This window comes from Carcharhinus amblyrhynchos, chromosome 2, assembly GCF_965287045.1.
Source record: "Carcharhinus amblyrhynchos chromosome 2, sCarAmb.v2.hapA, whole genome shotgun sequence".
Classification (NCBI taxonomy): domain Eukaryota; kingdom Metazoa; phylum Chordata; class Chondrichthyes; order Carcharhiniformes; family Carcharhinidae; genus Carcharhinus; species Carcharhinus amblyrhynchos.
Genome location: NC_137325.1, coordinates 62,952,520 through 63,529,235, shown reverse-complemented (window position 1 = coordinate 63,529,235; position 576,716 = coordinate 62,952,520). Strand labels below are relative to the sequence as shown.

The 576,716-nt window shown below is 41.5% G+C and overlaps 6 protein-coding genes across 13 annotated transcripts in view; 1 reads left to right on the top strand and 5 right to left on the bottom strand.

The window, feature by feature from the left end:
• Positions 1 to 11,545, bottom strand: part of pex1 (peroxisomal biogenesis factor 1) — a 79,631-nt gene extending 68,086 nt beyond the window's left edge. The window contains exons 1-2 of one of the 3 annotated variants that reach the window (XR_013888920.1): positions 11,268 to 11,372; positions 147 to 293 (exon numbers count right to left, since the gene is read on the bottom strand). Coding sequence is in view for 2 of the 3 variants with exons in the window: in XM_080206713.1 (XP_080062839.1) it covers positions 147 to 293; positions 11,268 to 11,372 (252 nt within the window). In the remaining variant the exon portion in view is untranslated. Of the gene's footprint in view, positions 1 to 146; positions 294 to 10,490; positions 10,533 to 11,267 lie in introns of those variants that run through there. The other 2 variants (XM_080206713.1, XM_080206722.1) reach the window with 2 other exon arrangements.
• A 3-nt stretch (positions 11,546 to 11,548) lies between these two features.
• Positions 11,549 to 30,571, top strand: rbm48 (RNA binding motif protein 48). 3 transcript variants are annotated; one of them, XM_080206746.1, is made up of 6 exons: positions 11,638 to 11,745; positions 16,189 to 16,417; positions 16,769 to 16,959; positions 17,760 to 17,905; positions 27,147 to 27,748; positions 28,968 to 30,568. In XM_080206746.1, the coding sequence occupies exons 3-6, from the start codon at positions 16,832 to 16,834 to the stop codon at positions 29,037 to 29,039; spliced, it is 948 nt and encodes a 315-aa protein (XP_080062872.1). In that variant the 5' UTR covers positions 11,638 to 11,745; positions 16,189 to 16,417; positions 16,769 to 16,831; the 3' UTR covers positions 29,040 to 30,568. The 3 variants fall into 3 exon arrangements, with proteins under 3 accessions (XP_080062863.1, XP_080062872.1, XP_080062883.1); XM_080206737.1 differs by lacking the exon at positions 16,189 to 16,417 and having other exon boundaries at positions 11,549 to 11,745; positions 28,968 to 30,569; XM_080206757.1 differs by lacking the exons at positions 11,638 to 11,745; positions 16,189 to 16,417 and having other exon boundaries at positions 16,770 to 16,959; positions 17,765 to 17,905; positions 28,968 to 30,571.
• Positions 30,572 to 31,268: 697 nt separating this feature from the next.
• On the bottom strand, positions 31,269 to 54,325 carry clxn (calaxin). The gene is made up of 6 exons (XM_080206770.1): positions 54,161 to 54,325; positions 46,330 to 46,485; positions 40,001 to 40,105; positions 39,751 to 39,902; positions 33,847 to 33,951; positions 31,269 to 31,756 (listed from the first exon to the last, which is right to left on the bottom strand). The coding sequence occupies exons 1-6, from the start codon at positions 54,240 to 54,242 to the stop codon at positions 31,706 to 31,708; spliced, it is 651 nt and encodes a 216-aa protein (XP_080062896.1). The 5' UTR covers positions 54,243 to 54,325; the 3' UTR covers positions 31,269 to 31,705.
• Positions 54,326 to 72,367: 18,042 nt separating this feature from the next.
• grna.1 (granulin a, tandem duplicate 1) lies at positions 72,368 to 102,992 on the bottom strand. The gene is made up of 6 exons (XM_080206699.1): positions 102,810 to 102,992; positions 99,910 to 100,050; positions 86,672 to 86,920; positions 84,170 to 84,427; positions 82,825 to 83,082; positions 72,368 to 74,009 (listed from the first exon to the last, which is right to left on the bottom strand). Exons 2-6 carry the CDS (start codon positions 100,048 to 100,050, stop codon positions 73,863 to 73,865), a joined length of 1,053 nt encoding a protein of 350 aa, XP_080062825.1. The 5' UTR covers positions 102,810 to 102,992; the 3' UTR covers positions 72,368 to 73,862.
• Positions 102,993 to 122,916: 19,924 nt separating this feature from the next.
• fam133b (family with sequence similarity 133 member B) lies at positions 122,917 to 186,182 on the bottom strand. The gene is made up of 11 exons (XM_080216290.1): positions 186,058 to 186,182; positions 167,699 to 167,796; positions 161,598 to 161,676; positions 159,067 to 159,141; positions 157,413 to 157,442; positions 157,205 to 157,273; positions 154,367 to 154,465; positions 154,232 to 154,282; positions 153,559 to 153,633; positions 126,398 to 126,445; positions 122,917 to 123,622 (listed from the first exon to the last, which is right to left on the bottom strand). The coding sequence occupies exons 1-11, from the start codon at positions 186,079 to 186,081 to the stop codon at positions 123,539 to 123,541; spliced, it is 732 nt and encodes a 243-aa protein (XP_080072416.1). The 5' UTR covers positions 186,082 to 186,182; the 3' UTR covers positions 122,917 to 123,538.
• Positions 186,183 to 199,312: 13,130 nt separating this feature from the next.
• Positions 199,313 to 460,693, bottom strand: cdk6 (cyclin dependent kinase 6). 4 transcript variants are annotated; one of them, XM_080206667.1, is made up of 8 exons: positions 460,575 to 460,693; positions 458,173 to 458,477; positions 393,916 to 394,051; positions 346,866 to 347,033; positions 249,330 to 249,439; positions 220,517 to 220,567; positions 208,413 to 208,548; positions 199,313 to 208,075 (listed from the first exon to the last, which is right to left on the bottom strand). In XM_080206667.1, the coding sequence occupies exons 2-8, from the start codon at positions 458,400 to 458,402 to the stop codon at positions 207,929 to 207,931; spliced, it is 978 nt and encodes a 325-aa protein (XP_080062793.1). In that variant the 5' UTR covers positions 458,403 to 458,477; positions 460,575 to 460,693; the 3' UTR covers positions 199,313 to 207,928. The 4 variants fall into 4 exon arrangements, with proteins under 4 accessions (XP_080062793.1, XP_080062786.1, XP_080062802.1 ...); XM_080206660.1 differs by lacking the exon at positions 460,575 to 460,693 and adding an exon at positions 458,665 to 458,798; XM_080206676.1 differs by lacking the exon at positions 460,575 to 460,693 and adding an exon at positions 458,665 to 458,798 and having other exon boundaries at positions 199,313 to 208,072.
• Positions 460,694 to 576,716: the final 116,023 nt, after the last annotated feature.

The window sequence follows — 576,716 nt, the reverse complement described above, 5'->3', positions numbered from 1 at the left end:
AATCAAAGAGATAATTAGAATAAAAAGGCAACTATTACAAGTAAAATGGAAGCGATAGATAACCCAGAAAATACCATACCCATCTTTAAGCTAATGACTACTAAACAATTGAGAAATTTAAGTTCTTAAATCACTATCTTACAAACCTGCTCTCCATCTTTAAGCCCAAGTTTTTCTCCCAGTTGTCTATTGATCTCTGCAACGTTTTCTTCTTCAAATCCAGTACACCTTCGTCCTACCCAACTTAGAAATGCTGACTGCTGAATACCCCAGGATAATTCAACTGCTTGGCACTAAACATTGTAAAAAAAAGTGTACATATAATTATGTAAGCATTATGCTGATGGAAAACTAAATAGCGTGAGTACTCAATAGTCTAATCATCACAAAGGTGTGATAGAATCAGATATGTTTTAGAATAAACCAGACACCTTTATGCCATAAAGGAATTAAATATCAGCATAGCCATTGTGATGAGATGCCAAAGCCAAATAATTCTCGTGCACTTCTAGCAGCAAGATATCCTGACAATGAGATATTTTCTAGAGATGGTATAAAACAGAGAGTGGCCCAGCTTTTGTAATGATGGACAAACATAAGAACATAAAAACTATGAGCAGGAGTAGGCTATCTGGCCCCTCAAGCCTGCTCCGCCATTCAATAAGGTCATGGGTGATCTTTTTGGGGACTCAGCTCCACTTACTCGTCTGCCTACCATAATCCTCAATTCCTTTACAGTTCAAAAATGTATCTATCCTTGCCTGAAAAACATTCAATGAGGTAGCCTCAACTGCTTCACTAGGCAGAGAATTCCACATTCACAACCTTTTGTGTGAAGAAGTTCCTCCTCAGTCCTAAATCTGCTTCTCCTTATTTTGAGGCTATGCCCCCTAGTTCTAGTTTCGCGCGCCAGTGGAAACAACTTCCCTGCTTCTATCTTATCTATTCCATTCATAATCTAATATGTTTCTATAAGATCTCCCCTCATTCTTCTGAATTCCAATGAGTATAGCCCCGGTCTTCTCAATGTCTCCTCATAAGTCAACCCTCACAACTCCAGAATCAACCTAATGAATCTATTCTGCACCCCCTCCAGTGCCAGTATCCTTTCACAAGTAAGGAGACCAAAACTGTAACAGTACTCCAGGTGTGGCCTCACCAGCACCTCATACAGCTGCAATATAACCTCGCTGTTTTTAAACTTCATCCCTCTAGCAAAATTCCATTTTTCTTCTTAATTACTTGCTGCATCTGCAAACCAACTCCTTGAGATTCCTGCACAAGGACACCCAGGTCCCTCTGCACAGCAGCATGTTGCAATTTTTACCACTTAAATAACTGTCAGCATTAGCCATCATTAGTTCACTGAAACAAGGAGTAACTTTGGGAGTCCACACATATGTACAATTACAAAGAAATTTCTCCAGTGGGTCTGCTGTTGAAGATACCCCCACCCACAGAGTGCAATCCTTAAACAGTGAATTGACAAATAGTTCTACTCTTATGCTCTATAAAAACCATTGAAAAGCATTACACCTTGTTGAATGAGGTGCAATTGATTTTTTAAATAGTACATCAGGTTTAGAATTATAGCTACATACACTCACTGGAAAGCTAATTTTGTATTCTTGGGACATTAAATTTCTCCATTACAATTTTTAAAAATTCAAATATTTTCAAAGCATTTAAGATTATATTTTAGTTTGCTTCATAATCTAATAATATAATGTATTTTACTATCTGAAAATTTACTTCAAAAGCAATAATAATAATTGCTTTTGACTTTCCAAACTTTTGTCTGTGAGAATACTTCAATCTGACTGGCTATTTGCTAAAATCATTGCTGCTCGACTTTCCGCCAGATTTAAAATGCCGTTAGGAAAGGGGAAAACGGACACCAGAGATCTCCAGATTCTTTTGGACTGTTTTGTTTAAGGTCTGCAGCAAGTGCTATTGCTTTGTCACTGACTGCAAGATCTAGTCCAAAGACCATAAAGAATAACATAGCCTTTATAACTCGGACTTCCATGCCACCTTTACCATAGAAGAATGTCTCAAAGCATGCAAAACGAAAATGTTATCAAAGTGAAGCCCTGGGTGGAATTTCTGTGGAGGCTCTCCCAATCTTGTCATAACCTCAGCAACATTTCTCTGGAGTTTCCACTGATGGTATTATGGTGGGAGACTGGTGGAACTCCAACACAAAATTCAGGCATCAATGTTAACACTCGGGATTTTTTTTAAAACACCATTTCAACCAATAATGCCATCTTGTGGGCAATTCTGAAAGCATGTGTTTAGATTTAAGTAATTCTACATCTGAAGTTTACGTTTTGATATTGTTAATCAAAAGCTAAAATCATGAAAATAACAAAGTGGATGGCTTTTCTTCAAAATAATTGTTTACTTGTTTTACAATATTTTTCAAACGGCGAATTCAATTGAATGTGGTCCTGAATATACTACAGGTTAGAACAAAACGCTTATTTTAGAAAATTTAGAGGAAATAGTATTTGCCAGTGACCTGCTCTTAAAAAACAAGACTATGTAATTATACAATAATGCCTTTCATAAATGTTTAAAAAACATAGTGCTGAATCTTTTCAAACTTGGATCCCTGTACTTCAATTGGGCAGTGAGAAAATCTCATGGGGCTGACAGATCAACAAATTCTGCACTTTTTAAACTTATACATGTGTTCATTCTATAACTGTATAATGAGAGTCAAAGATTTTCTGAAAAGCTAGCACCATTTCTCACGTTAGCTGCCAGTCATTTGGAAGTTAGGACCAGAATTCCTAACACAAAATTAAAAACTGCATTTACGTTCTTGCTTTCAAGGAGGCAGTTACATACCCAGCTACTACTAGTGTGGCTGGGTTTTCATGTTCAAGATGACCAATAATAACTTTGCTTTAATCTCATTGATTCACCAATTTTTCCAATAAATGAAGATCACTTCAATTTTATAATCTTCCAGTTTTGACCTAGCTACAGTACAATTTTAAACTTTAAATGTGAAAAAGCAGTTTAGTACTTTTCCACAACTCTGTGTGAAGAAATGCTTTCTGACATCAACATGAACAACCTACTTCTAATCTGGAGGTTGTGTCCTCTATTCAGTGAAGCCCCACTCCCCAATCTGTTTCCTATAGCCCAACAAATTTTCCTTCTTCATGTGTATTTAAGTGCCTTGGGACAGAACGACCAACAGCTCAGAGTGAATTGAGTATTAAAAAAAAGTCACAAAATGCCTGGAATACACTGTTTACATGAGACACATATAATCACTTAGATAATTTAGACATGTATTTTTGAAAACATATTCTGTATTAAAAGCATACACCTTGGCTAATGACACATGCTCTAAGGCATGATGGTATGTAGTCAAGTAAAAAGAACCACATTCCTAACAACAATGCAGCCTTCTGCAACGGGAAAAGCAACTCTTATCAGTGTGGACTCCAGATGGTCTCAGAGGTCCCAGACAACATTAATGCATATGACATACATTACACCCGATAAGGAGGTGTTAGGGGACTATGAGAAACTCTTAAAGTTCACGCACTGATCACGCAGTCCCATGCTGTCCAGGAGTAAATGTTATTGGCCAAGTTAAATAATCCATACCAAAAATGGTTGGCTTAGACCTGGCTGGAATGAGCAAATGGTTTTTTGAAAATTGTATAATTGTAGTATCGAGAGTGATGTAATTTCAGAGTGACTGGGAACGCCACCAAATTTTTTTCCCTTGTACGTTGAACCAGGCTTGGAAAATAAAGAAACATCTTTAACCAAAGTACTGTCACTGCAAGTCTGTGTGTTAGCTGAGCCGTGATCAAGTGAAAACCGGCTTAATACTCAGTTTCCGAAAAATACTCTTGCAAGGTACTTATCCGATTCCCTTTTGAAAGTCACAATTGAATCTGCCCCAATCACATTCTCAGATTATAATCACTTAAGGCATAAAAGCATTTTTATTCATGTTCTTTTGCCAATTGCATTAAATTGGTGTCCTTTGGTTTTCAACCCTTTTGTCAGAGGGAGACTGTTCTATCCACTTTGTCTATATCCCTCACACGCCATTATCAAGACTCCTCTTTTTCAAGAGCTCGAGCTTCTCCAATTAATTCATGTAAGTCCCTCATCTTTGGTTTTTTTTTTCTGCACACTTTCTAAAGCCTTCACATCAATCCTTCCTAAAAGTGTGCTACAAAAAACTGACACAATACACTAGATAAGGTGAAATCACTGCTTTGTAAAAGTTCACCGTAGCTTCCTTGCTTTTATATTCTAAGCATTTATAAAGCTCAGGATCCTGAATGCCTTTTTAACCATTTCCTCAACTTCAACAATTCGTACACATATCACCCAACGTCTGTGTTCCTGCAACACTCTTTTGAATTGTACCCTTTTCCTTTGCCTCATTCGAGCTCCCAAAATATGGGCCTGTCACTACAGAGCTTCTGAGAGTTTTAATCGGGGGATATCCCAAAGATGCGCTGGGGAAATCCTGGATGTTCCTGGGTAAAAACTGCCCAACAATTGCTTGGGAGGTTGAAACATCCACCAGGCAATCAATCTGTAATCTGAACCGTCTGAAAATATAATATAAAACATAAACTGTGGATAGTTCCGACTCTCATATTAGAATAGTTATCCAAGAGAAGTCAGAAGAATTAAAATTCTTGAGAACAATTCTAAGTCTTGGGAACAATTGCACTGACCTCCCTCCATTCCCCAAAATTGATGGGAACCCCCCCCTCTTGAAAACCTGACATCTCCACTGACTACCCCCTATAACAATGCAACCCCCTGCCGCGCCACTGCCCCTCCACCAACTATCTGATTACACCATGGAACACTCGAATCTGACTACATCTTCGTACCCTACTAACCACCTGACTCTCTTTCAACCATCAGACCCCCCATCACTGATCACCTAACCCCCTTGACCACCTAACCCCAACCAACCCAAACACACAATCCCCAGCCCAATCTTCACCACCCCTAAATGACTCTCCACCATTGACAATCTGACACGTCACTGACCACCCTGCCAGCTCAAAATCCAGTTCCTCCCCACTTAAATCCAACCGACGATTCGTCAGCTGACTACCTCCCGACTCTCCCACCTAACTGCCCCACTGCCAACAATATCAATCCCTCCCAACTGACCACTCAATCTTTACATTTCCAATGAACCCTTCACCTTCACCCAAAATACCCGAATCCGCTATCAATCTTGCCTGCCACTTACCTTACAAAATAACATTCACTCTGGCTTGAAAGTGTAAACCTATCTGCTTTACAGTAGCTAGTGCCGTAACAAAGTGGGCATGCTCTCTGCCTCCTTACCTCCAACCGTATCTTGACTGATGGCCACAGGAGTTTCCACCCAGCCTTAGTGAGAAGGGTGGGAAATGAAGCACCTTGATTTAGAGGTAGGAAACTACGAAATGGAGTGGCTCAAGCCCACCACATTTTACATCTGACATGCGTGTCCACACATTGCACCAACCTATGTCTTCTTGAAGCTCATCACTATTCTCCTCAGTTAAAAAAAACTTACTAATTTTGTCACCTGCAAATTTTAAAATTCTGCTTTTGAATTTGAAAATGTAATTTTTTCAATTCAGCCGATTCAACTGGAGTCATACTGTACCAGAAGAAAAGCAAGTGATGAAACATTACACTTACAACTGGTCCCAAGCCTCTTGCTGCAGGATGGACTTATTCTGCCATTTTTGAAATACCGGAAACAGCATAACATTGAGCAAGGGATCCGAACTGATTCTAAACAAACTTTACATTCACTTTGAGCTTGAGATGGAAACATAGCGAGGATATGGTAGTGATTATGTCACTGGTAAACAGTCATGGACTAAAACTAGAGAACAACACATGCTCAAATCTCACCATGGTGGTCTGTAAATTTGTTCTTTTTTCCTATACTACAAATAGAAACTTACTGGTCTATTTAGAGGATTATGGATGACCTGATTCTGATTTCAACTCTACAAGAAGCTTGAACAATCTATGGCTAACTGAAAAAGTTAAGGATGGCAGAGAATTGAAATAAATATAGAACATAGAAAAATAGAAACTAAAAACAAGAGTAGGCCATTCAGACCTTTGAACCTGCTACACTATTCAAAATTATCATGGCTGATCATCAAATTCAATATCCTGATCCCCACATCCGCCCCCATCCCTTTAGCCCTAAGAGCTATATATAATTTCTTCTTGGTCTCAATTAAGTCCTGTGATAGTGAATTCCACACATTCATCACTCTCTGGGTGAAGAAAGTTCTCCTCATCTCACTTCTAAAAGGTTTATTTATCCTCAACCTATGGTCCTTAGCTCTGGACTCACATACCATTAGGAACATTCTTTCTGAATGCATCCTGTCTATTCCTGTCAGAATTTTATAAATTTCTACGAGATCTCCTCTCACTCTTCTAAACTTCAATTAACACAATCCTAACAGACTTAGTCTCTCCTCATATGACAGGCCTGCCGTTCCAGGAATAACCTTTGCTGCTCTCCCTCTAAAGCAAGGGCATCCTTCCTCAGATAAGGACACCAAAACTGCACACAATGCTCCAGATGGGGCCTCACCAACACCTGCACTGTGGCACAGTAGTTAGCACAGTTGCCTCACAGCTCCAGGAACCTGGGTTCAATTCCTGGCTTGGGGTCATTGTGTAAACTCCACACAGACATTCTCTCCGCGTTTGCATGGGTTTCCTCCAGATGCTCCGGTTTCCTCCAACAATCCAAAGACGTGTGGGTTAGGTTGATTGGCCATACTAAATTGTCCCTTGGTGTCCCGGGATGCATAATTTAGAGGGATGAGTAGGGTAAGTATGTGGGATACCGGGGATAGGGCTTTGGTGGAATTCTTGTCGGTGCAGACTGGATGGGCCGAATGGCCTCCTTTGGCACCACTGAATTCAATAGTTTCTATACAATTGCAGTAAAATGTCTCTACTTCTGTACACAGATCCGCTTGATATAAAGGCCAACATGAATAGTATTACCTATTAGTAAATATTATTTACCTTCTTTACTGCCTGCTACACCTGCACATTTACTTTTATCAACTACTGCACGAGGACACCAAGGTCTCGTTGAGGATCAACTTATCAATTTACACCCATTCAAGTAATAAGTTGTCTTCCTATTATTGCTACCAAAGTGGATAGCGTAACATTTATCCACATTATACTGCATCTGCCATGAATATGCCCATACACTCAGTCTGTCCAAATTGTGTTGAAGCATCTCTGCATCCTCCTCACAGCTCAATATCTCACCTAACTTTGTATTAAATTGTGAACAATGCTACAAAGATTAATGGTAAACGTGAAGGTTGGGAAAATTTCAGAAACCAGAAAAGGACGATTTTTTAAAAATCAACAGAGGGCGAAATCAGAATAATTTCATCATAAAATAAGAAACTGGAGTAGGAAATTTGGCCCATTTTATAAGATCATGGTAATCTGATTGTGGCCATTACTCAATTTTCTTGCCTGACCCCAACAGTCTCTAATACCTTTTCCAATCAAAATTCTGACTGAGTTCCTCATCACCAACTTAAATTGGAGACCCCATATTTTTAAACACTGCCCCTTAGTTCTAGATTCTGTTAAAATTACGAGATTAAAAAGATTATCACATGCTTGGGAGTGTATCTTTAAATCTAAGTAAATAAAGCAGGGTTTTTATGACCTGTTCTGAAGTGCACCTGACAGTAAGCCACTTGGCTTGAGAGACAGGAATCAAAGGAAAGCTTAGATTACTTTACTGAGAACATACAAGGTAATTATACTTGAAGACAAAGGTAGCAGTCTGACCTTACAATAAGCGTCCTAAAGTCCTAGGAAGGCATTGTAGATCGTCCATTTGCCTCTAGGATGAAAAAATCAGGGATAGCTAACTAACATTTCTACCTGGATGCAAGGTTGTGTTGCACGTTGCCTTTGGGAATCCACAGTAAGTAGTCTCACAACACCAGGTTAAAGTCCAACAGATTTATTTGGTATCATAAACTTTTGGAGCGCTGCCCCTTCATCCTCTCATCTAATGAAGAAGGAGCAGTGCTCTGAAAGCTCATGATTTCAAATAAAACTGTTGAACTTTAACCTGGTGTTGTGAGACTACTACTGTGGCTACCCCAGTCCAACGCCGGCGTCTCCATATTTTGGGAATCCATTTGAGATCAGGTTTCAGGCTTCTCAATAGATACTACAGACAGCAAAGTTCTGCGTAGTCAGAAAAGAGGAAAGGTTACATAGCTTTGTGAGCTACTACAATAAATGTGAAAGGAAGACACTCTCTGCTCAAAGAGATGCATCCAGTAGTCATATAGGATTCCAGGATATTTATCCTGACAGTCAAGGGGAAAAATCATCAGAACAGGCTTAACAGTTAGTGCTGGATTTAAGGAACACCCCAAAAACTGAGGAAATTGCCTGACAACAGTAATTTGAGTTGTTACTCATCAAAATGAAGATACTAGAATCCATTGTGGGCAAGAGAAACTTTTTTTTAAAAGGACTATAAGTCTGCGGTGATAAGTATAAAAGGGGAATGTTTCTCCCAGTCGTTTAAAGGAGAAGTTGCATACAAAAAGAAAATAGTATAATAGCGCTTTAAGTCATATGTTACAGTTAAATTTTTAAAAATGAAATCAAAACATAACATTCTCAGTTATTAACTGCAAATTCAAATTTCTTTGTAAGCATGTTATCAGCCTCTATGAAGATCTTTAACAATTCCCCCTACTAGAGGCAACATCCTCCCAGTATCAAACCTGTCAAGTCCCTCAGAATCCTATATCCATAGCATCCTGCACTGTGGGGCTCAATTTGGCACAACAATTCTGCACCGACCCTTTGAAAGAGGGTCACTCCTCTGCTCCATTGCCATAGTCCCACATACTGATTGTGGCCAATCTACCTAATCTGCACATTTTTGAACTATAGGAGTAAATCAGAGCACCTGGCGGAAACACACAGACACAGGGAGAACGTACAAACTCCACAGACAGTCAACTAAGGCCAGAATCAAACTTGCCACTATGAGGCAGCAGTGCTAACCACCATGTTTGTTTTAAGAAGATCATCTCTCATTAAGCTAAACTTTGATGAACATGGGCCTTTCCTCATTAAACAATCCCTTCATTTCAAAAATCAGCCTAATGAACCCTCTCTGAACTACTTCTAATTTAAGTATATTCTTTCTTGAATTAGCTGCCTAAACCGTACACAGTACTCAAGGTGCAGTCTCACCACTGGGGCTCAGGATCAGTGCTGCTGCTCTTCAGTCCAATAGCAATGAGGTTCCAAACATTATTTAAAAACTATATTTACTATGTTTAATCATCAAATACAATGAGGATAAATAAAAGGAGAAAATATAGCATGTGATGGTACATTAAGGTTATATCATCAATACTAACACTACAACTGTGCATGAATTGGAAATGCCCCTTCAGCAGCTGTGGCATCACCAAATACTCCCTTTTTAAAGAATAAGGAATACAAAATGTTGGGTTTAGTAAAAAAAATGATGAAACTGTCAGATTATAGGCTTGGATCTTCTGTGAAGCAGTAATTATCATCAGATTGCCACTCCATTTGTACTTTTCAATTCTGCTCTGCATTTCTACCAAGGTATTTGAGTCTGGCATCTTCAGAAATGCAGAGCATGCAATCCAACAAAGTACTTCATCACAGCATCGGACTGCAGGGAGAAGACAAGCCACACATCCTTTCTAAGGCATCAGCTGTTGTAAGGTGTTTAAACGTTTAGCGTGAATGTTAATGAATGGGCATATGGATGAATGAATGGGTGGGTGTGGTAAGTGGGTAGGGTGGCATGTGGTGAACCGCGTGGGTGGGGCCAGTCATCAGTTGTATGGTTACCCAGGAGTCAGATGAGAAATTTTCTTTAGAAACACAGAAAATTACAGCTCAGAAACAGGCCTTTTGGCCCTTCTTGTCTGTGCCAAACCATTTTTTGCCTAGTCCCACCAACCTGCACTTGAACCATATCCCTCTGCACCCCTCTCATCCACGAACCCGTCCAAGCTTTTCTTAAATGTTAAAAGTGACCCCGCATTTACCACTTTATCCGGCAGCTCATTCCACACTCACATCACTCTCGGCCACACTATCTGTAACCCCCACAACTTGCCTGGGCTTGCAAAATCTCACTAACTGTCCTGGCTGGAGACAATACACAGCTCTTTAACCTGTGCTTAACCCTCTCTCCACTCACAACATCTGTACTTTTAAGACTTGATTACCTGTAAAGACTCACATTCCAACCATTATCTTGTAAATTGAGTTTGTGTCTATATATGTCCTGTTTGTGAATACAACTCCTCACTCGTCTGAAGAAGCGACATCCGAAAGCTTGTGCTACCAAATAAACCTGCTGAACTTTAATCTGGTGTTGTGAGACTTCTTATTGTGTTTACCCCAATGCAACACTGACATCTCCACATCTATGAGGAGAAGCCACAGCATCTGGAGGAAATGCATGCAGACGCAAGGGGAACAGTGTTGCAGCCCCCTGTTGGGGTGGCACAGTGGTTAGCACTGCAGTTTCACAGCTTCAGGGACCTGGGTTCGATTCCCAGCTTGGGTCACTGTCTGTGTGGAGTTTGCACATTCTCCTCGTGTCTGTGTGGGTCTCCTCCAGGTGCACCAGTTTCCTCCCCCAGTCCAAAGATGTACGGGTTAGGTAGATTGGCTATGCTAAAATTGCCCCTTAGTGCCCTGAGATGTGTAGGTTAGAGGGATTAGCGGGTAAATATGTTGGGATATGGGGGTAAGGCCTGGGTGGGATTGTGGTTGGTGCAGACTCGATGGGCCAAATGGCCTCTTTCTGCACTGTAGGATTTCTATGGTTCTAATATGCAAACTCCACACAGTCACCCAAGGCCAGAACTGAAGCTGGGTCCCTGTTGCTGTGAGGCAGCAGTGCTAACCACTGTGCCACCCAGTTTCTTACAATCCAGATGCTGGAAGATTTACATCCAGCTTGTTCACTAATGTCCTTTCCAAGAATGGAAATCTGCCGGCCCTGCCCGATCCGGCCTGTACGTGGCTTCAGTCCCTCACCAATATGGTTAGTTCAGCTGACTCAAGAGATGATCTAGAAAGGGGTCGCGACCCATGGGCCTACTACCACCATAGGGCTACAAGATGTAATCAAAAAGGAGAGAGAAACTGCCATGAGCAACGGCCATCACCTCCTCCAGGCGGAGCTGCGACGCTCGCTGCGATGCCAGGTGCAGGAAGCAGTCCTTGTTGTTGCTGAGCCGGAGCTGCAGACACACGGCCCCGGCTCCCAGCATCCTGCCCGCTGGCGGACCTGGCCTCCGATCACGAGGCGGTTCCGCGAACACACTCTCCCGCTCGCTTTTTCCGTTAGCCGCACAGATTCAAACTAAAGCTGCGCGCTCCCCGACTCTGGCACCCGCGGGCTTCGACCCCCAACCCCATGATTGACATCCCACTGGCCTATCGCTGCCCGAGGTTCTCAATCGGCGCTCAAGGAAGGCGGGAGACGTCCAAAGGGGCTGTGCCATCGAGCGGTCGGTGTTGGACTGCTCTTCCCTTTTGAAGATGGCTGCTCAAGTTCCGGAGATGTTGAAACACCATCAGCAAGACAACGTCTGCTTTACACGGCCCAAGTACCGAGAAGGCCGGAGGCTGAGGGCTGTCAAAGTAGGTGCTGTCCGAGTGTGGGGTGCTTGGAACCAGTCCGGGCCGGGGTCACTGGTTCCTGGTTTTCAGTAACGGTCGCGATGCTTAGTTTGGGAAGACTTGTTGTCTGATTAAATTCAGTGTAATTCGTATTCGGATCGTGGTTGTCCGGCGCCCCTGGAAACATCTTGTGGAAAGTTGCGGAGATTTTAGAGTTTTCTTAGATTGTCTCTGTCTCTGAAATTATTTATCAAGGCATTGAGCCTGTGCCAAATCTCCACTTTGTGTTGGAAAATGCTTTTTGATTTCGCTGCTAAATGGTCAAATTTGAATGGGAAGATTTGCTTCGTCCTGCATTCCCCACCCAGAGGATATTGTTTCTCCTCTTCACAATCTGAGCAACAAATGTTTGCCTGGCCGGCAGTGCTCGCATATCACGAAAAAATAAAATAATGTTCTTGCTTCTGGATCTAATCGTGATTTCCGACTTCGTTTTTTTCTCTGCGTAACTGATTCTCCACACCTTCTGTATGTTAGTTTCTCTTCGAAATACTGTCATCAGTACGTCGTGTAATAGGCTACCCATGAAATGGCTTCGGGACTTCATCCTTCCAACACACCTGTCTCTGAACTGAACAACAATTTCTCCATACCAGCTTTGCTCTAACTTGTTTAACTTTACCCCATCCCAGGACATCTGTCTTTAACTGTTGAATCCCTTCTGTTGTCTCCTCACTACCATTTACTTATTGCTAGCATACCCTCTATATAAATCCGTATATAAATAGGCCTACGTGCTGATGACACAAAACTAAGCGGACATCTGAATTGTATGGAGAATGCAAAGAGGCTTCAAGGGGATTTCGACTGCCTAAGCAAACGTACAAGAACATTGCAGATACAATATAATGTGAAATTATCCACTTTGGCCAGGAAAACTGTATTTCTTGAATGGGATGTCTTGCTGTTCAAAGGGATCTGGGAATCCTTGTTATAAGTCACTGAAAGTTAACATTTTTTGAAAAAAATGTCCTGAGGATCATGAACTCTCTTGCTGAAAAAGTGGCAGAAGCAGAACCTTTTAATATTTTTAAGGCAAAAGTGGATAGATTCTTGGTAAGCAAGGGGCTGATAGGTTATCAGGGCTAGGAGGATCCAGATTTAGGGTTATCAGATCAACCATGAGCTTATTAAATGATGGAGCAGGCTTGAGAGGTCGAATGGCCTACTTGCTTTTTCATACTTTCATATCTAACAAGCAAGTGCAGCAGACACTAAAAAGAATATAGTATGTTGGCCTTTATTGGAAGATGATTGGAGTATAGGAGTAAATATATCTTACTGCAATTGGATAGAACCTTGGTGAGACTGCACCTGAGTGTTGTGTGCAGTTTTGGTCCCCTTACCCAACAAATGATACACTTACTTCAAGGAAGTCCAACAAAGATTCACCAGACTACTTCCAGGACAAACAGGTAGATGCAGGAAGGATGTTTACGTTGGCGAGGGTTAGGTACCAGGAGGAACAGTCTCGAAATAAGGAATAGGCTATTTAGGACTGAGATGAGGAATTTGTTCACCTGGAGACCAATGGTTCTTTGGAATTCCTACCCGGGGGCTGTGAAAGCCCAGTTGAGTATGCTTAAAACAGAGCATACTGGTGACCAAAGAGGTGGATAAGGGTAAGGCAGTTGACGTGGTATATATGGATTTTAGCAAAGCGTTTGATAAAGTTCCCTATGGTAGGCTACTGCAGAAAATGCAGATGCGTGGGATTGAGGGTGATTTAGCAGTTTGGATCAGGCATTGGCTAGCTGATAGACAGAGGGTGGTGGTTGATGGGAAATATTCAACCTGGAGTTCAGTTACAAGTGGTGTACCTCAAGGATCTGTTTTGGGGCCACTGCTGTTTGTCATTTTTATAAATGACCTAGATGAGGGTGTAGAAGGATGGGTTAGTAAATTTGCTGAGGACACCAAAGTCAGAGGAGTTGTAGACAGTGAGGTTGGATGTTACAGTTTGTAGAGGGACATAGATAAGCTGCAGAGCAGGGCCAAGAGGTGGCAAATGGAGTTTAATGCGGGAAAGTGTGAGGTGATTCACTCTGGTAAGAGTAACAGGAATACAGAACATGGGGCTAATGGAAGGACTCTTAGTAGTGTTGACGAGCAGAGAGATCTCGGTGTACACATGCATAGCTCCCTGAAAGTTGGCACCCAGGTTGATAAGGTTGTTGAGAAGGCGTACGGCGTGTTAGCTTTTATTGGTAGAGGGATTGAATTACAGAGCCGTGAGGTCATGTTGCAACTGTACAAAACTCAGGTGCGGCCGCACTTGGAGTATTGCGTACAGTTCTGGTCACTGCATTATAAGAAAGATGCGGAGGCATTGGAAAGGGTGCAGAGGAGGTTTACCAGGATGTTGCCTGGTATGGTGGTATGGAGGAAAGGCTGAGGGACTTGAGGTTATTTTCATTAGAGAGAAGAAGGTTACGAGGTGACCTTATTGAGGCATACAAGATGATCAGAGGATTGGATAGGTTGGACAGTGAGAGCCTTTTTCCTCGGATGGTGATGGCTAACACGAGGGGACATAGCTTTAAATTAAGGAGTGGTAATTGTAGGATGGATGTCAGAGGTAGGTTCTTTTCTCAGAGGGTAGTAAGGGCATGGAATGCCCTGCCTGCAGCAGTTGTGGACTTGCCAACTTTAAGGGCTTTCGAATCGTCAATGGATAGGCATATGGATAACATTGGAATAGTTTAGGTTAGAGGGTCATTAGGTTGGTTCCACTGGTCGGTGCAACACCGAGGGCCAAAGGGCCTGTACTGCGCTGTAATGTTCTACAGAGGGATTACCAGATATTAAAGACGTAACAGGATTTTGGGGTGGTGTGGGAAATTGGCGTTGAAGTAGAAACTGAATGGTGGAGCAGGCTCAGGATGCCGAGTGGCCTACTCTTTTTCCTATTTCCTATGTAACTTGAGTTTTTCTGTGTTTGTTCACATGTTTTGGCTGCTGCTCAAATCTGAGTCCATCTGTTCTATTTCCACTATTTATCCTATCATGTTTTGTTTTTTATCTTATCTAGACTCTTTGGTCCTCTTTCATTTCATTTCTCATCCTTTAGGTACTTTGCCTTACCATTATCTGTAACCTAAACCTTTAGTACTCCTTGAACTTCCTACTGTTCTTGAGGCTTAACTCCTCTTTGTGCCTCACTTGGCATCATTCAAAGGACTTTGGGGCACATGTTACTAACTCTTTACATGGACCAACCCCCAGTTGTCCTATTCTCTGACAGACCTTCCTGCCCAACAAACCTGCTGGGAACTGTTCCTCCAACCTCTACCCTGGCCAACCTGCTTCTCCCAGAGCTGACCTCTGAACTCTGCCAGCAGATCAGCTACTACCATCTCTCTGTCCTTGAAATGTCTATTGCACTTGTGAATAAGTCCTTTACAATCCATGAACATGCTATGGAGATTGCACCAACATCATGGCCTGAATGGAATCCTGTTTGAAGAGTTGATTAAGCTTTTCCATCTGGCTACAACCTCCACTTTCCACGTCTCTAACATTACAACAATGGTATCACCAAATCATGCCTTGGTCCGTTTCCCTACTCTTTTGGCAATTGTTTTGTCTTTGAGCATCTTGCCCCTTGTTTAAAGTCTTGCTCACTAACCACCCACCAAGTACTGTGTCTGTTTTTTGACCAGCATAGTTTCATGCTTTCCTGTCTTGTCCTTGAACAAAGCAACAACTTATAATCCTGACTTATTTCAATGTCCATCTCTCATGCTGTTTCTCCCCTGAGTTCACTGCCCTCCTATGTTCCCTTAATCTCTTGCTCCATTTAAACTCTGCAACCCCTTCTAAGCTCATTTGATTTTCAAACCTGTTTCCTGCTTCCTCAACCCGATCCCAACTAAATTGCTGATTATTCAACTTCCCTTATTGGCTCTTCTGTTTGTTGCGATCATTGACGTTCTCCCTCCTTGGGTACTATCACTCTTTCTTTGAATCTGCTATAATCACCCTCCTACTGAATAGGACAGTCTTGGCCTCCCTGTCCATGCAAATGACCAGGCCATCTTCAATCATCTTCTCAAGTCTTTGAATGTGCTGTTGCCGCCCAAATCTGTGCTTATCTTCCCTGTTGCTTCATGTTTGAATCTCTCCCATGAGGCCATGCCAACAATACTGAAATGGCTTTTATCAAATCACAAATGATATCCTACGTGACTGACTTTCCCTCTTCATCCTTCTAAACCTGTCTGCAACCTTTGAACAGTTGACCTCGTCCTCATCCAATGACAGAAATTGCTTTCAGTTTTCCCCTCTGATAACAGTAAGTGCTGACAGCCTCACTATTATTAACTACAGAATCGGCGTCATAATCAAAGCTGATACTTGGTGCAGCGTAATAGAAGGGCTGATGTCAATGATGCTGTCTTTCAGATAAGACTTTCAACTGACTGAAGCTATAATGGCAGTATTTGAAGAAGAGCAGTGGAGTTCTGATGGCCTAGCCATCAGATGTGCTCGTCAACCATCACCAGAACAGATCGTCATTTCATTTATCTCAGTGTTACGTGTGAAGCCTTGCTGTCTTACACAATTGCTCCGCTAACAGTTGCTCTGCTTCAGAAGTATTTTTGTAACTTGAATCACTTTGGGATATCCTGAGGTTGTGAAAAGTACTTTATGAAGGTTTTTTCTTTCGCAAGTTTAAACCTTGGTTGTGTTCATTCCAGCAGTCTTTAGGTGGAGCACACTGGGCACTGTAAAACAAAATCAATGCTAAACCAAAAATGTAATTCATTTGGAGTGTAATATTAATTTTTCAGTGTAAGAATATTGGTTAAATACAGTAATGTTAGACATTATTTATCAGATTAAAGAAAATATCCAGGAAGTGTAAATAATGCTGGCTTCTGTTTTTTGCGTGACCACATTATCAGTCTAAAATAATGCAGTAGCAATTATTAGGTCATCAGCTTTGTCTGCCTCACATTAATGATGTTTAACAATGTTCTAGGTGTACACAATAAATCTGGAATCAAGACACCTGCTAATACAAGGAGTGCCAGCTGTGGGAGTCATGAAGGAACTGATTGAACTTTTTGCTTTATATGGAACCATTGAAGAGTATTCAGTACTGCATGAGTACCCGGCTGAGGAATTCACCGAAGTTTATCATATCAAATACCAAAGATTACAGAGTGCAAGGTAATGTGGGATAATTTTCTTGGTGTGAAAACGCTCAAGCATGTTACTTTTTTTGTACCTTATCAGCATTAAAGTATTATTGTAGTGAACTTGCTTTATTAAAAGACAAACCAAAGTAACAACTTAACAGTTTTATTTTTAATTATGTGTCTGAGTCAAAAAAAATTAAGTATATTTAAGAATACATATGCTTTTTATTTTAGGCAGTAAAATGAGCACTGGATGGTATGCAACCTTAGTCTGTAGTTCAATCTTTCAAGTAATCTAAAATTTTATGTGTGCTTGAAAATCTTGCAAGGAAAGTTATGCAAATGGTAGTTATATGTTTCAAATTCATGTAATTTTAAATTAAATATGGCTAGTTTTCATTATGATGAATGTAGCATCTGCCAAGTACAACCAAAATCCATTAGGAAATAATTTAGAGTTGCTACTTGGTACAATTAAAATTGATAAAAGATTTTAAATCTGGTAATTTTAACCATATGTTTAGTCTCGCTGGGAATCTTGTAAAAAGATGAGAATTGTATAAGTGGGACTACTGTGTTTTGACTTGCATTAGAGCTTACACTTTTTAACATTTTGCATTTTTAGTTGTTCATGGCTATTTAAGAATATTTTGCTTTTGTAGAAATGTTACTTCAGATATTGAGATAAGTCACTATTTGCATGTTTTCCTGAAAGCACAATTTAATGTCATTATTTCTGTAATTCTGCTTTCTATAAATAAAGTTTTGTTACATAAAGATTACTCCAATGCATAACAATAGCATTTGACCATACTTTCAACCATTTCTCAGAATAGCAAAACGCAAACAAGATGAGCGAAGTTTCTTTGGTAGTTTGCTTCACGTGTGTTATGCTCCAGAGTTTGAAACAGTGGAGGATACCAGGGAGAAATTAAAGGAGAGGAGAAGGTACATAATGAGGGTAACTAGCAACAAAGGTTTGTGCATGGAATATTTTTTTCATTTTTGTAACTTATCTTCTGCCATTTTACGACAAACCCAAAAAATAGTTCATTTCATAACATGAAAACATAAGTCTTTTCAATTTAAAATAATACATTCATGTTTCCATAGCAAAGCATGCTTCAGACACCCTGAATGCAATTTTAGGTATTTCAGTGTTAAAAAAATAAGTTGCTGTATCTATGAGTTTGGAATACTTGAAAATGTCATATATGTAAAATCTGTGTCACTCTTGCACGTGGTTGGTTCAAATACTCTATTTATGAAATTATAACAACTGAAGAGTTAGCAGTGAAAATTATTTTGTGAGGTTTCTTTTGCATTTGATTATCTAATTTTCCCCAAAGGACCAGATGTAGGTCTACAAACTTCCTTTGGCAACAGCAAGTAACCTAAAATTGAATTCAATGTTTCTTTTCACAGCACTTGCAATTGTGCCATTTAAGAGAGCACCCTAGCACTAGGATAGCAACAGTGCTGTATGTTGTTTGGTCTAATCCTGGTGACATCCTTGGGGTTACCATTAACCAGAAACTCAGCTGGACTGGCAACATAAATACCAGGGCCACAGGAGCAGGTCAGAGGCTAAGAATACTATGACGAGTAAATCACCTCCTGACTTTCCAGAGCCTGACACCATCTCCAAGGCACAAGTCAGGAGTGTGATGAAATACGCTTGCCTGCAGTTTCAAAAACACTCAAGAAGCTTGACACCATCAGGATAAAGCAGCCCGCTTAACTGCGGACTGCTTTATCCACATCCATTTCCTCTACCACTGACACTAGAGACTCTTCCCGCTCAAAAAAGACACTAGGACTAGGGGGCACAGCCTCAAGATAAAGGGGGAGCGGTTTAGAACGGAGTTGAGGAGGAACTTCTTCACTCAAAGGGTGGTGAATCTCTGGAATTCTCTACCCGTTGAAGTGGTGGAGGCTGCCTCGCTAAATATTTTCAAGAAGCGGGTTGATGGGTTTTTGATAAGAGAGGGGATTAAGGGTTATGGGGAGAGGGCCGGAAAGTGGAACTGAGCCACGACAGATCAGCCATGATCTTATTGAATGGCGGGGCAGGCTCGAAGGGCCAGATGGCCTACTCCTGCTCCTATTTCTTATGTTCTTATGTACTATCTATAAGATGCACAACAGGAATTCACCAAAGATCCTTGGACAGCGCCTTCCAAACAACGACCATTTCCAACTAGCAGGACAAGGGCAACAGATACATGGGAATACCCGCCCCCATCCCAAAGCCACTCACCCTCCTGACTTGGAAATATATTGTCGTTTGTTCATAGCCGCTAGGCAAAGTCCTGGAATTTCATCCCTAATGGCGTTGTGTGTTAACTCACAGTACATGGACTGCAGCGATTCAAGAAGGCAGCTCACCTTCTCAAGGGCAACTAGGAATGGGCAATAAATGCTCATCTTACCAGTGACTTCCATAAAAGAACTAAACAAGTTTAAAGAGGCTCATTGCTGCTGTCTGAAGCTTTTTAGATACAGTTTGGCACTCTTCCCCCCAGGGGCTATATTGAACTTTGCAATCATGGAGGGATCCCTTTGTCAGAATCATATATGACCAAATCTGTCGAGGACCTCATTGATGTCATGGCAGCAAGGTATGAAAATATAGCGAGGAGTGGGTAGATAATTTGGCGAGGAAAGGAGGCGAGTATAATTATGTTTGAATTTATTATAATCACATCTGGTACAATGAGGGTGGAGAAATGAAAGATCATGATCTCACCAACTAGATATGTGGTTTTTTGGTTTTCGCCAGATTTTGAACCCCCTCTAGGGATCTCACGCACTGAGAGTGTAGACTCAAGATACTGCCTGACATCTAAACAACTGGGAAGCCTGTACCCCAAGGCACTTCAAGGGTTGATTTTGATGGGCAATTACTAAATATAATGGAGGCCCAAAACCTATATGTAAACAATTACAAAACAAAGCACTAATTTGAAGGATTACTTCAGGTTAGAACATAAAACTTTTAAGCAAGTTGCTTTTTTGAAAAGGCTACACAAGCATTTTACATTAATGCTTGTTGCTTCTTACAAGAATTTATTAGTCATTTATGCTAGCTTCTTTTGCATAGTGGTCTCTGAAATAAAATGTTGCTTTTGTTATTTCAAAACTTATAGCTACTTTCCTACTCTTAAATTCGTAGAACTTTAATCAACATGCATCATTTGTCATTTGGTGGTATATTACTTCAATGTTGCTGGAAAACAAAAAGACATGGAGACATAGAAACCTGGAAACTAGAAGCAGTAATAGGCCATTTGGCCCTTCCACCTTTCATTTTTTTTTAATTTTATTCCAATTCAATTCAATCCAATCAAGTCCAATTCAGAGTCTGAACCAGGTGAAACATTCCCGATCCAAGCTGACAAGACAGGGTTCTCTCCGCCTGTCATGGGCTTGATCTACATGATCCAAGCTGATTGGAGTAGGCATTGCTCCTCCTCCAAGGCTTGATCTCATTTGCATCTCAGCCAAAAGGCCGAGATGCCGCTTTTAAAAATTGCTTAAAATGAAGCTAAAATGTAACCTGATGACTACAATCAAGCGCAGTATGTCGATATTACACTTGATCTTAGCCACATGGCAAATCATCAAATTCAGTATCCTGATTTCCTGCCCCCCCCCTCCTTTTCCTGCCATATCCCTTGATCCCTTTAGCCCCTAGAGCTATATCAAATCTCTTCTTAAAATCAGACAACATTTTGGCCTCAACTATATTTGTGGTAGTGAATTCCACACATTCACCACTCTCTGAGCAAAGAAATTTCTCCTCACCTCAGTTCTTAAAGGTTTACCCACTTATCCTCAAACTATGACTCCTAGATTTGGACACCCTCACCGTTGGTTACATTCTTTCTGAGTCTACCCTGTTGGAATTTAACTTTTTATGAGATCCCCTCTCACTCTTCTAAACTTCAGTGAATATAATCCTAACAGACATAGTCTCTCCTCATATGACAGACCTGCCATCCCAGGAATCAACCTGGTAAACCTTTTCTGTACTCCCTCTATAGCAAGGACATCCTTCCTCAGATAAGGACACCAAAACTGCACGCACTACTCGAGATGTGACCTCACCAACACCCTTTACAATTGCAGCAAAACATCCCTATCTCTATCCCCGAATCCTCTCGCTATGAAGTACAACATACCATTTGTCTTCTTTACTGCCTGCTGTACCTGCACGCTTACTTCCAGTGATGCACGAGGACTCCAAGGTCTCGTTGAGTATCCACCTCTCTCAATTTACACCAATTCAAGCAATAATCTGTCTTTCTATTATTACTACCAAAGTGGATAACCTCACATTTATCTACATACTGCATCTGTCATGCAGATGCCCAAAAAACCTGAAAAATTCATGCTGAAGCATCTTTGCATCCTTCTCACAGCTCACCCTCCCACCCAACTTTGTATCATTTGCAAATTTGGAGATAATACATTCAGTTCCTTCTTCCAATTAATTAATATCTAGTGTGAACAATTAGGGTCCCAGTACTGATCCATGCAAAACCCACTAGTCACTGACTGCCAATCAGAAAAAGACACATTTATGCCAACTCCTTGCTCCCTATCTGCTAACCAGCTTTCTATCCATTTTAAGACATTAACTGTAATCCCATGTACTTTAACTTTACATAATAGTCTGTCATGTGAAACCTTGTTGAAAGCCTTCTGAAAGTCTAAAAAAACCATATTCACTGGTTCACCTCGGAGAACTCCACTAGTTACATCCTCAAAAAATTCCAATAGATACGTCTAGCATGATTTCCCTTTCGTAAATCTATACTGACTTTGATTATACCACTGCCTTCCAAATGCTGAGTTATGAAATCCTTAATAATAGACTCTAGCAACTTCCCCAGTATCAGAGGCCCCTTGGGCCTCTGAGGCAAATCTTTGTCTCTTCTTTGGACACAGGTGAGGTCCCAGAGAACTAGAGGATAGCGAACGTGGTACCATTGTTTAAAAAGGGGAGAAGGGATAACCCTGGTAACTATAGGCCGGTGAGTTTGACGTCAGTGGTAGGCAAGTTGATGGAGAGGATTCTTAGGGATAGAATGTATGAGCGTTTAGAACGTTGCGATCTGATTAGGGATACACAACATGGCTTTGTTAAGAGGAAGTCTAGCCTTACGAATCTGGTAGAATTTTTTGAGGAGGTGACAAAAACGGTCGACGAAGGATGAGCCGTTGATGTCGTCTATATGGATTTCAGTAAGGCGTTTGACAAAGTTCCTCATAGTAGGTTGGTTGAAAAGGTTAAGGCTCATGGAATACAAGGACCGGTATCTAGATGGATTGATAACTGGCTTGGTAATAGGAGACAGAGAGTGGTAGTGGAAGGGTCCTTTTCTAGCTGGAGGTCTGTCACTAGTGGTGTGCCTCAGGGCTCAGTACTGGGACCTCTTCTACTTGTAATATACATAAATAACTTGGAAGAGGGAGTACGTGGTGTGATCAGCAAATTTGCAGATGACACGAAGATGGCTGGATTGGCGGACAGTGAGGACCAGTGTCAGGCAATACAACGGGATATAAATAGGCTGGTATATTGGGCAGATAAATGGCAGATGGAATTTAATCCTGATAAATGTGAGGTGATGCATTTTGGGAGAAATACTGTAGGGGGGAGTTATATGATAAAGGGTAGACCTATAAAGAGTATAGAAACGCAGAGGGACCTGGGGGTGCAAGTGCACAAGTCTTTGAAGGTGGCAGTACAAGTGGAGAAAGTTGTGAAGAAAGCTTATGGTATGTTAGCCTTTATAGGAAGGGGTATAGAGTATAAGAGCTAGAGTCTAATGTTGCAGTTGTATAGAACGTTGGTTAGGCCGCATTTGGAGTACTGCGTCCAGTTCTGGTCGCCTTCCTACTGGAAAGACGTGGAGACCCTGGAGAGAGTGCAGAGGAGGTTTACCAGGATGCTGCCTAGTATGGAAGGACTGGGTTATGAGGAAAGGTTGGGCAAATTGGGGCTGTTTTCCCTTGAAAGACGGCGACTGAGGGGAGATCTAATAGAGGTATATAAGATTATGAATGGTATAGATAGACTAAACAGTGGTAAGCTTTTTCCTAGGTGGGAAACGCACATTACGAGGGGCCACAGGCTTAGGGTGAGGGGGGGGGGGTATAATTTGGATGTTAGAGGGAGGTTTTTCACACAAAGGGTAGTAGGGGTATGGAATGCTCTGCCAAGCAAGGTGGTGGAGGCAGGCATGTTGGAGTTGTTTACGAGTTACTTAGATAGGCACATAAGCGGGATGGAGATGGAAGGATATAGGAGACTGTTTTAAATAAGGTTCAGGTGCCATGGGACGTCCCTGGGAATCAATTGATTCCTATGGACCTTCCAGCATATTTTCTGGCTCACTTGTTTTACTTTTGAGCTTCTGGGGATTCCCTTAAATGTTTGTATAAGGATGTGCATGGTATTGATGTTTTTCTCTTTTAATCCACAGGTGCTTCAGTCCGTCTTGTTGTCCAACAAGGGGCATACATTCGATGGGTCGTACGAGGGCTGCTCTTGGTTGTTTCAAGAGTAGCCTAGTACTTCACATCGTTAGTGTACACTTGAACTGGACCAGATGCTAGGCAACATGACAGCTCAGTGACTATCACTGTTTGCTGTGCAGATACATGGATTTGGGCCAGTGTCTGCGGGAGTTTGCGCATTTTCCCTGTGCTTGTGTGGGTTGGTGTAACAAATTGTCCCTAAATTAGTCTTCCCTCAATGTGGAATGCCATAAGCGTAGACAAGGGTCATGGGTGGAGGGGGGACTCGATGTTAAAATGGCAGCGCGGGCTCGTTGGGCCGAAGGGCCTATTTCCCGTGCTGTGTTGTTCTTTGTTCTAATCAATGTTAGGTTCACTGTCTATAATTCCCTGTTTTCTCGCTCCCTTTTTGAGTCGCGGGCTTACATTAGCTACACTCCAATCTATAGGACCATTCCAGAGTCCAAAGAATTTTGGAAAATAATCACCAATGGATCTGCTATTTCCAGGGCCATTTCCTTAAGTGCTCTGGGATGAAGATTATCAGGACTTGGAGATTTACCCACCTTCAATCGCATCAATTTCCCCAAAATCATTTTGCTACTAATCTTGATTTCCTTCAGCTCCTCACAAAAACATATTTCTCTCAGCACTCCTGGCACATTATTCATGTCCTCCTTTGTGAAGAGTGAAGCAAAGCACAAATTTAATTCCTCAGCCATTTGTTTATTCCCCATTACGAATTCACCCCTTTCTGACTGTAAGGGGCTTGCGTTCATGTTTGTTAATTTTTTTTCTCTTTACATAACAATAGAAAATTTTACAGTCAGTTTTTATGTTCCCCACAAGCTTACTTTCATTCTTCACTTTTCCCATCTTAATCAATCCCTTGGCCCTCCTTTGCTGAATTGTAAACTGCTCCCAATCCTCAGGCCTATTTCTTTTTCTTGCCAATTAAATGCTTCTTCCTTGAATCTGACACTACTAATTTCCCTTGAAAGCCATGGTTTGGCCACAATTCCTTTAACACTCTTGCACCAAAAAGGAATAAACAACTTCTGGAGTCCACATTCATTCTTTAAATGTCTGCCATTTCCTGTCCACTATCTTTCCTTTCAGTCATGTTTCCCAGTCTATCATGGCCAATTCATGCCTCGTACCATCGTAGTTACTTTTATTGAGATCCAGGATCCTGGTATCAGAATCAACTACATCATTGTCCACCCTGACAAAGAATTCTATTATGGTCACTCATCCCCACGTGTCCTCTCACAACTAGTACAGTGGTATAGTTTTTTTCAACTAGCACTTTAAGAAAATAGAGCTCATTTAATTGTTCCATTTCAAGGTGAATTTGAGTGCAGGATGGGGCCCATTAAGTGTGTAAGAAAGTTCTTGCAGCTGCAGATTCAAATATAGCACATGTACCATCTGAGTATCAGACTTCCAGTGCTGGTATGATGCCAGGTATGTAGGCCTTATGTGCCAGTGACTGGCAGATTGTATCAAACAGCACATCCCTTCAGGTATTCACAAAAGTACAGTGTACCCAACCAGCCTGCTTGCAAATCTCAAAACATAATGTCCAACATTAGATGTGGATTCTGCAATTGGACAACACTTGCTAAATATTCCTGATTGTGTTAGGAATTACACTGACAACCAATTTAAGATTATCAGTTGGACTCACACTGTGGCTTACTTACACATGCTAGAAGCCACACATAGCATGGTCCTTTGCGGACAGAAAGAGCATGTTTGTGCATTGTGCCTTTTCCAACTAAACAAAAGCTTGGGGCAGACATTCCCTGGTCAAAGTGGATGAACCAATCAGAACCATCCTACCTGATTTGAATTTGAACAGAAATTTGGCAGTTATCTGTCCTCTGGTGTGTTCCCTGTGACAATGCCTCTATCAATAAGAGCCCATTTGCCAAACAATCTGCACTCTCTTATCACACAGTTTAAACTGTTGTTCCTTTTACTATTGGTATTTGTGCAAAGTGTTATGATGAGTGCAAGCCAAAAAGCGTCAAAAGTCTGTTTTCTCAATAGTATGCATTAAATGTACTTTGGTAGTTAGTAAAATTTTGCTAATTTGCATGGATTAAATTAGAATTTTGAAGTTATTTTTAGTATTTAGTAAAACGTTACATTTCTCTTTAGATAAAATCTGTCAACTATAACCAGCATTCTTGGAAATGTAAACCAATGAGGATGGTAGTAACAGACTTCAAGAGGACATGGGGGTAGTAACACAGCAGATGAAATTTAATGGAAGAATGAGGGGAGGCAGTAAATTAAATACAATTTTAAAGGTGGTGCAGGAGCAGAGAGACATGGGGTGCTTATGTACAAGTCTTTTTCAGAAGATTTTAAAAAGGCATACAGAATTTTTTTTAATTAAAAAGAGGTACAAAAATAAGAAAGGCTGGCTAAATCTTTATAGAACACCAGTTAGACCATTGTTGGGAGTATTGTGGCTAATTCTGGATATTACTTTTAAGAAGGTCATGGATATCTGATGGTGCAAAGGGGTTTTACTAGAATGATACATGGTATGAAAGACATTGTAAGAAGTCTCACAACACCAGGTTAAAGTCCAACAAGTTTATTTGGTAGCAAAAGCCACTAACTTTCGGAGTGCTGCTCCTTCGTCAGGTAAGTGGGAGTTCTATTCCCCAACAGGGCATATAAAGACACAAACTCGGTTTACAAAATAATGGTTGGAATGCGAGTCTTCACAGGTAATTAAGTCTTAAAGGTATAGACAATGTGAGTGTAGAGAGGGTTAAGCACAGGTTAAAGAGGTGTGTATTGTTTCCAACCAGGACAGTTAGTCAGATTTTGCAAGCCCAGGCAAGTCGTGGGGGTTACAGATAGTGTGACATGAACCCAAGATCCCAGTTGAGGCCATCCTCGTGTGCGGAACTTGGCTATCAGTCTCTACTCAGTGACTCTGCATTGTCATGTTTCGTGAAGGCTATCTTGGAGAACGCTTACCCGAAGATCAGAGGTCGAATGCCTGTGACCATTCAGCTCAGCCTTCGCGACATACAATGCAGAATAGCTGAGCAGAAATTAAATTAGCTATAAGAAAATGGAAATACTTGCATTTGTGTATCACCTCAATGTCTCAACAGTTTACAGCCAATGAAATATTTATGCAACTCAATGTTGTTGTAATAATGCTTGAAACACAGCAGCCACTTTGTGCACAAAATCTCACAGACAGCAATGAGAGAATGATGTTTGGTTTAGTGATGTGGATGAAGGATAAATATTGGCTAGGGTGTTGGGTGAAACTCCGTGTTTCTCTTCAAATGAATTGCACAGGAACTTGTGCATCCACCTGAGCAGGCCACGAGGCTTCAATTTAACATCACCCCAATATTGCATTCCAGCTTTGGTTGAGATTTTGTATTCATCCTGGAATAGAGCTTGAATTGATCAACTTTCTAATTCTGTTAAGATTGCTAGCAACTGAGCCTTAAAATAGTGAACTTCAAGTTGTGTCTGTTTCTGTTGGAGTGCAACAGTGCCAATTTTTACCATACTATCTTGTGTTGTGATCTGTTACATTCCACAATGAAGTTTGTCATCCATGTTAGGTATGTATATATGAGGAAATTTGTAGTAGCTAACTTGCAAACAAATATTTATCATTTTTTTTCAAATTTGTCCTTTTAGATAAAGACCTGTATAAGGCAGAAAAGAAAGTTGAAAATCCAGTTACATTACCAAATGTCACAGGGGAAGCATTTTCTGGAAAGTCTGAGCATGGTGGAAGTTTGGAACCTACTCAGCAGAAGCAGAATACCAATTCTATGTATGGTTACCCAATGTTATTGCCTCCACCACTTCCAGACAATCGAGTATCTTCATCCATATCAAGGGTCAAACAAGAATATTGTCAAACATCGTTATCGCATGAAACAATTCCAAAAGACATCCCTTTTCACACACAAACCTCATCATGTTTTGAATCTGAGTTACCTTGTTTTCACAACCAGCATTTGGACAAATCTTATGATTGTAAGGACTCTCGGAGGTCTGAAAAAGAAAGCTGGATCCCTAATATTAAGACTTGTGTCTCTAGGTTTGTTCCCAGGACTACTCAGCTGCAGGACAGGAAGAAAATACATCAACAGATGAATATTAAATTTTTTGATGAATTGGATATTGATAGTACTGTGGTTATAGGACCAAAACTTCCAGAAATACCAAAGGTGGACATGGGCGATAATTCCTTAAATGTCTCTGCTACTTTGATCAGAAATAAACTTACAAAGGTATGCTTTTTACAACCTTAGGCCCATGACAGAATATTGGGAACATGGTAGCTAAATGTGATGACTGGGAATCCTTTTCTGGGGCACTGCCTATGCACCCATTCTGACATCAATTTGATTGATTTGCACTAAAATTTATTGTAAATCTCAATAGAATATACCTAAACATAAAATGGACTTAGCATATGTAATCCTTACAAGAGCAAAATTATTTTTTTCTCTTTAGGAGTTGAAACTTCAATTCTTATTCAACTATCATTTGTACACAATTAGCACATGTTTAAGAACCTTCATTTGAAGAAGTTTTTCAATTTTAGTATGACTTGTACTGATGCCATAAGAATCCATTCAAAGAAATGGAAAATACAGGGCTGATTTCAGTGACGATTTTTTTTATTAAATGCTCACCAGCACTTCTTTTTTGAAGTGAAGTAAAATGTCTGAACAATTCCTCTTCCTTCCTCTTGTGCTTGAAAATTTGGCTGTAATTTGGAAAGCCAGTAAGAGCAGTTGCCGTAACACACATATACAAAGCTGTCACTCCCAGAGCAGAACCATTAATGTGGGCAGAGGGTCACTGGTCAATTGTAAAAGATTGAAGAGATTTGGGCATGTTATACTAATGAATGTAACATCCAAATCTTTCAGGCCACGTATTTGATTTGTCTGCACCCAGATTGGTCATGTGTACGTAAATATACAGGAAATTTCAGGCTTATTTGTGTAGATATGATAATTATCAACATAGATGAATTGAGCTGACTTGTCTGTTTCCATCTTGTAAATTCTATGTATTTTATGATTTAAGAACTAAAAGAAAATCTTACAGGACTTCAAAACTGGTTGACCTGTGGTTTTCTTATGTAACAACTGCTCTCCTTCACAGGAAAGCAAGCACGAAGTGGCACATGGAGATTTCCATGCAGACAGCAATGAGAGGAGGCTAGTGTTCTGAAATAGTGTCACACAGCTGTTGTTCCATACATCCTAGTGATTAGTTCATGAATGGAATGGGGTAGGCAGAGGCCTGGGCACAAACTACTTGCTTGTGATTTTTAAGCAAGAAAGATGGGTGGATGGATGTAATGAAAAGCAAATTTTAAAGGAATAATTAAGATATTTTGCTTTGCTTAAGAGAGTTTTGTTTAAAACTAACATTTTTTTTAAAACTGGATAAATTTATCATTTAAAATATATTTTTTCTTGTTGCTTTCTCAAGGTATTGTCCGTTCCTACAACAGAAGCTGAGTTACCACAAATAAAACCACCAAAGCAACGTCGAAGAATCTAAAGATAAACTTGCTGAAAGATGAAAAAATCTTGCTATTCCTTTGTATTTATCATTTTCAACAGAAGTAACTCTTACTATGTAAGCTAAAACAAGAGCCCATTTATATATGATTCCACAAAAACCAGAGTGATGAATAAAACAGTTAGAGGAAGGTTTCCATGGACAGTGCTGTGTGATAGTCAACGTTTGCTAGTGCAGGCAGAAGCAGCTTCAATTTGATATCACAGCAGAAGTACCATATCTTCACCAACGCAGCAACCATTCAATAATGCCCTGGAGTGTCGACCTGGATTATGTATTCAAGTCCTGATATTGGACTTGTAATAATTTGAAGTTGTGAGCCCAGGCCTTGAAAAGGAAAGGATATGTGCAATAAAAAGGACTTTGACATGAAGAATTAAGAAAAACATTCAAATAGAGAGAGAACCAAAGACACAAAATGCACACGTGAGTGTAAGATATGTAAAGAAGAGAATAAGATGATGGGTAATAACAGAAAAGAATAAATAGAATTGTGCATTAATACAAAAGCAGGAAAGTATAGTTATACAAAGCAAAAAACAGACAAGAAGAAATTGCTTTCACAAAGATAAGACATTTTCATTTTGTAACAATCTAAACAGAAATCTTTATTTTCCATTCCCTAAAACTGTTAAAATTTAAAAATAAATGTACAGACTAATTTTACTTTTTTAAAAATTGTGTATTTTCCTTTACCTCTTCCTAAAATAAAGATGGCGTAACAGATCAGTTACTAATGAGAGAGGGGAAATGGTGTGAAATGGATTGAGGAAAAATACATAATTTATTTTATTCTTAGGATATCTAGTTTGGTACCATTTACTGTCCATCTGAAGTTTCCTTGTGAATATGGTGTGGAGCCCTCTTAAATGGCTGTAATCTTGTGGTGATATTGATGATATTTAATTAGGATTGTTGGATATCAATTTCATGCCAGTGAAGGAATTGGGACCAATGGAGAGATTAGAACCAATAGTCCTTGCTAGTAGAAGTCAGAGAAGTTTTGTTTTTAAATGAAATGTTAGAAAACACAATATCCTGGTGACTTTGCACTCTATTAATTCATGATGAATCTGTTATGAGTCTTTGTGTATTTTTGATTTCTTTGGTTGATTTGATTTTTTTCCTCCACCTGTTTTTCTTTCCATCACATATTTAAGGCAGAGAGAGATCTGCAGCAAACGTTCAGGCTTATAATGGAAAGTAACATGATAGGAAACATAGTGCAGCAGTCTTTGTGTTCCCACAGAGCGTTATTAGCATTTACTGTAGGGAGATTATAGCAGCATTGCAGTTGCATTGCTAGCTGCACTGAATGCTAGATATTGATTTTCACAGCCACTATACAAAATGAAATTTTTTTCCCCACTTTGTACTTCGACCCCAAAGGACCACTAAATTTCTCATTCAATCTAGTAGAATTACATAATTTGGTACAAATTATTTGTTATCAAATTAACATTCAATTGCATAGTCACTAGAAAAATATACACTGCTTTTAGATGAAAAATCAAAAATGCATGTTGAAACAAATTATTTTTGAACTTTAGTTTTCCTTTTAGGTAGACTCTCAATTTAAAACGATCAGTTATTGTTTTTAAAATATATGGTACAGCAACTCTAAATTAAACAATTATTCTTCAAACATTCCCAAGAATTATTTCAGGTAAATGTACACCCAGTTTCAGTTCACACTTATACCACCTATGATTGATTTTAAAAATTAAACCCTTTGGATCTTGTGGATTTGTCTTACCTTTCGGCATTAGGCAGGCACAATATACCTGGGAGAATCTTGCATAGATAAAGAGAAGGCAGAAACATGGTTGGTGAGGGCTAATGAAGTGTGTAGGTTACCTGTGAAAGTGCTGCTGCACTCACTTTTGGGGCTGCTAACCCTCAGGATTAACAATTTGGTTACTGCTCTTGTATTAGAAAGTTGACATAGGAGGGATAAGAATATCACTTCTCACCTAATTTAAAGTAATATTATGCCTGCACCTATTTTAGGTGCAGGTTGTCATCCAGAACCTTGTAAACAAATCACTAACATTCAAAAAATCTTGTTCATTTAAGCTATTACTCAGTTGTACAGATAAGATAGGCATTGGCAAAAGTTTACAAAAATGAGATGCATCATCCAGAATCAAATTTAAACATTATCTTTTACACATAAAATGTACATTGTTTTCTTAAACATTTTAAGAACTATCATCTTTAAAATTGTAAGACAGTTTTTGAAACAATCAAGAATGTCCTGCAAATATTGTACAAAATTTCTTATTAAAGGAATTTCAAGTGGCTTTTACAACACAAACTTTCATATTCGTTCCAGCAATTTTTAAGAAAAACATAAAAGTACAGATTTATTTTGCAACATTAAATACTTACTACCCTAAATAGTTAAATGTTTTTATAAAAATAATTTGCATTTTCTGTATTGTACCATTCTCATTCTAGTAATTAAATTAGTTGGTGCAACAGGCAGACTGAGTTTATACAGGTGATTAACACAACCATTTGTACAATGCTCAATTTAACAAATTCCTTGGAGCTTGACCTGCTGGTAACGAATGATGAAGAAAGAGTTTAGTTGACCATTATGAAAAAAATGACGATGCAGTCTTATGGAGTGTCAACAAAAATTAATCGTCCTTGGATTTTTTGAAGGCCTGTTCTTCAAATGCAAGTGCACTCTACAGATAGAGATAATAAGCATTATTACTGACAGTTTCTCATGAATTCAAAACAATAGTTTATGCAAATTATCCAGTGCTACCACTATTGTAGATGCTAAGATGTTTCAATTTTCTACAATCATAAAATATAACTGAAATAAACATCAGGTAGAAGGCACAGTTTACATTAGGTGGCATGATATATAGAAGAAATCAGCTGTCAGACAGTATTAACAACCTATAATATACTTTGTGCATTTCAATTATTTCATTAAACTTAAGTGACGTTCCCTATTTTTCAGATCATTAACACTTCAAGTATATTACACAATCATTCAAGCTGAAAATATAATTTATGTTGTGCCTGTCATTTTGTCATTTCAGTATTGTAAGTCTGACATTATTTACAAATGTCTGAATTATCGTAGGAACTTTACACTGTAGGAGGAGGCCATTTGGCCCATCGAGTCTGCTCTGACTTGTTGAAAGAGCATTCTACCTAGTCCCACTCTTCTGTCTTATCCCCATAACCTTACACATTCTTTCATTTGATAGGAATCCAATTTGCTTTTGAATACCACAATTTCAGGAAGTATGTTCCAGACTCCAACCCCCTCTGGTGAAAAACATTTTCTTCACAACACTCTTCTACTCTGCAGCCTCTAAACATGGCACCTGGATTATTGAAGCTGAGATCACGGCAGGGTGGGTGAATCAGAGGTTGCCACGCCAATGATCCAATGTAAAACCTATGCTTCTAATTTCTTTTTCACACAATACCGAGTAAAATACTGTCATTGCCATTGGCAGGTCAAAGGTCCAATATGATTCAAGGAAAAATTCCAGTCAATGAGTGGAACTTTACGGCTTTACTCAACCTAAGACCAGAAAATCCTGCCCGAGATCAACGGACATTTTCATTGTCTGCTTTACTGCCACTCGGATTATATGGTGGGCAGTAGAATTCCTGCATATATCATTGTTACTTCATTCACTTGGTCAAAAGCCAGGAACTCTCTTCCTAACAGCACTATGGGTTTACCTATACTGCATGGACTGCAATTATAGAAGGCAGCTCACCACAACCTGTGCTACAGCAGGTGGGTGATAACCAGTGGAAGGTTTTCTTGCCCATATTTAGGATGTCATAATACTTATAGAGTCCCTACAGTGCAGAAGAGGCCATTCTCTCTGCACTGACTGTGACAGAGTATCTTACCCAGGCTCTCTCCACTGCCCTATCCCTGTGGCCCCACATATTTACCATGCCAATCCACTTAACCTGCATCTTTGGACTGGGGGGAAACCAGAGCACATGGAGGAAATCCACACAGACACTGGGAGAATGTGCAAACTCCAAACATTACTCAAGGGCAGAACTGAACCTGGGTTCCTGGAGCTGTAAGGCAGCTCCAGTGGGCAGCATGATGGCTAACTACAATGCCATTGTGCTGCCCACTAGACCCCACGTCTTGAGGTCCAGAGTTGATGTTGAGAACTACCAAGATATCTTCCTCCAGTTTTATATCACTGTGTTGCCACTTCTAGAGGGTCTGTCCTGTCAGTGTTCTAGTTGCTTGATTACTCTATGGGACAGCTCTTCCAATTATAGCACAAGCCCAAGATGTTAGTGAGGACTTTGCAGTGTTAACAAGGCTGGGTGTACCATTGTCATTTCCAGTAGTTAAGAATCAACTCCATTGCTGTGGGTCTGGAATCAAATGCAAGACAGATCAGGTAAGGACAGCAGATTTCCGAGTGAATCAGGTGATGTTTTATGACTGGCTTCATGGTTAATTCCTGATTTATTTAAAAAACACAAATTAACCAAATTCCACAGCCGTCATGGTGGGATTTGAACCCACATGCCCAAAACAATAGCCTGGACCTCTGGATTACCAATCCAGTGGCATTATTACTACATCACTGCCTCCCCATTAAAGGGAGAGGACTTACTTATGGTTTTCTCATTCACTAGTGTTCATCATATTCTTTGCATTGATTATATCGTGCTATTTGACTACAACGCATAATGTTAAAAATGCAGCGATAATTCACTTCATATAATAATTTAAGCAAAAATTAAACTGTGTCATCAAGCAGCCTACCTTTGAATCTGGTAGACAGGGTCCAAAAGCTTCCAACAAGAGGTTATCAACCTTTACAGCCTTCTCAAAGTCTGCATATGAAACTTTGTTATCGTGATCGTAGTCCTAGTAATGAAAAAGACATTTTGCACCAAGAATTAATCCAATAAGATTACACAGAGCAATTGAGTGGTATAGGAAATTACCACATTGTCCATTCACTTTTAACATTTGATGCCCTCTTCCAACACTCTTCCAAACGTAAAGGTCCTACAAGAGATTTATTTTGGCAGTTAAAATCTAATTTTTAGTCAGTGTGAGCTCATACTTTAGCTCAAGTTGTCAACCTCACTTTAAAAGATCATTAGGATATGTGTTGTGAGAACTAGAAATTTCAACTGGAGGGCTAGATGTTGGGGAAAAATACAGGAGGTTTATCAGGTAATTTGCTCTGCAATTCCTGATTTAGAAATACTTGTTGCAGGTATTAAGGGAGAACTTTAGTATGAATTCTCAAACTTTTATGGAAGATTTGTAGAAACAATAGAAAAACTGTTCCTTTTGGCAAAAATGCAAGAGAGCCCTATGAAAATGAAACCCCTTATGTTTCTAAAAATGGCAATGTCTCATTTTTCAGGACCATCATCCTTCACTTTAATGAACACAAACATTTTGGGGAAAAAAAATCATGCCAGAAACATTGCAATGTTCCATGCTATGCAAAAGGATAATTTATAATAACTTTTCAAAGATTTGAGATTATACTTTCTTTTTACAACATGAAGAAATATACTGCATCTGAAACTGACCCAAAATAAATTTAAAACAAGAAATTAAATTTACATTGTGCATTTAACATTGTAATTCATCCCACACCATGTCATTGCTGCAGATTAGACCAAAGCAGATTTAGTAAAGGAATTGGGGTAGGTGCCCCATCAGCAACAAAGGAATGTGTTTTAAGGAAGCTCTTGCGGAGCACTACAGTAAGGAGTTGTTTGGGGGGAGAGTTCCAGAAGTTGCAACAAGCCAGCTCTGCTCAATATTGTAGAGTAGAAGTTGAGGAGAATATAGGAGAAATAAGAAGGTTGGAAAAAATGGAGTATATGGGCAGGGATATAAGACTGGAGATTTCAAAGATAATGAAAGCTATCAATTTGAAGAGGAGGATATAGATTATGAAATGGATAAAGAATGGCATTCAGAGCCAATGATGTACATCTATGGGGTAGCTAGGAGATTTTGTGATAACAAGATGGAGTGGTGGAGCTGGAAATTATTCAAAAACTAGTGAGCAAGATTTTGGCAAGGCTGAGTATAAAGGTAACAAAGACATGGATGGAGTTTCAGGGGGAAATGGGATGGAAATAAAGACAACAGTTCAAGGATGAGAGTTCACCGATGAACTGCTCCACCATTTAATAAGATCATAGCTGATCTGATTGTCGTCTTAACTTTTCTCCTGCAAGCTTCTCATAACATTGTAGATCAAAATCTGACTCAAGAAAAATTATACAGTAAACTAAAAGAAAAACACTGTGACACGTTAAAACATTGTCGTTTGTCATGTCTTAAGACAGGTTTCTTGATTGACAAGCTGGAAAATACTATTCTCAATTTACTTCTCTCAGTTCCAGACAAAAAATAAAATTGCACATTCCTTAACGAATTGAATCTCTTGGATTTTAATTTAAAATGTCCTACGTATTATGAAAGGAAATAAACAGGAAATCTGATAATAATTAAGAATCACAAATATCAAACCAAGAGCTTAACAACCATGAGAGAGTTCCAACTCATTTCTTTCACTGAATGTCGCTATTCCACTGCTATGTACTCTACCAACTTATTCATCACTTAAGGCTGGACTTTAGGAGAAGGGGAAGACAATGAGCTGAACTTTACCAATCAGGTGGATAACGATTAAGGTGTGCCTTTCTGCTACCTCTATCCCCATGTCCTTTAGCAGTGTACGATGCAAGCAAACGGACCAGGTGACTTACTCTCCCCAAGAATAGGCAGCCTTTCTAGTAACTCCAACCTTCCAATTTTCACACCATTTGTAACTTGTTCCTTTGCCTTCCAACTCTTAAGTATACTAGCCTTGTCTTGTACCTCTAAGCACCCACTTTGCCCGTGATAGGACCCACCCCATCTCTTACAAACATTTAAATGAGCAGGCCACTCAGCCCCTCGAATATGCTGTGCCATTCAATAAAATCATGGTTGATCTGATTGTAATTTACTGTCTACCGCCGATAATCTTTCAACCTCTTATTAAGAATTTAACTACTTCTGCCTTAAAAATGTTCAAAGGCTCTGCTTCCACTGCCTTTTCAGGAAGAGAGTTCATCTAAACCTCATATTCAGACAGCCAAGGACCTGCTTGAGGGTGTCTCTTATAGTCAGATGATAATGATTACACGTGTGCTCTTTGTGTATTTGGGTTGCATAATGGGTTCAGATGACATGTCTTCAGTGGGTCCCTCTTTCCCCCAGGATCCAACCAAAAAGGCTTTCAAAAGCCTGAATAGCTGAGGCACTTGGATCTGTCTAAGGAGATGGGAGTCATGATGGCTTCCCAGAAACACTGCATAATCCACTTGAAACAGACAACTCGAATATTCAGGCTGTGCAAACTTTCCCGTGGCTGCTCTGAGGGAACCTTGATGATTGCTTGAGTACAGCCAATTAACCTATGCACCTGGAAAACCCAGCCATGGCCCTAAAACCAACTACCCTCTTGACTTGATGAGATCACGTCTAGTGCTTGGCATCTGTGACCTTCATTGTCCAGTCCATGGCATCCACGACTGTCATTATCCTTGACTGAGAGGTGCCACATAGATTTCCAGACAATCTCTGGAACAAGAGATCATGTCTAAATGGAGGGCTGTGACAAGTAGTGTTCCTCAGAGATCAGTGCTGGGACCTTTGCTGTTTGTAATATATATATATGATTTGAAGGAAAATATAACTAGTTTGATTAGTAAGTTTGTGAATGACACAAAGCTTGGTGGATTTGTGGATAGTGATGAGAACCATCAGAGGATACAGCAGGATACAGATAGGTTGGAGGTTTGGGTGGAGAGATGGCAGATTGAGTTTAATCCGGACAAATGTGAGGTAATGCATTTTGGAAGGTTTAATACAGATAGGAAATATACAGTAAATGGCAAAACCCTTAAGAATATTGATAGGCAGAGGGATCTCGGTGTATAGGTACACAAGTCACTGAAAGTGGCAACACAAGTGGAGAAGGTAGTCAAGAAGGCATACAGCATGTTTGCTTTCATCAGCTAGGGCACTGACACTAAAAATTGGCAAGTCATGTTAGAGCTTTGTAGAACTTAAGTTAGGGTGCACTTGGAATACAGTGTTCAATTCTGGTTGCCACACTACCAGAAGGATGTGGAGGCTTTGCTTGGTATGGATGGCATTAGCTATGAGGAGAGGTTGGAAAAACTTGGCTTGTTCTCAACAGAATGATGGAGGTTGAAGGGTGACCTGATAGAAGTGTACAAGATTATGAGAGGCATGGACAGAGTGGATAGTCAGAAACTTTTTCTCAGGGTGGAAGAGTTAATTACTAGGGGATATAGATTTAAGCAGTGAGGGGCAAGGTTTAAAGGAATGGACGAGGGAAGTTTTTTTATACAGATGGTGGTGGGTGCCTCAAACTCGCTGCTGGGGGGGGTAGTGGAAGCAGGTACAATAGTGACTTTTAAGAGGCATCTTGACAAATATATGAATAGGATGTGAATAGAGGGATATGGTCCCCGGAAGGGTAGGGGGTTTTAGTTCAGTTGGGCAGCTTGGTTGGTGCAGGTTTGGAAGGTCAAAGGGCCTGTTCCTGTGCTGTAAGTTTTGTTGTTCTTTCTTTGTTCAAACCACAGGCAAAAACATTGAATGCCAATGTCACCTTTAATGCTATAAACATATAGGTGCCCCCCACTTTCCAATGGCATTGACTCCTGGTCTAAACTAACACATAGCTCCTTCCCAGGTGCCTTGACAGGTGCAGTCTCATAAGACGCTGGTGCTCGAACGTTTCCATGAAGGTGAACTTCTGAGAAACACATACACCATTCACAAATTTGAAAAAGGCTTCATACTCCCAGACAGTTTGCTATTTATCAACCTTAGATAGCTGCCTGATACTGATCTATCAGCCACTGGCTCTTTGCAGTGCCCATATTTCATAAAATTGCTCAGTGGTAGAATTATAACAGGGAGCCATTTTGATGCAATCCCGTACCATTTTACCAGCACTTCTTCAGTCCACCTCTGTCCCTGCAACCATGGGCTGGTAAAATTCTGACCAACATTTCTGCCCCCTGAAAGGTGGAGGAAGCAAATTTTCAGACAATCTATCTGTACTTCCATCCTACATTGTTAAGTTTTACTCTGCTGCTTTACTTGAACACTACATTTTCAAGCTAAGAAGCCTTTAGAAATATCATGTTCCACATATTTAACCAATGCTACTTTCACATGTTCTTGTAACTCTTTTGTTCTTCCAACTCTATTTTAAAAGGGAAACTAATCAACTTTGCATTGAAATCCATTAATCTCTGATGAAGAACTATCCTTTCAATCTCAGTTTGTTTGAGGTTTGTTAATTCTGCACTAATCTGCGAGTTCAGCAGACTTACATCAACTCACTTTACAGCTAAACTATCAATCTGTCTCAGGTTTCAACAAAATAATTTCATTTTTTATCAGTCTCTTTTCAAAGAAGAGTCTGAAATGTGAGACTCATCTTATTTTTCCTGTAGCTAAGTCGATAGCAACCCTGTGCCAGAGTTGTAGGTTCAAATTCCACTCCATGATTTGAGCATGGAAATCTAAGTTGAGGGAGGGTTATACTGTCGGAGGTGCTGCATTTCAAATGAGACATAAAACTAAGACCTATTTATGTGGATGTAAAAAAAAATCCCATTGCATTTTGGGAAAAAACAGGGCAGTTATCCCTGTGTCTTAGCCAATATTTACCCCTCAAATCAATATCACAAAATCAGATTATCTTATCACTGACACATTGCTGTTTGTGGGAGATAGAAAGAAATTGGCTGTAAAATAGTCTAATATAAATGCAAGCAATTTTTACATCATGATTTTCACTATGAGATATGGTTGGCACATCTGCAAACAATGTATCCTTCCCAGTCTAATCTATAAAAGAACATAAGAACATAAGAACATAAGAAATAGGAGCAGGAGTAGGCCATCTAGCCCTTCGAGCCTGCCCCGCCATTCAATAAGATCATGGCTGATCTGTCGTGGCTCAGTTCCACCTTCCCGCCCTCTCCCCATAACCCTTAATCCCCTCTCTTATCAAAAACCCATCAACCCGCGTCTTAAAAATATTTAGCCGAGGCAGCCTCCACCACTTCAACGGGCAGAGAATTCAAGGTTAATCTCTAAACTTTTTTAATCTTGCTATCAAATGTCCCACAGGTGCATCCCGATTCTTGAATAGCGTTATTCATTGATAGAACGGCAAACAGCAGAAATGTAATTAATTGTGTAAATATTTTGAGATATTTTGATACAAGGCCACAAAAACAATTTTCTTAAGAAACAAACACGAAACTGAATTATCTTCCTTTTACATTGCGTGGAAATGAAAATATTACCCACGCTGTGAGGTCTTCCATTTTCCTCAAACGCATTCTCTACACTTTTACAGAAAATCACAAAACTGGGAGCTCCCTTTAAAATGTTTGGTGACATCATGCCTGTGAGACCTCTCTCATTACTGGGCATTATTCATTTTTGCCCTAAAGACACAAGAAGGGAATATCCCTATTTGCATTCCCTACCCCCAGGAAACAGCTGGATGAAAGTGAATTTGTACAGAGGTTGCTCTTTAGAAAATAAACCCTAGAAAAGCATGTCTGATTCTTCACACAGTTTTCTCACCATCTTTTTCAGTGCTATCTCTACCAAGTCTTTAACTCCCTCATCAGGATCTTCTTCTGTTGGTTGTTTGATTAGGCTGCTTTTGAGCATATGAAACATCTCCTCTCGTGAAATGAACCCATCTCCATTCAGATCAAAAACGTCAAAACAGACTGGATCAAAATAAATCAAGAAATAATTAGTTTATTAATTGACATCCAAATACTTACATATATTTTATATAATTCAATAAATATATAAATTATCCTACATTTAATCTTTTCATCCAAAGTCCCACGGAGGAATATCGATAGCCCTTCAATCCATTCTCTCATGTTAACATAGCTATCATTGTCTTTGTCAAATGCACGAAAAACTGAAAAAAAGGAACTCATGTTAAGTGCTGAAAATTTTTCAGTCTATAGTAAAGGCCTGACAAGGACTTTGGGATCGCCACCTAAAAGGTCAGCTACTGAGTTTAAACTTTGCATGGGTTACAAGCCAGTTAGTTATAAGAGGATAAACCAACACTGAAATATTTAATCAAGAACAAAATGAACCGTGAATTAGAAACTACCTGTAAGATCTAATCTCCTCTCCACTGGCAGTTGTGAGAAAAATGTAAAACATGCCTGCTACTAAAACTCCAAAACAGATTAAAATAGATTTTTACTATTATTGCTTTTTATCAGGGATAACCATGATGGCAGCTTAATATCTCATTGCTGGTAAAGATCCTGCACTTACAAATAGCAATTAAAAGCACAGACCAACTGCTCTCATTCAGCTCATTGCAGTTTGTGAAGCATTATTGTGATCAAAATGATTACTACATCTATAAAGCAACTGTAACTTTAATCAGAAAAATATAAATGGGGTATTTTGTTTTTGAGTGTAAAACAGGCAATATCAATTAAGTTGTTTGTCACATATTTCACCTGATCTTCACTCACATTGATAAAAATGTAAATAAGAGATCTCTAACATGATTATTTCTAGTCACATGATGGAAGTATTATTCGTTAACCTCTATGTTTCTTAAGTGTAAGAAGCAAATGATTATTCGTATTCTTCTTTTTCTCTCCTTGGGATACTGATTCCTTGCTGGTGTGCATCCTTGACCAACTCTCCAGGCTCTACAAAATTGCAAGTTTTGACTGTGGACGCTGACAGTAAGTGACTGTATGTTTTTAAGTAGCAAGAGACTCCAATCCCATTCACGCCAGATGTCCACACAGGTACACTTCCAGAATCAATCACTGTTTAGTAATCATAAACTGAAACCTGGGGCTGATGAAGCCAATTTGGTGTCCCTACCAAATGCCCCAGCAACTAAATGTACTAACTCAACATATGTTAATGATTGAACATGGAAACATCCCAGTCTTTCATTCAGCTAATTTGAACAATTGTTGAGTCATCGAGGGAGAAAGGCTGCATTTTTGCCACTTCTTATTTCTTGGTTGTTTCCCTTACAACAAATGACCATTCTCTGCAGCTGTGTGAAACAATGGGGAAGAATTATGCTGGGGTTTTCTCTATCACCCACCACAATTTAAGTCATTTACACAGATCCTTCAGTGTTTTCACTGACTTTTCACTGAAGTTAAAGTATTGAGAACATTTCCATACAAGTTTTTTCTTTGTTTCTTTTGTTCTAGCATTGACTTTTGAAGCTTGTCCTTGCATTTTCAAAGGCATAAAATAAAGCATATCGGCTGTGCTAATCTACCCACTGATGTATCCGAATATCAAAAATCCTTAGGCAACCTTGCAAACTTGAACAAGTTTACCACAACAACAGTGCATTACATGGCTAAGCAAGCACCTGCTCCTTGGAATTCAGGTAACTTCTTCCCTTTCTACAATGCACCAAGCTTGATAAAGGTCTCACAGTACCCAGCTGGATTACATGAAATGTTCTACTTATCATGCATATCTGATATAATGGCTTAAATTTTTACCACAGGCATCGTTGGCACCCTGATGTAAGGGTGAAAAGCAAATCCTCAGCTCACAATAGCCAGCAGTGGGACTGCCTCAGCAATTTGACCACAGATGATCAACTGTGCACACAATATCTCTAAAGAGAGCTGGCAGGGTTTCTGACACTGTCAGCTCAGAGGGCCAGGGTTCCTCTCTGATCTTTGGCCCTGAATTTTTTTTGTGTAAAAGAAAAATTCAGGGCCAAAGATCGGAGAGGAACCCTTCCAGGAAGATAATTGGTGCTGCGGGGGCTGACTTCACTGCCTCTGCGCGTCTTTCAGGCACTAGTAAATTCTGCCCAATACTTCCATTGTTCTTTCACTATTGGTTGATCATTATCATGATTTACCAAGCATTGCAAGCCACTTTTCTACATTAAAAGCCTACATAAATGCAAATTGTTTTTATTGCATTGGTTCAAGAAGAAGGCACACCAACACTTTTTCAAGATAACTTGAGATGGAAAACAAATGCAGTCATACCAATGTCACCATATCTCTAGAAAAAGTAAAACAAGTCGGGCAATTTAAAAATGCTCATCACATTTTTTGATATTTTTGACAAACTACACATTATGAAAATCAAGTCCAAAGTCTAAACCACAAACACAGAAAGAGCAGGTACCCTTAAAAGATAGACAATTACCAAAACACAACAAAAAAAAGGACATGCAGTTATAGAGTACCTTTCATGACCACTAGATGTTCCAAAGTACATTAAAATCAATGCAGTACTTTTGAAAAGTTGTCACTGTTGTAGGAGTAGGAAACACAGCAACTCACCATGCACAACAAGTTCCCACAAACAGCAATGCAATGATGACCAGATAATCTGTTATTGTGAAGGACACTGGGAATAATTCTGCAATCAGTAAGGACACTGATCTCTACTTAGAAGGACACTGGGAATAATTTATTTAATCAGTAAGGATAGGCAACAACAACTCCTCTACGATCACCCTCAACACCGGTGCCCCACAGGGCTGTGTCTTCAGCCTCTTATTATGCTCTTTATACACTTATGACTGTGCGGCCAAATTCCCTCCTCAATTTTAAAGTTTGCAGATGATACCACCATAGTGGATTGGATCACAACAATGATGAGACTGAGTACAGGAATGAGATGGAGAATCTGGTGAAGTAGTGCGATGACAATAATCTCTCCCTCAAAGTCAACAAAAGAGATCGTCATCGACTTCAGTAAGCAGAATGGAGAACATACCCCATCTACATCAATGGGGACGAAGTAGAAACAGTTGAGAGCTTCAAGTTTTCAGATCACCAACAACCTGTCCTGGTCACCCCATGTTGGCACGCCATGCCAACACCATAGTTAAGAAAGCCCACCAATGCCTCTACTTTCTAAGGAAATTTGGCATGTGAGCTACGGCTCTCATCAACTTTTACAATGCACCATAGAAAGCATTCTTTCTGGTTGTATCACAGCTTGGTATGGCTCCTGCTCTGCCCAACACCGCAAGAAACTACAAAAGAACACGAATGTAGTCCAGTACATCATGCAACCGGCCTCCCATCCACTGACTCTGTCTACACTCACCGCTGCCTCGGAAAAGCAGCCACCATAATTAAGAACCCCATGCACCCTGGACATACTCTCTTCCACCTTCTTCAGTCAGGAAAAAATACAGAAGTCTGAAGTCATGTACCAATCGACTCAAGAACAGCTTCTTTCCTGCTGCCGTCAGAATTTTGAATCGACCTACCCTACAATAAGTTGATTTTTCTCTACACCCTAGCTATGACTGCAACATTACATTCTGCACTCTCTCCTTGCCTTCTCAATGAATAACATGCTTTGTCTGTATAGCATGAAAGAAACAATACCTTTCATTGTATACTAATACATGTGACAATAATAAATCAAATCAAATAATTCCCTTACTCATCTTCAAAATAATAGCATGGGAACTTTTAAAATCATCTGAGAGGGCAGACGTGGACCATGGTTTATCATTTCATCTGAAAGATGGCTGTTCCAACAGCGCAGCACTCCTCCAATACTGCAGTGGAGTGTCATCAGTCTTGACTATTATGCTCAAGTCCTGCAATGGGGTTTGAAGCCACAAACTTTTCATTCACTAAGGCACAGGTTACACCAAATTTGTCAAGGGCAGAACCCACAAACAAGGAGGTGCAGATTTTGGACAGCTGATAAGCTGGGGTGAACACACGATCTGGGGAATTTAAAACAATGCCACCAAGCTCCAAACAGTCAGCTTGAAGGCTGTCTTCCATCAGGGAGAAGATGGGTAAACATTTCATGACTTGGTGTATTTTAGAGTGGGAAGAAGCATATATCCCAAAAAAAATTCATGGCAGAGCTCATCCAGTCAATCTCTTGCTTGGAAGAAGTGGAGTCATTTATTTTTAATTTACAGAATGATCTAACCTACAATACACTACCTGGCCTCTATTTGTCATACCATCTCTACAATAGCATGCAGATTGGGAACTCTGTAGATAATTCAGAAATCCACAACACAACCAGGGCCAGGAACAGAGGTAGGTAGGCATTGAAAATAATGCGACCTGCTGGAGTGCTAGTTCCTGGATCTTTCCCATCCTTGGACCAGAGGCAGGATGGGGTGGTTGCTGGCAGGGCTGTCCAAACTGTCAAGCAATGACCATCTCCAACAAAGGAGAATCTAACCATTGCGCTAGTGGCATTATGATCATTGAAACCTCCACTATCAACATCCTGAGGATTACCATTGACCAGAAACTGAACTGGATTAGCCATATGAATACGGTGGCTACAAGAGCAGGTCAGAGGCTGGAAATCTTGAGGCAAGTCACTCATCTCCTGAATCACCAAAGCCTGCCCACCATCTACAAGGCACAAGTCAAGGGTGTGAAAGAATACTTTCCACTTGCCTGGATGAATGCAGCTCCAACAACACTCAAGAAGTCCAACTCCATCTAGGACAAAGCAGCCCACTTGATTGATACCCCATCCACCAACACATATTTACTTCACCACTGAAACATGGCGGCAGCAGTGTGTACCATCTACAAGATCCACTGCAAAAACTCACCAAGGCTCCTTCAACAGTATTTTCCAAACTCACAACCACTGCCATCTAGAAGGACAAGTCCAACAGATATATGGGAATGCTAACAACTAGAAGTTCCCTCCAAGCCACACACCATCCTGACTTGGAAATATATTGCCGTTTCTTCACTGTCGCTGGGTCAGGATCCTGGAACTCCTTCCTTAACAGCACTGTGGGTGTACCTACACCACAAAGATAGCGATGGTTCAAGAAGACAACTCACTGCCATCTTTTCAAAGACAATTAGGGATGGGCAATAAATGTTGCCCCAGCCAGTATTGCCCACATCCCATGAATGGATTTTTAAAAAGTAGCAGGTAGACAACTGAACTAATTAAAGGTTTATTGAGGCCTGGTGTTGAAGGCCAACTGGGATTATCCAGTCAGCCTCTAGGCCCCTGCAAGCTATGGGGCTAGTACAGCTGTGTGAAGGTGGTCTGCTGGTGGCAGACTAGAGTGTGTGTGCTACAAACAGGCTTAATTCTCTTCCCTGCCTGCCTGGGGTCATGTACCAGTTGCAGGTAACCCCAGTGGTAGTACAGGTGCAAAAGTATTGTTGAAAAAAGGATGGATAGAGGCTGCTATGTTTTGGAACATTCTCTTTCCCTCTTACCTGCCAGGCCATCCTGCTTTCAAACTAAAAGATCGCATGGAAATCTTGAGGCAAGTCACTCATCTCCACGTGTGCGTAGGTTAGAGGGATTAGTGGGCATAATATGTAGGGATATGGGGTTAGGGCCTGGGTGGGATTGTGTTCGGTGCAGACTCAATGGGCCTCTTTCTGTACTGTAGGGTTCTATGATTCATATTCCACCACACTCCCTCAGTTTTGAGAATCCTTTGCTATCCTTAACTGGATGGCCAGCCCACTCTCTGACAATGAAGTAGCCAAAATGGTGAAAACCACCATTGATTAACTGTTTTCCACACAGTGCAGGCTTCTGCCCCCATGAGTGGGTTCCTGAATTCCAAAGGGAAATTCGGCTTCACATATCTCACTTATGAGGCACAGCACAGGGATTTGGTACACATTTTAAATTGACACTTAGCTAACAGCACAACAAACTTTCTTTCTAGTTATTGGAATATTGATAGTTTGGCTGTTGATGGCTGTGAACAATAATAAAGGCAAGAGGTCTGAAGCCACCTCCGCTGCCAGATGATTGCAATTTGATACAAAATCGAGTGTATAAAAATTCACAGATAATCCATTGGACTCGTGGAGATCTTTTATGAATTTAACTGCCAAATGTGGCAATGTAGGTAAAGAGATGCTGCAGCTGATGGCTCATTTTGACATTTAAAAATTTATCTAGTATTTGAAATTTAGCACACAAAACTAAATAATTCCACTTCTATGCAAGTTATAGATACAGGTATATGTAAATTATATATTAATAATAATGGCTTCATATTATAATAATCATATATAGACAAGCACACATGCACAGTTCTACATAATTGACTCCAGTTTGTGCAGCTCATTTCATAGAGTCACATTGAGAAAACTTACCATATCCGCAACATACTGTAACTCTCACCTCTGTCCATGATCATATCATCAGTCATTCCAAATGTGGTGTGCAGAATGTTTCTAAACTTGTTTCGATCCAGTCCAACTCCAATACGCTGCTCAGGAAAAGTGGCAACAAGTGTACTGAAGACTTTCATCAAACATTGCACTTCATGTCTGTTGACTGCAACAAATGTGGAGAAAAAATGTTTTTTTAAAGTAAGACTTTTTTTTTTCTATTATTCGTTTATGGGACTTGGGGATTGCCCCTATTTTCCTGTCCCTAATTGCCCTTGAAATGAGGAGCTTACTAGGTCATTTAGAGGGCATTTAAGAGTCGACCACATTGCTGTGGATCTGGAGTCACATGACTAGGTAGGGGCAGCAGATTCCCTTCCCTAAAGGACATGAGTGAACCGGATGGGTTTTTATAACCATCGACAATGGTTTCGTGGTTATCATTAAAGTTCTAATTCCAGATCTTTATTGAATTCAAATTTCGTTATCTGCCAAGATTCAAAACTAAGTCCCCAGAGGATTATCCTGGGTCTCTGGATTACTAATCCAGTGACAGTACCACTACGCCACACATCCCTTCAAAAGAAGTGCACACTGAAATCTGTCCTTAACGGAAAGTGCAAATCACAGTGTAATCACCAGATCTTTATGGTGTTACACAGGGAGAGTTTGTGTCAGCTATTCAGCTGCCTCAAAACAGTAATTATAAAATAGGGTAACAACTGCAGTTGCCAAACTGCCCTCACTTAAGGCAATTGTACTGTGATCATTTATTCTTTCATCTCAACACCACCCTCTTATGCCATCACGTGCTGAAATTTCAAGGCATCATTTAGCATATGGTTTTAGAATTAAAAACTCCATAGTTTTAATAGAAGGCTTCCCATTGTCCTTTGGATATGGCTTTACCCCCATAGCATTCTCCAGGAAAAGTATTAACAGAGCTTAAGGCCTGGGGAGGTTGGGGATGTAAAAAATAGACAAAAGATGTACCAGAGAACGAGAAGTGCAAAGGCATCTTCCTTTATAATTTTTAACATTGCTGTGACAGTACAGTCCAATATTGTTTAAAATTCTTAAAAAAGTTTGAATTTCAAAAGTAGCACCATATAGGTTTTGGGATAAAAGGCAGACAGTCCACAGGGTCTGATGGTGTACACCCTCGGGTCTTAAAGGAAGTGGCAGAGATAGTGGATGCATTGGTTATAATATTTCAAAATTCCCTGGATTCTGGGAAGGTTCTCATGGATTAGAAAATGGCTAATACAATGCCCCTGTTCAAAAGGGAGGAAGGCAGTAAATAGATAACTATGGTCCAGTTAGTTAGTGGCTGTTGTTGGCTGTCTGTTAGAATCCATTATTAGAAAGTAGTAACAGAACATTTGGAAAGTCAAAACACAATCCATCATGGTCATCATGGTTTATAAAGGATAAATCATGTTTGACTAATTTGTTAGAGTTCTTTTAAGATGTATCAAGCAAACTGGATAATGGGGTGCTGTAGATGTAGTATATCTGGACTTCCAGAAGGCATCTGACAAAGTGGAGCACAAAAGGTTAATAATACGAGGTAAGAACCCACAGGATTGGGGTTATATATTCACTTGGATACAGAGTTGGTTGGTCAACAGAAAGTAAAAAGTGGGATAAATGGATTTTTTTCTGGTTGGCAAGATGTAACTAGTGGCATGCCACAGGTTCAGTCCTCAGGGCCCCAACTATTTACAATGTATATTAATGACTTGGATACAAGGATAGAATGTACTGTAGCCAAGTTCACAAATGACACTGGGAAAACAAGTTGCAATGAAGAAATATGAAATTTACAAATAGATACGGAGAGGTTAGGTGTTTAGGCCAAAATTAGGCAGATGGAATTTAAAGTGGGTAAGTCTACATGGGAGAGAAACTTCAAAATGCCTTGGTGCAGAGACATCTGGTTGATCTCATAAGAACATAAGAAATAGGAGCAGGAGGAGGCCATCTAGCCCTTCGAGCCTGCCCCACCATTCAGTAAGATCATGGCTGATCTGAAGTGGATCAGTTCCACTTTCCCACTTTCTCCCCATAACCCTTAATTCCTCTGTCTATCAGAAATCTATCTACCCGTGACTTAAATATATTTAGCGAGGTAGCCTCCACCACTCCAACGGGCAGAGAATTCCAGAGATTCACCACCCTTTGAGTGAAGAAGTTTCTCCTCAACTCCGATCTAAACTGCCCTCCCCCCCTTATCTTGAGGCTGTGCCCTCTCGTCCTGCTATCCTTTCTAAGCAGGAAGAATCTCTCTACCTCTACCCTATCCATCCCCTTCATTATATGTCTCTATATCCTTCCGCCAATAAAAAAGGCTAATATATCCTTCCTCAAGTGCAGCGACCAAAACTGCACACAGCACTCCAGCTGCGAGTCTCGTGTACAAATTTCAAAAGGTTAGTGTGCAGGTGCAGCAGGTAACAAGAAAGGCACATGAATTTTGGCATTCACTGTTAATAGAATAGAGGAACTGTGTTGCAACTGTATAGAGCATTGGTGAGACTGCACCTGGAGTACTGCACATCATTTTGGTCATCTTACTTAAAGGATATAAATGCATTAGAAGTGGTTCAGAGAAGGTTCACTGGACTGATTCCAGGGATGAAGAACTTATGTGCAGTTTAGGGCTGTACTCACTGGAGTTTAGAAGTACATTTAAGAGCCTAAAGGGATTGAGAAGCTACACAGAGAGCAGATAATTCCTCTTGTTGGACATTGTAGAATGTGAGGCCATTGGTTTAGGCTAAGGGGTAGCAGATTTAAAACAGAAATGAGGAATTACGTCACTCAAAGAATCGTGAATCTACGAATTCTCTGTCCTAGAGTGCAGTGGATGCTGGAACACTTCACAAATTTGAGGAGGAGATTAATAGTTTTTTTTATACACAGAGAGATGAAGGGTTAAGGGGTCAGGCAAGTAGGTGCAGATGAGACGAAATCAGATCAGCCATGATCGTATTGCATGGCGGCATAGGCTTGAGCAGCTTAATTGCCTACTCCTACCTCTAGCTCTTATATCCCTGGAATATTTTACAATGAGATGCTAAGTAAACTGGGCTTGCGTTCTGGAGTTCAGAAGAATGAAAGGAGATTTCATTGAAACTTACAAAATTCCGATGGGTCTTGATGGGGTACACACAGAGATTGCTTATGTTGGCTGGGGAGTCTAAAGTACAGGGGCATTGTCTCAGAATAACGAACTGATCATTTAGTACTGAGATGAGGAGAAATTACTTCATCCAAAGGCTCATGAACTTTTCAAATCCCTACTCTAGGATTGTTGATGCTCCATCATTGAGCAGATTTCAGGCTGGGATAGACTGATTTTTGGTTTCTCAGGAAATTAAAGCAGTTGGTAAAATGGAGCTGAAGATCCAATTAGCCATGATTGTACTGAATGGAGCAGATTCAACGTGCCATATAGTCTACTCCTGCTCCTATTTCTTGCATTCTTGTATCAAAGGGGGCTTTTCAATATATAAAAGACAAGAGAGAGGCAAAGATAAACATTGGACCACTGGAAAATGAGGCTGGAGAAGTAATAATAGAAAACAAAGAAATGGCAGAGGAACTGAATCATTACTTTGCATCAGTCTTCATGGTGGAAGACACCAGTGGGGTGCCAGAGCTCCAGGAGAGTCAGGGGCACAGGTGAGTGTAGTGGCTATCACGAAGGAGAAGATTCTCGGGAAACTGAAAGGTCTGAAGGTGGATAAATCAGCTGGACCGAATGGACTACACCCCAGAGTTCTAAACGAAATAGCTGAGGAAATTGTGGAGGCATTGGTGGTGATCTTTCAGGAATCACTGGAGGCAAGAGGGTAAACACAGTAAGAAGTCTCACAACACCAGGTTAAAGTCCAAAAGGTTTATTTGAAAGCAAAAGCCACTAGCTTTTGGAGCGCTGCCCCTTCATCAGGTGAGTAGGAGTTCTATTCACAAACAGGGCATATAAAGACACAAACTCAATTTACAAAATAATGAATAGAATGTGAGATTGGAAGACTCGCATTCCAATCATTATTTTGTAAATTGAGTTTGTATCTTTATATGTCCTGTTTGTGGATAGAACTCCCACTCACCTGACGAAGGGACAGCGCTCTGAAAGCTAGTGGCTTTTGCTACCAAATAAATCTAGAACATAGAACATTACAGCACAGTACAGGCCCTTCGGCCCTCGATGTTGCGCTGACCAGTGGAACTAATCTAATGACCCTCTAACCTAAACTATTACAATGTTATCCAAATGCCTATCCACTGACCATTTGAACGCCCTTAAAGTTGGCAAGTCCACAACTGCTGCAGGCAGGGCATTCCATGCCCTTACTACCCTCTGAGTAAAGAACCTACCTCTGACATCCGTCCTATAACTATCACCCCTTAATTTAAAGCTATGTCCCCTCGTGTTAGCCATCACCATCTGAGGAAAAAGGCTCTCACCCTATCCAATCCTCTGATCATCTTGTATACCCCAATTAGGTCACCTCGTAACTTTCTTCTCTCTAATGAAAATAACCTCAAGTCCCTCAGCCTTTCCTCATAAGACCTTCCCACCATACCAGGCAACATCCTGGTAAACCTCCTCTGCACCCTTTCCAATGCCTCCACATCTTTCTGATAATGCGGCGACCAGAACTGTACACAATGCTCCAAGTGCGGCCGCACCTGAGTTTTGTACAGTTGTAACATGACCTCACGGCTCCGAAATTCAATCCCTCTACCGATAAAAGCTAACACACCGTACGCCTTCTTAACAACCTTATCAACCTGGGTGCCAGCTTTCAGGGAGCTATGCACACGTACTCCGATATCTCTCTGCTCGTCAACACTACTAAGAGTGGCGGACTTTAACCTGGTGTTGTGAGACTTCTTACTGTATTTACCCCAGTCCAACGCTGGCATCTCCACATCATGGCAGGGAGGGTACCAGAGGACCGGAAAGTAGCTAATGTAACACCGCTGTTTAAGACCGGAGGGAGGCAGCAGATGGGAAATTATAGGCCGATTAGCCTGACTTTGGTCATTGGCAACATTTTAGAATCCATTATTAAAGATTAGATCACAGAGTGCTTGGAAGTGCATGATAAGGTGGGACTGAGTCAGCATGGCTTTGTCAAGGGGAGGTCATGCCTGACAAATCAGAGAGATTTCTTTGAGGACGTAACAAGGAAATTAGATAAAGGAAAACTAGTGGACATGGTTTATTTAGATTTCCCGAAAGCCTTTGACAAGGTGCCACATAGGAAGCTGTTAAATAAGTTAAAAGCCCATGGTGTTAAGGGTAAGATCCTGGCATGGATAGAGGATTGGCTGATCAACAGAAGGAAGAGAGTGGGGATAAAGAAGTTTTTTTCAAGATGGCAACTGGTGACTAGTGAAGTGCTTCAGGGGTCAGTGCTCGGACTAGAGCTTTTCACAATATACACTGACGATTTGGAGGAAGGAACTGAGTTTGCAGATGACACAAAGATATGTAGAGAAACAGGTAGTATCAAGGAAGCAGAGGGGCTGCAGAAGGATTTGGACAGGTTATGAGAGTGGGCAAAGAAGTGTCAGATGAACATAAGAAATAGGAGCAGGAGTAGGCCATCTAGCCCTTCGAGCCTGCCCCACCATTCAATAAGATCATGGCTGATCTGTCGTGTCTCAGTTCCACATTCCCGCCCTCTCCCCATAACCCTTAATCCCCTTGCCTATCAAAAACCTATCAACACGTGTCTTAAAAATATTTAGGGAGGCAGCCTCCACCACTTCAACGGGCAGAGAATTCCAGAGATTCACCACCCTTTGAGTGAAGAAGTTCCTCCTCAACTCCGTTCTAAACCGTTCCCCCCCCCCCTTTATCTTGAGGCTGTACCCTCTAGTCCTACTGTCCTTTCTGAGCGGGAAGAGCCTCTCCACCTCTATTCTATCCATCCCATTCATCATCTTATATGTCTCAATGAGATCTCCCCGCATTCTTCTAAACTCTAACGAGTACAAGCCTAGTTTATCCAGCCTCTCCTCAAAGCTCAACCCCCTCAGCTCCAGTATCAGCCTAGTAAACCTCCTCTGCACTCCCTCCAAGGCCAAAATATCCTTGCGTAAGTGCGGCGGCCAAAACTGCACACAGTACTCCAGCTGCGGCCTCACCAGTGCCCTGTACAGCTGCAGCAAGACCTCCCTACTTTTATATTCAATCCCCCTCGCTAGGAAGGCCAGCATCCTATTCGCCTTCCTGACCACCTGCTGCACCTGTAGGCTGGGTTTTTGCGACTCATGCACAAGGACCCCGCAGTCCCTCTGCACCGCCGCCTGCTGCAGTTTTTCGCCATGGAAGTAACAGTCCTTCCTACCATTATTCCTACCAAAGTGGACAACCTCACATTTGCCAACATTAAATTCCATGAAATACAATATAGAAAAGTGTGAGGTTATGCGCTTTGGATGGATGAGGAATGGAGGCATAGGCTATTTTCTAAATGGGAAAATGCTTAGGAAATCAGAAACACAAAGGGACTTGCACTTTCATTAAGGACAGATTCAATCTTGTTCAAGATTCTTTTAAGGTCAACACGCAGGTTCAGCCAGCAGTTAGGAAGGCAAATGCAATGTTAACATTCATATCAAAACAGCTAGAATACAAGAACTGGGATGTACTTCTGAGGCTGTATAACACTCTGGTCAGACCTGATTTGGAGCATGGTGAGCAGTTTTGGGCCCCATATCTAAGGAAGGATGTGTTGGCCTTGGAATGCATCCAGAGGAGGTTCACAAGAATGATTCCTGGAAAGAAGAGCTTGTCGTATGAGGAACGATTGAGGACTCTGGGTCTGTACTCATTGGAGTTTAGAAGAATGAGGGGGGATCTTATTGAAACTTACAGGATACTGCAAGGCCTGGATAGAATGGATGTGGAGAATATGTTTCCACTGGTAGGAAAAACTAGAACCAGAGAGCACAACCTCAGGCTAAAGTGACCATCCTTTAAACAGAGATGAGAAAGAATTTCTTCAGCCAGAGTGGTGCATCTGTGGAACTCTCTGTCGCAGAAAGCTGTGGAGGCCAGGCCATTGTTTTTAAGACAGAGATAGATAGGTTCTTGATTAATAAGGGGGTTAGGGGATATGGGGAATGGGGATGAGAAAAATATCAGCTACGACTGAATGGTGGAGCAGACTCGATGGGCTGAGCAGCCAAATTCTGCTCCTAGGTCTTGTGGTCATAGGTACTGGAAAACTGAAATGAAAAGGGAAAATGCAGTGAATACTCAGTGGATCTGGCAACATCTGCAGAGTCAGGTTAATAGACTGGAGGAGTGGGAAGAGGCACAAGTACTGGCAATAGGCTGGTTGGGCTGCCCTGCTCTATGCCATATGTAATTATTTCCACAGGCTTCAGAATTCAGGCTTGATAGGGATTCACATGCCAGCAAGTAGGGCTCGGGGATTTTGCCAAAGATAGCGTCCTAGTTCGCTGTACCTTGGCCCAACATCTAATGAAGGCCAGTGGATGAGCTGCCAGTGGTCGACAGAGCAGCCTCTAAAAGGTGGGCAATGCTGAGGGAAAGGAGAGGACATCTCCACAGGGAGCCCCCACCCCGGTATAATTTTGAAATTCATGGCGGCTGAGAGTGGCTGTTCAGAGGAGGAGTGTCTGGAGCAGGATCCTTGGGCCCCTCTCTGGGAAATAGAGCCTCTCCTCCGGGGCACTCTCCTGAAGGAGTCGCTCCGACACCTTACCAACGGGACCCATAACGGCGCTGGCCCCCTCCCCGGAGCAGGGCTACTTTTGTGTCCAGCCCGAGGATCCCCGGCCCCACTTACAGCGCTTGGTGAGCTTGCAGAGAGTGTCGGCTAGCTGTTGGTACTGCTTCCTGCTCATGTCTAATGGCCGTATCCTGGACATTGTTGCTCCGGTGCTGTCTCCCTACCCCTCCCTCACTCACAGCCGCCTTCCCTTTCTCCGGCCCGTCTGTAACCAACGCCAACCGTAACCCTGGCAACGGCCACAGATACTGGCCAATAGAAACTGCGAGGACAGCGGCTGCGCGCGCAGCGAGCGCTGACATCAGACTGGGCTCCAGCCGGAGTGAAATCTGTGTACTATTACAGTGTCTGTGTGTGTGTCTGTGTGCACTGGCACAGTGTCTGCAATGTCAGTGTGCCTGTCTGCACTGGGACGGTGTGTGCGATGTCAGAGTGTGTGCAGTAGCAGAATGTCTGCATTGGCAAAGTGTGCACCGGCACTAGCAAAGTATCTGTCTGTACCTGCACAGTGTCTGCCCTGGGAAAATGTTTGTAATGTGTCAGTTTGCACTGGCACAGTATCTGCACTTTCACAGTGTGTGCACTGACAAAATGTGTGCTGTGGCAGAGTGCATTGGCAGAATGCACTGTCAGAGTGTCTGAGCTGTCAGAGTGTCTGCCCTGACATAACGTGTGCACTGGCAAAGTGCCTGCACTGGCACAGTGTCTGCAATGTCTGTCTGCACTGGGACAGTGTCTGCACTGTCACCGTGTCTGCACAGTTCATTGTACTGTCTGCACTGGCAGAGTTCACTCTCAAAACTGGCAAAGTGCACTGGCAGACTGTCTGCACTGGCATACTCTCTACTTTCAAACTGGAATGTTTGCACTGGAAGAATGTCTACACTGGCAGACTGCACCATCTATACTGGCAGAATGTCTGCCCTGTCTATGCTAGCTGAGTCATATCTGCATTGACAGAATAACCACACTGACAAATCTGAACGGATTACTATTCAAAACGGCAGAATATCTGCACTGTCCTCATTCGCAGAGAGTCCCTGCACTGATGGTATCTGTGATGTTTGAAGAGTGTTTGTACACGGATAAAATATCTGCCCTCCCATGATGTAAGCATTGACAGATTCCTGCACTGGTAGAATCCCTACAATGCAGGAGTCCATTTGGCACATGGGGTCTGCATCGACCTCAGTCCCACCCAGGCCCTATCCCCTAAATATCATGTATTTACTCTGATAATCAGGGTCCATTTATTGTGACTGATCCATCTAGCCTGCACATCTTTGGAGTGTGGGAGGAAACTGGTGCACCTGAAAAAATGCACGCAGACACAGGGAGAACATGCAAATTCCACACATATAGTCACCCGAGGCCAGAAATCCCCCCAGGTCCCTGGTGCTGTGAGGCAGCAGTACCAACAAATGTGCCACTGTTCTATCTTCACTGTGCACTGGCAGAGTGCATTGAATGAGTCTCTACACCAATAGAATGTCTACTCTGGCAGCATGTTTCCAACTGTGTACTGTGCATGCAATTTAATTAGAATTGCACGTTTATAAGAATCTATACAAAAAAAAAATTAGAGAAGTGATTTGAATGTGAAATACACCCATCCTGCTTTCTGATGCGAAAAAGTTTGGCAAGACTAGAAGTGATCAGAAAGTTTATTTGTTTGTAGAGAAAATCCTCTACCATTCTGGCATCTCATCACTAATACTGCTTCGTGGAGCAATCAAAGTGAGAGTATTTGAGTGCATTGAGTATCTTTCAAGTAGAAAAAATAGAGTGGAAAGACGTCAGAGTGTATTAGGAGAAATTATGAGCTGAAAGTAAACATGTCTACTACATCCATTTTCAGAAAGGTGTTGAAGCAAAAAAGAGGTGAAATTGATTTAAATGGAAATGAAAAGATTGTCAGGGGCTGTTGCTAACACCATGTTTGTCAAAATTATCACCCTCACCTCACATGTCTGTTATTCCTTCTTCCCAAAGAAAATAATCAAAAATTTGTTGACATACATAGACCTGTAAATCTTCAGCTTTGTTCCTGAGGAGGTGATTTTAACACTGGAATTACAGGACTTTTTGATGAGCTGCCTTCTTGAACTGCTGCAATACATGTGTGAGTACACCCACATGCTGCTAAGGAAGGAGTTCCAGGATTTTGATGGCGTTCTTATGCTCCTGCTGCCTTTTTCCATCTAGGTGATGGAATTCATGGGCTTGGAAGATGGTATAGAAGAAATCTTGGCTAGTGGGTGCAGTGCATTTTGTAGATGGTATGCACTGCAGTCATTGTCTGCTATTGATGGGTAGAGAGAATATGTAATAAGGTGAATGGGTACCAATCAAGATCAAGCAGTCTGTTTTCTGTTGGATGATAAGTTTGATTCACATAAGCAATAAAACATTCTTCTGAAATGTGGTCTATGATCCAGTAACTCTATCAATTGAAAAACAGTGCTCAGAAAACACTGTCTGCTTTTGTTATTAAAATGCTTTGTTGCAGCGTGTTGTCAGGGCCAATTGTTTTTACTATATTCATTGCACTCAGCCCTTTGCACATTATTGACTAAATCAATTTGGCTTGATGTGAGCAGTTATGATATTGGAAAATGTTGGCATAGGCCTCTTTAATATCATTCACTAAATATTTCTGGCTGAAGACATTTGCAACACAATTAAGCTTTGTCCCTTACATTCCAAACTACTGCTCTCCACCATAATCATTAATTGAAGTGGTTATAGAATCTCATCCTTGCTTAAATTCTCCAATAGTTCAATACCTTTCTTGATTTGATGTAATTAGGTTACAAAACTTCAACTTTACCTGTTGTTTCTCTTCATTCATTCATTAGTTTGTAGAGAAAACCCTTCACCATTTTATTGTGTCCAATCTCCAATTCTCCAGAGATGGTAAAAGAGGAAGGTAAGATAAGGGGAAGGGCTGCCCCCAGAAGTCATGGGGGACCTCAAAGAAAGATCTCACTGCTTGCTTGACACCAGCCCTTACAGCTAAGGGCTATATAAGGGGGCAGTTCAGCAGACAGGTTGCCCTGCACTGGCATTACTTCACTAGTTCTTTATACCATATGCCTGATGCATATTCTCTTCTACATTCCCAATTGAACTTAGACTTGGTTACAGATAGTCGTATACAATTCTTTTCTACTGCCTCACAGCACAATATGATCCTAATGTTTAGCCCATAAGGCCTCTGCTTAGCCTATCCCAATTAGGATGGTGGTAATGCTTAAAGGAGCAGACGTTTTTGTTGTTAAGTTTCTCTTGCTGAAACTAAGGAGAAAGAAACTGTGCCAGTCATTGGGAGTGGGAAAGAGAGGGTAAAAGAGGAAGGTAAGATGAGGGGAAGGGCTGCCTCCAAAAGTCATGGGGAACCTCAAAGAAGAATCTCACTGCTTGCCTGACACCAACCCTTATAGCTACGGCAGCAGAGTTACCAACTGTGAGCCTCCACCTAATGGCCATGGTTGGATGAAACCCTTAAGCAGCTATAAATTGGGGGAATGTAAAATCCAGCCCATGATCTTAAAATTAGAGCTAAGCTATTCAGTGGCAAAATTATTTCACATAATGAGAGTAGAAATCTGGAATTCTCTGTCCAAAAGGGATGTGAACTTTCAAGAATGATGCAGGTGGCAGAGTGGCGCAGTGGTTAGCACTGCTGCCTCACAGTGCCAGGGGTCTGGGTTCAATTCTGGCCTCAGGTGACTGTGTGGAGTTTGCACATTCTCCCTGTGTCTGCATAGGTTTCCTCCGGGTGCTCTGGTTTCCTCCTACGCTCCAAAGATGTGCAGGTTAGGTTGATTAAGAACATAAGAACATAAGAAATAGGAGCAGGAGTAGGCCATCTGGCCCTTCGAGCCTGCCCCGCCATTCAATAAGATCATGGCTGATCTGTCGTGGCTCAGTTCCACTTTCCGGCCCTCTCCCCATAACCCTTAATCCCCTCTCTTATCAAAAACCCATCAACCCGCTTCTTGAAAATATTTAGCGAGGCAGCCTCCACCACTTCAATGGGTAGAGAATTCCAGAGATTCACCACCCTTTGAGTGAAGAAGTTCCTCCTCAACTCCATTCTAAAACGCCCCCCCTTTATCTTGAGGCTGTGCCCCCTAGTCCTACTGTCTTTTTTCAGTGGGAAGAGTCTCTCCACCTCTATCCTATCCATCCCATTCATCATCTTATACGTCTCAATGAGATCTCCTCTCATTCTTCTAAACTCCAACGAGTACAAGCCTAGTTTATTCAGCCTCTCCTCATAGTTCAACCCCCTCAACTCCAGTATCAGCCTAGTAAACCTCCTCTGCACTCCCTCCAAGGCCAAAATATCTTTGCGCAGGTGCGGCGCCCAAAACTGCACACAGTACTCCAGCTGCGGCCTCACCAATGCCCTATACAGCTGCAGCAAGACCTCCCTACTTTTATATTCAATCCCCCTCGCTATGAAGGCCAGCATCCCATTCGCCTTCCTGACCACCTGCTGCACCTGCAAGCTGGGTTTTTGCGACTCATGCACAAGGACCTTGGCTATGTTAAATTGCCCTTTAGTATCAGGGGGACTAGCAGGGTAAATACATGGTGTTACAGGGATAGGGCCTGGGTGGAATTGTTGTCAATGCAGGCTTGATAGGCTGAATAACCTCCTTCTGCACTGTATCTGATGCAGAATGTGCAGCAGGCTTTCCTCCCTAACCCCACCACTGATCTGATGCAGAGGGCACAATGGCTCCCCTGATCTGGCCCCGCCTCTCCAGGCCCTGCCCCCCCATAGGCCCCACCTCCATATGCCCTCCCAGCCCTGGCCCTTCAGGCCTCACCTGCGTCATTGCCTGGTAAGCAGTGCCAAGGTGCCCTGTGGGCATTGCCAAGATGTCAGGCCAGCAGTGTCAAGGTGCCAGGCTGGCAATGCCCAAGGGGCACATCCCCTTGCCCTCGGCCTCCCTGCGGGGCCTCAATGGTCTCTGGTTTTACCAGTGAGGGCAACACGGCTGATCTCCATACGTGGGAAGCAAGTGTTTTACTGGCTGGAGAGAACCTCTCCCAGCAAGGCCATAAAGGCAAGTGAGCCCGGACGCTCATCCCTGTGAGCACTGGGCTTGCTAATCATATGCAGAACACTATTATAATAAATTTAAATAATTCATTCAGCCTCTTGCCGGAAATAGATGAAAGGCTGACAGCATCAGAAATTTGTTGCTGGTAAGATTCCAAAAGCTGAGAAATTGGATGTGATCCTGATTTCTCGGCTCTTGCACGATTTTACCAATGAGTGGCATGAGCCAGTAAAATCGTGGCCTTTATCTGCTTTCCTTCCTCAACCCTGCAATGTGAAACTTCTCATCCTCAGTAATTTCAACCTCCATTTTAACTCTCCTTGCGCTCTCTCTGAATTTGTGATCTTCCTTCAAATTTCTCCCTCCGTATAACTCTCTTCCCCATATACACAACCATCTCCTCAAGTTTGTCATCTCACATTGCCCATCCACTCCTATTGTAACTGTCACTGATAAGGCAATCTTTAATCTTTTTCTTATGTCACTCTCTACCAATGTTCCCCTTCCCTAGATTTTATTCTGTCTGTTCATGAGAAAAAAAGATTTCAACACATTTATCAATCACTGCACTACATTCACAACAATTTAACATTTGGCCTACAATTCATCTTAACATTTCTGCAGCTACTGATTTTCTAAATAGCACACTTTCCACCACTTTTACCCCTTGTCCTGATTAGAATCATTAACCTTTCTCTTTTGTTGTTTTCTCCCTCGGAGGGTGTCCTCTTGTCTGCCCTCTTAAATCTAAGGGTCACAGATTTGAAATATTTTTGACAAACAATTTAAATATCTGTCACTATATCTGGTCAGAGCAACTAAAGCATTATTAGGTTTTACTATGTATTGCTAAAACTGCTCACAATTTAAAGTTTACATAGGATAACAGCCAAGTTCTCTTAACCACCACAAGATGTCTTCTTAAACCATTCTTCCCACCTCCACCTTGACATCAAGCCAAAAGTGTGAGGAGCTCATGCACATTTTTTTGTCACAAAGATCATAGTCACCCCTTCAGCTACATCCACAACTCTTCACCTATGCACCACGACAAACTATCACTAATGTTCTCCATTACCCCACTCCAGAACTCACATCTTTATCTATATTCTCTCCCTCCTGGCCTTTCCTTGGCCATCCCACCCATCTCCTGCTCTTTTGATCCTATTCTATTCAAATGTTGACCACTCAATCTCACTTCCTGGACCTCAAGTTGGCTGATATTGCTAACGGTTCCCCCAACTCTCGACCCTGTTGCCCTTTTATACAGTCTTAATCACCTTTTTCCTTAAAAACCCTACTCTTGACCCTTCTGTCATTGTAAGCTATTTTACCATTTCCAACTTGCCTTTCCTCTCCAAAGTCCTTGACCATAATGTGGCTTCTGAAATCTGTGCTCTTCTTTCCCACAATTTGTATTCTTCCTTTCAGATTTCTAGCCTGGCCAAAGATCTGAATTGGCCCTTGTCAAAGTTACCAACAACATTCTTTGTCATTATCTATGACTTTGATAAACTATCTCTCCTCATCCTTCACAACCTAGTAGGCTTTAACGCAGTTGACAACACCATCCTCTTTCAACATCTCCCTCCATCATCCAGCCTAGTGGGACTGCTGTAGCTTGGTTACCCTCCTATCTGTCTATTCATTGGTAGAGAATCATTTGCAATAGCTTTTCTTTCTACTCCTACATTGTTATGTCTGGAATTTTCAAAGCTTCTTTCCCTGCTCCCTTCTATTTCTCATCTACATATCATTCAAAAATACATCAGGCACTACATGTCTGCTGACAGTACTCAACTCTACTTTATCACCACCTCATTGGACCCCTCCACTGTCAGAATTTTTTACATCTTGGCCAGTTTCTTCCAAAAAAATTCTAAGTGTCCAATTTTGCATGAAAGCTGGAGTAAACCATGTTGGTTTTTCAAGCGGCGTTCTCAAAATGAATCTCCCATACTCTGTGCACTGCAGAGGTCACAAAGTTTAGGACCTAATCCCGCTGAAGAGGTTGAAATCAGTGCACTGAGCGCATCTCTGGGAGATTGCTAAATAAGTCTTCCCAGCATTGAAATTGCTGGCCTCAACCTTTCACAGACTATGCTGGCCTCATTGCTGGTGTTTCACGAGGCCAAACACAATGCTGGTTTGATTCCTGGTCCCCCCCACCCTCCCGCCCCCCTACCCATCACAAATATCACTGGCTTCCCCATCCCTCACTGATCCAGATCTCAGTGGCCTCCCCATCCCCCACTGGCCCTAGACATTGCTGGCTTCCTGCCCCTCTCCCCAATCCCCCCACCCTTTACACACACAGCACTGGCCTCACTTTTGCCTTGCACATCCCTTGCCTGCCAGCATTCCTCCTTGTTGAGTGACAACCTTAAGCATTGCACCCCACCCCACCCCACCCCACACCATTTCCCTTCCCTTCCCTTCCCTTCCCTCCCCCCCCTCCCCTCCCCTCCTGGACACAGTACCTTGTTGACTTAACCCAATCAGCACCTTTGGAGATGGCTCACCCTCTATTCTCTTTATATTTCTCACAAGGAAATTTGCCTAATGAGCCCACGAGTGGCTCAAACTGACTGCACCTGGACACCCCGAACAAGCCAGAGCTGTATATAACCTACAATAATGGACATATAGCCAGTCATGCTGGGAAGATGGCCATAAAGAAATCTACCCCGAGATTCAGAGACTGAGCAGGCTGGACGCAGTGGAGGAGAGGTGCCAGCTGCTGTTCCTCGCTCAGGGCTGTCACTTTGTGGGAGGCGGCGACGTCCGCAATTAAGGCCAGGACCCTGACATCTCGGTCCGGAGAGCAGTGCTACAAGGAACTGAATGACCTTCTTCAGGCAGCAAGGGTGAGTAGGCTTCCCATTCTGAAAACTGCACATGTGCTGAAGAAAAATGTCAAACCATCCCCAAACACCTCTAGGGCATTCAACAACTGTTCCCCCCCGCCACCCCACAAGAACGGCATCCAATCCTGTGCACCCCTCCCCCAGTCAGCACCCCACAGTGGTGACCCATTTCCTTGAAATGACCAACACAAGCTCCCCAACTCAGACACACATTGCACCCCATGCTCTTCCATACATCCATGCTTTCAATTCCCCTTACGTCCCCACAGGAGAAAAATGCACAGAACTGCTGTGAGAGGGCACAGACTGGTGGTGGTGTTCCTGAGCTGCAGCTGTTGATGCTCTGCATGCACCTTGACCTGGAGCTGGCAGGGGGAAGCTCCACGCCTAGAATGGCCACCGACAGCCAGGTCAGCAACCAGCAAGCAAGTAAGCATAGGCTTAGCCCTCTTCCTAAGTCTTCTTTGAAGTAATTTCTGTGCTGCGCTGGCTGCTTTCCCTCTCTTCCCTAATGTGTGTTCTTTTTTACAGTTCTGGGACCGGAGGCCCCAGGCCCTTTGGGTGTTGGCACCCCCTGCTGCTCCCCAACCCAACTACCCAGGACACCTCAGACAACATCTTGGAGGGAGGTCCTGAAGAATCCTTTGAGGACAGCACCAATGATTCAGCACAGACGTCAACAGCACAATCCACCAATATAAAGACTATCAGGACAGTGAGTCTTGTAGGTGCTGAGGCTTCTGAGTCACTTACTGAGGAGCGTATCACAGCTGCTGATGCACATTGGGTGGAAGTAGGCACATCCGAGGACTCGGGCACATGGAAATCTGCCGGCATTGAGGATTCATCTGGTCCCAAGCCCAGATGCTAGGCCTCAGTGTTCATTCATCCCAAAGCCGATGGAGATGCATCAGTAAACCCAGGGAGTTATGGAAAGGCTGTTAGCAACCATGCTGCGACTACAAGGCTGTTTAGGGGAGCCAAACAGAGTGCTGTTGCAGGAGGTGGTGCCAATACAGCGTGTGAACCAGGCCAACACTGCAAGGGTGGTGACTGCAGTGGAAAGCTTGGCAGAGGGATCTGGCCTCATGGGTAACAGAGTCTAGGCCATCGAGGAGACACAGCGGACCTTAGCAGAGACACAGCGGGCCACGGCAAAGGATGTTGCCAGCATCCAGGAAGGACCTCCATGTGGCCATAGGTGTCAGAGGCACATTGGAGATTTGGTAGCCATGGCTGGAGCTCTCGCTGGGATTCTGGAGACTCAGCGGGCTGTGTCTGTGAGCCTCGGCAACTTAGCCCAGTTTCAGAGGGCTAATGCCAAGGGGCTCTAGAGCTGGCTTGCTCATAGAATGCTGTAGTGGAGGGTCTCTGGATTCTTGGCTGAGAGGGCCAAGGCTGAGGGATCGTAGATCATGGGGCAGATGCATCAAGGCCACCAAGACTGGCAAAGCCAGGTGTTGCTGGGGAGTGTGGAGTTCAATTCAGCTACCATGGCATCCCACGGAGTGTGCCTGGGGCCTCTGGGTACCCCAAGGGAGGAGGTAGATCTAGAGCCCATGCCGAGACCTTCCACTCAGGAGAGTCTTGACATCCCGATTCCCCCCTCCCTCATACTGGGGCAACTCAGGGCCAGCTAGATGAACAGGGTGGCACAGAAACATCAGTTTCATTCACAAGTCAGCCGGGGCCCTCCAGGTCTCGGTTCCCCCCCCTCCCCCTCCCCAGGGGACAGCCGCTAAGGACATCACAGGCAACAAGGCATGGATCACAGCTAGATCCCTCCACCTCCACTCTGCATCCTGAGGGAACACCTAGAGGAAGCAGTCGGCTACACAAAGTTAGAAAGTTGTAGGTTCACTCAGAGAGTACGTGTGAAGGTCAGCAGTAGTCAGGGTTAAGTTTTGGGAAATATTAAGAGCACAATGAAATGTTATTTTCACCTCACAGCTGTGATTAATCTGTCTCTGATTCTTCCCCTCACAGAGCAATATGTATTTCAATCCCACACAGTGAGGCACGGTCTACTGTGCTGTGTGATACTGGCTCCTTGGCCAAATGTTACAGACTGCCTGCCCTACTTTCACCACCATCCACTCAGTCAAACACAACCCCCTGTCATGGCCACTCTCGCGGTGCCCACGACCCATTGGACCACACACTTGTGCTCCCAGCTTACTGCTATGTGGGCTCAGATGGCAGTGTGCATTCAGAGAACAGAGAGGAGTCAGACTTCAGTGGCACCAGGGGCAGGATCCCAGTGTGCCTTAGGCAAATCATCATCCTCCAGCCTTCACCAAAGACTAACTACCAGTGCCAGCCCAGGCCCATTAACCTTTTGTGATGTTTCTCAAGATTGGGTGAGTAGGCTGAGAGAGGTTGGCGAAGGATGGGCGGTGGGCTGAGAGAGGGTGGGGAAGGGTGGGGGTGGTTTGAGAGAGAGTGGGGAAGGGTGGGCAGTGGTTTGAGAATGGGTGGGTAAAGGTGGGGGTAGGCTGAAAGAAGATGGGGAAGGGGAAGGGTCATGTGGATTGAGGGGCCAGCTTGAGGCTGAGGGGGAATGGCAGTTGCAGGGGCTCCTGGGTTTGGTGAGAGGTTGTTAGGAGCAGCCCCCACACTGCACACTACCAGCTACATGAAGCGGGCTGCTATTAAGGCCTCCCTCGCTGCCCTGCCCTGCCGGACACCTGCCGTCGCAGTCTGACCTCCATCTTCTGGCTCCTCATATGGCAAGTCGCCCACTTCTGCCGGGTGCTGCTCCTCCTCCTCCAGCTGGTCTCACCGCTGCTGAGTGATGTTGTGCAGGATGCAGCACATAGTTATAATGCATGAGGCACACACAGGGTCATACTGCAGCCCCCCAACCCCCAAGAACGGTTCAGGCAGTGGAACCGCATTTTCAGCAGGCCTGTGCATCGCTCTACTATGGACCAGGTAGCAATGTGGGCCTTGTTATAACTAGTCTCTGCTTTGATCTTGTGCCTCCACGCTTGCACCATCAGCCATGACATCAGCGGGTAGCCCTTGCCCCCCACTAGCCATCCTGGTAGCCTGGTCTGTCTTCAAAGAGCCCAGGAATTGTCTGAATACAAAGCTGTCATAGACACTTCCTGAGTGGCATGCAAAGACCTGCATAATAATTATCCTGTGATCACATACGATTTGGACATTGAGGAAGTGGAACAGGTTTTGGTTAATAAATGGTTGCGCTCTCACCTCGTGAGGACTGCAGGGTAATGTGTGTCCTGTCCACTGCCCCCTGGACATTGGGCATCCCTGTAATCCTGCAGCCTGGGTCTCCTGCTGATCCTGTCCAACATCAAAGTGTATGTATTGGCCTGCCCGGGCAAACAAGACACCTGTCACTTGATGAACACATCTGTGAACTGAGGCCTGAGAGATTCCACAAAGGTCACCACTGGGTGCCTGAAAGACCCCGTTGCTAAAGGACTGTTGTCACCTTACCTTCTACTGGAAGCAGATGGCCATCCCTCCCCTCAGGTGCCAGGTGTGCAAGCACTTCACACAGGTGTCAGTTGGACTGTGTCCTTGGATAGGCAGAGCCAGCAACGGCACAAAATCTCCAACAGCCCCTTTAATGATGTCCTGGTCTGGTGTCACCCTTGGCTCCGCACCCACCTTCTGGTGGCCACCCTTTGAGAAGACTGCTCTCCCATCTTCTGACCATCAGTGGCAGGCCCCTGCTCTCCTTCCTGAGGGCCTGCCCAGCTGCTCCTGGGGTGCCCTCCATCTCCTGAGCCCCCCTCCTCCTCCTCAACTGCCACCATGATGGCCAGCTCTAAATCAATTAGCCTGAGATCCATACTGCACACTGGGTGTTAAAGAGAGAGAGATTGGTAGATTCAAGTCATTGCTTGCAACTACCCTGGCACCATAACTCCACCTCAATCCCTCACTGGGACCATAACACACTTGTGGATGCTGGCAACACACCACAATCCGTGATGCCAGGCTTCATCTGATTAGTTTGCCTGCCATTCGCATCGTGAACACGGCTGATGGGGAGAGAACACAGGTTGGTGTGTGGGTGTGACCATTGTGCTCCCTTCAGCTATTTGTCATGAATGCAACTCCAACCTTCCCTTCCAAGCATGGTCAGACACACAGGGCAGGGACGGATTCCTTTCTATCACAAGACAGATTCCCATTCACTGCAGAATATATGCAGTGTGAGTGTTTGTGTTAACCTGAGCTCCCCTGCTTGGAGCACCAGCTGCCTGAACTGATGAACCCTCAAGCAGCACATGGTGCACTTCCCTGCCCCACTCCTTGAAACCCCAGCACCCAGTCCAGCCCCTCACCACACTCCAAACAATGTAACAGCCCAGTGGCTGCAGAGAGTGGCCTGACCAGCGCTCTGTTAAGGGCCCTACTCCAACACATAGATAGTACATGGAACATTCCCGGGCCTGGGGACAGCACCCGAAACTATCCAGGAACTTCCTCGCAGCAAGCAGCAATTTTTCAGGCCCTGCACTTCAGGGGCTGCAACTCCGTAACACTTCCCTCCTTACTCCTGCTCAACACTACCATACCAGGTCCTGATTTTTATGCAGTTGTTGTAAACCTTGCCAAAGTGACATTACGCTAGTGGGCACAGAGATTCTAGTTGCGCACCCACTAATCAGATGGTATCATAACATGTAAATGACCATTATGTTGATTTTCAACACAAACTTGTTGATGTCAAAAAACTTAGGCTGGAAGATGCACAGAAGCCTGGATGCCCAGCACGAATCCCGCAGTTTGGCTGCCACTTGAAGCTTCCAGCCTGCTGTGCTAAAAAAATTAGTACAACGGCATGGGAGAATCAGCCCCCCCACTTGTCTGACATCCAATAATGGATAAGCAGAATTTCCTCCAATTAAATGTTAGGAAACAGAATCTATTTTCTTTGGTTCTCATCACAAATCTATTCCATTATTTCCATATTTGGCAACTGTCTGAACCCAAACAAGGCCATAGCCAACCTTGACACCAAGGTGAGTTTCTAATCACCTATTCATCACCAGGATTGTGTTCCTTCACCTCCAAACTTGCTCAATCCAACCTTGCCTAAACTCATCCGCTGCTGAGACCTTCAACAATGCTTATATCACCTTTAGATTTAACTATTCCAATTCAATCCTGGCCTACCACATGTAAACTACCACATCCAAAACTCTGCAGCTGCACCTTACCTTGTTACAAATGTAATTCTGCACGTTCTCCTCGTGTCTGTGCAGGTTTCTTCTGGGTTCTCTGGTTTCCTCCCACAGTCCGGAAGATGTACCAATTAGGTGCATTGTCCATGCTAAATTCTCTCAGTGTACCCGAACAGGCACTGGAGTGTAACAACTAGGGGACTTTCATGGGTGGCACAGTGGTTAGCACTCCTACCTTACAGCACCAGGGACCCAGGTTCAATTCCTGGCTTGGGTCACTGTCTGAGTGGAGATTGCACATTCTCCCTGTGTTTGCGTGGGTTTCTTCCGGATGGTCCAGTTTGCTCCCATACTCAAAAGATGTGCAGGTTAGGTGGATTGGCCATGGTAAATTGCCCCTTAGTGTCAGGGCGACTAGCTAGGGTAAATGCATGGGGTTATGGGGATAGGGCTTGTGTGTGATTGTGGTCAGTGCCACATGGCCTCCTACTGCATTGTAGGGATTCTATGATTCACAGTAACCTCATTGTAGTATTAATGTAAACCTACTTGTGACACTAATAAATAAACTTTAAACTAAACTTTAAAATTCAATCATCACACTCGTATTGCTGCCCTTCACTAGCTCCCAGATTTCAATTTTAACATTGTCATCATTGTTTTCAAATCATTCCACGACAATGCCCACTCCCCACAGCCACCACACTGTGCTAACCACCCCTACTCCCAACCCTGTCTGCAGCTCCTCCAGCATTACAAACCTTTGAACTCTCTGTACTCCTCCAATGTTAACGATTTTTATGGCCCTGCTATTAGCAGCTGTGTTTTCAGCTGCCTAGATCCTAAGCCCTGGATTCCTTGCCTAAACTGTCTTTGCCCCTCTACCTTTATCTTCTCTTTTCAGGCATTCTTTAAATGTACCTTTCACCAAGCTTACTATCATCTTTTGTGACATCTCCTTCCCTGGATCATTATCAAAATATCTTCATTAATATTTCTCTTACTAGGTAAAGCTAGAGTTCCCACAGTCCCAGATGATCATAAGCTGCCCTCCCTAGGGGGAGAGTTGATTGATGGTGATTTAATCTGAGGATCACCACACCTCAGGTGAGGGGCAATGTTGAGAAAGCGGAGCCTTTATGAATTACCTCATCCACCACACTTTTGGTGTCACTCTGCATCATGAACCAGCTGTCCAGCCAACTGAGCTAAATTGACTCCTTATTTTTTGCATGAAATAAATTACCTAGATGGAAATTGTTGATATGGTGAAGGACGCAGATGGCATGCTTGCCTTCATCAGACGGGGCATCAAGTATGAAAGTTGGAAAATTATGTTGCAGTTACATAAAATTTCGGTTCGGCCACATTTGGGATACTGTGTCCAATTCTGGTCACCACACTACTAGAAGGATGTGGAGGCTTTGGAAAGAGTACAGAAAAGGTTTACCTGGTATGGAGGGTATTAGCTATGAGGAGAGATTGAATAAACTGGAATTGTTTTTCCTGGAAAGAGAAATGCTTTAAAAGAAGTTTATAATATTATGAGGGGCATAGAGAGGGTGGACATTTGGAAGCTTTTTCCCAGGGCTGAAATGACAATTTAAAGGGGGCACAAGTTTAAGGTGAGGGGGGGAAAAGGTTCAATGAAGATGTGCGGGATAAGTTTTTTACACAAAGGATGATGGGGGCCTGGAATGCACTGCCAGTTGAGGTTGTTGAGGCAGATACGTTAGCAACATTTAAGACTTATCTGGATAGATACATAAACAGACGGGGAATAGAGGAATACAGATGATTGGTCCAGATAGGACAACGTGATTGGCACAGGCTTGGAGCGCCGAAGGGCCTGTTCCTGTGCTGCACTGTTCTTTGTTCTTTATTTACGTTATCACATTAACTGAGCTACATGCTAATATTTGGGTAGTGCAATATATCACAGCAATATTAATAATCAAATTCTTATACTCTGTGCCATTAGCTGATTAGTGGCAGAGGGGTATTAATTTTTACTCACGTAAATCTTTAGCCAAATAGTTGCAGCCAATTAGGATACCCCTTGAAATAAGATAGCAAGGAATCTGAAGAGGTGCAGTTTAGGTGCATCTGTCACGCTAATTTGCCCTTCAGGTTGGGATTTTTTAGCTGCGCTTGACCCAAAACTAGAAATTCCTGCTCGAGGTCAATGGACATTTCCATGGTCTGCCCCTCATCTGCTCCAATTCCTGCAGCAAACGGAATGGAAAAATTTGCCCTTTAGTGTCCCAAATGTGCAGGTGTAGGAGATTAGCGGGGTAAATATGTAAGTTTACTGGGATAGGGCAGTGGAGTGGACTGGGTGGGATGTTCTGTCGGAAAGTCGGTGCAAACTCAATGAGCTGAGTGGCCTCCCTCAGTACTGTAGGAAATCTCTGATTCTATGTTTCTAATAGTAGCCACAGGGAGGCTTCATAATAGCAGAAAATCTCACATTTTCGAAAGCATCTGAGAAAGTGTTGCATACTGGAATCAGGGTCAAAAACAAACAAATGTCAATGTTAGGTATTTAGAAAGCCTGGTATATATGTGTGAAGGTGACAGAAGTTGTTGATGCAGTCTCCATCATCTCAAAATGTCTCGCAGCCCAGTAAGCGGTTGACAAGAAATGGGAGCAGGCTAAGGCCCCTCGAGCCTCCTCCACCATTTAATAAGATCATGGCTGATCTGACTATGGCGTTTATTCCACTTTCCTGGAAAGGGAAAGGCTTTCACCAACCCCCTTCCCCCACTAAAACTTGACTCCCTTGTCAATCAACTGTCTTTGCATGGTTCAATGACCGCTCAAGTGTAGTTGAGATCATTCTTCATTCTAATGTACGCTAATAATAACTGATTTGTCTTATACATGGATGAAGGCTTTTCTTATACAAGCTAAGAGCACATCTTGCACTGTTTGAATCTTAATGGGACAGGTTTTCACCAACTGGGATCTCATAACAAATTTCATAGGTCAGGTAATAATATCTTGCTGGCAAGATTTGGGGATGGAAGTTCGATGCGCTCAATCTTAATCTCTCAATATTAGGAAAGAGAGGCTAGAAGAGAGGGATTAAATTTTTTAAAATGGGAAATGTGTCCCTGACTTGCTGCTTAAGCACTCATTGTTTTTGCAGCAGCATGTTTTATGGACTTGTGTTGTGTGAGCATCCTGCTGTTAAGGTTTGCACAGTTCAGTTGGGAGCTTGATTTAAATGTAACATTGCCATGTCTTTCCCAAGTCTTGAGAAACCTGGCAGTAAAAAGGAGGTAGTAGTTGCCAACTTCATGATGTACATGTCCTTTACAATGTTCTGTCTGAAACATTAGGGACTTTCAATCTCCCATCTCCCTCTTGCATGATAGCCTCCCTCCACACTACCCTTGTCCTCAATTCCTTGCTCCCTCCCTGCAGCCATAGCCTTCCTCTCCAGCCACCCCACTCACCAGGTCCAAATCTCTTTCTTCCTCACCCACTTCCTAATTGCAAGGGCCCATCCCCAAATGTTCCCAGCTCTGATTTCTTACCTCTTTTTCCTGAACAACTAAATGCCTGTTAGGAAATGGAAGCAAAGAATTATAGTGCTGTCTTGCCAAATTTGTAAGGGTGTGTAACCTTTACACTCAAGAGCAATATAACTGGCAGGGGATGGGGGGGGTACCCCAAGATGCTGGCATCTTTCGCACCCCCAGAGATTCTCAGGAATTGACCAGGAAATGCAAACTTCCAATGAGCAATTGCTCTGCAATGGAAACTATCTGAAAATGCAATTTAAATCAGAATGGTCCCAATTATCTTACACCCATAGTTACTCTCAAAATGTTAGAAGAATTAAAACTACCTCTTTCCCTCGTTAACTACTGTACAGATTCTCTTCACTCGTTGTCTGCACTCCCCACCCATCCACCCTATCCACCCCTGACTGTCTGTCACCAGCCGCATCCCTCCACAACTGTCTGACTCCCCTCCCCTGTCTTTATGCTACTCCCTTCTGGTTCTGGCACTTACTCACCCCTTGATAAAGGATTTAAAGACCACCCTTGTACACAAAGGTTCACATGGAATCTATTCCCTGACACTGTCCCCTGTCACTGTCCCCCAGCATGGCCCCCTGACAGTGCCAGGTTGTCTGAGCAGTGCCAGGAGAGTGTAGGGGGCAGTGCCTGGGCACTACCTGGGCTTGGCCCTCTTCCGTCTCAGCGCTGCACTTAACTGAGCTCCGCTGGCAGGTCTACACACCAGATGCATGTGGTGGAAGAGCAGATGTAATCCACAGTGGTCTAATAGGTGGGTTTTGATCAGATATTGAGGCCTGAAAATGATATTCAAATTTGTTACAAAGGCATTCCCGATGTGGAACATTGGGATTCCCATTACGTCACTGACAAAGGGTGAAACTTACCACCAACATAAAGAGCAATCTGGGCCCATAGAATCCTTGCAGTATAGAAGGAGGCCATTCAGCCCATTGAGTCTGTACTGACCACAATCCCACCCAGGTCCTATTCCCATAACCCTCATTTACTCTGCTAATCGAGGGTCAATTTAGCATGGCCAATCGTCACCAAGGCCACCTGAAAAGAACCAGGAGTAAAAAATCCTGGCCCTTATTTTTAAACTGTATCCCCTAGTTCTAGTTTTTTCCCACAAGAGTAGAAAGGGAGACATTCTTTCACAATCCATCCTGTTAAGTCACCTCAGGACCTTGTATGTTTTAACAAGGTAGCCGCTCAATCTTCAACTGCCAATGTATACAGGCCTAGCCTCTGAAGAGCTTCATGTACCATTTCCTTATAATTTAACCATTTGGTAGTGAACAGTAGTAATGAAACAAAAAATTAAGAAATGCCTTAAAATACCTGACTAACAATGCTGGACGTCAGTTTTGTGCTGGAATTCTCATTGTGGGTAGCAAATTGCAGAATTAATTCAGAACTTCAATATTTAATATTTTTTAACTACATTTGATCAGGTGCTGCCTTCTCCACTATGGCTTTGGGTGAAAATGTGTTAACAGTTTTGTGGGCAGGAAATGGTATAACGTTCTCACCAAACTTCACGCTCCCTTCTATTGTGCAACTATGTGAAATGAGGTGCAAAAAAACCACCCAGGAAGTCAAGGGCATAGAACACAAGTGCAAGAAAGCAATGTTGAATTTTAATAAGATTTTAGGCTTTAGCTGATGCCATTTTGGGTGCACCATTTTATAAAGGAATCAAAATGCAGCACAAATACACTCCATATTATCAAGTTACTGATATAAAGAAGATTTGAGAAAGATTTTCCAATTGAACTGAGAAGGTGGGGAGATTAAGGTGTGATTTGATAGCAATGTGTAAGAGTTTATGATAAGATCAAATAAGTTTGATAGCTTTCACTGTCTGGTGGAAGGCCACAAATATAAGATAATCAGAAATAGAATCAAAGCCTATAAAAGTAGCCAATCCTCTTAAAGAGTTTCACACCACCCAAACTGGAAACACAAAGCACAAAAGTGACATCTTTAAAAATACTTACAGAGAACACATAGAGAAGAAAAAACTTAAAAACTAATTACAAAATTAGCTCTTAAAACTCTATTAATTATTTCACAACATTTGATACTTCTGCAATTTTGTTTTGCAATACAAGTTGTTGACCTCATTTTGTTAATCACTTGGTTGTTAAAAATGCTGGTGTGCCCATTTAAACAAAGTGAACCTTCTTATGGGATTTGAAATAGCAATATGGGAGTGGGACTGTTGAAGTTCTCAGCGATTTTGATCTTTCCCAACTCTGCTGGAAGGGTGGGGTATGGGGACCAAGCAGGGTGTGGGGACCACAGCGGAACCTGTGTTGGAACAATGAGTGACAGACAGCAACAATGCTAATCCCTTTCTAGCTGGGATCTTGAAGCTGTGGTCACTTTCAATACATTAATGACAGGGAACATTGACAGATCATGATCAATTCACCACTGCCACAGAATCCAGCCAGCATATCCAGGACACAAACAGTGAAGTTACAACTAAAGCGCAGAATCAGTTCAAAGGAAATTTACCAGTCCAGGTTCCTTTAAAAGTTGGATAAAAATGAGAAGAGCATTAAAGGATATAGTAAGCAAACATGAGATTAGATGGATCGTGTGTAGAAAAGCACTAATAGAAATTTGGTGGTTTGTTTTTGGGCTTCCATCCTGATTCTGTCATTTATTTGAAAGGTTTTATTCTTACTTTGGTGATTTCTATAATATAATCATTTATATATAGAATTAATAAGAGGAGACAGAACATATAAAATCTATTTTCAAATGAAGAAAATTCCTCCTGCCATATTTTTGATGATTGTTTAAGAGCATTTAATAAGCTACATGCATTTGCTGCTAAAACTCTGAAAATCAGAAAAGGAAATCAGTTTGTGTCAAGCTGATCATATTCCCCCAGATGCATTCAATTAAAGGAATACATGTGGCAAGTTTCTAGAAGTTGCCAAGTAAAGAATAATTTTGCTTTTTATTCTGATTATTGAAGAAAAGAAACAGCAAGTTAGTAAAATCTATTTTGTTTCAACATTTATAGCGTCATACTAAAACTAATAAAATCATGCCTTCTCTGTGAACATAAACTCAGCAGCATTACATGTGCTTGAAGGCTTTAAATTTTTTCAGATTTTTCCGTATTTTTGACTGATGATAGCTGGATCCAGTTGTTTCCAGGAAAAAAACGTTTACACACGTTTCTTTTTATGTCACAGTAGTGGAAACGGGGGCAGCAATGTAGCCCGTCCCAGCAGCAGTGAGCCTGGTAAAGAAATACAAGAAATACCAATCAGACAAAATTACAGTTGAGTGATTAAAGTCTATAAATATATGGATTCTTTAACAGGTATCTTAATTCAGTTAAGTCTGTTACATCTGCTATATCTGATATGTTATATCCAAAGATGTGCAGGTTAGGTGAATTGGTCACGCTAAATTGCCCCTTAATGTCCCAAGGTGTTTGGGTTAAGGGGATTAGTGACGTAATGTGGCAATTACGGAGATCAAGTAAGAGCAAATAGTGTCCTGTGATCCAGTCTTAGTTTCATTTTTGCCTTTGAGCCAAGCTCTGTAGCACTGTTCCCATGTATCGAGTCCAAATAAATGAACCTATGATGTGTTTACCCAATTCCTTATCATGTCAGGATTAACAATAGAAGAATGAAAGGATCCCCAGGGGCTACATTGGAACACGGTTGATAACCATATTAAACTTCTTTATACATTTCAAAATGACATGAATGGCAAACAGCTTGCAGAATCCATAGACCACTGCCATGCAGATACTGAGAAAGGGGTACATAATGTGAATTTTTTTAAATGCAGAGCGAGCAGGCAGAATTGTTGAATTTGTAGTTCCATCCACTCCAATGCCTAGCATTAAAGAAAGACCAGCCAAACAAAGCCAAAATGTATAGTAGCAAAGCATCAAGGATGAGTAGTACCAAACAACACTTGCAAATCAATGAACATTACGGGCTCGATTTCAGGTGCAAAAACGTGATAAAGTCGGTTGTGAGGCCATTAATGTGATCCAGATCCACATCCGTGCAGATTGCCACTTTACTGATACCCGGAAATGGCGGAGATCCACTTCCCACCCAAAATGGGCGCAATGGTGATTTAAATGCACTTGCCTGCGTTTAAATTGAATTAATGAACTGCCCACCCAACTTTATCAGCATTTTCCCCTTTACCACCACATTTGCCAATCTGGAACTGCGTTGTAATGCATTACAAAGGCTAAATAAAAACCTGAATCGGGCACTCCAGCTGCTGAAGAGCACGTTCAGAGCTTCCAATGGCTCTCTGACTCAGATCAGTGGTGAGAGGGAGGAGGGAGGCGGGTCAGATCATTCTCTGGTTGGGGGTGGGAGGGGAGTGAGGCCAGATCATTGACTTGTTGGGGAGGGGTAGGAGGAGGAGGAGGAGGAGATGTATCTCTGGTGGGGGATTGGGGGTGGGAGTGCCGATCATTGTCTGGTGGAGAGGAAGGAGGACGTGGGTCAAATATTCCTCGGGGGGGGGGGGGGGGGGGGGGCGGTGAGGTGAGTGAGTGAGGCCAGATCATTGTCTGGGGGAGGGGGAGTGGGGTGAATAAGGCCACACCATTCTCTGTGGAGTGGTAGTGAGGCTAGTTTGTTGTCTAGCCTCACTAGAGGGTGGGCAGAGGAAAAGGGAAGTGGGTAAGATGTATCTCTGGTGGGAGTGGTGGGGTGGAGGTCCATTCGCTCTGGTTGAGGGGGCTGGGGGCAGATGGATCTCTGGTGGGGAGGGGTCGGATGGATCTCTGGTGGGGGCACAGGGGGTGCAAGGGGTCCACTGCAACCCTGCGGGCGATTGGTGGGGGGAGGAGGGGTCAGGGGTGGTTATTGGTCTGAGTAGTCGGAGGGGGGTGTGTGGATAAGGGGGACAGTAATGTCTGTGGGAACCCTTGCTCTTGCTTTTCACACCCGGGCCGCTTTCTCCACTTTCTGCGGCCCAGGAGCAATTTGACATGAACAAGCTTTTTCAAATTTTGTTTCTAATTAGGCGTGCGCAGTTCAGAGCTCTGATCGTTTCAAGCATACTAAGCCCCACCCACAGCTCAAATGGGACCCGTGATTTTTTTTCAGGCTAAGAACGTATGAGGCGCCTGAAAGCAGATTTCTAAGTTGGATCTGCATTATGCCCAGATTCAGCACTTAGAATAAAAATGGTAAAATCGGGCCCTACATGTCCTAAATGTCACCCTAATTATTACTGCACTTACTAGACGACCCAAACCTAGCAAGACACGGAAAATGTGACCTTCAGGATGAAAGGAAATATCCAGTTTTTCAGCAGTTTTGCGAGACGTCTGAGAGAATGGGCCATTTGCAGCAGAAATGCATTAGAAATGCATTACAAAGGCTGATACAGCTGCAAAGAGCTGTGTATTTATCCAGACAGACTGCATATGATTGGTACCTTCAAACAATTAGATTAATCGTCCGGTGTTCCTTTAGTAACATATAAATAAGGTGACTGATGAACCAGAATATTACAATGATGTGCACAATGGATAAATGTGCATTGTGTACATGTTTCACATCATCAATCTCATGCAAAAAACAAATGCCATCTCACCATCCAAAATGTATAATAAGATTTAAATTAGTTGCCCTAATAAATTTGTAACTATTCATTATTGGCCAAGATTGACATGAGGCAAATGCCAAGAGAGTGCCCCTACGAATTCTAAACAGACAAGGAAGACCATGGCAAAACTGTGAAATTTCCAGCATACAACCATTCGTTAATTCCATGCACATGTTCCCTAGTCCTGGATGCAAATACAAGCAATTCTCCTGGGTGTCATCATGTTCTACATCATGGATACTAATGGTCCAGTCATTGCATGTTTACTGGCATGCTTTGACCTTGTACTAGTTACAATCCAATAAATTAATCAGACTTTGCAGGGCAGACCAAACTCTGAAATGATTCTTATCACCTCAGTTCACAATCTAATATTGAAACATTAAAAATGTTTTGACAAAATTGGCAAATTTGAAGGAACTGCAATAATACACTTTCAGGAGAATGCAGGTCCATCAATTGATCAGCAATTCAAATGGCACATTGACTTACAAGACAAACTGAAGGGCTAAGAAGGATAGAATCATTAGAAGAGATGATTGAGAGTACCCCTTAATCCATGGCATTTCATAGAATCATAGATCCTTACAGTGCAGAAGGAGGCCATTTTGCCCATCGAGTCCGCACCAACCACAATCCCATCCATGCCCTGTTCCTGTAACCTTCTATATTTACACTGTTTATCCCTCTGACACTAGGGTCAATTTACCATGGCCAAGCAACCTAACCTGCACATCTTTTGGACTGTGGGGGAAACCAGAGCACCTGGAAGAAACCCATGCAGACATGGGGAGGATGTATAAACTCCACACAAACAGTGACACGAGACTGGAATTGAATCCAAATCCCTGGTGCTATGAGGCATCAGTGCTAACCACTGTGCCAACATGCTGCCCCTTTTAATGTTTCAGACCTGAATGATCCTTTGACAGAACAGCCCCTATAGTTACTCATAAAATCATATTCATAGAATACCTACTATGCAGAAAGAGGCCGTTCAGCCCATTTAGTCTGGACTGACCACAATCCCATCCAGGCTCTATCCCTATAACACCACCTATTTACCCAAGCTAGTCCCCCTGACACCAAGGGCCAATTTAGCATGGCCAATCGACCTAACCTGCACCTTGGACTGTGGGAGGAAACCGGAGCACCCAGAGGAAACCCACACAGACACGGGGAGAATATGTAAACTCCCTACAGACAGTGACCCAAACCGGAAATCAAAGATGGGTCCCTGGTGCTGTGAGGCAGCAGTGCTAACCACTGTGCCACCACGCTGCCCACCACTGTGCCACCATGCCGCCCAATTTAAACGCAGGTTGAAAATGTCCTTATAAGATATTCACATTGGAAGAACAAAATCCATGATAAGTAGATGCCAAATTCTTCATGAAGATTGATGTTAAATATTGCCACTTGTCAGTATATCAGGCACAGAAGTCCCACAAGCATCTTACACTCCATACCCGACTTGGACCATACTCCTTCCCTAACGGGACTGTGAGGTTTAATAATTTCCTTTTGAGCTATTTGATGGGTCAGGATCTCTTTTAAGCTCACATTGAACACCGTGCCTGGGTGAATCTGCATTTCCATTGCTGTTGTGGGTAAAATGAAGCATGAACATACCCATAATCTGCATATATTGGTGCAAATATAGCACAGAATATAGAACATAGAAAAATTACAGCACAAATAGGCCCTTTGGCCCACAAGTTGCGCCAATCATATCTCTACCTACAACTCTCAATCCTACTAAGTCCCATGTACTCATCCAGAAGTCCCTTAAAAGACTATCGAATCCGTCTCCACCACCACCGATGGCAGCTGATTCCATGCACCCACCACCCTCTGAATGAAAAACTTACCCCTGACATCTCCTCTGTACCTACTCCTCAGCACCCTAAACCCGTGTCCTCTTGTGGCAACCATTTCTGCCCTGGGAAAAAGCCTCTGAGAATCCACCCGATCAATGCCTCTCAACATCTTATACACCTCTATCAGGTCACCTCTCATCCTTCACCTCTCCAAGGAAAAAGGACTGAGCTCTCTCAACCTCTCCCCATAAGGCATGCCACCCAATCCAGGCAACAACCTTGTAAATCTTCTCTGCGCCCTTTCAATAGCTTCCACATCCTTCCTGTAATGAGGCCACCAGAACTGAGCACAGTACTCCAAGTGGGATCTGACCAGGATCTTATAAACTGCAGCATTATCTCCCGACTCCTAAACTCAATTCCTCGATTGATGAAGGCCACTACACCATACACCTTCTTAACCACACCCTCTACCTGCGAAGCCGATTTGAGTGTCCTATGAACCCGGACCACAAGATCCTTCTGATCTTCCACACTGTTAAGAGTCTTACCCATAATATTATATTCCTTCATCTCATTTGACCTGCCAAAATGAATCACCACACATTTATTCGGGTTGAAATCCATCTGCCACTTTTCCGCCCAGTCTTGCATCCTATCTATGTCATGTTGCAACTTCTGACATCCTTCCAAACTACCCACAACACTTCCGACCTTCGTGTCATCAGCCAACTTACCAACCCATCCCTCCACTTCCTCATCCAGGTCATTTATAAAGATCACAAACAGCAAGGGTCGCAGAACAGATCCTTGGGGCACTTCACTGGTGACTGACCTCCATGCAGGAAAAGACCCATCTACAACCGTTCTCTGCCTTTTGCAGGCAAGCCAGTTCTGGATCCACAAAGCAACGTCCCCTTGGATCCCATGCCCCCTCACTTTCTCAATAAGCCTTGCATGGGGGACCTTATCAAATGCCTTGCTGAAGTCCATATAAACCACATCTATCGCTCTTCCTTTGTCAATGTGTTTAGTCACATCTTCAAAAAACTTAACTAGGCTCGTAAGGCATGATCTGCCTTTGACAAAGCCGTGCTGACTACTTTTGATCATACTATACTTCTGTAAATGTTCATAAACCCTGTCTCTCAGGATCTTCTCCATCAACTTACCAACCACTGAGGTTAGATTCACCGGTCGGTAATTTCCTGGGCTATCTCTATTCCCTTTCTTGAATATAGGAACCACATCCCCAATCATCCAGGAGTTCTCCTGTCTCCATCGATGACACAAAGATCATCACCAGAGGCTCTGCAATCTCTTCCCTCACCTTCCACAGTAACCTGGGGTACATCTCATTGGTCCCGGCGACTTATCTATCTTGATGCTATTCAAAAGTTCCAACACATCCTCTTTCTTAATGTCCACATACTCAAGCTTTTCAATCCACCGCAAGCCTGCACTACAACCACCAAAATCCTTTTCCACCGTGAATACCGAAATAAAGTATTCATTGAGCACCTCTACTATTTCTACCGGTTCCATACAAACTTTCCCACCGTCACATTTTATAGGTCCTATTCCTTCACATCTCATCCTTTTACTCTTCACATATTTGTAGAACGCCTTAGGGTTTTCCTTAATCTTACCCGCCAAGGCCTTCTCATGACCCCTTCTGGCTCTCCTAATTTTCTTCTTATGTTCCTTCCTACAAGCCGTATACTCCACAGATCCCTAACGTTACCTATCTCCCTAAACCTTTTGTATGCTTTTCTTTTCTTTGTGGCTAGATTCGTTACAACTTTCATGCACCACGGTTCCTGTAATCTACCAAAACGTCCCTGTCTCATCTGAACATTGTCGTGCAGAACTCCAGACAACTATGTTAGGCATGTTAAGAAAGGTTGATGCTCAACATTCTGTGAACATTCATCAATGTGCAATAGATTGATTTCTTCCATTCTATTTATTTCAGTACTGTCATATGTCCCAACTGAAGTAAAATAGAGGATGTTAAGGCTATTTCAACTCCTCAAAATAAGAACAATCTTAATTCTCTTTAATTTCTTCCCTCTGTCCATTCCTACTTTCACTCACAAATTGTCATCAAAGCACTGCAGAGATTCTATGAGCAGAGTGCATTTACAAATGTGCATAGTATAAGTGTGACATGAAACTGAAGGAAAAGTTTGCAACGTCGAAAACCCAAAAGTTTGATGGATATTTGGGGTGAATTACATTCAAATGAAATTGTATACCTCCAAAATACTATTATTTTTTGGCACAACATATTTATTTAAGCAACTTTTTTTCAATAATGAATACTAACAAATCCCAATTGCATTCTAATTTGACCAACAAATATTTGAATGCTATCCTAAAAGTAGCTTCTATGCAATCCACGGAACAGAACATCACAAAGTTGGTGACAGAAAAACAAAGTCAGGTGTCTAGCACAGATACATCAACTTAATAGTTAATATGTTATATTTGTCATCTGTTCTTTCTTTAAATATTTCTTTCATTTTATTGTATTGCACATACATAGCTTATCAAAGTTCTTATAATTGGAATGTCTGGATCTCATTAAATATATTAAATTCAATGGACGTATCTTTTGTAAAATAATATTGACCTGGCCTGCTACTACTTTCATAAGAAGGAGTTTTGTCCTCCAGATCATTTGAATTTGACACCTGTAGGAGATAGTTGGCTTGGGTTTGGATGGTACTGTCTAAAGAGCCTTTGTGCGTCACCTGCAGCGCATTTTGTAGATGGTATGCATTGCTGCCACTGTGTGTTGATAGTGGAAGGAGTGAATGTTTGTGAATGATGCTTTGTCCTGGATGGTGTCTAGCTTCTTGAGTGTTGTTGGGGCTGCATTCATCCAGGCAAGTGAGGAATATTCCATCTCATGCCTTGTAGATGGTGGACAATTTTTGGGGCATCAAGAGGCGACTTACTTGACTCAGGTAATCTAATCTTTGATCTGATATTGTAGCACAGTATTTATATGGCTAGTCCAGTTGAGTTTCTGTTGAATGCTAAGCGCCAGGATGTTGACTGTGTGAGATTCAGTGATGGTAATGCCATTGAATGTCAAGGTGCTATGGTTAGATGCTCTCTTATTGGAGATGGTCACTGCCTGACATTTGTGTGGCGTGAATGTTACTTGTCACTCATCAGTCAAGTCTTGATATTGCCCAGGTCTTGCTGCATTTGGAAATGGAATGACCCTGTATCTGAAGGATTGCAAATGGTGCTGAACATTATGCAATCATCAGCAACCATCCCCACTTTAGACCTTATAATGGAAGGAAGCATGAAGCAGCTGGGATGATTGGGCTGAGGACTCTGCCACAAGGAACTCCTACAGTAATCTGGAAGTGAGTTTATTGATCCCCAACAACGATGACCATCTTCCTTTGTACTATGTATGATTTCAGTCAGTGGATAGTTTTCCCACTGATTCCCATTGACTCCAGTTTTGCAACACTAGGTGAAATGCTGCCTCAATATCACAGTCAGTCTCTCTCATTTCAAGTCTGGAGTTTGGATTTTTTTTCTATGTTTGAATCAAGACTGGAATGAGGTTAGATGCTGTAAATGTACCTAGCAAGACTACACTTTGCAATGTCACAACTGAGAGCAACATCTTTAAATGCAGCAATTCCATTACCAATAGAGCTTACGTTTGGATGAATATGTGTACCAATCTATCTACTCTTACTCTTTCTGCTCTCTCGCAAACCAAAGAGCAATTTCTAAAGCTGCTGGAGAAGATAACCGATGTGCACAATAATAATGCAGAATTATCCATGTTTACAGTTGGGCCAGTTTATGTGCCAACCAGCCAAGTTGGCAGAGATTTGTTTGGAACCAAGATCATGTGAAGTTATTACACAGAGAGGTGCAAAAAGTGAGGTGCAACCAAGGACAAATCAGAACCATTCCAGCTCCTCAACAACTATGCAGTCCTGTCACATCTAGGACAAGCACTTGGATGAAACCAGGAACAACATCCAAGAATGACAACCTCACAGATCACTGTGAGCAATTAAAGACACCAACAGACAAGGTTGTCTTTACAAGATCTCGACCTACCAACATATTACCTCTATATTTTAGATGTTCGTAGATTCATCTGTTCTATATACTTATGATATGGTAATTAAAGAGAATCAAATATTGAAAATATTTATACTTCTTTGGGAGGAGGGAAAGTATCTTTAAAAAGAAAGGTGGATGTCGTAAAATGCCTTTAAGAGGTAGCAGCATGAAATCATAAAAAGGGAAGAGGGTCATGTGATCCAGTCTTAGTTTTACGTTACCTTTGAGCAAAGCTCATATTCAAATTGATGTCTTCAAGTTTCCTATTTTTATATGACTTTCTCACATGCCTCGTCTAAATAAATGAATTCATGACATGTTGCCAAATCCCATATGGGTGAATTTAGCAGCATGACAGGTTGATTCAGAATAAATCAGAATTGTAAAGAGGCCTTTATGCATTGCAATTGTAATTTTCAATTAAACTGTTTTATGATGTCACTATTGAATGAATTCAGATTCAAATGATTGAGATAAACAAGCAGTGTTTTAACAAATACACAGTTCACACCATCAATACGGACTTACTTTCGGGAATGGGCAACATTCCCATCCTTTGTGCCAGGTCTTGCAGCATGTGCTTCCAGCTTTACAAACATGTGTGTCATCACAATAAACCAATGAACCTTCATTACTGGCACTATTCAGTACAGCTTCTGACTCAATCTGTGCAGGTATCTTGGTAAGCCATGGGATAGTATGACTATCCATTGTACACCTTAACCTTTGAAGATCGCATTTGCTGCCATGAGGGCAGCAGTGGACACCATCTTTACAACAAACGGCCTAACGGGAAATAAAGACCAAAGAGTTATTTTACAAGTAAGGCAGGTAACTTGCACTTTTACTCAATAATAGCTGTTTGTAAAAACATTATGGAAATTATCATAGAATCACAGAATGTTTGCAATGCAGAAGAATATCATTTGACCAATCAAGTCTGCACTGACCCTCTGAAAGGGCAGTCTATCTAGTCCTATTCCACTGCCTTATCCCCACAAACTTGCACATTCTTTCTTTTCAGATAGCAATCCAACTCCCTTTTGAATACCCTGATCAAACCTAGGCCTTTCCAATAATCCCACCCATCAATTTTCACTCTATCCATGACTTCTACCATTTCTGCTCCTATGAATATTTTGCTAGCATCCTATTCTTTAGTAAGCACCAATGCAAAGTACTTATTACGAATTTTAAGCTTGCCCTGTGTTTCTTGCCATATATCATCCTCTTTGGCCCTAGTAGGACCCATTCCAACTCTTATTAGCCATTTACTATTTATGTGCCAGTAGAAGATTTTTGAGTTCCCTTTTGAGTCAGCTGCCACAGCATTGTCTATTCTCTCTTTGACAACCTTACTTTCACTTTCATTTCCCCTCTCAACTTATTGCCAAAGAACTGTAGGGTGTGGATAACAATCACATGCTGTTTGAGCCGGCACATATGACTCACAGTAAACAAGTGAGAGGTTGCCATGGGCAGTGATACTCAGCAATGCCATGCTTACACTACTAATTTTATTTTGTTGTATAAACAGAGAATGCTGGAAAAGCTCAGCAGGTCTGGCAGCATCTGTGGAGAGAAAAGCAAGGGTTAATGATTTCAGTCCATATAACTCTTCTTCGTACAGTCATACGGAAATGAAACGTAAACTCTGTTTCTCTCTCCATAGATGCTGCCAGACCTGCTGAGTTTTTAGAGCATTTTCTGTTTCTGTTTCAGATTTCTGCAGCCTTTTGTTTTTAATTTAATCTTATTGCTGGCTATGGCCAGAGAATAGTTAGTTCCCTTCCACTGTGGGGTTTCGTACAACATAAGATAATATAAATGTAAATTAATTATTTATATTTTATTAAAACTGTATGTAACATACCCCAGGATGTGGACAGCAGCTCCAAACTCCGCTCTGTGATCTACAGCAGGTATTTCCATTTGGACAGTAATGTATGCTATCGCAGTAAATGACAGATCTGTCAATGCTGACACTGGTGTTCAGAGCTCCTGTCTCCATTTCAAGTGTTTTGCTTTCCACTGCAATGGTGTTATACTCCAGTGCCATAGATGATGGAGAGATATCACCAGTGTAGTCACTTCGAGGACAGCATCTCATGCCACCGAAACAACAGACTGTCTAAAGAAAAATCCAGGAAAATACCATTATTAAAACGTTATGGAGTTGGTTAAGGCCATCATATCTACATCAGAAGCAAGAGTTACAGCTTAAGAATGTGATAAAACCCAGAAATGATCCTACATGATATTGCCATACAGCCAATATTGCAGTGGTGTCCAAACATAAACACTTATATTGGTAGCTTTAACTAATTTATAATTACAAATATGGTCTTGCATGGAGATGTGCCATGCAGCCTTGCTGCTTATTGAGTTCTGTCCCGGACAGTTCCCTGACCATGTGTTGACTTGTTACCAGTCTGCAATTCTCTCATTGTCCTTCATTTGGTTTCATTGTCCTCCTTCTGCAGTCTTTCATTGCTGCCTATTTCAAGACTTCTTTTGCCTCGCCTTTGAGGTCTTTATGGAATCTTCTGAGATCTTCTGTTGCCTCTCCATTGAGGTCTTCATTACCTCTGGACCTATTTTTGACAGTTGCCTTCTATCTGGGATCTTGTCAATTTTTCTGTCCATAGCCAATTGTTTCTTCATGTGGTTGCCAGTTTAAATATATTACCTCTTTCAGTGTATTATCACTATAAGACCATCATTTTAGTCACTCAGCTAGCTGTTGGTTTTCTCTCTGTTTATTTCCTCAAGCTTTCAGCATTTGGGCACAAATCTGATGGCTTTTTTTTAGAATTTTTAAAACTTCTCCTTTTTCAAAGAAAAGGTAATTTCAGCAAACTCTGGAGTTTTTATTCTTCTAGCAGTTTTTCAGGGATATTTTATTCTTGATTTTAATGTGCTAATTTTTTGTCTATTTCACTCACACCCAAAGACCTGTCACACTTGAGGACTGATGGGGCCGTTGTTTTTAAAACTTGTTAATTTGTCTTCTATATTAAAAAAACCCCCTAAAGTCATAACTCTTTTCTCCAGTAGGAATATTTTTCCTTTACTTTGGTTTGCTGCATCTGCCTTTCAGCTGATTTAATGTACTGAGCCTCATAGACCTCACTGAGTCTACAAGCTATGGCTCTGTATTTCGCACACCCATCTTATGGATTCTGACTCAGGGGTCACCCTTCATTGCTCACCCATTGTGTAACTGCCCATCTTTTCTGATTCAGCATTACTGGCAATATCTCAATATCTCAAATGGGTCTATTCACCCAAAGTGAAGTATTTTGGTGTGAATGTTTTCCCCAGACTTCCATTAAAACAGGACACCCGCAGCTATTGGGCCAGAGGCAGTGTCATGACAGTTCATCCTTGTCACCAGATGTAAAAATGTGTTCTCTGACATTAGTGAACTCCAAAAGGTAATTAGTAATAAGAATTGTTCAGCAGCTACATGGCTGTAGCTAGCTCCCAAAATGTCTCAGCCTAGGAGCCTCTCTCGCATGGTGTAGTTTCACACAAGAACACAGGAATACAAGGGATAGAAGCAGGATTAGGCCACTCGTCCCTTCATGTCTGTCTCACCATTTAATCTGATCATGGCTGATCAATGCAGACATCAGCTCCTTTTCTGTGCCATTTCCCCATAGCCCTCTATCCTTTGATTTATCAAATATTTACTCACCTCCACTTGAAATACTTCTAATGATCCAGCCTCCACTACCCTTTAGGGCAGGGGATTTAGAGAAGAAATTTCAATGCACCTTAAGTTATGAATGATTAGCCCTTTATCTTGTAGCTATGTCTCCTGGTTTGAGACTGTCCAATTGATGAGAAAACTTACCATCTACCTTGTCAAGCTCATCAGGGTCTTGAATGTTTGAATAAGGCCACTCCTCACTCTTTTAAATTCCAAGGAATACAGACTATTTACTCTCTCTTGATGGGACTGCCCTCTTATCTCAGGAATTAGCTTCCTTTGGACTGCCTCCAAAGTTACTATATCCTTTTAAGGTAAGGGGATGAAAACCTTATGCAGTATTACAGGTGAGGCCTCACCACCACCCTGTACAATTGCAACAAGCCCTCCTTATTTTTAAACCATAATTATGAAGCCATCTCCACGGAGGCGGTGATCTTCAGGTTTACATTTCTAGCAGAAGGTGCAAGTGATACCTTGTTCCTTGAGCTGGCCTTACCTTTACCCATCGGGTCTCGCTTAGGGTAGTGATATCAATGTGAAAACACCTCGTGTGTGTGTGTGCATGTGTGTGTCTCCTTCGTACTGTGAAAGATGACATGGGGTTGTGTGAATTTTGAAGGCTACATTTACATTTCAGTGAAACAGGTTTTAACCTACCGAAGGATGTGGACAGCAGCTCCAATGTCCACTTTGCATATGACAGCACGTATATCCATCTTGACAGTGATGAAAAGTATCACAGAAAACTATTAAACTGTCACTCTTCAGGCTGCCGCTTGGAGCTCCTGTCTCCATTTTAAGTGTGTTGCCTTCCATTGGAATGCTGTTATACTCCAGCGCCATAGATGATGGAGAGATATCACCTGTGTCATCACTTGGAGAGTGCATTGCATCACAACGTGTAGTCTGAATATAAATCCAGAAAAATATAATTGTTAAAACTTTATAAAGTTGATTCGGTAGCTTTATGTACATTACAATCAAGAGGTAGAGGTTACGAATGTAATCCAGCCCAGGAATTATCCTATTGTAATATTGCCATACAACCACTATTATAGTGGAAAGGTCAATTGTCTTATTTTTAAGGGTGTGATGCCTCTGGTTAGATAGCTGAAAAGAAAATATTCGATGTTGCTTTGATAGTTTTGCAGTAGCTGATTGCTTCCTAGCTATTAGCAGTGCGAAATTCAACCACCCCCCTCTGCCCGCCATAACCCCAGAAACCCTTCCCACATTGCCATTCATGGGACACTCCCCAGCCCCCCACCATCGGCATTTCAATCGTACAACATTGCACCTCTGCGCCAGAGGTCAAGGGGCTGTCGAAATGCCGAGAGCCTGCCCACCTTGGGTGAAAGATGAAACTGAAGAGCTGAGCACGTACCCCAAAGTGACCTACAGTACCTGCTGCTCATCTGAAGCAGGTTATGAAGCTCAGCCTGTGCCCATTCATTGACAGGGAATATTCAGCTCTCAGTTAGGTAGGAGTCAGACATATAGCTGAGGATGAGAGGAACATCTCTTTGTCCTCACAGCAAATCTAATGTCATTACGCTCCTTCAGAGTCCAGCCAATGGCTTCAGCCCCTGGCCCATGAAGATGTGCAAATGAGTTGGATGACGCTGGCACCACATTCTTTGTTTTACCTGTCACTTTGGAGGGGGGGGGTGGAATGTGTGGAGGTTGAGGGGGCTGGGGGGGACACTTAAAACAAGATGTTATAAAGGCCTCTCTTGCTGGTGGTCCCTTCAGTCCCTGTCCATAGCCCTGTCTTCCTCCTCCTTGGCTTTATCATGTCCACCTCCCTCCTCAACATTGTCTTTACTGAGGCGATGCGGCGCTCGCCTATCCTGTTCTCTGTGGTTCCCCCATCTCCAGCACTAAATTATGGAGCGTGTAGCACAACACAATAATGCAGGAGACCCTCTGGGGGCTGTATTGTAGACCAGGCACTGATCCAGGCACTGGAACCACATCTTCAGCAGTCCAATAGCCTGCTCCATCAGCTCACACATTGAAGCCTAAGCCTCATTGTATCGAGTCTCCACTGTTGTTTGTGGCCTCCATGGCGGTTTTATCAGCCACTTTCTGAATGGGTACACCTTGTCCCATTCCTCCAGCTGCCGTTGCCACTTAATGATGGCTGGTAATTGCGAGTGACCCAAGATATAACTGTCATGGGAAACGGGCACACACTCTCATGAAGCACATTGTGTGGTCACCAAAGAGTTGGTTGTTGAGGGACTAGAATCTTTTGTGGTTCATAAATGGTGCTGCCTGCCACAATGGTGATGTAATAGCTACATGGGTGCATCCATCGATGGAGCCTTGACCTGGGACATCCCTGCTATGAGGGTAAAGCCCATGTCCCTGGCATCCTGGGTCGCCTGATCCTGGTTCAAGTTTATAAACATCTCTGCCCTTGCATACAGAGCATCTGTGACCTCACTGATACATTTTTGAGTGGCAGTCTAGGAGATGCCACAGAGGTCCCTGTTCCACCCTGGAAGGAGCCACTGGTGAAATATTTAGTGTGGCTTTGACTTTAAGGGCCACAAGCATTGCATGTCCTCCAGTTCGAAGAGTGTCAGCTTGTGCAGCTTGTTGCAGAGGTGGTCCTTTGGAATAAACACAGCCTTCTCCAGCGCTGAGGCTCAGACAGCTGAAAATATGAGCACCTTCACTGGAGGAGTCTAGGCTGGTACTATAAGTGAGGTTAATCCTGTGCTTTCTGGACAGCTGTAGGCCTCTGGTCCTGGGCAGCAGTACGCCTTTGTCTCTGCTGCTGGTCAATTGTGATTAGCAAAAGGCCTACTCCACAGGCTCCATGATTCTCCTGAACATGCACGGAAAGAGTGAGAACACCACAAGGAGTCCTACCACAGCCTGACCCTCATCCCTCCATACCTCTGTGACTTCTACCCAAGTGATTCACACTCACTGAGTGAATATCTGCTCTTTCTCCCAATATCCCCTCTGACACAACAGCCACTTCCCCACATTATTTCCCCTGTACACCAGGGTGAACAGCATCGAGCCTCCATTTTCTCATGGCATTTGACCCGCCCATTCCTCCCCCCTCTCCCCCTGTATGGTGAGACTGACCCCCACCCTCGGCCCTGAGCTGTACATATCTGTGTCTCCCTGGTGTTCTTCCTGGTGCCCCTTAAATATTGGACAGGTTGAGGAGAAATGGCTGCCTGAACGCTCATCTCTGTTAACCCCCTGTGTACGGCTGTTGTAAATGGCGTCAGCGTGACGTCACAGCGGCAGCTGCTGAATATTTGGTGTGGGCTCAATATCTGGAGTGAGTGCTCGCTAATGAGATGCCAAAGTATTAAAATAAGGTTCCCAACGTTCTGGGGTATGTTCCACATCACTCCTCCAATGGGCCTGGTTGAAAATTGCAAAACTGCATCTCACCATCAAGAACCACGTTTTTCAGAACCTTCTAGATTTTGAGTGTGCATCGCTGTTGCAGCGCACCGAGAGTCTGGGCTCAAGATTTCTGTCTAATTTAATGCTTTGAACTAGAACGAAAAGCTCCAATAAATATTCTGCCACAGTCAAGAATGATTCAGTTTTGTCATAGTACCATTAAACTAAAGATGGAAAAAAATCTTTCTGGCAGCTTTTTAACTGGCAATGCGATTTTTTTATTTGTTAGATGCAGGTGTCACTGTGTCCAGCCCTATTTACCCTTGAACTCTATGGTTTGATAGGCCATTTAAGAGTCAACCACAATGTTGTGGTTCTGGAATGGTTCTCCAAATTTGCAGATGGCAAAAAGCTGGATGGGAAGGTGAGCTGTGAGGAGGATGCAAAAATATTTCAGTGCATTTTGGGCAAATTTGAATAAGTGAACAAATGCATGGCAGTTGCATAATGTAGATAAATGTGAGGGTATCCACTTTGGTAGTAAAAACAGGAAGGTAGATTATTACTTGGATGTCTATAAATAGAGAGAGAGGAATATGCCATGAGATCTAGGTGTCTTTGTACACCAGTCACTGAAGGTAAGCATGCAGGTGCAACAGACAGTAAAGAAGGAAAAGTGTATTGTTGGCCTTCTGGATGATTTGAGTACAGAAGCAGAGATGTCTCACTGCAATTATACAGGGCCTTGTTGGAACCACATTTTGGATATTGTGTGCAGTTTTGGTCGCTTTAAGTGTGGAAGGATGTTCTTGTATAGAGGGAGTACAGCAAAGGATTACCAGACTGATTCCTGTGATGGCAGGACTGATGTATGAGGAGAGATTGAACCAGTTAAGTTATATTCACTGGAATTCTGAAGAATGGGGGTTCTCATAGAAAACTATAAAATTTTAACCAGACTAAAGATGCAGGATGGTGGTTCTCAACAATGGAGTTCAGAACCAGGATAAGAGGGAAACCTTTAGGACTGAGATGAGAAAATATTTTTCAGCCAGAGAGTCATAGAATCCCTACCGTGCAGAAGGAGACCATTCAGCCCATCATGCCTGCACCAGCAACAATCCCACCCAGGCACTATCCCTATAATCCCATGTATTTACCGTGCTAGTCTCCCTGATACTAAAGGATAATTTAGCATGGCTAAACAATCTAATTTACACATCTTTGGACTGTAGGAGGAAACTGGAGCACCAGGAAGAAACCCACGCAGATACAGGGAGAACGTGCAAACTCCACACAGACAGTGACCGAAGCTAGGAATTGAACCTGGTCTCTGGTTCAGTGGGGCAGCACTGCTAACCACTGTGCTGCCGTGCCACCCACCAGAGTGGTAAGCCTGTGGAATTCATCACAGAAAGCAGCTGAGGCGAATATGTTTTCAAAAAGGAGTTAGATATCGTTCTTGGGGCGAAAGGGATCAAAGGATATGGGGGTTGGGGAATGAAGTGATCAGGTTATTTAGTTGGGCGAACAGTCAGGATCATAATGAATGGTACAAAAAATTCAAAAGGGCTGAATGGCCTCCTCCTGCTCTAATTTTCTCAGTTTCCATTCATATTATTATTTATGTAAATAACTCCATTTATGGTAGTGATTGATAATGTTGAACCTTCCAAGTAATCAGCCAGTAAAACTCCAAACTGGAGATAGGTTTGCATAGTGTAAAGCTAATATAAACATAATGTAGTAACTGATTGGCTTAATAGCCTGGGAATGAATTGCAGGATGAGCTACAGAGAGCTTTTTAGTTCAACTCTGAAAATATGTTAGAATATAAAAGCAAATAAAAACAGTTGGATAAGAGAACAAAGTAAAATATGAATTGAGGAATCAGAAAAAATGCTGAGATCGCTGTAACAAACCGACTTTAAGCCTGAGCACAAAGATCTGCACTCTGACTTGTTCCAACAAAAGTCACTCAAAAGCAATTAAACCCTTTGACGAGGGACTAGCATAATAGACCTGCTTTGTATGGTAAGATTGTGCTCATTGTATCAGTATTTGAAGATATTGTAAAGCATCTTCTGAAGTTACAGCACAAAATAAATTACACCAATATTGTGCAATAGTAATGTGTTATACAATTCCATTTTGGGGAAATATCTTTTCCATTGTTTTCCCCGCAGAATGTGGAATATAATATGGTAATGAGGGAAACTAACGGAAGTGATACTGAGCCTTTGCGTATTTATCTCTATTTGCAGAACAGCTGGCAGTTCTGGCTGATGTATTGAGGAAGGACATCACAACAGCAGAAGGAGTGGAACAATAGCCTTCCTCTCTGATGGCTTGACAACAAACTGCCAGGACAGGCTACAATCATTAAATTTGTTTAAGGAGATAGATTATGGGAAAACCTTGTTATGATATTCATGATCCTTCCGATAATTGACGAGTTGATCCCCGAATTTTTCGCCATAATCCCAACAATAACAAAAGAGGGGTTTTGGATAGATCAACCCTGTCATTTCACATGAAACCATGAATATTCAGAATGGATTTCCATCGAAGCAATCTGTGCTAATATCAGTAATTTTATAATATAATTGGATGGGGAATGAATTAAGGGCTCTAAGCAGCGAACTTTATTTGTTTTTAATCTTGTGGCTGGCTAGATAAGCTAAAATGCATGGTTTAATGTTCAAGATTTTGGTTATGTTGCTATGTTCTTATTTTTCTAATCATTAAAACTTCAAGCAGTTAGCAGGTACCGGCTATTATGGTATATGAGGAAATAATGTCTAATGAGGTAACAATGGAAAAACTGTGACAAGAATGAAACTTATTTCTATTAGAATAAAGTTGCTTTCTTCAATTCCGTCAGTCCACAAAAGATTAAAAGCCAACTTTACCCACAGAAAGCCCAATGGTTAGCACTACTGCTTCAGGTTTGATTCCAGGATTGGATGACCGTGCGGAGGGTACATGTTCTCCCCATGTCTGTGTGGGATTCCTCCTGATGCTCCGGTTTCCTCCCTCAGTCCGAAAAACGTGCTGGTTAGGCGCATTGGCCATACTAAGTTCTCCCTCAGTGTACCCGAACAGGTGTTGGAGTGTGGCGACCAGGGGATTTTCACAATAATTTCATTGCAGTGTTAAAGTAAGCCTACTTGTGACACTAATAAGTAAACTTTAAGAAAATCTTGCTCTTGTGTTTTTGCAATTTGTTCAAGTACATGGCTGATTGACAACTTAATGAATTGAAAATGCAAATGAAATGAAAATGTTGGTCGGTTTTGTTTATTTTCTGGGAAGTTTCGCCTGACTAAGCCAATTGTGGGGAGGATGGAGGAAGTGAGAGAGAGGGAGGAGTTGGACTGGCGATTGCTCTGCATAGCAACCCTTTGATAAAAGAACATCATGTTCTTTGACATCCTGTCTGCAATGCTGTGGGGACCTTAAGTATTGCATTTAATGCATACTTTATGTCATTATTATTTGTTTCCTATTTCATGATTTTTGAGTAATGCATTTTTATGGTGCTATTTCTGAAATAATTCACTGCAGCTCTGGTGGAACAGACATGCAAACAACTATTTTTACAATTTTTCTTTTGAGGTTTCCATTACTTTGGATGCTATGTTGGACAATGGAGAGAACCTTTATGATATTGACCCCCTGTAATGAGAAGTTCTTGTGCCAACATTTTCTTTGGCCATTAGCATAAATGCAGGTCTTCACTACTGGACAATGGCATTGCACTTAACTGTCCCATTCTTCCAGCTTCTTTCTACGAGATACACAAGTTTCTGGCCTGATCGTAGGAGGAGAGATAATCAGCCATGGATAACGAAGGAGGTAAAGGAGAGTATTAAATTAAAAGCTGATGCGTTTAGAGTAGCTAAGAGTAGTGGGCAAGAAGAGGATTGGGAGAGGTTTAAATATCAACAAAGAATGACAAAGAAGTTGATAAAGAAAGGAAGGATAAACTAAGAAGCTGGGCTAGTGCTAAATATAAAAAAGGATAGTAAGAGTTTTTATAAATATATAAAAAGGAGGAGGCTGGCTAGGGTGAATGTTGGACCCTTAGAGGATGAGAGGGGGGATTTAGTGGTGGGGGATGGGGAAATGGCTGAGGCCTTGAATAACTTTTGCTTCGGTCTTCACAGAGGAGGACGTGAATAGTTTGCCGGGTGTTAACGATGGAAAGATGGTAGGAGTGGAGGGCCTGAATGACATTATTGTTACTAGAGAGGCAGTGCTCGACAGACTAGAGGGATTGATGGTGGACAAGTCCCCAGGACTGGATGGAATGCATCCAAGGGTTCTGAAAGAAATGGCGGAGGTGATAGTGAATGCCTTGATGATTATTTTCCAAACCTCGCTGGATTCCGGGGAAGTGCCGGAAGATTGGAAAACGGCTAATGTTACGCCGTTGTTTAAAAAGGGTAGTAGGCAAAAGGCAGGGAATTATAGGCCGGTTAGTTTAACGTCTGTTGTAGGTAAAATGCTTGAATCCGTAATTAAGGAGAAAATAGCGAGGCATCTTGAGGAGAATTGTTTGGTAGAGTAGACACAGCACGGTTTCGTTAAGGGGAAGTTGTGTCTGACGAATTTATTGGAATTCTATGAGGATGTGTCTAGTGCGGTGGATAGAGGGGAACTGGTGGATGTGGTGTTTCTTGATTTTCAGAAGGCGTTTGATAAGGTGCCGCACAAAAGGTTGTTACAGAAGGTTAGGGGGCATGGAGTTGGGGGTAGGGTGTTAGCGTGGATAGGGGATTGGCTGTCAAATAGGAGGCAGAGAGTGGGTGTCAATGGGTACTATTCGGATTGGTGGTTGGTGACTAGTGGAGTGCCCCAGGGATCGGTGCTGGGGCCTCAGCTATTTACCATTTATATAGATGATCTGGAGGAGGGAACTGAGTGTAAGGTGTCGAAATTTGCTGATGACACCAAGATTGGTGGAACGGCAAATTGTGCGGAGGGTGTGGAGAGTCTGCAGAAGGATCTAGATAGGCTGGGCGAATGGGCCAGGAACCGGCAGATGGAATATAATGTTGGCAAGTATGAGGTTGTCCACTTTGGTAGGAGTAATGGTAGGAAAGACTACTACTTACATGGCGAAAAGCTGCAGCATGCTATGGTGCAGAGGGACCTGAGGGTCCTTGTGCATGACTCGCAAAAACCCAGCCTGCAGGTGCAGCAGGTGGTCAGGAAGGCGAATGGGATGCTGGCCTTCATAGCGAGGGGGATTGAATATAAAAGTAGGGAGGTCTTGCTGCAACTGTACAGGGCACTGGTGAGGCCGCAGCTGGAGTGCTGTGTGCAGTTTTGGTTGCCGCACTTGCGCAAGGATGCTTTGGCCTTGGAGGGAGTGCAGAGGAGGTTCACTAGGCTGATACCGGAGTTGAGGGGGTTGAGCTATGAGGAGAGACTGAATAAACTAGGCTTGTACTCGTTAGAGTTTAGAAAGATGAGGGGAGATCTCATTGAGACGTACAAGATGGTGAATGGGATGGATAGGGTAGAGGTGGAGAGGTTCTTCCCACTCAGAAAGGACAGTAGGACTAGAGGGCACAGCCTCAAGATAAAGGGGGGGCGCAGTTTAGAACGGAGTTGAGGAGGAACTTCTTCACTCAAAGGGTGGTGAATCTCTGGAATTCTCTGCCTGTTGAAGTGGTGGAGGCTGCCTCGCTAAATATATTTAAGACGCGGGTTGATAGGTTTTTGGTAGGCAAGGGGATTAAGGGTTATGGGGAGAAGGCGGGAAAGTGGAACTGAGCCACTTCAGATCAGCCATGATCTTATTGAATGGCGGGGCAGGCTTGAAGGGCTGGATGGCCTACTCCTGCTCCTGGTTCTTATTATTATGTTCTTATGTCACCCTCTAGTTCCCTTCATTCCAGGAATATTCCTGCCTCACTTCTTGAACCTGCCTGTTACCTTGACTCTGGGCTGTCTTGAGTTGCTCTTTCTTAGGCTTTACTCCACTCACTTCCTTGTTGCTTCATCCTACCCCTATTTCTCATGTGTTCCACTTCCCCTTCTGGCCCAACTTTTCTCCCACTTAGTAGCTGTTGTCTCTCGTTTCCTGTATTTATGGACCTTAGGTCTGCCTGTTTCTATGTACTGCACTCCCTTTTTAAACCCTACTTCAGTTTCCTTTCCACTTCCCAGCCCCAGTCCCATTTCTCCTTGCCTTCAAGATTTGTCCCAGGAGTAAAAAATAGAAAGCAATGAAGAATAAAATGGGGTAAGGAGTGCGTATGTTGATCATTCATGGGCTGGAACTTTATGGCCATTCACCCTGACAAGATCTTCCAATGACGTATCCCAGCCATGAGTTTCACAGCAGCGAGAAGTGCCTTTAACAGGAAGCCCTGTTGACAATGACAGGACCAGAAGACCCCATCTCCTATCAATGGTGGGCCATTGCTCACCACCACAAAACATGCAGCAGGTTGGGTGGTAAATCCTCCCAACTGTGTAAATTGGCAGACATAATAGTTTACTACTGACAATAGATTAAATCAGACAGTCAGACCTGGAGTGGTAGAATAGGGGGATCCTATTGACTACTCCTCACATGGTTGCAACATTACTCTTTAGTCTATCAGAGAGAATGTGAACAAACCAGTTTGAAGTAAATACCCAAGTCAGATTACCACCTCTTTACATTAAATAGGCCACACATACCACAAGCCAGCAACCTCACCACCAGAATATGAGACATGGGCAGCTGGTAACACCAATCTAAAGAAGGGCTTTTAAAAAATGTTTTCATTGAAGATTTTCCATTTTACCAAAAAACGCAACAAACCCCCAAAATCCAGTACAGCACAGAATGATCATCCCTCACATATACAAACAGAACAGATCGGAAGATACCATTACAATTGGAACGGACAATCAGTTACAATTCATTGTGATTATTGTAATCTGCACCTTCCCTCCTATGGTTAATGAAAGGCTATCACACAGAGTGTGGGATATCAGTGTGACAGGAAAAAACCATGAGCACGTGGCACAATGGTGCATGTCCTTGCCCATAGGATAACAAGGACCCAGCTACATAGCATGAGGGATCCACTATGGAGTCAAATACAACCAATTGGAGCCTAAAACAACATCACAAACAATGAAAGGATGCCGTAGAAAGATGGGAATATGAGGATACAACCCCAAACCCAAGATATGGCATTACAGTTCACACACACACACACACACACACACACACACACACACACACACACACACACACACACACACACACACACACACACACAATAACAGAAGTGGAGCAATACAGCCTCACAGGAAGATAAAATGGAGTCCAGGGGCGGGATTTTATAGTGTCACTCAACCTGAGACTGGAAAATCCCTCGTCCACCCCTTGCCGGCTCCAATTCTGTGCGGGTGGGGTGGTAAAATTCTGGTGCAGGTATCTAAACTTACATCCGGACCCTGCAGATAACAGGATATTTCTCACTAGGGAAAGTTAAACCTCAAGAAAAGGAGATGTCCAGATGACCCTCCAAATGGTGGCATCTCGAGGGAAGACAGACTGCTCTCCTTTTAATAACATAATATAATCTTCATACTTTCCAAATATGAATGTTAAAAATAGCTGCCACCCTTGTTGATGCAGCTAAAGAAAGTAAGGGATATTGACATAGATAAAAGAAGAACCAATAAAGCAAGGGCTCTCACACCATGCTGGAGTCTACTACAAAACCAGTCTCATTCATCTCCAGCCACTTTGAAGGATGGCATAGTGGCACAGTGGTTAACACTGCTGTCTCACAGTGCCAGGGACCTGGGTTCAATTCCCAGCTTGGGTTAATGTCTGTGCAGAGTCTGTACGTTCTCCCCGTGTCTGCATGGATGTCCTCCAGTTTCCTCCCACAGTCTGAAAGATGTGCTGGCTAGGTGCACTGGCCATGCTAAATATTCCCTCAGTGTACCCGAATGGGTGCCAGAGTGTGGTGCCGAGGGAATTTTCATAGTAACTTCATTACAGTGTTAATGTAAGCCTACTTGTGACAATGAATAAATAAATAAAAATAAAGCCCCACCATTAGCTGGAAAATTCAACCCATTTGTTCACCAAGAAGACTCCACCAAACTGGAAGCAGAAGAATCATCTACAAACAAGATATCTGGGGAGACACAATCCTCCTCCAGACAAATGAGGGCAGTCTTGTAGAATTAAATATAACAATTTGGACTCTATATCAGTACCCCACTGACCCAGGAAATGAAAGGAATCTTCGGAGAGAGAGGAACAGTAGGATAAGACAAATTGACACAACACAGGGTTTGACAATCTCTGATTGCAAGATATTGGAAGCATATAACCTCATAGGAGGAACTTAGATAATGTGCAGCCTAAATATCTGGGCTCACAGTCAGTGCTCACAAACAACAGGATATTAACCACACACCCCCACTCCCCCCCACCCCTTCCCCCCAAGCAGAACTTCAACATCAAGGAGAATTGTCCAAAAATCTCCAAAGGGGGACATCTCAGGGAAGACAACCTACTCCCTCTACTACATTCTCCACAAGGTCTGGGAGCGGATAATCAAAGTAGTTAATTGCCTAACATACCCAGCCAAGATAAGATAGAACAGCGACATTGTTAAAAGAAAGATTGACACCACCTCTCGTCTTCAAACAAAGCAAACTTCCCAATGGCAACAGCAGCAGGACTGGGGCTACAGGCAATTCCAAAGTCTGGTCTGGGACAAGTTAAGTGTGTGATATTGAACCACTTATAAGAGAGGTGAGACCCAAGGGGAGTTGATGGAGAGCCTGGCAATGAGGGGGAACCTGCAGAGGATGACTTTGTGGCGGTGTGGAGGGGATTGTCAAGGGAGAGCTTGAGAAAGGTATTACCCCCTCCCATTAATACCTGAGGCCTGATTAGAGCGACATGACTCACTTTCTTCCTGCCCCAAACTCATCCCCCCTCCTTCAAAATTGGCTGGGGTGGGAAGTCGCACTAAACTTCTATCAAGTTGGGCTGAAGGGCTTGTTTCCATGCTGTAAACCTCTATGACTCTATGACTCTAATTGGGCCTCAGTTGGATTAAGGGTGAGCAGGACATCCCAGACCTCACTTGTCCCACATAAAGATGGGTGAGGGGGGTAGCAGCAAGGCCACCTGGGGAATTATATGGTGATCTCTTTGTCAGGCACTTTTCTTTTGTGTTTAATTGTGACCCGAGGCTCCCTGATTCATCATTTTAATTTCCTCTTCCATTCCCAATCTGACCACTTTTTCTGACCTTCTCACCTGCTGCAATGACACTCAGCGTGAGCTTCAGTGTCTTATAGCTCTTCTGTAGGGAATGTTCTCTGGTTGGAGCATTTGTCATTTCAGAATTTGTCCAATTCTTATGTTTTTTGAGAATCATTTACCTGTTTGATGGAGAAAGTTACTGATGCTGGGATAGAAGTTCCTGACAAGCTGTTTATTTGTAACTTTTGTTGACCATGTAATTCAGAAGCAGGCAGTCAGGGGCCGAACAAAAGTAAATACCATAAATGAAAACCATGGTTCAATCAAAGCAAACTGAGATAGGTCAACATTTCAGCACGTTGCATAAGTCTGACTTCTGGAGTATTGTTCGTGGCTGCCACATTCTGTGAAGTCACATTCCTAGGTGGATTGGCTGTGCTAAATTGCCCCTTAGTGTCAGGGGCACTAGCTAGGGTAAATGCAAGGGGTTATGGGGATAGGGCCTGTGTGGGTTTGTGGTCAATGCAGACTCAATGGGCTGAATGGCTTCCTTCTGGGCTGTAGCATTCTATGATTTTAACATAACTTGTTAATTCTTAGTGACATTGTTGATGTGATATTGGTAAGATGACCAGTAAAGTTTCACAAATTGGGTTGGAATATACTCTTCTCTGCCAGGAGGTTTAAAGGTGAGGTTGCATGCAAAATCCAGCAAGCATCATGCCCACCACCCACCTGCCCACCCCCACTCCCACCACAATTAATGGGTAACAAGGGAGCCATCAGGCAGCTCACTTGTCCTTAAGCCCAACAAGTGGCCATTTGTTTGGCCATTTAAAGGCTTCATATAGCTGCCAAATGTATAATACCTGTGGATAGGGCAGGCTCACCCAGTCGGAAAACCGAGGCAGCTAGCTATGCACAGACTAGTGTCAGGGAATGCTGGGAGGGGACCTCATTTGTGGATCCCCTGGAACCATCACATGCATCCTCCCTCACCAAGATAACTCCCCCTTTAATTCTTCCCCCTGTCTTCCTCCCCAAGCCCTCCACCCTCACTTCCTTCACCCCCCTCAATCTAGATTTGCTAACCACCCAATTGGGATTTTCACCCTGAGACATGTACCTCCCAGCATTCAAACAACTCTTTTAGCTACAAGGGGTATGAACCCCATTAAATCCAATCACGATGGTTGTGTAAGCAGGAGTGAATCATGCCCAACCCATGCATGATTACATTACCTTTTTCTACTTAATATCTATTCCATACCTTTTCCACTAGGCAGCAGTCATAATTACCAGATTCAAGTTTACAACATCTTGTTTGATCTGGACAAGAACTTCCATCTTGACACGTCACTGTAGCAGAAGCCACGTTTGCCAGCAGCAGAACTATCATTAGTGGCCACATCTGAATAAAATAAAGACCATATGGCAGTAAGGCATCCTCAGCAAATTTATCTTATTAAGTTCTATTGTTCATGGAATCCATCACAAAGTAAATATCAATTAACCACACAAGCATGTTTCAGGTTGTGTAGCAACTCATTTTCACAATCTTCACTTGAGAACAGTTTCAAAACAGAATGAAATACTTACCACAAGTAGACAAGCAAGAAAGTTATCTCAATTAATGTGTTAATTCTCTCATTTTGGAAGATGTTAAGCAGTAAGTCTCCTTCTGTGCTTTAAAGGTCTATGAATCTAGAATTGTTTTGGTAGGATTGCCATCATATAGTCTCAGTATTGGGCAAGGTCTGCTTCATATATGTGGATGCATATGCAATGTGTGTGAACAGTAAAAAATAATAAGGCACATTGCTCAGCTATGTGCATCTACAATCTATAGCACAGTCAGTCCTAAATCTCAATAGTATTGCAGGCTTTGTCAAAAATCAAATCTATGTTTAGAAGTGGTATGTGTGTAAACTCATATATGGATATGCACGGTTGGATCATAGCCGTTTATGTCATTTCACTTGGTTACTTTTGGTAAAGTTACAGCAAATGATTGGGAAAACTCCTGTGAAATTTTAGCTATTTCACTTCCTTCTGCTTGTTGCAGAACTCAAATACTCAATTAGATGTAAAAAAAAGTGACACTGAAAAGGAAGCAAAGGATGCATCATAGAGTTTGGCTGAGGGAGAACTAAGAAGTTGCTGACCAGAAATTCCTGCTTCTGATGCAGCTCTTTACAACCATGTTTCCTTAAATGCAGCTTGCTGGCTCAACACTAATGTCTTGTGTCCATGCAAGATCTATAGGTGTGCAGAACTGACTGCCTTGGTGCACATGGCAACCCTTGTGGCAACTGCACTGAAGGCTTCAGTCTACTCAGAAGTATTGCCATTGTAGTCAGTTAGCTAGCAGACTGGTAGCTCTCAAGTTAAAAGCATGTGAACTATCAAACATCCCTGAATAAGTGCTAGTAGATACCCTTGGAAGCAGCAGCACCAGCAGAGCTGACTCAGATAGAAGGTTCTTGTAATGCAAACCACAGTATGATCTCCCACTCTGATCTCTTGGGCAATCAACTAGTTTCACTGACATTTAATGCAGTGCTTCAACAGCATGTCGTTTTTTGGTTTCATCTCTACATTAACCATTGGCACTACGTTCTTTAGTTAATTGATATTTGACAACAGCAGTCTAATGGGCAAGAGAATATTACTCCTGGATATATCACTGAGCATCATATTCTTTTGGTTGGGGAAGGAGGAGGGGAGTCCAGGATGCTATCTGAAGAATTTAAGATATAACCCAACCTGCCATGCAGATTGTGTTATATCTTAAGGAGATCTGCTTTGACATGTTTGGGGAGACTGGTATACAAACATCCACTGAAGTTCTGGCAGATGATCAGATGAATCTCTGCAGAAATTCAACCCTATTAATTCACAGAGAAAACCATGGAGCTTAGAATTATAGAATCCCTACAGCACGGAAGGAGACTATTGGCCCATTGGGTCTGCACTGACCACAATCCCACCCAGCCCCTATTCCCGTAGCCCCATGTATTTACCCTGCAAATCCCCCAACAATAAGTGGCAATTGAGCATGGCCAATCAACCTAACACGCATCTCTCTGGAATGTGAGAGGAAACCAGAGCACATGGAGGAAACCCACACAGACACAGGGAGAATGTGCAAACTCCACACAGACAGTGACCCAAGCTGGGAATCAAACCCGAGTTCCTGGCGCGGTGAGGCAGCATTGCTAACCACTATGCCGAACTTCCTGGAACAAAACCATGAGGGTGTTTTGAGGACACTGACAGTGGCTGCATGCTGTCTTGATTTTATTTTTTTTAAACCCACTGATCCCTTCCAAACAGCAGCAGGTGAACTCAGTTCAACCCTGTAGCCCATGGCTGCACTGGGCAGTTGACAGCTTGCTGGACCCTTGACCTGTAGCTTGCTATATGTTTTTGAGTAAAATTGGCAGGGAGGTCAATGTGTGCCAATTCTAGAACAAGCCAAAACAAGGTATTTAACAGAATCTTTGGGCAAATGATGCATACCCTTACCTCTTTTTGATAGGTGCAGATGTGGGTCAGTTTGATCAATTTGGTGAACACAGTTAGTGCTCTGTGTTTGAAATTGTTTAAGTTCATTGCCCTGTATTTAAAAAGTCAGCATTTATGCGCCAGTGTGCAGCAGTCAACACTATGCAACTCACACCCAGACAGTCCCAATGATTTTTTTATACGCAATTACTTTTCTTTCTGAGTGCAAGTGTTAATATATTTCATATAAATGGATTAATGCCCTAACAGAAATAGGAAATAACATGATTTCATGTAGAGGCCTTTGTGAACACATAACGTGAACGGGATTACAATGACTAAAATACTTTTGGACTGTAGTCACTATTGTAACATAGGAAACACAGCTGCCAACTTTTATTTAAAATGGCTGTTTAATTGTTCTGAAATGAAACCCACAATCAATTTTCATTTCAAATATTCAGTTTTTCATTTCACTTGTTTAAATGAAGCCATTATATTTTTAGTTAATTAAATATTTTAGCTACTTCACCATGTAAAATTGATACAATTCACTAAATAACAAGATAATTTCAACATTACTATGACTCACATTTCATGTGAGCTGCGAGTCAGCATATTATCAACTTAAATATGCAAAAACTGAAATTCAAAAAAACTCACTGTGTTAGCCGACCACTGCTGGGCTGCCAGACAGACTGAGATATGCTCTTGTAAAGTGCTCCCTCAGTTGTATTGGCACAAAGTGGGCGATTGATTTAAAACATTATAGGGCACGCCTACATCAAAGAAGCTGAGGCAAAATCCTGTTTTATTGGTGCTGAAAACGAAAATCCCTTGTTGTGGATCCAGGAAAGGAAGTTGCGTGATTAATGATTTAACATCCTGTTATAATAAAAGCTTTGCCAAATAGGAGGTGAATCTCCTGGATATGTGAAGCTTTTTAAAAAATTCATTTAGGGGATGTGAGTGCTGCTGGCTAGGCCAGCATTTATTGCCCATTTCTAGATCCCTTTGAAGCTGGAAGAGAAAAAAGGGAGAGAAGGCAAGCCCCAAATCAACCAGCTTCTTTGTACATGAGAACAGAACTTCAGCAGAAAGGAATATGTGGTTTCTGTTTTCAATATATTGTTACAACCCTATCAGGAAGCTCTCTGCAGTTACAAGCTGAGAGTGGAGGGGGAGGGCTGTTGTTACATGATTTTCTGTCTTCAGTCACTCCACAGACCCACAGTTCTACTAGTGATCAGCTGACTTGCCCTCGTTGGCAACGTATTACCTGTGTCTGTGTGGCTTTCCACTGGGTGCTCTGGTTTCCACCCACAGTCCAACGATATGCAGGTTAACCTGAATGGCCATTCTCAATTTCCCCTTAGTGTCAGGGAGATTAGAAGGATAAATACTTAGTATTATGAGGATAGGGCCTGAGTAGGATTATTGTTGGTGTTGCAGGCTTCATGGGCCACACAGCCATTTTATACACCGTAGGGATTCTGTGATTCTGTGTTTCTATGAAGTCTCACAATGTCATGGAGATGGCCCAGCCTGGGGATGATTTGAAACATTGAGGAGGCAGCAATGGGGGCTGTGAGGGTGGTCTCCCAACTCACTGAAATGATGAAAACCCTGAGACAATGGTCAATCTTAATACATGCAGCAGCACCCAGAGTGCTTTCAATAGTAACATAACTATGAAGGGTTCAAGTGTCACTTGGAATTGTCTGTTTGCAGTACGAATACTAATCTCCAAAGAATACATGGGGAGCTGTGTACCCAAAACAGAATGTTTGTCAGATGCTAAAGGCACTTTAGACCATGTCACTGATGGGAGAAGTGATCCTGTTTGTGTACTAAACAGAGGGGATGTTGGTTTGAAGTGCGAAGGTTGCACGAGTTGGGCTTCAATATGGTTAAACACAATGTATGTATCTGAGTGTGTTTTCACAATGGCAAAAGGGTATCTAAAATTACCCCTTTTGTATTTCACAGAGATTCCAGTGAGTATAAGAGCTGTCGTCTTTGAGTATAAGAGCTGTCATCTAATGCTTCAGTTGTACAGAACGTTGGTTAGACCGCATTTGGAGTACTGCGTCCAGTTCTGGTCACCTTACTACCGGAAGGACGTGGAGACCCTGGAGAGAGTGCAGAGGAGGTTTACCAGGATGCTGCCTGGTATGGAAGGACTGAGTTATGAGGAAAGATTGGAAAAACTGGGGCTCTTCTCCTTAGAAAGATGGAGATTAAGGGGGGATTTGATAGCGGTATATAAAATAATGAAGGGAACAGTGGTAGGCTTTTCCCTAGATTGGGGACAACTATTATGAGAGGTCACGATCTAAGGGTGAGGAGGGAGAAGTATAATTTGGATACTAGAGGAAGGTTTTTCACGCAGAGGGTCATGGGGGTATGGAATGCGCTACCAAGTAAGGTGGTGGAGGCAGGCACGCTGGACTTGTTTAAGGTTTACTTAGATAGGCACATGAGTGAAACTGGGATGGAGGGTTATAGAAGATGATATTAAAAAGGGTCAGAGTCTCGGGATGACACTGGAAATGTAATATTACATGTTAATGTTTTGCGGGAGTGTGGAACTGAGCCACGACAGATCAGCCATGATCTTATTGAATGGCGGGGCAGGCTCGAAGGGCCGGATGGCCTACTCCTGCTCCTATTTCTTATGTTCTTATGTCTCTTTTAATCCACAGGTGTCGGTCCACCTTGTTGTCAAACGAGGGGAATGCACATGGTGGGTCGTGCGTGGGCCACTCTTGGAGGTTTCGAGAGTGGTCCAGCACTTCGTGTTGTTGTGTGTGCTTAATCCTGGACCAGCAGACGGGCACCACAACAGCTCAGTGACTATCACTGCTAGCTGTGCAGATACATGGATTTGGGCCAGTGTCTGTGGGAGTTTGCGCATTCTCCCTGTGGTTGCGTGCGTTTCCTCCGGGTGCTCCGGTTTCCTCCCACACCCCAAAGATGTGCTCTTAGGCTGATTGGTTTACCAAATTGACCCTACACTATTCTCCCCTGAATCTGGCTACATTAGGGGTACCATTCACATACACACGGGGTAGGGTAGGTGTAGGAAAATGCTTTGTTGAAATGGCGGCGCAGGCTCGTTGGGCTGAAGGGCCTGTTTCCCGTGCTGGGCTGTTCTTTGTTCTTTGTCCACTGGCACTCGCCCATGAACTTCAACCCCTCCACTCCCTCCCCATGCTTCCTCAAGCCTCAGGAGGAGAAAGAGATATCTGAGGAGGCAACATCACATCTCACCAGCCCACTATCCAGCAAAACAGATACTAGCACTGCAGAGGGATATGGCGCATGTATTGAGTGGTAGCACTGGTATGCAGGAGGCAGTGTCCAAGTCAAAGACATCTGTGCACACTTTGGAGGATGGAGAAACATCATGATGATGTTCTCCTAGGTATTGAAGTAGGGCCACATGCGTCAACTTTAGAGGAACAATACTTGAAACAGCAGCAGCAGATGTGCAGACATCTGGCAGAAAACCCTCACAGAATGCAAGCTTACCACTTTAAATGGAGGAGTCCATCCTGGTAGTGAGCTCAACCTTGTCTTGGGGTTTGAATGCATGAACTCCAACCCTGAGACAATGGCCAGTCTTAATACATGCAGCAGCATCCAGAGTGCTTTCAATATTAACGTAACTATGAAGGGTTCAAGTGTCACATGGAATTGTCTGTTTGCCCTACGAACACTAATCTCCAAAGAATACATGGGGAGCTATGTACCCATAACAGAATGTTTGTACTGGTGGCACAATGATTGAAGGGATTGATGACTGCTGTTCCCCAGCAGCCAGCACCACCTAACTCACCTTAAGACCAACTTATGGCTGTTGAGCTTACTGAAGAGGATAAAAGTTGTGGAGAGCATCTTAGCACTCTCAAAGTCCCCAGTTCCTCAGCCAGAGCCCTCTTCTGTAGTATATGTTCTAGTGACAATACCTCCCCTTGCAGAACTGCAGATGCTGAGGTAAGTTCCCAATGGGATCATGCATCATGAGTTTGGCTCTCCAATGCCATATTGTAGAAGCAGAGTAAGAAGTCTCACAACACCAGGTTAAAATCCAACAGGTTTATTTGGGATCACGAGCTTTTGGAGTGCTGCCCCTTCATCAGGTTGTTGCAGGAGAGGTGAGCAGTCTACCTCCACCTCCACTGAGGCAACATTGAGGGCACTTATATTAAGGAATTGTCTCAATCCATGAAAGGGTTAAAAATATAGCTCGACTCAAATACAGCCATAAAGTCTTGATGAGAAACTCAGACACAGGAAAACAGACAGACTATGCTTTTCCAGGGATGTAGCAATGCTTAAAGCTGGTAATATGTACAACTGTTGATTCTCAAGATCCTCAGTAAAACAAAACTGCTTTATGTTAAGCCAAACAAAGGTATCCTCTGTTTGTAGACCCCTTCACTGCGCCACATTATACACCATGTAGTAAACCACGGCTATCCTGCAGATTCTTGAAGGGGAATACTGTTGTGATCCTCCAGAGTGTCCAAGACATCTGAAGGGCATCTTCAAAGTACCAATGCTTGCTCAATGGTGGTTGAAGATCTGAACATGTTTCCTATTCTACCACTTCTTGGGCTCCGTCATTCGCTGCCTAAAGGGAGTCATCAGCTCCCTTCTTACAGGATAACCTTTTTTCCTCTAGAAGACAACAATGGACCTGTGGTGGGGTCTGGAAAAGTTGAAGCAGCTGCATATTTCAGCATATACATAAGTCAGGATGTCATGCACTTATGTGCAGGAACATCCCATTGTGGCCAAACACCAAATGGACACCCAGTCAGTGGAACATTTTCTGTCAGTAAGATTATCTGGCTGGATGAACTGGTGCTGTTATGATGACATAATTTGCAGTCTACAGCTTCCTCGATTTAAGGGAAATATATTTTGTCTGCGAAGACCCTGAACCTCTGTTTATCGATACATCCAAGAGGAAATTTATATGCTCCCTAATCCAAGGAAAGAAGATATCTGTTATGACTCTGAAGCACCTGTGGAAGATTATTTCTGAAATGCAGCAGAGGTCCCCAGCTAAGACCTACAAAAAATCCACAGGCCATCAGTTATTTTTCTTAGAGTTTGCTTTCACAGGACCCTTGTTCTGCTCTTAACACATTTTGCGACCTTATCTTTATGCTACTATCAGCACCTTCTTTAATCTTTAACACTGCCATTAACACTCCCTTTGTCTTGTGCCTATGTCGTTCTTGTCTAAACCCTCCTAGCTCCCACTTTCCCTGGTCTTCTATTTTGCTCCAACTGTTCTGCCTCCCCTTAAACAGTATAAAATTGTTCACATTTCTCCCTTTCTACCTCATGCAGACTTGAAATGTTAACTCTGTTCCTCTCTCCACAGATGCTGCCAGATCTGATGGATGGATTCTTCTAGCATTTTCTATTTCTGTTCCATATTTCCAGCTGCTGCAATATTTTTCTTTTATTACCCTGGAAAAATCCAGTCACTTAAAAATTAGGAGCCACTGTTGTCAACTTGAGTGTGACTGGCAGGACATGTGGGTTTTTGACTGTGGTATCAAACCTTAATGCTCTAAGACACATTCTCTTGTCCTGCATGCACTGCTCCTCTGCCAGTGAGAATGGAGAATTTGGGACTTGATTCACTGCAGAGGGACTGGAAATTCCCAGCTGCAGGCAAGGTCAGGGAATTCCGGCCAACATAAATTAGGTGCATTCAATGAATTCTTAATCCCCAATAAGGCCCACCCTTTAAGACTTATAAGTCTTGTAAGTGTGTAGGTGTGTGGAATTGTGACTAAAGCTGTTGATCAAGAACATCAAGGAGACAATAGCTGATTTTAAACTTTCACGCTAAATTCCATGCCATGCTAAATTCTCCCTAAATTTTCTGTCAATAAGATTACCTGGCTGGTGAACTGGTGCTGTTATGATGACATAATTTGCAGTCTACAGCTTCCTCAATTTAAGGGAAATATATTTTGTCTGTAAAGACCCTGAACCTCAGACCCGGAGACGTGACAGAGTGTGACGACTAGAGAATTTTCACAGTAACTTCATTGTAGGGTTAATATAAGCCTATTTGTGACGTTAGTAAATAAACTTTAAACTGAGACCCTGGGTACGGAGTTGGCATATGAAGCATGCTGTTGGGCAAAGAAAACAGAGATCATAATCAAGGGAAGCACATGTGACAGCAGCAGGTGATCAAAGGCACAGAAGAAAATGACAAGTGTTAATTTTAGGATTTATATTAGAGAATTACCTCTCGCAGCATTCAGTTTAACAGATGAATGTGCTGGCTTTGGAGTAGCCCCACTGTCCAGGAACTAGAGGCATACTCAGCCGCAGACTGATTTTTCCCACAGTGTCTCAGTGCCCCAGATGCTAACAGCCAGCGTGTTCACAAAGAATGCTGCAAGAAAATGCTCAAACACTATTTTCATTTCAAACTCCCAGCTTTCAAATAAAAGCAAAATACTGTGGATGCTGGAAATCGGAACTAAAATCAGAAAATGTTGGAGGGCGTATGGACTCAAACCATTAACTCTTCCTTCTCTGTCCATTGATGCTGCCAGGTCTGCTAAGTTTATCTAGCATTTTCTGTTTTTATTTGAGTTTTCAAAGTTCTTTTCACCTATTTTGTAATCAGTCATTGAGATGATTAATATTGCTGTAGTAAAAATTACCATTCCCGAATGTACAAGGAAAGATTTCATTTTAAGCTTATGTACAGGAGAGAAACAGATCCCCAAGGAGCCTCTCAATGCTATGAAAGTTACAGCGCATATTTACAGTATTACTCCCTCTTCTATACTTATCACCTAAATTCACCACAATATTTCCTGACAGTCATTAATTCCTTATCTAACCATACCATTCCAACTGTAGATGATCCTTTTATCTCAACCCTCAGCCTTGGGTATGGCCTTCAGTCTCTTGTCTCCTTCCTCTATCAAGCAGTATGTAGTATGTTTACCCAGGCTGATAAGGCTGTAATTGCTAGTTAGGGAGCAAGAATCTCCAGAGCCACCTTTGATCAAGTTTCCCATCATGCCTAGGATAGGAGCCTTCATTACTACAGTTTTAAGATTAGTAAAGCATTTTAACATCAACCCTATTAATACAAGCCCCTCCCTGGTCCTCGCCTCAAATACACTTTATCTGATTAAATATATTAGCTGGCGTACAGCTAACAGTGTAACATTTATGTGATTACTGTATTCTAAGGTTTAGGATGATTATAGAAAAGGAAAATAGGCAATCTTGAGTATAATTAACTGTGGGAGAGCTGACTTCAATGGGGTAAGAACACAGCTGGGCGGGAACAAAAGGTTGGCTTGAAAAACTACAGTTGCACAATAGGCTACCTTCAAAACAGAAATAGTGGGGACGCAATCAAGGTACATTACCTTAAAAGGGAAATGTAGGGCAAGCAAATCCAGAGCAGAGGAAGTGTTGAATAGACTGTCTGTATTGAAAGTTGAGAAGGCATTGGGACCAGATGAGATGCATCCAAGGATATTGAAGGAAGTGAGAATGGAAATTGAAGGGACATTGGCCATAATCCTCTAATCTTCTCTCTCCAGAGGACTGGAGAATTGAACATGTCATTCTCTTATTCAAAAAAGGTTGTAAGGATAGTCCCAGCAATTACAGACCAGTCAGTTTAATATCATAAAGCTTTTAGAAACAATTATTTGGGATAGAATTGGCAGTCACATAGAAAAATGTGGGTTGATTAGGAAGAGAAATTACAAAATCTAAAGTAAAGGAGAGGGTACGGGTGCAGGAAAATGTTGAGGATGTCCCAATAATAAAAGGAGTAGGGGGCATGAGAGAGGTAAGTAGCGTTCCTTCAAATAAGGTCCAGATAAAGGCTGGTATAAAGACACTTTACCTGAATGCACGAAGCATTCGGAACAAAGTGAATGATGGTGCAGATCAGCACAAATGGATTTGATCTAGTGGCCATTACGGAAATGTGGTTGCAAGGTGACAGGGACTGGGAGCTGAATCTCCAGGGGTATCAAGTGTTTAGGGAGGATAGACGGGAGGAAAAAGGGGGTGGGGTAGCTCTGTTAATTAAGGATAATATCAGGGCGGTAGTAAGGGAAGATGTAGGCTCCAAAGAGCAAAACGTGGAATCGTTGTGGGTGGAGATTAGGAATAGTAAAGGGAGGAAGACGCTGGTGGGTGTGGTCTATAGGCCCCCAAATAATAACTTAGAGGTGGGGCGGGCTATAAACAAGGAAATAAATGATGCGTGCAGAAACGGAACGGTGATAATTATGGGGGATTTTAATAAGCATATTGATTGGATGACCCAAGTTGTACATGGTGGGCTTGAGGAAGAGGTCTTGGAATGCTGTCAGGATAGTTTCCTTGAACAGTATGTGACGGAACATACGAGGGAGCAAGCTATCTTAGATCTGGTGTTGTGTAACGAGATAGGTAGAATTAGGGATCTTCTTGTGAGGGATCCTCTTGGGATAAATGATCATTGTATGGTTGAATTTTTGATGCAGATGGAGGATGAGAAAATAGGGTCCCGAACCTGTGTCCTCTGTTTGAACAGAGGGGAGTTTGATAAGATGAGAGCGGAATTGGCGAACGTAGACTGGGGGCGCAGATTGGTTGGTAGGATGGCTGACGAACAGTGGAGGATTTTTAAGGAGATCTTTTTCAGTACTCAGCAGAAATATATTCCGATGGTGAAGAAGGAATGTAGGAGAAGGGATAACCAGCCGTGGTTATCTAAGGAAATAAAGAAGAGTATTAAATTAAAAGCTGATATGTTCAGAGTGGCTAAAAGTAATGGGTGATTAGAAGATTGGGAAAAATTTAAAAATCAACAAAGAATGACTAAGAAGGTGATAAAGAAAGGAAAGATAGACTATGAAGCTAAACTAGCACTAAATATAAAAAAAAACAGTAAAAGCTTTTACAAATGTATAAAGAAGAGGAGGCTGGCTAGAGTGAATGTTGGACCCTTAGAGGATGAGAGGGGGGATTTAGCGGTGGGAGATGAGGAAATGGCTGAGGCTTTAAATAAGTTTTTTGCCTCGGTCTTCACGGAGGAGGACACGAATAGTTTGCCGGATCTTAAAGATAGAAGGATGGTAGGAGTTGAGGGCCTGAATGCGATTACTGTCACTAGAGAGGTAGTGCTTGATAGACTAGCGGGACTGAAGGTGGACAAGTCCCCAGGACTGGATGAAATGCATCCCAGGGTTCTGAAAGAAATGGCAGAGGTGATAGTGGATGCCTTAGTAATTATTTACCAAAATTTGCTGGATTCCGGGGAAGTGCCAGAAGATTGGAAAATGGCTAATGTTACGCCGCTGTTTAAAAAAGGTAGCAGACAAAAGGCAGGGAATTATAGGCCGGTTAGTTTAACGTTTGTAGTTGGAAAAATGCTTGAATCCGTAATCAAAGAAGAAATAGCGAGGCACCTAGAAAAGAATGGTTTGATAGAGCAGACGCAGCACGGATTCATTAAGGGGAAGTCGTGTTTGACGAATTTATTGGATTTCTATGAGGATGTGACTAGTGCGGTAGACAGAGGGGAACCGGTGGATGTGGTGTTTTTAGATTTCCAAAAGGCGTTTGATAAGGTGCCTCATAAAAGGTTGCTATAGAAGGTTAGGGTGCACGGAGTTGGGGGTAAGGTGTTAGCGTGGATAGAGGATTGGCTGTCTAATAGGAGGCAGAGAGTTGGTATCAATGGTGCTATTCTGATTGGTGGTTGGTGACTAGTAGAGTGCCGCAGGGATTGGTGCTGGGGCCACAGCTATTTACCGTTTATATAGATGATCTGGAGGAGGGGGCTGAGTGTACGGGTGGCGAAATTTGCTGGTGACACAAAGATGAGTGGAAAAGCAAATTGCATGGAGAGTGTGGAAAGCCTGCAGAGGGATCTGGATAGGCTAAGCGAGTGGCGAGGACCTGGCAGATGGAGTATAATATTAGCAAGTGTGAGGTTATCCACTTTGGCAGAAATAATAGTCGGAGGGTTTATTATTTAAAAGGCGAAAAGCTGCAGCATGCTACGGTGCAGAGGGACCTGGGGGTCCTTGTGCACAGGTCGCAAAAACCCAGTCTGCAGGTGCAGCAGGCGATCAAGAAGGCGAATGGAATGTTGGCCTTTATAGCAAGGGGGATAGTAAATAAAAGCAGGGAGGTCTTGCTGCAACTGTACAGGGTACTGGTGAGGCCGCAACTGGAGTACCATGTGCAGTTTTGGTCGCCGCACTTGAGGAGGGATATATTGGCCTAGGAGGGAGTGCAGAGGAGGTTCACTAGGCTGATACCGGAGATGAGGGGGTTGGACTATGAAGAGAGACTAAATAGACTGGGTCTGTACTCGTTGGAGTTTAGAAGGATGAGGGGGGATCTTATAGAGACGTATAAGATAATGAAAGGGATGGATAGGGTAGAGGTAGAGAGATTCTTCCCGCTTAGAAAGGATAGCAGAACTAGAGGGCACAGCCTCAAGATAAGCGGGGGGGGCAGTTTAGATTGGAGTTGAGGAGGAACTTCTTCACTCAAAGGGTGGTGAATTTCTGGAATTCTCTGCCCGTTGAAGTGGTGGAGGCTACCTTGCTAAATATATTTAAGTCACGGGTAGATAGGTTTTTGATAGACAAGGGAATTAAGGGTTATGGGGAGAGAGCAGGAAAGTGGAACTGATCCACTTCAGATCAGCCATGATCTTATTGAATGGCGGGGCAGGCTCGAAGGGCTAGATGGCCTACTCCTGCTCCTATTTCTTATGTTCTTATGTTCATAAGAGCAAGCATGGGTTTCTCAAGGAAAATTGTGTTTAACTAACGTGGTGAAGTTTTTTGAAGAGGTAACAGAAAACATGAATGAGGGTAATGCTGTTGACGTGGTGTACTTGGACATTTACGAGGCATTTGATATCGTACCATAATGAGAAAATTATAGCTCATTGAATAAGATGGACAATAGCAGAGAGTAATGGTCAATGATACTTTTCAGCCTGGAGGAATGTTTGTAGTTGTGTTCCCCTCGGACCGTTGATTTTTCTGACATTTTAATTATTTAGATTTTGGTGTGGTGGGGATAATTTCAAAGTTTCCAGATGATACAAAACTTGGAATGATTGTAGACTGTGAAGAGGACAGTGTAAAACTTGAAAAGGATGTAGACAAGTTGGTGGAGTGGGCAGAAAAGTGGCAGAGGAAGTTCAATGTGGAGAAGTCTGAGATGATTCATTTTTGGTAAAAGGACATGGGAGACAATTATCAAATTCCTAAAGGGCTGCAGGAGCCGAAGGACCTGGGTGTACGTTTGCGAAGATCATTATTGAAAGTAGCAGGATAGGTGGAAACAGCAGTTAATAAAAGATATAGTATTCTGGGCTTTATTAACAGGGGCATAGAGTACAAAAGCAAAGAGGTTGTGAAGGATTTATACAAGATGCTAATTAAACCACAGCTGGAATATTGTGTTCAGTTCTAGGCACCACACCATAAGATGTGAACACATTGGCGAGAGCTCAGAAGAGGTTTACAAGAATTGTTCCAGGGAACCTTAGTTATGAGGATAGATTGGAGAGGTTGGGACTGTTCTTCTTGGAGAAGAGAATGCTAGAAGGAGATTTGATAGAGCTGTTCAAAATCATGAGGGTGTTGGACGGAGTAGACAGTGGGAAATTGTTCCCGCTCGTAAAAGGATCAAGAACATGAGGGCATAGATTTGAAATGACTTGCAAAAAGTAATGTGAGAAAAACATTTTCACACAATAATGATTCAGGTCTGGAATGCACTGCCAGTGTGTTGGACGCAGGTTCATTTGAGGACATTAGATGATTACTGGAAAAGAGACAATTGCCAGGGTTATGGGGAAAAGGCAAGGGAACGACATTAAAACACGATGCTAAACTGGAGAGCCAGTGTAGACATGATAGGCTCTATTTTTACCATTTTGATTCTAAGTGCTGGGCCGAGTTGAAACCGGGAGTGTTTCAGATCCGATTTTTAGATCTGTTCTGAGGCACCCCCATACACATTCTACCTGCAAAAATATCAGCAAGTCTGAATTGCATTGCACAAGCCTGTGAGTGGGGCTTAATGTGCCTGAAACCTTGCAGCTCCAGTTGGCACCTCCAACTGCGCATGCACAGAAAAAAAATGATAGAATGCTGCTCCCCGCCACATCCCTCTCGGGCTGGATAATTCCTCCTGCTGGCCCCACAGCATTATTGACCCCCTTATTTCCCCCACCACCCAACCAATCGCAGATCCCTCCCCTCTCCTCTCCCCCCACTGATCTCAGGCAGAGTGAGTAACCCTCCCCCTTCCATTCCACCGATGTCAGGGAGAGTGCCAACGAACCCCCCCTTTCCCCCAACCACTGATCTCAAGCAGCGAGCCATCGGATCCACCTTCCTCCCCACCGATCTCAAGCAGAGAGCTGTTGGACGCTCGGCACTTACCTCCTCACTAACTGGAACGCCCAAATTAGAGTTATATGGACCATGTCTGTTTTCTGCCAATTCTGGATGGGTGAACGCAGTAGTAAAGGGGGGAGTGTTGGTAAAGTTGGATGTACAGTCCATTAAGTCAATTGAAATGCAAACAAATGCATTTAAGTGACCAGCATTTGAATTCTCCAACATCTGGGAAAGATGGAGAAATCAATGTGGGGGAAGGGCAGAGGGCGAGGAGGGAATGAGTATGTGTGCTTGAATGATGTGGAAACGATTGGATCGGGGGGGAGGAAATAAGTAAGAAGGGCATGTGTACAGTGCCTACACAAGTCTATCCAATATGTGCTAGGACATTCTGTGCCCGAATTGGCCTGATCAGACATCTTCGGACACACTGCAACTAGCCTCAAAATGACTAATGATGTTGAGGTCCTGATGACAAAGGACGAACAACAACATTCCAATTCAGTTCCCAAGACAGTCCATTGTAGCTGGATCACATTATATCACACAACAATTACTGATATTTGTAATGCCAGGTGAGTTCCCTAGTTTGGATCCCAAAGTAATGCCCACACATTGCTGAAAAACAGGCTAGTACAACTGATCACTGGGTCTACTGCCCTCCAAAGATCCTTTGAATGGTGAGGCCAAGGCTGAGAGAGATTCTCAAAATAGGGAATTCACGTCGTACCGCCCCCACACCCCCATGTCAATGATCTTGTGAGGGATGAGTTAAGGCTCCATTCCATATAAGGCCAAGTGGGAACTCTGACGAAAGAGCAGAATGTAGCAATTCTATGCCCAGCCTGTTACCTGGTCCTTCTACAGGTTTATGTTATGATTCTACCAAAGTGCTGTGGAATGTTGCATCAGAATAGTTATTGTTTGAACCTACTAGCTTATTTGTTGCAGTGAACATTTAATTCCCCTTTTACTAGAATTTCTGTGTTTTGTTACCAAACCAATCAATGTTTATGAACTGACAACCACAGCATCAGCACAAATTAATGTAACTGGACAGAAGATGATGAGCAGGCCTGAAAATTCCTGATCTCTGAGTGTGCCTTCCCTGAGCTTAGAGAACCCAACCACAGATCAGCCCTTCTGTCATTCACTCAAGCCTTCAGTTTGGTGAAGCATATTTTCTTTACTCTTGCTGAATACTTGTACAATACTGATTGCACTTAACCTGGTTAGAAAAATAAGAATATATTCGGCAGTTCAGCCCGGTTTTTCCTCATGATATATTTATCGCTTAAAATAAACAGGTTAATATGTAAGTGCTGCAAAAGCTCAGCAGGTTTGGCAGCATCTCATAGAAAACCTACTGTGCAGGAGGCGGCAATTTGGCCTATCAAGTCTGCACCGACAACAATCCCATCCCACTTCCTATCCTGCAATCCCTCTAACCTACACATCCCAGGACACTATGAGCAATTTAGCATGGCCAATCAACCTAACCCGCACATTTTATAGTTTATTTATTAGTGTCATAAGTAGACATACAATAACACTGCAATGAATATGAAAATCCCCTAGTCACCACACTATGGCGCTTGTTCAGGTACACTGAGGGAGAATTTTAGCATGGCCATGGCCTCTAACCAGCATGTCGTTCGCACTGTGGGAGGAAACCAGAGCACCCAGAGGACACCCACGCTAACACGGGGAGAACGTGCAGACTCTGCACGGGCAGTGACCCAAGCCTGAAACCCGAACCTGGATCCCTGGTGCTATGAGGCAGCAGTACTAACCACTGTGTCACCATGCCGCCCAGAGAGAAGCAGAGCTAACATTTCAAGTCCAATACGATTCTTCTTCGGAAACTTTTTGGAACCAGTCCCGAAGAAGAATGCTGTAGTGTTCTATGTTCTATGTTCTATATTGCGTGGAATTTTCTGGCCATTCACACCAGCAGGATTCTTCCAGCTCACTGCAGTGAACAGAGATTTGGCTGAGCAGCAAATTCTCTATCCTGACTGGCAGTAGCGAGGGGGCGCGAATGGCTGGAGAATTTCAGCCATTGGCCAGAAGTTTACCATTCCACCTGCCATGGGAATCAGAGCAGCTGAGGGTAGACCATCGAAAGGTCTGCTGACCTCAGGCAGGATTTTACAGTTTCAGGACAACAAGGCCGTAAAATCTCTGTTTCTCACTTCACAGATGCTATTTTTTCCAGTGCCAACTGTTTACATTTTATACAGCGTCAGCTTCTGCATTAGAGTCCTGGTTGCAGGTTAATCTGAAACTGTATGGAAAGAATGAAATGTCTAAATCATACATCATAGAATTCTATAATGCAAAGGAGGCCATTCAGTCCTGTCTGCACTGACCACAATCCCATCCAGGCCCTATCCCCATAACTCTATGCATTTACCCTAGCTAGTCCTCCGACACTATGGGGCAATTTAGCATGGCCAATCCATCTAACCCACATATATTTGGAGTGTGGGAGGAAACCGGAGCACCCGGAGGAAACCCATGCAGACACGGGGACAATATGCAGACTCAGCACAGACAGTGACCCAAGACGGGAATCGAACCTGGGTCTCTGGCGCTGTGAGCCAGCAGTGTCAACCACTTGTTACCGTGCTCCCAAATCTTAAAGTTCCATCAGTGCACCAAGTCAGCAGGTCACTTGTCAATAGTGCTCCTGAGCAATGCAGACTTGCACTGCTCAGATATCCAATTACTGAATATATCGCTGTTCCAAACTTTTATTTTGAAGGCTGTTAGCTTGGAGTGACTTTCACACAAAGTGACAGCACCCACCACAACCTCACCGTGGAGGATAATCACTCATTTCTCATTATACAACTGAGACAATTTGGTTTGAGGTTTCTGACCCTAGGTATCAGGTCTCATTGTAAGCAGCATAATTCATCCTGGAATATGTTAACATGTTGTCACATTGTTATGCATACAACTTGGCACAACACTGTATCTCATTAAATTAGAGCTTCAGCAGTCAAAAAGGCACAAGTTTCAGTCTCTTTCTATCCCAAACGTGAATAGACATCAAGCCTTGCATGCAGTGGGTTTTCTGACACAGCATCCAAAAAATTTGTTTTCCACCAGCTTTCGCCACTGTCTCAGATTTCTCTTTTCAGCTAAATTATGGATTTTTACTTTCAACGCGGTGGACAATCCTACACTGAATAGTTTGTGATGTGCCTGCTCCCCTGATGTTACAAATGTCAAAATCCGATCCCATCATCAAGCTTATTCATCACCAACTGCATAATTCAGATCCTCATGTGATAGTCTGTGAAATGGAGAGGTTTTCCATCTCTTACTTCCTCTTTTACTTACTCAGAACAAGATACTGTAAGCCGGACCTCCTTCCCTCTGCAACCGCTTCCAACTCCAATTTTATCTCAGTGCTTGCATCCTCACATGTGGGTCAGGGAAGACCATTTGCTGTATTCCTAGGATTTGTGAACTAGAAAAGGATAATTATTGTTAGTATTTGTATCTATCATATGCATGGCTCAAATTGTGACACTCCCACCTCTAACTCAGATGCTTATAGTTCATGTCCTCGAGGGGAGATTTATGAGGGAAATTTATGTGGTAGATCTGTGCATCTGACAAGATCCCTCACAATATATTGGTAAGACTGTGATTTTTCTGTGCATATTTGTGGCATGAAGAATACTTCACCATCTATAAGGATTCACATGTTCACCTGTTATGCTAAGCCTATTATGTAATATTGGGAGAGTGTCTCACTGTCAGAACAATTGTCGTTTGAATAAAATGTTGAATAGTTGCGTTATTTGTTCAAGTGCACAATGTAACATAACATTTATGCTTTTCATAAATCTGTGCATCCTTTTGATTTTTAAAAGATTCCATCTTGACATTTGCTATTCAAAATTAAATTTTAGTGTCTAGCTCTAGCACACTCCAAAACTTCCCTTTTCTGTAAAAGCAAATTCAGTTTTCTTAGTAAATTGTTTGGATTAGTGGTGACATGATTAGGAGGAGTGTCAGCAATGATTCAGGGGATATATGCAAGTGAACAGATTAAATTTTATGGAAAGCAATGAACATAATACCATTTGGTAGGAAGGATGAGGAAAAAAAATTTAAGTGGTAAAATTTTAAAGAGGTTGGAGGACAGACCTGGGAGTTTATACACATAAATCTTTGAAGATGGAAGGGCAAGTTGAGAAGGCTGTTAAAAAATGATCCTTGGCTTCATTAAGAGAGGCACAGTACAAAAATAAGGAAGTTGTGTTAAACAGACATTTCCACTGATGGGAAGTCCAAAACTTACAAACTGAGGACAAATTTTTTGCCTCAGGAATGGTTAGAGAATAAAACTTGCTATCTTAGAGTTAAGATCTCCCCCACAGGGAGCCTCCCATCCATTGATTCAGTCTACACTTCCTGCTGCCAACTGATTCAAGAACAACTTCTTCCCTGCTGCCATCAGACTTTTAATGGACTTACTTTGCATTAAGTTGATCTTTTGCTACACCCTAGTAATACTACATTCTGCACTGTCTCGTTTCCTTCTCTATGAACAGTATGTTTTGTCTGTATAGCATGCAAGAAATATTACTTTTTACTGTATACTAACACATGTGACAATAATAAATCAAATCAAATTAAACATTGGGTGGGATTCTCTGGCCACTCATGCCAATGGGATTCTCTGGTGCTGCTGCAGTGAATAGAGATTTGCCTGACCGCCAAATTCTCTGACTCTCCAGCAGCAGCATGTGGGCGTGAATGATCAGGGAATTATAGCCATTCTCTTTGTACCTATACTAACAGAACATTGCTTAATTTTAGGTCACCCCTCAATCTTAATTTTTCAAGAGAATCTTTTCCAGATATACCTATCTGTGCACTTCTGGTATCGGCTTTGTAAATCTCCTCTGTATTTCTCCGGTGCCTCTGTATCCTTTCTATAATAGGGACCAGAACTGCACACAATAATCTAAGTGTGGTCTAACCAAGATTTGATACATGTACGGCATTAAAGTCTTAGAGAAGATGCAATAAAGGTTTACTAGAATAGTATCAAGGATTAGGAGCAGCAGGTGTGTGGTGACAATCTATCATTGTAACTGAAGTTCCCCAATCACTGGAACCATTCTCATGAATCTTTTTTCCCTCTAATGCCTTCTGATCCCTCTTCATACCTGGTCAGCATGAATGGGCAGAGACAACTCTACAGGTCCATGAGATGAGTACAAATAATTAATCTATGTTTGTAACTTATTATAGTAATTTGTTGGGGAATAGAAGCATTTAATTGTGATACAGTGTAAGAAAATTAGTCATGTAGCAGTCGTAAGTATTTCAAGTTTTCTTATGTTTTCCAAATAAAGGGATAATTTGATTTAAAGATAAAATTTTTGAGTCTATCAACTAACTGGAGCAAAGGTCTTGGTTAACATACCTATTTCAACACTAACCTATGTCCTTTTGAAGGTCTACACTATTCCCCTCATTGTTTACAATGCTTCCAAGTTTTGAATCATCTAAAAATTTTGGAATTGTGTCCTGTACACCAAGGTCTAAGTCATTAATGTATATTAGGAAGGGCAAGGTTTCCACCACTAAACCCTGGGGAACTCCACTACAAATCTTCCTCTGGTTTGAAAAGCATCTGCTAACTACTGTTCTTTGTTACTGCCACTCAGCTGATTTCCGATCCATGTTGCTTATTTCATTCCATGAACCATAACTTTGCTCAAAAGTCTGTTGTGTGGCACTTTACCAAACGCCTTCTGGAAGTTTACATTCACCACATCATAACATTACCCACATTAACCTTCTTAGCTATTGTATCAAAAAAAACTCCAGTAAATTTGTCCTTCATAAATCCATGCCAGCTCTCCTTATTTAACTTGCATTCAACCAGATCTTAACCTAAATAATCATTTCTAGAATATTTCCCACAATCAAGTTTAAATTGACTGATCTGTCGTTACTGAGCTTAGTTTCACATCCTTTTTGAACAAGGGTATAACGTTTGTAATTTCAACAGTTCATTGAAACAATCGCTGAGTCCAGAGAAGACTGGAAAATTGTGGCCAGCGCCCACGCAATTTCTACTCTCAGTTCCCTCAACGTTAAGTACAGACAGCTTATCCAATTTCTCTTCCTTATTAATTTTAAACCTTTAAAAGCATTTGAATTATCTCCATTATATTGTTGAGCTTGCTATGTGCTGGCTAAAAAATTGTCCTGAATGTATTTTAAGAACTTTGTACACTATCGTTTTTACAATATTATCCCAGTTAATATTAGGGTGCATGAAATTCCCCATTATTATTGCCCTTTTTTGTTCCTGTACTTCTCAGCAATTTATCTATTATGTTTGCTCTTCCTCAGAGATGTCTATAGTATACATTCAGCAGCGATTGCTGACTTCTTGTTCCTCAATTCAACCCATCTGGCCTCATTTGATGATCTTTCTAGCATTGTGCAAAATTATTTCATGAGCCAATATCCCTCTTCATCCTCTCAAAGCCCTGTAACTAGGAGTGCTGAACTGCCAGTCTTGCCCTTCTTTAAGCTGATTCAGTAACAACTATGGTATCACACTTCCTAGTCATTAGCTGTGCCCTTTGCTTATCTGCCTTAGTCACTGGTTGCTTTAACGCATTCAAGTATGTTTCATTAATCACTGAACAATTTCTTTGTTCTCCATCTTCTAAGCCTTTGTTTTTTCTGCCTTCCAAATTCACAAATTCTCTGGCTTCTCTTTCCCGCTTTTCATCTTTTTCCTGGGAATCTATGCTCCGGTTCCCATCCTTCTGCCAAGCTAGTTTAAATCCTCCCCAACAGCAACAGTGAACCTTCCTGATACAACATTGGTCCCATTGAAGAGCAATCTGTCTGATTTGGATAGCTACCATCTCAGACTGAACCAAAGCCCTAAGAATCTCAAGCCCCTCACTCTTGCACCATCCCTCCAGCCAATGTCACTGGCTCTATCCCTCAATTTCTGAAATCACTGACATGGCCCTGGGAATAATCCAGATAATACTACCTGGGATACTGCTTTTTCATTCCTTCCTGACTACTTAAAATCTGCTTGCAAGACTTCATCCCTTTCTACTTATGTCCTTGGTACAAATAATGAACTACAGCCTCTGGTTGTTCATTATTTCACCTCCCTACCACCCCCCACCCTGGGTGCTCTGCAGCTATTCAGTGACACTCCTGACACTAGGGAGATGTCATACATTCTGACTTCACTTGTGCAACCAGAAGACCTGTTTGCTTTCTGACCTGTCACTTCCTTCCCATCTTCATCACTCATTCCCTCTCTGTCTGGATACTTAAGTTGCATGTTATTTATGTCACTCTAAGTCTCCACGGTACTTGATATCAGCTGCTGCTTAAACTCAAACACCAAATTGAAGCTCTTCCATCTGTTGCTTCTTGCGCATGGTTCTCTGAGCAAGATAAGCGTCGGTAAGTGCCTTTAACAAACCCTGGTGCACCCAGTTACACCTCTATTTAGTAGACTACTAAATATATCCTTTGGTTGAACCAAATATCCTAACTTAGAAAAAAGCTATCTGCCAACCAATAACTGTTGAGTTTATTCCTCGACATCCATTTGTTCTTGTATCGCCTTTTCTCTTGGTTTATCCAGGGTGCTATCATTTTTGTTTACAACATTAATGCTGGGAATGGAGGGAGTAGAGCAGGCAGATGGAAACAAAGTGAATTTTTTTCTACATTAAGGGGAAATTGTTCAGGGAGGATTTGTCAGTTTAAGTTTAGATAATGGCATAAGTCATGGTTTAGGCAAATAGATGTGCCATTGTGAATGTAACAGAATGTTTAAGTTCCTTTTATTCTTTCCAGTTGAGGAAGGGGAAGACGAAATACCCAGTTATTTTCTTTCTTGAATGGGTATTTTTAAAAATGTGTTTGTTTTTGTCAGATTACATGGTTGCAGGTGCGTGGGGAGCATGTGGGGTAATTCATTGCAACATGAATAGGACAGGATGGATAGACCAATTGATATTTTGCATCAATCTTTTATATATACTTGTATGAAAGTGCCACGTCTTTAGGTGAAAATAATTCTACTATGTAACAAACTAAGTGGTAAACAAAAATTATATCCCCTACAATAATACAAAGGTTTTCCCTCGACAACTTAAGACAAAATAATGTTTCAAATAGCAATGCTATTTATCATTAAAATACATTGTGACAAGAATCACTGATCTATTTTAAATCTGCACCCTGCCCCCCCTCCCTGAGGGGGCGGGGTGCAGATTACAAACAACTGTAGACAAAGAGGAGATATTTTAAGATTTATTTTATATACTTTACAAAGTTATAAAACACTCAGGTCAATACTTTATTAGGAATGATACTATTTCCCATTCAGAAACAAATTGCAAACTAAAACACAACTGAAAACTTAGGTACGTTGAGCTAAAAGGATCAAGAAATTATATAAAAATAGCTTTCTAGTGTAGGCCAGACAGCATCAGGCTAACAGGCATTACTTTCTGTAGAGTTAACCAGTAACACAGTGACATGGAACTTCTGATAATTTCCAACTTATCAGTCGAGTTTAGGTTCATACAATATAGGCAAAAACAGTTGGGATCGTTTCACATTTAAACGAGTTATCAAGGGACTATGTTACTTATCAAAAATGGTCACAGTTGGTAAACCTGAACTCTACAAAAAAAAAATCACAGAGGCTTATTTGTTGTTCATCACTGTGGATAAATAAAAGCTACTGGTAAAGTTACAAATGTTTGCAAATGCAAGCAGAGTCTGGAAATCATGCGTAAGTAGTGTTCAAGTCTTTTTCCACCTCAACTCTTCAGGTCTTCGCCATGCAGCTTGCAGAACTCAAAGAACCAAAGATCCACTTGTTTATTTTTTTAAATAATTTTATTCATTCCAGTCTCATGCTGAATCTAAATTTGGACTGAAGACTTTTTTTTTCTTTTTTCCGTGTTTCTTATGCTTCTTTTTCTTCTTTAATTTTTCCTTAATAAAAATAAAGAAAAATGCTATCAGTATGAACAGTACTAACATGATCATACCAGCACCAATATGGTGTTGTATCTTACCGTCATCTTTGCCTTAAATTTTAATCAATGTAATTAGCACAGAGAAAGCTCACTAATTTTGTTCTGCACATAGAAGCAATTATGGTTAGGGACTCTCCAACCTCCCGTTAGTATCCACACAATTTCTGAATCAGATACTTAAACAGCCATTTAGTTGTAACTCATATGCCCTGATTGCAAGCTATTTTTCACGCAGAATATACTGTAGCAATTATTTGAAACGACTTCTTCCAAATACATATACTGAACAAACAATCCCTGATTAACCTGAAGCACTATGTTTTCTTGTGAAAATTCGAACCAGATTCTGATGGAAAATTTTCTTGGAATAACAGTTTTATACAAAATGCTTCCTATTCAAAGAACTTTCATTTCAGTTCATTTTTAAAATTACATTTCCAATCTTGTTCCTTTTCACAAGCGTGGTACAGATTATGAAAGTGGGGCATTGACAAATAGTTACTATAGAACAAAATAACTACATACAGTATTTAGATACTTTTTGTACAGATGACTATAGGATCAGTGGCAGAGAGATTGGGAGAGAGAATTAAAGTCATTAACTATTTTACTGCTTTTATTAGTGAACTGAATTCCAGAGTCCAAATGTTGAATAATACTAATATGCCCTTTGCGACCATAAACATCTAATTATACAGAGTGTATAATTTACTGGGGGGGGGGTATTTGGAAAATGGTGTTGTTATACTTTATATGACTGCAGTGTAATTAATACCAGATGAAGTGAAAGGGATGCAACTAGTTAACTTCCAGTGTAAATAAGAAACAAAGATAAAACAGTGTCAATTCACTACTAGGACAGCCAAGCAGATCAAACTAGTTAAGCATTTGTAAGGTATGCATCTTGGTCATCAGGATATTTTGCAAACTAGTGAGATGTACAAGGCAATAAACCAGGATAATTAATTACCTATATTAATCAGACTGTGACTCTTTTATATTATCAGAATATAAAATAGTATTATTATGCAGCAATTTAAATGGATTCATTGCAATTTCAGATGAGTTACAACCTAATTCAGTAATGGAATATATAAAAAAAAAACTTAGAGCAACAGAGTGGAAAGCTTTCAGTGAAAATAGTTAAGAGATTCTTTTGTTAACAAAATATCTTTAATTGATGTCGACAAACTTACTTTACAATTACTCGGAGCAATTTAGTTTTGTATTTTTCACCCACTAGTAGCTTCATTCATTCAATGCTCCAATAGAAAAAAAGGGAAGTCAAAATGTTTGCAAGGAAATTTGCTAGTTTCACTGGCATGAAAGAAATCCTAGTTCAGAATTGCTTAAAAAGAGATCAGACAGGATTGGCAGGAGGTATTTAATGCAAATTTCAGTACATATGGTAAAAGAGGTTAGAGCAATTAGAAAAGAATTTAGAAAAATATAAAATCTAACAGTTCAAAATGCAACTGTTTTACACAGTAATAAAAATAAAAGCAGGAGGTACTTGCATTCAAATGTAAACATAATTAAGTGTGCAAATGTAAAGAGGTAAGACCATAACATTTGCTGACAAGATACTTGGTTTACATTTAGATGCACATATAATAGCAACCAGACAAAACTGAACTTTCAAATACTTTAATTAGGCCACAACTGGAAGGATTGTGCAGCTTTGGGAACCTCATTGTTGGACACATACAATAACAATAGAACTGTGGATGTGGATTTACTAAGATATTACAAAAGACTGAGTTATGAAGAATGAATTGATGAAGTTGGGATAGATCTTTAGGTTATGATAAAGTCATAGATTTTCACTGGTTAAGAGCAGGGAGATTCTAAAATAATCACAGAAAGGTGAGAGTAGAAAATAATCTTTATAAAAAGATAGTATGCAAAATCCTTCCCACAGTGTTATTGAAACAGATTTTATGTTTTAATGTACTTAATTTGAAAGCTGTTTCTACAAAAGGAGTATTCAAGGACAAAGAACTGAGTTTAGACCTAACACTTTATGTTATTCCCAACAGAGTCATGTGGATTCTTCACTCTGCATCGCAAGTAATTTCCAAATAGCCCTTTATTGAAAAAAAACTAATGCACTCAAGTCTGAGTTATTCATAGCACTGAAAGAGATCATTCGGCCCAATGAGTCAATGGTAGCTCTCCATGAAGCAAAATTTCCATTCCCCTGCTCTATACCTGTAGCCCTACAAGTTTTTCCTTCAAGTGTCCACCCAATATCCTTTTAAAATTATTGAGCATCTCTGCTCCCTCCAACCTTAAGGAAGCAAATTCCAGGCCATTGCCATTTGCTGCATAAAAAAATCTCTTCCTCAATTTCCCTTGCAACTCTTACCCAAAATCTCTAGTCCATATGTAATCAGCTAGTGGGAACAATTTAATCCTCGTCTATGTGATCCAAACCTGTAACAATCTAGTGTCCCTCTATCAAATGTCCCTTCAACTTCTTTTGCTCTCCACCTTCTTCTCCACCGAACCTTGTAACAGAAATTCCCCAACCCTGGAATCATACTTCTTCCATACCCTTGCATCCTTCCAAAGTGTGATGACCAGAAGTGCCTAGATGTGGCCTAACCAGAGCTTTATAAAAGTTAATATTGTAATATCACATGGAATTAGTGCATTTTATGTTTTGGTCTATCTCATAACATTACCAGGGTCAATTGTACCACCAATTTTATTCATGTTTAGTACTTACTGCAGTTTTATCTCTCTCTTCATTACTTTTCTTTTTCCTTGACTGTGCCTTAAAAATAAAAATGTGATCATTAATGAAATACAGTTGACAACTATAGAAAATGTTAATGAGATCCATACAATTCAAATTCAAGGACCAATAATCTGTGCCATAGCAATGCTATTCAGTTTTGATCTTTAAAATTATTTTGATTCCTTCAATAACTTTTCAACTTCACATTCTGAGGTGTGGTGAAGCCCAGTTTCACTTGGATGATTTTTTAAAAAGGTTGGGCTTTTAAGTCACCACCTAAGCATGGAAATCTAGGCAGATACTCTACCGTAATCTCTGAGATACTGTTCTTTAAATTAGATTGAAATCAAAGTTTTGTCTGCCATTTTGAGTTAGTCAGGTAGATGTATTCAAAAAAGTTCTATTTTAGATAGAAAGTGAAGGATATAAATGGAGTCAATTTTACATACTTAGAAGCTTCTTTTTAAAAAGCCAAAAGTTACTAACTCAATTACAAATCACTAATACCAATTACAAGTACAGCTCCAAATACATTGTTTGCTGCTATACATAGCATTACTGAATCCATCATTAATGCCCAATACACACACAGCACTCAAGTCGAGTTTTTCCCTGTGTTTCAGCCAACATTCCTCCCTCAATGATCGCCACCAAGACTAAATTAACTGATCATATCAATGATTGTGTGCATGGCAAGATCACACAGAAACAAGGTGAATGTTTGCCAATGGAAGTTTCTTTAATTGAGAGGGGAATTAACTGTATGAAACATTGTGGTTTAATTTGAGAGATACAATGCAAGTTGTACAAAATCCAAGTCATTATTTTGCTTCTTGCACAATTCGGTGGTAAATGTATCTAAAAAAAATTTATTGGGCAAGACCCATAATCACATTTTCAATCACAACATTATACATAACAGTACCATGTATTATGCTATTTTCCCCGCACCACTGATGGTTTACTTATCATGGGTACCATCAGCTTCTGGGACATGGACTGATTTGGTTTTAACAAGGATCTATTGCCGTCGACCTTCAGGCTTTCAATTCACTAAAAATAATTAAGAGCTTTGTGACTTTTTTAAAGCTTGTGAATAGCCAAATAATTGGAGACTTCTTACACCAATACACACTTTGCAAGCTAAATCATGCAATAATAAAGCAAAACCAGAAAGAAGCACACTTTATAGAGCAGGATATTATAGCAATAAAACAACTCTAAGGCACTAAAGACAATTTTAAATACACCAACAGTAACAAAGTGCATCATGACAAGCAATCATGCTGGGAAGTAAAAGCCACTGCAAATGATGAGCAAAAGATCAATTTGGGAGGTACAGTTGGGCCCTTGATTTAGTCTTCAACCAAATTATCTTGTCATATATTTAATTGCCATTTATGGTACAAACTGACAGAATTACAACAGTCACCACACTTTAAAAAATATTTATTGGCTGTAACACACTTTGGGCCATCCTGGACATGTGAAAATGCTATATCAATGCAAGTTTTCTTTCATACTTTATGGAATTTCAACTAAAGGTGATACAAGTTAATAGGGCAATAAAGTGAAAATAAAACGACGCCATGTGAAATAGGAACATGCATTCAACTAAAAGGATATAACAAACATTGAAAGAAAATCCTTCCCCTAAATGATTATAAACAATGAGGTGGGGGGAGGAAGGAGGAGGAGGAGGAAGAGAAAAGGGGATGCCGATTGCAATCTTTTTTCAAAACATAATCAGCCTGACAACAGGAATGGCACAAGGCTGATTACCATATGCAGAAACTACTCTGCATCTCTTTCGCAAGTCCAGGACTCAATTGTCTGGGCTCAATAAACTTTGTCCCCACTGGTGAAGGTCCACATCAGCAGGGATCGTGTGTGGTGGTACAAGTTAGAAGGGGATGGCGGAAGTGCTCCTTGGCACTGCCCAGCAGGCATTAGGCAGTGCCAAGGGTGAGAGGCCAAACCAGGGTCTTGGGGGGTGGGGTGCAGTAGGGCCTGCTACAGGGGCCAGTACCTGGAGGCCAGCTATTGGGTTGGGGTCCACTAATCAGGAAGATGGCAGGGGTTGGGGGATGCAGTTGCTTATGCAAACTAACCCCCCTGCAGTCCGATGCCAGCCTCCTCGAGCAGAAGTAGTACCCCCCCAACCCATCCCCCGTGATGCACAGGCTGCTAAGCTCACCAAAAAAAGGCGGGAAAAGCTTCTGTCTTCCTGCCTGTTGGGCACTTAGACACCTGGGGGTGATTTCCTCCCTGCCCACCCCAAAAAAGACTAAGCTGCTTAGATGTAGCCCAAAGAGTTGTTTTGCTTTATATGTTACACCTACAATTAAATTTAAAAGCATTAAATGAGCTCTGGAAGGCTATGTCATCATGGAGATGGGTGGACCTTAAGAAAGTTTTAGGATTTCAATTTACCTGTGTTTTTTTGCTGTGGGAATAAATATTGTGCAGTAGGGCGAAAGTCCATACCAAAAAGGTACTGATGTTAGCAGGCTCCAGAAGTGTTGCCATTAGGTGGCTCCATGTAGATGGGACTCAGGAGAAGTCATGGAGAGCTAAGGAGATGACAGAAGATCGCTGGACCTGTGCTGGGAATGGTTAGGAGCCAAAAGAAATGCTGGGAGCCTTTTATAGCTTAGTGCAGCTAGGGAGATTAAAGTCTAGTGAAGTCCAGGTGCTGTGCAAGCCCACAGAAGCTAGATGACTGTTAAAGAGTTGGAATTGTGCAAGTAGAGGCTGGAGGGCAGACTCAGAAATGTAGCCAAGCCTCCAGAGACAAACTGGAACCTTGGGAAGTGTGCAGTCATTGAGCAATTTGAAGTTTGGAGAGAATTCAGAAGCTTGATCATTGAAAATGAAACATTTGAGGGAGAAGAGCTTCGTAAAGATTGGTTGACTCTGTTTACTGATGTCTAGGTGGATTGCTGAAAAAATCTGTGGAATCTGCCTTGGTCACATTTGCTATTTAGTGTGTGGTGTGTTAATCCACATGCACCACATATTAGCCCTGAATGAGTGTATAAGATAGATATATTGTAAATTTGATATGTTTAACCTTGTACAGTAAGGTTTGTTTCTGCTTCCCACAGATACCTACAGAAGAGACTGAACTTCAGAAATAACAATTTAGTCGTTAAGGACTCTGGGACAGCTGCGGATACAAATGCAAGTCTGTTTATTCAGTTTACTTTTGCCCTAAACTATACTTGTCACTTCTAGTTTCTGTCCTCAAGATGATAAAACACCCGAATTATCCAATTCTAAACATTTCAGTCGAGATGTAGAGGTAACTGATCATAAGCTACAGTATTAGAGTGTTTTTTTTCCTGAAAAAAAACTGAAGGTTTTTAAACAGAACTAACAGCTTAGGAAAGGTGAATAATTCACTGATGGCCCATAACTCTAGGGAGGATAAATAATCATCCAGTGTCTCTCCTCTCATGATGATAGACCCCATCTCCTCAGCATTGGTGCCAAACACGGAATATCACCACTCAAGAGTCAGAGTCATAGAGGTTTATGGCATGGACAAGTTGGCCCTTTGGCCCAACTTGTCCATGCCACCTGTTTTTTCAAACCCCCAAACTAATCCCAATTGCCCACATTTGGCCCATATCCCTCTATACCCATTGTACACATGTAACTATCTAAAACAGTTCACTCCACCACTACCCTTCACCCAGGAGAGCTCTCCAAAAATCTGAAACCTCTCTCCCAGAATCCAAAACCTCACAGTATGACCAAATTGTGGAATTCCACCCCTAATCAACTTAGCAGATCGCGCCCAGTGTTGATAGAGCATTGAATGGAGTTCATAGGGTCAATATCCAATGTTTGCATGTTTTAACTACACTCCAGAGTAGCATCCCCAATGCCATTAGTTCATGGCAACTGTCCTGATGGCATATTATTGTGTACCCAAACTCCCACACTTTGCCTTGTTCAGAAACACCTTTGGAGACCTTCAAATGTCTACTTCCAGAATCCAGTCTACTCTTGACCATGAGCAAAATGATGGAAGGGGTCATTAACTATGCCGTTAAGCAGTTATTCACCAATAATCAGCTTATTGATGGTTAGTTTGGGTTTCCCCAGTGTCACTCCTGACCTGATTACACTCTTGATCCAAACATTGAACACAGATTTGAACTCGAGTGAATCGGGGGTAACTGCCCTTGACATCAAGACGACACTGACCAAGTGTGGTGTCAAGAAGGCTAGCAAAACTGGAATCAACGGAATTGGGTGGGGAGAACTTGCCACTGGTCAAAGTCATACTAAGCACAAAGGAAGATGGCTGTTGCTGCTGGAGATCAGTCACATCAATTCCAGGACATAGCTGCAGGAGTTCCTCAGGGTTGTGTCCTAGGCCCAAGCATTTGCAGTTGCTTCACCAATGACCTTCCTCCCACAAGCAGAAATGGGGATGTTAGCTGATGATTGCGCAACTTTCTGCACCATTTACTGCTCAGACACTAAAGTAGCTCATGTCCAAATGCAGCAAGAACCAGAAAACATTCAGAATTTGATTGATAAGTGGTAAATAACATTCATGCCACACAAGTGGTAGGGAATGATCATCTCCAACAGGGGAAAATGTATGACATTAATCCATGAATCCCCTACTGTCAGCATCCTGAGTGGGGATTATCATTAACCAAAAACTCAACTGGACCAACCATATAAACACTGTGGCTACAGGAGCAGGTCAGAGGCTGAGAACTGCATGGAGTGTAACTCACTTCCTGACTCCCTAAAGCCTGTCCACCATCTACAAGGCACAAGACAAGAGTGTGATGGAATACTCTCCACTTGTCTGATTATTGCAGCTTAAACAACATTCACAGCCCACTTGAGTCACACCCCATTCCACAAACATTCACTCCCTCCACCACCAACATAAAATGGCAGAGGTATGTAGATTCTACAAGATGCACTGCAGCAATCAACCAAGGCTCCTTTGATAGCATCTTCCAAACTCGCAATCTTTACCACCTCAAAGTAAACAGCAGCAGATGCATGGGAACATCATTACTAGGAAATTCCCTCCAAGCTACTCATCATCCTGAAAATAAAAATCTCTCCAACCAACATCAGTGCAGTCAGGCTGTATCCTCAAAGAGACGGTGCAGAGGGACCACGGGGTCCTTGTGCATGAGTCGCAAAAACCCAGCCTGCAGGTGCAGCAGGTGGTCAGGAAGGCAAATGGGATGCTGGCCTTCATAGCGAGGGGGATTGAATATAAAAGTAGGGAGGTCTTGCTGCAGCTGTATAGGGCACTGGTGAGGCCGCAGCTGGAGTATTGTGTGCAGTTTTGGTCGCCGCACTTACGCAAGGATATTTTGGCCTTAGAGGGAGTGCAGAGGAGGTTTACTAGGCTGATACCAGAGTTGAGGGGGTTGAGCTATGAGGAGAGGCTGAATAAACTAGGCTTGTACTCGTCAGAGTTTAGAAGAATGAGGGGAGATCTCATTGAGACATACAAGATGATGAATGGGATGGATAGGATAGAGGTGAAGAGACTCTTCCTGCTCAGAAAGGACAGTAGGACTAGGGGGCACAGCCTCAAGATAAAGCGGGGGGCGGTTTAGAACAGAGTTGAAGAGGAACTTCTTCACTCAAAGGGTGGTGAATCTCTGGAATTCTCTGCCCGTTGAAGTGGTGGAGGCTGCCTCGCTAAATATTTTTAAGACGCGGGTTGATAGGTTTTTGATAAGCGAGGGGATTAAGGGTTATGGGGAGAGGGTGGGAATGTGGAACTGAGCCACGACAGATCAGCCATGATCTTATTGAATGGCGGGGCAGGCTCGAAGGGCTAGATGGCCTACTCCTGCTCCTATTTCTTATGTTCTTATATCCCAGACTCTGGGGTCACATGCCATACACTTCTGCTGCAGCAGGGTCAATTTCAATACTACCAGTCTTATAATTTTGCTTAGACAGTATCTTTAAACTCTGTAATCTTTATAGGATCAGCTCTATCACCTGTCCAAGTCACATGCCATCCTATGTTGAACATACTGTCTCAATTCTTGCATTCAATTATTGCTTCAAAGTTTTGGAATTAGCTATCTGATGGGGGTGGGGGGTTTAGTATAGAATTCTAATATGAGGCCCTTCATTTTAGTTTTACTATGAAGTAGGCTAGGTTAAGGTAATTATAAAGTGCCAAATTCGCAATGTGTCAACAAAATATTCAAATGTATTATAAACTGCAAAGATATTATAAACTGTACAACCACAAATTAACCAAGTATTATAAAGCTTAAGCTGTAATTTCTCTATATATTGTACGCCTTGGTCAACTTTGTTCTGAATGCAGCACGATGGGAAGCACTGTGGTAGACAGGCCAAATTCTGTTAATACAATGGAGCACAGAAAACAGCTTCTATTATCTGTTTTTGGATACACAAAAACAAGTTTAATCATAGGCCTCTTATTTAAGGGAGTAAATTTGTTCATAAGTAGAGAGTAGTCTCTCAAGCTGATAAAGAAGGCCCAGGTTCCAGCAAAAAAGTAACTCCTTTCACTAATTTAAAAAAAATTACAGATGTTGGTTATGGCCTTGGTTATTGGTAATGACATGGGTTAGGTTTCCTAGTTAAAGGGGAAGGAATCTACATGGGCAATAAGCTACAGATCTCCTACAGAGCAGAGCCAAAAGCTGAGTGGGTAGAAGGAGCATTTGCAGAGAGGTTATGCTTAAACATAGTGGGGACAGACCCTCGGACACTCCAATGTGGTAGAGTGCAAAAGTCACGTAACTCGAGAAGCGTCAAGGGGCTACACTGTGCGTATAGGGAACTCACAGGGATGGGTTCCAGAGACACAGACCATAATTTTGTGATCCATGGTTATTTTCAAGAATAGGAATCCGAGATTTGAGCTCTGCCATGTTGGGAAAGGAAAATCAATTTCAAAATGTTATGTTACGTCTGAAAAATTGTAAGGAGAGTTAACCATTTAGGCACACAGTTGATTTGATTTGTATTTGTCTGTGCTGGTTGCGGAGGCAAAGTTGTAGAAATAATTATTCATACAAATTTTGAGATAAATTGGGGAGACTAAGCAAGTGTAAAAGTTTTAATTTAGCAGGGATATTTAAGTAAATTAAATTTTGGATTAATATGCATCAAGCTTGTTGTTACTTTTGAAAATGTATTCTTGATAGAACTAACAATAAAAAGATAAATGGAAACAATTATTCCGGAGTGTTTGAAGTGATGATGTTAATCTGAGCAAATTTACTACGCTCCTGATGAAACAAGCAGAGAATTAACTCATTCCATCTCAGACAGGATATATCTCTGCTTTACAAGACGTGCAGTAGTTTTAAGATATAAAAATCAAAAATTTAACAGGAAGGAGAGTAGCATAAGGCAGAATGGGAGTGCATGTTTAATGATCAGAATTATTATACTGCCATAATGCATTCTAGTTAAAATGTGTCATAGATGCGCAAAGTAGTGAATCAACCACCAAATTGGAGGAGTAGTTTTGAATACAAAGCACGCCCTGTTGTAAATTTTGAATATGAGAAGATTGAAAACTGTATTAGATGCCAGATGGGCTACAAGGGAGAGCCTGCCTATAACATCAAATTGGCAGATTAATATAATTAGACAGGAGGGAAATAATTCAGTGGAATAAACGAGGAAGGAAAATGAACAGGGTAATAAACGATATGTTATAGAGGAGTGGATAGTAAACAGAGGAAAACAGAATCAAAAGCAATTCATTGGATAAAGAGAGCATTTAAAGAGATTCTAAGTAGAGGCGATAGCTCTGGATGAAAGAACAAAGTTTTCTTAAAGGAAAGGAGATAAGATAAACACTAATGGACAGCTGAAAACCCACAACACTCTTTTCTGAGTTTGGGATGATTCAGATGTAAAACAAAAATGTACTGTAAGCAAGTTACCTTAATAAAATGATGTTATTTAAGATAAGAACAAACAATTAAAATAAGTTATGGCCTGGAATCAAATTCAAAGATTTGATCTCTATTTCAAAGATACTATTAGGTTATACAATTTGGGAAAAAAAGTTTCCAGAGGACCAGGGGAACGTTATTTGTGTACAAAAACAAATTTAAAAAACCCCAAAAAATCTAATATATCATCACAGAAGAAAAAAATCGTGCTGCCCTCCCCCTATCTTAAATTATTCCTGGGTGGGGGGGCAGTGGGGAGGGAAAGAACTACGCAACAAACTAAAGATCAGAAGATAGTAAGAAAGATAAACTCAACTGGGGAGGGGCGAGGGAGAGAAAGTGGGAGGGGCATAAGAACATAAGAAATAGGAGCAGGAGTAGGCCATCTAGCCCTTCGAGCCTGCCCCACCATTCAATAAGATCATGACTGATCTGAAGTGGATCAGTTCCACTTTCCCGCTCTCTCCCCATAACCCTTAATTCCCTTGTCTATCAAAAACCTATCTACTCGTGACTTAAATATATTTAGTGAGGTAACCTCCACCACTTCAACGGGCAGAGAATTCCAGAGATTCACCACCCTTTGAGTGAAGAAGTTCCTCCTCAACTCCGATCTAAACTGCACCCCCCTCCCTTATCTTGAGGCTGTGCCCTCTAGTCCTGCTATCCTTTCTAAGCAGGAAGAATCTCTCTACCTCTACCCTATCCATCCCTTTCATTATCTTATACGTCTCTATAAGATCCCCCCTCATCCTTCTAAACTCCAACGAGTAAAGACCCGGTCTATTTAGTCTCTCTTCATAGTCCAACCCCCTCATCTCCGGTATCAGCCTAGTGAACCTCCTCCAGTTGCAGTCTCACCAGTACCCTGTACAGTTGCAGCAAGACCTCCCTACTTTTATATTCTATCCCCCTCGCTATAAAGGCTAGCATTCCATTCGCCTTCTTGATAACCTGCTGCACCTGCAGACTGGGTTTTTGCAATTCATGCACAAGGACCCCCAGGTCCCTCTGCACCGTAGCATGCTGCAGCTTTTCGTCCTTCAAATAGTAAACCCTCCTACTATTATTTCCGCCAAAGTGGATAACCTCACAAGTCATTTCAAATCTGTGCCCTCACGTTCTTGATCCTTTTACGAACGGGAACAATTTCCCACTGTCTACTCCGTCCAACACCCTCATGATTTTGAGCATCTCTATCAAATCTCCTTCTAGCATTCTCTTCTCCAAGAAGAACAGTCCCAACCTCTCCAATCTATCCTCATAACTGAAGGTTCCCTGGAACAATTCTTGTAAACCTCTTCTGAGCTCTCGCCAATGTGTTCACATCTTATGGTGTGGTGCCTAGAACTGAACACAATATTCCAGCTGTGGTTTAATTAGCATCTTGTATAAATCCTTCACAACCTCTTTGCTTTTGTACTCTATGCCCCTGTTAATAAAGCCCAGAATACTATATCTTTTATTAACTGCTGTTTCCACCTATCGTGCTACTTTCAACAATGACCTTCGCAAATGTACACCCAGGTCCTTCGGCTCCTGCAGCCCTTTAAGAATTTGATAATTGTCTCCCATGTCCTTTTACCAAAAATGAATCATCTCAGACTTCTCCACATTGAACTTCCTCTGCCACTTTTCTGCCCACTCCACCAACTTGTCTACATCCTTTTCAAGTTTTACACTGTCCTCTTCACAGTCTACAATCATTCCAAGTTTTGTATCATCTGGAAACTTTGAAATTATCCCCACCACACCAAAATCTAAATAATTAAAATGTCAGAAAAATCAACGGTCTGAGGAGAACACAACTACAAACATTCCTCCAGGCTGAAAAGTATCATTGACCATTACTCTCTGCTATTGTCCATCTTATTCAATGAGCTATAATTTTCTCAGTATGGTACGATATCAAATGCCTCGTAAATGTCCAAGTACACCACGTCAACAGCATTACCCTCATTCATGTTTTCTGTTACCTCTTCAAAAAACTTCACCACGTTAGTTAAACACACAATTTTCCTTGAGAAACCCATGCTTGCTCTTATGAGCATAAGAACATAAGAAATAGGAGCAGGAGTAGGCCATCTAACCCTTCGAGCCTGCCCCGCCATTCAATAAGATCATGGCTGATCTGATCCGCTTTCTCTTCATAACCTTAATTCCCTTGTCTATCAAAAACCTATCTACCCGTGACTTAAATATATTTAGCGAGGTAGCCTCCACCACTTCAATGGGCAGAGAATTCCAGAAATTCACCACCCTTTGAGTGAAGAAGTTCCTCCTCAACTCTGATCTAAACTGCAACACCCCCCCCCCCCCCCCTTATCTTGAGACCGTGCCCTCTAGTTCTGCTATCCTTTCTAAGCGGGAAGAATCTCTCCACCTCTACCCTATCCATCCCCTTCATTATCTTATACGTCTCTATAAGATCCCCCCCTCATCCTTCTAAACTCCAACGAGTACAGACCCAGTCTATTTAGTCTCTCTTCATAGTCCAACCCCCTCATCTCCGGTATCAGCCTACTGAACCTCCTCTGCACTCCCTCCAAGGCCAATATATCCCTCCTCAAGTGCGGCGACTAAAGCTGCACACAGTACTCCAGTTGCGGCCTCACCAGTACCCTGTACAGTTGCAGCAAGACCTCCCTACTTTTATATTCTATCCCCCTCACTATAAAGGCCAACATTCCATTAGGCTTCTTGATCACCTGCTGCACCTGCAGACTGGGTTTTTGCGACTCGTGCACAAGGACTCCCAGGTCCCTCTGCACCGTAGCATGCTGCAGCTTTTCGCCCTTTAAATATAATCCCTCCTACTATTGTTTCTGCCAAAGTGGATAACCTCACACTTGCTAACATTATTCTCCATCTGCCAGGTCCTCACCCACTCGCTTAGTCTATCCAGATCCCTCTGCAGGCTTTCCACACCCTCCACACAATTTGCTTTTCCACTCATCTTTGTGTCATCAGCAAATTTCGTCACCCTACACTCAGCCCCCTCCTCCAGATCATCTATATAAATGGTAAATAGCTGAGGCCCTAGCACCGATCCCTGCGGCACACCACTAGTCACCAACCGCCAATCAGAATAGCACCCATTGATACCAACTCTCTGCTTCCTATTAGACAACCAATCCTCTATCCACGCTAACACCTTACTCCCAAGTCCAACCTTAACCTTCTGTAGCAAGGGAGAGAAAGGGGGCACAGAAAGTGCAGGAAGAGCAAACGGGAGGAGGGAATGGAAAGAGGTAGAGAAAATTTTCATCGGAGAAAGGGTAAGACAAGTATTGAACACTTTTTTAACTATTGTAGGAATTCTGTGGAAGACTATGCCCAGGTGGTAATGCCCTTACAGGACTTGGTAAAGGCAGGAAGGGCTAGTCAGGAAAAGATTGAATGGGGAGATGAGGTGGTACAGGCTTTCTCGGATTTGAAGCTTGCTTTTGTGATAGCCCCAGCTTTGGTCACCAAACCATTGCACATTTTCTGTGAGGAAAATAATGGAATACAGGCAGCTGTAGTTGCTCAGCAGCATGGAGTCAGATTGACACTGATTGGGCGTTACTCTGCTCAGTTACCTAGTTGCCAGAGGGATGTATCAATGTGTGGGGGCACTAGCTTGCACCTTGTGGCTGTCAAGTGTTGGAGCCCTTCACCTTGATGGGAAAAATAATCTTCCATAGCCTGCATACGCAGGAATTTACTCCAGGCAGCCAGTGTTCCTTTTGAAGCAGCAGTAATAAAAGTTCAAGCTCACAGGAAAATTGAGAATAAAGTACAGCAAGGGAAAGGAACCAGAGGAGGTGCACAAAAATGTTCCCTGGAATGGAGAGCTTGTGGTGTGAGGAATGGTTGAGGATTCTGGGTCTGTACTCAGAGTTTAGAAGGATGAGGAGGGATCTTATTGAAATTTACAGGATACTGCGAGCCCTGGATAGAGTGGACATGGACAGCATATTTTCACAAATAGGAAAAACTAGAACCAAAGAGCACAACCTCGGGCTAAAAGGACGATCCTTTAAAACAGAGATGAGAATGAATTTCTTCAGCCAGAGAATGGTGAATCTGTGGAACTCTTTGCCGCAGAAGGCTGTGGAGATCAGGTCATTGAGTGTCTTTAAGATAGAGATAGAGTTGTTCTTGATTAATAAAGGGGTCAGGGGTTATGGGGAACAGGCAGAAGAATGGGAATGGAAAAAAAAAATCAGCCATGCTTGAATGGTAAAGCAGGCCTGATTGGTAAAATGATAAGACCATAAGACATAAGAGCAGAATTAGGGCAATCAGGCAGCGAAGGCCTTGGTTAATCAGGATTTGGGGGGGACACAGCCTGTAGGGTTAGCAGCTGTAACAGTTGAGGACAGTCCAGATATTGATGCAAAAGAAGTTCAGGAACAAGCAAATGAAGAAGGGAGCATTGGAAAAAAAGAGATAAGAGGGCGGAAAGGTCACAATGGAATATGGAGGAGAGAAGAGAAAATAATAGTTCCTAAATATAGCATTCATTGCTGAAGATTTATCACGGAATAGCATACACGGGCAGGGACAAAATGCTCAATTTTTTGAAGAGATATTAATATGGTCAGAGGTGTCTGCAGTGCATCCTAGTGGTGCCAGGACATCCTTGCAAGATTAAAATGGGAAATCAACCCTGACCCTGGGGGAATTTATAAATGGATGTTACAGAGAAAGTGTACTGTTTAGTAATTGTAGACCAGTTTACTCGATGGGTTGAAGCATTGCCAGGCAAAGATGCCACAGCTACAACAGTAGGTGTTATATTAGCAAAATGAGAATTCCCAGATGGGGAATCCCTTATCAGAATCCAGCTGAAGAGGTAACTAATTTCACAGGGAGAGTTTTGAAAGAGGTCTGTCATATGTTAGGAATATAGCAGAGGTTTCACATACCATATCACCCTCAGAGTTGAGGGATGGAGGACAGGCTGAATTGAATATGGACGGATCTAACAGACCATCTACATTTTCTCAAAAAGCAGGTGATCACAGAACAGCAGCACAGCGATTAGATTAAATTGGAAGGAGAAAGTACTCCTAAATTGACTTCACCGAAAGCTAAGGTAGTGGTGAAACTAATGACAGACAAAAAGGGGCTAGGAATGGTCTTTTGATGTAGTGGTTATAGGGCAGACATGTGCTCTAATTGATGAGAAGTGCGGCCCAAGATGGAGACACTGGACTCAGTAAAAGTTGAGTGGTAAGCCCTAAGATAGCGAACCTGATCCAGCGACTGAATGATTTAATAGTAGAAGTAGAGACAATCTAATTAAATTGAATTTATTCTGATTGCTAAATTTAAGGTTGCGAGGCCATCTGGATTCTGTTACTGATTATGTGCACAGAAGATCACTGACCTGCTACAGCTGCAATCAAGGAACAGCTCCAATTAAGATTAACCCCCAATTGGGACATCCCCCAATGCAGAACCAAGTCAAGTCGCGAGCACATGCATTTGTGCGGTGATTGTGCAAGTTTTGTAAACAAGCTGTATTATTACCCAACATTGATCAACCATTGTGTTTGATTGTACGACAAAAGTTGTAGAGACTGCTGTAATGAATGCACATGATTATTCTTTTTAGTATTGAATGTACACATTTGGACTCAGGTAGGATGAGCAATTGAGCGAGGTCCTTCAGGTGTTCCCCTTGGGAGGTACATGCTAATACTTACTTGTATATGGCACACACATGCTAGTTTGACTAGTCAGGCAAAGTGTTGGGTACGTTCGCACAATCCCACACATGAAGGAGGGGGAAAATCAGGAGAGAGATAAGGAAAGAATTTCTTAACAGTGAGTCCTGTGCAGGGAAGTTAGGTCATAGAGGAACCAGCTCCTAGTTTAGTTTTAAAACAGCCAACACCAAAACCAAAAGGGATATATTGTGCTAGAAACATCGAAGGCCAAGGGGAAAACTTAGGCATGAGTGAATGTGACATGATAGATCGAGCCACTTGGCTATGCCCGAGTCCGCTGAGTAATAACCAATTTTGCAATATTTCTTATTGCTTTATAGGTGGCAACATTTATCCAACTCTCAATGGAGCATATTGGATTTGTGGGGATAGGGCATATACTTGACTCCACTGGATGGAAGGAGTCGTGTTACCTTGGATATGTAATCCCATACATATATCACATTCCTAAACTCCCTCCCCTGCCAAGACATCAATGAGCTCTTACAGAAACAAAATGGTTCTTTGGCATATTGTTTCCCCAATATGGAGTAGCTAAAGCAATGTGTGAAATTCTGGTTCTCCGTTCCACTTTGGAACGAGTTGTCAATGATATAGCAACTGCCCTTACAAAGGTTAATAATGAGATGGTAGTCTTGCGCTTTGTGGTACTTCAACATAGATTGGCATTGGATTATGTCATGGTGGCAAGGGATGGGACTTGTGCAGTGATTGGATTAGAGTGTTACACGTACACACCAGACAGTTCAGAAAATATAACTAATCTGGTCAATCATATCAGGAAAGAGGTAGAGAAACTCAAAAGACCCTGAACCATTTACCTTAAGGTGGTTGGCTCACAGGGTAGCTGGGCTCCTTGGGAACATCAATCCTACAAGGAATTGCAATATTATTCATGGTGATTGTTAAATGTGCCTATGCAAGGTTGTCCAAGTCTACAGAAGGGATGGTACCAGTAAAGGCAGTTAAGTTGAGCAAGCAAGGATACAAAGGGACTAGGTCTCACAGGACACAGGAACAAGTATTGTGACACTTCTATTTAGTGACCTGATCTTGGATTATAGCCAAGGGCCAAAAGCAGGAACTGACTTTGAGGGAGAGGGAGAGGGAGAGGGAGAGGGGGAGGGGGAGGGGGAGGGGGAGGGAGAGGGGGAGGGAGAGGGGGAGGGGGAGGGGGAGGGGGAGGGGGAGGGGGAGGGGGAGGGGGAGGGGGAGGGGGAGGGGGAGGGGGTATATAGAATTCTCATATGAGGCCCTTCATTTTAATTTTACTATAATAAGTAGGCTAGATTAAAGTAATTATATATATTAGTAAGGATTCATAATGTGCCTGGAACAAAATATACAAAGGTATTATAAACTGTACAACCACAAATTAACCAAGTATTATAAGCTTAAGCTGTAATTTCAATACATATGTATTGTGCGCCTTGGCCAACTTCATTCTGAATGCACCATGATGGGAAACAGTGGTAGACAAGCCAAATTCTGTTAATGCAATGGAGCACAGAAACAGCTTCGGTTATATTTTTGGATACACGAAAACAAGTTTAATCATAGGCCTGTTACTTAAGGGAATAGATTCGTTCATGGGTAGTGAGGCTGGAGCAGTCTCTCAAGCTGATAAAGGAGGCCCAGGTTCCAATAAAAGAGTAACTCCATTCACCAATTAAAAATCACAGATGTTGGCTATGGCCTTGGTTATTGGTAATGACGTGGGTTAGGGTTCCTAGGTAAAGGGGAAGGAACCTACATGAGCAATAAATTAATAAGCTCCTATTCCTGTTGACAGGTGGAATTTTATTGGCGATGGTAATAGTGTTGAATATTGTGATTGGGCCCTCCACTTTTGATTGGGGAGACATGTTGAAACGTTCAGAATAATATAATTTTACTGTATCTCTCCTGATGCATGCATTAGCAAAAAAATTCCTTTTCTTTCTTTGACTATATTATGTCTTTCGCTGTCGCTGTATTGTTTGAGTGAAGTTCAACAAGTACAGAGCACCCCAGGGGAACACCTTCAGAAAATTCCTTACACTAACAGCATAATAGGGACTCTCATCACAGGTATTGTGTAATTCAAGCAGGCAACTCATTATCATCTTAGAGAAATGGAGGATGAAAACAAAATGTGGCCACATCTGATGAATAAATGTTATCACACCAAATAGATGATATTTAAGTAACTTAAGAGCTACAAGCACATTAAAAATTAGAAATGGATGATCTTGTTTATAAATCATAGAGATAATAATAATAATAATAATAATAATAATAATAATAATAAGTCTGCTGGAGCAGACGAGTGAAGGAGCAGAGAGACAGCTAAGATTTTACCTGTTAAAAACCAGTTTAAAATAAGTTTAAAGCACTTTGTTCTTTGTAGAACTGTTTAAAGCATTTATTTATTGTATTTACTGCTTTAAGAATTCTGAGGGAGTGGTTAGCAGGCAGTTGTGGTTCATCTGATTTAAATATCAACTGACCACAAGGTGAAGCCTTCCCTTGTTTGCTGGAGCAGACGAGTGAAGGAGCAGAGAGACAGCTAAGATTTTACCTGTTAAAAACCAGTTTAAAATAAGTTTAAAGCACTTTGTTCTTTGTAGAACTGTTTAAAGCATTTATTTATTGTATTTACTGCTTTAAGAATTCTGAGGGAGTGGTTAGCAGGCAGTTGTGGGCCATCAGATTTAAATCAGCGCCAGGTTTAAAAGGAGGCCTGGTGTAGACAGTGGGCAGCGTCTGAGCGGGCAGCGGAGTGAGAGGGAAGCAGAGTGAACTACTAGGGCTTAATATCAAAAAGGGCTGGAAAGAAAAAAGGCCAGGTGAGTTCGTTTGAAAAACAAAAAAAACCAAAAAAACAAAAAAAAAAAAATTTTTTCCAAAACTACTACAGTAAATAATGGAGGGGCATGTGATGTGTGGTTTCTGTATGATGTGGGAACTGGTGGACCCTAGGGTTCATCCCAGTGACCATGTCTGCAGTAAGTGCAGGTTGCTGGAGGAGCTCCAGCTCAGGGTAAATGAGCTGGCCTCTGAGCTACAGACACTGAGGCTCATCAAGGGGAGAGAGGGTGCAATTGTCAATTGGGTGCAAGTGACATCCACCCCCCCTAGACTGGCTAACTCTAAGGGTCAGGGACAAGAGGGGGCTACTGGGAAGAGGAAGGGGGGTGAGGAGCGGAGGCCTCAGCCTCTTAATCTGCATAACAGGTTTGAGGTTCTTGCTTCCAAGTTGGACGAGAACGAGGCAGGTGAGGTTGGTGAGCAAGCTGCACACGGTACAGTGCTGCAGCAGGACATAGGCAAAGAGAAAAGGAAAAGGAACGTAGTAATGATTGGGGATAGTGGGGTGAAGGGTATTGACACTGTCCTTTGTCACAATGACAAAGTGCACAGAAGGGTGTGTTGTCTGCCTGGTGCTCGGGTACGGGATGTCGCAGCTGGGCTGCAGAGGAACCTGGAGTGGGAGGGTGAGAATCCGGTCGTTGTGGTACATGTGGGTGCCGGCGACGTAAGCAAAATGCAGACTGAGGATCTGGGGAGGGAGTATGAAAAGCTTGGAATGGAATTAAAATGTAGAACCGACAAGGTGGTTATCTCTGGGCTACTGCCTGAACCGTGTGCAGATGGGCGTAGGGTTGACAGGATTAAGGAAGTGAATGGGTGGCTCAGGGATTGGTGTGGGAGGAATGGGTTTGAATTTATGGGGCATTGGCACCAGTATTGGGGTAGGTGGGACATGTTCGGGAGGGATGGGGTTGGTCTGAACCGTGCTGGGACCAGAGTGCTGGCGAATCGAGTAAAGAGGACTGTAGACAGGGCTTTAAACTAATTATGGGGGGGGGAGGGTGTGAGGGTAGGTGACCTTACAAGGTCTAAAGTTAAGGAGAGTGTACATGTAAGGGAAGAGGCCGAGGATGTCCCAATAATAGAGGGAGTAGGGGGCGTGAGTATAGTTGGTGGCGTTGCGGCAAATAGGGTCCAGGTGAAGGCTGGGATGAAAGCACTTTATCTGAATGCACAAAGCATTCGGAATAAAGTGGATGAGCTGATGGCGCAGATCGACACAAATGGATACGATCTGGTGGCCATTACAGAGACGTGGCTGCAGAGTGACAGGGACTGGGAGCTGAATGTACAGGGCTATCAAGTGTTTAGGAAGGATAGACAGGAGGGAAAAGGGGGGGGGCATAGCTCTGCTGATTAAGGATAGCATCACGGTGGTAGCAAGGGATGATATTGGAGCCAAGGAGCAGAGGGTGGAATCGTTGTGGGTGGAGATTAGGAACAGCAAAGGGAGGAAGACGCTGGTGGGTGTCGTCTATAGGCCCCCGAATAATGATCTGGAGATGGGGCGGGCTGTTAACGCGCAAATAAGTGCGGCGTGCAGGAATGGGACGGCCGTAGTTATGGGGGATTTCAATCTGCATATTGATTGGTCGACCCATGTTGGACGTGGGGGGCTCGAGGAAGAGTTCTTGGAATGCTGCCGGGATAGTTTCCTCGAACAGTGTGTGTTGGAGCCGACGAGGGAGCGAGCTATCTTGGATCTGGTGCTATGTAATGAAACTGGTAGAATTAGGGACCTTGTGGTGAAGGATCCTCTTGGGGAGAGTGATCATTGTATGGTGGAGTTTCTGGTGCAGATGGAGGAGGAGAAAGTGGGTTCCCGGACACGCGTCCTTTGTTTGAATAGAGGGAAATACGGTAGGATGAGAGAAGAATTGGCGAATGTGGACTGGGAGAGCGCGTTGGAGGGAGGGTCTGTTAAGGAGCAGTGGAGGATCTTTAAGGAGATCTTTCTTGGTGCTCAACGGAAATTTATTCCGATGGTCAAAAAGGATAGTAAGAGGAGAGGTAATAAGCCGTGGATAACGAAGGAGGTGAAGGAAAGTGTTAAACTAAAAGCGGAGGAATTTAGAGTAGCTAAGAGTAGTGGGCGAGAAGAGGATTGGGAGAGGTTTAAATGTCAACAAAGATTGACAAAGAAGTTGATAAGGAAGGGTAGGAGAAACTATGAAGCTGGGCTAGCGCTTAATATAAAAGAGGATAGCAAGAGTTTTTATAAATATATAAAAAGGAAGAGGCTGGCTAGGGTGAATGTTGGTCCTTTAGAGGATGAGAAAGGGGACCTAGTGGTAGGGGATGGGGATATGGCTAAGGTATTGAATAACTTTTTTGTTTCTGTCTTCAAGGAGGAGGACGTGAATAATTTGCCGGGTGTTAGCGATAGAAAGGTGGTAGGACTGGAGGGTCTTAATGACATTACTGTTACTAGAAAGGCGGTGCTCGACAGACTGGAGGGGCTGATTGTGGACAAGTCCCCAGGACCGGATGGAATGCATCCGAGGGTTCTGAAAGAAATGGCGGAGGTGATAGTGGATGCCTTGGTGGTTATTTTCCAAATGTCGCTGGATTCCGGGGAAGTGCCGGATGATTGGAAAACGGCTAATGTTACGCCGTTGTTTAAGAAGGGTGCCAGGCAAAAGGCGGGGAATTATAGGCCGGTTAGTTTAACATCTGTGGTAGGTAAAATGTTAGAATCTGTCATTAAGGAGGAAATTGCGAGGCATCTTGAAGGGAATTGCTTGATAGAGCAGACGCAGCACGGTTTCATTAAAGGGAAGTCGTGTCTGACAAATTTACTGGAGTTCTATGAGGATGTGTCTAGGGCGGTGGATAGAGGAGAGCCGGTGGATGTGGTCTTTCTAGATTTTCAGAAAGCGTTTGACAAAGTGCCTCACAAGAGGTTATTGCAGAAGGTCGAGGGACATGGAGTTGGGGGTAGGGTGTTAGCGTGGATAGAGGATTGGTTGTCAAATAGGAGGCAGAGAGTGGGGGTCAACGGGTGCTATTCGGATTGGCGGATGGTGACTAGTGGAGTGCCCCAGGGGTCGGTGCTGGGACCTCAGCTTTTTACCATTTATATAGATGATCTGGAGGAGGGAACCGAGTGTAGAGTGTCGAAATTTGCTGATGATACCAAGATTGGGGGAACGGCAAATTGTGCGGAGGGTGTGGAGAGTCTGCAGAAGGATCTAGATAGGCTGGGCGAATGGGCCAGGAAATGGCAAATGGAATTTAATGTTGGCAAGTGTGAGGTGGTCCACTTTGGTAGGAAAAATGGTAGGAAGGACTATTACTTACGAGGCGAAAAACTGCAGCAGGCGACGGTGCAGAGGGACCTCGGGGTCCTTGTGCATGAGTCGCAAAAATCCAGCTTGCAGGTGCAGCAGGTGGTCAGGAAGGCGAATGGGATGCTGGCCTTCATAGCGAAGGGGATTGAATATAAAAGTAGGGAGGTCTTGCTGCAGCTGTATAGGGCATTGGTGAGGCCGCAACTGGAGTACTGTGTGCATTTTTGGGCGCCGCACCTGCGCAAAGATATTTTGGCCTTGGAGGGAGTGCAGAGGAGGTTTACTAGGCTGATACCGGAGTTGAGGGGGTTGAGCTATGAGGAGAGGCTGAATAAACTGGGCTTGTACTCGTTAGAGTTTAGAAGAATGAGAGGAGATCTCATTGAGACGTATAAGATGATCAATGGGATGGATAGGATAGAGGTGGAAAGACTCTTCCCGCTCAAAAAAGACAATAGGACTAGGGGGCACAGCCTCAAGATAAAAGGGGGGCGGTTTAGAACGGAGTTGAGGAGGAACTTCTTCACTCAAAGGGTGGTGAATCTCTGGAATTCTCTGCCTGTTGAAGTGGTGGAGGCTGCCTCGCTAAATATTTTTAAGACGCGGGTTGATGGGTTTTTGATAGGAGAGGGGATTAAGGGTTATGGGGAGAAAGCGGGAAAGTGGAACTGAGCAGCGACAGATCAGCCATGATCTTATTGAATGGCGGGGCAGGCTCGAAGGGCTGGATGGCCTACTCCTGCTCCTATTTCTTATGTTCTTATGTTCTTATATGCAGGTGCAACAAGCAATTAGAAAGACAAATAGTATTTATTGCAAAGGGATGAGAGTATAGGGGCAAGGAAGTTTTGCTGCAATTGTATATAAGCTTGGTGAGACCACACTTGGAGTATTGTGTACAGTTTTAGTCTCCTTATCCAAGGAAGGATATACCAGCCACAGGCACAGCGCAACAAAGTTGCCAGACTAATTCCTGGGATGGTGGGATTGTTGCACCAGGAAGGATTGAGCAGACTGGGCCTGTATTCCCTAGAGTTTAGAAGAATGAGAGGTGATCTCACTGAAGTGTGCAAAATTCTCACAGGATGATGCAAGAAGATGTCTCCCCTGGTTGATCTAGAACCAGGGAACAGTTAATTGTTCCAAGTCTCCTATGCTCCAGGGAAAAAAAATTCCAGTCTATCCAGCCTCTCCTTATAATGCAAACCATCAAATCCCAGCAGCATCCTAGTAAATCTTTTGCACTCTTTCTATAATATAGTGACCAGAACAGTACACAGTATTCCAAATAACAAACCAGGGAACACAGCCCCAGAATTAAATGTAGATCATTTAGGAATGAGATGAGGAGGAATTTCTTCAGTTAGAAGGTGGTAAGTCTTTGGAATTCTCTACCACAGCTGCTGTGGAGGCTCAAGCCATTGAATATATTCAAAGCAGAGGTTAATGGATTTCCACATACCAGTGACATCAAGGAATACTGGGATAGTGCAGAAAGATGGCGTTTAACTAGATCAGATACAATTAAGTTAAATGGTACAGAAGGCTCGAGGGGCCAAATGGCTTTCCTTATTCCAAACTGGTGAGGATAGGCAACCTATGGATGGATAAAATTAGGTAATAGGCTTAGGATGGGATAGTGAAAAAACAGAAGTGTGCTTTGTGGATAAATGAAAATAAAAATTTAAATCAAGGTGTTTTAAAAAAGCTAAAAAGAATGCCAGAGCAGCTTTTGCCCGAGTTAGGAGGGCCAGAATTAACAGGAATTGAGAGGTGCGACGGTCACTCCTTGGTTCTGATTTACTGCTGTTCTACTTTGAGCTAATCAAAGAGCAAAATGTGACAACTTTGTACAGCACATCTGCGTTCAGGTTCAAGGATGTCAAATAAGTGATTAGCTCTTTACTGCACGTCAGAAAGGTAACCTTTATATTAGCTTTATATTTTGTATTTTTAGCTATTCCTTTTTCTGTTTATGGGTTCTTTTGAATTTATTTTTTGTCAGAAAGCAACTAATGCAGCGTGCTTAACAAATAGGGTCACTGAGATTAAAGGTGGCTGATGGGGGGCAGCAAGAGACTATATGAGGAATTAATCATACTTTTTTTTTCCCCCTGAAGGATATTGGGAATATTTGAGTTTTGCTTTAAGGTGACATTCTGGCAACATGAACAGTTTTCTGTGCCAGCTCACAAATGAGCAGATGATTGAATTCAGCTTCACAATTTTCCACGGCGGTGTGTGTGTGTGCGCGTGCGTGCACGTGTATGCACAGACCTTCCGAGTTACTAGTCAAAGATTTACAGCATGGAAACAATCCCTTTGGTGCAACTTGTTCATGCTCCCCAGTTCTTGACCATTAAACTAATCCCAATTGCCCACATTTCACCCATATTCCTCTCTACCAATTTTACCCATGTAACTGTCTAAATTCTTTTAATAAGACAAGATTGTACCTGCCTCTACTACCACCTCTGGTAACTCATTCCAAACACACTCAACCCTCTGAAAAAATCATCCCTCTGGACCCTTTTGTATCTTTCCCCTCTCACCTTAAATATATGCCCTCTAGTTTGACTCCCCTAACATTCAGAAAAGACATAGATAACGTAGATTGTTAATGCCCCTCATTATTTCATAGATCTTCAAGATAATCCCCAAGTCTCCTATGCTCCGGGGAAAAAAAATTCCAGTCTATCCAGCCTCTCCTTATAAAGCAAACCATCAAATCCCAGTGGCATCCTAGTAAATCTTCTGCACTCTTTCTACAATAGTGACCAGAACAGTACACAGTATTCCAAGTGTGGCCTTACCAATGTCTTGTACAACTTGAACAAGATGCCCCAATCCTGTATTCAGCGTTCTGACCAGTGGAACCAAGCACAATGAATGCCTTCTTCATAAGCCTGTCTATCTGAAACTCCACTTTCAAGGAGCAATGAACCTGTATCCCTAGATCAATAACTTTCCCCAAAACCCCACCTTTAACTGAGAAAGACCTGCCCTGGTTCAATCTACCCAAATGAATCACCTCACATTTACCTAAATTAAACTCCACCTGCAATTCTAGTTAACCTTCTCCTCTGTCCACTATGCACCAATTTTGGTCCCATCTGCAAACTTACTAACCATGCCTCCTAAATTCTCATCCAAATAATTATAAATAACAAATAACAGTGGGCCCAGCACCGACCTGAGGCACACTGCTGGTCATAGGCCTCCAGTTTGAAAAACAACCGTCTACAATGACCCTCTCTTCTGTCATCAAGCCAATTGGCTGCCTCACCCTGGATCCCATGAGATTTAACCTTATGTAACAACTTACATGTTGTACCTTATCAAAGCCCATATAGGCAACATCGACTGCACTGTCCTTATCTACCTTCTTGGTTACCCCTTCAAAAAAACTCAAATCAAATTCATAAGACATGATCTTCCACTTGCAAAGCCATGCTGACTGTCCCTAATCAATTCTTGCCTCTCTAAATGTCTGTGGATCCTGTCCCTCGTGATACCTTCTAACAACTTACCCAATACAGACATTAGGCTCACCGGCCTGTAGTTCCCAGGCTTCTCCATGCAGCCCGTCTTAAACAAAGGCACAACATTTGCCACCCTCCAATTTTCAGGCACCTCACGTGTGGCTGTCGATGATTAAAATATCTCTGCTAGGGGACCCACAATTTCCTCCCTAGCCTCTCACAACGTCCTGAGATACACTTCATCAGGTCCTGGCAATTTATCTACCTTGATGCACTTTAAGATATGTACACTCCTCTCCAAGGTTGCTAACACCCAGCCTTTCTCAACAGTAAATACTAATCAGAAATATTCACTTAGTATCTCACCCATCTTTTGTGGATCTGCACATAGATGACCTTGTTACATAGAACATAGAACAGTACAGCATAGTACAGGCCTTTCAGTCCTCAATGTTGTGTCAAGCTATGTCCGAACCCAAGATTGTTGATCCTGAAGAAGCCCTTTTCTTTTCTAAGTTACTCTTTTGCTCTTTATATATTTGTAGAAGTTCTTTGGATTCTCTGTTGCCTTATCTGCCACGGCAATCTTGTGTCCCCTTTTTGTCCTCCTGATTTCTTTCTTAACTCTTCTCCTATATCCTCTATCTTCGTCAATGGACCCACTTGATCCCAGCTGCTTGTGCATGTGATATGCCTGCTTCTAGTTGACCAGGGTTTCAATATCCCAAGTCATTCAGGGTTCCCCAATTCCCCTGCCCATCACTCTGAAAGGAATGTGCTTACCTTGAACCTTGGTTAACAATTTTGAAAGCCCCCCCACTTACCAGACATCCCTTTGCCTGCCAACAGACTCACCTGACAAAGTTCCTGTCTGATACCAATTTGCCACAATTTAGAATTTTAACTTTTGGGCCAGACCTATCATTCTCCATAGCTATATTAAAACTATTGGAATTATGGTCACTGGTCGCAAAGTGATCCCTCACTAACACTTCTGTCACCTCAATTCCTTATTTCCCAAGAGGGGGTCAAGTTTTGCCCTCTCTCTAGTCAGACCATCCACAAACTGAATGAGAAATTCCTTTTGAATATACTGAACAAATCTCTCTCCATTCAAACCTCTAATGCTATAGTTTTCCCAGTCAATGCTGGGAAAGTTAAAGTCCCCTAATTTTACCACCCTATTTTTCTTGGAGTTATTTGAAATCTCCTTACATATTTGTTCCTCAATTTCCTACTTACCATTTGAGGGCCTATAGTACAATTCTATTAAAGGGATGTCTCCTTTCTTATTTCTCAGTTCTACCCATATACAGTGGGTAAGCCCTCAGAAATATCCCCTATCATGACTGCTGTGATGTTCTCCCTCATAAACAGAACTCTCCCTTCCCTCCTTCTCCTGTTCTATCTCTATAACATTTGTACCCTGGAACCCTTAGCTATAACATCCTAGTTCCACATACCCATCCATGCACTGAGTTCATCTGCTTGTCAGGTCTCTTGCACTGAAATAAATGCAGTTTAAATCTGGACTTCCCTTGCTCTGTGCCCTGCTTTTGCCTGACCTGTCTAGTACTAGGATTACTGACACTGCCTTTACTATTTAACGTGCTCTCTTTAACCTTTGTGCTGTCCTCAACCTCTCTTCTTTCTCCCTACTGCTTTGGGTCCCACCCCCCTGCCAAACTAGTTCAAACCCTCCCGAGTAGCTCTAGCAATTCTCTCCACTAGGATATTAGTCCCCCTCCATTCAAGTCCCTCGTGAACAAAAGAAATCCATGAAATTCCTCAATTCCACGGGGCGACATGGTAGCACAGTGGTTAGCACTGCTGCTTCACAGCTCCAGGAAGCTGGGTTCGATTCCCGGCTTGGGTCACTGTTTGTGTGGAGTTTGCACATTCTTCTCACATCTGCATGGGTTTCCTCAGTGCTCTGGTTTCCTCCCACAGTCCAAAGATGTGCGGGTCAGATTGACTGGCTGTGCTAAAAATTGTCCCTTAGTATTCTGAGATGTGTAGGTTAGAGGGATTAATGGGTAAATATGTAGTGATAGGGGGGTAGGGAATGGATGAGATTGTGGTCAGTGCAGACTCGAAGGGCCAAATGGCTTCTTTCTGCACTGTAGGGTTTCTATGATTTCTATGAACAGGTCACCCTACCCCAGTAGAGATCCCAATCATCCACAAATCTAAATCGCTGCCCCCTGCACCAGCTCTCAAGCCACGCATTCATTTGCCTAATCTTCCTATTCCTACTCTCGCTAGCACATAGTCCAGTACCATAAGTATTATTATATCCTGGTCCAAACAATGAGCCAAGAATTTAATTAAATTGCAAACACAAGATTTTTACTATTCTGTACATTTGTACCATAATTGTGTTAATGATAGAGCACTTTTGGAAAGAGATAGTTCCCATACTCATGTAAAATTATCATCCACGTAGCACCTTCTGTACATGCCTATTCTGCAAGTGCTGAGATTGTCCAGTCAATAAATATACTGTTATGCATGTAACATCTATAAATGCACTCTGACAGCCATGTTTCTGAGCTTGGGCTGCCATTATAAATCGGTCAGCTTCACGTGCAATATTTTCAAAAACCAGAGTATTAAAACTCGACACACTTCTTACCTTAATACAGAAGAAAAATACACATTTCTCCCTCTCTTTAGCTCTGAAGAATCATATGGGCTCAAAACCTTAACTCTGTTTCTAGCACACAGATACTGCCACATGTGCTGAATTTTTCCAATATTTTCTGGTCAGACCCCTCATCTTAGCTGCAGTTTTCAATTTTGCTAACCATTTCAATGAATTTATTGAACAGACGGGAGTTTGGAAAGCTAGAGAAACAGGTTTTCTGGAGATAAGTATTAACATCATCTGACCTTATAATGTTCCTTTGATTTAATGCAATAGCTTGTGTGGAACAGATGTAACTCTTTTACTGAAATTTGTTTGCTTTAGTATGATTTCAGTCAATTGCTGGTGTAAAGGCTTTTCTTGGTTTCAACACAGTGCAACTTGGTTGTTGCTGGAACAGGTTGATGCAACAGTTATACTGCCACATAGGGGCACAAATCAGGTATTGTGGATAGCTGATCAAATTTATAAAGAACCAAACTGAGGATTTTCTGTTGGTTCGATATAAAATGGAATGAAAACATTGCATGTTTATAAACAAAGCATATATCACTAATAAGGAAATTAAAAGAAGAAGGACTCAAAATAGGCAAAGGAAATGTGTGCAACACAAAAATATTTGTCAAGAGATATTTACTTGAAATGGAGAAAAAGCACAATTGTATTAAAATGATGTAACTGCCATGATAACAAAAGTGAAAGTGGCCTTGTGAGTCACGATTGAGACAGGAAAAAGCCATTTGTGAACTTTGCTTGAAAATAGCTGTGCTGGTTGAGGAATTTTGTGGATTTCCTCATCACTACATTTCCATAATGCAGCATTTGATTCTATTTTTAACTGTCATAACCCTCCACCTCATTCCAATCCAAATCCAGCTCCATTGCAAACTGCAAATAAACATACCTCAGCTTTTTCACTCCATCCACATTCAGGCAGGTGAGGTGTATTTTGATAAGTCTCCAAATCAGATGGCAAATTTCTCTTCCATAAATGTTGTTAAATTTTAAAAAGTTATTTTGAAGCATTAAGAAAAGTGTAAGCGTGTCTGGCAAAGAATTCCAAATCACTCTTCAACAGAAGTGCAGCTGGATTCAATATCAACAAGATGCTTTATCAATTGAAACACAGAATCTTTCAAGTAGACAAAAATTATTAAAAATGAAACTATTAGTCTCCCAAATAAATTAGATGCCAATTCACTGACCTTATTCTCATCAGCCGAATCTGATTCATCCTCTGAAGATTTTTTCTGTGCAGGATCACGTTTCTTCTTTTTATCCTAATTGAACAGTGAATATAAAAGTGGAATGAATCTAAGCTGTTTATTCAGTAACTGGACAACAAACATTAAGCAACATTTGAAAGCACTTGTGCCAAACTTGTTCAAAGTCAAGTCATTCATATTGCAGTTAATAACTTCGGGCCACCCAGTGTTGTCTTCCATCATTGCCACTGCTCATATAAAAGTAATAACTGGGGTACTGGCAGGCAATGGGATATTATTTTTTGTACCTATTTCAGAAATGAAGATATTGGCCTGAACCAAAGCTTGATTATTGTAATGCAAGTTGGAATTTTAAAACAAAAGGAAAATGGATAAACAATTGGGTGATTTTTGCTTGCAAAGTCATAGCGTGGAATTTTACAGCCTTGCTTGGGCGAGATCACAAAATCCCACCAAAGGCCAATGGAAATTTCTGTTCTAGGAACCTCGCCCATCCCGATTTTACAGCGGGCAAGGCGATAAGAGTTTCTGCCATATAACATTTCCTGTCTTGGACGCAGCACAATTAGATGATTTTTTGGTATGGATTTGAATTCATTGCATGTTTAAGATGCATTTGAGATCAATGTTGTAATTAAACTATATTACTCACTCGTTCTTTTTCAGTTTCCTCCTTGATCTTTCTCTTTTTCTTTGTGGTTTCCTTAAGACAAATATACCAATAATTTTAAATGAACTTTAAAAAACTCTCACCCCTATTGAAATAAAACATGGTAAGTAATTCTACCTTATTATCCATGTCACAATCAGTTCGGGCATCATCTGAGGATTTTCTCACAGTACTATGCTTTCGCTTGCGCTTCTTCTTAACATGTTTCTTTTCGTCCTATAACAGATGTAACAATTTCTGTATTTTAATACCAGATTTATCATGAATCATTTTACTAATTGAATAGTTACCTTATGTCAATTATCTATATTAATACTTATGATCAGGCCAAAGGTTTAGTTCGCATAGCTCAAAGTGTAGCTAGATTTTGCAGAAATGTTTATTTTGTCACCCAAAGGATAGAAAAAAAATGGAATTGTATAATAAAAACAGCGCCATTTCAACTCAAACTTTAACACATTCTTTTTAAAACTTCAAATGCTATTTGCAAGTGAGGTCAGCATATAATAAAAAAACACTGCTTTATTTCAAAAATAATCTGTGGAATTGACTCAATCTTTACCCAGGAAAGTCCAGTTATTACATCAGATTGGAGCTCAATGCATCTTATTAGACAGTAGAGAGCTTCTTACAAAAAAAAGTGCTAATTTTGGAAAAAAATACAGAAATTCTTCATATGAAACGTCAGGGAATGAATTCAAGGCTCAACATTAAATATCTAGAAACTGCAGCTGCTCTGTTTATCACACCATAACCGTAACCAGTCCTTTCCCAATTATCTATATTAGGATTGCATTGCATCATGTCAGTTTACCTTTATCAATTATAAAACAGTGCATTTCAATATGAAACAGGGTAGGGAAAATAAGTATCAGAAAATTATTTACTTCCCTCATGCTAATCAAAAGGGGAGGCATACAGCCTGTTCCAAGATCTATGCTAACCCTATTCCAGTCACTAAGAAATGCATCAAATCATCTCACACATGGCTATTTTACCCCACCTTGTATTTCTATACTGGGACACAGCAAGAGCCCATGACTGATGGAGTTAAGTGCAAAGCTACAGTTCACTAGCTGATAACAATCTCTCAACACTGACAAAGAACAACTTTTAAAGGTTTAGCATTATTGCAATGGAAAATCAAGCCATAAATTCACGTTGAAGCAAAACAGTAAGATTAATTCTCCTAAGGAGATTCATTCTGCTTCGCTCCAGTCTCAGGTGCTCAAGTCTCAATTCAGGCTGCCTTCTATATACAGTATCATTGGTGCAAAGCCAAAATGCTTCATTTCAGCTGTGAATGAACTATTGAGTAAATTGAAAGTTCAGGTTTTGACTAGATTAACCCATCTTGCTACAACTAAAAATCCAATATTATTTCCCCATAGTGAATTAACTCCATTTAATTAATTTAGCTGCAGAGAAAACTCAAATTTGAATGAGAAAGGCAATGGCACTGGAATGTAATAAACTAAAATCATAAATGTAATTATTTCTCAGAATACCACAATGGGAATAAAGTTTTAATTTCTTGTTCAAATTTCTGACAAATTAATTTCATGTTCAGTTCTCCATAGACTAAGATTTTATCATCCCTGAATCATTTACAAATGAAGTGCATAAAGACAACTGCAATTCTTGGAGGATTGAAAAGGCAAAGGGAGTCTAAGTTGGGATATTTTTATTTAAAATACTCCATTCTACAGGGAACCAATTATACACTGAAAATGAAGTTTAAAAAAAGTTTAAAAACAAACAGGCATCAGCTCTTCTAAGGTGTATATTAGTCAGTGCAGTGGGGAACCTAGTGGTAGGCCTGAAAACTGTCAAGTTGGGTTTGCCTCCAGCTTGTGGGACCCCTAGCTGCATTTTTCCCGCTGTCTGAATAACTAATTAACTGCCAACAAATCTTCTATTCCATTAAAGGACAAAAGCCCATCTTCAAGCCCTGCCAGGCAAATGAAGGGCTGACAGCTCAGCAGCATCAATGGTCACCTCTGGGACTGCACCTAACAGAGAGGACGGCATAAGCAGGCTGCCTGCCCAGCCGGTAGGAGAGGTCTAGGGTCAGCCAGGAAGGCCCCAGTGAAGGACATGGAGGCTGCTTATGTCTAAGGTAGGGTGGATAACACGAGGGAAGACATTGTCATTTGGATGTTTCGAGTTGGACCACAGAATGTCCTAAATTCCAAGTAACATACCAAAGTTTACCAAGTGCTTTTCTCACATACAATGCCAGAAATAGTGGGAAGAGGCCTTTAATTGGCCTCTGGCAAGCAAGGCCTCCATCTTGCCACAAAAACTGAAAACGCTGGATAATCTGAGCAGGCCTAACAGCATCTGTGGAGAGATAACAGGGCCAGAGGGTCTGGATGACCCTTCTTCAGAGCTGAAGACAAGAGACCTCCATCTTTCCTGATATTGGTATAATGGCAGGACAGCAGGAAGACAACAGGCATTACACACCCCCCACCATTTCAAGGCTCCCCTCCCCACCTCTCAGCCCATCTCCGTAAAGTTGGTAAATTGCAGCCCTAGGTTTCTATAGTAACATCAAATGCAGGCAGCATCACTATGGTTCAAATAATGGCTTCACAGCCAGCAGCAAAAACCCTGTTTTCACATAAGCTCATTGTAAGGTGCTTAGCAACTCAAACCACAATCGGAATAGTTCCACAACTTTGTCAGGTTGTTCTGATCATGAACCCTATTTTCCTGCACTGCAGCTCCAGAAAATACAAGCACAATTGTCCCATCAAATTCATCAAACCAACCTGGGAGTGCGCCAGTAAAAAAAAGTTTAATAGAAATCAAATCCAATTTCCATATAATTCCAATTTTTAAATAAAATGTTGGGATGCTTTGAAAAGATACTCATGTTAAATTTTCATTTTTCCTTAGGATTTTAATATAATTTTGTGGTGGATTCAAAACTGTTGTAAAAAAACTCACCTTGTTGTCAGTGTCCGAAGAGCTGCTGGAAGAATCAGAGCTTGATGATGAGGAGGAAGATGAAGACGGCTTGACCAAACACAACAAAAGTACAGCTTGTGAGATTTATCATTCGTTTGATGTAAATTAGCAATTAAAAGCAAATAGGAATGAACTAAAGCAAATAAATTAGAATTTGAAGAAAAACTTTCTTTGAAAATTTGCTCACCCTACTTTTCTTCTTTTCCTTTCGTTTTTTCTAGGAAGAAAAACAAAATTACTGAATGCAACAAAGATCACGAGTACTGAAGTGCACCAAAATTTTCACCCATTTAAATGAATAGATGGAAAATCAGCTAGAAAAACAAGCAGCTGAATAGGTTTCTGCATGACATGTCCAACTAACCACACAAAATTAATACAGTAACGTCTTGTTTCCAAACTGCAGCCTGATGGCTTTAAAAAAAACCTTTAAGTTCCTTTCTTGACTCGTGCTGCAAGATTGTTTCATTCCACAGATAAACCTTGACAATCCATGATGCTTTCAGTGGGTCTTCGTGCACTTTTGAGATGGTCAGGCACCAGCAATGTGTCAAAGGTCATTACGGAAGCAAAAGTATATAATTGTTGCATCTACAATCTGCAGAATGACATGACTTCCGGTGCTTCTGACTCCACGTTAATTTGAACATTTGACATCTGGCACGAATAGCTACCAGGTGTAATGGGGACCAAATTTTGTGTAAACCCAACAGATTTCATAAGGTCCCTTCAGAAAGGAAGCTTGCCAAACTCACTCAGTTGACAAATGGGCATTTAGTACTCACTTCAACAGTACCTTCCAAATTCGTGATCTCTACCACCTAGGTCAAGGGCAGCAAATGCATGGGAACACCATCATCTATAAGTTTTGCTCCAAATCACACACCATCCTGACTTGAAAATGTATCATTGTTTCTTAACCGTTGCTGGGTCAAAATCCTAGAAGCCACTTCCTAACAGCAATGCTGATATAACTACACCACACAGGCTGCAGCTCACACCATTTCCTCGAGGGCAATTAGGAATAGGAATGAAATGCTAGTCTTGTCAATGCCTGACATCCCAAGAGTGGATACATTTTAAAAACACTTGTTAACAGGTTAGAAAATAGCTGGAAGACTGCTGGTTTTTAGCTAATGTCTAACACAATCCCTGCATTCACTTCCAAGGTTCTTGAACTTTAGCTCTACTAATCTGTCCTTGAGCTCCTTGGAGGACCACGAGTATGCACACACTAACAATCAGAAATTTTACATCAGCAGATTTCTCAGTTAGGAAACATAAACATGGTGAACTGCTGTGGATTATATGCAGCTGATAGACCCACAACCCACAAAACAAAATACAATCGGACAGGAGTGGTGGTGGTGGTGGTGGTGGTGGTGGTGGTGGGGGGGGGAACAGAGCAAACAAAACCTGGAAAATACTGTGGATGTGCGTAATCTTTAAAGATCACTTGTGTTTAGCAGCTTTAGATCATTAAGCAGTTCACTACTCTGCACTAAGCAACAGTCTAACATCATCTAGCTAGGCAAAAAGTGACAAATGTCATTGTAAAGCTTTAAATCATGTTAACAGCGAACCTCAGCTCAGCTTCTGAAGTTGCCCTATCTTTTAGTATATTATCATTCTAATAAAATATTTATCTCTCGGAACATGAGCACTTCTTTGTCTCGGGCACAGTTTAGTTCTTAATTTTGGACAGTTTGCAACGTGGACATGAAGAAAAAAATTAAGGTCGCGCAAACTAACTTTAATTAGGACCTTGCAGGAGATAGAATTTCACCCCCTCAGGTTTGGATGCAAGCACAAAGCAAAGTACAGATTTAAGCAAGTTTCACCTCTTTCTTTTTGGAAGAACTTTCACTTCCACCAAGAATCTTCTCTCTATTTTTGTCAAGTTCTCTTCTCCATTTCTGAAAGCAGTAAAACAAATCATTGAGTCAAAAATAAGATAACTATCATGTTACTATGAACCAAAATACAAACTATTGTTCAGAACTGCTATATTGCTAACAATTTCAGTAAATCCCTGACAGTAGTTACATTACTTGCCCACTACACTGATGTGACTGCTTATGAGTTTATTTCATATTTGTGAAAAATGTTTTTGAAATTATGCAGAAAACCTTTGTGGCAGCCATCAGGTGCAATCATTTTTTAAAAGAAAAAAAAAATCACAATTTTCCACCCATTTCAGTGGCCCATTGTGATCTGTGCTTCATATTCTTGCAACCTTATTGAAATATTGGAAGGGTATTGAATGTCACAAATGGTAATGATATTACACAAAGCTGAAACCATTATTTTTACTGGAACAAAACAGAGCAACTGTACATACTAAAACCTGCAATTTAACAGCTGAATTGTGCTGTAAAAATTAGGTGAAGCTATTCATGCTCAATTATTAAAGAGTAAATGGGAAAACAACTTCAGGTGAACTCATACGTGAAAATCAGGAAGTTAGTGTCCAAGTTGCCCTGCTCCTCCAGGAACTTTGCTTTGGTAGTATCTTGCTGAGGAACTCAAAACTGAACACAAAGGAGTGAAGGTGCATTATTTGCACACTAGATACTGACTAAACTTGTCAGAAATGTTAGAACATATCCATTCCAGTGAAAAAGTGTTTTAAAAACCATGAAAAAATCTTATTTACTGACAAACAACCATTCTGGCATTGAAAATTAACTTACAAACATGAAGCCTTATTCCTTCAAATTTTAATTATTGTTGGAGATTTAACATTTAAAACAATTGAAATTCAATTTTTTTAAATAAACATTTTATGTTTTTAATCTATCTGTTAATCCCATCTTCCTTACAACTTTAGTACAGAAGACCCAAATTATCTATTTAAACTTACACTTCCTAGTTCAGCCTCATCAGTAAGGATTTTTCAATCTATTGGTTTAGGAGCCGTACTGCCGCTCGTCAGGTTCACACTGGTTTCCAAAGCCCTGCACATTGTGCGGCACCTAAATCAATTTCTAATCACCAAATTCCAGTGAAAAAGCCCTTGGGAAATCTATTGATGGTTCCAAATCTCATGAACAGCTGTCAACATTCATTTACCACTGACCTTAAAATCTAAGCAACATACTGGAGCTACTTAGAACAGTATATCTTATCACCAAAGATCAAGAAACAACATCAAAAGCTTTCAGGTTTATAACACTTACCCAAAAGTATCCAAAGGCAATATACAATGTTTAAAGCAAAAAGCAAGTAACTTCATTTCCGATTAAAGGACACTTCTATAACAATCAGGAGTGTCACTAGGTTGGGGAGAGGGAGTGGGTGATTTAGGCATGGAAACAGTGCCAAGGAAGCAATAGGTCAAACCGGAGATATCACGTACCGGGGAGCACTGTTCTGATTATGTAATTTTGAAGAAAAATAGGATTAAAGTGCAACATTAAACAATGTAGCCACGTGGGCTACATTTGCAGTGGGCAAACAGGAGAACAGCGCCAGTAGGCGCAAACCTGTTTTTTTTAAAAAAAGGAGGCTAAAATAAAGTCGGTGCAGGAAGGGGGGGGGGGGGGGGGGTGCAATAAGATAATTTAAAAAAGTGTAAAAAAAATAAAAATTAAGACTTAGGAAAATGATATAGCAGAGAAAATTTTGTAAATTAGAGCTTAAAACCCAATAGTCAGAGCTTGCAACCACTAAAACACTTTTATTAAAAAAAAGACTACAATGCCCATCATTGTGTGTCAAACAGGTTTTTAAATTTATTTATTAGTGTCACAAGTAGGCTTACATTAACACTGCAATTAAGTTACCATGAAAATCCCCTAGTTGCCACACTATGGTGCCTATTTGGGTACACTGGGGGAGAATTTAGCAGGCTAATGCACCTAACCAGCATGTCTTTTGGACTGTGGGAGGAAACTGAAGCACCCGGAGGAAACCTGCACAGACACGTGAGAACATGCAGACTCCACACAAAAACAGTCACCCTAACCAGCAATTGAATCCAGGTCCCTGGTGCTGTGAGACAGCAGTGCCAACCACTATGCCACCATGCTGCCCATTACAGGTATTACAGGCCACTTAAAACTGTAAATGCTATTTGCAGTGCCATTTACAAATGCACAAGGTAATCTGTAATGAACTTTCAATTAAATGTGCATCTGAGGTATCCAATTTAACATACAAGAGATTACCTATACAGAACAATAAATCCTCTACAGTATTAACATGTCAGAGAGAAAGCAAACAGTATAGAGGGAAAAAAGCACATCATAATGTGAAATTAGAAAAGAAAAATTAACTTACAGCTTGAACAAGGTACTTAACTATGAGTAAGTTACTGGAACTTGATATATTCTAAAAGGAGGTTGAGTCATCTTATAAAGTATTAACAAACCTCATTCATTTTCTCCTCAAAATCTGCAAGAGTTTTTGAACCTTTCTTCTTTCTCTCAAGTTGTTCCTTTAATTCTTCCCTAGAAGAATACACAAAAGTTAAAGCTTTTGGTCATAAACAGATCAGGATTCAACAAATATCTCAAAAGCAATACCAAACAATATTGAGAATAAATATTAAATGACAAAGAAAGCATTCCCTTTAGATTTTGCTTCTCCTTTGACTCCAGGCTACATTATCCAGTGTTTATACAATCAATGATGGAGCAGAAGCACAAAAATGTCAATTACTGCACCTCCAATAAAAATGTTTCATACTGCAGCTGAAATCAAGATAAAAAAGGTTAGACATGCAATATGCTTTATCCATTTCTGCTGTGGCATCATTATGAAGTGCTTCAAAAGGCTAGTCATGGCACAAATCAATTCCAGACTACCTAGATCCACTACAGTTTGCCTACCATCGCAACAGGTCCACAGCAGATGCCATTTCCCTGGCCCTGCACTCAACCCCGGAACACCTAGATGACAAGGACACCTATGTCAGACTCCTATTTGTTGACTTCAGCTCAGCCTTCAACACTATTATCCTCACAAAACTCATCTCCAAACTCCATGCCATAGGTCTCGGCACTTCCCTCTGTGACTGGATCCTGAACTTCCTAACTCACAGACCACAATCAATAAGGATAGGCAACAACACCTCCTCCACGATTATCCTCAATACCGGTGCCCCACAAGGCTGTGTTCTCTGCCCCCTACTATGATCCTTATACACCTATGATTGTGCGGCCAAGTTCCCCTCCAATTTGATTTTTTAAGTTTGCTGACGACACTACTGTAGTGGGTCAGATCTCAAACAACGACAAAACAGAGTACAGGAATGAGATAGAGAATCTGGTGAACTGGTGTGGCAACAATAATCTCTCTCAACGTCAACAAAATGAAGGAGATTGTCACTGACGTCAGGAAGCAGAAAGAAAAACATGCCCTTTCTACTTTGTCCCCGTTGAAATAGACAAGGGTTGAGAGCTTCAAGTTTTTAGGTGCATTACCAACAACCTGTCCTAGTCCCCCACTGCTGACACTACAGTTAAGAAAGCCCACTAACGCCTCTACTTTCTCAGAAGATTAAGGAAATTTGGCTACAACTACAACTCTGGCAACAATTTGGCTCAGCTACAACTGTCGTCAACTTTTACAGATGCACCATAGAAAGCATTCTTTCTGGTTGTATCACAGCTTGGTATGGCTCCTGCTGTGCCCAAGACTGCAAGGAACTACAAAAGGTTGTGAAGGTAGCCCAATCCATCACGCAACCCAGCCTCATCCATGGACTCTGTCTACACTTCTTACTGCCTCGGCAAAGCAGCCAGCCTAATTAAGGACCCCACACACCCCGGATATTCTCCCTTTCACCTTCTTCCTTCGGGAAAAAGATACAAAAGTCTGAGGGTCATGTACCAACCAACTCAAGAAAGCTTCTTCCCTGTTGCTGTCAGACTTTTCAATGGACTTACCTTGCATTAAGTTGATCTTTCCCTATACCCTAGTTATGACTGTAACACTACATTCTGCACTCACTCGTTTCTTTCTCTATGAACAGTATGTTTTGTCTGTATAGCATGCAAGAAACAATACTTTTCACTGTACGTTAATACATGGGACAATAATAAATCAAATCAATTCCTTAATATCCAACAAAAAGTACATTTGAATTATGTATTTTTATTTTTACACAAACATAGCCCACGTGGCTACATTTTAAAATATTGGACTTTAATCGTATTTTTAATCAAAATTACAGTCAGCACAGTGCTTCCCAGTACATTACATCTCTGGTTTGACCTACTGCTTCCTTGGCACTGTTTCATTGCCTAAACCACCCCACTCCCTCTCCCCAGCCTAGTGATACTCCTTAGTGTTATAGAAAAATCCTTTTATCTGAAGTGAAGTTATTTGGATTCAGGGTAGCATGGAGGCACAATGGTTAGAACTGCCCTCAGCTCCAGGGACCTAGTTCAATTCTTGTCCTGGGTGTTCGTGTGCAGTTTGCACATTCTCTCCACATCTGCATGGGTTTCTTCCGGGTGCTCCAGTCTCCTCCCACAGTCCAAAGATATGCTGATTAGGTGGATTGGCCATGGTAAATTGCCCCTTTGTGTCCAAAGATGTCCAAGTTAGATGGATTAGTCATGGTAAATGTGTGGGATTACAGGGTTAGGGTGGGGCAAGGGCCTGAGTAAGGTACTCTGTCAGAGTGTAGGTGTAGACTCCATGGGCCAAATGGCACTGTAGAGATTCTAAATAAGCATATTTATATAATTCTTAATTTTTTCCCAAATGTTTAAAATATTTTAGGGTGGATTTAGCTTAGATTTTCTTTATCTCTTGGTTAGAGGCCAGTGACTACTAATAAGATCAATACTACACACTGCCTAGATTTGCTGTGCTGTGAAGCTAGGATTTAGTTAACTGCACTGTTGACGAAGTCAGTCAGCAAATAGTTCAGGATTGGGATTTTCTTTAGTGAAAAAAAAAATCGACATTTGGATATGCACACAGTTCCATATAATTCAAAATGCTAAATTGAAGGGACGGGAGCTGGCAAAAATAAGCTTTTGAATCAAAGCATCATTTAGCTCAATAGCTAAAATCTTTAACATACGAAAGAAATGTCTTTTATAATTGCAGGATAACTTACATGAGACAAAGATGTATTAGAGCATAGTGGCTATTCAAATGCTAGCACGCATGTGTTTTGTCCAAGTTGAAGACAATCTAAGAATTACTTTACTGTATCATAACAAGCTTCTGCCTATGCCTAAGCAAGGTAATGCATTGAATAGCTGAGCTATGGAGACCAGAAAGGCTCCTGGTGCAAATCACACCAGGTACTAAATTAGTTCAGGTCAATTTTAGTAAACCTGTTAGCGTGAAAGAAATAGTTTGAATCATTATTGCTATCCAAGGAGGAGCATGTTCGAATGTCAGCTGACAACAGCACACAGATGAGATGCTTGTGCTTTATCTGTGTGAAATCGAAATCAAGAGATGCTGGAAGCCCAACTTTTGCATTCCAAGGCTGCAAGTGATCGTTTATCTTGGTGAAGAGAAAAAAACAGGACTGGGAAATATCTGCTGCAGAGTGTTAAAACATGCAGTCAAGACTCGAACATAAATAATGACCACGTCATGCGGTGCTTTAGGGGAAAATTTGCATGGAAATATTCTACATAAAGAATATTAGAAATTAAGATCACTTAAATTTAACATGCAGAAATCTTTTGTCATACATGCACATCAATTTTAGGTGGCCCGAGTTATGAATGGAGCAAAATTTGGAAAACACTGACTTTTTAAAAATAAAAAATGAACTCAGGGATCATATAAATTTCTCTGTTCGGTAAATAGGTCAGATTGCCTTTAGAGAAATGCTCTATACCATTACTTTTTCTTCAAAGCACTGCATTTTTAAGATAGATGATATGCTCACAATTCTCCAACTCTTAAAAATGTCAGTTGCCTTGCCAGCATGAAGACCCCGAAAGGATTCAGTCTCTTCTAGGATATTAAGTAATGCAAGTTATAGTGAAATTGTATCTGAACTTCAAAGATTTACTCTCCAAAGGAGGAAAGATTAGACAAATTAGGGATATATTCCTTGGAATTTAGAAGAGAACAGGTAGCTTGGTTGAAGCTTTCAGGATATTATGGGGAACATATAGGCTAGATACAGACAAACAATTTCATCCTCTGGGGAACCTAGGGATAGGGAGCATGGTCTAAAAAGTCAAGCAAACCTTCCAAGATGAAATTAGGAAACACTGCTTCACACATTGTGCGAAAGGTTGGAAATCCTCTACACAATGGCAATTGATGCTAACTCAATTGGTCATTTTAAATCTGAGACTGATGGTCTTTAGCTGGCTAAGAAAGTATTTTGGGATATAGGCCAGGGCCGATATACGGAGAAGGTTCTTCGATCAGCTATGATCCTGTTGAATGGCGAAACAGCCTAGAGGCTAAATGGCCTATTTCTGTTCTTGTGGTGTAAATCCCTTCATCCCAAGCCAGTTCCATAGCAAATAAAGGAGACAAATTTACTTTCAAACTACCAAGCATTGTTCAATTTTGGAAACCAGGGTAGAAAAAATAATGATGGGATTCCAGTTTTAAAAATCCACCAACTTATTGGTATTAACTTTTTTTGATGGAAAGGGGTGTACTTTGAACAAAGTCTCCCTTGTATTTAAATTCCAGATCATGAACATCCCAGCATCTTATAAATTAGAAAGTACTTCTTAATATACTTGTGCCAAGTGCGATTAACAGGCATGGAATTTTCTCTCCACTCTATAACATGCTGTTCTTTTACATCTCTTCCATGGATGTATACAAGGCCTCTTTTTGGGCAGCAGGCATGAATCCTTGGCAAGAGTATATCTTCTATAGAATATGCACTCTCTACCAGTGTTAAAGACTTTTCACAGCCTTGATTCCAAAGAAATACCCTGACCTCAATTCTTCCCTAAATATGCGCTGCAGCAGACAAAGTTAATGACAATAATGGAAAATAGCTGCAGCATTTAAAACATAGGATGTTTGCCAAAAATATTTGAGTGCAATAAACTGAAGCAGTAAATGGATGATGCAAATCAGGCGAGTTGTTTACACATTTACCAGCACAAGTTGTAATGGAACAGATGAATAATTCTGGCAGCAGCCCTAGGATGCACAAACAGTGTTTCCATGTGGAATTCAAAAGATTACTTAGCAATACTAGATGAAAGTCAATGCATGCAGCAATAATGATTAAATATCCATTTTGGAAAGTCAGAATTCCTTTATGAATTAGAGACAATTTTAAATATATACTCATGGGATTGAATTGCAAATTTATCCACTTACTTGCAGTTTAAAATTAAAAATACTTTGGAAATTAAGAGTTTTGCTCCTTTATGGAAAATAGCGCATTTATATATTTCTTTAATATTGAAACATTAAAAAAGATACATCACACAGAAAACAAGAGTTGGAATAAATTTGTCATTTTCAGAGTGGAAAGATATAACATGCGGAGTACCACAGGGATCAGTCCTTGGACTACAATTGTTCACTATTTACATTAATAACCTAGAGGAAGGAACAGAGTGTACAGTTTTCAAATTTGCTGATCAGTGAAAGGGCAAGTTGTGATGAAGATATTGTGATTCCATAACAGGATAGAGATAGATTGGGTGACTGGCAAAAACCTGTGGGGGAAGTGAGAGTTCATGCACTTTGGTAGGAGGAAGCAAAAGGCAGATTATCTAACTGGAGAGAGACGGCAAGTGAGTGAAGTACTGAGGGATCTAGGTGTTCAAATGCATGAGACACAAAAACTAGTAAATTGATAAGGCAAAACGCATTTTGGCCTTTAATGCAAGGGGGTTGGAGCTTAAAAATAGGGAGGTTTTGTAGCAATTGTACAGAGTGTTGGTGAGCCTCACCCGGAATACTGTGCTGGAATACAGTTTTGTCCTCTTACCTTAAGAGATATAGTACCCTTGGAGGCAGTCCAAAGGAGATTCATCAGACAAATTCCTGGGATCAGAGAGTTGTCCCATCAATAGAAACTAAATAGCCTGGGTCTGTATTTGGAGTTTAGAACAGTGAGGGGTGACCTTATTCAAATATGTAAGATCCTGAGGGGGCTTCACAGGGTGGATGGTGAGATATTTTCATTAGTGGGGGAGCCTTGAACAAGGGGATATAAAACAGTTTTAAAACAGTCATTTAAAACTGAGGTGCATAGGAATTTCTTCTCAGAGGGTGGTGAATCTCTGAATTCTCTGCCCCAAAAATAGTGGAGGATTATTAGATTAAAGTGGAGGTGGGTAAATATACATTTGATACATGAAGGGATAGGGGGCAAGGGGGAAATGGCACAGAAAAGCAGCTGAGGCCAGCATAGATCAACCATGAGGGTACCGAATGGCAGGGCAGGCTTGAAGGGCATGGTGGCCTACCCCAGCTTCTATTTCTTGTGTACTCTACTCCTTGTTACAAAAGAAATTAACAAACAACATTGCACAATTGAAATGATTTTCTGTTTCTTACCAAGTAGGTCTTGGTCGACTCAAGTAATCTTGTATAGACGGTCCTGAAGAAGGAGCAGGGCCTCGAGCTCTTGCAAGAGCTACTGGATTAACAAAGGCCTAAAAACAGGAGGTATTATTCAGACAACTGAAGAAACGACTTATAAATATTAATCTTTGTAAACATTAAATAACAAAACAAACATGTTAGCATACCATCTGCTTATCCAAGACGACATTCACTGTCTATTTATCTAATCTATGCCGTTGACTTAGTTTTAAAAAGACATTTTTATAATCTGCTTATCGCACAGGTTTGCCACCCACAGTTAAAATATTAGTGAAGCAACAAGTTAACAAAGAATGTGAATTCCACTGAAAATTTTTAAATTCATTCTTGGGGTACAAGTATCACTAGCTAGGCTAGCATTTATTCCCCATCCCTAACTGCCCTCGGGAAGGTGGTAGTGAACTGCCCTCTTGAACAGCTGTAGTCCATGTTTGGGAACACCCACAGTGCTGTAAGGGAGGGAGTATCACAATTTCATTTCAGCAACAATGAAGGAATGGCAACATATTTCCAAGTCTGGGTGTAGGTGGCTTGGAGAGGAATTTCCAGGTGCTGGTGCTCCCATGTGTCTGCTGCCTTTGTCCTTCTAGATGGTAGTGATCATGGGCTTGGAAGGTGCTGTCTGAGGCTTGGTGACTTCTCGCAGTGAATCTTGTAGATGGCACACTACAAAACTTTTCCAGTTGTTGGGTGTGGCTTCTAAACACTATCTTCATTTCTCACCTAAACAAGAGGGTGCTAAGGATACTGGCCTGTTAAACCTCCAGTTTAAATGGTAACTTCGATACTCTGCTGGTTGTAAAATGTTTAGGCAGCCTATCAAAGGCCATAGCTGTTCTCTGCAGACAAGTGACCATGTCCCATCAGGTACACAACACACAGCAGTGACATGCAACTGTGATAAAAATAGATTTTGAACCTTAGAATCTCTACAGTGCAGCAAGAGGCCATTCAGCCCATCAGGTCTGCTCTAACTCTCCAAAACAGCATATTACCCAGCCCCAACCCTCCCATTGGTAACCTCATGCATTTACCATGGCATATCCACCAGACCTACACATCTCTGGATACTGAGATGCAATTTATCATGGCTAATCTACCTAGCCCGCACATCCTTGGACTGGGAGAAAATCAGAACGCCCAGGGGAAACCCACGCAGACTTGGAGAGAACGAGTAAACTCCACAAGTTACCCAGGTCAGAATCAAACCCGGGTCTCTGGTACTGAGGCAGAGTGCTAACCACTGTGCCACAATGCCACTTATTAAAAAAGAATTGCAAGCTAAATTCCAAAATTCCTTTTTGTGGTTTCATGGGATAGTTGATGGGGCAGTTGTCTTTTTAAAATGCCACACAAAGTTAATGATGAAAATATCAAGGCAAGCAAATGAGCAGCAAGGCCCTGTATTCTGACAGCTGAATGTATGGTAGCTATGGGGCATGTGCCTTTGAATACAGTCAATGGGGACAGACGGCAGCCCTGGCTATCCTAGTAACTTTGCTCTCTAACGAGTGGATCAGTGCAAACCACTACCACAATGATCCACTCACATAACATGTATTGGTAAATGCAGGAGGGATCAAAGATCTGCTGCAATAAGTGAGAGAGGCATAACGATGCTGGTGTTCACAGTCACCTTTGGTGATGGGTTTGAAGCAACACTTATTTATTTATTCTTTGGATAAAAGGGCGACTGGCAAGACCAGCATTGTTGCTCATTCCCAAATACCCTCAAGGAGGTGATGGTGAGCTGCCCCTTGAACTGCTACAGTCCGTGTCGTGGAGATGCAGCTAGAGTGTTTAGGGAGGGATTGTCATTCTATGACAAAAACAGAAAACGATAGAAAATCTTAGCAGGTCTGACAGCATCTACGGAGAAAGAAGAGTTAATATTTCGAGTCAGGGTGACCCTTTGTCAGTACTCTATTTTAAGACTCATTTTAGGATCTGTAATGAATGCAAATACTTCTAAACCACATCAAATGGATTGAATTATTCAACTTAGTGTAGAAACATTCGTTTTCTCCGCATTTACCATCTATTACAACTGAGATAAGTGGACTTACATATTTATATCTAATCACAGTCTGAGCAGCAATGGGTGGTACAGTGGTTATTACTGCTGCCTCACAGCATCAGGGACCCAAGTTCGATTCCCAGCCTGGGTCACTGCCTGTGTGGAGTTTGCATTTTCTGTGTAGGGTTTCCTCCCACAGTTCAAAGATGTTCCGGTTAGGTGCATTGGCCATGCTAAAGTCTCCCTCAGTGTACCCAAACAGGTGCCAGAGTGTGGCGACTAGTAACTTAATTGCAGCGTTAATGCAAGCCTACTTGTGACTACTAAATAAACTTTAATCACCAGACTGACCTCAGCATTCAATACAGATAGTCTGGACTTCATCCTGTATTGTGTATACTAACAACAGAACATGATCTTGCTGGATTGCATACATGTGAAGCAGAACAAAGGACGACAGCAGTGCTTCATTTTGGGCAGCAGAGTGACTAGCACTGCTGACTCACAGCGTCAGAGACCTAGCTTCAATTCCAGCCTCGGGTGACTGTCTGTGTGCGGTCTGCTCATTCTCTCTGCGCAAACTCCACACAGACATTCTCCCTGAGCCTGCATGGGTTTCTCCTGGGCGCTCCAGTTTCCCCCCTCAGTCCAAAGCGTTACAGGTTAGATGGACTGACTATACTAAATTTCCCCTTAGTGTTAGGGAGATTAGCAGGGTAAATATATGGGGTTACGGCCTGTGGTATTGTTGTCAGTGCAGGTTCGATGTGTTGAGTGACCTCCTTCTGCACTGTAGGGATTCTATGACTCAAACTATTTTCCAATGTAACCTTTTTTTCAAAAAAAGCTCACCAGCACCTTCTCTATGACAATTGGAGATAGGCAATAAATGCTGGTTTTGACAGTATTCCAACATCCCATGAATAAATATATAAAAACCAACTCAAAAAAATTAATGCGATCCCAGACACAAAAAGCTGCAATAAACACATCTTATAGTAATAAAGCTCATATAGCAAGTACTTTATTAGAAAAGCCTACTCAGTGTAGTTCCTCACACCTCCATAATCATCACCTCTCCCCCCCCACTACACACACAAACCCCTCCTCCTGAACACCCTCCCATTCTCTCAACTTAGCCACTCCAACAGCCTTACAACAGAGAAACCCTAGGTCCACAGGCTCCCTCCCCCTCCTTTGCCAGGAAATCATGAATGAAAATTGGTGACAATTCACCAAACTCCAAATTGAACGGGCGTAAATTGAAAAGTGGATACTGAACGAGACTTTGGAGTCCTTGGGCATCAGTCGCTGAAAGTAAGCACGCAGGTATGGCAGGCAGTAAAAAAGGCAAATGGTACATTGGCCCTCATACTAAGAGGGTTTGAGGATAGGGATGTTTTGCTGCAGTTGTAGAAGGTGTTGGTGAGGCCACACCTGGAAATTGCGTAGAGTTTTGGTGTCCTTGCTATAGAGGGAATATAGTGGAGGTTTACCAGTCTCTCCTCCATATGACAGACTAAGATAGTTAGGATTATATTCACTGGAGTTTAGGAGAGTGAGAGGGGATCTCAGAAATTTATACAATTTTAACAGGGTTAGACAGGGTAGATTCAGAAAGAATGTTCTCAATGGTGAGCTAGGGTCACAGTTTGAAGATAAGAAAACTGAGGGGAGGAGAAATTTCTTCACCCAGAGAGTGGTGAATGTGTGGAATTCACTGCCACAGAATGTAGTTGAGGTCAAAACGTTGTCCGATTTCAAGATAAAATTAGATATAGCTCTTGGAGCTAAAGAGATCAAGGGATATTGGGGGTTGGGGGGGGGTGGTGGTGGTGGTGTGGAAATCAGGATTTTGAATATGATCAGCCATGATCATAATCAATGGTGGAGCAGGCTCGACGCAAGTTCCACTGATCCCTCCTGGCTAGCTTGTTGCATTATATTAAAGCAGGTCCCATAACATTTATTTTTATCCTATTGTATCCTATTTTGCAAGAATTTCATTTGGGCTTGATTCAATGAAGAACTCATATCAGAAAGAAAAAATATACCCTTCATAATTAGCAGCAGCAAATTGTCAAGTTAATTTTAGAATAATAATTAATCTAAAAGTCCATTTCCCAAAAATACTTTGGTTAATCAATAACACATTTCACAATAACTGCATGTTTGATTCTCTATGTTGACGTTGGATTGTTTAAGAAAATTCTTGAGGTGTAAGTTTTTTTCTTTGCAATGAACAAGTATTGCAACATCTTGCATTTTAGTCTAACATCTCACTGAATAAAGAAATCTGTCAGGCAAAGAATCCAGTAATTTTTTTATTGCTCGAGATCAGAAATGATCAATATTCCCATGTTTCCTTCCAGTGCACAAGTTTAAACATTGCACTTCCTTTTGACTTGACAAGTCAATAAGTAATGCATAGCAGCAAATCTACCTCGCAACAACACCAGAGTACATACATACTGCTGCTGTCACCCTCATCCACCCTCCAGACCTGCCAAATTTCAGCTCTGCTTCTCCCCACCCTCTTTGGGTCTACCAAGCCCTTGTTCCACTTACCCTTCAACAACCACTCTGCACCTGCCAAACTCAAGCTTCGCTTCTCTCCCAATCCTTGGGCTTCCCAAATCGTTTACTGAGAATATCAAATCCATCATACCTCAACTTGATAGGAATAGGAGAAGTACTAAAATCAACTTGCTGATCCAGAAGGCTACATATAGAGGCCACTGACACTAACAGGACTACTGGAACAGGAGTTGGACATTCAGCCCCTCCAGTCTGTTCTATTCTTAAATGGGATCATGGCTCATTGATATCCTAATTCCATCCACCTGCCTTGGTGGTGTTTAATCCTTGGGCTAGAAATACATTTACTAGTCTCAGATCTAAAATTATTAATTGAGTTCACGTTTACTACCTTGTCCACTTTTTCACTACTTCTCTCCTGAATGCCGTGTCATTGATTTTAAGACTATGTTCCCTTTTCCTAGGCATCCTCACTTGCACAAAATGTTTTTCTCTATCTACTCAATTCATTTGTTTCAAATTTGAAGGAGATGTTGTTATGGCGATCATTGGACTAGTAATTCAGATACCTAAGTTAATGCCCCAGCTACACGTATTCAAATCCCACGAGTGAATTTGATAAAATTTAAAATTAGTGAATCGAGAATAAAATCAAGAATACCATGAAACTGCAATTGATTGTGGTAAAAATCATTCATTAGGTCCTTTAGGGAAGGAAATCTGCCATCCTTTACCTGGTCTTAACAGGAGATTCTGTGGATCACATGCAGGCATATAGATGCTGCTTAACTCCTCTCTGAAATGCCCTAGTAAACCTCTCATTTCAAGGTTAATTAGGGATGAGCCATAAATGCTGACCTTACCAACAGCATCCACATCTCATGAATATAAACAATCCACAAAACATGCAATACCAACATATTCCAGGGCATACAAAGCATTCCATTAGAGCTTTTGATCATCTTTTGTAACTGACTACATTTTCATGAACTGGGCTTCTAAATTACCAAGGACCTCTATTGTTTCTAGTTTTTCACCATTCAAATAAAGTTTGGAAAAACCTCTAGTTCAAAATGGTTAACCTCGCACTTACTGGCATTAAAATTTAACTGCCTCGCTTTCACCCACTCGTATAATCTATCAGTTGTCTTTTTAATTTTATTCACAAATCTACATTACTTACTATGCCATTAATCTTTGTGTCATTGACAATATGAATCTCTATTGCATTATCTAAGTCATTAATAAATACAACAAATAGTTGAAGTCTCAGCAAAGAAATTTGTGGATTACCACTTGTCACCTCCTTCCAATTTGAGTGCATACTCATGATTCCTTTTTCACATTTTAAATAGCCCAACCAATTCCAAGAGCTTATTTTTAAACAGTCTGATAGGTGGATCCTTATTGAATGCCCCTGGAAGTCAAAATAAATTCCATGCATTGACATTTCTCCTGGCTTCTTTAATTACTTCCCCCCAAAAAATTAGGTTCATTAGAGATGACCTGTTCATTATAAACACATGTTGGTTCTCTTAAATTAGCTGAAATATGCAAGTCATACTGTCCTTAAATTTTATATTCCAATATTTTCCCCACATCAGATGCCAAACAGGTCTATAATTTCCTGGTTTGTCTCCTTTCCCTTTCATAAACGAGAGTTGCAATTGCAATTTAACAATCTAAGAATCACGCTCCAAAATCTGCAATTTCCCCACTATTTCCTTTAACACTCCGGTGTCATCACAAGAACGTTAGTTTTCATAATAGTGTTCTGGTATAGACAACTACAATCCCCGATTCATTATTAGTTTCCCTGGATTGTCAAGTATATAACCCTCATCCACTAACGTGAGGAGGCCAATCAACCCATTGAGCCCATGATGGCACTCAAAGCAATCTAGTCAGTCTGATTCCCTGTGGGGTGGGAGACTGCAGGTTAGCATGTGGAGAGGTGGGTTCAACTGCACGAAAAATTATGAATAAAGTTAAAAGGAAGGAGAGCTCAGGAGATGTTATTAAAGTCTCCCAAACAAGTAACCACAAGACATGGTATGAAAAGGTTTGGGAATCTAACTTCAGGCACAGTAGATAAGGGGGCAGTTAATGCAGGGCTGAGAGTGTTGCATTTGAATGTGTGCAATATACAAAATAGGTAAATGACCTTGTAGCGCAGACTGAAATTGGCAGATACGACATGGTGGGCGTCACAGAGATGTGGTTGCAAAAGGAGTTAAATATCCAAGGGTACACATCCTATCAAAAAGGACAGACAAGTGGGCAGAGGGTGAGGTCACCTTGTTATTAAGAAATAAAATCAGATTGATAGCAAGAAACAACATGGGTCAGAAAATATAGAATCTGTGTGGGTAGAGTTGAGCAACCACAAAGGTTGGACAGCAATGGGAGTTATGTACAGGCCACCGAGCAGTAGTCAAGACGTGTAGCATAAAATATACAAGATAAAAAAGGCAGCAAGAAAGGCAAGGTTACAGAGGGTAGACTGGGAAAATCAGGTTGGCAGCAGATCCGAAAGAAAAGAAACTCAGGGAATGTCTAAGAGATGGCTTTTCCAAACAACTTGTGGTGGAGCCTACTAGCGAACAGGCAATTCTGGATTTGGTGATGTGTAATAAGGCAGACTTGATAAGGGAACTTAAGATGAAGGAACCCTTGTGAGGCAGTGATCATAATATGATAGAACTCTGCAGCTTGAGGGAGAAAAGCTGGAATCAGATGTACCAGTTTTACAGTTGAGTAAAAGCAACTAAAAAGAGGCTTAAGGGAAGAGCTAGAGATTGGGAGAGGAACCTAGTGGGAAAGACGGTGGAATAGCAATGGCTGGAGCTTCTAGGAGCAATTCAGGAGACACAGCAAAATTTCATTCCAAGAAACAAGAATACTAAGGGGAGGATGAGGCAACTATGGCTGATGAGGGAAGCCAGACGCAACATAAATGCAAAAGAAAAAGCACACGATGTGGTGAAGATTAGTGGGAAGAGGACAGAGAAAAGTATGGTGGCTGTTACTAAGGTGGTGGTGCTGGGAAGCTGAAAGGTGTGGAGGTGGATAAATCACCTGGACCAGACGGACTACACCCCAGAGTTCTGAGGAGATAGGCGAGGAGATCGTGGAGGCATTGGTAATGATCTTTCGGGAATCACTGGAGATAGGGAGGTTCCCAGAGGACTGGAAAATTGCTAATGTAACACCCCTGTTTAAGATGGGAGGGAGGCAAAAGACAGGAAATTATAGGCCAATTAGTCTGATCTCAGTCGTCGATAAGATTTGAGAGTCCATTATTAAGGATGAAAATTTGGAATACTTGAAAGTGCATGGAAAAATAGGACAAAGTCAGCATAGTTTCATCAAGGGGAGGTCATGCCTGACAAATCTGTTAGAATTCTTTGAGGATACAACAAGCAGGTTAGACAAAGGAGAGCCAGTGGAAGTTATTACTTGGATTTCCAACAAGGTGCCACACAGGAGGCTCAGTAAGATATGTGTCTATGGTGTTAGAAGCAAAGTACTAACATGGATAGAAGACTGTCTGTCTTCTACCAACCAGCCAACAGGGATTAAAAGGGCCCTTTTCAGGATGGCAACTGGTGACTAGAGGAGGGGTCAGTGTTGGGACCACAACTTTTCACTTTGTACATCAATAATCTAGAGTTTGCAGATAATAGAACGATAGGCGGAGGGACAGGTAGTATTAAAGAGGCTGCAAAAGGACTTGGACAGGTTTTAATAGTGGACAAAGAAGTGGCAGATGGAATACAACATGGGGAAGTGAGGTTATGCACTCTGGTAGGAAGAATAGAAGTGTAGACAATTTTCTAAGTGGGCAGAGAATTCAGAAATCAGAAGTGCAAAGGGAGTTGGGAGTCCTAGTTCAAAATTCTCTTAAGGTTAACTTGCAGGTTGACTTGGTAGTTAGGAAAGCAAAGCAATGTTAGCATTCATTTCAGAAGGACTAGCATACAAAAGCAGGGATGCACTGCTGAGGCTTTAAAAGGCTTTTGTGAGACCACATTTAGAATACTGCAAGCAATTTTGGGCTCGTTTCAAGGAAGGTTGAACTGGCCTTGGAGAGGAGGTTCACGAGTATAAGCCCTGGAATGAAAAGCTTGATGTATTAGGAGCATCTGAGGACGCTGAGTCTGCATTCAATGGAGTTTAGAAGGATGAGGGGTTGGGGGAATCTCATTGAAACTTACAGATTAATAAAGGGTCTGGGACGTGAGAAGATGTTTTCACTAATAGGAGAGACTAGGATCGGAGTGCACAGTCTCAGAGTAGAGGGACAACCTTTTAGAACTTAGATGAAGAGAAATTTCTTCAGCCAGAGGGTGGTGAATCTAAGGAATTCATTGCCACAGAAGACTGCAGAGGCCAGGTCATTGAGTACATTTAAGATGAAATAGCTGGGTTCTTGATTGATAAGGGGATCAATAGTTGACTCTGCACAGACAGTGACCCAAACCAGGAATCAAACCTGGGTCCCTGAGGCAGCAGCATAAACCACTGTGCGCCCTTCTTTCCTGAAATCTTAAACTAATGCCCTCTAATCCATATGCAAGCAACCAATGGGTACAGCTTTTTTGTATACAATTAAACCTGTCTCATTCTTGTGCACTTCCATCAATTCTCCTCTTCAATAAAGAGTGGGGGGTGGGGGGGTGGGGGGGTGGGGGGGGGTGGGGGCAAGAATGAGACTTCACTAAAGAGCAGAGGACTCGTGTTCTGGGAGCAGAGACAGCTGGACCTGTTGGGGGATACTGTGACGTTACAGGAAAATGGTAACTTCATTGGCTGGTAAGTAACTGCTAATTTGAATGACCTATTCTAAGTTGCTTTCAGATTAAAGATAATAAGGGGAATATTTTACAGATTAAATAGCTGAAAATCAGTTGAAATAAAAATAAAATCAATATTAAATAAAATAGGGATGGAGGACCAGATGATGTGTTGTTCCTACATGATATGGGAGCTGGTGGACGTATCACGGTTCCTAGTGAACACATCTGTGGTAAATTTAAAGCTTGAAGTTTATTTACTAGTGTCACAAGTAAGCTTACATTCACAGTATAATGAAATTACTATGAAAAGCCCCTAGTCGCCACACTCCAGCACCTGCTTGGGTACACTGAGGGAGAATTTAGCATGGCCAATGTACCTAACCAACACATCTTTTGGACTGTGGGAGAAAACCACAGCACCTGGAGGCAACCCACACAGACACAGGGAGAACATGCAAACTCTACACAGACTGTGAGCCAAGCTGGGAATTGAACCCAGGTCCCTGGCACTGTGAGGCAGCAGTGTTAATCACTGTGCTGCCCTGTTGGTTGCTCAAGGAATGGCCGCTCAGAGCTGATGAGTTGGAGTATGGGTTTTGGATTCTGTGACACATCGTAGAGGAGGAAAGGACCTGGACACTACATTTCGAGAGACAGTTACACCCCTTAGATTAACCATCGTGAGCTAGGGTTCAATTCCAGCTTCGGGTGAGTGTGTGGAGTTTGCATGTTCTCCTTGTGACTGCATGGGTTCCCTCTGGCTGCTCTGATTTGCTTCCACAGTCCAAAGAGTGCAAGTTATGTTCATTGACCATGCTAAGTTGCCCCTTGGTATCAGAATGACTAGCTAGGGTAACTACGTGGGGTTCTGGGGATAGAGTCTGGGTGGGATTGTGGTTTGTGCAGACTCAATGGGCCAAATGGCCTTCTTCTGCACTATAGGAGGCAACAATTCTAACTACCTTGATTTTAGCCTGTGGTCAGGCACAGGAGGATATGACTATGAGAGAGGCAGATAGAGGGATCCAACAGATAGCACTACAGGGGCCTCAGCCCTTATCCTTGTCCAACAGGCATGAGAATCTTATTCCTTGTGTGCAAGAGAGAGGGGACTGAATGAAGAATAAGGAAACTGATCCTGGCACTGTGGTTCAGGGAGTTGTTCAAGTGGCAGGAGAGAAGAGAAATGTAGTCGTAGTTGGGGATAATATAATTGGGGAATAGACACTTCTCTTAGACAGGATCAAGACTCTCAAAGGCTGCGTTGCCTACCCAGTAAGAAGTCTCATAACACCAGGTTAAAGTCCACCCAATTTATTTTATAGTAAACTCACAAGCTTTCGGGGTTTGCCCTTTCGTCAGGTGAATGGAGAGTCTCCATTCGCTTGACGAAGGGGCAAACCCCAAAAGCTTAAGAGTTTACTATCAAGTAAATTGGGTGGACTTTAACCTGGTGTTGCGAGACTTCTTACTGCGTTTACCCCAGTCCAACATCAGCATCTCCACATCTTCCCTACCCAGTGCCAGGGTTTGGGACATCTGCTCTGGGCTGGAGATGAACTTGTAGTGGAAAGGGGAAGATCCAGTGGTTGTGGTCCATGTAGGCTCCATTGATGTAGGAAGGACTCAGAAGGAGCTTCTACCTAGGTAGTTTGAGAAGTTAGACATTAAATCAAAGAACAGAACTTCCAAGATTATTATCTCTGGATTCTTACCTGAGCCACATGCAAATTAGCAAAGGGTATGTAAAATTAGAGAGATTAATGCGTGGCTCTAATAATGGTGTGGGAGAAGTGGGTATTGGCATCAGTACTGGGGAAAGTTGAAGCTGTACTGGTGGGATGGTCCATATCTGGACCATGCTGGGATCAGTGTTCTTGCAGAACTTATATGTAGGTAGGTAGAGAGAGCTTTAAACTGAAGAGTGGAGGTGAGGGTTCAGTTCCTTGGAAAATTAGGAAGTCAAAGAAAAGGTGGAGTGCAGGTTAGTGATCAGTCTGAATATCAACAGAAAACTACTGGTAATGATACATCATATTAACTTTATATTCCAGCAAGGACTCATACAAGAGCCCAGTTAGGAGCGGGGAGGGTTCCAGCAACGGAAAGTTTAAAAACAGAGGTATGCGAGGGAGCAGTGGCACAGAATAGTGAGGGGAATCTTGACTGTCATACTGTGACAGTAAGAAGTCTCACAACACCAGATTAAAGTCCAACAGGTTTATTTGGTAGCACAAGCTTTTGGAGCACTGCTCCTTCATCAGGTGGGTGGGGGTGTGACAGGCTAGGGCAGGAAATGCAAACAAAATGTCTTTCATTAGAATACTTGAAACATTTGCAGCAAGATAGATAAGATGATAGCACAGGTTGCAACTATGAGTATGATGCATTAGCTATTACAGAAACGTGGTTACAGGATAACCTGGCCTCGATACCCAACATTCCAGAGTTTACAATACCCCAAAAGAATAGGCAAAAGGAGAAAGGAGGTGGAGAAGTGTTGTCAATTAAGGAAGGTTTCAAAGCAGTGCTGGCTCATGAAATAAAGGCAGTGAACAGTGATGTCGAATCGGGGGGGTTTGGGTTGAAATCACGAATAGCAGAGGAAGGAAGGTGGGGTAGAAGTAGTCTATGGACCTCCAAAAATATGACCTCATTTAAAGTCAAAGCACAAATGGGGAAATATCAAGGGCATGTTTGAAGGGAACTGCAATTATCATGGGCGATTAGAATCTGCATATTGATTGGACAATCCAAACCAACAAGGGTAGCATAGAAGAATTTGTGAAGCGTCATCAGGGACTGCATTTTAGAGCAGTATGTTATGGACCCTATCCACGAACAGACTATTTTAGATTTGCTGTGTTTAACGAAGAAGGATTAATAAGGGATCTTGTGGTTAAGGACCCCATAGGCAGTAGTGACCACAGAATGATAGAATTCCAGACAGAATTTGAGGGTGAACATTAAAAGTCCATAACCAGTATCTTCAATTTAAATAAGGGCAATTATAATGGTATGAGGGAGGAGTTGTTTAAGATGAACCAGCTCAGATACAGGTCAGCAGATCAGCAGCAGCAGATATTCAAACAATTGGTCCAAAATGCTCAGCAGGAGTTTATTCCAATCAAATAAAGAGTTTCCACGAGAGAGACAAAATCCACGGTTAACGCAGGTCGAGGATAATGATAAATTTAAAAGTAGGATGTATAATGTGGCAAGGGATAATGGTAGACCAGAGCACTGGGAAGTTTCTAAGATCCAGCAGCAAAAGGCTAAAATGTTCAGAAGGGAGAAAATGAATCTTGAGAAAGCTTGCCTGTAGCATCAAAACAAACAGTAAGAGTTTCTATGGATATATAAATTGGAAGTGGGTGACTAAGGTAAATACGGGACCTCTACTGAACGATGCAGGTGAGTTGGTAACAGCAACAAAGCAAATAAAGGGCCGATATGCTAAATTAATTTTTTACATCTGTCTTCTCTGTGGAAAACATTGCAAATATCCCTAATCAGATGGGCTGATTTCAAATAACATGTAGAAATTGCAATAATCCTAATCACAAGATGAGTTTCCTATGAAACCCATCTCCTAACTCCATGGCCCGGGGTTTAGTTACTCCCTCTGCAACTGGACCCTGAACTTCCTAACCCACAGGCTGCAATCAGAAAGGATATGCAACAGTATCTGCTCCATGATCATCCTCAACACCAGCGCTCCACAAGGTTATGTCCTCAGCCCCTTACTATATTTATGATACGCCTACAACTGCATGGCCGAATTCCTCTCCAACTCTATTTTCAAGTTTGCTGACGACACCATTGCAGGGGATTGGGTCTCAAACAATGGCAAAACAGAATACAGGAAATAAATAGAGAATCTGGTGAACTGGTGCGGCAACAATAATTCTCCCTCAATGTCAACAAAATGAAGGAGATAATCATCATCTACAGGAAGCGTAAAGGAGAATATGCCCCTGTCTATATCAATGGGGACAAAGTAGAAATGGTTGAGAGCTCCAAGTTTCTAGGTGTCCAGATCACCAACAACCTGTACTAGTCCTACCATGCTGACACTACAGCTAAGAAAGCCCAGCATGTCTCTACTTTCTCAAAAGACTAAGGAAATTTAGCATATCTGCTATGACTTTCACCAACTTTTACAGATGCACCATAGAAAGCATTCTTTTTGGTTGAATCACAGCCTGTTATGGCTCCTGCTCTGTCCAAGACAGCAAGAAACTAATAAGTGTCATGAATGAAGCCCAATCCAGCCTCCCATCCATTGACTCTGTCTACACTTCCTGCTGCCTCTGAAAAACAGCCAGCATAATTAAGGACCCCAGGCATCCCAACATACTCTCTTCCATCTTTTTCTGCCAGGAAAAAGATACAAAAGTCTGAGGACACATACCAATTGACTCAAGAGCAGCTTCTTCCCTGCAGCCATTACACTTTTGAATGGACCTACCTCATTAAGTTGATCTTTCTCTATATCCTAGCTATGACTGCAACGCTACATTTTGCATTCTCTCCTTTCCTTCTCTATGAATGGTATGCTTTCTATAGCTCACAAGAAACAATACTAATATATGTATCACTGTATACTAATACATGTGACAATAATAAATCAAATCAGAAAACTATCAGAAAAACTGAGGGGGCTAAAGGCAGACAAGTTGTCAAGCCTGAATAAATGCACACTAGGGTTTTAATGGAAGTGCCTGTAGAGATTGTGGACCCGTTGGTTGAAATATTTTGTAACTCACTAAATTCCAGGAGGGTACCAGAAGATTGGAAAACAGCCAATGTGACACTCTTGTTCAAAAAGGGAATAATGGCAGAAAGCAGAGAACTATATTCCAGTTACTTTAACATCTAATATTGGCAAGATACTGGAATGAATATCCAAAAAGGAAATAGCTAATCATTTAGAAAAGCTGAATTATAATCGAATCTAATCAACATGGTTTTATGAAAGGTAATTCATGTGATAAATTTGCTCAAATTCTTTGAGGATGTAATCGAAAGAATAGTGGGGAACCTATAGATGTAGTGTACTTAGATTTCCAAAAGGCATTTTGACAAGATGCTGCACATAAGGCTGCTGTATAAAATAAATGTATATGGAATTGGAGGAAGTGTGTTGGCATGGATTGAAAACTGGCTGTTAGATAGAAAATGAGAGTTGGAATAAATGGATGTTTTTCAGAGTGGAAGATGTAACTAGTAGAGTACTGCAAGTATCCGTTCTTGGGCTGCATTTGTTCATTATTTACCTTAATAACCTAGAGGAACAAATAGAATGCAAGGTTTCCAAATTTGATAATGATAAGAAGATAGGTGAATGGGCAGATTGTGATGAGGAAATTGTGATTCTGCATCAGGATATAGATAGAGTGTGACTGGCAAAAACCAGGCAAATGGGAGTTTAATGTGGGGAAGTAAGGGTTCATGCACTTTGGTAGGAGGAAGCAAAAGGCAGATTATTAATCAATTGGAGAGAGACTGCAGGTGAGTGAAGTACAGAGGGACCTAGGTTCTAGTGCATAATTCACAAAAGCTAGCAAGCTGGGCCAACAAGTGGTTAAGATGACAAACAACATTTCGGCCTTTATTACATAGGGGTTGGAGTTTAAAAAATAGGGAGGTTTTGTTGCAATTGTACAGGGTGTTGGTGAGGCCTCACCTGGAATACTGTGTGGAATACAGTTTTAGTCCCTTTAGCTCATCAAGGATATAGTAACATTGGAGGCAGTCCAAAGGAGATTCACCAGACAAATTCCTAGAATGAGAGCGTTGTCCTATCAGGAAAGACTAAATAGTCTGGGTCCATATTCCTTGGAGTCGACCTTGTTCAAACATAAAAGATCCTGACAGGGCTTGACAGGGTAGATGATAAGATGTTTTCACTAGTGGGAGAGTCTCGAACGTCGGCCATAGCTACAAGATAAAGGGCAAGTCAGTTAACGTTGCGGTGCGTAGAAATTTCTTCTCACACAGGTGGTGGTGAATTTCAGGGATTCTCTGCTGCAAAGGGTAGTGGAAGCTGGATCATTGGAAGTATTTAAAGTGGAGTTGTGTAAATATTCACTAGATTAAGGAATAGAGGGCTATGGGGAAATGGCACAGGAAAGGAGCTGAGGCCAGCATTGATCAGCCATGACTGTATTGAATGGCAGGGCAGGCTTGAAGGGTCTGATGGCCTATTCCTGCTTCTATTTTGTGTGGTGTAAATCTGCCCTGCAATATCAACACTGAAACAATTCTGGGAAATCCCCTCTGTCCCTTCTCAATGTATCCTTCCTAAATATTCCAGTTATGGCCTGACTAGTTTTATAAAGGTAGGGAACCACTTCCCTCAACACTGGTGCTCCACAAGAATATAGTCCCTTACTATACTCCTTAAAACACCTATAACTGTGTGGCCAAATTCCCCACCAACTCAACTTTGAAGTTTGCTGATGAAACCACCATTGTGGGTAAGATCTCAAACAATGATGAAACAGAATATAGGAAAGAGATAGAGAACCTGGTGAACTGCTGTAACGACAAATACATCTCCCTCACTGTCAGCAAAACAAAGGAGACAGTCCTCGACTTCAGGAAGCATAGTGGAGGACATGCCCATCTCTGTATCAACAGGGATGAATTTGGAATGGTTGAGAACTTCCAGTTTTTCGGTGTCCACATCATCAGCAACCTGTCCAGGTCACCCCACCCCATTACTACAGTTAAAAAAGCCCAGCAACGCCCCTACTTTCTCAGAAGACGAATGAAATTTGACATATCCGCTATAACTCTCACCAACTTTAACAGATACACCATAGAAAATATTCTTTTTGGTTATATCACAGCTTAGTACGGTTCCTGATCTGCCCAAGACTGCAAGGAACTACAAAGAATCGTGAACTAAGTCCAGTCCATCACGCAAACCAGCCTTCCATCCATTGATTCTGCCTACACTTTCCTGCTTTCTGCCTTTTTCCCTTTTTGAAAACAATGTCACGTTGGCTGTTTTCCAATCTTCTGGTACCGTCCTGGGATTTAGTGAGTTACAAAATATTTCAACCAACGGGTCCACAATCTCTACAGGCACTTCCATTAAAACCCTAGTGTGCATTTATTCAGGCCTGGCGACTTGTCCACCTTTAGCCCCCTCAGTTTCTCTGATAGTTTTTTGACTTGATTTATTATTGTCACATGTATTAGTATAGTGATATATATTAGTATTGTTTCTTGTGCGCTATACAAAGCATACCATTCATAGAGAAGGAAAAGCAGCCAGCATAATCATAGACCCCACAAACCCCAGACATACTCTCTTCCACCTTCTTTCATCAGGAAACAGATATAAAAGTTGAGGACACTTACCAACTGACTCAAGAACAGCTTCTTCCCTGCTCTCAAAAGACTTTTGAAGGGACCTACCTCATTAAGTTGATCTTTCTCTATACCCTAGTTACAACAGTAACACTACATTCTGTACTCTCCTTTTCTTCTGTACATACAGTATACTTTGTCTAGTGCACAAGAAACAACACTTTTTACTGTATATTGATATGTGACAATGATAAATCAAATCAAAACTTTCTTGCCTTTGTACTCAGTGCCTTCACTTATAAAGCCTAAAATCCCAAATGCCCTCAATCTGGTCTGTCCTTCAAAGATCCAGACACATGGGCCACATCACCACTTGCTTCACCCTGGCCCCTCTTTATGTGCAAACAATTTAGAACTGTGCTATTAAGTGTATATAATTGCCTCTCCCTGTCTTTATCAATATGCACCATTTCATACTTCTCTGTGTTAAATTCTGTCACTTCTCTGCCCATTCAGCAAGCCTACCTGCATCTTGTTGCAGTCAAGTTTATGTAAGCCCACAGTAGGCTTACATTAACATTGCAATGAAGTTACTGTGAAAATACCCTATTTACCACACGCCAGCACCTGTCTGGGTACACTGAGGGAGAATTTAGCATGGCCAATGCATCTAACCAGCATGTCTTTCAGACTACAGGACGAAACCAGAGCACCCAGAAGAAATCATGCAGACTACACGAATACATGCAGACTCTGCACAGACTGTGACCCAAGCTGGGAATCAAACCCATGTTCTTGGCACTATGAGGCAGCTCTGCTAACTGCTGTGCCACTGTGCCACCCACTGCCAACTGCTATTATCACAGCCTGATGTTTGGCAAATTTTGAAATTGTACTCTGCATTCCAATATCCATGTTGTTTATACATGCAAAAATAAAATCAGCAGTCTGACCCTTAGGGAACACCACTACCTACCAGACTCCAGAAAAAACACTGACTCTCTTATTCCACACACCCGAGTTTTGTTAAGCAACCCTTAATGTGGCAATCTGTCAAACGTTTCCAAAAAACCTAAACAGACAACATCCATTGCTTTCTTTTCCATTACTTCTTCAAATAATTTAATTAAACTAGTTAAGCACAATTTACCTCTTACAAATCTATGTTGACTCTTCATTTTTTTCTGATTGCTTCCAAAATCTCACCCACCACTGACGTTAGAGAAACTGGCCTACAATTCCTATTACTGTCCCTCCACCTTTCTTCAATAAGGGACATTTGTCACTTTCCAATCCTTTGGCATCTCCCCCATATTTCAGGAAGATTGGAAAATTACGGAAATCTCTTCCACTATCTACAATCCCACTTCTTATAGTGACTTGGGATTCAAGCCATAAAGTAACTAATCAACAAGTTTACCATTTCTGTTTTTGTATTGGCAATATCACCCTCCTGATTTCTTTTCAAAGGGCTCCCATTGCCCTTGAGTTCCCTGGCGGGTTCAGCAGGGAGCAGCTCCCCCCTGGGCCAAGACTGCCCCTCAGCCAGCTCCACCTTCACCTGTCTACAGGCCCGCTGACAGGTCAGCGCCGGTTTACCCGATCCGGGTTTGAGCCCCGGGGCCATAACTCACCACTCGGTTGTCCCGCTTCCCCATGTTTTCTTTGGCCCACAAGCTAAGCAGACACCGTCCCTTCCGGAGCCCGCCAGCCGCCCCCACCACTGCTTATCCTCACGCGCCTGCGTACACCAGCCACATCGCCTTAAAGGGGAACTGCCTGCCCAAAGCGCGCCTGCGCGACGTCACGCGCAGCGGAAGTGACGGACACGGTTTGGCGACAGGATTTCCGGCGAGTGGGATATGCGCAGTGAGGGGGTCGGAATAGGGAATGGATGATCTTGGTTTCAGTTAGTTCATTCTGCCTCTGTCTTGAAGGTACAAATCACAGTAATTAACATGTTGTCGGCCTTTTGGCTGAGGTCAAATGTAGTTTTGGCAGCCTGCAGTTGGTTGAAGTCATGAGGTTACGCTGAGGCTTCATTTGAAGCAATTTTTCAAAGCGGCGTCTCGGCCTTTTGACTAAGATGCAAATAAGATCAAGCCTACTCCAATCAGGTTGGATCATGTAGATCAAGCCCAAGACAGGAGGTGAGAGAGAGTCCTGTCTTGTCAGCTTGCATTGGGAATGTCTCACTTGCTGAGATTTTGAATTGGGCTTTGATTGGATTGAATTGGATGTATAAACAAAAAAAGTTCCAGAATAATCATTTTGGTGTTAGGTTTGGCATAAAACAATATCAATAACCATCTCCAGTCCTTTAAAATTGTAAATGTTGTTGGTAATATTTCCCTGAAATTATTGTGTCAATATAGCAGGAATTTCTAAGACAAAAGCAAATTATTGTGGATGTGGAAATCTGAAACAAAAACATCCAAGGCCGGAATTGAACCAGAGTCCCTGGTGCTGTGAGGCAGTCGTGGTAATCGCTGTGCCACCTGTAGTCCAGTTCAATTTCTGACCAGGGATGTTGATAGTGGGGATTCAGTGATGGTAATACCATTGGAAGTCAAGAGGCAATGGTTAGATTCTTTTTTGTTGGAGGTGGTCAATGCCTGTCTTTTGTATTGCACCAATATTACTTGTCAGTTGAAACCTGGATTTTGTCCAGGTCTCGCTGCATTTGGACATGGATTGCTTCAGTATCTTGAGAAGTCACAAATGGTACAGAATGTTGTGTAATCATCAGCAGATCTCTTTCTGCTGTAGCCACAGAATATATATGGCTAGTCCAGTTTCTGGTCAATGGTATCCCTCAGAATATTGATAGTGGGGGATTCAACTATGTTAATGCCTTTGAATGTCAAGAAATGATGATCTTTTGCTGGAGATGGTCATTGCCCGGCACTTGTGGGACGCGGATGTTATTTGCCATTGTCAGCTTAAGCTTAGATATTTTCAGGTCTTTTTGTATTTGGACATGGGCTGCTTTCGTATCTGAGGAGTTATGAATAGTGCTGAACATTGATGATTGCACAGTGAACAACTCCACTTCTGACCTTACGACGGAAGGAACAACACTGATGAAATTGCTGAAGAATCTTGCACCTTGGACACCGCCCTCAGGATCACTTGCTGTGATCTCTTAGAACTGAGATGATTGACCTCCCCTGCAACCACCATCACCATTTTCCATTGTATTTGGTATGACTCTAACCAGTAGAGAGTTTTCCCCTTGTTTTTAATTGACTCCGGTTTTGCTAGGGCTCCATTCCGCATTCGGTCGAATGTGGCCTTGATGTCAAGGACAATCACTCTCATTTCACCTCTGGAATTCAGCTCTTGTGTCCATGCTCGAAGCAAGGCTGTAATGAAGTCAGGAGCTGAGTGGTTGTTGCAGAATCCAAGCTGAATGTTGAGCAGATTATTGCTAGGCAAGTAACTCTTGATAGCACTGTTGATGATCCTTTCCATCAGTTTACTGATGATCGAGATTAAACTGATGAAGTGGTAATTGGCACATTTGGATTTGATCTGCATTTTGTGGGCAGAACATACTTGAGTAATTTTCTGCACTGCTGGACAGATGCCAATGTTGTAGCTGTACTTGGGTGGGAGTGTGGCAGGTTTTGAAGTACAAGTCTTCAGTACTATTGCCAGAAAATTATCAGGGCCCATTGCCTTTGCAGTATCCATTGCCTCCAACCATTCCTTGATATCACATGGAGTGAATCAAATTGGCTGGAGACTGGCATCTGAGATGCTGGGGACCATTGGATGAGGCCGAGATGGATCATCCACTTGGCACTTCTGGTTGAAGATCATTGCAAATGTTTCAATCTTATTTTTTGCATTGATATGCTGGGCTTCTCCAACATGAGGATGAGGATATTGATGGAGCCTTCTCCAGTGAGTTGTTTAATTATCCACCACCATTGACAGCTGGATGTGGCAGGACTGCAGAGCTTAGACCTGATCCATTGATGTGGGATTGCTTAGCTCTGTTTATCACTTGCTGTTTATGCTATTTGGCACTCACATAGTGCTGTGTTATAGCTTCACCAGATGGACACCTCATTTTTAATATGCCTGATGTTGATCCTGGCGTGCCCTCCTGCACTCTCCATTGAACCAGATTGATGGTAGAATGGGGGATGTGTCAGGACCATGAAGTCACAGATTGTGATTGAGTACAATTCTACTGTTGATGACCCACAGTGCCTCATGATTTGACCAAATCATTCGTTGCTATATCTGTTCAAAGTCTATCTGAGAGGTGTTTAGCTCTTGTGTTGTCAATCATAGAAATCCTACAGTACAGAAAGAGGCCATTCAGCCCATCAAGTTTGTACCAACCACAATCCCACCTAGGCCCTACCCTTCCATCCCTACATATTTTATCCACTAATCCCTCTAACCTACATATCTTTGGACACTAAGGGGCAATTTTAGCATGACCAATCAACCTAACCCGCACACCTTTGGACTGTGGGAGGAAACCGGAGCACCTGGAGGAAACCCATGCAGGCACAAGGAGAATGTGCAAATTCCACACAGACAGTGACCCAAGCCGGGAATTGAACCCAGATCCCTGGAGCTGTGAAGCAGCAGTGCTAACCACAGTGCTACTATGCCGCCCATGCTTCAACCTTATTGTCAGAAGGTTTCAGATCACACATTGACCTGCCTCCCTTTAATTAATAGTTGAATTTTGCATATATTTCCTACTTGAGCACTAAAAACTGGATATAATGGCTGACTCTCACTACAAAGAACAAAGAAAATTACAGCACAGGAATACGCCTTTCGACCCTCCAAACCTGCACCAACCTGCTGCCCAACTTAACTAAAATCCCTTCTGGGGACCATATCCCTCTATTTCTATCTTATTCATGTACTTGTCAAGACGCCGCTTAGAAGTGACTACCATATCCACTTCCATTACCTCCCCTGGCAAAGATTTCCAGGCACCCACCACCCTCTGTGTAAACAAAAAAACCTGCCTCATACATCTCCTTTAAATCTTGCCCCTCGCACCTTAAACCTGTGCTCCATAGTAATTGACTCCTCAACCCTGGAAAAAAGCTTCTGAATATCCACTCTATCCAGGCCTCTCATAATCTTGTTGACTTCTATCAGGTTGCCCCTCAACCTCTGTTGTTCCAGTGAGAACAAACCAAGTTTCTTCAACCTCTCCTCATAGCTAATGCCCTCCATACTAGGCAACATCCTGGTAAATCTTTTCTGTACCCTCTCTAACCCTCCACATCCTTCTGGTAGTGTGGTGACCAGAATTGAACACTATATTCCAACTGCGACCTAACTAAGGTTCTATAAAGCTGCAACATGATTTGCCAATTTTTAAACTCAATGCCCCGTCCGATGAAGGCAAACATGCCGTTCGGCCTTTTTGCCTACCTTCTCCACCTGTGTTACCACTTACAGTGAGCTGTGTACCTGTACACCCAAATCCCTCTGCCTATCAATACTCTTAAGGGTTCTGCCATTTACTGTATTTTTCCTGTCTGTATTAGACCTTCCAACATGCATTACCTCACATTTGTCTGGATTAAACTCCAACTGCCATTCTCTCTGCTCAAGTCTCCAACTGATCTATATCCTGCTATAAACTCTGATGTTCCTCATCGCTTTCCGCAAATCCACCAACATTTGTGTTGTCCGCAAACTTATTTATCAAACCAGTTACATTTTCCTCCAAATCATTTATATGTATTACAAACAGCAAAGGTCCCAGCGCTGACCCCTGAGGAATGCCACTTGTCACAGTCCTCCATTCAGAAATGCACCCTTCCACTGCTACCCTCTTCTATGACCAAGCCAGTTTTGTATACACCTTGCCAACTCATCTCTGATCCCATGTGACTTCACCTTGTATACCAATCGGCCACAAGGGACCTTGTCAAAAGTCTTACTGAAGTCCATGTAGACAACATCCACTGCCCTACCCTCATCAATCATCTTCGTCACTTCCTTGACAAGCTCGATCAAGGTCATGAGACACGAAACCATGTTGTCTCTCACTAATATGTTATCTTGTTTCCAAGCGGGAATAAATCCTGTCTCAAAGAATCCTCCAATAGTTTCCCTACCACTATGTAAGGCTCACCATCCTGTAATTACATGGATTTTTCATGCTACCCTTCTTAAACAAAGGAACAACATTGGCTATTCTCCTCCTCTGGGACCTCCCATGTAGGCAGTGAGGATACAAAGATTTCTCTCGAGGCCTCAGCAATTTCCTCCCTTGCCTCTGTCAGTATTCTGAGTATATTCCATCAGACCCTTGGGACTTGTCTACCTTAATGTTTCCCAATATCACCTCCTTTTTGATCTCAACATAATTCAAACTATCTACACACTCTTTCCCAGACTCATCATCCACCAAGTCCTTCTCTTTGGTAAATACTGATGCAAAGCGCTCATTTAATACCTTGCCCATTTCCTTTGGCCCCACGCAAAGATTCCCTTTCTTGTTCTTGAGTGGGCCACCCTCTCTCTGGCTACTCTCTTGCTCTTTATATATGTTTAACAAGCGTTGGGATTTTCTTTCTGCTGGCCAATGATTTTTTGTGACCTCTTTTAGCCCTCCTTATTGCTTGCTTAAGTTTTTTTCTACTTTTCTTGTATTGCGCGCTTGCTTCGTTCAGGGAATTATAATTCAGGGAAAAACTAACCGGCTTATAATTCAGGGAATTATAGGCCGGTTAGTTTAACGTCTGTTGTAGGAAAAATGCTTCAGTCTGTCATCAAAGAAGAAATAGCGAGGCACCTTGAGAAGAATTGTTTGATAGAGCAGACGCAACACGGATTCGTTAAGGGGAAGTCGCGTCTGACGAATTTATTGGAATTCTATGAGGATGTGACTAGTGCGGTGGACGGAGGGGAACCGGTGGATGTGGTGTTTCTCGATTTTCAGAAGGCGTTTGATAAGGTTGTTACAGAAGGTTAGGGGGCATGGAGTTGGGGGTAAGGTGTTAGCGTGGATAGAGGATTGCCTGTCAAATAGGAGACAGAGAGTAGGTGTCAATGGATGCTATTCGGATTGGCGGTTGGTGACTAGTGGAGTGCCCCAGGGATCAGTGCTGGGGCCTCAGCTATTTACCATTTATATAGATGATCTAGAGGAGGGAGCTGAGTGTAGGGTGTCGAAATTTGCTGATGACACAAAGATAAGTGGAACAGCAAATTGTGCGGAGGGTGTAGAAAGTCAGCAGAGGGATCTAGATAGGCTAAGCGAGGGGGCGAGGACCTGGCAGTTAGAATACACTGTTGTCTAGTGTGAGGTTATCCACTTTGGCAGGAATAATAGTAGGAAGGACTACTATTTAAAGGGCAAAAAGCTGCAGCATGCTACGGTGCAGAGGGACCTGGGGGGTCCTTGTGCATGAGTTGCAAAAACCCAGCCTACAGGTGCAGCAGGTGATCAGGAAGGCAAATGGGATGCTGGCCTTCATAGCGAGGGGGATTGAATATAAAAGTAGGGAGGTCTTGCTGCAACTGTACAGGGCACTGGTGAGGCCGCAGCTGGAGTACTGTGTGCAGTTTTGGTCGCCGCACTTGCGCAAGGATATTTTGGCCTTGGAGGGAGTGCAGAGGAGGTTCAGTAGGCTGATACCTGAGTTGAGAGGGTTGAACTATGAAGAGAGGCTGAATAGACTGGGCTTGTACTCGTTGGAGTTTAGAAGGATGAGGGGGGATCTTATTGAGACGTATAAGATGATGAAGGGGATGGATAGGGTAGAGGTTGAGAGGTTCTTCCCGCTCAGAAAGGACAGCAGGACTAGAGGGCACAGCCTCAAGATAAGGGGGGGCGCAGTTTAGAACAGAGTTGAGGAGGAACTTCTTCACTCAAAGGGTGGTGAATCTCTGGAATTCTCTGCCCGTTGAAATGGTGGAGGCTACCTCGCTAAATACATTTAAGACACGAGTAGATAGGTTTTTGGTAGGCAAGGGGATTAAGGGTTATGGGGAGAAAGTGGGAAAGTGGAACTGAGCCACTTCAGATCAGCCATGATCTTATTGAATGGCGGGGCAGGCTCGAGGGGCTAGATGGCCTACTCCTGCTCCTGTTTCTTATGTTTCGTGTGTTCCCAGCCTCCAAGTTTTGACAAGTGCTTTTTTTCTCTTTGACTAGGCTCACGCTATCTCTCGGTATCCAAGGTTCCCAAAACTTGCCATACTTATCCTTCATCCTTACAGGAATGTGTCAGTCCTGAATTTCTATCAACTTACATTTGAAAGCTTCCCATATGCCAGATGTTGATTTGTCCTCAAACATCTGCCCCCAATCTACATTCTTCAGTTCCTGTCTAATATTGTTGTAATTAGCCATCCCCCAGTTTAGCACCTTAACTTAAGGACTACACTTTTCTTTATCCATTACCTTAAAGCTTACTGAATTGTGGTCATTGTTCCCGAACTGTTCCCCTTTCTGAAAAGTCGACCACCTGACCAGGCTTATTCCCCAATACCAGGTCCAATATGGCCCCGTCCCTAATTGGACTATCTACATACTGTTTCAAGAGGTCCTCCTGGACGATCCTTACAAACTCTGCCCCATCCATGCCCCTAGCACTAAGTGAATCCCAGTCAATATAGGGGAAGTTAAAATCTGCCACCACAACAACCCTGTTACTTTTACACCTTGCTAAAATCTGCCTCCATATCTATTCCTCTATCTCCTGCTGGCTGTTGGGCAGCCTATTGTAAACCCCCAACATTGTGACTACACCCTTCTTATTCCTGAGCTTTACCCATATTGCCTCGCTGTATGAGCCCTCTGACGTGTCCTCCCACAGTACAGCTGTGATATTCTCCTTAACCAGTAGTGCAACTCCCCAACCCTTTTACATCCCCCTCTATCCTGCCTGAAACATCTTTATCTTGGAATGTTAAGCTGCCAATCCTGTCCTTCCGTTAACCAAATCTCTGTAATGGCAACAACATCATAGTTCCTAGTACTAATCCAAGCTCTTAAGTTCATGTTACACTTCTTGCATTGAAACAAATGCACTTCGGTCCACCAGACCCTCAGAGCTACATTTACTGCTAAAAGTTTTTCCTAATCTTGGCTTGTACAATTGGGTCCAAATTCCAACCCCACCTCTTTAAATAAATTGGCATTCACTTCTTCCACCAAGAGTACATTGCAGCAACTCACCAAGACTCCTTTGATGGTATCTTCCAACCCCACAACCTCTACTACTTAGAAGGACAGGATAGGGACGCATTGGAACACCACCACCTTGAGTTCCCCTCCAAGCCACACATTATCTTGACTTGGAACTATACTGTCATTCCTTCACTGTTGCAGGATCAAAATCCTGGAACTTCCCTCGTAGCTTTGGGTGTACCTACACCACATGGACTACGGCTGTTCAAGAAAACAGCTCACAACCACCTTCTCAAGGACAATTAGGAATGGGCAACAAATCCTGGCCTTGCCAGTGATGCCCACATCTTGTGACATAATAAATAAAAGTGCCCCCATTTGGTATACTGACATGTATTCAACCAAAACCTGAGACATAGCTAATAATGTATAATTTGGGCTGAGATTGTGTGTAATAAGTATCTGTCAAAGTTTGCGATAGAAGTGGCTCAAAAAAAGTGCAAATGCATTACAAATAGAGGAAATGTAGACCCTTTGAATGCCATTTTCAAATATAGCAGTTACATATTGTAAAAAAAAGTAAAGGTGCCATAGTCCCAGATAACCATAGGCTGCTCTCCTGTTTTGAGAGGGAGAGCTGACTGCGAGCGATTTAACCTGAGGTTCACCACACCTCAAGAAATGAGCAAGGTTGAGAAAATGGAGCCTGCATGAATAACCTCAGCCAGTACTGGATATGAACCCGCACTGATGGTGTTGCTTTGCTGTTCAAATCAGCTGTTCTAGCCAACTGAGCTAAACTGACTTATGTGTTGTATGTTTTGTCTGATTTTGATCCTTTTTTTTAAGTTTGATTGCAATAAAGAAATTTGCAATGTTAATCACCTCTTGTCTCTACTTGTACTGATTGATGTTGAAAGGTACCATGACCAAAATCACTTGTGCACAACACCCACCAAGATCAAGGCTATTATAAATGCTCAAGCTCCTCAGAATTTCAGTCAGCTTTGCTTGGTCTTGGGACTGCTGAATGATTACAGGAAATTCATTCTTTCCATACCTTGAAACCCTTCTAAAACCCCTGTACAAGTTTCTGTATCAGAACAAAGCCTGAAAGTGGTCAGAAGTACATGATGCTGTATTCAAGAAGGCTAAAAGCATGGACAAATTCTGAGGTACTGATGCAATTTGCCCTCTGGTGTGGATTGGCCTATAGCATTTGCTTCATGGACTTTAGATAAAGCAGAGAGGCAAGGTACTCAAATTTAACTCGGAGCCCAGGAATAATTCTCAGAATCCAGAAATTTCATCAGTATCTGGATAGAAATTCACAGTTTTAATAGATTATCGATGACTCAGCTCAATATTTGGTCCGCACACAAATATCCCTTTATCTGCAAACAGGATGTAGCGTTGAGCATTGATGTTGAGTACTCACACACACAACATCAAATACTGAAAATCTACCTTGCACAGCAAAGTGGATGGTCTTTTGAGGTTTCCCTATTGTGACATTCGTGTCTCTTTAAAAAATTGTTTTTTTAATATCATGATCTCTGCAGCTCACAGCCTTAGGTGATGTCATTGGGAGGAGAAATAAAAGAATTGGTGGAGCTCAGTTAACAAGTGTTTTTAGTTTTGTTTTGGCTGCAGTGTTAGAAGCATAGCTGAAAGACGCCTCTCTTTTCATTTTTAAAGTTTTACCAGTTAGCTGAAAGCACATCCTGTTTGCCATCCAGCAGTAAAGAATCTATGCTTTGATGTTTTGGAGACTACAAGCTGATCTAAGTTTTCAAAATCATTTAAAATCAGTATTCAACCTAGGGAACTGGATTCCAGTATTAAGCGAGCTTTAGCCTGTGCAGTGATAAACCTGTTTAAAGGGTTTTGTTTATTGGATTTTGGTTTCAATTGGAACATATTAGAAATATTCATTAGATTATACATTGTTGTGATTTTTTTCACTTGTAATTTCTGGCTAATTTTTTTACTGTACATGTTGATTATATTCGTAAATAAACTTTATGCGATTAAAGCTCCCTACTGGGTCATTTGAATTACAGCTGAAGTGAAATATCTCAGGCTTATCCTAGCCAAATTCAAGATGCAAAACTTATGATTCTGGCAGGTTTCATAAAACATTTTGGAGTTTCTAACTTGATCCATAATACTATGTGTCAGCAAGGGGGACATTGTTCATAAAAACAGCTTCTACTTTTCATGCATGGAGAACACACCAATCACAAGAAGGCTACTTGAGATATTGCTCAAAGGCATGGATCTTCCCCAGAGTTCCAAATCTCAGCTGACCTTCAACCTTGCTTTTCCAGGAGGATGGAGTTATTAATCACTTCAGGATGTTTGCTTTGGGGCATGCCTATTATTATTCCACTAACAATGAGGAAACCAGTGTGGGATCAACCTCATACAGGACACTGTTTGCATGAAAGAGATCACCTGGAGCTACTTTTTGTGGCTTGGCCTCGACAAAACATTGAAGCCAAAGCAAGATCTTGTTCTTCATGTCAGTGTGAGGAATATGCCTTAATTGGCACTCCTCCATCCATGGGGTTGGCTGATTTCATTGGTCCATTTGAGGAAACAATGATCATGGTGGTTATGGATGCTCATTCTAAATGACCAGATGTTTCAGTGATGTCCTCTATTACTGCTGACAGTACTAGTCAATGGCTAAGAGAAACTTTCAGTCGTCACTGATTACAAGAACAATTTGTCTTACAGGAGTTAGAGAACGTTTTGAGACATAATGAATTCATCATGTTACCTCCATGCCCTACCACCCATCCACCAATGGATTAGTTCAAACCAAGAAACATGCTTTAATGCTGTTGCAAAGACATTCCTCTCTTTGAAAGCATCTGGACAGATTTCTGCTGACACACCAAAACTTGCCACACACTACCACTGAAGCATCTCCAGCATTCCTACTTCAGATTCAGCTACATCATGTCCTAATGAACATTACTTTGTAAAAGTATCAGAAGCTGCCCTAACTCACAGCATAAGAGAAGATCTCCAGAACGTTTTTATTATAGTTAAGGCGAACTCATTTTTTTTGCACCGGTCTACCCTCTTCCCCAATTCAGAAAATATTTAGTTAAACTGACATTTCCAATAAGCGGGGAGGAGGAATATCTCATATTGTTGTATGTTTTGACTGGCTTGCCATATTTTGCAAGCCAGTGCATTGTGGGATTTCAGGTTCCATGTTTTCTCATTTGTTTGACTTTTTTTTATTCATTTGTGGGATATGGGCAGTGCTGGCTGGCCAGCATTTATTGTCCATCCCTAGTTTCCTTTGAGAGGGTAGTGATAATGTCTTTTTGAGCAATCGATACGACTAAGTGGCTTGCTAAGCCATTTCAGAGGGCTGTTGAGAATCAACCACATTTCTGTGGCGCTGGAGTCACACATAGGCCAGACCAGGTAAGAATGGCAGATTTTCTTTCTTAAAGGACATGAGTGAACTAGATGGGATTTTCCGACACTCAATAATGGTTTCATGGTCATCAGTAGATTCTTAATTCCAGAGTGTTTAAATTGAATTTAAATTCCACTGCCTGCCATGGCTAGATTTGAACCCAGGTCCCCAGAACATTGGCTGAGTTCCTGGATTAATAGTCTAGCGATAATACCACTAGGACATTGTCTCCCTGAAACAGCAATAAAGAACAGTTGCACTGTTAATAACCTCCTGTGTTGATTTGTGTCCCGAATGATCTCGAGTAAAAGGTACCAGGATCAAAAATCCAATAATAACGTTTGGATGATTTTCTACAACTTGAATTTCTAGTTTGTCACAACAACGTCACATTGAAATGGTGGTATCCTGTTTTTGAAACAAACAGTAGTTGAAAGATGGTTTCAATTTATTTTAAAATGCAGATGTGAGCACAAACCTGTGCACTTTGTCTGGTTTAGTTCTCAGTTTCAATTGCAAAGAAGATCATGATGAATAATATATTGTCAATGAGCAAGTTAGGTTATGCACATAATGGGCTCAAATTAGAGTACAGGCCAATGGACTATTTGTTTTCAGTTTTGAAGTTTAACTTTACATTTTAATGAAATTAAACAGTTTTACAGCAAGTATTCATGTTTTGAATCTTATTGCCTTTGATGGAAATTGACTGACAATTTTGTTTTGCTGAAGTTATCAGCAAGAAGCATTTCACTAATTTCATAGAATCAACATGTTACAGCACAGGAGGAGGACAATCAGCCCACTTTGCCCCAGTTGGCTCTTTGAAACAGCTATTGAATTCATTCAACTGCCTCTTGCTCTGTCTCCACAGCCCTGCAAAGGTTTCTTTTTCATGTGTATATATGCAATCCTATTACTGTTGAATCTGCTCTCACCACTCTTTCATTCAGTGCCTTCCAGATCATCACTGCTTTGATTCTTTTGTCAATTACCTTAAATCTGGTCATCAACCTCCCCTGCCAGGGAAAACATTTTCTTACTTTATCAGAACCCTTTATAATTTTGAACTGCCAGTGAATTTCCCTTAATCTTCTCTGTTGTTAGGGGAACAGTGTTCTCGTATGAATGCAGAGAAGCAATCTAAGCTTGTTGCAGTTGTCCAGTTCAGTTTCTGACCTTTCGTGGCACAGCCTGATAAAACACTGGTGTGTGGTGTCACAGAATAAATAAGCCAGGGCTCTGCTTTTGATCCCCACACCATGTTGCCTTCTGATCTTGAATGCTGCCACGGACAAGTGCTAAGTGAAAGCTGGTGCCTATACCATAGGAAGGGCTGTAATGTTAGCAATCAGCTCATTCTTAATCTGAGTCACAAATGGCACACATGGATTTTATGCAGCCTTGTGGCCTTGATAACCTAAAACAGTTTGGACCAGCATTCTTATTTCCCTATTTTACTGTTTTATTTTCCTTCTGGGAGGCTCTTTCAACATTACCTGGTGATGTGGAACATCTCCCCTGATTTAATTCCAGGATAGAAGGGACTGACATGGATTCCCTGCCACTACAGGTGGGACCTCAATTATACACAATGAGCCAATTGACACCCAATCTCAGTAGTGGCTGAGGGATTAAACAGAGGCCACATGGGGCTCCTGTGCACTTGGAAAGTCATCGAGCAAAGCCTGTTGAGTCCTGCCCCACTCCCTCATTCCTCAGAAGGGGGGTGGTGTCTCTCACAATTATCCATCTGTTACTTAGGACCACTCCACAATCTTTGGCCTCAGATGGGTCCACTGTCACCAAAAGCCAGCTCTCCTACTGTTGGCAGTGTTTGGCCAGCAGCTCTGAAGGCAGGAATTCCACCACCAAGGATCTCAGTCAGGAGGGAGGTCCATTGGCATTAATTAAGTGTTTGAAGGGCACTTCCTTTGGATCCCCACACTTAGCTGTAGGTAGTTCCCTGCCAGTTTTCTGAATTGTAGGCAAGACTTGTCAGTCCAACAAAATCCTGGCTCCTTTGCCTGCTACCAAAAGTATAAGTTTAATACGTATTTAGCTGCCTGCACGGTTAAAGAATTTGGGCTATTGCTCTCCTCTGAGTGCTGTCACCCTCCATCTTCATCCTTCGATTTCCCCTGCCAAAGACCTGACCTCCAAACCTCATTTACCAGCTGGGGTGACAGATGCAATTTTATTCTTTGGCATTCTAGCATTGGAATCATGTATATTTAAACACCCCACGAGTTGTAGAAGAATATTTTGAAAGTAACACACCTTTACACAGTATCTTACACACTACAATATTTATTTATTTTCAAAATAAAAAGACATAGCAGCTAAGAACAGTTCAAGCTAAAGTAAAACACCAGGTAGAGACAGCAAAAGTCCACCCAACACAAGCAGCATTAGCATTGGTGTATCTTGCCAATGCAATCTTGTTCCCTATTTAACACATTCTAAATTGTAGACCCTGGCAAGGCATAAATTTAGCAGCAAACATGAATCAGGAATGCTCTAAGTACAAAGCTATTACAACAAAAATACTATAAATATGAAATCATATTTGTTCCATGAAACATTTTTGGCGCCCAAACTAATCCAACCCCCTGCCTTGAAAGCTTAACCAGTCAGACAGATACTTGAACATATAAATACAATTTGCTGCAACATGATAAGATTGTTCAACCAAAAATAATCTATAAGTTTTACAAATGAGTTCAATTTAACATGTATGTTAAAGATTCATACAAATCTATACAGAAAAGATCTTTGTTAAAGGTTTCAGAAAAATTACAAAATACTATGAATGTTATTAACACCTGTAGGTTGGTAAGAATACCACGTGGACCCAGAGGGAACATACCTTAGCAAATATGGTTGGAATTTCATTGGGGTTCTGCCACTCTCCTGCCATAACTCCAGAAAGGCCCAGGGAAATGGTGGAGAACCAGTTGCCAGGGCTTTCCAGGAATAAGGGGTGGAACTTCTATCTGTTCCTTACGAGGCGATAGGAGTCCGGGAAGAGTAAAGATGGGGAAGGAATTCGCCAAGCTGGGACTCTTAATGGAGTTCCTGCTCCTGTTCCAGCTGGGACTCAGTATCTATATACCTGGTGCTATGATGAATACAGGCATGTCAACCTCCACAAAGGTGAAACACTGAAAAATTAAAATCATTGTTAGAAGATCTACTCCCATCACTCACTGGGCTGATCGGAATTGGCCAGATCAAAAGGAAAAAAATGTGGGAGCTTTTAAGGCTGAGGAGAAAATGGGCACCAGGGATGCACTTATTTACTCCATGGAAAACAAAGTGTCTTCCTGTTGATCCTGCAAAGTCCTGGGATTTTGGGACTGGAGGGATGTGATCCCATTATAACTGCTGAGATTGTATCCTGAGGGATATGGCCTCAGTCCACAAAATATATTGGTGTAGTTAATATAAGTTATTAAATATGAACAGCCTGTTTATAAAGCAGCTGTGAACCAAAATTCCAAAAGTTAAGGAAATTGATTATTAAGTGCACACAAGCTAGTTTTGTCTTTATTTCTGCAAAGCGCTGGAATTCTGATTAAATTCAATGCAAAACAAAAAAAAACTTGCAGTAAGGTAAGGCTAAACAAGCAATAAAATCATAGCTATGGAGGCATGATAAAATGTATTTACTGTAGAATATACAAATGTGCACTAAATAGCAACAGCAAAGTGTTTTACTCACTGCAAGTCAAATATGCAAATAAAACTTGCAGTATGATGTGTGCATTTTGTAAAACCTGAGGTCCATAATAACTTATGGTGTTTTAACTGATTTTACACGGGCTTCTTATTTAGCTGTTAGATAATTATGTCTTCAGTGACACCTACGGATATGAAGCACAAATCATACTTCAATGATTTACTAATTTGCAGAAGTAACGGCCTGTTACCAGTGATGATTTCATTACATCAATGCTGAACCCATAGTACAGTATAAAACTAATAATCTAATAACAAACAGGCACAGACAAAAATTATAAAGTGCCATGTTTTGAATTAGTAAAGCATTATTCCAACTGCAGGTTAAATATAAAGATTGTAGTCTGTCTTGTGTATTTTGCAACACTTAGTTTGTAGCAATTTGAGGAAATATGGTGGATATTCTACTGGCCAAATGTCAAATATTCTAAGTATGATTTAGCTTCAAGTATTGAAACATTGTAAAATCAATATTGTTATTTGATAGATTGAATAAATAAATGATGCAATTGAAAGGTAAGTTGATAAGATTGTGCTTTGTTGAGATCTGTTTTTCAGTTTTGACATGGTGTGTGATATAAAGCTATGCAATACCAGCAGAACTCACATCCATTGACACAATATTGAATATATTCAGAGGTAGAGTTTCTGCTTTGGGCACAATTGAGAAATTGGGTTCAAACTGTGTTGGTTATAGTTCAAGTTTTGGCTAAAAGGCATTTGCATACCCAAGGAATTCTCTCGTCTTGCATACCCTGCTACCACTGTCAACGAGAACTGAGAATTTGATGCTCAGCCAAAACTCCGTTCACAACAGCAGGACCGGATAATCCCAGCTGCGGTGAGATCAAAGAATTAGGGCTCAAATTTAAAATCTTCTACGAACCTGGACAGTCACTGTAAAGGAAAGTAATTGTTTATTTTTTTCCTTTGCATCAAAAGTTTTAACTGGTGTACTTAACAGCTGCAAATGGATATGATTAGGCAATTGGTGAAAATGCACCGTCTACTTTATTTCAATCTGGCAGCTATTGGCCAGTTTTGTGGACAGGGCCAAGAGACCAGCATTAAAGATTAGAGAATTTCGATTTTCATGAGTGTAATTTATACTTTATTTCCTGCAATACTAATTAGTGGAAAGCTGACCCCACATTCATTAATTTTAAAGGACAGTGACCTCTCTTCATGAAGGATTTGGTTTATTAAACCTGTTGCTTGGAAAATGTCACTTCTGTTTCACCAGATTATTTTTCTAGTGAGAAATAATTTATACCATAACACGCGATGGGAGGTTTTCACTTTTCTAATCATACCAATTTCTGATCATGTACAGAAAAAAAGTTATGTTTTTAACATTAGCTATATTACTATATTGAAAGATAAAATATGACCCTTTGCCATATTTGATGACGCTCAATAAATCAGGATTTTGTTTTTGATCTTCTTTCTGTTCACTACAGTTTAGCCTATTTGATACCATACAAATGTTTCATATACTTTTGTACTTAATTCCTCTCTTTTCTATTTTGAGGGTACTACCCATTCTGGTGAAGTTTCTTGCTGAATTATTAACCAAAAATTGGCAACTGGAAAGTGGGAAAAACGTTAATTTAGTATGTATTTACTGTGATTTCTGTTTTTTAGAATTCTTCAATTTACAACTACCAACTCTTAGACCATTGGGTAATTTGTATGTGCCATTTTTTCCTCTAAACACCTTGAACTCTTTGGTTCTTGTAATGTTATTTTAACGATTTATTTTCAACTGTCATCCATTCTCACACTCCCTGCGCGGTCCCAATGCTCACAAATTGTTTATTTCTTTGCATTAACACGTTCTCAATTCTCTTTTATCACATTCGCTGTCTCTTTTTCCCTTTTGATACAAAATCATATCTGTGGAACAACAACATATTACCTAAACATTGATTAATTTTAGAATTGGATCGTTTTCTCTTTTAGTCATTATGCAGCATTGCAACTTTAACTTTGCTCATTGTTATGAATTAAAATAAGAGAACAAACCAACATTGCTAGCTGTAACTATCACTGCTTCACACAGTTTATTCCTCAGCTCTAAGAATCTGAGCGTCTCCTTCTGTTTTACAACTGAGCAGTGTATGCTTATAAATTTTATTTTCAGATCTTTCTCAAATGTGGAACCAAATTTTTCCAGAACCACATTGAAATAAGAAAATTTCAGTATAGAAACACTTCTTTTAAAAGTACTTATTTTAAATAGTTGAAATGTCTATTTATAAGTGAGTTGGTCTTGAGTTATAAAGTGGAAAGCCCTAACAAACCAAGTACTGATATAATACTTCTGTCTAATGTTTTCATGAAAATGTTAATTGACTGTATTGGATGCGCTATTCCACAAATAGTAAAATTTCTTACCTCCAGAATCTATTGACATTTATATCAGTATAAACGAATGACTATGGCTAATGTTTCAGGGAACTCAATAACCTAACAGCTACTGCACGTCAAATTAATTTAGTGTTGCGAGGTGACTTGTGACATTAGAGAGCCATGGTCATGCGCTGGGTAAAGTTAACTTTTACTTTACACGCAAGTATTAGGAGCCCTTTGATTGCCTTCTTTATGTGGCACAGTGGTTAGCACTGCTGCCTCACAGCGCCAGGAACACAGGTTCAATTCCAGCCTTGGGTCACTATCTGTGTGGAGTTTGCACATTCTCCCTGTGTCTGTGTTGGTTTTCTCCGGGTGCTCCAGTTTCTTCCCACAATCCAAAGATGTGCGGGTTAGGTTAATTGACCATATTAAATTAACCCTAGTGTCAGGGGTACTAGCTAAGATAAATAGGTGGGTTTACGGTAATGGGGCCTGGCTGAAATTGTGGTCGGTACAGACTCGATAGGCTGAATGGTCTCCTTCTGCACTGTAGGGATTCTATTAAAATGTGTGGTTATGGGATCACAGTGTTCATAAAAAATAGTTTCACAGAGCTTTTTGACAATAGATAATGAAATGACGCAAATCAAGTCTGAAAGTGATTACAACAGTTTTGTCTAATATAATTGCATTGAAAATTACACAGAGCTCGTCTATCTCCTCCATCCTGAAAGTATAATAGATTTGTTAAATATTTTCATTAGAACTTGCTTCTTTAAATTTTTACTTAAGGAAATGCGTCATCGTTTGATGTATTTTGTTGTAGCTGTGGCAACGTAACCTGAATGACAGTATCTCTTAGTTTGCAATTTTATGTGTTTGTCCAGCACATTATTTATTTATTATTTGGAGAGTTGTGAACTAGTTTGCTACTTTAGACACTGATTAACCTCTTCCCATATTGAGGGATGTTACGGTCATTAACCTGTTTACGTATTAAGGGATTTTTAAAATTGATTTGTGAGATGTAGGCATTACTGGCTGGCCAGCATTTATTGCCCACCCCTAGTTGCCCTTGTTCAAAGGACCGTTCAGAGTCTCACATTGCTGTGGCTCTGGAGTCACATGTAAGCCAGACAGGGTAAGGATGGCAGATTTCCTTCCCTAAAAAACATTAGTGAACCAGATGGGTTTTTCCGACAAATGACAATGGTTTTATGGTCATCAGTAGATCCTTAATTCCAGATTTTCTTTTTTTACTGAATTCAAATACCACCATCTGCTGTAGTGGAATTCAAACCCGGGGCTCCAGAACATTAGTTGAGTTTCTGGATCAATAGGCCAGTGATAATATCACTGGGCCATCTCTTCCCCACAAGGCTAGAAGTCCATTATGTTTGATGCTCTCAGTCTTGTTTATAATTAATAGGAAAGCAATGTGTGTCAGGGACAGACTATCAAGATACTAATTACAATTATACACTAAGGGCTGTCATTGACTGGTAGTTCAAGCTACATAGCTATGGCTGCCTGGCACTATGACAATGTTGTAAATCATATATGGTTATAAGTATCACAATTCAATAATGATATTCACCGTACATAAAAACATCTACTGAATGCTTTGTTTAATGGAGAGCAACCCATGAAATTCCTAACAGGACATTTTGCATAGAAACTTGAAAGTTTGAACATTAATTAAGCTACAGAAGGAGAATTCTACTTTTCATATATACTACAAAAAATAAGACTTTCTGGTTGTGTGAGCTTTGAGACATATGGGACCTCAACAAACAGTTGCTAGGAAATTTGTTTGGAAATACAGTAGACTGCATTCTAAATATTAAGCACTTGGTGAAAGTAGAAATATAGAATGTGATTCTTTAAGAAATTTTAAAATTTGGCATCTTAAATAAAGTTGACTGTATAAAGTAGAATTCGAGGCAGATAGGATAAAATTCCTTTATATTGCTTCTAGAAAACCAAACACAGTATTGTAACTGCTATGAGCGCTGGACTGTTTCATTATTGTGCATTTCTTAAAAGTAAAAACAAAGCAGACAACCAAAAGTACAGCAATGTCATCAGTCTTTTTCCAAAGTGGGGTTTACATTGATGATGTCCTTGGAGCAGGGCAGGGGTGAGGCACGATGGTGAGAACCACAATTTGGAGGAAGGAACTGTAGCACTGCAATATTTGATAAAGACATATAGCAACCTAACAAGCACACTTGCATTTCCAATGTTGTTGGCCATGTTATTTCCTTGAATGAAAATGCATCCGTAAAGCATCAGAGCTTTTAAAGCAGTGTAGGAAACCATGAATTAATAGTATTTTTAAAAAAAATTAAAATCACAACCATTGTTCCTTTGATAAATGATGTCCCTTGCACCTTTTGCCATTTATTTTCAATTTAATTTTTTCTCTTTGCTGATCCATTCAGCTATCTCCCTACTTTCCATGTTCAGAATTCTACTGGAGACAGTATTTTGTAGCACAAAAAGAAGCCCTTCAGCCTGTTATACAATGGTAATGTGTTTAAAACATATGATTCAACTGAAAATATAAAACAGCACTTGAATGTAATAGGGAGGAAGATTTTTTCTAAAAATTCAGCTCATCGATTTCAGAAAATACATCTATTGGGCTGTCTTGAATCATAAAAATATTATCTAGAAGCACCGAAGTCAGATTAGTGGCTGAGTATTGGTATCACATAGGAACATTTCTTGAAACACTATTAATTCACCTGAAATGGATGAGTTAGAAAGTTTGTAACTTCAATTTAATATAAATGTCTTGGTAAAATACAGGTTAAAAAATTATCCCCTTTATTTTTATGTATTTTTAAGCATATTTACAGTTTGAGTTTGTGCATTATATTAATTTGCACTGACGTGAGCCAAAACATATATTCTAGTTGTTGAGGTTAGAGATATACCTCATCAACACCTATCCTAATATGTACTCTAATCAGTATTTTATTGATTTGCTTTTCATCAGTCACTAAAACACAAAGACTAGTAACACAGCTTGTTTTATGTAAAGTCCCTTGCAATGTTGTACTAAACCTTCTTTATTCGTAATAAATTATCAAAAATGTCTTTTTCACCATGCTTTAGTTTTTGTAAACCGCAATTTCATTACATAATGGATATTCGTTATTTTCTTGCACCTTTTCACATACACAGTCCATAAGGTCACCCATTAATGACACCTTACTAGAGTATGACTGTCTTCAAGGCAAATACATGTATTAGTACTATATAAAATAGTTTCTTAATCTGCTTTAACACTGAACCAGATTTATATCCTAAATACAAGCACTTTATGATTATAAATCTATAATATTATCAGAGTCATCTGAAGCAGATGGTTTTCCACTTGAGTACAAATGTTATAGTACAGTTTGTAAGGAAGATACTAATATGCATTGGACTAGATCATTTCACCAGTGCTGTATCACATTACAATGATCCAACTATGATGGGGTACTTGTCCACCCTTCTGTAACATTGCAGTTTGACTTGTGATGCCACTCATCCAGTTTGCCCCAGACAGTCTGCTTTAACAGTGGAGTTTCTGGCACTTTACAAAATGTAAACCTGTGACAAAAAAATCAGATTTTGTTTTGAACAGAAAATTCATTTTGCAACATTATTCTGTGTTTTAATCTGCAGCAGTTACCAAACCTATTCAAGTTTCCATTGAATTTTATCAACAAAAGAGTATGGATCACATCACACCAACTCTGTCCCCAAAACAGGACCATCAGCTTTTAGATTTAGCAAAAGATGGTAACCCCAAATTGAACACACATGTCTTCATAATGTTCTGCAGGTACCAGATATGAGTGTTCCCGTGAGATTTGAAAAGCATCATGAACTGAAAACTGACGCGATCCATTCAATGGTGTCTTCACTTCGCATTTAAATGTGTTGATATGTGTTAAGCATTTATAATTCTGAAGGTATTTTTCCAAATTCACTGCAGCACTGCTTTGTCTTCTGTTGCAGCATATATAAAAAAAACCATCTAAAACAAGCAACTTTTATAAATGCGAAAAAGTAGTCTTGGTTTTTTTTTTCCTTTCTTGTTATCATAACATATAGCAGTTCTTTGAAGTCCAACTTTACTTTTAAAATATTTTGTTCCTGCTAATGTCACAGCAAATGAGCTGCTTTCTGTGTTCTTCCTTCCACACTTGTTGATACAGAAGATTGTTGTAACCCAAATGTTCACAGCACCATGGATGATGGCTGAAGAAATACCTTTCACTTTTAATGGTGCATTATTGAGTGAACATTTAATAACTACATTCAACAGTTAGATTTAGTATGTATTTAATTTTAATGTTCAAATTCTGGCCTTAGCAGCTGGAGAAAAAAACTCTGGTACGTTTGGCAGTGATGGTGTTCAGTAGGTTTGGCAGTGACCTTATTCCATCTTCCAAATATTTCACATTTGCAGCACTCCACATTCGGATAGCAAGATTTTGCAGCATTTGTGAATAGACAGCAGCTAACTTAGTTGAGAAATTTCCTGGGGTAGGGTGGGTTGGATGATGAGTGAGTGGCGGGGGAGCTGCAAAAGTTTTTGCATTGTTTCATTAACAGTAAACTTCCATTGGGCTATGAAATCAAGAAAGCACACGTAGGACACATGTTTCAAAAGCAGCATATGGATGAGATTCTGTCATTTTGTAAAATACTCGATTTGTCAAGTAATCTTTGCAAGAACGTGACATCTGACCAATGATTCAATACTCGACAAATAAAAATACACTAAAAAAAGAATCAGACATCTCACAGCCTTGTCCACTTCTGGTAGATGTTAAGCTGTTTTCCCTTCTGAAGAAGACTGGTTTGGAGATAGACACAAGTTCTGATTCTCAGTATATTTCTCGTGGTCCATAAAGTATTGATGGGACAGTGCACTGAAAGCAGATATTCTCTTCTCTGGGTTGAAGGTTAGAAACTTCTGTTTTCAAAATAAAACAAATTAGAAATAAGATTCCAAGTTACAATTAGCTCAAAGTTTGCCAGATACATGTCTCCAAGCTCCTGTAACAGGAGCACACCAACAATTGCTCCCCTAAAAATTCTCTGGTGTAACATTTCATTACAGGCGTAGGGATACAGAACTTATAATGTGAAAAGCATACAGGAAAGATACAGGTATCCACATTTAATGCTTCTATCTTGATAAGTTTTCAAAAAGTAAGTCACATTGATTCCATATTTTTCAATTTTAAAGATTGGATTTGCCCATAAAAATACATTATTTCTTAGTGCAGAATATGTTAACACAAGCATACCAACAGCAGGTCTTTCCCTGGTTCATTTATCTCTGGTACTAAATCCTGTATTGGCTGTGGAGACCTTGTTGAAAATGCATCTCTTGGTAGGGCCACATCACAAGGCCAGTCATCTTCACTTGGAACACCAAGTACGCTGTGAAAAAGAACAATACTTTAACACAAGTGCAAAAGGCATTCATGAACCAAATCACATTTTTAATAACTCGTGTGAAGTTGTGTTTTATTAATGAGACATATTTAACCTTCTAATTCCCTCCACCATTTTGTAGTTTTTTTGTCATGTAATACATCATTTGACAGACAAGAGTGTGGACGCGCTGTTTTATGTCAGATATCCATCAATATCACTCTTTCAGAGATGCATGTAAGTGGCTTTGGAAACTTCTTGGAATGTCCCTTCCTTGGTCTGACAGGTATTCAGTCATCCTTTAGTCAGCCACATACCATCAGAATGAAATTCTCTTTTGCTGTAAGCTCTGTTTTTCTCTGTAACTAGCAATCAGCTCACAGAATTCAGTCTCAGAAATTGCAGGTTTCATAGCAGCACATGATTGTAACTAGCAACTTGCTTATCATTAAGAAAAATTGGCCATTCTCATTTAATTAACATAGAAATTTCAACTTCAATGTTGATGTTAACTATCACATAAAATCAACTACAAGCATTAATGTAAATGTGAATAGAATGAGATTAAATGAACAAGTGGTCAGATGTTCAATTAATCAGACTTTTGAAAGGAATCATCAAGTGTAACAGAATTATATTTCATAGTATCTGCAACATTTAGGTATGCCATTAGAGGGCAGTGTTTATTCCTTTAGATAAACTGTAGGAAAGTGAATGTGATTTGTCTAAAGCCATTAAAAACGTTTGTCATTTTTCTTACCTAAAATCATACTTACAGTGCAAATGATCAGAAATATACATGTTTGAGCACAACTCTATTGTGAGCAATTTTGGGCCCCATATCTTAGGAGGGATGTGCTGGCCTTGGAAAGAGTCCAGAGGAGGTTCACAAGAATGATGCCTGGAATGAAAAGCTTGTTGTATGAGGAACGGTTGAGGATCTGGGTCCATACTCTTTGGAATTTAGAAGGATGAGGGGAGATCTTATTGAAACTTACAGGATACTGAGAGGCTCAGATAGAGTGGACGTGTTTCCACTAGTAGGAAAAACTAGAATCAGAGGGCACAACCTCATACAAAAGCGACAAGCCTTTAAAGGAATTTATGAGGAGGAATTTCTTTAGCCAGAGAGTGGTGAATCTGTGGAACTTTTTGCTGCAGAAAGTTGTGGAAGCCAGGTCATTGAGTGCCTTTTAGACAGGGATAGATAGGTTCAATTAATAAGGGGATCAGAGGTTATGGGGAAAAGGCAGGAGAATAGGGATGAACAAAATATCAGCCATGATTGAATGGCGGAACAGACTAATTCTGCTCCTATGGCTTATGAATTGTGCGTATCTGCCAAGATCAACCTAGAAAAACCTATGGCGGTACGGTGGTAAGTATTGTTGCCTCACAGGGACCTGGGTTCAATTCCCGCCTGGGGAGTTTGCACATTCTCCCCATGTCAATGTGGGTTATCTCCCACAGAACAAATATGTGGAGGTTAGGTGGATCGGCCATGCTAAATTGTCCCTTACTGTCTCATGATAACATAGATTAGGGATTTAGTGGGGTCAATATGTGGGATTATGGGGACAGGGCTTGGGCATTATCATTAAGAAAAAGGAGCTATTCGCATTTGTTTAATATAGGTGCTTTGTCGGAGAGTTGGTGCAGACTTAATGGGCTGAACAGTCTCCTACTACACTGTAGGGTTCTCTGAAAAAGATATAGAATTTAAATCATTTTATTAGCCTGTTTGAGGGGAAAGGTTTGCTGGACATTCCTCTAATGAGGAAGTATAGTTTCAGAATTTTCCAAGGGGGTGGCGGTGGAATTATGGGCAAGTGTCAGTTTTTAAAAAAATCCACCTTTTGACATTGTGGCTTTCAAAGCACCACACCATCCAGTGCTGATATTACTAGAAGAGGTAGAAATGGCATAACTGCATTGTCCCCGCACCCCATCATCTCTCCTCCTTACCAACTCACCTTCCTTGCCCCCTCATATGCCTGTTTCTATTTCCTTCAATACTATAGATACCTATCTAATGCAGGCATATGTAACATGGTCTGGATCCTGGTGGAAGTCGAGCTTGCAGGCCTCTGAAATACAAGTTGCCTGAGGGCAATTCCTTTTCAGAGATTGATAGCTAGCACTGTGCTTCCCCCACTGATGTGGAGATGTCATTGAGGCAGGCTTCTGGATTGCTGTGCAAACTACCATGACCTCAAGATTTGGATGGACTCAGGCATGCATTCACTGGCCACCATAAGTTCCAATCCAAATCTGACCTGCCTGAGGAAGATCACCCCAAAAATGTACAACTTGTTCTTTCTCTGATTCAATTTTTGTGCTGCCAAATGTTGGGAGAAGAGTTATGCTGCCCATTATGCTATACTCACTGGCACATTGCTGGCATTGTGTGTGTGTGTGTGTGTGTGTGGCAGTATAAATAGACAGTGTACTGACAGACTGGCTGCACATACTTCCATGGGGTGGGGTAGGGTGATTAACAGAACTTTTCATGTAGTGCTCAAAAATGCATATATTGTCTTCTGGCATCCTTTATTGCTAGTTTATTATCTACTGATTGAGAAGTGTGGATAGGTCATCCCTCATTTTCAGCGGCTAGGAAATAGCAATTCATCACAGGATCTTAAGTTTGAAATCAGACAGTAAATTATAGATGAGTATTATGCCTCTGCATTTATACTACACATCCAGCACTGAGCAAAATCAAATATGACAATAGCATTAAAATATTTTCTGAATTTACACTCCCTACAAAATTTAATGCATGGTAAATATGGCATGCCCCCTGACCTTGGCATCTAGATTCACAACACATGTAGCCCTGTATCAGCAGTATAAAGATGAGAGATTTATTTCTGCATTTTAAATTGGATTCTTCTACAAATCACACCCTTGAAATATTAACTGTTTTTCCCACTAGAGTTGATGCATGACCTCAGTATTTCCAGCATTTTCTGATTTGCAGTATATTATTTCTACAGATCAATATCAAATGCAATGTTAAATCATGTCCAGAAAGTACATTAAATATAGGAAAAGAAAACTAGGATTAAGAGTGATACAAAGAAAAACAAAAAAAACCCAGTTTTTCAACTTTCAAATCTGCAACAATTAAAATATTGAATGAATGAGACACCAGACTTGTAAAATATAATTTTCAATGCAGGAAGGTTGGTTTGGCAGTAACTAAGACTTACCACACTATTACAAATTAATTTACACTTGAATAGAAAAATCTACTTTTTCTTGCATGGATCTAGTGAATTTACACCATGGAAGAACACAAAGAATATGGCCCTCTCAAGCATGTTCTGTCATTCAATAAGATCATGGTTGATCTGATCTTGGCCTCAACTTCACTTCTTGCTTGTTCTCCATTATCCTTAGCTCCCTAACAGCTCAAAAATCTGTCTATTTTGGCTTTGAATATCTTCAATGACATCGCCTCCATAGCTTCCCGGGTTAGAGAATTCCAAAGGTTTAAAATTCACAGAGAAGAAACTCTTCTGCTTGATCATAAATAGATGAAGTCCTTATTCTGAATCAATATCTCCTAGTTCGTGTCATCTCAGCATCAACCTTGTCAATCATCCTCATAATCTTACATGTTTCAATAAAATTACCTCTCATTCTTCTAAACGCCAGTGAATTTAGGCTCAATCTGCTCAAACAGATGATTCTTCACCGCAGGAAGCAACCTATCAAACCTTCTCTGACTTACTTCCAAAGTAAATATATTCTTCCCTGAATAATGAGACCAAAACCGTACACAATATTCTTGGTCTGGCCTTGCCAATGCCCTACTTTTGGACTCCACTCCATCTTTGCAATAAAGATCATCATTTCACAGCCTTCATGTGTTTGAATACCAAAAAACTGGCTGGAATTTTCTTGTTCATGCCAGTGAGATCTCCTAGTCTAGCTGACAGTGCACATGGCCACAGGTTTCCTGGCAGCATGGGGTGCAGTCAATGGGAAATCCCATTTCAGTGGCAGGACCAGGAGACCCCACTGCTGGTAAATGGCACACCACCTCCTGAGAAGCATGCCAAGGGGAGGCCACAAAACTCCCCGCACTGGTTTTGTGAAACTTCTGGAGAAGCAGGGCAACTGAGACAGCACCTTTCTGATTTCCATGTTTTTTTTTAGAAAGATCATAGAAATCTACAGTGCAGAAAGGAGGCCATCCAGCCCATCGAGTCTGCACCAACCACAATCCCACCCAGGCCCTACCCCCATATATTACCAACTAATCCCTCTAACCTATACAACCCAGGGCACTAAGGGGCAATTTAGCATGGCCAAAACTGAGCATATGCAGGTGAAGAAGTTGCTGTCCAATTTACTTCTTAATACCGGTGGGCACTAATGTTCTTGGCCAATAAGGGTGAATGGCATAAATTACATTTACACCTTACTTTCAACTCTAACTCTTTACCTCTATCAGAGAAAAAATTAAGGAAGAACAGTCTAGGAGAGACAGTCAGCATATACAAATGACCACAGGCAGAACACCTGAAGTAGTCACAAAAAAGGTGAAATTTGAAGAATCATACATATATTCAGGATATGCACCTATGGCTAATGTTAGTTTAAGATTTAGTTTATGGGTTAGCACTTCTAGTGGTTAGAGTTTTGCTGTTAGCTATTGTTAACAACCATGTCATGAGGGTCCATCTCATGCATATCCTGTATTATGTGGGAACTCATGAACACTTTTGTGCATCCTAGAAAACACATGCAGGAAATGCCATTCAATAATGCCATTGAAACTTGGTGGGGTTCAGACTTTATGGCAAGAATTTTATGTGCAATGTGGCATATGGTGGGTGGGACAAGAAGTGGCCACGTTTTTTGGTTCCACCCGAGATCCTGGAAAAACCATAGTAAAATGCTGGCTGGCCAGTCAAAGCCTGTTCAGCATGAAATACTTCCAGACATAGTCAGTGAGGCTGGCAGGGATGGGAGCGTGGTGGGCACTGGATCCAACGGCAACCAGGTGGGGTGTCTAAAAGTAACTGCTTGAAACAGCTGTAGACAACTGAGGAGGCAGGGTGAGGTTTGCATCATGGTAGCAGCACCCAGTAGACATTCCAGGTGGGAGGGCACCTCAGGTGGGCATCAAGCACCCCCCTCCATTTCTCAGTTGACTGCCTCCGTACACTTATGGAGACGGTGAGTGCCAGGCAGAATATGTTGATCCTATGGGATAGCGAGAGGTCACCCCATTCAGAAGAAGGCCTGGACAGAGGTGGGAGCTAAGATCTGCAGACATGACTTGGTCTACTTCCACACATGGATACAGTGCCATAACAGGTTCAATGATTTTCTGAGCTCCGCAAGGAATACTAAGTTAGTATGTCCAGTGTGGAGAAATGTGGAAGGGTGCCTGTCCTTAGTAGCACTCTTGGGTATTGGAATCAGAGTCTCAGAACACACTTCTGTTTTTGCAAATGAAGGCTGGGAGAGAAGATTGGGAGCCCTAAATCCATCTAAGGATCACGTGTGAAAATGTGTTCCTGGGGGACAGCATGGTATGGTGTTGAAGCTGGAGGGCTGAGTACTGAATGGACCTTTGCACTTATAAGAGAAACAGGCACAACAATATTGAGCGTTCTGCCACTGGTGGTGGACAACCTGGCAGTTTTCACCAGCTGTGAGCTACGAACCCTTCAGCTGGAATGCGAGTGAGGAGAAAGGTCCTCATGTCAGGCAGAGGCTGGAGTCTGAGGAAGGTAAGAGTTCAGTGGGCAGAAACAGAACAGGCGGAGAGTGAAAAAAATGTTATAGAATGGTAGAATCATACAGTGTAGAAGAGGCCATTCAGCCCATGTGAGAAACACTGGATCTCCCACCTATATCTCCCACTGCCTGGTCCTATTCTATCTCGTTTAGCTGCTTAGGATGCACTAGGGCGTCGGGTGGCACATGGCTAGACTACTGCTTCACAGCGGCGGTGACCCATGTTTGATTCCTGGCTTGGGTCACTGTCTGTGCGGAGTCTGCACATTCTCCCCATATCTGCATGGATTTCATTCTCTCTTCCACCTCCTTCTGTTGGGAAAAAGATACAGAAGTCTGAGGTCACGTACCAACCGACTCAAGAACAGCTTCTTACCTGCTGCCATCAGACTTTTGAATGGACCTACCTCGTATTAAGTTGATCTTTCTCTACACCCTAGCTATGACTGTAAGACTACATTTTGCACTCTCTCGTTTCCCTCTCTACAAATGGTTGCTTTGTCTGTATAGTGCACAAGAAACAATAATTTTCACTGTAGACTAATACAAGTGACAATAATAAATCAAATCATTTACCAGCACTTGGTACGTAACCTTGAATATTATGACATGCCAAGAGCTTAATATAGGGTCATTTTATTCCTCATAAGGACTTCTGAGAAACAGTGCCCCACGATACACCAATCACTAAACCACTGTGATGCCATTTGCACCTGGCCGCTTATCATAGACATTGATTGTGTGATGAGTAATAGTACTGTTTTCTTCTCTCAATGAGCCAAGATCTTAAATCAGCCGGGATCCTCCATTAACGCTGGAGTGGGAGCAAATGACAGAGTACCCAGAATGCTGAGTCTGTGGGCCTCTGGCATTGTTCATCAGGCGGCAGGTGCTGGATGTCCAGTAGATTGCATGGGGAGATCTGATGAATATCCCTGAGGATCTACAAGCCATGTCTCTGTCACGGAGGATTCTAACTGGAGCATGAGTACTGTGATGAGTCTGAGCTGGGGGTGCACAGCTTCATCCACTGGGAGAGTGAATCTCATGGAGAGGAAGCTGAGCAGAATCAGGGATTTCTAAATTTGGATCTGTAAGCCCTCACGTAGGCAATGACCTCAGGAGGTCACTGCCAGTGTGAGAGATGGATGTTGCACCTAGTTACTCTGCTAGGTGTCTGTAAATCAAAGGTGAGCAGGGAGGTTCAGACATATCCTTCAACTGGCTCTGTGAGCTCCTCTCAAGACACCCCAGATGCAGATGGTAGCCACTTTGCCCCTTGGTCAGTGACTGTGCCACACTCAGAATCTGTGATGACTGATGAGTACCCTGCCATGTTGCATCCTCTCAGGTGGAGCCTGCTCAGACTCCACTAGCCAGAGGATGACCACAAGGTCACTGGAACCAACAAGTCACCACTGTCAGCAAGTCTCCAATGCTGCCATCAGCGAGGTGGGGACAGCAAGATGTAGCATCTGCAAACATAAGCTTAAGGCACAGTGAGCACAGCAATGGGTTTGCACAGATGCCTTTTGATTTTAATAATATCATATGTGCAGCTCTCACTAGTCAATGTTGTAAAGCATGTCAGTTATTTGTTTCATTTCTTAAATGTCATCAAGCTAAATGACTGCTTTGCTTAAAGCCCAGGGTGTCCCATGTATTCAATGGGCTTTTGCCTCATTAATGCAGCTGGTACAACAGAGGCAGGAATGCAACATTGGGGTCATAGAATCCCTACAATGCAGAAGGATGCCCATTCAGCCCACTGAGTCAGCACTAACAATGATCCCAACCCAGGCCCTCTCCCCATAATCCCACACATTTACTCCACTAATCCCTCTAACCTACACATCCTGGGACACTAAGGGGCAATTTAGCATGGCCAATCCACCTAACCCGCAAATCTTTGGGGTGTGGAAGGAAACCAGAGCACCTGGAGGAAACCCATGTAGACACGGAGAGAATGTGCTAACTCCACACAGACAGTGACCCAAACCAGGAATCGAACTCTGGTCCCTGGTGTCGTGAGACAGCAGCGCTAACCACTGCACCACCGTGCCACCTTAACTGCACCACTGTGCTGCCCCATGGCTCTTGGCAAGGTTTTGTGTGGGATGTTTGGGAAGGACGCAGTGCCCTTGGCTCAGATGGAAGGCAAGCCTTGGCAGTCTAGCTGAATGAAGGCTTCCCTAAGTTTCCTCATGTCTGGCTCCTCATCTTTACATGTGCTTGGGCTCCACATCACAGTATTGTGCCATGGTGGTGATCTAGAGTTCTGTGAAACAGGGGAGATGCAATTTTGCTTGTTAACTACTTTCTAAACATGATTATTCTTTTCAATTTAACTCATACAAATTATTCTTAGCCCTTAAAATTCACCAAAAGTTGAAAGTCTGTGTGTGTGTGTATGTGTGTGTATATGTAAGTGTGAATGTGTATCTTTGATGCAAGCACTTTAGTTCCCCACTGCTCGTTGATTTCTTGCCCTTTATTTAAATCCATTGTTTGAATTTATGTGACGCTACTATATTAAAATACTACCAAAATTCAGTGTTTCTAAATAATCTGCTTTGCTGAAAGATGTTCCTCAAAATCTGAAAAACTAATGGAATGTGTTTTTCAGCCACTTTGTTTTGAATATAATTACATTTTGCTGAAACATACGGCTCAAGCATATGGAAACATAGAAAATAGAAGCAGGAGCAAGGCCCTTCGAACTTCCTCCGCCATTCATTTTGATGATGGCTGATCATCAAATTCAATAGCCTGATTCGCGTGCCTCCCCCCAATATCCTTTGATACCTTTAGCCCCAAGAGTTATATCAAATTTCTTCTTGGAATCACACAACATTTTGGCCTCAACTACTTATAAATTGTGCTCCAAGGGCACTGCTGGTGAAATAGACTGGATGTGTATGTATCTGCATATATATAAGAAAGAGGTAGATAAAGATGGATTTTTGTTTAGATTTTAATGGCATTAAGGAGTATGAGAAAAAAAGGAATATGGCATTGAGATCAGGGATCAGTCATGATCATACTGAATAGCGGAGGAGACTCGAAGGGCCTACTCCCACTCCAATTTCTATGAGTCATCATTGGATTCCTCCTCTGAGGTGAATGTATCTATCTCAGTGTCTTCCTGGTGCAGTGATTCCCCCTTGCAAGAACAAGATTCCATGAAGCATGGCACAATAAGTGAAAATCACTGTGGATATTGCAGGATGCTCTGGAATAGTCCAGGCATTACAACCTAATTTTAAGCAGACCCATTCTTCTCTCCATCACCATCCTTGTGGAGTTGATAGTATCTTTCTCCTAACTCTGTCCTTGCGTGACCTCATGAACCACCTTTTCAAAGAATAGCCCTCGTCTCCCAGCAACCATCCCTCAAGGCAAGCTGGAGCTGCAAACAGTCTTGGTTTTTGCGAATGGTACATTAGGTATCGCGGGATACTCCAGGGTACATTGCACAAATCTGCAGAAGCTGGGTCTTGTGACCACGCATGATTTGAGCATTCATAGTAAGAAGTGTCATAACACGAGGTTAAAGTCCAACAGGTTTATTTGGTATCATGAGCTTTTGGAGTGCTGCTCCTTTACCAGGTGAAGGAGGAGCGCTCCAAAAGTTTGTAATATCAAATGGACTTTAACCTAGCATTGTGAGACTTCCTATTGTGCCCATCTCAGTCCAACGCTGGCATATCCACATCTTGAACATTCATGGAATGATACCCCCTCCTACTGGCAAATGTACCCAGCAGGCACCTACATGGGTGCAATCGATGGCACTCTGGATGCGTTATACCCTTTGCAGTTGTTGTAGAATACCCTACAACAACAGCAAAGCCTCTGGACCACTCAACGTGGCTAATTTGGTATGTCCTGAAATGAACGAATGTGCTTACCCACCTGGACAAAGCTTAAGCAAAAAAAAACTGAGAGTCTATTTATTTTGGAATGACCACACTGATTCAGGATTTATTTCCGTCTTAATAGGAAGCTGATCTTTGATAAAGCTCACAACAGTCCTTCCTTTTTAAAATTCACCTACACTGAACCTTGTGAACATTCTTTTAATTTTAACATAAAATCGGATTTATAGCTTAAATACCTTTCAAAGTTCTGTACAAGCAAATCACAGATGTTAAAAAGTTTTTGCACTTCGTAGGACTTGAGTGAGTTGTGATCACTCATAACAAAGATTTAACAAAAGAAAATCAGTGGGAGAGAAAACCAGGGATCTGGATTCATGATGCTCAAAGACCATTCTTTTGAAATTGAGCTCCCAGCTGAGAGCACAATTTGGAAATTCAGATTCATGTTCTCAATTACTTTTCTTCCTTTACAGAAAATCATGAGAAGTGCATATGCACACATTTCCAGTATGTGTCACCAGCAGTGCCCTTGGACCACAATTTTATAAGATTCATCTTTTAATCCTAGTGGCCTTAATTGATAGTCTTGGTTCTTATGAATAAACATCAATGAGAAATTAGACATTTTACCAGAAAGAAGGACATAGCAAATAAAGCTTATAACAAAAATGCTTGTGACCAGTTTCTGCTCCATCATTTGATCTGTTGGCATAAGGAGTTTAAGAAAGTGTACAACATGGATTTTCACAACAGAAATCCTCTCCATCATAGGGAAAACAGCACAAGTGGCCAAAAATCAGAGGTCCCACCCGTTAGCATGGCTCCTGCCATTTTCATGGGGGTGGAAGTGGGTCCAGGTCAAGATATGTGCATCCATATTTTGCAAAGGCAGCTGAGCAGATATATCAGTAGTTGCCTTCACTCATTTGATTTTGCTTTCAGAGGTACCTGAAATCCAATGAGTACAGATTGGAGCAGGTCTGAACATAGTACATCCTTGGATAGCGAGGGGACCCTTTTGGAGAGGTAAGATATCCATATGGATATGCCCTCAGGTCACCTTTGGGGGAAGCCAGATGGCAGTTGGGATTGCTCCAGGTAGGTAAGAATGTGCACTGAAAGTACATAAATTTAGTGGAACTTTGAAGCTCATTGAAACTGTCAAAAACAATTGTCAAATGTGTCAAGACAGTCAAACTGTTGAGAAATTTAAAACTCCTGCTCTTTAGGTCTTTGAAAAAATTGTGTTGAGTGTTTAAAAATGATTGCTTGGTACTTTACTCTGTCAATTGACATAATCCTTAGGATTACCATTACTACATTAATGCTAACTGACTGATTTCACAACGGTCCATAATCTCATTAGGGTGCTTGCACTTCACAGTTTGATTGACAGCTGCAACTGGTTATACAGTCTTTGAAGTGGGACAATGAATACTAATGCTTATTTTTATAAAGGATTATGCAACTGACTGAAATGTTTGTTGTTAGAAGGGATAATATTGTTGATGAGAAGGTGTCAGAAAAATAAATGGGTTTTATGCAAGTATTTTTACATTAAAAAAGTGAGTCTGCAATAGACACTTGGAACTTATTTAATTTCAGCATGGGTTCTGAGGTCTGTGCCTGCTGGCTCAATAGGTGTAAGGGCAAAGGGTAATAAATGCGGAGCATGGAATGATACCAAATTGAGATAAAGGCTATGAAGTGGGTGGGCAAGGGGTCATAGGTTTGCATGGTGAGGAGCGGGGGGCGGGGGGGGCGCCTGATGGACCATGGAGATGGGAGGTGGCCTGACTTGACATAGACAGGGCATGAGAGTGTGTGTGTTGGGGGGGGGAGGGGGGCGGAGGCATTCAGGGATGAGGGCTGTTTTACATTTTTGAATAACTTTGATGCAGTGCTGGTGCACCAAAGACCCCTTCCACCCAATTGCCTCCGCAACCATTCCAGGGTCGCCTGCCACCCCAGAACAAATAATCCAACCCTCCTGGCTACTTTCTCTGGTTTGCTGAGCCAGGAAATATCTCAACTCTGCATTCCCAACCCAGCCTAGAGAAAGAATAATACCGTAAGAAAGAAAAAGGCACTTTGTAGCTTGGCTGTAGCTGTGAAACTTGCAAATCTCTAAGGAAGCTGATGGTCACAATGTTAATCCTAGAGACACCTTCACGTATGATTTTGTTTACATGAGTACATATTAAAGAAATGCATTCAAGTCAGTCTAATGCATTTTGACGAGAAGGGTTTGCAGTCCAGAACTTTTTCTCAGAATTGCATTATTTTAATCCTCAACCTCCACATAAATTTGAAGTAAAAATCTGATAACTTACTCAAAAATCTTTCCTAATTGATCGATATCCGAATTGCCACGGAAAAGGGCACTGAAATAAAGAGAAACAATTATTAGTTAAAATGACATTTACTATTAAATCACAATTTTGTTTTAAGTTAGAGAATTTGGCACAAATGTGCATACAAATAGATGATTTAAATCAATAATTCAGTGACTGAGTGACAAAATATATTACAAACTGCAGTTAGCCAGATTAATTTTATTTGATAGTTGTGTATTGCCATTTACACAAATTAGAGATACATTTCTCACTTAGCATCCAAAAGTACATGTCTCTGATTCCATTACAAACAGAAGATTTGCAGCTTGATGTCTCTAAATTTGTTAATAATGTGAAGGAAAAATTCAGGGAGATTTCTCTTTATGATAGACAAATTATTTTATATCACAGGCTTCATCAACAGACCAATAGATCCCCCCCACCCTGCCAAAATTTGTTTTGATTTCAGTACTAGGTTTTTGCACTGTGCCAATTCTGTGGTAAATGGAATCAATCACATCAAACTACAGAAGGACATAAAAGGTTTGTCATAATTGTAACTGACCCTTCAGTTGAAGAGTTAAATAAATGGGATATTTAACTGTGACTGCCAGGTATAAATGGACCATTTACCACTCTGTTTATGCTACTATTCTGATGATCACCATCAAGGTAGATGAACAGCCAAACATTTGCCTGGTCGAGGCACTTGGGCACTTTTAATAAACAATCTTTGTTCTATCATTTGAGCTGTATCCTGCGTGTGTGGTGTGATGCTACAAAACTTTTTAGTTCTAACTAGTTTTCAAAGAAATGGCCGAAGGCTGCTCAAAAACAGTTCATAACCATTTCATCTCCAGACTAAGAGGATGAGGAAGACTCTGACTCAAACTTCGATTCCCCCTCCCAAAGTTGTCCTGTGATTGCCAATTGCTGGTCCTGAATGAAGCATCCCCTGCACCAAACAGATCTACACCTATATGTGGATCCAAAATGATGAATTCTTCCATTATACCAAGGTGCAACATTTGTAAAAAAGTTTTATTTTTCTGAGACAGTGAGTCTCAGAATTTCAATTTTGATATAGTAAAGGTTTAGGGCTACAATAACTGGCTGTCATGTTGAAGAGTTTTACTCTAGAACTAGCTGCCCTCCTAGTCAAACTGTTCCATGTTGGACCCATATGGCATGAAAAGAAATCCAGAACTTTTTTTTTGTTACTTAAAAAATGGAGTTGCTGGTGAACCATGAAAGATGGCTACTACAGATCACATGATCATAGGACAGGCTCTTTGTTCTGAAAGCTACCACCAGGAGTTACAAAAACAAAATAAATCCCCTCCCAGCCTGTGGAATCTCACACCCAATGTACAGATCATTTGTAATCAACAAAAGCAGAGGATGTGCAGACAAACTGGCTCCCTATCACAAAAGGTAAAACTTGATATGCCTGCAAAGCCATTAACTCTCACACCTGGAACTATCCAGGTTCGTTTCAAAAGGAAATCATTGGAGGAAACATGGAATTCTGGCCAGAAGAACAGAACTGATTGTTAAGTTGCAATTAACCATTCCTTTCGGACAGTTTTAGCATTACATCTTTAGATTCCCAGGCAGACTGTTGTTTTAACATCAACTGCAAAGGTCCAGCATCTTGATTGAGCAAGGTTACCAACTCCCAACTCCACAAATCTGCCTGATTTTAAAAGTCTCACCTCAATGCCTGCCAAGTAATCTAATCACAGAAAGCCTATTGTGTCGCATCACCATTCATTTCAAGGATTTTCATGTTGTTGTCTCCAACCAGAAACTCATTGGGACTGAACTCAGCCAAGGCGGCAATACCCCTAGACTTTGACATCTCAGACTCTGGAAATCAGGTGAACTGACATTCATTTATGTGGTTCTTATACTATTACTATCCATAGTTGTAAAACTATAGTGAGTGGAGTGGAGTGGGAATTTGCAAACACTCTTCCATCTATCTTTGAATCTGAAACAAACTGACCTGAGTTAATCATAATTCACATTTGCTGCATTTGGAAATTGGATCGCACAACTGAGGGTTTGAGAAAACACATCACAGTCTACATTAAAAATAATTCAAAATGCTTTCTGCTTGTGGACAGCTGGTGAGAGGAAAACAGTACAGTTAGTCTCTCTCTCCTGCCTGTAATATGCATAACAGCTACAATACAGGGTCTACTCAACAAGCTACCTCATTAATGATCTTCCACCATAAAGGTCCAAAGAGGGAATTGTTCTCTGATGATTCAGTATTCAGATTTCATTCACAACTCATTAGATTAGGCATCAGTCTATACCCATGTGCAGCAGGCCTGGACAACATTTGACATAGACTATTACATGGCTAGTAATGTTCGCACCACACAAGTGCGAGTCAATGACCATCTCCAACAAGCGAGAATGTCATCTCCCCTTGACACGAAATAGCATTACCATCACTGAATCCCCCATCACCAATATTCTGGGGCCCACCAGTAACTATAAACTTAACTGGACCAACCATAAAAATAGAGTGACCACAAGAGCAGATCAGAAGTTGCAAAATCTGTGGTGTTCATCTCAATTTCTGTCATCACCATCTACAAGGCGCAAGTCAGGAGTGTGATGGAATTTTCTCCACTTGCCTGGGTGCATGTGGTTCTAACAACACTCAACGCTTCTGGAAAAAGCAACGCATCTGACTTACATCCACCATCTTAAATAATTACTCTCTCCACCTACAGCACATCAAGACTGCAGAGTGCACCATCTACAAAATGTATAATAGCAACTCTCAGGCTTTTTTGATAGCGAACTCTAAGTTCTAGAGGAACAAGGACAGCAGGCACAGAGGAATTCCACAATTAAGTTCTTCTCCAAACCACACAGCATCTGGATTTACTGCTATATTATTGTTCTTGTCACTTGACCAAAATCCTGGAACTCCCTCCCTAATACCACTGTTGTTCCTACGTCACAAAGTCTGTAGTAGTCCAAGAAGGTGGCTCTCACCATGGGCAATTAGGAAACAGGCAAAAAAAAACTGGTCTTGTTGGCAACACCTACATTCCATGAATGAATAAAAAGAGTAACTTGTTCTTGTTACATCACAGCATGAGAGATGGTACTGGGAAGGCAAGCAGAAGGTAACTACTCTGTTTGAAAGACAAACTCCAGTTGAAGGCAAATTTTATTCAAAGAATTTATTTCAGTTCTGAAAGAAAGATTTGTAAAATGTACTTAAAAATTATTAGAAGAATACAGGTAGAAGAATGTGGAGGTCAGAATGCAGGTCAGGATGAGACTGAATAATGGTGCTGACCATGAATCTGGATATTTGTATATTTACGCCCAGATTCCCAACTGCTGTTTTTATTGTGTCTGTGTTAACTTGTATAACTTGTCTGCATTTCCTCCCACGGGCTCAACTGAATGCACCCCATTGTTTGAAGGTGGTTGGGGGTCAGGGGGGCACGTATTCATCCACAGGCACTCTGCCCACCACTTACCCACCAACCCTGGCAGTCAATGGGCCAGTTGAGATCCTTAAGTCAGAAATTAATGTCACCCAAGGGCCTCTCCTATCTCTGGCAGGAGAGTGGCAGGTGAGGCCCATGCCAAGTGGGCAGCCCAGCAAGTTTTGCTGTACAAGCTGGTGTTAGATAGGAATGATGTGGATATGCCGGCGTTGGACTGGGGTAAACACAGTAAAAAGTCTGACAACATCAGGTTTTAGTCCAACCGATTTATTTGATAGTAAATGCACAAGCTTTCGAGGTTTCCCTCTTCGTCAGGTGAATGGAGAGTTCTGGCCTCGGACAGAGCATATAAAGCACAGACAGTTTAGAGATTACTGATTAGAATGCGAATCTTTACACCTAACCTGCTGTTCAAGTCCTAAAGTGGCCGACAATGTGTGTGGAAGGAGCACTGATCACAGGTTAAAGAGATGTGTATTGTCTCCAGACAGCACAGTGAGTGAGGTTTTGCAAACCCAGGCAAGTCACGGGGGTTACAGATAGTGTGACATGAACCCAAGATCCCTGTTGAGACCGTCCTCATGTGTGCTAGATACATTGATGACATTTTCTTCCTTTGGCCTCATGGTGAACAATCACTGAAACAACTATATGATGATATCAACAAATTCCACCCCACCATCAGACTCACCATGGACTATTCCCCAGAATCAGTTGCATTCTTGGACACATGCATCTCCATTAAGGACGGTCACCTCAGCACCTCACTGTACCGCAAGCCCACAGACAATCTCACAATGCTCCACTTCTCCAGCTTCCACCCTAAACATGTTAAAGAAGCCATCCCCTATGGACAAGCCCTCCGTATACACAGGATTTGCTCAGATGAGGAGGATCGTGACAGACACCTCCAGATGCTGAAAGATGCCCTCTTAAGAACAGGATATGGCGCTCGACTCATAGATCGACAGTTCCAATGCACCACAGCGAAAAACCGCACCGATCTCCTCAGAAGACAAACACGGGACACAGTGGACGGAGTACCCTTCGTCGTCCAGTACTTCCCTGGAGCGGAGAAGCTACGACATCTTCTCCGGAGTCTTCAACATATCATTGATGAAGACGAACATCTCGCCAGGGCCATCCCCACACCCCCACTTCTTGCCTTCAGACAACCACACAACCTCAAACAGACCATTGTTCGCAGCAAACTACCCAGTCTTCAGGAGAACAGTGACCACAACACCACACACCCTTGCCACAGCAACATCTGCAAGACATGCCAGATCATCGACATGGATACCATCATCACACGTGAGAATACCATCCACCAGGTACACGGTAAATACTCTTGCAACTCGGCCAACATTGTCTACCTGATACGTTGCAAGAAAGGATGTCCCGAAGCATGGCACATTGGGGAGACCATGCAGATGCTACGACAACGGATGAATGAACATCGCTCGACAATCACCAGGCAAGACTGTTCCCTTCCTGTTGGCAAACACTTCAGTGGTCACGGGCATTCAGCCTCTGACCTTTGGGTAAGCGTTCTCCAAGGCGGCCTTCACGACACACGACAGCGCAGAGTCACTGAGCAGAGACTGATAGCCAAGTTCCGCACACATGAGGATGGTCTCAACAGGGATCTTGGGTTCATGTCGCACTATCTGTAACCCCCGTGACTTGCCTGGGTTTGCAAAACCTCACTCACTGTGCTGTCTGGAGACAATACACATCTCTTTAACCTGCGATCAGTGCTCCTTCCACTCACATTGTCGGCCATTTTAGAACTTGAACAGCAGGTTAGGTGTAAAGATTCGCATTCTAATCAGTAATCTCTAAACTGTCTGTGCTTTATATGCTCTGTCCGAGGCCAGAACTCTCCATTCACCTGACGAAGAGGGAAACCTTGAAAGCTTGTGCGTTTACTATCAAATAAATCGGTTGGACTAAAACCTGTTGTTGTCAGACTTTTTACTGTGTTAGATAGGAACCCAATGTGTAACCACCCCTCTAGATTGCCCTCCCCCTTGCCTCTCAAACACTTCCCCACCACATCTTGCTGATCTGCAAATACTTTTATTCTTCCTACTGATTGCAGTTTGCCTTGTCAGTGTCTGAATGCAGCATTGGCACTGGCTACCACTCCTGCTGGTACTACCAGTACATCAAAGGTTGCTGGGCCCCTGCAGCTCGCAGGGGATGGGATTTCTTGTTTCTGAGGGGCAGAAACTCCACCTCCAGCCTACTAGTGGGCTATTATGCAACTGCGAGGCAGCTATTCTTCCTCTGCACGGGTTTTCTCCAACGTTTTAGCTGGGGTGGTGGGGATCATGATGCCCTGCATAATTCAGCTCCCTGAAATCAGAGGCTTCAGGAAAAGAAAGGAAATCATTTCTAACATGTGCAATGCGTCTCAACAAATAAACAGGATGCAGAAAACTGGGTAAGTAGGATTAATAACATTTGGAAATCAGTGATATGAGGAAAAGCTAGTTGTTTGAATGACCAGTTGTAAATTGTTTAACTGCAGTGTAAACTTTATATCGGCTGTTATTCCCAACTACTGTTATTACTGTTTTGAACAACTACACTCAAATGAATGAAAATTGATTCTTTTTGTGTTAAGATATTTATGCTTAAGAAACAGGGTGTTTGAATATACATTAGACGTTTCTTTTCAGAGTACTCTTTTAAAAAATAAATCAAAGATTTCTAAAAGGTAGTGGTGCTCAATGAACTTTGGAAACAAAGTATAAATCCTTGGCAGGTCATAAATGTACCAACTTCCAACATACCCTGTTCTGATCATAATTTAGTTTGCCATATACTTTTTCAGCCACTCACATCAGAAAATCGGCCATGAGTATGTGGAATGATTGTTAGTTAGAAACTGCACCGTGGAGTTTAAATATATTAGGCTAAAGACCAGTATGACCAACAGGGTGCAAAATGACCTACATTGTTTCTTCACTGTTTCTCTATGTTTTAAGTTTAACATCCCATATAAGTTGGTATGAAAATTCAGCATATTTGAATCTAATTCTTTGAAGCTTTTTCTGCCGACCTTGACTTTTTTCCCTGTACTCCCTGAGATTTATCCCTTATTACTCACCATTTTCACCACTTGCCATTTCTTGGCTTAAATGATAGGCACCTGGCCAACTTCCAGACTCCTTGATAGGGAATTCTGCTGATGTTAACTTTGCCTCTAGTCTTCCCCTATAGGCCCTAAATAGGATCAGGAATTTAGAATGAGGTGAAGTCTGGATGCTGCACACTTGCATACCAGGATGCATAAATACGTAAAAGGTATTTTGGCACCACTTTTATTACTTTCTTTTAAAGAAGTTTACAGGACAAACCCTTGCACTGCTCACAAGGCTTGCAAAATTGATCCCTCCGTGCTTTCTTTTTTTTTGAAGCTCTTTGTTCTCACCAAGCTGAGGAGCTGATCTTTTTTCCCTATTTTAGGCAACCCGTCAGCAATGAGCTAACTTACATTAATTAAAGATGCAGAGTAAAGCTCTCTTCACATTGCTCCAACATTATGCTTCAGTTCAAGTTTATATGAGCATCTGTTACTGTATCACTTTTCCTGTTTTATGTACGAGCCATCTTTCTGATATGCCTTTGAGTAATAAACTGTAATGCTAGTCAGCAGCAACATAAGGACAATATAAATCAATGGATTATGCCTCTAGCACTTTTGTTAGGTTGGCCTAAAGGATCAATTTTACAAAATAATTCTACTGGTGGGGTATCTCTCCTGCTGGCAAATTAAAATCACTAAACTGACAGCAAATTGTGAACTAATGGAGGAGACTTTTAACTCACTTTCTACGCTGGATTAGAATAGTGGTTGTTACTGCAATTTAGTGGAGATGTTTTTGTGAAATCTTAGAATCATATAGTACTGAGAAAGGTCATTTAGATCGTCAACCTTGGGCAGGCTCCCTGAAAGATCGATCCAATTCATTCCCCTTCCCTTTTCCCATAGCTCTGCAAGTGTTTCATTTCTAAGTATATAGCCAATTCCTTGTTGAAAGTTACTACTGAATCTGCCTTCACTACTTATTCAGGCAGTGCATTCCAGGTCCTAATAGTTCGCTGCATACAAATATTGCTCTTCATCTCCACCCTTATTCTTTTGCCAACCGTTTAAAATCTGTGTCCTCAGGCTATCAACCTTCAGCAGAAAACATGTTTCCCTTTCTACTTTATCAAAACCTTTCATCAATAAATTTATCAATTTACCCTGGTAACACAAATTATCGAGTGGGGCGTAAGATCGGAAATTGCAGAAAGCTACGTGATTTTCCTTTGGTCGCTCAGCAAATTTGTATTAGCATTCAGTTGGGATTTCTGGTCAATTTATTCAAGAATCATGGTGATTTCCTATCTGCTCTGTGATAAGTGTAAACACTTTTAGGGGCGATCAGCAAAATCCTTCCATTTTTTCAAAACTTTATTCTAAAATAGACTGGAGATCATAAATGTTTTTTCTGCATATTAAAAATAAGGCACCAGGACACATGCTGATTAACCCCAGGCCCCATTATAGATTACCATCAATGTTCTTTGGTAAGGAGGGACGTAATCACATTTGAGAGGCAAGGTGTCTTCACAGAGGAAATTATAGCATATTTGGTGGAAACATAACTCTAATAGTATCATGGGGGCTAAAATTCCACAATTGGAGGACTTTAGAAGGACAAAACTGTAAATCGAGACCCAGACCCACCTAGTCTGATCGGGGTTCAGGCAGATTCTCTGCCTGTACATCAAAGGTATGCATGTAACTGCCATTCAGCAGCTGGTACACCCTTTATCAATTGGGAATACATCCTTCTGATCGCGCCTCCAATCTTCCAGTAGGCTTGGTAAATAGGAATTCCTAACATAGGGAAATCCTGCCTAGGGTCTTATACAGTTTGTGTGAATGGTCTTGTCTGGGATGGGTGGAGACTCCATTGCAAAGGCTGTAGGGAATGGAGAGGAGGCAAATACAGAAACTAGTACATCCAGGTACTCGCCTAGTTTGCAATTCACATATGAATGGAACAAGGTGAACAGTCCACACACTAGGCAGATATATATGAATATTGTGTAAATGGATTGCTGCAGTTTTTCATTGAAAGTGACATTTGCTCACAAGATGTGCTGATTTCAGAAGCTAAATAAAAATGTAATAGGTACCGAATAATCACAAACAATATTTTGAAAAAGATATTCCCATTCATGTCACTCAATGGTTAGCTGACATGAAGTAATAAGAAAGTAATAATATGGCATTGAGTACAATGTTTAAAACAATGATAGGGGACAGAAATGAACAAGATAACATTTAAACAACTGACCTTATCAGATAAAAACGACCAAGTATGAAAAGAACAAAACAGTGACCTGAGATAGATAACTGGCAAAAGAGGAAAGGTATGTAAATTCCAGGATTCTATAAAATGCTAATCTCAAAAGGGATAACCAGTTCTATTCTTAAATCACCTTAAACAATGTCAGGCCAAACAAGATGTGGAGATGCTGGCGCTGGTCTGGGGTAAACACAGTAAGAAGTCTGATAACACTAGGTTTAAGTCCGATAACACTAGGTTTAAGTCCAACCGATTTATTTGACAGTAAATTCACAAGCTTTCAAGGTTAACCTCTTCGTCAGATGAATGGAGGGTTCTGGCCTCAGACATATAAAGCACAGACTGTGATTCAGTGCTCCTTCCACTCACGTTGTCGGCTACTTTAAGACTTGAATAGCAGGTTAGGTGTAAAGATTTGCATTCTAATCAGTAATCTGTAAACTGTCTGTGCTTTATAGGCCAGAACTCTCCATTCACCTGACGGAGAGGTTAACCTCGAAAGCTTGTCAGGCCAAACAAGTACAATGCTAGAGATGCTTGAGGCTTGCAGTTCTTAATTAGTAACTTGCTGGGAATTATATTATTTCAATCCAGAACCAAACTATAATTATCCACTGTACTCAATATTTGACAAAACAGAATAAAGATTACTGCATAATTTTAACGCCTACAAGATCTGTTCCCAGTATGTGCTGGTTATGAAGTGTAGTTTGATACATGCATGACCTACAATTTTAGTTTGAATGCCTGATGAAGGTGGGGCATAGTAATCCAAAGTATTTTGGCATTACAAATGTGGAAGGATATATTGTTCATCATCTCTCACTACGACAATACAAACTGTGATGCCCTTTGCCTTTAGGTAAGGTTGACGTTTTTAATTAATTTGCTGCTGTTTAATGGAAAGAACCAGTAATTTTACGACATGCCACAAGAAAGGTAAAATATTACCATTGACAAAGACCTGGCACTGGTAACAAGTATGCTCACATTTCCTCAAGCATATTATTCTGGCTTCACATGCACAATGGAGGAAGCTTACAGCCAAATCTTTTCAAAAGGTTGCATTTAGTTTCATTCATTTGGCATAAAATATTGTATTCAATCTCTTTATACACATTCTAGAACTCAAAATATTAATACCTTCTCTTTTGAATGCACTAAGTTGCTCATGGACTATTAGACTTGTTTTCATTTGCCTGCCTTCAATGTACTGAAGCTGAAAAACTCATATGTGCCAGAGAATTGAATGTGAAAAAGAAATCCACCAATGGATTGGAAGTATCCATGACTAGAGTTGGTTTTTAATCCAAACTCCCCAAATTTTCTGTATGATATAAAACCATTCACTGCAGAAGGATACCTGACTGATAGTTCTGATTTAAAAGAGATAGTGTTGAAATAAAAACATCTGTTGAATCCATAGGCTGCTTGTAGATTAACTTTTTCCTCTAATAATGAAAATATCATTGACAATATATGAAACTAATGAAGCAGATCCTAAATTTCTGTGCACCATTTTGGCATAGTCAGAGCAGTGGAAAATCAATTGGGTCCTGGATGTGTTGCACTGGGAAATTCCTTGACCTTAATCTTTGTTCAGTTTGATACTGGGATTAACCTGGTCCAAAGATCAATTAAGAAGCAGTTGTGGAGCCCATTGGAATCCAAGAAGATAATAACACCTGCAAATGTACAATGGAGTTTTTCTTACCAGTTCTCTTACTTAAAAAAATGATTCTAATTCTAGCTGCCATACTTTCTGGCAGTGGCATGCCAGTTATGCCCCATCTGTCGTTAACATGTATCTGATAACACTTTCCTTTGGCAGATGCACAGATGCACCCATAATAGTGGAGGTGTCCATCCACCTTATATAAATGAGGCTATCTTCACCAGATTCTGAATGCTGTGGTGGGGTCCGGAATGTGGTATTGCTTGCTCCATTGTGCTTCTGACAATGGAAAAGGCTTGCATTGTTTTTTACAATGATTAGTGAAGCAACACCACTAAGCATTCCCTGGCATATTGACATAGATAACACACTTCTTCATGGCTCTATAATGACATGGTAGTTGCATGGGCCACATTCTCTCAGCTTTATTCAGTGGCTAGTGCAAAGGTTCCAATAAGGTTTAAGTTGGCAACTTTGGTGAGTGAAGAACACATCCTTCCAAGTTGTTTTGGCATTCAACAGACGAGCACAGACAACTGCCTTCAAATAAAAGCATCGTGACCCCTGTATGGGAAGTAGTCTATGCTCTGCATGAAGGAATGTTTCTGATCGTTGCCCAAATGATGAAATCTGCAGTGAGCAGTGCTTTGTGCGTAGGATATTGTGACAGCAAGGATTCTAGTTAAGCCACATTTCTCAGTGTCATCCTTGGGTCTGTAGCATGAGGCAGAGATGGAGCATAGGCAGCAAAACTGCTGGCAGAGTGGGGAGGGGGAAGGGCTCTCAATAGATGGCCTAATCCATTAAGGGTCTTCTGGGATTATTTCTCTCCCTGCCACCTTAGCCAGCAGTAGTGTGTGTATGTGTGTGTGTCATCGACACTTTATGGAGGAGTGTGCAGAACTTTGTTATCTCTTGCAGACCAACCTATAGCCACAGAGCAGGGCAAGTACAACGCTACCAGCAGCTGTGAAAATGATCCTTGCCTTGAATTTTTTTGCATCAGGAACTTTCCAGGCTGAGGCAGGCAAAACATCTCCCAGTTCACTGTGGTATCAGAGAGGTAATAGATGCTCCCTGAAAGGACAGGAGAGTTCATTCTGTTCTCTCTGAATGAACAGATTCTGGTGGAGCATGAATGTAGCTTTTCCAGAATAGCGACTGCCCCAAGCTGCAGGATATCAAATGCATGCACATTGCTTTAGAGGCACTGCATGTAAGGGAGGCAGTGGTGTAGTGGTATTGTCACTGGACTAGTAATCCAGAGACCCAGGGCAATGCTCTGATGAGCCAAGTTTGAATCTCATGATGGCAGATGGCGAAATTTGAATTCAATAAAAATCTGGAATTAAAAGTCTAATGATGACAATAAAACCATTGTCAAGTGTTGTAAAAATCATCTGTTCACTAACGTCCTTCAGGGAAGGAAATCTATTATCCTTACCTGGTCTGGCTTGCATGTGATTCCAGAGCCACAGCAATATGGTTGATTCTTAAATGCCCTCTGAGCAAGGGCAACTAGGGATGGGCAATAAATGCTGGCCAACTTGCAACGTCCACCTCCCTTGAATAAATTTTAAAAAAAATACTGAAATGTACCACAACTCTAAAAGGTAATAAGTGCAGAATGTACTCTTGGTGACAATCCATGCTCAGCATATCATGCTGGTCATTGCCCACTGTCCTGACAACTGTCATAATGATTTCATTCTGCAGGAGTTGCTGTCCTCTCCATCTTTCAGCCATCATGTCAAATCGATGATCTTTGATGGACCACAGGGGCTACCTGCTTTAAACTTGGTCATGACTCCACTTTGCAATCCAACCACACATAGCCAGCATGTGTGTAATGAGGGTAATCTACCATATAAAATACAATAGGATACACTGTTGGGGTGCTGAATCACTGGCTGGTCTTTTTTTATAAGATGCCTGGATTATTAACTGCAGTCAATGTCTCAATTATTGATAATTTCACGATCGTCCACAGTCTGGTTATATCACTAGCCACCTTGGATACCATGGACAGGTCAGGAGAGGAAGGAACAACGGAGGAGACAGCTAGAAATTCACCATTCCTACTGTGATTGCTTCATTTGACTATGGTCCCTGTGAAAGCAACACCAAATCCTCATCTAACAACACCTCACATGTTGCCATGCTTCTATTATGGACCTTCACTCCGTCCACTTAGCCACAACGATGAAACAAAAGATACCATAATACAACCATTCCAAACCAACTTTATCCACAAAAATATCTAATGAACTATTCACCTTTGTGCATTCTCTTGGTGTCCGTCTCACATGTGCCTTTCCTGGTGCTCCACTGCAGTGCTGACCCCAGTGGCTGCAGCATGGCTAGTGGAAGGCAGCTGTCCTTCAATGGGACAGACTATGGGCCAAGAAGGTCTAGCTTCAGACTGCAACACCTCAGTATGGATGGCAGCAGTCGCAGCTGGCTGGTTGATAGGCAATAGCATGCATACTAGCAGGAAGGGATTGTGAATGCAGTCCTCATGAGTAGATATCATCCTTGAATCTTGGCACAGCTGCCACTGCCACGTCTCTCTGGAGAGTTTGTTTGCCCCTAAGAGAGGAAGATCTCTCTCCTTTTGCATCAGTTTATATCTCAGAACCTTGGGGTATGTTCTTTGGCCTATCGCACTATTTACATTCCTTTCCCTACTCATAAAATTTTCCAAAACTTCCAGCAACTAGAATGAACCTGAAGCCCCCACACCCCCATCCCTCCCCCAGTTTAAAAGGTTGGCTTTAAAAAGTGAAGGCTAACATCATGGGCTGAACAACTTAATTGTTGTAAGTAGCTTGTCTGCTGCCTGCATTCCTTTGAATAGGTGGGGCTCATCACGAATCACAACTCCCTCCCTTGCTTTTGGGTGCACTTTAATTTTTAACCTACATAATTGAGGTCTCTGTGGAGGTCGTGGCTTTTTTTGGATGTAAGGATGAAGCTTGGTAAATTGCTGTAGTGCTCCCGTGAATAATACACATTAAATTCAGGTTTACACTCAGTGTGGGGGAATGGATTAAATGGTAAATGGGTTTCTTATGTAGCGGATTGATTGCATTGTCTTGAATGATGTTGAGTTTCTTGATTGCTGTTGCAGTTGTATCCACCCAAGCAAACGGAGAATATCCCATTACACTCCTGATTTGTGCCATATAGATGGTGGGAGTGGATTTGGACAAACAGTAGTAGCAACATCTGTCACAGAATATTTAGCCTCTGACCTATTCTAGTAGCTATGCACTTACGTGACAGTCCAGGAGAGTTTCAGGTCAAAGATTCTGGACAACATTTAAGAAAACCAAAACAAATAGAAAGACATGAATTTATACAGAGCTTCTCATGACAACCAGGTGTCTCAAAATGCTTTGCAGGTAACAAAGTACTTTTGAAATGTAGTCACTGCTGTAAGCAGGAAGCATCATTAAGTTGTGGTTAGACTTCCTGCTTTTGGAGATTTTCATCATCTTTCACTTGTGTGCCACACATATTGCTTTCAAATTAGCAATCCAAGGACAAAAGGACTTCTTCATCATGCAAGCAATTACAAATGGCATAGAGCACTACAATCATCAGGTAAGGGCTTCTGATCTTCAGATCAAGGAAAGGTCATTGAAGAAGATGGTTGGGGCGGGGTGGGAGAGGGGGGGGCGGGTGGCGGTGGTGGCAGGTGTGCTAGGACACCACACAGAGGAATCCCTGCAGCAAAGCCTTGGGGATGATGTGATTGTCCTTCAACAACCAGGATTATTTATGCAGGTATGAATCCAGATATTGGGAAACTTTCTCCCAATTCCCAATGAATTCGGTTTTACTGGAGCTCTTTGATACCACAAGTGATCAAATGCTATCTTGATATTAAGGGAGTTACTCTTATCTCATCTGTGGAATTGAACACTTTTCCCCCATGTTTTGCTCAAGGCTGTAGCCAGCTTGGGAGTTGACTTCCTGGTGGACTCCAAACTAAACGCTATTGAACAGGTTATGACATAGAGGTGACACTTGATGTTGATAATGCCTTCCATCATTTTGCGGATTGTTGAAAGTAGGCTGGTAGAATAGATATTGGATCTTTTGCATTTGAAGTGCCTTTTCTGGACAGATACACCTGGGTAATTTTCCACATTGTGTGGCTTGAGACATGGCTTGTTCTGGAGGATAGCCTTCTGCACTACAGCCAAGATGTTGTTGAGACCAGTGGTCTTTATTGGTCCTGTGTATTCAGTAACTAATTGATATTGCATGAAGTGAACTAAATTGGGAATGCACTTTAATGCTCGATTCACGGGGACATGCAATACAATTCTACATTTAGTTGGTGACAGGGGAAGCTGCAGAAAATGGCTACTCATGTGTAAACAGTGTTGATAAATCGTGGAAAATAATCACTAAACTAAAACATCAGAATGTATTTGCAACAGACATTAGCTGTTAAATTTCTGGCTTCATGCGCACACCAGATGTCAGGAAATTCCAGACTTGCTGTTATTTCTACATTTGTCAACATAAAATGAGTCAACAAGACATCAGCAGTGCAGCTGAATTAATAATTCATCTTATTTTACTAACTAGACTGAACTAGCTGACAAGAGAGCCAACATGTTGAACTTCAAATAACTAGGGAAAATGTGGATTAAAATTTGATTGATACATTGACAAACTATGTCAAAATGTCTTGTAAATTAAGAGCTTTAAATTCTTCACAGACCAAATTTTATCAACTCTTGCATGTACCAATAGGCGTGATTATATAGAGCAGAAGCGTGATTTATATAGAGCAGAAAGGTAGCAGGTTTAAATTCTAGGATTGGATTTTCACTTTGGCGAAACCCAGATATGTCTCTCCCCTGCCTATACTCATCAGGTCGTGGATTTCCTTGGACATTCTGCCGCTACACTGCCCGAACCTTGCCAGAAGTATTGTGGAAACTTTGTCAGCACACGTAGAAATCAATGAGTTTGGCAGCTGAGGTTATTGTTCTCTACAATAGTCCTGCAGTGGTGGTTGATTTTGGCAGAGGAGAGTGATGGCAATTACACTTTCATGTGGTGCAACCAAAGGTGAAGATGAATGGCTGTGTACTAGATATATGCAAATCTGCACCAGCATTCAGGCACTTTGTTAGCAACAAAAAAGAAAGTCCTTCTGGATGATGGTTTATGATTTTGAGGTGAATGTTCTTCCGTGACTGCCAAACCACAGTTATAAGAACTGCACAAGGAGCATGGTTCCTTGTAGTACTTCAAACCAAGGCAGAAGAGAATGTTGCTCAAGTGCCAGCAGGAACTGACAGTGAAGAGCAGGAACTGATCAAAGACTCAAAATGGAGTTGGCTCTTTTGCCTGGATAGTGAATAAGCAATGTCAAGTCACAGATTCCAATAGTGTTAAAGTCTATTAAATGTCCAATGTTTCTTGCAAAAGTTGAAAGCAAAATGTTTCATGATCCATCAGAGGTGGAGCATTCCTTGAACCAATATCTAAAGGCTTTTTCAAAGCAATTTGTATCTTCAAAGAACAAATAAAAGTAACATGTTTCTCAAAGCCTACTTAGGGCATATAACGTTCTTCAAATGAATATAGTGCCAAATTGAGTCTAAACTATGCACACCAGTGATGGGCAACCTAGGGTAGTGAATGGGGACATAATTGGCCCTTCTTCATCTCAGTGGGCCACAAGATTGAAATCAGGCTTGTTCACTACCCATGATGCCATGAATAACATTAAATACATGTAATAGATGCCAAAAAATTCATAAATTATAGAAAATGCTTATTAATTTATATATTAATAGAACTATCAACTTCAAATGGTTAAAATGAAATATTTACACTTTGGATGCAGAAGTATTTCACATCTCTCACAGTCAACGTTGTAAGTGATCAGCATGCACCTCACTTGACATGACCTTGCTTAACCTGCGTATTACTTAAATCATACTGGTAGGAAAGAAACTACATAGACAAAAATCAGTGGAATGTGTCAATCTGCACGTGGACAACAGTCAACCAAATATCTTGTGGGCTGTGCTCAGAATCCAGATGGGCTAAATGTTGCTTCCTTGGGCCGCAGATTGCCCATGACTGCTGTACATTGTTGCTTGAAGCGCATCAATATTCCACTCTAAACAATGGTGGAAAGTTGCACAAGAGTGAATGTTGATAGTGTGCCAGGTATGTCCTATTCCCTGGTCACCAGAAAACCTGTACATGGCCAGATCAGTATACCTACTGTCAAAGTCAACGGAATCCTCTCAAGGCACATAGGGTATATGAAAAAACACAATGTACTGGGGAAGGAAGGAAGAATTAACAATGGAACTTCCACCTGACCCAAATCTCAAAAATGGTACAATGTGTCGTGTCAAGAATTTTTAGGTAATATTCCACGTTTCAAAACAAAATGATAGCGCTTCAGCAAAAACAGTGCAGGCAGGGAATCACATCCATCAATTAATCAAGGCAGCAGCTGGGTGGAAATCCCACCTCCAAGAGCTGATTACCAGACACTGGCAGCACTGCAGTATAGTCTGTGCCACTGGAAGTGGTGGGGGCTGCTAGTATTTCACTTGGGCCTACCCAAAGGATCGACAAATGATCCCTTGGAGACAGGCAAGTGGGGTGCGATGGGGTTCCCAGGGAGGTGGGTGGCGAAGATGGGCAGAGGGGGTAAATCCTGAGGGCTCTCTCCTTACCCACCTTCCACTCTAATGAAGATTGCCCGCTCTGGGAACAGTGCCACAAATTCGACACGCTGCCAGGTGCCGCAATGTTCAGGTTCCTTCTGCCTCCGTTCCTGTGCCCAGCCAAAAATTCAGCCCTTAGGTTCTTATATTTCAATATAATTGGAAATCTTTTTTAAAATTGAAAACTCTGTCAACCGATTATTTGTAATAAATTCTTGGTAAAAGTAAGTTAGTCAAGAGTTGCATGCAAAGTTAAACGTTCTCAAAACTTTATCAGGGTGGCCTGATGGTTTGCTCGGGCATCAGAAGTACGTGTAGAGACAATATAAAAGGAAAACCACAGAACTATAAATCATCCAAAATCTAACACGCTAATATTAGAATTTAACCATAGGTAACAGACCTAACCATTTTAACTAGCTTCGCTTCAGTAATACACAGCTGAGGAGTCAATTGAAAAAAAGATTACGTTACCATTTGGGAAAGCAGATGTGGACAGGACAATTCCTGGATTCCTAATTTCAAAGCCTTGTTTCTTACTATGTCATTAAGTTGCAAGAGAAAGCTTACCAGATTGAGAATATTTGCAAGTTTCCTTCTGATTTAGTGCTTGTATTCATTTATAGCATTAATGTTTCAGTGCTATTCTTCCTCCTCTCAAAATAGAGTCTGCTTGAGTCCAGAAAAAGCATTTTATTACCACGGCTTTTACAGCTATTACTGGCTCATTTGCTGCAGAAAAAAACTGCATCAAATAGAAACTGGATATGTTTCAGAATTACCATCAGATGTGTCAATGAAACACTTGGTAATAGTAAAAAAAAGTATCTATAAGAGTAGGATACATTTTAAAACAAATAATGTTCAAACTGTCGAGTGCTCCAGTCAGCACATGTATATTCACACTTTCAGACAGAAGACCATTTATCCATCTAGCCCTCCAGTCTGTAATAATATCTTAGTATATTTCTCATAAGCCTGAATCTCATTTGTTGGCCGGAATCTCTACTGAATCACATCTTGGTTTCTTACTCCACCATCTATGCTGCTAATCTGTTCCACTTACTCATCATTCTTGTTAGTCAAATAATTTCTCCTGTATCTCTTGGCTACTGTGCCGCAGAGACACAAGGGGTACTTTCATACCTCTGGGACACTGCAGACATGAGCCAGAAAGCCAAATCTGAGACTTGGGATTTTCAAGCATAAGGGGAAGTAGGGGTAAGCTTATCAAATTATAGGATAATAAATGGCATATGGTTGTTCATAGAATCATAGAACCCTACAGTACAGAAAGAGGCCCTTTGGCCCATCGAGTCTGCACTGAACACAATCCCACCCAGGCCCTACTCCCGTATCCCTGGTATTATACCCACTAATCCCTCTAACCTACGCATCCCTGCATACTAAGGGGCAATTTCTTAGCATGACCAATCAACCTAACCTGCACATCTTTGGACTGTGGAAGGGAACTGGAGTACCTGGAGGAAACCCACACAGACATGAGGAGAATGTGCAAACTCCACACAGTGACCCGAGCCGGGAATTGAACCCAGGACTCTGAAGCTGTGAAGCAGCAGTGTATAATCTGAAAAATAATCTGAAAAATTATTTCAAATAAAACCATGAGAGCAGGACAAGGAGCCACTGTTTCAAACTTGGATGGACTTGGAAAGACACCTGGATAGACTTTTAGGAACCAAATTGCAGGCAAAAATCTTTGAAACCCTGCAGATGTTTTTCTAGATGTACAAGCTAAAATGGCTTGAATGGTTTGCTACATCTACTTCAATCTTGTGATATTAGGTATTTTATATACAGGTAGATATAAATGTCACATTCTTAAAATTCTTCTATGGGATGTGGGTGTCATTGGCTCAGCCAGCTTTTATTGCCCATCCCTAGGTGCCCTTGAGAAAGTGGTGGTGAGCTACTCTGCAGTATAACTTTGACTTAACTCCTATTTACTTAACATTAAAAAATTGACTATAGTTTGTATGACAGGTTAGACTCTGCTGATGTTACAGGCATGGCATGCAAGCACTGCTAAAAATCTTTATAGTAAGCTGTGGCAGTTATAGTCCTTGTCATCATTCCTACACATCCATACATTATATGGGGCAAGAGGTGGTATGGGATGGCACAAGATCTCTGGTGCACCAATTTACTCATTTTTGATGAGAATATCACTGACAATTGGCAGATAGTCAAGAAATTTGTTGCGTATACTGCTATGTCGGTCTGGCTGACAAGTTGAAGAAAGTCCAAGCATACACGATCAGTGATAAGCAAGTGGCCAATGTCAGGGACCGCTGTGGCTCCAAATCATCATATGGCAGGATTGAGCTTCAATTGTCTGGTCCTGATTTTGTGAAGGACCAGGCACAGACATTCATCACATTCTCACATAATTTCACAAGGTTGCCCTGTGAAAACTTGATTCATAGATCTCTAAAAGATCTCATTCCCAGTACAGATATCATAGGGCATGTGTCAGGTACCTGAATTTGCCCCAATGGAGACATGAACACCATGAGCTTCGAAGATCCTTTATCAAGCAGAATTTTCCAAAATCCATACTTTGTATCCTAGATGCTGGACCCCTCTGTCATCTGATCTACCAGAATGTAAAGGCCATATACTATCAAGTATCTTAATAACTTATCTCACCAAATATTCTACCTAATGTATTATACCAAAACCGATTTACTCATCACTCCTGTGCTCGCTGACCTACACAGGCTCTGACATTGTCTCGATGTTTAAAATTCTCATCCTTGTTTCCAAATCCCACTGTTCCTCTCCCCAGCTCTGTTACCTCCTCCAGCCCTTACAATCCTCTGAGATCTCTCCACTCTTACAATTCAGACCTTTTCACATTCCTGATTTTTATTGCACCATTGGTAGCTAGGCCATCAGTTGCCTCAGCACTATGCTCCTTACTTCTCTCCCTAAACATCTCCACCTCTTTGCTTCTTTCTCGTCCTTTAAGATGCTTGTTAAGACCTACCTCTGGCCAAGCTTTTGGTCGTCTGTCACAATATCCCTTCATGTAACAAAGTATCAAATACTGTCTGATAACACTCTTGTGAAGCACCTCGAGACTCTTTAACTATGTTGAATGTTCCTATGCATGCAAATTGTTGTAGTTGCTGAGTACTTGCTGTGAACGCGGATGGAACTGAAATAATATGGCGTGTTGATGAAAGTGGGATTGGGAGGATGAGTAGCACTGCAACAAATTACAAAAGGACATGAATAAACTTGCAAAATGGGCAAAAAATTGGCAAATGAATTTGAATGTAGATAAATGTGAGGTAGTTTTTTTGAGGAAGAATAGGAAAGTCACTTATTATTTGGAAGGTGCAAGTCTAAGTGGGATAAAGAAACAAAGGGATGTTGGAATATAAATACATTAATTACTAAAAGTTACATCACAGATGAGCAGATGTTATGATCCTCGTGGGAGACTATAAAACAAAATAAGCTAATTTACTGAATGACCCCACAAATGAAGAAATCACCAAAAAGGTTTATTTTTTGTAGCTTTTACTTTATCAGAACCAACACAAATCAGAACAAGCTCAACTTACACATGAATCGAACTGGCAAATGATATCTCAAAGGTAAATTTCATTTTAAATAGACAACACAACAAAGACACATCTTACACAATCACAAGCATCCATATCATTCCGTGCAGATATGTAACACCACATAGCTACAAAGTTCCATAACGTGCTGTTCTTTATTCAGGTCAGGAGTCCTACCCAACAACAGCTTTCATCTCTGAGCTTCACAGATACCCTTACTATCAGTAAGGCACAATCTATGAACCCCCTCGCTCTCTGAAGGTGTAGCTTTCCAGAGTTCTTTTTCAACCAACCAGACAATACCACCCCAGTTCACTGTTAAGCCATTTCTGGGAAAACAACCATCTGTAGCATTGCTGAAGTATTAATACAGCATTTCAGATTTTAAATCTATAGTTAGCTGGAACATTGGCTCCAAAGCCCCCATCTCCTTTTCTGCCAAACAGAAAAAGAAAACCTTCTCCTGAGAATGAATTACACACAATACTCTTTAAGTGTGACCTAACTAAGGTTCAGTTCAGGTTTAGCATAACTTCCTGACTCGTCAAATAAAATTTAGTGCTTGGTAGTTTTTGTGCCTTTATGATGACCTTTGACCTGGAAGCAGTGAAGGAGGGAAAGACAATTCAATGCACTCCTCTATTGTTCAGCTTTTTCTTTCAGTCTACACCTGTGCCTTCACCCGCTAGCTCAATTCCTTGTAGTTTTTCTTTGCGTCAAGCTACACGTCTTTCAGTTTTAACTTCCTTCCTGTTAGTACTGCTTCCAGGTCAAACGTTGCCAGATTACAGGGATCAGTATTTCTTATTAACCAGGAAAACTACAATTGATAACCTTTACAACTGATTCAAACTCTTAAAACATTTCTAAAAACAATTAGATTCCAAAAACATTTAAACAAAAATCATGTTTTCCCTCCTTCACTGCTTCCAGGTCAAAGGTCATCATAAAGGCACAAAAACTACCAAGCACTAAATTTTATTTGACGAGTCAGGAAGTTATGCTAAACCTGAATTGAACCTTAGTTAGGTCACACTTAAAGAGTATTGTGTGTAATTCTGATCACCACATTATAAAAAGGATTAAGACATTACAACAAGTGCAGAGAAGATTTATAAGGAACATACCAGAACTGAGATGATACACGTTTCAGGGAACAACTGACAGTCTGGGGCCCTTTTCTCTTGAACAAAGTAGGCTGAGGGGGTGATCTGATAGAAGTCTTTATAATTTTGAAAGGCTTTGATAGAGTGATACAAAGATAACGTTTTCTCTTGTGGACAAGACCATATCTACAGGTCATCAAAGTAAGACAGTCACTAAGAAATCTAATAGGGAATTCAGAAGGAACTTCTTTGCTCAAAGAACAGTGAATATTTAGAATTTGCTACAACAGGGAAAGGTTGAAGTGAATAATGTTGGCAAATTTAAAGAAAAGTTAGACGAGCATTTGAGGGAGGCAAAATAGATGGTAATGATGATAGATTCAGATAAGAAAAGATGGGAGCAGGCTTGAGTGGAGCATTGAGACATGCAAGGACTGGTTAGGCCAAACGGCTTGTTTCTATGTCATATATCCTACGCAGTCATAAACATAACTGATGGAGTTGTAATATTCTATTGAGGTGTTAATGAAGATGGGAAATGAGGAGAAAATAGATTCAGATTCTTCCATTATGCTAAAAATAGAGCATGCTTAATGGAAAGCAATATTATCAAAAATGGATAATGTTGGGAGTGTTATGATATGAAGACACCAGTCACTGATAAGGGATTGTGAGTTCATTTATTAAGAACAGATACATGTGAACGTATAAACAGATAGAAAACTTGAGGAAATCAGAGCTGCGAAGCTATGTGTCTATAACCTGCTCCAGGCTGAGGTTGGATTACATGACACACCTCTCTTTAGGTGCTATCATGCTGCTATCTCTTAAAGGCATATTACAACTGATAAGCAGGAGGGAAAGGAATTAAGCGACAGCAAATATATTGGGAATGATATGCCATAGCATGTGGTACAATGATCTTTAATATAATGGATAATTGGCTGCTTTATGAAACAGAAATGAAGAATAAACCTTCAATTCTATATCTGACATATGTTTAGGGAAACACAATTTTCAACTGAAATTCATATTTGCAATTTGCCATTTTAGTCCTCAAGATGTGTTGCTGCATATTGCAATCCCTTCCAGATGTGAGTGCTGACCCTTCATACCTAGAAAATGCACAGTTACAGCAAACCTGCATCAAGAATATCTTGGATGACAGAATTCGGGAACCATGGATGACAAGTGAAAATGTAAGCTTAGTCAAAAGGAGAAAGGAAGCATACAATAGGTCTTGGCATCTAAAAACTGATAACACCCTTGAGGAATATAGTGAAAGTAGGAAAGAACTTAAACGCAGAATTAGGAGGGCTGAAAGGGGCCATGAAGCGCCCTTAGCAAACAGGGTCAAGAAGAATCCCAAGGTTTTTAATGCATAAATTAGGAGTAAGAAGGTAGCAAGAGAAAGAATAGGCCCACTCAAGGACAATGGAGTGAAGTTACACATGGAGCCACAGGAACTGGGTGAGATCCTAAATGAGAATTTATGTTGGTATTCACCAAAGAGAAGGACATGTTGGATATTGAGGTCAGGTATAGGTGTGTGAACGTTCTAGATATATCAAATGAGGAAGTGTTGGGTATCCTAAATTGCATTAAGAAGACAAGTCCGTGGGGCTGGATGGGATTTATCCCAGGTTACTGCAGAAGGCAAGGGAAGAAATAGTTGGGGTCTTATCAGATGTCTTCACATCCCAATGACCACAGGGTGAGGTTCCAGAGGATTGGAGAATAGCCAATATTGTTCCCTTTTTTAAGGAAGGAAGCAGGGATAATCCAGGAAATTATAGGCTGGTGAGCCTGAGGTCAGTGGTGGGGAAGCTTTCAGAGAAGATGTTGAAGAACACAATATATGCACATTTGGAAGAAATTGGACTAGGTAGTAACAGGCAGCATGGTTTTGTACGGGGAAGGACATTTCTCACTGACCTGATTGAGTTTTTTGAAGTGGTGACAAAGGTAATTGATGAGGGAAGGGCTGTGGATGTAGTTTATATGGACTTTAGTAAGGCATTTGACAAGGTCCCACATAGCAGACTGGTACAAAAATTAAAATAACAAGGGATTTGGGTTGGGCTGGTTGGATGAATACAGAACTGGCTTGGTCATAGAACTCAGAGAGTGGCGGTAGAAGGGTATTTTTCAGAATAGAGATCTATAGCTGGTGGTGTTCTACAGGGATCTGTTGTTTGTAGTATATATATATGATCTGGAGTAAAATGTGGGGGGTCTGCTTAGTACGTTTGTGAATGACACGAAAATTAGTGGAGTTGCTGATCGTGCCAGGGATTGTCAGAGGATACAACAGGATGTAAATAGATTGGAAACTTGGGCACAGAAATGTCAGATGGAGTTTAATCTGGACAAATGCAAGGTGATGCATTTTGGAGGATCAAATTTAGGTGTTAATTATATTGTAAATGGCAGAACCCTCAGGAACATTAACATACAGAGAGACCTGGGCTTGCAGGTCCACAGTTCCCTAAAAGTGGCAATACAGACGGCTGAGGTCATTAAGAAGACATTTGGCATTCTTGCCTTCTTCAGCTGGGGCACTGAGTACAGGAGTTGGGACATCATTTTGCAACTATATAAAACCTTGGTTAGGCCACGTTTGGAGTATTCTGTGCCATTCTGGTTGCCACACTACCTGAAGGACGTGGAAGCTTTGGAGAGAGTGCAAAGAAGGTTCACCAAGATGTTGTCTGATCTCGAGGGTGTTGGCTATGAGGAGAGGTTGAATAAACTGGGACTGTTTTCATTGGAAGGACAGAGACTGAGGAAAGACCTGAAAGAGGTCCACAAAATTATGAGAGGCATAGACAAAGGAGATAGTCAGAGTCTTTCTCCAAGGGTGGAAGTGTCAATATCAAGGGGCACAGGTTCAAGGTGAGGGGGAAAAGCTTAAAGGAGATGTTTGGAGGAAGTTTTCATGCAGAATGGTGGGTGCCTTGAATGCGCTGCCAGAGGAAGTGGTGGAAGCAGGCACTTAAGCAACATCCGGATAGGTAGATGAATAGGGAGGGAATAGAAGGAGATATGACCAGATAAGAGCAGAAGGTTTTTTTTACTTTAGTTAGTCATGATCAGCATGGGCTTGGAGGACCAAAGGGCCTGTTCCTGTGCTATACTTTTCTTTGTTCTTTGACAGTGTGGCTATTTGAATGCTTTAATTCCGACAGTGGAGTATTTTTATTTAATTTGGTAACAAAGCAATACAGTGACATGTAGGCCCCAAATGCAGGGCCCACATATAACAAAGGAGTGCCAAGGTTTACCAAATTAGATATGTTAGACACCTGTGCTCTTATTTTTCCAGTGGTAATAGGTGTTACTACTACAGCTCCTGAAAGAATGGAAGTTGTAAGGGAGCAAAGGCTTCTATCATAATTGTAACAAGTTTCTCAACCTTATATAGAGAATGGAAGCTTACAATGCCTGCTTGGTGAAAAATTGAGGCGACTCTTCCTGTACATTGGGCAGATGAACGTTGCCATGACAAGGGAAAAATGATAGTACTATTGGCAATGTGCCTGAAAAACATTAAGAAATAGCTTCACAGAATCATTTGTGATCACCCAAGAGGGAAGACAGGCCATGTCCAAAACCGAAAGCTCTGGCATTGCAGCACTCCTTCAGTACTGCAGTGGGACTGTCAAGTCTAGATTGTGTGCTCAAGTCTCTGGAGTATTGCAATCCATCTCAACTACAGAATTAGAATTCTATAGTTCTGTTCTCTTTTATTTCTGCCCAATTCCTTGCAAATGCAGATCTTTCCCACATCCCCTCAAACATTTTTTTAACAATAGAACAAGGAGAAGTTCCCAAAAGCTGAACAGGGTTAACTTTGACTTTGCGCGAAAGCAAATTGGCAGCTCATATTATACCTCTCTCTTTTTAAAGTTTCCATTCTTGTTATCACCCCAACATGTCCAAGTTTTAGCCTGACTAGGTGCAAGAGAGTATCAAGCAGGGAATCCCCAGATTAATTTGGTTGGATGAAGAGTTGAGGAGTGGGAGACTTTTCATACTCTTGGAATTTCTACATTTTCCTGCTGAAGTTGTTCATTAGAAGTGAATTGCGGGCTGGTGGTGGTGGCGGGGGAGGGGGGAAGGAGGAGGATCAGGCATGCTGACAAGTCAAAAATTCTAGTCCCAATGTCTGGAATGGTGAGTGAGTTGAACTAGTCAATATGATTCAGCAGTTTTGTTTGCTGCAGTCAGTGAAGTATTTAACATTGCAATTTCAAAATCCTGCAGTACTAATTTCTAATTTATTTCGCAAACCACAGAAAATGCTATGTATGCTATCCAGTTTTAAAGGAATTATTGTTTATGAGGCCACATATAATTTTAAATGACTTTTTATTGAACATTTATGCTGAAAGGCATAAGTGGAGGTTATCACCATGTTTTACTGGCTTCCACATGCTTTGGAATTATCACCCTGAACAGATGACAGAAACTCCAAGTGTGCGGCAAAAAATTCTCTTTTCAGGTTTTCCATTACGCACACATGCATGACAATGCTTTACTGTAAAACAACAGATAACAATACATTAGATATGTCCTGGCAACTGGCCTGTGATAAAGAGCCACTCACAGCCTCCTGTTGCCTCACAAAAACTAGGCGTGGCTGAATGTAAAGATACTCTCAACAACTGTAGCAATATTCTTAGAAAACACAATGAGGCCGCATGCCAAAAACTGATGACTCACCTTAATGCTGGCTAATTTGGAGGAGATTGGCTCAGACATTCAGACCAGTTCATTTTTGAGTGCATGGGGTTAGCTAGCAAGGTATATGCCCTGTGCATGAACGTGGCCTGAGGCTCCACATTGCAAGGTTTTGCTGCTCCCGTTTTCCACAGGGAAACACCTCAAGGAAAAGCAATTATTAAAGGTTGCACATTTTCCAGCTGGAATTCTTATTTACAGTGCATGTATGGCAAGAAATGTGTTCATGTATCCTGCCTGCCATACTGGGATCATGATAGTCTGAGTGGGCACTGCCTCAATCAGTTTCTAAAGGGGCGTTTTTCCACTTTAGTTTTTGGCAGGCAGGGTTGGCAGGAGTGGAAAATCTAGCTGAATTTCCTGTAGGATTGTTCCTTCCCTCTGAAAATGATGTAATACATTAGAAAACATCTGATTATCAGGCATCCACACTTTATAATCTCCTCCCCCCCCACTGTCTCTGTTACATAATTCAGTCACATTGGTGTGAGGGCACACTGACCTGAATCACAACAGGTCTCCCACAATGTGCACCTGGTGAACAGAACCCACTAGAGAGTTCAGGTGAAAGCACTACTCCAGAGAGCAAGAGGGTCATGCCCAGGCGCAATGCCGTGGAAGTTCGGGGGCGGGGGTGGGAGGAAGCGTTTGGGGTGGAGCTCTATTTTTACTTTTTGAGGGCACTCCAATCTTTTAAAATCTAAGTTGCCCTGCTCTGCCAGCGAGACATTTGTGGGGCCTGTCCTTACTTTTGCCTGGTTTGTTGTTTTGTGACTGGTGGCTTTATTGTCATTTTATCGCCTGCTGTGCCACATTGCAAAAAAATGGGAAATTCCACCCTCGGCTTTTGTGTTTTGCTTTTTAATTACTCGTGCCTTCACTCACAGCATGATCAACATTTCAAGCAGAGGGAAACTGTAACCAATGCCGCATATAAACAAAATACCAAAACTATGAGGCAAGCTAAACCAATCAGAATATTTGTATTTATATAATGTATCAAAGAACAGACCAAAAACAAGCATTTACCTTCCCAAATGAGTGAGGAACATAGAATCCGGAATAGGTTGTTCAGGCCGTGAACCTGTTCCACCATTCAATCAGACTGTAGCTCATCTACAATTCAACTCAATATCTGTTGGTACCCTTAGTCAACAAAAATCTAACTATCTCAATCTTGAAAGGATCTTTGGTCTCTTTATCCGTTTCATTTTAGTGAGTGAGTTCCAGACTTCTCCTAATCTTTGTGTAAAATAAAGTGCTTCCTGTTTTTGTTCCTAATTGACCAAGCTCTAACTTCATTATTATATTTGTCGGCTTATGGAACAACCCATCAGAACCAGGTTTGGGGGGAGGGTGGGGGGAGGTGTGTGTGTGTGTGTGTGTGTGTGTGTGTGTGTGTGTGTGTGTGTGTGTGTGTGTGTGTGTCGGTGGGGCGGCAGCGGAGTTTTCCAAGCCCAAATGCCGCAGGTGAAAATCCCACGCTGAAAACTCTCATGAGGGACATAACCGGTTTTGCAACAGGGAGATCTCTGAATGTGATGTATTGTTAGTGGGAATGACTACAGTGGAAGCCAGTGCAACCCCATGGTGGTCAGGGATAAAGTATTTCCAGGCTGTCTTCATTGCTTCTTGTATGCAAATTCATTATATACAAAATATAATGTATATAAATGTGCATTATATTTTACTTAATAAATTCTACTTAATCCACAAATACTCGTCATTTGTACCTTGTTAGACCAAGCAAAACTAAGAACCCCTTTGTTATAGATTAAATATTTGGAACTAGCACTTTTTACAAAGGGGTTTTATATCTTGGAACCTTCAAATCTTAGGCACCCTTTGGGCCACCCAATCTAGCACTAACTTAGAGTCGCTGCGATGCAGCAGGTCACCCATTCGGACCATGTAGCTTACAAGCAGCATCTTAACTAAGGTCTTATCTTCACTGGACTGGCCTTTAGATTAAAATACCTCCTCATGTGTTCACACAAACTATTATTCCTAGAGGTGCTCTTTCCTCTATGATATTCTCCTGAATTATATAATCCAGGAGATTATGTTCTCCTGATTTTCTTAAAATATATGTATATGTTTCCACCAATGAGCCTTACCTTCGACGGAACATTTCTGCAAATATGCAGCCAACACTCCATAGGTCAACAGGTGTTGCATAACTAGACTGTAGCAGAACCTCTGGTGCCCGGTACCACAAAGTGACAACCTGCGAAGTAAAAATGACCGATTTAGTGCACGTAGAGGAGTTCAACATTTCAAATTGTACACATTAATCTGAAGTTTTTATGGCACCTCAGCAGAGAACAGTTTTATGCACAAGTGATAATATTACATGTCTTCCCTGGCTGTTTAAATGACATATAAACACACCATGGTGGCAAAGTATTCCACAAACATTAAGCTCCACCCCATACATGTATCTCAATTCTCAAATAAAAAATATTACAGAAGTAGTCTTCCTCTGAAAAATAATTCCTTAAAGAAAAGTGTTGGTGGACTGTGCTGTCAAGTATTACAAAAGTTTTGGCCCTGCTCATGTAACCATCTCTTTGAGGGAGGGGTCTTTTATGCTACAATGGTCAGGATAAGGCTGACAGTTCCCTATGTCCACATTCATGCCTATGTAGTATTGTACCAAAGAATGTAATTCACATCATTCTAAACTCAAGGGTTTCGCCACCTTGTGCCTCAAGGTTGATGGATCAACCTTTTTGTGGCTAATCATCATCATAACATCCATAACAGTTTACTTTGAGGAAGTTTGAGTGGTTTGAAAGATTGCTCATGTATACATGTCACGTTCATGAAGAACTCTGAGTCAGCATGGTACCTAAATTGTTACAAGAAAAGGCATAGAAGGCATATTGGGGACAATGGGGATATTCAATTCTAGCAAAGGGGACTGGTATATTTATGAATAAAAATTTCACATTTAGCTGAACGTGAATAAAAAGATGAGGATGAAGTTGTGTTCAGACAGTAAGAAAAATAGCACAAATAGAAAATGAGAATAATAAGGCTGAAGATATAATTTCAACATGCACAAATTAATTTCATTGATACAGCTGCAGCATTATCTGCTTTCTCAGATGGAGAGTACAAGAAATTGCCTGTCATTCCCATGCAAAACTGATGTGAAACTGAATGGCTACTCCAGTAATGGTAGTCTAATGTTGGCCAAGTCAGTGTTAGGATAGAATATGATCATTATTTGTCATTGGTAGTAATTGAAGGGAACAAATCCCCAATAAGCTTAAGAAGATATGGTTAAAGCGAGTCAAGTTATTTACAGTCGGGATCAGTATAAAAATATGTCTGACATTGAGTGAGTGCTATGAGAGTACAGTCATTTTTGAACAAGGTGGACCAAATGATAAAATTAGGCATTAAAGTCTGAACTTTAGATGTTTGTTGTGACGGCTGCATGAGTCCCACAGCACAGTGCTGTCCAGATAGACTTTGTTGTGTGGTACCAGGGAGAGGAAACCTCTGTACTCCCCAACCCCAAGTGCAGTACTGACCTGAGATGGTGACACAAGAGGGTCCATAGTCCTGTATTACAGTGCTATCCATGAAGACCAGCCTGACATGTTGATACCAGGCAGGAACTAGTCTGCCCAGCAAAGTGATGAACAGCACACCAGGAGCAGTGCAGCACTATGGTGGTGTTGTACTCACCCTGAAGTCTTTTGCAAACTGACGATTGCCTTGCACATGCCACTCTTTAGAAAAAGAGTTTTAGACCGATGTTTATTCATGCTGGTGTGACACAAGATTGGAAAGCCTAACAGGATGCCAGAGGGCAACTTTTAATAAGCATTAATGAGATACAAATTATTGCAAATGGCGTTCACCCCACCAGCCAGTGGGATGACCAACTCACCACTGGGAGAATTGCTACACAATTTTACATGGTCACGTTGCCAACATTTTGGCTCCTGCTGGATTTCCTGTTCCTGCCTGTCACCGAACTGACTGAAGGCAGGATGAGAGAATTCCACCAAAGAGACTGAAAGTTTGCTGGTTTCAAAGAATCCATGATGTGGGTATGCCGGCGTTGGACTGGCGTAAACACAGTAAAAAGTCTGACAACACCAGGTTTTAGTCCAATCGATTTATTTGATAGTAAACGCACAAGCTTTCGGGGTTAGTCCCTTCGTCAGGTGAATGGAGAGTTCTGGCCTCAGACAGAGCATATAAAGCACAGACTGTTTAGAGATTACTGATTAGAATGCGAATCCTTACACCTAACCTGCTGTTCAAGACCTGAAGTGGCTGACAATGTGAGTGGAAGAAGCACTGATCACAGGTTACAGAGATGTGTATTGTCTCCAGACAGTACAGTAAGTGAGGTTTTGCAAACCCAGGCAAGTCACGGGGGTTACAGATAGTGCGACATGAACCCAAGATCCCTGTTGAGACCATCCTCATGTGTGCGGAACTTGGCTATCAGTCTCTGTTCAGGGACTCTGCGCTGTCGTGTGTCGTGAAGGCCGCCTTGGAGAATGCTTACCCGAAGGTCAGAGGCTGAATGCCCGTGACCACTGAAGTGTTCGCCAACAGGAAGGGAACAGTCTTGCCTGGTGATTGTCGAGCGATGTTCATTCATCCGTTGTCGTAGCGTCTGCATGGTCTCCCCAATGTACCATGCTTCGGGACATCCTTTCTTGCAACGTATCAGGTAGACAATGTTGGCCGAGTTGCAAGAGTATTTACCATGTACCTGGTGGATGGAATTCTCACGTGTGATGATGGTATCCATGTCGATGATCCGGCATGATCTACCTGATACGTTGCAAGAAAGGATGTCCCGAAGCATGGTACATTGGGGAGACCATGCAGACGCTACGACAACGGATGAATGAACATCGCTCGACAATCACCAGGCAAGACTGTTCCCTTCCTGTTGGCGAACACTTCAGTGGTCACGGGCATTCAGCCTCTGACCTTCGGGTAAGCATTCTCCAAGGCGGCCTTCACGACACACGACAGCGCAGAGTCGCTGAACAGAGACTGATAGCCAAGTTCCGCACACATGAGGACGGTCTCAACAGGGATCTTGGGTTCATGTCGCACTATCTGTAACCCCCGTGACTTGCCTGGGTTTGCAAAACCTCACTTACTGTACTGTCTGGAGACAATACACACCTCTGTAACCTGTGATCAGTGCTCCTTCCACTCACATTGTCAGCCACTTCAGGTCTTGAACAGCAGGTTAGGTGTAAGGATTCGCATTCTAATCAGTAATCTCTAAACAGTCTGTGCTTTATATGCTCTGTCTGAGGCCAGAACTCTCCATTCACCTGACGAAGGGACTAACCCCGAAAGCTTGTGTGTTTACTATCAAATAAATCGGTTGGACTAAAACCTGGTGTTGTCAGACTTTTTACTGTGTTCAAAGAATCCACCAGTATAGCAAATTATGCCAGGCTCAATCAATCAATGTCACATTCCCAGCCATTAAGTGGAGTTGGTAGTGAAATTCCAAAAGTTCAACGTTGAGAGAGCAGAACCAAACTAATAGAAATAGAGAAAGGTACCCAGGCATAAAAAGAAGCAATTAGGTTAATTGAAATGAAGTAGGAATGGAGTAGTAAAAGTTGTTTGTTTCATTATTTGTATCTTTGTTAACTACCCACTAATGTTAAGGAAAAACATTTCGAAAAATTATATTATCCTGGTTACATTAGTCATATACATTTTAGCTATGATTACTGTAAATATGCAACTAAATCTGTTAAATTTCAGGTATTGTTGATATTGGTTTATTCAGATTATATTCTGGGACATTAGATATGTTATAATGTCTCAGTTGCTTTTTAAGTGGGGAAAGAGTGTAGTAGCTAAGAGCTGTCTTCTCTGCTGCCCTCTCTGTTGGGAGGTATAAATAATTCAACAGTCCTGCTTGAGGTGAGTCCATGTGAGTCTTTTCTCAGTACAGTACACCACAACAGCCTTAAAACGACAAAATACTATTTTTCTTTGTAACTACTGAATGTGGGCCTGCTATTTCTCACAAATGCTATCATGCAAAGAAGCCATTGATAAGGAAGTAAGATATAGAACATAGAACATAGAACACTACAGCACAAACAGGCCCTTCGGCCCACAAGTTGCGCCGATCACATCATCACCTACCAACCTACAGACCTATCTATAACCCTCAATCTCATTAAACCCCATATACTCATCCAGGAGTCTTTTAAAAGACCCCAGCGAGTTCGCCTCCACCACCACTGACGGCAGCCGATTCCATTCACTCACCACCCTCTGAGTGAAAAACTTACCCCTAACATCGCTTCTGAACCTCCCTCCCCGCACCTTAAATCTGTGTCCTCTCATAGCGACCATTTCAACCCGGGGAAATAGCCTCTGAGAGTCCACCCTATCTATTCCTCTCAACATTTTGTAAACTTCTATCAGGTCGCCTCTCAACCTTCGTCTCTCCAGGGAAAAGAGTCCCAGCTCCCTCAACCTAACTTCATAAGGCATGCCTCCCAGTCCAGGCAACATCCTTGTAAATCTCCTCTGTACCCTTTCAATAGCTTCTACATCTTTCCTATAGCGAGGCGACCAGAACTGCGCACAATACTCTAAATGAGGCCTGACAAGGGTCTTATAAAGTTCCAGCATTACCTCCCGACTCCTAAACTCAATCCCTCGATTAATGAAGGCCAGTACACCATACGCCTTCTTGACCACCTCCTCCACCTGCGAGGCCGATTTAAGAGTCCTGTGGACCCGGACCCCAAGATCCTTCTGCTCCTCAACACTACTCAGACTTCTGCCCTTGATAGTGTACTCGTTCATCCCGTTGGTTCTGCCAAAATGGACGACTACACATTTATCCGCGTTGAAGTCCATCTGCCACTTCTCCGCCCAGTCCTGCATCCTATCTATGTCCTGCTGCAACTTTTGCCATCCTTCCAGATCATCCACAACACCACCGACCTTCGTGTCATCAGCGAACTTACTTACCCATCCCTCCACTTCCTCATCCAGGTCATTTATGAAAATGACAAACAACCCTTCTCAATATTTGAAAGCTAAAAAAAGCACCACCTATATAGAAAACATTTGGAACATAGGACACGAGTTGCTCATTCTTGACCCTGTTGGCAAACCTGGTTTTGGTTAGGGAGAGAAAAGAACTATGCACTGACTTTGTAAGCAAGGGGAAAATGGTTTGGCCAGCATAATGATGTCTTTCTAAGAGTCCTATTTCATACAACTTCATTTTCTAAAATATATAAAATTATGCTTTAACATACTAGTAAAAAATAGATTAACAGGATTTTCTTCAAGTCTCATTCTGATGCATTACTATGTATTTCAGTGTCTGAGATAACAAATTAGCTTAATCATGAAATGAAATTGAAACAGAGTTCATTTCCAAGATACATCTAAAATGCATATCACCTCACCACATTCTACAGGATATCTTAAATATTTGAATATCCTTAATCAAGGAAAACCTGATGCAAAATTTAAATGTGTTAGTTTCAAGTTATGTTTCAACCATTTTTGTAAGATCTTAATATATAGGCATTGTGGAGTTCTTAATCTTGCAGACCAAAATGTAAGTAATAAAGCAAAGAGTAGTTTAAAAGAACCCAAAAGAACACTGACACTTTTCTCATCCTGAATAACTAGAAATGTAGAGGAAACTCTCTGAAATCCGGAAACCAGGGTTATTTTGGTTTACTAGGTTTTGTGGTTAATGCTCGAAAGCATTTCCATGAACTGAGAAAGATGCCCTGCAATCACATGCATTTAGGTAAAAATCTAAAACCAGTTACGTCATTGCTGTTTTTATTCACACTAACCCTTTACCACTTTCAAGATGCATTTGTAGTTTTAACTCTCTGCTTGTAAATGATAACTCTCAAAACATTTGCTTTTGAAACACCAAGTTTTGTCCTTAGCTGAAAATTAGGTTAAACAAATAAATGTGATTTTTTTTGTCAACTACTAAAATGCATTTAACTAAATCATTTTTGAAAGATCTATGAAAAATAGATCTTGAGGGATATCACTGAATAGATGGATGAGGGGAATGGGAACAGCTAGAAACCGTGATCCATGCTTGAATTAATGAAATAAGTAGGAAAAGCATCGAGGCCCTTACTTGGAACTATATCACCAGTCCTTCACTATTGTCATAGAGGTTTACAGCATGAAAACAGGCCCTTTGGCCCAACTTGTCTACGCCACCCTTTTTTTTAAAACACCTAAGCTAGTCCCAATTGCCTAAATTTGGCCCTTATCCCAGCTTACCCATGTACCTGTCCAAATGCTTTCTAAAAGACAAAATTGCACCCGCCTCTACTACTACCTTGAGCAGCTTGTTCCAGACACTCGCCACGCTGTGTCTGTGTAAAGATTGCCCCTCTGGACCCTTATGTCTCACTCTCCTCTCACCTTAAACCTACGCCCTCTAGTTTTAGACCCACCACCTTTGGGAAAAAGTATTGACTATCTAGCTGATCTGTGTCCCTCATTATTTTATAGGCCTCTATAAGATCACTCCTCAGCCTCCTATGCTCTAGAGAAAAAAGTCCCAGTCTCTTCAGCCTTTCCTTATAATTCAAACCATCAAGTCCAGGTAGCATCCTAGTAAATCTATTGCTGGGTCAAAATCCTGGAACTCTCTCCCTAGCTTGACACTGAGTATAGCTACAGCCAATAGACTGCAGTGGTTCAAGGAGGTGGCTCACCACTATGATTTCAAGGGCAATTAGGGATGGGCAATAAATGTTAACCTTGTCCACAATGTTCAAATCCATGAAAGAATAAATAAAAATGTTTCTGGAGCTAACAGAAACATTAAAGAACAGAACCTCTAAGGTGGCACAACATTCCCTGTGCTGTGTGATTGGGAGTATAGAAAGATGAAGTCAATGTAGGTGAGTGTGTGGCTGGAGAACGGTTGCAAGAGGGAAACTTTCCAATTCCTGGGACATTAAGAGAATACAGGTCAGAGGAGCTGCACCTGAACACAATGGGGACTAACATCAATAATCATTGACTTCAGGAAGGATAGTGGAAAACATGCCCCTGTCTACATCAAAGGGAACAAATTAGAAATGGATGAGAGCTTCAAGTTTTTACGTGTCCAGATCACCAACAACTGTCCTGGTCCCTCCATGCGGATGCTATAGTTAAGAAAGCCCACCAAAGCCTCTACTTTCTCAGGTAACTAAAGAAATTTGACATGTCCGCTACAACTCTCACTAACTTCTACAGATGCACCACAGAAAGTATTCTTTCTGGTTGTATCACAGCTTTGTATGGCTCCTGCTCTGTCCAAGACCATAAGAAACTACAAAGGGTCATGAATGAAGCCCAGTCCATCATGCAAACCAGCCCTCCATCCATTGATACTATCTACATTTCCCGCTGTCTCAGAAAAGCAGCCAGCGTAATCAAGGACCCCAAGCAATCTTGGACATGCTCTCTTCCACCTTCTTCCATCAGGAAAAAGATACAAAAGTCTGAGATCACATACCAACTGACTCAAAAACAGTTTCTTCCTTCCTGCCATCAGACTTTTGAATGGATCTACCTCGCATCAAGTTGATCTTTCTCTACAGCCTAGCTATGACTGTTACACCACATTCTGCACTCTCCTTTCCTTCTATATATACAGTATGCTTTGTCTCCATTGCATGCAAGAAACAATACTTTTCACTATATACTAACACATGACAATAATAAATCAAAATCAAACAAATCAAAAACATCCTTTTGGGGCAATTAATGCTGTGGTGGAAGGGATTAAATTGACAGGATATAAATTAGGATGGAGTAAAAAACTGGAAAGTCAAGCACTAACGTGGATGAAGTAGAAATTAGATGGAGAAGAAAAGCCAGTCAGATTAATAATGTTGCAAAGTGTGTGTGTTAATGTGAGGGATGTTGCAAATTGGATTGGCAAACTTTAGGTGCAAGCTGCCACATGGAGTTATGATATTGAAGCTACAGTGGAGAATGGGTTTAAACATGGCTAGGAATGGAAATTAAAGATTTCTAGTTACAATGTATTCAGAAGGGGTATACTATAAAGACCAAATCTGTATAGTTAGAGGTAAGGAAGAGAAAGGTAGTTAGGATATTGGGTATGGATTATAAATCCCAAATAGCAAGGAGATGATTGAGGAACAAATCTCTAGGCAAACTGCAGAGAGATATAAATATAATTCAATAGTTTTAGTAGAGGATTTTAATTGCCCTAAAATAAACTGAGGGTCGGAGGCCAATATAAAGAGTAAGGAGGATGAAACATTCTTGCAGTCTGTAAAATAAAACTTGTATTATTGTAATGTTTATGTCCTAGTAAGGAAGGGAGCAGTGCTGCATCCAGTTTTCAGGAATAAAGTAGAGCAAGTGGAGTATAGAGAATATCTGGGTAATAGTGACCATAAGTTAATAGGTTTATCGTAGCCATGGAAAGGGATGAAGAAAAATCAACTGTGAGAATGCCCAAGTTGAACTAATTTCTGTGATTTGCGAATGGATCGAGCACAGATGACCTAGAAACAACGGTTTGCCAAGAAAACAGGAAAGGATTAAAGACAGGCCTTCAAGTTTAGATACAAAGCACAATGAGGAAAGATAAGGCAATAAAGCTGGAACTCTCCCTGTGATCAAAGGAAATAGAGTTGAAAATAAAACAGAAAGAGAAGATCTCTGACAAACATCACATATAGAATACAATCAAAAAGCAGGCAGAATACAAACAGTGCAGGAAAATTGAAAGAGGATAAAAGGAGGGCAAAAGCAAACATAAGAACAGATTAGTAGGTAACATAAAAGGGAAACTAAAAACCTTTTAAAAAAACATACAAAAGAACTAAAAGGATGGTTAAAGGAATAATACAACTGATTTGGGATAAAGCAAGAAGCATTCCTGTGGAGCCAGAGCGCATGACTGAGGTAGTGAGTATCTGCGTCTGTCTTCACAAAACATGATGAAGTTAGCGCCACAGTACAGAATAGAGCAATTGGAGAAGATAAAAGTAGACCGAAAGGAGATGCCAAGTAGTTACCCAATTCAGACACAATGCATCCAAGATTGCTGAGGAAAATTTGTGTGGAGACAACAAAAGGCCTGACTGCAATCTTTATATCTTCCTTGTAAATGGGAGAGATGGTAAAAAACTGAAGAATATATATATTCAAAAAGGAGGACATTTTTGGGTTGGTAACTTGATTTACCAAGGGTGGGCTTAACCATGGCTCTTTGACTCAGCCACAGCAGGATCCTGCCTTTGGACTGCCCTGCAAATTAGTGAGAGTGAACAAGATGATTTGTCCAATCAATCAAAGGGAGGATTTCTAATTAAATGAGTCAGCCACAACACGGGTTGCAATCATTCCCCAGCACTTGGATTTTTGTGGCTTCAGAATCTACAGGAATGGAGAGGAGATCTGGGAAGGATGCCACCCACAGGTTTCTCATTCTTACTAGAGTTTCTGCTGCAGGATCAGAGGGGCTTTTGCTGCTGCTAGCAGTAGAATGGCTTCTGCTCTTGCCCCACTTCAGGAGTGCAAGGTGGAGCTGCTTAAATTGCTCCTATACTGTAGTGAAGGCTGACAGGAACAAAGTGTAGCTGAAGGTGAGTGAAGTGTTAGACAAGGTTAAATTCCATCTAAGCAGTTGGCAAACACCAGCAATGTAGTAATAGCACTCAGAGAAGTGCTTTGATCAGTGACCTTCAAATGGCCATGGCTAGAGTACTTCAAGGTAACTGTTCAAGCCTTCCCAATGTGTTCACTGAGAAAGCTGTGTCTTTCTCAGAAACTGAAGCTGTTTCACCTGAATAACCCTGGCAAGTCATTGAAATGTTAGGATACAGCTCCTGTGGCTGGAAAGTCCAAAAATGAGGGGTAAAAGAACTCTTAATTTTCTTTGATGACTTTAATAAACTACCTCTCATATTGACTGGGTTTTCCCACTCACAATAAATCTGGCCCTGCAGAAATCTTGAAGAGGACAGGATGATGTCAGGATCCCAACCCAATATCATTTCAGGGAATTCAACTCTTCACATGCACACAAATCCATCTCCCTTGCTTGGGAAAACTCCTCCTCTCCCCCATCCCTAGTAGATGCATTGGATTTGAACTTCCTGAATTCTTTAATTCTAGAATAATCCATGAAGAGAGATTGAGTTGAATGTGCATACAATGTCTTCTGCAGTTCAGAAGAATGGCAGATAATCTCATTAAAATGTATTGGATTATCTCCCCTGGCTGAAAATTCTAGAACTGGGGTCAGCATCAAATGATGAGGGGGTTAGCCATTTAGGGCTAACTCCTGCACTAGAAAGGCTGTGAATCTTTAAAATTCTCTAACTCAATGGGGATTAGTCCGGGTGTGGGGTTCTGCTGGTGTTTTCAGTGGGTAGGATTGGCAGTGGGAGCAGAAAATCACGCAGGAGATCCAAATTGCGATTTATGCTGGTGGGATTTCCCACTGCGATTGTCTCCACCTCCCACCAATGACATAACTGGAATCCCAACATTCAACATTGGAAGTCCATTAGAATATACTAATATCTGATCGTCAGGCCTCTACACCTGATAATAACACGTTCCTCCATAGCTCCCCTCACCCCTCCATTATATAATCCATTCACATCTGCACAAGAACACACCAACGTGAATCACAACAGGTCTCCCATGCGTGCAGCTGGCAAGCAGAATGCACTAGAGGAGTTCAGGTGTATGCATTGCTTGACGGTGGAGAGGGTTCTGTCTGGGCACTTCCCTGGCACTGACCCCTGGGAATTTCCTGGGCACTTAATCCTGGGCACTCTGTGTCAGTGTACCTATGCTACATGGCCTGCAGCATTCAAGAAGATACCTCAACACCACCTTCTCAAGGGTAACCAGGCATAGGCAATGAATGCTTGGCTAACTACCAACTAACAACCCATGAGAGAATTAAAAAAAACTTTGGGCACAGTGGGCATGGTTCACAATTAAGCTGTGCCTGTGCTGCCTCCTTATTTGAAAGATTGTAGCATGCAGCCCAATGTAAAGCATGGTGCTGGCTGGCTGGATGTTATAATGTGGAGATGCTGGCGTTGGATTGAGGTAAGCACAGTAAGAAGTCTCACAACACCAGGTTAAAGTTTAACTTTGATTTTAACCTGGTGTTGTGAGACTTCTTACCGGATTGGATGTTCAACAGGAATCACGTTTTAACTAGTATGAATGTTGATAAACAGCCTGACATGTCGCAGCCACCAAACACAAACCTCTCATGTTGCTCATCACACCGTACCCACATCATTCACTCATCAGCAAAGACTTAGGCCTAACATTTAGACACTTTATCTCATCTTCACACATCTTTCCATGCTGCCAGTCTCACACCAACCTTCAACTATTATCAGCCATGGCGGGCTCATCACAAAAACATATTGCAAAAAAATCACCAACATTCTTTGCTCTCTGTTGCAGGATAGGTGGTCTATAACAGGAAAGATCAGAGTAAAGTGGAGGAGTTGCCTCACTCTGCTGACTCAGCCTGGGGTCAGGCATGCCTACTTTAACTGTAGGTGAGGCTCCGAATCCTGGGGCAGGTGTTGCAGTAGAGAACATTCAGGCTGGCAATATTTTCCTGCTTCTTCTCAAATCCCATCTCACTCTCCTCCTGCTGTTTGGGATGAAGTGAAAACATCAGAAAGTGTGACCTTGGACCTCGCATGCTTTTCAAGCAATGGTCTCAGTCAAGGGGCATGGAGCAGTTCAGCTCCAACCTGGCACAGGGCTTTGTGCAGAGTTTGGAGTCCAATCTTTACTGTGTGCAATCTTTACTGTGTGGACGAAGACAGGGTGACCAAAGTCACAGATGCTTTGAGACTGTCCCTTAATTTGCCCTTTTGTCCAGTGTCCGAGAATGTTTTGTCCCAGATTTCTTCTGTCTCAGCAGGCCTTTCTTTGGCATACATGTTTGGCACGGTACATTGGCTGCTTGGGTTTGCAGCTGTCCTGTTGTAGAGAATGGCAGGGTGGCATCTGAGTCAGCATCAGAATTGGGTTAGAGTGAGGCAACTCCTCCATTCTCAATTAATTGCCAATAGGAGAAATTCAATCCAGCCAATTACCGCAGCAACCATATGCTCTCAATTATCAGAAAAATGAAGGAAGGTTCTATCAGGTGGCAATTCCTCACCAGTAACCTGTTGAATGAATTTGTTTGGTATTGTCAAGGGACACTTGATTGCAGATTTCATTACAGCCTAGGACAAAATAGCTAATTCAAGATGCAAAGTTAGGGAGACCGCTCTTGACATCAAGGCAGCATTTGACCAATTGTGGCTTCAAACAGTCGTAACAAAATTGAAGTTAAAGATAATCCAAGGGAAAACTCTCCACTAGTTGGAGTTTTACCTAGAACAAAGGAAAATGGTTGTAGCTGCTACAGATCAATCATCTCAGCCTTAGCAGATCCTCAGAGTAGTTCTTGTGTCCAAAACCAAAAGAGAAAACGCTGGAAAATCTCAGCAGGTCTGGCAGCATCTGTAAGGAGAGAAAAGAGCTGACGTTTCGAGTCCCAATGACTCTTTGTCAAAGCTAAAAGGCATAGAAAGTGGAAGATATTTGAGGGAATGAAAGATGAGTCATAGCCATAGAAACCAGGAGAAACGACTGCTAATGGCTGTCCACTGAAAGAATAAAGGGTTTGAATGGCCAAACAGCAGAGAAGCTGTGAGCTGTGATTATTGGGGAGAGGGATGTTAAAAGGGGGGATTGGATTCCTGTGTTAAAATGGCAAGCAACCGGAAGGTCAGGGTCCTGATTGTGCACAATCCTGCTCCCATGCCCACATGTCTGTCCTTGGCTTGCTGCAATGTTGCAATGAAGCTCAATGCAAACTGGAGGAACAGCATCTCATCTTCTGGCTAGGCACTTTACAGCCTTCTGATCTCAAAATTAAATTCAACAACTTCAGATGATTTGCTCGACCACACCCTGGCTCCCTTTGTTTTCATTCTATTTTATGTTTTTTTACTGTTCTCTACCTTTTATTTCTTTATTGTCTTTCTTCATTTTTCTCCCCCCTCCCCAATATTTCCCCCACTTCATCCCCCTTGCCTAACCTTCTGTCCTCCCTGCTTCCCCATTTCTATGTTCGACCTCTGTGTCTACCCACCAGCCAAAACATCTCCATCTGTCACAGCTTCTCTGTTGTTTGGCCATTCTTACCCTTTATTCTCTCTGTGGACAGTCATTAGCAGTCTTTTCTTCTGGTTCTATGGCTATGACTCATCTTTCATTCCCTCCCCCTGCAGTATAAATGTCTCCCATTTTTTATGTCTTTTAGCTTAGACAAAGGATCATCTGGACTCAAAACGTCAGCTCTTTTTTCTCCTTAACAGATGCTGCCAGACCTGCTGAGATTTTAAAGCGTTTTCTCTTTTGGTTTCAGATTCCAGCATCTGCAGTAATTTGCTTTTATTTTGTCTTAGGTCCAAATATCATCAGTTGCTTCATTAATGATCTTCCCTCCGTCAATAGGTCAATAATGGTGATGTTCACTGGTGATTGTTTGTGCTCAATATCATTTGCAACTTCTCAGACATTGAAGCTGTCTATATTTGCATGCAGCATGATCTGGACAACATCAAGGCCTGGGCTGATAATTGACAATGTTTACACCATACAAGTGGCAGGCAATGGCCATTTCCAACAAAGAAAATCTAATCATCTCCCATTGAGGTTCAACATCATTACTATTTTCTTTACTGAGAGAAAAATAAGCCAAAATAGCAATATTTCATACAGATGCCACCGTTAACGTTCTTCTGAAGCAATGATGTGCATTCATGCAATTGCACTGATTATATTCTATGCCAATAAAATGGTCTGCCAAACAGTTTTTGCTGACAATTCTGACTCTTTAATACTTCCCTGGATAGCAATTTAAACACCTCCATTGGATTATCTTATGTGAATATTAAACTATTCAACTTAATTCAAAATAATAAATCAAGAAGACAGATGTTAGATTAAATATAGCAACGTAGCAAACTGTTTCTTCTATGGTATTCATTTTCAACCCTGGTAGCAGTTTGTAACTGAGAGTACATGACTTTAGAGTTTTAATATCAACTGGTGATGTGGTCACAACCAAGGCTAACAAAGAAAGCAAAAATTAACTATTGTGAAAATAGCATATAAAATTAAATGTGGCAATAGAAACAGAAAATTGGGCAGCACTGTGCTGCCTCACAAGGACCTGGGTTCGATTCCAGCCTTAAATGACTGTGTAGAGTTTACATGTTCTCCTTGTATCTGGGAGTGGGGGGGTGCGGTGGTTTCTCCAGCTGCTCCGGTTTCCTCCCACACTCCAAAGATGTGCAGGTAAGATGGATTGGCCATGCTAAATTGCCCCATTAGAGTCTGAAGATATGTAGGTTAGAGGGATTAGCAGGGTAAATACATGGGGTTATGGGGATAGGGCCTGGGTGAGATGCTGAGAGAGTTGGTATAGACTAAATGGGCTGAATGGCCTCGTTCTGCAAGACAGAGATTCTGTAAGGAGGAGTAGTCATTCAGTCCTTCGAGCCAGTTCCGTTGTTTAGTATGTTTGTGGCTGATCATCCAACTCGATAGCCCTGATCCTACCTCCCTCCTCCCCACCCCCCCAATACCCTTTGATCCCTTTAGCCCAAAGGGATATATTTAACTCCTTCTTGAAAACATACTATGATTTGGCCTCAGCTAACTTCAGTGGTCATGGATTTCACACATTTACCATTCTCTGGGTGAAGAAATCTCCCCTAATCTCAGTCATAAAAGGTTTATCCCTTATCCTTAGACTATGATTCCTGGTTCTGGACACTCACACCATTAGAAACATCTACCCAGTCTAGTCCTGTTACAATCTTGTAGATTTCTATGGATCTCCCTTCATTCTTCCAAACTCTAAAGAATGTATTCCTAATTGACTCAATCTCTCCTTATATGTCAGTTCCACCATCCCAGTAATCCATCTGGTAAAACTTTGCTACACTGCCTCTTTAGCAAGAGAATCCTTGCTCAGATAAGAAGACCAAAAATGCATGCAATATTCCTCATCCATGCCCTAAACAATTGCAGCAAGACATCCCTGCACCTGTACTCAAATCCTCTTGGTGTGAAGGCCAATATACCATTGACCTTCTTTATCGCCTGCTGCACCTGCATGCTTAGCTAGATCTTTGCCACAAACATAGGAACACAGAAGCAGGAGTAGACCATTCAGTCCCTCGAGCCTGTTCCACCATTTATCTTGATCATGGTTAATCTTCTACCTCAAAACCATCTTCTCACTATCTGTGTACCACTGGATGTCATTGGCATCTAGGACTCTATTGACCTCCGTTTTGAACACACTAAATGACTGAGCCTCCAGTCATTTGGGGTAGAGAATTACCACCCCCTCTCGTTTCTAATTGGCCTATCTCTGAGACGATACCCCCGCACTAGCCCCCACCCCAACCCCCCTCCCCCCGGTCTAGAGCCTCACCTACCCCCAACCAGGAGAAACAACCTTCCTGTATCCAACCTGCTGATCCCTGTAAGAGTTTTGTACTATCCTGTCATCCCTAGGGTTACTCTGGTGAATCTTCATTACATTCCCTCAATGTCACTATATCCTTCCTTAGGTAAGGAGACCAAAACTGCACACAATGCTCCAGGTGTAGTCTCACCAAGGTGCTATTACAGTTGCAGCAAGACTTCCTTATTCATGTACCCAAATCACTTTGCAATAAAGGACAAAATACTCTTGCCTACCTAATTATCAACAAGTAATGAAGAACACCCAGGTCTCTCTGGACACCAACATCTGTCAATCTCTCTCCATTTTAGAAATAATTTGTATTTCTATTTTTCCTACCAAAGTGGATAATTTCACACTATTTCACGTTATATTCCATCTGTCATGTTTTTGCCTACTCACTTAGTCTCTCTAAATCTCCTTGAAGCATCTTTTCATCCTCCTTACAACTCTCACTCCCATCAAGAAAACTTAGAAATATTACATTTGGTTCCCACATCCAAATCATTGATATAAATTGTGAATAGATGGAGCCCAAGCATAACCCACTAGTCACAGTTTGACAACCTGAGCATTTATCCCTGCTCTGTTTTCGGTCTATTAACCAATTCTCAATCCAGGCCAGTATATTTCCCCTAACCCCATGAGCTCCAATTTTGCTCACTGACATCCTGTGCATTGAAAGTCTTCTGAACATCCAAATACACCACATCCACTGGTTCTCTCTTATCTATTCTGCTAATGACAGCCTCAAAAGACTCAAACAAGCAAACATCATTTTCCTTTCAAAAATCTATGCGACTTTGCCCAATTTTACCATTATTTCATAAATGCCCAGGTATCACATCCTTTAGAAGATATTCTAGCATTTTCCCTCTCATTGATGTCAGGTTTACAGGTCTGTAATTCCTTGTTTTCTCTCTCCCTCCTTTCTTAAATAGTGGGATCACATTTATTACCTTCCAATCTGCAAGTACCATTTATAGTACCTATACAATTTTCAAAGATGATCAATGCATTTACTGTAGCCACTTCTTTCCACATTGTGCGATATGCATCAGCAGGTCCAAAGAATGAAAACTAATGAAAATGATAATCATGAACTTGTTTATTACAACGATGTGGCTATTCATTGGCCAGCCAAGGCCCTTCACTGCAGAGTTTGATGTCACCTCCATTTCTAGGTAGAACCACAAATTCTGAGTAAGCTGAGTGTGATATATTTCTAGGTACATCCGTTGTCTGGATATAAAACCATCACAAATTGAAAGACAGAAAGGTGTGTCTGCTTCTTGCTACTTGTGATTCAAAGTTTGTTCATAAAATTATTACTTCACCACTTAAAAGGAAAGGAAATGTCTATTTGTGTCAAATACTTGATGCTTCTCAATAAATGCTGCTCGATTTCCTCCCCACTAATATCAAGGTACAAAAAACTGAGTTCAATGCACAGCAGTAAAAACTTTTTTGTGGCATCGAGAACGTTGGAGATGAGGCTTTTTGGAGAGGTACCGAAGGATAAAAGGCTCACTGAGTAGAGAAATTACTTTCAGAGCAATGGGAACTTTTTGATAAGATTGCATGAATTAGAAAATCGATTATCCGATGTGAATAATCTTATAACTAATGTTAACGTCAATACAATTTTACATTTTCCACTGTGCAGTTAAAAAAAAATACAGCATTAAATTTTAAGTTCATTTAGTTTGGAAACAACTAAAATGTTATCTGAAACATTAGCTAATGGAATCAGTGTGGTAAACCTTCTCTGTATTCCCTCTATAGCAAGGACAGCCTTCCTCAGATAAGGACATCAAAACTACACACAATACTTCAGGTGTGGCCTCACCAACGCCCTGTACAATTGCAGCAAAACATCCCTGTTCTTATACTCAAAACCTGTCACTATGAAGGCCTTCTTTACTGCCTGCTGTACCTGTGAGCTTACTTTCAGTGACTGATGCCTGAGATCACCAAGGTCTCACTGAGTAGCAACCTCTCTCAATTTACAACAATTCAAATAATAATCTGCCTTCCTATTATTGCTAACCTCATATTTACCCACATTATACTGCATCTGCCATGCAGATACCCACACACTCAGCCTGTCTAAATCATGCTGAAGCACCTCTGCATCCTCCTCATAGCTCACCCACCCACCCAACTTTGTATCATCTGCAAATTTGGAGATAATACATTTAGTTCCCTTGCCCGAATTGTTTATATATAATGTGAACAGTTTAGCACAGGTCCCTGCAGTACCACACTAGTCACTGCCTGCCAATCGGAATTAGACTAATTTATTCCAACTCTTTGCTTCTTGTCTGCTGACCAGTATTCTATCTCAGAACACCACTCTCAATCCCATGAACTTTAATTTTACAGATTATTCTGCATGTCGAAAGGTACCTGAAAGTGTAAATAAACTTTTTATCCACCCCCATGAAATGATCCAAAGTGCACATGCATTACTACGAGAAAAGTTGAGATCTATGTTTGATTCGTTATTACCTCCAGAAACTTCAGAGTGTCAACAACAATCTTAAGTTGCTAGGTGAGAAGTGAGGGCAAAACAAAGCTCATTTCAACAAGGAGATCGAATGTTAGCATGTAATAATGCCGCAAGTGAAAAATGGGTACAAGCATAGTTTTAGCAAAACCAGATCCAATTTCTTGCATGGGTCAAATTGAAGATGAACTAGTTTGGTGATGCCATGCTGAACAAACATTATCATCACAAATAATTTCTTCAAATCAATGCCAGAAGTATCAACTTCTTTAATCCTTGGTGTTGTAAATACTGCTATGGGAGACTTAGTTGAATCTAAGTTGCCTGATGATTGTGTCTTAGCTACTATACCATGTGAGAATGATACAGAATTATTTCCACAAGAAGCGTGCGCTGAAGTTCCAAATCATAATTCTAGTGTCATATACAACCAAATCCAGAATGTCATATACAACTTAAGAGGAATAAACATCATCCTGATCAATTTTCTTACTGCCAGTGTAGAATAACTAATGGCGTTTGGTACTGCATCTAGAGTATTGCTGATCCTATGTATAATATCAAAGTAATTTGTTGTCATGACCACAGAAGTAAAGGGGGAGGGATGTTATATATTTAAACAGTTCTTTGATTGTTTTAAGAGCTGATCACATGTTTGTCATTAGGGTGTCACACAGGCTACTGCTTTAGTTTCAGTTTCAGGTTGTCCTGTGTACAGGCAAGAGCTCCTAGAATAAATCTGTTGTTAGTTTGAATTTATGCATGCAAAACATGTCTTTTTCTTTTTGTGTAAAACTCACAACCCCTAAAATAATTAGGACATTACAGGTGGGATTTCTCTCCCTCTCTGCAGTGTGTTCCACAGTGGCAGAAAGTGGTGCAAGCTCATTGGCAGCAGCATGTTATAGTACCACCCTTGTCAAAAGGTTTCCTGTTGATTGCACCCTTCACTGTCAGAAAGCCCGATGGTAGAGTACTGTCAGTTGAGGGGGCGTCACTGGGGGTGTCAGATGGTGTGGGGTTGGGAGCAGGGTAGTACGATACTACCCAGGAGTTTGAAGTGGTTTTATTCCTTCTAACTTTTCGTTGGTAACATTTCTGCTCAGACAGCTGGAACAATCCAAAGTCTCTGATTTAATTTAGAGTATGTCTGGTTCCCAGGGAAATTGCCCATCGGGAAGTTTAAATTTCCCGGCCAATTCCCGTGTAGTCGTTGACTGAGAACTTTCGAATCTTCTGGGGTACCTCCAGGGTACCACCCCTGGTGAATTAAGTTCTGGGCCATTGGAACTTAGTTATTGGAGAATTTAAAATAATTATCATTCTGTAAGTTTTCTGTGCCTGACTTCTGCCCTAAGAAGGAATACGAGGTCTAGGCTTATCTCTGTAGGCTGCATCCGGTAGGAGAAATACAAAGCTATGCCATTGGTGGGCCTTGCTTTGGGTAGGGCAAAAGGATTATAAAATTACCAAACATTCACTTAGGAAAGACTTTCAATTTGAATATTTTATGCAACTTAGTTGCGTATGTGCACTGGCCACCCTCAGACTATCTTTGACACAAAGATGGAAGATTCATAAAATATCCAGATAAAAAGCTGACCTATGTAATTTATAATATGTACTTATTTTATACTTTCTTTCTCTCTAACAGTTATTTGAAGTGAGGAGACAGGGCCTGTGGCAAGAGTTTGTGCGTGGAACTTTTAATAAGCTGCACTGCAGCTACCACACTTCTGGTTGACTAGGAAATTCTCCCATCTCTAATGCTTGCCACTGGCTCACTGGAAGGAATTACAGGTTGACAATCAACCTGCTTGGCACACCAGTGTTATTATTGTAAAGCAATGTAGCTCTGTGTGTTTAAGTTGAAGTTTATATATTAGTGTCACAAGTAGGCTTACAGTAACACTGCAATGAAGCTGCTGTGCAAATTCGCTGGTCGTCATACTCTAGCGCCTATTCAGGTACATTAAGGAAGAATTTAGCATGGCCAATGTATCTATCCAGCCCATCTTTCAGACTGTGGGAGGAAATCGGAGCACCCAGAGGAAACCAATGCAGATGCGGGAAGAACATGCAGACTTGGCACAGGCAGTGACCCAAGCAGGGAATCAAATCTGGATCTTTGGCATGTGAGGCAGCAGTGCTAACCACTGTATCATCGTGTGTTTTGTCACATTTGCAGGTTCTTATCTCATCTTCCCTGTTGGACTTCACTCTGGCAACAGCTCTTGAACAAATCTGCTTGAGTTGGTTCAAAACCCAAGGCACGGCACCTTATCATCTTTTGTTTTGTTAATGCTACATCTAATATGTATCAAGATAAAGACTGGCGACAAGGAGGCTTTTCAGACAGATCTTCAACAAATACCCAGTTTTTAAATAAAAAACTGGTGGCGGGGAAGGTAAGACTGGCGTACAGAGAGGTTTCCGACTCGATTCTGGAGTTTTTTTCAACAGGAATCTCGATGTGAAGAAGAAAAAAAATCCAGCTCTTCGCCTCTTAAAAGAAGTTGGTGAAAGCAATCAATGCAATGAGAAACACAAACCATTAGTAGGCTGAAAGAAAACTTTTACTCATCGTTTTGAAGCTGGGTAGGTTTCCAGGCTGCAGGAACCTTGCAGCAATAGAGATTCTCATATAAAGGAAGAGAGAGTTTTTGTGCTGTTAAAGGACAGCTACTATTCCAAAAAAAATTATAAGTAAAGTTTTCTTTGCTGAACTAAAAAGAAATTGGTTGCCTACCAAGAAGTAATTTGAAAAGAAATTCAAACTACAGGTCCAACTAAAAACAAAACAAAAAGGAAATAATACAAATTAGTAAGGAAATGAAAAAGAAGTAAAAGAGGAGGAAAAGTTAAAGAAAATACTGCGATTTAATAACCGATAACTGCTGTGGCGGGTAAAGACAGCGGCATACAGGTAAAGAAAATGGGGAAGCATGGCATGTTTCTGAAAAGAGATTTCAACGTTTTCTGGCTGCGAACAAGGTACCAGATGAACTTAAAGTTGTCACTTTCCTAGGTGTAGTAGGGTGTAAAATCTTCACATTGCGACAGAGCCTTGTCCATCCTGAGAATCCTGGTGAAAAAAGTTACGAGGAACTGACCAAAGTTCCTGAAAGTCATCTCTTGCCTAAACCACTAACAATTGCTTAGAGATTCCGATTTCACTGACAGAGCCAAGAAGAGGGTGAAAATATATTGCAATTCATTGCAATGCTGAGAAGGTTAGCAAAGAACAGCACGTTTGGCTCGACCCTTGAAGACTCTCTGCAAGATTGACTTGTTTGTGGACTTTGAAATGAAGCAATTCAAAAACGATCGCTTACTGAAAGCTCTTTAACACTAAAACTTGCTGTTGAAATCGTGGTGTCAACGTAATTGGCCGTGAAAGAAGCTTAACCAAATTCACATCGGTGTGATTTGCAATAGTGGTATGGTCTGCACTTTGGATTACATTTTGGTCCCCAAGGGGCATCTGTAGTTCCCAATCACGTATTCTGCTGAGCCCAATTTTGCAAGCAGTCTCACATTCTATCTTAGGTTGGTTTAAAATCTATAGCAAAAATAAACAGGATTGTACTAACAAATATTGTACAAACAATTATTATATTTTATGATTATTATAATTTGTCAGCTTATTTAATATTTACAAGCTGCATCATTTGTTTTTATTTTAACCAAAGATGTAATCCGATTCCACAAAGGTGAGCTGCTAACATTTCAGGAAATCAAGGGTGGCAAAGTACTAAACACACTATTTTTTTCCTGCCAAAATTAGTACCTTTGTGTATTACCTTGCCTAAAGGTCTTAAACATTGACATCTGAAGCCGTGAGAAAATGCTTCCTGTATCCAAGACTATCGTGTAACTATTGAAAGTAATTGACTCCATGAGAACATGTGATCTTCTAGCTGCAAGAGCCTATAGAGTAGCCTGGGAAAATCCCAGAGGGAATGGAAAGCTGCAAATTTTCTAAGAATTATATTTATATCCCTTAACAACATATCCTGAAAGCAGCCCATTTTTATGTGACCTTTTTTATGCACACGATATTTGCTCAGCCCATTCATTACCTTTGAGTGATTTTGCTTGGCCAGTATTAAGCAACTTTATGCAGCTGTTAGCATTTAAAAAAAGATATTCCAGAATATGGGCGTTGCTGACAAGCCCAGCATTTATTGTTCATTCCTAGTAGTCCTTAGCTGTGGTCCATAACACTCTAGCATTTCAATGAAAAAAATAAGGACACAGATCTCAGTAACCAACAGCTGCTGTTTTATTCCACCTGACTTAGTAGGCAGAACTTCCCAAGGCTCTCCGTGCTGGCTGGTCCTGGTGCACCACGGATGTCTTACTGATGAAGTTGTGAATACGTTGCCCAAGCTTTTTATCCCATTGTTATCACTGAGTGAATAATTGCAGGGAAAATTGCATGTGATTTTCTGCTAAATTTCCTAGCTGTGTGATATCCTACTAGCAGTGCGGAGCCTCAGAAAGCTCTGTCTATTTTCCGCTGTATAGACCACCAGTGATAGGTTTGAAGCCTATGTGTGTGTGTGCACCAAGAGCAGCGGTGCTGCTTCTTGTTAATTCCTCTGTTGGATTCCCAGCAGGTTTAAGTATTTGGGACAGGACAGATAAACAAAAAGCCTGTCTTCAGCTGCAGAAGAATAAAATGCATGGGTTAACCCCCCCCCTTCTAAAGGACAAAATAGTGAGAGATAAACACCTGCATCTCAGAAATATTTTGCATCCCGGGCAAGGATAGCTGCACTCTGGTTATTAAGCTGACAAGACAATGAACGTGGAGGCAATTTTCCATGATCTAGGGACTAAACAACAAAAGCATGAAAATTATTGTTGGTGATACTATACAAATGCTTACCTATCAAATTCAGGTTTAGATTAATATGTAATGACTGTTGGACTATGATGTACAAAAAAGAACATAGCTTAAAGAATGGACAAAATTTGGCACAATACTGCCGAAATTAGGAAAATAAGTCATTGTTTTAGTTGAAGTGTTAACCTACAGGATTAATTCTGATGTACTGCTATTGATGGAGAAGTTGAAAGACAAAGTAACTTGGCACAATCTGTCATCACTTAAAATGTTTAGTAAAGGGCTTTCTAGTGGTGCACAGGACACCAGGTTAATCCAACAGTAAGTAAAAAATTCTAGAGTTCACTCTTTCAAGTTTCTCTCCTCTGGCTAATTGTACATGGGACCAGGTTAAACAATACAATACCAGTATGCAAATGTTGCTTAGTAATAACAGGGTTCTTTCACTTTATAAGTTCCCATGTCTGAGGGCAGTGAAGCAGGCTGAAGGACAGACAGATAAGAACAATAATGCTGGCTAGTAATAAATGGCAGATAAAAGAGCTCGAGTCAGTTATGATTAAATGACAACATTTTACGCATTCTTTTCTGGTGAGAAAGTTGTCCCACTTAGCTCGAGACAGGCAGCCACAGTATAGCAGACATTCAGCACCATAGAGAATGCAAACCCTTGCATGTTGAACTACTGACAGGAGACCCCGAATGCACTTTTATAAATACAATGTTTCCTCCCGTCCCGCTCCACACGCTATAAAAATAAATAGATGTTTTATACTCTTCGGTTTTTCTTAATTAAAAGCAGGAAAGTGGTGCTCAATGCACATAAAGCTTCTCCAGGACTCTCAGCAATGTGCCAATGTTTACATTCCCCCCGGGTGGGAAATACAGGGTGAAAGGCCTTTGATGACAGGCCTTTGAATTCTCAACTGTAGCTGCCTGTGACCCCTCTGCTCTCATACTTACAGAGGAATTTACCATTTAACCATTCAAATACTGCTGCAAAACAACAGAGAAAAACAAATGGGGATCCTGTTGAAGAGCTTGTTCCAGTTACTGAACCATTTTCTTTTCCCATAAGAGTAAACACTAAATCCAATTATACTGATGAAAAGATCGGTTCATGCTGCAAACCAAAGTTTAAGGAAAACTGGAACATAAAAGGGGAAACACTAACTTAAAAATAAATATTAGTGTTACAAGGCACAAGGAGCATCAATAAGAAAAATCAACAGAAAATATGTTCTGTTCAAAATATCTGCAAAATTTTAATAAGCACTGCTGAAAAGGAATGTTATTGGGGGCCCCAGTTTGTGAACAAAGAGAGCTCAGTTTGGCTCTTCCCCCACCTCCACCCCAACCCTGGCCCCCTCAGTGCTACCACATCCGCACATCGTTAGTGGAAAATTCCTGAGATATGCTGTAACTTTTGCTTTTTTTCCTCAGTACAGTCAAAGCTTTAATGTCCAGATGACATTTTCCCAATTTATCCCTATTGAATTGGCATGTTGCCCACCTTGGTGAATAATTAATACACCAGAAAGAAAACAGTACACTCCCTGGCAACTGGCAGTCTGACAGGAAATACCAAATAAAAACTTTATTATGCATTGTTCAACCATTTTGCTTGCCTGTAGGCCACCCTGTTCTGAGTGTAATTTATCTATTGGCACACTCCATTTTTGACACTGAGCAGAGATTTGTCATTCCCAGAATGTCACACAAAGGCACTTGTCCGAGTTTCTGCCTGTGAAAGTAAGAGCGGCAAAATTCCAAATGTTTGGTACATTATATAGTAGATTAGTGCTATCAAGTACAGTATGTTATTTTAGAAATGGTTATTCGAAAAGGAAATTTACAGAATAATCAGCATAAAAATACTTTAACTTTATATCACACAAAACTATTCCCTTTGCAGGAGACCAACACAGGATTAATAGTCATACTTCATCCTTTTAGATATGCTTGCCGAGTTGTATATTTCCATATGAAATCTCGTCAACCTGCCATTGATGCAGTTCAAGGCCGTTCTGAAAATGGAAGTTAAAAGTATGTGTGGAGGCTGAAAAGTCACTTACATTTAATTTCATACTTTTCAGCAGATCCGCACTGGCTAGGATGGAAAGTTACTCAGGTACACAAACCATTTTCCAGAGATATACCTGACAGGATCTACCCAAGACAGAACAGAGGGAAAAATGGGCCCGGATATTCAGCCCATCACCATCAGTGTTTAAAAACAAAAAGCTGGGAACCCCGTTGTGGTCTCTTGGTGCTAGTTTTACCACCCAGTTTCACCAGTCATTATGTAGGGAACAAAAGGAGAAAATGGCATACTCAGATTCTTCAGCTATTCTTGGCCTCCAATTCACTCCCCTTTCCTCACCACGGATCCACGACAGAAACACAGAAAATAGGAGCAGGCCATGTGGCCCTTCGAGCCTGCTTCGCTATTCAATATGATCGTGATTGATCCTTTATTTCAACACCATGCTCCCATACTCTTCCAGTACCCCTTTAAGCCATTAGAGTCTAGAAATCTATTTATTTTCTTCATAAATATAGTCAGTGACTTGGCCTCCACTGCCTTCTGTGGTAGATAATTCCACAGGTTCAACATCCTCTGAATGAAGAAGTTTCTCCTCATCTCAGTCCTAAATGGCCTACCCATATCCTGAGACTGTAACCCCTTGTTCTAGGCACTCTAGCCAGGGAAACATTATCCCTGCATCCAGTTTGTCCAGCCCTGTCAGAATTTTATATATATCAATGAGATTTCCTCTCATTCTTTCTCATTTCTCCTCATATGACAAGCCTGCCATTCCAGGAATCAGTCTGATAAACCTTTGCTGCACTCCCTCTATTGCAAGTATATCCTTTCTTAGGAAAGGAGACCAAAACTGCACACGATATTCCAGGTTTGGTGGCACTGCAGTAAGACACTTTTGCTCTTGTACTCAAATCTTTTTACAATGAAGGCCAACATATCATTTGACTTTCTAACTGCATGCTTGCTTTCAGTGGATGGTGTACAAGGACACCCAGGTTCTTTTATCCATCAATATTTCCCAATCAATCACAATTTAAGTAATACAGTGCACCTGTTTTTCCTATCCAAGTAGATAATTTCACACTTACCCAAGTTATTCTGCATCTGCTACATATTTGCCCACTCACTTAGCTTGTCTAAATAGCCTTGAAGCCTCTTTACATCCTCCTCATTACTCACATTCCAACCAAATTTCGTGTCATCAGCAAACTTGGAAATATTACATTTGATTCCCTTGTTTTACATTGGGACTAGCTGGAGCCCAAGCACTGATCCCCGCTGCATTCTATTAGTTCTCAAGACTCATTTATTCTTACTCTCTGTTTTCTGGTCTGCTAATTATCAATATGTGCCAATATATTAACTTCAATCCTATATGCATTAATTTTGCACACTAACCTCTTATGTGGGACTTTGAAAAAAACTTCCTTAAAATCCTACTACATCACTTCCACTGACTCTCCCTTATCTATTCTGCAAGTTACAGCATCAAAAACTTGAGTATGTTTGTCAATCACAATTTCTGTTCATATAAATCATGATCTCTGGCATGTTTTTCTGCATTTGCTGCATTGGAATAGTGGGTGTGTGGGCTAACTATTACCCACAACACCTGATGTTCAAAGATAGGTGGAGAGTGTCCTGAGGCATTGGATAAGGAGTAGCCTTCTACTCCTTATCCACTGGTGGCACAGTGGTTAGCACTGCTACCTCACAGCACCAGGGATCTGGGTTCAATTCCTGGTTTGGGTCATTGTCTGTGCAGAGTCTGCACATTCTCCATATCCGCACGGGTGTATATCTCCATATCATCTGGGTGCTCCAGTTTCCTCCCACAATCCAAAAGACTTGCTGGTTAGGTACACTGGCCATGCTAAATTCTCCCGGCGTACCCAAAAAGGCACCAGAGCGTGGTGACTAGGGGATTTTCACAGTAACTTTATTGCAGTATTAATGTAAACATACTTGTGACAAAAATAATTAAAACGTAAACTTATATTGTTTTCATAGCACAACTGTATATTTGTGGTACTGTACATAATAACCATTACCAAATTAATATATTTTACGAAATTGAGGCAGTGCTGTGGATGCATTACAGGACTTATAATTCAGAGCCCAGAACTGGTAATGCAGAGAATGAGAGTTCAAATACTACAGCTGTTGAGTATTTGAATTCAGTTTAAGAAAACCTAAAATAAAAAGAATCTGTAAAAGCAAACATGAAACAGTTAGATTGTTGAAAAAACTCATCTGATTTATTAACATTTTTTAGTGGAGGAAATCTGCTGTCCTTTCCTTACTTGGTATGTTCGATATGTGACTCCAATCCTGTGCTGTTGGCGCTAAAAGCCCTCCAAAGTAGCCTCGCAAATTATTCAGTTATACCAAGTCTCCAAATTGCAGCAGTTCAAACAGAAGGTCAACTACCACACTTTTCAGGGCAACTGAGGATAAGGTAACAAATGCGCACCCTAAACAAGAATAAGATTTTAAACATAAGATGCAATTAATTATGCAAATATGATAAGAACAAAGAGGTTTTAGCATTTCTATTTCAGGTAGGTGTAAATGATGTACAGACCTAATTAAAGCTAGTTTGCACCTCAACATGGAAATCTGCTCCAGTCTCAAACTTCCTTTTAATGAGATGTATCCTAGAAGTTGATGAGTCTTGTCGATACCAATTCTACAATTTCTGGAAATCCTCAGTCAGTGATCCATGATCAGATCCTAATCCAATTTTATAACTGATTGACTGCCTTAACATGGGAATATTTTGTGTTTCAAGTTCTACAATGCATAATATTCCATTTCTCCGTGTCAGTAACATGGCACTGAGAAAAACTGTGGTCAATGAGTATCAGGGGAAAACACTCTAAGGGTCGTATTCATACCTAGCATAAAGTAAGATGACTGTAGTTGTTGTGGGTCATTCATCTCAGTTGCAGAATTTCACTGCAGAGGTTCCTCAGGAGAGTGTGGGAGTATCTTAGGCCTAATCATCTTCAGCTGCTTCTTCAATGACCTTCCTTCCATCATAAGGTCAGAAATGAGGACAGGATGTTTATTGATGATTGTAGAATGTTCAACACCATTCATGGCTCCTCAGATACCTGAGTAGTTTGTGTGCAAAGGCAGCAAGACCTGGACATATTCAGGCTTGGGCTGATAAGTAGCAGTAACATTTGCACCACACAAGTGCCAGGCAATGATCACCACCAATGAAGTGTTATGACTGGTCTCCAAGTGAGATTCCCCCAATTTGGTGAACTCTGGATGGGATACTCCAAAATTGTAATGCCCTGGGTGACCAGGGAAAATATCAGGTTTTCTTTATTTACTCAGTGGTCTTGGTTGGTTGCAACAAGTTTAATTTGACAGGGAACCCTTCCCTTGCTTGAGAAAGGATATATTGGCACAGTACAGAGAAGATTCACTAGGCTGATTCTGGAGTTGGGAGGATTGAGGAGAGATTGAGTCGACTGGGGCTATACTCATTGGAATTCAGAAGAATGAGGGGAGATCTTATTGAAACATATAAGATTATGAAGGGAATAGATAAGATACAAGCAGAGAAGTTGTTTCCACTCGCAGGTGAAATTAGAACTGGGGGGCATAGCTTCAAAATAAGGGGGAATAGAGTTAGGATTGAGTTGAGGTTGAACTTTTTCACCCAAAGATGAACCTGTGGAATTCCCTGCAATGTGAGGCAGTTGAGGTTATTTCATTGAATGTTTTTAAGGCAAGGATGGATACATTTTTGAACAGTAAAGGAATTAAGGGTTATGGTGAGCAGGCAGGTAACTGGAGCTGCATCCACAAAAAGATCATCTATGATGTTATTGAATGCGGAGCAGGCTTGAGGGGCCAGATGCCTACTCCTGCTCTTAGTTCTTGCGTTTTTATTGCAGATATCTTTTCCCAGTCCCAATATTTACGTTTTAAAAGGAGCCAATGTAACCAGGCTTTGAATTAAGAGTGACTTTATTAGCTACTGAATGCAAGAAAAATGATAAGGCACATGTACATACATCACACAGCTTAGAAATGAGGATCAAGTCCTAAGGTTAGTAACTTAAAAAAAAATGCTTCATGATTATAGTAGCGCTAATTTCAGCAGGTGAATAGTCAGTTTTGAGATTCCAGTGCTCTGCAGTTCAGTTGAGGAGCTGCTCTGTTTCATTTTTAACTGTGACTTGATTGACTTGGCTTGCTTCAGCAATCAGCAAAAGAGTTACCTGCAAAATCTTTGCAGTGGTCTACTGCTGTCTTTCCTCCTGTGTCACATGCCGACACACCTGGCACTACTTGACACTGACTAAGTTTTGCAGCTGGCTTTTTTCCCAGTCTTTGTATATTCCTGGAAGATGAAGATTTACAAACCAGACTGGGACATTGTTCATAGGATATTAGTCTTGCTGAGATGATAATCAGCTCACATCATCTCCACAGGAGATGGCAATTAGCTTCTATCTGGCTTTTGTGCTTTTGATGTGTCCTTTTCTGGGACCAGGATGTGATTCCATTGCCTCCCTCCTATATCATCCACCAGCCATTCAGCCAGTAACTGAACTTACATTCTCAGCCATCTTTGGCTTGTATGTCCATTTTTAAACCACAGGTCTTAAACATTCCATATGTAGTACAGGTTTTTCATCTATCATCATGACAAAACGAAAATCCAACAATCTCCCCTTGGCATTCAATGGCATTACCATCACTAAATCCCCCACTAGCCCAGTATCAACATCCTGAGGATTATCATTGATGGGAAACTGAACTGGACTATATAAATACTGTGACTACAAGAGCGGGTCAGAGGCTGGGAATTCTACGGTAAGTAACTCACCTCCTGACTCTCTGGAACCTATTGATCATCTCCAAGACACAAGTCAAGAGTGTGATGGAATACTATCCACTTGCTTGGATGAGCGTAGCTTCAATAACATTCGAGAAACTCAACAACATCCAGGCTAAAGCAGCTCACCTGGTTATCATTCCATCCACTCCATCTACCACCAATGTGTAGTGGCAACAATGTGTACAATCTACAAGATACACTGTGGCAACTTACCAAGGCCCCTTTGAAAACGCCTTTCCACTCTTGCGATCTCAACTCCTAGAAGAACAAGGACAGCAGATGTATGGAAACATCATCATCCACAAGTTCCTCTCAAAACCATGCACCTTCTTACTTAAAACTACATTGCTGTTCCTTCGCTGTCACTGGATTGCTCTCTCTGACAGCCCTGTGGGTATATCTATACGACATGTACTGCAATGGTTCATGTCAGTGGTCAATTAGGGATGGGTAATATCTGCGTGTCTATTTTCTGATGTCCATATCCCATGAAAGAGTGAGAAAACAGGAATTTGAGAAGATGAATGAGGCAGGAACATAAAGTCATCCTGGATGACTTCAGTGATGCTGTTTGCCATGGCCTCAGTGAAAGCCATACCAATAGTGCTGAGCACCATCTCCTGCAAGGGGGTGGTGAGGACATGCAGCTGTGTCTGTCCACAACCAGTCAATTGTTGTTTTCTCCTATCTGCCAACCTGTCCTACAAGGCAGATGGAAGAGTATCAGTGAGTGTATTGCAATGTGCTTAGTTGATATTGCTTTCACAGCTGAATAGCTGGATGTATGTGAACATTTTTGGAAGTGATGGGAAGCCAATAATGTTGATAAATGTGTAAAGATGAGGTGGTACATATGTATGTTATAGGACCCAGTTGCTAGAGATTGCTGGTGGGCAAAGTGATGGTGATGTAGTGAATTGAGCAGTGCCTGAAGCTTGTGATGCAGGAAATTGAATTTTCCACTTCATCAGTCACGTCTGTCCAATTCTGACTTGGATCTAAACTGGTTTCAGGAACAAGTTGTATTGGAGTAACTACTGCTACGCCACTTGTATCCCAACCATATGACTCATCAATGTCATTTGATTCTTCCCAACTTCCTTCTTCAAGTGTGTCAGAAGTTAAAACATGATCTATAAGTACTAACCTGATCTTTCCACTCCCAAACATCTAGACCAAATATGTTTGAGAACCATAAACCTTCAGTACTTTTTCTGGTAGCCAAATGTGGTTTCAACAATGAAAACCTAATCCCAGGCTGTCTTCTAAGAAACAATTCAGCCAGCATTCTGCTATAGGAATGCGAGATGTGTTACATAAATAATCAAAAAATTTGATCCAATAACAATCGACCTTACCTCCAATTTGTACCTAGCATTTTTCTTAACAAGAGCATGCCTAACTATTTGTAGTGTGCTCTGCTGCACCATTTGAAGCAGAATGATATGGTGGAACTCCAGTGTTTTACTGTATTTGTTTTCATGATTGTGCAAACTTTCCTGAACAAACCTGAGGTCTACTTTCAAGACACAAGTTTCTCTGGGAAGTCATAAGCAACAAATAAATTACACAAAATATTTAGAGTTTTGCTATTGTTGTTCGCTGCATTGGGAATTGTTCAAATCACTTTGAACTATCTATTACAATGTATAAATAGTTGTTGCCCTTCAAATTCTAAGAAATCTATATGTAGCCTCTGTCATACTCTTTGTCCAATCCCATGGAACACCGTTCCTCAAGAGTTCATTCAATATGGGGGAATAAGATTGCTAAATTTCTTATGTATTTTTTATAGCAGGCTGAAAAAAGATTTGAGCGCAGAGATATTTCTTAACATTTGTACCTTCTTGTTAGGATGTAACCCAGCTTTGTCTATCCTATGACTCAAATACTCCAGAGTTTTGAAACATTGCACCTTGGTGTGCCTTTACTTGAACTCCATGTATTTCCAAATGTTGGAACAAATAGCACACTACTCCTTGAATTCCTTATAAAAATTGCTTCATCACCTCTTGGAAAATTTTGGGGGCTGAAGAAACACCAGATGGAAGCCAATGAAACTGAAAAAGACCCATGTGTGTTTTAATAGTTAAATATGACTTAGGCATTTGTCAGATCTAACTTCGCAAAATTATGGTTTTCTGACAACATTGTGAACATATCTTCCACATTTGACAAAGTATTGTGTGGATTACTTTCTGGAACCTGATTTGCTGTTACCTTATAGTCATTATATATTCTTACACCACCGTCTAATTTTGGCACTACGATGATGGGAATAGCCCAATTACTCTGTTTCCTTCAGTGGTAATGTTTTCAGACTCGAGTCTTTTCAGTTGTTGCCCTACCCTTTCTCTTAGAGTGTAGAGATGTTAACTTTACTCACTGTGGCCTACAAGTTTCTGCTACACTTGAATTGATTTGCTGGTTTCACTAAACACCTGATGATACTTGTCTGTCACGTTGTCTTAATATGAAAAAGATTGTTCTAACAAACTGCTGTTAACCAGTTTCTTCCAAATCTGGTTGGTTTTTCACCCTTTGTGAAAATCGTGTAATTTAGCACATTGCTCCTTGTGTGAGACCCGATACTAACACAGCTCTGATTGTGGGAACTTTCTCTCTTTCTTAACTGTGTCACTCTATTTGCAATTATTCCACTTGATGCTGAATCAACTTTTCACCATACAGTGATTCAGGAATCATGCTGACTGATGTAGTCATATTGACGTCTATGTTTATTGGCATTCCATCCAATGTTACCTGGAACATGTGCCCTGTAAATTTCCACTGGACATCCATATGCTTCAGATCATGTGACTTCAACCTACTTGTGATTATAATTACCTGTGACAGTAATTATATACAGTGATTGCCCTGTCCTCCAGCCAGCATTTACTGTTTAATTTCTTGTAACATGTCACTTCTTATAACAGGTGGCACAGTGGCAGAGTGGTTAGCACTGTTGCCTCACAGTGCCAGGGACCTGGCATTTCAGAGAATGAGAAGCTGATCTCATTGAAACTTAAAAAGTTCTTACGTGGTGCAGAAGGGTGGATGTAGATAGGATGCTTGTTCTGAGTGGTGAGTCTAGAATCAGGGGACACAATCTCAGAATAATGGGCAGTCCATTATTCCGGCCTTCGGTGACCATCTGTGTGGAGTTTGCGCATCCTTACTGTGTCTGCATGGGTTTCCACTGGGTGCTCTGGTTTCTTCCCACAGTCCAAAGATGTTTGGTTTAGGATGATTGATCAAGCTAAATTGTCCCTTCAGCGCCAGGGGTATTAGCACAGTACATATCTGGGGTTACGTGGATAGGGCCTACATGGATTGTTGTCAGTGCAGATCAATGGACCTTCTTCTGTGTTGTAGGAATTCTATGATTCTATGTTACCATGGCAAGATTTGATTTATTATTGTCACATGTATTAGCCTATAGTGAAAAGTATTGTTTCTTGCATGCTATACAGACAGAGCGTACCGTTCATAGAGAAGGAAATGAGAGAATGCAGAATGTAGTGTTACAGTCAGAGCTAGGGTGTACAGAAAGATCACTTAATGCAAGTCCACTCAAAAGTCTGACAGCAGCTGGGAAGAAGCTGTTCTTGAGCTGGTTGGTATGTGACTTCAGACTTTTGTATCTTTTGCCTGATGGAAGAAGATGGAAGAAACAAAGTCCGGGATTGTGTGGGGTACTTAATTATGCTGGCTGCTTTGCCATGGCAGTGGGAAGTGTACACAGAGTCAATGGATGGGAGGCTTGTTTGCGTGACGGATTGGCTACATTCACGACCTTTTGTAGTTTTTTTGTGGTCTTGGGCATAGCAGGAGCCATACCAAGCTGTGATACAATCAGGAAGAATGCTTTCTATGATGCATCTGTAAAAGTTGGTGAGGATTGTAGCTGACACACCAAATGTCCTTAGTCTTCTGAGAAAGTAGAGGCATTGGTGGGCTTTTTTAACTATAGTGTCGGCGTGAGGTGGGGGGGAGGTGTGTGTCCAGGACAGTTTGTTGGTGATCTGGACACCTAAAAACTTGAAGCTCTTGACCCATTCTACTTTGCCCTTGTTGATGTAGGCAGGGGCATGTTCTCTCCGCTTCCTCAGGTCGATGACAATCTCCTTCGTTTTGTTGACATTCAGGGAGAGATTATTGTCGTCGCACCAGTTCACCAGATTCTCTGTCTCATTCCTGTACTCTGTTTTGTCATTGTTTGAGATCAGACCCACTACGCTGGTGTCGACAGCAAACTTGAAAATTGAGTTGGAGGAGAATTTGGCCATACAGTCATAGGTGTATAAGGAGTGTGTTAGGGGGCTGAAAACACAGTCTTGTGGGGCATCGGTGTTGAGGATGATTGTGGAGGTGTTGTTGTTGCCGACCCTTACTGATTGTGGTCTATGGGTTAGGAAGCTCAAGATCCAGCCACAGGGGGAAGAGCCAAGGCCCAGGCCACGGAGTTTGGAGATGAGTATCATAGGACTAATAGTGAGCTGCAGTCAATAATAGGAGTCTGACACTGGTGTCTTGTGTTATCTACGTGTTCCAGGGTTGAGTGAAGGTGACCCTGCTTCTTGCAATTTCTTTCACAAATGGTCAGTTCTGTGTCCAATGTTAGCCTAAGCACCAGGAACAGGATTTTGCTATACCACTGCTGCTACAAACTAGTATCGTTAGGGCATTCTGCAATTTATTTACTTCAGCAATTGATTGGCAGTGGTCAAGTCTATCCTCTTTCTAGTCACATTCAGCCATAACCATGGACAAAACTGTTGACAAGCTATGTCAAAAGTTAACATTGCCAATATTATCAACTTACTGCAAATACATTCATTTTTTAAACTGCACAAACATCTATCCTGAAATGCTCACCCTTGAAATTTTCCTACATTGCAATGAATGGACAACATTTTCAAGGCCACATAAACTCTCCAATGTCCTCATTGGGCATCTCATTCCATATTCCAAAACAATAGCTTTTAGCAATCTCCAGCAGCTTGGGACAGTACTGCTGCTAAAGCTTACACAAAGAGTCTGACAGCAGCATGTCTTTTGGCTTTGTAAGGGCAAGCAAGTCCTCGAGCATTCCACACATTTTAAGGCTCACGTCAATTGCCCCGTTGCCTGATTAAAAGCTGGATTACTGGTATTTTTCCGGATATTATCAGCAGTGAAAACCATCTCTAACCACTTTACACATGCATCAAGAGTCTTAGCTGTGCTCTCACAGTTGCCCAATAATAATATCTGTTGGCAGCTATCTCTAAAGGTTAGTCCACCCACATATACAACAGGCTTATTTGTTAAACCGGATTTTTAAGCCTATTTCACACCGGGAAAAAAATACTCAAGTCCTGCTGCTGGATTTCTGAAAGCTTCTCCAACCCAAATTTGTTCAGGGGAAATCCAAAATCCCATCCAAAATGACTGACATCTTTTCAGGACATAAACACTAGTGTGCACAGCATGGAGTCTGGTACCAAAAAGTGAAACTAGTTTTGTATATACGTGAATATTTATATCTATATATCTATATAATACACATGAATGACCAGGAGAGGGCACTATTATAATTAATATATAATTATATTTTATAACTGCATTTGAAGATGCATTCACTGATCCCAACCGCTTACCTAAGGTCACTTAAGTTTTATTGGCATTGCATTCAGGTCCTTGAAGCCAGACACTTGGCGTTGGTGTCCATGACTATATGCTCCCACTGGCTTTGCAAAGTCTGTTGCAGACATTGGTCACGACTGAGACTGCAACTGCATCAGGCTATTCAGAAGGACAGACTGGAAGGTAAGGGAGGTGGTGTAGCTCTGATATTTAAGGATGACATCAGGACAGTAGTGAGAGATGATACAGGTTCCACGGAGAAAAAGGTTGAATCCATTTGGATGGAAATTAGAAATAATAAGGAGAAAAAGTCACTGATAGATGTAATCTATAGGCCACCAAATAACATCATTGGGGAGAGGGGCAAGCAATAAACAAATAAATTACCGACGCATGTAAAAATAGTACAGCAATTATCATGGGGGATTTTAATCTACATGTCGACTAGTCAAATCAGGTTGGTTAAGGCAGCCTTGAGGAGGAGTTCATAGAATGCATCTGCAATAGTTTCCTGGAACAGTACGTAATGGAACCTACAAGGCAGCAAGCTATCCTAGATCTGGTCCTGTGTAGTGAGACGGGAATAATTAATGATCTCACAGTTAGGGATCCTCTCAGAAGGAGCGATCACGTATAGTTGAATTCAAAATACAGGTGAAAGGTGAGAAGGTAAAATCCATTACCAGTGTCTTGTGCTTAAACAAAGGAGACTACAATGGGATGAGATTTTTGGGGCGGCACGATAGCACAGTGGTTAGCACTGCTGCTTCAAAGCTCCAGGGTTCTGGGTTCGATTCCTGGCTTGGGTCACTGTCTGTGTGCAGTTTGCACATTCTCCGCGTGTCTGCATGGGTTTCCTCCAGGTGTTCTGATTTCCTCCCACAGTCCAAAGATGTGCGGGTTAGGTTGATTGGCTATGCTAAGAAATTGCCCCTTAGTGTCCAGGGATGCGTAGGTTAGAGGGATTAGTGTAGGGGATTAATGTAGGGATATGGGGGTGGGGCCTGGGTGGGATTGTGTTCGGTGCAGACTTGATGGGCCAAAGGGCCTGTTTCTGCACTGTAGGATTCTATGATCTATGATCTAGGTAGACTGGGAGAAAAGACTTGATGGTGGGACAATTGTGGAATAGCGGAAGACTTCCAAAGCGATACCAGTGAACAGGAAGGACTGTAGGAAAAGAGATAATCAGCCATGGATATCTAAGGAAATAAAGGAGGGTATCAAATTGAAAGATAATGCTTACAAGGTGACAAAGATTAATGGGTAACTAGAGGATTGGGGAATCTTTAAAGGTCAACAGAAAGCCACAAAAAGAGCTATAAAGGATTGCAAGATAGACATGAGAGTAAACTAGCTCAGAATGTTAAAACAGGTAGCAAAAGTTTCTACAAATATATAAAATAAAAAAGAGTGACTAAGGTAAACATTGGTCCTTTAGAGGATAAGAAGCAGGATTCAAAATAGGAAATGAGGAAAGGGCTGAGGCATTGAACAGATATTTTGTGTTGGTCCCCACAGTGGAAGACACAAATAACATGCCAAAAATTGATGACAAGGATGCAATGGCAGGTGAGAACCTATAAACGATCATTATCACTAAATATGTAGAGTTGGGCAAGCTGATGGGGCTAAAGGTAGACAAGTCTCCTGGCCCTGATGATTGCATTCCTGGGTACTAAAAGAGATGGCAGGGGAAATAGCAAATGCGCTTGTGATAATGTACAAAATTCGCTGGACTCTGGGGTGGTTCTGGTAGATTGGTAAACGATAGATGTGATGCCACTGTTTGAAAAAGGAGGTAGACAAAAAGTAGGTCACTATAGGCTGATTAGCTTAAGTTCTGTAGTGGGGAAAATGAACGAATCTATCAAGGAAAAAATAGCGAGATATTTGGATAGAAATTGTCTCCCATTGGGCAGACACAGCATGGATTCATGAAAGGCAGGTCATGTTTAACTAAATTACTGGAATTCTTTGAGGACATTACAAGTGCAGTGGACAATGGGAACTGGTGGACGTGGTGTATATCAATTTCCAGAAGGCAGTCGACAAGATGCCACACACAAAACTGCTGCATAAGATAAAGGTGCACAACATTACAGGTAATGTATTAGCATGCATAGGGGATTGGTTAACCAACAGAATGCAAAGAATGGGGATAAATGAATGTTTTTCTGGCTGGCGATCAGTGACTAGTGGTGTGCGTCAGGGATCAGTGTTGGGAACATGATTGTTTACAATTTACATAGATGATTTGGAGTTGGGGACAAAGTGTAGTGTGTCAAAGTTCACAGACGACACTCACATGAGTGGTAGAGCAAAATGTGCAGAGGATACTGAGAGTCTGCAAAGGGATATAGTTAATTGAAGTGAGTGGCAAGGATCTGGCAGATGGAGTACAATGTTGGTAAATGTACGGTCATCCATTTTGGTAGGAATAACAACAAAATGGATTATTATTTAGATGGTAAAAAATTGCAGCTTACTGCTATGCAGAGGGACCTGGTTGCCCTTGTGCGTGAATCACAAAAAGTTGGTTTGCAGGTGCAGAAGGTAATTAAGAAGGCAAATGGAATTTTGTCCTTCATTGCTCGTGGGATGGAGTTTAAAAACAGTGAGGTCATGTTGCAGCTGTATAAAGTGCTAGTGAGGCCACACCTGGAGTACTGTGTACAGTTTTGGTCTCCATACTTGAAGAAGGACATACTGGCATGGAGGGGGTGCTAAGGAGATGCACTATGTTGATTCCGGAATTGAGAGGGTTGGCTCATAAGGAGAGATTGAGTAGACTGGGACTATACTCACTGAAATTTAGAAGAATGAGTGATGTTCTTATAGAAACATATAACATTATGAAGGGAATAGATAAGTTATAAGCAGGGAGGTTGTTTCTACTGGCGAGTGAAAATAGAACTAGGGAGCATGGCCTCAAAATAACGGGGAACAGATTTAGGGCCGAGTTGAGGAAACTTCTTCATCCAAAGGGTTGTGAATCTGTGGAATTCCCTGCTCCATGAAGCAGTTGAGCTATCTTGTTGAATGTTTTTTAAGGCAAAGATAGATAGATTTTTGAACTGTAAAGGAATTAAGAGATATGGTGAGTGGGCGGTTAAGCTAAGCTGAGTCCATAAAAGGATTGGCCATGATCTTATTGAATGGTTAGGAGCAGGTTGTGGGGTCAGATGGTCTACTCTTCTTAATTCTTACATTCTTATGAAGGGATTGCTGGCTCATAAGAACATAAGAACATAAGAAATAGGAGCAGGAGTAGGCCATCTAGCCCTTCGAGCCTGCCCCGCCATTCAATAAGATCATGGCTGATCTGTCGTGGCTCAGTTCCACTTTCCCGCCCTCTCCCCATAACCCTTAATCCCTTCTCTTATCAAAAACCCATCAACCCGCTTCTTAAAAATATTTAGCGAGGCAGCCTCCACCACTTCAACGGGCAGAGAATTCCAGAGATTCACCACCCTTTGAGTGAAGAAGTTCCTCCTCAACTCCGTTCTAAACCGCCTCCCCTTTATCTTGAGGCTGTGCCCCCTAGTCCTACTGTCTTTTTTGAGCGGGAAGAGTCTCTCCACCTCTATCCTATCCATCCCATTCATCATCTTATACGTCTCAATGAGATCTCCCCTCATTCTTCTAAACTCTAACGAAAGATGACCTCTTTGTTTCTTTCCACTTCCTGCCCTAAGGCACCCAGTGCTGCCTCAGGTAAACTCTGTCTGACCCGTGGTTCAATACTCTATTCCTGCTCAGAATATCTCTGCCAACTACTTCCAACATGTACTGCAGCTAGAATGCACCTCTTCTTTAAACTTGGCTGGCTTTGATTGGTGAGGGCAGCATGATGGCACAGTGGTTAGCAGTGCTGCCTCACAGTGCCAGGGACCCAGGTTTGATTCCAGCATTGGATGACTGTCTGTGGGGAGTTTGCATGTTCCCCCATGTCTGCGTGGGTTTCCTCCGGGTGCTCTGGTTTCCTCCCACGATTCAAGGATGTGCGGGTTAGGTGGATTGGCCATGCTGAATTGCCTCTTAATGTCCCAAGATGTGAGGTTTAGGGGAATTAATGGGTTATGTTCTCTAGGTTATAGGGATAGGGCCTGGATGGGATGCTTAGTCAGATGGGCCGAATGGCTTCCTTTTGCACTGAGAGATTCTATGGTTCTATGCGCCAGCCTTATATGAAACCTCTCATCAATATGTGCTTAGTACTAAATAGTGTCCCACAATCATGCAAATGCACAGGCAGCACAAAGTTTGCAAGATGCCTGCATCATTTCCATTGGACAGAGGGTAAATGTATATCACAATTCCCCATGCCTGCCACCAGGCCTTGCTGAATTTTTACACCTAACGCTTTGTAAATAGTAGATGTAACTTTAAAAACATATTGATATATTTATGTTCCAGTTTTGTCATGGTGATCAGGTATGGAATTCAGTGATGTGTAAATCTGACTCTATAGATATTCCTGCTTGATGAAGAAAGTGATCTTGGTGGCCCACTGTTCTTTAGCACTAAACCAAAGACTAATTTGGCTTTTCAGGTAATTATTAAAGATCATATGGAATTATTCAAAGTGTAAGCCTGTGTATTGGCTGATTTTGCTTCTTTGATGAACACCAAAAACAAATCAGCTGCCAATTTATCACATAGCCACTGAAGAAATTTTGCCAATGGAAACAGTTTCTCTCCATTGTCTCTGTCTAGACTCCTTATGATTTTAAACATTTCTATCCTTTTGTTTTTTAATTAGTACAACCCCAGCCTCTCCAATTTGTTCATGTAACTGAAATTCCTCAATGGTGGAGCCATTCTCACAAATCATTTCTGCACCCTTTCCATGCCTTCACACCATTTCGGAAGTGCAGTGCCCAGAATTGGACACAATGCTCCAGCTGAAGCTCAACAAGGTGTTAAATCTCCAATTCTCCAGTTCTCTGGTGCCACCACATATCTAAGGAAAATTGGCAGGTTATAGACGGGGTCTCCACAATTTCCTCCCTTACTTTCTTCTGCACTTTCAATTTGATTAAATTTGATCAATTTAATAACTTTAGCCTTTCTAATACATACTCTTCATTAATTTTTAGCTAATTGGTGTAGCTAGAGCCTGTCCCATGCCTAATTGGAGAAGGAGCAGTATTGGATGTGAGGCTTATGAAAACCCACCACTGCTACAGAAATGGCAAGAAATAGCCATTTCAAACACAGGACAGCACATCAAAGGCTCTATGCATGATAGCATTGGCTGAAAGCTGAAGAGAAGGCTGACCTTTGACAAGCTCAATTGTCAATGCCAAAGCTATCACCAGAATTGTCTTACAATGTGGGAAAATGTCCCAGGTGCTACGAGAAATGAGAACCTATTGACTTGAGATCTTCAGCATCAGTGACATGCAGTCGACAGGCCAAGGTTGAATCAACAGTGAGGGTGCGATGATTCTGTACTCTGGGCAAGTACACCACACTCACTGAGTTGGCCTCATATTCCACAGATGGTCAGCAAAAGCTTTAGTTACAGAGGAGGGGAAAGACAAATTCTACCACTAATCGCAGGACACACTAAGTGAGGTAGCCAGCTATGATATCAAGTTATTGATCGGTGATCTCAATGCTAAGCTCGATGACAACTGGGGAGGGCTGAAGAGTACAAATGGGCCCATGAGTCAGCAAACTTGAATAATAGAAATGACGAGCACCTGCTAGCCTTCTGCAACAGTAATGGACTCAGCATTGGAAATAACTTCTTCAAACATAAGGTAGCCACAAAAAGACATGGAGGTCTCCAGAGATAACACCCTGAATGGGATTGACTATGTATGCATCAGCAGCAGATGGAGGACATTCCTACAAGATGTCCAAACTTGACGAGTTGTGGCAGAGGATCTGAACATCACCTTGTGTTAGGCAAGATTCACTTGCAGCTGAAGATGACAATAACCATAAAGTCACAAAGGCTATTTGAAGTGGCAAAACTGAAGAATAAGGGCATGTCTAACAGTTTCCAGCAGGCCCTCTGCAATAGATTCAAAGTATTGCTGACAAATGTAAGAGTACAATGTCAGGGAAATCAACAAAGTTATACTACTCAAGGAAAAACTGCAGACTGGTTGATATGTGGGCTCTGATGGCATTGTCATGGAGAATGTACCAATCGATCATGACTGATAGTTAACTGCCAAACACTGTTTGAAATTTAAATCTGCAGTTTGACTCTGGTCAAAGCATTGTCATGTGAAATGAATCAGCGAATGTCTGTCACTTATTTTGTTTAGCTGAAACAGACGCAATGTGTGTACCAGTCCAAAGTACCAATGAAGTCAGGCAACGTTAAAGAACAATGAGAAGTTACAAAAAGAGGGATTAAGAGTACAGAAGTCATCATTATGCGCAGGAGAGGAACCAACAAAGAACGATGGACCACTGAGTCAACCTGGAAATTGATTGATGAAACAAAGCTGACAAAAGCAAGATGGATCAGAAAAAGAAAGTTAAGCAAAGATGAGAAGATGATGAAATATACTTAAGATTGGATAAAGCATGAAGAATTGCAGAAGGGACAAATGAGAACAGAAAGAACAGAAAGGCAGGGGCAAATTGGAACAGCTCCAAGATGCTGTACAGGATCATAAGGGAACTGATTAGTACAAGAAGCAATACCAATGCACCAAAGGTAATGATGATGGGACATTATTAATGAATGAGGAGCAGGAGGGAAAGTGAGTAGAGTACTTTGGGAGATCCTCAACAAACCTAGCCCCAACTCCACATTTAAATTCAATGATGGTACCGTACCTCAGCAGCCAGATGTGAATCTGGGAGAAATTGCCAGATCAGAGGCGCAAAATGTTATCAAGAGCCTGAACAACAAGGCACCTGGGATTGTTGAGATACTAGCAGAGCTATTGAAACGTGGCAAAAACACAGTCACAACAATGTTCACAGACCTGTTTAACAAAGTTTGGACTGTGGGGAATGTCCAGAAAAAGTGGAGCAGAGAAGTAATAGTCAAGCTGCCAAATAAAGGGAATCTCATCAAATTCAGCAAATGGAAAGCACAACACTACTATCCATACCTGGCAAGGCTTCAGCATGGTTCTCCTCAACGGATTAAAAGTAGAAGTAGAGAGTATCCTTTGTAAAGAACAAGCAAGTTTCTGGGGTGGCAGATCATGCAACCAAGCAGATCTTTAGAGGAGCATCATAGGGCAGAGCCTAGAGTATTAGAAGCCACTTGTTACCAACTTCACTAATTTCAAGAAGGCTTTCAATAGTATCCATCAACAGTCACTCTGGTACATCACAAGACAATATGATATCCTATCATAGTATTTTAATACCAAAGCTTTATATTGCAACTCCAGCTGCTACTAGAACGGAGTTGAGGAGGGACTTCTTCACTCAAAGGGTGGTGAATCTCTGGAATTCTCTGCCCGTTGAAGTGGTGGAGGCTGCCTCGCTCAGTATTTTAAAGACGTGGGTTGATAGGTTTTTGATAGGCAAGGGGATTAAGGGTTATGGCGAGAGGGCGGGAATGTGGAACTGAGCCACGACAGATCAGCCATGATCTTATTGAATGGCGGGGCAGGCTCGAGGGGCTAGATGGCCTACTCCTGCTCCTATTTCTTATGTTTATGTTCTTATTACTTTAAGACTAGCATGTGCACGACGGAGTCCTTCAATATCACAGGAATGTGGCAAAACTGTATACTCTCCCCATTCCTTTTGGTTATTGATTTCATCAGGTAGGTGATGGTGGGTACAGTCTTTAGCATCCCATGGTAATACTACTGGTTGCTGGACCTGGAGGATTTCTCAGGCTACATCACCATGAACAACAGTCTTGCAAGTAGTGGCTCCAACGTTGGTCTATGCATCATCTGTGAGAAGGCCAAGACAGTAAGGACTAGATAGTAGCAAGGCCCTCCTATCACCATCAGAACATCAATGAATGAAACCAGTACTCTTATTATTTTTAAACTTTAGAATGCTCCTGGTCCTACCTATAGCTAACCCAAACCTTAAAATACAATGATCACTGTTGCCTAACTGTTCACCTACTGCTTGACTCACCTCATTTCCCAGAACCAGATCTAGCAATGCCTCCTCCTTTGTTGGTCTGGAAACATACTGACCAGGAAAATTCTCCTGATTGCAGTTCAAAAACATTTTCCCCTCTCTGCCCTTTGTGTTATTACAACAGATATTCAGATAATTAAAGTATTTTCAATATTTATAGTGTGATCAACTTGCTGAAATTATTTCAGTGAAAAAAATGGGCTAGAATATCTTGGGCTTCACGCTGACAAACAGTTGGATGGATGGATCACTATACTGATTTCACGCCATGTTGGACACTTCTTTAATAAGGCCCTCAGGGGGAGATAAAAACCAAGGACAGGAAGGTAACGAATCCTCAAACACAATGCAGTAAATCCATTACAACTGGCCAGATTTGTAGAGAAAAATCAAGTGCCTAATCTCTCTCATGACAACTGTACTTCAAAGTAATTAATTGTGTGTGAAGTGCCTGGAGACATTTGTCAAAGGGATAATTAGATGCTGAATAAATGTAAGTTTTTCCCTTTCATTGTCTTCAGTCGTCAAACAGTGGGAGCTTGTTCAAAAGACCCGAGTGAATATTCAACTTTGACAGTTTGAATTTGGTTAGTTGTTATGGGTTTGAGCTCCACAGTAATAGAGTGCACTATTGTTGGAAGTGGAAATGATAGGAACTTGGCAGAAAGGAGGGAAAACACAAAAGAAACACCTCTTACTGATTGATGTTGTTTATTCTATTATCCTGATGCTGGCTGAAAGATAGCAAGGAGATAGAAAGGCATACTAGGAAAAGAAAAGCTTGGATTTTGATTGCACCTTAACCTATCTTGTGGAAATGTTTTAAAGCGCTCCCATACAGTAACTTATAGAATCATAAAAACCCTACAGTGCAGAAAAAGGCCACTTGGCCCATCGAGTCTGCACCAACCACAATCCCACCCAGGCCCTACTTACGATAATAGAAAAATGCAACAGCCAATTTGTGCACAGCACAGCGTTATCCCACAAACAGAAACACAGTAAATGGCTAACGATAATAAAAGCAAAAAATGCTGGATAAACTCAGCAGGTTTGGCAGCATTTGTGGCGAGAGAAGCACAGTTAACGTTTTGAGTCCATAAAGCCCCCCTACAGAGCTGAATAAGATTTTGGCTGGAATTTTACCGGCATGCCAGCCCTGATTCTGGGGGCAGGCTCGGTTCAGAGAATGGTATTCTCCGTTGGCCTTGGGTGGGATCGTGCAAAACTTGGGCGGACGTGCTGGTAAAATTCCGCCCTTTGTTTCAGATTTCCAGTTTGCTCGGTATTTTGCTTTTAAATGGCTAACTACTCTGTTTTTAGTGTTTGAGGGAAAAAATATTGGCTAGCTTTCATAATTAATACCATGAGATCCTTAAGAAAGATAACAATGAAGAACTACTACACAACTGTAAGGTGACACTTCTCAGTGCCTTCCACTAAGTAACATTCAACGTATCATTAGATAACCGAACGTACTTTCTTTACAGATGCATTTCATTCAATTATATCAAGACAAGTAGAGACAACTGCAATGTCTAAATTCTAATGAAACAGCAATTATATCTGTTTATATTTTGGCCAATGTTCTGTGTAATCTCTAGTTATCTGCATTTCATAATTAATATTAAAATTCCTATGAAGCTTTTAGGCAAAATCTGGTTCATCAGAGGTTGAACTCATACTGCTTAGTGTACTTTGCACTGTTTACCAGGATCAGATTATTTATCCTTATTCTGATTCGCTCTCATTCTACAAAGGTAGTATCAAATGGCACATTCCAATACTGCTTAAAGGCAGTGAGCCAATGAGGCACATTTTCTTGTAAGAATCCACAGACTACTTGTTACCACCACACCCTGTTACTGTATTTAATTGGTGACAAATCAACCTTTTTGAAATTTAGTTTAAGAGTAATCTTTTAAAGTTTCAAGTGTTATAATAGCCATTGGTAAAATGATAGGATTACTGAATGAAATTGTTTAAATGTGAGAATATACTTAACCATATATATCATTACTTTTATATATAAGTATCAACCCTGATTTTAATCAGGAACAAACCATTCTTGTAATGATTATTCATTTTCAAATCCTGAGCCTCACCTATGCGGCCCTGGGCATTTTCATGTCAGAAACTGGCAAGATATGGTAGCTGGCCAGTGGGTGGGTTTCACAATATCAGGCACAAGGAGGTCATTGCAAAGGATCAAAGGGACAGTCTCTGTTACTCTCACTCCTCCTGTACCCACAAGGAAAGTAAATCCAAGTTGAAAAGATTTACTTATTTGAGTCATTTTGGCTCAAGCTCCTCTTACTGGTAGCTTCACCTGTCAGAAAAGCCACAATGGCATCTTTTAGTTAAAATAGCAGTCAGAACTCAGTGATATCACTGGATTCCAATCTGCATTCTTGACAAGGAGACCTGGATGCTGAGCAGTAGAAGGTGCACACTATATCATTGTGTAAAGCACCCTCAAGTGTGGGTGGTGAGTCTGAAGCTGAAAAAATACTTATCATTGAAACCCAGAAACTTAACAGATGGTTAAAAGTTGCACCTGTGCCATTCAGATAAGCAAGAATGGAACCATGGAAAAGTGGTCCCATAAATCCAGATCACAGGGCAGATGAGTTGGGTCAATATGTCAATTACCACAGAGAAGTTGAGAGAGATAACATTTTCACTGTTTTTTAGCATAGAAAACATTAGCAGCAAAAAAGATTAGAACGGTTAAGAGAAATTATAAAGAATGACTGGGACATTACATAAAGGCCAATTTTCTAAACACAATGTAAAATTATAATTAATTTAGGGTTGAATAGAGATCAAAATGGAAATTAGTTTATGGGGATGAACCATAATGTATTAAATAAATACTTCTGTCTCGTTTTTCATATAAGTTGAGATTATGGAAACGAAGAATTTAAATATGTTAGCTATATATAGGCAATTGTACTAAACAAATTTGTGGGACTCAAACTGGATATAGTACTCTGTTCAGACACCAGGCAGCATAGAATGCTGAGGGGAGTTAGCAGTCAGAATTTTTCAAGCACCTCTGTTATGGCGTCTGTTCCAAAAGAGAAATGGTTAGATAAGGTAACTAGAGCATGATAATTGGAAGTTGGTAGTGATTAGTCTCTAGAGGCCACAATACAGAACACAATTAATACATGTTGAGAAAATTGTGTGTCAATTAAAGCAAATCAACAAGAATTTTAAAAGGCCTGATAACATCAGCAAGAGGCCTGGACTGCATTCACAGTTGGCCCTCAGTTTTCTCACAGCAAATTTGCTTCTTTTGCAAATCACCTTAAATCTGTGCCCTCTTGTTCTTGACCTTCTATGAGGGGGAGGTTTCTGATTACTCTGTCCAGTCCCCTCATGATTTTGAACAGCTCTGTCAAATCTCCTCTCAGCCTTCTTCTCTTCAAGGAGGAAAATCCCAACTCGTCCAATCTATCTCATAACTGGAGTTTCTTATATTCTTGTAAACCTCTTCTGCACTCCCTCCAATGTGTTCACATTCTTCTTATAGTGTGGTGCCCAGAACTGTGCACAATATTCCAGCTGAGGTTTAACCATTGTCTTGTATAAGTTGAGCATAAACCCCTTGTTCCTATACTTTATGACCCTAATAATAAAGCCCAGAAAAATAAATGCTTTATTAACTGCTCTCTCCACTTGTCCTGCTACCTTCAATGATCCATATACACATATACACAGATCTTTCTGTTCCAATGCCCCTTTAAAAATTTAACCCCTTACGCTACATTGTCTCTCCGAGTTCTTCCTGCCAAAATGCATCACCTCAGACTTCTCCGTATTGAATTTCATCTGACACCTATTATTTATCCATATTCTTTTGAAGTTCTACATTGTCCCATTCACAGTTTACAATGCCTCCAAGTTATCTTCAACGTTTACTTTACTTTCAAGGATAAATGATAAAAAGAAGAATTATATATTATTCTCTTATTTAATTGCATAACACATTTCTTTCTCTTTTGAGGGAGCTTTTGAATTTATTTAGGTTTTCAAAATTAGTTTAACACCGCTTTCATGTTTTATAGTTCAGATTTATAGTCTGTTAGACTGAGAGAACAAACTTTTGCAATTAAATTGCACCTTTTTGTGGAGGTCTTATGGTACAGTGGGTTTCCCAGCCTCTTAGCTAGAAGCACGGGGTTCAAGTCCCACTCTGCAGCTTGACGGCCAAGGAAGGTATATTCATAACATGGCCAAACACCAGTTCATCATTAACATGTAAACTCTTTCAAGATATACTAATGGCGGACAGTAAAAGTTGGAGAGATTGCTGATCAGCCATGTGATGGAAAGAAACTGGAGCTTCTGCCATCACTATCCATAGCTACACATAATGTATGGTGCTATCCTGAACTGCTTAGCGGGACTGATTGGGTCAGGTGGCTGGATGGCAAGTGTGGATCAGTTTGGTGCTAACAGCACAGGTTTCAGTTGCCATTTTAACTGGAGTGGATTTGGGGCCTGTCTCCCTGTCTCACCATTGGTGCAATTGTGGCACTGTGGGGTTGAACCTAGTTACAGGCAGAGAACTCAGGAAGAAGATGACAACTGAGAGATGTTGCAAAACATGAAATAGACAACAGAACACATTCAAAATGGAGATAATGTTTTACTTGCAGGCAGTACTACTGGGAGAATTCCAAGTTCTTCAAAAACGTGCACATCCATTTTTTAATTTCAAACAAGGCCTCGACTGAGTGTCAGAACCCCAGCGGTACACTACTTCAGACTGACAGGCTACCACTGAATCAAGCTGACATTTAACACTTCAAAACTGAGCTCAGTCCTGAACATGCAAAAGCCATTGTTAGATCCCTGGCGATGGAAGGAGTGTCTTTTTAGGTGGTGGAATTCAAGATCAGCACAAGTGCCTGACTGAAGGAATACTCTAATAATTGAGGCAACTGTGTATTATCCATGTTCAGTTCTGTTCTCTTCTCTATAGTGATGGTTGGATTGTAGTAGGTTTGTTCCCAACTCATGGGTCTCATAACATTGAGATTCCAACAAGATGTGAAGCTGCTGTTCATTCTATGTCATTTGCCATTGGGGGGAAGGGGGGAGAAGTGGAATGGCTCAAAGGGGCATAGTTGGTGGACGACAGTCAACCTGCCACTCTAAACCTTCACCCTGCTGGTCTACTGGACCTGGCTGACAAGGGAACATACGTTTGGTTTTTCTATGCTACCACAGCAATGGTCTCTTTATAGAATTTTGAGGGTAGTGCAGACAAGCAGAAAAGTGTCCAAGTAAGATTTCCTGCACATCACTCTGGTCAAATAGCAATGTCTTCATATGAATTCATGTATGAACGGGAGGAACATCCATCTCTGGTTCCTTCCTCCCGCAGCTTCCTGAGATTGCTCCCCCTGACCCCTCCATTGCCAACACCAATTCTCCGTCCCCCAGTCTTCCCTGGATACGCTCTCAACTATTTCCCAGTAAGCCTGCCTCCCCTGTCCAGACTTCAACCATCCTTCCACTTATGAACCACCCCCGCCACCCACTTCTAGTTTTTGCCTGTTTCACTTATCCAGCTTGGCTGCAACATTTGCTAAATGGCACTGCAATGAAGTTATGTATGCTCCCCAAGATGGAGAAAATAAAATCTACTGACTTCAAAGTTGTGGAAGAGCTTGAGTTCACCAGGTGTACTTCACTGCTGTAGAAGTGAATGTCGTGAATTGTTGCTGGTGGTGAACTTAGTTTGAAGGACAAACCAAGGCTTTATAACGAGCATGCACAAGAGATTAATGGCTGCAAAATGGGGTTCCCGACATTGTTCGTCGGGAAACTTGACCCACCTTTAACCCCCTTGAAAGTCAAGGGAATTAAAACTGCACAGTTTACCCCATTGTTGGGAAACACGTTTTTTACTTCCTGTCAAATTAAATGTCCCCCCTCTCCTCACACCTGTCCACAATTCCTGTCGCTGGCGTGAGCGGACAATTCTCCCCTATAACTTTTGAGGTATCGACTGATTTCAAAGCGTAAAATATTACAACTTAGGATGTTGTCTAATATTCACTGATGCATTGTGCCTTCTCAAGAGATTCACCCTGATTCCGAACACATTGTGATTTGTGGAGTCAATGCCTTTAATTGTTTAGAGAAATGAAGGCGAAGAGTCAGCAACATGAGTGAACTGCAGAAGGAAGCTGACAAAGCAGTTCAATACACTACAGATTTCAAATGCTTTGTCAGCAGGACTACTGGAGAATATTGAAAAACAACCATAATGTAACCTAATAAAAACAGAAAATGCTGGAAATAACAGGTCAGACAGCATCTGTGGAGAGAAAACTAAAACTAATGTTTCAGCTCAATGGTCTTTTCGTCAGAATGGCAAAGTTACTCATGTAGCAGGCTTTAGGCAAGTAATGGGGGAGGGAAAGCGGGTGGAGAGGGAAGAAATTGAGGTAAGGCTAAGGCAAAAAAGATTAAATGACAAAAGGGATGATAGTGCCTGAGATGGTAATGGGCCAATAAAGAAGCAAAACATGAACCTAGAGATTTAAACACCAATAGAGGAATCATTACAGGAAATTTCACCAAAATAGTCAAAAACACTCGCAAAAGCAATGAAGGAGGGATATGGAATAAGATTAGAACAGAGAATGTTCTACATACCCCAGGAAAAGGCTGACATAGCCAGGCCTCATGTGGGTTCCCAAAGCAACACCTTTTATCTTGAGGGAGTGAGTGGAGTCAAGTTCAACCAGGAGGAGGATGGGAACTGGTTGGGCATCCGTTCGATGAGGAAATGGATGGTTCTCAGACTATACTGGGTGTAGTGTAGTGATTAGAAGCCCAAGGTGAAATGGAGACTGTTAGGCCCAGGAAACTGTGAAATTGGCAGAGGGCATTGAAATAGTTGTGGATGTAGGTGGGAAGGGACTGGGCAAGTTCCATGGGACAAGAACAGGGATCTATCAGAACTGTCCTATTTATGGGTTTTGGGAAGGAGGTAGATGTGGGGTGTGCAGGGAGGGGGCATATCAGATTAGAAGTTGTGGAGTGAAGTTTTCTGAAGATACCTTTGACAGTCTGGGAAATTATGGTTTGATGTTCAGTGGAGGAGTCATGGTCCGTAGCGGGAGGGGAGGGTTTGGGGGAGGTTAAAAGGAGACAGCCTCGTGTTGCTGTTCAGCAAATTCATTCATTATTACACAGCAGAGAACAAAGTGACAACCAGCTTCTGAGTTCTAATTTTTTTTGCAAAGGGGAAACGTACGCAAGCTAATTAAAAAACACTTAAGAAATTGTCCAGGGCATTTCTTTCAGCTAAAAATATTTCTGGGATCAATGCTGAAATAATAGAATTAGAGAAGGCAAGATTAATTATTACTAACATTGTGCTGAGCTGATCTTTCAGTATTTCTTGAACTCAAGCCTAATTAGCTGTGCATGGAAAGTTTCTTGATAAATAGGACTTGGTACTCAGAGCTCAGGAAAGGTGGGACAGGGATGGCAACTGTGCACAACATCAAATCTCAATAGGTCACAGCTCACATATATAGAGGTATGAGGTTGCATTTGACTACAAATGGCCTACAGTTTCAGCCTTTCTAAATTGTGTATCAGGAAAAAAAATGTGGCTGACGTGAGAATGCAAAACAAATGTGGAGGCAGGAAATGGAATCTATTAGCAACTAATGAATAAAGGCAACACCCAAATTCCCTAATCTTTAGCAAAGTGGAAACATTGCTACATAAAGTAGATGCAAGCAGACAGACAAGGCCACTTTCCAGAGAGATCAGTATTGCAGCAGGCAACATGCATACTAAACAGTAGAAATACAGGAAAATAGAAAAAGTTAGAGAAGCTACCCAGGTAAAATTAATCACAGCACCTTTTACCAGGTCAATGTCAAGTATGCCTGCCACAAAATGCTGACTGTCAACTAATGTCTATCCCATGAGAAATCCTAACACAAGCATACACTGTTTTCGTTTCTATCATTAACGCTGGCAGCAACAAGACACATTATTCAACCTTCCACATATGGGCATTCATATATAAAATCAATGTAATAATTGCTAGCTGGCACACAGGATGATCTGTCACTTTGTATATAGGGGGAGGTGATGGTGAAGTGGTAACGTCACAGGACGAATATACCAGGAACCGACGTCTATGGTCTGGGGCATGGGTTCAAATCCCACCATGGCAACTGGTGAAATTTAAATTGCATTAATTAAAAATCAGTAATTAAATCTTGTCTCTGTAAAAATGATCATGAAACGATTTTGAAAATTCATCCACTTCACTAATGTCCTTTAAGGAAGGAAATCTGCTCTTATGGGCCTGGCCTACATGTGACTCCAGACCAACAGCAATGAGATTGACTCTTAGCTGCCCTCTGAAATGTCCTACATTATGTCAAACCACTAAAAAGCCTAAAAAGGAATAATGCACATTTATGTAGTGCCTTTAACATAGTTAAATTTCCCAAGGCACTTCACAAGACCAACGTCGAACTGTGCACATGGCTGTGACGCAACCATACAAAATACCAAAAAGGATTACTCAATAATACATTAAAAATCATGTATTTGTTCACTTTTCCTACTATGTCCACATTTATAATGAAATTTACTGATGTGTATTTGTCACACTATAATCACACCTTCGCTGCTGTGACGATGCTGGAAAACATCTAAGATTTGTACTACTTAGATCCTTAGTCTATACTGCAGAGGAATTCCAAAGGCAAGTTTTTCAGTTGGCTGTCAGGTCCCCAATGTGGGAATTATTTTTGGGTCATGAACTTGCATTAGGAGGCTGGAGTGGTGGTGGGGGAAGGAACGCTCAGTCCATGACTTTGGCTAAGATTGACAGTTAATTGACTGGAAGGTGGATTTGCCAGCCAATTAGTGGTGGCTGGCATGGAATGGAGACAGAACTCTTAGTGCGAGTCTGATTTAAAGACACGATAGCAGTCATTATAGTGGCAGCCACCTTGCATTGAAATAGAAGGTCGAAGCGAGCAGGAAGAGAGACAGGAGTACAGCACCCGTGGCAGAAGTTCCCATGGTTTACTGATGCAGCCCTCAAGGTGACGTTAGAGGTTGTACTCAAGAGGCCAGGTATAAGTTAAGCACCCGAGAAGTGCCCGAGCTTGCCATCTTCACAGCTATGGAGACTGCAGCAATGCAGATTGTGAGAGTGGCAATGCTTGACCAGATTGGTGATAAAGAAGTGGAAATACCTGGCGAGGAAGATGAAAGAATACTGAATTCTCCAGCTGAAGAGATGGAGTGCACACCTGCTTGTTTAGCAGTATGTCAAAGCCTCAAATGCACTGGGAAGCCTTGTTATTCTGCACAACCCTCTGCTCTCAGAGGTGTAATTTCCTTCTTCCTCTCTCTCTCTCTCTCTCTCTCTCTCAGGGCTCATCATGGAAGGGGCATGCTAATACAGCAGCAGCATCACTGGAGGCCTCTGACCAGCAAAGCCAGCACCATCACCTCATTCACAAGTGTCTTTCACCAGCACAGTCTGAGGAGTCCTGGGCTAGGATAGGAACGTTTATCAGAACTACTTCTTTGGTGGCATGGTGTCACAGTGGTTAGCACTGCCATCTCACAGCACCTAGAATCTGGGTTCGATTCCAGCCTTGGGTGATTGTCTGTGTGGAGCCTACATGTTCTCCTCCTATCTGTGTGGGTTTCCTCCCAGTGCCCCTGTTTCCTCCCACAGTCCAAAGATGTGAAGGTTAAGTGGATAAACCATGTTAAATTGCTCCTTAGTGTCCAAAGGTGTGTCGGTTTGGGGATTAGCCATGGTAAAGGGGCTATAGGGATAGTGTGGAGAGAAGGGCCTGGTGGGATGCTTTTTTGGAGAGTCGGTGCAGATTAGATTGGCCAAATGGCCTCTTTCTGCACTGAAGGATTTTATGATTCTTGATCTTTATTCAATAAATACTTCTGGAAATGGTTTTGTGTGAATATTGTGAAAATAAGATCTGCGATATCCTTCTTGTTTGATTAGTCCTTCTTGTTTGTCTGAACCACGGAGTCATTGTCCAGGCACAAGTAGATTAACGACAGGATAACCAGTCTCCATTAAACAGAACCTGGAACAGAATTCAGGAAGGAATATGAAAGGTATGGGAGATGATTTCATTGATGTAAGTATATATCAAAGAGAGAGGAAGATCAAGTCAAGGGATTGAAGGCAATTATTCACTTTTTGGGTTTATCCAATGAGCAAATTGTTTGAATTTTGCTCTAGTGCTTTGCAGTTTCTCAATTTCATTTTTTTCAGCTATATTACTAAGTTGTAATCTGCTACCAGCCATATAGAATCCTATTTTCTGCAGAAGTACAGCAATTCAACATAAAAATAGGATCAGGACTAGGTTCTTCTTTAATAATTTTAGTTTTATATTCAAACTATTTTTAGTTTAAGAGGCAAGGAACAGTGCAATTAAGGATGGAAGGGAACAAAATTGATGGCGACAGCAGGAAGGAAGCAAATAGCTTCATGGAGCGATGAAATACTTTAACATCAAGAAACAGTTTATAAAAAGGACAAAGCAGTCCACAATAGGATAGTTATGAATTTGGTTACTCTGAATTCAAACAGAATCAGGAACTGGGAGGTTAAATTAAGCTGGATAGCTGCATCATTGTGATCAGAAAATGAGTGAATACCTTAATAGAAAGGAAGTGTGACCAGGAACGTCATTGAACAGAACAAAGTTATGAAGGGAGTATAATAAGGAGAGGACTGACTAAGCTAAAAATGTTTGACCAAATGGGTCTTCACTAGGAATGTTAGCTGCAAAGGCAATACAAATTAATTTAAAAATGAATGTTACAGAATCATGGATCAGAACAGTTAATCAAACCCTCTATTGAACATTGAGCGTTTTGCAACAAAGTACCAGCATGTCCACAGTTTATCATAACACAACAGACTGATCAGATCAAAATAGTGTTTCCAAAGATGCATTTTCCTTCCAAGTCTTTTTTTAAAGCCTATTATTTATTACAAGTTTAAGTTGTACATCGGACTTTTATTTAAAATTATAATTGTTTAACATTATTAACCGGGACGCAAAAACCTTAATGGTACTTTCTTTTAATATTCTAATAATTGCAACTTCTCAAATTTGTGCATCGTTATTTAATTACAAAGTGGTGGGAATGTCAGTAAATTATAAGAACTATATAATGTATTGGGGATGTACATTTAAGACTTTTAGGATTTATGTGAATTAAAGTGGATCGCTTGAAAAGCCAACTGCTTCTGGCGTGTTGTAGTGATGAAACTCTCACATCCAGTTTCAGCCATCTTCTAAATGTGCTCATAGATCATCATCAGGCTGTTTGCTGCCTGCTATTTTAGCAAAGGGAGTTGTTTTAAATATTTCTTATAAATGTATTTTTATAATTATTACTAACATCAGGAAATGAAATTTCAACCCCAACACTGTTCCTAATAGTCCATGACAGTATTAGAGTCTCCTCAGAGTTGCAGTCAACATATATCACTTATTTGAATACCCAGGAATGAAGCTAAAGAATTCACTTAGTTTAACTGACATCTCCATGTCTGATCCATTTCATACACTTCTCCTCTCACCCCGCCTTCCCCCCCCGCCTCCTAGAACCATGATATGTAGTCTGAGAGTCTGGCAAATATAGGGTTAATGTGGGACTGAGTACAGTACCATCCTCATACACACTGATATAACGGAACAATGATCAGCATTTAGGGATCAGTCTAGCTTGGACCAAGCTATGTACACACACAAGCACTGAGACAGTTCGTAGCTTGAACCCTTTACATGGTTCTTGTAGCTAATAAATCTGTACACCTAACCAACTTACGACTATGAACTCGTCATTAAGACCTGCTGAACGGTATCCAACACCTTACAAAACGGTGGAAGCTAATGGAAAAACCCAAAACCTCACAAAATATACAGATAGAAACTAAAATACTGCAAAGATAAAGAAAAATTCTGACCTGAGAAAAGCTAAACAGACAATTGTGGAGAGGAAAGTCACCAGGGAAATGCGCCAAAGAAAGGCTAGGAAGCGTAAGGCAGAAATTTAAAATTTCTCACTGCAGCAGAAGACTCCAAGAGATCTTTTGAAAGCCCAGGTTCCTTTCCAAGAGTGCAGAGTCAGTGGATCTAGCAGGTATGAGTTAAAACTTTTAAATTCCAGGATAAAGCAAGTCCTGATGAAATTTTTAAATGGTTCAGTGCTCAGAAACTGCCATTTAAAAACTCTTAAAAAAACCAGATTCATGAGTTTGGAGCCTGAAATGGAGAAGTCTGTAGTTAGTTGATCCAAACAACCATTGTTTCAATTTTATTCCAAGGCTGACCGCAAGCACCACTGCAGTGGAAACCCACCAAAACCAGCAAGCACACGAAAACCCCATCTTCAAACGAATAATGGTGCCATCTTGAATTCCAGCAACTTCTTAAAGCTGAACCTACACTTTATTTATTTTTAAATCCATGGATCAGAAATTCATTCTTCTAAGTCAATTTGGACTTATCCAAAGCCTTGTTCTGGTCCAATAGGAGAACCATGGCAGGTGTGCCAATGGCTGATGCCACCCATGACACTCCTAAAAGGAGCAAGAGGCAAAAAGCTCCCTGTGAAAGGCACCCAGCAGCTGACACTGATGTACGGGGATAAAATAATTAACGAGAGCTTGTTTTGTGGCCCACAATCAGGACTGTTTACTACTAAGCTGCAAAGCCTGCATCTTTCAAGTTGAACCAACAAGGGCCTGGCTCCAGGTATCAAAGTGAGTCCCTGAGCTCTTTACAGAATTGGAGAAACTGAAAAACACACACAAGACCAAAATGAGGGAGGATACTAAACTTGAGTGCCTTTTCACACCATGAAAGATTCCCCACCCACTAATGCAACAAGTGCAGCAACAGCTGTACAAGATGACAAACATTGGAGTTATCTCCTCAGTCACACAAACAAGCGCCTGGTATTCTAGGATGGACCCAGTCCCAAAATCAAATGGGTCTATCCTTATTTGCATTGACATGACATAGCTCAAAAAAGCTCTGGCCAGAGAAGTACATCCCATGTCCTCAATTGACAAAAGCCTGACTAAACTCTAAGAACATAATATTTTCAAAGCTGCACACCAACAGTGCTTTTGGCAACTCCTCCTTAATGAAAGTCCAGGCTGCTGACCACATTCAATTTACTCCTTTTAGTAGATTACATTTAGAATTACTTCAGTGCCAGAAATACATCAACATACGTTGGCCATTTTGCAGGGCTGACAGGGGCTCATTTGTCACATGGACGACATGTTGGTTCACAGTACATGCTGGAGGAATATGACAAGAGTGTCACTGCAGTTAGAGAGCACCTGAAGGAAGCAGAGCTGATGCTGAATGAGAAATGAGTTCCTCAAAACTTCAATTCCGTCCCTGGGCCACATAGTCAGCAATAAAGGCATCACCAGACATCTACAGAAAACTAAATTAATTAGCATGTTCCCAACTTCATCCTCAGTTCCAGACCTCCAGTGATTATGGGGGATGGTGAATAGCTGGTAAAACTTTTACCAAAATGGCAAAGATCACAGAACCTTTGAGGAATCTATTTAAGACAGACAGGCATGGTGCTGGGACTCGTATCAAGAACAAGCTTTCACTTATATCAAGGCAACGCTGCTCTCCACTGACATTCTGCCCACTACAATCCATCCAGCCCACCACCACAGCATCGGAGGCTTCACCCACAGACCTGGGGGCGGTCCTACTTCAGGAATAACTGGATGAAAATTGCCAACCAGTTTACTATGTTTCCAGAGGGTTGTTGGACACAGAAACAAGATGTTATTATAGAAAAAAAGCAGTTATGTGGGCATGTAATAAGATTTCAGACTTTATAATCAGTCTCAAGGTCCCAATTGAAACAGATCATAAGCCACTAGTCTCATTACTGGATGAGAAGGAGCTCGTGAAGATCCCTTCCAGAATCCAACAGGTTCCGCCTATGCCTCATGAGGTCCACCTTGGAGATGGTACAAGTCAAAGGCAAGAACCAAACAATGGCAGACACATTTTAAAGGCCACAGTAGATCTTCTGACAGAACAGAAGTTAATCTCATGTAAGAGCGGGAAGTGTACTCCTAATTAATAAGAAGGCACTTGCCAGTGACCATAAGTAAACTTTAACAGCTTTCCCAGGAACAAATGCATGATGAGGAATGTGCCCACATCTGCCTTTGCTGCCAATAAGGGTGGCCACAACAAAGACTAAGTGGTGGTACCATGAAAGCCTGGTTCAAACAACAAAAACACTTCAATCACAGACAACCTCCTGAACTACGATGAGTGGCTGATCATTCCACTTTCCCTTCAGCCACAAATTCTTCAAACTAGGGTGAAATGGGATCATCACTTGTAGGGCACGGACCCAATGTCTGGTTGCCAGGCATTTCCAGGGTGATTGGGAACACCATAGCAAACTGTCAGGTGTGTACTCCGCACAGGTAGATGAAAGAGAGCCCCTCATCCCCACACAGTTCCCTATCAGGCCATGGAGAGATTGGATGTCGACCTATTTGTCATCAATAGAAAAATGCTTGTTGTAGTGGTGAATTACTTTTCCAGTTGGGTTGAGATGAAATAATTGGAACAACTACCTCAGAAGGCAGTAATTAAAACTCTGAAAGCAATGCTTGTGAGCCACAGCATCCCGAACAAGACTGCATCCAATAACAGCCCATGATTTTCAGATGAGTGCACTTCGCCACCACGTCTGGCTTCTACCACTATACCAGGTCCCAGATATACCCATGATCAAATGGGGAGGCTGAAAGAAGGGTCTGTGTAGTAAAAGCCCTCCTAAAAAGAACCAGGACTTCCCACAGCACTACACACACAGGGCCGTGTCCCATTACAATGCGATCTGTCCCCATCCAAACTGCTGATGGACAGAAACTCTGCACACAACTTCCAATCCTGCTGATAAAACTAATACCAAACTAGACACTTGCTACAACTACGAAAGGGTGACAAGGTCTAGATTAAAGACCTCAAGCTAGATGATGCTATCATCAGGGAGGGCGATGATCAAGCTTAGTCCTATGTGGTTGGCACCCCACAGCATACGGTTAGAAGAAACAGGAACAATCTCTTCTTCATCACTAGACCATCGGTTCCTGCAACAAAGTGGAGACACATTGAGGAAGATATCCAGATGCCAGGACACTCTTCAAATCAGCAAAAAATGCTGCATAAACCCAACAGTTCTGACAGTATCTGTGGAGCGAGAAATACAGTTAAGTTTCGAGTCCATTTGACCCTTCTACCTAACTGAAGATCAGAAACATGATGAATTATATACTGAGGGGGAGGTGTGGAGATCGAAAAAGTTGTCATAGAAATGAGATAAAGAGGCTGTTAATAGTGCAGTTGGGGACTGAAGAGTGTTAATAATGGGAAATATTGATTGAAGAATTTCCAAGCACGCAATTCATAAGAACATAAGAAATAGGAGCAGGAGTAGGCCATCTGGCCCTTCGAGCCTGCCCCGCCATTCAATAAGATCATGGCTGATCTGTCGTGGCTCAGTTCCACTTTCCGGCCCTCTCCCCATAACCCTTAATCCCCTCTCTTATCAAAAACCCATCAACCTGCTTCTTGAAAATATTTAGCGAGGCAGCCTCCACCACTTCAATGGGTAGAGAATTCCAGAGATTCACCACCCTTTGAGTGAAGAAGTTCTTCCTCAACTCCGTTCTAAAACGCCCCCCCCTTTATCTTGAGGCTGTGCCCCCTAGTCCTAGTGTCTTTTTTGAGCGGGAAGAGTCTCTCCACCTCTATCCTATCCATCCCATTCATCATCTTATACGTCTCAATGAGATCTCCCCTCATTATTCTAAACTCCAACGAGTACAAGCCTAGTTTATTCAGCCTCTCCTCATAGCTCAACCCCCTCAACTCCGGTATCAGCCTAGTAAACCTCCTCTGCACTCCCTCCAAGGCCAAAATATCTTTGCGCAGGTGCAGCGCCCAAAACTGCACACAGTACTCCGGCTGCGGCCTCACCAATGCCCTATACAGCTGCAGCAAGACCTCCCTACTTTTATATTCAATCCCCTTCGCTATGAAGGCCAGCATCCCATTCATCACATTTCTATCCACTTTCAGTTCTGTAGAATGGTCATATGGACTTAAAACTTTAACTATGTTTTCCCCTCCATAGATGCTGCCAGAGTTTACCCAGTATTTTCTGTTTTAATTTGAGATTTCCAGAATCTGCATTATTTTGCTTTCATTTATCCAAATCAACAGAGTTTAGCTGCAGAACCTATCATTCCTCAGCAATTGCACGAAAGCGATCTGGAAGTACTACCAGGCCTCCAGATTACCCGAACCCATAAACTCAGTCTTGAAGGGGAAGAAAGGTTAGTAATAATGACATAAATACCAATAACTTGAAATACATTGGATGAAGATTCGGGGGAAGATGTAGTATAAGGGTCGGACACGTATAGAGCTTATGTGGGACTGAGTACAGGATCACCTACATAGTGATTAAGAGAACACATGACCAGCATTGAGAGTAAGAAGTCTGACAACACCAGGTTTAAGTCCAACCGATTTATTTGATAGTAAACTCACAAGCTTTCGAGGTTCCCCTCTTCGTCAGGTGAATGGAGAGTTCTGGCCTCAGGCAGAGCATGTAACAGCACAGACAGTTTACAGATTACTGATTAGAATGTGAGTCTTTACAACTAACCTGCTATTCAAGTCTTAAAGTGGCCGACAATGTGAGTGGAAGGAGCATGAAGCCCAGGTTAAAGAGATGTGTATTGTCTCCAGACAGTACAGTAAGTGAGGTTTTGCAAACCCAGGCAAGTCATGGGGGTTACAGATAGTGCGGCATGAACCCAAGATTCCTGTTGAGACCATCCTCATGTGTGCGGAACTTGGCTATCAGTCTCTGCTCAGTGACTCTGCGCTGTCGTGTGTCGGGAAGGCTGCCTTGGAGAATGCTTACCTGAAGGTCAGAGGCCGAATGCCCGTGACCACTGAAGTGTTCGCCAACAGGGGAACCTCGAAAGCTTGTGAGTTTACTATCAAATAAATCGGTTGGACTTATTGGACTGGTGTTGTCAGACTTCTTACTGTGTTTACCCCAGTCCAACGCCGGCATCTCCACATCAGTTATTGAGAGGTCAGTCTAGTGATGTATAGAACTGTGTGCATAAACAAGCATGGCAACATCATCTCACTTGAACCCTTTTCTGTATACATGTTTATATAGTTAATACCTGCAGTTAATCTACTTAAGAATATAAAGACTTCATTAAGACCTACCAAATGGTACCCAAAACCTTACACCCCACCAGCCTTTGTATTCAACTGATCATCCTTCATCAGCTCCAGTGCAATGACATCACTGAACACAATTTCCCCTGCCCTCCCCTTTCAGAATTCTGAAGGGACTGCCTGATGAATGACACCCTGATCCACCCTTAAGTCTTCACAAATATCCCCTCCCTTCCCGAAGACACCTTTCAAGATGAGCGCAGGGGATATAACAACTATCATTTCGCCTCCTCTCTTTTCCCCATCCTGGGCTTCGAAAGAGATTCCTTCAAGATGAAACAGCAATTTACTTGCATCTCTTCCAACGTATTCTCTGTTCACTATGTGGGTTCCTTTACACTGAGAGGACCATAAAATAGACTGGACTACTGCTTTGTGGAACATTTCCATTCAGTTTGCAAACATTGCCCTGAACTTCCTATCACTCATCATTTTAATTCTCCACCTTGCTCCCACTCTGACCTTTTTGTCCATGGCCTGTTACATTGATCCACTGAAACTCAACCAAGATCGAGGAAGAGTATCTCAACTTTTGTCTCAACACTCTTCAGGTCTTTATAGGGAATTCAACAATTCTAGGTCATAACCTCTGCCTCCATCTTGTTCTGTGTGTTTTTTTTTGCTGGCTTGTTTCTTTCTTTAGCCCTTCATGATGCATTCGGATGTTAGCTACATAACAGTTCATCTGTTTCTTTATTGTACTCCCTTCAGCTTTTACATCACAAAATCTTTAGTTAACCTCCCGTGCCCTTCACCCTATCACAGACCTTCCTTTTCATTCTTCCTGGCTCCACCACTCCTTCCACTGGCTAAAAACTCTTGCATTTCTACTTTTCTTCAGTTTTGATGAAACGTCAGTGGCCAGAAACATTAACTGTTTCTCTCCACAGATGTTACCTGACCTGCTGAGTATTTACAACAATTTTTTTTTCAAACAGCAACTTGTTTTTCATCTCTGATTTTCAGCATCTGCAGTATTTTGTTTTTGGATCACTCGTTTTAATGATGAGCTGTAGGAATCCTTACAAACTGGTTACAAAATGTTAGGAACCAATAATGCACAATTTTCCGTTTAAAAATAAAAGTGTTCTACTGTATTTCATTTTACAACTTCAGGAAACTTCTGCAAACTTGATGGAGGCAACAGGTTTATTTGGTAGGACTGAGATATTTGATGATCAATAGTATTTAAAATTTATAGATTTGTTTTTTGTTGTAAGTAAAAACTTTCAAGTTTATTGCACTGATTTACAAATTGCGGAGTTGCCCCAACAATTCAACCACGCAGTTACCTGGATTCACCCAACAAAAAACTCAGACATGCACATTCTGCTATCCCCTCAATGGACTCATAGATCACCATTCACTTAAGAGATCGCAGCACTTTTTGAGAGGACTTAAAAGAAAATGATTCCAACAATGCAATGAAAAATATTCATGCACTTGTTTAATGCATCAACAATTAAACATTTATTTCTGTAATACGTATGTACTCAAAAAGTATACATAATTTTCTAATAGAGCAAGAAAAACCAAAAATGATAATCATGGTCATTCCTTCATTGTCGCAGAGACAAAATCCTGGAAAGCCCATACATAATATCATGGAAGTACCTTCACCATACGGGCTGCAGCAGTTCACCACCACCACTTCAACAACAATTGGAGACGGGCTATAAATACCACCTTGGCTGATGATGTTCACATCCCGTGAATGAATTTAAATAGCATATTATATATATGGCTTTCTCATTGTTATCCCCGACATGCACTTTAGTAAAGTACTCTGAGCTACTTGTCTCTAGTCAGTTTTTTTGGTTTTAATGAAAATAGATAATTAATGGATTTAAAGGAAAAATCTGCAGCAATGGGAGAAATACAGTTGGCAACAGCATCCTGGTATAAGAGGCTAGGAGGTGTTATCCTTCATCATTTAAAACCCATGTTTAAAAAAATGGAAATTTTTCAAATGAAATGAGACTTTTCTGTGCCTTATCTCAGTTAATTATATTTCAGTACAAAAGGAGTAGTCTTCTTTCAGTTTCTTTGATCTGTTTTCAGTCAGTTGGAAAATTTACACAACTGCTCAACACCCTTGTGTAGAGCAGAATCTTAAAACTGAAGACAATGCTCAGGAAAGAAGGATGTGGGAAGGATAATCTAGCTAGGTGTGTTATCTAATGTGCAAAATACTCCCTTAGTTATTTTTGATAAATGTAACAAAACTTTCTTATTCAGTTCTGAATATCCATTTACCCTGAATTTGTGAGTTTTTCCTGTTGTAACTTCAGCGTTATCAAATTGGAAAACAGTTTGTGTCATTGATCCCCTGCTGTTCACTAGGATGCCTCTTTGGATCAGCTTATGACCTGATTTGGAGTCATCATATGTCAGAAGAAAACACCTCCAGCTGGATAATGCTGCGTCATGTAGTGTTATTAATGTAGAAGCATAAGGAACAGGAGGTTGGGTCAGGATTTCTGTTTCAAACTCTACCAGTTACCTCTGCTGGAAATACATGCATGGATTTTGTATTGAGGACAGGATCACAGAAGGTCCAGATGTGAATGTGGCAGAATAATCTTCTGACAGTGACTGCCTAACTTCATATATTCAAGAGATGGCTAGATATAGCATTTGGGGTGAATGGGATCAAAGGTTATGGGGAAAAAGAAGGATTGGGCTATTGAGTTGGATGATCAGCCTTGATCATAATGAATGGCGGAGCAGGCTCAAAGGGCCAAATGGCCTCCTCCTGTTCCTATCTTCTATGTTTCTACATATGAAAAAGAGTCAATTGTGGAAAGACTGATTATTTCTGGTATCTGAGGAACCAGAGCGTTTTGAAAGTCTGTGTTCATGAGGGAAGAAATAAGGAGAGAAAAAAAAGAAAATTGATGAAATCTAGCAAACATTAACGATCAGTTCAGAAGAACGACAATAATATTTCCCCAGCCCCTCCGTCAATATTTAAATGGCTGATCTAGGTGGGATAAGCAGTAGATGTCTCTGCCCCATTCCAATACTTAGATCAGGATGTCAGCCCTGCAGAATACAAGATAAACATAATGTCATTGCTCTTTTTGTGTGTTGATGCAAGCGCAGTTTTTTTCAGTTTTGCTGTTTTACTTCTTAAGACTCTCCAGTATCTTCTGCAATATTGTTGTTGACATTACTAATCATCCCTCCAATTTTATTTTGCCACTAGAATCACATTAAAATTTGGCTGTTTTTTGCTGGCACAATTCTTGCGCCTCTTTAGTTTATAAGTTACTTGTCAGAATTCCCCTCGTCACTCTTCACACGGTTAGATGCAATAAGAGCATAAGAAAACAAGAAGTACAAAACAAGTAAAAAGGCAGCTGAGCTGCTGGAAAGCTGTTGGGTTAGAGGGAGGAACACAATTTAGCCAGGGCTCCAACTCCTGATTACCATCCAACAACCATAGATACAATTATGCAAATTGATGCAGATTGAACATTAAAAACGACAGTTTTGCTGATTAGGTGCATTGGCCATGCTAACTTCTCCCTCAGTGTAGCCTAACAGACGCCACGTGTGGCAACTAGGATATTTTCACAGTAGCTTCATTGCAGTGTTAATGTAAGCTTACTTGTGACATTAATAAATAAACTTTACATTTATCCATTATGTTAATTGCTTCTTTCTTTCTGTTACAGAGCACAGGGATTTAAAAACTAGGTTTGATCTCAGAACATACAGCAGTTTTGATATGATAGCCTGAGAATATAAATATTGTGCCTGGCCAGATGCCCCTGGAAGGAACTAAGACATTTCGGTCAAATACAGGTATCTTGTGAGCCCTTCTGGTTTATCAGTTTCCTTTTTATAGACATTTTGTAATTTGCTCTGTCTCAATCACTATGAAATATATTTCTCCATGCCTTATTAAAATGGAGTAATTAAGCATCAGAAAGATATTGGGAAACCAGAGACAGAGTCTCTTAATAATCAGCAATGAGCCACATAAAGGTTAATACGTAACAACTGAGTCCAACATACATTGCAGTTCAAAGCACCTAATGTGTCTATCATCTTCTACTTTACAGAAAAGCACAGTACCTATTCACTATAAATTTATAGCGTGCCACAGTTTATGTTCACCTACGATAGATGGACAGGAACAGGTAGTGGCAGCAGTGAGAGAGGTGAAGGCAAAAACGTCTTTGAGATCTTAACAGTGTAATTTGAGCGAGATTTCCATCTATGAATGGACTCCACCACCTATTTCCCCAAGAAGCTCTGGCTGCAAGCGCAAGGGTCTGTCCAGAAATTGGAGCAAGTGTCAATGCAACAGTAAGTTGACATGAAGAACCATTGCCATGTTTTGAACTTGAAACAGGGCGGTATTGATGTGAGACCAAAAGAGAAAATGCTGAAAAATCTCTCCAGATTTGGCAGCATCTGTAAGGAGAGAAAAGAGCTGATGTTTTGAGTCCGGATGAGCCAAGCTTTGACAAAGGTCGTCTGGACTCGAAACGTTAGCTCTTTTCTCTCCTTACAGATGCTGCCAGACCTGCAGAAATTTTCCAGCATTTTCTCTTTTGGCTTCAGGTTCCAGCATCCGCAGTAATTTGTTTTTATTTAGGTAGTGATATGAGAATTGCCTTTCATATTTCCTCCTGATATTTTCATATATAGAATAGAATTCTATTCTATTATAGAATTTCTCACCTTCATTTTCATTTTTTCTCTGAATTTAATATCATCACCATTCTGAAGATAATGGTGTATGCAATCTGCATTTAATCCGGTCAGCAGATTACTGCACATAAAAGGAATTGTTAATGTAATTCTGCTGGACAAATTAGGAGTAGAAATTTGTTTCCAGGTCATAGGAAAACTGTTAATTAGATCCCTTAATGAGCAATTTCTCGTCATTGGGAATAAAGTGGATAGATTTTGGATGACTCTCATAAACTTATCATCCAAAATTCTGCTGTCTGTATCCTAATTTGTACCAAGTCCCATTCACTCATCGTTTTTCTGACTATAATCACTGCACCACTGACGTTCCTTCACCTACCAAAGGCGTAAGTTCTATCTTTAAGATGCTCCTTGAAACCTAACTCTTCTTCTTCGTCCTTGTACCTCCTTTTGTGACTCTATCAAATTTTGATTTATAAACTCTACTGTGAAGCACCTGGGGACCTTTTACTTCATTAAAGGTGCCACATCAATGCAAGCTGTTGTTTCTGCAGTGAAATGGGAAGGTGCGTAATTGTGGGTGTAGGTTGCAGAAGAACAGGAGATCAGTGTCAGCAGCTCACCAAATTTTCCACACAAATGGAACAGTTAAAATATTTCTTGTCACTTTGTAAACAATTTCTTCAACAACCGTTACTTTGATGGTTAACGATTCAATACAAATGAAGGGAGTATGCAATGTGCAATCTCTATGCATCTGGAGATAAATTTTGATTGCATTAACTTTATTTTGTTAGTGTCACAAGTAGGCTTACATTAATACTGCAGTGAAGTTACTGTGAAAATCCCCTATTCGCCACACTCTGGCACCTGTTTGGGTACACAGAGGGAGAATTTAAATGGCCAATGTATCTTTCAGACTGTGGGAGGAAACCAAAGCAGCCTGAGGAAACCCACACAGACATGGACAGAACGTGCGGACTCCGCACAGACAGTGATCCAAGGCTAGGAATCAAACTCAAGTCCCTGACGCTGTGAGGCAGGAGTGCTAACCACTGTGCCACCATGCTGCGATGCTGCAATCAGCATTTTGACCTCGATTTACATATGCAAAGCACCAAACGTCCTTTAATTGCAATAATTGCAGAAGATTAGTTTTTACCATTGTAATAACAAAAAATGTACATCAACAATAAAATGACAATTGTGTGTTTACTCATGGTCGTCAAAAGATGATGTGGAAATGCCGGCATTGGACTGGGGTAAACACAGTAAGAAGTCTCACAACACCAGATTAAAGTCCAACCAATTTAAATTGTCTGAAGATCCCAGGGATGCAGTTTCACAAAAAAAATCAGGTAAAGTACTAATTAACCAGTTTTGAAAAGTCCTGAGTACAACACTGGGTGAGGCTCTGTGGAGGACTATTGTTGGGTACACATTCATTTCAGTGTTGTAAGAAGATCTGAAAGCATCCATTTTTTTCATGCTGATGGTGCCATTTTTGTTATGCTGGCTTTGGAAATAGTCCACAGGCAGTAAGTGGATCGATTGGCTATCTGCAAACTTCAAACTGCAGGTAATGACATGCAATGCTGGGTACATCCAGCATTATGTTTTACTGAAATCTTGGTAATGACACTAATCATTAAAATGTTTGAGAAACATTGCATTATTTACTAAAAACGGTCAAATTATCTTTGGAAATTTTTATGAGTAACTGAAAATTCATCAGTTAAAATGTCAGGACATTTGATGTTCTAGTTTCTATTGCCTGCTTGACCCCAAAATGCAAAAAATGACTAGATTTAACCAGAACTGTCTCTGGTTGACTCATTATGAAGCTTCAATCAGTTACTGAAGATATTATTGCTTTCACATAGTTACTGCATACTATTAGGCCTTTTTCTGTTTTGTTATATTGTTTTTTTTAGGGGTTCAACTTTTCGTTGGAAAATGTTTTTCTCCAGTGGAAATATACAATCTGTTAGAACAATCATCAATTCTTGTGCAATATGCAGTCATTTCACATTCTTTTTGTTATTCTCTGTACCCCTCAGTTTTCTTGCTTCATGAAAGTTTTTACACTCCTAGTTTATTGTTTCAAGTGCACTGCCAACTTCCAGATAATTCTTCCTTTATTCATGTATGAACCTTAGTCATTCACTTCTTTATAAAAAAGCTTTGTTGCGGGCAGTACTGGTAAGGCTCTCTGCTGGGATGAGAAATGAGGGCATTATGTGTCAACTGAGTAGTCTGAACTAATGTCACAAGTAAACCAAAATGCTTACAGGTAGCAAGTCCTTCTACCTGGAGATCACTTGTGATCCAGTTGTTTTTTTATATAACAATGGTGATAGCCTTCATTGTCATTTCCCTGATGCCAACCCACAAATGATCAAACTTGCTGATATCAATTAATTTGCCAACAATTGACATTGGGCGTGGAGGGTAGCTTTTCAAATTTAGAGCTGAATGCTTGCCCTGATAAGGGGTGATTACAGGGACAGAGGCAGGATCCCAACCCTGAGCCATTTTCTCAGGGGTGGGATTGGGAACCAAAGGTCTACCCAACAGCCAGCCAATTAAGGTCAGTCACAAGCCAATTAAGAGCAATAATTTGGAGATGACAGGATTTATTGTCAGCCTGCAGAACGCTCCCCCCACCCCCATCACAGGTGCAAACAAGTCAGCTGTCTAAATATAACTTCCCAACAGAAGATTCTGAGGGCCAGTGTCCCATGCTGCCTTCAAAGCCCAGGGGGCTTATCCGGTCACAGCTCTAGCCAGAGACCTGTGAAATATCTCTGCACGATGGTAGCCCAGTAGCTCTGGCCATTTTTAAAATTTAAATTTGCTAAAGTTGCTGAGAAGCCACCACAAAATGGAGGCACACTTTCTCTTGCACCTGCAATGGCAGATCACAGCTCCTTCCATATCAGTGGGCCTCTTACTGGCACTTACTTGGATATCAGTGCACCCTCAGGCCACTAATTGGCTAATTCAGGCAAAATCATTATCTAGTGCGTGCACCTGACACTATGCAGGGTCGGAACCCCCATTTGACCCTGATGTCAGTGTCCTGACCCAAAAAACAATATCCTGCCATCTGTGAGGTTAGGTTAAAACCAGCATAGTGTAATTCTTAAATAGCACAAGCATATTTAAACTAGGAATCTTTGAGGTGCAGTGGGATGCTCATTATGGCAAAGGTATGTTTTGATATAGGGCTCATTGTGCAGTTTCCTAATTCAGGTTTGGATTTACATAATATAATGTCTAAAATTCGGGATACAAGGGTAAGAACACTTTGGGGTGCAATTTTATGCCTGTCATTCGATGGGGTGAGGTAGTACGATCAGGTGAGAGGTGAAAAATCAGAAACATACCTAGTTTCTTGTCTCCCCCAATTGTTCGGTCCGGTTTTGCTAGTGAACCAATTTCAATATTAATGACATGGTTTGTACGTCATTAGAGAGTCACAGACACCTATCATTCAGGCTCACATGAACTTACCTGCTCACTGGTCAAGCTTCTCACCAACAAAATCACAGCTGGTCTCCATCAGCAGAGCCCAGACCTTGCGGGGGAGTGAGTAGATGGGGGAAAAAAAAATTGAGGACATTGAAGCTCCTGAGTGGTCAGGGCAGGGCTGGGCAGTGTCAGCCTGGCACTGCCAACCGGGCACCATAACTGTCCTAGAGCACTGCCAAGTGGATGGGGCCTGAGTGAGGGAGAAGCCTGAATGGGGTGGAGGGGGAGGAAAGGGGACTTCTGCAGGGTGGTGATTGGGTGATCAGGGAGGGAGGTAACTCTGCAGATGGGGGGAGTGATCAGGGAAGGAGGCAACTCTGCAGATGAGATGAGGGGTATGGTAATGATCAGTGGGGGATCGTTGGATCCGATGTCTGTGGGGTGGCAGGAGATCTCCCAGTACACTGGGAGATCAGGGCACCTGCACAATGGCCCTGCCTCTGCACCCCCACTTGCTGGTGAGAATCACATCGTGGCACTTTTTTCCATAAATTTGTGCCCTTTGTCTGAAATTTCGCTGTCATTTTAGGAGAAGCGATAAATCATTTATTTTGATTGTGGGGGAAAAAAAGCAAAGGAATTATTTCCTTTCAGAAGGATAAAGTTTTGACAAGTCCTACCTAAAAACAGATAAAAACTGATCCACATCTGCGTATCATCAGTCCAATTTAAAAAGCTTGAAAAGGATGAATATGGAATAGAATCTTTTGTTTCACACAATAATGTTCCAGAGGTGAATGACAATGGATTACACAAATATTTCAGGATAAACTGACCAGACAACGTACAAATATTTTATTCATAATTGTGCTACTTCCCTATCAAATCCATATAGGATCAGTTTCAAATATATTTTAGGTTTGAGTCCATCCTTTGAACACTCAATTCTCAAGAGGTCAATAGAAAAGCTTTCGGGATTTGCTCAAAATATCACTGAAGAGATCTCATGAGAGTCCCTGGTTTGTAAAGAATCAAAACGGAGAAGATTCATTTGGAAAGGCACCGAACAAAAAAAAGCTTGCTCGGGAACAGGCAGAGGCGGAGTCAAGATGTCAGAAAAAATGCACAAGCCTCTCATTAACTCATCTTCTTAACCCTCCAAGCACCACCTGCCCTTTCTGTGGTAGGGTCCACAGATCACACCTTGGATTTATCTCTGTCTTCTCGGAATCCATCAAATCAGAATGGAAGCAAGTCATCCTCAATTTTGAGGGACTGCCTGTGAAGAGGAATCCTATGGAGATGACGTTGTATTTGATAGCACCAATAAATAAGGTTAGAGAACTGCTGCTTCTCTACTATCCCCAGGCCAAACAGAGATATTTTGCTGGAATGTGCCACCACACATAACAATTTGGGAAACTGGACAGACGTTCCAAAAGCAAACTGACAAACCTGAAATATTCCTGAAAGTAGAGCTTTGACATGCAGTTATACTAAAATATGATATCTTTTTCATAACTACTGTCTTCTCTCTCTCCTCTCTCAATTCAAATATTTTTCTCCCACATCCACATGGTTTCTGATCTTGCAACAACCCCCAAACACATTTAAACTCAGATTTTCATTCCTGGGTCAATTCCCTGGATTAAAATGTAGGGCAATGACCCAGGAGGAACTGACAATGCTACCAGGTACACAGATGGATAGGGCGGAGGCCTGCCTTGAGGATCTGCCAATGTCCAAAAGTTTAAAAATAAAGAATAAAACATAAAACATCTCTCCAGCCCTCACTCCCCTTACACACTCCCCATTCCACATCCGTGCCAACACATGCGCCTCATAGCTCCCCACTGACCACATTGGCCTCTCATGCCCAGCTATGCCTCCCAACCTGCCTCCCCACACCCCATGTCCAGATATTCCCCCAAACAACCCTTCTGCTGCACCACCCCGCCCCTGCCCATGCCAAGCTATGTCCTCCAAATAACCCCTATGGCCCATGCCAAGATATGCCCCCAATTAATCCCTACGGTCCCTCGTACCTTCCAAGCCAACTTATGCTGCTGCTTTCACACTGCATGTCCCTTCTATGTTCCTCCCCCTACCTCCATGGATTTTATAACCTCTAGATCAACACAGTGCCAACTCATGATCCTCCTACCTACTAGCCTTTGCAAACTCACCTAATATCCACCATGGGCAGACCTCAGGATTCATGCAGGGATGAGATAAAATAAAATGCTAGAAAATAAAGTTCCAAATGGCCTCGCAGACCACTATAAATAAACACTTACATTCATTAAAATTCATTTACATTTACTCTCCTCCAACTAAATTAAGCATTATAATAACAAATGTTTCATTCAAGCGCACAATTGCTTATTACAACATGCATTGCAATTCTTACAGTCCCAATCAAGCAGTCGATAACCACTTTTAGCTGTCAATCTGTGAAATGGCAGGCACCCTACCTGTGAAAATGGATGTTTGTGAAATTGGTCAGGCAGTAGCAATCCAATAGTGGAAGCCCTGATACCCCACTAGTCATTGCCTGCCAATCGGAAAAGGACCCATTTATACCAGCTCTTTGCTTCCTATCTACTAACCAGCTTTCTATCCATCTCAAGATGCTACTCGCAATCTCATGTGCTTTAACTTTACATTGTATTCTGCTACGTAAAGCAGACTAGTTTCAAATTGCTCACACTTTAGCCCCTCATACAGAGCAGAGACATGAGATATTGGCCCCATTAATCTGGGCTGGATTCAAACTTCTGAAAATCCAGACACAAAAAGAGATTGTAATAATTTCATTCCGTCAGCCAAACTGTTTTCAATAATTCTAAACAGATCCAGACAGAATTTAGAATTCCTTTTATCTGTTTTAAAGAATTTATTCCATTTCACAACTCCAATCTAGGGACTTGAGCTGGGATAGATACTTCTGCATTATTATCCAGTTCCATTCCTTTTTCAGCCCATGAGCTCCTCAAACTCTCACCTGTGCCTTTCTTAACACTGGACTTGACTCCTGGCTAGTCTCCCATGTTCTACCATCCCTAAACTTCAGCTCATGCAAAACTCCACTGCCCATTTCCTAATGAGTTGATGGACCAAGTCCCATCAACTCATCACCCCTGTTGCTCACTGACCTACACTGATTAAGAAATGCAACCATTTCAAAATTCTCATCCTCATTTTCAAACCCCTCCATGGCTTCACCCTTCCGCGGGACATCACTACTCAAATTGTATGAACATAAAACATAAAACCCATTTTGAACATTGCCATCATGTTATGAAAGAACATGTTCACAAATGTGGTGCCGCAATTTAAAGTTCAGTTAATAATTGAAAAATGGTGTCTATTTTCCTCTTTCTTTGTCTGTTACTGGAAGTCTGTAAATTACTATTTTTCACTACCAATAAGTTTGGGATCCCCTTGGCATGACGCTAATTTTTTGCATTGGGAAACTAAATGTAATTGGTCATTTCAAATAGAACTTTTGCAGAAGTTTTTGAAACTGTTTAGGTCTGAACAGACAGAGTTTTAGTTTAAAAGGTAACCTTGCCATCTGAACCCAGTTTACAAACTCAGCTGCACAGGATTACCATTCATTTCAGCATCCTTCCATTTTATTTCCCCTGCATATACTTTAAGAATATTTTCGTTAAGTGGCACATGCTGTTGACATGAAGTACTTATCTCTGATTATCATTGCTGACACAATGCTTAAGGTAGGGTGCCATATTCAATTCTTTGTCCAAACTTTCAGTTCAGCAAGAATTAGCAATTTACCCAAGCATGCTCATGACTTCCACGATGCTAGCAGTATTCAAAAGGTCAAAACAAAAATATAAATCAACAGAAACAGAATGGATGTTAATGCTCGCAACAGTTTGATTTTTAACAGAGGTGCCAATGAAACTTTTTTTATAGCTAAAATACAGTGTGGGAACAGGGATTAGAGTAGGAAAGGTCTGGTTTAAATGGAAGAGATTTTCTTTAGAAGTCTTTATATTTCAAGTTGTTGGCATTAAACTCTGTTTTTGGAAGTGGAGAGCAGTGCAGAAATCCTTTGAAGTCTGTCCACTTTTGCTATTAGTTATGCAATTAAAGACTGAACACTTTTGTGTACTATCCTTGGACAACCTTTATCTGATATGAGATTAGAAACTCCAGACAGATAAGCAGAAAAAGGATTCACAGTCCAATATAAAAATGTCCATAGTAATTCAAACATAATTTGGTCGTGCAATTTCAATACATAACTGTTGGTGCAAGACAGCAAGATCAGCAACAAAACTACTTATTCAAATAGATAATGCAATGAGGATCATCATCGAGTGAAATATTCTGTTATAAAAGAAAGAATTTTGAATTCCTTCCTCATCATTATGATCAAGCTAACTATGAAGGGGCCACTTTGACTTTTACATTTTATTTTGGCAACTGACCTGCACTGTACTCTATTCACAAACCATGTGACAGTAATCATACTTACAATCTGAGCTTTGGCTTGAAAAGGTCTTGCACACAATGAAAGGCCATTGATGTGAATCCTTTGTTTCTGTTCCTCCTGGCTACCCACTGTTCCTTCCCGACCCGACCTCCCCCACCCCACCACAAACAATATAATTCCACATGCAATATAATCATGACGTCCTGCAGAAATCAGGAGCAAGATCAGTACTACTTACTTTATTGCAGATATTAAACTGTGGGATTTTTAAAAATTATTTTTACAGCTTATGGGCTTCACCGACTAGGGTAGGTCAGCATTTATTGCCCAGCCCTAATTGCTTTCGAGAAGGAACTGGTGCAACCCATGTGGTGCAGGTACTCGCAGTGCTGTTAGGACAGGATGCAGGATTTTGATCCAGTGATAGCGAAGGAACAGTGATATAGTTCCAAGTCAGGATGATGTGGGACTTGAAGGGGAAGTTGTAATGGTGATATAATGGCAAAATCTGCACAGAAATGTAGATCTGTAATGCTATACCTTGGAGAATTCAACTGGGAATCTATATTGGTTTTAGTTTCCTTATTCCACAACGCATCTTTCCCACTTCAGATGCCCGAACTTCTCTCCTCAATCTTTCCCCTCCCCAATATTATTCACTGGCAGAAGAAATGATTGGCAGATGACCTCCTTCTAAGTCTCTTCCATTTTCACCTTGTGACTGGCCACTTGAATGAACTGCAGCAGTCTGGAGTGATTCTTAGAGAGCATCTTTGCACCTTGGGTGGTCCAGCCGAGGTTTGGAACTTTCCACATGGGGAAACCATGAAAACAAACTTTCAAGCTACCACATGGTGGCACAATACAATTGAGATATCACTGAGATGTTTGCTGCAGACCACCAGAGATGTCTGGTTGATTTGTGTCTATAAAATCTAGCTAAGAATGCTCCATAGATGTTAACTGCAAAAGCTAATCAGGCTATGTGTAAAAACTGATGATGATGTTACAGACTTGCAGATGTTATAAAAGGCGACATCTTATTTGATGTTAACTTTAGTTTAATATCTTTGATTAAGATAGAGTTGTAAACAAAATAATACATCAAGGGCACAATCTTACCAGTTGTTCATGCCACACTCCCACTGTGGTGAAATCAGAGAATTTGACACCCAGACAAATCTCCGTTCACTGCAGCGGGATGGGAAAATCTCGCTGATGGGAATAGCTAATACATTCTGGTGATAGTTCTCACAGTTAAGAGCAGGCTTGGTTCCATGCTGAATGTGTTGATCAATTTGAGTACAGGAGATAAAGAGGAAGTGGCTGGGAATCCTTTAGTGGATCCTACTGGTACTGTGCTGTTTGTACTTCGCCTTAGAGCTAGGCTGAGAATAAGTTCTGAGATGGGACTCATTCACGCCAGTACTCAAATGGTTTGGTTGAAGTTTGCTGAATATGAACTTTGTGAGTTACTCAAACTATGGCAATAACTGAAATCCAATTAAGTCAAATCTGAATACTTGGAATAAGTTTGCTGCAAAGAATCTACAGCTATCAATATGAATTACAAACTATTTGAAATCAGCAAGGAAATTCTTAAAACCAAAAGCAAGCCCAAAGCTCTCCTCAAACGATGATTACAAAAATTTGAGGAAACACAAAAATCAAGAATGCAGTTTTATGACCGCTGTTTGCTGAGGATGATAGAAAGCCAGTAGGCATGTTTTATACTGATAGTTCTGTACTGTATTTACTCAACTCTGTAGACATAAATAGTAGTTACGTTTTAACATCAGGAAAAACCTTCCAGATTTTCACTAAAAATTAAAAATGTTAATGATGACATTTAAAATATTTTCAGGTGACCCAGGGAATTGTTGGATTTTCTTAATTCTTTCTGAACACAATCTCAGTTTCACTGCAGTTGATGTAAACTTACCTCCTTGGATCATCCACGCTAAGGTCACTCAAATATATTAGGCCATAATTGAGCTCTTATCAAAATCACAAATTATGTCCTATGTGAATGTAACAAAGGCAAACTTTTCCTCCTTACTCTTCTCAATCTGTCTGCAGCCTTTGACACGGCCAACCACACCATCTTCCTCCAATGCTCTCTCCCGTCCTCCAGCTAGGTAGGACTGCCCTCATATTGTTCCATTGTTATCTATCTAATCGTAGCATGAGAATCACTTGCAATGGCTTTCTTCCTGCTTCTGCATTGTTACCTCTAGTATTCCTGAAGGATCTATTCATGCCCCTCTTCTATTTCTCATCTACATGCTGCCCCTTGACAAGAAAATCCAAAGGCACAGAGTTAGTTTTCCACATGAGCACGTTTTAAAAATTTAATTCATGGGATGTGGGCATTGCTGGTTGGGCCAGCATTTATTGCCCATCCCTAATTGCCCTTGAGAAGTGTGAGCACCCTTCTTGAACTATTGCAGTCCATGTGATGTAGGTACATCCACAGTGCTGTTAGGGAGGGAATTCCAGGATTTTGATTCAGGGACAGAACAAAAAATGGTGACATGTTTCAAGTCAGAATGGTGAGGGGCTTGAAGGGGAACTTCCAGTTAATGGTGTTCCCATGTGTCTGCTGCCCTTGTCGTTCCAGATGAAAGCAGTCGTGGGTTTGGTGCAACACCGAGTCCCACCTTGCTACTACCTCTCTCAGCTCCTCCGTAGTGGATAAATAATTAGACTGCTTATCTGACATTCAGTACTAGATGAAAAGAAATTTCCTTCCATTAAATATTGGGGAAGAATGAAATCATTGTTTTCAGTTTTTGATCAAAACTCCATCCCTGTCCCTGGCAACACTGAGATTAAGCTTGTCTCTTTGCAACTTTGGTGTCATATTTGATCTCCAGATGAGCTTCTGACCTTGTATTATGTCATCACAGGAACCATCTATTTTAATTTCTGTGTCACCCAACTTTGTCCATCTCAGCTCTTCTGCTGCTGAAAACTCTCATTTAAGCCTCTGTTACCTTTAGACTTTGGTATTCTAACACATTTGTAACTGGTCTCCCACATACCCTCGTAAACTTGAAGCCATCCAAAACTCCAATGCCATTTCTGAACTCTCAGAAAGTCCTGTTCCGCTGTCACCCAGTGGTTACTAACCTACATAGGCTCCCAATCTAGCAATGTCTTGATTTTAAAATGCTCAAGCTTGCTTTCAAATCCCTCCATAGACTTACCCTTTCCTATCTCTGTCATCTTTTCCTCGAACCCCACAATCCTGTAATCAATCTGTGCTCTTCTAATTATGGCCACTTGTGTATTCCTAATTTTAATTGTCCCACCATTGATATCTGTACTTTCAGTTGCTCTGCAATTCCCTGTTTATACCACCCCACCTCCTTCCCTTCCCTCCCTTAAGACAGTCATCAAAATATATCCCTTTGACCAAGCCTCAAGTCATCTTATCCAATATTTATAGATGTAGTTTGGTGTTGTACTTTGTTTTATAATGCTCATGTGAAACACCTTGGAAGGTGTTATATAAGTTGTTGTGCTTTCCTTGGCAGGTTTAGCTTAAACCTATTGTGTAAATGCAGCAACTTCAATGCTATCTGACAGTGAGGCAGACCAACCAGACCTAACAGTTATTCATTTCAGAAAACAACTCTCGGATTTCAGCATTTCATGTGAAGCTACTGTAGCATTTAAGAATAATAGTGGTGAGCAATGTTAACCGAATCATTATTTTGGCTGCATTTTAGTGTCAGTTAGTAGTATACCATATATTTTATGCTGATGTAAAATGCTTTTCATTAGCACAAAGTATGCAGCACAAATAATATTGTAGCATCTTTAAATAGCACTTTTAAAGAAATTATTGATGGATAAACTGCAAGAACTTAAAAGGAAATCATGGGCTACTTCTCCAAATTAAAGTCTTACGTAATCTTGGAAAATACTATCAGAAAAATGAAATTTGTTGCCAAGCTATTAAGTTCTACCTATAATTTTCTGAATATTAAATAAACTGCAGTGAATTAACTACACTCCACCTCAGAGTCATCATACTAAGGTCAAAAATTAAAATGCTGTAACAAAGTGTCTGAATGAAAAGTGAATTCATTGATCATGCTATTTAACAATTCAGTTATTGTAACTATAGTAAAAGCAAAAAGAAAAACAGTTATACCCTAACTCTTAACTATGTGATTTAATCATATTTTAAAAATCAGTACAATGCCTACTCATATCTAGGTGGGTAAAAGCCCCTGCAGAACAATCTTAACATTTCCAAGAAAACTGAAAAGCGTCATCATCTTCCCATCAGTGAAAATGGCCTGATTCATTGCAAAAGGATGTTTCTTTAGTTTTTACAGCAGCTGCAGTTTTGCTCTCACTTTACAGAAATACCATTAGCTTGTATCCCAGATGAATATCATGGAAGGGTTTTGGGCTATCCCGAGGGACCAGCTCTTTCACAGCAGAAACCTGTCGCCCTTGTGACCTGCTAGCTGGAATTCTTCGGCATTCAGAACTTTACAGAAATCGCTTTCCGCCAGAAAGCTTTTGCTTTGATAATCCAGACTTGCAACATCTAGTGGGTGAGATCGGATTTTTCAGTGGAAGGCTCTCTGGCAAAGCTTATTGTCTGAATGAACAGTCTCTTTGTCAGCAGAGAATGTGGGTGCAGTAGCATGTGAATGAATGAGGAAAGCAAGAGGATTCTTTCAACAGATCTAGTGATAGGCACATTTTTTTTGGACTCGGCGCTTAGTATCTGTCTTCAACATCAATTATGAAATGAAGTGTTTCTTCAGCTTCTGTAGAGCTTTTTGAACATCCAGCTGGTTAGCTTTTGATTGTCAACTATCAGTTTAAAAAACAGCATTCAGTATTGTGGAAGTGTTTGCAATTCTCAGGTAGTTAATATTGCAAAAAGACATATGAGAAAGATAAACATTTATTTTTGAATGCCACTGGAATTTTCTTCACACTTTTAGATTAAACATTAGTGACGGAAAACACCATTAAAGTCAAAATGTAACAATTCTGTTTGTCACTAAAATATCCAATCACGATTAACTGTATTTTTGGAAGGAAATCTAACCTCTCAATGTTGAAAAGTTTTGTTGCTGCAGTGATGTGAAGACTGGTCTGCACTTTCAGATTTGAATTAATTCAGTATTTTTTTGGGAGGTGGACATTGCTGGCAAGGTTAGCTTTTAATGCCTAATTGACATCAATCAGTTAAGAGGCAGCCCCAGGTATTGTTCAGGTGAGTCCTGTCATATCATATGCATGTCATATGCATGCATGCCATCTCGGGGTCCTTGTGCATGAATCGCAAAAACCCAGCTTGCAGGTGCAGCATGTGGTCAGGAAGGCGAATGGGATGCTGGCCTTCATAGCGAGGGGGATTGAATATAAAAGTAGGGAGGTCTTGCTGCAGCTGTATAGGGCATTGGTGAGGCCGCAGCTGGAGTACTGTGTGCAGTTTTGGGCGCCGCACCTGCGCAAAGATATTTTGGCCTTGGAGGGAGTGCAGAGGAGGTTTACTAGGCTGATACCGGAGTTGAGGGGGTTGAGCTATGAGGAGAGGCTGAATAAACTAGGCTTGTACTCGTTAGAGTTTAGAAGAATGAGGGGAGATCTCATTGAGACGTATAAGATGATGAATGGGATGGATAGGATAGAGGTGGAGAGACTCTTCCCGCTCAAAAAAGACACTAGGACTAGGGGGCACAGCCTCAAGATAAAGGGGGGGCGTTTTAAAACGGAGTTGAGGAGGAACTTCTTCACTCAAAGGGTGGTGAATCTCTGGAATTCTCTGCCCGTTGAAGTGGTGGAGGCTGCCTCGCTAAATATTTTTAAGACGCGGGTTGATGGGTTTTTGATAGGGGATTAAGGGTTATGGGGAGAGGGCAGGAAAGTGGAACTGAGCCACGACAGATCAGCCATGATCTTATTGAATGGCGGGGCAGACTCGAAGGGCTAGATGGCCTACTCCTGCTCCTATTTCTTATGTTCTTATCTTATTCCAAACAGGTGTTGCACCAGCATGTTTTCTTGCAGAAGCCTAACAAACTGGGCACAGGTGTTCCCATTAGTGGAATGCAAGTGAGTTTCACGCTGGTCTTCAGTGGGTTTTCCAATCTGTTGTGGCGGGCATCAGAGGAAGATCCCGCTGCCTGTCATCCATCATTGAACCCATCAGCAGGGGCTTGGGAGAATTCCACTCCTCCTTCCCAAAAGGACAATCCAGTAGTTGGATTATCACCATTACTGGGATTGTCACCATTACTCGTACTAGTTTGTCAGTCTAGATTTATTTAGTTAACTGAATTGAAATTCCCCTGGTATGATTTGCAGTCATGTCTCTAGATTATTAGTCCAGGATTCTGGATTACTGGTTTAGTAACATAAGTACTATCAAGAGGAATATGGGCAAGAATAGGTTAAGGGAAACACTATCTTTTCAATATATGACAAACTTCTGTTTCTAAGTAAGATAGATACATTGAATAAAATTGATTCTCTGGCTTCCATCACTTTGGGCTCCCTTCCTTTCCTAGTTACAAGGGAGAACATGTTTACTTTCCAGAAGTGGATCCTTTGCTTTAAAATGGAATCATAACTTTTGAGTGCATTCAGAGACACCCCAGCACAGAAAAAAAACAATTGTTCCATGATTTCAGCCATCATTGGAACTGCAGAGCGCATTTGCTTCTCCTCAGAACTGGAACTATGAAGTGAAGGGAAATTGAAGTACGATGTCTCCATGAAACCAGAAAATCAAATTGATCTTAAGAATCTGAAGAAGAACAAATGCTGGAAAACTCAGCAGGTCAGGCAGCATCTGTGGGGGAAACTAACTAATGCTTCAGATCAATGACCTTTCATTGATTCAAGAAGATTGCTTGTCAATATCTTTCCAGGGCCACTAGGGAAGGACAATAAATATTCATAGTGACACCCACATTCTATGAATGAATTAAAAATGCACTGGAAGATTACTAATACAAAACCCCAGCAACATTCTTGCTTGTGATGCAGATTCTTCACATCACAGTATCAGTTTATCGGGTTAGCTGGAAATAAGTGGGAAAATTTCAGGCCCAGTTATAAACAACTGTCTCATCAGTGAAACAAGGAAATCAGTGACAACGCCCGTAGACCTGCTCAGGCTCGATATCAGGTAAATACCGCAGAGAACTCATTTTCCAGTGTCAGGCATGCAACTTGGGAGCCTGAGCAGGTCAAAGAGAGCCTTCATATAGATGTACTGACAAGGAGATATGCTTTGGACAACAAGGGTGAAAAATCAGGTCAGATCTGCGCCATCATTTGAGCATCATGTGTAGCCTTGCAACTCCAATACTGCAATGGTACAGCGCACAGACACTTTTAAATTAAATTGTGCCAGACACCATATTGGTCAATGGATGGCTGCTGGAATTATCTGGAACAAATAGATCATTACATCAATCACATGCAAGGCTAATTTGACATCAGCAGTTGCATCTCTATCATGCATAGCTGAACGCGTGTTCAGCAGTAGGAAAGATTCCCCCTGCTCAATTAGCAATGCTATTTAAAGTGATCATCAATTACCCCAAGGTTGATTTCCTCTGACCGTTACTTCTATTCTACAAATGTTTAGTGTTTTCTATAGTTGGTCAAATTTGAAGAAGTCTAAAGGGAATAGTATGGCAGATGACGAAGAAGCTTTTACTGACTTCAAGGCTTCTGCACAACCAGTTACACCCAGATGTGGATGCACTAGCCTTCCCTTTTGGATACAACATAACTGGGAGAATGAACAGAAGCACATGGAACAGGAACAGAGAGCACATGGAGCAGGACAAGAGAGGGAAGAGACTCTCGGCAGGAGGCCACATTGATCCAAGTCTGTGCTTCAAAAAACATTTCCCCACCACATCAGTTGCAAGATGTGCGGGTTAGGTGCATTGGCCATGATAAATTGCCCGTTAGTGTCAGGGGGACTAGCTAGGATAAATACATGGGATTATGGGGATAGGGCCTGGGTGGGATTGTGGATGGTGCGGACTGAATGTGTTGAATGGCCTCCTTCTGCACTGTAGGATTCTATGATTCTATGAACAACATTGCAGACTCAGAGCTGGGCAAAGGCCACATTTCCAGTGGCTGTGAAGGTCTAACTCCTTCCAGATTGCCAGGGAAGGTATTTGCAGCATTTCAGTTTGCTGCTCACAGTTGCTTTAGGGAAGTCACTGATGCTGTCTACTCAACGATAACAAACTAGATTTAATTCTTTCTTGCCAGAGAGAAGCAAGCAGAGAGATTGTTGGGATTGCAGACTTTCCCACGGTGCAGGTTGACATTGACTGCATGCACATTTCGTTGCAGGTGCCACATGTTCATTTTGCCCTAAAATGGAGATTTTATTCCCACAGCTTTCAGTTGGTGTGCGACCATTGATCGAGACTCTCAGACATCACGACTTGCCAGCTGCATTTAAGTTACCACAGCAAATCACTGGGTGATGAAGACTGTTCAGTGGCCACGCACGCATGCACGCACAGAATGCATACCTCGAAAGCCATGCTGCTTAATGAGATATGATGGCGCAGATCACTGGTATATGAGGCAATGTTGCCACAGCTTGGGTATGAACATTTCTGCAGTACTTGGCAGAGAATGTGTCGAGAACTGTGGTGGACAACCCATAGCTAACAACTATAAGGAGGGCAAGGATGATCAGAGAATGAGGAGGAAGAGAAAGGAAGGGGTAACCTAAACAGTTCCTTTTTAGCTAAGCTACCTGTAAAAAAACCCGTCTGAGTGTGATTCCAGTAATTGCAATCCCAATTCCCAATTCACCAGTAGTGTCACACCGTACTTACTGACCATCACAGTGTCTGTGTTTGGCCACAAAGCAAACAGTAAATAAGAGTCACCTAAGATAAGCATCCCAAAATATTTCTTTAAATTGTCCTTTTGCTCTTTATGTACTTAAAATATCTTTCTGTTTTCATTGATTTTACTTGCCAATATTTTTGTGCCCTCTCTTTAGTTTTCCTAATATCCTTTTTAATTTCAGTCTGTACTTTTCTATATTCAGTAGGCTTTCTGCAATATTGAGTTGTTGGTATCTGACATAAGCTTCCCTATTTTTTGTCTTACTCTATCCTGCATGTTCTTGACATTCAAGACAATCTAAGTCAGTGTCCACCTTCAAAGTCAGGGGTAAAAGGGAGGGAGAGACTTAAATCAATTATCACTAGTAAAAAAGTACCAGGAAAACTAATGGACTAAAGGCTGACAAGTCCCCTAGATCTGATGATCTGTATCCTAGCAATTTAAAACAAATTATAGTGGATGTATTAGTTGTAATCATTCAAAATTCCGTAGATTCTAACCACAAACATAATTCCCTTGTTTAAGAAAGGAGGGAGACAGAAATCCAGAAACTATGCAGCAGTTAGCCTCATCTGACGTTGAGAAAATGTTGAAATTATTATTAAGGAAGTATCAGTACATTTAGAAAATAATAATACAATCAGACAGAGTCAACATGGATAAGGAAATAACATTTTTTTAAGGATTTAACAGCATAAAAAAGGTGAATCATTAGATGTAATGGATTTTTAAAAGGCATTCAATAAGGTACCACATAAAAAGGTTACTCCACAAGATAATAGTTCATGTTATTGGAAGAACTATATTAGCATGGATAGAGGATTAGCTAACTATCGAGAATTGGGTAATTTTCAGATTGGTAATCGTAAATTAGTATTGTTCCTCAGTGAGTGTTGAAGCATGAACTATTCACAGTAAGTCCTCGCTTTAAGTCACCCACTTAACGTTGTTTCATTTTCAAGTAGTTTATTCTTTTGGGTCTGTTTTACTGATCAGCAAAATCAATTTTTCTTTTACATTGCTTGCGTACCTTGTCAATGTCAGAGTTGCATGTTATCACAGATTTGCATTTAGTGAATTAATAGAAATCCTATTCATGTGAAGCTGTGTAAATTCAGGCAAAGAATACTGGAAATCCAACTGAAGGTGATTGAAGGGCTTGGATAGCCATCTGTGATACAGGATTAAATGCTTTCTTGCAATGTGAAGAATGTTTGGGAACAGAATCAATGTGCAAAGATAAATGGGGATGTGAAAATATAATGCAGCATTTCATTATTAAAAATCTGCCAAACAATCTTTTAAAAATTGAATTGAGGTGCAAGACTGGAAGAACTGCAGGAGATGGCACTTAGTTTCTGAATGTTACAGAGGAAAGTGTTTTCTGTGGAGTTTAGGGAAATGGTCAAAAGACTATTTCCTTAAAGAGTCTAAAGAGATCAACAGCCTGCTCCTCAGCTTCTAGTCATAGACTATTCAAATTATACAGCACAGAAGGAAGTCACTTGGCCCATCATGCCTATGCCAGCTCATTGAACTACTGTAGCTATGCAATGACTTCCACTCCCCTACGTTTTTGCTTTAACTCTACAATGTTTTCTCTTCAATTTATACAATGTTTATTTTGCAAGTTATTCCAACTACAAATGCACCATATTGCCCATGTACGGTTCATTATTTCAACTTGTGCATTGGTTTTTCTAGGTAAGAAATATCCAAAAGAACCCAGCTTCAGCGTTAGCATTAATTCCTATGAGTATGGACAATTCACTTAGAGTTGCGTCACTTAAAGTCATTATTTTCAGAAAAGTGAGGACTACCTGTACAGTCTATATTTGTGACTTGGATGAAGGCACTGTTATGTATTTAGCAAATTTATCGATGATACAAGCATGAGTGGGGAAAACAAGTGAGGAAGACACATGGAGACTGGAATTTTGCAGAGTTATGGAGACTCCTGCGACCTTTAAGAATGGTGTAGGGATCCAGTTGCAGAAGTAGTGCACAACCAATGTGGAGAAGAGAGTGGGGTGTGAATCACACAGGCAGGAAACTGAGGCAAGAAATAGCAGGGCTATTTGAAATTAGTGCTGAATTCAAACAGACTCGATTGTCACTGTTTCAAGGGCCTTAATTTGCAGTATGGGAATCTCAAATTATGGAAGAGTCATAAATGCAAATAAAGGTGGAGAATATATTTAAGTGTCATGGTCTGAACTTAATTAAATCCCGAGCCCTTTAAAGATTAAAACAAAACAAGCTGTAGCCGTTAATTAGAGTAAAAAAAACCCACTGCTAGGCCATCTGATCTTGTAGTTTTAACAGACTTCATTTCTGACATTTCCCAAGAGCTTTATTATATCTGAACCATTTATCAATGTTTGGCTGAGCTTTAAAAGCTCCAAAAACACTTACCTGAGTAGAGATGGAGGTGGGGGGGCTTTCACATTTTGACTGACAGTTTTAAGATATTATTCAAGGATTAACTGTCTTTCATATGGTTACAGATTAGACGTTGGCTTGCTTTTACAACAACTTAATCACTTGAGTGCAACAGTTTACTTGAGGTGTTTTAAAGTTTTGGAATGGATTTCATGAATGAGAATCTTTTCAGTATCAAATCTGTATGCACGGGAGCTTGCCCAAGTTGTTTCAAGTGATTTTTGTTGTCTCCAAAACCCGGCCCAGAAAGTTTGCAAAGAGATATAGGTTAGTTAAGGTGAGTGGGAGGTGGAATACAATATGGGAAAATATGAGGTTACCCAATATGCTCAGAAGAATGGAAAGGTAAAATATTACTTAAACGGAGAGAAACTGTAGAATGCTGTGGATCATGGCGTCCTCTTAGATGACAAGTGAATAGTTAACATGCAGGTACAACAAATAATTAGGAAGTCAAATAGAATGTTAGCCTTCATTGTGAGAGGGGTGGAGTTCTGAAGTAGGATATCTTATCATAAATACAGTAAGAAGTCTCACAACACCAGGTTAAAGTCCAACAGATTTATTTGGTAGCAAACACCACTAGCTTTTAGGGCTTTGCCCCTTCGTCAGGTGAGTGGGGAGTTCTGATCACAAACAGGGCCTTTAAAAGCACACACTCAGTTTACAGAATACTGATTAGAATGCGAGTCTTTACAACTAATCAAGTCTTAAAGGTGCAGACTAATTATTTGTTGTACCTGCACCGTTAAGACTTGATTAGCTGTAAAGACTCACATTCTAATCAGTATTCTGTAAACTGAGTGTGTGCCTTTATATGCCCTGTTTGTGATCAGAACTCCCCACTCACCTGACGAAGAGGCAGAGCCCCGAAAGCTAGTGGTGTTTGCTACCAAATAAACCTGTTGGACTTTAACCTAATGTTGTGAGACATATTACTGTGTTCACCCCAGTCCAATACTGGCCAATGCGGCGTGCAGGAATGGAACGGCGATAATTATGGGGGATTTCAATCTACATATTGATTGGTCGACCCATGTTGGACACGGTGGGCTTGAGGAGGAATTCTTGGAATGCTGCCGGGATAGTTTCCTCGAAGAGTGTGTGTTGGAGCCGACGAGGGAGCGAGCTATCTTGGATCTGGTATTATGTAATGAGGCGGGTAGAATTAGGGACCTTGTGGTGAAGGATCCTCTTGGGAAGAGTGATCATTGTATGGTGGAGTTTCTGATGCAGACGGAGGAGGAGAAAGTGGGTTCCCGGACATGTGTCCTTTGTTTGAACAGAGGGGAGTATGGTAGGATGAAAGAGGAATTGGCGAATGTCGACTGGGGGAGTGTGTTGGAAGGTAGGTCTGCTGAGGAACAGTGGAGGATCTTTAAGGAGATCTTTCTTGGTGCTCAGCAGAAATTTATTCCAATGGTTAAAAAGGATCGGAGGAGGAGAGGTAATCAGCTGTGGATAACGAAGGAGGTGAAGGAAAGTGTTAAATTAAAAGCGGATGCGTATAGAGTAGCTAAGAGTAGTGGGCGAGAAGAGGATTGGGAGAGGTTTAAATGTCAACAAAGATTGACAAAGAAATTGATAAAGAAGGGTAGGATAAACTATGAAGCTGGGCTAGCGCTTAATATAAAAAAGGATAGCAAGAGTTTTTATAAACACATAAAAAGGAAGAGGCTGGCTAGGGTGAACGTTGGACCCTTAGAGGATGAGAGGGGGGACTTAGTGGTAGGGGATGGGGAAATGGCTGAGGCCCTGAATAACTTCTTTGTTTCGGTCTTCACGAGGAGGACGTGAATAATTTGCCGGATGTTAGCAATGGAAAGATGGTAGGAGTGGAGGGCCTGAATGACATTATTGTTACTAGAGAGGCGGTGCTCGACAGACTGGAGGGACTGACTGTGGACAAGTCCCCAGGACCGGATGGAATGCATCCAAGGGTTCTGAAGGAAATGGCGGAGGTGATAGTGGATGCCTTGGTGATTATTTTCCAAACGTCGCTGGATTCCGGGGAAGTGCCGGAAGATTGGAAAACGGCTAATGTTACGCCGTTGTTTAAGAAGGGTGGCAGGCAAAAGGTGGGGAATTATAGGCCGGTTAGTTTAACGTCTGTTGTAGGAAAAATGTTAGAATCCGTGATCAAGGAGAAAATAGCGAGGCATCTTGAGGAGAATTGTTTGGTAGAGCAGACGCAGCACGGTTTCGTTAAGGGGAAGTCGTGTCTGACGAATTTATTGGAGTTCTATGAGGATGTGTCTAGGGTGGTGGATAGAGGAGAGCCGGTGGATGTGGTCTTTCTTGATTTTCAGAAGGCGTTTGACAAGGTGCCTCACAAGAGGTTATTGCAGAAGGTCAGGGGGCATGGAGTTGGGGGGTAGGGTGTTAGCGTGGATAGAGGATTGGCTGTCAAATAGGAGGCAGAGAGTGGGGGTCAATGGGTGCTATTCGGATTGGCGGTTGGTGACTAGTGGAGTGCCCCAGGGGTCGGTGCTGGGGCCTCAGCTATTCACCATTTATATAGATGATCTGGAGGAGGGAACCGAGTGTATGGTGTCGAAATTTGCTGATGACACAAGATTGGTGGAACGGCAAATTGTGCGGAGGGTGTGGAGAGTCTGCAGAAGGATCTAGATAGGCTGGGCGAATGGGCCAGGAACTGGCAAATGGAATTTAATGTTGGCAAATGTGAGGTTGTCCACTTTGGTAGGAATAATGGTAGGAAGGATTATTACTTACGTGGCGAAAAACTGCAGCAGGCGTTGGTGCAGAGGGACCTCGGGGTCCTTGTGCATGAGTTGCAAAAACCCAGCCTACAGGTGCAGCAGGTGGTCAGGAAGGCGAATGGGATGCTGGCCTTCATAGCGAGGGGGATTGAATATAAAAGTAGGGAGGTCTTGCTGCAACTGTGCAGGGCACTGGTGACGCCACAGCTGGAGTACTGTGTGCAGTTCTGGTCGCCGCACTTACGCAAGGATATTTTGGCCTTGGAGGGAGTGCAGAGGAGGTTTACTAGGCTGATGCCGGAGTTGAGGGGGTTGAACTATGAGGAGAGGCTGAATAAACTAGGCTTGTACTCATTAGAGTTTAGAAGAATGAGGGGAGATCTCATTGAGACGTATAAGATGTTGAATGGGATGGATAAGATAGAGGTGGAGAGGCTCTTCCCGCTCAGAAAGGACAGTAGGACTAGAGGGCACAGCCTCAGGATAAAGGGGGGGGCGGTTTAGAACGGAGTTGAGGAGGAACTTCTTCACTCAAAGGGTGGTGAATCTCTGGAATTCTCTGCCCGTTGAAGTGGTGGAGGCTGCCTCGCTCAATATTTTTAAGACGCGGGTTGATAGGTTTTTGATAGGCAAGGGGATTAAGGGTTATGGGGAGAGGGCGGGAATGTGGAACTGAGCCACGACAGATCAGCCATGATCTTATTGAATGGCGGGGCAGGCTCGAAGGGCTAGATGGCCTACTCCTGCTCCTATTTCTTATGTTCTTATGTTCTTATCTCCACATTTTGTCACAAATATACATGGCATTCTGAGACCACATGCATGAGAATACAGTTTGGTCCTTTTATTTCAGAAGCAATATGCTACATTGGAAGTAGCTCAGAGAAAGTTCAGTGGAATGAAGGGATTGTCTTATGAGGAATGATCAAGTAGGTTAGACCTACACTTATTGAAGCTTAAAAGAATGAGAGTTGATCTTATTGAAACAGAAGATTCTGAGAGGGTTTGACAGGGTAGATGCCAAGAATATATTTCCCCTCACAAGAGAATCTTGAGCAGGGGGCATAATTTCAGAACAAGGAATTGCCCATTTAAGACAGAGATAAGCAGAAATTTTTTCTTTCACAAAGTCACAAATCTTTGCAATTCTCTGCTCCAAAGCCATTGTATATAATCAAGGCTGAGATTGGCTAACTCTGAAACCATTGGTGAGTCAATGATTATGTGAATAGACAGGAAAGTGGAGTTGAAGCCATGACTTTACTGGATGGCTCAAGGGGTTGTATAGTCTTGTTCTACCTCATTTTTTTATGCTCTGTTCATTTCCTTCAGGCAATACATTTTCTGAACCCTTGCCATCTTCTCCTCAATATCTCCCCACAAAACAAACACTGATTTATTTCAAGCAGCTGTTTATAGTCCATGCATGTCAAATCACATCTTAGCTGAGCAAAGTTGACATTTCCCAAATTAAAGAACTACTACTCCTGGTCTAATTTTGTCCTTTTTCAGAGCTATGTTAAATTGAATTAAATTATGATTGCTATCGACAAAATTCTCTCTCACTGATGCTCCTTCCACCTGCCCATCTTAATTCCCTAAACCAAGTCCAAACTCCCCTTTTTTGATGGGTTTGCGACATGCTTGTTCAAAGGCTTTCCAAAATACATTTGAAGAATACTCACTAATTTCAGTTCATTTTAGTGTAGTTGAAATCACAGCTGTGATACTTTTTCTTCTTTAACCCAAATTGTGACTCTATCACCTTTTTTTTATTTCCCTGTAATGTTGAGCTTCCATTCCTATCCTTCTTTAAGCCATGCTGCAGCAGTGTCCTCAGCCTTATTCACTATATTGAAATATATATCAATAGGTACTGTCAAACTCCAGTATTAGCATGGCAAACAGCAGTAGTAGCATGTGATAGAGCAAAGAAATCTCACAATCTATGGATCAGATCAAAGCTCTACAGCCCTGCCACATCCAGTCATGAACGGTGGTGGACAATTCAACAACTCATTAGAGGAGGAGGCTCCACAAATATCCCCACCCTCAATGATGGGAGAGCTCAGTACATCAGTACAAAAGACATGGTTGAAGCATTTGAAACAGTCAGAAGTATCAAGTGGATGATCCACCTCGGCCTCTTCCCAAAGTTCCTAGTGTCACAGATGCCAATCTTTGTCCAATCTGAAAAACTCCATATGGTACCAACTATCAGTGAAGTCAATGGACCCTACAAGGGCTTTGCATTCTGACAATATTCCAGCAGAGTCCTGACGACTGCTCCAGAACTAGCAAAGCTGTTCTAATGCAGCTACACCTGCCAATGTGGAAAACTGCACAGGTGTGTGTCCTGTTCACAAAAAGCAGGACAAATTCAACCTGACCAAGCATTGCCCCATCAATCTACCCTTGGTTACTGATGTACTGAGCTCTTCCATCATTGAGGGTGGGGATATTTGTGGAGCCTCCTCCTCTAGTGAAATGTTGAATTGTCCACCACATTCATGACTGGATGTGGCAGGACTGTAGAGCTTTGATCTGATCCATAGATAGTGGGATTTCTTTGCTCTATCACATGCTGCTACTGCTGTTTGCCATGCTAATAGAGAGAATGGAGTTTGACAGTACTTGGTGATATATATTTCAATATAGTGAATAAGGCTGATAGGCTGAGGACACTGCTGCAGCATGGCTTAGAACATAGAACATAGAACATAGAACTTTACAGCGCAGAACAGGCCCTTCGGCCCACGATGTTGCGCCGACCAGATTTTTCAAAAAAAAACACTGACCTACTAATCTAAACCAATCCCTTTTCGTCCATAAACCTATCCACAGATCTCTTAAACGCCCCCAAACTAGGCGCATTTACAACCGCAGCAGGCAGGGCATTCCAATCCCTCACCACCCTCTGGGTAAAGAACCTACCCCTGACATCCGTCCTATAACTATCCCCCCTTAATTTAAAGCCATGCCCCCTCGTGCTAGCTTTCTCCATCCGAGGAAAAAGGCTATCACTATCCACCCTATCTAAACCTCTAATCATCTTATATGTTTCAATAAGATCCCCTCTTAGCCTCCTTCTTTCCAGCGAAAACAACCCCAAATCCCTCAGTCTCTCCTCATAGGACCTCCCCTCCATACCAGGCAACATCCTGGTAAACTTCCTCTGCACCCTCTCCAAAGCCTCCACGTCCTTCCTGTAGTGTGGGGACCAGAACTGCACACAGTACTCCAAGTGCGGCCGCACCAGAGTTGTGTACAGTTGCAACATGACGCTGCGACTCCTAAATTCAATCCCCCTACCAATAAACGCCAAGACACCGTATGCCTTCTTAACAACCTTATCTACTTGATTCCCAACTTTCAGGGATCTATGTACACATACACCTAGATCCCTCTGCTCCTCCACACTATTCAAAGTCCTCCTGTTAGCCCTATACTCAACACATCTGTTACTCCTACCGAAATGAATTACCTCACACTTCTCTGCATTTAACTCCATCCGCCACCTCGCGGCCCAGCTCTGCAACCTGTCTAAGTCACCCTGCAAACTATGACACCCTTCCTCACAATCTACCACACCTCCGACTTTGGTGTCATCAGCAAACTTACTAATCCACCCAACTATACCCTCATCCAGATCATTAATAAAAATTACAAACAGCAGTGGCCCCAAAACAGATCCCTGAGGCACACCACTCGTAACCGAACTCCATGACGAATATTCACCATCAACCACCACCCTCTGTCTCCTATCTGCTAGCCAATTCCTGATCCAAGTACCTAGATTACCCCCAATCCCATACATCTGCATTTTCTGCAGAAGCCTACCATGGTGAACCTTATCAAACGCCTTACTAAAATCCATATATACCACGTCAACTGCCTTACCCCTATCCACCTCTTTGGTCACATTCTCAAAGAACTCAATAAGGTTGGTAAGGCACGACCTACCTGCTACAAAACCATGTTGACTGTCTCTAATCAATTCATTACTCTCCAAATAACTATAAATCCTATCCCTAATAATTCTTTCTAAAACCTTGCCCACAACAGAAGTAAGACTCACCGGTCTATAATTCCCAGGGAAGTCTCTGTTCCCCTTCTTAAACACTGGGACAACATTCGCTGTCCTCCAATCTTCCGGTACTATACCAGAGACCAACGATGACCTGAAGATCAGAGCCAGAGGCTCTGCAATCACCTCTCTAGCCTCCCAGAGAATCCTAGGGTAAATCCCGTCCGGACCAGGGGACTTATCTATTTTCAAGCCCTCTAAAATATCCAGCACATCCCCGGTATCAACTACAATACTTTCTATTTTACACCCCTGCACCCCAGTGTCCTCCTCAGCTACATTCATGTCCCCCTGCGTGAACACCGAAGAGAAATATTGGTTCAATGCCTCTCCAATCTCTCCCGGTTCCACACACAACTTCCCTCTACTGTCTGTAACTGGCCCTAATCTTGCCCTAACCAACCTTCTGTTCTTGACATACCTATAGAACGCCTTAGGATTCTCCTTAATCCTAACAGCCAAAGTCATCTCATGTCCTCTTTTAGCCCTTCTTAACTCCCTCTTCAACTCCCTCCTAGCCAATCTAAAGCTTTCTAATGCACTACCTGAGCCCTCAAGCCTCATCCGAACATAAGCCTCCTTTTTCTTCCTAACCAACAAATCAACTTTTTTAGTACACCACGGTTCCCTAGCCCTACCAAATCCTCCTTGCCTGACAGGGACATACCTATCACAAACCCGCAGTAGCTGCTCCTTGAAAAAATTCCACATTTCGGACGTTCCCAGTCCCTGTAATCTCCTAGTCCAACCTATGCTTCCTAATTCTCTCCTAATAGCCTCATAATTACCCTTCCCCCAGCTAAAACTACTGACCCGAGGTTCATGCCTATCCCTTTCCATCACTAAGGTGAACGTAACCGAATTGTGGTCACTATCACCGAAATGCACACCAACTTCCAAGTCTAGCACCTGGTCTGGCTCATTACCCAGCACCAAATCCAATATAGCCTCACCTCTAGTTGGCCTATCTACATACTGAGTCAAAAAACCTTCCTGCACACTTTGAACAAAAACTGACCCCTCTAACGAGCTAGAGCTATAGCAATTCCAATCAATATTAGTAAAGTTAAAGTCCCCCATGACAATTACCCTATTACTTTCACTCCTAACCAGGATCGTCTCCGCAATCCTTTCCTCAACCTCTCTAGAACTTTTTGGAGGTCTATAAAAGACTCCCAGCAGGGTGACCTCTCCTCTCCTATTTCTAATCTCTGCCCATACTACCTCAACAGACAAGTCCTCATCAAACTTCCTCTCTGACACTGTGATACAGTCCTTGACCAATAATGCTACCCCACCCCCCCTTCTACCTCCTTCTCTACTCCGACTAAAGCATTTGTACCCCATTGTACTGCAACATCCATTCCTGCCCCTGCTCTATCCATGTCTCTGAAATGGCCACAACATCGAAGTCCCAGGTACTGATCCACGCTGCAAGTTCATCCACTTTATTGCGAATACTCCTCGCATTAAAGTATACGCATTTCAAACCCTGCTCCGCCCCACCCCCACAATGCCGTGCATTGCAGTCCCCATCTATGCCCCCCTCACTTTCACCCCCTCTACTCAGGATCCCACCCCCCCTCTGAATCAGTTTAAACCACTCCGCATAGCCTTCACAAATTTACCCCCCAGGATATTTGTTCCCCTCTGGTTCAGGTGTAAACCATCACTCTTATAGAGGTCCCACCTTCCCCAGAATGAGCCCCAATTGCTCAAGTACTTGAACCCCTCCCTCCTGCACCATCCCCTCAGCCACAAGTTCAAACTTTCCCTCTCTCTATTCCTCTCTAAACTATCCCATGGCACAGGCAAGAGTCCAGAGATAACCACTCTGCCTGTCTTGGCCTTTAGTTTCCACCCCAACTCCATGAATCTCTGCTTAATATCCCCTTCCCTTAGCCTCCCTATGTCATGTGTCCCCACATGAATTATAACTTGGGGTTGATCTCCCTCTCCCCTAAGAGTCTTGAATATCCTCTCTGATACATCCCGGACCCCAGCCCCTGGTAGGCAACACACCAGCCCTGAGTCCCTACCATTACTACCGACTCTCCTATCCGTCCCCTTAACTGTGGAGTCCCCAATCACGAGGCCCAATCTTTTGCATCCCCTAACCACCTGAGCTTTTACAATAGGCTCACCCCCAGAGACCTGCTCCCTTTGGCTATCCCCAGTTGATTCCTCCTCAACTGTAGCCTCCAGGACCGAAAACCTATTTTGGAGGGGAACAGCCCCAGGGGATTGACCCCCCACTTGCTTCTTTCCCCTCCTCTTGGCAGTGACCCAAGACTGATTTCTAGGAGTGACTATCTCCTTATAACTCCTGTCAATGTCCACCTCTGCCTCCCGAATTATGCGGAGTTCCTCTAATTCCACCTCCAGCTCCTTTACACGCTCCTCCAGAAGCTTCAATCTAACACACTTCTTACAAGTAAAATCCCCTGAAACACTACTGGAGTCCCTCACCACATACATCCCACAGGAGATGCAGCACACTGCCTGAACTGCCATCCCTGAAACAATTACCAGCAGAAAAAAAAACAAAAAAAAACTTTCCCACACTTATAATTTAGGTTAGAGGCGGTGGGAGGGTGGGATTCTCTACCAGTGTAGAGGATCGGGTATCCTCTCTGCGCTAATTTATAAGATTAGGGGCTCAAGAAAAAAAACTACAACTACCAGTAAGCGTCCTAGTGACGACTTCCGGTTTCTAACTAATTTAAAAAAAAACCGCCGACAAAAACTCGCGACTTAAACTAGAAATAAACAGTTAAACAAAATAAACAGAAAAAATGCACCTTTCTTGCTGCCTCTTCACACGCCCAAAAATCGCTGCGTCTGGATACTGCTCCTCAGGAACAATGAGCAAAGAAACATTGGAAGGAGTCATAAATTGTGACATCAAACAGCATTTACTTTGCAATCTCCTAGTCACTGACACTCAGTTTAGTGAGGCCACCAACTCCTAACCTCATACAACCTTGTTCCAAATGTAGACAGAAGAGCTGAACTGCAGAGATGAGGCAAGTGTGAATGTCATAAAAGCAACTTTTGATCTAGGTGGAATCACGGAGCTCTAGCAAAGCTGAAGTCAATGGGAATCAGGGGAAAACTGTCCGCTGGCTGGAATCATACCTAGTACAAAGTATGACTATTCCGCTTGTTGAGTTTCTATCTTAGTCCCAGGACATTGTTGCAGGATTCCTCAGGATAGTGTCCTCAGCACAATGTCTTCAGCTAGTTCATCAATGATCTTCCTACCATTATAAGATCAGATGTGGGGCTATTTATTGATGAGTGCACAATGGTCAGTATAATTTGTGATTCCTCAGATGCTGAAACTATCTGATCAAGTTGTGCATGTTAATGACACTCAGCTCACCCAAAAATCGTAACACTTGTGCTTTGTCCCACATCAGGTTCTGGTCACCCATCATCTCTACATAAAAAGACATGATGCCCGGACTTCTACAACACCTCAAATTTAAAACTTTTATCCATGATTTTAAATATATTTAAGACCTCTCTTCTGTTTCATCTTTGTAACTCCATCCAACACTAATTCTTGTCCTGAACTCTGTTCCCCTTTACTCTGATCTCTTGCATATTACTCCACACCATCAGTGCCTTCATTCACTTAGGCTAATACTACAGAATTAACTTTCTAATCCATTTTCCCCACGTAAAATCTTCCGTACTACCCACTTCTTTTTATCCTTTTATGAGATGTGGGTGTCACTGGCAAGACCAGCATTTGTTACCCATCCCTAATTGCCCTTGAACCTAGTCCTTACTAGGCCACTTCAGAGGGCAGTTAAGAATCAACCACACTGCTGTGGATCTGGAGTCACATGTAGGTCAGGCCAGTTAATGATGGCAGATTTTCTTTTCTACAGGATATTAATGAACCTGATGAATTTTTATGACAATTGATGATAGCTTTGGGATCACCATTATTGCGACTAGCTTTGTATTTCATATTATTATTAATTAAATTCCACCAGCTGCCACTGTAGGATTTGAAGCCATGTCTCCTGAGCATTAACCTGGACCTCTGGATTCTAGGTCCAGTGACATTATCACTATGCTACCATCTTCTCCTTCTTTGACCAAGCTTTGGCTCACCCTTCTTAACATCATCATCTACTCCAATGTCCATTTTTTTTAAAATCACACCTCTATTTTCCCCATTAAAAGTGTATTGTAGATAGAGATTGCTTTTGTTCTTGTCCCAACTTTTCCCAATGTAAAATCTATCAATATTTAATTACAAAATATAATGTAGCAAATGTTCTTTTACATATGTTATTTAATCTCAGATACCTTATAGATTTTGTAGATCCCCTCAATGATGGGAGAGCTCAGTACTTCAGTAACCAAGAATACATTGGTTTTATAAAAGTAAACTTGGAAATTATCCTGAGCGATGTCATTGTGGAAATACTCAATTTTACCGGCATCAAATTCTTCTGTCCACCTTTTTAATGCAGCAATAATCCATTTGAAACTGCAGTCCGTGACCGCATGTAGCAAGACCTGGACAACATTCATGCTTGAGCTGAGAAATGGCAGGTAACATGCGCACCACACAAGTGTCAGATAATAACCACTTCCAACGCAAGAGAATCAAACTATCTTCCCCCAACATTCAGCAGCAGCATTGTCATGGAATCATCTACCATCAACATTGGGGGTGGGGGTTTAATATTAATCAGAAACTGAACCAAATTGGTTGTGTAAATATTGTGGCTCCAAGAGCAGATCAGAGATTGGGAATTCTGAGGTGTGCAACTCATCTTCTGGCTCCCCAAAGCCTGTCCACCATCACAAGGAATGTGATGGAATATTTTTCACTTGCTTCTTTTACAATACTCAAGGAACTTGACACAACCTAAGACAAAATAGCTTGCCTGATTGGCACCCTAACCACCGCCTTAAACATTGAGTCCCTCCACCACTGACACAGGAGTGCGTACCATATTCAAGTTGCACTGCAGCAACTCACCAAGGTTCCTTAGACAATGCCTTCCAAACCCTTTATCACCTTGAAGGACAAGGATGGCAAATGCTTGGTAATGTCACCACCAGCAAGTTTTTCTCCAAACCACATACAACTTCATCCTGGAACTTTGTCATTGATTTTTCACTGATGTTGGTCTAAATTCCTGGAACTCCTTTCCTAACACCACTCTGGATGTACATACACCTGATGGAGTGTAGCAGTTCAAAAATTCGGTACAGCACTACCTTCTCCAGTGCAATTGGCAATCAGCAACAAACGCTGGCCAAACCAGACACATGCACATGCCATGAAAAACATCAATATTTACTATTTGATTTGAAGTGTTAACCCAAAGAAATTTGATATGAATACATTAAGCTTATAATAACTTCATCCACAATCTTTCCCAGGCTATAGTGAGTAACATTTACCAGTGAAAAAGAGTACAGCTAATGAAATCATATAGACACAAAATATGTGCAGGGCAAAACTCGCTTCTGGTTCCAAAATGATGAACAGTCACCAAATTGTTAAAATATTTACACATCCATATGGGAATATTTTACCAGCAGTCATAATGAATTGTATTAACCAGTACATGCCATCTGGGTTGCCATGGCCTGTTCTTCTGCGTGGAATTATGGATACTGTCTTATGTGGGCTTTTGGACACAAGTACAGCCACAGACAACCAAGGATACTTAAGTGCCAAGTTGTCTTGATATGAAGTCACAGAAATAGCTAAGAAAATAAATTACAGAGCATAATGGGCAAAAAGTATTTAATTACTTTAATCACTTTTATTAACTGTTCCAAGGCAGCCAGTTTGGTCTATCAGAAGGAACATCACCATTTTTCCCCCCTGAACTGAAACCTACCTGCAAGATAAAACGTTAATGCCCTTCCGCTTGTTTCAAGATTATGTACTCTCATAGAAATCATTCAGGAACTTACCACTGAGGTAAGTGCCATCTGAAAACTATAGATGCGTGCCAAGCCAAAATCAGCCAGCTTTATTTGGCCACTGCTGGTTACAAGTATATTTTGGGGCTTCAAGTCTCGATGAACCACACGATGTGAATGAAGGAAGTCTAGTCCACGAAGCAGCTGGAACATCATATCCTACATAAAAGGAAAGGAAAATAGGACATGAGAAAATATTTTTAAAAATGTTATTCATGTTATATTTTTGGTTTAAAAGCTTCAAATACTGCATAGTTTATTTTTGTTCATTCGCCCTGTAAAAAAAACTCACCTTTTGTTCTTACATCAAGTTCAGTAATTTCAAAGTCCTCCACTGCAATGTTTTACTACACTAGAGAGAGTATTAAATGTCATATTTACATATATGTACCATAACGAGTATGCATTCAAATTGAGTCATGGTGCTAGCTGTGTCTTATTCTGAGGCCCAAGTGTTTCACTATACTCAATTTCTAACTTACTTGGAATAAGGAATAGCGACCTATATATTGCAGTTTGATGACAATAGTGTACGGTAAATAGTGTAAATGGAAGAGACAAGTTGCAAGTGATTAGTCATACAGTAAGTGAGTGGGCAAAATGTGGCAGGTGATGTTCAATGTGGACAAATGTGAAGCCTCCATATTGGCCCTAAAAAAGACAGATCAGATTAGTTCCTAAATAATGAGAAGCTGGGAACTAAGGAAGAACATATTTAGAGATCCTAAATATATCTCCCAATATCACTTAATTCCATGGAATTAAAAACCTATTTATCTCAATCCTGCATACACTCGATGATGGGATTATCCAGAACCCTCTGGGGTAAACAATTCCATAGGTTCGCAAACCACTTGGGCTGAAGAACTATCTCTTCATTTTAGGCCTAAATGAACAATCCCTTATGTTGAGACTGGGCCACCAAGTTCTGGATTCACTATCCAGGGGTAACAACTTCTCAGTTTCTACCCAGTCAAGCCTTTTCACATCCTTTTGTGTTTCAATGAGGTCACCTATCCTTCTTCTAAACTCCAGGGGATATAGGCACAATTTACCCAGCCTCTCATCCCAGGGACAATCTAAAGAACTGTGCCACCTCCAAAGTAAGTATATCCTTCCATAGAAGGAAGAAGACTTCATAGTCCTTCAGGTGTGGTATCACCAAAGCCTGATATAACTGTAGCAAGAATTACTTATTCTTGTATGCCAATTCCTCTTACAATAAAAGGGCAAAATACTACTTGTCTTCCGAATTGCTTACTGTACCTACATGCTAATTTTGTGTTCCTTGTTGGGATTTCCAGTGTCAACATTTAAAAGTCTTATGTCTTTTTGGATGGTATTCTCCCATTCTGAGATGTGTTGCAGTGGCTCCAGAGCAGGCGGCTCCAGAGGTAGACTATACTGCTGGCCAGAATGATAGTCAATATTTTAAACATCTTTCCATGAGCAGCTGCTCTGGTCCATTTCTGCCATTTTTAACACTTATTTATTTTCAGGTGACATGTTATTTTTCTTTCAACTGCAAAATATCTTTTAATGCTTTACAAAGTACAAATCCAATAAGTCTACCATTTTGTTGACTTGAATTACATACATCAAATAATATTCAATAGCTGAATTTGGGTAGTGTCTTTCTTCTTTGCAGCATATAGAATAGTCAAAATTAGTTTTTAGGTTGTGAATATTAATTCCATGATATTTCATTTATCACAAAGAACACGAACATAGCAGTGACTTCATATTTTTGCTTAGATCAATGAAATACTGTCACAATTAACTGAATTTGCAATTCCTAATAAGAGATGAAAGTCATTACTAGCAGAAAACCGAAAAACACAGATAAAGTATGAAATAATCTTAATAGGCTGAGTGAATTAATCATCAAAGTGAATTAATCATCAAGAATCATATACATTCTGGCATTACTCACCTTATTGGGGAGAATTTTAATAAGGGTGAGCATGTTGGATTGGGCACAGATGAGGAGGGGTTTGTTAACATGGAAAACATTCCAGATGTATTGGAAAATCGACTCCAACATGCCGAATTCTGGGAGTTACTTGGGCAGGTAGTCAACCCACTCTCAGGAGGAAGGTGGCATTTTAAGTATGTTAATGAGGATGACAGCTTCAGAATAAACCACTTTGCATGTTTTACCATAGGCAACTGAGTTTCCCAGATTTTGAGAAGCTGGCTAGCTGAAAGGAGGCAACAGTTTTCATAGGGAAGTACATTTACAGCATTGTTTGTGGGTTAGGAAAGGCATTGGTGTTTTCCTCCAGCACCCACCCCCCCTCTCCTTCAAGCTCCGCCTTAGCACGTAGCTCCTTCCCACCTCATAGAAAGTCTCTCGCATCAGGGATCACATCTCTCCCCCCAGGATCTGGAATTGGAACCCCGCCCCACCCCCCCCAACCCAAGTCTGGGATCAGACTTATCTGATCATGCTGTCTGTTCCATGATGGTCCTCACAAGCAGCTTGAAGCCAAGACTGATAAAAATCTGGCTTTTGGGAAACAAACCAGAGCCACAAGATGCGTACTCAGGTTTCCAGATTTTTTGGTTTCCTGCCTGAAACTTTGTTCTTCACATCAACCCTCTACTACCCCTTTCCCTGTACCTCCCCAATCCCCACATGCTTCAGCAACTATCCAGACACTAATCTCCATAACAAGAAAGCACTAATGAATTACTAAATGATTATTATATGCATTTTATATACGTGAGGTAGTGGATCAGATATAAAAGCAACCCCAGGTGGTCCAGATTTAAATCCAACCTCATCTCACCAAAGTCTGGCTTCAATAAGATCAGAAAATTCTATTGTATGGGGTTGTATTCAAACATTTTTATCAAGGAGAGGGGAATTGGGAATTTTTCTGACCTCATAATCCTGTCTCTGTCTTCAAAGAACCTGCCGCCCTATTTTTGTATTGGAAGGGAGCCTCGGCTGGATACAGGCCCACGTCTCTGGTGTAGACCTGAGATGGGCATTGGAGTTCAATTAATGGCGACGCTAGCAGACTAGGAGGCCTGCTTCCGTCTACTGGGACATTGGCCCAGTTGTACTCATGGTTGTTATGCACTCTAGTCAAGTATACAAAATTAAGTCATTAAATAATTGTCAAAAAAGCAGGTGGAGCAGATGGCCAGACCTCCGTTTCTTTTCCGTAAGGCCTCATATGAATCCCTGGCTAAGTTCTTAGAATGACTGATTGACTCAACTCAGCAGGGGTCTGTTTATTCAGTTGTCAAGGAGAGTGCTATCCCCTTGTGATATTACCACCATTATTACCTTGCAGTAACTTGATGTTTTTGAAGAGTTTTTAAAGATGTGTATGTTTATATGGGGAGGATTAAGAGGTGTAAAATGGATTGAAGATTTCTTCAATAGGATTTTCACTGCCTGTGATTGATTGACACCTTCATGAGAAGACAAGAGGTTAATGTCTTTCACATAGAATGTTGAATGCATTTTTTCCTTATTGGTTCCTCCCTCAGGTTCTTCCATGCTTCATGAATCTTCCGAGATTCAGTGAGCCGATCTCCTCACAAAACAGGCCCACCCAACTCCATCAAAATTGTAGGGTGGGGTGGGGGTTGAAATACTCATTCCCACAATATAGCTGGTAAAGACGAGATTGCTTACTGTGAGCTCATTGCCCATATTTTTATCCTGCACTGGCAAAAATTGCTGGAAACAGGAGTTAAGAGCGGGAATCCTGAAACTACGTCTAGCCAGCCATATTTGAAAATCTTTTACAGAGGCATGAAAATCACATAACAATATCCACTTCAGGGCATATTGCAATCCTATTGCTAAAACCTTACGTTATGCCATCATCTAATTAGATATTGGACAATATAGGCAGTCTGCTGAATACAAGGTATTTGGGTTACTTATGGAAGTGGGCAATGATACCCAATTGAATATGTAAAAAACTCTTGAAACTTCAAAAGTCTGAATTTCTAAAATCTAAAATCTAACCTTACACCTTGTGAAAACTTGAAGTACTAGATCCCAGCATATGACAGTGGACGGGAACCAGCTGATGGCAGGTTTGGCGGTGAGTAGGTGCAGTGAATCTGGCAGGAGTCAAAAAGTCAGAAATCTGCTAGTATAAATTGACATTGCAATTCTCTCAATGGCTCTTCCCACTGGCAGGCAGCGTAAATACCTTTTGTATTCATTTGTATTTCATGAATGCTTATTGAAACAACTGTCCGCTGGCATCCCGTCAGGCCTTTCAAACTTGTGTCATGCCCGAGGGAATTTATGGCAAACTGAATTATAAATCAATGGCATGCACAAGGCTATCCATAGTTTGCCAGAGACTTCAGGATGGTACAATGATATTATATCATAGTGCTGCACCACTCCTGATGTGTTGTTCACCACTCTGCCAGGACTGACTGAATCCTGCCTCCTGATCTTCACGCTCAGCTGGTCTTCTTGGACAGCACCATGCTACTGGACCCATAGATCCTCTCCTGTGTCACTGAATCAAATCAGGACTGCACCTGGAATTGGGGAGTAAAGGAGTCACATCGGTCCTAATGCAACACAGCAGTGTTTATCTGAACAGGATTATGCTGCTGGACCCATGCAACCAACACCACAAAAGGTCTGAATTTCAACTGGGGGGTGGAGTGTGCAGTCAGGCTGGGGGGGCGGGGGGGAGCGGTGATGGTGGTGTGGCCCATCAAGGACAAGAGGAGGGTAATATAAAAGGAGAGCTGTGCAAGTGGTGGCTGGGGGTCACGATGGCAGGCAGAGGGGCAAGGAGGTGGATGAAGAAGACGAACAAGGAAGATAGAGGGAGACTGGAGGTAAGGAAAGTTGGACTCCGACAATACTGCATGAAAAGCTCATAAACAAAGGGGTCAAATGAATACCATATCATTTACTGGAAGAGGATTAAGATTCCACAGGTGGTGGGTACATGTCAGAGTGGGACATGGACACCTTGCAGATGATGGGTTCGGGGGGCGGGTGGTGGTAGTTGAAGCGGGGAACCAACTTGCTCTCAAGTCTGCTAGCCTTTTCCCCTTGTATTGCTGACATCTTGCATGGTCTGGGTGATCACAGGTGGGCAGGAGAGAGTGGAGTGTGCTGGACTGGTGTTTAAATATGGTGCTGGGACCTTTGAATATGCCAGCTGAGGGCAGGCAGATAAATCAGCTGCTGACCCACCGGCAGAGTTGGAGGGGAACTCGCTTGTACATAATTAATGAGCTTCCAAGTGCAGTATCTGGCATTCTGGTCAGCCGGACAGGTGTAACTGGAGATGTCTGCCACTGTACTTAGGGGGGATTCTCTGGCCTTTCTGTGGCAGGAGGCAGTGCATGTGCCGTTCGCTGACGGTGGAATCTTCTGGTCCCACCACTGTTCATGGGATTTCCCATTGACTGCACTCCATGGCGCTGGGAGACCTGCAATTAGGGCTGCATCATTGGCTCAGGCCCATTACATCCCACCAGTGTGAAAAGCTGGAGAATTCTGGCTATAATCCCAAAATGGGAGAATTCCACTTCTGAGGTCAGAATTTTCTAGTTCCTTTCTTCCCTGTGCCAGACAACTGCAGCATATTCCAAGAGTACGGTTTCAATTCAGGGTTACCATTGTAGGTATTTTTTCCTGGGTCATTCTATCTTCCACAGACTGAGCCGTGGAAAAGGTTCAGACTTGTGTTCGCACTTGCATCATTAACTCAGTCCTGGTTAGGCTTTGTTGGCTCTCTGTGTCCCAGACAACTTTCATCCTTGATCGTGCTCTCTTCTCTTCCAAAGATCTCTCTTCTTTCCTCTTGCTTGAGATTCAATTGTTATCCACTGCTTTGCAAAGCAGAATGAAGGTTTTTACAAACGTGATGAATGCTTTACAAATGTAAATTGTTGTTGTTTTAACTGCCGTCACGTTCTAACATTTTGGGCAAATTGTAGAAAAATCTAGCTTTGTTTAATTCAGGGTTACACAATCTACTGTCAATCTAACAATAAATCACTCATCTCATTCAGTGAAAGAACCATAGAAAGCCTTTTCTTCTACCTAACCTTTGTATAGGGAATTAAAATCAAACCTTGTAGGAACACAGATAACAGATGTAAGCCAACACGGAAACATCTCAAAGAATGAGAGCTTTCTTTTCAGCACTGATCAAACTTATCTTGACCTGGATGCATGCTGCTAATGCTGCAGTTTAAGTTTGATTTACAATGACGTGGATAGGGAATCAGAGAGAAAATGAGGGATCTATTTATTTGTTTTTAATCTTATGAATCAACTTTTTGAATAGCTGATAATAATTTAGCATTGAACTATTATAGGCAATATATATCTGTTTGCAAATCATCAAGTGAAACTATAGAATTCAGTTCTAACTATATAAAGTGCAGATAAAAATCTGGGAAGCAAAGGTTTACATATACATTATAAGCAGTTTTTGTAATCAACACTTTTGAAGGCTTTTATTAGAAAAGATAGCAAACCCATTATTCAGGCTTCTTCTGTTCTTTCAAAAGTAATTAATGCAAATATAATGACTGTGAACTCCACAACCCACAAACTTACTAAACTGAACAAACAATATCACCACTGCAGGGCAAGAGTACAGAATATGTTTTATTGTCTTGAATGCTTGCTGTTCTTGCTCATTTCAGATCTTAATGGTGCATTTCACAGTACTGGTAAGCAGTTCTGTGAATAGTGCATACTGTATAATAAAAGTAATGCTGTCTGTTGGCTCCATGATTTATTAACAGAAATTATTGCAAGTAGAGTTAGTAGATTTGTGTACAAGTTCAATTTTTCTGCTATATCTCAACTGACCACCATTGTCTTTAATTAAAGACTGATTGTAAAGCAAATGGAAATCCATTAATGCAAAAAAACCCAACATAAACAAGATTGAATCATAAACAACTGAACAAGTCAAAGCTTTGGAGGTATAAAATTGACGAATTACTGAATATTTATGGCTTCCCTATTATAATTTTCAGGAGGGATTTTCTTTATTGTAAAATTACATTGTGGGATATTAAGGTATAAATGTTTAATGCACTCTTCCGAAACTTTTTTTGATAATACTTTAGTGTTGTGGTTAACCTATTACATGCAACATCATTGCATAATTTTTATGTTACTTTCATTTATTCCATTTTGGTTTAGTTTCTATTTTACTTTTTCCTCTTTCATTTCAACTACGTTCTCAGTTTCTTTGAGAACTTGAGTGGGGCAGAGAGGAATTTCTGATCTTCTTATATCCAAATTAATCCAGGTTTTTTTGGAAGGGAATACATGTGCTGGAATTCTACCACCTCGTTCGCCAGGGAATCGGAGCAGCCGAAGGTCCGACAACAGAAATTACTTTGACCTTGGGGGGGAGTTTCCGGTCTCGCTCAAGCGAGGCTGTAAAACCCTGCCCAATGAGTTTGTGTGAGGTGAAGAATATACGGGACAGCCTGGGTGAACCACAGGATCTTTTCGTGCTTTTGGTGTTTGCTGTTTAGGTCAGAGAGAATCTTTTAAATTGGAGGGAGGGTCGTATCAGAAACAGCCATATTGTGGTATCCACCACCTCAAACATTCACTCCCTCCACCACTAACTCATAATGTGTACCATCTATTAATTACACCGCAGAAACGCACCATAGCTCATTCAAAACCACCTTCCAAACTGTGAACTCTACCACTGAGAAGAACAGGATAGCAGACTCCTGAGAACAACACCACCTGCAAGTTCCTCTCCAAGTCACACACCACCCTAACTTGGAACGATATCGCCATTCTTTCAGTGACAAGGTCAAAATTCCTTCATTGTATGTGTAACTACACCATGTGGACTGCAGGGATTCTAGAAGTTGCCTCACCACCACCTTCTCAAGGGCAATTAGAGATGGGCAATGAATACTGGCCTAGCCAGTGATGCCCACATCCCTAGAATGCCCTGGCATTCAATATAATCATGGCTGATCTTCAATTCTACTTTCCCACACACTTCAAAGTTGCCTCTGAGATCTGAAAAAATGATTGAGCTCACCTTTTTCAGGGCCTCTACATCCTTTTTGCAGTAACAAATGTAGACCGTGCATTGTTGTCAACTGGGTAAAACTGATACTTATTCCAATCAATTGTATTCATACTTAAATTTTATTTATATTAACAAGCTCAGGGAAAGAAGAATTTTTAAAAATACGACAGAAAACCCGAATAGTTTAGCTCTTTTACTTTATAGAAAATATATCCCTTGCTGCTGCTCTATTCAAATGTTGGTTGCAACATCCTCCAGTATTTTTAACCAAGTATGCAACCAGATTAGGATTTTGGTGTATATATGACTTTAAGAAACATTTTCAGAGTTGGAGCCATGCACAGGATGAAATTCAATCTCAGACAGGTGCAAAATGGGCACTGTTTGTCAGACCAACATAAAGGAAATTTGTCTGAATGTATGAAAGGCGGTTGATGTGTTAATATCCATCTTGCGTACCTGCCGAAGTTGAACTTTACTCCCATCATGATTGGATTTGTTGAGTATGATTTGGCATCATTTGAAAAATCAACATTTCACCCAAGAAATGTATTTTATTTAGTCAGGTATAGATAAATTGTGTTCTTCCATTTGCACAAATATGCATGCTTAAACATGTCTGACATGTTTTCTGCAGCTATTTTATTTTTTTGGCCTAAATTTACAGAAGTGCTATAATCTGCTTGTTGCCTGCAGCAATTCTGAGTAGAACAAATTATCATCACTGCAATAAGGATTTTGCTAAGGGCCTGATGCCAGATAAAATAAGTTCAAAGAAAAACAGGCTAATTTTCATAATTCATTCTGATTGTTCAACTGCAGACCAAAGGTAATACTGAAATGGCAACTCTTCTAAGAATGAAGTTGTGCGTTACCTAGGAATCCTAGCAAACATGACACTCAACAGATCTAAACAATTCAGAGTGCCAAAAAAATCTAATAGAACATACAAGTCATAAACTCAGGAAGCAGCCATTAGGCCCATCAAATTCATGCGGCACTCTGCAGAGCAATACAGTCAGTCACATTCCCTCACTCTGTTCTGTACCCCTGTAAATTTATTTCTCTCGACTGCTCTTTCAATTTCATTTTGAAATAAATCATCATCTCTGCTTCCATCACTGTGTTCCCAGTCATTACCACTCGTTGCGTAAAAAGCTCTTCTTCACATTCCCCCCACATCATTTGCCCAAACCCTTAAATTTATGTCCCTTAGTCCTGTACCATCAGCTAATGGGAAGTTTATTTTGTCTACCTTATCCAAACCTTTCACTCTTCTACACATCTGTCCAAAACAGTAGAATACAAGTCAGAAGGAATTGTGATCAAACTGATAATGCCATGGACAGACCACAATTGGATCTCATTTATGAGGGAAAATTATGTAACTTTTAGTCTGGAAAGAAAGAAGTTTTTTTTTGTAGAGGAATGTGAGAGAAAATTATATGGAAAAGGTTAATCTGGAATGTGGTTTTAAAAGAGGGAATAGAACAAGACAACACAGGTTCAAACTAGCAAAAGGTTACTTTATTATTGAAATCAGGAGATTATTCTTCATGCATAGAATGATTATCACTTGGAAGAAACATCCAGCCATAAAATGATCTTCATTTATTTTTACATATTTATATGAGCAGAACTAGATACCCTAAGATCATTTATAAATCAAGGAGTATAATAGGGGGAGTGTATTGTTCTCTGGATAGATAAATTAAGATGGGCCAAATGGCCTTCATCAAGCATAGATTTCTTGTGATCTTTGTGATAGATATTGGAATTGATTAGTTCATTGGATAAGGGGTTTTGGTACACGAGGCCACGTGAAAAACTAACCTTTCCCCTCAGCTACACGTTGCAAGCTGTCCTGCATTACAGTCTTGATATATTATTATGTTCCTGAGAATGATACGTTCCTTTTTGTTTTCAAGCATTTGGCATTATGGCATTCAATTCATAATTATGGAAGCTTTGAAGTAATTCTTCAAAAAATTACCAAGATACTGAAGGTTTGTTCAGTTGAACAGGTGCAAGAAGAGCTTGAAGCCTTTGCTATTCAATTTTAGCAAATGCCAAGGCTCATCAAGCAAATAAAAACAAAACAAGGTGTCATTTACTTGTATGATTGTGAATAACAATGCAGAAAACACAATAAAAGGCAATTAATGGCTGACAAGGTTACCCTAATACAGTTGGGGTATGTCAGTAGGTGTTGACAGAATTGTGCAATAGCTTCCAATTTATAGTAAAAGAGACAGACAATACATTATTTCCTATGAAATTTATGGCCCCAATATTTGTGAAGAGGCACGAAGGAACAGGGGGTGCACACATCAGCAGCCAGTCAATTTAACAACAAGACCTCATCAAAATTTTTTGTTTACAGATTGAGAAGTTGGCCAACTGCCAGATGGGAAAGGTCCAGGTAAGCATGAAGATTGGTGCTGAGTATTGGGGAGTGGACAAGGATGTAGGGGAGATCTCTCAGAGCTCAGTAAGAAGAGCACGAGGTGGGAGAGGAGAACCATCGCAGAACAGAGAAAATGCAAGGCATGCAAAAGGATCAGTAGAAAGTTTGCTTGAGGGACCAGAGGGAAGCACTTTAATCATTATTATTGTCTGCATTCATACAATACTTTGTCTTGTCAAAATACCTTAAACTGCATTGCAACGTGTATGATTTTGATGTGCCCTGACTGTTTTGTGACCAAATTAAGATGTGGAGAACGTGTACAATAGTTTAACAAAGTTTGCTCTAACTTTAAAAACTCATCTGTTTTGGTTAGGTTTTGCAAAAGTTGTTTTATAACCAATAACTATTCTTCCTGGGGTAAGATCACTATTTTCAAGTAATTGATGAAGGTTGATAGATTGAATGCATTTCTCTTCCATTTACTCAGAATTGAGACTAAAGAAAATCTGTGACTCAGATAAGCCAGATTGAAGTACATAGAGGGTAGTTGCTACAGTCAGTGCCAAAACTACAACCAGTGGACCGCAAGATGAAACAGAACAAGGGTGCGGATGACAAATGTCAGATCGATAATATATGTGAGATTCAGACTACATATGGAAAGAGACAGTATGGAAAGAGATTGGCTGCTAACGTAAAACAAAACCTAAATGTGTCGTATGCGTAATTCTCAGGATAGTAAGATGAGTGGTGGGGCTGCAAACAAAAAGGTTATTAAATAATTGTGGCGCTTGTTATCATGATTGTTCTCTCATACAACTGAGCCACCAGTGGTCATATGGATTTGGCTCTGGCTGCACTCCCCAGAGGAGCCATCAAATACATTAATATTCAGAACCAAAATTCAGTTGGAAAGCAAGATGCCTTTCAGGGATGCTGCACTATGTGCTTACACTTCCTTGACTGCTTGGCATTTATCCATTCCTTTTCTGTACGTTATGTTTGATAGAGCACATTGAACCAAATGACAGGACAACTTCTCTGCCATCTATGCTATCATGACTAACCCATGCCCTATTTTTGTACTTTGAAGATACTCTACAAATCTAGCCTTTTTTTAAAAAAATCATTTTTTTCCCCTCCCTTCTTAAAGCTCTTCTATTCTTACAATTACCAAGTCAATGCACAGAGTGAATTGGATGGACCCAAATCAGTCTCCCTGTTTGCTTCAAAACCCAAATTAAAATTGAATCCAATTCGTAGTCCCCATAAGAGGGGCAAACAAGATCCAAGCTGACAAGATAAGGAACTGCATCTGATCTTGGGCTCAATTTAGCTAAAAGGCCGAGAAGCACACTTTGACCAGGAGTTCATGGTTCACCTCTCTAGCCTTATAACCATTTTCTTCTAGCTGTGTATTAACCTCAGTGACATAAAAAAATCTCATCCCAAAATATAACTATTTGTTCCAACATTTTAGTTACTAATTTTTGTATTTTACACAAGTAAAAAGTTTTTTTTACTTTTTTAATGCTTATATCTATGCATGCATCACTGTTTTCAGTAAATGGTCTGCCTCTTGTCCTATAACATATTGGATATTGTATCTGTATAGGAGAAATGATGGTATAATGCATCACTTTCACAAAGCCAGAACTTGTGAACAGTAGCTAGAAATATCCAAACGCATAGACAACAAGCTTGCTGCATGCTTTGCTCCAGATAAACTTCCTAGTGAACTTCTCGGAAGACTGAAACTGGTTAAAACCATACAAAAGGACATAAAGCTTTCAGAAATACAACTCCCATGATGAATCTCACACAGACTCACTCACATAATTTAAAATGAAATGAATTGTTACTATACAAGTCAAACAAAATAAATACTATCTTGAGTAACCACCTACACTCCAAAACCCAGAATCAACACAAGTTGAATATGAATTAATTGTAAAGTCTGTTATAAACTAAAAATTACACATTAAATGACAGATACAATTAAGACAGATCTCATTAATTGGCTTGAGAGTCCAGGTGTTAGACTTGGAGGTAGGTGAGCACTTTGGTGATAGTGACCACAATTTGGTTACGTTTACCTTAGTGATGGAAAGGGATAGGTATATACTGAAGGGCAGAAGTTATAGCTGGGGGAAAGGTAATTATGAGGCTATTTGGTGAGATTTAGGATACATAGGGTGGAATAGGAAACTGCAGGGGCTGGGAACATCAAGGAGCAGCTACTGCGAGTCCTTGATAAATATGTACCTGTCAGGCAGGGAAGAAGTGGTCGAGTGAGGGAACTGTGGTGTACTAAGGAAGTTGAATCTCTGGTGAAAAGGAAGAAGGAGGCTTATGTAAAGATGAGACGTGAAGGCTGAGTTAGGGCACTGGAGAGTTATAAATTAGCCAGGAAGGAGCTAAAGAGAGGGTTAAGAAGAGCACATAAGAAGACTTTGGCGAATAGGATCAAGGAGAACCCTAAAGCTTTCTATAGGTATGTCAAGAATAAAAGGTTTGTTAGGGCAAGATTAGGGCCAGTCAGAGAGCAGTGGGAACTTGTGTGTGGAGCCTGAAGAGTTAGGAGAGGCACCGAATGAGTATTTTTTGTCAGTATTCATGCAGGAAAAAGTCAGTGTAGTCGAGGAGAATACTGTGATACAGGGTTGTAGACTAGACGGGATTGAGGTACATAAGGAGGAGGTGTTAGCAATTCTTGAGTGTATGAAAACAGATAAGTCCCCTGGGCCGGATGGGATTTACCCTAGGATTCTCTGGGAGGCTAGGGAGGAGACTGCAGAGCCTTTGGCATTGATCTTCATGTCGTCATTGGCTACAGGTATAGTGCCGGAAGACTGGAGGATAGCAAATGTTGTCCCCTTGAAGGGGAGTAGAGACCATCCTGGGAATTATAGACCGGTGAGCCTTACTTCTGTTGTGGGCAAAGTTTTGGAAAGAATTATAAGGGATAGGATTTATAATCATCTAGAGAGAAATAAATTGATTAGGGATAGTCAACACGGTTTTGTGAAGGGTAGGTCGTGCCTCACAAACCTTATCGAGTTTTTTGAAAAGGTGACCAAAGAGCTGGATAAGGGTAAGGCAGTTGACGTGGTGTATATGGATTTTAGTAAAGCGTTTGATAAGGTTCCCCATGGTAGGGTACTGCAGAAAATGCAGATGCGTGGGATTGAGGGTGATTTAGCAGTTTGGATCAGGAATTGGCTAGCTGATAGACAGAGGGTGGTGGTTGACGGGACATATTCAACCTGGAGTTCAGTTACAAGTGGTGTACCACAAGGATCTGTTTTGGGGCCACTGCTGTTTGTCATTTTTATAAATGACCTAGATGAGGGTGTAGAAGGATGGGTTAGTAAATTTGCTGATGACACCAATGTCGGAGGAGTTGTAGACAGCGAGGATGGATGTTACAGTTTGCAGAGGGACATAGATAAGCTGCAGAGCTGGGCCGAGAGGTGGCAAATGGAGTTTAATACTGAAAAGTGTGAGGTGATTCACTTTGGTAAGAGTAACAGGAGTACAGAATATAGGGCTAACGGAAGGACTCTTAGTAGTGTTGACGAGCAGAGAGATCTCGGTGTACACATGCATAGCTCCCTGAAAGTTGGCACCCAGGTTGATAAAATTGTTAAGAAGGCGTACAGCGTGTTAGCTTTTATTGGTAGAGGGATTGAATTTCGGAGCCGTGAGGTCATGTTGCAGCTGTACAAAACTCTGGTGCGGCCGCGCTTGGAGTATTGCGTACAGTTCTGGTCGCTGCATTATCAGAAAGATGTGGAGGCATTGGAAAGGGTGCAGAGGAGGTTTACCAGGATGTTGCCTGGTATGGTGGGAAGGTCTTATGAGGAAAGGCTGAGGGACTTGAGGTTATTTTCATTAGAGAGAAGAAGGTTATGAAATGACCTAATTGAGGCATACAAGATGATCAGAGGATTGGATAGGGTGGACAGTGAGACCCTTTTTCCTCGGATGCTGATGGCTAACACGAGGGGACATAGCTTTAAATTAAGGGGTGGTAGTTATAGGACGGATGTCAGAGGTAGGTTCTTTACGCAGAGGGTAGTAAGGGCGTGGAATGCCCTGCCTGCAGCAGTTGTGGACTCGCCAACTTCAAGGGCGTTCAAATGGTCAGTGGATAGGCATATGGATAACATTGGAATAGTTTAGGTTAGAGGGTCATTAGATTGGTTCCACTGGTCGGCGCAACATCGAGGGCTGAAGGGCCTGTACTGCGCTGTAATGTTCTATGTTCTATGTTCCACTCAGGTCATCAATCTCAGTAACAATGCCCTTCAGACCTGGGTCTTTCTCACTAAGAATTTCAGTTCCTCTTGTTCTAGGATTTAGCCTGCTGTAGCATCACACAATCAACTCAAGTTCCATGAGTATGGTATTTACCAAAAGTGGCATGTCTGCAGATCCTCCTCAACTCTGCTCATGACAGCGTGAATGGCTTAGATCCAACAATGTTTCCTTTAGGTAACAGAATCAGCTGCAGCAACTGTATGCCTATTCTCAGCTTTTGGATCTTCTTCAGCCTGCACGTATTGTACCAATGGGATCAACCTCCGAGTCAAAAGCACTGCATCCTTTCATACAGTTTTGACAACTTCCAGTCTCTCCAAAAGTTTTGGTTTCCTATCTCAGTTTCACTCTTAGCTTCCTTAGAAACTGGAAGAATCAATTTGTTTTCTCAGCTTCCCTTTTCAAATAGGGTCTGTTTCAAGAAATGCATCCTTTGAAACCATGAATTCTATCACAGCATCCAGATCCTGGTGAAATTTCTAACTCAAGCTTCACGATCCATGCCACCTTCCCCCCCCACCTCAAAAGACAGATCGAAATGGGAGAAATGTCTTTGAAGGCATTTCAAATCATAATACGTCCATCTATTGGTGTTTTTTAAAGCTTGTATTATTTTCTATGCTCTAATTATTATTTTCTCCACACATCCAATTTGATGAACAAAGAAATGTAGTTGAAGTTCTTTGGGTTAGTTAATTGCAGCTGTGTGTTACTTGCTGGCTTGTGAATGGTAATTTTGAAAGAATTAAAGTGTGTCAGTGCTCTATTTTTTGCTAGTCATTTGTTCCTTGCTAGAATTTTTTATTACTTTTGACTCCCTCACGTTTAGTTGATCCGATATCTGATGTGTAACTAAGCAGACTCTTATTCAATGGACAGGTGATTATTCAGAACTATACTAGCATGATCAGGAACTGAATCAGACTAGCCATATAAATACTGTAGCTACAAGAACAGGTCAGAGGCTAGGAATTCTGTAGTGAGTAATTCACTTCCTGACTTCCCAAAACCTGTCCACCATCTACAGGGCACAAGTCAGGAGCGTGATGGAATACTTCCCATTGCCTGGAAAAGTGCAACTCGAATAGCACTCAAGAAGCTTGACAAAGCAGCCTCTTGATTGGCACCCCTTCCACAATAATTCAATCTCTCCACCACTGACGCACTGTGATAGCAATGCTTATAATCTACAAGATCTACTGCAGGGACTCATCAAGGCTGTTTAAACAGCATCTTCCAAACCCACGATCACTAACATCCAGAAAAGCAAGGGCAACAGATACATGGGAACATCACCGTCTGGAAGTTCCCCTCCAAGTCTCTCACCATCCTGACATCCTGACTTCCTTTACTGTCACTGGGTCAAAATCTTGGAACTCCCTCCCTAACAGCACTGTGGGTGTACTTACACCTCGTGGACTGCAGCAATTCAAGAAGACAGCTGCCACCATCATCTCACGGGCAACTAGCAATAAATGCTAGCCTAGCCAGCGATGCCCACATCCCATGAATTAATTTTTAAAAATAAGTTGTGATGCCACATTTGACACCATCTCAGGTGTTTTGATTTTGAAGGTTGTCAGTGACCAACAGTCACATAAATGAATGTGGTCCAACCTTCTAATTTCTGACAAACTGAATGGTAGTAAAAATAAAATAGTACATTCAGCATATTCTCACCGATTATTTTATCTAAACTTCTTGCCTGAAGGGTAGTAAGGGTGTGGAATGCCCTGCCTGCAGCAGTTGTAGACTCGCCAACTTTAAGGGCATTCAAATGGTCAGTGGATAGGCACATGGATAACATTGGAATAGTTTAGGTTAGAGGGTCATTAGATTGTTGCGCCAACCACTGGAACTATCGAGGGCCGAAGGGCCTGCACTGCGCTGTAATGTTCTATGTTCTATGAATTACTGTATTCGTTTTGAAGGGTATTTATCTTTCACATGTATAGACTAATAATAACTTTCCAATAATTAGCTGCCTATTATTACAAATGTAAATACAAAGTGGTGACATTGCAGATATGATACCAAATATGAAGCCACTGAACTGAAATGTAATTCCATGAGTGATAGTATCAAGCAATTCATGTTCTGCATTGGCCACAAATTTTGAAATTGCACCTAGACCTTGATGTTTAGGCCATTTATATACATCAACACACACTATATTATGTATAACATACATATAAAACACCACCCCTGGGAAACTCCACTATAAATCTTTCTCCAGACTCTACTAGAAAATACCTTTAGGAACAATAAAGCCACGAACATGACCAGCAACAAAATGATATTAGCTCACCATTCAGGCCTATATTGAGAAAAGTGTGAGTGACTTGCAAAAGAACCCTCTGATCGGAATGTGGATGTAGTCACCACAAATGAAACCCACTTCATGGGCCATTCATGAAGCAGTCTGTTCCTTCATTCAACCACACTCTCTCCAGCTCATCACCTGTGAGGTGCCTATGCCCAGTTGGATGTCTACACTCCCATCTAGGGTCTTTGTGCGTCCCTTTCCAGTAGATGATGGGATAGCCCTCTGACCCCCTTGTCTGTAAACTTTTCATACTGCCTTGTCAGAGTCCAGCTTCCTTCCTCTCAGTCTTCCCTTTGCATTTCATTGTTCATCACCTTTATGTGCCATCATGCCCTCAAACTTTTATCTCCAGTCCTTACACATAGGGGTAGCATGTTGACACAGTGCTTAGCACTGCTGCCTCACAGCGCCAGGGGCCTGGGTTTGATTCCCAGCTTGGGTCACTGTCTATGTGGAGTTTGCACATTCTCCCCATGTTTCTTCCGGGTGCTCCCGTTTCATCCCACAGTCAGAAAGACACGCTGGTTAGATACATTGACGCGGACAGGCATTAGAGTGTGGCGACTAGTGGAATTTCACAGTAACTTCATTGCAATGTTAACGTAAGCCTACTTGTGATTAAGAAGTAAACGTTAACTTTCTCCTTGTACATCGGCCTCCTTGTCTTCGTCAACATTTCCCTCATCCTCAGCTTGCACCCCATTCCCAGTCGAACTTTGGATGATTGGAGCAAAGGATTAATGAGTCCCACAGACAGTTAAATCCGTAAAGACCAGCTCATCTTGGAGTTGAGAGCACAAACTGGTCTTCTCCAGCAGAGTGATGTTCAGCATACCAGGAACGTTGCAGTGCTATGACAAGTGGGGTGGCACGGTGGCACAGTGGTTAGCACTGCTGCTTCACAGCTCCAAGGACCTGGGTTTGATTCCCGGCTTGGGTCACTGTCTATGTGGAGTTTACACATTCTCCTCATGTCTGCGTGGGTTTCCTCCGGGTGCTCCAGTTTCCTCCCACAGTCCAAAGATGTGCGGGTTAGGTTGATTGGTCATGCTTAAATTGCCCCTTAGTGTCCAGAGTTGTACAGGTTAGAGGGATTAGTGGATAAAATATGTAGGGATATGGGGGGTAGGGCCTGGGCGGGATTGCGGTCGGTGCAGACTCGATGGGCCGAATGGCCTCTTTCTGCACTGTCAGGTTTCTAAGATTCTAAGTGGGCTATGTTTTGCTCACTCAAAGTCTTGAGTGAACAGAGGTCCAGCTTATGCACACCACTCTTTTTCCAAACGGATTTGATGCTGCGTGATTTCCCACGAGTGTGACGCAAGATTGGAAGGCCTGATGAGATTTGAATGATGAGTCGTTTTAATAAAAATTAATTCAATGGGAGAACATTAACCCTTCATTGGGGAATTGAAAACTGCTTTTATGCTGGCAGGTTTCCATTGGCTTCGCCACTCTTGCCCTCAACCAAACCTGCCGTAGATGGGATAGGAGAAGTCTGCCCTATCATTTCGAGAAACTTCCCCATCACAAAGAGTAAACAGACTGTTTAGGTACTGGTTTTATCTGTATACCTTTTTTGAACAAGGGTATAAAATTTAACATCTTTCAATCCTTTGGCACCACCCCTAAGAAAGACTGGAAAATTATGGCCAGCATAATTTCTACCGTCACTTCCTTCTGTATCCTTGGATACATCACATCCAGTTCTGATGCCTTATTAATTTTGTAAAAACTAGTTGGCAGAGTGGTAACAAAGAGTAGGAATTAATGGGTCCTTTTCAAATTGGCAGGCAGTAACTAGTGGGATGTCACAGGGATTGGTGCTGGGACCCCAGTATTCACAATGTGTATTAATGATTTGGATGAGGGAACAAAATGTAACATCTCAAAGTTTGCAGATGAAACCAATGTTAAGTGGGAGGGTGAACTGTGATGAGGATGCAGAGATCCTTCAGCATGATCTGGACAGGTTGGGTGAGTGAGCAGATCAATGGCAGACACAGTATAATTTGGATAAATGTGAAATTATTCACTTTGCAGCAAAAACAAGAGGGCAGGTTACCACCTGAATGGCTGTAAATTGGGAGAGTGGAGTATGCAGCAGGACCTGGGTGCAGCAGGTGGTAAAAGCGACAAATGGTATGTTGACCTTCATTGCAAGAAGTTTTGAGTACAGAAGCTGGGATGTGTTGCGATTTTACAGGGTCTTGGTGAGGCTACACCTAGAGTATTGTGTGCAGTTTTGGTCTCCTTTTCTGAGGAAGGATGTTCCTGCTCTTGAGAGAATGCAGCGAAGGTTTACCAGACTGATCTCAGGGATGGTGGGACTGAGGAGAGATTGACTAGGTTAGGATTGTTTTTGCTGGAATTCAGATGAATGAGGGGGGTTCTCATAGAGACGTATTAAATTCTAACAGGACTAGACAAGGTAGATGCAGAGAGGATGTTCCCAATAGTGGGGGAGTCCAGAACCAGGAGTCAGCCTGAGGATTTGGGGTAGACCATTTAGGACGGAGATGAGGAGACATTTCTTCACCAAAGAGTGGTGAGCCTGTGGAATTCATTACTACAGGAAGTAGCTGATGACAAAACAGTGCATGCATTCAAGAGGAGGCTAGATATAGCACTTGGGGCGATTGGGATCAAAGGTTATGGGAGAAAGCAGGAAAAGGCTATTGAGTTGGACGATTAGCCATGCTTGAATGGGTCGAATGGCCTCCTCCTGCTCCTAAATTCTATGTTTCTATGTTAGTACAGGCAGTCTATCCACTACTCTTGTTATCAATTTAAAACCCTTCAGTATCAGTTTCTACCTATTTGTTCCCCCTGACCTGCACAACAACATCTTCTTCATTGGTAAATATAGATGCAAAGTATTAAATATCTTGGCCATGCCCCCTGCCTCCATGCATAAACCCTTTTCTCATACCCCAATAAGCCCAGATTCTCCTTTTACCACCCATTTACTATTTATATACCAATAGAAGACTATTGGGTTCCCTTTTACGTTAGCTGCCAGTCTTTTCTCTTGCTTTCCCTTTGCTTATAATATTATAATGCTTCTCCATTTTCCGTATGAATCTTCTATATTCAGCCTGGTTCACAGTTGTATTGTTCATCTATATCAGTCACAAGCATACATTTTCTTCATCTACATTTCTACCTCTTTTGTTATCCAGGGAGTTCTGAATGTATTTGCTCTATCTTTCCACTTCATGGGAATATAACTTGACTGTGCCCAAACCATCTCATCTTTGGAGGCAGCCCAGTACTCAGTTACAGTTTCGCCCATGAATCTTTTGGTTCCAATTGTCTAGATTAATTTTCACCTGTTAAAGTAAACTTACCTGTTAATTATTCTTATTCTGATTGGAACAGGATAAGAAACATAGCCAACCTAAAACTTATGAAAGAATGATCAGTATTCTCTAAAATGTTTCCCCATTGCCACTTCCATTTGGCTTACACATTCTCAAGAGCGAGGTATAACACCTTTCTCTTTAGACTGCAATCATATTGAAAATTCTCCTGAATGAATTCAAGGAAGTCTTACCTGTCTGCCCTTTAGACTACTACTATTTCAGTCTATATTTGAATAACTAAAATCCTCCCATCATAACTATTAAGCAATTTTTGCATCTCTGCAATTTCCTTCCACATTGTACCTTGACATCTTTCCCACTAGATGATGGTCTATTAACTATATCAAGCAATATAATTGCCTTTTCCATTCCTTAGCTCTAGCCAAATAGATTTTGTCCTTGATATTTCTGGGAGAAGCTGTCTCTCCAGCACTGCAAAATTCCCCTTAACCAATATTGCCATTCTCCCCTTTCTTATCATTCCTTTATAAAAACTTTATAAAGACGACTATTTAACACACACTTTTGCCCTTCTTTGATCCAAGTCTCCATTGCAACCACAACATCATACTTCCATGTGGCAATCTATGCCTACAATTCAATAATCTTATTTACCATACACATTCCATGTATTTGTTTACGTGACGTATCCCTAATTTAGATTTCATCACCTTCCTCCTGACTCCATCTCAATGTATTACTTCCTTCTCTACATGCTACCTGTCTCTCCTAATATTCTGTGCACCTTGGTATTCCTTTCTGATACTACCTTCTAGTTTCCATCCCTCTATCTGTATGTTTAAACTCTCCACAGCAGCACTAGAAAAGTGCCCTGCCAGGAAATTGGACCCGGCTCTATTTAGATGCACTCTGCCCAGTCTGTACAGGTCCCATCTTCCCCAAATGCTCCCGATGTTCCAAGAATCTCAACTTTCCCTCCTGCACCATCTTTCCAGTCACATATTTATATGTTTTATCATATTTCTATGCTCCTTCTGCTAAACCCAGTCCAGCATTGCCTTACATTTTCAAAAATCCTCATTCTTGCTTTTGAACTCATTCAGCCTGGTTTACAATTGTATTGTTCATCTGATATCCATCATAAGCATACTTTTCCTTCTTCATCATTTCTACCCGTTTTTGTCAGCGAGAGCGCTCTGGATGTGTTTGCTCTACCATTCCACTTCATGAGAATATAACTTGACTATGCCAAACTATCTCTTCTTTAAAGGCAGGCCATTGCTCAGTTACAGTTTTGCCTGTGAATCTTTTGATTCCAATTGTCTAGATCCGTTCTCACCCATTGAAGTAAACTTATTTCTCACTCACTCTTCCCTACTCCTATAACTTCCTCCGGTCCTACAACATTCTAAGAATTCTGCATTACTCCAATTTTGGGCTCTGTACTTCCCAACTTCCTTTGTCACCACCATGTGCAGCTATAGCTTCAATAATCTGGGCTTCTCTTGCTGGAATTCCACCCCCGCACCCCACCAAATATCTCCACCTCTCTTTCCCCCTCCAAGATGATTCTTAGGACCATCTTTCCTCACACCTCTACATGTGGCTCGGTGCCAGATTTTGCCTGTGTAACTCCTGTGAAGAGTCTTGGAACATTTTAAGTATTAGAGCCATTATGTAAATGTGAATTGAATAGACATGTATATTATTCTCTGCTTACTGGCACTTAATATTCCAGGTAAATGGAAAAGAAATTTCTCATATAATTATGAGAAGTGGCATTAATTTCTTCCAAATAACTTTACTAACTATAAGGAATGATAATATTTGAGCAAGATTAAAAAGAAGTAGAACCAAAATTATAGTCCGGGGATTAAATCAGAGACCTTTTCAATTCTCCTTTATCAATATTTACAGTTAAGAGAAGATTAAAAGTAATTGTATATGCCAGCAAAAAAGCAGACTGCAACATGTTATTAAAACAAAACACAAACAAAAATTCATCAAGGGTTTCTAGACATGGACTTATGGGCACAAAATAAAATTAAAAAAACTTACTGTAAACTGAACTGTCCGACACATATAGCTGGCTGAAAGAATTTTGAGGCTGTAATAAATTCTAGGTGTTTCTGATGATGAGTATAAAGTATTCTAGTTTTGCTCTTGTAGTTTGAGATGATCAAAATGGTTTGATTCTTTGATCTGAGTTACATTTTTCATTTCTACATAATTGACGGCTGATGCACATGCACAAGCGAGTACAATTTGAGTTTGCAAAACATTTGCTACTTTTTTTTGAATAAAATTCTTTTAATTTTGATATCAATGGATGGAAAAGAGATACTTCAGAGAAAGTTTGCTCAACTCAGGGGACACAAATTCTTCAACATGTTCTCATTGAACTCATTTGAAGATTCTGCAATTCTTTCTCTTAATCTGTGCTCCAAAGTTATCAGGGACTATGATGAGTTAAAAAAAATTTTTTTTTTTTTGCTGCCTGCAGAATTTGGGCGATGCCAGTGTCAAGTAAGACTGGAATCTCTTGCTCTTTTCCATTTGTACTGCCGAGTTGTGGATTTCTGAACATCTCAGCACCCCCGTCTTACTGTTATTAGATTCCAAAATCTAATAATACTAACATGCATGAAAGTAACTGCAAAAGACTTATTTTGTAAAAGATTTTGGGTAGAATTTTCCTTAAAAAATGACAGTGTCAAGTTCAGTCAGAAAACCGGTCTAGAAACAAGCACATTCTCTGACAAGATCTTGCATTACTTAGCCAGGTTTTTCAAGGGAGGAGCGTGTTTTGCACCATTGAGAGGGGCGGGGCCTAAAGATGCCAACAAAACTGCCTTATAGGTCAGGGCACCCTAAAGTCAAACTCACCCCAACAATCCCCCATGGATATCGGAAGTTCCCCATCATTGATGGTATGATGTCCCACCCGCCCGCCCTGAACATAGATTATTGGCACGAAGCCCCCAAACTCACCCCTGCCTGAACAGAGACCACCAGCATCATCTGCGTGCACCCAATGGGTCCCCTACAGACCCCACCCATTGGTACTGTCAAGGTGCCAGGGCAGTGCCAGAGCACTGTCCTGCCAAGTCCTTAACTACCCGGGGGCAACAATAACTTCTGAACTCCCGGTCTGGTCATCACATCTGGTCTCCGTTTGTGGAGACCAGTGGTGATTCCTGCTGGTTTTACGTCACGCTGGCCAGAATCTGGAAGATTTGGAATTAAGCTGGTTTTGCATATTTAAATACATTTAAATCCATGGTAATCAGGTTGACGTCCTCAGTGGACATGAACCAGATTACATTTGTGGGAGGGCCCAGGAAGATCCTGTTTTAGGCCTTGCACCGAATTTTCCTGATATAGAATCTCTACAGTGTAGGCCGAGGCCACCTGGCCCATTGAGTCTTCACTGACTTTCCAAAAGAGCATTTCACCCAGCTCCGCCCCTCCATCCCATCCCTGTAACCCCATGCAGTGATCATATTAATCCATCTAACCCACATATCTTGGGACACTAAGGGTCAACTTGCCATGGCCAGTCCTAACATCTTTGGACTGTGGGAAGAAACTGGATCACCTGGAGGAAATCCACACAGAAACAGGGAGAAAAAGTGCAAACTCCACACAGTCACCCAAAGCCAGAATCAGACTCAGGTTCTTGGCACTGTGAGACAGCAGTGCCAACCATTGTGTCACAGTGCTGCTCTGACATAGCAGGATTTGCGCTGGGCATAAATGGGGCCAGAAAATCACTCCCCTTAAGTGCAGGTATAACTGAAGACCAGAAGGCAGGTGAAGCAATATTAAATTGTTGTCAAATTAGTTTCACACCTTTCTATCATACCCCCTTCCCTTTATAGCAAAAATCTCAACATGCAAAAGCAGCAAAAATATCTCAGAGAGCTAACGGTATTCTTCCATCACTTTTTATAAAGCTATTCCTCAAACAAGAAACTTGTATACCTAAGCAGAAGCTTGTCTCTTGTAATAGTTAGCTTCCAAGTCAGTTCAAGTTTATTTTTGATGATATAAGCTAGGTTGTTGGAGATGTGGCTTTGGGTATAACAGTACAAATAGTTCCGCTGCTCAAGCAGAGACAGATTCCATTCAAAGAATCATACCCAACAGAAGAATGTGATTCCATCCTTCTTGCCTATGCCAGCTCTTTGCTATCCAGTTAGTCTTAATCCTCTATTCTTTTCCCATAGTTCTGCATTTACTTCTTGTTTTCAATTAAGATGCTGCAGTAGTTTGGATTCACAAGGTCACTTCAGCATTGAGACGCTCTCACTGACCTGCAGAGCAGCGAAGAAATAAATATTCAGGCTAGGTTTGGGCTGGTGGGTAAACCCTACCAGCAAATTGGGCTTGGCTGAGATAGCTCAGGATGATAGCCTCGTCAATGGTGGTGGGTCAATCTGCTGATGGCAGAATGCCAACCAGGCTGAAAAAAAAAATCCCATACAGGGCCCTTAACTCCCAAAATTAACTACTTAGCTGCCTGCCTCTGTGAAGCAGACAGCCAACCTGGGCAAGTTCTGTGGTGGTGACACCACAGCCTCCAAACCCGCCATCACAAGGCCAGAGAAATTCACTCCCAATTTATATGTCACACTTGACCTCGAGGGGCACAGTAGTTAGCACTGCTGCCTCACAGAGCCAGTGACCCGGGTTCAATTCCTCACTTCAGTCACTGTCTGCGTGGAATTTGCATGTTCTCTATGTATCTGCATGGGTTTCCTCCAGGTGCTCTGGTTTCCACCCACAGTCTGAAAGGCATGCTGGTTGGATGCATTGTCCATGCTAAATTTTCCCTCAGCGACCCGAACACACACCAGAGTGTGTGGCAACTAGAAGATTTTCGCAGTAACTTCATTGCAGTGTTAATGTAAACCTACTTGTAAAACTAAGAAATAAAGAGAGATCCATACCCAACCACATATTTTCATGACCACCCATGTATTTCATATTATTGCAAACCTTCACCCCGCCTCAGCTCATCTGCTGCTAACACCCTCAGCTATGTTTTTGTTTCCTCTAGGCTCAACTATTCCAACACACTCTTGGTTAGTCTCCCACCTCCGTAAACTGGAAGTCATCCAAAACTGCTGCCCATTGCCCTATCATCCATGGTGGCGGGGGGGGGAATGTGTGTGTGTGTGTGTGGTTTCATGCCAGTGATCTATATTTGGGGAGGATGAGGCATCATGCCATCAGTAAAAGTGGGTACTGATATTAAATACGATTTGCATTCAGTGCGCCCTGATCTGTGCAGCCGTTTTTTTTGTTCTGCCCCTCAGAATGATGGTGCAAAACTTATGGGATGGGATCCATGGGGCTGTTGCCTTGTGGATCCAGAACTGGCTTGCCCGCAGAAGGCAGAGAATGGTTATGGATGGGTCTTTTTCTGCATGGAGGTTGGTCACCAGTGGAGTGCCCCAGGGATCTGTTCTGGGACCCTTGCTGTTTGTAATTTTCATAAATGACCTGGATGAGGAAGTGGAGAGATGGGTTGGTAAGTTTGCCGATGACATGAAGGTTGGTGGTGTTGTGGATAGTCTGGAGGGATGTCAGAAGTTGCAGCGTGACATAGATAGGATGCAAAACTGGGCGGAGAAATGGCAGATGGACTTCAGCCCAGATAAATGTGTAGTGGTCCATTTTGGCAGGTCAAATGGGATGAAGGCGTATAATATCAAGGGTAAGACCCTTAGCAGTGTAGAGAATCAGAAGGACCTTGGGGTCCAGGTCCACAGGACTCTTAAATTGGCTTCGCAGGTAGATGATGTAGTCAAGGCGGCGTATGGTGTACTGGCCTGCATTAATCGAGGGATTGAGTTTAGGAGTCAGGAGATAATGCTGCAGCTTTTTAAGACCCTAGTCAGACCCCACTTGGAGTACTGTGCACAGTTCTGGTCACCTCATTACAAGAAAGATGTGGAAACTATTGAAAGGGTGCAGAGGAGATTTACAAGGATGTTGCCTGGATTGGGTGGCATGCCATATGAGGATAGGTTGAGGGAACTCGATCTTTTTTCCCTGGAAATACGAAGAATGAGAGGTGACCTGATAAGGTGTTGAGAGGTAAAGATCGGGTGGATTCTCAGAGGCTATTTCTCAGGGCTGAAATGGTTGCTACAAGAGGACACAGGTTTAAGGTGCTGGGGAGTAGGTACAGAGGAGATGTCGGGGTAAGTTTTTCACTCAGAGGGTGGTGGGTGAGTGAAATCGGCTGCCGTCGGTGGTGGTGGATGTGAATTCGTTAGGGTCTTTTAAGACACTTCTGGATGAGTACTTGGGATTTAATAGGATTGAAGGTTATAGGTAGGCCTAGTAGATAGGGATATGATCAGCGCAACTTATGGGCTGAAGGGCCTGTTTGTGCTGTAGTTTTTTTCTATTTTCTACGTTCTAAAACATGCTCCCGCCTTCAAGAAGTTTGCATTGTAGAATCTGCATGTTTCTGGATGCAAGCTGTTAATTGAAGTTGTTACATGCCATGGAACAAAAGGCAGTAGTAGTTCAGTGACAGAGGGCAGCAGTTATTACCAGAAATAGACTATGCTCAATTAAAATAAAAATACTCAGTTATATCACTGGAAATATTCGTCACTGTTTTATGCTGATACAAAAGGTGCCAACAGAATTTTTAAAGGATTGAAATTAGAGAAGAGAAGTGACCAAAAAAGGCAAGTCAAATCTTTTGAAAAATGGCATTAAATGTTTTATCAAAATATTGCTAATGCCAGCTAATGATGTTTTATTATTGTCTTATTCAACCACACTTTATTGTTGAACTAGAGTTACGCCCATTCACCACTGAATATCAGTTGCACCCTTTTAGTACTGAATTAAACTATGATAACCTTGCATTACTGCATTGTACACCAACTCGGTCTCCTTTTGGATGCTGCTCTGTCAAAACATTTGGCTGATTTTTTATCACACCTCCTGAGATCTGAATGATTAGGATCATAAGTTATTGCATGTGACACATGCCATGGTTAAAGTTACAGCAGAATTGTAAATGGTTTTGTGGATATTTAGTTCATAGTTCATGTGTTTTAGAATATAACTTTTAGTTTAAGGATTCAAGTTTTATCTGTAGAGAAAATAGGGAAATGGAACACAAGGAAGGCTATGAGGTTATTATAATTAAAAGGTCAAAAAAGAAAAGATAATTATAAAACAGCAAGAACTTAAACAATACATGGCCTAACTGAAAATAAAACTGAAAAAGGGAAATATAGAAAGGAAGCTGACCCTCCCAGTTTCTAAGGAATCAAAAACTGCACCTGCGATTTGGAAACCAAAACTGCTGGATGGACTGAATGTGAATGAGGCTATATGAAGGAATGCAGAACCTGGGGTGCCAGTTTTCAGCTAACAGAGATAATACCAAAGTATGCGACAGTTAGTTAGACCTGCATTGTAAACAGAGCAAAATAAAACTTAACTTCATCATTCACCCTACAATTTAAATTTTTGAGGGAACAGAAGCTGAAAGATTGTCTTGTTTGAAACTAGTGAAAGAATCCATAGTGGTCCTCACTGAGTCTTGTGGCAAAGAAAGCAAACAGCAAATTAGCTTGAAAATATTAGAAAAGTAATCAGAACAAAGCATTAAGGTATCTACAGTCAAGATACAGTAACTAAAGATATAGAAACTGAGAACAGTTGAAACTGAGAAGAATTTAAAAGGCTTCCTGAGCACTGTGGCATACCTATAGCTATTCTCTATGGAAGTAAATTGCTTCAAGATATCATTACAAATAAGAAAATTCTTGGCGGGGGGATAGTCAGCAGTAGATCTAAGGGCTTGGCATATGTGGATATTAGCTATAGTGTTAATCATTTGTTTTGTTTAATTTGTATTATATACAATGAAGTTTGTGTGTTTATCAAAGAAGTGAAGTTTTGTGGCATTGTTCCATTGGTTGAAACAAGGTGTTTGGATACCTATTCAAATAATAATAGTGCCTAACTAGGTCATAAGAATGGAATATATGTATGTTTAGCATAAACATCTGGCTATATAATCCAAGTACAAGTTGTAAAATTGGTTGTGTATAAAGTTATGCTGGCAGTGCAGTTCTGCATCAAGTATACACTGGCATTTTTTTTTAAAGTTAAGAGCTCAAAGATGAAAGACTAAGGACAGGTTAACTCTAAGTTTGGAGAAGAGATGAAGTAATCATAAAGGTGATACAAAATGTTAATTTGAAAACCTTAATGTTGTAGTCAGGAAAACAGCTGAGAGAGGTAAAGATTTTGGGAAAAAGCTTGTTGTGGCATCAGGAGTCTTGCCTGCGAACTGGAGAGCTGGTGAGACACCAGTTGTGTGTCTTTCAGGAAGGATGGCTGAACCAAACAGCCATTGATAAGCCTTCGCCTGGAATGAAGATTTTGGAGTAGAAATCCTGCTTGGTGAGAGCTGCAGGTCAGAGGTAGGGTTCAGGTATACCAATACTCCACTTCAGTAAATATTCTTCCCACCTCCAAGCTCATCACCAGTGAGAACAGGAGCTCTGCTCTTCATACTTTATATGGCCAGAGAAATTCAATTAGTCTTAGTTTCAGCATATTAGATATATGATGGGGGATTCACCTTCACAATCTCACCTGACTTTGTGTGTTCAACAATTCACATAGGTCATAGGTAGAAGAGGGGACTCACAATGTTAAAATGGCAGCGCGGGCTTGTTGGGCTGAAGGGCCTGTTTCCTGTGCTGTGTTGTTCTTTGAGACCCAACACAATCTTTCAGATTTGCCTGCTATCTGCAACCTGCAACCTGGTACATATACCAAATGGAACACTGCAATAGGTCATGGGAAATCGCCAAATTGAAGGGCACTAGCTTTTTTCCTCCCAGACACAAACTTTGAAGCCATTTGTGAGAGGTCACTTTTGCAATGTTTCTGCCTTTAAAGTCTCTTTTTGGACCTGCAGATTCTGAAGCACTGCTGAACTTGCTGTCAATGCTGATGGATAGAATCTTGGGTAGAGCTGCATGATATGTTAAATAAGCATGACCGCGGAAAATGCATCAGGTCTGGGGCACACAGAAGCACAACAGTGTCAAAGTCAAGGCTACTTTTAACATGCCATACATGTAGGTTAGAAGTCCCAAATGAGAAAGAGTTTACATAAACACTGACCACAATTACATAGATAAGCTAGAGAAATATGGAAGTGTGTTTGGACAAATAACATCCTATGTGCCAATGACAGAAGTAAACAATCCTTCCTTGTCCTTCCTAACCTGAATGCAGCCTTTAACATGGCTGACCATACAATTCTCCTGCAATGCATCTCCAGTGTCATCCAAATGGTTGGGATTGTCTTTACTCAATTCTATCCTTATCTAAATAATTATAGTCAGATGAACACCTGCAATGAATTCTCTTCCCACTCCTGGTGTCTCCCCCAGCATCTATCCTAGGTCCCCTTCCATTGACTATCCATACGTTGCTGCACAGTTGCACTATCCAAAATCACAACATTAGTTTCCTCATATAAAGTTAAGTTTTATTTATTAGTCACAAGTAGGCTTACATTCACACTGTAATGAAGTTACTGTGAAAATCCCCTAGTTGCCACACTCTGGCGCCTGTTTAGAAACACTAGGGAGAATTTAACATAGGCAATGGGGCAGCACAGTAGCACAGTGGTCAGCACTGTTGCCTCACAGCTCCAGGCACCTGGGTTCGATTCCCGGCTCGGGTCACTGTCTGTGTGGAGTTTGCACATTCTCGTCGTGTCTGCGTGGGTTTCCTCCGGGTACTCTGGTTTCCTCTCACAGTCCAAAGGTGTGGGTTAAGTTGATTGGCCACGCTAAGAAATTGTGCCTTAGTGTCCTGGGATGTGTAGGTTAGAGGGATTAGTAGGTAAAATATGTAGGGATATGGGGATAAGGCCTGGGTGGGATTATGTTTGGTGCAGACTTGATGGGCCAAAGGGCCTCTTTCTGCACTGTGGGGTTCTATGATCTATGAATCGACCTAACTTGCGCATCTCTGGACTGTGGGAGGAAATCCATGCAGACACGGGGAAAATGTGCAATATACATTATCAGTAACCAGTTGTATGGCACTATACCCTCTTCCCCCCACCCACACATTCCTCATTCCTCCCCACCACACTGTCTCTCAATTCTTCACATCCTTGTCAAACATCCATGACTAGAAGAGCAGAAATTTTCTCCAATTAAATGTTGGGAAGACAAAAGCCATTGCCTTCAGTTATTGTCATCAACTTCTTTTCCTAGCCATTGGCCTCTTACCTCTTTCTGGCAGCCATTTGAGGCAGAGCTGGACTGTTTAAAATCCTTGCTTTGTACTTTACCCCAAGATGAGCTTCTGATTACATCGCCATCACCTGGCTCTGCACCTGCCTCAGCTCATCTCTCTACTGGGACTCTCATTTATGCTTTTGTTACCTCTAGACTTGACTATTCCAATACAATCCTAGCTGGCAAGTCATTTTCCACTTTCTGTAAATTAAAGGTCAACACAGTAAAAAGTCTGACAACACCAGGTTTAAGTCCAACCGATTTATTTGATAGTAAACTCACTAGCTTTCGAGGTTTCCCTCTTCTTCAGGTGAATGGAGAGTTCTGACCTCAGACAGAGCATATAAAGCACAGACAGTTTACAGATTACTGAGTAGAATGCAAGTCTTTACACCTAACCTGCTGTTCAAGTCCTAAAGTGGCCGACAATGTGAGTGGAAGGAGCACTGATCACAGGTTAGAGAGATGTGTATTGTCTCCAGACGGTACAGTAAGCGAGGTTTTGCAAACCCAGGCAAGTCACAGGGGTTACAGATAGTGCGACATGAACCCAAGATCCCTGTTGAGACCGTCCTCATGTGTTAAATTAAAGGTCAGCTAGAACTCTGCTACCCGTGTTCTAAAGCACACAAAGCTCTGTTCCACAATCCTCAAGACCTACATTCGCTCCCAGTTAAGCAACTCGATCATAAAATTCTCATCCTTGTTTTCAAATCCCTTCATGACCCTACCACTCCATATAATTTCTGTAATCTCCTCCAGCCTCACAACCAACTGAGACATCTGCACTACTTAAATTCTAACTCTCAAGTAAACCCTATCTTAATCGCTCAACTGGCAGTGGCTGTTCCTTCATCTGCCCAGGCCTTAAAAGCTCTGAAAATTCCTTCCCTATGTCTGTCTGACTCCAACTTTCTTTCCTCCTTCAAGGTGATCTTTAATACCTATCTCTTTGACCAAGCTTTTGGTCATTGTCATAATCTCCTTATGTGGCTGAGTGTCAGATTTGTTTTATAATTCTCCTGTGAAGTGCTCGGGGACATTTTATTACATTAAAAGGTGCTAAATAAATATGTTGTTGTTGGGGGACAGAGATGCAAGAGGGATTGCTCATCAGACAACTAGCTTTCTTAAATTCAACCCACACATTGGAGAGAAATATGAAGAACATCAATAGATATGAAAACAGAATTCAGTCCCTGGATTGATTTTTTTTAAATAGAAAATAAAGTGTTGAGAGGAAATAAATAAATTGGCACAACCAAAGTTTTTGGAGGAAACTTTAGCTTTTCAGGTCAGGAAAGCTGTGATGTCAAAAATGTTCATATAAGAAATAGAATTATAGGTATTAAATAGATTGAATAGATTCAGGAATCTCCAATTAGATGTTTCCTTTGGGGATTCATTGAGCAGTAGGAATGACTGAAGAGAAGATTAGAGGAAGAGTCATCAAAGTTGGAAGACTCCCTGGCTCACCTCGCAAAGTCGATAGAGCCATTGCTGGAATCGATAACAAAAAAGGCCCAAAGAGCAAATACTATTTAAAAAGGGAAAATTTTAAATAAATAAGATAAAAACAGGATAAAGTTGGTCCCCGGGGCAGGAAAATTGAGCTGGGTGTAAAACAGGCTGCTGATTCATCATCACCCATATTGCGCCACTGCCAAAGACCAATTTCACTAGCAGACAGCAGCAGAAAGTTGTGCATCTAAATGACAATGCCACACCACTACAATAGAAAATATAATACATTCAATTGAATTTGTCTAAAATGCAACTTACTCAAAGGTAATCCTGTGTCTTAACATAAATAAGATTAACACATTTCTGTTAAAATGTAACATCCCTCAGTAAAACTCTTTTCTTTTTCAGCTGGTGTATTGTAACTCCCCACTCATTATCCACAGGGGAGCGATGTTTGTTTAGGAAGGCCGGCAGGGCCCTGCTCTCAACACTGGTGGCGCAGATTTCAGTGCCTATGTACTGAAATACTTTGCAGAGCTCCACTCGCTGGCATGCAGATGCTGGTAAAGCTTTTCACATTATTAATAGTCAGTCTACCTTTTCAGCTTTTTATTACTATTAACTTTAGAAACTTGGAGAGTGGGCCAAGAAACCACCTGGTTTTAATGTTAGTGCTTATAAAGTTGGCTCTGTGCCAATTAGTTACTCTGCAGTGGGTCTGAAGTTGAAGCAATGAGACACTATTCCCCCTTGAGGTGGGCTCTCATCTCTTTGGATGAATCAATTTGAACTCAGGTCAGTTGCTTTTAAACTCAAGTTCCCTGACAGACTCTGCACAGCATGATGAGAAAACAATAGCAAATCAACACGCAATATGTGGCCAATAATTTATGTAGCAACCATCTATCCAGGATATTAAAAAAAAACACACTCACACACACTTCCTGGGAACATGATCCATGCTGTGACACCCTCTCAGGATACACAGGATATCTGTAAGTCATTCCAGCTCCACTCTTTACGTTTATATCATCCAACTTTCTTGGATTTGTCATGGCAGTGTTATATACTCCCAGGCATTGTTTACAGAATCACTTACAGAGCTATGCCTCTTAGAAAATGGAAGCATTTGTTAGGGAAAGAAGCCTAGCTAGCCATTCGGGAAATAATTGTTCTGTCAGCAAGCACGGAAAAGAATTAATACCCAGGAGGGCAATGTTAAATAAAGTCCAACTTGAGGTCATCAGCTTCGCTGTGTGTTTATTACTATTTGAAACACAAGACTTGAAACAGGAAGGGATTATTAATACTATTATTCTTATAAGCTTAAAGCCTCTGGCATTGTTATGTTTTTCCCAGCTGACTGATTATGTCAAAGATAAAAGAAATAATGACTAAGTGACCTTTAGTTAAATACTAAAACATAGAATTAGCTATCCTAATGCTCAGACTGCTTCATATGGACAACAGCCAGCTTCATAACAATGAGTCTCAGGTCAGGACATCTATGTTCTGGTAGTAAAAGGCCGTCTGATCTAAGAAAGTTGGTCATCATTATTCTGAAATAAAAAAAAGAACTAAATACAGGACCACAATTTTTGGTTAAATACCAGGGCATTCACTTTCCAGCTCAAATTTATTGATATAATTTTGGTTTATTGTTGCCAGTTATTGATAATAAATTCAAACGTACACCTCAGCAACTGGCCTAGATGCATCTTTGACACAGTCAAAGATCATAAGGGATTTTACTGAGATGAAAACAAGTTGTAATAGGGATAAGAGTAAGGGGAGATGGCCAAAAACACAGTCAATAGGAATGTTTTATGGAAGCTATTGAAGGACAGACAGCACAAGTGGGGGTTTAAAGAGTGCTCTGCAGCATAAGGCCTAGGCAGTTGTAGATTCTGTATCATCACGGATGGAAGAGAGAAGAGCGTGCCAATAATGTCAGAATCAGAAAAGAGGTTATAAGTTGGCAGATAGGACTGAAGAAATGTGCAGAAAAAGGGAAAGAAAACCATTTATAAATTTCGACTAAGAATTTGAATTTATTTTTTCTGGGAGCCCATAAAGGTTGCCAAAAGCAGGAACTAAAAGTGAGTGTCTCTTAGACTGAGATTATGGCTTGCCTCAAGACTCATTCACTGTTAAAATTGGGCCCTCGGTGCGGGGGTAAGATATGGAGAGTGGAGGTTTAGAAAAGTTGCAACTTATACAGAAATTAATTCAGTGAGCCAATAGGAAAGTTTACTGTTTATGTAACAATAAATATCTGAATTTCAATACTGATCCCAATGGCAGAAAATATAGACAATAGACCACATCATGGGTGGCACAGTGGTTAGCGCTGTCGACTCATAGCACCAGGGACCCAAGTTCGATTCCTGGCTTGGGTCACTGTCTGTGCAGAGTCTGCACATGCTCCGTGTCTGTGTGGGTTTCTCCGGGTGCTCCGCTTTCTTCCCACAGTCTGAAAGACGTGCTGGTTAGGTGCATTGGCTATGCTAAATTCTCTCTCAGTGCATCTGAACAAGCGCCAGAGTGTGGTGACCACAGGATTTTTCACAGCAACTTCATTGCAGTATTAATGTAAGCCTACTTATGACACTAATAAATAAAACTTTAAATAAAAACGTTAACACTGTCATACAAATGTAACCTGGCAACTTTCAATGATATGTTTGCTTAACATTCCTGTGGACTGAAATTATCCTTTACAAGTACAATATTAATGATGAACATGTATGAAATGTTTTCAACATTAATAAAGGCATTAGCCCTTTGAAAATAAATATTTTGATAATACAGAGGTATTTCATATGTTTGTTAATACTGGACTGTATGATTTCAATCCATTGGCGTGCTACATAGAGTATTTCCAGTGCACTGTAAACATTACATGTAGTCAAAGCAACCGATAAGCTGCATGTTTTTTCACATATCGTACCAGAATAGTAACATATTTAACCTATATGCTACATTCATCAAGTTTTTTTTGCTGTACTGGATTGTTAATATGAGATTCATAGATGGTCTTACAGGAAATGCATTTGAATTTAATTTATAAAAATTGAGATGCCAGCTTTTTTTTCCAACAGCTGTTCAACAGTCCCAAATAAAAGTTTTTGGTTGAGTCATTCCAGTTCTCCTTGGCTCCAAGCCCACTGGAAAAAGTGGCCATAATTCAGCTATAATTGGGGAATGTCACTCAAGACACTGAAGAGATGCTGGCAGGGGAAATATAAATGGCAAAATGGTGTAATCCCTGGGTGCTTAGAGGTAGAACTTTTCTCAGATTCAAGAAAAGACACATGGAGATTGAGTATCCTCTTGATATATATTCATATTAAGTACTTGCAACACCAATTTGTTTTAAACTGCCATTATCTAATATGAATAATTCTGTTATTTTCCTTTCTCCAAATCAAGGATTTTGTAGCACAAGTGCCAATCTGAATTCTCCCTTTTCAACATACTCAGAAAGGGCTTGTAAAATAAAATGGGAGACTTCTCACTGCTTTCTCACCTACTCCCCACTCATCTCCCAGTTATGCTGGGTGGAAAAGGCATCAGTCCACTTCCCCCCCTGCCCTTGGGCCTACTGAAGCTCTTAAATGGCCAATTAATGGCCTCTTACCTCTTCTGTTGCGATTTTCCAAATGGCAGGGAAAGACTGAAGGAAATGAGCAGCCCAGCAGTTTTCACTGTGTGAGTTTCTGTCGGCACAAAGGGGGAAGTACCTCCATTGAGAGGGTCCCGTATCCATTCAAGTCACTTCCCAAGATCCCCAACCATGCCCGCCTCTAAATCCCACCCCACTTTGAATCAATCAAGGCTGCTCCCAGTGCATTATCACTTTAGGATAGCTGGATTCTGAGTCAGCAGGATCAAGACTAACTTTTCCATCAGGAGGGGGGGAGAATACGTCTCTACGTAAAACTCAGCCCATGAATGTAGACTGCGGACATAGTAACAGAGCCTTCATGCTGTATTTGACATATATAGAGCAAATACAGTATGAAGGCCCTGTTTAGAAAGCTTGATGTTGGCAGTGGAAGTGATGAAAATATGAACATTTTCCATTTGCCAGCAGTAAAACCCTTCATTTACAGCAGCAGAACATTAATCTAAATTTTTATTCTTATGCAGCTCAGGAAGGTTGCAGATGTTGGAGAGAAGAGGAGAGGAAGGAAATCGTACTGGGGCTAATACTGGGTCAGTGTAATGTATATTTAACATTTTTTTTACACGACTATGGAGTCTGTCAAATGTTACTCATCAGTATCAACCTTCAGACAGAATTTTGTTCTTACTGTTCTGCAAAATTAGTTATTCTACCACGTCACAGAAGTCCGTATGCTTACTGCAGATTTATCTCATCTGAGTTGCTTTGTTCAGATTCTCTGGAAAGCTATGATTACTTTTGATAAAGATGTCTCGTCATAGAATTGTATGAGTTTGTGACACTGAAAAACACTATTGGCTCTAGTGTTCTTTTTAAGTGAGGAGATCTCTGACCTGAAGAATCCCACTGCTCTGGTTAAGAGTGCTCAAGTCAAACAACCAAGGAATCCACACAGGTAGAGTTTCCATTTATTGTCAATGAATACATGTTCTTTCATTGAGGATGCACTACCTGGTTACCTGAATCCAGTTTGGTTACCAAAGATTAGCACAGCAAAGGGTGGGAACTACCAAGAGCAAGCAGAGGTACTGCTGGAGTCTATCCAGCTAAAAACACTCAGCCTATCACTACAGTGCACCTAGGCTAAGATTTCTCCTGCCGGAACCACTCTACAGTTCAGGGCAGAAGTGGGAAAAATTGAGACTCTCAGCGAGACATGTTATCTTCCCAGTTCCTCATCATGAACCAAGCTGGCTAACCATCAACAGTATGATGGAGTACTGTGGGATATGTCTAACTCATCATCATCAGCATGTAATCTTGGAACAATTGACCTTCAGAAGAGTAATTTTACCTTCAGATTCCAAGAAGATGGCTCAGTCTATACACAGATTGGGGAAAAGCCATGTCCCATTGGCACATATTTGCCAACCAACATCAAAATGTCAAGAGACCTTCATTAGATTACTGAGGAACTTAAGTTATAAACTTTAAAATAGTTAGTTTCAGACCCATTAAACGACATTTAGTGCAAATCCAATTACCTAAGGCTGAACACTATTCATGTTAGTTTGGCTGGTCTTGTATTGCACATGGAGTGAAGCTGTAAAGATAAATATACAATATAGCTGTTGAAAAGCAAATATTTCAAAGAGTGTGAAAAATTTCATTTCTGAGGTGTTGTGTATAAAAAAACTACATTGTATCTAACTGAAAAGTGAACCAGCCATTAACATGTTTAACGATCGTTATGTGACAAATTTTGCAGCACAAGTATTTTACTGGTCAGCAGTAGTTGCCCCATCACCATTTGTATTTCTGTCACTGTTCCTGGGTAGAATATTAGCAAAACAGTGTTTATATAAAATTAACAAATTTAATGAAATCCAAAGACAATCTTCAAAATGAAGGAGGGCATATCAGAAGCAATATCAGGCATATTTGGAAAATGAAGTATCAACCCACTGAAGCTGTAACACAGGACTACTTGCATGCCAAACATGATAAGAAGCAAGTGGTAGTGCTAAGTGATTCCACAACCAATGAATCAGATTTAATTCTGCAGTCCTGCCACATCGTAGATAGTGGTGCATAATTAAACTCACTGGAAGAGGAGGTTCCACAAATATCCCCATTTCCAATGATGGAGGAGCCAAAGATAAGGTTGAAGCATTCTAACAATCTTCAACCAGAAATGCCAAATGGATAATCCATCTCAGCCTTTTCCGGAGATCTGCAGCAGCAGAGATGTCATTCTCCAGCCAACTCAAATCACTCCATGTGATATCAAGAAATGGTTTAAGGCACTGAATATTGCAAAAACCATGGACCTTGACAATATTTCAGCAACACAACCAACTTGTGCTCCAGCATTTGCCGCAACCCTAGCCATGCTGTTTCAGTACAGCCAGAACACTGGCATCTATCCAACAATGTGGAAAATTCTCCAGGTATGTCCTATAGCAGGAGAGATTGAATCTGGCCAGTTACTACCCCATTAGCGTACTCTCAATCATCAGTAAAGTCTTAGAAGGGGTCATCAACATAAGTATTAACAAGCAGCACTTGTTTATCAATAAGCTGCTCACTGACACTCAGTTTGCATTCTGCCAGGGTTACTCAGTTCCTTATCTCATTACAGCCTGGTTTAAGACAAAGAGCTGAACTCCAAAAGTAAGGTGAGGTGAGGGTGACTGTCTTTGATATCAAGGCAACATTCAACTGGGCATGACATCAAGGGGCTCCAGCAAAACAACAGTCAGAGATCTGGGGGAAAATTTTCTGCTGGTTGGAAGCACATCTAGCATAAAGGAAGATAGAAAGATGGCTGTTTCTGTTGAGAGGTCAATCATCTCAGCTCCAGAACATTGTTGCAGAAATTCCTCAGGGTAGTGTCCTAGGCCCAATCAATGACCTTCCCTCCATCATAAAGGTCAGACGTGGGGATGTTTACCAATGATAGCACAATGTTTAGCAACATTAGGATTCCTCAGATAATGAAGCAGTCAGTGTCCAAATGCAGCAAGATCTAGACAATATCCAGGCTTAGGCTGACAAGTGGCAAGTAATAGTCACATTGCTCGGCAATGATTGTCTCCAACAAGAGAAAATCTAACCACCACCCCATTACATTACCATCACTGAATCCCCCATCAACCAACATCCTGTGGTTACATTTGACTAGACACTAAACTGGATTAGCCATATGAATACTGTAGCTACAAGAACAGATCAGAAGCTAGGAATCCAGCGTGAATAACACATCTCCCGAGTCTCCAAAGCCTGTCCACATCTATAAACACAAGTCAGGAATGTGATAAAATACCCTCGAGTTGCCTAGATGAATACAGCTCCAACAACACTCAAAAAGCATGATACCATCTAGGACAAAGCAGTCTGCTTGACTGACACCTCTTAAACAAGCATTCACTCTTCCACCACCAACACACTGTGGCAGTAGTCTTTACCATCTATGTGGTATACTGCAAGAATTCATAAGGCTTCTCAGACAGCACCTTCCAAACCCACGACCGCTACTATCTCGAAGGACAACGATAGCAGATATCTGGGAACACCACAATGTGGAAGTTCCCCTCCAAGCCATTCACCATCCTGACTTGGAAATATATTGCCGTTCGTTCACTGTCACTAAGTCAAAATTCTGGAACTCCCTCCCTAACACCATATGGATTGCAGCAGTTCAAGAAGGCAGCTCACCACCATTTTCTCAAAGGCAATTAGATGGCATATGCTGACTTTGCCAGTGAAACCCAGATTCCTTGAAATGCACGCACTTATTTTTGAAGAACATTTTATGAAGCATTCTGCAAATCAAATTAGTATTTCTTACTGAAACATTATTTTCCCCACCAACAATCTTTTTCATTAAAAGATGCAAAGATAAAATAAAGCTAATTTTAATTCTATACAGAAATTTAGTAGACTTGTGAGATGCTGTCTCCTGCTTTGTTTCGTTTCATTTTGAGCTTAAGTACTCATTCTTGATGCAAAATCCACAATTTTTATTGTGAGAAAACATCATTGTAAATCTTTACATTAGTTCACCAGTGAGCAAATTAATGCTTTTTATTGGTTTGCCAACAAACAAAACTGCACCTTATCTGGATTATTTTATAAGGAATTGTTCCTCTAAGAGGGTACAATCACGAAAAGAAAATGATCATTAGGATGAGAAGAGTCCGAGTAGCAATTTTTTTTTGTCCTGGCCTTAAGGGTTAAACAATTGAATAGCTCATATCCTAAAAACTGTTGCTCATAGACCAGATGCATTTAAATTTCAGCCTTGTACTGAGGCCCCTGCAACAGACCTTTTTTTTTCCTGCAGCTGTTTGCAGATAGCAGTTAATTGTATCCACTTGTTTAACCCAAGGGCGAACGTCTGGGGGGGCGGGGGGGTGGTCTAAGTGCAGTAACCATACTTTTTAACGGTCACTTCCTCTGGTGTAACTTGCATGACAGCATGTGACATGCAGAAATTAATGGGGACGCTGTACTGCCAATTCTTTTTAAATGGCTTTGACACTGGTTGCAAAAGGCCTGTTTAGATGCCCTGCCAAGACCCCACATTGAAAGATCCAAAAGACCTATTACTTCATTCTGCAAATTGTTAGGAAGTGACTGGAAAGTTGAAATGAGGTTACGAATATTTATCTTGATACACAGTGAAAATAAAGGTGGTGCACTGTACAAAGCGAGGGCTGATCTTACATTTAGAAGTGCATAATGAAGACAACAAAAAAGCTACACGACAAAATGAAGGGGCATTTGCTGGTTTGAAAAAGCTTTGCTCAAAGCAATATTGTTTTCTTTGGCCGGCCTCTAATCACAGCAGATGTCGTCTATTTTATGTCATTTTGTTATCTTTCCTTATGCTTCATTAAAGCATTATCATGAAGACAAGAAATCTGTCTGTTCAGACAGAAACATGTTGTCACATAGCCCTGAAGCAAGAAAAACAGCAGTTGATGATTTAAAACAGATAATTTCACCTATTAGCCCCTACAGTCATCCTTTCTTGATGTAGGTTCGTTTTCATTTAACCTTTGCTATCATCAAACTTGCCTTTTATATTTTCTGACAACAAAAAAATTGATTACCACAAGCTGGCTTTTCTGAGGGAGAAGCAGGTGTATCATGAGCCTTTCATAGTCAAAGCATAGTAAGATATAACTTGGAAGTAGCTGTAGACCAAAGAAAGGTAATGACTTATTGGATCATAGTTATGTTTTATATGTTATGGACATATGGTTAACTTTCATGGAGAGATTAACCTGTTTAAAATACATGACTGAGTACTTCCATTAAATAATATTGCTGGTTGATTAAAGATGTTCTTAATTTGGAACATTCACTGCATGTTTTGTCTGCAGTCAAATATAAAAATGCATTATTTTCTGTTCGTTGTGCTTATCAAGCCAAGATTCATTTTAGGACAAGTTATAGACTTAATAAGTAGAATGAAGAGTCAATTTTGCTCATGGAACACTGACTCACCAACAAAGAAAACAATCTGAAATTCAATCTGTGCTCCCTGAGATTTTTTTTTGTCATCAGATTTTGTAAAATTATCCCTAAACTCTTTAGCTTAAGCAAATCAAGAAAGTTGAAAATATTAATTTAAGAGGTTAAAAACCAGCTACACTTTAGACTGCAGGTGATATCAAGAATGTTTTGACCGAGACCAGCACCAGGTACTCCTTGCAAAAATTTGGATCAACTGGGGTGTAAGTGGAAAACCTTCAATTGCTTGAAGTCATACCTGTTACAAAGAAAGATGCTTGTGGCTGTCACATCCAGATATTACAGCCTCAGGAAACCATCCTGTCTCATCAATGACCTTTCTTCCAATCATAAGGTTAGAAGTAGGGCTGTTAGCTGGCAACTACAATGTGTTGTTACATTCAGAACTCCTATGATAATAAAGTTGCCCCATGCCAATTTACAATTTAGCTGGCGGATACCACTTGTTCGTCCTTCGAGGCAAAGATGACCATGTGTTAGGGTTCTGGTGGGTATGTAGGGGATTGCTAAGGCTGAGCTGTGACCAGAAGGTTCTGCTGCAAATAGGACAGGATACTGCAGATATTTAAGTTTTGGAAAAGTTGCTGGCTTGGGATTTCCTCTCTTTGCATTTTCTCTCAGTCTTTGACAAGCACTTGCTTTCAAAGGAGCATGGCATTTTTTAGTTGGCTGGACCAGGTGCAGTGATTTTGGGTGACCTTCTCTCAGAAATCAAAGCCTTCAAAGTGTCCTTATAGTGCTTCTTTTGACCACGAAGAGCACAATTCAGACCTAAACTCTCCATAGAAGGTTCATTTTGGTGAACAAATGTCAAGCACTGGTTGCTCAATTCAAAGGTGACTCTCAAGTTTGTACCCACAAGTCCGCTTTTTTGTCCTTCTAGCTGAAGCTTCTGAAGGTAGCTCAAAGGAAAGTGATTCAGCTTCTTGACATGACACTGATACACAGCCAAATCTTGTGTAAAACACAATGGTCAGGTCTATTGCAACATAGATTTCCAATTTGTTAAGCAGAATTGCTCCTCTTCACTTCCAGATAGATGTCTGCAATCTGCTGAAAACTGCACTTGCTTTGGCAATTCCTGCACATATCACATCACGAATAGCTCAAGAGAGTGTGTGTTGTTGAGAAAAGTAAACTTATCCATTGGTGATAGGTTCTGATCATGGGCTGCAACCATATGCACGCAATACGGTTTCCTGGAGTAGGTTGGTGCATTATTTCAATTTTCTTTGTGCTGATCATAAGGCTGAAGTTGTTGCTTGCATTTGGGAACAAGACCATGTTACATTGCCCATCCAGTTCTGAACTAGCAGGCAGTGTACTGTCATCAGCCAGTAGGAAATCACGAAGTGTGGTATTAGAGATCTTGGTCTTTACCTTGGTCTCAGGCTGAGCAGCTTCCTGTCCATGTGATGTCTGATTTTGATGCCTGGATCATGATCATGGGAGGGATATGCATCACATAAGTGCCATCTTCAGAAAGAAAAGGCCTACCTACCTACCCTTGACCTTCAAATGTATCACCATTGCTGTATCCCCTATCTTTTAACTCTAGGGTCACCACTGACTAGAAGGTTAACTGAGACAGCAATATCAGCATTATGGTTACAAGAGCACAGCAGAGATGAGATACTTACGAGGGGCTCACATCCCGAGTTCAAAATCAGGATGGTGTGTGGCTTGCAGAAGAGCTTGCAGGTGGTGGTGGTGTCCGATTGCATCCTTCAAGATTAAAGAACAAAGAACAAAACAGCCTGGGAAACAGGCCCTTCGGCCCAACGAGCCTGCGCTGCCATTTTAACATAATGAATCCCCCCTCCACCCATGACCCTTGTATATGCTTATGGCATTCCACATTGAGGGAAGACTAATTTGGGGGCAATTGAGGGATTTAGTCATCGTAGGTTTGGAAGGTGCTGTCAAAGTCTACTCTAAAGAGATGTGGATGTTCAATTGTTGAATATATTGAAGACAGGCAGGCAATTTTTGGTGTACAAAGGCAATTACCAGATGTGAGGATAGTGCAGGAAGTGAGACTGGAAGTAGAAAATCACCTATGACTATAAAGAATGGAGGGGGCAGGCTCAATAAGCGTAAAAGAACTCCAGCTCCTATTTCATGTTTCTCATTAATATTGATCGTTTGAAAATTTGGAGTTGTGCATTTGCAATGCCTCATGTTGAATATTGCTCCTCGTGTTGTAAAATCAGCGCTGCATACTTGTTTATTAACAGGTACTTTCATTTAAGAGGTTTTTTTTGCTGAATTTGGGTTAAAATGTGAAATCATTTAAGAGAAGATCTGTGTCCCTGTAAATCAAAATTAAGCCTGTAAGTTTTTAATCAGAACATTTTGGATTTAAATGTATCACTTGTGATGGCTTCAGCTCTTTTTCTCCCTTCAAATTTTGTTCAGTCATCTGTAAACGACACAGGCAACAGAGAAGTTCAAAGTCAATACTCTCTGCCGATATAAAGAAAAGATGATGGACTCCATATGGCAAATGAACAACATTACATAAACACTGGCATTTCTGGATTCATTACTCGATGTTCAATTCTGGTCACCACACTACCAGAAGGATGTGGAGGCTTTGGAGAGGGTACAGAAAAGATTTACCAGGATGTTGCCTGGTATGGAGGGCATTAGCTATGAGGAGAGGTTGGAGAAACTTGGTTTGTTCTCACTGGAGTGACGGAGGTTGAGGGGAGACCTGATAGAAGTCTACAAGATTATGAGACGCATGGACAGAGTGGATAGTCAGAAGCTTTTTCCCAGGGTGGAAGAGTCAATTAAATAGGGGGCATAGGTTTAAGGTGCAAGGGGCAAGTTTTAAGAGAGATGTGCAAGACAGATTTTTCACACAGAGTGGTGGGTGTGTGGAACTCGTTGCCGGGGGAGGTAGTGGAAGCGGATACGATAGTGACTTTTTCCTCAAAAAACTCAATCAGACACAACCTCCCCTTCACAAAACTATGTTGCCTCTCACAAATACGTCCACTTATTTCTAAGTGGGAATAAAGCCTGTATCAAAGAATCCTCTCTAATAATTTCCCTGCCACCGATGTAAAGCTTACCAGCTTGTAATTACCTGGATTATTCTTGCTACCCTTCTTAAACAGAGGAACAACATTGACTATTCTCCAATCCTCTGGGACCTCCCCTGTAGCCAGTGAGGATACAAAGATTTCTTTCAAGCCCCAGCAATTTCCTCTCTTGCCTCTCTCAGTATTCTGGGGTATATCCCCTTAGGCCCTGGAGACTTGTCTACCTTGATGTTTCTCAAGAACCCCAATACCTCCTCCTTTTTGATCTCAACATGACTTAAACTATCTACACATCCTCTCCCAGACTCATCATCCATCAAGTCCTTCTCTTTGGTGAATACTGACGCAAAGTACTCATTTAATACCACACCCATTTCCTCTGGTTCCACACATAGATTCCCTCCCTTGTCCTTGAGTGGGACAACCCTCTCCCTGGCTACTCTCTTGCTCTTTATATATGTGTAAAAAACCTTGAGATTTTCCTTAATCCTGCTAGCCAATGCTTTTTCATGGACCCTTTCAGCTCTTCTTACTTCTTGCTTAAGTTTCTTCCTACTTTCCTTGTATTTCACATTTGCTTCGTGTGTTCTCAGCCTCCTAGCTTTGACAAATGCTTCCTTTTTCTCTTTGACTAAGCTCACAATATCTCTTGCTATCCAAGGTTCCCAAAACTTGCCATACTTATCCTTTATCCTTACAGGAATGTGCCAAATTACCTTGTGAAGAAATAATGTTTTCCGAGTTCACTCTCAAACAGCCAAGGTCTAATTCAACTTGTTCTGGATGTCAATGCTAACTACTACATGCATTTATGTAGCACTTTTAAAGTAGTAAAATGACACGAGGCACTTAAAATCAACAACGTAAAGCCATTCAAGAAGGTTATGGCGCATGACTAAAATCTTGATTGAAGAGATGGGCTTTCAGGAGTGTATTACAAAACAAGGGGAAGTAGGGAGAAGCAGAAGTTTAAGGACAAAATCCTTTCCTAGTTAAGGACATGGAGGACCAAAGGCATGGCCAGCAATGGTGGAGGACTGAAATCAGGAATGCTCAAGAGGCCAGAATTCAAGGAATACAGATATCTCAAAGGCTATGGGCTGGAGGAGATAAGGAACAGCAAAGCCATGGGGGAAATGGTGCATAGAAAATTCTGCCTATTAGTGAGGAAACATTACCAGCATTGCCGATAGTCTTGGGCACCCCAATATAGTAAAGCACCCGCTCATCTGTTGCATGTCCTCTGACCATAGGGGAGATTCATACATATCTCTATATGTCAAGTGGCAGTTGAAATTTAATGCAGAAAAGTATGAAGTGATTCATTTAAGTAGGAAGAACAAAGAAAGTTAATAGAGAAGAAAGGATATGATTCTAAAGTGGGTGCAGGAGCAGAGGGACCTAGGTGTATATCTGCACAAATCATTGAAGGTAACTGGACAGATTGAGAAAGCTGATAATAATACAAATGGGATACTGTGTTTTATAAATTGGAGCAGAGGGTACAAAACTTGGAGGTTATGATAAACCTGCACAAAACACTGGTTCAGCATCAACTGGAGTATTACATCCAGTTCAAGGCACCACATTTTACATGGCGTGAAAATATTGGAGAGGGCGCAGAAAGGATTCACGCGAATGAAGTTCACCAGCCCCGGAATCAGTTACATTGATCGATCAGAGAAGCTGGCACTGTTCTCCTTGGAGAAGTTTCAAAAAAGATGTAACTGAAGTATTCAAAATCATGAGGGGTCTGCACAGAGTAAATAGGGAGAAACTGTTCTCGTTCGTAGAAGGATCAAGAAGGGGAAGCGCTGATTGCAGGTGATTGACAAAAAAAACATAATGGCAATATGAAGAAAAACCTTTTCATGCAGTTAAGTATAATTCAGAACGCGCTATCTCAGTATATGTTGGAAGCAAATTCCATTAGGGCCTTCAAAAGGGAACTGGATAATTATCTGAAAAGAAAATATTTGCAGGACAGAGAAGTGGACTAGGAAAGTTGCACTTGCAGAGGGCCAGCAAAGATCCAATGTGTCAAATGGCCTCCTTCTAAGCTCCAATCATACCATGATTAGTCCATCTCATTGCATACAGAAAGTAAATACCAACCATCATGTTTGGCTAAGCAGACTTAGAGGGCCCAATTGGGGTTGGGGAAGTGCATGGGAAATGATGAATAACAGAATGAGGATAGAAATGTAGATATGAAATGGAGGGGAAAGGGAAGGAATTCAAACAAAGGACAGAATATTATCTTCCATGTGACTTGAACATCCTTTGTTGCAAAGCAGCGTATCCTTAAATTCACTGTGTGCAATGCCAGAAGGAATCTACACATGCTCACTTTGAACTTAAAAATTACTCTTTCTGTTCTTAGGATTCATTTTGAATGTGAGTGATAGTGAAGTGGAAGATAATGGATCCTGTGCTTGTTAAAACAGGTAACTGATCAATTACTGCAGACTATACATTATTGTCCAAGTCAAATTAACTCTCTTAATGTGAAAGAAATTTACATTATCAGAGTAAATGTATCAAATCTTGCTGCCAAATTTTCAGATAGCATTTGTTTTGAATGATCTAAAATAGAAAATATTTGTATGAAAAATCATTCTTTATACCTTAATTGTTTCTGCAGGCACTCCTGGCGCTGGGGCTTTTTCCAAATAGGTAGTCAAATCTTGATCAACATGTTCAAAAACAAGAGTCAATTTTGTCTCTCGGTCTGTTCGAGACACAGTGCATACATCAAACAACCTAAGAACAAAATAAAAAAAAGTAAAAAGGTGGGGAAGTTGGAAGGTAGCTTCACAGATCAAAACGATTCACCATTAGGCACTTCTGATAACATTAAACACAATATACAATTGCAGGCCCAATAATTCCCAACTACACTTACAATTGCAAACTTTTTATTTGATTAATTCTTTGGATATGGGTATAAGTGGCAAGGCCAGCATTTATTACTCATTCTTAATTGCCCTCAAGAAGGTGCAGAGCTTAAACTGGTACATCCATGTGATGTGTAAGTACACCCTGTTTCTTCTACAATTGTAGGCCTGATTATTCCCAACTTTACTCACATAATACATTTACATTAATATTTTAACAGCATGAAATCGTAGGATTTTAAAGTAAAGAGGCCATTTGGTTTTCCATGCTTACAAGTTTTATGGAAGAGCTAGTCACTTAATCCTATAGTCCTACCCTTTTCCATGCTGTTAATATTTATCCATTTTCCTTTGAGAATTGCTGAGTGGATGATCCACATTTGTCTTCTCCTGTGGTCCCCAGCATCTCAGGTGCCAGTCTTCAACCAATTCAATTAACTTCATGAAATGGCTAAATGCACAGAATACAGCAAAGGTTATAAGCCCCGATAACATCTTGGCTGTTGTACTGAAGATTGATGCTCCAGAAGCAGCTATACTCCTAGCCAAGTTGTTCCACTATAGTACAACGTTAGCATTTACTGAACAATGTGGAAAATGCCATGGATTATCCTGTTCTCAAAAAGTAGGATGAATCCAATCCAGCCCAATCATTGCCCCATTGGTATACTCTCAATCATCAGCAAAATGATGGAATGTGCAAGCAACATAGTGATGAAGTGAAACTTACTCAGCAATAACCTGCTCTCCCACACTCAGATTTGATTTTGCCAGAGCCCCTTGGCTCCAGAACTCATTACAGCCTTGGTCAAAACAAAGACAAAACAACTGGACAGAGCTGAAAGTGACTACCTTTGACATCAAGGCAGCATTTTCCATTTGTGGAATCAAGAATCCTGAGTTAAGTTGCTTGGAGTCATACCTAGTACAAAGGAAGATAGTTCTAATTGTTGGAGGCCATTTATCTCAGTACCAGGGCATCACTGCAGGAGTTTTTCAGGATACTGTCCTAGGTGAAACCATCTTTAGCTGCTTCATCAATGAGTTTCCCTCCAACATAAGGATGATATTGGGGATATTAACTGATGAATGCAGAACATTCAAAAGCATTCACAACTTCTCAGATACTGAAGTAGTCCATGCATATAGTCCTGTAGACAACATTCAGGTTTGGACCAATGTGTGCTACGGATGTTACTTGTCACTTCACTGCCAGGCAATGATCATTTCCAGTAAGAAAGGATCCAACCATCACCCGCTGACATTCAATGGCATCATCATCGCTGAACTCCCCACAATCAACATCCAGGGGTTACCACTGACCAAAACTGAACCATAAATATATAAATATTGTGGCTATAACAGCAGGTTAGGCTAGGAATTCTGCAGAGTAACTCACCTCACAGCTCTCCAACATCTGGCTACCACCTACAAGGCACTGGTCAGAGACATGCAATATTCTTCACTTGTCTGGATGAGGGCAGGTTCAACATTCAAGAAACTTGACACTGTTCAGAACAAAACAGCTGATGTGATCAGCACCCCATCCACCACATTAAGCTTTCACTCCCTTCACCAGTGGCATACAGTGTGCAATTACAAGTTGCATTGCACCAAATCATCAAGGCTCCTTTGACACCACCTTCCAAACTGGTACTCAGGTACCTAGGAAAAGGGCAACAGATACATGGAATACTACCATTTGCAAATTTGCCTCCATTCACACATCATCCTGACTTGGAAATATATCGCTGTCCCTTCATTGTTCTTGATCAATACCTTGGGACTCTCTTCCAAACAATACTGTAGATAAACCTACGCTACAGGACTGCAGCAGTTCAAAAATCACAGAATTGTTACAGCTCAGAAGGAAGCCATTCAGCCTGTCATGTTAAACTGCCTGTCCAAATGAGCAATTCACCTAGGGCCACACCCCCAAAATGCTGCACATTCTTCCTTTTCAGTTAATCTATTTTCCTCTTGAATGCCTCAATTGGACCTGCCTGAATTACAGTCTCTGACACAGTATTCCAGAGCCTAACTACTTGCAACATGAGAAACCTTTTCCTCATGTAAGGCATCACTCCACCACCTTCTCAAGAGCAATTAAGGACAGACAGACGAACAAACAAAAAAGGTCATAATTGATATAAACAAGGATACTAAATGTGAGGTGTTTAGGTCAGTGAGAACTGAGGTGAGGATGAACAGGACTTAGGTTGCGATAGGATGCATGTGGCAGAGTGTTAGATTAGCTGCAATTTAGAAGGTGTTAACATTGAAAGCCAACAAAGAGAATATCTATGCAATCTAGCAGACAGGCATATAGAAAGGTTTTGTACTTAGATAAAGGAGAAGGACGGAGACATAATGCCTTTTGCAGGTCTTATTTTCCTGTTGCTCGGGTAGAGATTGTGAGATATGCTTAGTATACTTCAGTTTATATGCTTCAGATCTGAGACTAAAGATGGGCTGTACCAGGGAAACAATAAAATAAAGATTCTAAATGGTTAGAAAGCCATTCATAATGTGATCAAATCTCTGATAAGCATTTCTAGCAGATTAAACATTTGGCTGAAGCACCCTTGACTTTGCAAATACTCACATTACAGGCCTCCCAAAACCCAAAATTATCCTAAAAAATATCATTCCAAGCATCCAAATGACTACTCTCACATAGTTTTTTTTGTTATTGAACATAGAGTTTTTTTTCCCTAATTATTGTGGGGTCAACGTAAGAAAGTTAAAAAAAGTATGGAACAAGAAAAGTTGTTTACCTGCACCCTGCATTTCGGTCAACAAGTTTGCCCCTTCAAAGACAGCACAAAATCCATTCTTACCAAAGGTACTATTCTACCTAGTTATTTGCATGAAGGAAAGTTGTGCACAATATATTCTTCCCTTGTTATGGTTCAAGTCAGAAACTCCAAAGTGTTTTATGAAGCCTGCCTGAACCTCAGGTTTTGCATCTTGACTTTGGCTACGATAAACATGAGATGTTTCACTTCAGGTATAATTCAAATTGGCCCACTAGGGAACTTTTAACAAATAAAGTTCATTTAAGAATATAGTTAGCATGTATGATAATAAAATTGGGACTTTTATCAATTACAAACAAGAAATAAAATAACCATCATAAGGTTAATAATCTATAATCTTAATGAATATCTCTAATGTGTTCCAATTAAAACCAAAATCCAAAAAACAAAACCCTTTAAACAGATTTATCACTGCATAGGCTAAGGCTCACATGATATTGGAATCCAGTTCCCTGGGTTGAAAGCTGATTTCAAATGATCTTGAAAACTCAGAGCAACTTATAGTCATCAACTTCCCAAAACACAGGTTCTTCGCTACAGGATGGCAAACAAGGTGTGCTTTCAGCTAACTGGTGGACCTTTCAAAATAAAAACAGAGAGAAAAATATACATCTTTTCCAGCTTGCTTCTAAGACTGCCCCTAACATTGCAGCTAAAACAAAATTAAAAACAACATTTGTCCTCTGAGCTGCACACAGTTTTTTCTCTGTCCAACAATTATATCACTTAAGGCTGTGAGCTGAGAAACACGGGCCACAATTCTCCCATTGCAACCCACAACTTTTCTGTCAGGTCATGGTGGGAAACGTGCGTCTGTGGCCTTGATCAGGGATTTGAGCACGGGCTCAGAGTTGGCAAACAAACACCAGTCAGACTATGCTGGAAACCAGTGGGAAGACAGGAAAGTCATTTAAATCTTTTCTGCATGTATTTTAAATGTGTATATTTCAGGTCCCAGTTGAATCTCCCACTGAGCCTTTTATTTTGGCAGGTTCAGACTAGCTCCCCACTTTCAGGGAACTAGCAGGAGACCCTCCCAGAGTGAAGGGGAGGGGGGCAATCAGTGCTCCCTGGGGGTCAGACGGTGGGGGGGGTGCCCCCAGCATGGGCACCCTGGCAATGCCAGCCTGTGCACCTGGCACTGCCCACCAGGCAAAGTGCCCATTCTCACAGGGCATCGGGAATTGCCAAGGGGTAGGGCCTGCTGTGGGCAGGGTCGATCTGAGATGAAGTGATTGGGGCAGGCTGTGGGGGAAAATCACCACTGCTAGGGGGCTGGCCTAGGAATTGCTGTGGGGGCCCACGATTGGGCAGTTGGGGGAGGGGGGTGCTGGTGGGGCAGCACTGCAGTGATTCCAGGCTGGCCAACAAACGGAGAGGTTGTCAGTTTGGGGCCACTGCGCATGTGCAGATCTCCAGAACTGTCAAACTCCAGCACGAATAGGCCTCGCCCCTCTCCCTGCCCCCTCCCAGGTTTTTAATGAGATTCCCGACTGGGACCTCTTCAGTGCACAGGGGACGAAGATTCAGGTGAGAAGCTGAACTGACCGAACAGTCAGGATTTAGAACAGTTTTCTCATCAATTCAGCACTTTTGGAAAAATCATGGCCACTGACAGAGAGTTACAGCGATCATGTTTTTTAAAAAAATCTCTTACAGGGACACTAATGTCACACTCTGCAAAGAAAATCAAAATTGTTGAAATATTTATATATATTCACTCTCGCTTCCCTACTCCAAGGCTGCAGAAATCTCACATTCTGTGGAGTAGTTGATCATTAGTATTTAAAATAATGAAAGGATGGGGCAGGGGAGATAGAAAACTTTTGCTAGTAGTTATGTTGTCTAGAGAAAAGGTCACTGAATCAAGGCGAAGTACAAAAGGACAAAGGGTGAGAAAATCTATAGACGGTTGACAACTCTGGCATTCACTTCTAGGGTTTGTGGTTGAGGTAAAAACAACAATCAACATTCTAGATTAAATCGGTGAAAGAAGATAAAGCGAATGAATGAATGAATGAATATGTGAGAAAATGTTGTGAGAACTATTTGGTCATGCACAAGATAAACTGACAAACGAATTGGTGGTGAGATAAGGAAAACTTCCTTCATAGCTATTTATTATGAATTGGAAAGGGCGGTGAAAGCAGATTCACTAACAACTTTCAAAAGGAACTGGATAAACACCTGACAGGTAAAATTTTCAAGGCTATTGGAAAATGCTGTGAAATGAGACTAATTAGAAGCAGTAAGACAGGCTAAATGGACTCCTCTGCTATATCATTATATGATACTTACATGGGCTGACTGGGCCATATGGCCTGTTTCCATATTGCAACTTCTATGTCTTTATACATGTCACAATCTGTACTAATTATTGAACTATCCAAACACATTTCCAGATAGCTATCAATTTAAAAAAAAACTACTTTAGGCAATAGTTGCTATTATGTAGTTACTAACACATAGTCATGTGTTCATTCCCGCCTTGTTTAGAGAGCATGGATCACATCCTTTGTAACATCCTTAAGTATCTTCCTATCATTGCATTAAACAAAATTTTCCTATCCAATAGATTTATCCTCTATTTCGGTTCTTGATTAGGTTTTGCCTTTTCTGAAGAAGGTAAACGGTGCAATGCATCATTGCAAAGAAAGTCACACTCATCAGAATGAAAGATGGAAGCTAAACATACAAAGAGAAAGGCAGCAAAAACTAATCCTGGTAAGGTTGCCTCTGTTTGACTGCAGAATTTGGAAATTGCAATTCTGATGGGCAAGGCACCAAGTTGAGAGTAACCCCCACCTGCAGGAAAGCAGAACAACAAAACTTTAAAAAGTGCTTAAAGTGACAACTGACATAGGTTGGTCGGACAAATGAATAGACTTTTTTTAAAATGCCTATAGCAAGTGGGTAATATGACTGCTGTGCTTAAAGATGTATAATTATTACTGAGTATTAGGCACACAAATGTGTTAGGTGTTTGCCTAACAAGAGATTACGCAAATCCCTCTGAAACAATTCACAGCACAACTTGCATCTGATGTTAGCATGTTAAAAATAAACTATAGCTCTGATGGCTCATCTCCCTCTCTGAAAATGAAGCATTTGCCAGGCACTGGTGTCTCTGAGCAGCAGAGTGCAGAAGACTCCTTATTCAAAATCATGGACAGTAATCAGTCCATCAATGCAATTTGTGAGAAAGCATAATGAGTGGCTCAGGTCTGGAATGCATGGCCTGGAAGTGTGGCAGAGGCAGATTCAGTCAAGAGACTGAATAGAATTGGAATAGACATAATGTGCAGGGAAATGGGGAGAAGGTACGGGAATGGCACTATCATGGTGCTCATTTGGAGAGCCAGTGTACAGTAACAATCCTGTGACTGTTTGTACACTACAGAAATAATAATAGATGACACTTGTATCTGGTTGAGGGGCAGGAGGTTTTTGGGGGCAGTGGATTTGAAGAAAAACTTTTTTTTGGAGGGTGGTGATGGTCCAGGATGCGCTGTGTGGGAGGGTGGTAGAGGCGGGTTGCCTCACATCCTTTAAAAAGTATCTGGATGAGCACTTGGCACATCACAACATTCAGGGCTATGGGCCAAGTGCTGGCAGATGGGATTAGGTGGAAGTTTAGGTGTTTCTAATGTGTTGGTGAGGACTCGATGACTGAAGGGCTTCTTCTGCGCTTACGATTCTAGTCTATGATGTATAATTTACATACTAGCATATCTTCCATGGTATTCCTTAGGGTAGACCGGATGATATGTTGCTTTAAGGTCAGGAGTTAGACCAGGTATCATTCTGCTTATTAGTTTCTGGGAGTCAATTGAGAGGCTGCAGCCATAATGGCCCCAGTATTTGCTGTTTGTGGAGAGGTTTTCTGTACATTCCAAATGACTGTAAAAGCCAATAATAAAACAACTGCTCAGCCTGAATTGGAATGAGTGGGTAAAAATCAAATTATAAATAACAAAGGTTAACCACAGTCATTTTTTGTAAGTGTTGAATGTGCTGATTTGATTCATAAGATTAACTGTAAAAGTATTGTTAGTTACATGTGACTTTTAACTGTTAGCAGTTATTTTAAAAACACTACATGGTTTTGAATCGAGTGTTTTCTTCTGCTCACCATTGTCTTGAATGGATGCAAATAGATTATTCAAGCGATTCTCCGAAAAAAATTCAAAGTGTCGAATGTGCGTGAAAACTGGAGTGAATCGTGTCAGGAACATGGCCCTGAAGAAAATGTGCTCCAAGAGCACTTTTGCTAGAAGCGGTTGAGAGAGGCGATGTCTGTTGTATCCAACTTAGGGCTGCTGCCCAAGGAGGGGTCTGATAGGAAGCATCATATGGGGGGCAGTGGTATCTGCACTGAATGCCAGGACACGGACTCCTCAGTCTGGACAGCAATACCACAAGATGATGAACAAACTTCTTCGGGCTGCAAGGGTGAGCGTGCATCCCATTCTGAAACCTGTACATGTGCTATGCTTACAATGTCAACCATCCCCAGACATCTTGAGGGCAGCCAGCAACCCCCCTGACTGCTACTGCCCCCAGCAGCACTTCCAGTTCTCCAGGGACCTCCCCACAGCAGGCAGTAAGTTTCCATACCCTGCCTCTAACCTCCCCTGAACTCCGAGGCTGCTACCTCCATATTCCTGTTCAATGATGCCACACCAGGTCCCGACTTTTATACAGCTTTTGTAATCCCTGCCAGCGTGATGTCACGCCAGAGTGGGGAGAGACGCTAGCAGGAGCAGAGATTCTAGCCACGTACCCACTAATTAATTAAAGATATATAAACGTTTGCTAACGTCAGTTATGCTGATTTTCAGCATGGATCTGTTGATACCAAAAAAGATGCGCTTAGGGCCCTACACCCAGTGTGAATCGACCGCCATTTGAATCTCCCGGCCCACTGTGCTTACAAAATCAGTGCAGCGGGATGGGAGAATCGCCCCCAATCAAGTTGCAACAGATCAGTAGAATAAGATAGCTAAATGAAAAAAGGTCAGTTAAACATGTTTTGCATAAAACTTGCATGGAACTACTTTCAGTTACTTTAGTTTCTGCCTGATTTGCGTCCATTTATCAGATCAGTAGGTTTGAAATCCATGTCGCATGTTACCAGCATAATGTAGCAGTTTCTGAAAAATGAAGGTGTACATGACATCCACAGGTGCTGGAGCTGAAATTCACTGAGCTTGTCAGGTGGTTAGAGACAATACACAATTTCTGAGCCACGCTACATTTGAGGATTGTTCATCCACAGCTATACAGAAATAATGAGGCAAAGGAGGGAAAATGCCTGGAAGTTTAAATTTATCTGATTGGCATTATGTATGGTTGTCAACTCTGCATGAACGCATGCAGAGGTTTGATCGTGTGAGCATTGCCTGGAGCATTTTGCAGACATTATAGATTTAGTGAAATTCCTGTGAACCTAAAGCAGAATATGTTGCCTTTAAACGATAGCAGCATGGGAAGTGTATCATGCAACCCTGTCTTAGCTTCACCTTTGCTTTTAAGCAAAGCACACAGATAAAAAGTTGCTGCCGATGTCTTCAAAATTTTGACCAATTCATAAACGTTCCCTGTGCCTAGTCTAAATAAATGAACCCACAATCCTTATTAGTGATTGTTGCTTATATCAGCATAACAATGTGACATGGTGGGAGCAAGATTAAGTACAGATACAACACGACGAACATTGTGATACACAGCATGAGATCCTCATGGTTAAACTGTAATGCAGTCACAGCGTCAGAGACTTGAAAATGCAATGGCTGCACGGAGAAGCACTAAGAATATGTTGCATAGTGCTTAAGTAAAGAGTCGCTAATCAGACAGATCCCTCATTGTAAGATTGTAGTGCATAGCCTGTCCACTCAGTAAGTAGGACAATGCATCAAGAGGACCAGCATTGGAGAAGCTCGGTCGGAAAGGGAGAGCGACCAGAGAATGTGGGCTGGATCAACGGGCCAAGCAAGGGATGAATCAAAACAAAAAACAATAATAAAAAGTCATAAGAATCGGACCAGAGAAGTGCAATTATTATGGACAGAGGCTCAGAAAAGTGTACAAAAGCAGCTGCAGTGACACTTGACCCAGGTACTGTAGGAGAAGCAAGGTCAAAGGGATAAAGTCAAAATGTCCACAAAATTCCCCAGTTTGAATTGGTATGAAGCTGACATACTATCCAAATTCAAAATGTTTAAACAGTGTACTGACTTATGGTTTCTTGATACAGATATGTCTGTATAAAAATTCACTTAATTGGGAATTAAGGTTGACATAGGTTGAACATGTCAGAATTAACAGAAGGAATGCACACAGAAAGATGTTTTTATTGGAGTGTTTAGGGTATTAAAGGATATATAGGTAAGTAAATGTTATTATTCTAGAAATTCTGACCCATTTTAGGTGGAGGAATGGATTCAGTCTTAGCATGAAAGGTGCAAAATTTGAGGTGGAATCAATTTCTGCAAAGTACCTGCTCCACTCGAGCTATTTTCTGAAAGGTTTTTAAAAATCTTCAGATTTGGGCATCACTGATGACAGCAACATTTATTACCCCCGGTGAAGATGGTACTGAGCCTCTGATGCACTCACAATGTTATTGTTGAAGAATTCCCAGGATTCTGACTCAAGGACAATGAAGGAACTGTGATTTATTTACAAGTTGGATGGCATATGGCTTGGAGGGGAACTCGCAGGTAGTGGTGTTCTCACATCGCCGCTTCCCTTGTTCTTTCATGGATTAGTGACTATGGGTTTGGAAGATGCCGTCAAATATTTGCTGCAGTGCATCTTGCAGATGTTACACGTGGCATGGTGCACTGGTGGTGGAGGGAGTGAAGGTTTAATCTGGTGAACATGATGTCAATCAAATGAGTCATTCTGACATGAACACTGACCAGGCTTTCAGGCAAATGGAGGATATTGCTTCAGACTCCTGACTCATTGTGTCTTCTTGATGGTCTTGAGAGTAACTTACCACAGTATATTGAGACCTGACCTGCTCTTGAAGCCACAATATTTAAGTGGATGATGGAGTTAGGTTCCTAGTCAATGATGAGCCCCAGAATATTGATGATGCATAAATTCATGTAGGCAAGTGTCAATGGGAGATCATAGAATCCTTACAGTATAGCCTATTGATTGTACTGCCAATTCCCCTGACACTAAGGGGCAATTTAGTATGGATAATCAATACATATCTTTGGACTGTGGGAGAAAATCGGAGCAAACTCCACACAGTCACTCAAGGCTGGAATTGAACCAGGGTCCCTGGCACTGATGGGCAGCAGTGCTAACCACTATGCTACCATGCTGCCCCATCGCTTTTTGGAGATGGCCACTGCCTAACAAATTTATTCTACCAAATTTTAATTGTCACTCAGCAGCCCAAACCCAAATGTTGTCCAAACATTGCTGCATGCAGGCATGGATAACTTAATTATTTACAGAGTTGTGAATGAACTGCAAATTGTGCAATCATAAGTAAAGAATCCCACTTCTGACCTTCTGACAAAGGTCGCTGATGAAACAGCTGAAGATGATTGGGTCTTCCACATTCCCCAAAGGAATTCCTGCAGCAATGTCTTGGGGCTAAGAATGATTGTCCTCAGCCTCCAATAATCACAACCATATTTCTGTCAGATATTATCCAGCACATGGAGAGTATCCCACCCACCCCATCCCTTGCACTCCTTATGATTCCCATTGTCTTGATGTCAGACTCGGTCAAATGCTGCCTTGATGTCAAGGGCAATCATTCTCATCTCACTTTTGAAATTCAGCTCTTTTGTTTATGTTTAGACTAAGGTTGCAATGAAGTTTGGAGTTGAATGGTTCTGATAGAACCCAAACAGAGCATCTGTATGCAATTAATGTAGATCACCTTTTACCAAGTAAAATAATGGGGCTGTAATTGGTCGGATTGGATTTCTCCAGCTTTTTGTTGACAGGACAGGACATAACTGGGCAATTCTTTTACATTGTCAGCTAGATGCCAGTACTGTAATGGAATAATATAGCCAGAGGTGTGGCTAATTCCGAAGCACAAGTTCTCAACACTACAGCCAAAATGTTGAGATCCATAGTCTTTGCGTATCAGATTCTTAATAGCATGTGAAGAATCATATTAAAGAGGGGATCGAATTAGAAGATTTGGGATAGATCATCCACTTTGCAGCTACCTTCAGATAGAAGTGCCAATGTTTCAGCTTTGTCCTTCGCAAAAAGCGGGTGTATACTTCTTCATGTTCAAATTATGAAATCACATTTGGAAATGGAACTGGCAAGATGACAGTCTCCTACAGGACAGCCAATAGAAAGAGAATCTACATGATCAACGTTACTTCCCAACTGCAGATTGATCTGAGGTAGGTTACAGCTAAGAGAATGGAATCAGCAACAAATGAACAAGAAAATCAGGTGTTTATTATTACAGGCATGCCCTCCGAACCATCTGATCTTCCAGTATACACAACATCTACATAATCTAGTGTAGCTGGGTTCACTCCCAATCACACCATTCACCTGCTAAAGTGTAGACATATGTCCTTGCAAGGCTTCACAGTTAAACTGCTAACAGATTGAGAAAAAAAACACGCAAGAAGTTTGTGCAGTTGCAAAATGAACTGCCATGCTGAAGCAACCAGCAGTTAGTTTAGATATAAGGGTAAACTTGAGGATCTGCAACTGATGGAAAATTTCTCCACCAGCATCTAAATATACAGCTGTCTACTGAAAAGACTGATGAATAACTTAAACTCATCATTATTGCAGCAATCACTCTGCAATAGATAAGGAAACAGTAAATGAGTTAGATCTTACCAAAATTATAAATAATTGCAAAGGCACATTTTAACTTCGGATGACAGTGTAAAATTGGCAATATTGATTCAGCTATCCATCAAATATCTCTCCTAATGTCCACTGACCTCTTCTATTTAAGAAACCCAGCCCCTGATTACTCCTTGATGGTATAGAGTAAGAAACAGGTCAGAAGTAGAGCAAATCTGTGAAAAAAAACTTCAATATCTTTTACCTCTCAACTATTGAAAGTACAAAAAAATGCATAGAATCTGCTAAATACTTGATAACTTCAACAACTGTTGCTAGAAGTGAAGGAGATGAATCACATTAGTGTAACTATTGCCAAAAACCAATTTGCAGAACTGACATCTGAGCATGTAGCACCTTGCATCATTTTGGTTAAGTTATACCAGGCTCTACCAATGTATTATAAGGACAATGGTACTAAAATAGTAATATCAATTTATATTACTTAATTTATATTTCCATTGAAATCAAAGGACTGCCAACTCGCAATTTTCAGTGCAAATTCCAGAAAAGTAAATTGGATGATCACACAAGCGAGTGGTGATGACAGAAGAGAAACAGGAGTCTGTATTCATTATGGATGTATCAATCAAGCAGCCTTGGCAGCCTGAGAGCAGGTATGGAGAAACCAACTATTGATTTACTCCAGTCACTGTGGAATAAGTTATAAAGAAATACATCAGTTTTCTTGTGATGGCGATACAAGATTTCAGAAGATGGAAGGAATGCAATTCATGATAGTTTGGTTGGTGTATTTGACTACAACATGCTAATATGCTATCCATTGAGCAAACTAGTCAATTAAGTGAAGATTTAATTTATTATCGCTTCTTGCGATCTTCTTTATTTCACAGCTGTAGATGTATATCTTGGTCTCCTGCTTACTCCATACTTATGCCTCATCGGAAGACGAAGTGGCATACAACATATAATAATGACCTTGGTAGACATTGCAGAATGTTCCAGTGTGTCTGCTCATTCAATATGGTCCTGGTGACTACTTTAGGCTCACTATAGCTGCATTCTGCTGTCACTTGTGCCTGTCCCTGAGATATATTGAGTTATGGTTCAAATTGGCAACTTTGCTCCCCTAGAAACCAACCATGCTCTTTTTGCAGCTCAAATAATCCTGACCTGACTTAAAGTCCATCTGTCATGAGATGTCTAAACTGCAGATTGACTGATTTTGCTGAAATCCCACTGCGACAGCCATCTTAATTACAGGACTGGAGTTGCGGTTAGCAACGAAGTGACAGCACTCACCACCAACTGTGAAGAAAGCTACCCACAAATATCTAGCAACCTCTAGTCTCTGGCACCATTTTCTCCTTTCCTGCCATCAATTTGAATCTGGTGCCATGACAACAGGATGTCCAGATGTCAAACAGCATAATATATCAAGTGCAGTGAGCAGCCAATCATGCTGTTTGCTATCTGTGACAATACTTCATAAAAACATCAAAAATACTGTATTCCTTCATTTTAAATTTTACATATTGTAAAATAAATGACCCAGACATATGACATGGGATTAAATTTGAAGTTAAATTTACAATTTTTAAAAAATTAAAAATGTGGAATACTTTTATAAATGGGGAAATATAACAAATACAAAATTATTCTTTCAGCAGTAATTATAATCCTAGTGCACCTTTAAACCCCAGTTACCCTTAACATTTTTCCAAGATTTTTTTAAAACGTAACAGTGAACATTTGTGTCCATTTGATGATTCTGATGATTCAGTGACTGCATTGTGGGATGTGCATCAGCAATGCACCCTTTGGAAAGGTGCAGAATCACCAACAGCAACTTCTGGATTTCTGAGTTTAAATGTGCTCCGGCAAGTTCCTGAAGCTGCTGTTTCAGAGCAGCAAACACTGACAGTTTAAACTTTAATTTCATTTGGCTGGGATCAGACCTTTCATCCTCCTCTTCTTCCTCAAAGAAATGCCAAAATAATTGGAATGCTCATACTCTAAATTAGCATTGCAGCAACTAAAAGAATCTCTGCCAAAGATTGGACCTTAAGCATAAAAACTTTTATGAAAAGAACTGCACAACAATCTTCTAACTACAGGCAGTAATTTAAAAAAAATCTGTAAATGTTAACTTCCTATCAACTTTAACTGAACTTGTAATTTTTATTCACTCACATAATGCAAGTTACTCAACCAAGGCTACATCCATCTTAAATTATTAGCCTTTAAAAGTTTGCAACTGGCCAAGGAAACATTTATACACTGTTCAATAGCACACCTGCAAACTGCTACAGTTTAACTAATACAGTAGAAAGCAAGCAGCCATCATTGTTTGTGGTGTGTTCTCAGAGGTAATTTCCTTTTCTGATGTGCCTACTTTCTGGTTGCTACCACTGTTACTTATCCACTGTAATCCACATAAGTTTAAAAATATCCTTCACATTGCAAAATGAGGGAATTATGCCCAATTTCTTACATGATCCACATATATTCCTAACATTGGATCCAGTCACAGTGATGTACTTTAAGAACTCTTAGATAGGAACTGCTGGCCAAGAGGAACAGAAATACCACACATCCTTCTGCAAAATGTAAATGCACATCATAATAGTATAATTTGTGAATTAAGTCATTCCCAACTAAGTGGAACCAAGTGGTTAGGTGCATTGACCCAAATAGATGCCAGATGGGGTGACTAGGGGAATTTCAGTAAATTCATTGCAATGTTAATGAAAGACTTACTTCTAACTAATAAATAAAGTTTACTTACTTTACTTTAGAAGTTACTACCTTCAAATTAGCTTCTTTGAATATTAGCACATGGATGCATAAAGCAAAGGTCTCTAGGAATTATCAAGTAATTTTACAATATTTTATGAGCCTAATAACAAGACACAAGTGCCACTGTCAGGCACAGCATTATACAACAGAGTGCTTGGAGAGTTGGTCCAGACATGATGGGCCAAATGGCCTCCTTTTGCACCCTTACAATTCAGTGATTCTGTGAAAAAAAAACTATTTATTTTGCACCATTCACATTTTCAGGATATCCTAAAACACTTCATATCCAATCATTTACTTTCAAAACTTTGGATAATATATCATCTCCCATTCCCAATCATAGGCAGGAGGGGATTAGGCAATAGGGAGCCTGATAGAAATTTAATATTGGCTTACTGTGTTTCCAGGGCTTGGCAAACCTGGCACTAAATGTAGACAGAAGCAGTAGCATAAAACATCCAAATGCCTTTTTTTGAGCACTGATTGTGAGGCAGGAGGAGCATGAGTGTTTGCCCCCCGCTCCCCTGACCCCTCACTCAAACCTTCTGCAGCTAGCCAACCTCCACCCCATTAAATTCCAATCTTTGCCGGCCTCCTCCTGACTGCCTTGCTCCAGCCCCACACCCTTCCACAATATTTTCCAGTTGCCCTTCTACCACTAATTTTCATGTTTCAACAGACAACCAGCCTAACAAACTGAACACAGGAAATTGAATCTTAAACAATAATTTCAGCAGGATCGCCACATCTTCTGGATTTCTACGTTAACCTGGCAACCAGGGTCCCTTTAAATATTGGGGTTACTTCCCCATAAACATTGGATTCATGGTGCATGCTGCAATATAGATATCAGCCAAGGTTCCCCAATCCTGAATGAGATGTATATGTATTCAATATACTTAACTCACACCAAATCACACTCACCATGTGTGTCATATCCTCCCCACTTCTGAGGGTTGTAGGGCTGGATGAGGTGACAAAGCCGGCTGCACCTCTTCAATTCTGGCCTCCGGCAGAACAGCAATTTAACTGCTTCACCATTAGTGGCTGTGCCTACATTTGCCCAGGCCCTAAGTTCCAGAATTTCCTCCCTAAAGGCTTGTACCATTCTCCCTTCCTTTAAGATGCTTCTTACAATTTTGGCAAAAGTTTTGACCATTTGCCCCAATATCTCCTTATATGGCTCATTATGCAATATCAAAATGGCGTCAATGTGTTTTATTCCGTTAAAGGCACATATAAATGCAAATTGTTGTTTCACAGTGTTCAAACCAACAAATGGCTATTGTTGATGGAAAGCGATACTAAGGTACAATTTATGGAAGTGGTGTGACAACACCTTCAGGAAGTAGTTGTATCCACTACTTTGTAACTACAAGCTCATGTGAGCTGATGTTTCAAAAATTCCCATGTAGTCCAATGATCAACCTGGGAAAGTGCTAAATTTAGTTAACTAAATTAGCGACGAGTCAATATCTTCCTGTTAATTTTACAAGTTAAGCAATATTTAGATAGAAGCAATTTAAGAGTTACTGCAATGAATTTTCCTATTGACCAGTGCTTACTGCTTAACTGAACAAGAAATGCCAGACATACACAACAACTCTGTAGGATCCATAGACAGAAAGGACAGGTACAAATCTACCTTATTTCTTTATAGACACTGATAGGCTTGCAGTGTTTCCTTTCATCTTCTATTTACCAATACTATTGCAATATTTTAAACACTGAGTACAACTAACAAACATCTATTATTAAAATAGAAAACATATTAAAAAGACTTGTATTCGTACAGTATCTTTTATGACCTCAGAACTTTACAGCCAATGACGTACTTTTTGAAGAATAATCACTGTTGTAATGTAGAAAATACAGTAGCAAATTTGCACACAATGGTTCCCACAAACAGCAATGCAGTAATGACCAAAAAAATCTATTTTAGTTATGTTGACTGATAAATATTGACCGGGACATCAAACTCCCTTTCAAAATGTGTTACTTTAGAAAGCAGACTGGGCTTCAGTAGAATATCTCATCCAAAGACACCACTTCTGACACTGCAGCACTCCCCCTGTGCACTGGAGTGCCAGCTTAGATTTTGTGCTCCATTTTGGGGATGGAACTTGAACCCACAACTTTTTGACTCAAAGGCAAAAGTGCTACCAACTAATCTCAGTTTATGGCTGAACAGTAAATTTCAGCTGTTACTTGGGTAAGTATATCATTATGTATGTATTAATTTAACAATTAACACTGCAAACAGTAATTATACTATTGCAGAATTCACAGCAGCAATTAGAGAAAATGAATGGCAATGAATTAATAGCATGATCACTGTTGAAGGCTCCAAAATAACCATGTGACACCCAAGATCACTCAGTTACCAAACACTGGTCCTTGTTAACCATATAATAGTACTAAGCAGATTGGAGAACAAAATACATGTTTAATTATGATATGGGTTAACAGACAACATCTCCCCACTTCCAGGTTCAATCCCTCCCTTATATGAATTGAGATTCATTCCACTCTCCACAACTTCATGCCACTCACTGTTGGGGACTTTTTTGATTTTGATAGTGTAGAATTCTTCATGTGGCTAGTTGCGCAGATTTACTTGGAAATGCACAAACATGGAAAAATAGAAATGATAAATGATTTCTTCCACTTAACTTATCCAGTTAATATGAAAAATGATGTCATAAATGCACTTTAGCAGACTATAGAAAGCATTATTAAAAGGCCAGTACTTCTAAGGCTCTTCTTGAAAATAGCACAGCAGCTAACGCTGTTATTCTCTTGCTAAAAAAGGACACATTTAAATTAACTTTTGCTTCTTTTTTATCTCTCTATGGCACTTTGTTAAATTGTTAAAAGACTAAAGCAGTAACAAGAGCTGAAATGGCTGACTGCTTCAGCTGCAAGTGTTAGTGCACTGAGGGAACAAGAATTGTAGATAGGTAGGCAGGCTACAGGGTGTTCATTATTTCATCCATTACCCAGTTCGCGAGACTGGGCAGACAGTTAGGGGTCTGCTGGAATTAAGGTTGTCCGCCCTGGTTATGAAAAGCTTAAACAAAAGTGATTTGCTACACTCTTCCCTGCTACAAAACTTTCTGAAATTTTAAGGTGGAGTAACTTAAATAACATTTTTGCAATTTAAGTTAAAAACAGCCAATAAAATGGATTAACCTTAATAGGGACTTGGACACCACACATATGGTGAATTTGTATATGCACCAATGCACTATAATGCAGAGTTTATCCACACAAGGTGTCAAGAATTCAGCACTAATCCGAACATCAGAATTATCCAAATACTACTGAAAGGTGTGTGACCAATGATAGTAGCCAGCACTTGTTACCTGAGATCGAAAAGGCTATTGGTTGCAGCATGAAATGTGATTTACACATCCCCATTAAGGATTCTCTTTTTAATGCTTTATTCTCTGAATAATTCAAACATTTATTGTATAAGCAATTCAAATTTTCCAATAATTCAAATTGCTCCAATTCCAATTAAAAGGACTTAACTATTAAAACGGGAATCATGTCTGTGGTTTATATTAAACTTATAGGTTGTTTGCAACACTGCTATGTGCGTGTACACAGGCATTTGCAAGTGCATGGGAGACAGGGTTCTAGTTATTTTGAGAACAGAAGCACATAATTGCCGAAAGCACTGGTTCTGCAGGTTTGTGCAAGTTATAACATTGTTAGTGAATATATTAAACTAGACTTGAGTGAGAACTACATTTGCTATCTGAAAATAAGTCATGGTTGTCTAGGGCAACAGAAAATTAGGATGCATCTCCTTCCATGGAGTATAATTTAATGGCATTTAAATGTTTGACAATGCCTTACTGTCCTTAAAAAAAAGATTGTCCGTTTATTAATTTAGCTGGTATAAACAAAGAAAAATGTCCCATGTTCTGAAAAATTCTTCCAGATTTTGCCAAATTTTGTTCTGATTTGTACTGCATATGTTATAGGAATCATTAACCCCAGAGTAATTTCAGGATAACATTTCCAATTCAGCTTGCAATTCAAATATACAGGCAACTTTTTCCTTTTCATAAAGATCCTTTGCCCAGAAAACATACAAAGCACCAACAATGATAAAATCTCACCTTCTCATTTAAAGATAATAACACCTTAAAATCCCCCCAGCAAGGGGGCTATTTGGCCCATCAACTCTCCAAAACAGCATCCAACCCAGGTCAGCCCCTCCCCCACTGTCCTATCACCATAACCCCTTACATTTATCATGTCTAACCTACATATCCTGGGTCACCAAGGGGCAATTTAGCATGGTCAATCCATCTAACCTTCATATCTTTGCTCTGTGTGAGGAAAGCCATGCAGACACAGGGAGAACATGCAAACTCCACAAAGGTAGTCGGCAAAGGCTGTAATTGAACCCAGGTCCTTGGTGCTGTGAGGCAACTGTGCTAATGGTTGTACTGTGGACTGTTCATGAACATGATGCCCTTTTAGCCCTATACTTCCTGAAGGTTCAGTTGTATAAATGCCTCAAATTCCTTAGGCTCATTCTGTTTGATTCAAGGATTGTACCTGCCAAATGCATGTTTAGTCCACTGCAAAATGATGGACCTGGTTACTTTTCATTGTACAAAAATAACATGTTATAGATGTATATCACTGGAAAACTACAATATGTTCATTCATGTTTTTCATATATACTAGATTGTTGCTTCATTATTATTATTTCACTAGATAGAAGAAACAGAAATGACAGTAGTTACTAGTTGAGAGTATCCAGTAGAAATAAACAACCATGGTTGTCAATATCTTAGTAATAAAATTATTACAGTTTAATAGTAATCACATTGTTAAACCAGGTTACGGGTTTGTGTATGCATATAAATGGGTTAGCGGGTGACTGATGTATTGGAGGGGTGTGGACTGTGAACTAAGCCAATAACCTCTCTTTAGCAAAGAAAGCTGCAGCATTTTAGTTTTAACTTCACCAACTAGAATGGATCAATTTAATATTGGTAGCAGAGAATGATTTGCCTAAATGTTAAGATTGGAAACTTAGATACCTTTTGAGTCAGAAGGTTGTAATTGGAGTTACATTTAAGAATGGCAGAAACCAAGCGTAAAGTATCAATGATTTTCCATCGTTGTTCTGTGAAGCCGAACCTTAAAGGCCAATGGAAGATTGAAGTGGCTGTGTGGACAAGAGTTACATCCTTACCAAAGGAAAAGCAAGATATGGCTTTGGAACTTCCACTTTCCATTAGAAACAGCGTCAAATATTTTTGGAGCTGGAAGCTAATCATTTGGACACTGAAGGAGGTTTGGATAATCTCTTAAAATTTATTTTAAAAAATTACCTGTTAACTGTATATGAAACATGGTCACATTTTGATTAAATTTAAAAGGATATATGATTATTGCATAGATGAATATATCATGGAATTTAACAGGTTATATAACAGATTGCAAAAAAATGTGATTCAGAGATTCCTAGCTTGGTGCTTGCCTTTAAATTGTTGGATTGTGTTGAAGTGTCCAACATGAATAGGCTCCTGGTCTTGACTGGAGTTAGATTCTCAGAAAGAGATGTGTTTCTGGAACAGATGTCTGCAACTTTAACAAAGATTCTGGGGAAACATTTATTTCCAACCACTTTCCTGGTACCAATCGCATTAATACAAAAGATGGAGGCTTCAATGTTGGCAGCATTCCAAGATTGTTTAGATATGGGGAGCAAGAACCACAAACAAAAGTGAAGATAGAGACTATTTTGGTAATTTTAAGAGATAACATGAATTGGGTAGTTGTAGCTCAGACCTTGTGGGACTCCACTCATCACATTCTGCCAATCAGAAAAATACCCATTCATGCATAATCTTCTTTGCTGCCAGTCAGCCAAACTTCTATTCATGCCAATATATTACTCCCCAATACCATGAACTTTTATTTCTACAATAACCCTTGATGTGACACCTTATCAAAAGCCAAAATCCAAGTAGAGCATATCTACAGGCTCCCTTTTATCCATAACTCATGCTACTCCTTCAAAGAATTACAATAAATTGGTTAAACATGATTACCCTCTCACAAAGCCATGCTGACTCTTCTCAATTACTTTGAGTTCTTCTAAATGTCCAGCTATGACCTTCTTAGTGATTGATTCTAACACCTTCCCCCCATGACAGACATCAAGGTAAGGGGCTTATAGTTTTCTGTTCTGCTTCCCTCCCTCCTTAAGTCAAGGAGTTATATTTGCTACATTCCAGTCTGATGGAACCTTTCCAGAATCTAGTGAATTTTGGAAAATTAACAACAATACAGTTACTATCTCACTAGCCACCACTTTTAAGACCCTAGGGGAATAAGTCCATCAGGATGCAGAGACATGTTAGCCCATAGTTTCATCATTTAGCTCAATACCACTTCCCTAGCAATTGTAATTTCACCAAGTTCTTCCCTCCCTTTCATCACAGACTTACCAAACAGACTCTGGTTGTAGGAGGGGAAGATAGTGTAGCGGTCATGCAGAGAGAGGAGGCTGAGTAGAGGCCATAGCTTGACAAGAAAAGAGGACCATAGAACAGGCAAGGAATGGCACTAGAAGCCTTAAAGTTTCGTATATTTTGTTAGTGTCACATTACTGTAACACTGCATTGAAGTTACAGTGAAAATCCCCTAAGTTCTTCGGTTCGCCTTGTTGTCTAACGAGGGGCATACACGCGGTGGGTCATGCAAGGGCTGCTCTTGGATGTTTTGAGAGTAGCCTAGTACTTCACGTCGTTTGTGTACGCTTAAACTGGACCAGCTGATGGGCAACACGACAGCTCAGTGACTATCACTGTTTGCTGTGCAGATACATGGATTTGGGCCAGTGTCTGTGGGAGTTTGCGCATTCTCCCCATGCTTGCGTGGGGTTTTCTCCGGGTGCTCCGGTTTCCTCCCACACCCCAAAGATGCGCTTAGACTGATTGGTGTAACAAATTGTCCCTAAATTAGTCTCCCCTCAACCTGGTTTCCACTGCGGAGTGCCATAAACGTAGACAAGGGTCACGGGTGGAAGAGGGAACTCACAATGTTAAAATGGCGGCGCAGGCTCATTGGGCCAAAGGGCCTGTTTCCCGTGCTGTGTAGTTCTTTGTAGTCGCCATTTTCTGGCACACACACCTGTTCGGGCACACTGAGGGAGAATTTAGCATGGTCAGTGAATGTAACCAGCACATCTTTCAGACTGTGGGAGGAAACTCATGCAAATATGGGGAGAAAGTACAAATTCTGCACAGACAGTGATCCAAGCTGGGAATCGAACCCAGGTCCCTGGCATTTGTGAGGTAGCAGTGCTAACCATTATGCTAGATGAAGAAGCCCTTATGATTGAGAAGATTTCATGGCTAACAAGTTAGAAGACGAATTGATAAAGGATGCCAAACGAAAAGAGCTGTAATGTTAGAAAGAATTGGGTGCATACACTTAAGTACCAAACAGGTGGTAGCCAACCACACAGGTGGATATGCACAAAAAAGCTACTTTCTTATGGTAAGTACAAAGCTAAAGTTAGTCTAGTAGCTTGGGATTTCGAGAAAAGCCTCAGTGACAAAGACGACACGATGGATTCCCCTACTGCAGGAAAAAAAAACGAGCTTGAAGATTTTCTTAGATCTTTCAGCAACATAATCCTGGAAATGTAAATCAACTGGTATAAAAGCTACATTTTTGCAGGTTGAGAAATTTCAAAGGAAAGTGTTTTTGAAACCACCTAAAAAGTTCAGGATATGGAAGGGAAACTGTGGAAATTGAACATGAGTGCTTATGGGTCAAATGATGCATGAAAGGTGTAGGATTTTTCAGTTAGGCTCATCCTGTTGAAAGCATGTGGCATTCATCTAAAGACAGGCCCAGCAAATGCATAAGAAGAAACTAGCAGGCATATTTATGATGCATGATGTTGATTTCCTGTGGGGAGGTTCTGCAGAAATTGAGAAATGGATGATGGATAAAATCATGGAGAAATTTAAGGCTTAGGGTCTTTAAATATCCAGGGTTAGACATTAAGCAGAATAATTCGAGAGTGGCCTCGAATCAATAGTCTTATTTGGAAAATGTCAATCGCATCCAACGAAAGAAGATCCTATATCCAAGGAAGATGCAGGCCAACTTAAAAGTTTGATTGGACAGTTGAGCCAGTCATGCACTCAGATTAGCTCTGATGTTAGTTACAGTGTATTGAAAAGGAGGACTATGTTGAGGAAGTTCAAAAGAGCAAATAAATCATTGAATAAATTAAATTCAGAGAATTGCACATCAAGTCTCCAGCCTTGGACAATTCAGAAGCTATGAGATTAGTTATTTTTAATGATGCTTTGCATGCCAATATTCCAGATGGATATTCCAGCACAACAGGGTTCATCCTATTCTTGGTGGGAAAGAATAAGTGGTATTGTCTATTGGTCAGGAAGCAAAGAAAATTAAAAAGGATATTTAAAAATTCCTTACCTGCTGAAACATTGGCTTTAGTAGAAACAATAGATATGGGATGTACTTATCTTATGAGCTAAGGAACTCCTATACAAGGGGCAATCTGAGAACAAAAACGCCCATTTTCTATTTAGATACCTTTGGGAAATGTTTATTTGACCAAGAGTGTAGCTAAAAAAAGGCTGAGGATTGCTATTGCTAGCATAAAGGAATGTTGTAAAGATGAGAGATTTCCAAAACAAAATGGGCCGATGCAAGTTACCAATTGTCAGCCTGTTTTAGAAAGGAAGGTTCTTGCTCCAAGAAGTTATTTGACTGGAGAGGACACCTTCTGTTATAATGAAAATATGAAAAACCGATACTTTCTTTGATTACCATGTATAAATAATTACAAAGCAATGACAAAAAAGGGAAATACGGGGTTTAATGGCTGATTGTAATATAATGCGAGACATAAAAAATGGAAAAGTATATATACTTTTATTGGTTTGAAAGATTGTTCAATTTAAAAGGACAGGGGAATCTGTCAATGTCTTGTTAATCACATTAATGTTTAATGACAATAACATTGTTATACAGGTGATGGATATTTGTACACCCAAAAATGAGGATAGAAATTTATTTTGTTTGTTTTCCTCAAAATATTATTAATGGCGATAGCTTGGACACAGGTGTCTTAGAGTAGTGTGGACTATGAACTAAGTCAATAAACTCGCTCCATCAAAGAAACCCGCTCTGTCTTAGTTTTAATTTCAGCAAGCAGAGTTGATCCAGTTAGGGCACCATGGTGGTACAATGGTTAGCGTTGCTGCCTGACAGCATCAGGGACCCAGGTTCGATTCCCAGCTTGGGTCACTGTCTGTGTGGAGTCTGCACGTTCTCCCCGTGTCTGCATGGGTTGCCTCCGGGTGCTCCAGTTTCTTTCCACAGTCCAAAAGACATGTTGGTTATGTGCATTGGCCATGCTAAATTCTCCCTCAGTGTACCTGAACAGGCATAGGTGTGTGGCGACAAGGAAGTTTTCACAGTAACTTCATTGCAGTGTTAATGTGAGCCCACTTGTGACACTAATACTAAACCTGTAAATATTTTTATAATGGTGCTTCATGTTGATACATTTAATCTAATCAAATACTTGACAGAGTTGACAACATTTTGCAACCCTTACTTCCATGCTGGATGCTAAGACCAATTGCAAACAAAATGAAGAACCAAACAGAATTGAATCGAATCACTGAAATGCCACTATGTTCCTAAACTCATCTCTGTTAGTAAATAATCCTATTCTCGTGTTATTAATTCTTCCTAGATCATTTGCAAAATAACCATTGGTGGCACAGGCAGTTCATCTGAAGAATCAAATCAACAATTGTACAGTAAAGTTTTTCTTAAAGCTATTAAATTCTTTTAATATTTATTTAATATTCAAAAATTGTAGTTTAATAATCAGTTTACTTAAATTGAAACATTACAATGCAATAGGATGGACCAATCACACCTTCAAGTTTCTTATTACATACTAATTGTGTTTAACATTAAACACTGTGTTTAACAGTAATCTTTCTTCTTGGAAGTCCAAGTCACACAATATATACGCATATCTGCAGTAATCTACACACAAAGAGAATGTGTGATAAACCACAGAGTTCGGTGAATTTACAGGGGAATAACCGCAAAATAAAGTAGATAAAGATCTGATATCTGTGCTAGCATTTATCATTCAATTGGAAGGAGTGTGGTCCAGATTTTCCGAGAGCCTTGTTTAGCACAGGAGCATGCAGACAGCACAACGTTGATCTTTAGTGAAAACTGAGAAAAATTGACTAACTTTTTTCTAACCCGGCATTTCCTCTATAATTTGCAATGCATTCATGAAACCATGGCCAATACTTTCCCTACCTCATTGACATGGACCTGAAAGAGACCGGAAATGATGATTCTCTTGCATTTGCTCCAGCCCCCTGGTGTCCTTATTGCTTTGCCAATAAATCTAGGACAAGCAAGGCCCAGGGTCACCTGACACTGGTATAATCTATAAGTCTCAGCATAAAGCATGTGTAAATTTTACAGCATTGCATTTGGTGGTTAAAGAATTTTCAACTTTTCTTTGGTTGTTAACTTTTTTACTCTTTATGGCAAAGCAGACAGTATGCCTCATTAACCTTGAGAACGCAGTGCTGGTCTTTCCTCTTAAATCATTGCAGTTTGTAATGAAGATGTAATCATAATGCTGGCAATTGCAGAGTTGCACGGTTTTGACACAGCTACAAAGCAAGATTGACATATCTCACTCAGGATGCTGTACAACTTGGAGGGTAACAGAGAGATGATGGTGCTCCTGTATACTTGTCCTTGTCTTTCTACATGGTGTAACTCACAGATTTGAAGGGCGGCTGAAGAAGCCTTGACAAATTGCTGGAGTGTATTGTATGGATGGTACACACTGCAGCTTCAGTAGGCCAATGATGAGGAGGTTGGATGTTTAGGTTAGCAAAATTAAGCAGACTACTTTATGCTATATGATGTCCAAACTTCTTGGGTCTATAGTTGCACCAATATAGACAAGTGGAGAGTATTCCATCACATTTCTGACCGGTGCCCTGTGAGTGACCAAGGCACTGAGTTATCAAGAAGTGGCTAGCCGTTCTCCAAAATATCAAGACTCTGACCTGGTGTAATAGCAACTGCCTTAGTGTGGTTGATTTCTTAGACTTACCACCAGTTAGCTCTGTTTTATACGGCTATTTCACTGTGCAGTATTTCAATTAGGCTCATGGAACCTTTGACAGGAATTCACATCAACAAGATTGCTTAGGTTCATGTCCAGAATTAAGGCATTACTTGCCGGTTGCAAGAAAAGTCTGATTCTATTGTTTTAGGCACCCAATGACCAATAAAAAAATCTTAAAATTACAATGAGATGGTGCATAAGAATCCAGTATGATTCTGAAACATGCCCATAAAGCATCTCTTGGTGCAATTGTCTCTCTTTTACTTTTTCAGGAAGTGCATTTAAAATACATTGGGGTTGATTTTCAACTGCAAACCGCTTAGCTGCTCCCAATGTCAGCTAGATGCAATTAAGGCAGGCCTGTAAATTCATTCAAAATATGCCTGAGGATGCTTACATAAGCAAACTGGGGTAATGCCCCAGTTGAAGAAACCCAATTTCCAATTAATTAAAAATAAAAACAGAGTGCTGCAAAAACTCAGCAGGTCTGGCAGCATCAGTGGGGGGAGAAACAGATTAACTTTCCAAGTCCAACGTAACTTCTTTCAGACCAGAAGGACGCCTATTTCAAATTGTCTTGGTAGAAATGGGAGAAATAATTAATAATGGCTTAGTTTGCTCTTTGAGCCATCAGGTTCCACACCCACTTTAGCCTGGTGAATGTCCATCTACTTGCTAAACACTCAATGAGCACTTGGCAGCATACCTGATTTTACTGACCAGGCCTGGAACTAAATTTAGATGGACTGGCGGCATGGCCATGCTGCTGACTTCACAATGGTTTCTGTTGCAAGTTTAAAATATCTCCTTCTGATACATTTTCTAGCAGCACGTCCACAGTGCTTAATTTGTGTTCGTTGGTAAAATGGACATCAAAATTCATACCAAGAGTTTTTAACCTCTGAATTGATGGTATTTATCAGAATTAGTATTTTATATGCATTTGTAAACTAAAGGAAAGGTCAAGCTGAACTTTGTGCATAAATATACTTCATCATTGTTGCTTTCAGCAAGCGAGCAGTAGTAATAGGGGATTCGCTAGTTAAAGGTGCAGACAGGCGTTTCTACGGCCCCGACTCAGACTCCAGGATGGTGTGCTGCCACCATAGTTCCAGGGTCAAGGACGTCTCTGACCGATTGTAGGACATTCTTAAGGAAGTGGATGAGCAGCTAGAGACTGTTGTACATATTAGTACCAATGACATACGTAGGAAAAGGGATGAAGTCCTAAAGTGTGAATATAGAAAGTTAGGCAGAAGGTTAAAGTGCAGGACCTCGAGGGTAGTAATTTCTGGACTACTATCCGGTGCCATGTACTAGTAAAAGTAGGAATAGGAAATTTAGGTAGATGAATGCGTGGCTTGAGAGCTGGTGCAGGGGGCAGGGATTTAGATCTTTGGATCATTGGGATCTCTTCTGGGGAAGGGCTGGCCTGTTCAAGAGGGATGGGTTACACCTGAACTGGAGGGGGACTAACATCTTGGTGGGGAGATTTGCTAGTGATACTCGGGAGAGTTTATAAGTTTGACTTGGGGTGGGGTGGGGTGGGGTGGAACCCAAAACAATTGGGAGATGTAAGGAGAATGTTGAGGACAGCACAGAAGTTAAAGAGAGCACATTAAATAGTAAAGACAGTGTCAGTAAGCCTAGTACCAGACAGATCAGGCAAAAGCAGAGCAGAGAACAAGGGAAGTCCAGATTAAACTGCATTTATTTCAATGCAAGAGGGCTGACAGACAAGGCAGATGAGCTTAGGGCTTGGATGGGTACATGGGACTGGGATATTATAGCAATTATTGAAACATGGCTAGGGGAGGGACAGGACTGGCAGCTCCATGTTCCAGGATGCAGATGCTAAAAGGAAAGATAAAACAGGAGGTAAGAGAGGAGGGGGAATTGCACTTTTGATTAGGGAAATCACGGTAGTACTGAGCGGGGATATATCCAAAGGTTCGGCCACTGTGTCTATATGGGTAGAACTGAGAAATAAAAAAAAGGGGGAAATCATTTCAATAGGCTTCTACTATAGGCTCCCAAATAGTCAGCAGGAAATTGAGGAGCAAATACGTAAGGAGATCACAGACAGCTCCAAGAAAAATAGGGTGGTAATATAGGGGGTTTTAATTTTCCCAACATTGACTGGGACAGCCATAGTATTAAAGGGTTGGATGGAGAGAAATTTGTTGAGTGTATTCAGGAGGAATTTCTCATTCAGTATGTTTTTGGCCCAACTAGTGAGGTCAAGTTTTGCCCCCTCCTCTTGGCACATAGGGAAGCTAAGGTGACAGAAGTGTTAGTGAGGGATCACTTTGGGACCAGTGACCATAATTCTATTAGTTTTAAGATAATTATGGAGAATGATAGGTCTAGCCCAAAAGTTAAAGTTCTAAATTGAGGCAAGGCCAATTTTGATGGTACCAGGCAGGAACTTTTAAAAGTTAACTGGGGAATCTGTGGGAAGGTAAAGGGACATCTGGTAAGTGGGAGGCTTTCAGAAGTGTGTTAACCAAGTTTCAGGGTAAGCACATTCCTCTTAGAGTGAAGGGCAAGGCTGGTAGAAGTAGGGAATCCTGGATGACTCAGGATATTGACGCGCTGGTCAAGAAGGAAGAAGAGGCACATGACATGCATAGACAGCTGAAATCAAGTGAATCCCTTGAAGAATATCAGGGGTGTAGAAGTAGAGTTGAGAGAGAAATCAGGAGGACATAAAGGAGACACGAGATTGTTTTGGCAGATAAGGCAAAGGAGAATCCAAAGTTCTTTTACCAATACGTAAAGGCCAAAAGTGTAACTAGGAAGACAGTAGGGCCTCTTAAGGATCAACAAGGTCATCTATGTGCGGATCCACCAAGATGGGTGAGATCCTAAATGAATATTTCTCATCGCTATACACTGCTGAGAAAAGCATGGATGTTAGTGAACTTGGAGAAATAAGTTGTGATGTCTTGAGGAGTGTACATATAACAGGGAAGCAGATGCTGCAAGTGTTAAAGTGCATCAAGGTAGATAAATCCCCAGGATCTGAAGAAGTGTATCCCAGGGCATTGTGGGAGGCTAAGGAGGAAATTGCAGAGATATTTGAATCATCAATAGTCACAGTTGAGTGCCTGAAAATTGGAGGGTGGCAAATGTTGTATCTTTGTTTAAGAAGGACTACAGGAAAAAGCCCGGAAACTACAGGCCAGTGACCTTCATATCTATGGTGGATAAGTTGTTGGAGGATATTTACAGGCATCTAAAGATGCAAGAACTGATTAGGGACAGTCAGCATGGCTTTGTGAGTGGAAAATCATGTCTTACAAATTTGATTGAGTTTTTTGAAGAGTTAACCAAAAAGATAGATGAGGGTAGTGCAGTTGATGTTGTCTACATGGACTTTAGCAAGGCCTTTGACAAAGTACCGCATTGTGGGTTGTTGCATAAGATTAAATCTCACGGGTTCCAGGGTGAGGTGGCTAAATGGAATCAAAATTGGCTTGATGACAGAAGCCAGAGGGTGGTTGTAGAGGGGGTTGTTTTCCAAATGGAGACCTGTAACCAGCGGTGTGCCTCAGGGATCAGTGCTGAGTCCACTGTTACTTGTCATTTATATTAATGATTTGGATGAGCATATAGGAGGCATAGTTAGTAAGTTTTCAGATGACACCAAGATTGGTGGCATAATGGACAGTGAAGGTTATCTCAGATTGCAACAGGATCTTGATCAATTGGGCCAGTGGGCTGATGAATGGCAGATGGAGTAAAATTTAGATAAATGCAAGGTAATGCATTTTGGTAGATTGAACCAGGGCAGGATTTATTCAGTTAATGGTAAGGTTTTGGGAAGAGCAAAGAGATCCAGCGGTACAGGTTCATTGCTCCTTGAAAGTGGAGTCACAGGTGGACAGAGTGGTGAAGAAGGCATTCAGCATGCTTGGTTTCATTGGTCAGAACATTGAATACAGGAGTTGCGACGTCTTGTTGAAGTTGTACAAGACATTGGTAAGGACCCTATTATAGAAAGGATATTATTAAACTAGAAAGAGTGCAGAAGAGGTTTATTAGGATGCTATTGGGACTTGATGGTTTGAGTTATAAGGAGAGGCTGGATAGACTGGGGCTTTTTTCTCTGGAGTGGAGGAGGCTGAGGGGTGATCCTATATAAGTCTACAAAATAATGAGGGGCACAGATCAGTTAGATAGTCAATAACTCTTCCCAAAGGCAGGGGAGTCTAAAACCAGAGGGCATAGGTTTAAAGTGAGAGAGGAGAGATACAGAAGGGTCCAGAGGGGCAATTTTTTCACACAGAGGGTGGTGAGAGTCTGGAACAAGCCGCCAGAGTTAGTCGTAGAGGCAGGTACAATTTTGTCTTTTAAAAAGCATTTAGATAGTTACATGGGCAAGATGGGTATAGAGGGATATAGGCTAAATGCAGGCAACTGGGGCTAGCTTAGAGGTTGAAAAAAAAAGGGTGGCATGGACAAGTTGGGCTGAAAGGCCTGTGTCCATGCTGTAAATCTCTATGACACTCAGCATAGTGGTATTTTTGCGAGACTATTAATCCAGAACCACTACTACACAAATATCAAACATGCCTACTACTCTATTGCCCTCCCACACTTCAGGCTGTGCTTCTGCTTCTGGCTTACAAGCAAAAATTGAAGCGGGAGAATCCGTCAATGAAAGTCGTGCAATGTTTGTCTGAGGAATCAGATAATCTCCTACCGGACTGCTTGAAGTCAGTGGACTGGTCAATGTTTGAAAACTCTGTGACCAGCTTAAACGAGTATGCCATGACAGTAACTGACTTCATTAGTAAGTGTGTAGCAGACTGTGCGCCAAAGAAGCAAATCCAAGTGTTTTCCAACTGGAAACCATGGATGAACAGGGATACCCACTGCTTGCTGAAGTTTAGGTCTGAGACGTTCAAGTCAGACGACCCTGACCAATACAAGAAAGCCAAGTATGATCTAAGGAGACCCACCAAAGATGCCAAAGCAGAATACCAGACTAAGCTAGAGTCCCAGGTTAGCCACACTGGCCCTTGCCAACTATGGCAAGGTGTGCAAGACATTACAGGCTACAAAACAAAGGCACGTAAAATCACTGACTCCAACATACCCCTCCCTGATGAGCTCAATGCATTCTACACTCATTCTGACCAAGAAGTCAGCAAGAGCACATCCTCCATCCTGGAAGCCTCAGGTGAACCTATATCCGAGGTCACCATTGTAAACGCTAGAGCAGCTTTCTCGAAGGTCAACTGATGGAAAGAAACTGGCCTGGATGCAGTACCCAGACGAGCACTCAGATTCTGTGCAGTGTAGCTGGCAGGGCGATTCACAGACGTGTTCAACCTCTCTTTACAACAATCTGAGGTGCTTATCTGCTTCAAGAAGGCGACCGTCATCCCAGTACCAAAGGAAAACCAAGCAACGACCCTTAATGACTATCGGCCGATGGCTGTGACATCCATCTTTACGAAACGCTTCAACAGATTAGTCACGGCACAAATCAATTCCAGCCTTCTGGACTACCTGGATCCACTACAGTTTGCCTACAGCCGCAACAGGTCCACAGCAGATGCCATCTCCCCGGCTCGGTACTCAAACCTGGAACACCAAGATAACAAAGACTGTGTCAAACTAATATTTATTGACTACAGCTCAGCCTTCAACACCATTATTCTTACAAAACTCATCTCCAAATTCTGTGGCCTGGGCCATGGCTCCTCCCTCTGCAACTGGATCCTGAACTTCCTAACTAACAGACCACAATCAGCAAACATAGGCAACAACGCCTCTTCCATGATCATCCTCAACACCAGTGCCCACATGACTGTGTTCTCAACCCCCTACTATACTCCTTATGCACCTAAGATTGTATGGCCAAATTCCTGTCCAACTCAATTTTCAAGTTTGCTGATGACCCACCACAGTGGGTTGGATCTCAAACAATGACGAGACAGAGTACAGGAATGAGATAGGGAATCAGGTGAACTGGTGTGACGCAACAATCTTTTCCTAAATGTCAACAAAATGAAGGCGCTCATCATTGATTTTAGGAAGCATAGTGGAGAACATGCCCCTGTCTACATCAACAGGCCGAAGTAGAATGGTCGAGAGTTTCAAGTTTTTAGGTGTCCAGATCACCAACAACTTGTCCTGGTCCCTCCATGCCGACACTATAGTTAAGAAAGCCCACCATTGCCTCTACTTTCTCAGAGAACTAGGGAAATTTGGCATGTCAACTACGACTCCCACTAACTTTTGTATCACAGCTTGGAATGGCTCCTGCTCTGCCCAAGACCACAAGAAACTATGAAGGGTCGTGAATGTCCAAGCCATCATGTAAACTAGCTTCCCATGCATTGACTCTGTCTACACTTCCCACTGCCTCGCCAAAGCAGCCAGCATAATTAAGGACCCCACGCACCCCAGACATTCTCTCTTCTACCTTCTTCCATCGGGCAAAAGATACAAACGTCTGAGGTCATGTACCAACCGACTCAAGAATAGCTTCTTCTCTGCTGTCATCAGACTTTTGAATGGGCCTACCTTGCATTAAACTGATCCTTCTCTACGCCCTAGTTATAACTGTAACATTACGTTCTGCAATCTCTCGTTTCCTTCTCTATAAGCAATATGCTTTGTCTGTATAGCTTGCAAGAAACAATACTTTTTAAATGTATACTAATACATTTGACAATAATAAATCAAATCAGAAACTCAGCCAACGTTCTGAGGACCCAGGTTCAAATCCCATCATGGCAGATAGTGAAATTTGAATTCAATAAAAAATATCTGGAATTAAGAATCTACTATGACCATGAAACCACTGTCGATTGTCGGAAAAATCCATCTGTCTCACCAATCTCCTTCAGGGAAAAAATACTGTCATCTTCACCCAGTCGGGCCTACATGTGACTCCCGCGCCACAGCAATGTAGCTGACTCTCAACTGCCCTCAGAACAAGGGCAACTAGGGATGGTTAATAAATGCTGGCCAGCCAGTGACCTCCTGTCCCAAGAATGAATAGAAAAAGAAATTAGGAGTGAAATTGGAACAGAGCCTTCCAGGCCTCAGAGCTACCAGAAAACCAGAACACCTTTTTGAACCAAGGATTATTTTCAGTCATAAGTGTTCTTGGATACAACTAAAGTTAAAATTAACAGGTGCTCAAAATCAAAAGTTGCAATATACAATTTGTGTCATATTATTTGTGCCTACATATTTATTTGTGTGTAAATCTAAAGGTAAACTTACTAATGTTTAAACTGATTGTCAAAGGAATTTAGAACAATCTTGTCAATCAGGCACTTAATCTGCCGTCAACAATGTAGGATAGTCAAACTGAGGTATTAATGTAAAAGATATTCAAGACCAAATAATTATTATTACAAAATCAGATGGCTTCTAATGTTAGATGGAGAGGGCAGAGAAATGACAAAAAAATGCAAGCTGACAAGACATACAGGAAACGTGATCCTGTCAGATAGAGTCAGTATGGTTTTGTGAAAGGGAAATCACAGTTACCAAACTTATTGGAATTCTTTGAAGATGCAATAAGCAAAATGGATACCGGGGACCAGCAGATGTAGTGTATTTGGATTTTTAAAAAGCTTTTGATAAGGTACCAGATAAAAGATTATTACGCAAGGTAAGATCTTAGGGTGTTGGGGTAATATGTTATCATGGATCAACTACTGAACAAGAAACAAAAATGGGTAATTTTCAGGTTGGCAAACCGTAACTAGTGAAGTGCCACCAGGATCAGTGATGGTGTCCTGACTATTTACAATCTATACTAACGACTTGGATGAAGGGACAGACAGACTGTATTGTAGGCAGAATTATCTACAATACGACACAAGTAGGAAAGCAAGTTGCGTAGAATATAGGAGTCTACAAACAGATATAGGCAAGTTAAATGAGTGGGCAAAAATTTAACAGATGAGGTATAAGGGGAATGTGAGGTTAGCCACTTTGACAGGAAGAACCTGGGTGTCCATGTACGTGAATCAAAGTCAGCATGCAGGTACAGCAATTAATTTGGAAAACAAATGGGATGTTGATTTTTTTTGCAAGGGTAATGGAGTATAAAAGGAGGGAAGTCTTGCTGAAGCTATATAAAACATTAGTGAAATTACACCTAGAGTACATTGTTCAGTTTTGCTTACCTTAAAGAGGGATTTACTTGAACTTGAAACTGTTCAGAGTAGGTTCATTGCGCTGCGTCCTGGGATTAGGGCGTTTTTCTTATGAGGAAAGGTTCAGCAAGTTGGCATGTACTGACTAGAGTTTAGAAGTATGAGAAGTGATCTTATTGAAACAAGGTTCTGAAGGGACATGACAGGGTAGATGCTGAAGAGTTTCCTCTTGTGGGAGAATCTAGAACTTGGAGGTGGGGCACAGTTTAAAAAAATAATCCATCACTTAAAATGGAGGCAGGGAGAGCAAATTTATTCTCAGAGGGTTGTTAACTGGGCCATTGAACAAATTCAAGGATAGGTCACTCAGAATTTAGATTTATAAGGGAGTCAAGGGTTACGGGGACACAGGGGGCAGGAGGGTGATGCGGTAACAGGCGGGAAAGTGAAGTCAAGGCCACGGTCAGATCAGTCATGATCTCATGGAAAGACAGAGCATGCTTGAGCAGCCAAATGTCCTGCTCAAACTCTTAATTCTCGTGTTAAATATGTGAGAAAACAATCACAAATTCAAAATGGAGAAGAGCTGCTACACTGAGGCAATTGATTCAGCAAACTTAGACAGTAAATTGTCAGTTTGTCCTGAGAGAAACAATTCTTTAGTATGTTCCAATTTTATTTCACAAAATAATATCTAAGAATTATTTGGCTGAATTTGAAATTAGAGGTGAGAAATGCCAGGCTGTGGTACAACACACACACACCTGTCGGAGTCCAGCAGTATGCTGGTACAGAGAAAAAGACAAACATTCCCACACTATAGATTTAAAAATAAAGCACGTTATCATCAACTTCAGAAACACAACTATCCAGTTGGCAAATCTAGACACAAGGCCCGATTTGTTTTAGCCCCATAAGTAACATAACCATTTATAAAGAACAGCATTACAATTTTATCAAACAGAGGAAACACAAGAAATCTTATCGATTGCTGTTTTTTAAAACGTCTATGAAATAAGATTTAAATTCCAAGAATTTCTGTAAGCATGAGTAATTAGCACAAAGAATACATCATCACTTACTACTCAAATACCATAAGATAAGGCAAGTTAAATACAACATTATGCTTTCCATCACATCTCACTTCTGTTTATTTATATAACTTGTGCAGAAGTTATTGTGGGGAGTACATCAAGAACTACAGCCCCAGCAACACTACAGCTTCTCACTACATGGAATACACATTTCATTGAAAACCCCTAATAAATTTCCCAACTATCTGTTATTTATGTAGGCGGCACTGTGTTAGCGCTTTTCAATTTTGAAGGTTGCATGGTTGGTTGTTTGGTATGCCTTTTGCGACAGAGCTGCTATTTTATATTGTGTTTTGAAGTGAGTATCCCAAAGGATCACAGGTTTTTGATTAAGTGATATTGACAAAGTTTACCAGATAGAGTTTAAAAATCATACAACCTCATCAACCTGAGGCATAACCATCAGCCAAACATGAAGAATTAGAGCATGAAATCAATCTTCCTGCTAACAGTTGAAAAAATAGTTCAAACAGGAGTATTATTGATAATGTTGAATCTTAGAGATATAAGCAACTGGGCTAAAAATCTCTCATATCTAGAAAAAAAACTACTCTAAACCATTTTCTCAAGTTGAATGTATTTTCAACAAATTAAATTCACAATCAGCATGACATATACTGAAGTAAGCTCACAGCAGTTAATCAAATTGCAAGACTCTACAAAATGTTATTTGTTAGTGACCTATCTCAATTGCTTTCAGTAAACCATACTGAAAGATCCATTGAGAAAGTTCTTCTATCAGATTTGTTTGCAACAATAACTTGCATTTATATTGTGTCTCTAATGTGAGGAAAGCACATGCATTTCAACATCCAAAATGAATTAGTTCTGATGTGTAGTTATAGTGAATGTGTATATATAAAGGTCCCACAAAAAGCAATGACCCAATAATCTGTTAGGAGAAGTAGAAGTAAGAACAAATGTGTTAAGGCTTTGCAGAAGACTTTGATCAATGAGGTTATAACATTGGAATAGTTTAGGTTAGAGGGTCATTAGATTGGTTCCACTGCTCGGCGCAACATCGAGGGCCGAAGGGCCTGTACTGCACTGTAATGTTCTATGTTATATTGTTTATGAGTTTAGGAACAGCATTCTAGATTGAGAGATCAAGACTGCTGATAGTGGACCAAGGTGGAAAGTACAGTGAGGGCAAGGGAGACACTTGGAGGGTTTAAAGTAATAAAGAGGTGGTATTGGATAAGCTAAGTTGATAAGACACCAGGACTGGATGGGATGCATCCTAGGATACTGAGGGAAGTGAGAGTGGAAATTACAGAAACATTGCCCATAATTTTCCAGTCTTTCTTAGACTCAGGGTGCTCACTGAGGGCTGGAGAATTACAAACCTTACACACTTGATCAAAAGAAAGGTAAAGGTAAGCCCAGCTACTACAGGGAGATCAGTTGGAACTCAAATGGTGAGGAAAGGTCTAGAAACAATAATTTAAAACAAAATAAACAATCACATTGACAATTGTGGGTTAATCAAAGAAAGCCAATACATATTTGTGAAAGGCAAGTTGCATTTAACTAACTAATGAGGGTAATGCTGTTCATATAGTGAACATGAACTTCTTGAAGGCGTTTGATAAAGCAAAGTTGTAGCTCATGGAATAAAAGGGACAGCAGCCACAAGGATAGGCAATTAGCTAAGTAAGTGTAAACAGAGAGTAGTGGTTGATGGAGGAAGGTTCATAGTGGAGTTCCCCAGAGATGACTGTTGCTCTTCCTGACACATATTAATGTTCTAGACCTTGGTGTATAGGACACAATTTCAAAATTTGTCGATGATACAAAACTTGAAAGCACTGTAAACTGTGAGAAGGATAGTGTAGAATTTCAAACGACCTGGATAACATGCAGATTAAGTTTATTGCAGAAAAACATGAAGTTATTAGTAGGAAGAACACAGACAATATAAAAGATACATTTCTAAAACGGGTCCAGAACCAGAGGAATCTAGGTACATAGATCATTGAAGGTGATGGAAATGATTGAGACCATGGTTAAAGCAGCAGAGAGTACCCTATGCTTTATTGATAAGGACATAAAGTACAAAAGCAAGGAAGATAAGTTAAACCAATGTAAAATACTTGTTAGGTATCAATTGGCATCTTGCACCCAGTTCTCAGTGCCACGCTTAGGAAAGATGTGCAGAAAAGATCCATGAGAATGGTCACAGGGATAAGAAGCTTTATTTACGGAGCAGGAATGGAGAAGTTGAGATGGTTTCACTTGGAGAGGAGAATGTCAAAAGGAGATCTGATAAAAAGTATTCAAAATCTCGAGGGGTTGAGACAGAGTAGATAAAGTTAAAAAAATTCCCGTTGGTGGAATGATCAAGAATAAGTGGGCACAGATTTAATGTAATTGGCAAAAAAAGCAATGGGGACACAAGGTGTAAACCTTTTCTTACAGATAGTGGTAAGTATCTGAAATGCACTGCCTGAATGCGTGGTGGAGGCAGATTCAATCGATGCGTTAAAAAAAGGGAATTTGATTGATATCTGAAAAGGAAGACTGTACAGGGCTGCAGGGAAGAGGCACTGATTAAATTGATCCTAAAAAGCTGGCATAGATTCAATGGGCTCTCCTTCTCTGTTGTAAAAATGCTGTGATTTTGTAATTTGCAAATTTCCAGTCATCTGGCACCTGCCGTGTATCCAAGCAGGGTTATAAGAAATAGGAGCAGGAGAAGGCCATCTAGCCCTTCGAGCCTGCCCCACCATTCAATAAGATCATGGCTGATCTGTCGTGGCTCAGTTCCACATTCCCGCCCTCTCCCCATAACCCTTAATCCCCTCTCTTATCAAAAACCCATCAACCCGCGTCTTAAAAATATTTAGCAAGGTAGCCTCCACCACTTCAACGGGCAGAGAATTCCAGAGATTCACCACCCTTTGAGTGAAGAAGTTCCTCCTCAACTCCGTTATAAACCGCCCCCCCTTTATCTTGAGGCTGTGCCCCCTAGTCCTACTGTCCTTTCTGAGCGGGAAGAGTCTCTCCACCTCTATCCTATCCATCCCATTCATCATCTTATATGTCTCAATGAGATCTCCCCTCATTCTTCTAAACTCTAACGAGTACAAGCCTAGTTTATTCAGCCTCTCCTCATAGCTCAACCCCCTCAACTCCGGCATCAGCCTAGTAAACCTCCTCTGCACTCCCTCCAAGGCCAAATTATCCTTGCGTAAGTACGGCGACCAAAACTGCACACAGTACTCCAGCTGCGGCCTCACCAATGCCCTATATAGCCGCAGCAAGACCTCCCTACTTTTATATTCAATCCCCCTCGCTATGAAGGCCAGCATCCCATTCGCCTTCCTGACCACCTGCTGCACCTGCAAGCTGGGTTTTTGCGACTCATGCACAAGGACCCCGAGATCCCTCTGCACCGTCGCCTGCTGCAGTTTTTCGCCACTGAAGTAATAATCCTTCCTACCATTATTCCTACCAAAGTGGACAACCTCGCACTTGCCAACATTAAATTCCATTTGCCAGTTCCTGGCCCATTCGCCCAGCCTATCTAGATCCTTCTGTAGACTCTCCACACCCTCCGCGCAATTTGCCGTTCCACCAATCTTGGTGTCATCAGCAAATTTCAACACCATACACTCGGTTCCCTCCTCCAGATCATCTATATAAATGGTAAATAACTGAGGCCCCAGCACCGACCCCTGGGGCACTCCACTAGTCACCAACCGCTAATCCGAATAGCACCCACTGACCCCCACTCTCGGCCTCTTATTTGACAACCAATCCTCTATCCAGGCTAACACCCTACCCCCAACTCCATGTCCCCTGACCTTCTGCAATAACCTCTTGTGAGGTACCTTGTCAAACGCCTTCTGAAAATCAAGAAAGACCACATCCACCGGCTCTCCTCTATCCACCGCCCTAGACACATCCTCATAGAACTCCAGTAAATTTGTCAGACATGACTTCCCCTTAATGAAACCGTGCTGTGTCTGTTCTATCAAGCAATTCCCCTCAAGATGCCTCGCTATTTTCTCCTTGATGACAGATTCTAACATTTTACCTACAACAGATGTTAAACTAACCGGCCTATAATTCCCTGCCTTTTGCCTGGCACCTTCTTAAACAACGACGTAACATTAGCCGTTTTCCAATCTTCTGGCACTTCCCCGGAATCCAGCGACGTTTGGAAAATAACCACCAAGGCATCCACTATCACCTCCGCCATTTCTTTCAGAACCCTCAGATGCATTCCATCCGGTCCTGGGGACTTGTCCACAATCAGCCCCTCCAGTCTGTCGAGCACCGCCTCTCTAGTAACAGTAATGTCATTGAGACCCTCCAGTCCTACCACCTTTCCATCTCTAACACCCGGCAAATTATTCATGTCCTCCTCCGTGAAGACCGAAACAAAAAAGTTATTCAAGACCTCAGCCATTTCCCCATCCCCTACCACTAAGTCCCCCTTCTCAGTGACTAGCACTGCTAGCTGTGCAGATACATGGATTTGGGCCTGTGTCTGTGGGAGTTTGTGCATTCTCCCTGTGGATGCGTGGGTTTCCTCCCACACCCCAAAGATGCGCTCTTAGGCTGATTGGTTTTACCAAATTGACACCATTCTCCCCTGAATCTGGCTAAGTCAGGGGTTCTATTCGTAGACACGCAGGGTAGAATAGGTGTAGGGTGATGAGGCGGCGTGGGCTTGTTGGGCCGAAGGGCCTGTTTCCCGTGCTGGGTTGTTCTTTGTTCTTTGTTCTCATCCTCTAAGGGTCCAACGTTCACCCTAACCAGCCTCTTCCTTTTTATATATTTATAAAAACTCTTGCTATCCTTTTTTATATTAAGCGCTAGCCCAGCTTCATAGTTTCTCCTGCCCTTCTTTATCAAATTCTTTGTCAATCTTTGTTGACATTTAAACCTCTCCCAATCCTCTTCTCGCCCACTACTCTTAGCTACTCTAAACACCTCCGCTTTTAATTTAACACTTTCCTTCACCTCCTTCATTATCCACGGCTTATTACCTCTCCTCCTACGGTCCTTTTTGACCATCGGAATAAATTTCTGCTGAGCACCAAGAAAGATCTCCCTAAAGATCCTCCACTGCTCCTCAGCAGACCTACCTTCCAACGTGCTCCCCCAGTCCACATTCGCCAATTCTTCTCTCATCCTACCGTACTCCCCTATGTTCAAACAAAGGACGCGTGTCCGGGAACCCACTTTCTCCTCCTCCATCTGCACCAGAAACTCCACCATACAATGATCACTCTCCCCAAGAGGATCCTTCACCGCAAGGTCCCTAATTCTACCCGCCTCATTACATAACACCAGATCCAAGATAGCTGTTACCTCATTCAGAGATTGTGGAGGTATGAAATGTACTAAGCTAGTGGACTTCTCCTTGAGATGTACTGACCAGTAACCATGCTGACATCAAACTTCAAGAAGAATTTTGCACTTTAAATCTTCTGATTTAAATCTTTTAATGTAGGTATTTCGGAAGGACATTTCAAAGCTGCACCTAAATGTTGCGGACCAGTGCACACTTTTAATGATGTGCTTTTCTCTATGACACATCTTTGAGCAGGATCAAGAGGTGTGCTCTTCTATTCATCGAATGTTTCTGTGTTTCTCCATTTTGTCTAGTTTGACATTCAATTTATCTTTGATGCTACATTTAAGTGGTTGAAATCAATTGATGGACTTGCATTCTCCTGCAAGTACAATGTTGCAGCCCATTTGAAACTGCTCATGACTGAGGTGACAGGACTAATTTCTGAGGTTGAGCTGCCTTGTGATGTCCAAATGATCTCAGGGTTTATTACTATTGTGGTCGTGTAGTATGCTAGGAAACCCTCAGTCCTGGAACTTTAGTCTCGATGATTCACATCACCGAGGAACAATGTTATTTACAGTCCGGGACAATGAATCTAGCAGATGAAATGAGTGACCAAAAGTACACTGAAAGTCTCACACTATTTTTGAAAAGTCACAGTACAAAGAACAAAGAACAAAATCAGCCCGGGAAACAGGCCCTTCGGCCCAACGAGCCCGCGCTGCCATCTCAACACCACTAGTCCCCCTCTCCACCCACGACCCCTGTCTAATGTTTTATGGCCATCCAGATTGAGGGAATCTGATTTAGGGACAACTTATTCCTGCCAATCAGCCTAACAGCACATCTTTGGGGTGTGGGAGGAAACCGGAGCACCTGGAGAAAACCCACGCAAGCACGGGGAGAATGTGCAAACTCCCACAGACACCGGCCCAAATCCACGTGTCTGCACAGCAATCAGCGATAGTCACTGAGCTGTCGTCTTGCCCAGTATCTTGTCCAGTTTAGGCACACACTAACGACATGAAGCACTAGGCCAATCTCGAACAACCAAGGGCAGCCCCAGTACGACCCATCGCGTGTATGCCCCTCGTTGGACACAAGGCGGACCGACTTAAAACCTTTGAATGAAAAGAGAAAAAACATTATTATCATACCATATCCATTTACATTACCAGGGATGCCCCAATGCTAATGACCCTTATTTAAAGCAATCTCCTATACCCACCCATCTCCAACCCAGTCATGTGCCTGTCTAAGTTACTCTTAAATGACTCTAGTGTGTTTGCCTCCACCACCTTACTTGGCAGAGCATTCCATACCCCCACTACCCTCTGTGTGAAATACCTCCCTCTAATATCTGTGTTGTACCTCTCCCCCCTCACCTTAAATCCATGGCCCCTTGTCCTACATGTCTCTATCATCAGAAATAGCTTACCTCTGTTTATCTATACCCTTCATAATCTTATATACCTCTATTAGATCCCCCCTCAGTCGGTGTCTTTCAAGGGAAAAGAGCCCCAATTTCTTCAATCTTTCCTCGTACCCCAGTCCTTCCATACTAGGCAACATCCTGGTAAACCTCCTTTGCACTCTCTCCAGAGTCTCCACGTCCTTCTGGTAGTAAGACAACCAGAACTGGACACAGTACTCTAAATGCGGCCTAACCAACATTCTGTACAACTGCAACATTAGATTCCAGCTCTTATATTCTATACCCCTTCCTATAAAGGCTAACATACCATAGGCTTTCTTCACCACACTCTCCACTTGCACTGCCACCTTCAAAGACTTCTGCACTTGCACCCCCAGGTCTCGCTGCGATTCTATACTCCTTACGGGCTTACCCTTTACCATATAACTCCCCCCACATTATTCCGGCCAAAATGCATCACCTCACATTTATCCGGATTAAACTCCATTTGCCATGTATCTGCCCAATCAACCAGCCTATCAATATCCCGCTGTATTGCCAGACACTGCTCCTCACTGCCCACCAATCCAGCCATCTTGGTGTCATCAGCCAATTTGCTGATCACACCATCTACTCCCTCTTCCAAATCATTTATATACACTACAAAAAGAGGTCCCAGTACTGAGCCCTGCGGCACACCACTAGTGACAGACCTCCAGCTAGAAAAAGACCCCTCCACAACTACTCTCTGACTCCTCTTTGCAAGCCAGTTCTCTACCCATCTAGATACCTGACCACATATCCCATGAGCTTTAATCTTCTGTACCAACCTACCATGATGGACTTTGTCAAACGCCTTACTGAAATCCATATAGATGACATCAATGGCTCGTCCGTCGTCGACCGTTTTCGTCACCTCCTCAAAGAATTCTACCAGATTTGTAAGGCAAGACTTCCCCTTGACAAAGCCATGCTGCGTATCCTTAATCAGATCGCAACGCTCTAAGTGCGCATACATCCTATCCCTAAGAATCCTCTCCATCAACTTACCTACCACTGACATTAAGCTCACTGGCCTATAGTTATCCGGGCTATCCCTCCTACCCTTTTTAAACAACGGTACCACGTTCGCTATCCTCCAGTCCTCTGGGACCTCACCTGTGTCCAAAGAAGAGACAAAGATTCGCATCAGAGGCCCAGCAATCTCATCCCTCGCCTCTCTAAGCAGCCTAGGATAAATGCAATTGGGCCCCAGAGATCTATCGGTTTTAATGCCATCTAAAAGCCCTAACACTTCTTCCCTCGTAATTGATAGGTCTTTCAATTGGTCTACCAATAGGTACCGTTTTCTCTGCATCTGCTGACAAAGTGGTCTATGGATTCTGCAAGGTGTAATCAGAAGGCATGTTTTTTCACACAAAACCATGACTGATATTTGTTAGACATGGGCACAAAAAGATTTGAAACAAAAACAGGTAATGGAGTTCAGTGATGGATCAGCTCTGGTGTAACCGAATGGCTAGGACAAATAGGCTTGAGGGACTGAATGGCCTACTTCTGTTCACAAACACTATTTGGGTGAGGATAGATCATTTATCATCCACAGACTGTATCCTGACAGCTGACATCAGCAGCAATACTCGTCACAAAAATAAAAATTCCCCAACAAACTCCATACCAACATATGTATATATGGGTTTTGACAAAAGGTCATCCGGACTCAAAACATCAGCTCTTTTCTCTCCTCACAGACGATGCCAGACCTTCTGAGATTTTCCAGCATTTTCTCTTTTGGTTACGTATAATACATAAATGAATACATCAAAATAGTTTATTGCTATAACTTCAAGTGGCAGGTTGAGGGACCTTATGTTTGCTTTCATTGATTTTGATATCATCTGAATCTCCTGGTAAAATTTCTGTTTTGTTCAGATACAAATGACCATTATTTGTGTTTTGCAGGGAGTGAAAATAATTTCATCCTCAGCATAGAAGGATAAATACAAATCTAAAAATAACAAAAAATCGGTTTAAGCATGAAAAAGTTGGCTTCTTGAGATAGCTACATCATATTCATAGAATCATAGAACCCTATAGTGCAGAAAGAGGCCCTTCGGCCCATCGAGTCTGCACCGAAAACAATCCCACCCAGTCCCCACCCCCATATCCCTACATATTATACCCAATAATCCCTCTAACCTACGCATCCCTGGACACTAAGGGGCAATTTCTTAGCACGGCCAATCAACCTAACCCGCACATCTTTGGACTGTGGGAGGAAACCGGAGTACCCGGAGGAAACCCACGCCGACACGAGGAGAATGTGCAAACTCCACACAGACAGCGACCCGAGTCAGGAATTGAACCCAGGAGCCTGGAGCTGTGAAGCAACAGTGCTAACCACTGTGCTACCGTGCCACCCATGTTATGTGGCAAAATAAAATTCCTGGGCATTGTTTCACATCTTTATTGCTCTGGCCTTCTAACAAGTGAAGTTGAAAGTAACTTTTTCTATCAATAGTAAACCCCCTTTATTTGTTCTCTCTTGATCTATGCAGCAACAACAGTTTAGAAGCAATCTGTTGTCAGACATCTAAGAATGTGTGCAAAAGCAGTCAGGATTTCTGTTGCCATCTCCCTGAGGGCACACAATGGCACTTTGAGCCTAACAAACATCTCTGTACTGCCTGTGCATCAATTGAGAAACAGCTTGATATATTTCATGGAAACAGCTACACAGAATATCTTAATTGTCTGATTCATTTTGTCTTAAAAGGCCAAAAAACATAAAGTTATATACTTCCATCAGCATCAATAGATGCTAATAAACAGAACAGTGCAAGTACAAAAATTGTTATAAAGACGACAAAATGCTGATAATTGTCAGCAGGTCTTGCAGCATCCTTAGGGACAGAACAGAATTAACACTTCATATCAAGGGACCTTTGTTTGTTTTCACAGTTTTTCTGGCCATTAAAGATGGTGTATGATGCCCGTGTTCCAGGAGGGTCCGTGGTATATATTGTTATAGTGAATCAAACACTTGTGTTGAAGGACAGGCATTCTTTACAAACTAATAAACAACTGCTATAATACTCGAGGTTTTATAAGGAAACTACCTACAGCAAGTACAACAAATGGAGCTTGTAATAAGGCAGTAACAAATGAGAAAATGAATAAAGTACAAAAGTGGCTCAACAGTACAATCTGAAGCAGAGATAATTAAATGTTTGAAGTATTCTTCAACTTGTGTCAATCTTTATACTTTAAACTGAGATGTATGTTTTCATTCAATACGTAACTGTAATTAGAATTACAATAGAAATTCAGGCTCCCATGATGTAGGATGTGTGATAGGAACTTAAGTGGTATTTTATTTGTGAATTGAAACATACTGATGTTTTAATAGGATTAAAACAACGGTGTTTAAAACATACAACTAAACCTCTTTGGGCTTTGTTCATGATGAACAGGAAGATCAGCTGCCTAGAAAAAACAAAATTAGTGCATCATGTAATGTACAAAGTTCTATTCTGCTGCTACAGCGTAGGTGTGTGCAACTTGATGGAGTACAGCTTCATCTTTCTTCATGCTGGTGAATATTTTTAAATTGACAACTTCCTATTTAAGAAATGGGTACCTGCAAGTATCAGGTTAATTTGACATGAAACTAGTATTGTGCAGCTATGAATTTCAGAAATTGTATATTTCTATTTATTCATCTACAAAAAATAGGTGATTCTGATAATGGGAAAGTTGAAAATCTAGCCTCATGTATTTTCTTAAGATCACTCAGTACAATTGGTTTGCTTTCCTGAAATCAGAGAGATGTTTTATAGGCCGGTTACTTTAACGTCTGTTGTAGGAAAAATGTTAGAATCCATGATCAAGGAGAAAATAGCGAGGCATCTTGAGGAGAATTGTTTGGTAGAGCAGATGCACCACGGTTTCGTTAAGGGGAAGGCGTGTCTGACAAACTTATTGGAGTTCTATGAGGATGTGTCTAGGGCGGTGGATAGAGGAGAGCCGGTGGATGTGGTCTTTCTTGATTTTCAGAAGGCGTTTGACAAGGTACCTCACAAGAGGTTATTGCAGAAGGTCAGGGGGCATGGAGTTGGGGGGTAGGGTGTTAGCGTGGATAGAGGATTGGCTGTCAAATAGGAGGCAGAGAGTGGGGGTCAATGGGTGCTATTCGGATTGGCGGTTGGTGACTAGTGGAGTGCCCCAGGGGTCGGTGCTGGGGCCTCAGCTATTCACCATTTATATAGATGATCTGGAGGAGGGAACCGAGTGTATGGTGTTGAAATTTGCTGATGACACCAAGATTGGTGGAACGGAAAATTGTGCGGAGGGTGTGGAGAGTCTGCAGAAGGATCTAGATAGGCTGGGCGAATGGGCCAGGAATTGGCAAATGGAATTTAATGTTGGCAAATGTGAGGTTGTCCACTTTGGTAGGAATAATGGTAGGAAGGATTATTACTTACGTGGCGAAAAACTGCAGCGTGCGACGGTGCAGAGGGACCTCGGGGTCCTTGTGCACGAGTCGCAAAAACCCAGCCTGCAGGTGCAGCAGGTGGTCAGGAAGGCAAATGGGGTGCTGGCCTTCATAGCGAGGGGGATTGAATATAAAAGTAGGGAGGTCTTGCTGCAGCTGTACAGGGCACTGGTGAGGCCGCAGCTGGAGTACTGTGTGCAGTCTTGGTCGCCGCACTTACGCAAGGATATTTTGGCCTTGGAGGGAGTGCAGAGGAGGTTTACTAGGCTGATTCCGGGGTTGAGGGGATTGAGCTATGAGGAGAGGCTGAATAAACTAGGCTTGTACTCGTTAGAGTTTAGAAGAATGAGGGGAGATCTCATTGAGACATATAAGATGTTGAATAGGATGGATAGGTTAGAGGTGGAGAGGCTTTTCCCGCTCAGAAAGGACAATAGGACTAGAGGGCACAGCCTCAGGATAAAGGGGGGGGGTGGTTTAGAATGGAGTTCAGGAGGAACTTCTTCACTCAAAGGGTGGTGAATCTCTGGAATTCTCTGCCCATTGAAGTGGTGGAGGCTGCCTCGCTCAATATTTTTAAGACACGGGTCGATAGGTTTTTGATAGGCAAGGGGATTAAGGGTTATGGGGAGAGGGCGGGAATGTGGAACTGAGCCACGACAGATCAGCCATGATCTTATTGAATGGCGGGGCAGGCTCGAGGGGCTAGATGGCCTACTCCTGCTCCTATTTCTTATGTTCTTATGTTAATTTATTTGGGATGATCCCAAAGTCTATTAGAATTTGGAAAAAACAAGCAGGATTTGAATGGTGATTTGAATGCCAAGATAACTGTGCAGCCCTGCAACAGTGATTTGGGCAATAGCATGAAGTGGATAAAGTAGCAACACATTTAGCATCTCTCTAGATTTTCATTTCCATTGCAGTCAATCCTTCCTGGAGTTTCTTGAATAATGACACAGAAATTGGAATGCAGGATAATGTGAACATACCATTCTTGTTTCAAATCTTTGCATCAGTAATATAATTACACCAATGAGTTCTTTCGGATCTATGAATGCACCCTCATATCCCAGCATTGGTAATTCTTATATGAATATTAATATATTTTTAAGATGTACTACACAACTTTGCAAATTGCATACAAGCTGATGTGATAAATAATTTTACGTTATGAATTGCAGACAGAACTAAATGCTACACAGAACAAATGTAGCTAATTAATTGAAAACAAAAATCTATTTCACCTTACCTGTCACATTCACGTGACAATGGATAGTCATGTCATAAACTATATTTATCGAAAAATGATTTTTTAAAAAATGGTTTGAGTAGCATGTTACACGGCTGGAAAGCAATCTTAGAGTTTAAACAGACCTGCCTTTAAAAACTTGTTAAACTATTCAGAACATGTAATGGCTCCACTGTTTTACCCTTTAATTGCATTGCAGATAACAATTTTGTTATACATGCTTGTTATTTTAATAACTTATGCAGTGTCAAAAGGAAATAAAACTGTAGATTTCCATTTTATAAATTGCAGACTCAGTCCACAATGATTTAAGCTGAATGGAAACTGCACTGCTGTCAGTATTGTAAAACATAGATACAATGAACTACAATGGAAATGATATATATCTGAACAATTTCTTTTGACTTCAAATACTAAAGAATGCATTGTTAAAACTCAGTAGTCACTCAACTGGAGTTCAAACAATCTCTGATCTTAACAATACTGTCCTACTTAGGACTTTTACAGATGTTCCATTTTTTATGCTAGGTAAAGATTTTCTGAAGACATAATGTCATAAAAGAAATGGCTTCCTATAAACGTTAGGTTGACTTGATTTATTCAACAAAGATAATTTTCTGTATGTTTAACCTCCGAATAATAGATGATGAAACATAATATTAAATTGCAATGAAATTGATATCGGACAAGAATTAGGCATATAGCCCTTTGGCCTGTTCTGCCATTCCTGGTGACAATGGGTGATCTGCAATTCACCTCAATACCCCACTTTGTTCCACATCCCTTAAAACTCTGGATAACAAAATTCTTGTACAAAACTATCAATTCACCTTGCATCAATTACCATTTGTAGAAGACGGTTCCAAACTTTAGCTACTTGTATATTGGTGTGTTGTTTGTATAGAGCTTAGGACTAATTGTTGTGAATATACATCTCAGGGTGCTACATTCACTTCTGCACTGTTGCCACTGCTGGAGCAACAGTCTGCCAGTCACAGCGACAGCTGAAAAAAAGACTCTCAATGAAGCATCAACATTTTGAGTCTAATGTGTTATCATTTCTAACTTATGGAAATGGGTAAACATAACATAGTGACAGCAGTCTGCAAGTAAAAACATTTGCTGAACCACAATAAAATATCAATCCAAATTAGTTCCAGAGAGTGAACAACTGAGTGAATCATGCAAAAACAAAATAGCCATTCCCATAGCCATAAATATATAGTTTCTTCCCATGATGAACTGAGAGGCTGATGATATCGTAGAGGCATTTGAGAAAGGTAGTGAAGAAGAAAGTGTCAACTACATCCTTTTGCAGGCAGGACAGAAAGGGTCAAATCTGCTCAGCAGCTGAATGTAGATGACAGTAAAAACCTAGATAATTTTCTAAACCATTCAGCCAAATGGTTCAAATCTGCAACCAAAGTCAAATCATCAGACCTACCAATAAGAACTTTAAGGCTTGAGGCAGGAATCAAGAAGGCCTGTTAACAATTTCTTACCAAGACTGAAAAATGCCAGAACATATGAATCCACAGACACAAATAAAAGGTTGCCCAGTTAGTGCTCTGCACACAAAGAATTAATTGCAAAGGACAAGCTCACAATATCGAAGGCTGTAGACACTGCCAGACCACATTGTGCCAAAGACTAGAGAAAGGCAGCAGGGTTGATGCAGTGAAACAGCAACAAACGACTGTACACAAGCAGGAGAGAAAGATGTAGAAGGGCAGTGGATGATGTGAAGAGAGAAGGAAATGTCACATCTGTGAATCAGACTGCATAACTTGTAGAAAACCAAAGTTTAAAGGCTGTGCATTCACTAAAAAGCTCCCTTCAATCAGAAGGAAGTAAGTTCTGGAACAACTGTATCTAGAGTGTTTTGATGAGATGGCTGGATGCTTTGAAGCTTTTAAGTATCACATTACCATTGACCCAGCAATAAAACCAGTGATTCATCCCCCAAATAGAACATCAATAGAATTAAAAAGGAATTGTTAAAAAGTGCAACAAGAGGTGATCACTCGAGTCATAGAACCTACACGTTGGGTAAGTTCCATCTTGGAGATGGAGAGAAAACAAATGGACAGCTAAAAATTAATTGGATCCCAAAAATCTTAATCAAGAATCATTACCCAAAACCAACATTGGAAGAGATCACACCAACACTGGAAAGGACAAAGGTTTTCAGCAAGCTTGATTTCCGAAATGGTTAATGGAACATGAAAGCTTGACAAGGATCTTCGCTGTTGACAGCATTCAATATACCTTTTGGTCGATATACATTCGATATGCGAGCCGGGATATGTTCCAGCAGAAAGTAGCTGAGACATACCTGGAATGTAAAGGAGCAGTTGGCATAGCTGATGATATCCAGATGTATGATGAAAAAGATCATGAAGCCATGGAGCGGACACCTGATTAGAAGAACCACCTGTTTCAGTAATGTAGAACATACAGTTCTTCAGAATGTTTACACACCTGATAGTCAAGTCCTGAAAATGTCAGAGCCATTTCTAAATCCAAGATATGTCATACCCAGTAAAGACAGGTCATATTCATAACTTTAGACATGGACTGTATTCAGTAGATATTTTCTGGAACTGCCTTTTATTTTAAAAGTGGACATCTAGGGCTACAAAGATTGCCAAAGATCAAGTGCCTTTTGCAGTTTCTGCACAGACTACATTAAGTTATAACGTACTGACTGTGACTGGGCTGGACATATTAAGACAAAAATCTGTATAATTCACAGCTTCTATTACTTGTGGACTTATTAAAGTACTTCCAGACCCATTCTCTTCAAATTCAATGAGACCTGTAAAGAAACCAGTCAAATCAAAAGAAAATATGAATGGTCACTATCTCCTTTTATAGCAATGGTTTTTAAATTTAAATCATTCTGGGTGGGCATAGAAGTGTTGATTATGTAGCTACTTGGTCAAAACTGGCTTCAGATAACTAACCTGACTTACTCCAAGCACAGTAAAAAGTCTGACAACACCAGGTTTTAGTCCAACCTATTTATTTGATAATATACTCGCAAGCTTGCGAGTATATTATCAAATAAATAGGTTGGACTAAAACCTGGTGTTGTCAGACTTTTTACTGTGTTTACGCCAGTCCAACGCCGGCATACCCACATCATGATTACTCCAAGCACCAGGGAGAAAACAGTCAGTCTGGAAACCAACAGGACAAGAGGGACTATTCCTCCCGCCAGGAGAACAGAACCCTGCCTAACAATCAGTATACGCAGGCAGTGTGAGGGGGACTAAATAGTTTTTACCTAAGTAATTCATCTTTATAGAAACTCAGCTTAAATCTTGTCTGGAAAACTAAATACTTTCAACTTGAGCCATGAGAGAGAATCCATCCAGGGTGCATCATGTACACCTTAAAGGACTCAGTATAAATATGATTTGGTTCTTGTGTTAATATTCTAGCTGCGTGCTTTGTTCTTCAGAATCTAACTTTACTTCTGTGTGTTTGTTTATGTACATGGGGGAGTGAGGGTTTTTTCATTCCAATTACATTTCATGGTGTTATGTAAATAAACATTATAATTTCTTCTGATTTAAACTCACCCAAAATCCTGCTTATGTCTATTACTAAAAGTCACTACACTAGAGGTAAACCACTCTCTCTAAACACACATCTTGGGGGTGATTCTCCCATCACAATCCACAACTTTTCTGGCAGGTCAGGGTGGGAGATGCACGTCATCGGCCTTGTTCCAGGACTTGCGCATGCGCTGGGAACGCATGCGTCTCCCAAAGCCGGAGAACAGAGGCAGACTACACCACATTGGAAACCGGCAGGAAGACAGCTAAGTCATTTGAATTTTTTTAAAAATGTACTGTAAATGTCATTATCAGGAACTTGCTGGTCCTGAGACTGATCATCATCTACTGGAGCAGATCTGCAAGACTACAACGGTTATTCTTAAGACTCCGGGGTTATGATTTCATTCTGAATTAGGAGTCAAAAGGAGGAATGGTGCTAGCAGATGCCTATCTCAGTTGTAGCCACAGGGAAAGCAAGAGATAAAAGATCTAGGTATCAGCGCAAGATCTCAGAGTCAAATTAGAGTTGAAACCAGCAAGGAGGAAGAGTTATAGAAGCTCTCTCAGCAAGTGATCCAAGGATGGACTGATAAGATATGGCAAGCACAGTCAGCAATAAGGCATTATTGGTCTATCAGAGATTACGTCTGACCAGAAGACTGATTTCTGCTAACTGGATCCAGGTGATCATATTCAAAATAATGCAGGAAAGACTCGTCCATAAAATATCCACTGGCCACATGGGAATGGAGAAGGAATGGAGAAGTATATGCTTCGAGTCAGATTAGTCAGATCTGTACTAGATAGGCATTTATAAAGACATTGAAAGAATGATGTGTTTGCCACTAATTTCAGAAATATCCAGCAGAAAAAGCTGATAGCTACTGAAGTGCCACCCAAACCATGGAAACTGTGGGAGCAGAATTACACACAATCAAGAATGGTATCTTGTAGTTGCAGACCTTTTATCTAAAAGATGAAAGGTGTGAGAGCTACAATAATCAGCTCAACAGTATGGGTTCTGGTCGCTGAGCAAATTTCTGAAAGAGTAACATGTGACAATAGAGCCCAATTCATCTCCAGAGAACTGAAGAGATTTGTTGAACAGTATGGATGCAACATCACCTCATCACTACATTACCCAATAGGATATGCAGATTTATAAAATTACACATCCCGATGGTCAAGAGAACCATCGTAAAATGCCAAGAGACAAAATTAAGACCCAAGCTGTGCCTAATGTCAGCCTATCTTCACCTCTCATTTCCAACATGAAATTGCCTGCTGAATCTGAAGTATAAAGAAAACTTCTGAAGTAAGACAGCAACTCATTGATGCACAAGTAGAAGGAGGCCAACAGTTCAATGTGTATGTTAATTCACTGCCCAAGTTATGAAAAGGACAAACTATACATGTACAGGATCCATTCATGAAAACTTGAAACCCAGCAAAGGTTATTGGTGGTGAAGTTGACACTCCAAAGCCAAACATCATTGAGACTGAAACCACTATGTAAACGAGAAAGAACCTTGTTCATATTTGACATAGATCTGAGCTTAAAAAGCAGAAACCATCAACACCAGCAGCAACAATATCACTAACCAGCAAAACAACATCAGCAAGTGGTGCAGCATTGACATCACTAGCAAGAGACAGAACATTAGCAACATCTTACTCCTGCAACACCAGCAGCCACATGCCAATTCTCCACCAAGTGCAATGGATGCCAAATCTACAAGTTAAAAGCACAACATCCAATCAGCTAAGCAATACTGTGAATGATGTCTTTGCAAAAACAAGTCATAAAAATGGTCCTAAGAGTTCAGTTTATTTATAAAAGTTGATTGTTAATCTTCTTTCCTTTAGAAAGAAGTTTATGATTGTAACAGTTATATTGATATCGGGGCATTGTATTTTTGAGAGAGAGAGATGGTATATTGTTATGTGAATATATATTTTGTATTGCATTGCAGTCATGTGCTGAGTAACAATGTATCAGTCTAATTGCCACATGGAGAGCTGAAAGAAATATGAACATAGGAATTAGGAGCAGAAGTAGGCAAATTCAGCTTTTAGCGCCTGCTCCACTATTTCAATCAGATCATGGCTGATCTCCTTCTCTGGTTTCAAGTCCACCTCCTCACCTGTTCTCCAAATTGCCTTATCTTTTTTTAAAAAATTCAAAATATATCTCTCCCTCTCTTCAAACCATTCAATGATTCAGGCTCCACGGTGCTATGGGGCAGTTCCTCCTCATCTCAGTTTTAAATCTACTGCCTCTCAACCTATAGCTGTGACCTCTTCCTCAAGACTGCCCCATTAGAGGAAACATTCAGTCTACATTTACTTTATCAATCCCTTTTAAAATGTTAAAAACCCGATCAGCTCCCCTCTTGTCCTTCTAAACTCCAGCGGGTATAAGCCCATATTGTTTAATCTCTCCTCATTCATCAACCCTTTCATCTCCAGGAGAAATCTGGTGAACCTTCTCTGAACTGCCTCCAACAGCACCATATCCTTCCTCAAATAAGACGATCAAAACTGGACACAATACTCCAGATGTGGTCTCACCAATACCCTATACAATTGCAAAAACATTTCTTTAATTTATACTCCAGTCCCTTTGCAATAAATACCAACATCCCATTTGTTTTTTTTTTAAATTACATACTGCACCTGCAGACCAAGTTTCTGTGATTCATGTACACAGATATTCAGGACCCTCTGTCTGGATACATTTTGAATCTGCTACTTCATTTAGATAATAATCTATTTTTTTTACAAAAATGGACATCATCACACTTATCCACATTAAATGCCATCTACCAAATTTTGGCCCATTCTGCTAGCCTATCCATATCCATCAGTACAATCTTTATATCCTCTTCACTGCCTGATTTCCCACCTATTGTAGTATCATCCTCAAATTTTGCTATGTTATTCTCTGTCCCTGCTTGCAGATTGTTAATATAGATTGTAAACAGTTGAGGTCCAAGGACTGACCGCTGAGGCACCCCGTTGGTTACATTTCACCAGAGAAGGACCCATTTTTCCCAACCCTCTACTTTCTGTCTCGCAGCCAATCTTCAATACAATCAAGTACTCTACCTCCAACCCCCGTCATCTCACCTCCCGGATCAGTCTTTTATGTGGCACCTTGTCAAGCACCCTCTGGAAGTCCAGATATATCACATATACATACTCAATGAAACTCCAGCATTCTAAAGTGTGATCATTTCTAACTTTTAGAAACTGGAAGTCATGCCTTTGCATATAGAAATAATTCTTAATTATATTCCTGAAAGGTTTAAGCTTTTAGATTATGTCTCCTGGTTCTAGATTCACCAGCAAAAAAGTTTCTGTCTACCCTATTGATAGTCCAAATAGCATGAAAACTTCAATCAAATCACCTTTTAACTATGTGAACACCAGTGTATACAATCCATGACTGTGAAATCTCTCCTCACAATTTAATCCAGTGTTTCTCAAACTTTTTTGATTGAAGAGCCCCTTTTTGAATAGGTTAGCAATCACAGATCCTCCATTCAATTAAATATGTTATAATTAAGCACTGGATGTTAAGACAAATTTAATCATGATTTTATGAAAGTAGGTATCTACTTATGGAGATCTGTGAGATGGATGTGCCTGCTTCTGACTGCAAACTCTGCCTATAACGGTCTGATGTTTGACAATGATGGGAATATGATTGATAGCTGCTTTATCTAATCAACATCCTACACCGATGCATCAAAAATCAGAAAGGGTAGGGTCATTTAATGGAATTTTTAAAAAGCGTGAATATGTTCATGCAAATTTGTATATTACAATAGTTACAGACAAACACACTCCAAAGCTTCTTCAATTTGGTAAAACCTAAGCTTAGAATCATACTTTAACTATCTATTCCTCTCCAGAATCCAGTGATAGTACGTTATACAATTGATATAAAGAATCAATATATGGTGAATCTCTTTTCCTATGTAGAACTTTACAAAGTGTTCTTAGAGGTACGCTGTGTTGGTGAAATTAGTATTCACGTTAATAACAATTTATTGCTGTTGAAGCAGTCTTCTTCTAAAAACATTATTTTAAAGTTTCTTATTAATTTACTTTTTTTTACAACTTCTGTCTGCGGATCTCTGTAAAATCCCCATGGATCTTGTTTGTGAACCTCAGGTTTAACCTTTAACCCAGCCATTATTCTGATAAATCTTAGCTCCACTCCAAAATCAAATCAGTGCTATGAATGATGTCTTTCTGAGAAAACAAAACTGTAAATGAGTCTTAATATTTATAAAAGTTAATTGTTAATCTTTTGTTCAGAAAAATGATCGGAACAATTACATTGATAGACTCATCATATTTTTTTAAAAGAGAAATGATACATTGTTATGTGATTATATATTCTGCATTGCAGTCGTGCCAAGTAACAACGTATCAGTCTAACTGCCACATGGAGAGCTGAAGGAAATATACTCAATGAAGTTCAACATTTTGAGTCTAAAGCGTGTCTAACTCTGCTTAGAGTTCTCCAAATCTGGCCTAGTCAAGGATTTACACAATGGAACTTGAAGCATGGTTTCTATCCCCTTCTTTGTAGTAATCTGAATATGAGAGATTCATAGAAAGAGGCAGAGTGGAAAAAAAAAGTTGGAGAAAAGGAGAAAGTGTTTTGTGAGTGTTATAAAGGAAAACTTGAAGATAGACAAAGTGGAAACAAGCAGTGTTATTCAAAAAGAGAGTTGGGGACAACAGAAATTCACTTGTGTGAAGAAGCAAAATTCCAGGAGCCTTTATGATTACTCACATTGATGACACTTTAATCATGTTACTTAGACACCCACACTATGCTCTCCCTTCTGGACTTTTGGGCTTCCATTGTTTCCAGCTGTTCACCTCTTCAAAAGTATCTAGTTCTATTTGTTTTAGGTCCAAAAGGTTGACCTCATATCTGCCTGCATTGAAATCCATTTATCACAATTTTGCCCATTCACAATCTATTAACATTTTTGTAATGTTACCTCTATCTCCACTGCTTACAATGCCATCTATCTTTGCATCATCAACAATCTAATTATGTGGCTTTCTTGCTCATCATCTGAGCTGTTAATACAATGAGGCCTTAACACAGACCTAAAAAGAACACTCTTAGTGACATACTGCTAATTAAAGTATTTGTCAATTATCCCCACTCCACATCTCCCACCGTTCGGTCAATTACCTAACCAGATCAATAGTTTAGCTTCAGCTTCATAAGTTTCAACTTTAACCAACAGTCTCTGGTGAGGAACTTTATCAAACACCTGAAACTCCATATAAATAGCATCCATTGAATTTCCCACCTACCTTATCAGTTAGTTAAGTTATAGTCTTTATTAGATAAAAAGTATTTTTGATCTTGAAGCTCAATCTCCTTTGAAATACAATGATCACTGAAAGCTAAATGAGCAAATTGGATTCTATTTCTCTCATCGATTTAGACATAACAACAAAAATACGATCATTTGAATAAGAAAATACACTTAATAAGTTGACATTGTATACTTTGATAATTAAATTTGACAAGTTTCATTTTCCTACAATTTTAAACTACCTGCAGATTTCATGTTCACCTAGTAAAGTCAGCTGTTCTGAATTATAAATTTTGAGTAAAGGGACTATGATGTTATTGTTGACAATAATTCACTGCCAAATGTAATAGTGAGAGATGCAGAATGCTAGAAAAAACTTTTAAACAATATTTTGCAATGACTAGCTACTATGGAAGCTAGTACAAAATTTCTGTAGATGATCTTAGAAATGATAACACAAACCTTCCTAAATTATACAAGTGGCATCACAGTTAGTGTAGACACATACCCAATGAGAAGCACATACCAAATGCAAGCACATAACACCTGCCTGTCTGAGTATATGGAAACAAATTTCCCTAAAGTTATTAGGAGTTACTCTTTGATTTCCCATGACATTACTCATCAACAATTACTTTATAAAATTTTGCTTCTTCACACAAGTGAATTTCTGTTGTCCCCAACTCTCTTTTTGAATAACACTGCTTGTTTCCACTTTGTCTATCTTCAAGTTTTCCTTTATAACACTCACAAAACACTTTCTCCTTTTCTCCAACTTTTTTTTTCCACTCTGCCTCTTTCTATGAATCTCTCATAGGCTGGCTCACCTATCTTCTGTATGCCTCTATCTTTGTGTACCTCTCATATGTTCTTGCTCTGTGTGCATTTATGGAGATCTTTAACTTTCTTGTGTCTACCATTCTCTTTATGGCTCTGACTCGCTTTCCTTCCTTCCCTACCTCTGTAATTTCCACCTGAAACCTCTCCAGATTTTCTGATTCTAGCCTTGGTGCATTTGCTCCCCCCATCACTGACGATCAACCATTTAGCTATCCAGGTCCCAAGCTTTTAGAATTACTCACCCAAGTTTCACTGTCTCTCCACCTACCGTCCCTCTTTAAGACCTGTCGTAAAATCTGGTGGGGTAATTCTCCCATCCCCCTATGCTGCTTCTGTAGCACAGTGGGCTGGGAGACTCGAATGGAGGCTGTTTTGCGGGATCCCCGCTGGGCACCACAGCCTCCACATGTCTCCCAACACTGGATTTCCAATGCCATCAGCACCTCACCAGAAATTGGCGCAGAACTGCCTAATGTGTTCAAAATCTAATTTAAAGACAATTTAAGTAGTATTAGTAGGCCCAGGACTGAAATCTCTGGACCCTCTAGCCTGCCCCCCGCCATCCTCCCCCAGGCCAGGCCCCCCCCATCCTCTCCCAGGCCAGGAGCGGTTCATTCCAATGGGGTTTAGTACAACTCCCCACTTCTGGGGACCTGGCAGCCTGATCCCGCTGGAGTGAAGGGGGCAATTGAGGGCCCACCCAGAGGTTCAGGCACCAGGGGTATTCCCTGACCATAGTTACCTTGGCCCTGAACACTGCCCATCGAACTCGGACAACACCAAAGACGCGGGGTCTAATGGGAGCGGGACTTCTAGGGGCAATTGCCAAGAGTGAGAATTCCCGCTGCCACTCTGCATTCGGCCTGAGTGATAGAGGAAGGGAGGCCAGCGACGATGCAGTGCTCACCAGCAACTGAGTGGCTGGCAGTGCAGCATGATCTCGGCACTGAAAGATCGGTGTATGCACGGTGGTGCTGGCCTCTCCAGCGGCAATAGGCTCCCCCATAGATTTTTAACATGATTCATGCTGAAGCAGTACTCAGAGTGTGGGAGATTCATTTTGAAACTCCTGCTGAAAAAACCAGTGTGATTTACTCCAGTTTTTACGCAAATTCAACACTCAGAATTTTTTTGGGGAGAATCTCCCCTAGCCCTTTTACTAACTTTTTGATCAGCCCATCCAATATCTCCTATGGTTGATTTGATGTCTTTCTGTGTTAAAGTTGCTATATAAATTAAAGAGCTGTTGGTGAGGGAGAAATTTGTTGTTGTGAAATAATTATCCTGTTAAGCTTGTAAAGTATCTTTTTTAAGCGCTTATTAGTAAGTGATGGTATGTTGGACATCCATGTCAGCATCAAATATATCCAAACAAGACACAAACTGACATTCCATTTAGTCTATCCAAATAGATAGTGAACATCAACCTCATGAGAACAATACCTATACCACAAAGTATAATTTTAACTTTTATATCATCCAACCTTATAAGATTATCAGATCTGTATCATGAACTCAAGCTGATAATAGCAGGGTTAAGATGAAACAAAGTATAGAAATGTACAAGAATTTCACCATACTGACAAAGAGCAATGGTAGATATGCATCCTGGTGCAGATCCTCAGAAGACGTCTGACAAACCAAACTTTCAAATTAATCTTTTCTCTCTTTATTGCTGCTAATGGGTCATGTATGTCTCCAACACTGTCTATTCTTATTTCAAATCTCCAAAACATTTTTTTTTACCTCTACTAGGTTAAAACCACTCAATTCACAAACAGTTTGTATTCCACCTTCTCAAGATAAATTGCTAGTAGTCCAATAGGAAAACTGGCATTTTACATCCAATTGCAAGGAAATTACTTTGGAAATATATTTGGCTTGTTACTGTTACAGAACCTCCCCAGTCCTGGATGCTGATCTTAGAGAGCCAACCTAACCATAAGTTCAACTGAATCTAAAAACGAATTCTGGAGCTTTAAAAACAAAGAAGATGTCAATCCCCACCCTTAGAATGTGTCAACCATGGTTCAATCGGTAGCACTCTGCCCTTGCCGAGTCAGAAGGACCGATGTTTGAGTGTAGTACAGAAAGAGTGCTGTATCCTTGGAGTTACAATTTTTCAGATAAAATGTCAAGACTCTAACTACTCCTCAGGTGGACTTAAAAGCTCCAATGGTACTGCTTCCAAGAACAGAATGGGAGCTGATCCCCATTTATCAATGAGGATCAGCTCCCATTCTGTTCTTCAAAGCAGCGTATCAATGTATATCCTTCAAACAATATTACTGGAACAAATGATTTGGTCATTACCTTACTGCTGCTGTGCATACATTGGCTGCTCAGCACTCCTTCTGTACTGAACTCAAACATCAGTCCTTCTGACTCGGCAAGGACAAAGTGCTACCGATTGAACCATGGTTGACACATTCTAAGGGTACGGATTGACAACTTCTTTGATCTCAGAGCTCCAAAATTCATTTCTAGATTCAGCTGAACTTATGGTCAGGTTGGCTCTCTGAAATCAGCATCCAAGATTGGGAAGGTTCTGTAACAGTGACAAGCCACCCGCTAACTTGCCAAATATTTTTACAAGTAATTTCCTTGCAGTTGGATGTAAAATGCCAGTTTTCTCATTGGCCTACTAACAATTTATCTGGAGAAGGTGGAAGACCTTCTGAATGCGATTACTGTCACTAGAGAGGTAGTGCTTGATAGACTAATGGGACTGAAAGTGGACAAGTCCCCAGGACCGGATGGAATGCATCCCAGGGTTCTGAAGGAATTGGCAGGGGTGATAGTGGATGCCTTAGTAATTATTTACCAAAATTCACTGGATTCTGGGTAAGTGCCGGAAGATTGGAAAACGGCTAATGTTACGCCGCTGTTTAAAAAAGGTAGCAGACAGAAGGCAGGGAATTATAGGCCGGTTAGTTTAACGTCTGTAGTTGGAAAATTGCTTGAATCCGTCATCAAAGAAGAAATAGCGAGGCACCTAGAAAAGAATGGTTTGATAGAGCAGACGCAGCACGGATTCGTTAAGGGGAAGTCGTGTTTGACAAATTTATTGGATTTCTATGAGGATGTGACTAGTGCGGTAGACAGAGGGGAACCAGTGGATGTGGTGTTTTTAGATTTTCAAAAAGCGTTTGATAAGGTGCCTCATAAAAGGTTGCTTCAGAAGGTTAGGGCGCACGGAGTTGGGGGTAAGGTGTTAGTGTGAATAGAGGATTGGTTGTCTAATAGGAAGCAGAGAGTTGGTATCAATGGGTGCTATTCTGATTGGCAGTTGGTGACTAGTAGAGTGCCACAGGGATCGGCGCTGGGGCCTCAGCTATTTACCATTTATATAGATGATCTGGAGGAGGGGGCTGAGTGTAGGGTGACGAAATTTGCTGATGACACGAAGATGAGTGGTAAAGCAAATTGTGTGGAGGGTGTGGAAAGTCTGCAAAGAGATCTGGATAGGCCAAGCGAGTGGGCGAGGACCTGGCAGATGGAGTATAATGTTAGCAAGTGTGAGGTTATCCACTTTGGCAGAAATAACAGTAGGAGGGATTACTATTCAAAGGGCGAAAAGCTGCAGTATGCTACGGTGCAGAGGGACCTGGGGGTCCTTGTGCATGAGTCGCAAAAACCCAGTCTGCAGGTGATCAAGAAGGCGAATGGAATGCTAGCCTTTATAGTGAGGGGGATAGAATATAAAAGTTGGGAGATCTTGCTGCAGCTGTACAGGGTCGCCGCACTTGCTGCAGTTTTGGTCGCCGCACTTGCGCAAGGAAATTTTGGCCTTGGAGGGAGTGCAGAGGAGGTTCACTAGGCTGATACCGGAGATGAGGGGGTTGGACTACCAAGAGAGACTAAATAGACTAGGTCTGTACTTGTTGGAGTTTAGAAGGATGAGGGGGGATCTTATAGAGACGTGTAAGATAATGAAAGGGATGGATGGGGTAAAGGTAGAGAGATTCTTCCCGCTTAGAAAGGATAGCAGGACCAGAAGGCACAGCCTCAAGATGGGGGGGGGGGTGCAGTTTAGATCGGAGTTGAGGAGGAACTTCTTCACTCAAAGGGTGGTGAATCTCTGGAATTCTCTGTCCGTTGAAGTGGTGGAGGCTATCTCGCTAAATATATTTAAGTCACGGGTAGATAGATTTTTGACAGACAAGGGAATTAAGGGTTATGGGGAGAAAGGAGAAAGTGGAACTGATCCACTTCAGATCAGCCATGATCTTATTGAATGGCGGAGCAGGCTCGAAGGTCTAGATGGCCTACTCCTGCTCCTATTTCTTATGTTCTTATGAAGACAAACCGTTGGTGAATTGAGTGGTTTTAATATTGTATTAATGATGCCACTTGTGCATGACCCAAACAAGCGCTGCTGCACTGTGGCAACTAGGGGGATTTCACAGTAGCTTCACTGCAGTGTTAAGACATTTTATCTGAAAAACTGCAGTGTTAATGTAAGCCTTACTTGTGACTAATAAATAATCTTTTAACTTTAACATGCTTAGTTGGCTGTATCTCTGAAGTCATGAAAGGTGCTATATAAATACAAGTCCTTTAGGATTAAAGCTGAGAGTGTTTCTTGCCAGACTCATGCTCTATTTCTTCAGAACTGTTGGAATTAGGATAAGAATAGATTACTCAAGTTTGCTATTTATCATGAAATCATAGATCTGAATGTAAATAGCATTTATATGATTTTGCTCCAAGTCATCAGAAGAAACCTTGTGTATGATTTCACACAAGTGGAAAAGTAGCTTGTATGAAATCCATTTCACACAAGCATTTCTGCACATTCCAAAATATTTTTCCCATTCTTAACTAGATTGTGACTCAGCTCCTTCATCTAATTTTAAAAGTCACTGCCTTCACAGGAAGGCATATCAATTCCTTAATAAAAATTGAGGAGAAAGACCTAAAAGTAGTTAGATTTATTTATCACCATAAACTTCACATGGAAGTGATGATTCCCTGATTACATATTTGCAAACAATAATAGGGTCGGCATGCCCTTTTAACTTGCAAAAAAATAACTTATGCTTAGATCATGCAAAAGACAAAACTGAAAATTGCACAGCACTTTGTATTTAAGAATTAACTCGTGCTTCTTTCAATAGAAGTAATAAAAAATAAACTGAGAAAGGAAGTACATTTTTGTAGCTCAGAATAGATGAGTCAACAGATGGATATGACACTTGCAATGAAACGAGACATTACAAAAAAGGCATTTAATAAGGAGAGCCAAAAATGTTTTACTAATTCGCCACCCCCCAAAAAACGTCTCTGGCAGCCAAGAAGTTGGAAACTCCTCCTGCCAAGTGAAAATGAAAACCTCTATTCTAGAAGTGACTTAAGGTGGTTTCTATAATCAAATTAAAATCCAAATGTGCATTCAAAAGGTAACAGACGACTCTGCAGCTGTATGCAAATGACATGAAATGAGGAAAAACGCCAACAAAAGAAGCTCTGCTGCTTCTGCCCTACAGTAAGAATTAAAGGGAGACAGAAACAAAGAAATGTTAACAGTCATCCCAGTCCGAACACGCAACGTCTCCAAAAAAAGGCCCATTTTTTCAAAGAAAAGTACACTCAGAACACGAGTCCCCAAGATTAGGACTTTTGGGGAAATTCCCTAAATAGCTATGTCAGCTAAAATTAATCTTATCTTTGGCAATTACTCATTTGCGTATTTTCTTTTTTGCATGCTCCGTTACAGAGTGATGAAGGTGGCACTTGGGCGCTGCTGGAAAGTCTGAACCTGTGAGCAGCGAAGAGCAAGCGGCCAGATTGACACCAGCAGAAGGCGGGGAGGGGAGGGGGGGGGGGGGGGGGGTGAGCCTTCCCGCTCACTTCTCGCGCTTCGTTCCGCGAGACCTTCCACAGCCTCCGAAAGCGGAGTTTCCGAATGTCCTTTAAATTGTCAGGACACGTCCTTCCCTTCCTGCAATGATTATTTGGAAGTGCTGAATTGAGGCAACTTTTGCTCCGATATCCACAGAGGGTATTTTTTGTGGACTGTTTGTCAGAGAATCAGAAACTTGATGCATTTTCACCTAATTTGCACAAAACCTTCCTCATGTCACAACGTCAGCTTTGTGCTTCTCGGCCGCCCGCACTGCCCGAAATGGCGTGGGCGGGCACTTTAAATTCTTGAATTTTAATCAAATGACGGGGGGGAGGCACAATGGCTGTATTTGTAAATGTAAATGAAGGTTATTTGAAATGACGGAAATTACACAAAATATCCCAAACATTGCAAGTATAAATGATTAACTATAGTGAAGCATTAAACTTTATTTCAATAACTAATTTAACTCAAAGTAATCATTCCAATAACTCAGAAACTGAATGAGAAATTACCCCCCCCCCGCAAAAAAATGCCTAATGTTTAGGACAGTCCATATTTATTGGCCAACTTTACAACCGAGTTTAGGGAAACGCTCCCATTTGATCAGGAAGGTGAATGCAGTCCCCACCCCCCACCCCAACTGTTTCATTGGTGCGATTTCAATAGACGTCTGCCTGTTACACCAGAGGAAGTGTAGTAGATCTGTGAGTGAAACTGGTGAATATTTCAAGTTATGGCACCTAACTGACCACACGACACAGTTAGTTTTCCACCAGAGTGTGTGTGAGTGCACACTCAATTCTAAATGGTTCTCATTTGGTCCCATTCTCAACCAGATCCCAAGTTGACCGCAGAAAACATTTAGGCTGGGATACCTACAAATAACTCAGATAACACACTGGATGAGATCTGATTTTTGGACCCCCTTTTCTCCCCCCCAGTTGGTTTGAGCACATTGCATGTAAATGGATGCAATTCCAATGCCATGGGTGTAACATTGTTAAAGTTCAATGGCAGCTCGTTCTCTGTCTCCCCCTCACCTGACCACGTTGGGATGCTCGAAGGATTCGAGTTGCCTCAGTACTGCCACCTCCCGGATGGTGGAGAGAGGCATCCCTTCCTCGCTGGTCTGAACTCGCACTTTCTTCAGAGCCACGAAGCGACCGTCGTTGTCCTTGTCTCTGGCCTTGTAAACCTTGCCGTACGCCCCTTCCCCGATCTCGGCCACCGGCTCGTAGCGGTCAGAGAAGCTGGCCTCTTTCCCCTCCATAGTCCCAGGCTCGGATCCCCGCGCTGCCTCTCACACATAGACGGAAACAAGTCTGGATATTCGGGCCAATCACATCTGGAAAGGCAAAGGGGGAAAAAATGGATAAACAAAACAGCGAGTGAGGGAGGGGGAAAATAAAACAAAAATACATAACTAAATAACTGACAATGAGAGGGAGAGAGGGTGTTCAGTAATTTAGAAAAAAAACAAGCAAGCCATCAGCCGAGTTGACAGAAAGTTAATGATTCCAGTCATGCTGTACCATTGAGAGTTGTGCAGCGGTGCCTGGAAAGCAGGGGTTCCCACTGGAAGACATCAATGAGGCGGCTGTCCCTCGGTCAGTACAGGGACCACTCTCCGGGTAAGCGGACACACTGAGAGAGTGAGAGACACAGCGGCTCCCGCTCACTCCAGCCGGGATCACAGCTTCCCAAAGCATGCGCACAGCGACCACCTTCAACACGTGCTGCCGCTGCCCAAAGATTGTGTACAAAACAAATAGTTTAAAACTAACAACCTCTTGCTCACATAGTCTCTCGCTGCAGCTTTGATCAAACCTCCAGTCATAAAGTCTTTCTCTCTCCCCCTTTTCCGTCTGTCACTTGGGCTTCAATTTCAGTGGTGGGGGGGGGGTGTTGTCGGTTTGCCCCTCAATCCCTCTGTTACCCACAGGATTTTCCTCCCACAGCCACTGTACCCAGAGGAAGGAGGGGGCGCGGGGGAAACAGAGCAGCCCCCACAACTTTTCCTTGCTCCAATGTAAATAAACAGGTACAGCCCAAAGGCTTTCCCGTTTCAGTTCAAATCTCCATCTGTCACCCAGACTGACAGCCAGCTCCTCAACGCCAGCAGTTTGAGGGCTATTGGCAATGCTGTTGGTGTGGGTACTCTGGAACAAGACTGAAATCAGATGAACCATAAATACTTTTATCAGCAAACATCAGGGGCTCCATTCCATTTATCATTGAGAACAGTTTATGTGAGGCTCAAGATCCCATGTTCGAAAGACGGTGCAGCTTTATATATGTTATGTTATATAATATACTGCATACAAATATTTACACCCCCTCCAAGATCCAGGACTTATTTAACCGAAGCAATATGTTTATAAACATCTATCCAAAGGTTGTCGAGTTTGGACGCTATTAAAAATATGTTCAAAGCCTTGCACTTAGTTCTTAAAACGTTTTTTAAAAAGCACGCAGAGCTGAGTGGGGCGGACAGACAGCCCTGATCGCTATAGACTGGGCCACACAGGTAGATGTTCCGCGTGTAAACGAGGATATCCATCGTCGAGGATTGGGTTGGTGGGGGGGGAGGGAGGGGGGCAGAGAGGAGGAGATGGTGAATTGCAATTCATGTGAAAACGAAAAGAAAGGGTCAGCGCAAACCCTACAAGCCGCAAAACTCGTCAAGCATATCTCTTATTTTTTGCCGACCACAGCAATGTGGACATATATCTGGAGGCAGGGCAGACACCCCCCCTCCCACCCCCCCCCGCCTCTCTCTTTTTATCCCGAGGATTTGTTCCCCCTCTAGCCCTTGTCAGAGAAAGAGAGCAGAGAGCAGCGGTGCTGCCTTTTCTTTCCCACGGCGCCTGAATGTGACCCCCCTTCAGCAGTTGACACAGAACATCAACATTTCCGCATTCCTCAAACAACAAAGACGAAACGCCGCCTGGCCTTTTTTTCTCTCTTCCCAACTCACTCATTCACTCTCTCTCTCTCTCTCGCCCTTTCAGCTCAATGAACCTTTCGTTTCTCACTGTCAAGTTCCAGCAGCCGAAAAGGAAAAGAAACTTAAGACTACACAACGCAAGATAAGTTTCCTTCCCCCACCCCCTCTCTCCTTCCACCACCCCCCCCCCCCCCACCCTCCCGCACCCCGTCACCAACCATCAAAACACTTTCTCCCCATTATAAAAAAACACGAAAAACTCCGATCCTGCTTCCTGGATCCCAACATGCTAACGGTTCAGCTCAGTTAACTTTTGGAAAAATTAAATCGGCTAAAACCTTGGCCACTGTCCCGTCGGATTCTGACCCCTTTGTTTCACACGCTTGCAAAGTGTTGGGATTGAACAATATCATAGAACGCAGTCTTGATCGTGAACTTGCAGAGTATAATGCGAACAAACATTCATAAGTGATAAAGTTCACGATGCGTACGTACCGTATATCCTGTTACTTCCAACTCATTCTGTCTTTGCCAATGTTGCCAGCAACGAATCTTGGGTTCTTGTGTAGGATTTTTGCTCCTTTGCCCCGAAAGTGATGTGAAAGCAACTCAGTTTAAATCCTACGCAAATAATCAGTAGACAGGCAGAAGTGAACCTACAAAACAACGGTTACTTTCTCCAAACCAACACCTCCAAAGGGTCTGTCATACAGTAGCTCTTTTACCCACAATACTTAAAGGGAAATAGATCACGTCGCAGAATGTCAACAGCAAACTAATTATATAAAGTATAGATTTAACTTACGGGGGAAGAAAGATTGAACATTTTCGAAGTTCAAACACCGCAGTTCATTAGTCAATTTACATGAGTATTTAGATCTTTAACGTTATTGAGGCCAAACTGCACTAATCAAATGGGGCCAGAGGGGGGTAAAACATCAATACCTGCATTGAAAACCTAGAACTTGTTTAAAAATTGTTCCATTCCAGGAAACGTGAATCGGTTTATTTCCCCGGAAAAAAAACTTCAAAGATTGCTCATTTATGTGTCATGATGATTTATATGTGCTTATGTATATATATATATAAAATCAGAAACGAGATTCCAGCCTGACCCTACCGCTACAGTTACAGTATTGAAAATAATCTACATTCCAGAGATCAACTTAATCTTTTTTTTTCTGAAAAGACACATTCTTAATTGGCATGTTAAAACAGTTTTGTGGCTGGAGACTTTTTTTTGGTAAGTTTTTGATCCAGATTTCCTGTTTATAGTTCACAACAATGTGTAAATGAAAAGTGAGAGGAGAAAAATGAAAGACTCAAGTCTGCTACAACGCGCAGAAAAAAAAACCTAAGTGGTAAAACACTAAAAGTTTGTGCTAATTTTACATTCCTGAAATCACTGAAAACAGTTTGAAATGTTGTTTTGAAAGTTTGTTGGGACTACGAGGAATTAATCAATTGTTATTTCTTTTAATGTCCAAGAAAAATGCATAATAATCAAATTGCTGATACAAGTTGAAAATAATATATCTATATAAGCTGCAGGGCAAGATTTTTCAAAAGAATCTTTGGAGGCATAATAATTTTATGAAAATGTAACTTTCTCTTCCATTAATTTAACAAACATTGAATTGAATATTTAGTAAATTATTTTATCTGACAGAAAATGCAAAACTAACACATGCATCTGTCTATGTTTTATTAAGGACATTAACATTTATGTTGCATTCAAACCTAAGTTCCACATTATTTCTTCAATATCAGTATTGATAGGCTTCATATACCCACTGCCTTATATTACATTAAAATATTTTGATAACCAGAATGAAAAATCATCCATAAATGTGAAAATTTAAAATGTTTTTTAAGTTCCTAAACTTTTGATTTTTGTGAAAGCAGTTATGATTTTATGTGATTTGCAAAACAAAAAAACTCATAATTTTCAGACATCATTACACTGTTTGTTGCAAAGAGATCATATTTAAAATTGCATTTTTTTCTATTAAAAAGATTGTGTCAAAAATATCTTTCCATATTTGATTTACCTAAGACTTTTGGTAAAGAATCCAAAGTTATTGATACAGTGTATCCTTTATTGGTGCAAATGACCTTTCCTCCTCCTTCTCCACACCCCCTTCTGCCTCACAAAGGTCCTGGCAGTTTCCCAGGGGCAAAGAGCAGAGGTCAGTGACATTTGTACACAAACCTCACATTATTGATATTAATACTTATCGGAGCAAATATATTTTGAAATAGATCAGATTTGGAAAGCCATGTAACATCAATAGAGTTGATAGACCTTGTGGGGCATAGCAACATTAAAAATCAATAACGTGAACTTTCATTATTTATACAAGATAGAATGACAATTAAGTTAGTTTAATAATTGCTTCTTTTAAGAAATTTTTATTGTCTATATAAGTCTGTTAATTTTGATAAATAATGTAACTTCTTTTCAAGAATAAAACTTTAAAATGAGCAAGTTAAAAATTACTTTATGAAATGAATTCATAAATTTGGGGGACAAGTTAATGACAACAGGTTGAACAACATCTTGAATAGTAATGCTGGAAAGCGCACATTGCATTGAAAAATATACCATACATCATGATTCATAAATTCAATAAATGTGTTCAGTAAAAGCTGTGCATGTTAAACACACAACAAAATTGTGAAACTAGATTCAATTAGAGACCTTATCATGTGCTGTGTTTCTCAATTTTTTATTTGTTTGACATACTTAATGGTCTACTGCTTATTCAAATTATCGAGAATTTAATTGATCTTTCCTTTGAAGACCAGCAAGGCAAAGAAAAAGTTTGAGGAAGTTCAAAGTCACTCTTAAATCAGGACATGCATTCTCATATTCACTACTATAATGTGATATGAGTATTATCTACGTATGAGTAAGTATGAAAGAAAATGTTGACATGGATATTTACCATGACAGGATTGAATTCACTGTATGTTTGATCTTGTATCGAGTAATTCCAAAACCAGTTGCAGAATGTTTTCAAATAGAAAATAGCAATCATAAAAGGAAAGTGACAGTGACATTGCAACTGTTTTGCAAGTTTAATAACCATTTGGAACCTGAAATATGTTCATTATTAACCATGGTTTGGAACTGTCAAACATGCTGTAATCATAAGCCACTGTTAGAATGCTTTGTAACTTTCAAAGAAAGTAGGATGTTCATTTTGAAACTAATTAAATTGTAAATCTGTGATTAAAAGTAAACATATAAATAAACATATGGCGTTCAGTAGTCTGCTTACATGTAGCAATAAACAGTGTTTATTGTACATGTCAACACCAAATGATTGCAGAATGCTTTGTATCCTCCATAAAATCATCACATTTCAGTTACACAAAATAAATTTTATAGATAGCATAGGAAGCTGAGCTGAAAAAATATATTAGTATTATTCATGAATACGCCTTAAAATATGAATTTAGTGGATGTAAATGTGTGTCATATAATCTGCCTTTCCTTTCCACTGTAAAGAAGCAGACATTTACTCTCATTTGGCATTCCAAATGAAATAACTAAATCAAGGTCAATTCCATTTAGAAGATGTAACTTTCATTGCCATCAAGATGTATTGAAACATGGCAGTAAATATTTTAGATTAAGTTGCTAATTTTGTTTTTCAGAAACCAAAGATCCAGGATATAAATAAGTGCTGATTATGAAAAACAGACTATTTTAATCCAATGTGTAGTCAGGAAAAGGCAATTTACTTGTGAAACAAATCCTGAATAAACTTGGCATCTGGAATTTGAGTTGTTTTTACTCCGGTCTATAGCAACTGAGTAAAGAAAATCAAATTTACTGACACATTACATCCTGTAAGATGAGTAAATTGATTTAATGATGTGTTTGGTTTCCAGCTTCTTTGTTAAGGATGAATGGCTGGGGTTTAGGTGTAAATATATTTCTCTGCTGATTGTTAATTCAGCAGATATTGGAAGACCTTTCATTCCAAGTTTTGAATCACAACTCTATAAACAATTTTGTTCTTTCTTAGCTACAATTATTAACTGAAGTAAATATATTAAGGGATGCATTTTAAATTAGTGATTTATGTACATTCGTTGCTTCTTATTAAAGATTAGTAGCATTTGTATATTTGTACATCTTTTTGATGTATAACGCTATATATTTTGGATATTATTGAATTGTCAGATAACTTCATCTGAACAGATAAATGCAAAAATACTGCGGATACTGGAATCTGAAACAAAAACAGAAACAGAAGCAAAAACAAAAACTGCATTTTGCAGCATTTTTCTTTGTTTGTTCCATTCCGAACAGTATTTCCCATAACATACTCATAAAATATAAATACACATTACATGCACTACATAAAAAAATCCATAGTGCAATGCATAGTGAAATAGACAGTTGATATTTTATTTACATTTCCATTATTTCACTTTTTTGCAACACCCAAAACCTACTGAATCCTAAGCAACTTATGATATGTATAATATATACACATAATACTTCTGATAATTAATCATTCCAATAATTAATTAAATTAAGCATTAAACTTACATAAATTAATCATTATAAACATACATTTTAATGCATAGTATTTTCATAAATATCCATGCCTTTGTTGTACACACATTTACTGTACTCCAGCATTGATAATCCTGTGCAACTAAATACTTTGTGATCTAATCGGAACAATCCATGTTTTTTCCTGCTAAATGTTTACAAGCTTAATGATTAGAAATAAACCTTTCCTATAGAAAATGCTTCTTAAAGACTCAGGGTTGGATGGGCACAGAAAGCATTACCTGTTGCAGGTCAATATAATGGGCTTTACCTTTGAGTCATGCCTTCGTACCTGCCTCCATTTCCCACATAAAATAATTCATGAGAATTAGAATCTCAGTTCATTTATGGACAATGAAAGTGTTTTGTAAATGTAGGTAAATGTGTCAAAGATGCAATGTCCTATTCCTCATTCTTGGAAAATCCCTCTAATCTTGAAATATTTCCTGTTGGAAAAAAAGTGTTTGGTCTGAATTCAATGTCGTTTATGGATGGATGAAAGGCAATTAGTGTTTCTAAACATTCGTAACCATAAAAAGCATTTTGGGGAATTTACCATAAAACATGAATTGCTTCATTTTGTAGCGTAAGAGAATTTTCTTTAAGCTAGCTGTAGTGTTAACATGCAGTGTTTGTATAGGCTGTAAATTAAATAAGGAATTTTCAAATATGGAGACATGTAGAATGAATAACTTTCACTGTTTATGACATTAGTTTCCTCAGTTATGTTTACCTTTCTAGAATAAAATCTATTAAATTGTGCAAGAACATGTCATTTAATGGCTGAATAAGGTTTAGTATTATATCCTCTGTTCAAAATTCTGTCCTTATAAGCATGGAAGCAAGTGAACAGATACAACAGCTTTCCTGATTGTTTAAAGTACAGTTTATAATATCTGGGAAACATAATGTTTCTAAGATTCTTTAATACCTAGTAATGCATTCTGAGACTGTGCAATCTTACGAGAGTTTAGTGAAGTATTAGTTCTGTTAAAAAAAACTGGCATGGAACTCTCCAGCTCCATTGGCCAGTTTTCTCTCCAGCTCTTATCACTTTAACTAAAAAAAGAGTGGATGGGGTTTGTGCCATTACTCTGGTGAGACAAGGTCGCTTAGAACCAGAAATTGGCTCCACCGAGATTGGGGTGCCCTTTCTAAAAGGTGTCCCGATTACAGAAACAAGTATTAATTGCTCCCAGCTCTATCATGGAGGTATTTGTGGCCTTCCCTTGACCCCTGATCATGGTGGCATTCCCCTCCCCACCCCTCCCCACCATGATCATCCTCAGCACGACTCTCTTTCCCCCTCCCTCTGATCATCCCGGTATTCCCATCCCCTCTGCCTCCCCATCAGCGCCGACATCCCCCCTGCAGTTCTCTCAGCCCCATTTTATTGACACAGCTTTTACTTGAAGTCTCTGCACCTTTCTAGAAAACTGAAATCCTTTGAAACCCACTTCATTCCACTGAAAACCTTTGATCTAATTCAATTTCACAATTCAGTCCTTTGAAATAGGCTTTTGATTGACAGCTTAATGGTTTTATAAACATGCTAAGTCTGATTGACAGCTGTTATTTCTTCAAAGGCAATAATTGGTCTGCAAAAGAAGAAGTGAGAACACTTAACCCCTTTGAAGAAACCAAACCTGTCAATCAGGTGTAGAATGTGTATAAACACTACCATTAGGAACAACGTTGGTGTTGGAGGACAGAGGGGGGGGGGGGGGGTGGTAGAGGGAGTGGTGATTACTTCAGACGCATCCAACAGTAAAGGGAAAGATAAAGAAACATACCTAACTGGAGGCTGAGTAGAAAACCATTAAGTTGTCAATCAAAGCCTATTTCAAAGGACTGCCTATTTCAAAGGATTTCAGTTTTCTATGAGAACTCAGAGGCTTCAGATCAAAACTGTGTGAATAGAATGGGGCTGAGAGAACAGTTGTGAAGAAGGGAACACCACCCCCCCAGGTGAAAGTGACATCTCCTCTCTGTCAGAGGATTTCAAAGCTGCTGCTCACACCTGCAGCTCCTGAGAGAAAAGGGAAAGCCTGATGCGGAATGGAGTGCTGCTGTGATTTAAAAGCCTGCCAGGTGACCAACGGGCATGAAGATTACAGTGGCCAGTCCTCTCCAAGGTTTTCACAGATGACAGGCAGAAATGAAGGTGTTGAGCATAGAGCTGCTTGAAATCACCGTGCTAGGAGTGATCTTCAGGTCTGCCAAGGCAAGAAGAGGCAGACCATCCACAAGACACCCATTTCAGTGGAAAGTGACGAGGTAAGCACCTTGCCCCTAGCCTGACCCCAGGCTTTTGGAGATCCCTCCCTCTGCAGCCTGGCAGCAGCAGAGAGGTAAATGGTCATTGGAACTAACTCTTTGACCCTCTTTGGGGCCCAACACACCGAGTCCATGCTGGTCATTACTAGCACCTAAGCCCAGAAATCAAGTAGACTGGCTAGCTTCATTGAGTGTGAGTTTCATGTAATAATGAGCCTTACTGTAGAGGGCATCTCTTACCATGTTTGATGCATTTATTAATTGAGGAGTGTGATATTTTGCATAGGTCCCTTTTGGATTCCTGGAACAATCTGCAGGAAAATTGAACATGGTGGTGATTTTCAGAGCCACTGGCAGGAGATGTTCGCCCAGTCCATGGGCTGTTAGGTCCTCCTGCAGAAAGTGGCAGATATGATCCACAACATCTCTTAACCAGTGCAGCCGGGCAGGGCATTGTCTGATGCTCATCTTCAGATAGGAGATTCTTCTTCTGTTAACCATTGATTTGTAAGTCACCTCTATAGGATGGTCTAGCCTCTCCTCCTGTGGATTTTGCAGGGGCTCCCATGGATCCAGGACCTCAGGTTGGGCTTCCTTTTGAAGCCACACTAGATGGCATATGGCCCTTCTCCTTCTGAATTTATCACTGCCATCAACAGGCAGCACTGAATGCAGGCTCCATTATTTAATCTTCTTTGTCCCTGTTGACTGATCGATGCAACAGATTAATGAATTCTGGGCATGTATAGTAGACCTCCCACTCACAATCAGAAAGGAACTGTCGTGCTTTAGAGTTGCATCTATGCTAATGGTCTGGTTGCACAGTTGGTAGCATTATTGCCTCACAGCGCCAGGGACCCAGGTTTAATTCCGGCCTTAGGTGACTATTTGTTTGGAGTTTGCATGTTCTCCCCGTGTCTGCATGGGTTTCCTTCGGGTGCTCTGGTTACCTCCCACACTCCAAAGCTATGCAGGTTAGGTGGCTTGGTCATGCCAAATTGTTCTTTGTGCTCCAAGATTTATAAGTTAGGGGGAATAGCAGAGTAAATACGTGAATCTACAGGGATAGAGCCTGATTGGGATGCTGTGTTGGAGAATCAGTGTAGACTCAATGGGCTGAATGGGCTCCTTTTGCACTGTAGGGATTCTATGATTCTACTAGCTTTTCCCTGTTATAGCCATGCAGTTGAGTTGCAAGCTCACAAGATGCCAATCCCAATATTTGACATCTCTATCACACAGAGGTTGGAAGAGGTTTGGACACATTCATGAAATGTGCAAGCTTACCAAAGATATGCTGATTAAGCTTAACTTGGGCTTCAGCATTGACTGGATGCCCTTTGACCCATTACCCATGCCAATTGGAGAAAGCACATTAGAAGCTTTCATAGCATTTTGATGGCATTTTCCATTCTCACATACCTATCTGTTAATGCTAAAATTGGACAATTATGTTGTGAAGCCAATGAATCCTGTGGTCTCTCCTTGAAGCTCACCAAAAGGTGATAGCTCCAATTGTACCTTCTCAAGGAAGCCTTCCTTTTTTCTCCCAACTGTGCCTCTATTTCAATGTTGTGACACTGAGCAGTTTGAAGGTGCCCCCTGAACCAGATAGAAAGCATACAGTTTGTAAGTCTACATTATAACTAATACTTCAATGCTTTTAAATTGCTTATGTATAGAAGTAATCATCTGGGACTTATGTTCTATCTTCCATAAAGATGGCCATATCCCCTTCTGTAGCATCACCCACCTACCTCTTCTCCTGCCTTAAACAATCTGTTGCTGAATCTCTCTATGCATTTTACGCCTCCAGATCCAGCTGCTCTCATTCTCCACCCTTCATAATGGATGAATAGCTCATGCAAAATTCTGCTGCCCTGTCCTCCACGGTATTGAGTTTGGCTCACCCATAGCCTCTGTCCTCACTGATCGCCACTTGTTCCCAGTTCCTTAATACCTCAAATTAAAAACTTGTATTTAAGTCCAGATATGTTCGCACCCCTTCCTTTGCTCCATTGTTGGCATCCAAGTCTTTATCTGCCTCTGCATCATGCTCTGAAATTCCTTCTCTGAACCCTTCTGTTTCAAAACTTCTCTCTCCTTTTTAAATCCTCTTTGTAATTCACAACTTCAACCAAGCTTTTGACCTCTTCTTCAAATACTGTATCTCCTTCTTTGGTTTGATGCTCATATTCTCCATATAGCTCCTGAAGTGCCTTGGGGCATTTCTCTGATGTTAAAGGCAATATGTAAATATTAGTCATTATTGTTGTAATGCGCATAATGTGATTGTAATTGCTATAAATTCACTTTTATTCATCCATCATAATGTCTATTGGGAATTCAGATTCAACAAGATTGGACTAATAATTGGATAGTAAAGCAAAATACTCCTTCACCTGATGGAATTGAAACTTAATAACTTTAGACCAAACTGATTTAAAACATGCCCCATTATAACGTTGACAATCCAAGAAATGTTGCCACGAGTGACTTGTGCCATTACTAATTCCATGCCAAAGTTTTCTTTACTGCTCCACACGTACCGTTCACTCAAACTGTTAAAAGTTAATGAAAAAAACCTGCATCCAGGACATTGGTCGTATCAAATTTCCTTGATTAGCTAGTTTATTGTAATTTTCTGACAATAATTTATTTTCAGGTGCCAGGACTTTTCGTGGTTTTGAATTTTATTTATTTTCACATATTCTTCAATGTTTAGCTTAGGGCTGGCAAACTTCTGTGCAATTAGTAGGGAGAATGTACCTCATAAGATAATTGTTTGTTCCATGGGCTACCTTTCTTGAACCAGACTTTCTGGAATAAGCTTAAAAATATCAATGGGGAATGTGATGCATTATAAGGAAAGTTAGGCAAATTATTTATTTCTGAGTAAAAAATAAATTTCAAAATCTCATAATGTTATTGTGTTCTAATATTTGAGAAGGGCTTTGAGATTGAATTGGCACAAAGAATGGTGTGATTCCATGGACAGTTTGATATTCCAGTTGAGTGTACCTTCCAAGAGTTTTTGAAGAGATGTATATTGTACAAAAGGTGAATTAAAACAGGTTTTAGTTGATCATATTTAATTAGACCTGAGTTATTACATCAATTAAATCCCTTTTCATTTTTTAAACTAAATATAAAGGCTCACTTAATATATAATTTTCAAGAAACTAGATTGTCAACTTAAGCCATGTGGACAGCTTACTGGGGTGATTTTTTTTCCACCCAAAACTAAATACCCAATGGACAGGCAAAAATGGGAGATTTCCCTGCCCATTGTTTGGGCAAATTTAGTTGTTGAATTTCCGGCAGTCTTAAAAGTTTGAAGTTTATTTATTAATATCACCAGTAGGCTTATGTTAACACTGCAATGAAGTTACTATGAAAATCCCCGCGTCACCACTTTCTGGTGCCTATTCAGGTACACTGAGGAGAGTTTAACATGGTCAATGCACCTAACCAGCACACCTCTAGGACTGTGGGAGAACAGGAGCAATCAAGAGACACAAGGAATCTTGATTACCTCTCTACCTGTGGTGTATGAAGAATGACAGATTGAGAGCAATATGGCTAATTATACCAAGTCAACTTGCATAGTTCAGTACATAGTTTAGCACATAGTTTAGTAGTTTAATGTGTAAGCTACAGGATTTTATTTTGGTTTTCTAAGTTCTCACCAAACATCGGTTTTGTCACAATACCAGTTAAGAAGAAGTTCCTAATTTCACTGACTCTTTTTTTTTCTCTTAGATGTGTTACAATGTGCTTCGTGAATGTTCTTGCTTTATTTTCTCTTTGCTGAGTTGAAGGTCTGGAACAGAAACTCCAATTAACCTTTTCCTCAATATTTTCCTCCTTCTGTTCAGGCTTCAGAACAAAAGAGCTATGAATGAATGATTTATGAACATGTTTTTGGAATGGACATAATTTTAAAACTGCAGCTTTGGGTACTGAAGTGATTTTTGCCTTCAGGGCATTCCAAAATAAAACAAATATTAAATAAAAAAGGCAAGAGAGTGAAATGGTACCAGCAGGATAAAACAATCTTGCAGTGAATTGGCAGTCAAATTTTCCCAGCGCCCAATTCATTTTCCACTGAAATTTACAGAATGACAGCTCAGCCTTTTTGGAGACTTTGTTCTGAATTTCTGTCACTCTTATTTGATATGAAATTAAAAATCATGTTATTATTTTCCAGATCATTCAAAAATAAAAGCTAGATAAACTGTCTGCTGATTCACTGCAAGATGTTTTGCGTTGCTGATGTCACACAAATTGAATGTCCTTTTTCACATTGAGGGTGCCAAGTGTGGAAATATGAAAGTATGGTAAGAAAGAGCAGAAAATCACTCAAAAAACAAGCTTTAAATAACATGTTTACTTTGTGCAAACAAATGGTTACTTTAATGATGTATGTGTGCTCCTTTTAAAGTTTATTTTTAAAGTTTATTGTCAGTTGTAGGCTGACATTGACATTGCAATGAAGTTACTGTGAAAATCTAGTCGCCACACTCCAGTGCCTGTTTGGGTACACTGAGAGAGAATTTAGCAAGACCAATGTGCCTAATCAGCATGTCCTTTGGACTATGAGAGGAACCTGGAGTAATCAGAGGAAACTCATGCAGACACAGGGAGAACATGCAGACTCTGCACAGGCAGTGACCCAAGCCGGGAATCTAGCCCGGGTCTCTGGTGCTGTGAGGCAGCAGTACTAATCACTGTGCCAACGTAATTCTGATCCCCATGCATTTCTGAAGCACAACAAAACTTTGTTTCAACTTCTGAACTGTTATTAATTAATATGATATGAGGAAGATAAGGCCATCATGAATGCACTGAATAACCCTTTGCCTAAGTTATGTGCTCTCCTGACTAAAGTTACATCACAAGCATTACACTTAATTAGCAAATTTGACAGATTATCTGGTTATAAACTGAACCCAGGTGAAGAATTGTCTACTCTAGCTGAAGTAAAATCAAGTTAAGAAGACTCGTTCCCAGCAGGACTTTCAGATTTTCTGTACAAACAGCTAAATGTTGGCAACCTAAAGCTTTTAAGAATGTGGAAAATATTAACCATCTACACGTAACTAAAATAATAGATTTTAAGTCTCTATTGTAAAAGCACAATCCTTCATGATTCACATTTTAGTTTCTGTTGAATCATAGAATCCATCCATCAAATCGCCACCACCTTTCCGACTGCATCTTATGCAGGCTCTATTCCTGCAACCCCACATATTTATCCTGTTAATTCCCCTACCCATACAACTTTGGACATTGTGGGGCAATTTAGCATGGCCAATTCACCCAGCCTGCACATCTTTGCAATGTGGGAGGAAACCAGGGCACCCGTAGGAAACCCATGCAGACACAGGCAGAATGTGCAAACTTAGCTTAGACAGTCACCCAAGGCCAGAATTGAACCCTGGTCCATGCGCTGCGACAGAGTAGTGTTAGCCAATGTGCCACCACGCGCAGTTAAAAAGTGTCTTTTTTATCTGTATACCATCACAGGTAGGAAGGATTATGTAACTTCATAGAATCATAGAAACGTAGAATCATTCAGCCTAGAAGAGGCCCTTCAGCCCATTGAGTCTGCACCAATACATTAGAAACACCTGAACTCCCACTCAATACCGTCTGCCAGCACTTGGCCGATGGCCCTGAATGTTATGACATGCCAAGTGCCCATCCAGATACTTTTTTAAAGGATGTGAGGCAACTTGCCTCTACCACCCTCTCAGGAAGCACATTCCAGACTGTCACCACCATCTGGGTAAAAAAGGTTTTCCTCCCAACCCCACTAAACCTCCTGCCCCTCACCTTGAACCTATGTCCCCTCGTGACTGACCCTTCAACTAAGGGGAATAGTTGCTCCTTATCCAATTGACCATGTCTCTCATAATCTTATACACCTTGATCAGGTCACCCTTCAGTCTTCTCTGCTTCAACGAAAACAACCCAAGCCTATCCAACTTCACTTCATAACTTAAATGTTCTATCCCAGGTAGTATCCTGGTAAATCTCCTCTGCGTCACCTCCATTGCAATCTGGTAATGTGGTGACCAGAACTGCATACAGTACTCCAGCTGTGGGTTCACCAAAGTTCTATACAACTCCAACATGAGTTCCCTGCTTTTGTAATCTGTGCCTCGATTGAAAAAGGCAAGTGTCCTATATGCCTTTTTCACCACCCCACTAACATACTCTTTCACTCTCAGAGATCTGTGGACAAACATGCCAAGGTCCCTTTGTTCCACATAGCTTCCTAGTGCCCTACCATTCACTGAATACATTTAGTCAGATCTTATCTCTTTTTAATATACTACCGGCAACCATTAATAAATTACTTACAGTATCAGTTCCCTCCACCCACCTTATCTTTGTTGTGACTGAGTAAACTTAGCAGACTAAGGACCAAATGGTTTTCTTAAATCAGCTAACTTTTAGTGCAAATAGACCTGGCTCCTTCAAATGTCAGAGAGCTTGGTGCAAACTGCTGCCTATTTTTGGTCAATCTTCAATCAATACATAGAAATTCTTTGCCCAAAATTGTTTCTTTAGTCAGTTTGTGTTATCATAAACAACACTTATCAATGCAAAACTTTCAGTAGCTACTCATATTTCTGTTAAATATCAACCAAATCAATAAGTTGATTAATTTAATTAACATATTGAAGTAGTGCCAGCCAGCATCTATAAGAGCTTGCACCTTTTGTTTAATTTTTTCTAAGATTTCCTTGGTGCACTATGTGTAACAATATCATAGACACATTTAGTAGAATGGATTTACAGTTTGTAACTACTCAGCATCTCCAACATTGGTGCACTCCCTCCCTACTGCACTGCAGTGCCAGCTTTGATTTTTGTTCTGCTAACTGGTTATGAACTTTCCAGATAATTTTTAACCGAAACAATTTAAATTTGATGTGGTCATGTGAAAAGAAGGATAAAGAAGCCCATGTAAACTATCTTTTCCTTTCATATCGAAATACTGGTTACACTAACCCCTAGGGAAATGCATATCCCCATGGGCAGCATGGTGGCATAGTGGTTAATACTGCTGCCTCTCAGCTCCAAGGACCTGGCTTCAATTCCTGGCTTGGATCACTATCTGTGGAGAGTTTGCATGTTCCTCCCATGTTTGCGTGGGTTTCCTCTGGTTGCTCTGATTTCCTCCCACAGTCAGAAAAATGTGCTGGTTAGGTGCTTTGGCCATGATAAATTCTCCCTCAGTGTACCCGAACAGGCGCCGGAGTGTGGTGAGTAGGGGATTTTCACAGCAGCTTCATTGCAGAATTAATGTAAGCCTACAGTGACATTAATGAATAAGCTTAAAAATACAAAACTTTAAACATCCAGAAAAATATGAAGAATGTAACTTGTCCATTAGCATATACTCAATTTATGCTGAGCATTATCCTGCCCACTGGTGGCCGTATCTTTAGAAAAGTAAGACTGTACAAGGTAAAATTTCCACCATTGGAATGATCACTGACTCCCTACTCCAGTTTATCTTTCATATTTTTTGCAGGCCCTGACTATCAAAGATTGTCCATCATTCTCCTAAAAGTTACGTTTTCCACTTTAATTTGCCCTCTGGGTAGGCTATGCACCTCGTGTTGGTGAAGACAATCTCACAGAAACTGTCCATTTCCAGGAGGTTGATTGGTGGTTATTGAAGGAAAATAACATGGAGATTTGCTCCACAATTACTTTATTTCAGCAACTGACTATCAAGATTTTACCCTGTGAATTGTTTTGATTTGATTTATTATTGTCACATGTATTAGTATACAGTGAAAAGTATTGTTTCTTGTGCACTATACAGACAAAACATACCGTTCATACAGAAGGAAATGAGAGAGTGCAGAATGTAGTGTTACAGTCATAGCTAGGGTGTAGAAAAAAAATCAACTTAACGCGAAGTAGGTCCATCCAGAAGACTGATGACAGCAGGGAAGAAACTGTTCTTGGTTGGTATGTGACCTCAAACTTTTGTATCTTTGTCCCATTGGAAAAAGGTGGAAGAAAGTATGTCCGGGGTGTGCGGGGTCCTTAATTATGCTGGCTGTTTTGTCAAGGCAGTGGGAAGTGTAGACAGAGTCAATGGATGGGATGCTGGGTTTGCGCGATGGATTGGGCAACGTTAATGACCTTTTGTAGTTTCTTGCAATCTTGGGCAGAGCAGGAAACATACCAAGCTGTGATACAACCAGAAAGAATGCTTTCTATGGTGCACCTGTACAAATTGGTGAGAGTTGTAGATGACATGCCAAATTTCCTGCAGTGACTTCTGAGAAAATAGAGGCATTGGTGAGCTGTCTTAACTATAGTGTCGGCATGGGGAACCAGGACAGGTTGTTGGTGATCTGGACACCTAAAGATTTGAAACTCATGGAGTGTCTCAGGAACCCACCAGGAACATCAGTCCCGGACCTTGAACTTGTCCCACTGCATATAAATGGTTGCAGGTTACGGAAACCATTCCTCTCAGTGGTTGCAATATTGTTTGCAACAGTAACAATTTAAATCTATATAGCACTTTTATGTTAATAAAACTTCCCATGGTGTTTCAAAGGAACAATATGAAACAAAATCTGACAATGAATCACAGCAATAAGTTTTAGGACGGATGACCAAAATTGCGGTCAAAAGATGTAGGTTTTTTAAAGGAGTGTCTTAAAAGAGAAGATAGGGACAGAGGGATGGAGTCAATTAAGGAGGGAAGTGCATGCACAGGTAATGACGTGGGAATATGATCTTGAGGCGATAATGGAGATCTGTGCCAGAAAAGGCATGGGTGAGGTATTAAATATTCCCAGTACAAGGTATCAGGAAAGATAGGGAAGGAAAGATAAGAGGAGAGGTGGCAGTATTAATAAGGAGAATATTACAGTGCTGGAGAGAAAAAGATGTCCTAGAATTTTGAATGACAGAATCTATTTGACTTGAGATTTTTAGGTTTTTTTTAAAACAATGGAGGAACCATTTCATTGCATGGTGCATTCTATATGCCACCAACTTGTGGAAAGATGCAGGGCAGAAGTCCCATCGATGGAGATGAAAGCAGGGTGTATTCTTGTTTTTGTGGTTGGTGAAATCTAGGGCTGCAGGTTGCCAGTGGGACGGCCAATTGGATGCTTGGCACTGGGGCCAGTCCTAAGACTTGCTGGAAAAACTATAGGGCTAGCAGCACTGTTACCTCACAGTGTCATTCCTGAGACTGCAGCGCTAGAGAGATGGTGCTGCAGTGGTTGTCTGCTCTTGAGGAAAGCTAAGTGGGGTGGTGGGTGCTGGACTCAGGCAGGCTGGCCCAAGTGATTGGGCCCATAGGCCTCCTTGACAACTGAGGATGTGGTTATAATGAGGGTGACTATTGTTGCCAAACGATCCTCTGTGGCCCATGGAATGTCTAAAAGGAGCCCCCTTTTGCCCCATTTTCTGGAATCCATTGGTAGGCCACAAGGTTTCACCGGATAGCCCCCGCCGCCCCAAGTGCCAGCTTATGCTCTCAATGTAAGAATTACCCACAAAGCTCAAAAGTGACCCTAATTGTCACTCAAGTGGTTCAATTTGCCTTCTCGCTGGTGGCTGATTAGCCAATTTTCCAACTGCTGGCAGAAAAGCATCACGCTAATGCCATTTTGCCAGATTTCTATCTCCCAGCTTGTTCCCAAAGAGTCCAGAAAATTCTGACTATCAATTAACAAATTTGCAATGAATTAAAAAGAGGTGCACAAACATTGGGGTAGTAATAATGGGGGACTTAAGTTATCCTCAATTACTGGGAGAGTAAAAATGTAAAGGGCGGAATGGTGGAAGAATGTCTAAGGAACACTGTCATATTTTTAAAAGGTTGCAGGTTGCTTTAAGAGCTGATCACATAGTTTGCTGGTGATGTCATTAGGGTGTGTGCACAGGCTGCTGTTTAACTTTCAGTTTTTTACTTGATGCAGAACAGAGAGCAGCTCTTCAATAAAACCTGTTGTGTCTTAGTTTGAATCTACATGTGAAAACCAAGTCTTCTTTTTCTGTTAAAATTCATAACCCTTAACATAGTTAGAATATTACTGAAAGAAAATTGGTGATGACTCAGGATTTTGTTTCATCAAGAACATCAAGAAAAGATCCAAATGCAGAGAAAATAATTGTAGATCTTTTGAATATTAGAAGGTTGGGGTCAAAAAGCAACAATAGGATTAAAGATTAACATGCCTGTCCCAGGAAGACCCAGTAAGAGAAAGGTTCTCTGCTTGTTTTCAAAAAGAGAATTTTTACCAGGAAAGGTTGAAATTCGAGGCTGTATTTGGCTTATTTGAAAATAATGGATGCTTTGCTGTACAGCTGTACAGTTCAAGTGAGCAACCTGTATCAAGCCAATGGTCTCCAGATTAAGAAGTGGAGTGATGAGAAGATAGTAAAAAAAATCCTGAGCAGTCTCGAGTTATAGAATCCCCACATACCGAAATAGGCCATTTGGCCCATCGTGTCTGTACTGACACAATCCACCCAGGCTCTATCCCTGTAACCCTTATTTATCCTGCAAATGCCCCTGATATTGGGATCAATTTAGCATGGCCAATCAATCTAACTTGCACATCTTTGGAGTGTGGGAGGGAACCAAAGCATCTGGAGTAAACCCACATAGATACTGGGAGAAAGTTCAAAGTTCACACAGACAGTGTCCCAAGGCTGGAAGTGAACCCAGGTCCCTGATGTTGTGAGGCAGCATTGCTAACCAGTTCACCACTGCGTCACCGGTGCTAGTGCCTGAAAGAGGATGGCAGGTCATATAGGATCCAAGGGAACTTTCATTGAAGAAAATGAATCAAGGAGTTCCTATGTACAGCATTTGTACAAGCAAATATAATGACAATAACTTGCCAAAAAGTCTTGAAGAGCAGTACTCGCCAAAGCCATTGATCATCATGGAATGGTTCAGGTTCCACCAAAGGAATTAAGTGGAATGTGAAAGCATTGCTCAGTTGTGGCAACCTTAAAAAGCTGACACAACATTGTGAGTTTGATGACTCATTAAAAGATTATCTTCGAGATCACCTAGTTTATGGTCTCCAGAATGCAGCTATTTAAAGAAGATTCCTTACTGAGCATGCAGTGACTTTAAAAACAGCTGTAGAAATTGCAGTGTCAATCGAACTAGTGATAAAGAGGCTTCATGATTTGGTGCAGGAATGAAGATCCACAGGCTGGGAACTGCCCAAAAGAAGTCAGAACAGTAATAAGCATGTCACAGATATGCCAAAACGGACCATTCAGCAAATGAATGCTCAAGGAAGGATGGTCAATGCAAGAATTGTTGCAAAATGGGTCACGTTGCAAAAACTTGTTGGGTTAGACCTTTCCTTTAAAAAGAATATTCAGTGGAAAAATCTGGGTACATTCAAGAAGAATAACACGTTGCATTCCACAAAAAGTATACAACATTGAAGAAAAGAATTATGACTATGAAGAAAGTAATGCCCAGAAATATGATGAAGAACTCCAATTGGACTTGTCCATCCAGAGTAAATCACATAGGTCCTGGGTGATTCCAAAATTGAGTAGACAACATACTAGAACGGAGTTTGATATTGGTGCTGCTGTACTTTTTGGTCCTGAGATTGCATACCAACAAAAGCCAAAGCATCTTCCTTTACAACCAGCTGATGTGATTTTAAGGACATTTGCGGAACAGATCATGCCATTGAAAGGTTACATTATGGTCAGTATTGAGTTGAGTGGACAAACAGTGGCTTTGCTTCTAAATGTGGACCATGGTAATTTTCCAGCTCTATTTGGAAGATTGTGATTGGAGAACATAAAGCTTAACTGGAGTGCTGTCAACAGATTGGTCGATTCCAAAACAGATCAACAAAGTAACTTCTCGATAAAAACAAGAGTTTATTCAAAAAGACACTTGGCTCAATGAAGGGAGTTCAAGGGAAATTAGAATGGTAAATGAAGTTTGCAGCAACATTTAGACACAAAAAGAAAAATGGACCCAAAAATGCTCTTTCAAAATGTTACGCTTCACGCTTATTTCAAGCAACCACAGTGTATATTTGTAATGCCATAAAAGCCGACATCCATGCATCTATTAATCATATTACCAAAGCAGCAGAGCTTGGTAATTCATCAGTTTGGCATGACAGAAAGACAATGCTGGAATATAGAAAACCAATTTAATAATATTGCTCATTTCTCCAACAAGCAAGGTGCACCAGGTGACATCCAAGTAGCACTGCAATCACTTGTTAACTCTCTCGTTGTTCCTAATGAAGTGGTCTACCATTTTCGTGATTATGTGTGGCAAGATGCAACATTTGCATCATAATTACATTTGCTGAAAGTGATCAAGGTGCAATCATATCTTCGGAGTCCTCCTAGGAAGATTGTCAAGTGAATGGATGGCTTGAGGATAACAAGGCATATCTCCTTCTGTCTTCGATAAAGATCTTATCGAAAATTAGCAAGAACTAATGGCTAAGAAGAGCAATGCAGCTCATGCTTCTACATTTATGGAGAACTGTTGCAGTACTAAGCAGATAATTTCACTGTCTTGAGAGATTCAGGGGAACTTTGCAATATGGTTCTGCACATGTGTTCCACATAAGTTAGCTATTATTCATGGCTCAATAATGGCAATGTTACAACTGAGTCAAACGATGGTGCATAGCACCCTCCAGAAATTGAACACAAAATCAAGGCAATTACTGCACTACTCCAGTGCAGTAATTAAAGGGTGCTGCACATTGGAGGTCAAGTTTTTTGGATCGGAAGTTAAAAATAATATTATACTTGTCCTGTCAGGAGGGTGTGGCGCTATCGAAGAAGAGCAGGGAAGTTCTTGTGTGCACTGGCCTATATGTATCCCTCAACTAACACTACAAAGGAGACTATTTACTATCTGTGGAAGCTCCTCTGTGCAGGTTGGTTGCACATTTCTTGCGTTACAACAGTGATTGCATTTCTAAAATACATCATTGCCTCTAAGGTGTTTTGATACATCAGAGATTGTAAAAAAAAATCAACACTACGTTGTGTTTCTTGTCATGATGCCAATTTTGCTTGCATGTTGCTACTGTCCTTTTTATTCACGAGCTCTAATTTTGCTCACAAATCTGTTGTAAGGCATTGTATCAAATGCCTTTTGGAAGTCCATATACATGACATCAACTGCTTTATCCTGATTAACCCTCTCTCTTACCTCATCAAAAACATCCAGTAAGTTAAACGCGATTTGCCCTTATCAAAACTGTTGACTTTCTATCATTAACCTGAATTTGCCCAACTGACTATTAATTTTGTCCCAAATTATTGTTTCTGGAGGCTGCCTCACAACCGAATTGCCTATAGTTGATGGGCTTATCTTTGCACCTTTTATTTTTGAACAAGGGTATAACATTTGCAATTCTTCAATCGTTGGGATCCTGAGTCTAAGGAAGACTGAAAAATTATGGCTGTGCCTCTGCAATTTCCCCTCTGACTTCCCTCAGCATCCTAAGTCTGTAAAATGAGACAAAATATGAACTTGAGTAGGCCATTCAATCCTTTGAGCCTGCTCCACAGTTCAATCAGGTTATGGCTGATCTAAGACTCACTGAGCCCACTTTCCTGCCTTATCTCCACAATCTTTAATTTCTCGATTGATTAAAAACCGGTTGATCACAGCTTTGCAAATGTTCAGGGGCACAGCTGTTATAACTTCCTGGGGTAAAGAAATCCAAAGATTCACCACTCATTGAGAGAAGAAATTCTTCCTCAAATCCATCTCAAATGAGCACTCCTTTATTCTGCAACTATGTCCTTTGGTATTATATTCTCTCATGTCCCTGTCTACATCAACAGGGATGAAGTAGAAATGGTTGAAACCCTCACGTTTTTAGGTGTCCAGACCACCAACAACCTGTCCTGGTCCCCCCAATCTGACACTATAATTATGAAAGCTCATCAATGCCTCCACTTTCTGCACGTCAGCTATGACTCTCACTGACTTTTACAGATGCACCATAGAAAGCATTCTTTCTGGTTGTAATACAGGTTGTGTGGCTCCTGCTCAGCCCAAGACCACAACAAACTACAAAAGGTCATGAATGTAATCCAATCCATCACACAAACCAACCAACCATCCATTGACTCTGTCTACACTGTTCGCTGCCTTGACAGCAGCCAGCATAATTAAGGGCCCCACACACCCCAGGCATACTTTGTTCCACCTTCTTCCATTGGGACAAAGATACAAAAGTTTGAAGTCACATATCGACCAACTCAAGAACAGCTTCTCCTCTGTTGTCATCAGACTTTTGAATGGATTTACCTTGCATCAAGTTGATCTTTCTCTGTACCCTGGTTATGATGACTGTAACACTACATTCTGCACTCTCTTGTTTCCTTCTCTGTGAATGGTATGCTTTGTCTGTATAGTACGCAAGAAGCAATACTTTTCATTGTATACTAATACACGTGACAATAATAAATCAAATCAAATCAAACCATGAATGGAAACGTCCTCCCAACATTTACCCTGAAAAGAATCTTATATGCTTTAATCATATCACCTCTCATTCTTCAGAACTTAAAACAGGTTTATTTGATAGCATGAACTTTTAAAGTGCTGGTCCTTCATCAGGTGAGTTGATGAACAGAGTTGATGAACAGGCAGTGGTCCAAAAGCTCATGCCACCAAAGAAACCTGTTGGACTTTAATCTGGTATTGTGAGACTTATTACTGTGCCTACTCCAGTCCAACGCCAGTATCTCCACATCTTCTGAACTCCAAACAGTACAGATCCAGATGTTAACCATTCCTCATATGGCAGTCCTTCCATAGTCAGCATCATCCAAGTGAACCTCCTGCGTACTGCCTCCAATGCTAATACATCTTTCCTTAAATAAGAGGACCAAAACTGTAGATAGTATTCCAAATGTGGCTTTACTAGGACCTTGTACAGTTGCGGCAACATCTCTTTATTTTCATCCTCCAGGCCCCTTGAAATAAAGCCAGCATTCTATTTGTCTTTCCTGTTACCTTCGGAAACTGTATGCTAACCTTTTTGGGTTTCATGAACCACACCCTTTGTGCTACAACTTTCTGCAGTGTCTCTCCATTTAAATAATCATCTGCCTTCTCATTCTCGCTTCCAAACAATCTCACATTTTTCCACATTGAATTTCATTTGCTAATTTTCCGTCCACTCACCCAACCTGTCAATATCTCTCTGTATACTATTTATATCCTGCTTACAACCTGCCTTCCCTCTCACCTTTGTATCATCCACAAATGTGGTCACAGTGCACTCTGTTCTTTCTTCCAAATCATTACTATATATTGCAAAGAGCTACAGTTCCAGCACTGATCCTTGTGGCACTCCACTGGTTATTGCCCTCCAGCCTGAGAAAGACCCCCTTGTCACTACTTGCTGCTTCGTTAGTTAGCCAATCCTCTATTCATGCTAGAATTTTACCTCCAAAACCATGAGCCATCTTGCATAGTAGTCTTTTGTGTGGTGCCTGATCAAGTGCCTTTTGAAAATCCAAATATACAACATTGACTGGTTCTCTTCCATCTATCCTGGCTGACACCTTGTCAAAAACTCTAGTAAATTTGTCAGACATGATTTCCGTTCATGAAACTATGCTGACTCTGCTTAATCCTAGTATGACTTTTCAAATGCACTATTATTATCCTCCTTAATATTGATTCTAATAATTTTCCAGTCGCTGAAGTTAGGCAAATTGGCCTATTTTTTGTATCCTCCCCTTTTTAAATAAGGGTACCACATTGGCAGTTTTCCAATCCTTTGGCATTGTTGCAGAATCCAGTGATTTTTGGAAAATGACTACCAAAGCGTTCACAATTTCTCCTTTCTCCTTTAAGCTCCTGGAGGCCAAGGGAACTTGTCAGCCTTTAACCTCATTAGTTTGCCTAAAACTAATTCTCTGTTTGATAGTAACTGTACTTAATTCCTCCTCCGTATTTTTTACTATTTCTAGGATGCTGTAGTATCCTCTACAGTGAAGACCAACGGAAAGTATCTATTCAACTCCTCTGCCATTTCTTTGTTTCCATTAATTACTTCCTCAGTTTCATACCCTAAACGGCCAATGCTTTCTTTTACTTCACTCTTCCTGTTTCTTCACTCATCACCTAACTCCCTGTACTCAGCCTCAGCTTAAGTACAGACAGCTTATTCAATGCTTCATCTTTATCAATTCTAAATCCTACAAGTGCCTGAACTACCTTCTCTTTCACCATGAACTGGGCAGCATCCATTCCTTGGTAAAGACAAATGCAAAGTATTAATTTAATATCTCAGCCATGCCCCAGTCATTCACCATTTCTCCATGAATAAATCTCTTTTTTGGTCCCACATCTATCTATTCCTCCTCTTACCACTCTTTTATTGTCTTTGCTTCCCTTCTGAGCCCTCTATATTAAGCCTGGTTCTCAGTTGTATTAGCCACCTGACATCTGTCATAAGTACACATGTTCTTCTTTATCCTAATCTCTATCCCATTTGACATCCAGGGAGCTCTGCATTTTTGAAACATCTCCAAATGGAAGAGCACAAATTAAATTCTTCCTTCTTGTACCTCTGTAGTCTCCATGAATAAATAAACATAAAACATTACAAAGAACTGAGATAGGAACAGAAAGAGTAATATTCTTTCCAGACACCATGTTTTCCCTGGGTGTTTGAATGTAATGTTTTTATTCTATTGTAATGTTTTTTCAAGGATGAACCAAGGGCCAGTGTCATAATTGATACATGATTGCTGCTAGGTTGCAAAAAACTCAGAGGACTCCCATTTTGTCATGGGAGCCCATTCCAAGGACAGAGACAGCAGCATCTCAATCTCTGGTATTTGAGCCTCAACAACTGAGTGTTGACTCTTACATGATTCCCCCTAAGGGGGAAATCTTGGCAAAAGCTGTTGACCTGAGAAATGTCATCAAAGGCAGACTGACTCATGCCATCAGTGTTCTAATGGACTCTGAATCTGTGTATCCATTCATTGGTGGGTTGACTAGGTTAATGACAGCTATCATATTCTGAAAGCCTTAGAGAACAGCTGTCTGAATCCCAAGCAATGTCTGAAAGTTGGGATTCAATATGCTGTCTAACCTGTGTCCCTAAGGGGCAGAATCACTGACCTGACCACTTCTAAGTGGTGAGCTGCTATAGATTTTAATACAGTTGCCACATCCACATCAATAACTGATGTAGATGAGGAAGTCTTTCCTAACGTTATTACAAGTTAAGGCAGTCTAGAGACATCCTTGGCATGTCTTTAGAGCTTCCAGGTAGATATGAGGTTCCCCAAATATCCTTTCCTTTTCAGGCAAATACCCTTCAAGTATTGATTCTATTACTCCAATGTCATAAGCAACCTCCCCTTCAGTCTCCATTGTGAAGAGGACATATCCTTCTGCACTTTCCATTCATGCTTCATAAATCACCCTCACTTCCAATGTATCAAACTCCTCCTAGTGACTTTCTGGGAGGAGTTTGAGAAAGAATCTTATGCAGTGGTGAAAGTGGGTGATATTGAGGGATTTGGCAGGTAGAAGAACAGGCATTTTTTTTTCAGGGATTCCTGAATGGCTTGAGTCTCATTTTCTCCGTAATCATCATTATGCCCTTTGTCATCGCTAGTCACCAAAGAAAGCCTTTCTGCTTCCAGTGCCTCCTCATTGCTATAACCTCCTCAGTATTACAATAGCCACAATGGCTTAAAATTGGGCCATTGGATCCAGCCAGTCCACTTTGCTATTTATGCTCAACTCCAGCTTCTTCCTGTATTTCTTTAATTTATTCTATCTGTAAAACCTTTCAGTCACTTCTCCCTCCTATACATAGCTAGTCTCCACTTAAATGCCTGTATGCTGTTTAGTCTAATCACTTTCTGTGCTATGAAGTTCCATATTCTTACCACTCTTTGGGCAGGATTTCCCAGTCGCGCTCACCCCAAAACTGTAAAGTCCTGCCCTGGGTCAATGGATCTTTGCATGGTCCATCCCCCCAGCCCACTATGATTCCTGTGGCGGGTGGGATGGGAAAATTCCTCCTTTTGGGTGAAGAATTTTTTAAAACTTTCCTATCAGATTTCTTGATACTGTGATATTGATGGCCTCTATTGTTGTTCTTCCCCACGAGGGGAAACACTCATTCTGTGATACCCCATTGAAACTTCTCATAACTTTAAAAGCCTCTTTCGTGTCACCACTAAACCTTTGCTTTAAGGGAAAGTAAACCCAGCTTATTCATCCTATCCTGACAGATATACCCCATGTTCCTTGTAGCTTTTTTTTTGCACTGCACTCACTCTAATATTTCTATAAATGTTCTCAATTCCATTGCAATGATGGTGCTTCAGGGAAAGAAAGGATAAGCTGTAAGTGGGTAAATATTACCTTTCTGAGTTAAGGGGGGACAGAAAAGGCTTTGAACAGACTGTTTGTCATGTCAATGGAATACTATAGGATTTGTCTAAGTGACTAACCTTCCCACTAACCTTCATCCTGCACTGTTCTCCCAGTCTGCTTGCCTCATACAGATGGGGCAATATGCCTTTCCAATAACCTGTTCCTTGCAAGGTCTAAGTTCACTAATTGCCTGAGTTACATGGGCATTATGAATTATATGTCTCTTGACATGAAATGTATGAAAATTCTGGTTAGCTTTTGTTTCACGATAAAGCTGAAGTTATACATTTGCTGGCATCACTTGGTTAAAGTGGAAGAAGAATGTTTATTGTCAAAGTGAATAATTGCTTTCACTAGAGATAGCAATGTACATAGTATAATATTAAGACCTCAGTGTCAAAATTTGTCTCAGTGTGCATTGTTTTAGGTATGACAAGGTCCCGTAAAGTTCCAATGTGGCATCCATAGCCTATTTCTGCTGCAAGTTGAGGCAGACATATAGAGGTATATACAATTTAGGGACAGTGTACACTATTCATCCCCTCAAGCCTGCTCTACCATTTGATAAGATGATGGTTGATCTGATTGTGCCTCAGCTCTATTTGCCTGTCTAGCCTATAACCTCTAACTCCTTTGTTAATCAAAAATCCATCTAACTCTGCCTGCAAAATATTCCATTTTCTCATTTATCATCATTATCTCCCTGAATGAAGCATAAATGCCAGAGTGGACTGGCTGGATCCAATGGCCCATTTCTAAGCTTTATAGCTATTGTAATAATGAGGAGTAAGATTATAGCAATGAGGAGACGCAGAAAGCAGTAAGGCTTTCTTTGGTGACTACTGATGACAAAGGGGATAATGATGATAAAGAAGAAAATGAGATTCTGCCTCCACAGCTCACATGGACACCATATTGGTAAAGAAGTTAATGCACACCTAATGTTCAACCATATTCAGAACAGTCATATCTGACATAAAAACAGAAAATGCTGGAAAACTCAGCAGGTCTGACAGCATCTGTGGAGAGAGAAACAGAGTAAAGGTTTTGAATCCAATATGACTCTTAAGAATATATGGCATATATTTCGATCACAAAGTCCTTCAAAGATCTGAAGTTTCCTTACCTCCAAACTTCAGTTAACAACAAAGCGCGACCACCCTGATTTCCACAGACATGGTCTTCACTGAAAGATACACATCTGCAGAACTTCCTCAGCTCTGCTCTTGGCAGTCTTGATGCTGTAGTTCCCCCAGAATCTGAAATGTATCTGAACCTTCAATAATCCAATGTCAGAAAAGTTACCACAGGGATAACTGGCTTGTGGCGGCCAAGCATTCATAGTGACATTGCTCAGTTCTACCAACAATTGTGAAGCAGAATTCACCAAGCATTGGATTGTTCACCCACCCTGGTTTGAGTCGCTGCCTGTGTGGAATTTGCACGTTCTCAATGCATCCGCGTGGGTTTTCTTTGGATGCTCTGGTTTTCCTCCACACCCCAAAGATGTGTGGGTTTGGTGGATTGGTCAGGCTAAATTTCACCTTAGTGTCGGGGGGCCTTACTAGGGTAAATGCATGGGGTTATGGGGATAGGGCTTAGGTTGAATTGTGATCAGTGCAGACTTAATGGGCCAAATGGCTTCTTTCTTCACTGTAGGGATTCTATGATTCTAATAGGGAACGTGAGCTAGACTGTCATTAGACAGGTTACTTTTATCCTACTGATGATGTGTGTTGTTGCAATGCATACAAGATGATCAAAGGATTGGACAGGGTGGACAGTGAGAGCCTTTTACCTCGGATGGTGATGGCTAACACAAGGGGACATAGCTTTAAATTAAGGGGTGGTAATTATAGGACGGACGTCAGAGGTAGGTTCTTTACTCAGAGGATAGTAAGGTTGTGGAATGCCCTGCCTGCAGCAGTTGTGGACTCACCAACTTTAAGGGTGTTCAAATGGTCAGTGGGTAGGCATATAGATAACATTGGAATAGTTTAGGTTAGAGGGTCATTAGATTGGTTCCACTGGTCGGTGCAACATCGAGGGCCGAAGGGCCTGTACTGCGCTGTAATGTTCTATGTTCTAATCCTGCTCAGCATGACAGGAATTGCAGGTTCAGTATTGCTTCGGCATAGACCAGAGTGAATTGCCACACAAAACAAGTTAGAATGTTCATTGTAAGGAATAGTGGATAGAGAATTACATTGAAAACTTGTTATGCTGCCAACATTTGGCTTTAATGCTGCAATATTTGAAAAAAAAGAGATTAGATCAATGATTCCTCTGAGGAGGGAGAAGAAGGTAATATGCTCAAAGGTTGGACCCGAGAGTGGTGATAAAGGAAAATAAAGTTACTGCCACTGCTTCAGTTATCTTAAAGCGACTGATTAACTTGGACCATACAGTGCTTGGCTGAGGAGCCAATGGGAAGCTACCATCTGTGGGATTATGACTGAATGCCTCTAAGTCAGAATCCTGCCTAAATTCTGCACGATAATAATTGGAAAGGTGCTCTTTGGTAGGAAGAGTTGTATTTTTTTTGGAATAGTGACACAGTCAAGAGGTCATTTAATTCCAGAACTGAAGACGTTGTCTGAAGATATTCTGTCATTGTTCAAACACTCAAACTAGCAATGAAAAGGTTAATTAAAATTATGAAACTGTTAAAAATAATTAGATGTCAAAATAAACAAATGATAATGGAGAAATATAACAATTGCAAATACTTTACTTATAGTGGCTAAATTGTGTAGACCTTGAAAACAAGCATGGGGGTTGCAATGCACGATGAACCCATGCCCATTCAATGTAATGCAGACAGCATGCCAACTTCACGTCACCAATTTATTTCAATGTTTGCTGTTGGTAGCCAGTGCCAACAGTGCAGTTCATTGTTTTCACTTATCAGCAGGACACAAAATCATAAATTGCTAGTACCCATTAAAGCTATCCTGCGCTTCTTAAAGGGGAGGTTCATTCTGACTGGAACAAGTGCTGACAATCATGTGGGAAGTGAATCTGACCTCTGTAATAGTGAAGAATAACACAAGAGCAGCAATCATCTCCAAGGTAGTTGGACTTTATAGTGAAGATACTATTGGAGGAGAAAGAAAGTAGGAGAAATCTGATATTTCTACAGGGATCCAGGAGATCCTTCAGACACATAGTGAAAAAGTAATGGAAAAATAATCAGAGGCCAATGTAGATGTCAAGGTCATAGAATTAAAAGAAGTGTCACAGCAATGTTTATGATCTAACTCAAGAGATTAAGGTCAATGAATGCATCTTCAAATGCCATATCCTATCAACTGCACCATGGGCACCACTGGACAACATTCAGATTTGGGCTGATAAGTGGTAAGTATCATTCGTGCCACGCAAATGCCAGGCAATGACCACTTCCCACAAGAGAGAATTCACCCATCTCCCCTTGACCTTCAATGGAATTGCCATTGCTGAATTCCTTACTATCAACATCTTGGGGGTTACCATTGACCAGAAATGGAACTGCTGTAGCTATATAAATACTGTGGCTACAAGATCACGATGGCAGAGTGGCTAGCATGCTGCCTCACAGTGCTGGGTTCAATTCCTGGCTTGGGTAACTGTCTGTATGTAGTTTGCATGTTCTCCTCCTGTCTGCGTGGGTTTCCTCCCATAGTCTGAAAGACATGTTGGCTAGATGCATTGACCCAAACAGAACCAGAGTGTGGCGACTAGGAAAATTTCATAGTAACTTCATTCAGTGTTATTGTAAGCCTACCTGTGACTAACGAATAAACTTAAAGAAAAAGGTGAGAGGCTAGGAATCCTGCGGCAAATAATTCACCTCGTGATTCCCCAAATCCTGTCTACCATCTACAAGTCACAAGTCAGGAGTGTGATGAAATACTCTTCACTTACTTGGATGGGTGCAGCTCCAACAACAGCGGCAGCAGTGTGTATCATCTACAAAATGCACTGCAGCAACTCAAAAAGATTCCTTCAAAAGCACCTTCCAAACCTGCTACCTCTACCACCAAAAAGGACAAGGACAGCAGCATGGGGCCACCACCACCTGCAAGTTCCCCTCAAAGCCACACATCATCCTGACTTAGAAATATATTGCCATTCTTTTGCAGTTACTAGGTTAAAATCCTGGAACTCCATTCCTAACAGCACATGGGTGCATCTACACCACATGGACTGCAATAGTTTAAGAAGGCAATTCACCATCACCTTCTCAAGGGCAATTAGGCAATAAATGCCAGCCTAACCAGTAAGGCCCACATCCCATGAAAGAATAAAAAAAACACTTCTAATACACCACACCCCATCACTCACCTACCTACAAACCTGTGTTAATCAGGACTCATACCCAACAGTCATATGCTTGCTTTACCTCATCTTTGCAAACCTCACATTCTCATCTCAAAGCTTACTTATTTTCCCAACTTATCAGCCAAATAGATTGCATCCACTCACTGGAACATTTGCATCTCTCTTGTAACAGAGGGTGCACAATAACAAACAGCAGGAGCTAACCAGTGGGATAAGAACACCTATATATCCTGACCCGCATGGCGTGGAGTGCACACCTTTGTTGGTATACCTATTGCTGGGGCTATTGTCTGTGGCAAGGCTGAAACCATCAAAAACATTGTTATGCTCAGACCTAATCCTCCTTCTGACATTGCATCTCACCATCATTCCACCATTGCATGTCCACTGCTTCGCAGGAGCTGGGGTATCAGTAACAAAAGTGCTTTTAACAACCTTTTCTAATTTCTTAGCTTCTCAAGCTTAAAGGACATTTCCAATTCTCACCTATCAAAAATGTGAAACCAGATGATTGACAAGTTGCACTAGTTGCATCAGGAAGATTAGTATTTGAAGCATTGCTAAAAATGACTAATTTCATTTTCTTTGGGTCAACCAGGGATGAGAAGGGAAGAGTGCATTTCTCAGGATTTAAATTATTTCTTGTTTTATTAAAACGTTCTTTACTTTAGCTGGTTCCATCATATTACTTAAGTCCAACATATCAAAACTCATCAGCCACAGCAATCCTTCACGTCAAGAATGGCTCTTCCTTGTGGATAGTTGGGTTCAAGTAAGAGTTCAGGTGTTGGTTATGTGTTCATGGATGGTAATGAACCTGTTCTTGGTCTTACAGGATCTCCTACAATGAGAACATCAGTTCTTGGTAGATAGATGTGCTGGTGGATTGTTGGCTTAAGAAACTGCCCTCTCTTGCAGTCTCCCTTGGCATTCTCTCCCTCTGTGGCTGCTCTTATTAATTAGAACACCTAGACCAGTAGTTTCCAACCTTTCTATATGCCATGGGACACATCTATACTATAAAAACATTTTGAGACACACCTCCAATTTTCTCTGTCTTCTTCCCTTACTGGGAATTTCATTTTTAACTTCTCACTATCCTCTTGTCTGTTTTTTTTAAACCTCTCCCTGTCTCTCTTGCTCCTCCCAGGGTTTTTGCTGTTTTTGAGATTTCACTTTTTGTGTGGGTGTATGTGATCTTTGTCTTCAGCTCCAAATCCCTTTGGTCAGGCGCATGGGCCTGGCCAACATAATAAATTGAAACCACGCATGTGCGGCTCTTTCTCAGCTGGTGCATAGGTGGGAGGCCCAAGATTCGTCAAGTCTTGGAGATGCTAACCACAGAGTTAAAGACAAAGATTAGTTTTAGTTTAATTACATGTATTTTGAATCTTTCTTCACGGCAAACTTGGGGAGTCTTCACAGCACACTGTGGACCACTGGTCTAGACCCTGTTTTTGATGACAGGCTGCCATTTTGCTTGGGCATCTGCTTCTCATATATTGATGTTAATAGAGCAAACCTTCAGGGAGGCTTTGATATTATCTTTTCAAACATTCCTTTGTCCCTGTATGAATGGGCGAAGGATGTAACTGATTGAACTTTGAGAGGTCTGACAATACATCCCAACCACCTTAGCTACTGTGAGATTATCATGGCCTCTACATTTGGCATATCTGTATCTTGGAAGACACTTGGATTGGTTCTGTTGTCCTCCCATTTTGTTTACAAGATCATTCTAAGACAGCGTTGACGATCTTGTCCTAGGACCTGGATATGGTGTCGATAAGTTGTCAAAGCCTCAGCACTGTAGATAAGCACGGGAAGAATCATTGCTCAATAGACTCTACTATTATAATTCCTGAAAACTGAAATTACCATAGATTGAGCAAGTACCTTGACAAGGAGGTAGATCACCAAATCCATTGTTAACTTTTCGGGATAAATTGCTTCCAGGTTATGGGGAATAAGGTACATTCTCCATCAGTTCACCATGACTCTCAACTAATGGCAATTGGTGTTTAGGGCAAGTTCCATGCTCTTGTGGATGGTGAATATTTTCTTATTTACACAGTAAAATACAGGCAGAGAGAAAGTTGGAACATGCTTTGTCAAAGAAGGAGTCTAGTAGGGGAGAAGTCTGTGATGGAGCCATTGCAGAGTGCTGTAATTTTCATATTGGTATATAGGAGAAGGATAATGTTTGTGAACTTGGCTGGGCATCCATATCACTGTAGTACAGGCTTGTTCAATGTATAGTCTTAATGCTGGATGCAGACCTGGGAGATGAGGCCACTGGAGCTAGTTTTCAAAATACCAGTCAAACTTGTAAGTTTCAACAGAAGATTCTGCCTGAAGCTGCTTTTCCAATCACAGGCCATTTCTCTCCTATGTTTGTTGCTGATAGACTCACTGATGAGCAAGTGTGGAAGGGAAGCAATCTCTGGTTGGAGGAGCGGTGTACATCAGCAGTGGTGAGTTTGAGTCCTGGGAAGCCGGGAACCTGAGAGGCAAGGCCGGAGCACAAAGAAGCGGGGAGCCAATGACCAGGGCTTGGGGAGCCAAGAGTGTGGAGGATTTGTGGATTTCTATGGTAAAAAGTCTGACAACACCAGGTTTTAGTCCAACCTATTTATTTGATAATATACTCACTAGCTTTCGGGGTTACCCCCTTCGTCAGGTGAATGGAGAGTTCTGGCCTCAGACAGAGCATATAAAGCACAGACAGTTTAGAGATTACTGATTAAAATGCGAATCCTTACACCTAACCTGCTGTTCAAGACCTGAAGTGGCTGATAATGTGAGTGGAAGGAGCACTGATCACAGTTTAAAGAGATGTGTATTGTCTCCAGACAGTACAGTAAGTGAGGTTTTGCAAACCCAGGCAAGTCACGGGGGTTACAGATAGTGCGACATGAACCCAAGATCCCTGTTGAGACCGTCCTCATGTGTGCGGAACTTGGCTATCAGTCTTTGCTCAGCGACTCTGCACTGTCGTGTGTCGTGAAGGCCGCCTTGGAGAATGCTTACCCGAAGGTCAGAGGCTGAATGCCCGTGACCACTGAAGTGTTCGCCAACAGGAAGGGAACAGTCTTGCCTGGTGACTGTCGAGCGATGTTCATTCATCCGTTGTCGTAGCGTCTGCATGGTCTCCCCAATGTACCATGCTTCGGGACATCCTTTCTTGCAACGTATCAGGTAGACAATGTTGGCCGAGTTGCAAGAGTATTTACCATGTACCTGGTGGATGGTATTCTCACGTGTGATGATGGTATCCATGTCGATGATCCGGCATGTCTTGCAGAGGCTGCTGTGGCAGGGTTGTGTGGTGTCGTGGTCACTGTTCTCCTGAAGGCTGGGTAGTTTGCTGCGAACAATGGTCTGTTTGAGGTTGTGTGGTTGTCTGAAAGCAAGAAGTGGGGGTGTGGGGATAGCCCTGGCGAGATGTTCGTCTTCATCAATGATATGTTGAAGACTCCGGAGAAGATGTCGTAGCTTCTCCGCTCCGGGGAAGTACTGGACGACGAAGGGTACTCTGTCCACTGTGTCCTGTGTTTGCCTTCTGAGGAGATCGGTGCGGTTTTTCGCTGTGGCGCATCGGAACTGCCGATCTATGAGTCGAGCACCATATCCTGTTCTTATGAGGGCATCTTTCAGGGTCTGGAGGTGTCTGTCACGATCCTCCTCATCTGAGCAAATCCTGTGTATACGGAGGGCTTGTCCATAGGGAATGGCTTCTTTAACATGTTTAGGGTGGAAACTGGAGAAGTGGAGCATTGTGAGATTGTCTGTGGGCTTGCGGTACAGTGAGGTGCTGAGGTGACCGTCCTTAATGGAGATGCGTGTGTCCAAGAATGCAACTGATTCTGGGGAATAGTCCATGGTGAGTCTGATGGTGGGGTGGAATTTGTTGATATCATCATATAGTTGTTTCATATAGTTGACCCTGAAAGATGCCCTCATAAGAACAGGATATGGTGCTCGACTCATAGATCGGCAGTTCCGATGCGCCACAGCGAAAAACCGCACCGATCTCCTCAGAAGGCAAACACAGGACACAGTGGACAGAGTACCCTTCGTCGTCCAGTACTTCCCCGGAGCGGAGAAGCTATGACATCTTCTCCGGAGTCTTCAACATATCATTGATGAAGACGAACATCTCGCCAGGGCTATCCCCACACCCCCACTTCTTGCTTTCAGACAACCACACAACCTCAAACAGACCATTGTTCGCAGCAAACTACCCAGCCTTCAGGAGAACAGTGACCACGACACCACACAACCCTGCCACAGCAGCCTCTGCAAGACATGCCGGATCATCGACATGGATACCATCATCACACGTGAGAATACCATCCACCAGGTACATGGTAAATACTCTTGCAACTCGGCCAACATTGTCTACCTGATACGTTGCAAGAAAGGATGTCCCGAAGCATGGTACATTGGGGAGACCATGCAGACGCTACGACAACGGATGAATGAACATCGCTCGACAGTCACCAGGCAAGACTGTTCCCTTCCTGTTGGCGAACACTTCAGTGGTCACGGGCATTCAGCCTCTGACCTTCGGGTAAGCATTCTCCAAGGCGGCCTTCAAGACACACGACAGCGCAGAGTCGCTGAGCAGAGACTGATAGCCAAGTTCCGCACACATGAGGACGGTCTCAACAGGGATCTTGGGTTCATGTCGCACTATCTGTAACCCCCGTGACTTGCCTGGGTTTGCAAAACCTCACTTACTGTACTGTCTGGAGACAATACACATCTCTTTAAACTGTGATCAGTGCTCCTTCCACTCACATTATCAGCCACTTCAGGTCTTGAACAGCAGGTTAGGTGTAAGGATTCGCATTTTAATCAGTAATCTCTAAACTGTCTGTGCTTTATATGCTCTGTCTGAGGCCAGAACTCTCCATTCACCTGACGAAGGGGGTAACCCCGAAAGCTAGTGAGTATATTATCAAATAAATAGGTTGGACTAAAACCTGGTGTTGTCAGACTTTTTACTGTGTTTACGCCAGTCCAACGCCGGCATATCCACATCATGATTTCTATGGTGCCAGAGAGGTTGTTTGACAGCAATTCAATCTTACTCATGCCACTAAAAATTGTACCTAAACCGGAATGGATAAGCCCTCATTCTCTTTGACAAGTTTACTTTGTATCTGTCATTAAAGTACAGGACGTTTACTGTGTTCAATGTATTTGAATGGTGAGCCAAATATCAACACACTGTTTTCATGAAGCTAATGGCAGAGGGGTGCCTCTCAGATAGCAACATCCAGAGCTTTGTGCTTAAACAAACATCTATCCTGCCTGAAGCTGCTAATATTAGGGAACAGATCAGAAACCCCAAGGTATATTGTGAAGTTAAACTAGATCCCAACTATTTTTGATTTTGGCATTAATGTGAGGATAAGGGGTTTTGCACAGATGTGGTTCTAATAGCACACTGGGAAACTTTATATCAAAATAAACCTTATTTTAACAATACAGTTTAAATATAACAAATGAATAAGCTTAACTTTTACCAGTTGAAATACTTAACTGATTGTGGACAAGTCCCCAGGACCGGATGGAATGCATCTGAGGGTTCTGAAAGAAATGGCGGAGGTGATAGTGGATGTCGTTGGATTCCAGAGAAGTGCTGGAAGATTGGAAAACGGCTAATGTTACGCCGTTGTTTAAGAAGGGTGGCAGGCAAAAGGCAGGGAATTATAGGCCGGTTAGTTTAACGTCTGTTGTAGGTAAAATGTTAGAATCCGTCATCAAGGAGGAAATAGCGAGGCATCTTGAGGGGAATTGCTTGATAGAGCAGACGCAGCACGGTTTCGTTAAGGGGAAGTCGTGTCTGACAAATTTATTGGAGTTCTATGAGGATGTGTCTTGGGCGGTGGATAGAGGAGAGCCAGTGGATGTGGTCTTTCTTGATTTTCAGAAGGCGTTTGACAAGGTACCTCACAAGAGGTTATTGCAGAAGGTAAGGGGGCATGGAGTTGGGGGTAGGGTGTTAGCGTGGATAGATGATTGGTTGTCAAATAGGAGGCAGAGAGTGGGGGTTAATGGGTGCTATTCAGATTGGCGGATGGTGGCTAGTGGAGTGCCCCAGGGGTCGGTGCTGGGGCCTCAGCTATTTACCATTTATATAGATGATCTGGAGGAGGGAACCGAGTGTATGGTGTCGAAATTTGCTGATGACACCAAGATTGGTGGAACGGCAAATTGCGCGGAGGGTGTGGAGAGTCTACAGAAGGATCTAGATAGGCTGGGCGAATGGGCCAGGAACTGGCAAATGGAATTTAATGTTGGCAAGTGCGAGGTGGTCCACTTTGGTAGGAATAATGGTAGGAAGGACTATTATTTCCATGGCGAAAAACTGCAGCAGGCGATGGTGCAGAGGGTCCTCGGGGTCCTTGTGCATGAGATGCAAAAACCCAGCCTGCAGGTGCAGCAGGTGGTCAGGAAGGCGAATGGGATGCTGGCCTTCATAGCGAGGGGAATTGAATATAAAAGTAGGGAGGTCTTGCTGCAGCTGTATAGGGCATCGGTGAGGCCGCAGCTGGAGTACTGTGTGCAGTTTTGGTCGCCACACTTACGCAAGGATATTTTGGCCTTGGAGGGAGTGCAGAGGAGGTTTACTAGGCTGATACTGGAGTTGAGGGGGTTGAGCTATGAGGAGAGGCTGAATAAACTAGGCTTGTACTTGTTAGAGTTTAGAAGAATGAGGGGAGATCTCATTGAGACATATAAGATGATGAATGGGATGGATAGGATAGAGGTGGAGAGACTCTTCCCGCTCAGAAAGGACAGTAGGACTAGGGGGCACAGCCTCAAGATAAAGGGGGGGCGGTTTATAACGGAGTTGAGGAGGAACTTCTTCACTCAAAGGGTGGTGAATCTCTGGAATTCTCTGCCCGTTGAAGTGGTGGAGGCTGCCTCGCTAAATATTTTTAAGACGCGGGTTGATGGGTTTTTGATAAGCGAGGGGATTAAGGGTTATGGGGTGAGGGCGGGAATGTGGAACTGAGCCACGACAGATCAGCCATGATCTTATTGAATGGCGGGGCAGGCTCGAAGGGCTGGATCGCCTACTCCTGCTCCTATTTCTTATGTTCTTATGTTCTTCTTATGTTCTTAAACATGACAAGGTACAATTCTCCACTGCTAACCTTTCTTTATTAGTTCCAATTTAAGCAATATTTCTCATAGCCTCAAACTTCTTTTCAAAATCAATTAGCAGGGCTTATGTGCTGGTTGCTGGTATGTGGACAGCCAGTCCTCAAACCTTTGAATAATTCTGGAGATAGAGAGACAGAGAAACACCGTATTCTGACACTCAAACAGCAGTCTCTAGAGAAAGAAACCTCTAGTTTCTTTCAGGATCAAGCAGAAATGAAACTGTTTTTCCTGTAAGCCTACCTGTGCCCATGGCTCTACCTCTTGTCAATCAATCTAATTAAACCCTGCTTTGAAATCCCACGGGATAAACTAAAAGTAAACAAAAATGCATCAGCACAGATTAAAATAAATATCCCATTATCTATGATCAATTATTTTCCTCCAATCTCAGCATGGAGCTGCCTGATTTGCAGACAGATCAGAATCAGGTAAACCAAAACTGAAATTTAAACATAACCCTCACATGAAGCATGATATAAATACATTTCTTAAATGGACAGTATTATCATATTATGCAATTAGGGTGTTTTTTGCACACCACTTTGTAATGCACTTCAGCATAATTATTCCCACAAAACTCATCTCCAAACTTTGTGGTCTGGGCCTCGGCACCTCCCTCTGCGACTGAATCCTGAATTTCCTAACCCACAGATCACAATCAGTAAGGATAGGCAACAACGCCTCCCCCACAATCATCCTTAGCACTGATGCCCGACAAGGCTGTGTTCTCAGCCCCCTACTATACTCATTATACATTATGTTACTGTGTGGCCAAATTTCCCTCACTTTGATTTTCAAGTTTGCTGATGATATCCGATCTGATTTGAAACAATGATGAGACAGACTACAGGAATGAGATAGAGAATCTGGTAAATTGGTACGGCAACAATAATCTCTTTCTCAATGTCAGCAAAACAAAGGAAATTGTCATAAACTTCAGGAAGGGTGAAAGAGAACATGCCCCTCTCTACATCAGTGGGGATGAAGTAGAAAGAACATAAGAACATAAGAAATAGGAGCAGGAGTAGGCCAACTAGCCCTTCGAGCCTGCCCCGCCATTCAATAAGATCATAACTGAAAGGGTCGAGAGCTTCATGTTTTTAGACGTCCAGATCACCAACAACCTGTCCTGGTCCTCCCATGCCGACACTATAGTTAAGAAAGTCCACCAACACCTCTATTTTCTCTGAAGACTAAGGAAATTTGGTATGTCAGCTATGACTCTGACCAACTTTTACAGATGCACCAAAGAAAGCACTTTTTTGTGGTTGTATCATAGCTTGGTATTGCTCCTGCTGTGCCCAAGACTGCAAGGAATTACAAAAGCTCACGAATGTAGCCGAATCCATTGCACAAACCAGCTTCCCTTCCATTGACTCTGTCTACAGTTCCTGCAGCCTTGGCAAAGCAGCCAGTATAATTAAGTACCCCACGCACCCCAGACGTTCTCTCTTCTACCTTTTTCCATCAGGAAAAAGATACAAAAGTCTGAGGTCACATAACAATTGACTCAAGAACAGCTTCTTCCCTGCTGCTGTCAGACTTTTGAAAGAACTTACCTTGCATTAGGTTTTTCTTTCTCTACACCATAGATATGACTGTAACACTACATTCTACACTCATTTTCTTCTGTATAAGCAGAATGTTTTGTCTGTATAGCAGGTAAGAAACAATACTTTTCACTGTATGTTAATACATGTGACAATAATAAATCAAATCAAATCAAAATCAAAGTGGACGCTGGGTGTTGCTTTACTTACAAAATCTATTCAAAATCAGTTTCTGAAAATTTCTCAATGCCATTCTTTTCATCAGTAACTGATATTTCTAATGTTCAAATTTGAAGTTTGACTAAAGTATGAAAAACCAAAAAAAATGGTCTCATGCTATTTTTAAATGTATCAGTGGAATTATCCTTTGTGCCTTTTTTATTACTGTTCATACTTCATGGCTTAATTATTTTTGAAAAGTTTGGGATTGGACTTTTTTTTGTATAAACTGATTAAATTGTGAATAATTTTGGATTTTGAGCTTGATAATATGTACTGTGTGCAATTTCCCAGGAAGTAATAGGTCTTCTGTACAACTGGAACATTTCGACCAGTTTGAAGAAAAACTTGAAGACAAATTTGATAACTTTGTTAAGGTATGATTTTTAAAAGATGTGTATATGTTGGTAAAACACTAACTGTTGGTTACAGACCTGGTGTAGTTCTGACTTGGGTTCTATCAATGTCAGAAAGAATGTCATGTTCTGACAAAGAAAATGTTTAATCCATTGTTTGCCTGAGTCCATTTTTTGAAGGAAGTTGAAACTTGAAGCAAACAACTTCTAATTATCCCTGATTATCATCTCTGCTGTGATGACAGCTAGAATGCATGGCTTTTCTAATTACTCACAGCTGTCAGGCAAAGAGAAAGGGTCTTTCATTATCTCAATCTGAGTTGTTTTATTAATCTAAATAAATGATTTGAACTTTGAAAACTCTAATTATTACATATATTTATTGATAATTGGTAATGAAATGTTTGTATTTTCTTAGCTGTGAGAGATGGAGACCAAATACGATGCAAAAACAAAATCAGAAATAGTGTTACATATCCAGGAACTAATCACACAATACCAAATTCAATGTCAGTAATTAAAGTAGTTGCATTTTCTTATAGCTGTGTGAGAGAGATGCAAGAGAGCCACATCAAGTTACAGTCACAAATCCAAATTTTGCAACCGTTTTTCCATGGAAGGGATTAGAGAATTAATTGCACTTAAGTGATTGTGTTTAAAGTGGCATCAGAAAGAATAAAGCTAAGCATGCTGCTGAAACTGCAAAGAATATAGTAGTGCAATCAAACCAGAAGGATGAAGACTATTTATTTTAATGATTTTGATGAGAATATAGGAGGCATGGTTACTAAGTTTACAGATGACACTAAGATTGGTGGCATAGTGGACAGTGAAGAAAGTTATCTCCAATTGCAATGGGATCTTGATCAATTGGGTCAGTGGCCTGATGAATGGCAGATAGAGTTTAATTTAGACAAATGCGAGGTGATGCATTTTGATAGATTGAACGAAGGCAGGACTTACTCAGTTAATGGTAGGGCACTGGGGAGAGTTATAGAACAAAGAGATCTAGGGGTACATGTTCATATCTCCTTAAAAGTGGAGTCACAGGTGGACAGAGTGGTGAAGAAGGCATTCAACATGCTTGGTTTCATCGGTCAGAACATTGAATACAGAAGTTGAGAATGTCTTGTTGAAATTGTACAAGACATTGGTAGGACCACGCTTGGAATACTGTGTGCAATTCTGATCACCCTATTATGGAAAGGATATTATTAAACTAGAAAGAGTGCAGAAAAGATTTACTGGGATGCTGCTGGGGCTTGATGGATTGAGTTATAAGGGGAGGCTGGATAGATTGGGATTTTTTTCTCTGGCGCATAGGAGGCCGAGGGGTGATCTTATAGAGATCTATAAAATAACACGGGGCACAGATCAGCTAGATAGTCAATACATTTTCCCAAAGGTAGAGGAGTCAAAAACTAGAGAGCATAGGTTTAAGGTGAGAAGGGAGAGATACAAAAGTGTCCAGAGGGGCAATTTTTTAAAAAAAGGGTGGCAGGTGTCTGGAAAAAGCTGGCAGAGGTGGTAGTAGAGGCAGGTGCAACTCTGTCTTTTAAAAAGCATTTAGATAGTTACGTGGGTACGATGGGTACAGAGGGATATGGGCCAAATGCGGGCAATTGGGATAAGCTTAGGGGTTTTAAAAAAAAGGACTGGCATGGACAAGTTGGGCCGAAGGGCCTGTTTCCATGCTGTAAATCTCTATGACTCTATGACTAGTGAGGCTTTACCTTATGGTCCAAAACAATAGGAGGCCACTAGCTCATTTGGAGCTTCCAGCAAACATGCATTATTGTTGGGATGGCTGTGTTCATTTAATCATGACAGGATGCAGTCGCCCTGGTGTTCTGAAATGAAAAGAAAGAAAGATTTGATATTTGTATAGCATTTTTCATAGCGTTCCAGTGTTGATTTTTGTGCTCAAGCCCTGGAGTGGTAGTTGAACCCAGAAGCAAGCACGCCACCATCAACAATTCCACCCAGGCCTTATTCCCCATAACCCATGTACTTAGCCCACTAAACCCCCTGACATTAAGGGGCAATTTAACATGGCCAATTAACCTAACCTGCACACTTTGGGACTGTAGGAGGAAATTGGATCACCTGGAGGAAACACATGCAGACACAGGGAGAATTTGAAAGCCCAAAGATGTCTGGGCTAGGTTGATTGGCCATGCTAAGAAATTGCCCCTTAGTGTCCAGGGATGCGTAGGTTAGAGGGATTAGTGGGTATAATACGTAGGGATGTGGGGGTAGGGCCTGGGTGGGATTGTGTTCAGTGCAGACTCGATGGGCCGGGGGGCCTCTTTCTGCTCTGTAGGGTTCTATGATTCTATGATTCTATGGTGATCCTCCACATAGCCTGTGATCCAAGGCTGGAACCGAACCTGGGTCTCTGGTATTGTGAGACAGCAGTGGTAACCACTGTACCACCGTGCTGCCCTTATATACCATAGTATTACATTTCATATTATATTGCTCCTGTGAAGTGTTTGAGAAGTTGTACTGGGGACAATTCTTCCAGTGCGCTACATTGCAAAAGCAGCACAATGAGCTGGGAGACTCAAGCAGAGGCCATTTGGCTGGGTGCCACGGCCACTGTGAGTGTCTGGGCGCTGAATATCTGGTTTCCTCCGCTTGCTTCCCACAGTCCGAAAGACGTGCTGGTTAGGTGGATTGGCTATGTTAATTCCCCCTCACTGCCGGAGTGTGGTGACTAAGGGATTTTCACAGTAACTTCATTGCGGTGTTAATGTAAGCCTATTTGTGACACTAATAAATAAACTTCTAAAAAAAGGTTGAGGCACCATCATGTTCCCCTCCTGGTGGGGCTGTCGGCCTGACCTTTCTGCGATCCTCAGAGGGCCTTCAGCTTCAGGAACCCACATGCATCCTTCAATGTAAAATGAGTGTAGAGACGGCCTATTAAGAGACTGCCTCCTGGAAGATTATATTAGTGGCTGTGCTGACAAAATGGGAAGGCTCAGGTCACCCCCACTCTACCAAGTGGACGTTTGTTGAAAAATCCAGCCCATTGCAATCTAGCTGCTTGATTTTATATCAACATTTTCTGACCATTATCATGTTCAGTTATGCCTCCTGGGAGATTGGAGAAGTGTATGTGAGAACATGGATGAAAGACATGGGGCTAGAGATTGGTACGCCTGTTTTAAGGACATTAAACAAATACAAAGCATACCAATTTAACGGTGGGCCAACCTGAGCAGAATCTGCTCAAGTGTTGGTCTCATTGCTAAATTCACTGGGGCCAATATGTCAGAAATATCAATGGATGCATGCCATAGTGCAGTCCATGCAATTCAAAATTCTTCAGTGGTTCTTCCTCTGCCAATAACAGCTACCATATTTTGTAAAGAGAGACAGAGGCAGGAGGAGTATAACTGGTGTCCATCTTGCCTGCGTCTCAACTCCGTAGTTCCAGCAGTCACATCTCCACCCTCAGCTCACTCCAACTTTCCTACTCTGAACCGATTCACTCCTGGAGAAGGGTGAGCTGCATGTGAAGGTACGACAAATGTTGGCAGGTCACTCAAAATATCTTGATGAGAACTGAAACTTCAAAATGGGGCCACAATAATTACTAGCCATGGTATTCAATTCATATGACAAGAGAGAATATATTGTCACATGCCAGAGATTATGCTTTCATTGGGCATTGTGATTTAACTCTGGTATGCCAGCCATGCATTGTCCACTTAAGAATGTGACTGGTATCACAATAGCACAAGAAAATATCTACCTAACAGCTTGGCTGGGAGTACCAGTTTTTGACTTTCTTAGGAATCTTTATAATAATTGAATTTCATGTTTGGCAAGAGGTTCAGGCTGGCTTTGTCTGACAAGTTGGAAAACACTGTCTAACAAAATAGAATTTCATTTATTCAGTCACTGTAAATATATGGCCCTAATGTTATCCCTTACATAACAGAAAGATCTCTATTCTGATATGTTCTCTGATCCATCATTTGCAAAGCCACAAGAAATTTATTAGCATTTTATTAAAAGTCCTTTGCCATTAATTTCTGTGGTCTGTTCTCCCAATCAGCTAGTGCAGTTTGGTGGAAAATTCAATAAAAGCCAAGAGAAATGTCTGGGGCTGCAGTGGACAATCACAAGAACCCTGGCAATTTTTCCTTTACATGTTTGGGTACACTTCCCATATACAGAATCTTACTGTTTTGCTGTAATTTTCTTGTCCCAGTTTTGTATCAATCTTTTCCCATTATGAATCCCTATTTTCATTTCCTGGGTAAGCTCACTCTGCAGTGGTGACACAATTGAACTGTAGGATAATGCGCTGTTATCCTTGCCCCTAAAAATCACTCAAAATATTTTCTGAAAAGTCTTTATCTGCTTTTTTCCTCAGTCACTGAAATCTAAAATAAGAATGGAAATTATTCAAAACGAAATAGAGCACAATATCAGGATTAAACCTATCCATTGAAATTTTAATTGCAGGTACAAATCCCGTTATTACCACTAACTCTCGCAAGAGGGCCTTAACTGGGATATGTGGTGGTGAGGCCTCAGTTTAAGCTTCCACCCCTTTCACTCTGCTGGCAATGTAATCAGGTTCACGTCCTATGTCAGGGACCACATTTGTATCTCATGAATGCTCATTAAAAGATCAACTTGTCAAAATTACGTTCCATCTCCAACTGAAGTGCTCTGTCATGGATAATTAGAATGGTCTGTTTAAGACTGTATATAATTAGTATGCATCCAGCAAGCTTCATTTCATCCATGACATGGTGATCAGTAAATGCTGCTTTTGTCTTCCTATGACTCTGCAAATTCTAATTGTCAAGTGCCTATAATACAAGACTCATCAGGCGTAGGCAGGGTTTAGCATGATCAGCAGGGAGGGGTGAGACAGGGTGGGGGGGGCGGGGAGGTGGCGAGACAGGGCAGGTGGGATCACACAGGGGGAGGAGCTGGGCCCAAGAGGGGAATGTGTGAGAGAGAGGCTGGACTGGAGGGAGGGAGCATGAGAGAGGAAGGATCAGATGGGGACAGGGGGAGGTGGGGGAATACAAGAGGGGGAGGTGAGATGGAGCCAGGGTTGAGCATGGGGTCAAGGGCAGAGTGAAACAGTGAAAACTGTCTGGGGGTAGGAGTTGAAAGACTGTCTGGGGAAGCTTCTGACACTGCCATGAGGCTGAGGCCAGACTGGCGGGGAAATATTGAACAGACTATCTTGGGCTGAGGTCACGCTGTCAGGGAAATATTGCAGAGAATATCCTAGGCTATATGGGCAACTGCAGGTTTTGGACCCAGTCTTGGGCAGGGGAAGGCCTTTTTGGGTAGTGATGTTTATGCACCAAATGGCGCATAGTTTGTGGTCAGTTAACTAAAGCATTTAATCCTGGGGCTCAGGCATGGTTTTGGGAAACATAAAGCACAGTAAGGTTCAGGGAAAGCAGTTTTTGGACTGATTGAAGGATCATCCTATTAATTTTGTCTTCAAATCATGGAGAGCGTGGTTCAGCAGTGTGCTGAACTCAAAGATCTAATGCACAATGAACAAGCTTTGTTCCTTTTTTAATGGTGGCAAGAATCCAAGCGATTTTGGTGTTGCGGTGTGGTTGATCTAATCCTCACAGAGACATATGAAAGGACATGATCAAACAATTGAGGGCCATGGCAACTGTACAGAAGCAAAATTTTCCCTACAAGCCTTAATGTTTCCAATGTACTGGTCATGCGATACAAGATACCATGTTTAATACCATGGCATACAAAATATCATGATGTAATTACAAGGATTGGATATCGATAATCATTTGTTTAGGCTACTGGAAGAGAACTCATAATAGCTTGACTGAGGATTGTATATGGATAGAGACCATTCAAACGAACTACCAACTTTTCCTTATCTGTATTGTTCACAGATACAAAGAGGGGTGGAGAATATAGACTGCAAACAATGCTGTCTTGTTGATAGTTATAGTTAGAATGAGGAGAATATGGGGCCTGTTGCGGATTGACACAGTTCCAGGAAGAACATTGCCCTAAAGAGAAAGAAGTAGTGGAGCCTCAGGAAGTGCCAGATGCTACTGAGGAGTGGTAAAATCCTCAAAAATGTTTGGCATGTCTAAGGATCTCCAGAAGATGCAGCTCATACATGGAAATGAGTGAAAGAAAATGCTATGGCACCTTCACTTGGATAGGGAAGTGGGAACTCATATTTGCCACCTTCCCTGTGAGGAACAAATGTGCAAGTGTACAATGTCCTAACTATGTTAGGGGTTATGGGTTTTAAGTAACAAGAAAATAATTTGGCTTGCATGCCTAAATTTAAGCTAACAGCAAAAAAGTTTATTGAAAGGGATGTTCTTTGCAGTGCACAACATACAAACTGAAACTAAAATAGCAGCCTGTGCAACATCCCAATAACATCAACATCAAATCATGTGACCAGCTGTTAAAGCTATCATGCAACTTCTTAAATATTTAACAACCTTACGCCTTTACTTCTGTGGTTACAACAGCAAATACCATGATGTTATACATAGGATCAATAATACTCTAAAACTGTATTATGCATCATTAAACATTACACACACTCAATAAGAAATTTGATCAAAAGGCAATCTATTCCTCTTTGATTGTATACAATGTTCTGGAACTTAGCTACCGTGGACCCTAGAAATATGACTTGGGACTTCTGTAGTTAGTTCTTGTCTTGGAATTCTGCATCATTCTCACATGGTATAGTTCTCACATTGAAACAATCATTAGGTAACTCAGATTCAACTAAGTCTTTGTTGTAGTATTTAAAACACTAGGGACATACATGATTCTGAGAAATTATTTCACAATTACAACAATTGGCCAGCATGGCATCATGAAGCTAGTTAATCTGCAGTTTGAACCATGGAAGAAATTGAACCTGCCTTTGCTAAAGCTATGGTTGGTACTTACCTCTCATTCATGACATAATTGCATTTTCACAATTCCTCTTCTTGGGCAACCTACCTCTCCAAATTGGAGATTGTGTCACTTGCAACAATCTTATCCATCATATTTCTGTGGGGAACTATTGCAATATTCTGACCCATTTCTGTCATACTGGGACAGAGGTAAGCACTGGAACCCTTCAGTATGAAGGGATAAGCAAGACCACTGCACAGTCCTGATAGATTTTGCATTTTAATGGCACAAGAGCCATAATACTGCCATAATACATAATACTGCCAGGAAACAGTGGCAGTTTTAAGGAATCTATATTTGTATTTTGGGTTTTGGGAACAAGGTATGGATTTAGGTGAGTTTAATTATGTGCTTCTATGTAAGAAAGGGTTAAAACTTCAGTTACATTCATGTTAAAAGGGGTTTGCATGTCTGTGGACATTGGTTTCACTTCAAACTGTGCCTGCATTGTGATTTAAGGGTTTACAATCTGAAAACAATCAAGTGTTAAAGAAGGACTCGGCTGTTGATGAGCAACCAGTGGCCACTTCAGGTTTGAAATAATTTTTGAGTTTAGATTTAACTTGGACCCAGTAGCAGTTGAAACTAAGAAGCTGGAGAGGAAGCAGCTCTTATAGATACTGCCAGAAGCAGAGAGGCAGGACAATGGAGTAAAGGCATGAAAGCAAGTCCCAGAATTTAAAGAACAGATAGTTCTAGAGACCAGAGAATGAAAAGCAAGTTCCAGGAAGATTGAAGTCAAAGGGACAAAGAACTGGAATCTGAACAAGTACTGTTTACTGAAGTTACAGAAAGGAGAAGAGGGAGGCTCTTAGGTACAGATAGAGCTGAAAGGTGGAGACATGCTGAAGCTGGCTACCTAGAAGCTGGATATCTGAAGTAATCTTAAGGTCGGTGACATTGTTTTACAGCCTCTGAAGCAGTAGTGTTCTTTTGGCATGGCTGGATACCTGAGAGATTGTGTTTAAAGTTTTAAAATTTACTTATTAGTCACAAGTAAGGCTTACATTAACGCTGCAATGAAGTTACTGTGAAATTCCCCTAGTCACCACACTTCGGCACCTGTTCGGGTTAATGCACCTAACCAGCACATCTTTCAGACTGTGGAGATAACTGGAGCACAGGAAGAACACGCAAACGCCACACAGATTGTGACCCAAGCCAGGAATCGAACCCGGGTCACTGGTGCTGTAAGGCAGCAGTGCTAACCAATGTGCCACCATGTTGCCCTAATTATATGTGTTGAAACTTGAATGCATGTCGTAACCTAAGGCAGAAGAATACTGAAAGGAGAGATTTAAATCCTAAAAGTGGATGCACAGTGAAGGTATCTGAAAGAAAGCATTGTTTGGGAAAAGATTCCAAGGTGTATCTTTTCAAGAGTAGAGTTTGGAAACGCAAGGTGGAAGTCAGAGTTTGAATGAGACCGGTTGGTTCACAGTGAGATAAGCATCTGGGGGGATTTGATTAGAAATTCACAGTAGGTGTATTGGGTGGTGTGTCTGACCATAGTTTACCTGTTGGTTTACAAGAATTGTATGCTTATCAAAACCATTGTGGTCCAAGATATATTCTGAAAGTTGTATTCTCCTTAAAAATCTATGTATATTTGTGAAGATATAGTGGGGCAAAGTATTATGTTATAATCATTTTTTTCATGTTTAATAAATGTTTTATTCTTTTATAAAAAGCTAATTGGCAGTCCTGTGACTCTGTTCATCCATTTTTCTAGAAAAAAAAGTAAACTTTACAGTCTATTGAGCCAGAATTCCATTCTGGGAATTTCTTGTTCAGTACTGACATCAGTTGGGATCGTAACAGTGTGTTAGTGCTCTGAGAAATAACGTCTTTTCTTGTATGGTAAGTTGTGCAGCTTAAGTTGACTGACCATGCTAAAGTGCTCCTAAGTGTCAGGGGAACTAACAGGGTAGATATGTAAGGTTACGGAGATAGGGTCTGGGTGAGATTATTATCAGTGTAGCCTCATTGAACTGAATGATCTCCTTCTACACTGTAGGGATTCAATGATTCTATGATGCTTTGGTGAGCCAAATATATTTTGCACTGTTGCAAAACATCTTTCACAAGATGTTACACTTCCACTTCGTTGAAGAGTGCTTCCTGCACGACTTCCTCTGTCAACTTTCATCATTTGCTGCCATTGAGATAATGTAGAGTCCATTCAGAAAATGCAAAGCAGCAAGTTTCCACTGGGGTAGGCTGACTCATTTGCATGACCTGATGGTACATGAATGGGTGACTTAACTCTTTGCTGGTGGTGTTACCATAATATTGAAAGTTTGTAATTGAAGAAGGTTTTCCACTTCTGTGGAATTCCACTCTATCCAGCATAGATATGCATCACTAACCCATGTCAATCTTTAAGTTTAGCTTGGGTAATTTGACTGCTGAAGTCTCCTGCAAGACCAGGATGTTGGTGCATTCAATAAATTGCTAGTAGCATGCTGCAGTATATCAGCATTAAGTGTTGTAATAAATTGCTGTTCAGATACTGTGCTAAATCAGTGAAACTCGCACCAATTATTATAAACCCAAAGAGGTTCTAACAACAAATATGTTTCCAAATCATCCTGGATTCAAAAATGCCTCCAGTCTCTAACCATGCTATGGCGGTCTCAGCTTAAATAAATGAAAACAAATCCGAAGAAACTGCAATTAAATAAAAGATGCTAAAATCAATAAACTTGGGGTCAGTTTAGCTCAGTTGGCTGGACTGATGCGGAATGATGCAAACAGCATAGGTTCAATTCCCATATTGGCTGAGATTATTCGTGAAGGGCTTACCTTTTCAACCTTGCCTGAGGTGTGATGATCCCTCTCAAAGGGGGTGAGCAACCTATGATCATCTGGAATGATGGCAACCTTTACTAAAATCAATAGCATCCAAAGTATTCACATAATAGTCAATCTTAAATAAAAGTGAGCACCACGATTGTTGCCCTAAGAAAATGTACTTTTCACAGGGATTAACACGCTATAATTTCAGAACCAAAGTATAACCCTGGAGATATTAATGATGCAATGTCATTGTAATGAAAATGAGGACCGATAAATTTGTACATTTAAAATTTGTTTTTGTTTATTTACATTATTAAAGCGATCGGATTATGAATGATGATGAAAATAATTCTTAAAATGTTGCTGGTTTTAACTTTATTCCATTGTAATAGCCTTTTCTCAATTTTGTTTGTGCCTAAATCAAACATGTCAACTCCTCAAAAACATAATCTGTGTAAAATTCGACCCCATGGCTTTCCACCTAACAAATTAATCTTTAACTTTGACACCAATATACATGGTAATTATTTTATTGTAAAACAATGTACTGAAGATATCAATCATTCTTAAAATGATGTGAAGTAGGTACAACATTGAAAGGAATCTTTCGGAACTGATGCCTAGTATATGGCAGTCAGTAAAAGGCAGAGTAACTATAAAAGAACAGTGGTAGCTAGTTTACAGCAAATACACCTGTTTTCTCAGAAATTAAATAATTGCATTTGAAACTCAAAGGGCAGGTGCTGTTAGATTCATTATCTACTCTGAGCAGCTCCCACTCTCTGTGACATTTGCTGAAAATTGATCACTTCAAAACAAATTTAAGAACACCAGCTGTCTGTGATTTAATAGAAGTGGATATTTTGCAATAAGCACTTAACACAAGAGTTAACTGGATTTATGCATTGTCACCGTTTATTTATTGGATAACCACAGCAGGTGTGTACAACATAAAATCTAATTGTTAAAGAATTATTGAAATATATGCACTTTTAACATTCAGTGGAAAACATTTTGTTGTTAGATAATAAACTTTTTTTTAACGCACTGACAGGGTTGAGTAATAACTTCCGTTCATCAGGACTACATTGGGTAATAAACGTCTCTGGGGCTGATTTGTTGACAGGTCTGCAGCCCAAACCGTTTAATCAAAGCACAGGAGCCGTTTATTGCCAAAGACATTTCTGAGAAACAGAGGTTATCGGTTGTCACTTGTTGAACTATATTTTAAGGAAAGAGATTTAACTTTATAATGGCTGAATGTTGATAAGGTTTAAGTTCAGTCTGTGCCTATATTAGGATGATGCAGTTTAAGAGCACAACATGTCTCATTGGTAAGATTCAAGCCACCCTCATTTGGTTAATGTGCAGAAAAATGTTTCTCGATAATTAAAGAGAAAATAATGCTGCAAGTCTGAGGGAGCCACAAACTATATTGTGGGATGATTTATTAACGTAAGACCTCTATTATCTATGAGAATGGAGCACACCATGCCATGTGCCCTGAAAATGCAGGGGAAGAAGTTCACCTCGTGTAGGTTTTCAATGTGGAATGGGAGTCACAATGGAAGTACACATCTGAAGGCACTGGTCTGAAGCCAGTTCAAAAGTGGACTTTGGGCCTCATTGCATGAAACCCATGAAATGCAGAAGAAAGTCGCTCAGATGCAGCTGGCAGAGGGGGAGGGGTGACCCCAGACTACAGCAATTTACTTTATTTTTGAGGAGCCTGGAAGAGCATTCCTGATTTGTGTGAAAGCAGATATCTCTCCTTTTTTTTGTACTTCTAGCCTAGAATGTTAAAATATGAATTTGGAGCTCCAAGTTTTATATTCCAGTTCAATTAAGATTCCCATCTATGTTCCCCTCTGCCACCCCGGGAGAATTTCTCAGTCTCTTCTTGTTGAATAAAAGCTCCTCTATTTGCCATTTTTCCTGCCTCATTGTTTTGTACAGCAGGTCCTGGCCTTCAGCATAGCTACTCAATATCAAAAAATCTTCAGATAAATAACTTACTCCTAATAGATCAACCAAGGATTTGAATTTTTCAGCCACCCTTAGTCACTGTAGTTCTTTTAATTGGAAAGGGATACAAACATGCAAACCTGTGAACGGAAAGGAAATAGCAAAAATATATAAAAGGAAAGCTGAAAAAAAAGTTTGCTAATATTTAACTACCTTGTATAGATCAAAGGGAAATGTTATCTGGAGTGCAGTAGTGCTGGCACAATTGGACCTTTGGCCCTTTTTAGACACAAAAAGAAGAACCCAAGAATTAGGAGCAGGAATAGGCCATTTGTTCCCCTGAGCCTGTCCCACCATTCCAATAAAATCAGATTGTGGCCTCAACTCCACTTTCCTGCATGTCTCCCATAACCCTTGGCTCCTTTGTTGATTAAAACTCTGACCATGTTAGCTCTTGAATAAGATTAATCACAACCTCCATTGCTCTCTGGGAAAAATAATTCCAAAGACTAATGACCCTCTGAGAGGTGCTTGGAATTGTACTGCTGGCAAGAAGCCCAATTTTGTAGGAGGTGGTGTTCCCATGTGTCTGCCGCTCTGTTCTTCTAGGCGGGAGAGGATCTGTGTTTGCAAGATACCTTTGCAGGCTGTTTGGCTAGTTGTTGCAGAATATTTTATATACGGTACACTCTGCTGTCACTGTGTGCCAGTGGTGGAGGGAATGAATGTTTAACATAGTGGACGGGGTGCCGTAAACATCTTGTACGGTGATGAATTCTTCGAGTGTTGTCGGAGCTGCACTCATCCAGGCAAGTGGAGAGTATTCCATCACACTCCTGACTTGTGCTTTGTCCAGGATGGATAGGCTTTTGGGAGAGAAGAGGCGAGTTATTCGACACAGAACTCCTAGTCTCTAATCTGCTGCTCTTGCAGTCACAGATTTAATGGTCGAAATTTTCTGGCTGTTCAATCCCTGCCACCACTGCAAGTGAGAATGGAATATTTGGCACTCAGTCAAATCTCTGTTATCTCTGTTCACTGCAGCAGAAGCAGAAAATTCCACCTGTGGGAATGGCCAGATAATTCCAGCCAAAACATCTGATTCAGGAAAGTATCTGGCCAATAGTAACCCCCAGGAATGGGGGTTTAAATAATTGTAATCCCATTGAATGTAAAGATGAGATTGTTCCTGAATTATCGAGGATGGGGATATTTGTGCAGCCTCCACCTCCAGTTTACTTCTCCACTGTCAATCAAAACTGGTGGCAAACTGCAAAGTTAGATGTGATCTGTTAGTTGTGGGATTGCTTCTGTGCCAATTGTAGATTATATTCATTGTTTAGTATGAATGTAACCGTATGTTACATAGGGCATGCTGTGAAAACAGTACTGGGGAGAGAGGAACAGCAGCAAGGAGAGAGGAGCAGCAGCAGGGGAGAGAGGAGCAGCAGCGGGGAGAGAGGAGCAGCAGCGGGAGAGAGGAGCAGCAGTGAGGAGAGAGGAGCAGCAGCAAGGAGAGAGGAGCAGCAGCAGGGGAGAGAGGAGCAGCAGCAAGGAGAGAGGAGCAGCAATGGGGAGAGAGCACCAGCAGCGAGGAGAAAGAGGAGCAGCAGGGGGGAGATGAGCAGCAGTGGGGATGGAAGAACAATAGCAGGGATGGAAGAGCAGCAGCAGAGAGAGAGCAGCAGCGTGGGACGAAGGGGAGCAGCAGTGTGGGGGAGAGCAGCAGCAGTGAGGAGAGAGGAGCAGCAGCAGGGAGAGAAGAGTGGCAATGGGGAGTGGAGCGGCAGTGGAGAGAGAGGAGCAGCAGCAGGGAGACAGGAGCAGCAGCAGGGAGAGAGGAGCAGCAGCAGGGAGAGAGGAGCAGCAGCGGAGAGAGAGGAGCAGCAGCGGAGAGAGAGGAGCAGCAGCGGAGAGAGAGGAGCAGCAGCGGAGAGAGAGGAGCAGCAGCAGGGAGACAGGAGCAGCAATGGGGAGAGAGGAGGAGAATTGGGGGGAGAGGAGAAGCAATGGGGTGGAGAGTAGCAGCAGCGAGGAGAGGGGAGCAGCATTTGGGAGGGAGGAGCAGCATTGGGGAGAGAGGAACAGCAGCGTGGGATGAATGGGAGCAGCAGCAGGGATGGAAGAGCAGGAGTGGGAAGAGAGGAGCAGCAGCGGGGAGAGAGGAGCAGCAGCGGGGAGAGAGGAGAGGGACAGCAGGCGTTGGGGGGGTGGGGGGGTAGGAACAGCAGCGAGAGGAGAGGAGCAGCAGAAGAAGCAGCAGTGGCGAGAGTGGAGCAGCATTCGGGACGGAGGAGAATGGAGCAGCAATGGTGAGAGGGGAGCAGCATTCGGGACGGAGGAGAATGGAGCAGCAGTGGGGAGAGGGGAGCAGCAGTGAAGAGAGGGGAACAACAATCAGGAGAGAGCAGCAGCAGTGGGCTGTGAGGAGAGTAGCGGGGAGAGCAGCGAGTGGAGAGGGGCAACAGCAGAGAGGGAGAAGCAGCAGCGGGGAGAGAGGAGCAACAGCAGAGAGGGAGAAGCAGCAGCGGGGAGAGAGGAGCAACAGCAGAGAGGGAGAAGCAGTAGCGGGGAGAGAGGAGAGCAGCAGAGAGAGTAGGGCTGCAGTGAGTGGAGAGGAGCAGCAGCAGGGAGAGTAGGGTACAGTGGGGAGGGAGGAGCAGTAATGGGGAGAGAGGAGCAGCAGCGGAGAGAGAGGAGCAGGAACGAGGAGAAAGGAACAGCAGTGGGGAGATTGGAGCAGCGGCAGGAAGGCAGGAGCAGCAGTGGGGGGGAGAGCAGCAGCAGCGAGAAGAGAGGAACAGCAGCGTAGAGAGAAGCAGTAGCAAGGGGAGAGGAGCAGCAGCAGGAAGAGCGGAGCAGCAGCAGTGTGAGGGGAGCAGTGTCAGTAGAGGGGACACTACCAGGCACAAGATAGAGAAAGTGACATCACCTTTTCAAAGTGCCATCGCTGACAGGCAGGCCAATGCTCAGTGGATGATGTGAGTTTGTTAGTCCCGTTCTACAGCAGAGCTGCTCCCCAGTCATCTTGGATTTTCCTGCCACTGGGCTAAGACCTCCCTCCACCGGGTGCTGTGCAGGTTGGTGTGCAACGATCACCCTACGTTAACAAAATTTATTCTCAGGCATCTCCCACGCCCACCCGCACCCACCTCACCCACCCAGATGAACTTTGGACCTGGAATGTCAGGACTCTGATGGACAACCCAACAGTGACAGGCCCGACTGTCACACTGCCATTATAGCTCAGGATCTCCGATGCCACAACATTGACATCACCGTGCTGAGTGAGACATGACTGGCAGGAGAAAGACAAGTTTAAAGAACAAACTGGCAGATACACCTTCTTCTGGAAAGGCAAACTGGAAGAATGTTGTCTCTATGAGGCTGGCTACACTGTAAAAAACTAATTGGTCAGAATGAATCCCTCCTGTGGGTTGATTGACCCTACGGTTCACCCTGCCCCAGAGGCAGCACACCACAGCCGTCTGTGAGACCCCCCCCTAATCCCAGACACAACAGATAAGCCAAAAGAGGCATTCTATTCCATCTTGACCAATCATTGTCCTGCATCCCAAAGGGAGACAAGCTGATTCTCCTCGTCGACTTGAATACGAGAGTAAGGAGCGAGGCAAACCTTTGGAAAGGTGTGTCAGGCAGGGAGGGAGTGGGGAAGACAAACATCAGTGAAGTTCTCCTCCTGACAAAATATCTGGACCATGACTTGGTCATGATGAACACCCTGTTCTACCAGAGGGATTAGCAGAAGACCTCATGACAATACCTCCTGCTCCAAGCACCAACACCTAATTGGCTATATCATCATCTGAGTGAGGTGCTGCAAAGATGTGCTCATCACCCACACCACAACTGGAGTCAACAACTGCTGGACTGACTACTGACCAATCAGCTCTACCATCTCCATCAGCCTGGCCCCAAACCAGCAGAAAACATTCTGCCTGAGGGGACACAATGTCGCTGGACTCAAAGACCCTGAAAAGAAGGGCCTACTCACTTGGTGCCTCACAGTTAACTGGCGACAACCAACAAGCCAGGGCCGCAGAGTACCCACAGCACCTGGTCCGCCTTAAAATCCTTCATAGTCAGCGCCTGCGAGGAGACGCTCAGTCTCTCAACCAGGAAGCACCAAGACTGATTCAACAAGAACGAGATCCAGGATCTTCTTCACTGTAAACACAAGCTGTTCCTGAACTAGTAGCTCCACTATACTCGAGTGAGAGGAAACAAGCTCACAGGCAACTGAAGGCTGAGGTGCAGCAAAGAGCCATAGAGTCATAGAATCCTACAGTGCAGAAGGAGGCCATTTGGCCCATCAAATCTGCACCGACCATAGTTCCTCCCAGGCCCTATCTCTGCCTATTCCACGATGACATGCAAGCTGTGATTCACAGCAACGGAACCGCCACAGACCTATTAAGTGAGCAAACTGGGGTCAAACAGGACTGCATCATTGCACCAACATTCTACTCCATCTTTCTTGCAGCAACTCCACCCCATCACCCTGAAGCTTCCCACTGGAGTGGAACTAACCTACCCAACAAACAGGAAACTCTTCAACCTCCAAATCTCCATGCCAGAACCAAGACTACCCCAACTTCTGTCATTGAGCTGCAGTCGCAGACGGCGCCTGTGCGTGTGCGTATTCAAAGGCCGAACTACAAACCATCATTGACGCATTCACCGAGATGTATGAGAGAATGGACCTTAGACTAAACATCCAGAAAACAAAGGTTCTCTACCAGCCCACTCCTGTCACACAAAACTGCCCCCTGCCAATCATCAAGATCCACAGTGAGCTCCTAGACAATATGGATCATTTCCCATACCTTGCAAGCATCCTCTCGGTGCGAGCAGACATCAATGATAATATCCAATATTGACTTCAATGCACCAATGCAGTCTTTGGACGCCTGAGGAACAGAATGCTGAAGCCCGAGGCTTCAAATCCAACACCAAGTTCATGGTCAACAGAACAGCCATGGTCCCCACCCTCCTCAAGGCATCAGAAACATAGACAAATACAGCAGACACCTCAGTTCCCTGGAGAGATATCACCCATGTTGTCTCTGTAATATCCTGCAAATCCACTGGCAAGATAGGCACACCAACCTGAGCATCCTCTCCCAGCCAATATATTCAGTATTGAGGCAGGAGGACACTTGACCACATGTCCATACGTCCACATTTCCGACACAAGATTCCCAAAACAAGTGCTGTACTCTGAGCTTCACAATGGTGAGCGATCACTAGGAGAGCTGAGGAAACGCTACAAGCACGTTCTGTAAGCCTCATTAAGTAAAGGCAACATCCCCAGAAACTGGAGAAGAAGCATCTGCAATCACCTTAATCATCGTGCCAATCACCTTGAGTATTACAGGATGGAGCACACAGCTGCCAAGCGTAAATATCAGAAAAAGAGCACAGAATCCAGAGCACCCACTCACTTCACCCAAACACTCCCTGTGGCTTCAGGATTGGACTATTCAGTTACCACAGAACCCATCTCTCTGGAGTAAAGTAAGTCATCCTTGATGCTGAGGGTCTACTAAATGTAACATCACCATGTTGGCATCCCATTTTTAGCTATGCCCACTTCTGCTCCTGGCATGTGCTCCAGCACTCTTTATTGAACTGGCTATGAGATTATAGAATGTGGTTGAATATAATCCTGTTGCGACTCATGGCCCACAGGGCCTCAGATACCCAGTTTAGAGCAGCTGGATCTGTTCTGAATCTATTTAGGATAGTGGTACAGACATACAACTGAAGGTTGGTATTCTTAGGGTGAGGATGGGACTTTGTCTCCACAATGACAGTGTAGTAGTCAATCCCACTAATATTATCATGGATAGATGCATTTGCAACAAATAGATTAATATGGGCAAGGTCAAGAAGGCATTTCCCTCTTGTTGGTTCTCTCCATCTGCTACAGCCTTCTGTGGCAAATATCTTTGTTTGCACTTGATCAGCTCAATCAGTAGATGTTCCACAGAGAGACTCTTGGTGATGGCTTCTCTACAGAGTAAGCCCAGTGTAGTATTACAAAATCTCAGAGTCCTCTCCTTCCCTTGCTCCATTCTTCTTGAATGGTGAAAAGCTTTTATCCAGCAGTGTGTTGCAAGTTTCCCTTTCAGGACAGCACCTGTAAGAAGGGGAGGCTGCCTGGGACATATAGTAAGTGGCCTCCTGGAGTGTGGAGAGGACTGAACTGGAGACTAGGTCTACTTCAGAGCTCTTCAGTTTGACCCTACAATCAGGAAAATGAAATGAACAGAATAACTTTATATCCTATTCCCTCATTTCCAATGGGCATGCGTGCTGCAAGTTTTTGCCCTTGATTCCTTTGCCTCTGGCTTCTTCTGCACACCCCCCTCCAGTTCCATCCTCTTGTGGCAGCAGCGCCGTTAGAAACCTGTGACATATTTATATATTGCATGTTGGGGTTTTGGGGGTGCAGACTGCTTCTTTAAAATTGCAGTTCAGGTGATCCCTGGGGAATTAGCTCTTCCCAGTGAGGGACCCAGTTGTACAGTCTTAGACCTGATTGGGAAACAGTGTTTAACTCTAATAAAGAGCTCCCAGTGTTCAAGTCACCAAGTCCACCTTGTGATTCTTCATTCATCCTTTGTCCATCAAGGTATACATAACAACACCTTGTGATCTGTCTACATCAATGGGATGAAGTAGGAATGGTTGAGAAATTCAAGTCTTTAGGTGTCCAGATCATCAAAAACCTGTCCTGGTCCCCCCATGCCAACACTATAGTTAAGAAAGCCCACCAACATCTCCACTTTCTCAGAAGCCTAAGGAAATTTGGCATGTCGGTTGCAACTCTCATCAACTTTTACAGATGTACCATAGAAAGCATTCTTTCTGACTGCATCACAGCTTGGTATGGCTCCTGTTCTGCCTAAGACTGCAAGAAATTACAAAAGGTCGTGAATGTACCCAATCCATCATGCAAACCAGCCTCCCAACCACTGACTCTGTCTACACTTCCTGCCGTCTCAGCAAAGCAGCCAGCATAATTAAGGACCCCACACACCCTGGACACTCTCTCTTCCACTTTCTTCCACTGTGGATGTGGAGGCATTGGAGAGAGTACAGAGGAGATTTACCAGGATGCTACCTGATTTGGAGGGTAGGTCTTACAAGGAAAGGTTGAGGGAGCTGGGGCTTGTCTCTTTAGAACGGAGGAGGATGAGAGGTGACTTAATAGAGGTTTATAAGATGATGAGGGGGATAGATAGAATGGACGTGCAGAGACTATTTCCTCAGGTGGATGTAGCTGTTAGTAGGGGGCATAACTATAAGGTTCATGGTGGGAGATGTAGGAGGGATGTCAGAGGTAGATTCTTCACTCAGAGAGTGGTTGGGGTGTGGAATACACTGCCTGCTGTGATAGTGAAGTCGGACACTTTAGGAACTTTCAAGCGGTTATTGGATAGGCACATGGAGTACACTAGAATGACAGGGAGTGGGATAGCTTGATTTTGGTTTGAACATAGCTCGGCACAACATCAAGGGCCGAAGGGCCTGTACTGTGCTGTACTGTTCTATGTTTCTATGTTTCATTGGGACAAAGATAGAAAAGTCTTAGGTCATGTACCGATCGACTCAAGAACAGCTTCTTCCCTGCTGCTGTCAGACTTTTGAATGGACCTACCTTGTATTAAGTTGATCTTTCTCTACACCCTCGCTATGACTGTAACATGACATTCTGCACTCTCTCCTTTCATTCTCTATGAACGTATGCTTTGTCTGTATAGAGCACAAGAAGCAATACTTTTCATTGTAAACTAATATATGTGACAATAATAAATCAAATAAAAATCATGGTCTGGAATTCCTGAATTGCTCCAATCTCCACGTCACTGTCCTCTTCAGACCTTCTTTAACACCCACCTCTTTGAACAAGTTTTTGTTCATCTTTCCTAATACCTTCCCCTTTAGCTCAGCTTAATTTTATTTGGTTAATTCTTTCTGAAGCACCTTGAGATGCTTTTCAACGTTGAAGGAACTACATAAATGAACATTATTTTTGTGTGCCAAGGAAACTGGGATAAGACTCTCCAAAATTATTTTACAGATTTCATTAGTAACAATTCAAACCAATATTTGATTTGGTTTTCATTCTTTATTTTGTGATCAAGGTTAATGAAAATATCATCATCAATTAAAAGTATAAAGCTTTTCATTGATATTACTGAATGAAGGTAAATGGATAGCTTACGAATTCTTGATTATTGCATGTATCATTGAATAACTAATAGTGATGCTTCTTTCGCTGCACTATACCATTGCTAGGACCATGTTAGGTTTTTGTCAGAAGCACTGAACATAATGTCACATGAAATTAGATCATTATTTTGCAAATGGGTGCAGTTTATTCATAAAATCATAGAATCATAGAACACTATAGTGCAGAAGGAGGCCATTTGGCCCATCGAGTCTGCACCAACCACAACCCTACCCAGGCCATATTCCTGTAACCCCATGTATTTACCTTGTTAATCCCCCAACACTAATCGACAATTTATTATGGCCAATGCACTTAACCCGCACACCTTTAGTTTGTGGGAGGAAACTGAAGCACCTGGAGGAAACCCACACAGATACAGGGAGAATGTCCAAACTCCACACAGACAGTCCCTGAATTGAACCCAGGTCTCTGGCACTGTGAGGCAGCAGTGCTAACCTGTGCTGCCAAAAAAGTGAAAAGACCAAACTCATGGGAAAACATACATTGTATAGTATTTGAAATGCTTTGAAGTACACCTTGTTATACTGTCACTAATCATAGGGCAGTAACATAAAATAGAACAAGTTTATACAATCTTACAGTGTTAGAAATCATGTTCAGAAATCCAGTATAACTTGCTTTGTTAGAAATCCTGGGACATACTTTTCCATGCAATAAACTAGCCACTACATGCAAGGAATTCATTCAAGTGCGTCTTTCCCTTTGATATGAAAAACCTCTATTGACAGTGATATCACTGGCGCATTGTTTCAAATCAGTTCCACTGCGAGATAAAATTGTATAAAAGATGGTGTAAGTAGAAGGGTGGGAAAATACATTTTATACTTCTGACTCAATATACTTTAAGATTCCTTTAATACTTATCTGATAAACAAATCTGACTTAAAATGCAAGATTTGCAAAATTGTAAATGAGTTCCAATGTAAGACAGGTTGATTAGCTAATGTGGCCAACTGAAAAATAAACATGAAGATAAAAGCAAGTTACTACAGATGCTAGAATCTGACAGAAAATGCTGGAAAATCTCATTGCTTTGGTTTATTCTCAAACTCCTATTGGCAACCAGGACAGTTTTATACAAGTTATTATTCTAGATTCAGGATCAGATCAGTGAGGAAGTGTCTCTGAGCACTATTGCAGAGCACGTGTGTCTTGATTCACAGCTTGCTGTAATCTAAGGAGAATTGCATCATCTTGAGTTTAGCCCCATCAAGTGCTTGACGCAATTGGGTGTTGAACTTCTAACTTTGTGGTGAGAGGAAAAGATTCTAGCACTAGTACTATTCGGCTATCTTATAAATGTAGCATTTCAATAGATTATATTAAGTAATATTTTACTTTAGTGTCTTGAGCTCTGGAATTCTCCTTTTAAACCTCTCCACTCATCATCTCTCTTCCCTTCTTTAAGTTGATCTTTAAAACTTTTCAGTTTGAATCAGCTTTTCATTACCAACCTTTAAATCCTTGCCTTTGATTTTGGGGTTGGATTTTATGCCCCTCCTCCCATTTCCCTGCCAAGCCTGCCAAGGCCACCCCTGACAAAATCATATGAAGGCGTGGCGGAGGTAGACCATTAGACCATAAGACATAGGAGCAGAATTCGGTCACTCAGCCCATTGAGTCTGCTTTGCCATTCAAACCTGGCTGATACTTTTCTCATCCTCATTCTCCTGCCTTTTGCCCATAACCCCTAATCCGCTTATTAATCAAGAACCTATCCATCTCTGTCTTAAAGACACTCAATGACCGGGCCTCCACAGCCTTCTGCAGCAAATACTTCCACAGATTCAACATTCTCTGGCTGAAGAAATTCCTCCTCATCTCTGTTTTAAAGGATTGTCCCTTTAGCCTGAGGTTGTGACCTCTGGTTCTAGTTTTTCCTACTAGTAGAAACACCCCCTCCATGTCCATTCTACCCAGGCCTCACAGTATCCTGTAAGTTTCAATAAGATCCCCCCCTCGTCCTTCTAAACTCCAACGAATATAGACCCAGAGTCCTCAATTGTTCCTCATATGACAAGCTCTTCATTCCAGGGATTATTCTTATGAACCTCCTCTGGGCCCTTTCCAAAGCCAACACATCCTTCTTTAGTTATGGGGCCCAAAATTGCTCACATTATTCCAAATGGAGTCTAACCAGGGTCTTATACAGCCTCAGAAGTACATCCCTGCTCTTGTATTCTAGCCCTCTCGACATGAATGCTAACATTGCACTTGCAATGGGTGGAGAAGACATGGCTTCAAATCCCCCGCCGTGGCTGTTGGTGGAACATAAATTCAAAAAATTTTGAAATTGGAAGCCAGTCTCAGTGATGGTGACCATGAAACACCCATGCCTTTTTTGTTGAGGCAGAAAAGATTAACCAGCCAGCAGAATTATTCTTTCCTTCTGTATTGCTTTCACTAATATCTGCAGGTACTGGTCATTGCAGCACCAACTCCTTCACCAGCATCACCTTTGTGTGATATTCTGACAACATGAGTGTAAAAGGAGGAAAGTTATGAGCCACACACCTTACAATCCTCTCAATTACATATGTGTGCTTATATGCTTTAATGAATGAGTATTGTTAAGGGATAGGATAGGAATTGGCTCTGCAAAAGTTCATGGTGCATTCCCAGATAGCTTGCTGTGCTCCCATCACTAACTACTGTCTGGGTTTACTCCCTGTTGTGCCATGGTAGTGTGCAGCTGTGTGGGACCTTATGAAGGGTCAATGGAGTGGGTATTTCCTGATAGATGGGTATCAACAGGACAGGTGATTGGCAAAGGATTGCAGCACTTTTTGTCATGCATCCACTGAGCTATAATGTTTAACTATGTTACTGCTGAATATCTTTAGGAGGTAGTGATGCCAAGTGCTTCCATCTCCAAGTCTGTGCCTTGTGAAGTCACTCGCTGCTTTAAGTGGTTCAGTTTATTCCTTCAGTACAATAGTCAGCAACCGTAACATTTCCCCATGAAAAGCTCATGAAGGGTCATCTGTTTCTGGGTCAGCAACCAGTTGGACAATGTTTTGAGACTTTTGCACTCCCCTGACATCTCAGCAATGGCTCCTTTGATGGACAGCTACTGAACCATTGATTTCCACACACACAAAAGAGTTTTCCTAATGGCATACACTTTATACCTGACTGAGATACCCTTGCTGTGACTGCCTCTACCTCCACATAATTTCTGGGATCCCCCATCACTACTGCCAAATATACCAACTCCTCCAACCCCCAGACTGAAAATTGGAAACTCAGGAGTACATTTACGGAAGTCAGGTTTATGGAATCAGAAATCCCCCCAGTTCTGTGCATCCAACACAAGAGCAAGAATTCAGACTTATGCCTCTATTATGCCATATTTTATTTGTCAACCTTGAAACAACTACTTGGAAATAACTGCAGAGAAATGGCTCTATAGGCTCATTGTCAGCACAAGGTGGGTAACAAATCTCTGTCCCGTCTGCTCCAAGTGGGGATGATGCTGCTCCAGCAGTAAAAGTTCCCTTGTTCCTTAACTTTCACAACTCTACATCTGTCTAGGATAGCATGTGCGTCATCTTTTCATACATGTCAACCAAGCAACGGCTGCATTTATTGGAATGGCAAGCTATTTCAGCTTCTTTCTCACTGAATAGCAATGGCAGACTGCCATGTCTTCCCAATTTTGCCTCAATGCTGCATTTTCCAAAATAAAAGAGTTACTGATGATCGCCATTTGGCCTTTGCTATCCCATCCCATATATCAGTAAGTTCCTTAAAATGGTCCAGTTCCATTTGGTACTGAGATCACCATGTCTCTGAATAACCTTGCATAAGAGTTTACTCTTGCGCCAGTCACTCCATTGATGTCACTTCCTCCATAGTCTTCACTGATTCGCTAAATCACTCCAGCTGCGATTTTATGTTCCTGTAAGTCCAATTTCTGGCTCCACTCCAGCCTTCAGACTTTCTCAAAACAAGAGCCTGGAGGCATTGAATCTTTATCAATTCTTCTCACAGGCACAGCAAATATTGCAGGACTCAGGCTCTTTACATATCTTTTTGATGGTGCTTCCCATCTCTCATCATTCAACCTCCTTCGCCTGGTTCCACTCCATTCTTCATCATCCCATATAGAAGGTTACCCATTGTCCTGGCTTGTAGTCCAATGGTCATGGAATGCAATAAGAACTGATTCCCTGTTAAACAATAGAAAATAACTTTTATTTTATAAAACCTAGCAAGAAAAGGAAGATCAGTAGTTTGTATGCGACTTGATTGAAGCATGTAAGATCCTGACAGTGGATGTGGAGAGAATGTTTCCTCTTGTGGGAGAATCCACAATGAAAGATCACTGTTTAAAAATAAAAGCTGCCCATTTGAGACAGAGATGAGGAGATTTTTTTTCTCCCGAATGGAATTCTGTTCTTCAAAAGGCGGTGGAAGCAAAGCCTTAGGGTGTGATTTTTCTTCCCCTCTCACTGCTGGGAACATCTGGTCTCTCTGAAAGTCAATGGACTTTTGGCTAGGCTGCCAAATCTCCTGCAGTGAACCCTGCCATAATGGGGCTGTACAATTCCTGCCTTGGAATATTTTAAAGGCAGAGGTAGATAGGTTCTTGCTAAACAAGGGGGTGAAAGGTTATCAAGAGTAAACATGAATGTGGAGTTAAGGTTACAATCAGGTCTTATTAAGTGATGGAGCAGGCTCGAGGGGCTGAGTGGCTGATTGCTGGTCTGAATTACTACATTTATGTGTTCATTTGCATCACATCCAGAGTAGAGCTCCGAGCCTAAATTAGACTCTTCAAAGGACTGTCATGTTCCTACAAATGTCAGTTGTAAATTGCTTCTGAGTGCCTGACCTACAAGGGTGTTCATATCCTGATAAGCAAAGATTAAACTGAAACAAAAACAGAAAATACTGGAGAAACTCAACAGGTCTGACAACATCTGTGGAAAGAGAATAGAGCCAATGTTTCAAGTCTGGATGACCCTTTGTCTGAAGAGGCTCGAAAAGTTGGCTCCATTCTTGCTCCACGGATACTGTCAGACCTGCTGAGTTTCTCCAGCATTTTCTATCTTTGTTTCAGATTGCAGCATCAGCAATATTTTGCCTTTATGATTATATTGTAATGTTGTACGAGGGCTTAGCATGAACTGGCAGTACATAGTACTATTGGATGGTCTTGCCTCAGCAACTTCTTTAGGATCTTTCAATTTTCTCCTCATATCTATTCCCAAATCATGTGGGATTGTCCACAGGCCAATTAGCCCCACCACCATGTTTCTTCTGACAGGTTGCATTGTTTCGCTGCATAGTTTCCCTGAATTGTCAGGCAGACAGGCTACTTCTCCTTGTGTCTTCATCTTGCAATCCATTTAGATGCTGCATCATTACAAAGTTGTCCACTCCCCATCCCTCCCCCCAGCATTATTTATTCCAGGTAGACTTGAAAAGGCCAGAGTATAAATGTTTAAAATGTTTAAAATATGTACAGCCTTGGTAATGTTTAATCCAATTTTGACTCCCTACATGACTATTTATCTTTAAGTGTTTTTCTTCCACTTTTAAACAAGCATTGCATGCATTATCATTTTATTTACTTAACCAAATTTATTCAAATTTTCCTCAAAAATAATTGCTGATTTCTTAATCTGACTAATGTTCTTCATCAAATGCAAATAAGAACTGTGTAAAGCATGGCAAGTGGAATAGCTTGAGTTAGCTACTGAATCATTACAGATAATGCTGACTGTCAGATAGTGGGGGCAAATGAGTAATAACTGATTTCTTATTTAGCCACAATTGTCATTTCAAGGGTGTAATCACCTTCATCTAGGCTTTTCATTGCAAAGCCACCTTTGAGAACTGTTTTCCCAGCAGTGAAAAACTGTATTTTATTAAACAGTAAGTTTATTACACTTCGAAAATGCACTATATGAGCAGGAAGGGGAAAAATAGTCATTAGTAAGTTTTAAAGTTAAAATGATTAAAGAGTGTTTTTGGTTTAAACCTCAACCATGTTTACAGGTGTCAGTCCAGCTCATTGTATTGCATTGTATTTTCTAAGTGTTTGCAATGTTTCAATTAAATATATTCCATGAAACTCTATTGATGGGTAGCAGTAGGCTATGGATTCTAAGGAATGTCACTTTGGCAAGCATGTAACTGATCATCAAGGCATTCTTTGAAATCCATAACCTACAGTAATTACTCCCAGTAAACAGGGATTTCTTTATTCAATTTAAACCACATGCCAAACAGAAATTCCCACAGAGCTCACAATGCGACTACAATTAGGTCATTCTCCATTAACAAGATACTACTTTTGCTGTCCATACTACATTCAGAAATATAAAAAAAAGATTTGTTTCTGTTTAAATAAAATGTGTTTGAGTTGAATCTTGTTTGTTATATGGTGATGGTATGTTTGATTTTCGAGACATTTTGGCCAGTTTTAAAACATTTCTGGTGAATAAATAAGACTAGAGGATAGGCCTCAGGCTGTGTTATTCAAGATGATCGATGGATTGCTGAAAACTGCTGGATTTAACAATGTGCCTGTACCAATTCAAAGTTCTATTTGGTACACAGATTTCATTAAAATATCGACTGACCTTCTTGCTGAGTTTCTGAAATCATTGTATCTAGTGACAGATCAATACAGACCTGCAAGGCAAGATCTGCAGCCTTGCTCATCCCAAAACTGTAAAATCCCGCCCGAGGTCAGCAGACTTTTCCATGATCCGCTCCTTGCCTGCTCCGGTTCCCATGGCGGGCGGGACGGTAAAATTCTGGCCCCAGAAGCTAAATGGGTGCTTGTCCTGGATAGTAAAAGAAAGCAGGACGGGACCCTAATTCTGCAACACATCTGTTACAGTTTTCCGTCACTGGATTCCAGTTATTAGCGAGGAATGTTTTGATTGAGATTGAATCCTGTAGTTGGGTGGTTAAATGGTGGTTAAAGTTTTGATGCTCGTACCATCGCTAATATCCAGCTGTTATTTATTTAGAAATATGTGTATATTTGAGGTTTGTTGCTGACAGCATCTCTACTGTTGGTGACGGGCCCAGCAAAGTTGTTCTCCTCCCACTGAAGGAGAGGAACTAATATGCATGATAATTTTCAGCCATGCTTCAGGTACAAATGTAAATGCTGATGTTGGAAGCAACTACAGTAAAATAACTTGGTCTCTGGCTGAAGCTATATCACTATATCTCTGGCATGTACAAAGCTTCCTAGCTATTAATAAAAGTACAAGCCCAGGGAAAACATAGTTGTTATGCTTGCATAATTGTTTAGTACAACAAACCATTATAGAAACTGCCTTGCAACATTAAACGTCAACAGTTGCCACCAATACTGGCAAAACACTTCAGAAAATGATTCTGCAATTATTAGTAGAAATATATTAGGCGGAATGTTACGGCCGTTCACACCAGTGGAATATACTGGTCCCGCTGCAGGGAACGCAGATTTGGCTGAGGGCCAAATTCTTCGTTCTCTCCAGCTGTGGTGATGAGGTTTGAATGGCCATAGAATTCTGCCCCTAGTGTCGTTTTGGGTGAGAAAAACAGTGTGCCGGAGCAAATCAAATCGCAATTTTCTCACACTTAGTCATTTTTTGGGAGATGGGCAAGTTCTGCCCCAGTCCTGAGAGGGACGGGGCCTGAACATGGCAGCAAACCCAGCTTCGCAGGAATCAAGTGTCATTTTTAAAGAGTGTCCTGATCTCGCCCGTCCCCCCATAGACATTGGGGACCAACTCCCTCCTCACTGAAGGCATGTTTCCCCATCTCCCTCCCCACCATAGATCACTGGCATTGAGAGCCATCCCAGTGGGTCTCCCTTCTTGACTCCCTTCATGCCCCCTTCATGAACCCCCTCAAGCCCATCTCCTTGGCACTGCCGCTGGCACCCTGGCAGTGCCCACTTGATAGTGCCATCTGATACCTTGGCTGTGGCTACCTGGCATTGCCAGGATGCCAGTTTCCACAGTCAGGTTGGCACTGCCAGTTGGGCACTGCCCAGCCATGTCCCTGACTACCCAGGGGCTTCAGTGGGCTCTGAGGCACCTTGTTGTGGCCACCATGTTTTGTCTTCACTACTGGAGACCAGTGGTGATTATCGCTGGGTTCTTGCTGTGCCCAAGTGTCAGAAAATCCCAAGAGTGGAGCGAAATCAGCCTCAAATGGACTAAGCATATTTAAGTTCTTATCTAAATATGCAAATCTGGTTCCCGCCCTTACTGAGTGGGAATCTGATTACTACTGGACGCTGTGGCTGGGAGGATTGCAACATGGTTTCATTCCTGCATTGAATGCTCTAGACCCTTAACCTGAAATGCTCCAGCCCCGTTTTGCCTCAACATGATCTGCGCTGGGCGCGATTCAGCCAGAAAATCATGGCCATTACATTTATTTAGCATCCTTCACATCCTCAGGAAGTCTCAACTATCTTGCTGCAAATTAATTTAGAGCCCACTATGAGATCTCGTGAAACTGAATTCAACAAATCTGTCAAATTGTGGCTAGCAGCAGGAAAATGACAATAAAAACAGTGAGATTGTCTTAAAAACCCAGTTGATTCATTCATAAGCCTGCCATCCTGACCTGACTGGGCCTCCATGACTTCAGTTCCACATTACCAAGTTAATTTAAGTGCCCACAGGCCAACCATGGAGTGGCAATAAATACAACCCTGTCAGTCTCATTGACATCTCCAGCTCAAATATATATTAAAAAATCCTTTTGAAGTAGTCACTATAAGCTATGCCTACATCTGTCTAGCAGCTGGCACGACTCAGTAGCTAGTGCCTCTTGAAGAAATTACAGCCTTTTTCAGCATTGCCAAGGGGCCATAGTGAAGTAATCCTGCTTAGATCTGCAGAGAGGGAGGCCTAGATGCCAGCAGTTGAGACCACCTATTCAGCTCAGATGGTGTGGCTAACCCTGCTATCCTCATGCAGAAAAACTGGAGAGGTCAAAGGCCAGTTCCTTCCTGAGACCCAATCCTCAACAAAATTGAGAGAAAATGAAGCAGCAAATCTAGTTTCAGCTTCTGAAATTCTCAGAATGAAACATAAATTGACCACAGTAAAACTGGACTGAAAGTTCACAAGACAAACGGTGAGAAGTATTCAAAGAGGTTAATGATACAATAGAAATCCCGACATGCCCCTAAAAGGAAAAGGTTCCACATGTGCAACCAAGCAATCCTGATCAAATATGAGGTGAAAGACAGCAGCACATTAAGAGAAAAGGTCCATACAGATGTGAGGAAAATTCCGTGGACTAAGAGAGCTTTACGGAAAAAGGCAAAGAGATACAAAGAAAGCATTGTGATGTACAAAAATGAAATAAAACTTGCAAGGGACAAGGAAATTAACAGCAAAAGGTCTAGGAACTGAATTAGGCCTTTTTTGAGCATATATATTGCGATTCATAATTAGTCCATAGCCAGTTGTGGTGATGATTGTGGCAGATTATTCTCCCTGCAAGTCATTGATATGATTGCAGCATGCAGTCCAACTGAAATGTGCTCCTGACTGGCTGCACCGTTAGCAGGGGCCCAGGCCTCTGCATGGCCACAATAGCAGCCTGCACTTCTTATAGCCTGCCTCTCTTAAAGGGGAGGGGCTCTCTGGCTACAGAAGCTGGTGGATCAGTCTCAGAAAGGTTTTGCTGCAATGAAGGAGACTGCAAATGGAGCAAAAGGCCAGAGAGAAAGGCTCTTAAGTTCTCAAATGTATTACTTAAAACCTTAGAGCAAGCGGTGGAAAGAAGGAGAGCAGCAAGGCTGGATTTTCAATCCATGTTCAGGAACTTCACACCCAGATCATTTCCAAGTCCTGGCCTCACGTCACATCAACATCAGCGATGTGATTTTCATGTGCAAAAGACCTAATTGGCTCAGGGGTGGGTTTAGCCCCCACATAACTGTGTTGGCAGTGACTTGTAAGCATAAGCACTAAATGGTGAATGGCAGCCATGACTCTGTTTGCTGTTTGCAGATGAGATGGCACAGCAGGTCACTTAGAGGTCACAGTGCTGGCTTGGGCATGTGTCCATACGTGGTACTGAGATTCTCCAGTGCCTCTCTTGAGGCATTAGCCAAGACAATGTAGAGGTAAGATTCTTGCATCAGACAGAAGAAATCCACAGAGAGACACAAAGAGATGGTAGTGATGGTGGCTGTAGAGGAGAAACCCGAAAAGACCTGGCTTCAGTGTCATTGAAGAGTCAATGACCTGATAAGATCTGAAAACGTGAATGGTAAGTGACATCTGACATCAATGAGAACATCCAGGATGGTAATATGTTAATGCATTTTGTCTCTTTTTAAATCCCACCTCACCCTTCACCCTGCTATCCGGCATGAAGTGCAAGCTGCAGGTGACGTGGCATTGAACCTCTTGCTTTCCATCCAATTTACCCCACCCCAATCTGCATTTATGCTTTCAGATCACAAAGCTGCTGGCAGGCCAACAGGTACAGTCTCAGCATGAAGGGCAGAAGCCCTTCGACAAGGAAACCAGTGCAGCTATTGTGTCTGCACATGCCTTCGAGTGGATTCAAAGAAATAGGTGAGGAAGTTGTAGGTGTGTCAGTTATAATCTTACAAATCATGCTTGATTCAGACATTCTGCTTTAGAATTATAAAACTGTCCATCTCATGACATTATATAGGACAGGGAGACAGCAACTAGGTAACTATAGATTTGTCTGCCTAATATTAAGTTGTAGTGAGGTTTTTACCCTAACACTATCCCAATTGATAGTCAGGTAATTAAGATTGCCCAGTGTCACCATTCTATGTTTCTTGCACATCTCAGTGATTTCCCTGCAGATTAGCCCTTCCATCTCTCTCTCACTAGTTAAAGGCATATTGAATATCTCCAGTCATGAGAACATATCCTTTGTACTAGGTATGATTCCAGTCAGTGGAGAGTTTTCCACCTGATTCCCAATAGTTCCAATTCTTCTAAGGCTCCTTGATAGTGCAGTTGTTCACATGCTGTGTTGACATCAAGGAAAGCAATACTGACCTTGCCTGAGTGAAATTCAGCTCTTTTTCCATTTTTGGGCCAAGGCAGAAATTAAGTCTGGAGCTGAGTGTTGCTGGCAGAATGGTTCTGTTGGAACTGTTGTCTCATATTCAGCATTCGTACAATACTTCACTCTTTATCACTGACCATGCATAACCCACAGGACACATGGGGGGAGTTTTCCCATCCTGCCCATCATGGAAATCATAGCGGGTGGGACACAGACAATGAAAGGTCCGTTGATCTGGAGCGGGATTATCCTGTTTTGGGGAGAATGCAGCTGAAAAATCCCACCCGTATTTTAACAGCCACTTATAATTGAAAGTATTGGCAGACTTTAAAAACCCTTCATATTCATCAAATGCCTGCTCCTTTCTTTAAACAATGCAGAGTCTACTTCTCTGCTTCCATGTGCACAAGGGAGAAATTTGATTTCAAGGGCAACTGGGGAGGAACAGCAAATACCGACCTTGCTGGCAGTGCACACATTCCATGAAAGAATAAAGAAAATGGAGAAGGGCTTTAATAATGATATCTTCTTGACTGTTTTAGAGTAGAACACCCTGGGCCATCTTTCCATTGCAAGCAGCGCAAAGGTAAGAAGAATGAGTAACTACAGGTCTCCCAAAGCTAGGGACTTGTATCATCTCAATCTTTATCTCTATGAGGTACTAAAATCTCACTTGTAAACATCTACACATGTCCATTGCTGGTTCTAAAATGTTAACACTGAACAAAGACCATAGCACAGTGGTTAGCACTGATGTCTCACAGAGCCTGGGACCAGGGTTCAATTCCAGCCTTGGGTGACTGTGTGGAGTTTACACATTCTCCTCATGTCTGCGTGGGTTTCCTCTGGGTATTCTGGTTTCCTCCCACAATCCAAAGATTTGCAGGTTAGGTGGATTGACCATGCTAAATTGCCCTTAGTGTCTGAAGATGTGTAGATTCGAAGGATTAGCCATGGTAAGTGCACAGGTTTATAGGAACAAGGCGGGGTGATGGCCTGGATAAGATGCACTTCTGGAGGGTCAGTGCAGGCTCGATCTGTTGAACGGCTTTGTTCTGCATTGTAGGGATTCTACGGTTCTAAAAAGATTGAATCTATGCCTGTTTGTGAACCCTGAATAAAAGAAGCTATTTGGCAGTTTCAGGAAAACTGGCACTTCATTATCCATGAGGAACTACTAATGACCCTTGAGGACTGCACAGCTCAACTTCAAAGAGAGCTATACAAAGATCATCTGCATTAAATAACCCAGGCTGACCAGAAGAAGATGGATTGTCTGCTAAGACAAAAGGCCTTTCAATTCCTAATGGCTGGGATATTTAACAAGGATACACATCCTTTATCAAGGATGTGGTGGACAGATGGTAGTCATGTGACATGGGCCTCTGGCTTGTGGAACGAGTAGCGCTGCCTTGCTGAACTGCCTAGTTCAGTCTGCTGTTTAGTATCCAACTAGCAGCCTCATAGGCAAGGAGCTCTGCCCAGGAGCAATAACTGGCCCCCATCTACACTGCTTCTACTGGAAATTCTGTACCATCACCCATAAGCTTGATTCAGTTCTATATGCCTATCTCATCGTGTGAAGTCAACACCACTGGTAAAGCATATTATTTAGCATTAATTTTCAGTCTGTCGACCTCCATGAAGGAATATCTAATTTGATTTGGACTCTGGAATTTACATGAAACAATATTTATTTTCTCTGTGATTTCTGTGAAACTTTTTTGTCTTCATCCCTCTCTTTACTATCTGAATGTGGAGATAATTCTGCGACTCTCCTTTCGTGTTTTGAATGTGTGCAATAAACTAACCCTTTGAGCTCATCCTATCTTGAGTTTTCTGTGGGATCATTAATAGAAAATTGGATTACATATAAACCAAGGGGTTGGATAATATGCCGGCACTTATAACGAGGAAACCATCTCAAAGCATCTTTCTGTTTATAGACAGGTGGTGAGAGGAGAAATTAGTGCTTTTTATATTAAACCTCCTCCTGTCTGTAACAGTCACAGCACTTAATCTACAACACAATTATATTTGTGAATGTCCATTGTTAATTGACATTGAAAACGTGGCAGTGAACTGCTTTCTTGAACAGCTGCAGTTTTTGTGGTGTAGGGAGGGAGTTTCAGAATTCTGTCACAGCAGTAGCGAAGGAACAGTGATATGTTTCCAAGCCAGGATATTGAGTGGCTTGGAGGGGAATTTCTACCTGGCGGTGCTCCAGTGTATCTGCTGCCCTTGTCTTTCTAAATGGGATGGTGATGTGTTTGGAAGGTGCTATCGCAGGAGCTTTGGTGAATTCCTGTACTGTATCTTGCAGTTGGTACATACTCTTGCCACTTTTTTGCAGTTGGAGAATGGCAATATTTGTGGAAAAGATAGCAATGAAGTGAGCTGCTTTGCCCTGGATTTTGCTAAGCTTCTTGAGTGTTGTTGGCACTGCACTTATCCAGGCAAGGGGAGTGTATTCCAACACACACTCGACTTGTGCCTTGTAGATGGTGGACAGGCTTTGGGGAACGAGGAAGTGAGTTACTAGCCACAGCTTCTGACCTTCTCTTATAGCATCAGTATTTATATGGCTAGTGTAGTTTAGTTTCTGGCCAATGGTAATCTCAAGTTGTTGAGAGTGAGAGATTCAGCAATGATAATGCTATTGAATGTCAAAAGGTGATGGTTAGATTCTCTCTTGTTAGAGATTGTAATTGCCTGGCAGTTGAGTATGGTGAGCAGGTTATTGTGAAGTAAGTGCCATTTGATTGCACTGTTGATGAATCTTACCACCACTTTACCAATAATCAAGAGTAGGCTGATGGGGATGATAATTGACTGCTTTTTGAGTATAGACATACTTGGGCAATTTTCTACATTGCCAGGTAGATGCCAGTGTTGTAGCTGCACTGGAACAGCTTGGCTAGGGGAGAAACAACATTAAATGGAATGAAAAAAAAAACAAGAGGAAGAGCTGACAACTGATAAAATAGGCAACAAAGAAATTGTTTAATATGCCACATACTTCAATCACATAAATCTGATGAATAAGGTACATGAGCTGACGACACAGGTAGATTTAAGGTGTTATGCGGACATGTGGCTTATAGAAAGGCAGCAATGGCAGTTCAACATTCCTGATTACAGGGCTTCTAAATTCAGGGAGCTAAAAATGGAGAGGGAGGGGAGGGTCAATATTCAGTTAAAGAAATAATCATCATTGTGAGGAGGGATGCTACTTCAGAAGTATCATCAAATGAGGCCATTTGGATAGAACTGAGGAACAATAAAGGGGCAACATTGCTGTGAGTATACTTTGCACCCTCAAACAGTGAGAGGGTGTAAGAAAAGCAAATATGTAGGCAAATTGGTGAGAAATATAGAAACAATAAAATAGTAGATGTAAAGAATTTCAACTAACCCAATAACTAGGACACAATCAGTATAAATGTTATAGAGGGTGCAGAATTTTTCAATTGCATCTAGGAGCCAGTATGTCCCAAGTTCAATAAGAGAAAGGGTAATTCTGGTTCAGTTTTGGAAAATGAAGCTGGACAGGTGGAAGACATACCAGTGGCAGAGCAGTTTGATAGTAGTGATCAAAATTCACTTAGATTTAGTGGAGTAATGGGAAAAGATAAAGACCATCGGTGAGACACCACCACCGCGGCGTATTTTCCTGACATGGAGGTGACCTACCATTGATCAGCAGCTGGATTTTCCAGTTCCATCGATGTCTATGGGGTATTGCGTACCCTACAATCTCTGCTGCTGGAGAATGCAATGCAAGGAGTCGCTGTTTCTGGGCCAGAAGATCCTACGGGGGGTAAGGGTTGGAAAATTTCAGCCCAAGAATTAAAGCTGTGAACTGAGGAAAGGCCAGTTTTACAGAAGTGAGATCTGATTTACCAACGGGGGACTAGAAACAGTTACTTGAAGGTAACTCAGTGTCAGAGCAGAAGGAAGTATTCAAGAAGCAGATAGAGACAGAAAAGAGTGTGTCACAAGAAAAAGAGTAGGATTCACAAATCTAGACTCTCTGATGTTGAAGAGCAAACAGAGTCAGATAAGACAAAAAAGGAAACTTACATCATATGTCCAGAACTTGATAGCAGAAAGCAGAGTGTGGAAAGTGAAGGGGTGCAAATTAAAGCTAAATTCAGAAAATGAAAGAGAGCACATTGAAAAAATATTGACAAATAAAATCAAGGAGAACTCGAAGATGTTTTAGAAATACATGACGAGTGAAAGGATAACTTAAGAAAGAGTAGTCTTGACTCGAGACCGAAATGGGAACTTGAGTATGAAGGCAGCAGGTGGGCATTGTGGGAAGCATGATTCTTAATGAATATTTTGTACCTGTCTTCATGAAAATAGTGTGTGGGGGGTTGCGGGTCTTGGGGGGGATGGGTGGATGCAATGTAGACATTTTAGTTGAAGTGGAGTATGAAATAATGGGTGGGATTATCAAGTCGCACCTGCCCTGAGACTAGAAATTCCCACCCGAGGTCAATAGATCTTTGAATAGTCCGTCAAATTTTCTGTCCCATCCGGTACAATTCCTGTGGAGGATGAGAATGGAAATTTTTCCCCCAGTTTGTGGGAAACACACAGTGAAAGAAAAAAATAGTAAAGGACATAGGCATCTTTGAAAGTGGATAAATTGCCAAGCTTGAATGAAATGTATCCCAGGCTGCAAAGAGAAACAGAAGAGGAAATAACAGAAGCACTGATCATCATTTTCTGATTGCATCTGGTTAAAGGTGTGGTGTCAGAGGACTGGAGAACACTAACATTGTATGTACTATAGTTCACAAAGGGAGGAAGGGATAGGCTGAGTAATTAACAATCACTCAGTCTAACCTCATTGGTGAGCAAATTATTGGAAACATTTCTGACACACTGTATAGTCAATGAGAAAGGCACAGATTAATCAAGGGCTGTTGGAATGGATTTTTTAAGAGAAGGTTATATCTGACAAACGTGACTGACTTTTTGAAGAAGGTACAAATGCGAGTAGCTTGTTTGATGCAGTCTACTTGGATTTTAGCAAGGCTTTTGACAAGGTCCCTTCTGGAAGGTGGGACAAAAGGTAAGATCTTACAGAATCCAAGGGAAAATGTCAAGCTGAATCCAAAATTGGTTCACTGGCAGAAACAAAATGTAAATGTTGATGGGTATTTTTTGTGACCAGAAGGTTATTTCCATTGTGGTTGCACAGGACTCAGAGCTTTTCTTGGTATGTATTAGTGATTTAGGCTTAAATGTAGGGAGAATGGTTAAGAAGGTTGCAGATGATACAAAGAATTATTATGTGGTTTATAATGGGGAAGAGGGCTGTAGACTGCAAGAAATGATCAATAAACTGGTCAGGCAGGTAGAAAAGTGGCAAATGGTTCTCAGTTTGGAGAAAGGCAAAATACTGCTGATGTTGGACATCTGTGGAGAGAGAATAGAGCCAATATTTTGAGTCCGGATGACTTTTCGTCAGGCCGGTCTGATGAAGGGTCATCCAGATTTGAAACATTGGCTCTATCCTCTTTCCACAGATGCTGTTAGGCCTGCTGAGATTTTCTAGCATTTTTTGCTTTTGTCTCAATTTGGAGAAATGTGAGGTAATGCAATTGGAGAGAGTAAACTAGACTAGGGAATACAGATTAAATGGAAGGATATTGAGAGGTGTAGAGGAATAGAGGGATACTGGAGTACATGACGACATATCGCTGAAGATAACAGGACAAGTAGGTTTGGTCATTGGGAAGACATATGGGATACGTAATTGAAATGGAAAATGTTAGAAAAAGGATGTTACACTAACTGTATGGAAGGGTAGACCATAGCTGAAGCTGTACACATAGTTTTGACCATCACATTGTAGGAAGCATGTGATCACATGGAGATAATAAAGAGATTTATGAGATTTGCAGGAATGGAGAATGTGAGCTGAGGCAAGATTTGATAAACTAAGGTTATTCTAGTTTAGCTCGCTCACAATTAATATTTTGCTTCTCTGGGTCATGCTTAGCTCTCTGTCTCTGTAGCTTAGTCCCGGTTGACGTTTAGTTTTCTATCACTCAATGGTTAGTTCTCTCAGAGTGTAATCCTTTTGCATTGAGCTGTGCAGCTTTCACCTGGTCATATTAAACTTTCTCTCAGTTTATTTTCATTCCCTTGTGGTAGATGTTTAGCTCCCAGTTGGTGCTTTGCTTCCTCCCAGTCTTTGTGTAAATCACTCTTAATCATGTTTAGCTGAATCTCAGTCAGTGTTAGGCATTTGCCAGCTGTGCAGCTCTCTCTCAGTCACTTGTAGTCATGCTTTAAAAATATAATTTCAATTTCTCTGCTTAATGCCCAAAATAGGTGATGATTCAGAGGAGAGTTCAAGTTATAAGAACATAAGAACATAAGAACATAAGAACATAAGAAATAGGAGCAGGAGTAGGCCATCTAGCCCTTCGAGCCTGCCCCGCCATTCAATAAGATCATGGCTGATCTGTCGTGGCTCAGTTCCACTTTCCCGCCCTCTCCCCATAACCCTTAATCCCCTCTCTTATCAAGAACCCATCAACCTGCTTCTTAAAAATATTTAGCGAGGCAGCCTCCACCACTTCAACGGGCAGAGAATTCCAGAGATTCACCACCCTTTGAGTGAAGAAGTTCCTCCTCAACTCCGTTCTAAACCGCCTCCCCTTTATCTTGAGGCTGTGCCCCCTAGTCCTACTGTCTTTTTTGAGCGGGAAGAGTCTCTCCACCTCTATCCTATCCATCCCATTCATCATCTTATACGTCTCAATGAGATCTCCCCTCATTCTTCTAAACTCTAACGAGTACAAGCCTAGTTTATTCAGCCTCTCCTCATAGCTCAATCCCCTCAACTCCGGTATCAGCCTAGTAAACCTCCTTTGCACTCCCTCCAGGGCCAAAATATCCTTGCGTAAGTACGGCGCCCAAAACTGCACACAGTACTCCAGCTGCGGCCTCACCAATGCCCTATACAGCTGCAGCAAGACCTCCCTACTTTTATATTCAATCCCCCTCGCTATGAAGGCCAGCATCCCATTCGCCTTCCTGACCACCTGCTGCACCTGCAAGCTGGGTTTTTGCGACTCATGCACAAGGACCCCGAGGTCCCTCTGCACCGTCGCCTGCTGCAGTTTTTCGCCACGTAAGTAATAGTCCTTCCTACCATTCTTCCTACCAAAGTGGACCACCTCACACTTGCCAACATTAAATTCCATTTGCCATTTCCTGGCCCATTCGCCCAGCCTATCTAGATCCTTCTGCAGACTCTCCACACCCTCCGCACAATTTGCCTTTCCCCCAATCTTGGTGTCATCAGCAAATTTCGACACCCTGCACTCGGTTCCCTCCTCCAGATCATCTATATAAATGGTAAATAGCTGAGGCCCCAGCACCGACCCCTGGGGCACCCCACTAGTCACCAACCGCCAATCCGAATAGCACCCATTGACCCCCACTCTCTGCCTCCTATTTGACAACCAATCCTCTATCCACGCTAACACCCTACCCCCAACTCCATGTCCCCTGACCTTCTGCAATAACCTCTTGTGAGGTACCTTGTCAAACGCCTTCTGAAAATCCAGAAAGACCACATCCACCGGCTCTCCTCTATCCACTGCCCTAGACACATCCTCATAGAACTCCAGTAAATTTGTCAGACACGACTTCCCTTTAATGAAACCGTGTTGCGTCTGCCCTATCAAGCAATTCCCTTCAAGATGCCTCGCAATTTCCTCCTTAATGACGGATTCCAACATTTTACCTACCACAGACGTTAAACTAACCGGCCTATAATTCCCTGCCTTTTGCCTGGCACCCTTCTTAAACAACGGCGTAACATTAGCCGTTTTCCAATCTTCCGGCACTTCCCCGGAATCCAGCGACGTCTGGAAAATAACCACCAAGGCATCCACTATAACCTCCGCCATTTCTTTCAGAACCCTCGGATGCATTCCATCCGGTCCTGGGGACTTGTCCACAATCAGCCCCTCCAGTCTGTCGAGCACCACCTCTCTAGTAACAGTAATGTCATTAAGACCCTCCAGTCCTACCACCTTTCCATCGCTAACACCCGGCAAATTATTCACGTCCTCCTCCGTGAAGACAGAAACAAAAAAGTTATTCAATACCTTAGCCATATCCCCATCCCCTACCACTAGGTCCCCTTTCTCATCCTCTAAAGGACCAACGTTCACCCTAGCCAGCCTCTTCCTTTTTATATATTTATAAAAACTCTTGCTATCCTTTTTTATATTAAGCGCTAGCCCAGCTTCATAGCTTCTCCTACCCTCCTTTATCAACTTCTTTGTCAATCTTTGTTGACATTTAAACCTTTCCCAATCCTCTTCTCGCCCACTGCTCTTAGCTACTCTAAATTCCTCCGCTTTTAATTTAACACTTTCCTTCACCTCCTTCGTTATCCACGGCTTATTACCTCTCCTCCTACTGTCCTTTTTGACCATCGGAATAAATTTCTGCTGAGCACCAAGAAAGATCTCCTTAAAGATCCTCCACTGCTCCTCAGCAGACCTACCTTCCAACGCGCTCCCCCAGTCCACATTCGCCAATTCTTCTCTCATCCTACCATACTCCCCTCTATTCAAACAAAGGACGCGTGTCCGGGAACCCACTTTCTCCTCCTCCATCTGCAACAGAAACTCCACCATGCAATGATCACTCTCTCCAAGAGGATCCTTCACCGCTGATTTGCCCACTTTGTCCAACATGAAGATGACCAAAATTATTTGCTTCCGAAATAAGCTTATAAATATGGAAAACATTGGTGGATGTGAGTTGGAGAACACCAGGTCAGGTATATGTTGTTCTGTTACCTTGGTATCATTCTACCAATTGTTCTCCACAAAGAAACTTCAGATTCAGCTGAATATTGAAGGAATGGAATATAAATTTCACAATGTAAAAGAAAGATAAATTTAAAAAACATTATCTAGGCAATTAATTCCCCCAACAAAAGGTATTTGTTTTAACAACTGAGTGGAACTCAGGTCTGAATAGGAAAAATTAACAATTGTCTTACCTAAGTTTGTGTCACAGAACACTCTAAAATTTCAACAGGATCTCCCATAGGCAAAAAGCAAGTAAATGAAACACAAAACCCAGTGAAAATTTTGCTATTCCAAATATTACTTGACTTTGTACTCTTAGAATCAAAGGAGCTGGTAAATGGCGATGCCTTTAGGGAAATTTTAATTCTCTGGCTCCCTCAATTGGCACCCAGAATGGGGGAGGGAATTGAATACATAATGATAGAGTTATAAGAACCATCTGTCAATTGTCTACAACATGATCTTATCACTAACCTGAGAAAGCTGTGCTTTATGATTTACCTGGTACATAGACTTCTACAGAAATATCTAGAACTTGTATCAGTTTCTGCATATATGTGTCATATAGCAAGGCATGACAAAAAGAAAGTTATCTTTAAGAAAACAGGCAAGAGCCAGATTTTCTAAAAGACCTTTTACATGAGAGTACTGAAAATGTTCAATAATTTAAGTGTACAGTTTCAACCCACAATGTTTTGGCTTTAGCATTTAATTCTTAGCTGTATTGTTATGTTGCAATATTTTCTTGTTCCCTCTGAAATGTGGTAACCTATGCTGTGATAGGGGCCAACCAGCCCTCTGCTACCTTGCCCAGTGACCACTCTTCATGAATGAGCCTAAAGAATGAATGGTGGTCATCTATTCAACTGAATAGCTAGCATAGCAGATACCCATACTCACCTCAACCAACGTTCATGCAAGAGAACTCTCCGTCAAGGACTACAGATAACAATGAGCACTGAGGACTCCATAAGAGTTACTTTCCTCCACATCTAGTCACCCTACATTAATTACCTTCACTGTTGCCCATGCTGAAGACAGATTTCAGCTCCTGCAAAACTGTATATGAACCTTCCTTATTTTTTTAGGGTACAGTACCACATTATGTTGATTTAATTATAATACCAGTTGGATTTCTGACTTTTAAAAATGCTTTGCTTGCTTTTACAAATAACTATGTTGAAAGCTTTATTACACCACATGTATAACGCTATTCCTGTATGTATTTTCAGACCTCATATTAGAAGTACCAGCACTATTTTTCTTTTCAAATTCATGTGGAGATGTTGAGTGCAAATATTACAAATCTACATCATACAATAACAATTTAGCATCCATGCCACACTTAACCGCAGAGCCAGAGAGACTTGATAAATTATTTAGAAAGAACATCGTAAGGGTTGGACAAGAAACCCTCTTGAAAATTGGAGGTGAAAACCTCTATAGCAATAGCCTTTATATTCACAAAAGATAGTTAACTGCCTGTACCAGTGGGCCTCTGAGCAAGTTGCCATATATTGCAATGTTGCCAAGTCTCCCTGCGTGACTGAAGAGATTTGACTTATGGACTCTCCCACACTTTTAGTCAAGTTCTAAAGGATATTTTAGACAAACCTAATTGTCAATCCTGCTCTAAAAGCTATCCCTTTTTTTAAATAAGTGTTGGGAGATCTGAATCCACTGGAGCTGCGGAAGAAACATAGAAAATAGGTATGGGAGTAGGCCATTTGGCCCTTCAAGCCTGCATCACCATTCAGTATGATCATGGTTGATCATGCACTTTCAGTATCTCACTACCACTTTCTTTCCATATCCCTTGATCCCTTTAGCCACGAGGATGACATCCAGCTCCCTCTTGAAGATAGTGAACTGCATTGGGCCAACAGTTCTTGAGCACGAAGATAAAAACTGACACTCCAGTGCAGTACTGAGAGAGTGCTGCACTCTCAGAGGTGCCATTTTTTGGATGAGACATTAAATTGAAATCATTTCTGCCTTCTCAGATGGATACAGAAGATCCTATGGCAATCTAAATTGAGCAGCTGAATTATCATTGGTGTCCAGATCAATAATTACCCCTCAAACAATGTCATTGGAACAGATTATTTGGCCATCATCACATTGCTGTTGGTGGGACCTTGTTGTGCACTAAGTTACTGTTGGGTTTCTATATTACAACAGTGCCTACACATCATAAGTCTTCCATTGACTGTAATGTGCTTTGGCTTGACCTCTGATCCTGAATGGCATCATATAAATGTAAATCTTTATTTTCTTTCAGTAGGTTTTTTCTCATCCTCCACCACCTCCTTTAGTACCAGAGAATGGTCCTGTTTCCCCTCACATCTTGGAGCATTAACTTCTTGATAGGAAAGGTTCTATTGTCCAGGAACTTTGACCTCATGCAAATATGTCAAAGGACAGGCGGCTGTTTGTATGTATTTATGAATATAGTCATGGCGACGACTTGCAGGACATCATTTATCCCCAGTATGGGAAATGAAATTTCCAGGCTTTCATTAGAAAGGATTGCTAATCAAGGTTTCCCATTGGTATTGGGTGAGAAACTGGGCATCAGCCAAAAATGTCCTGTTCTGACCATTGTCTTGCTTTCCTAGTGCCTGCTATCTACCATTATACACTAATGGTATTAGTGGGCTCAGTTTCTTTGTTTATTTCTGGCACTGTAGTTTGCTGTTATGCCAAATCAAACACAATAAGTAGCTGTGGTTTTGGGGTATTGGTCCCTGCTTGTTTAACTCAAGAGACAAATTGGCACCAAGCTTTATTACCCAGTCAGACATTTTCTTTCATTGCAGGACGAACGTTTCAACTGGGATAAATTAAAAATCTGTTTCATATTACCCAGTGAATTCCTCACCAATGTGAGTTTGAGTTCAGGAGCTGGAGGAAATCCCTACAGGAAATAGTCCGATTACACTATAACCACAGGCACAAAAATAAACAAAAGGATACATAGCTGATAAATTGTACATTAAATCCATGCTGACTTTTCTTAACTAATCCACACTTGTCCAGGCGACTGTTAATTTTGCCCTGGATTATACTTCAATTATTCTGGGATGGGAATAGTGCAAAGGGCAGAAGAGGAAACTGTTTCTGAATCAAGTTCTCTTGATCAATACCTTTCTGGCCCAATGAGGGAGGCATTGCTGGATCTGATTCTGGTGAATGAGATGGGTCAGTGAATCAAGTGTCAGCAGAGCAACATTTAGGGAACTGTAATCAAAATGTTTAGGTTTGCCACGGAAGGAACATGGATCAACTTGGAATGAAAATACTTAATTTCAGGAGGGTCCATTTCAGGAAATTGAGAATGTATCTATGCGACGTAAATTGGAATTAAGGATTGGCAGACACAGAATCACGGAATTGTTGTGATGCAGAAGAAGGCCATTTGATCCATCGTGTCTGAACCAGCACTCCCATTTTGTACTATTGCCCTGCTTTCTTCCTTTTCAGATAACAGTCTAACTCACTTTTGAATGCTGCAGTTGAACCCGGCTCCACCACAGTCTCAGGCAGAGCATTCCATACCCTAACAATTCATTGCATAAAAAAGTTTTTCCTCATGTCAATTTTGCTTCTTTTACAAATTACTTTAAATCTGAGCTTTCCTGTTCTTGATCTGTTCGCAAATAGGAATAGTTTCTCCCTATCTACTCTGTTCAGACCACTCAAGATTTTGAATATCTCTATCATATTCCTTCTCAGCCTTCTTTATTCAGAACAAAACAGTCCTAAATTCTCCAATTGCTCTTCATAACTGAAGTTTTTTATCCCTGGAATCATTCTCGTGAATCCTTTCTGCACTCTCTCCAATGCCTTTGCATTCTTCCTGAAGTGCTGTGCCCAGAGCTGGACACAATACTCCAGCTGAGCAAGTGACTTGTACAAATACAACACAACCTTCTTGCTTTTGTATTTTATGCCTCATTGATAAAACCCAGGATACTGTAAGCTTTAACTGCTCTCTTAACTTGTCATGCCACCTTAAATAATTTATGTACATGTACACTCAGGTTCTTCTGTTCCTGTACCCCCTTTAGAGTTGCACCTTTGATTTTATACTGCTCCTCCATGTTTATCCTACCAAAATGAATCACTTCAAATTTCTTTGCATTGAACTTCATCTGTCGCCTGTCCACCCATTCCAACAACTTGTTTCTGTCCCTTCGAAGTCCTATACTGTCCTCCTCACTGTTTGCAATGCTTCCAAACTTTGTATCATTTGCAAACTTTGAAATTGTGCCCTGTGCACCAAGATCTAGGTAATTCATACGTGATAGGAAACGCATAGTCCCGACACTGAGCCCTGGGGAGCTCCACCACAAACCTTTGTTCAGCACAAGAATGGTCCCATAAGCATGCTTCTCTGTTTTCTGTCGCTCAGCTAATTCTACATCCATGTTGTTATCGCTCCTTTTATTCAATGAGCTGTAACTTTGCTGACAAGTCTGTTGTGTGATGGCACTATATCAAATGCCTTTTGAAAATCTATATGTACCACATGAACAGGATTACCCTCATCAACCCTCACTTTACCTCTTCATAAAATTCCAGCAACTGAGTTAAATACAATTTTCCTTTAAGAAATTTGTATTAGCACTTCTTAATTAACCTGTACATCACTATTAACTTTGTCACAGATTGTTGTTTCTAGAAGTTTTCCCCTTCACCAAAGTTAAATTGACTGGCCTGTAGTTGCTGAGCTTATTTTTATACTCCTTTTGACAGCGCAACATTTGCAATTCTCCAGTCCTCTCCAGCCACCCGAGGCTAAGGAAGAATGCAAAATTATGGTCAATCCCTCTGTAATTTCCACTCTCTTTCTTCCTTCAGTATCCTTGGATGCATTTCACTGGTTCCTATGCCTTGTCTTTAAGTAGAATCATAGGATCTTAAGAACCATAAAATCTCTACAATGCAGGGAGAGGCCATTCAGCCCATTGAATCTGTGTCAATTCTCTGAAAAAGTATCCCTTTCTCTCCACTCTAACCTTGTAACCTCATACATTTATTTATCATGACTAACCCATCTAAATGGTACAAGGTTGGTAAGACAAGGAGTGGGACCAATTAGGGACCAATAGGGGATCTATGCATTGAGGCAGAGGACTTGGCTGAGTTCCAGATCAGTGCACTGCATCTGTCTTTATGAAGAAGGTATTGCTGAAGTCATTGAGGGCAGCATTGGCACATTGGATGAGTTAAGCTTTGATATAAAGGAGGGAGTAGAGATTTGGAATATGTTTCAAGTGAGGGCAGCATGGTGGTACAGTGATTAGCACTGTTGTCTCACAGTGCCAGAGATATAACTTCAATTCTGGCCTCAGATGACTGTGTGGAGTTTTCATGTTCTCCCCATTTTTGTGTGGGCCTCCTCTGGGTGCTGTAATTTCCTCCCACAATCCAAAGATATGCGGGTTAGATGGATTCGCTGTGCTAGGTTGATCCGTATAGGTTAGGGGGATTAGCTGGGTAAAATATGTGTAGTTATGGAGATAGAGCCTGGGTTACAGTCGCTGCAGACTTGATGGGCTGAATGTCTTCTTTCTGCACTGTAGGAATTCTATGATTCTATGATAGGACCCTGATGGACATCTGAGAGAAGTAAAGGTGGAAATTGTGGAGGAACTGGCCTTAACATTCCGGCCCTTCTTAGATACAGGAGTCGTGCTGGAGCATTTGTTACACCATTGTTCCAAAAAGGGCGTAAAGATAAACCCAACAACTCGGGCTTGGAAAACCTTTACGAATGATAATCTAGAAAAAGAGTAAGGCCACTTGGACAAATGTGAATTAATTAAGGCAAGCCAGCACAGGTTTATTAAAGCCAAACAATGTTTAATTAACTTGATGGAGTTTTTGATGAGATAACAGAGGGGTTGATCATGGTAACATGATTAACGTCGTGTATATGGCTTTTCAAAACGAGTTTGATAAAGGGTCACATAATAAATATGTTAGCAAAGTTGAAGCCCAGGAAATAAAAGCAAAAGTGGCAGCCAGGATAAGCAGTTGTCTGACTGGCAAGTGAAAAAATATAGCAGAGGCTAGTTATTTTTCAGATTGGAGGAAGGTATAGAGTCAGGGTATCCTGTATACTAGGACCACTGCTTTCATTGGTATACATTGCTGACCTAGGATGGGATTTTGCAGTCCCATCAGCGGTAAGCATTTGCCTCAGACAGGTTGGGAAATTTTCAAGAGCGGCTAACAGTCAAATGACCCTTCCCCTTAATTAATATTGTGCCCAATGATTTGGATTTCATTAGCTAGGCCAGCCTTTATTGCCCAACCCTAATTGCTCTTGAGAAGGTGGTGATGAGATAGTTCTTGAACTGTTACAGCCCCTGTGGTGTGGGTACACACAGAGCAATGTTAAGGAGGGACTTCCAGGATTCTGACCCAGTGAGAGTAAAGGAATAGTGACATATTTCCAAGTCAGGATGGTAAGTCACTTTGAGAGGAGCTTGGAGATGAGGGTGTTCTCAAATATCTGTTGCCCTTGTTCTTCTAGATGGTAGTTGTTGTGGTTTTGGAAGGTGCTGCCTAAGGATCCTTGGTGAATTCCTACAGTGCATCTTTTAGGTGATACACATTGCTGCCACTGTGTGCAGTGCTGAAGGGAGTGAATGTGGGTGGGGTGCATAACACATGGACTGCTTTGGCCTGGATGGTGTTGAGTTTCTTAAGTGTTGTAGGAGCTGCATTTACGGCAAATGGAGAGCATTCCATCACACTCGATTTTGCCTTGTAGATTGTGGACAGGCTTTAGGGAGTTAAGAGATGAATTATTTATTCAAAGGATTCCTAGCCTCTGATTGCTCTTAGTGCCACAGTAGCCAATAGCTAATCCAGTTCAATGTAAAGGATATGTCGGGCCACGTGGTTACAGATTGTGGTTACAGAGTACAGTTCCGCTGCTGCTGATGGTCCAGAGTGCCTCAGTCTTAGTTTCTCAGTCTTGAGTTGCTAGGTCTGTTTGAAACCTATCCCATTTAGCATGGTGACAGTGCTACACAACATAGAACATAGAACATAGAACACTACAGCACAAACAGGCCCTTCGGTCCACAAATTGCACCGATCACATCTATACCTACCAAGCCACAGACCTATTTATAACCCCCAATCCCGTTAGATCCTATATACTCATTCAGAAGTCTTTTAAAAGACCCCAGTGAGTTCGCCTCCACCACCACCAATGGCAGCCGACTCCATTCACTCATCACCCTCTGAGTGAAAAACTTACCCCTAACATCTCCTCTGTACTTGCTTACCTGCACCTTAAATCTGTGTCCTCTCGTAGCGACCATTTCAGCCCGGGGAAATAGCCTCTGAGAATCCACCCTATCTATTCCTCTTAACATTTTATAAACCTCTATCAGGTCACCTCTCAACCTTCGTCTCTCCAGGGAGAAGAGTCCCAGCTCCCTCAACCTATCTTCAAAAGGCATGCCTCCCAAACCAGGCAACATCCTTGTAAATCTCCTCTGCACCCTCTCAATAGCTTCCACGTCCTTCCTATAGTGAGGCGACCAGAACTGCGCACAGTACTCCAAGTGGGGTCTGACAAGGGTCTTATAAACATGATGGAGGGTATCCTCAATGTGAAGATAGAACTCTAATGATATTGACATGGACAGATACATCTGCAGCAGGCAGGTTGACAAGGATGAGGTCAAGTAGATTTTTCCCTTTTGTTCGTTTCCTCACCATTTGCTGCAGTCTCAGTTTAGTAGCTATGTCATAAGAACATAAGAACAAAAGAAATAGAAGCAGGAGTAGGCCATCTAGCCCCTTGAGCCTGCCCCACCATTCAATAAGATCATGGCTGATCTGAAGTGGCTCAGTTCCACTTTCCCGCCCTCTCCCCATAACCCTGAATCCCCTTGCCTACCAAAAACCTATCAACCCGCGTCTTAAATATATTTAGCGAGGTAGCCTCCACCACTTCAACGGGCAGAGAATTCCAGAGATTCACCACCCTTTGAGTGAAGAAGTTCCTCCTCAACTCTGTTCTAAACCGCTCCCCCCCTTATCTTGAGGCTGTGCCCTCTAGTCCTACTATCATTTCTGAGCAGGAAGAACCTCTCCACCTCTACCTTATCCATCCCTTTCATCATCTTAAATGTCTCAATGAGATCTCCCCTCATCCCTCTAAACTCTAAAGAGTACAAGCCCAGTCTATTCAGCCTCTCCTCATAGCTCAAACCCCTCAACTCCGGTATCAGCCTAGTGAACCTCCTCTGCACTCCCTCTAGGGCCAAAATATCCTTGCGCAAGTGCGGCGACCAAAACTGCACACAGTACTCCAGCTGCGGCCTCACCAGTGCCCTGTACAGTTGCAGCAAGACCTCCCTACTTTTATATTCAATCCCCCTCGCTATGAAGGCCAGCATCCCATTTGCCTTCCTGACCATCTGCTGCACCTGCAGGCTGGGTTTTTGCGACTCATGCACAAGGACCCCCAGGTCCCTCTGCACCGTAGCATGCTGCAGCTTTTCGCCCTGTAAGTAGTAGTCCTTCCTACCATTATTCCTACCAAAGTGGATAACCTCACACTTGCTAACATTGTATTCCATCTGCCAGGTCCTCGCCCACTCGCTCAGCCTATATAGATCCCTTTGCAGACTTTCTACACCCTCCACACAATTTGCTGTTCCACTTATCTTTGTGTCATCAGCAAATTTCGACACCTTACACTCGGCTCCCTCCTCCAGATCATCTATATAAATGGTAAATAACTGAGGCCCCAGCACCGATCCCTGGGGCACTCCACTAGTCACCAACCGCCAATCTGAATAGCACCCATTGACACCCACTCTCTGCCTCCTATTTGACAGCCAATGCCCTATCCACGCTAACACCCTACCCCCAACTCCATGCCCCCTAACCTTCTGTAACAACCTTTTGTGCGGCACCTTATCAAACGCCTTCTGAAAATCGAGAAACATCACATCCACCGGTTCCCCTCTATCCACCGCACTAGACACATCCTCATAGAATTCCAATAAACTCATCAGACACGACTTCCCCTTAACAAAATGTCCTTTAATGTCCTTTAGGACCTGGCCAGCTCGGTCAGTCATGGTACTGCCAAGCTACTCCTGGTGGTGGGCATTGAGTTCCCACATCCAGAGTATATTCTGAGCCCTTGCCACCCTCAGTGTTTCCTCCAAGTGGTGTTCAACATGAAAGAGTACTGATTCATCAGTTGAGGCATGGTGGGTGGGTAGTACATGGTAATCTGCAGGAGGTTTCCTTGCCCCTTTTTGACCTGATGCCTAGAGACTTCATGGGTCTGGAGTTGAAGTTGAGAACTCCCACTGTGTCAGCACCTCTGCTAGGTATGTCCTGCCAGTGGGACTGAACATATCTAGGGATAGTGATGGTGGGGTCTGGGACATTATCTGTAAGGTATGAATCTGTGAATATGATTATGTCAGACTATGGTTTGTCTAGTCTGTGAGACAGCACTCCCAAGTTTGGCACAAGCCCCCATATATTAGCAAGGAGGACTTTGCAGTGTCAACAAACCTGGTTTGCAGTTATTTTTTCTGATGCTGGGTGGTCCATCTGGCCTCATTCCTTATTGTGGACTTTGTAACAGTTTGATAAAACTGAATGGCTTGCTCGGCCATTGCAGAGGGTTTTTCAGAGCCATCAACATTGGGTCTGAAGTCACATGTAAGCCAGACCAGGTAAAGACGGCAGATTTCTATTAGTGAACCAGTTAGCTTTTTACAACAATTGACAATTGTTTCATGGTCATCATTAGACTTTTCATTACAGATTTTAAAGAAATTGTATTTTGGGTTTTGGTTGAGGGCACCAATGTGAGGATGGAATGAGATCCTGAACCTGCACCATACCATGACAAGTAACCTGTTAGTGATTTTCCCTGAATTGACCAATTGGGGGTCAGAGTCTGGACTCGCCATGTGGTGGATTCTTGAAGCCGGAGGGCCAATAGGAGCTGCAGCCAGTCAGTTTATGTAGGGGGGAGAGATGGTAGATCTACCCTGAGACATGCTCCCAACAATCTTTCAAACTTAACAATAGACCACAGCAACTAGACCATTAGTATGTGGCCATGGGGTTGGGGAGACCCTTCCTCCACAGGGCAGCCTGCAGCCAGAGCTATACTCAGGCAGGTAGGGAGGGCCTCAAAGTTGAAACATTCTCTCCTTGCCTACTTCTGAGAGGCTGCCTCCAGGCGTCCAATCTCAATGCTGGCACCACAGGGGCCCGGAGTTTTACTGGAAAATTTCAGCCAGTCACTGATAATTGATCTTAGTGTGTTACGGACATTAATCAATTTGTACTGGCGATAACCCTTCTGCACCTGATCTAACCACTCGGAAAATGGTTATGGAGGAGATGGGGATGGGAGGACTTTGGTGATGGTGGGATGGTGCTGGCAAACTAGAATGCTGGCTGGTAGTGTGCATTTTAATATCCACCTGCCTCCATATTCACACCAGAACCCAACACCACACCCCTGCCAAACCACACCACATCAACTCCCCCTCCCCCAACAACCACCACTCCTATGGAGGTGACATTTTTAGGTGAGCTTCATGCTTATCAATTCCACCTTAGGGCAGCTGGTGTCATCTCTCCTCTGGCAGTCAGACCCTGTGCCCATTTCTGGACCAAGGTTGCAGTTAAGTCTGGAATCAATTTCTCCAGTGGAATCCAAATTAAGTCTTGCTGAGCAGCCTTTTGGTGAATAGGTGTCTTTTAATGATCCATTTAATAACTTCTCTCACTGTGCCGATGGTCGGAAGGAGGCAGGTCAAGCAGTAATTGGTTTGTTGAGATTAATCCTGGTTTTGTGGCTAGGACACACCATGACAGTTTTCTTCATCGCCAGTCAGGTACCAGTTTCATAGCTTTACTGGAACAACTTGCCTCTATGTTAATGTGTTGGACATCAACAACAACTTATATTCACACAACGCCTTTAGCATAATGAAATGGCCCAAGGTACATCACAGGGGCATTATCAAACAAAGCCTAATGCTTAGTCACATAAGGAGATATTAGGTCAGATGACCAAAAGCTTGGTCAAACAGGTAAGTTTAAAGTTTATTTGTTAGATACAGGTAAGGTTTATATTAAGAACATAAGAACATAAGAAATAGGAGCAGGAGTAGGCCATCTAGCCTTTCGTGCCTGCCCCGCCATTCAATAAGATCATGGCTAATCTGAAATGGATCAGTTCCACTTTCCCACTTTCTTCCCATAACCCTTAATTCCCCTGTCTATCAGAAACCTATCTACCCGTGACTTAAATATATTTAGCAAGGTAGCCTCCACCACTTCAACGGGCAGAGAATTCCAGAGATTCACCACCCTTTGAGTGAAGAAGTTCCCCCTCAACTCCGATCTAAACTGCTCTCCCCCCCCTTATCTTGAGGCTGTGCCCTCTATCCTTTCTAAGTGGGAAGACTCTCTTTACCTCTACCCTATACATCCCCTTCATTATCTTATATGTCTCTATAAGATCCCCCCTCATCCTTCTAAACTCCAACGAGTACTGGACCAGTCTATTTAGTCTCTCTTCATAGTCCAACCCCCTCATCTCCGGTATCAGCCTAGTGAACCTCCTCTGCACTCCCTCCAAGGCCAAAATATCCTTGCGCAAGTGCGGCGACCAAAACTGTGCACAGTACTCCAGCTGTGGCCTCACCAGTACCCTGTACAGTTGCAGCAAGACCTCCCTGCTTTTATATTCTTTCCCCCTCGCTATAAAGGCAAACATTCCACTCGCCTTCTTGATCACCTGCTGCACCTGCAGACTGGGTTTTTGCGACTCGTGCACAAGGACCCCCAGGTCCCTCTGCACCGTAGCATGCTGCAGCTTTTCGCCTTTTAAATAATAATCCCTCCAACTATTATTTCTGCCAAAGTGGATAATCTCACACTTGCTAACATTATACTCCATCTGCCAGGTCCTCGCCCACTCGCTCAGTCTATCCAGATCTCTCTGCAGACCTTCCACACCCTCCACGCAATTTGCTTTTCCACTCATCTTCGTATCATCAACAAATTTCGTCACCCTACACTCAGCGCCCTCCTCCAGATCATCAATATAAATGGTAAATAGTTGAGGCCCCAGCACCGATCCCTGCGGCACTCCACTAGTCACCAACTGCCAACCAGAATAGCACCCATTGATACCAACTCTCTGCTTCCTACTAGATAGCCAATCCTCTATCCACGCTATACCTTACCCCCAACTCCGTGCACCCTAACTTTCTGTAGCAACCTTTTATGAGGCACCTTATCAAACGCCTTTTGGAAATCTAAAAACACCACATCCACCGGTTCCCCTCTGTCTACCGCACTAGTCACATCCTCATAGAAATCCAATAAATTTGTCAAACATGACCTCCCCTTCATGAATCTGTTCTGTGTCTGCTCGATCAAACCATTCTTTTCTAGGTGCCTCGCTATTTCTTCTTTGATGACAGATTCTAACATTTTTCCAACTACAGACATTAAACTAACTGGCCTATAATTCCCTGCCTTTTGTCTGCTACCTTTTCTAAACAGCGGCGTAACATAAGCCGTTTTACAATCTTTCGGCACTTCCCCGGAATCCAGCAAATTTTGATAAATAATTACTAAGGCATCCACTATCACCTCTGCCATTTCTTTCAGAACCCTGGGATTCATTCCATCCGGTCCTGGGGACTTGTCCACATTCAGTCCAATTAATGTATCAAACACTACCTCTCTAGTGACAGTAATCCTCTCTAGTGACAGTAATATTAGCACTGCAATGAGATTATTGTGAAATTTCCCTAGTTGCCACACTCCAGTGCCTGTTTGAGGAAGAATTTAGCATGGTCAATGTACCTAACCAGAAAGTCTTTTGGACTGTGGAAAGAAACTGGAGCACCCAGAGGAAACCCACGCAGACACAGAAAGAATGTGCAAACTCCACACAGACAGTGACCCAAGCTGGGAATTGAACCCAGGTTCCTGGTGCTGTGAGGCAGCAGTGCTAACCACTGTGCCAAGGGAGGGGCAAGGAGAGATTTGAAAAAATTGATAAGAATTTTAAAGTCAAGATATTGCTAATCTGAAAGCCAATGTAGGTCGGCGAGCATAGGGTTGATATGGGAATGGGACTTGCTGTTGAGCTTAAACATGTGCTGTAAAGTTTTGGATGACCTCAAGTTTACAGATGATAGAATGTGGGAAGACAGCCAGGACTGTTGTTGGAAAAGTCGACTTAAGGTGAAGAAATACTGGCAGCTTTAAAATGCGCATTAAAGTTAAGCATGATGCAGTTCTTTTTAGGAAAGAAACAACGTAGTTAGCATTAAACTTAAACACAACCATAAACATCGTTTAATATGTTTAACTGCAAGATCTTTGAAAGCAAAGTATAAAATCCTGCATTGTTGAAGTCCAATGATGTAAACATATGGCTGTATTTTCTGTAGTGTCAATCTGGCATTGGGGTACTTGATGAACAAAGGATGTATAATCAGAAGAGACCATAACCAACTTCCTATTACTTGATGACTGTGATGCAAAGATCAAAACAAGCCAAGACCTCCTCACATGCAAATCTTTAACCCACACACGGAATTGGTATAACTGACAAAGAATATTAGTGGCACAATATATTTCTGTATCTCTGATTTTCTTTTTAAGTCACACAATTTTGTTTTATTTTACAGATTACTAAGTGTGTACATATGTTGTTTAGGGTGGGCATGCTTCCAGATGTTTCGTTTACAGGCTTGGTACTTCAGATCTTATGAGACTACATCTGGTTCTATATCCCAGTACAATATTTGCAATTGTGCAGAAGATATTTTAATTACATTTTCTTATTCCGGCTTGTTACTGTACAGCAATATTAAAAATATTCATGTGCAAGGCAATTATAGACTAAGCTTTGTGGTTATAATAAGTTGTAGTGCACTTAAGGGAAAATTAGACAAACTTATAAGAATGGAAGAGAGAGTTACTGTGATTGATGGAAGGATGTTCAAGTGGAGTATAAACACTAGCATGGACTGGTTGGGCCAAGTGGCCTGTTTCTGTGTTGTATCTTCAATGTAATCCTACTAATGAGCAAAACGGTGGATGTAAAATAATTTTCATAAGGTTGAATAAACATAAATGATGCTTTGAAATGTTTAAATGTGCTCTTAAAATAACTTGTCTTTGTAATTCCTAAATATTTTCAAACTTAATTCAGCATGTTGGAATTTGTAGAGAAATCCTAATCTGTGACTAGTTGGATTTGGCATTTGTGGCTCTGGAAAAAAATTCCTTTTGCTGCAGTGAAGTGTCCTGCCAGACAATGTGGATCGATGAGCTGCCACATGATCAGCTGAATGGTTGGAGAGGCATGAGGGGCTGAATGGCTCACCTTTGCTAACTTGCCTGGAAAGTGTTGTTAGCATATGAACTCTGATTTTGATGTATAAGCTGAGCTGGCATTGTGACTCAGTGATTAGCACTGCTACCTCACAACAATGGGGCATAGGTTCGATTCCGGCCTCTGTGGAGTTCTCCCTGTGCCTGTGCAGATTTTCACTGGGTGCCATGGTTTCCTCCCACATCGAAAGACATACAGGTTAAGTGAATTGGCCATTCTAAATTGCCCCTTGGCGTATGTGTTTTGTGTTTGTATGGTGTGTGTTGCTGCGCAAGTTATAAGACCCTGGTGACAGACTAATGACCTGTTCTAGGAATAATTAAATCTGAGCTATGCATCCTCAGGAGTGGAAAGGTTGAGACAGAGAAAGAGAGAGAGAGAGGTATAAGCTAGATATTCATGAAATTAGATTCTGTATAATCACTGGTGCCAGAACACATCAGGGCATCAGCATGAATGTGCCATGCAAATCGTTGGCACAGGATGATGTGACGTCAAACAGCCTTTCATACTAATTTGCCACACAATCTGCCTGTGAAGGTGCATTCACTGACCGTGACTGACTGTGATCTCTTGCATGGAGTCGTTGATTTTCTTTCAGCCAATTTCTTGGAGTCACGTTCTGGGAAGTGATCTTCCTGGCCACCTACTTCCATTTCTTTTCCGGATTTGCTTTGACAGCATTTTGCACCACTCTCTCCCCCCTTGAAAACATGGTGTGAGATTTGAATTCATTCAATGTCCATCAATTGCAAAAAGTTAAAATCAGACCCATGGCGTCTCTCCTCCTTTCCATCTTTTAGGCTAACACCTCCCGTTTCACATCAGACACCCGAGATTCCTCTGGGATTCCTTTTGTGCCATTGCTTGTGCTTTCCCTTCTATCCAAGTTTTCCACAGTCAATCTGTAACAGTTTCTGTACAGCGAGTGCAGATCATCTTTAAAAGTGGCAGGCTGTCTTTAAGAAATGCAGGTTAGCCATGTAACATAGTATTTGATTTGATTTTAATTTTAATTTGGTTTGATTTATTATTGACACATGCATTAACATACAGTGAAAAATATTGTTTCTTGCCCGATATACAGACAAAGAATACCATTCATAGAGAAGAAGACAAGAGAGTGCAGAATGTAGTGTTACAGTCATAGTTAGGGTGTAGAGAAAAATCAACTAAATGCAAGGTAAGTCCTTTCAAAAGTCTGACAGCAGCAGGGAAGAAACTGTTTTTAAGTTGGTTAGTACATGACCTCAGATGGAAGAAGGTGGAAGAGAGGATGTCTGGGGTGCGTGGGGTCCTTAATTATACTGGCTGTTTTGCCAAGGCAGTGGGAAGTGTAGACAGAGTCAGTGAATGGAAGGCTGGTTTGTGTGATGGACTGGGCTACATTCATGACCTTTTGTAGTTTCTTGCGGTCTTGGGCAGAGCAGGAGCCATACCAAGCTGTGATATAACCAGAAAGAATGCTTTCTATGGTGCATCTGTAAACTTTGGTGAGAGCCGCAGCTGACATGCCAAAAATCCTTAGTCTTCGAGGAAATTAGAGGTGTTGGTGGGCTTTCTTAACTGTAGTGTCAGCATGGGGAGACTAGGACAGGTTGTTGGTAGTCTCGACATCTAAAAACTTGAAGCTCTCGACCCTTTCTACTTTGTTCCCGTTGGTGTAGACAGGGGCATGTTCTCCATTACACTTCTGGAAGTCAATGACAATCTCCTTTGTTTTGTTGACTTTGTGGGAGAGATTATCGTCGCTGCATCAGTTGACCAAATTCTCTGCCTCATTCCTGTACTCTGTCTCATCATTGTTTGAGATCTGACCCACTATGGTGGTGCCATCAGCAAACTTGAAAATCAAATTGGAGGGGAATTTGGCCATGCAATCACTGGTGTATAAAGAGTATAGTAGGGGGCTGAGAGCACAGCCTTGTGGGGCACCGGTGTTGAGGATGATCAAGGAGGAGGTGTTGTTGCCTAACTTTACTGATTGTGGTCTGTGAGTTAGGATGTTCAGGATCTAGTGGCAGAGAGAGGTGCCGAGGCCCAGGCCCAGAGTTTGGAGACGAGTTTCATGCCAATAAACATTGAAGGCTGAGATATAGTCAATAAATAGGAGTCTGACATAGGTGTCTTGTTATCTAGATGTTCCAGGATTGAGTGCAGGGCCAGGGAGATGGCGTCTGCGATGGATCTGTTGCGGCGGAAACAAACTGTAGTGGATCCAAATAGTCCAGGAAGCTGGGATTGATTCATGCCATGACTAACCTTTTGAAGCACTTCATAATGATGAATGTCAGGGCCACCAGCCCAATAGTCATTAAGGCACGCTGCTTGGCTTTTCTTAGGTACCGGGCAATGTAGCGGTGCATGCTGCTGCACTGTACATTGAAACCATGTTTGTCTGCTGCCTACCTCAACAGAACTTGGGGGAGAGTGATCATTATAATCCCTATACTTGAACACAGGCCTGAATTATTTTTTCCCCCATATTTGACAGACATGTTTGGATGCAGAATTAAAACAATTACTTCCAATGAGTGACAGAGATGGTTTCATTGAGGCCAGCTCTAAACGTCCAGGTATACCATCAGGGAGATGACATTCTATTGAGTGTGCCATTAGGGTATGGGCCAAAAATAAGGGCAGACACCCTATCCCTCATTTACTTTCAAAAAGCCTTACGTGGGGTTTTCCACTTGGAGAACAGGAGGCTTATGCTTGTCCATGATACTTCTGTTATAACAACAACATCAACAATATATCTTTATTAACAAAAAATATGTAAATTGAAAGATGACATTAGTAAAAGAGAATGTAAAGTTGTTGGCTCATTGTAGAAGACTCAATTGTTTCATCCTTGTTCTTTAAGGAAGGGAAGTTGTTTTCCTTACCCAGTTGAGTCTTATGTGCTTCTAGTCTAACAACAATATGCAATTAAAATGAAGAAAAACTCAGATGTTTTATCAATACATAATGAGCAAAAGAATACTTAAGGAAAGGGTAAAGCCGCTAAGAGATCAAAAATGTAACCCATGGTGGAAGGTGTGATCATGATCCTTAATGAATACCTTTGTCTGGGTTTTCACCATGATGGAGAGGTGAAAATCCTGAAACTGGCTAAAAATTCAAAGTTCCTGCAACCGAACCTGCCATTTCCCATCTTCATTGGGGCGGGACTGGAATTAGACCAGGGTTTGTGCATGCATGATTTACATAGACAGCAACCCATTTAAGTCATTGGCTGCCTTACTGAAGTGGGATCGTAGAAGAACAGGAGTGTGGAATCTGGATTGTGCAGAATATAATGGATAAAAGGATGTCTGAACTTGATGGATTCCTCTGGATAATTTGGCTACCCTTTTAGAGAGGTAATATACCCTTTTGGGATTGTTTAAAAGTGAAAGTGGTGAAGCACTTTTGACATATGACATCAGTGAAACTATCAACCTGTCAAAGAGCTGTCCAATTGTCAAGGAACTGGCAAGCTTTCAAGGAAGTGTCCAGCTGTCAAGGAACTTTCTGGCTGTCGAGGAACTACTAAAGAGTTTTCCTGCTGTCAAAATTTTCAAAGCTGTCCAGGAAGTGTTAAAGCTATCAAAACTGTTAAAGCTATCGACAAAGTGTCAAACTTTTCAAAGATATTCAGGAAGTGTAAAATCTGTCAAGGTATAGTCCAAAGATTCTAGGTAAGTTGGAATGGAGAAGGTAAGGGTAAATGATAGTGGGTATGGATTGGTATATGCTGACATGAATAGGGCATGTTAAGTCTCTCAACAGATGTGGTGAGTATTTTCAGCAATCTTTGATATTACTTCATGTCTGGCTAACTTGATTGAATATTTTGGGAGTTAAGGAACAGGGATATGTTTGGTGCAGACTGCATACACAGGTGAGATGCCTGAAGATTGGAGGGTGGCAAATGTTGAACCTTTGTTTAAGAAGGGCTGCAGGGAAAAGCCTGGGAACTATATGCCGGTAAGCCTTACATCTACAGTGGATAAATTGTTCGAAGGTATTCTGAGAGACAGGATCTACAGGCATGTAGAGAGGCAAAAATTGATAAGGGACAGTCATCATGGCTTTGTGAGTGGAAAACTGTGACTCATGAATTCAATTGAGTTTTTTGAAGAGATAACTAAGAAAGTAGATGAGGGCAGTGCAGCTGATATTGTCTACATGGACTTTAGCAAGGCCTTTGACAAGGTACCGAATGGTAGGTTGTTGCATCAGATTAAATCTCACGGGTGAGGTAGCCAAATGGATACAAAATTGGCTTGATGACAGAAGACAGAGGGTAGTTGTAGAGGGTTGTTTTTCAAACTGGGGTGGCACGGTAGCACAGTGGTTAGCACTGCTGCTTCACAGCTCCAAGGGCCTGGGTTCAATTCCTAGCTCGGGTCACTGTCTGTGTGGAGTTTGCACATTCTCTCGTGTTTGCGTGGGTTTCCTCAGGGTGCTCCGGTTTCCTCCCACAGTCTAAAGATGTGCGGGTTAGGTTGATTGGCCATGCTAAAATTGCCCCTTAGTATCCTGGGATGCTTAGGTTAGAGGGATTAGCAGGTAAAGTATGTAGGGATATGGGGGTAGAGCCTGGGTGGGATTGTGGTCGGTGCAGACTCGATGGGCCGAAGGGCCTCCTTCTGCACTGTAGGGTTCTATGACCTATGATCTATGAAACTGGAGGCCTGTAACCAGTGGTATGCCTCAGGGATTGGTGTTGGGTCCACTGTTATTTGTCATTTATATTAATGGTTTGAACGAGAATTTAAGAGGCATGGTTAGTAAGTTTGAAGATGACACCTAGATTGTGACATAATGGACGGTGAAGAAGGTTATCTAGGATTGCCATGGGATCTTGATTAATTGGGCTGATGAATGGCAGATGGAGTTTAATTTAGATAAATGCGAGGTGATGCATTTTGGCAGATCAAACCAGGGCAGGGCTTACTCAGTTAATGGTAGGGCACTGGGGAGAGTTATAGAGTAAAGAGATCCAGGGGTACAGGTTCTTAGCTCCTTGAAAGTGAAGTTGTATGTGGGCAGAATGGTGAAGAAAGTATTCAGCATGCTTGGTTTCATTGGTCAGAACATTGAATACAGAAGTTGGGACATCATGTTGAAGTTGTATGAGACATTGCTAAGGCTACTGTTAGAACACTGTTTTCAGTTCTGGGCACTCTATTATAGGAAGGATATTATTAAACGAGAAGGACGGTTTACCAGGATGCTACCGGGAGTTAATGGTTTGAGTTATAAGGAGAGGTGGATAGACTGGGACTTTTTTCCCTGGAGGGTAGGAGACTTAGGGGTGATCATATAGAGATCTATAAAATAATGAGGGACATAGATCAGCTAGATAGTCAACATCTTTTCTCAAAGTAGGGGAATCTAAAACTAGAGGGCATGTCTTTAAGGTGAGAGGGGAGAGATAAAAAAGGGCCCAGAGGGGCAACTTTTTCACACAGAGGGCGGTGAGTGTCTGGAACAAACTGCCAGAGAAATAGTAGAGGGTATAATTTTGTCTTTTAGGCGCATTTAGACAGTTACATGGATAAGATGGGTATAGAGGGATGTGGGCCAAATGTGGACAATTGGGACTAGCTTGGTAGTTAAAAAAAGGAGCGGATGGATAAGTTGAGCTGAAGGGCCTGTTTCCATGCTGTAAACCTCTATGACTCTATGACGCTATGAACCCTATGAGCAAGGGTTTACTTGGCAGATCAGTATTAAGTATTAAATTATATCCAAAATTGGTTCAGCGTCAGGAATTTAATTGTAATTGCTGGTGTAACTGAAAAAATGTTTTCAGTGGGTTTTATAGCACTCAGTACTAAGTACTAAGTCTTTCATGATATCAATGATTAAATAATTAATGGTTAAATACAGGGGTCATAATTAAGAATTTTGCATTTTGGGAGGGCAAAGAAGGCAATGGAGTGAATGTTTAAGTTGATTAGCAACAAAACAAGGCCTCTTCAGGCAGAAGTGCTGAGTGGATGACCCATCTCAGTTGTGGACTTCTCCTGAAGTCCACAACACCACAGATTGAAACCTCAGCCAATTTGAATCATTCCATGTGATAGCAAGAAATGGCTGAAGGCACTAGTTGCTGTAAATGCTACGGGCCCTGACAACAACCCGACAATAGTACTGAAGGCTTGTGCTCCAAAACGAGCTATAATGTTCCCTTGTTAATATGTTCCAGTGGAGTAGCAACATTGACATTTGCCTGGCAGTGTGGAAAATTGTCCAAGCGAGGTGAGAGTAACTGCTCTTGACATACGGGTAACATTTGACATAGTGTAGTATCAGGGAGGCCTGGCAAAGCTGAAGGCAGTCAGATGTCTCACAACACCAGGTTAAAGTCCAACAGGTTTAATTGGTAGCAAAAGCCAATATGTATGGGTTTTACTATCAAATAAACCTGTTGGACTTTAACCTGATGTTGTGAGACGTCTTACTGTGTTTACCCCAGTCTAATGCCAGCATCTCCACATCAAAATTGAAGCCAACAGGAATCGGGGGGAAAGATCTCCATTAGAATCTAGTTAGGAAGATGGTTGTGGTTATTGAATGTCAATCAAGCATGAAGTCCATGCAGATATGGTGATTAACAAGGCATAAGAGAATATTTCCTTTATCAGATGAAGCCTAGAATATCAGAGCAAGGGGGTTATTTGAGAATTGTATAACATGATTGTTAGAAAGAAACTAGAGTACTGAGTACAGTTCTGGTCATTATATCAAAGGATATGATTGTAATGGGGAGGCATGAGAATGTTGACAGTATGGGAGAATTGTAGCTATGATAAAAGAATGATGGCTGGGTTGTTTTCCTCAGAACAGAGAAGGCTGATAGGACCTTCAATTGAGGTGGATAAAATTGTGAGAGGCTTAGACAGGGTGAATAAGAAAGACCTAAGTCCCTTAACAGTGAGGTCAGTAAGTAGGAGATTTCAAGGCTGGAATTCTCTGGATCTTCATGCTGATGGGATTCTCTGATGATGCTACACCCCCTGCCACTGTGTCCTTATTCCTCTAACAGGTGGGAAATTTTCCATGTTGTCAGTTGGATATCAGTATTGTAGCTGTACTGGAACAGCTTGTCGAGAGGCGTTGGTTGTACTGGAACACCATTTTACATCTCCACAGACTGACTGTTGTTGGGGTCCATGGTCTCTGTTCGACCCAATATACTCAGCTGTTTCTTGCTATCATGTGGAGTGAATCAACTTGTCTGAAGTCTGGTATCTGTGATGCTTGGGGCCTCAGGAAGAGGTTGAGATTGATCATCAACTCAGCACAGGTGGTTGAATACAGATGCAAACGCCTCATTTTAGTCTCTAGACTCACAGGTTGAACTAACCTATCATTGAGAATGAGGGTATTTGTGGAGCCTCGTCCTCCAGTTACTTGTTTAATTGTCCACTACTATTCACAACTGAATGTGACAAGAATACAGAGCTCAGATATGATCCATTCGTTTTTGGGATCACTTAACTCTGTATGTAACATGCTGCTTTTGTTGTTCAGCCAGTTTGCAGATCTATGGTGTAGAATCATCAGGTAATATTACTCGTTTTTAGATAAGCGTGATGCTGCTCCCGGCATTCTCTTTTTCTGTTTCTCATTGAACCAGGGTTAAACCGCTGGCTTGATTGTAATATTACCAGGAGGAATAGTCAGCTCATGAGGTTGCAGATTGTGATTGAACACAATTCTGCTGCTGCTGATGTCCCACAACAGCTCATAGATTTGTGATGTTTCTCCCCCGTGTAGGTTCTCCCACCACCTGCCACGGGCCCAGTCTGGTGCCAATATCCTTCAGGATTCAATAATTCAGTCAGTGGTGTTACTATGATGATGAACTTTGAGGTTTCCCACTCAGAATATAATATATGCCTTGTGACCTTCAGTGCTTTTAAAAAGTCATGTTCAACATTACCAGCTGCAGGAGGGTAATGGGTGGTAATCAGCAGGAGATTTTCTTGTACATATTTGACCTGATACCATGAGTCTAGAATGGGCTCCCAGAGTCAATGTTGAGGACTCTCAAGCCTATGGCTTCATGACTGTACCACTGCACTGTCGGCTGTGATGCATCTGTCCCGCCGATGGAACAGGACATATCCAGGGATGGCGTGAGAGGAGTCAGAGATCTTGGCCAAATGATAAGATTTGAAGAAATGGCCATGTCAGGCTTGTTTATGGGACAGCGGTTGAATTTTGGTTCAAGTCCCCAGATGTTAATGAGGAACATTTTTCAGAGTTGACTGATATGCATTTGTCATGCCAAGAGCCTACACTGATGTTGTGAGCACCCATCCAGCTGTATCCTTACCAGACTTTTCCGGTAGGGCTTTTCAGAGGGCAGTTAAAATGTATAAAAATGTGTGAGGACACTAAGCATAGCAAACACCCAGCATAGATGAGCCAGCATTGAGGTATTAATCATTCCATCCAGTCTGCTTGGTTGTTGGCCTCTGGAAAATGATCCCTGCAGCTCCATAAAAACCACATTTCCTTCTGGAAGCTACTTCAATAAGATCATCAAAGGGACTTAAATGAATCAAGCAGCTCTACTGCAAGTCTATGCGATAATTCACTACACAGTAAAAGGATAGGGTTAATGGTGACCAGCAGTCCTTTCAGATTTGCTGGAACTGGATGACCCACCTACTGACCCTGGCACAAACCCAGTTAACCACTGGGTGCCTCGGTTATCCCAATAATATTTTAATGAGTTGACCTTGCATAGTGCAAGGACAACTCTGCAGGTGCGGCAAATGTATAGTGAGCCCAAACAGTGGATATCCCAATAGCCTGACACTCATTACCAGTCACAGCATTTGAAAAGAGCTCGAGAGGCTTTATAAACTGATAGTATTCCTGTATAGTTCCAGCACTTCTTGCTTTTAACTCCCATGTCTAGAATTCCCAGTTTTGCTTCTGATCAAAGAGCTGCAGTAGCGGAGATTGATTTGACGGATTTGTCCTCCTGTGGCAGTGCTTTGCGCAGGGACAGGGATTCCGACAATGTTTTTTACAGTTACAAATTTGAGAAAATGAACTCTCAACTTTTTAAATTGCTGTTGATTTTCCAGATTCCTTGACTGAGTTGTATTGCAAGAGCTGTTGCCAGCCTGCGGAGTGACCTTCGGTGATAACACTGGGAAGCATGAATTTCAATAGTGGGGAGCCCACAGTAAAAACAGTTCAAACTCCCAGGATCCATATTGAGGGTTTCCTAGGCAGTCACAATGGGGTAAGAATAAAGATTCACATTCTCCCAGGCAGTTAGATCCTTAGTTTCTTGATGATGTGAAGCATAGACAATTGTGGATTTGCATCTCGATGTAAAATTTCACTCTTCTGCAGAATGTATGTGGTCAGTATTGTTTGTTTTTTCTCATTATGTGCTGAAGGAGACAGCTTTTCAGTGAGCTACCTGTTTTGTAGGATAAGTGCAAGGGTCATTGTTACGCATTTACATGCAAGGTTTGTCCAAAGACTATACATTTCTCCCCTTTGCTTTGAATGAATACTCAATTCTAGGAGGTCTTGGCCTTAGGTAGTTGACCTGGATGAATAAAACCATGAGAAAAATGCAACACCTAGGAGATTTCAGTAAACACTGGAACCATTTCGCCTTAATCTGGAGTGAAATGTTAGGAATGCGCAGGCCAGTGATGATGACTGTATGTCTGACTAAATCTATTTTCTCAGGGTAAGGCAGTGGCTGGGAATGAGGCCAAATGCTTGACATTAACCTTAAAATGATCAGCCAAATGGAGATTATAGCCACTGGGAACTTTGCATTTTCTGTCGGGCACTCTGGAAACAAGGCACCCTTCATCGTGAAGTCAAACAAATACCTCAGATTGCTTTAATGCTACCTTTTCCACTTCTCAGTTTATATGGCCTACGTGTTTTTTCCATTTGCACTACACAGCCTGAGAGGCCCATGATTACAGTAACTTGGCAGGAAAAATTAACTTCACATTTATTTATGCTCCTTTATATTAATGGAAGTAACTTTCTTGCTCTCAAGAGATGCAAATTGTTTCCATGGAAGATGGGACGATAGTGAGATGGTTGCATAGGCGTAATGTCACCGGACTGGTCACATAAAAGCATAATAAATAGGAGCAGAAGTAGGCCATTCGGCCCTTCAAGCCTGCTCCATCATTCAACTTGATCATGGGTGATCTTCTATCTCAATGCCATACACAAATGTTTTTCTCATACTCCTTGATACCTTTGGAGTCTAGAAATCCATTTATTTTCTTCTTAAATACATTCAGAGAGTTCGCCTCGACAGCCTTCTGGTTCAGCACCCTCTGAGTGAAGAAATTTCTACTTATCGCAGTCTGAAATGGCCTACTCCATATCCTGAGGATGACACCCCTTGTTCCAGATGCACCAGCCAGAGAATTTTATATTCAATTCGATCCCTTCTCATTCTTTTAAACTTCAGTGAATACAGGCCCAGTTGACCCATTCCTACATTTTAGCTTTGACAAAAGGTCATCTGGACTCGAAACATTAGCTCTTTTCTCACCTTACAAATGCTGCCAGACCTGCTGAGATTTTCCAACATTTTCTCTTTTGGTTTCACATTCCAGCATCCACAGTAATTTGTTTTTATTTCTATCCAATCTCTCCTTAAATGACAATCTTGCTATTCCAGGAATCAGTCAGATGAACCTTTGCTGCGCTCTCTCTATGGAAAGTATATTTTTTCTTAGATAAGGAGATCAAAACAGCACACAATACGCCAGGTGTGGTCTGACGAAGGCCCTATACAACAACAGTAATACATCCTTACTCCTTCTTGTCCTCTTGCAATGAAGCTAACATACCATTTTTCTTACTGACTGTGCTGTACTTGCATGCTTGTTTTCAGTGACTGGTCTTCTAGAACACTGAGGTCCCTTTGTCTGTCAACATTTTCCAATTTATCGGTGTACTCTGCCAGTCTGTTTCATTGCCTGAGGTGGATAACTTCACATTTTTCCACATTATGCTGCAACTGCCACATATGTTCCCACTCACTCAACTTGTCCAAATCACCTTGAAGCCTCTTAACATCCTCCTCACCACTCACTCCCACAAGGTTTTGCATCATCAGCAAACTTGGAAATATTACTCATTGATGTATATTGTGAATAGTTGTGGCCTAAGCATTGATCCCTGCAAGACCCCACTAGTCACTGTCTGCCACTTCAAAAAGATCCATTTAGTCATAGAATCCCTATATTGCACTGGAGGCCATTCGGCCCATCGAGTTTGCACCCATTCTCCAAAAAAATTCTCAACCACACCCTTCTCTATCCCTGTAAACCCACACATTTATTCCACTAATCTAACCTACACATTTTTGGACACTAAGGGGCAACTTAGCAGAGCTGATCCGCTTAATTTGCACATCTTTGATCTGCAGCAGGAAACCCATGTAGACATGGGGAGAATGTGCAAACTCCACACTTTCACCAAATGCTGGAATTGAACCTGCATCCCTAGTACTGTGAGGCAGCAATGCTAACAACTATGACACCGTGAAGCGACTGGGATGTGGTGTAGGAAGGATGTGAGTGGTGGAATCGTGAAGATATTGAAGTTTAACAATGATGAATGAGAGGTGGCTGACCAGAAGGTAACTGGAATAGTTGAGGCTGGAGATGACAAAGGCATGAATGAAAGATTGAATGAGGTGAGATAAGAGCAGAGGCAGGCAATGTAACGGAGGTGGAGGTGGGGAATCTGTGTGAAAAAGAGGATAGGAGGTGGGAAGTTCAGTAAAGGACCAAACCTGTCAGACAGGTTATAAAAATTCCAGTTAATCCTGAAAGAGCACCTCAGGAATGGCTTGGAATCAATGGTAAAGGTAAAGAATTTGTGGTGCGGGTGGAAGACCAATGTTTAACTGGAGGAAACGGCATTGAATTGCAGATTTGTTATTGGACAAAGAGTCTGGCAACATGAACAATGGAGGGATTAAGGAGGGGGTGTAGATATATAAAGCTGGTTTAGGAATGAGAAGAAAACATATATCATCACACCTTAGTGACTTATGAAGGACAGAAACATAAATAATACCAACAGCAAGCTGGTGCAAGGCCAGCAGTACAGCTCCCTTTGCCTCAGCTACATGTCCCTGCACACTTTAGATGGGATGGACACAGAGATCTAACTGGACTGAAGTGACACCTCCAACACATGGTCTATGGGCAGAGAGAGGATCAGCTCTCCCAATATGTGTGAGCACCAGGGCATCAGCAGAGTCATACTTTCAAGCCAGATTATTACTGACATCTGCAGATTGTTGTGAGAGTGCTGGCTGCTCCAGTGGGAATGTGAGATGCTTACAGAAAGAGGGATAAGTGGACCGTCAAGGGAAATTCTTGGAGATGCTGTGAAGGTCAGGGTATGGGGTTTAGAGCCTGAAATTGCTGGGTCATTCACTTCCCCTTCTGCTGAGATTCAATTATTGCACTATCTCTATAGAGTCATCACAACATTCACCCACAGTCTCTATCAGTGCACAGATACACACCCCTATGGGACATAGGGCAGGCTCAGGATCACAGTCAGTTGAGCGCAGCACAAATCCTGATCATAGCAGGTGGAGGCATCGACTCTCAGACTGCTGGAAACCAGGCTCCTGCTGAGTCTGGGTCAGATGATGAGTCCCCGGAAAGACAGTCACAGGAACATCAAACTGATGTCAGGCAGATATCAGAAGCTGCATCAGATTACAACGAAAGAGTGGAGAGTGTACCTGTGTTCAGTTTGATGTCATGGCTGATCTGAAGTGGATCAGTTCCACTTTCCCGCTTTTATGGGGAGAAAGCAGGAAAGTGGAACTGATCCACCTCAGATCAGCCATGATCTTATTGAATGGCGGGGCAGGCTCGAAGGGCTAGATGGCCTACTCCTGCACCTATTTCTTATGTTCTTACGTTGTTGCTCCGACTTGCCAGCACACTGAGGTCAACACTGTTAAGATGGTGACCTCTGTAGCGACATTGCTTCAGGACTTTACTCCTGATCTGTGTCAGGAACTGCACTTCATCACTCTTGGCATAGGTGCGATCTACCCTTTATTAGATGAAAATGGGATGTGGCACCTCAATGTCACTGCTGGTGCCCATTCTTCTCAAGGAGTCAGCGAGTGCCCCTCGGGTATAGCTAGGGAAGATGACTGTCAGCTGGACATCCCAGGGTATCCACCAAGATGTTTCATTGACTGTCCAGCTGCTGTAAATCCCCTTTGCCTGTGACCATATCAGTGCCAGCTCCACAGGCTGAGGAGGATGCACCTGCCCCACAGCTGGAGACCCAAAGCAGGTCAGGGCTCTCCAGAGGATGCCCACCAAGTTCATCACAGACAACAGGGCATAGCAGTCAACAGGCTGCCTCTTCTTCTGCCCAAGATGTCCAGGATGTGCCAAGATGGAGCAGGAAGTAAGGAAAATTACAAAATACTCAGAGCACAAAAGTAACATGGGTGTTCACAATCAGTATGTAAATTGCACAAATGTAAATACCTTTTTTCAGTCTACTTCTCATCTAGAGTATGTCTCTTCCATCTGATAATATGCTCTGTGGTCAATCTAGTGTCAAGAAGCTCCACTTTTTCCACATATTGCATTGTCTGCCTCAGATCAATGGTACTTCGAACCTCTCATTATGTTGCTTGGTTATTCTCTGTACAGTATTGACATGAGGGAAGCCTCTGGCTCTAAGACTTTAGTGATTGGGCAATGCACCTCTGAGACCTGCTTCAGAGGTCCATACAATGTAGCTTAGAAGCTGAAGGCTGCTCCTAATGCTTCTGCGTTTATTGCTCAATATGGATGTTAGAGAATTGAATATCGACAAGCCTTGCAATCAATCTCAGTCAGTGCATCTTTCGTTGACCTCTATGTAATAGCCTGAAATGTGCTTTCCTTAAGAACTAAAAGTTGGGTCCTTAACTGCTCCTGATAGCCTGTAACATTACCTCATGTTTGCCTATACATCTAAAGACCACCTCAATATTAATCCACACCTTCCCACCTCCATGCTGCAGAGCTGTGAACCTTGCTGATACGTGTTGAGTCTTGCCAATCATGCCAGCTGGATAAAAACTCTGCAAGATACGAGGTGTGTGCAAAGGCCATTCAAAGGAGGGTGCTGCCCTGGGCCAGAAGGTCTGGCTAGCATCTTGTGCCAGGTCTCAGATGGTCTGTTGACATGGTTATGTGCTGGTTACAATGGCATCAGTGTGCCATGTTTCCTTGTGAATATGTCAGACTGGTGGAATAAAAATGTGGAGGCTTTAGATAGGACCAGAGTGAAGTTTCAATTCATTAAATGTGTGCTATTTGTAATCAAAGATTAGCATTTTTGGGGCCAGAGGTACCAAGGCTAGACTGTACAGAGACTCTAACCATAGCCATGAGTGTCTGATAGGGAGCAGGCTACGCTGAGGCTTTCACAACCCACCGGAACATGTGCTGAAGTACACACTCATTTTCAGCACAGGGAGTTGCAGATGACTGCATCTTGAAGATAGATCTCATGCTGTGATTCAGTTTGATGATGAGGTCTGAATACTTGTCTTGAGTGAACAATTGCCAGTTCAGAAATGCCACAGTGTGGATTCAGGTCAGACCTCAGACATCAAAGTGAAAACTATTGAGTAATCACAGTCCTCCTTGAGGGGCCTTGCCAGACTGCAGGTATACTTCCATCAGTGCACTGAGGATTACAATACTGCTTCTGTCTCTTGAAGGCTCCCATAGACAATGGGGTGTTGGTGAGATGCTTGAAGAGGCTGCATCATCTCAAATCTGTTCACAAAACTCGCTGTTGCTGTAATCCTCCCTTAGCAGAAAGGCCATATGCTCCAGAGGCTGCATAAACCTTTCAGTTGTGAGGACGTTATGTCACAAGAGTATAACTACTCATTCAGAGATTGATATGCTGTGTTGAGATGATGGGGATCGCAACAAAGGTGTAAAGATGGGCCCAACATGGAGGGCACTGGTGAAAGAGACTTGCATGAGTTATTCGCCATCATTCTCTTGGAACCTGGAGGCTACAAGCATGCCTGTCTCCTCTGGCTCATGCTATGCCCTCTTCCTCTGGATCCCCATGTTCCTTGCCATCATTAGGCTCAGATCTCTCAATGTCCTCATCATCTCAGGAAATATGTGTTCCTCCATCTCTCATTCTGGCAAGTCGGCCTTCTTCGCAAGGCCAGCTTGTGTAGAGCACAACAATGCATGGTGATGCAGGAGGCCCGATGGGGAGAGTATTGGAGAACGCCACTTGACTGCTCCAGACATTGGAAATGCATCTTCAAATTGACCAGCTGCACATTGAGAGAATGGGACACTTTCCGGCTGCTGAGTTGTAGTGGCTGCTGCTCGGGAGCTCATAGAGCCACTGGAGAGCAGTCAGCGGCACCCTGCACCTGTGGGAATCTAGAGGTTGCTCCAAATCCTGGTAGCCTGACTGGCTTCATCTAGGGACAAATGGACATAATTGTATGTTTTGCTAAATATGGTGCCCGTAACCTTGCAAATGCGTTTGTGGGCAGATGTTTGAGAAATCCCATGGAGATCCCCAGTGGAACCCTGGAATAAATCACTTACAAGAAATTGAGAGCAGTGGTCACTTTTAGAGCCACTGGCAATGAATAGCTTCTCATCTCTGTGACGTGAACTCCTCCTGGAGAATGTGACAGATATGAGCCACAACATCCCTAGACTTGCAAAGGTCATTGTTTCTTGCTTATCTGGAGGTATGAGTCATGTCCTCGGTACATCCTTGGTCTTGCCAGCTGTTTTTGTTCAATGGCTCTTTCAGCCTAAGCTTCTGGATTTTGAGGAGGCCCTGCTGGCTCCTATTCGTCAGGTGAGGCTCTTCCCTTGGTTCAATCTGGTGATCATGGGCCCGTCTTCTCCTCCTTCTTAGTTGCCTGATTGCAACAGGCAAAGTTGTATTTGTCCTGGCAATCAGGCAACTAACTTTGCCTGTTCCATCCATGGGGGCTTGTGCTCATCTCTTTGGAGATATTGAACAGAAACATGAATGAATATAATCCCATGATTACCTTTCAATCACTAATGAGGGAGTCATTTTGGAACCCATGGGTCACTTCCAACCCAACCATTACATCCCCACTTATTCCTTTGGAGCACTATCCAAGACTTCTGGATCACCAGTAGTGTGGCACCACCAGGGGGCAGTGTGAGGGGTGGGCCCTCTGGGGATCTTCATTTTGGAGGGGTTTCCCCTTGTATTTGGGGAGGGTGGGGTGTTCTTTTTAATATATTGGAGATTGGGTGCCCCAATCTCAGGATTCCTGGCTGCCAGCTTTTGCCAGCTCTGCTCTGCCCTGCCCTGCCAGGCCTCCAGCAGTTTTTTTTCAAGGTGTTTAAAAATATGATGGGAAAAGCCAGAAGTGCAGCCAGCAAGCTACACATTGCTTTTCTCGCCTGAGCCAACATTAAAAAGCTCCCCAACAAGTATCGCCTTTCATCATATCATTATAGTTGTTGATATCCCTTCTGAACTGTTTGATCCCATTTAGAACTGAGCCCTCCCCATCTTGAGACCCATTGTACTGTCACTGAGATCCCTCCATGAGACCATAAAGTGCCCCCCCCAACCCCCTGCCCACACATTACCTGATCACTGCCTAAACACTGCTTATGCCTCTCCTGACAGTAACTGTGCCATCTGTGACTCAGTATGCAGCCACCAACCCCCTGGAATGATGTTTGTGAGGGGTTGACCACACCCTATGCACCATCTTGAGCATGGTTGGCACAGGACTGATAGATATTCCCCCTCCCTGGACTGGGGCCAGGACAAATGTGCCAAGCACAGCTCAATAAATTGTGGCACAAATTTATAGGGCTGTCTCAGCTTTGCTGCCCTGAATACTTGTTGTGCAACTACTCAGGAGCATTCCTGTCATTCTTCCTAGACATCTGTCTCTGTGCTCGCTTCTCCAATCATCCTCCCAGTCATATGTCTCTGTGCTTCCTTCTCCAGTCACCCTCCCTGAAACGTGCCTCTATGCTCTCTTCCCTCGTCATGCCCCTCAATCATTAGTTTTTATGTTCTCCCGCTGTCCCCACCTTCACCAGCCTAGCCTATTCCCTCTAGCCCTTTCCCATACCTCTGTCTCTATGGACCCCGTAGTCAAGTCTTTGCTCTCCAGCACATTTCATCCCCCCACCTTCCCACTGGTCTCGCATGGTAAACCTTATCTCTGCTCTCCCCTTGAATTTTTGTTGGTCTTGCTGCACAGCCTTGGCATGGAGTCGGAGTAGCCAGAAGTGCAGCACAATGAAAGGCAGATGAATATACCTGGAGGTCATGAGTGAAGTGGTTCTAGCCAGGTGTACCCAGTTATGAATCACACCAGTCTAATTTTCTGTCATTGTGGCCGTTTGATCTGGAGTGGGGACATGATTCTGATAGGCTGTCCTTTTAATGAGTATTCATGATATTCAAATCAATGCGAATGCAGTTCCCTACATGACATGACAGACTATCCGACACAACATGAACGTTGGGAGGGGAAAATTGTCATCTACTTTTACATTGGTGGGAAATCATTTTAATGCTTTCTCAGTATCTTCCCATCTTGGCCACCATGACGCCTGTGGGAAAACTCCATCCATTGTATTCCAAAGGAAATCCAAATGGCGTCTATGTCTGGTAGGACATGAATCCTTGAAATCAGAAGAAGTCTATCACATTCGTCAATGTAGACTTTAATAAGTTTAAAGCACTCCTCAAATCCTTAAACATGTCTACAATGCAGCAACAGCCAGTAGTAATTAATCAGCAACTATTAGTTTAGTTTATTTATTAGTTTATTTATTAGTCACAAGTAGAGTTACATTACCACTGCAATGAAGATACTGTGAAAATCCAACTAACTTGTAAGTAGTTAATGAAACCTTGAAATAATATTTGCAGGGAGCCTATTGTGCATCAGAATGTGTGTTCATCCATATGTATTTGACATAAAGATATTAATGGGTGTATTGAGCTCCACCTAGCACAGCCAGCGTCAACTCAATGTCATTGACATCTCCATCTCCCTTTTTTGCAAACTTCTGACAGGTGCACCCTGCATTTATTAACACTCTCACCAAAATGGTGTTCAGTGTGGCTCACACCAGAAGTGTGTTGAAGCGCACCAAACATGCCGCCTTGGCACTCTAGGTCTTGTGAAACTGGGTACTGAGGAATCAAATTTTATGGTCCATGTATGTAAAATTGAGAGTTCACTTCTGTAGATGTCCCAAAACTTCTCACATTTTCTTCCAGCTTTGCCCAATCCATGCTTTTGCAACCTCCTTCCACATAGCTGACACAGTTGCCTTTCTAGAAAGATTACTTATTGCCCATTAAGCAACCCATTCTACTCGAGCTCCATAGCAGGGGCCTCCAGGTGTTCAGAAACAAATTAGGCAGTTTGCCAACATTAGTCCTTCGAGCCAGTATTCAGCCGTGTGTTGTTGCTTGACCCACCTGAAAACTAGCTCAGCTTTAACCCAGCCGACTGGTTCCATATGTGTTTGTGGCAGCCCATCAACTTGCAGGTCTGATTCTGTGTGCGTATGTTCCATGAACAAGGTGCACTTATTCTTTAAGGTGGCATAGTGGTATTGTCACTACCAGTATTCCATAAACTCAGGGTAATGCTTTGGGCGCCTGGATTCAGATGCCACCATGATAGCTGGTGGAATTTGAATTCAATGAAAATCTGGAATTGAAAGTTAAATGATGACTAAGAAACCGTTGTCAATTATTGTAAAAACCCACTAATGCCCTTTGGGGAAGGGAATTTGCCATCCTTACCTGATCTGGTTGACTCTTAACTGTCCACTTAAATGGCCTGGCAAGCCATTCAGTTCATGGGCAATCAATGCTAGCCCAGCCAGTGACACCCACACCCCATGATTGAATGAAGAAAAATTACAAAATCTGGAGTGTGCCAGCTCCAAGCTGTGGGTTCCAGATTGACAATGCCCCAGGCATTCCTATACACAAACCTCACCATGGTTTCTAAACCAATTCTACTCTGCCTGTTATGATATCACACAATTTCTGCTGAAACAGATTAACTGGCCTTTCCAGCAACAACACCAACAACTTGAATTTCTATAGTGCCTTTAACATGATAAAACATTCCAATGTTATCATTGTATTGTGCTCCCATATATGCACAAAACATTCAGTTGTTTCCTGCTGCAGGTTTCCATAGCTTATCTGCACATTCATTATTAAATGTTGAAGCCATCTCTTTATATGGTATTCTTTAGCGATGACAACCTCACTCCCTCTATTTTCTCTTAAGCTTTTCCATATTAGACAGCAGTAGTTGTAACGGCAGGACTTATCTGATCCTCTTGGCTGAACAAAATAAAAAGAAACAGATTTCTGCGGCATGTTCTGAGGTTTGCAGTTTCGATTGAGAACAAATTGATGAGTGACTTTTTTGATGGCACTACAGTTCTCCTGCACATCTTTGATTACCTTCCGCAGCAACAACACATGGCTGACAGGGATGATCTGGAACATGAACCCATCTGCTGCGGCTAAATCATCAATGTATTTCATGGGGGAGATTTCTAGAGTTACAGGAGTGGACCACATTAGGGCTGTAAACAGTTCACTTACCTTTGGGCACCTCCATTAAGCTTGCTAATGGTGGACTGACCTTGCATGATGCCATGTGGCCTTGCTTGCTCCCGTTGGAAACTGAACTGTGATTCATTGCTGCTGAATCTGGTTGAAAGCGTTTTCAACTGAAGTTCTGGGAATTGATTTTCCGCCAAGCTTTCCCAGCCCCGTCATTCTTGATGCCAGTGTTCTTGGGGTATTTGTATTGTGCAAGCTTCTAAATTGACCTTGGCTGAACCCCACCATTTTTTGAGGCGTTTTAAATATTTTTAGTTAGTACCAGGTGGGTCTAATAACTGAATTGGCGCTTGCACCACAGTAAGACAGGGCAGTAATGTGTTGTTTGAAGGTCTGTACAGCAGTACCAATAGGCAACACAAGGATAGCCTGCAAGCTGCTGTCAGTAATAGCAACTGAATAGATTCCAACACCTAAGTGCAGCCATATTGTACTCCAATTGTCTTTGTTGAGATCCCAGGATGTTAATGACCTTCCTGTTTCATATCCTCTGATTTGAAGAGGTTATCCCACAACCTGGTGGCACAGTGGCACAGTGGCAAGCACCACTGCCTCAAAGTGCCACGGACCCAGTTCAATTCCAGCCTTGGGTGACTGTGTGGAGTTGGCACGTTCTCTGCATGGGTTTTCTCCAGGTTTCTTCCCACAGTCCAAATATATGCAGCTTAGGTGGATTGGTCATGCTAAATTGCCTCTTTGCATCCAAATACATGTAAGCTAGGTGGATTAGCCATGATAAATGTACAGGGTTAGAGGGATTAAGTGAGGAGGCATGAGTCTGGGTATGATGCTTATACAGTCAGTGCAGATGGATTGGGCTGAATGGCTTCCTTCTGCACTGTAGGGATTATATGGTTCTATGGTTCGAACCATCAGTTTCTGTGTGCGAGTCTGGAAGAATTCAAGGAAAGTGAAGGAGGGAGTGTGAAAGCACCACTCCCATATCAATTGCTTCAATGTTCAATGCCCCCACATGTTTCCTTAGGGATTCTCCTGGAGATCCAATGTAAGTGTTTTGCTCCCTATGCTTTTGTTGGAACATGTGGGATAATTGAATGAGGGAAATTTGGTTCCTGTATTTTGTTACAGATTGATTCTTGCATTAGGTTTAATTTTTAAGAATGCACTATTTTTGGAATATTTTTGAAAGTAAATTTTACTACCCAATGTAAACTGGATGGGTGAGGAGTTAAAATCCCTCATAGGATTTATCAATTGAGATCCTGCTTCCTTTCCACAGCTTTTGAACTTAACTGGCTCTTCTGAGCAGGCAGGGATCATCCCTGTTAACAATCAGAGAGGTTCTTCTTCAGTTATGTAGACTAGGCTCCATGATACATCTCAACAACAACAACAACTGACATTTGTATAACACCTTTACTGTAAAAAATTCCAAGGATTTTTAGTGAGACCTCAACTTCATTTTGGGCTGATGCTTGCAGAAACAAAAGAAGAATGTAAGTTCTGGCTAAAACATATTCCTAAAAATGATGCTTATATGGCAATGCACTATAACTTAATTGGCTGGGTGGCTGGTTTGTGATGTGGTACAACACCAACAGTGTGAATTCAATTCCTGTACTGGCTGAGGTTATTTGTTGAGGTTCACCTTCTCAACCTTGCCCCTCTCCTGAGGTTTGGTGATCTTCAGGTTAAATTACAGTCATCTGTCCCTCTCAAAATGGAGAGGGTCATGGTCATCTGGTACTATGGTGACTGTACCTTTACTATAAATGTCGTGTTAGGATCCCAGCTAATTTTGGGACAAATCAGATCCCAGGATGAAACCTGGCCTGACAGATTTTAACTTTGAGTCTTTGGTTTTGGAGATGTGGATGAACAGAGTCACAGGACTGCCAATTAATTTTAACAAAAGAATAAAACACTAATTAAACAGTAAAAGGTTAATTATAACTATTTGTGAAGGATATATACCTTCACATATATCCACAGACTTGTAAGGATAACACAAGCTACAAAATATATCTTGTATTTTAATGTTCTCAGCAAGTATACAGTCCATGAAAACAAATAGGCCAATTATGGTCAGACACACCACACTATGAAACGATATAACTGATTCCATCCAAAATAACTTCTGTTGTTTTGCCATAAAATCTCCCAGATGCTTGTTACACCATGAGCCAGCTGGTCTCACTGGTACTCAGGCTTTCACATGAAGGTTTCCAATCACCAATCTTGGAGAGCTTTGAAATCTTCTCCCGCATGAAGCATCATCTTGGATGCCATTGCCAAGAATCCTTAACTAAGGTTTTTAATCTCTCCTTTTTGTATTCTTCTGCTTTGGATCACTGCATGCATTTAAGCTTCCATACAATCTTGCAGATACCCAATCACACTAACGGAATACCACCGCTTCACAGGCTGTATTGAGGTACCACCAACCTTAGCTTCACCATAGATGGCTGGCTTCTTGCTAGCCAATGTCTTCAAATATAACTTGCAGCTCCTGTTTTTAACTGGGAGCTTCTCTCGCTCCCTTTCTTTAACTTCAGTGAATAGTACCTTTGTTAGATTTTTTTTGTTACTTTGACTTCCCAGTTTTTCCTTGAAATTTCCTCTTTTTTCATTCCCTGGTTTCTGGGTCTTCCTGTTTTAAAATTGGGATTGGCTTTGGCTTTTCCTGTGCATTATCCTGCTTGTTTTAGCAGTTTCTGTTGAATGTTCTTTGTCTCTGAGTTGCCTGATTTCAAACTGAAACTCAAATACTTCTGCTTTTCAGAGTGGATCATTGGTTGCTAAACAACAGCTTAGTTTCTTAAATCCTGTAATTGCTTGTATGTTGTAAAACCTTCATTACAATGTAGGCAAAGTTTAATGTGAAAATAAACCTACAGACTTGCAGGTATCTTTGTTTAACATGAAACAAAACTGATGATTTAACCCTTTCTTCACATACAAATAGTATGCACCAGTTAAGCTTTCTTAAACTTACACCTTATTTCTAATGCACACGATACAAATGTAGGTTACTTAAACTGTTTCCTAACAGTTGTTTGAATAAAATACTTGCATGAGGCATTCTATTAGCTATGAACTTGAGGAGGTCCTCAGCTTTATCCTTCTGTTGCCATGCAGTTCACTGTTCTGAACTTTGAGAATAATGTCTTCAAAAAAATTGAAGAGATTAGCATTGTCGAACCCTCCTATCCTTTGTGTTTTGCTATCTTTTCCAATCAGTGGAGGTCTGAATTGAGGTATTAGAAGTACTGGAAAAACACCCAAATATCCATCCTGGATTTGAGCACTCTTGTGAATAAATGATCTTCCAGTATGCATATACATTTTCTTGCAAGATTATCTTAGAAGTTCACCTGTTAAAATTTATGGGAAACATTTGAGTCCCAATTTCTCACTGTAGCACAAACATGTGTCCTGCTTAAGTGAAGGTGAAGTTACAAAAGAGCCTTGTGATTGTCTGAGTTGCTTGTGAATCCAAAGCAGCTAAGGTGTAACAGTTAAGAGGAAACACCTTATGGTATACACATTCTACATTCATTGACTTGGTACCAGGAAATGTTGGGTAGTCTTATGTCGACAAAATTCTCAAACTTACTAACCAATTTCTTACTTCCAGAAGTTTTCCTGGGTTTTTGTCAGACTGTCCTTTATTTCTGCCACATCTTCCTATACAG

Bases quoted from the DNA above. Each gene is read 5' to 3' on its own strand.
- fam133b (XM_080216290.1), bottom strand. From the start codon at position 186,081: ATGGGGAAGCGGGACAACCGAGTG. The intron at 157,274-157,412 runs GTGAGCAAATTT...TGTTTGGTCAAG, and splicing joins AGGAAAAGAAGAAAAGTAGG to CCGTCTTCATCTTCCTCCTC. The intron at 153,634-154,231 runs GTGAGTAATATA...CTGTTCAATTAG, and splicing joins AGGAAACTGAAAAAGAACGA to GATAAAAAGAAGAAACGTGA.
- cdk6 (XM_080206667.1), bottom strand. From the start codon at position 458,402: ATGGAGGGGAAAGAGGCCAGCTTCTCTGACCGCTACGAGCCGGTGGCC. The intron at 347,034-393,915 runs GTATAAAGAATG...CCTTTTATGTAG, and splicing joins TGCCTGCAGAAACAATTAAG to GATATGATGTTCCAGCTGCT. The intron at 249,440-346,865 runs GTAAGTTCCTGA...TTTACTTCGCAG, and splicing joins AGATGGCACTTACCTCAGTG to GTTGTCACTTTGTGGTACCG.
- rbm48 (XM_080206737.1), top strand. From the start codon at position 11,644: ATGGCTGCTCAAGTTCCGGAGATGTTGAAACACCATCAGCAAGACAAC. The intron at 11,746-16,768 runs GTAGGTGCTGTC...ACAATGTTCTAG, and splicing joins GGAGGCTGAGGGCTGTCAAA to GTGTACACAATAAATCTGGA. The intron at 27,749-28,967 runs GTATGCTTTTTA...TGCTTTCTCAAG, and splicing joins TCAGAAATAAACTTACAAAG to GTATTGTCCGTTCCTACAAC.
- clxn (XM_080206770.1), bottom strand. From the start codon at position 54,242: ATGTCCAGGATACGGCCATTAGACATGAGCAGGAAGCAGTACCAACAG. The intron at 46,486-54,160 runs GTAAGTGGGGCC...CATTTGTTGCAG, and splicing joins CTGCAAGCTCACCAAGCGCT to TCAACAGACATGAAGTGCAA. The intron at 33,952-39,750 runs GTGAGAAAACTG...TTTCATTACTAG, and splicing joins AGATAGCACTGAAAAAGATG to GACTACGATCACGATAACAA.
- grna.1 (XM_080206699.1), bottom strand. From the start codon at position 100,050: ATGTGGCCACTAATGATAGTTCTGCTGCTGGCAAACGTGGCTTCTGCT. The intron at 83,083-84,169 runs GTATGTTACATA...ATTTCCCGTTAG, and splicing joins GCTGCTGTCCACATCCTGGG to GCCGTTTGTTGTAAAGATGG. The intron at 74,010-82,824 runs GTAAGTCCGTAT...TTTCTTTACCAG, and splicing joins AATGTTGCCCATTCCCGAAA to GCTCACTGCTGCTGGGACGG.